General features: G+C 41.7%; 2 protein-coding genes, 1 non-coding gene and 2 pseudogenes across 4 annotated transcripts; 2 read left to right on the forward strand and 3 right to left on the reverse strand.

Annotated features, from left to right (window-relative positions):
- The first annotated feature begins 1,259 nt into the window (after positions 1–1,259).
- On the forward strand, positions 1,260–96,368 carry TGFBR2 (transforming growth factor beta receptor 2). 2 transcript variants are annotated; one of them, XM_060022087.1, is made up of 7 exons: positions 1,260–1,768; positions 35,905–36,073; positions 40,054–40,244; positions 70,828–71,627; positions 73,528–73,669; positions 90,952–91,079; positions 93,750–96,368. In XM_060022087.1, the coding sequence occupies exons 1-7, from the start codon at positions 1,675–1,677 to the stop codon at positions 93,927–93,929; spliced, it is 1,704 nt and encodes a 567-aa protein (XP_059878070.1). In that variant the 5' UTR covers positions 1,260–1,674; the 3' UTR covers positions 93,930–96,368. The 2 variants fall into 2 exon arrangements, with proteins under 2 accessions (XP_059878070.1, XP_059878071.1); XM_060022088.1 differs by lacking the exon at positions 1,260–1,768 and adding an exon at positions 22,633–22,648.
- A 17,152-nt stretch (positions 96,369–113,520) lies between these two features.
- On the reverse strand, positions 113,521–375,333 carry GADL1 (glutamate decarboxylase like 1). The gene is made up of 15 exons (XM_060021370.1): positions 375,299–375,333; positions 261,372–261,544; positions 256,535–256,661; positions 254,220–254,310; positions 250,283–250,389; positions 249,482–249,597; positions 243,611–243,690; positions 243,435–243,489; positions 238,650–238,766; positions 232,944–233,008; positions 232,589–232,670; positions 208,910–209,109; positions 199,260–199,311; positions 185,414–185,503; positions 113,521–115,280 (listed from the first exon to the last, which is right to left on the reverse strand). Exons 2-15 carry the CDS (start codon positions 261,522–261,524, stop codon positions 115,107–115,109), a joined length of 1,509 nt encoding a protein of 502 aa, XP_059877353.1. The 5' UTR covers positions 261,525–261,544; positions 375,299–375,333; the 3' UTR covers positions 113,521–115,106.
- LOC132433046 (U6 spliceosomal RNA) lies at positions 193,480–193,586 on the reverse strand. The gene has a single exon (XR_009521084.1). It is a non-coding gene; the product is annotated as a U6 spliceosomal RNA (small nuclear RNA).
- Positions 375,334–418,833: 43,500 nt separating the features above from the next.
- Positions 418,834–419,689, forward strand: LOC132431916 (UPF0538 protein C2orf76 homolog; annotated as a pseudogene).
- Positions 419,690–498,919: 79,230 nt separating this feature from the next.
- Positions 498,920–499,755, reverse strand: LOC132431917 (nucleolar protein 56 pseudogene; annotated as a pseudogene).
- Positions 499,756–576,716: the final 76,961 nt, after the last annotated feature.

Here is a 576,716-nt window from a genome sequence, read left to right on the forward strand (position 1 = left end):
AATGGAGAGAAACAGATTTTGAACTCAACTTTCCTCCTTTGCTCAAGTGGCTTTGGCAAGGAGGTTGGTGGGAAGGAAGATGCCCAACCCTGATGATTTCACCCCACTTCCTGCATCCTAAATTCAAGAGCTAGGAAGTGGTCTTTTCCTAAAAGTCAGCTTCTGTGCTGGGTGGAACAATGGTGACAAGACTTAACTTCCAGGATCAAGCAAAAGAACTCTCAGATTGACAGGGAAGATTTCAGGGGTTGGGTTTCCAGGGAGAGCTAGTTTGCCTTTACTCCCAGTAAGCCTGGCCACCTGCCTCTGCAAACAAGCTTTGTCTCAGATAAAGGAGTCTATTGTGTAACCTGCTGGAAGATCTCCTGACCAGAGAGAGGGCTGTACTGAATCTAACTCTTTGAGGGGGCTGGAAGTAGGATGAGCATATGAGTCAATATCCAGCCAAGACACATGGGAAAGAGACGGGGGGTTCTGTTAATAATTCAACTTTGAAACAGATGTACGCTAGGATAGTTTGGGGGCAAACCTGGTCACCTTAGCAAGAAGGGAAAGTTGAAAGTTTGTCCTTTGCTCCCACCGATGTCCCCTTTTGCAGGGGAGGGGCTCAGAGTTCTGTCCCTTCACAGGCAGTGTTGGAAGGCAAACTCTGGCACTTAGCTGACTCCCAGGCCACTTTTACTTTCACACTTTCTGCCATACCTGATACATTCTGAAGATAACATTTCCCATTACCATTATCACTCTGTGATGGCTTATTGTTTATAATTGCTCACTCAGTCACCCCCCAGGAAGAAAGAGGCAGCTCAAAATGGGAGGCACCACCCAAGAGCCTATCAGAAATGCTGCCTCTTAGATGTACTGAAGCAGAATCTGCATTTTAACAATATTTTCAGGGGGTCCATGAGCACATTAAAGTTTGAGAACAGACTTCTGGACTTCCACCTACAGTAAAATAAACATTTTACAATGTGATGGTTTAGGCATACACAACTGAAACAAAGTTTAATGAGGAAATACTTTTACTGTTTTACTTGAAAAAAAAAAAAAGTGCTCACAACTCAGATTTCAGCATCCACTCTTGAGTCGCCACTTGGAGTTTGAAAACCAGCTCTGAAGCACTTAGGAACAGCCCGAAGAGGGTTGTGGGGAAGGGGAGGATGCTGGTGGGGGTGCTTTGGAGAGCGCAGACACTCTCTGCGTTCAGTGACTTTCTGGAACGTGTGCACTTAGTGCTCCGTAGTCAGTCTTCGGAGCGGGAACGCGCGAGGCCGCTGAAAGTTTGCCAAAGCCCCGGAGGGGCCGGTCCCGGGGACGTGATTGGCAGCTGCGAGGGAGGGCGAGGACCGGGAGCCGAGACGGGGAGCAGGCTCGGGGCGGCGAGAGGTCCTGCCCAGCTGTTGGCGAGGAGTTTCCTGTTTCCCCCGCGGCGCCCGGGCGAAGTCGTGAGTCACTCGCGCGCCCGGCCCGACGACACTCCGCGCGCGCACCCGCCGGCCGGGCCGGCCTCCCGCGCAGCTCCCCTCGGCCGCCGGGCCCCCCGCGCCTCGCCCACCGCCACCCTCTGCGGCGCCACATCTGGCCGCACCGCTGCTCCGCGCGGGTCCGCAGGGCGCGGCGCGGAGGCGCGGCGTGCGCGCTCGGGCCGGTCTATGCGGAGCGGCGGGGGCTGCCATGGGCCGGGGGCTGCTTGGGGGCCTGTGGCCGCTGCACATCGTCCTGTGGACACGCATCGCCAGCACGATCCCGCCTCACGTTCCCAAGTCGGGTGAGTGGCCCCCGCCCGGGCTTGGCGCCTGGGTCCCCGGGGCCCCGCAGGGCTGCGCTTGACAGTCGGCCCGGGAGGCGGGCGGAAGCCGGGACGTGGCCCCGGTGCCCGCGCCCCAGCACCCTGCGCTGGGACGGGTACGTTTTTCTTTCCAAAGACCAGGAAAGTGGTCTCGGCGGGGGTGCGGGGCGCGCCCGGCCCCCTTTGTGCGGGCAGGAAGGGCGCTGCGTCCCGGGCCGCCCCCACCCCCGGAAAGGGAAGTTTGAGAAGTTGGTGATCGGCGGAGGCAGGACGCGGCCCGGGCGGCCTCCGAGCGAGCGGCGGGCACACCTGGTCCCCGGCCCGGGATCGCCCAGTGCCCCGAAAGGGCAGGGCCCCCATCCTCAGCTCTTGCCCAGGGCCACATGCCCGCGGACCGGCTTTTTGGCCCGGAGTTGCTGTAGCAAAGTTTCAAGGAGAAAGGCGATTGCCAAAGGAAACTTGTCTCGCTCCACTGCGGGCTGGCATGGATGCGGCAGGGAGTGGGGCTTGTCAGGTGGAAGGCGGAGTATTTACTGAGTGCCTGCTAGGCGCTAGGTGCTGGAGATGTTGCCTGGAGCAGGACAGCCCCGTCTTGCGGACTTGAAGGTTCTGTGCAGTTGTTTGGTGGAAATGAAACGGAAGGGTTAAAATCGTAAATCCCCCTGCCCACCTGATCTTGGTGTCTAGGAGGTTTTGAGGGGAGAAAAATGCAGGAATTGAACTCTTAAGTATTTGTTATGGAAAGTACCGAATCCCTGAGACCTTAAAAGTTAGAAATTTTGTTAGCTCTTTGCTACAGAACTGAGAACCTGCATCTGGGTTCTGGTAATGGAGTCTTTGGAGTTTTGGGACCTTTCTGGGCCTCAGTCTCCTCATCTGTGAAAGGACATGGTTAGATTTGGATCATTTTACATTCCCTTCATCTTTAACATCTTTTGTCTCTCTACTCCTTTTTGGTAATTTGGAGATGCCCTGTGTGGATTTGGGATGAAATGTGGAGGATCTGACAGTCCCCGTCACTCTGAGGCACATATTCTGTTTACCAAGGGCCAGGGGCAGACTTAACCTTTGGTCTTGTCTAAAAGAAATATGGACCAGTTTCTACATGGGACATTTCACAGTTCTTGAAGTGGATTGAAAATTTTTAAAAGTTATATTTTTTTTACTGAAGGTGGCATGGAGATGGGAGTTTTTAAGATAATGAGGAAAGACTATTGTAAACAAAAAAATCCGACACAGATTTGAGTTCTACAGTTTAATAAAGTTCCACTGTTTCATCCTTGGATGCTTTCTTACTTTGCAGTACCAGAACGTTCGACTCTCTGATTATACACCAAACTCTTAAGAACTGAGTTATATTTTGCTAATATTTTAAACAGCACCCTTAATTTTCAGTGTACCTTAAAAATCGTTAAAACTTTTGTTTCAGATTACGAAAGAAGGAAATTAGTGGGCCCTGATTCTGTTAGTCTTTGCTTAGGAGGATAAGATTTATGATTTGCAAATTCCAGACTCAGTAGTTCATGAGTCAGTCTCAGTTCATCTATATACACACTTTTAAACAATTAGCTTAAAAGCCAACTGGCTTTTTATTTGGGCTTTTAGACAGTATTACAAAACCCACAGATTTCATATTTTTATGAAATTAAAGCCACAAAATGGTTGAACTAAGGAATCATTTTGGATGGGTATTCATGTGAAATTACATTTTGAAGATAGTTGAAGGTCAAAGGTAGCTATAATGGAGGTGGGAAACCTAATTCCACTTGCATTTAATTTTCTATGGAAGTAAATGGTTTCAGGATTTTCCTAACGTAATTGGTAATCTGTCACTACATTTTTCAAAATATCTTAATGCATGGTAAGATAAGAGGAAATGAGATTGTTCACAGCCTTCTCTTTGGTTACTTAAAAAATCCATCTTATATTTAGTATATTGACAAGTGAGCCAAGGACTTCAGTATAAGAGCAAACTTCACTAAGGTACATACTTAAAGGTATTTTAGTTTTTGTTTTTGACTTAGTAGATTCACTCTTCCTAAATGCCTGAAATTAAGTAATTGCTCTTTGGGGGAAAACTTTAAATGTTTGAAAACTCTTCAGATCTGAAAAATATAACTTTTACTTTTCAAATACCTAACAGGAGATCCTTGTTGAGGACTCAATGTTGGTAAAAGTGTTGTAGAGATAAATTTCTTTCCCCAAATCACTGCTGATTTTGTCAGGGTTCTGGAAACTGCTAGGTCCAGAAATTGATCTTTGGTCTATTTGCTTTTGTTCCCAGAAAGCACATGTTTCACCTCTAGGCCATTTATTTTTAACTAGTTATGGTTTCTATAAGATACTCATCACATTTTGGATTCCTTGCCTTTATTTATTTATTTTTGGCCACATTGGGTCTTCGTTGCTGCGCGTGGGCTTTCTCTAGTTGCGGCAAGTGCGGGGGCTACTCTCTGTTGTGGTGTGCAGGCTTCTCATTGCGGTGGCTTCTCTTGTGGAGCACAGGCTCTAGGCGGGCGGGCTTTAGTAGTTGTGGCACGCGGGCTCAGTAGTTGTGGCACACGGGCTTAGTTGCTCCGCGGCACGTGGGATCTTCCTGGACCAGGGCTTGAACCCATGTCCCCTGCATTGGCAGGCGGATTCTTAACCACTGTGCCACCAGGGAAGTCCCTCCTTGCCTTTTTTTCAAGGTAGCCCCCCACCTTGAAATGATAAGTCCTCATTGCTGTCTGTGGAGCCAGCATACCTGCTACATGGTCTGCATTTCAGTTTTCAACACAACTTCAAAAAATTTTCTTTTTTTTAACCATATTTTTCCAATTAAGAATGACACTTCATTGGTGCCATTGCAGAAAGTGACCATTACCCATTCTTTCTTCTCAACAGTATCTATAGAATGTCACTTTTTGCCAGGCAGGAGGCTCAGACCTGGAAACAGTATTCTGAGTGAATAAGACAGGTCTGGTCTTTGCCTCCATTGAGTCTAACATATGGGGGTTGTGTTGAGGCCCAGAGAAGGATGTATATTTTAACCCTGCGTACTTGGAAGCATTATTGACTCTAGACCCCTTTGTCAAAAGCCCGCTCTGTTGGGTGTTGTGTTTCCTTCCATTCCCTCCACTGTCCCTCTGAACGTGTTTTTCATTGATCTATTGTTTCCTGTGCCTGCCTTATTCCGGGCCCCCAGTTGGGCCACCTCACTTTTGTTCAAGCTGCTGTCTGTCTGGAACTCCTGCTACCCTGGATAATTTAGATTCATCTTTTAAGACTTGACTTAAGTGTCATTCTTAAGCAAACCTGCTTTCAACGCCCTGGGTGGAGCTATAGGTTCCCTCCTCCCGGGGACAGGCCTCTCTTTTCGCTGCTAACAATAGTAAGGCAGAATTAGCTCTTGATGAGACTCCCTTACCCATTCTCTCAAAGGCACTGGCTTTGTCCCACTCATTTCTCTGTCTCCAGAGTCTGTGACAGTGCCTGGCATATCACTTAGCACCCAGGAAATGCTGAGCTGAACCTCCATTCATCCTCCTAGAGGCACTGCAAGTCAGTCGAGCATTTCCACAACCAGGCAGTCACTATTTATTGGGTGTTTGGTCTGAATGGTAAAATCTTTATTGAGAATAGTTTGGCTTTGATCTCAATCGGCAATTTGGCTGTTTTATACTGTGTTGTTGGATCTTTTATTCTGATGACCTATGGAAAAAGATGACAAACATGTCAGCTTCTGACAGACATGATGGAAAGCTGCTAGAAGTTTTCATCCAACCTCTTTAGTTGTACACTTGAAATTCATGTAGGGCATTCAAAGCCATTGCAAAACTTTTTCAGTCTTACCAAAGACATTTGCCAGTGAATACTGAATCTTCTCTCTCTCTCTTTTTTTTTCTAGAAGGTTGTTGAAATGAGACTTTCATTAAAAATGAAGTGCCGAAATCTAAACTTAGCTTTGAAGTTTCTTTTTTCATCAGGGTCTTCTGTTTTGGTTTATAAGCAGTGAAGTGAGTTGGTCTAAGGGAAGTGCAGCCCTGGGGCAGCTGCTATCTGCAGAAGAGCAGTGTGGCTATTATTTAGGTCTGATGCAAACCACCGAAACAGTTTAAAATAGGGTGTGGAGGAAAAGTCCTTCCTGGCTACAGCATGGCATTATTTAGCCAATTTCCACAGAAAAGCATCACTCTGTCACCTTGTTGGCTTCTGCCCTCGGGGGCCTTCTGTACAGCTTCAGCAGATTAACTCATGATTTTCAGTAGAAATGATTTAGCAGATAGGTATTAGCAGCAAGAATGCTCACCGTTTGTTTTGCACTCCTTCTTTCCCTTGTAATATGTTGCTTCCTACCTACTTGTGGTTTCTGACCAAGGTGGGATAACGATGATTCTCCTTCTTGCCTTGCATGTCATGAGGGTTGGGAAGCCAAGCAGGGTAAGTTGGCTCCTCTCAAGGACAAGTGGGGAGAAGGGAGAAGTAACATTTGAGAACCTGTTCTGAGCCAGCCGCCTGACATTATTATCTAATTTAATCCTCAGGAGAAACCGACAAGATAATTTTCATTACCTTTATTTTATAAATGGAGAAGATAGAGTCTGCATAAAGCAACTTGATGTTTGCCTGTGTGTGTGTGTGTGTGTGTGTGTGTTTTCTAACCTTGTCTTCCTTGTGTTCTGCTTGGCCCTTTTCCCTGGTATATCTGTGTGTATGTGTGTTGGGATGGAAGTTAGGGAGTGAGTAAAGGGATATCGTATTCAAGAAAGGGGAACTTACCATCTAATATCCATTCAATGCCCCTGAGGTCACGATTTGCTTTGCTTGCATGATCTACCTCCTTCCTGATTGTCATTGTCCTACCGAAAATCAGGATAGGGTAGAGTCTCTTTGACCAAGAAAACTCTGCTGTTCCTAGTCTGATAATTGCGTCTTGGTGGTGGGACCCACTGCCGGTGACCTGTGCCTTGACCATTGACAGCAGCTGGACACGCGCTGTTTTCAGAGATATATACTGGCAACCCCAGATTCCAGGCATGTAGGACCAGCGTCTGTGTACAGACCTCGAACAGCTGCTGGGGAGGGTGGGAAGAGTAGAATTTATCTAGTATCACAAGGGGGATGATGTTGAAGAGTAGAATTTATCCAGTATCACAAAGGGGGATGATTTGACTTTTAGAAAACTTGTAGGTGGTTAATATTCTTCTCCTCCCAAAAGGATCTGTCTTTTATTTGCCATAATCAGCTTTTTAGGTCTTGGCACTCAACATGGAGCAACTGCCTCCTTGCCTGTGGTCCATTTAGGATCTCCTGCTTGGCCTCTTTAGGGTTTCCTAGCGTCTGTGTTTTGTTCGCAGGGCTGAAGCTGTAGATCATTAGAATGGACTTAGCTCAGGGCAACTGCATGTGATGGGTGAGATTGTATCTGGGGAAGGCTGCCTGCTCTCAAGATAAGCGGCTGTTTTTTATTTTTGCTCTTTTCTGATGAGATATTCCCCCCCCCCCAATTTTTCTGCTCAGTTAAAATATAGGCCTAGTGTACGAGCAAACGGAGCCTCTGCCCTGGGATTTAGAGGGCACTGCTTTTATTGTTCTCTGTTCAGCCCCTGTTATGGGGTGAGGAGACTCCTGGGCCTCTGAGTCCAGAGTCTCCCTTTATAGATCAGTTTCAGGTACCTGGAAACCCAAAATATGCTGTTCGGATGGCTGTGGACCCACTTTTACAGCCTACATGGACCTTTGGACCCATCTTCCTGAGGGCCTTTGTAGCCACTGGTCTATGGGCCTGAGGGGTGGCGAAGGGACAGCCGTGTATGTGTGGGGTGTGGGGGGGTGTGAGTGTTAAAACTTGGGTGTTTTACATGTCACAAGGTCCCTCTTGGTGCCAGATGAAGCAGCCAGTGGAAAGAGGAAGGTAGATTGTTGGCCGGGTTTGGGACAGTGTTTCCCCAGTTCCAGGGCTGGTCTCTGAGCAGGTCAAGAGTTTGAAGTTGAACTTGGTCTTTTCTAAGACGTTATGGAGGTGCATTTGTCAATCAAGGTAGAAGGATAAAACCTACTTGATCGAACGGTTTGTCAGTGTGATTTATAACTTTCAATATTCTGACGTGTGGTCTGTGGGCCACCATTTGTCCCCCCGCCCTGGGTCTTCCAACACTGGGGATTGATCTGCACCAACAACACACCTTTGCAGAGGTGTTAGGTACAAAATTAGTTATTGTTGATTATATCATATTTTCCCTGGAGTAGAGAATTTGCTCATTAATGAAAAAGCTAAGAGTTTGGCTGTAATCATAGTGGTGTATTTCCTTGGGGAAATTCAGTTTTTCATGGCTTGTCTTTTCCTGCAGGAAACTTCAGCTATATTCATTTGACTTGTTCTATCCAGGATTTCACTTACACAGTTTCTTTAAGATTTCCCAGTGCCTTGGTTGCATTTCCTCTGGGTATTGGGAACATGAGGCCTCCTCAAGCCTTCTTAAGGCCTTCTCAAGCCTTTTTAAGGAAACAAGAATATCAGAGCAGATAAAGAAGTAAAAAGCTGTTAAGATACTATACAAGGTATAGGATTGTGAAAACTGCATTGCAGGGAGCTGGGGGCTTGGCAGAACAGCCATGAGTGTCTTTGAAGGAAAATACAGAGTCAGGTTCGTATTTTCAATATTTGCCACTTTATCTGTTAAAGTTGTAAATCGTCATGGAGGATTTATTGGCTGTGGCAGGAAATTCACTCTGCTGCTTTGTGGATGACTGCTGGTGATCCTAAAACTCTGCAGAACTTGCCTATGGAAGGAGACGACAGTGGCTCATGCCGCTCTGAATGGTGTTAATATCTCGAGGAAGCTTCACTCCAGAGATTTTGTGGGCAGATTTCCTGATAATGCATAGTAATGATTGTAGCTGCACTAACTGCTGCTGCCTGGACCATGTTGAGCGCTTCACGTGTATTATTTAACCTCCAAACAACTCTACAAGGTCGGCTTTATGATGCTTATTGTAAGTCCTCTAGAGATCAGGGAAATTAAGGCCACTCAATTAGCAAATGATTAGGCTGGGGTTGAACCCGAGATGGTCTGGTTTGGGGACCTAGACCCTAAGTGCTAGGCTCTACTGGACCAGGCCGCCTCGATTGATACAAACCACTTCTCCATTATAGCGTGGGTGCTGGGAGACTCTAGGGGTTAAGAGAAATAATGGTGAGATCCAACATTTTTCTAAGGCTTTGGTGTTTTTCATATGTTATCCCATGTAAATTCCCATGTAATTCCCATGAAATTATCCCATGTAATTTCTTTAGGTAAATAAAGTAACGTTTGATCCATACACCAGGTGGTCAAATGTTAGGCCTGTCTTGTGACCTTGATGGGAAAATGAAATATACATATCAGGTGATACAGTCCTGGCTGAATCATGCCATAGTTATGCCATCAAGGAATTTAGTAGGTATTCTGAATAGAACAGGCACTTTATTCGGAAGAATTGGGGGAATTCAAGGATGCATAAGTAGGTGGGGGTTATATATGGTGTGCCAATGTGGATTTACCATGATGTGGATGGAACCTCAAGGCTTCTCCCTGCTGCAGGCCCCCCTTCTGGCTCTGGGAGGGGCCCTGGCAATGTGGTTAACGAGTGTTATCAAGGTAGAGAATATTTAAGATATCTTGCGATGCCCTGAATATTACAACTCACCTGTAAAAGCAACTTCGTAGGGGTTTTCCCAAATTTAGAGGCAACCCAAAACATTTATATGACATTACTTATAATGAGTTATGAAGCTGGAAAAAACTTCCAAGTTATCTCAAGAATAAATTTACAAATTCTGATCAACAGTTCTAGAGGAAAGATTGAATTATTTTAAATTTTCTCTAAAGAGAATATCGTGGAATATCATTGGTAGAGGTGATCAAAGAGAATGTAACCAAAAAATGTAGCAATAATATTTCAGAGGTGTATCAGGCAGTTAATTAATAAAAATATTTGTTTTCTTTTAACTTTTATATTTGTGGTATCTGCAGCTTCTTAAAATTTGTAATGTGTAAGATGCCACTCTAAATATTCTCTTTCATACCTACATTTCTATTCTTAATTTTTATATTCTTTTTCTTAACGAGTACCCCTGAAATTTATAAGCTTCGACTTCCACAAGACCTGACTACATGCCTAATGGCAGGATTTGCTGGTTGGCTTAGAAAATAAATTCAAAGTCCTCCTCACCCCCAACCCCATCCAAATACTCTGGAGTCTGCATTGTTACATCACCAAACCAAAGCGTTTTTTTTTCCTAGTCTCTTCATCACTTTCCTAGTTTAGAGGCCCCATACCAAACAGAAAAGAAGTTGCAGATATGTAATTATCACAAAACCTTGATCTTGAATGATCTAATCCAGCTCTGACCCTTAGTTTGAGATTAAGAATCTGCCTCGGAGACAGCTGGTGAAGATTAAACCCTGTCATACTGGCAGTCAAGGTGTCTGGGGGACCTGGTTACCTCCTTTGGTCTCCCTGGGTCTCATTTTTCTTCTGTGTATAGTGACAAGCACTGACCTAGATGAGATTTTTAGCTTTTTATGTTCCAAAATGTTTCATTCTGGATGTTAGTAAAGGAAATCATTGTTGTTGGCTTAGAAAGCATAATCCTTAGCTAATCAAAATAGAAAACTATCGAACGTCATCACAGGTTGGAACTAACAAATACCACAAATATCCAATTGGAGTTTGTTGGAGACAACTGCTGTTTAAAAAAGAAACAGAAGCCACGTTTATTTTGAAATGTCCCTAGTGCAGGTGCCTGAGCAGACATCCTCACTAAAGAGCATGTTTACTGCAGCTCCCACTTTCTCCTTGCTGAAGAAAGGCTGTCTTGGTTTGGGTGGGAATACCATTTCTCTCTGGTTAATTGCAGTGTTTGCATCCTCTCCTTTCTTTGAGCTGGTGAGAATGTCTGTAAAGCGTTTTCCTAAGTTAGAGAATTATGAAATGCTTTGCTATGTCTAGGAAAAGAGAGAAAGCCCTAAAGGAGCTTCTATGTTTTTTTGGGAAAAGAAAGGAAACTTGTCTGAGTATAGTCTTGTCTTGCCTTTCAAATATTTCTCCACCTCTTTTCTTAAAATATTCTCAGAAAAGACAGAATTTGCTCCAGATTGGCAGTTTTCAGACTGCTGTTTTAGGCAGGGGAGTAGCTGTGAGTCCTATAGTCGCATTTCTGTATAGTCAGCAGTGGAGGAATCTTCTAACTATTGCTTTGAATGACGGTCTTGTTGTTACAGCTCACTTTTATGTTTTATTCTCTAAAACCCATAGTATTAGGCAAAAAGAAAAAAAAAAAAGAGAAAGACCATATGTGAAAAGGGACAAAAACACCCAAAAGTAACATTTTGTATTCACTATTCTGGAATCCCTTGAAGTTCATTGTTCGTAAAATACTTTCTAACACTCTCAACACACCCTGGGCACTCTTACTTTCATTCTTATAATTTCTTTCTTGTCACCTCTTATTTATTCTAATCAGCAGCGGGCCAACCAGCCTTTTCCTCTGTTGCCCTCTTCTGTTTTCCATCGCCTCCCCTTGCAGCCCTGCTGGCTCTACTTTCTCACTCTCCAGGAGCCTCACTCTCCTTTTCACATCTACTTTTTATGACTTATAGTATGCCTTGAGGCCCGAATCTTGAGCTCAAAAATGATGCCTTTCTACCATGCCCTGATAACAGCAACTAAAGATGCTCCAGTACTTTACTACTCAAAGGGTGGTCCAGCCGCCAGCAGGATCAGCATCACTGAGGGTTATGGGAAATGCAGAATGTTGGGCCCCTCCCCAGACCTACTGCACTGAATCTGCATTTTAACAAGACCCCCAAGTGATTCGTGTGTGCATCGAAGTTTGAGAAGCACTGTTGTAACAGCATGAAAACCTTTCCACAGGGGTGTCAAGTGCAGAGATTTCAGTGTGTCAGATCAGACTTGTTTCTGTCACTGAGGAAGAGGATAGCTGCCCATTTTATGAAGGTGCTTCGATTCCTCCTCAGCTACAGGGCCCATTTTAACTGGGGGTAAGTAATGCTTTAAGGCTAGCAGGAGAGAGATTTGCTGAGGGCAAGTCAGTTAATGAGTGGGTTTTAACCCGTCTCTCTTCCCAAAGCATCCTTCTTGGCTGCTTCCTCCACTGACTGTGCCTTGACCACCAAGTGTAGCTCCCAGGAATCCTTTTCTCTGCTGAACCCACACCATTCATCATGTTTACTCCTTAGGTGTTTAATCACAGACCACCTTGACACCTGTAGGCCTTAAATCCGTTTGGAGCTATTACACCTCGGCATTGCTTAAAATATGTCGCACTCCCTTGTATACAAATGATGTCTCCAATAAATTACTGAATTAATGTCACGTTTTTCAGGAAGTGGTTCTACTTTTCAACATTAAAAAAAAATCTTCTTTTGTCTTGAGAAAGTTATTTGGTCAGTGCTCAGTGAGGACTCAATTTTTCTTGAATCTTTCAACATTAATTTTAGACTGTTCTGAGAGCCCCACAGCTGGCTTTCTCACTGATGAGCTTCTGTATTTTACTCAACATAAGGCCATGTTTGCCCCTCAGTTACTTTTGTCTTCAAGAATTATGGGTCCCTGTCAGTTGCAACAACCGGTTCTCACAACTACTTTCTGATTTTTCCAAATAATTTTATTTTCTGACTTTTTTTTTCTTTTGACATCTTACTTGGCAAAAAACAAAGACAGAAAACACTTCCCATTGCAACCTGGTCTCATGTTGCTTCCTGTTCCATCAGATCTCAACTTACTTATCAGAATAACTTTCAAATTTTAATACCTAGAGTCTCTTAATCAGACATTATTTACAACAGGAACACAGTTACAGGAAATGCATTTTTGCTCTTAAATTATGCTACCACAGTGCAAGTCTGAACTCCTGTTTTCTGTCATCTGTAAGGATCTCCTCGTTGGTTTCTGCCCACGGACACCCTTCATCTCTTCAATACACAATACGTCGCCATCAGTTAACTCTGCCCCTCAGGTGTCATGTTGAATAGGTGACCTGCGGGAAGCCTTCTGTGGATCCTCTCCATGGATCCTAGGTGATTGCGTGGCCCTTGTTTCCTTTTTGAGGTCAGGGCTGCACCCCTGGCTCCTAGGACACAGAGAAGGACCCCAGCATAAGTTAGATCACGGGAGGCCTGGATGGTGCCAGCCTCTCCCCCAGCCCCCTTTCTGACCTCGTGCATCCTCAGGCCCTGGTTTTACTCAGCTTTTCTAACCTGTGACCCTTCTGCTCCCCACGATTTTCCCATTCTCTCTTCATGCCCTACAGCACCTTTGTTCCTTTGAACCAACGCTTGGCCGAACCCCACTTCTTCTGTCAGGTCTGCAGTTGGATTTGTCCTATTTCTCCCCTTCACAGCCTCTCCATCAGGCCTGGCTTCCTCTCGGGCGGCCCTGGTGGGAAGCTCCCTGTGGCTGGACGTGTGTGTGTTTTAACTCCCTTCCTAGAAGGAAAGCTCTTTGAGGGAGAACAGTCTGTCTGATTCTTCCCTGGCGCTCAGCATGCATTGTCACTAAAAGATTGTTGCTGTTTGGAATTCGTTGCTTTTAAAGGCCAGGGACAGTGCTTATAAATCCAACATGGCGGTGACAAGATTTTTTTTTTTTTTTTTTTTTTTTTTTAACTAGACTGCCTCCCTTTCCCCCAAGTGTGTCGTCAAGGGCTTTGTTATTTATAGCCACGTGTGGTGGTGTGTGAGAGAACCATGGGCTTGTGGGAAATCTCGAACGTTCTGATTTGTGTAAGTTGTTCTTTACAGTGGAGGTTTTCTGTGTGTTCAGCCTTTACTTTCTGTGAATTCAGGGGAGCTGCAGTCTGGGGGTGTGGAGGGCTGCTGTTTTTCCATCCATCACAGCCTGCCTTTGATTCATTTATGTTCTTGTGTGCATCTTTTAGAGGGCTCAACGTGTTGTGACCACAGAGGCCAGGAAAAGTCAGAAAGCAAATCATACCACCTGACTTGGGATGGGTTTTTTTGTTTTGTTTTGTTTTTTGGGTTTTTATTGCCAGTCCTGCCTTTCATTTTCTGACTCGTAGGTTATCTCCTGTGTTGGGATGGCTGGAGAAGGGGCCGTTGAATAGAGGGGTATTGGGGCAGTGGAGAGCGGCTGAAGACATCTTTCCACCTGCCTGATGCAAAACATCCCATATACAGGGGGACTCCTGGTTGCACTTTTGGGAAAGCCCTGGTAAAACAGCGCGTGCTCAGGAGACTTAGGTAGGAAGGCTGCCTTAGATGGGCGCTTAATACGGATGGGTCTCCAGAGAAGGCCTGGAAGGTCTCAGCACCTCCATCACTGTGGTCTCCACAGCCCCCTGCTCTCTAGACTCCATCGCTAGTGTGCTTCCTGGGTCAGCACGGCTTCCAGACACGTCTCCCCTCCTTTCCAGCTGAGTCATCACCCCTGAACCCTCCTCTGTGGAAATTCTGGGGCAGACTTCATAAAATTATGTAGACATGCATTAGCAATGCCCTCTCTGCTTTATCCATGGGGGAAAAGGAGGCGAAATAAGAAATTTGTGTCTTAATATTTCTGTGGCACTGACTAGGCAGAGAATACGTTGTTTCTGAATCTTATTTTATTAATTTTTTTATACAGCAGGTTCTTTTTAGTTATCTGTTTTACACACATCGGTGTATACATGTCAGTCCCAATCTCCCAATTCATCCCACCACCACCCCTACCCTACCACTTTGCCCTCTTCGTGTCTATACGTTTGTTCTCTACATCTGTGTCGGCAGACAATACTTTTAATTTGATGTACTGTTGGTGAGCTCTCAAAACTGTTGAAAACATGAATCTTCCAAGATTTTGATGGTGGTGTTGGTGGGGATGTTTGTGGCAATTATAGAATCACTTACATTTATTCAGCACTTTGCAAAGCAGTTTGTCAAACTCAGAGTGTTTCCTGTTACCAGTTTGTGAATGAAATGTGTCTTGTGTCTTCAGGGCCCAGGAGGGAATCTGGTTTCTTAACAGTTCAGTGGTTACTTCTTGAATAAGTGTTGGAGCTCCAACGAACTTGAACCCCCTCTGCTCTAAGCCTATTGGCTTTGCTTTTCTTTTGTGTAAAAGCAATGGACTGAATGTTAGGTGTCTATGTTACTTGTGTTCTGCCAGTCAAAGCAGTTTTGTTCTTCTCTGTATGTCTTTATTTATACATTTAGCTTTAGGTTCTGGAAAATGAAGCCCCAGACAACACCTGACCTCTGATACAATGGTCTGTTTTGATGATGACCCATACTCTAAAATAATTTATGTTCAGGAGAGTTTTTGGAGCAAGCCCCTGAAAAGTCTTGGCACTTTTCTTAAATCATCTTCCCAGGTTACACAAGAAGCCCATGGAAGCAGACATGGCCATCATGCTTTCTCAGTTGAAGAGTCTTGAAGTTATAAGAAAACCAAGAGATGAGTGAGGGTGGACAGTTGAGGACTGTGCTGGTTGAAAGCAGCCGCATAAACCTCAGGACACTATGGGCTTGCGTGCCTTTTATCAGCAGTGACCAGGGCTGCAGTGGAAGGACCCTATTTCAGCGAACATTTCTGCCAACCATCCTCTGGTGCTTATCTCTTGGGAATGTATACTGTGTCTTTCATTGTTAAAATAGCCGTTAAATGAAAATTAAAAGCACAACAAATGTTGTAAAACTAGTCATTTACTTACTTGTCCAGGCAGATGGAAAACTAGTGCCAGGGAACCAGAAAAGAGAAGTGATTTGAATAACTTTACTATAATTGAGACTGATGGGGGAAAGAACACCAGTGGAAAAAATCTAGTCAGATAACTTTGAAGAAAACATATTGACCATGTCTGATGATAATAGTTTTTTAATAATCCCATACGTTCATAGAGTGCTTTGTTACCTGTAAAACACTTTCCCTTGCCTGTCACCTGTAACCTTGGAAACAACCCTCTGAGATGAGTCTAGTAATCCCATTTGACATACATGGAAACGGAGGCCCAGAAAGGTGAAACCACCCGAGGCATCATAAAGTATCATTTGTCTTTTCATCATTTTACTGTTTTTAGTCATTGTATTCCCTCGCCGCTTAATATCTAAGTAAATATAAGATCAAAACTCTGGTCCCATTGTGTTTTTATGTTTCCGTAACTGAATTGCAAAAGAGGGGATGGAAGGGTTGGCATCAGAAGCCTCGTTGTTTTGCCTTGAACCTGAGAAGCCGCATTTAGGACTGGAGCATTACCTTCTGCCAGACATTTCTTTGAGGGTTTTGTCCACCAGTCTTACTGGAGTTCAGACTGTGTCGTGAGTCATTTTCTTTTTCCCCTTTTCTTGTGGGGACAGTTTCTCTTTTAAACACCATGCGGTCTGCTTTCTGAGGGTCATGTCACCATTGTCAGGAGGCAGATGTTGCCATTTATAAAAACCTGTGGCCATTGCCCCAGTCCTGTAGGTTTGCTCTTCCCCAGAGCTTCGAGGTGCATGACATGGTCAGGGATATGGGGGTCTTTACGTAGGAAGGCCCAGAGGTCAAGGACTGTCTGGGGTTCCTTCACAGATCTTCTTAAAGATGGATGTCTGAAAAAGATGGAGGGGACAACAGGATTGTGTAGACTGGCAGAACACGAGTGACATTAGACATGTAATGTTTAGTCAAATTGCTTTGATATTAAAGAAGTTATACCTTGAGGAGTAGCGAAGACTGTGCCTGTGACTGTGACATTTTGAAAGGATTTGGTAAAAAAAAATGACCTCTTGGCAGAAGCATTATTCAGGCTGCCAGCACGCAAAGCTAATTTAGATTCCTGCTTCCTGCACTGTGCTCTATATAAACGTTATTTTCCCCACAACATAGAAAAAGAAGTTGGGTTGTGTTGTTGTTTTAATTAATTTCGGTTAAGGAAACGCATTAAAGCAGCCCCGTCTGTCACATGGACCTCTTTTTCTCCCCCACCAGATCCATCAGGATGACTTCCTGGACTCAGGACCACAGATCATTCTGATCCTTCCTCCTCAGTGAATGTTTCCTAGAACAGATGAGCTTCTTTACATAATGACTGGGTTCATGAATTTATATTAAAATTGGAGAGATTGCCTTCAAACTATAATACATATTTCAGTGTTACCTTTTATGCACTTTCTTTTTTAAAGGGATTTTGTAGTAAATCCTCTGGAATAATATCTTTTATATAATCCTTTTTAAAAATTATTGTTTTTACATACTGTTCCTGTGAATGCAAATGTAATTGTACTAAGGAAAATACTCACATTTTGAACATTTCAGAAATGATCCTTCTTTAGACCTATCATATAGATGCTGCTCAATATATGTTTGTTTAAATAGAATGAAAAAGAAAAACATCACAGACCAGGAAGAGAAATTACATTGCAGGAACATGTTGACTTAAAACTTATCTTTTTTGTGTGTTTTATCTACTTAGCTTTGTGATTTTCTGAAGGAAAAGCTTATCTACAACTGTTAACTCTGATCTAAGGAACTGTGTATCTTATTAACTTCTTTGCTAGTTTCTCTAAAGGGAGATAAACTTTCTCACGTTCGTCTCCTTGAACTTGCTATTCATTTTGCCTCCTGGGGTCAGAACACTTGAGAAATTCAGCTTTCTCAGGAAGCCTGCTCCTCAGATCTTTCAAACAGACCTTCCTTTAAGCTTATTGTCCCCTTGGTGATTGGCAGAGGATTTCCACCCTTTAAATGATAGTAAATTGTAAAATCTGTGCTTAAAAATTAATCTAAAAATGATCTTCCTGGAAGGAATTTGTACAATAGCAAACGAATGCCTTGGGGCCATTGTGTTTATGATTCGTGCCTCATCCCAAAAAGATTTTTTATGAGTCACTAAGATTGCTTGGGTTGGACTTGACCCTACCTGTATACATTTATAATAAGGTACAGTATTAATGCAGTCTGTGATTTTCCTAACAGCAGGCCAAGTGGGGAAACATGGCTGGTAGGCCTGGCACCTCTATCCGGTACTGCCATGCCTCCGTCTCTACGCCCTAAGTTTGTCCCCAGTGAGTTCTTCACTCCATATAGAATAAATCCTCCCTGAACGGTATTTATTTTTTTAATTCTGGCTGCACATTAGAATCATCTAAGGAGCTTTTAGATGCCTGAGCCAAACCCCTACCCAGGGCCCCTGGCATCAGTATTGTTTCAAAAGATGCCCAGATGATTCTCATGTGGAACCCACTCAGCTAGGTTACAAATGGAGAATTTGATCAAGAGACTTACTTGATGTCTCCTAGCAAAGAAGTACCATTTTTTAGATTCAAAAGCTCACGTCTTCTGCCTTTAAATCCTGTACAACAAGAGCAAGGTTTTGTTATAGAGCTGTAGGAGAATCAAAATCCCTTTACTTCTGGAAACTCACCTGCAGAGTGTGGTAAATACAGGCCTACCTCACCATAAAGGTGGTTAAAAGTCAAGGCCAAAGGAGGCAGAACTCTCTGGGTTGGGTTGGAGATTGATGACCTTCCAAAGGGGGAAATGGTTGAGCTGCATCTGAAGGGCTGAGTACCACTCAGTGGCACCACTGTCCATTTGTTAGCCAGGGTCACGCTTCTGCGTTTGCTGCAAGGAAACAGGGGAAGCTGGGAAGACGCCTGCCTGTGATGTGTGCCCACCGAACACACAGAGGCCGTCCTCCAGCTCCCCGACGGCAGCCAAAGTGGGCATCAGCCTGTTGTGGACACCAGGCCTCCTTGGAGAAGCCATTCTCCTGGTCACAGTCAAGCTCACAGCTGCTGGCAGAGGCACTGAACTCTTTCCGGGGCCTGGGCAGGCACCTTGGGGGTGATCCCTTGGCCTTGCACAAGTAGATCTTGGGAGAAGGTAGAAATGCCAGGGGTGAGGAAGGCAGAAGGCGTTAACATATCAAAGGGTTTCTGATAATGGGTTTTTTAGCAGAAAGATAATCAGATTATGGGGGCCTTCAATGCTAGGCCATGTTGTTTAGGCTTAATTCTCCAGTCACTAGCAAATCATAAGTAGGGGCATGTCATCCTAAAACCATTGCAAGGCCAGGAGTGTGTGATGTTCAGGCAGTGGACCCCTTTCTTCTTTTCCCATCAGGCTTCTGCAATAAGCAGAAGGCAGGGGAGCCCGTCACAACCTCCCTACGCATCAAGTCAGCTCCTGGACCCTTATTTCTGACCCCATGGTGGGGATAGGGTTCCACCAGCAGTAGCATGTCATGATTTTAAAAAAAAATATATTTTAAAAAAATTTATTGAAGTATAGTTGATATACAGTGTTGTGTAATTTCTGCTACACAGCAGAGCGATTCAGTTATCATGTACATATTATTTTTTATATTCTTTTTCATTATGGTTTATCACAGGGTATTGAATATAGTTCCCTGTGCTATACAGTAGGACGTTGTTGTCTATCCATTCTATATGTAATTGTTTGCCTCTACTAACTCCAAACTCCCAATCCTTCCCTTCCCCAAACACTTCATGATTTTTTAAAACAATAGTTCCTTCATTGCACCTCAAAAGATATATAGGGAAGCTCTTAAAAGTCCCAGAACCTTTGGTATCCCCACATATCCTTGGGTTCCATCTAGCCCTTACTCCACGCACAGCCTGCTGACTCCTCTGAAATATGGTGTGAAAAAACAAACAAGGGCACAGATTCATTAATTCCAAGGGAGCACTTTCTTTTACCAAGTCTCACTCATAGATATTTTCCTGGCATGTCCGCACCACGGGTAACTCAAACATACACTCCATACTTTTAGAAATCTAAAGAATTTAGAGTTTCAATTGAGGAGAGCCTCAACGGAATCCTTTTATCATATCTGATGCCATTTGAATGGGCCTGAGCCCGGGGAGGTTGGTTTGTTTGATTGTACAATATACATAAACCTCTGCAAGGAATTCACTAGAGAAGGATGCCAATAGCCCAGAAACGTATTCGGGGAGCTTTTTACTTCATAATCTCCATGATGTTACTGGGACGAATTATTTAGCTGTCTTGGTGAGCAGCACTGTTTGGTAGAACCTTCTGCAGTGGTGACCGTATCTTATATCTGCACTGCCCACCGTGGGTACCATTAGCCACATATGGCTTGAAATGTGGTAGGTGCAACTAAGGAACTGAATTATGTTATTTTATTTCAATTAACTTAAATGTAAATAGCCACATGGGGCTGTTGGCTACCATAATGGACAGGACAGTCATATCCTTGAAATTCCCATTCTCCTCAAGTCTTCCAGTGAGGATAATCAGGTCATTTCTTAGGGGAACAGATTGAATTATTTGTACCTTTCCATTCCTGTCCTTTGGAATTAGAGACTGTCTCTGTCCTGGATCCATGATATCCTAATGTTTATGGAAATACTCAATAGCAATACACTCTAATTATAATACCCTCTTTTCAATACACTCTAATTATAATACCCTCTTTCATTATCTGTGTTTTTAGTTTTAATCTTTAAAGGGCTGGACAAATAGTGTCGTCTTGCAGGAGGAAAATACGCTTAAGGTCTCTGCCCATGGAGAGGTAGGGATTATAAACCATTCCTGCTGGAAAATGAGGTAGAGAAGTTAAAGAGGCAGGTAGAAATCTCAGGGAGAAAACTTGCTCTGAAGGAATGCTTTTCATTGGGTTCAGCTTCCTTCAAAAGCGTCCAGTGGAAGTGGCTTCCCAGAGGGCACTGGGATTTTTCCCCTGTGAATAAATTCTCCCCGCTTGGTCACCTCTCTGCTGTGTTCTTCTGGGAACTCACCCTTATTTGGCGTGCTGTGACTTACACCCTCCCAAAAACCTTGAAAAAAAAAAGGCCAGTATTTTTCCTGAAATGTTCATTTCCTTGCTGTAGGCTTATGTGGGCTTTGAATGGAAACATGATCTGTGTGCCTCGCTCTGCATTTGGTTCCAGCCATTGAAATGGGGTTTAATAAGAACTTAGGAGTCAGATGGGCCTTATTTTGTGAGCAGTGTATTGTCTTGGGTAGAGGGATTTGCATCTTGAGAGGTGGCGCCAGCTGACTTGAGCCCTCCCAGGTGCCAGCTTGTTGCAAACCTAGTTTGGTCCATTTTTTTCTCACTTCTGGAACCTTCTCCACTGCCACTCACAGCTTATGGGTTTACTCTGGAACTCTAGTGCCTATCCCTGACTGTCTTCTGTCCCTTCCTCAGCTGTAATACTGCAGATGGCCAATCATTTAATATAAAACACATTCCTTATGAAATCAGGATAGTCAGGATCGAGCTTTAATTTCCAAGGACATCTTAGCCAGTATGCACATCTCTCCTGGGGGGCTTCTTTTCTGGTTCTGCCCTGCTTCTCCTTCCATATCCCTTGGAGCCTTTGATTTCAGAGCTCCTTTTCCAAGGAACCCAGGTCTTTTTGGATTTCTTTAGATCAGTGTTGTCCAGTTGACCTTGCTGCTGTGATGAAAAATGTTCTAAATCTAGTCTGGCCACATGCGACTACTAAGCCTTTGAAAATGGCTAGTGCTGCTTGAAACTGGAGGTGTGATTTTATTTAACTTTAGTTAATTTAAATCAAAATGTCAGCAGCCGTGTGTGCTCCTGGCACTAGGTTACAACAGTGCAGCCCCTTATAATGTCCTTGAACTTCAGAACAGTACGTCGGAAAGAAGCACCTTCTCATAGCTGCCCCTGGTCCTCCACCTTTGTGAGCCAGCTCTTCCTGGGAAAGAAACTCTCTTTGACTTCTTTTTAAAAAATGTTATTGAAGGGACTTCCCTGTGGCACAATGGTCAAGAATCTGCCTGCCAATGTAGGGAACACAGGTTCGAGCCCTGGTCTGGGAAGATCCCACGAGCTGCAGAGCAACTAAACCCACGTGCCACAACTACTGAGCCTGTGCTCTAGAGCCCGTGCGCCACAACTACTGAGCCCACGTGGCACAGCTACTGAAGCCCGCGTACCTAGAACCCGTCCTCTGCAACAAGAGAAGCCACCGCAATGAGAAGCCCACGTATTGCAACAAAGAGTAGCCCCTGCTCGCCGCAACTAGAGAAAGCCCACGCACAGCAACGGAGACCCAATGCAGCCAAAAATAATTTAAAAAAAAAATTTATTCAAGTATAGTTGATTTACAATGTTGTGTTATTTCTGTACAGCAAAGTGATTCAGTTATACATATACATTTTTTCATATTCTTTTCCATTATGGTTTATCACAGGATGTTGAATATAGTTCCCCATTCTGTACAGTAGGACCTTGTTGTTTATCACTCTTTGACTTCTGAACTGACTTCTTTATACAGCTAATGTTGACTAACCAATCCTCGTGGTTTTCATTTTCTTTAAACTCTGCCATGACTATTTATACCCTCCATGCCTGGGTCCAATACATCTTTTTCCCCTGTTTCCTCTGTGAGCATATTTTTATTCCTATTCCAGCAAATACGTATTAATTTTTTACAAATAAGAGGAATTTATCAGGAGGGTAGAAGGTTTCTCTTGGAACCTAAGGAAGGGATATGAAACTTGACTTTAGAAGGCTAAGGGAAACAGAAAACTGGAAACAGTAAGTGTTTATGGAGGACCAACTACCACGTGCCAGGCAGTGTTCACGATTCTGGAGCATGAAGTCTGTGTGTACAAGTGAGTAGAGAGTGATGGTTGTCACACCCCTGTCGGAAAAAGGCAGATGTCTGGGGCAAGAACGTTCTGGTTGGAGGGAACAGCAAGTTCAAATGCCCTAAAACTAGAGGCCGCTTGTCACCTCCCCACGCCCACCATCTCTCATCTTTACTTCTCTCTTTTTACATTTATAGACACACGTTTTTATATTGGACTCCACAAGAAATGGAGCCAGACTGCAGCTCCATTGGTGTTGGTAAAAAGATAGGACTAAGATGGGTAAGAGACTGTGAAGTGGAGTCAGAAGGTACTTTCTCGGTTACCTCTGGGGCTATGTAGCTCTTTACACATCTTGGCCTTCACTCCAGCACTGGGTAGGTTTAATGAATGAGATTATTTGACTGCAAATCAAAGATGCCAAAGTTAGCTGCACACGAGAGCTTGCTTAAAAAGTCTTCTGAAGAACGAGAAAGTATTAGTTTGACTTCCTAATCAAAGGTGATTCACAACATGTCATAGTTGAAGTTGTGTACTCCACCCTTAGCCCTCGTACTGAATGGTATTTCGGTATGTAAAGGTGGCCATCACCCATAGCTGGGAGCAGCCCATTGGATTCCAGTACCAAGTGAGAAGACGCACTTCCAGGGCTTTGTGGTTCTCATTTTTCCATATTAAAATGACTGCTGGATGAATAAAGAAGATGTGGTACATATATACAGTGGAATACTACTCAGCCATAAACAGAATGAAATAATGCCATTTGCAGCAACAAGGATGCAACTAGAGATTATTATACTAAGTGAAGTAAGTCAGAAAGAGAAAGACAAATACCATATGATATCATTTATATGTAGAATCTAAAATACGGCACAGATGAACTTATGTACAAAACAGAAACAGACTCATAGACATAGAGAACAGACTTTGGTTGCCAAGGTGGGGGGGGGGGAGTTGAGGATGAGCAGATGCAAACTATTATATATAATATGGATAAACAACAAGGTCCCACTGTATAGCACAGGGAACTATATTCAGTGTCCTGTGGTAAACCATCATGGAAAACAATATTTAAAAAAATTTATATATATATAACTGAATCACTTTGCCGTACAGCAGAAATGAATGCAACATTGTAAATCAAATAGACTTGGTTAAAATAAATTTAAAAAGTGAAATAAAATAAAATGAGTGCTGGGATCTATCTTGGCCCTCCTGCAGCCTATTGACGATCAAACATCATCATGTAAATGCTGCTTTTTCTTCTCAACAGCCTGAGTGGGACTGTCAGGGCTGGGAGGGCTATTGACTTCTCACTCATTGGAAGATATAGCATCGTACAGATCGCAGCTACTTACCTCCCCAGAGCCCTTCACACTGTTTACTGCAAATAACAGGCAGGTCATGACAGCCACACGTGATGCCCAGGAAGGGCAGAGACCACCTCACTTTTCTCATCCAGCTGCACTGTGAGAAAACAAGCCAAGTTGCCCAGTTTAAGGGCAGATTCTCAGATTTTGTTTTAGATTTCCTACACTTTGTTGTCCTTTCTTGAAGGCTTAACAATGCTTGAAACTTGTTTCTTTTTCGTTTCACTTCCTCTGCTTGAACAACATGTAGGGGGAGGTTTAAAAGTGGGCCGTGTTATCTTAGAAACCAAACCGAATCTCCGCGTCCTTTTTGCTCTTCTTATGCCAGCGAGTCAAGGGTCGTTCGGCTGCGCTAATCCATTCAAAGTACCCCCTACACACAAGTTCTAGAATTGGGTCCCTGTTAACATAATGCTGAGACTAGGAGTGCTTTTTACTTTCATTTCCTTAAAATTGACTGTATTTCTTTTCCTTCATTTGCATTTTGGGGAGAATCAGCCTTAAATAGATGGCATCGTGGCAGGAGCTTGATTTTGAATTTTGGCCTTTTAACTCAGCCAACATTTATGGACCCCCCAGTATGTGGCCCACCTGGGCTGACGCTGTCTGTCCCGGAACAAGAGAGGTGACAGTCCTGCCCTCATGAAGCTGCCAGCCTCAGCTAGTTATTTAAACACTTCCCTGTTCTGTAAATGGGAACAGTCATACCAATCTTTCATTAACTGTCACACGTAATCAAGGCATTGAGCAAGCAAAAGGCTGTTTTTGTATAACCATACCTGTTATTAATGGTTATCATTCAAGCTGATCCCAGAGAATGGATCCAGGGTAACCATAGATGTTTCTAATGCTGAAGGTTGTTGTTTGAAACTTTACAGTTAAAGTGTCTGTTCTAAATCAGAATTTCCTCCACATCCCCTGTAAAGGTAGAGGAGATGCCTATAGGGGCTGAATGGAAAGTGATCCTCTGTCACCTGACAGCATTTTCCTTCCCTCCAACCTTATGATGCACGAATGACACTGTAGTTTTGTTCTTGGAAGACGGGTCAGCTGCCCTGATCAGGTTTAAGTCTGTGCACATGAAGCGGGGATGTGGTCCTTCATCAGCGTGCTGAGAAGTGGCACAGTTGATTTCTTCATTAGCAGAGAAAACAAAACAACGATAGTCTTGAAGCCATTTTTCTTATATAAACGGAATCATGGCATCTCATGCTATTTAAGTAGGGGTGCCAGGTCAGTGCTGGGACATGTTTGAATTACTCAGCTTTCATGACTTTGGGGGTGGAATTGTGAATACTTTCCAAAATGAAAAGGACCTTAAAAATCATCGTGTTCGACCCAGTATTTGACTGGCAGAGGAGGGGCTGAATGCCCTGGAGCCTGGAGCCAGCTGACTGTCATCTGGAGCTTTCTCCACTCCCAGCCTGGACAGTTCTCCAGTATGACTCGGAGAGCAGTAGCCCCTCATTAATTTTTAGGAGACTAAATGGCCTCAAGGAGAAGAGATTAAGGACTGTTGCTTTCCATACATCTGAATGGCATTCGTTCTTAACTAGACACTTAAAAATCTAGTAAAGTTGCTGCCAGTGTCCTCCAGTTTTCTGGTCAGCTGTGAATCTAAGTGTCTGGGTTTTGTTTCCTTTCTTTCTCAAAGAAAGCCAATCATAAGCTTATTTCAACATGTTAGAATTCCAGAGTCTTAAGGCGCCTCCTTGCCTCCCCGTCTCTGAGTGTCAAAACTCACTAATTTTATCAGCACGTTGTCAGGTAACACACTAGGTGTCGCAAAGCCAAAGCAGATCAGCTCTGGCCTGTTGCATGTTGTGCAAGGGTCAGCAGAGGATTGGAGAACTGAACTTGATCTTCAACTTACTGCCTATTTGTGAGACCTAAGCTGGTTATGAACAATATTGTAAAACCAGGTTATTTGGTTCTAGAAGGGTTGTTTAAAGACCCTAAGCACTCCTGGGAACTTTACAGTAACAATGACTGACTTCATTCTATCTCTTTGAAAGCTCTGGATCATCGCAGTAACAAAAGTTATTATATTTCAGTTTGTCTGTTTACTCAAATGTCCTGAAAGATTTCTTAGAAGTCATCAAACTGCTGCATTCTATTGATAAGTGGGAATAGATTTACCAGACTCTTAATTGTCTTGTCATTGTCATGCCTTCCCTGTAATTTTCTTTTGGGAGAGAGAGCATTGCCTGCCCTGTTCCTTTTCTCTCCAGGGAGTGCTTGTGTGGCACTTTTTACCGTCTAGACAGTTTTCACATGTACGTCAAGCATGTTTTCTCTTTGTCTTGACCCTAAAAAGTACCATTTCATAGATCGAGAAACGGAGGTTCCAAGAAGTTAAGTGGCTGGCCCCCAAACCTGAACTCACACTCAAGTCTTTGACTTGAGAACTCTTGGACTTTACTAACCTGCCCTTATTATAGACGTATCCTAAAATAAAATAAGTGAAGTAATTGCAGAGAACCAAAGCTGTCTTCTAAGAAACATACTGCTCCCCCACCCTTACCTGCTCCCCTCAGCTCCAGCTGGCCACACTCAGTCTTTGCCTTCAGCTGGAATGAGTGTACAGCTCTGCTCTTAAACCTCTAGGGGAATCTCTATTTTCTTGTTCATATCAGGAGGGATGAGGGCTTACATATGACCTGTGGCTTTGTCTCTCCTTGGCTGTCTCTCATTGACGTTCCATAAGTTATTTCACCTCTTTGACCCTCAATCATCTATAAAATGATGATGACAAAATTACATGGCCTTTGTGATGAGTAAATGAACTAATCATTACAGCACTTAGCACTGGACTAAGCATTTGGTTTGCATCCAATAAATGGTGATAATAGAAATTATCATGTTGTTGTTATTATCATTTATCCCACACAGATCTGATTTCTAAAGGAGAAAATTTTCCTTTTCCTTGAACTGAAATGTGAGTATCCACATTAGAGAATAAAATGCATATTGGAAAATATCCATATTAGAGAGTTAATCATGAATTTTTACATTCCTGTGAAATCTCTAATATGGGAAGAGAGAATTGAATGGACATGTTAAATACTCATTAATGGTACGCTCAGGTGGCCAAAGGGGCAGGGGGTAGGAGACACAGGAGCGGCGGGGATGAGGCCGACTTAAGGAGGGGGCACCACCCCTCCCCGCCATATATGGTTGTCATGGGATGATGTTGCCTACTGTTGCCCAGTCTTTTTATTTTCTTAAGTGGAGTTGGAAATCCAGCTTTTCATGTGACATCGCCTCATTTTCAAACTTGGTTCACATTTGAAAAAGAAGAGAAGTTAAGCCAAACAATACATCTGGGGGCTGTCCGCGCCCACAACCCCCGCATAGCGATCCTGGCTGGGCTGCAGCATCTCCCAGCCTGGTCCAGCCCCAGGCTGCTTCGTTGCCAGAAACCAAGCCTCTGAGACTCACCATCTGAAGGAGTATCTCTCCCAAGTGCAGTAGTGTTTCAGCCCTTTTCCAGATCACAAATATGAGAATCATCTGCTTTGACTGATATTTTCACATACTTCATAAAACTGTAATTGAAAAACCTTTCCGGCACCGGGCCTGCATCAGGACACTGCAGCCCATTTTGGAAGAGAGGTAGGGAAAAACCACCACAGAAATTTAGAAATGTAAAAGCTGGATCTCACAGGAGATTGATATTCCGACCAAATTCCTTGCTCGGTTGAAGCAAACGGCTCAACCCAGATGCCTATTTTTCTGATTCTCAAACAGTTGCTACCTTTTAAAAAATCCCTTCTTATCGGATTTTGTATTAGTTCTGGCATTTTGCATTCAGCTGCCTCAGCATTTTGAGTTAAAGTACTGTTTAATTCCTAAATAAATAACTTAATGGAAAAGCATATCTTTGGGTAAACCGTTTCCAAAGTTCTTTTGCTAAAAATCATTTTTGTGCAAGTTTTTTTATTTCCTGTAGGATCATAAGCATCTTGAAAAAAGAACCATGCCCTATTCTGTCCAACCTTTCCATAAAGGGTTAATTTGAAGGCTCTTCCAGAGCAGATAAATGATGCATGTTTGTGTATGTTGGCTAATATTTTTGGTAAGTAACAAATGATTTTAGCTGGATTGGAATGCGATAGTGCTCCATAAATCTTGTGCTCATTACCTTGCCTCTATCGGACTATTTACCAATGTTGTTTTGACTGTCACTAAGAGAGTTAGTTAATCATCTTTTATTTTCAATCATCTCTGGGTTATTTTCCTTGTTGCTACCGTCCACCATCCAAGTCATATCAACTGAGGGAGAATTGTTTTCTCAGTTACTATTACTAAATGTAAAGGGCCAATTTGAAAGCCCTTCCCAGCAGGAAAGTTATGGTTTTGACAGACTATGAATTAGCACCACAGTCTAATCTTCACTTGCTAAACTATCCTATGTGCAATGATACGGCTTCATTTTTTCAACTTGTTTCCTCTTTTCCTCAGCCCCAGCCCTGCATGCTCTTGGGTTTTGGCTCATTTCAGAAACTCTACAGTTAGGATTTGCCAGGTAAATGCACTGTTAAAATCAGCTTTCTCAGTGATAAACTAAAATTGGCAAGTATGGGTGGTGGTATTTGTTGCAGACTGCTCACCTCTGTCCAGCTCTCAGAAGGGTGTTTTATCCATGAGATCCCTGTTAAAGATGAAGGATCTCTATTAAAGCTGAGAGTGCTAAAAGTGTTTCAACTCTTTGAACAGGGCAGAAGTGCCTGTATTCTGAAATACTGCCTCTGGCAGCAATGTAGATATTTCCATCTGCAAGAATCATTTTAAATGTTTGGGTTTTGTTACCTGATATATGACCTGATTCTGGGACATATATCAAAAAAAAAAAAAAAAAGCAAATTCAACAACTTGTTTGAGAACTCAAACTGCATTTCATTCCTTAGTGATCCAAGGAATTCAGGGATAAGTAAGAAAACAGAGCATGCCTATTTGGGAGCTATTTGGAATTAGAGGGGCCGGGGAGTGTTAAATAGGGAAGGTGCAGGTGAAACTCCTGCTCAGTTATTTTATGTTCGTCACTGGAAAAAGCAATTATTTTTCCATTCAGTTACAGCTTGTTTTATACTATATATAACTCCTTTAACATTTCCTTGTAAATCAAAATTTAAAAATCCTAGTTCAAAGGCACAATCAAGGGACTTCCCTGGTGGCGCAGTGCTTAAGAATCTGCCTGCCAATGCAGGGAACATGGGTTTGAGCCCTGGTCTGGGAAGATCCCACATGCCGCAGAGCAACTAAGCCCGTGTGCCACAACTACTGAGCCTGTACTCAAGAGCCCGCAAGCCACAACTACTGAGCCCACACGCCACAACTGCTGAAGCCCGCGTGCCTAGAGCGCGTGCTCTGCAACAAGAGAAGCCGCTGCAATGAGAAGCCCGCACACTGCAACGAAGAGTAGCCCCCGCTCGCCGCAACTAGAGAAAGCCCGTGTGCAGCAATGAAGACCCAATACGGTCAAAAATAAAAATAAATAAATAAAATTTAAAAAAAGGAACAATCAAGTTTTCCATTTAAAGTACTGTATTGAATTAATCCCTTTGAAACATCCCTTAATTCCTTAATTTGCTACAAATTTATGTTTATACAGTTCTTCTTAAAACCATCCATAGTGAACTGTTAAACTTATGAGCCAAAAAGGCTAAAAAAAAGAAACCCTCAAAGCTAAGTTCCCTCAGTTGAACAAGTCACAGAGGGTGGGGAATTATACGCATAAATGCACACACACACTCTCACACTCACACACACACCTCTGCCTCCTTTCCAGGTCATTCACAGTTATCTACATAACAGTGAATTTAGGCTGGAGTTTTATTAAGAGGGTCTACAACTGTCCAGATTCAGTGGTTTATTCACCAGCCCTTGACTTTTAAGTTTTTAAACCAGACATTGAGTTTCTTCAGTTCATTTTTAGAAGGGAATAGTCCTATTATGAGATTAGATAGACAAAATTGGACTCTGTTCTTGCCTGTTGTGCTCCTGCTGGGACATTTTTTATGCCTCATCTATCTTCTTGCCTGTTCTAAATCCAGCTTTGGCCAAGCCATGCTATGACCTGCGTACACACCTCAGACATCGTGTACCTCACCTTCTGTCCATCTGTAAAACAGAGGATGCATGTTTGTTGAATAATTCGCTGTCTTCAGAGATCCTGCCCCTAGATTGTTTAGATCCCCCATTCTGCTCAACCTCTCCTGGTCTGTGCTCTGTTCCCAATCAAATGCCTTTCTGTCCTCTTGTGCCTCTCAAAACCAGACCCTGGCCTCCCAGTTACCTTAGTGGTGGTTTCTCCAGTACTGATCCTGGTTCCCAGAGACTTTGGGGGACTGTCATTGGAGAAAAGCCCCTCCTTTCCTGCTTTCAATATACTTATAATTAAGGGATGAGGGTTAAAATACAATTTAAAAACTAATAAGGTATCGCCTTGTATTAGAAGTTCCAAGTATGCAATAGAAGTTCAGAGAAGGGAAATCTTCCTAAACTATCTTTGACTTAATTACGAGGGTTTTTTTTTTTTTTTATTTGTTTGTATTTAGCAGTTGGCCAATTTATTTGACTCGCTGGGGAATGGCTGGCTTTCATGACGAGTCATGAAGGGTCCTGTGAGTTGTTTGACTGGATGCTTTGTTCTGGGTGGGATGGCATGTGTGACAGGCCAGTAGACTGGTCCCACCGGGTCTCGGGGGCCATGGGTGTCTGTTGCCAGCATCGCAGACCATGGCGGCTGGCTGCCAGATGGTTGCCTCTGTGTCTGACTCTGAAATGCCAACTGCACTTAAAAACCTTCTTGCCGAGAACAAGTCTTTCCATTGTGGCCCCTATGGTGATCAGAGCCTCTGGGTCCACGATCATTTACAAGGCCAGGAGCAAGAGAAGAGCAGATGGAAAGAACTGTAAGAGGAGACCATGCCTGGAAAAATGGTGAGGAGGAATCGGTATTCGATTTTGCTAGATCCAGAATGAGTGGAGAAAGGGAAATCATGGGCAGCCACAAACTGGGTTCTCCGCAAACTTCCTGCCCAAACTGTGGACAGGCAACATCGGCATCAGCTGAGGACAGAGTCGCTGTCCTACCCTGGATGGTACCTGCGAGTGCCTGGAGAGGCTCTAGTGCCCTGTTCTTTCATCAAACACGAATCTGGGGGTTGCTGTGAAGGTAGATGATTGACAGCTACAATCCATTGGCTTTCTAGAAAGTAGATTATCCTCAGTAATGTGAATGGGCCTCCTCCAGTCAGTTGGAAGGTCTTACAGGCAAGAACTGAGGCTTCCTGGAGAAGGAATTCTGCCTTGAAACTGCAGCACTGATTCCTGCCTGAGTTTCCAGCTTGCCGGCCTGCACTAGAAATTCCAAACTTGCCAGCCCCACCATTGCATGAGCCAGTACACTCCATACACATACCCCGGTGGGTTTAACATATTCCCAAGGGATCTGTGTGCTTGTTAATATCTGAGGAGCACTGCTCTGAGTCATAGTGAGTTTTGTTTGCCAGTTGCCGTGGATTATTCTTTGAGATGCTGCACTTGGTTATATCAATTTTAATGATCCTGCTATGAAATTTATAGCACAAAGCAAGACATCCACAGGTGTTTGTGGAATAAATGAATTCCTAAATGCCCCCAAAACATGCCATAAAACAACAGTAGAAATTCAAATGCAGGAATTCAAAGATACGTGAATGCATTTCTGCCAAAGTATTTGGGATTATGTGTGGAATTTTGAGACTTTACCTAATAGCTCAGCTAATGGTAGACACCATTCCAAAGTTACGGAGTAACAATTTGTATGCAAAATTCCTAATATTTATCTGGGATAATCTAACCTTTATTAGGCTGCCCATCTATGACCTTCAAAGACAGTAGTACTATTCCAGAAATAGACGTAGCTAAGCATTTACTTCGTTCTTATTCTCAAGAGTCGGAACCTCTGTCTCTAGGTAGTGAGTTTGGGGAAAATGTGCTCTAAAATGAGGAAGGCAGTGTGATCTAGACTGAAGGTCTTGCTGTTACTCATGGGTCTGTTTGAAGAGAAGTGACATGTGATGGGCCATGTGATACTGTCATATGCTGGAGGAGGCCGTCCTCATTCACTTCCTTTACTGGCTGGCTTTCCAGGTAAGAGATCTTCTCGTTCTGGAGAACGTTACGAAGAGCTCATTTGCCTGTTACAGGTAGAAAATTCACTGAGGATGGTCAGTTGCTCACAGAGCGTCCCTAGGCAGGAAGATACACCTTAATATGAGATCATCTTAACTGAAGACACTTAAGAGAGTAATTTTCCAACCTGTGTTGGAAGGAATTTTGAAGTTGTTTGGGGTTGGCTATAGGGTTCATTAGGTGGTGTTTGCTATGCTGTTGTTTACAGAAATATCTTTGTCCCTGGCTACTTAGGTGCATGCATTAACTCTTCATTCTTTGGCTTCACAAAACTTATATATTAAGCATACGATGTTGTTTGCTAGGACAGTAGCTTTTTCTGTGGACTGGAATGCACAAGAGGCAGTTGTAAGTGGAGTGAATCACCATCCCTCCCACGTTCTGCCCCACTGGCTCTGCCCCCCACTCTGACTAGCCTTGAACTATCCAGCATGTTCTCAGTGACCTGCGAGGACTCCAGGGTGGGCCTCAGATTCTTCACCTGGGGCTCTGGGCTTTCAAGGAATCTGTGGACCAGCCTCTGAAACCATGAGCAAAAGCTTGTATGCATTTCTCGCTGTCCCCTCACCCCAAAGTGAGCACTTAAAGCCTTTATCAAGATTAGCTGACCCCCAGTAAAGGTGAAGGGAGCCATGCTCTCTATCCCACCACTGCACCTGTTCACAAAGGACAACACTGGCCTTAAGTGGAGCCTGGACTCTATTTGCTGGTGGAATCATCTGGATCAGGAGCCTCCTGGGTCCGCTAGTATGGAGTGCCTGGTGGGGGTGGGGGCATGGCAGTGACTGCCCTGTGTCAAGGCTTTCGAACTTTTCCAATTAAAAAAAAAAAGCTGGTCAAGCTAAAAAGTCTGCTCACCTTAGCAGTGGTAGCTTTTACCGTAACAAAGGGAAAAATGGGGCCCCCTCTTTGGTACTCAGGAGGCTCTATGTGATAACTTAGCACCTTGACTAGCACGTAGTAGGTGCTTAATATGGACACGTTCTGTTGCATACCTCCCCCTCCCTCCACATGCCTGTGCCTCCAAGTGTGCGTCAAGTTGTCCTTTTGCCTTTTCCCCAGAATTCAGCCGTGAGATTTCTCTTTTTTGGCCTCTCCATCTGGCAGCAGGGCTGTGCATCTGCTTGTCTCCCAGCCCCCTGAGCCCTGCAGCCTACTGGCCCCTCTTTCTTCTTTCTTTTGTTTGATGACCCTTTTTTTGTCTCTTCCCTGTGGATTTGTGTTTTGCAGGCATCAGATCTAAAGCACTTATACTTGTCCACACATCTGTGGTTGCCACTGCAGCTCCCAGTCACATCTGGCTTTTTTCTCTCCCATCACTCCTGACTCTGCCACTTTTGTCACACTTCTTAGCTTCTGTTAGAAAAGGATCTGCCAGCCCAGGGAAGGACTCCTTTCCATCAGCAGTGTGTCAAAGTGCTAATCACGTGGCTTTAGGTGTGTGTTTTCCACAAGGAAACATCTTCCAGCTTTATTGAGGGGCTACCCCACCACTGTCACATACATTATATATGTGTTTGTGTCTTGGGGGCAGGGAGGGTATTTTTGTGCTGATTTGTTTTGTGCCAGTTATGTCGTTTCCAACTAATTCCAGGTCAGGGTCTCAGCCTCGGTTGCACGCGAGAATCGAGAATTGTCTGAGCAGCTTCTAAAAGACCTGGTGCCCAGGCCACTCTCCAGAATAAGTAAATCAGCATGTCCGGGGGCGGGGGTGGGGCTGCTTCATGAGTTTTTTAAGCGCTCTAAGCGATGGATTCCAACATGGCCCCAAAGTTGATAACCACTAATAGAGGCTAAAATCCTAAAATGCTGGAAGGCTGAATTCCAAGTCTTGGAGGCTTGATTTTATATTTAAAAACAGCAACTTTCTAACCAGCAAAGAGATGCTTGTCTGAAACTATTAAAAAAATCAAATAAACAGAACATGGCCTAGCTTTTTGTTTGTTTGTTTTGCCTTGCCTGTGTCTTGTAGGGAAGCCTGAAGTGTTAAATTAGCTGTTTCACAAATGGATCCAAATCTAACCATTGTAGAAAATATATATATATTCATTGTTGTCTTAGTCCCAAATGGAACACAAGATTCAGAGAGCATCGTGGCCTGTATTTTTAGCTAAGCTTAGTTAGAGCTCTTGGTTTGGGAGACATTGAGAATTTCAAAATAGATTGTCACCTAAAAATACACTTCCTGAAATGAACTTGAGGCCTGAGAGGGATGAATGGGTTTATTTTTTTGCTTCTATATTTAATGTACCACAAGAAAGCAAATCTTAAATTTATATAGGTTTATATTTTTAGAGACCCAGGAAACAGGTGCTGTGCCCAAGCAACAAAGACGTCTGCGTGGCAAAGTGTCGGTGACAGAAACTAGATTTCACGGGCAGGGAGCGGCCATGGGAGGTCTTGGAAGCTGTGCATTGGGACTTAGGCTGGAGTGTCCTTAACACAGGAGAGGACGAGGAGGATTTGCTCAGGCCTTTCCAATGGTGACCCTGGGAGAAGCACCCTCCCGCTTCCTGATGGAGTCTGGTCTAGTGCCCCCTGCTGTCTGAGTGCTTAATCTTTCCTAGTCTAGCAAAGAAGTGTCTTTGAGTTCACGTTTGTTGACAATAGCCTGGTCTCACTCTCCAAAGTCATGCCTTTAGTTACCACCATTCCCAATGGAAAAGGGTCTCATTGAGGGAAAAAAGAGGGAAGGGGTGTTATACCTTTTTGGCACCTCTCAGCATGCAGATATGTGTTGCCAAGGACAGTTTGTCTTCAGTGTGTTACTGGTGAATGTGAGTGAATATTTGGGGTATCATCACACTCCCCCAAGGGGAGGGAGGAAGCTCTCTGTCCCTTCCCACCTGGCACCAAGGCCAGATGTGAACTTCTTGTGTTCATTCCTCCGTTTATTAGCTAGTCACCATTGATTCAGTACGCTTGTTCGGATGTCTTCTATGTGACAGCCCCTCTTCTTGGCCCTGGAGAAGCAGTGTGGAAACAAGACAGAGAAGGCCTCATGGAGCTTGCATTTTGGTGGATGGGGCAGAAGCCAGTGAGTGATGGAGACTGTGCAGAAGACCAAACAAAACCCTATGTTGGTTCCTTGTGGGCTGCTTTAGGATGAAGAGGTGACATTTAACCAGAGATCAGGAAGGTGACAAGAAGGCAGGCAAAGGGCACAGCAAGGGAAGGGCCTGAGGAAGGCGGGAGCTTGGCTTCTTCCAGGAAAGGCCCGTGTGTCTTAAAAGGTAGCGAGTGAAGAATAAGAGGGCGGCTGGTGGCGGTGGGAGGGATGAGGTCAGAGAGGTTGCTGGCATTCACCTGTGGGACTCCAGGCCTCACCTGTGAGTGTGTGTCTAGGAGACACACTTTATCAACTGAGTTGGCTCAAGGCAACAGGAAGCAGGCAGAGCCAGGCTCTTGCAAAGAAGGCCCGGATAGCTCTGCCGGGTGTAGGTCAGGAAAGCGATGGCAAAGTCCCACCTCACCCCCAGGGTCTCCTCCGAGCTGGCCGACCCCCTTTCCCCACGTCACAGCTCTGCTCCTCGGGACCCCTCTCTGCCCATGAGGTGGGGACTCTCGTCTGGCTCCCACGTCTTCCGTGCCTCTCTTTATTTTGGGTTGCCCTGCCCTGGTCTGTTTTCGTGTCCATCCACCAGCTAAACTATAATTTCCTTAAGGGTACGCTCACCAGCACCCAGCACCATGCAGTGGGGCGACGCAAGCTCTGTCTCTGGATTGAATGAGGAGGGTTTTGTAGAAAGAGTGCCTTATGACGCTCACTGACAAAGGCAAGAAGTTACCAAACCTCCTCCATCCCAACCATCTCCACGCTGCCCTGGCTTTCATTACCAAATTCTCATCTGATGTGGAGGCCTTATGTGGCCTTTCTCCGCATTCATTCTTCTGACACCAGGTCCATTTGAAATTGCATCGTATCAGGAATCCACTGGCAGCTGATTACGTTGGTTAATCATGTAATGCATCTCTTTTCCCTCCCAGTTAACAGTGACATGATGGTCACTGACGACAATGGTGCCGTCAAGTTGCCGCAGTTGTGTAAATTCTGTGATGTGAGATTGTCCACCTGTGACAGCCAGAAGTCCTGCTGGAGCAACTGCAGCATCACGGCCATCTGTGAGAAGCCGCAAGAGGTCTGCGTGGCTGTCTGGTAAGGTTGCCCTGTAACACCTTTCTTTCCCCTTTCATAAGCAGTGTGCGTTCGTGGTATGTAGTCATGTGTCTCCATGCCCGAAACTTCGACATCTGTCCCATTCCCTTCCCTTTAGACCATCTCTTTTTCAGTCGTTCAGTGTAATTTCTAGAGACACTCTATACATTTTCAAATACACACACGCACCTTTACTATTTATAAGTCCGGAAACCATTCCTTGTGTCGAGGAGAGGGATTTGCCACTTACTAGTCATTTAATTGAGACCCCTTGGGATCCCCGTAGTGACGCCAGGAGCTTTGTTCTTCTGACACAAACTCAGTCCTGTTTCGTGGAGATGAAAGGTGGGCTGTTGCAAGAGGGACGCACTTGTCAAAAATGGGGGAAGTGACTTGGCATCAGGAGACAACCTATTCCTTAGTCAGAAGCCTTGGCCAGTGCCTCACACCACTGCTGGGCCAAACCCTGCGTCTTCCTCTGGGAGCAGGACCACATCTTCCTCTTGGAGCAGATCCCCTTCTCTCCCTCGCTCTGTCCACCCCTCCCTCCCCTCCCCTCCCCTCTCCCTTTTCCCCTCCCTCCCTCCCTCCCTCATCCTCCCGTCTTGCCAGGCATGCATGCATGCGTGCGCGCGTGCACACACACACACACACACACACGCACACACACACACACACACACAGTGGGTGCTCAGGAATCATTTGATTAACTCATAGTTATGAATTGGGAGTATAAGCCAGAGATTAAAGAAAAATAGAGATCATTAAGAGAGTCCTTATTTTATAAAAAACTACACATTCATCAATGAAATATAACATTTTGAAGCCTTATTCTGATGGTTTCAATTTATCAGCTATTTTTTTAAAGTAACCTCTGTGTCTCCTGGCCATTTGCAAATGAGCATGTAAACCCAGATATCTTGCCCGCTCCTTTTGGAAGGAGCCTTTTGAGACTTTCTCTGGACTGTGTATACTCAGCCTTGATGATAAATCTGAAACCCTGGCACATTTCCCTACGTACCAGGACATGAATTAGGTTCTTAAGAACTAAAGGAATGTTAACAGCAAAGATCTGTCACGGCAGCTTGCCATACCTGCCAGCTGCACTTGTGTCCAGCTCTGAGTGGTGGTTTTGAAAAAGGGATTTTGACAGAGATGGTGTTCAGAGCAGAGGCACGAGTGTGATCAGAGGTTCAGAAGCGTGCCATCTGAGGGCTGGTGGGGGCAGTTAGCCATGGCTGGTCCAGTAAAGAGGACGTGGGCTCTGTTGAGATCTGAAGGGCTCTCAAGTGGAAAATATAGTCAACTTGTCGTGCAGAACTCTGCAGGACAGGAGACCCACAGCATTTACAAGGGGACAGACAGACTTGTACTCAGGATCAGTTGAAACATTTTCTCAGTCGTGGTTTCCTGCCAGTGGGCCAGGCTTCCTTCTCTGGAAGGGTCAGACCAAGTTCGAGAGGATGGAGGACCACTTGTCAGGTTTGGGGCAGGAAGCCTCAGACCCCAGACCAGCTGACCCCAGGCTCCTCTTCATTCCTGTTTTCTGCTGACTGTCTTTACTTAAACATCCACTGGAGGTGAGAACATACTTCTGCACCCAAACAGGCTCTTTTCATTAAAGGTAGTTTCCCTACCCCAGTACAAGTCCAAGGGGTGGAGTGTGAATCACACATCCCTGGCATTGAAGCTTTGCTGTCTCAGAAGATGCGGGCATGTGGGGAAGCCTCTCTGTGCCCTCTGTGTCTCAGCCCTAAAGATTAAATACACTGAACGTTATTTTTACCTTTCTGGGCAAAGACACATTTGGATGTGGAGAGAGGGAGGTGCCAGGGATGCTGTCCTGCACCCCCGCCCATGCAGCACTGAGGTGCTCACCCTGGGCTGAGGGATCACCCCAAGCCCTCCAGGGGTGCTCCTCTCGTCTGCTCCCCGAGCTGCTTCATTGGAGTCCAGCAGGTTCAGCCTCTCTGTACCAGCAGCCAGCATCCCAGGACTGGTTGGTGCAGTGGCCCAAACGCCTGACCACTTTGCCTCAGCTTGGGACAGCTCTGATGGGCCATCCCAGCCCCCAGCTGCCCAGAGGTCAGCAGAGGCCTCATCGCGACCCCCCTCCCTGCTCTGTGCAGCATTGCTGCCTTTGGCCCCTGCAGGGGAATCTCCCTAGAGCTCCTGCACAGAGATCCAGAGTTCTCACAGCCTCAGAGTCTGTGTCCAGGGCACGCACACTCGGACACTAGGCTATCTTAGGAATAGCCCAGTGGGGGAATAAAAGACTCTGCTCTCTGTGGTGGTACTCTCCCACGATCAGTTTTAGTGTTCTTTTCATTCACTCGCTGATTCATTCATTTATTTATTTATTTTTAATTTATTTATTTTTTGTGGTACGCGGGCCTCTCACTGTTGTGGGCTCTCCCGTTGCGGAGCACAGGCTCCGGACGCGCAGGCTCAGCGGCCATGGCTCATGGGCCTAGCGGCTCCGCGGCATGTGGGATCTTCCCGGACCGGGGCACGAACCCATGTCCCCTGCATCGGCAGGTGGACTCTCAACCACTGCGCCACCAGGGAAGCCCTCATTCATTTATTGAACCAATGCCAGTTGTGCACTCTTACCATGTGAAATGCTGAAGTCCTTTTCAAGGATAGACATATTTTAGAACCAAAATTAATTTCATAACTGTGGTTCTTTTGTCGCAGATATTGACAACCTCTTCAGTAGCAGGACAAAGAAGTCTGTATTTATTTCACTGTATCCTCCTTTTCTGTGCTCCAGTGTACCCACAGATGTTTTACACAGTGGCCCTGCCTGTCCAGGAGACACCGTTACAGCACTGAGTGGAGGAAGCAGTTGAGGACCTTATGGAGCCTCAAGTGCTGTGGTTGAGTTTCCTCCCTCTGATTCTAGCTCTATAGGCAGCGGGGGGTGGAAGTCGGGGCTCTGAAAGAGCTGCCCCAGGGCTGCAGAGCAGCTTTCCTTCGTGGCTCACAGTTTCTTCCTTGTCCCATCCCGGGGCCTCTGGAGGCTTCACAAGGCAGGGACGCCATGCTTTTCCCTGGGATCCCGGAGGACTCAGCACAGCTTCATTTTGTTACCAAAACCAAACACAAACCCCCACCTACACAGGTGGGCACACAACTATGGGGGCAGGGAGGGAGGTGCTTTTGTTTCATGGCCACTGTTTTTGCCAAGACTTTCCAGTAGCTTGGGGGTTAAGGATAGGTAGGAGTTTTGGGTTTTTTTTAGTTTTTTTTTTCAAAATTTATTACTTTTTAATTTTTTATACAGTCTTTAAAGATTATGCTCCATTTGCAGTTATTACAAAATATTGGCTATATTCCCATCCTTGAGCCTGTCTTATACCCTCCCACTCTCCCCACCTCCCCACCGGTAACCACTAGTTTGTTCTCTGTATCTGTGAGTCTGTTTCTGTTTCGTTACATTCACTAGTTGTACTTTTTAGATCCCACATATAAGTGATGTCGTATAGTATTTGTCTTTCTCTGTCTGACGTATTTAACTTAGCGTAATGCCCCCCAAGTCCATCCATGTTGCTGCAAATGGCAAAATTTCGTTCTTTTTATGACTGAGTAATATTTAGCTAGATTCTGTCCAGCAAACTAGAGATGCAATGCTAGCCTCACAGTGTGATCAGGATGGAAGGTTTGGAGTCACCCCAAGGACCTAGCGATCTCCTGTTCCCCCACGCCCTCCCTTTAATGATTTAATTAAGGCATAACGTGTAAAGTTCTCTGACAGGTTTGTCTCCAAGGAAAGCCCTCACGTTATGATCCTAAGTGGGTTCTGAGATAAGCAAAGGAAAGACTGAAGTGCATGGAAAAGCACAGGACATGACGGGACAACCTGTAAGTGATGGAGAACAGGAGGCAGCGCTGCTGTCGGAAACAATGTCCTGATGGAGATACAGCCGAGACTGCTTCCCTGTGGGACCACACTCACCCCCTCCTTCTCTGTACCCCAGGAGAAAGAATGATGAGAACATCACACTGGAGACGGTCTGCCATGACCCCAAGATCGCCTACCATGGATTTGTCCTTGACGACGCTGCTTCTTCAGAGTGTATTATGAAGGAAAAAAAGGGGTCTGGAGAGACTTTCTTCATGTGTTCCTGCAGCTCCGAAGAGTGCAACGACCACATCATCTTCTCCGAAGGTGAGTGTTCTTCTCGGGATGGTCTGCAGGCTCAGGGCACATCCCTTCCTGGCTGGTGCTGGATGGTGGGCTCACACTGGGGATCAGGCCCCCTTCACCTGTTGGAAAGAGGGGCTTAAGGGGTAGCAGGGTTGGCTCTGGTCTGTATCAAATCTGGCTCCCGGGGCCCACATTATGATTTGTCACTGAGAAATAGTTTGTGTCACCCAGAGCAGTGGTTCTCAAAGCGCAGTGCCTGGAACAGCAGCAGTGGCATCACCTGAGAACTTGTTAGAAATGCAGATTCCAGGGTGCCACCCCTGACTGTGGAACCAGAAACTCTGGGTGCGGGCCCAGGGTGATTCTGAGGCAGCTCAAGTTTGAGAACGACTGGTCCAGAGTTGGGAGGAGGCTGTGTGATTCAGGAGGGAGACTTTAACTCAAGTTGTTGTGTGTACATACTCCTAGGATTTGTCTAAAGGGGAAAGTATATTAACCTCAGTAATGATAGCCTGTTGGATGCACACTTGTCTCTATCCATCATGCATATTGTGTTGGCCAAAAAGTTCGTTTGGGTTCTGTAACATCTTCCACATAAAGCCAAATGAACTTTTTGCCCAACTCAATATTATCCCTCCTTCCCTCCCCTCTTTCTCTACTCCCTCCCTCTCTCCCTCCTACCTTCCCTCCCATCTTCCATCTGCCCATCCATCCATCTGCCCATCCATCCATCCACCCACTTTTCCATCTCTCCATCTGCCCATCCATCTCTCCATCTATGTATCCATTCATCTATCTGTCCATCTGTCCATCCATCTCTCTGTTCATCTATCCATGTATCTGTCCATCCATCCAAACACCTGTCCATCTGTCCATCCACTCAAACATCAATCCATCTGTCCATCCATCCACCAGCCATCTGTACAGCTGTCTGTCCATCTGTCCAACCATTCATTGCACCCACTCATCCATCTTTCCATGCAAACAGTTGATCATACTATAAATATTACCTGGCAATATTTTTTTTCACCCACCCACTTTTACTTCTCTTCTAAACAAGACAATATATGTAGATATATTGTACACCTTTTAATTGTTGTCCAGAATTGCATAATATGGCATATCTTCTATGAGTGACTTAACCATTCTTAACTTATTCCCAAATAAGTTGGTAGCTTATTTTAGGTGTCTCCAGTTTTCCACTTAATGCTACATTGACTATCTTTGTAAAAACATCTTATACATTTGTGCTAGTATTTCTGCAAGATAGATTTCTAGAAATGAAATTTCTGGATCAGAGGTATGCACATTTTAAATTTGGATAGCCGCTATTAAATTGTTCTCCTCCCCCAGAAGATATATAAGCATATGAATTTCCATCTACTTTCTCCAGCATTGGAGATTATAAGCCTTTTAATTTTTCCAGGCTGATGATGCAAATAATATTCTCTTGATTTTAGGAATATAAATTCAGCATGGGGAAAGGTTATTTTAGCCCCAAATAGGTCCAATTCAATAAAAACTCCTTTTGGAACACAAGTGCTGGGTCGACACACTATCCCTGCTACTGTGTGTGTCCCAAATATGGAAAGTGATGAGTCTCATGCTTTGTGTATGGTGCTCATGGGCATTGCAGACCCACCTCTTGCTCTCCGTGTGTCCTTCAGCCAGTTTCCCTCCCTTCCTGTTCTACACCCCACCTGTGCCAATTTCTCAGTGTACAAAGGCAGGCATGTACGTCTTGTCAGCGCAACACTTTCCAAAATCACTCCCCTCTCGTTTTTTCGTCCTACAGGCACTCCATGTCTCTCATTTTCCTTATGTAATTTGAGTTAGGAGGGACATTGTAACTAGATTAAATCACACTAAAACATGGTAACCTTGATATCCTGGTTTACCGTGTTAACCTTCCCCAAGTACTTCACCTTTAAAAACAAGGCCCAGGCTAAGCCAAAGGAATTAATCCTTAATAGTGGAATATCCAGACATGTTTATTACCATCTATGAAACTTTTCTCTCCTTTTGCATACTGGCTTATCCACAATGGAAGAATTTATTTCATTCAAAGGGGACAAAAGTTGATAAATGGCTTGCAAGTTGGATATATTTTATATATATGTATATTACTATAAGCTCTTAAGGTATTTATGACTTCAGTTTTCAGCGTATTTTCAACTCATGTGATAATCATGGGCCCACATTCATGTTTTCCCTCTTATTCATTATCAGACTGTTTGTTTCTTTATGAGGTGAGATAATCAGCATAAAGGTGGTTTCTCATTGTACAACCCAAGAAATCCAGCACAGCTGATGACTCAATTTCAGAGTCTTCTAAAATGCTCCAGGGAGTATGCTTAAAAATAACCATCTCTCTTCTCTCTATTTGTTGTAGGGGGATATTTTCATCCCCTACAACATCAGGTATTAGGAAGAACACTTTGGGGTCCATTTCTCTTATTGCCACCATCTCTTCTTTATATTAAGGAATGAAAACTTTTATTTTAATTGAAGTATAATTGACTTACAATGTTGTGTTAATTACTGATGTACAACAAAGTGACTCAGTTATGTACATATGTGTGTGTGTGTGTGTATATATATATATATACACACACATTTTTTAATATATTCTTTTCCATTGTGGTTTATCATGGGATTTTTTAAAAATTGGGGTATAGTTCTTTTACAATGTTGTGTTAGTTTCTACTGTACAGTGAAGTGGAGTTCCCTGTGCTATACAGCAGGTTCTCATCAGTTATCTATTTTATACATATTAGTTAGTATATATATGTCAATATATGTCAATCCCAATCTTCCAATTCATCCCACCCCCACTTTCCCCCCTTGGTGTCCATATGTTTGTTCTCTACTTCTGTGTCTCTATTTCTGCCTTGCAAACAGGTTCATCTGTACCATTTTTCTAGATTCCACATATGTGTGTTAATATACGATATTTGTTTTTCTCTTTCTGACTTACTTCACTCTGTATGACAGTCCATAGGTCCATCCACATCTCTACAAGTGACCCAATTTCATTCCTTTTTATGGCTAATATTCCATTGTATATATCTACCACATCTTCTTTATCCATTCATCTGTTGATGGGCATTTAGGTTGCTTCTATGACCTGGCTATTATAAATAGTGCTGCAATGAACATTGGAGTGCAAATGTCTTTTTGAGTTATAGTTTCCTCTGGGTATATGCCCAGTAGTGAGATTGTTGGGTCTCATAGGATATTGAATATAGTTCTCTGTGCTATATAGTAGGACTTTGTTGTTTATGCATTCTATATATAAAAGCTTACATCTGCTAATTCCAACCTCCCAGTCGATCCCTCCCCCAACTCCCTCCCTCTTGGCAACCACCAGTCTGTTCTCTATGTCTGTGATTCTGTTTCTGTTTCATAGATAGGTTCATTTGTGTCATATTTTAGATTCCACATATAAGTGATATCATATGGTATTTATCTTTCTTTTTCTGACTTACTTCACTTAGTATGATAATCTCTGGTTGATTCCATGTTGCTGCAAATGGCGTTATTTCATTCTTTTTTCTGGCTGAGTAGTATTCCTTTGTATATGCGTACCACACCTTCTTTATCCATTCATCTGTTGATGGACATTTAGGTTGTTTCCATGTCTTGGCTATTGTGAATAGTGCTGCTGTGAACATAAGGGTGCATGTTTCTTTTTTGAATTATAGTTTTATCTGGATATATGCCCAGGAGTGGCATTGCTATATCACATGGTAATTCTATTTTTAGTTTTCTGAGGAAGCTCCATACTGTTTTCTACACTGCACCAATTTACATTCCCACCAACGGTGTGGGAGGGTTCCCTTTTCTCCACACTCTCTCCAGCATTTATTATTTGTAGACTTTTTAATGATGGGCATTCTGACTGGTGTGAGGTAGTAGTACCTCATTGTAGTTTTGACTTGCAGTTCTCTAATAATTAGCAGTGTTGAGCATCTTTTTGTGTGCCTGTTGGCCATCTGTATGTCTTCTTTGGAGAAATGTCTATTTAGGTCTTCTGCCCATTTTTCGATTGGGTTGTTTTTTTTGTTGTTGAGTTGTATGAGCTGTTTGTATATTTTGGAAATTAAGCCCTTGTCAGTCGCATCATTTGCAAATATTTTCTTCCATTCTGTAGGTTGTCTTTTCGTTTTGTTTATGGTTTCCTTTGCTGTGCAAAAGCTTGTAAGTTTGATTAGGTCCCATTTGTTTATTTTTGTTTTTATTTCTATTGCCTTGGGAGACTGACCTAAGAAAACACTGGTACAATTTATGTCAAAGAATTTTTTGCCTACGATCTCTTCTAGTTTTATGGTGTCATGTCTTATGTTTTCAGTCTTTAAACCATTTTGATTTTATTTTTGTGTATGGTGAGAGTGTGTGTTCTAACTTCATTGATTTACATGCAACTGTCTAACTTTCTCAGCACCACTTGCTGAAGAGACTTTTTCCCGTTTTATATTCTGGCCTTCTTTGTCAAAGATTAATTGACTGTAGGTGTGTGGGTTTTTTTCCCTAGGCTCTCTATTCTGTTCCATTGATCTGTGTGTCTCTTTTTGTGCCAATACCATGCTGTTTTGATTATTGTAGCTTTGTAGCATTGTCTGAAGTCTGGGAGGGTTATGCCTCCTGCTTTGTTCTTTTTCTTCAGGATTGCTTTGGCAATTTTGGGTCTTTTATGGTTCCATATGGATTTTAGGATTATTTGTTTTAGTTCTGTGAAAAATGTCATGGGTAATTTGATAGGGATTACATTAAATATGTAGATTGCTTTGAGTAGTATTGCCATTTTAACAATATTAATTTTTCCAATCCAAGAGCATGGGTTATCTTTCCATTTCTGTATTGTCCCAATTTTAGTATATGTGCTGCTGAAGCGAGCACATATCTTTCCATTTCTTTGAATCATCTTCAGTTTCATTTATTAATGTTTCATAGTTCTCAGCATATAGTTCTCAGTTCTCAGTATAGTTCTCAGTCTTTCACCTCCTTGATGAGGTTTATAAGGTGGGAAAACTCTTGAAGCAATTTTTATTTTTCTACTCCAAGTCAAATAAGATGGGGAACACCAAAGCTCTCTGGAGTGTTCTGTGTAGTATTTTTATTAGGATAGCACTCTGTTCCTGTTGCTTTCTGATCTACAAACAATGGATAATGATTACTTACATCTTACATTTTTCTTAAATATGTGAGGGAAAAAAAGTTGAGCCACAAGATTTACTCTTTAAAGTAGATCTTTATTTTCAGTGTTACTATGAATGATAGCTGACATTCAGAGGGAATGTAGTTGCGTGTTTGTTGCTAAGCCCCTGTGATGGCCTGGCCTCAGTTAATCTCATAGCCACCCCATGAGATAGGCACTGCTAGTATCCCCATCTTATAGATGAGAAAACCAAGCTCAGAGAACTGTAACACCTTGTCCAGGATCCCATGACTGGTGGTGGCATAGCTAGGATTCATAATGGGCTGTGTATAAAATACAACTTCTGTGAGGGTTTTTCCCCCTTCCTTCTCTTTTTATGTCCTTCTTTCTTGCACTCTCTCTGTCTCTGTCTTTCTAAACAGATAACATATGTACATATTAAAAAATTCAAATTCGACAAACTGGATACAGTGAAAAGAAAGCCTCCTCTTGGTCTGTGATCATCCAGAGAGATTTTTCTGCATGGAACTCTGCATGGAAATCCTAAACGTGGTAAATCATATCATTGAGATTTTTTTTAAAAGTCAGATTCATTGATGTATAATTTACGTAAAATAAAATCCACCGTTTGAAGATACTATTTTCACTGAATTGTGACTAATATATATAGCTGTGTAACTACTACCACAATCAAGATACAGAACATTTTTGTGACTCCCAGTAAATTCCCTTATTCCCTTTTTCCATCATCATTGGGATTTTTATCCTCATTTTAGAAATTTGGTTGCTTTCTTCCTGTATTTGGTGATTTCCGTTTACTTAACCGAGGCCATGACCTCAGTCCTCCAAAGAATGGACAGGTGGGACAGCCCAGCCTCAGACAACAAGATACCACTGTGTTCCTTTGCCTCTATAGGCACCCAGGCCTATTCTACCAAAAAAAAAAAAAAAAGGGTGGGGGGGGACAAATGCCACCTCTTTGTATTATTTAGCACTGATTTTCTCTCCTGCTCCATGTTGCTTGTCTGTACGCCTGGCATAAAGCCTGAAGCCTGGCAGATGGTTTCGGGGAGGATGGGCCTCTACACAAGCCACCAGTCCTCCCATCTTCACTCCTTTCAGGTTCCCAGAGGTTGGTGTGTAGTGATGGCTTGTATGCCTCTGGTCTTGTTCACCTTGTTGAAGCACCTTTACGTTCTATACCTGAGAAATGTGCAGAGAATGTATTGAAGATATTGAAGGTTCGTTGAGATCATTGTCTTAAGGCCCAGAAAGATGATTAGATTACTGTCCCCTGGTGATGATGGCAGAGAGCCAGGAACATAGAAGTTAGGTGACTTGCCTGTAGTTACTCAGCTAGTTAGTGGCAGAGCTGGCTACAGGTTTGGTCTGCAGACTCTCACCAAGGTCTGTGTCTCTAGTACAGGGTTTGAAGTCTGTATTCCGAGGGGCATCAGGGGCTGCTCTGAGGAACTGAGGGAGAAGGGAGTAAATCAGCTCTCCTTTACCTGCCATGTGTACCAAGCTTCAGCAGAAGATGTGAATCACAGAAGGGCGTTGCCAGCTTTCATGAGTTTGAAACCAATGTTCCAAAACAAAGGAATTAAAGAGACCTTGCTGTCTTTCTTTTTGAACCAGGTACCTATCTTTTCCCCCAAAACCCCCCAGTGGGGCCTTGTGCTATGCCCGGTGGCTCCCTGCTTCCCTAAAGTAGATCAATTAGAATGAGGCCGGGGTCCGCTCTTCCGTCTGCTCTCCGAAAGTCAGGTCTCCTGTCCTGTCTGATGATTCCTGCTTGGTGAAAGATGTGTAGAATTCTGAGGAAGTCATTATCTCCCCCTGAGCTCACCAAGCCCTATGATTCCGGTTAGAAGAGAGGGCATTTGTCTGGGTCCTTATTGATGTCCTGGTGACAGCTGTCACTCAAACAAGCCCTGTCAGGCTCCTGGACCAAAGTGAGCCCAGGATGGGGGTGGGGACCCCAAGCTAACGGCTCCCTGTTCACTTGCAGATGACATGTCCACTTTGCAAAATCATGATGTGGGTAGGATCGCTCATTAAGCCTTGAAGAATCCAAAACACCACTCAGTTTTATTCATTTCATAAATGGTTTCCAAGTGCAGTAAAGATGCTTCATTTGCAGAGTGCCAGGCAAGGAGATGATTTCTGCTTGTTTTAGGTACGAAATAAACAGTCCAGTGTAATGGTTAAGATGGGTCTGTGGTGGGTTTCTGGAATTTTAAGGCCCATTCTACCACTTGTTCGCTTTGCCACATTGGGCCAGTTACCTGACCTCTCCTAGTCTGTAAAATGGAACTAAAACGGGGGGTGGGTGGGGTGCGGCTAGATTGTTACATGCAGTGCTTACGACAGCGCCCCATCTGTTAGCTGCTGGTATTATTTGGGGGTTTATATCCGATGCGGACTTTTGCTCACCCTGAGATGTGAAGCCAGGCCCGTCCGGCCCTCTGGTGTGTTCCAGCACTGAGGTCTGTGGTGGAGACTTGACCACATTGTGCAGCAGGCCACTCAGACCTCCTATGTGTGGCATTGCAAGAGTTTGGGAGGGGTTTGTGTTGCTTTAACTCGTGCCTCGAGCAGCTTCTTTCTTCTCCACGTGCCTTCACAGAGGTAGGGGGAGCATACCGAGTCCACAGTTTGTAATCAAAGCTAACCACATCCCTCCATCATCGGATAATATCACACATTAGGCGTGTTGTTCCTGTTGTGATGCAGAATCACAGTAGCAGGTGGCTAAATACAAATGGGAGGGCTCACTGTGCCGTGCAGGTCAGTGCTCGGGGCGATCGCACTTCTGTTCTTGCCAAAGGGCTTCACTCCGTCTTCCTTTTCTCAGCAGAAAGCTGCTTTGGGCCACGTGGCCGCCCCATTGAATGGCTGTGCCGCTGTTGACCACTTAGTGCTGATAGTGATAGCTGTGGCCTCAGGATGCTGGGGGATTGAAGGAGGTGAAGCTTGGGAGGGCCAGCGTGGCAGCTGGTACACAGCAGGTGCCTCCATTCTCCCTCATTCCTCCAGATAAGGAGCGCACTCTCTGCTGAGGAGAACCCCTCCTCTGAATGGGGAACCTTCGCTACTCCAAGTGTCCACGGACCAGCTGCAGCATTGCCGGGCAGCTGGGTAGAAGAACAGAACCTCAGGGCCCTCCTGGACCCACTGCATCAGTATCAGTGTTGTAACAGTGTCCTTGGTGATCTGTTCTCACACTGAAGTGTGAAAACGCTGGTGTGAACTCACCCAGCTAGGAATGGAACCAGAGAAGCAAAGATGGGTCTTGTTAGCTTCCTGCTGGTAACTTGCCCAGCTGATCAGTCAGCCCAAGAGGAATACATTTGGTCTTAAACCTGGTCCTTTGCAAAGGAGCTAAATATGCTTTACTCTGTCCTTTCGTGTAACAGAACTCCCTACTGAAATGGGGGTGTTTTTCCATAGCGATAGTGAAGTCATTTTTTGTATGCGTTACAAACTTTGTGCTGGCATGGAGCTCCACGTGGAGAAGATGAGGTGCCTTTTCAGGAACATTTCTTTGGTTTCCGTGATAATGTTCACATACTTTATCTATGGGATCATACTCTACTATTTCCCAAAGCAAGAAGACATGTAGGAATACCTTCAAGAAGCATTTCACAAGATGTTGTTCTGAACTGGATCTGTTGATACGAGGGAGTTGTTTGGTAGCCTGGGGGAGCCCGGGACAAGGAATAGGGAGGCATTAAAAGGAGTTCGCCTGAATCAGTTTGCTCTTCAGTTGTTTGTTATCGTCATCTGCTGGGTTAGGATGGTAATTTGGCAGACTGAAGGAGGTGTGCTTCTGGACTGCTCCCAGCTCCCAGATGGCTGGATCCCTGGCCATCCCACCTTTCCTCCTGACTTAGAGCTGAACTGCTTCTTCTGGAAATGGCAAGTCTCCATGGCCATGAGGGAAAGGGAATTAGCATTAAACTCAAGCCTGGACTCTGAAAAGTTTGGTTTCAAGGCCAGAGTCCCACCCCCTTCCTTAGCTGAAGTGCAGGGGAGCTGGCACCATGCCCAAGGCCCAGACTATGGACATCCCTAGAACAATAGTAGTGATGGTCTCTGCCCTGGGGTGAGAGCCTGCTGTGGTTGGTCCACCTGTGCTAACTGCTTTCAGGTGTGTTGCCTTGTTTCCTAGAGTCATAACTTTTTTTTGACGTCATGTTCTAGCATTTTTTCAGATTTACTGAGGTATAATTAAGAAATAAAGTTGTAGATATTTAAAGTGTACATCATGGTGACTTAATATACACATATTTTGTGAAAGGATTCCCTCCATCTAGGCAGTTCACACATCCATCACCTCACATATTTTTCTTTTTGTGTGAGAACATTTAAGTTCTACTCTCTTAGCAAATTTCAATTGTACAAGACAGTGTTATCAACTATAGTCACCATGTTTTACACTAGATTCTCATCACTCATTCATCTTAGAGCTGAAAGTTTATACCTTTTTACCAACCTCTCCCTATTTCCCCCACCCCCCAGCCCACGGCAACCACCGTTTTACCGTTTCTGTGAGTTTGCTTTTTGTTTTTAGATTCCACATGTGAATTATACCATGAGGTATTTGTCTGTCTCTGTCTTATTTCATTTAGCATAATGTCCTCAAAGTCTATCCATGATGTTACAAATGGAAGGATTTCCCTCTTCCTCATGGCTGAATACTATTCCATTGAATATACACCACACCTTCTTTATCCATTCATCCCTTGGTGGACATTTAGGTCGCTTCCATGTCTTGCCAGTTATGAATGATGCTGCAGTGAACATGGGAGTACAGATGGCTCTTTGAGATCCTGTTTTCATTTCTTTGGATAAATACCCAGGAGTGGGATTGCTGGGTCATATGGTAGTTCTATTTTTAGTTTTTTAAGGAATCTCCATACTGTTCTCCATAGAAGCTGTATCAATTTACATTCCCACCAACAGTGCAAAGGGGTTCCCTTTTCTCCACATCCTTGCCAAGACTTGTCATCTTAGTCTTTTTGGAGTCGTAACTTTTTTTATGCTGAAATGAAGCCCATGCAGTTAGCTCGTCCAAACTTTTCATTTTACTGACAAAGAAATGGATTTCTAGAGAGTGGTGTGAATTTCCCAAGATTTCGCAGTTGGTTCTCCACCATTTGTCCACAGGAGAGTTGGAGAATCTTGTCTCTTTTTTTCAGGGAGTACCATCAACCCTCCACGTTCAGCTGTGTGTGGGGTGCTTGTTAACAACAGTCTTACCCCCATGTGGACACAAGCCTGGTTGCTCATCTGTGCCTAGACTCCCCATTCAGCCAGTCCTGGGCAAGCAGCACAACCAGAGGCTATACCATTCATGGGCTTGTTAGGAATGAGCTTTATAAATGACGCCCAGCAGGAGAAGATCGTGCTCTCCCCGGTGAGATTTTCTGGGTTCAAATCTCAGCTAAGCCATTTATGAGTTGTTTGTCCTTGGGTGAACCAATTTACCTCAGTTTTCCCCTCTGAAAAATGGGGATAGAAATAGTGCTCACTTTGAATAGGATTTTTGTGAGGATAAATGTGTTTATTCATGTAGGGAACTTAGAATAGTACCTGGCACAGAACACCTATGCAATAAATTTTGGCTGCAAAGAGTTACCATTGTTCCCCTAGATTCAAATGTCTTGTCTTTGGATTTAGCCAGATGAGTGAGGCACTTTGTACCAATGTCGTGTTGCATTCTCCTTCCTGAAAATTCCTTCTGCTGACTCGTCTGTAAGTACCATCCATCTTCAGCAACAGTCCTGTGAATCGGAGGGACAGGTTCACTGTAAAGAACGCTGTTGAGGAAGCTGTTCTCTGCACTGTATTGTCACCTCGCTGAGGAAGCCAGGAGAAATTTCTCTCAGCTCTCTGCTTTGGAAAGATTATTCCCCTCATGAGGACATACTTGCTTCTGACCTTAAGGACACTTTGAAGCATACAGAGCTTCAAGTAGAGCAGGGATCAGCAAGCTTCTTTGGTAAAGGACCAGTTCATGAATACCTTGGGCTTTGCAGGCCAGAGACCCCCTGTTGCAGCCACAGACAGTATGTAAACAAATGGATGTGACCATGTTCCAGTAAAACTTTATTTACAGAACAAGGCTTCAGGCCACCCCCTGATACACATGACCGTGTTTTGTTGTATTTCTCCCTACAGTACTACCAGAAAAGCTTCAGTCATGCTTCTAGCAAATATGTGGGCGTGTACTTTGCATACTGACATCACCCCTGCTTGCCTGTCTTCCTACATTTACCTTCCATTTGTCTTGATCCCAGCTCCCATGTTTACTTTTTTTTGGTCTTCCCCCCACTACTGTGTCTATCTCTAGGTTGCATGAGATTTTTTTTTTTTTTTTTTTTTTAACAGGATGGAACTATCAGTAAATACGTCAGTTATATCTAGTTAACTTAGGAACCAGGACTCTAGAAACCACTCTGACTCAGAGTTCACCTGCTGTGGTAAAATGCTCCTGGCTGACCCACAAGCTGCCTGCAGGCCCCACAGGACCTGGAGAGGCAGAGAGCAAGGAGACGAGGAGACAGGGACTCCTGGTAGCTACAAACGCTCCTTCTTTCCTTTCTCATTGTTGTCGAGTTTCTTTTAAATGAAAACAGCCTCTTTGGTTTGCAGGCCTAAAGCTGGCAGGAAGACAAATGATTTTTTTTTACAATATCAGACACGCGGTTTCCTGTCTCTGTTTAACTTGCTAGCAGATCATCTCAGCCAGCTGGGTCCCCCTGGACCTGTTGTGACCTTAATAACGTTGCTTCCCGCCATCCAGCAGACCCACTCCGGGTGTGGATCACGCGCCTGGCGTACTGTATGGACTCATCTTGGGTTCTGCGTCGGGGAGGGCTTGGACGTGCTGCCGACCTCATTTTGTGTTCGTTCTGCTCCAGCATGCGGCAGCTGGCTTCTTGGGGGAAGTTTTGAGTTCCTGCGTGCAAGAAACCAGCAGAATGATATGTGCTCTGGCAGCTCTGGGCTCTGGGTGTGCTGCTGCCTTTGAACTGCGCCCTCACGACTCAAAATAGCTGGCTCGCCAGCTGTGCTTTTTTGTTTCAAGAGAAACAAACCAGATTTACTTTCTGGTCTCAATGCAAAAGGAAAAGAAACCTAAGTGTGGAAATTTGGTGGAGAAAAGTTGTTAGAAGAGGAAGAAAATTCTGGATTAAAGTCACTCGTCTCATTCTGGGGAAGAGAAATCAGTTATTTGAGGCGATGATTCAGTGCTGAAGGAGACTTGGGTTGTGAATGAGTTAGAAGCCTCCTCTGAATCCCTGAATCCAGCCCCACGTCTGGCCAAGGAAATTATAAAGATTGGACATGCCAGAGGGCACTGTGACTCAGTCCAGTGAGGCTTAGCATGTATTTGAAGTGTCTTCAGGCAAAGCAACTGGCTTCTGTAGGGTTTTTTTTTTCCCCCTAAGCAGCAAAGTAAACAGAGATGCTCTGAGGCCAGATGTGGTTGCCAGCTGTGAATATTTCTACCCTGGAACCTCATCCTGACGTGAATCACAGCCGAGTGGAATCCATTAAGGACACAGTCTGTCTCGAACCCCATCCCCTAGATGTGAGTGACCAATAGAACAGTTGAGCCAGTAAGGCTGGCGTTGCTGCGAAGCTGTGGTGAAACGTCTGCAGTCTCTCCTCTCACAGTGGCCTTCTCGTGTTCTGTAAACAACACACAGATGGGTGATGGCAAAAAGGGTCCGGGAGACTGTTTGCTACTTTCCAAGTACCTCAGTGTCCCACCAATGGAAAAACACTGGAGCTCGCTAACCACTGGGAAACTGACCCTCATGTCCGCCCGTCCTGAACTCCAGAGGCTGTATTTACCTCCAGCTGGACATCCGGCTGACTGGCTCTTGGAAAACCTTTTCTGATCCTCAAATAACTCTTACACGTTGCTAATTATGTAAAATCTCAGTGTTCCCAGCAATAATTATGCCTTATAAAAACTAATATTAACTTTTAAAGAAACAATTCATATTTGCTTCTTTACTTTAAAAAAATACATACACCTCATGCCACTGTCTCCAGTGTGAGGAACAATGGATCCTAAATTTAGTGATTAAGATTCCTTCCATGCCTCCTCTTTTTTCCCAGGTTCCATCCCAGTCTCCCGTCAGGCTGAAGTCGTTGTTCTGAACGGCCTTGGCCGCACATTGGAACCACCTGAGAAGCTTTAAAAATGACTCATTAACTGGGTCTTAGCTCTGCAGTTTCAGATTTAATTGATCTGGGGCCTGGTGTCAGGAATAAAAAAACAACAACCCACCAAGACATTCTAATATGCAGCCAGTGTTGGGAACCACTGAATTCAAGGCAGCTTGTTCTGCCACATCTTTTTGTATTTTTCATCATGTTCCACATATAACTTGAAAGAGGATGGTAACAATTAGGGAGCAGTAACCACCACAGGAAGTAGCTAAATTCAGCCCTCCAGGTTAGAGGAGAAGAAAAACAAGCAAACTCACACCTGGTTCACCCCCTCCCTGGGGAATAATAGGATTCCTTAATACAGGATGTCACTGTGCTTGCCACACTTTACAAGCGGGTACCTCAGAACGAGGCCGCGGGCCTCACTGGTAGGCATCTGAGGTTTTAGAACTGGTGAAATGATGCAACCTGAAGGTGTGGATGGCAGGCTCTGGGTGCCAAAAACCAACCACACTGTGGTTCAGGTGGAGCCAGAGAGGAGGCAGGAGGTGTTTCGGTGACGTGACAGGTATTGATAATGTGCACAATTGATGTGCTTTTCTAAAGCCGGGGGGTCTCCCTGATGGAGAGGATAGTGGGGTAACTCAAGCCCTCTTTCTCTGTTTTCAGGTTTCCTGAAAACATGAAGGGCCCCTAGACAGGGTGGAAGATATGATCCAGACAGGCAGCCAGGAAAAGAATGAGAGAATCGGGGCAGCTGAGGGATCTTAACAAAGCCCAAGCTAAGTTAGCGGTCAGAGGACTCTAACGCAGAGAGGGAAATGAAAAAATCCTGCTGCAGAGAGCACAGGTCAGCCCGTGGAGGATAGATATTCATAGGACGTGTCATTGTGTTGTGGGCAAAGCCTGGCACGTTTCAGGCTCTCTCTTCACGTAGGAAGGATGATCAGCAAAGGGGAAGGAATGCTAACGGCAGGGACAGGATCGGGGTTCTAACTGCTTGACATGACCGAGATACGAAACTGAACAGATACACGTCAAGCCAGGCCTGTCTGTCCACACAGTTGATGGCAAAGGAGCAGCTTATCAGAAAGCTGGCTTGGCATCTGCTCAGGCGATAAAGACCCAGGGGGTTAGAGGGAAGTTAAGGTCATTCTGAAATTGGGGTGACCTGGTGGAGAGAATCAAAAGGAAACGAGAGCACACAGACCAGCAGTAGTCTGTGCTCATTGGTAAGAACGGTGAGAGTCCTACTGTTACCTGTCTACACGGATTACGTCCCACGTATTGGAGCTGGGTCTGGTGAAATGTCACAGAGAATCTTGAGAAGCAAGAATGATTTCAGAGACCAGATCACTTTATACTTAGACCCGGCATGCATGGGGTGCCTGCTCCACGCTGGCAGGCGGGAGTCCGATAAACGTGCCAGACTTTAGGGTCTGATAAATAGGTCTTTTTAGGAGTGATTGAAGGAGGCAGAGATGTTCAGCTTGAAATGAGATGATTTAGGGAAATGCGTTAAGTGCCTAACAGCAGTTTGAGAGCTGCCATCCCATAGAAGGAGTCATTGCATTGTCTTTTGCTTTAGAGAATAGCACGAAAGCCAGTAAGTGGACTTACGGGAAGGCCATATTTGATTATAAAGAATATATTTTAAAATATCCCAATGTTGAGACTTTCTCCTAATAGGTCTATTGGGGTTAGATTATGGGATGATTTATAGAGGAGTGGAGTCCCTCTGTCGTAACACTTACGACAGAGGTTTCCTCTGTACCTTTCAGGAATATTCTGGAAGAGGCTGTCATACTGGATTAGACTACACGTAAGACCCTTTTGTTGGGGAGAGAGGTAGGGAGGAAATAACCTAAAGGAGACTCTGCAACGGGATGTGAGGTGAGGCAATAGCTTAGTTTTGAAATATGTACAATTGGAATAAAACAATCAAATGGACTGGAAAGAAGAATTCTTCCATCATTTGGGGAAAATGTATTCTCAAAGTTTGTCTAGAATGTCAAACAGTGCTGTCCATATGCTGGAAGTTAAATTAAGCCCTGCATGCCCAGTAAGCTACTGTCCTGTTGTTTAATTTAAAATGAGTTTTTATTGTTTGCCTGAATTTAATTGTTTACTTTTTCTTGAGATGATGGATGGGGAATTATATCTCATTCTACACTCCTCTTGAAGTTCATTTGACTAGAACATTCTCATGGACCATTTTCTCATTGGCTAGCACTGAATACAATTGCCCTAGGGCTTTGCAAGCAAGTCCACTGTCGATTTTCTCTGTAAGAGGGAAACAGCTCTGTGGCAGAATCCCAAGGGATGTTTGCTAAAGCAGTGCTTCTCAAACTTTACTGTGTAAATGAATCTCCTAGAAAACTTTATAAAATGCAGATTCTGCAGTCGGCAGTGTAAGACAGGGCTGAGATTCTGCGTTTCCAGTAAGTTCCCAGGTGCTGCCTGCTGATACTGCTGGCCTGGAGGTACCAAGAGATCCTTTTTGTACCGTGCCACCAGAAAATATGCAAAATATTGGAACTCCTGAGTTAGAAAGTATGTATACAGTGTGATGGATTGGGGGGTGTGTGTGAGTGAGAGATGGGGCAGTAACAGAGGAAAGCTGATAGGATGTGGAGTGTCACAGAATAAGGAGGCAATTTGCTTTGCTCCTTAAGAAATCCTGTATCTCTGCCTCTAGAGATCCCCATGTGTCTGTGCCCGGCCAGGGCTGTGACTCAGTAATGCTCCCTTTGTCTGTCAAATGAACATACTTGGAACATAGCCAGTAAACGTCTAGCGGATATCTGTATCTTTTGTTCACTTTCATCATTTTCTTTATTATAACTGGGTCCCACTTCACTAGACGTGATAAAACTGAATTTTGTCTCTGGGAAAACAGAATCCAAACCAGACAGCCAAAAAGCATCTGCCTTCCCTTCTCTCAGCGCAGCCAGACTGACTCCCTCCAAGGCCTTCTACCTGCTTTTTTTAAAAAATTGAAGTATGGTTGATGTACAGTGTTGTGTTACTTTAAGGTGTATAGCAAAGTGATTCAGTTATACATATATACATATATATTCTTTTTCAGATTCTTTTCCATTATAGGTTACCAGAAGATACTGAATATAGTTCCCTGTGCTCTACAGTAGGTCCTTATTGTTTATCTATTTATATACAGTAGTTTGCATCTGTTAATCCCATACTCCTAATTTATCCCCTCTCCCGCACTTTCCCCTTTGGTAACCATAAGTTTCTTTTCAAAGTCTGCGAGTCTGTTTCTGTTTTGTAAATAAGTTCATTTGTATCATTTTTTTTAGATTCTACATGTAAGTGATGTCATACGATATTTGTCTTTCTCTACCTGACTGACTTCACATAGTATGATAATCTCCAGGTCCATCCATGTTGCTGCAAATGGCATTATTCCGTTCTATTTTTTTTTCTTTTTTTTTTTTTTCGGTACGCGGGCCTCTCACTGTTGTGGCCTCCCCCGTTGCGGAGCACAGGCTCTGGACGCGCAGACTCAGCGGCCATGGCTCACGGGCGCAGCCGCTCTGCGGCATGTGGGATCTTCCCGGACCGGGGCATGAACCCGTGTCCCCTACATTGGCAGGTGGACTCTCAACCACTGCACCACCAGGGAAGCCCTATTCCATTCTTTTTTATGGCTGAGTAATATTCCGTTATAAATGTACCACATCTTCTTTACCCATTCCTCTGTCGATGGACATTTAGTTTGCTTCCATGTCCTGGGTATTGTAAATAGTTGCTGCAGTGAACATTGGGGTGCATACATCTTTTCAAAGTATGGTTTTCTCTGGATATATGCCCAGGAGTGGGATTGCTGGATCATATGGTAGCTCTATTTTTAGTTTTGTAAGGAACCTTCATACTGTTCTCCATAATGGTTGTACCAATTTACATTCCCACCAACAGTGTAGGAGAGTTCCCTTTTCTCCACACTCTCTCCAGCATTTATTGTTTGTAGACTTTTTGATGATGGCCATTCTGACCAGTGTGAGGTGATACCTTATTGTAGTTTTGATTTGCATTTCTCTGATAACTAGCAGTGTCGAGCATCTTTTCATGTGCTTTTTGGCCATCTTTATGTCTTCTTTGGAGAAATGTCTATTTAGATCTTCCACCCCTTTTTTAATTGGGTTGTTTGTTTTTTTGATATTGAGCTGTATGAGCTGTTTGCATGTTTTGGTGATTAATTCCTTGTCAGTTGCTTCGTTTGCAGATGTTTTCTCCCATTCTGTGGGTTGTCTTTTCGTTTTGTTTATGGTTTCCTTTGCTGTGCAAAAGCTTCAGAGTCCCAAGTTCTTAAAAACTGACTTATACTACCTCTAAGTATACAGAATAGTGTCTGTAAACTTTTTTTTTTTTTCCGGCCACACCGCATGGCTTGTGGGATCTTAGTTCCCTAACCAGGGATGGAACCCAGGCCCTCGGGAGTAAAAGCACGGAGTCCTAACCATTGGACCACCAGGGAATTCCCGGTATCGGTCAATTTTTGAATTGCAGAATCTGCTTTATTCTTAGGGCTTTCCAAATTGCCTGATAAAATATTACTTGTTTGAGTCTAGAACTATTTTTTTTTCTTCAAATTGTCAAAAAAGGCAACTTCTCTGTGTGCATTGAGAAAATCATGAAATCGAATCTTAGCTCAGTGTGGTGTCTGGACATATCATGGTTTAGAGGCAAAGAAGTAACGTGAAAGTATATCAGTTAGATTATAGACTTGGAAAGCTCAAGAGAAGTCCTCTTCCAAGAGCTGCAGGGACTTCAGGATTTGAAATGCAGTCTCTGTTGTGTAATATCCTGCACAAAATGTGACTTTAAACCCCCGGCAGCAAACACAGCGTGGCAAAGAGAGATGATTTGGGGATATACAGGAGACTTGGGATGAAAATCCTCAAATAAGCTCTTTTAACAAAACGTACTCTGTGGGCTTCCCTGGTGGTGTAGTGGTTAAGAATCCACCTGCCAGTGCAGGGGACACGGGTTCGATCCCTGGTCTGGGAAGATTCCACATGCTGCGGAGCAACTAAGCCCGTGCGCCGTAACTACTGAACCTGCACTCTAGAGTCCACGAGACACAACTACTGAGCCTGCGTGCCACAGCTACTGAAGCCCACATGCCTCAGCTACTGAAGCCCACATGCGTAGAGCCCATGCTCCGCAACAAGAGAAGCCATTGCAATGAGAAGCCCATGCACCACAGCAAAGAGTAGCCCCCACTCACCACAACTAGAGAAAGCCTGCATGCAGCAACAAAGACCCAATGCAGCCAAAAATAAATAAATAAAATTTATTTTAAAAAATGTACTTTGTGTAGTCTCTTTGGAAATAATAGGGTTTGGGACTGAATGTAAGAGTGCTTTTAATATTGTGAATTTCCTGTCTTCCCAATATCAAATCATTCTTTAAGTATAAATTATATCGTCAGAAAAGCAGCCACCTGTCAGTGGATCTGTTTGTACAGTAGATGAGCGAGCACAGTGGCATCTGGAGACTAAGAAACACTGAACAGGTGTAAAGGACCAGGCAAGATGAGGCTGTCGATGTATAGAGCTTTTTTATCTGGTAGGGCAGGTTCCCCCCTTTTGCCTTACTGTGCTGTTTGGTTGGGATCTGTAATTCATGTTGACTAGAAATAGCTATAGTTGGCCTCAGTGCCTGAACTGTTTTTCAAAGGAATGCATTTAAAATATCCCCATTACAGTAAGGTTTGCTGAGGATCGTTGGTATATATATTCCTTACGGAGGCCTTTAGCTTTGTCACATACTTTCTCTATATCTACTGAATTGATCATACAGTTTTTTCTCATTTAAATTATTAATGTGGTCAATGATAGTTGTTTTCTTTGCATATTTGTTTTTAATTTAAAATAATACTTTTTATTTTACATCCTTGACTGGATTTGGGTTGCTGCCATTTTTATTTATTATTCGTTTTTTTTTTTTTTTTTTTTTTTTTTTTTGCGGCACGCGGGCCTCTCACTGTTGTGGCCTCTCCCGTTGCGGAGCACAGGCTCCGGACGCGCAGGCTCAGCGGCCATGGCTCACGGGCCCAGCCGCTCCGCGGCACGCGGGATCCTCCTGGGCCAGGGCACGAACCCGCGTCCCCTGCATCGGCAGGCGGACTCTCAACCACTGCGCCACTAGGGAAGCCCTCGTTTTTTTCAATCATGGTACATGAGTGAGATTGTTCTGTAATTTTCTTATATTCTTTTTGTCTGCTTTTGGTTGTCCTATTTTCAGAGAACGCTTTTCCTATTCACTGAGTTTGTGTGACATTGAAGTAACCTACTTCTTGAAAGTTCGGTGGCTCTAAGCTTCATCTAGGACAGGTGTGTGTTTGGGGCTTCGAGGGGAACACTGTTGCTCAAATGTTTTTGGAGACTTTTTCCCCCAATTTTTACTGGAAAAAAATTAACCTTTCTGAAAAGTTGAAAGAATGGAACAGTGAGCCCCTGTATACCCTTTCCCTTTCTATCTATTTACCATGTGTTAACATTTTACTACCTTCTCATTTCTGTGTGTGGGGAGGCACTGGGGGTGGGTGTATTCCAGTCCACATTCAAATTTCCCCAAAGCAGTGGGGTTTCTGCTGTTCCAGTCAAGGACCACGCATGGCATTTGGTTATTTTGCCTCTTCAGTGTGTTTCTTTTTTTGTGTGACTCTGACTTGAAACAGGTGGGCCATTAATTTTATAGCGGCACATTCTGGATTTATCTGATGGTTCCCACTTGTTTAGACTATGATTAAACATTTTTGTAAGATTTCCACTGGCATTTTTACTGTAGGAAGTTTTTTTAGGGGGTTGACAGTTCCACAAAAATCAAATTCTGACACGTGTATTCAGTCACTGATACTAAGAAATTTGACAGTAAAAGGCTTAAAGATAAAAAACTTAGGGTTATACTGTGGAAGATTTTTAACTACTCAATTTCTTTAATGTTTGTAAGATTATTCAGGTTTTTCTTGGGTCAGTTTTAGTAAGTTACACATATAAACTTTTAGGACTTTGACCAATATTGTTTTAAGTTTTCAAACTTACTGGAAAAGTTTTTCAGATCCCTTGAGTCTTGGCTGTGCCCATGATTCTGTCTCCTCCGGGCCTTTGCCCTTGGCTATATATCAGTCTCACCGAGGTTTACGTGTTGTGTTGATCATGATACAACCCATTCAGCGTGTTGTTGATTCTCCCTCTTGTAACTTTGTTTTCTATTCCACTGATTTCAACTTTTATCTTTATTCTCTCTTTCCTTCTGTTTTCTTTGGTTGTGTAATCTTGTCCTTTTTCTAAATGCTCATATTGAAGCCTCTGTTGGCCAAAGATCCTGGGAGCTGCCGTCAGCATCCCTCTTGAATGACACTGCCCCTCCAACTCGCCACTAACTGCCACACCAGCCTCCTCTGCAAGGACCGCAGCTCGCTGTACACACAGGCTTCCATCTGCACGTCTAGGAAATGGGACCTGATTCAGATCTAGCAGTGTGGCTGCAGGGGTTCAGAATAATCCACGTGAAACCCAGTGTTTGGCATTTAGTAGGTTCTCAATAAATGAATGCTGTGCTTTTAAATATTACAATTAACTTGACTTAATGACTTGAGACAGGAAATTCTCCTTTCCCACCAGCGTATCTCTCTTGAGCACAGTTTCCTTCTTTGGATCTCAGCCTGTTGCTTTAGATGAACATGTTGGCGTGTGAAAATCTCTGTGGTTAGTGTGTCACTGCCAACTTCAAGCATCTCTGTGGTTGTCTTGCAGTGTTCACCAACGCACTGAGGTGTACAGAAAATGAGCATCTGTATCCCTTTCTGTGTCTTGGATAAATTACTATCTTCGTAAATTTTTGCCCAAACTCTTCATTGAGTGGAGGAATTGCAGAACTAATTCAAATATTAAAGTAGGATCCCATCTGTCAAATTCAGCTCTGTTACTTTGGTTTTTATCAAGATGCATTAACCAACCCACATAGGCATTTTTACTCTTGGACTTAATTTAATGTCCTTTTTACTATGTGATTTTTTGAAAAAAAAAAAAAAAGAATTATAGAGTTTCAGTTTTAAGTTCCTTTTGGTAATCAGTGTTGGATTTGGGCCTCACAGAGGACTTGAAAGAGCCTGGGAGCTACATGTTTCCATTGTGTTGCATGTATGTGCCCACCTGTGTGTGTGTGATTAGGCAACTTCTTTACTTTTTTTTTTTCCTTATTTACTTTTAAGTCATTCTGGAGGAACCTATACCAAGGAATTTCCCCTTGAGGTTTTCTGCCAGTTTGTGTTTTGTTTTTTTTTTTTTGGTGTACTAACATTTCTCTTTGACATTTGTCCTTAAAAACTATTTATTTATCAAGATTCTGACATTTGCAAATGGCTCCTTATTTGCAAGTCAGTTTGGCTCCTCTATGTGGGACACATTTGGTTGGAAAATTTTGGAATTATTAAACGGGCCTTGGGTTCATCGCTAGGGAGACATCTTGGTGGCGTGGAAGGAACAAGGGCTCTGGAGCCACTCAGACCTGTGGGAAACAGGCTCCTCTCAGTTTCTTTCTTTCTTTTTTCCCCTCTTTCTTCCCTTCCCTTCCCTCTCTCTCTCTCTCACACTCCCCCTTCTGCCTCTCATCCCCCCCCCCACTTCGCCTTTCTCTCTCTCTCCCTTTCCCTTCCTACCTCCCTCCCTCTCTCCCTCCCTCCCCGCCCCTCTCCTTCCCTCCCCGCCTCCCTTCATCCCTCCCTTCCTTCCTCAGTAGCCTCCTCTATAAACCAGGGCAATGAACAGAACCTGACTTGGCTGTTGAAGAAATAAAGTGAGATGCTGCTGATACAGTGAATGATCTTTCCCCAGTTCGATGAAGCCCATGATAGGGGAGTTATCTCTGGTGTCCTTAAGAGAGTTCAGAGGAGAATTTCCCATCCTTTTCCACTGCAGAGCTCACCTCACACATGATAGAATCCACCCTTGTCCACCAATGATGGAGGGTCCGTCATTGGCACCCGTATCCTTCCTTCCTAACTTCCCAGAGAAACAGATGAGTCTGGAAATCTCTGCTCTAGGAAATCCTGGCAGAGAGGCTAGGGCTTGATGCCTTCACTCTGCCCAGGGCTCTCTGGTTTTATGTGTGTGCCCTGTACTTCTGGGACGTTTGGCAAAGCCTGTGGATCTCTTCACAGTGATGTCTTCAAATACATAAAATAGTATACACAGGAGTTCAAAGAAGATCACACATAGTGTAATACAATTACCAAATATTTAAAAATATAAATTTGTGATATAGTAATATTTACTTCTATAGTAATGGTTTAAATAACAAGATCTAGCATCAGCTCGAACAAATTGAAATGGCTAAGTGATGAATATAAAGGATTCACCGAGGCCTCTGCAACACATGTAAAGCGGCATGAAAATATCAGTGGTTTCTCTTGGTGACAAAGTCATAGGTGTCGCTAATGCTGGGAAATGTGAAATTTTAGTTAAAGGTTAGAGAAAATAAAAAGATGCCATTTTGCCCGTTTAAATTTACAGACTCCCAGAAGTCTATCTCTGGAGCCCAGGCTAAGGAAGTCTGCTGTTAACAGTGGAGAGCTGCATGTGTATGAACCCTGGAAAAGTTCCCCTCGTTTGTAATGCCCCCCAGAACTCTGTGTGGCTCAGTGTTACATAACAAGGGAGTGCCATGTGAACATCACCTTTTGGGCACTGGTTACCTGTGTGCCCAAGAAACAGTTCATGGAGGGTTCCACATCTTGAGTGCCCTACATTCTAGGTCCTGCGAAAGATTTTAGGGTTCTTCCTTGTGTAAGACTTTTCCTTCCCAGGCAGGGAAAAGATGCATATTTGCAAGAACACTAGTCCACTCTGGTTCTTAGTTAAGAGCCAAGGGGAACAGTCTGCACACCCGACACGTTGTCTGAGAACTGCCCATAGTTCAGCGTTAAACCTTAGTGGACGGCCGTGAAATCACTTAGTCCAGCCCCCAGTGAAGAAAACCACTTTATCAAATTGAGAGCTTGTATGAAGTCATTCTTAATCAGCTCCCACTGATGTGAAGTTTAGAGACAGTATGGCACGGGGTTAAGAGCGGGGGTCTCTAATCAAACAGAGCTTGAGAAATTATTTAAACTGTCTGACCCTTAGCTTCCCTATCTGAAAAATTGGGTTTATAATAATAGCAGTATCTACCTCATAGGGTTTTTCTTTCAATTAAATATAAATATTATATAAAACTCTTGGCACACAGAGAAGTACATAATTTGTATTCGATAATTATGAGTTTCTGTGTAACTGGGGGCTGGCAAAAAGAAATACTTCCTGCTGGTCTCTGAGTAAAGGAGAAGCTAGCTTGTACCTACTGTAGCTATAGCTGTTGGTTTTTCTAGGAGCAGCTCAAGGGTTAACTCTGAGAGCGTGTGGGTGGCTTCGGTTTAGATAAAGCCACATCCCAAAGCTTCCTTTCAGCGCGATTTGCTATTGTTAGGGTTTTTCACCACTGCTTTGAAGTTTCAAGGTTGACAGATGATAATAGATAATTCCTGCCTCACCACATTTTTACCTGTAGGTTTTCAAAAAGAAATCAAAGGGAATTTGAGGGGAAAGTAACACTTTGGTTTCTGACATTGAAGGGGGGATTTCTAGAGTCTTCTTCAATTAATAAATTAAAGGAGATTTCTGTTTTTGTGTTTCCCTCAGCCTGAAGAAGACTAGAAGTCAGCAAGGAAGACCCTTTTACATATATGGACAGGAATTAGAGAATAAAATTATCAGGGATACATGAACAGTTCATTTGGATGTTTTACACCCTTAATGAATTGGAGACATAGCTGAGTAATTATGCAGTTAATATTTAAAATTTTTTCGTTGTGTTGTTTTCTCATATGTAAAAGAATATTCACATTGGGCCAGAATGAAGCTTCTCCAAATTCTGCCAATGCATTGCAGGTTGTTAAAATAACACCAGTAGAAGAGGGGCTAGTAAACTTTTTCTGTAAAGGGCCAGGTAGTAAATATTTTAGGCTTTCTGGGCCAGATATGATCTCTGTTGTATGAACTACTTAGTTTCTTTTTGTATTTAAACGAGCCTTTAAAAATGAAAAATTCACAGCTCTTGAGGCTGTACAGGAGCAGCCTGTGGGCCCTGGGGCCATAGTTTGCCAACCCCTGCTGTAGAGCATAAAGAAAGGAAGGGATTTTTTTTTTTTAATTGAAGTATAGTTGATGTACAATGTTGTGTTAATTTCTGCTATACAGAAAAGTGATTGTTATACATATATATATATACATATATACATATATATATATATATATATATACACACACACACACACACATTCTTTTTTTTCATATTCTTTTCCAGTATGGTTTATCACAGGATATTGAATATAGTTCTCTGTGCTGTAGAGACCCTGTTGTTTATCCATTCTATATATAAAAGCTTACATCTGCTAACCCCAGCCTCCCACTCCATCCCTCCCCCCTTGGCAATGTCCTCTATGTCCGTGATTCTGTTTCTGTTTCACGGATAGGTTCATTTGTGTCATATTTTGGATACCACATGTAAGTGATATCACATGGTATTTGTCTATCTCTTTCTGACTTCACTTAGTATGATAATCTCTAGGTCCATCCATGTTTCTGCAAATGGCATTATTTCATTCTTTTTATGGCTGAGTAGTATTCCATCATTGTATATATGTACCACATCTTCTTTATCCAAGAATGGGAGGGATATTGTCCCACATAAGTAATCATTCATTCAGCTTCTACAGGAAACATTTGCTGAGTACCTAAGTGCCCCGCCCTGAGTCAGCTGCTGGGTAGAGCCTGGTGATCAATATGTGTGGATTTACCCTTGTAGAGCTTACTTTTTCATGGGAGGAACAAGCAATCAGAGAATCAAACCCATTTATTTATAAGACATTTTATGTTGTTAAAGACAAGTGTCCACCTGAAGAAAACATGCCCATTGGATAGTCCAGATAGTAGAGGTGGAGTTATAGGAGGGGAACCTTACTTTCTGCTGCATCTCAATATCATTTCATCTGTCCCCTCAATCTTGATCTCCAGGTTCATTCTTTGTTGGACAAGAGAGACCATCCATACTTCTGCACAAGACCTTCTGTTTCACTTGTAGTTCCAATCTTTCTTGTAATCACTTTGTCCCACCACACTGAAGCCTCTAGTCCCACCTGCCTTGGGTCCCACTCAAGCCTGACAGTGTAAGAACTTAGGTTTTCAAGATTCAATCACCAAATTGTTTCCTTCTTCCTATTCTTTAAAATTTTATTGAAGTATAGTTGATTTACAATGTTGTGCTAATTTCTTCTGTACAGCAAAGTGACTCAGTTATACAGACATATATATTCTTTTCCATTATAGTTTGACACAGGATATTGAATATATAGTTCCTTGTGCTATATAGTAGGACCTTGTTGTTTATCCATCCTATATATAATAGTTTGCCTCTGCTAATCCCAAACTCCCATTCCTTCCTGCCCCTCCCCACCTTGGCAAGTCTGTTGTCTATATCTGTGAGTCTGTTTTTGTTTCGTAGATTTGTATCGTATTTTAGATTCCACATATAAGTGATATCATATGGTATTTGTCTTTCTGTGTCTGACTTACTTCACTTAGTGTGATAATCTCTAGGTCCATCCATGTTGCTGCAAATGGCATTATTTTATTCTTTTTGATGGCTAATATTCCATTCTGTGTGAGACACACACTACATCATCTTTATCCATTCATCTGTTGATGGACATTTAGGTTGTTTCCATGTCTTGGCTATTGTAAATAGTGATGCTATGTACATAGGGGTGCATATATCTTTTTGAATTATACTTTTGTTAGAGTATATTCCCAGGAGTGGGATTGTTGGATCATATGGTGACTCTAGTTTTAGTTTTTTGAGGAATCTCCATACTGTTTTCCATAGTGGCTGCACCAATTTACATTCCCACCAACAGTGTAACAGGGTTCCCTTTTTTCTGCACCCTCTCCAGCATTTGTTAATTGTAGACTTTTTAATGATGGGCATTCTGACTGGTATGAGGTGGTACCTCACTGTAGTTTTAATTTGCATTTCTCTAAAAATTAGCAGTGTTGAGCATCTTTTCATGTGCCAGTTGGCCATCTGTATGTCTTCTCTGGAGAAATGTCTATTTAGGTCTTGTGCCCATTTTTTGATTGGGTTTTTTTTTTGTTGTTGTTGAGTTGTATGAGCTGTTTGTATATTTTGGAAATTAAGCTCTTGTCAGTCACATCTTTGCAGATATTTTCTCCCATTCTATAGGTTTTCTTTTTGTTTTGTTTATGGTTTCCTTTGTTGTGCAAAAGCTTGTAAGTTTGATTAGGTCCCATTTGTTTATTTTTGTTTTTATTTCTATTGCCTTGGGAGATTGACCTAAGAAAACATTGGTACAATTTATGTCAAAGAATTTTTTGCCTATGATCTCTTCTAGGAGTTTTATGGTGTCATGTCTTATGTTTCAGTCTTTAAGCCACTTTGAGTTTATTTCTGTGTATGTTGTGAGGGTGTGTTCTAACTTCATTGATTTACATGCAGCTGTCTAACATTCTCAGCACCACTTGCTGAAGAGACTATCTTTTTCCCGTTTTATATTCTTGCCTCCTTTGTTGAAGATTAATTGACTGTAGGTGTGTGAGTTTTCTTCTGGGCACTCTATTCTGTTCCATTGATCTGCATGTCTCTTTTTGTGCCAATACCATGCTGTTTTGATTACTGTAGCTTTGTAGTATTGTCTGAAGTCTGGAAAGGTTATGCCTCCTGCTTTGTTTTCCTAAGGTTTGCTTTGGCTTGGTCTTTTATGGTTCCATATAAATTTTAGGATTTTTTGTTCTAGTTCTGTGAAAATGTCAGGGGTAATTTGATGGGGATCACATTAAATCTGTAGATTGCTTTGGGTAGTATGGCCATTTTAATAGTATTAATTCTTCCAATCGAAGAGCATGAGATATCTTCCATTTCTTTGAATCATCTTTAATTTCTTTTATTAATGTTTTGTAGTTCTCAGCATATTAAGTCTTTCACCTCTGTGGTGAAGTTTATTTATTTTTTTTGATGTGCTTTTTAAAGGGATTGTTTATTTACATTCACCTTCTGATATTTCACTGTTAGTATAAAGAAATGCAACCAATTTCTGTATGTTAATCTTGTATCCTGCTACCTTGTCGAATTTGTCTATTCTTTTTAATACATTCATGTATCTTCCTCAAAAATAGTGATTTTTTTTTTCCCTTTTGGTTGCTGAAATCCTGATGTTTGGGGGTACTTTTCATGTTTTTAGTGGCATCAAATAGGTGTAAGACCTAAGGCTTTCATCTAGAATAGTCAGTGGAAGTTGGCATTTCCACTTAGAACTTCTCTTAAGAATAGGTAGTGGGCTTCCCTGGTGGCGCAGTGGTTGAGAGTCCGCCTGCCGATGCGGGGGACACGGGTTCATGCCCCGGTCTGGGAGGATCCCACATGCCGCGGAGCGGCTAGGCTCGTGAGCCATGGCCGCTGAGCCCATGCATCCGGATCCTGTGCTCCACAACGGGAGAGGCCACAGCAGTGAGAGGCCCAGCAGTGAGAGGCCCGTGTACCGCAAAAACAAAAACAAAAACAAAAACAAACAAACAAAAAAAGAATAGGTAGTTAATCATAGTGCCACTTGACATTGTCTTAGTTTCATTTCTCTCTGTGCTTCTTTAAGTGAAGGCATCAAATACCATTTAGGTAATGGGTTCCCTTTGAGAGATTATCTCTGTTCCACCTGGACTGTATTCTCATCACTTTTTAAAATCACTGCCAGTAGGTGAATACTGCCAGTTATATAATTATGAATCCGTCCTTGGACATGATGTCTGGTCCCAAACCACCTACCCAAACTTTCCTCTCTATTCCTTTGTGCACAGTTGTCAGTTTGGGACTCCTGCTCTTCCTCAGGTAGATCCTGTATTCTTACTTCTCCACATAACATTCCTTCTGCCATCATTGACTGCTTCCCATCCTTCACTGGCCAGCTCACAGTCCTTACCACTGTGCCATCCCTGTCTCTCTGTCTTTCCCACACTCCAGCATAGATGGGGGCACGCATTAGCTTCCATCCCAGACTGCTGGATGTTGCCGGGCAGGTGTAGACACATCCTAACTTATCTGCTGGGTCATCCCCACTTTGAGGGCTGTCCCATCCCCTAGTAGGACCTCAGTAGTTCTGTGTTTAATGAATGAATCTAGCTTCTGAACATGAGGACTGCTCCTTAGTGGGCACCTTTGAGAGAAAATGAATGACTGATAAAGTAATAGAATTCTGGCATCCGTTTCCAGTGGAGACAGGCTAGCACAAAGCTCTCCCTGAACTATAACTATGTTTCCCTGACTCTTGCCCACTGAGCATCTCCAACCGCGTTCTTCTTCCCAAGAAGAAAACTATTTAACCAGAGCCAACCAAGGCCAGCTCATGAATCAAAGTTTGAGGAACAAGACATTGTAGTTACTTAGCTGGTGATAAGGGCTCTTCTCCATTCCCCCACAGAGCCTACCTCACTGGTCCCAGTCAGGAAACTGGCCTGCACTTCCCTTCTATAACTTCTCTCACTAATGTTTCCATTATTGCTACTAAATATCCCTGTTCTATGAAGCTATAAATCACATGACACTGAAAAGAGAAACATTACGGGGATATAAGGTAACTGACTTCCAAAGAGACCCTTACCACAGACCAGTAGGCCCAAAGCTGATGTTTCACGGTAGCCTGGGTGTTGAGCAGAACAGGACAAGTTAGAGTTTACAAAAGAGCACAGACTGCGGCAGGACTGTGGCTGTCTCTTTGTTTTCACCAGATACCATATACGTGAGCACTCTGGAGGCAGGAGTTGTCATTTTCTGTATTCCCAAAACCTCCTGCAGTGCTTGGAGCTTAGTGAACACTCAGTAAATGCTTCATCCATTTATTCAACACTTATTAAGGCCCTCATGTGTGCTAAGTGCTGGTTACAGTCATGGAGAAGAAAGGCATCGTCCCTGGCAGCATAGAGCTCTCAGTCTGCTGGGGTGGAGAAAGTAGGGAAAGGCAGATATGAAACCAATAAATGGAGTCATAGTTATTTAACTCAAATTGTGCTCACTTCTTGCACAGGAAAAATGTGGCATGCTATGAGAATATATAAAATAGAATGTTTCCCTCAATTTCCTTTAGGGAGTGACGTTTAAGCTGAGCTTTGTGGGCGTTTTTTGTGGGTTTTTTTTTTTTTTTTTTTTTAGCAGAGAAAGATTTATTGCAGGGCCATGCAAGGAGAACAGGTAGCTCATGCCCACCACCCCCCGCCAAAACCCCAAATCTCCCGAAGGGTTTCAGTGAAGCATTTTTTAAATTGAAGTATAGTTGACTTACAATGTTGTGCTAATTTCTGCTGTCCAGCAAAGTGATTCAGTTATATATATAGGTACATCCTTTTTTTAATATTCTTTTCCATTATGGTTTATCCCGGGAGATTGAATGTAGTTCCCTGTGCTATACAGTAGGAACTTGTTGTTTATTTTATATGTAATGGTTTGCATCTGCCAACCCCAAACTCCCAATCCATCCCTCTCCCACCTCCCCTACCCCTTGGCAACCACAAGCCTGTTCTCTGTGTCTGTGAGTCTGTTTCTGTTTTATAGATAAGTTCATTTGTGCCATATTTTAGATTCCACATGTAAATGATATCATATGGTTCTTGTCTTTATCTTTCTGATTTACTTCACTTAGTATGATCATGTCTCGGTCCATCCATGTTGCTGCAAATGGCATTATTTCATTCTTTTTTTATGGCTGAGTAATATTCCATTGTATATATGTACCACATCTTCTTTATCCATTCCTCTGTCGCTGGACATTTAGGTTGTTTTTATGTCCTGGCTTTTGTGAATAATGCCAGCAAACCATTTTTAAAGACCAGGCGTGGGAGGGGCATCCCAGGGTATGTGATTAGCTCATGCACAATTCTCTGATTGGTCAATGTTGAGTTTTGATTTCTAAGATGAGTTTTGAGGGAAGAGTAGGAGATATTGACTAGATGGCCAGAGGCAGGCAAGACTGGACAAATGCACACTAGCATCCATGCCTGTAATAAAAACTCACCATATGCTGTCCACAGAAACTATGCTGAAGGTAAAACCTACGATGCTTGGGGTGTGGACCACTTCCTTCCAGTACACACCTGCTGACCCAGCTCCTTCTCTCCTTTGTTTCCACCTTAGAATACGCCACCAACAACCCCGACTTGCTGTTGGTCATCTTCCAAGTGACAGGTGTCAGCCTCCTGCCGCCGCTGGGCATCGCCATTGCTGTCATTGTCACCTTCTACTGCTACCGCGTCCACCGGCAGCAGAAGCTGAGCCCGGCCTGGGACTCGGGCAAGCCGCGCAAGCTGATGGAGTTCAGTGAGCACCTGGCCATCATCCTGGAGGATGACCGCTCTGACATCAGCTCCACCTGCGCCAACAACATCAATCACAACACGGAGTTGCTGCCCATTGAGCTGGACACCCTGGTGGGCAAAGGGCGCTTCGCCGAGGTCTACAAGGCCAAGCTGAGGCAGAACACGTCTGAGCAGTTTGAGACCGTGGCCGTCAAGATCTTCCCCTATGAAGAATATGCCTCCTGGAAGACGGAGAAGGACATCTTCTCGGACATCAACCTCAAGCACGAGAACATCCTGCAGTTCCTGACAGCTGAGGAGCGCAAGACGGAGCTGGGCAAGCAGTACTGGCTGATCACCGCCTTCCACGCCAAGGGCAACCTGCAGGAGTACCTGACGCGCCACGTCATCAGCTGGGAGGACCTGCGCAGGCTGGGCGGCTCGCTGGCCCGTGGCATTGCACACCTACACAGCGACCACACGCTGTGCGGCCGACCCAAGATGCCCATCGTGCACAGGGACCTCAAGAGCTCCAACATCCTGGTCAAGGGAGACCTCACCTGCTGCCTCTGTGACTTCGGCCTCTCCCTGCGGCTGGACCCCACTCTGTCTGTGGATGACCTGGCCAACAGCGGGCAGGTAGGGCAGCCCCGGCCCCCTTGGGCCCCTCCCCTTGCTACTGGCACCCCTCCCTCTCATTTCCATCAGCCCTGCACTCTGACGCTGGTCCAGGGAATCCAGTTAATCCTGACTGCACCCCGCTCTCGTGCCGGGGTACCTCTGCCAACCAGCAGCATTTCTCTCCCTGGTTCTCCAGATCCTTACCAGCCTAGGACAGGCATTTCTCCCTGAGTCAGTTCTCATTTCTCTTCCATTTGGACATTATTTTCCTTTGCTTCGAACACTGCTAGTACTGTATTTCTATCTTTTCCCTGTCTTGGGGTTGTACTCAGCCCTTGCTACTCTGTATTCTTGGTCCTTATATTGTTTCTATTTTGGTTTTGGTTTTTTTGGTTTTTTTTTTTTTTTACCATTTTAGAAGGCAGTCTCCTTGAAGTCCAAATCCACATCCATTTGGTCACATCCATCACAAGGCCTTGAACAGGGAAAGTGACCAATAAGTATTTGTAGAGTGAGTGATGGACTGGGTGAAGGAAGAGTTCCTCTTTTGAAGCACCTCACTGATTAAAATTGAAACCTTTTTGGTTAAGGAGCTATTAGATACTAACATTACCATCATTCTTTATGTTTCACACACCGGAAGCTTGGCTGTGGGTTAGAGTGAAGTGTTGAGAGCACCGCTGTTTCCTCTCACCAGGCTGAGGGGAGTGCTTTTGAAGCATCTAGTCACTGCTCAGGCAGCTCTCTGGGTCCATGGCCACACATCAAGTGTAGAGATAAACATGTAGAAACACGGACAGATTACTGTGCCAGGGTAACAAGTCATGCAATGACCTATTACAAAGAAAAATTTCTTCTAATGCATGCCAGTAAGAAGCGTTATTTGGGGTGATATTATCAACTCACTTGACATTCCCTGGATCCTTGGGAAGGTAGGATTTCATTGTTATTTAGTCAGTCTATACAAGCTGCATTATCAAACATTCAAGTGATTTTTTTCCCCCAGAAGCATTTCTTACATGTTCCTATGTATCGCAGTGTTTTCATACTACCAGTCATCGTTCAAATAAAACTACATAGCATGCCCATCAAAATTATAAAATGAGGGCTTCCCTGGTGGCGCAGTGGTTGAGAGTCCGCCTGCCGATGCAGGGGACACGGGTTCGTGCCCCGGTCCGGGAAGATCCCACATGCCGTGGAGCGGCTAGGCCCGTGAGCCATGGCCGCTGAGCCTGTGTGTCCGGAGCCTGTGCTCTGCGATGGGAGAGGCCACAACAGTGAGAGGCCCGCGTACCGCAAAAAAAAAAAAAAAAAGAAAAAATTAAAATTATAAAATGACCAGGTTTGGGCTCTTAATGGAAATACTTTCATACAATTCAATTTAGCAGAGATTTTATGTAATTATATGACACGCTCGGCACACTAGAATGTGCCATGGGGTAAACAAAGAAGATTAAGACAATTCTCAAGTGACAAAAAATTAATGGCAATTATTATTTCACCACAAATCTTGGAGTTACAAGGGTGAAAAAATATTTAATTTGCAAAAACAAAAATCAACATCAAAAGTATCACTGATGTGGTCGCTCAGGTTCTCTGCAAGGATGTTATTGTATACATGATATGATGACATATGTCACGGGGCTAAACAAAGCAGCTCTGGGGTTTGGCATTTCCTTATTGTGGCATTTTTTTCTTTATATTCATTAAAAAATTTTTTTTAATTCATTTATTCATTTATTCAAAAAAATAATTACATAAGCTGTACATTTCTGTGCAGGTCTCGTTACTTTAAAAAGCATTGTGCTTTTTAAAGGTCCACTACCCGTGTAGGGACAAACATCAGCTATATTTTGAAAATAGGTACGGTACGCAGCTGCAATTCAGTGATGGACCTCAATGTCTTTTTCTGCTTTAGGTGGGAACGGCGAGATACATGGCTCCAGAGGTCCTAGAGTCCAGGATGAATCTGGAGAATGTCGAGTCCTTCAAGCAGACAGATGTCTACTCCATGGCCCTGGTGCTCTGGGAGATGACGTCTCGCTGCAGCGCAGTGGGAGGTAGGCATGGACACCGTCACGGTGCAGTGGTGCCTCACGCGCCTTCGAGCGCGATGTTGTGCTCTTTGCTTCAACATGGTTCCAGGGATACAGAGCGCTCATTGAGATCTGGTAGGACACAGCTATTCCAGAACGATCCGGAATGGTGCTAAAAAGCCTAGGTTTTATAGCTGAAAGCCAGGTTTGGAGCACAAAGCATTTTATCTCCTTTCCTGAAGTTTATAATTACTTTTCTCTTGACGCATCGCGCCACAGATATTTACATATCTGGCAAGAGATGAACACTAGTAATATAAGAATTATTTCTTATCAAATGGGTACCATGATTCAGAAAAGTATCTGACTTTAGTTTCTTTTTGTATTTTAAGGTTTTTCAGAATTATATGGTACAGGAACTGGATTTGACTCAAAATTTACTTTTATGGACATAACTTCCCTTTGTTGAACAAAACAAGCAAAATGGTTTGACATATTTGTTTAGGTTTTGAAAAATCTAATGAAGAGAGGTTATTGAGGAATGCAGTATTCTTCTGGGGTACAGGGGGATGTCATCGTTTTAGAGAGCATTGTCCCCTGATCTTCTTGGAGATGGGATTGGCTAATGTCTACATCACTTTATCCTTTTCTGACCCTTCTCTCAGTGGTTTCCGTCAGGGTCTTAGGTCTCACCTTAGAAAATTGATGTATCCCAACGTGGTCCTGGCTAGATGCTAAGTCAAGCCAAGCTAACACCAATTTTAACCCTTTGTTTTGTAATAATGTTAGACACACAGAATCACTGCGTGAGTAGCACAGGGAGTTCCCATATGCTCTTCACCCAGCTTCCCCTTGTGCTAACACCTTACCTAAACCAAGCACAGCTGCAGAAGATTGGACATTGACATTGGTACCATGTCTTTAATTAATCTATGGGACTAACTTGTATTTCCAAGCCCCCAGTAATGGGGCACAGGATCCACTCCAGGATTCCACGTTACCTTAGCATCCAGGCCACCTCAGTCTCCTTTGATGTGTGACGGTTGCTCAGTCTGTTCTTTCGTGACCTTGACACTTGGGAAGAATTCAGACCAGGTATTTTATAGCCTGTCTCTCACTTTGGGTTTCTCTGATGTTTTCTCATGATTAGATTGAGGTTGTGCATTTTTAGGCAAGAATACCACAGAAACGATGTTGAGCCCTACTCAGGGTGTCACATGCGGGTGGAGATGCCAGTGTGCTGTCCAATCTCATCATGTGCTGAAGGTGTCTCCACATTTCTCCCTGTAAAGATACTACCTTTTCCACTTGTAATTTATACAAATCTTGTGGGAAGGCACTTTGACCTGTTTCTACTAAACACCTGTTTAGTAAGGAGACTAGACCTGTTTTTTACCATTATTTTACCTGCTAATTCTAGGGTCCATCAGTAGTTCTTGCCAGCTACAGTTATTACTGTAATGTTTGCCTAATGGTGATTTTCTGTTTTTCTTTTCCCTTCTACATTTATTCATAGATATTCTGCTTACGAAATATCTGTCCTTTCTCTCACCAGCCCCTTTTATTTATTTGTTTTACTATGTATTTATATGAGTATGAAGTTGTGGATATTTATCTTATTCTATGGGTATTTAATATTATCAATATTTATTTTGTCGCTTAGATCATAACAGCTTTGGTCACTGGGCCAAACTACCTAGCATTTTGCTCCAGGTGGATCTGGTTGGCACCATTTCCTGCTCTGACAATTCCTCCTTTTGAGAACCTTCTTAGCTGACTCTCTAGGATGGGTCCTGCTGGGAGCCTTGCTGTCCCATCACCTGTTTCCCTGGGTCCCTGCATGGGAATGGCACTTCCTGTCTGGTTGACCCTGTTATTTTCTGGTTTCCTGCCTGAGATGTCTTCCCAAAAGTAACAGTTTTTTCTTGCACAGTGAAATTTGTTTAATCAAGTTTTAGCCACTGAGAATCATTTTCTACTTGAAAGCTTTGACAGCTCGAAAATGAATCCTTAGACCAGACCAGTGTGAGTTGTGTCAGAAGAGACGATGATGCTGTTGTCATCGTCTCAGAATAAATTTACCTCGTTTTTGGTATCTCTCTTATCCTTTCAAGCCCGTCATTCTATAAACGTGAGCTGGAGACTGTGTCCCTGTCTTCCCCTCTGGCAGTGCTGCCAGCTTCTTAAGGCCTGATGTGAGCTCCCTGCTTCCTCGGTTATCAATGACCGACGCCCTTTCCTGTTGATATTTGCTGAGTGTGGAAGAATTCAGGCTAATGGGGAAGAACCGAGTTCACCAGCTTTTACAAGGTCTAAAAACGGATACAGTATAAATAAGTTTTCCCAAGGAAGGAACAGGGTCCCATTTGTTTAGCAAGCCTCAAAAAACCTTTCATAACCTTTAGGATAAGAACAGACAGCTTTAGGGAACCGGAAAGAGGCCATCCCGGTTTTCATTTTGTTTGATCTTAAGCCCACAGTACTGTTCCTCCCATCTCCGCTCAGGCTGCAAAAATCAAAGTTCTTTGTCTATCCTCACTTTTGTCCAGCAGACAGCCCTTCACTTGATTAAGTGCGTGAACTCATGTATTAAACCCTTTCTTTTGCCTTCTTTTAAAAGTACTGTTTTTTTCTGGGGTTTTTTTTGTTTTCTGTTTTTTTTGTGTCTGTGCTTCAAAACCCGTGAAGGCAGATTTTCAGCCTAGTCTTAATTACAGAGACTTTTCTTTTATATATAAAGAGCCCCTTAGAGGGTACATTAAAGTTAGTACCTTCTAAGGGAAGTTAGGGTGTGTTCCCTCTAACCTGTTGTACAAACACAGATGGAAGGACAAGTATTTCCATGAAGAAGCTTGCTGTCTACTGATGAAACAGACTTTTTTTTTCTCCTTTACTTCTAAAAACTTTGCACATTCAGACACATTTCTTACCTTACACATAAAAGAGACAATATTCCTCTAGTTGATATTACGCCTTAATTTATACAGAGAGAGGGGCAGGATATAAAAGGGCTTTCCTGAAGCTTAAACTTCTTTCTGTGACTTGAAAATACAGCATATGTAATTACTATTTTTCATGGACAGTCTCATTTCAGAAAAGGAAATGTGGAAAATGCTTACCTCAGTGTGATGAGTTACAGATTAATATTTTATTTCACAATATAGATCCACTGATATTCTCTCCCATTTATTCTGAGCAGCAGGACATCTAACTGAATGAAGCAGGAGACTAGGCATCAAAGGATGGTCTTGCAGGAGAAGGTGAAATCCCAGCTTTCCTGACTCGAGTGACTCTGTTCTGTTCTCAGGGCTGAGCCCAAACTCTTGGCGTGGATGCCCAGCAGGCCTCGCCTGCTTCTCTCTGCGTTTATCACAGGTCTTAGTGCTAGGCTTTGTCTTGTACTATTTACTGGGCCTAGAACACCGAAGGAGACTTTTTTACAGGCGAGGCAGGGGACAAGGAACTGAGTGCCCAGATTGGCTAAAGGGAGTTCAACAGTAGGGTCAGGCAAGGAGGGTTAGGTCAGCTCTCAAAGGAACAATGAGGCTCAGAAGTGTCCTCTCTGTGCAAGAAGTACAGAGGAAACACGAACAAGAGACAACACAACACTGGAGAAGCCGCACTCTTCTCAGGTGAGAAAATGCAGAGGTGGTAATAGCACTCTTTGGAAGCCAGCTGGTCCAGCTACCTTACCACAAGATTCCACCTAGGAGCTCAAGAGATGGGTTGTCATAATTGAAGAGAGTCGTCAAAAGGGAAAGACTTTCTGGTAGAAGTAGGTTTGGTCCAGATGAAGAAGGCCACGGAGAAACAATAACTACCATTACATAAGCAATTGCTTCATGGAACAACTCATTCCATCTACCAAGGACTCTTTGAAGGGTGTGCTGTTACTAGCCCCATTTTACAGATGGGAAAACTGAGGTTTTAGGAGGTGGGAAAGTTGTGGAGACAAGCATCAGAGCCCTGTTGTCTGGCTCTGGCCCACAGGCCCTAACCTTCCTAGTACAGTGTTGGCCTGACCAATGGAGAGCATGTATAGCCCATGGCAGCTAGAACTACCATTATTATTTTTACAGAACTGGGTAGTCAATGCTACTCTGTGTATTGTGACCTTTGACTTGAAGCCTTTCTGGAAGCATCTGGCAAGACAGTCACACACTTGGGGAACATTCAGTGATGGCCTCACTTCTGAACATTTCCAGTGGTTGACTTGACTTTCGTCTCATCTCTGGGTGAGTCTCTGTTAAAAGAATCCCAAAGCTATTAAATGCTGTAGCGTGTTACAGCCTCAGTGCCTTAAAGTCTGAGATAACTTCCTTATCCTTATTTCTCTGAAGATATATCTATTCATTCTTTCATTCACTAAACCAATATTTATCGAGTACCTACTGCATGGAAGGCATTACTCAAAGTGCTCAGGGTACAGAGACTCTCAGGAGATGGCAGAGTAGAAGGATGTGAGCTCATCCCCCTCACAAAAACACCAAAATCACCACTAACTGCTGAACAACTATCGATAAAAAAATGCTGGAAGCTATCAAAAAAGATATACTACATCCAAAGACAAAGAAGCAGCCACAACAAGATGGTAGGAGGGATGCAATCGTGATAAAATCAAATCCCATACCCATCGGGTGGGCAACACACAAACTAGAAAATAACTATATGGCAGAAGTTCTCCCACACGAGTGAAAGTTCTGAGCACCATGTCAGGCTCCCCAGCCTGGGGGTCTGGCATCAGGAGCCCCCAGAGCATCTGTTCTGAAGGCCAGTGGGGTTTGATTGCAGGAATTCCACAGGACTGGGGAAAACAGAAACTCCAGTCTTGAAGGGTGCACACAAGGTTTCGTGCACACCAGGACCCAGGGGAAAAAGAAGTGACCTCTTAAGAGCCTGGGCCAGACCTACCTGCTGTTTATTAGAGGGTCTCCTGTGCAGGTAGGGTGTGGCTCTGGCTCACTGCGGGGACAAAGACACTGGTGGCGGTAGTTCTGGTGAGTACTCATTGGCGTGAGCCCTCCTGGAGGCCACCATTTTCTCACCAAGACCTGGCCCCACCCAACAGCCTGTAGGCTCCAATGCTGGGACGCCTCAGGACAAACAAACAACAGGGTGGGGACACAGCCCCACCCATCAGCAGAAAAGCTGTCTAAAATCTTCCTGAGCCCATAGCTTCCTGCTAAACACACCCCTTGACACAGCCCTGCCCACCAGAGGGACAAGAACCAGCTCCAGCCACCAGTGGGCAGGTACCAGTCCCTCCCACCAGGAAACTGGCACAAGCCTATTGAGCCAGCCTTATCCACCAGGGGGCAGACAGCAGAAGCAAGAAGAAATAAAACCCTGCAGCCTGTGGAACAGAAACCACAATCACGGAAAGTTACACAAAGAGATGGCAGATGAATATGTCCCAGATGAAGGAACGAGATACCCCAGGAGAACAACTAAGTGAAGTGAAGATAAGCAATCTACCTGAAAAAGAATTTTCATACACCACAGTCAAGTGCGATTTATCTCAGGGATGCAAGGATTTTTCAGTATCTGCAAATCAATCAGTATGGTACACCACAATAATAATTTAAAGAATAAAAACCATTTGATCATCTCAGTAGATATAGAAAAGTTTTTGACAAAATTCAACACCAATTTATGATGAAAACTCTCCAGAAGGTGGGCATAGAGGAAACACACGTCAACATAATTAAAGGCCGTATATGACAAACCTACAGCTAATATCATGCTCTGAGGAAATGCTTTCAGCTTTTCACTGTTAAGATAAGGAAAAAGACAAGGATGTCCACTCACCACTTTTATTCACCATAGTTTGGAAGTTCTAGCCATGGCAATCAGAGCTGAAAAAGAAATAAAAAGAATTCACATTAGAAAAGAAGGAAAACTATCACTGTTTGCAAATAACATGATACTATACATAGAAAAATCCTAAAGATGTTACCAAAAGACTACTATAGCTCATCAATGTATTCGGTAAAGTTGCAGGATACAAAATTAATACACAGAAATCTGTTGCATACACTAACAAAAAAAGATCAGAACGAGAAATTAAGGAAACAATCCCATTTACCATCGCATCAAAAATAATAAAATACCTAGGAATAAACTTACCTAAGGAGGCAAAAGACCTGTACTCAAGAAACTATAAGATGGTGATGAAATAAATCAAAGATGACACATACAGATGGAAAGATATACCGTGTTCTTGGATTGGAAGAATCAATATTGTCAAAATGACTGTACTACCCAAGGCAATCTACAGATTCAATGCAGTCCCTATCAAATTACCAATGGCATTTTTCACAGAACTGGAACAAAAAATCTTAAAATTTGTATGGAGACACAAAAGGCCCTGAATAGCCAAAGCAATCTTGGAAAAGAAAAACAGAGCCAGAGGAATCAGGCTCCCTGACTTCAGACTATACTATAAAGCTACAGTCATCAAAACAGTATGGTACTAGCACAAAACCAGAAATATAGGTCAATGGAACAGGATAGAAAGCCCAGAAATGAAACCATGCACCTGTGGTCAATTAATGTACAACAAACGAGGCAAGACTATACAATGGAGAAAAGCGAGTCTCTTCAATAAGTGGTGCTGGGTAAACTGGAACACTACATGTAAAAGAATGAAATTAGGGCTTCCCTGGTGGCACAGTGGTTGAGAGTCCGCCTGCCGATGCAGGGGACACGGGTTTGTGCCCTGGTCCAGGAAGATCCCACATGCCGCGGAGTGACTAGGCCCGTGAGCCATGGCCGCTGAGCCTGCGCGTCCGGAGCCTGTGCTCCGCAACGGGAGAGGCCACAACAGTGAGAGGCCCGCGTACCACGCAAAAAAAAAAAAAAAAAAAGAACGAAATTAGAACATTCTTTAACACCAAAAATAAACTCAAAATGGATTAAAAACCTAAATGTAAGACTGTACACTATAAAACTCTTAGAGGAAAACATAGGAAGAACAGTCTCTGACATAAATTGCAGCAATATCTTTTTTGATCCGTCTCCTAGAGTAATGGAAATAAAAACAAAAATAAACAAATGGGACCTAATTAAACTCAAAAGCTTTCGCACAGCAGAGGAAAACATAAACAAAATGAAAAGACAACCCACAGAATGGGAGAAAATATTTGCAAACGATGTGACCGACAAGGGAGTGATCTCCAAAATATACAAGCAGCTCATGCAGCTCAATGTCACACACACAAAAAAACCCAATCAAAAAATGGGCAAAAGATCCTAAATAGACATTTCTCCAAAGAAGACATACAGATGGTGAAGAGGCACATGAAAGATATTCAGCATTACGAATCATTAAAGAAATGCAAATCAAAACTACAATGAGATATCACTTCACACCAGTCAGAATGGCCATCACCAAAAAGTCTACAAACAATAAATGTTAGAGAGGGTGTGGAGAAAAGGGAACCCTCTTGCACTGCTGGTGGGAATGTAAATTGGTGCAGCCACTATGGAGACCAGTATGGAGGTTCCTTACAAAACTAAAAATAGAGCTATCATATGATCCAGCAATCCCACTCCTGGGCATATATCCAGAGAAAACCATGGGTCAAAAGGATATGTGTACCCCAATGTTCATTGTAGCGCTGTTTATAATAGTCAAGACACAGAAGTAACCTAAATGTCCATCAACAGATGAATGGGTAAAGAAGATGTGGTATGTATATACAATGGAATATTACTCAGGCATTAAAAAGAATGAAATAATGCCATTTGCAGCAACATGGATGGACCTGGAGCTTATCATAGTAAATGAAGTAAGACAGAGAAAGACAAATATCATATGATATTGCTTATATGTGGATTCTAAAAAAAAAATGATACAAATGAACTTATTTACAAAACAGAAACAGACTTAGAAAACACACTTATAGTTACCAAAGGAGCAAGGTTGGCCGGCAAGGGGTGATAAATTGGGAGTTTGGGATTGACATATACACACTACTATATTTTAAATAGATAATCAACAAGGACCTGCTGGTGGCTCAATGGTTAAGAATCTGCCAATGCAGGAGACACAGGTTCGAGCCCTGGTCCGGGAAGATCCTACATGCTGCAGAGCAACTAAGCCCATGCGCCACAACTACTGAGCCTGTGCTCTAGAGCCTGCGAGCCACAACTACTGAGCTCGCGTGCCACAACTACTGAAGCCCACACACCTAGAGCCCACGCTCCGCAACAAAAGCCACAGCAATGAGAAGGCTGTGCACCGCAACAAAGTGTAGCCCCTGCTTGCTGCAACTAGAGAAAGCCCATGTGCAGCAACAAAGACCCAATGCAGCCAAAAATAAATTAATTAATTAAAAAAAATAATAATACCTGAGAAATGTACAGTATGACCTCAAAGGAAAAAAAAATACTAAGCACAGGGAACTCTGCTTAGTATTCTGTAATAACCTGTAAAGGAAAAGAATCTGAAAAAGAATAGATATATGTATATGTATAACTGAATCACTTTGCTGTATGCCTGCAACTAACACAAATTGTAAATCAACTGTAGTCCAATTTAAAATAAAAATTAAAAGAAAATGCGAAGGATGCAGCAGTGGGAAAAAAAGAGACCCTGTCCTCAAGGGACTGGGTGTCTAATGAAGAGCTACTATGCTAGAAAGACAAGTACTGCATGAATAGATATAAAATCATAACTTAAGGGCTGGGGGTGTGTATGATGATTGCAGAAAGAAAAACAAAATAGAGTTAGGGGATAGCTAATAACAGGGGTTGTTACTTCAGGCACTTGGGTCATCTGAAAGTATAGAAAAGAGAAACCAAGAAAACAGGTTTTTCAGAGTTGCTTGAGGAGGGAACAAATGGAAGGAGGTGGCCAGTGTGTTACTGTTTTATAAAGAAGGAGGAAAGCCATGAACTCACCATCCCTCCAGGACAAATCAGGAGAGTTGTTCTCTTCTACAAAGAAGTCTCTGTCCTGGCTTTCGGCTTGTCTGGTGTCCATGCAAGTGTTTGCACCGTGTGTGGTGTGTGGGAAGCGGAGGAAGGTGGGTCCTTCAGGGCCCCCTCTGGGAGCACAGCAGGCACAATATTCACGTCACCCGAGCCAACCGGGCCCCCAGGCTGGCCGACTTCCAAATCCCTGGCCATGTCGGCCTTTGAATAGCAGCTGACACACAGCAGCCAGCTGAGCAAGTATTTTCACAAGAGGAGAAACACAACCCCAGCTTGCTGCAGCCTGTGAGGCAGACAAAACATGCAAAAGAATCAAAAGGAAAGGAGGGAAGAAAAAAAAGAGGGGTGGGAGAGGAGTGAAGAGAGCCTGGGATCGCAGCCTTCATCTTCCTGCATTTCCAGGCAGGATAATTTGGAAGGAAGGCAGATATAAAAGTCAGGGTTGTGCTCAGGCAAAAACTGCCAACAACTTCACGGCTCTATGAAGTTGGAACCACGATCAAAACAGCAGCTGCAGACCAGATGCTGACTTTCAGGGAGTGAGCATCTCCGCTGCCTGGGTCCCCTCTGAGCTCCAGAGCCGGAGACTGCAGACTTTCTCCTGAGAGCCTCCAGCCAGACAAAGAGATGCTGTGGGGCCAGGATGGGGCGGTGGCCCTCAGTGAAAGGACTGCGGTGGGGAGGATGGGATGGGGGTGGGAAGAAGAGCAGAGAGATCTAAAACTTTCTTAGAACAGAGGCTGTGTGAAGCCCTCAAGGAAATCCCAAGGTCCCCATTGCGCCTATAGGGAGGCAGGCAGCTGAGGCGCGAGAGGGAGCCTGGTCCCAGCAGGTGGTCCTGCCGTGGTGAGCGGGGTATCTGCCTTGGGTTGGGTGCCTCGGGCCCTGGAACAGGAGCCTGAGCTGACATTCTGTAGGAAAAAGAGGGCAGGAAAAGCCACGGAGAGAAGGAACAGGCAGTGAGTCAGGAAGGGGAGGGAGCTGATGAGCCCTGTGCTAGCAGGCAGGTCACCATGGGGACAACCAGAGCATGATCCCACTGGGGACCCTGGCAGTGCACAGAGCCCACGTGCACCTCAGCATCACACCCCCGGCTCAAGGAAGCCCGGTTTATCTTCCAACCCCCATCTGCTGCTGATTGAGGACTGCCCTTGGGGCACGTTGGGAGGGTGGACCCCAGACGCCGGCCTGACCCTCTTGGACTTGGGCCAGCGTGGGTGCACAGGGTGAGTGCTGAGCGCTGTGGCCAGCGTCCTAGGGTAGTAAGCGTGCCCTCGGCCGGCATCCACGGTTCGGCATCCGCGGATCCAGCCACTCACGGATCTTGTACTGTGTTTACAGTCCACGGTTGCTTGAATCGTGGATGCAAAGCTCGCATATACAGAGGGGCAAATATGGGGCTTGTGCGTCTGCAGATGTTGGTATCTGCTTCTGGTCCTGGAACCAACGCCCCACGAGTACCGAGGGAGGACTGTGTTAACGATGGTCAGCACTTGCGCTTTCTCTTGTTTTGTGGATACAGAAACTGAGGCACAAAGAGTTGATGTCTCTTTTCCAAGTCCTCATCTCTAGTTTATGATGGGTCTGGGGTAAACACAATGAATAATACCCCTACTTATGATGCATACCGTTAGCACTTTTTTTTTTAAGTGCTAAACTCGATCTTACTCTCTAAGCTGTTTGCTTTTTTTCTTAGAGGCATTTCCAAAATTTTTAAAAGATGGTATTTATTTTATTTAATTTATTTTTATTTTTAATTTTTTGATGGTATTTATTTTAAAAGATGGCACTCTCTGAACTAACCCCACTCACCTTTTGACTTGCTTTCTCTGCAGTTCTTCACATTATTTGATCAAAGGCACAAAAAGAAAAATGCAACAGTCTCATTTTTCTCCATCTGCACCACCATCAGCCTTATCCCAGGGGGAGCTCTGGAGCATGAATTGCACAGTAGTCATCTCCTCTAGGGGCAAGACAGACTGTTAGAACTCCCGTGTTGACCCAGCAATACATTACCGGGCATATACCCAGAGAAAACCATAATTCAAAAGGACACATGCACCCCAATATTCATTGCAGCACTATTTACAATAGTCAGGACATGGAAGCAACCTAAATGTCCATCAACAGAGGAATAGATAAAGAAGATGTGGTACCTATATGCAATGGAATACTACTCAGCCATAAAAAAGAGTAAAATTGGGTCATTTGTAGAGACGTGGATGGATCTAGAAACTGTCATACAGAGTGAAGTAAGTCAGAAAGAGAAAAACAAATACCGTATATTAACGCATATATGTGGAATCTGAACAAATTGGTGTATACGATCTTATTTACAAAGCAGAAATAGAGACACAGATGTAGAGAACAAATATATGGATACCAAGGGGGAAGTGGGGGGGATGATTTGGGAGATTGGGATTGACATATATCCACTACTATGTATAAAATAGATTACTAATGAGAACCTGCTGTATAGCACAGGGAAGTCTACTCAGTGCTCTGTGGTGACCTAAATGGGAAGAAAATCCAAAAAAGAGGGGGTATATGTATATGTATAGCTGATTCACTTTGTTGTACAGTAGAAACTAACACAACATTGTAAAGCAATTATACCAATTAAAAAAAAAAAACTCCCATGTTACTTCGTCATTGGCTACAGACTGCCCTCCAGGCCAGGAAGCTCCCATCATCCAAGGGTAATTCTCCATAGAAGGGAGAAATTGTGAGCCCTTACAACTCAGCGTTTGCAGCACCTCGGGGCTGTGGTGTTCTTGGCTTGGTAAAGGGGGTCTAGGTAGGCTGCCAACCACATCTGCCATGGCAGCCAAAAGAGTTGGAAATGGAGAATCAGTGGACTGATACATTGTCTAAGGAGCAGTTTATGTCAATATGCAAATCATATTACATTATATTACATTATATTATATTATATTATATTATATTATATTATACAAACCTCAGGGCATGGCACTAAGAGAGCATCATTATTTGATTAGATTGAATTACAGGATAGTTCTGGAGGGGGACATGGAGGTCATCTAGTTCAGCCCATTCATTTTATAGAAAAGAAGATTTAGGTCAGAGTAAACCCTTACTGGGAACTTATCTCTTGCTTGAATTCAAGCCAGCTCATATTTATTGAAAGCCTACTGTGTATAAGGCACAATTTCAGCAGACACAAAACTCAGCCTCTGCCTCAGGCCTTAGGAGTTTACAGTCCGGTAAAAGATAAGGGACTAGAAGAAAGAAATAAGGTGTATAAATACCATGCAAATTGAAGTTCAGATCTCACCCCAAGAGCAGTACAGATTAAGTGCTATGGGCACTTGAAGGCAAATGCAGACACACAGAAGGATGGTTTGTGCTTGTCTCAAAGTGGTGGAGGAGGGGAGGGCTTCATCCCAACTAAGGAAAAGGAAAATACCCTGCCAGCTCTTCTAGTTGGGTGAGGCGGAAAAAGATAAATATGCAAGTGAGGTTCTGGGAAAGGGGGAAAATCAAATAAACAAGAACAAGCCATCTCTTTCCAAAATGTCATTTCGCCTTAAATGCTTCTTCAATTCTCAGCCTGGATGGGCAAATTATTGAAAGTTTCACTCATTAAACAGGGTTATTTTGAAGTAAAGGCCAAAGGTCCTATTTATTTTGGAGGAAAATGGCGAATCCAGCCCACTCTTCCCTTTTGGCTCAGGCATGTTTCAGTACTGGAGTGATTTTATTTTCTAAATTGTCCTGTGATGCACTGACATGGGTATTGTCCCACCCACTTAAATTAATAGATGTTCTAATATTCACCCAGAGTTTATGCATTGGCCACTTTGGACAGGATCTAAGAGTAATTCATTCATTCGCTCAACAAAGCATTTATTGAGAGCCTGTTGTATGGGAGGCCCTGCCATGGGTGCCAGGAATACAAGCATGAGAAAGGGGCCCTGAACCTGCCTGCAGACGCTCACCATCTGGTCGAGTGAGACAGATGAGCAGTGGCTGTACACCCTAAAATAGAGCTCTGCCCCAGACGTCTAATAAAGAATCGCTCTGGGGATATTCAAGGAAGCTTCTATAAAGATATCGACCCTAGAACATGAAGGGGGATCAAGATGGCAGAGTAGGAAGACCCCGAGCTAACCTCCCCCCATGAACATGCCAAAGTACCACTACATATAAAGCAGATCTCTCTGAGAATGACCTGAAGATTAGCAGATCAGCTCTCCTATAACAAAGGCTATAAAGAAAGAACCACTCAAAGTCAGGTAGGAGGCAAGGAAAAGTGATCTCGTCCAGACCCACACCCCTACTGCATGACCCAGAAGAGGAGGGAGTATCACAAGCTCCAGGATCCTCCCTGGGAAGCAGGAGGTTTGAGCCCCATATTAAGCACCCCAGCCCTGGGGTCTGGCACTGGAAGTTGAGCCCCCTCAGCTGGTTGGAAAACCAGTGGGGCTTACCAGAGGACTGTAAAGAAACCAAGACCCCACTCTTGAAGAGCACACAGATTTGCTTGCTCCCTGCCCCAGAGCAGAGGCAGCACCCCAGGAAAAGACACGGTCCGTGCTCACTTCAGATCCAGCTCTCCCACCAAAGCCACAAAGGGCACATGCAGACTGCATAGGGATGCACACAAGGATATGCCTTCAAGATCAGGATAGATAACTTTTTCACTTAATTTAAGAGAGACAAACAGAACTAGTCAAAGTGAGAAGACAGAGGACTCTATTTCAAATGAAGAAACAAGATAAACCCCTACTGAAACACAGATAAATAATTTACCGGATATAAAGAATTCAAAGCAATAGTAATAAAAATACCTTGATACAAATGAAAATAAAAACACAACTTTTCAAAAATCTGTGGGACATAGCAAAAGCAGTTCTAAGAGGAAAGTTTATAGTGATACAGGCCTACTTCAAGAAACAAAAATCTTAAACAACCTAACTTTCTACCTAAAAGAGTTAGAAAAAGAACAAACAAAGCCCAAAGTCAGCAGAAGGAAGGAAATAATAAAGATCAGAGAGGAAACAAAATAGAGATCAAGAAAACAATAGAAAAGATTAATGAAACCAAGAACTGGCTTTTTGAAAAGAGAAACAAAATGGATAAACCTTTAGCCAGGTTCACCAAGAAGAAAAGAGAGAGGACCCAAATAAACAAAATAAGATATTAAGGTGGAGAAGTAACAACTGATATCACAGAGATAGAAAAAAATCGTAAGATAATACTATTAACAGTTATGCCAACAAATTGGACTACATGGAATAAATGGACAAATTTCTAGAAACATACAACATACCAAGATTAAATCAAGAAGAAACAGAAAATTTGAAGAGACCAATCACTAGAAGTGAAATTGAATTTGTAATTAAAAAAATCCCAGCAAACAGGGCTGGATGTCCAGGGCTGGATGCCTTCACAGGTGAATTCTACCAAACATATAAAGAAGAGTTAATGCCTTTATTTCAAAAACTATTGCAAAAAAATTGAAGTGGAGGGAACACTTCTAAACTACGAGGTCAGATTTACAATTTACAAATTCTAAGAGGTCACCATTACCCTGACACAAAAACCAGACAAAGGCATTATAAAAAAAAAAAGAAAATTACAGGCCGTTATCCCTGATGAACATAGATCTTCAACAAAATATCAGCAAACTGAATTCAATAGTACATAAAAAGTCTCATACATCGTGATCATGTGGGATTTATTCCAGGGGTTATGGATGTTCATTATCTGCCAGTCAATCAGTGTTTTACAGTACATTAACAAAATGAAAGAATAGTCATATGATCATCTCAATCGATGTAAAAAAAGCATTTGACAAAATTCAACATCCATTCATGATAAAAACTCTCAACAAGATGGTATAGAGAAAACACACTTCAACTTAATAAAGACCATTATGATAAAGCCACAGCTAAATAACATTATACTTAATGGTGAAAAGCTGAAAGGTTTTTGTCTAAGATTAGGAACAAGACAAGTATGCCCACGGTTGTCACTTCTATTTAACATATTATTGGAAGTCTTAGGCAGAGCAGTCAAACAAGAAAAAGATATAAAAAGGCATCCAAATTAGAAGGGAAGAAGTAAAACTGTCACTGTTTGCAGATGACATGAAACCATATGTAGAAAACCCTAAAGACACCATCAAAAAACTATTGGGAGTAATAAATGAATTCAGTTAAGTTGCAGGATACAAGATTAATATACAGAAATCTGTTGCATTTCTGTACACTAATGATGAACTATCAGAAAGAGAAGTTAAGAAAACAATCCCATTTATAATCAAATCAAAAAGATTAAAATACCTAGGGATAAATTTAACCAAGGAGGTAAAAGACCTGTACTCTAAATACTATAAGACATTGAAGAAGGAAATTGAAGATGATACAGATAAATAGATATCCCATATTCATGGAATAAAAGAATTAATATTGTTATAATGTCCATACTCTTTAAAGCAATCTACAGGTTTAAAGCAATCCCTATCAAAATACCCATGACGTTTTTCACAGAACTAGAACAAATAATCCTAACGTGTATGGAACCACAGAAGACCCTGAATAGCCAAAGCAATCTTGAGAAAAAAGAACAAAATTGGAGGGATCACACTCCCTGACTTCAGATTATACTACAAAGCAGCAGTAATCAAAACAGTATGGTACTGGCACAAAAACAGACATATAACACAGCTCAGTGGAACAGAATAGTGAGCCCAGAAATAAACCCACACACTTTTGGTCAATTAATCTACAACAAAGAAGGCAAGAATATACAATGGGGAAAAGACAGTCCCTTCAATAAGTGGTACTGAGAAAACTGGACAGTTAAATGTGAAAGAATGAAATTAGAACACCTTCTTATACTACATACAAAAGTAAAATGTATACGTGTGTACACACAACACACAAAATGGAATATTAGCCATAAAAAAGAATGACATTTTGCCACTTGCAACAACATGGATGGTCCTGGAGGGTATTATGCTTAGTAAAATAAGTCAGACAGACAGAGAAAGACAAATACTGCTTGATTTCACTTACATGTGGGATCTACAAAATAAAACAAGCAAAACAAACAGACTCACAGATACAGAGAACAAACTATGGTTTCTTGCCAAAAGGGTTAGGGGTGAGGGAGATTAAGAGGTACAAACTACTAGGTATAAAATAGATAAATTACAAGGATGTAATGTACAGCACAGGAAATATAGCCAGTTTTTTATAATAACTCTACATGGAATATAATCCATAAAAATATTGAGTTACTATGTTGTATACCTGAAACTGATATAACATGGTAAGTCAACTAACTATACTTCAATAAGAGAAATTAGAAGAAAATCAGCAACCTGAATTTCCCTTAAAAAAAGAAGAAAAGATTTTGTCCTTAGTTGAAACCTGAAGTCCTAATGAAGTGTTTACATCATCCTTCTTTATTTTCTTTTTAGCAAGTATCACTGAAGGAAAGTTACCTTTTTAAATTTTGTTTGTTGGTGTTATCAGTCGCTCTCCTCTGTCATCTAAAACAGCATTTCTGAACCTCTTTTTCATTATTACTATTGCAAGGAGCCTTTGTAGACATTTTTTTCTTAATCACTACTCCCCACGATTTTTCTCCCTGTGGGAAAATTATACATGATATAAAGTTCACCAGTTTAGCCATTTTTAAGTGGTTACAATTCACAACTTAAGTGGTACAGTTCGATAGCATTAAGTACATTCACAGTGTTGTATAATTATCACCATTATCCATTTCCAGAACTTTTTCATCCTCCCCAACTGAAACCCTGTACCTATTAAACAGCATCTCTCTACCTCTTCTACCCCCATCCCCTGGCAACCACTATTCTGCTCTCTGTCTCTGTGAATTAGCCTGTCCCAGGTACCTCATATAAGGGGAATCATACAATATTTGTCCTTTCGTGTCTGGCTTATTTCACTAAGCATAATCTGTATTGTAGCATCTATCAGAATTTCATTTCTTTTTTTTATGGCTGAATCTCCCAAAGAAATTTAATACCACATATTAAATCTATTTATGTACTGTGGGCCACAAACCATTGTAATATGTAAGATTTTTCTACCTCCCAAGGACCAGGATTGCCCCATTGAGATGTCTGCATTAAAACCTGAATCCCCTGACCTTGTTGGTCTTGTTCTCTGCTCTGTCCCCAGCTGTTAGGACATCGTGGGCACTCAACAGTCATGTGTTGAATACTTCTCAAGCTCCTTCCACAACCTCTCCTTATATTTGAACCCACAAGAATTAAAAATTGCCCCTAGCGTAATCACAGGTGCATCACACTCAGTGTCTTAGCTGTGCACACCCTTCTCAAGGGCCCTGTGTTTGCCTGCTCTCTCCAACAGAAGTGAAGGATTATGAGCCTCCATTCGGTTCCAAGGTGCGGGAGCATCCCTGTGTCGAAAGCATGAAGGACAACGTGTTGAGAGATCGAGGACGACCCGAAATCCCAAGCTCCTGGCTCAACCACCAGGTAAGGAGTGACTGTTGCGAACGGCAAGTAAAGTTCATCCGGAGTAAAATTTTAGGTAGGAGAGAATTCCTGGCTATTGGGCATCAATCTGAGGCAGGTCCCTTTGTTTTCCATGACCCTGTTCACTTTTCTTTATAAAGAAGTTTCAGTAAAGTGGGATGACCTTGTTATTGCACGTTCTACCCACCATTCAGAAAGGGCTCACACAGAATCATTTGACGGGCATTTGTCATATTGTCCAAGCCGTCTTGCTTCTGAGTTAAAATGTTTTGTTTGCAGCCTGTGCCACTCACCTCTTATAGGGAGTTTATGTTTTGTTCCCTTCTGGGTTCCAACTGTTTTCTTCTGGGAATCTTCAGCTCTGGCAGGAAATACTTAGTGAGAAAGAAGGGGTGTTTGGCAGCCAGCTGGCCTGCAAGGGGCTGCTGTGCACTCAGGCTGCGGCAGGTGTGTCGAGAAGGAGGCTGGGATAAAGGAAAGCACAGAAGAGCAAAGGGCAAGGGAACAAATAGGAAATCTGTCTTTCCAGAACTTCCTAATGGCTTCTTTTTTTTTTCTTTTTAAGCAATGGTAGGTAAGGCCATCCATCCATAGCAGGGCAGTGGTTCTGACATACAGGGAGACCTATCCAAATTCTCCTCATCAAAATGCCCCCAATCAGAGGAAAAGAAGGAGGCATAGGTTGTGAGAGCTGGGGACTGCCAGTCACAGCAGGGAAGAGCCGTGAATGAGGGAGAGGGGCCTTGTGCCCATAGCTCACTGACAAGACTGTCCTTTCCATTGACGTAAACCATTTATGGCCGCCTTTGGCTGAATTCCCTTACCCAGGGAAGGCTGGGGCTAAGTCATAGGTTTCCTAAGGGCAAGGTAGATAAGTCAGATAAAAAACAGAAACCACAAGTCAGGTACAATCAAGGAGACAGATGGAGCAGGAAGCCTGGTGTGTGCCAGCCCTCGCCAAGAGCCGCTTCAGCGGACAGACCCTGATAAAACCGGGGGAGAGCGTGGACCAGGACGTGGCCTAGGGCTTCTCCCTGGGTTTCAGGAAAGCCTCTTTGGCTTTGAAAATGCAAGACTATTTTGTGTTAACTCTGAAATCAGAAGGCACTAGTATTGTTTCTTTCAAACTCTTGTTGCCTCCTCTGCTGTACAGTTCTTCTAATGAAGCCATTATTCATGATGATAAAATTCTGGAAAGAATTTGCATAATACATTTTTTCTCTTAATGAGATTTGTTGCCCTATTTATTTCAAGTTAATGCTTAATATTTAATTTAATTTACTGCCTGTAATTACAGTGCCAGAATAAAATAAATGTTACTTGTGTACCAACAATAACACTCCACTCTTAACAGGGCCATCAATCAATACCACCAATTAGGTGAATTACACAATTAATTCAACATCATGAACTCACTCACAGGGCGGGAAGGGAGGGTCAGGTTCCTAGGTGTGTGGGGAAAGTTGCTGGTTAGACTGCAGACAGGAGAGTGCCATTCTCAGGGCAGAGTGGGGAATGATCCATTCCACCTGGCCACTCGTGTGAGGGGACACCAGTGATAGGGTTGGGCCTCTGATTGGCAAGAGCACAGTCTGTTTCCACCTATTGGGCTATCTAGTTAATCCGTGCCTGCTTTATTTCCAAAAAATGACTTGAAATAACAAAAATATTTGCAATGCAAAATAAAAATTAAAGCCATGAAAGAAGACCCTTGTCACACATTGTGGGCAGCATTTTCTGGATGGGCCTTTTGAATGGGGCCTTTGTGGGGTTAGGTTGAACTCTCTGAAACAGTCTGCAGGACCTACAAAGACAGACAGGGCCCAGCCTGATGCAGGAGAGGAGGGGCCTAGCAGAGGGTCTCCCCAGCAGCTGCTGGAAGATGGGACTTGAACCCAGAAAATGCAACCAGACCAATGCCTGGACTTCACTCAGATATTCAGTCCTGTTTACATAGGAATGTGTACATGATTCCAGCTCTTAAGACTCTCTGGAGAAGGCAAAACCATTAAGACAATAAGCAGATCAGTGGTGGTCAGGGCTGAGGGGGGAGGAAGGAGGGGTGACAGGTGGAGCACAGAGGCTGTTTAGGGCAGTGGCCTTCTGTGGATACTGTGATGATGGACACATCTGCCAGAATCCACGTCCTGTACATTACTGTGAACCGTGTTCGGGTTGACTTTGGTTGATAGTGACGTGTCAGTGTTGGTTCACCGATTTTAACAAATGCACACACAGATGCAAGGTGTTGATGGCGGGGGAGGTTGTCCGCGAGGGTGGAGGGCGTATATGGAAACTCTGTAATTTCCACTTGATTTTGCTATGAACCTAAAACTGCCCTCAACAGTAAAGCCTAAAGCTATGCCCCTCCCCACCAAACAGAAAGGTGTGAAATGGCATTAGAAGCCCACTTCACGGGAATTTTCAGGATTGGGGATGCTGCTGTGCCCCAGGAGCCTACTGGGGGGCCTTGTGCTGTGTCTTCATTTCCCCACTTCCTATGATCAGATGGCCCCAGAATGCTGGCTGCCTGCAGCTGCAGTTAGATGGTGCTGGGGACTGGCCTGCAGGCGGGGACAGAGCGATGGCGGCAGAGACAAGGCAGGGGCTGCCTTGCCTCCAGGAGCCGCCATCCCCTCTCAGAGGCCTGTGGACCCTCTCCCCCTGCAGGGCATCCAGATGGTGTGTGAGACGCTGGCCGAGTGCTGGGACCACGACCCCGAGGCCCGGCTCACGGCACAGTGTGTGGCCGAGCGCTTCAGTGAGCTGGAGCATCTGGACAGACTCTCGGGCAGGAGCAGTTCAGAGGAGAAGATTCCCGAAGACGGCTCCCTGAACACTACCAAATAGCTCTTCCAGCGGCTGGCCGAGTGTGGCTGCCCCTGTGGCCAAAGAACAGAGGCAGCAGGAAGCTGCCCCTGAACGATGCTTCCTGGAACCCCGGGGCCGCTCCCTCCCCCCCGAGCTGGGGAGGGGGTGACAGGAAGCGTCCTATGTCTTTGACGTTGTCATAGGATAAGCTGTGTTAGCACTTCCTCAGGAAATGAGATTGATTTTTACAATAGCCAATAACATTTGCACTTTATTAATGCCTGTATATAAATATGGAATAGCTATGTTTTATATATATCTATATATGTTTATATCTATCTATACAGCCATACTCTAGAAAGAGGTGAGGAAAAAGATCAAATATGCCCAAGAAATGGGTTGGATGGGCGAGCTTGGCACTGAGCACAGAAGGAAGGGCTCTGGGGCAGCCTCAGCACTTGGCAGTCACTCGTGTGCTGGGCCTCTGAGCACACAGGGGTTGGGGGGGGTGCGGGGGGGGTGCGGTCTTTGCCTTCAGAGAGAGACTCCAGGTCTCAGAGCCTGCTGTGGCCAAGTTGCACTTGCTTTTGCAAAGTAATAATTCCCTGTACTGGGTCCTGTTCTGGCCATGGAGCTGATTGGAGTCGCACTGTTTGGGGACCAGACCCTGGGGTCCCCGTGTGCCATCATCTCTCCTGGACTTGTCACCGGAGCTTCACAACCCACCTCTGGTTTGTGAACCTCCTTCCTCAGCTAGTTCAGAAACTTTGCTCCATTTCTAATTGCTTAAATGTTTTAAGCCCCATGTTTTACCTTCACAGGCTACAGAAAAATCAGGACACATTTCCCCACCCGTGAAATTGCCACACGTTCTACTAATGAGAAATTGTTATTTTTTTAAAAATTCCCCCCCCATACCTATGTTACTGTTCCCTGTTTCCTAAAAGGGAATAGGTCTCCCTTCCAGGTTCTTTATGTTTAGTTTTTTTATCACTCTTGGTTTCAGTCTCCAGCTTTCTATGCAACACTAGTAGGTTCTATGCTCTGGGCTTCAGGGGACTCGAGCACATTTTGGCCAAGGGGAAAGTATTTGAGCAGCACAGCACTGCCACATCAGGAGTCTCCTCAGGCACTCTGAACGTGTGTCTTGCTTGGCCAGCACGGTGTTTAACAAAATCGAGGCACTTTTTAAATACTTGGAGATTTTGCAAAAAAAAAAAAAAAATTTGGATCCTCAAGTAAGACTAGAGAGCAAATGGTTTCCAGTTCTCTCTGGTCCACATCATTCACAGACGCAGGTGTGGACACTCTCAGAAAGCTGCTCACTTCCGCCATGAACGTTTGTGTTTTCCACCCACCCCCACCCCAGTCTGGGAATTAAACCTGCTTCCAACCAAGGGCCCCTGTGAGAAATGTGCGTACACGCACTCCTTCTCTGGCTATAGAGTATGATTTTGATTCCCTTCCTGGGGTTAAGATTTGAAGCTGGCCTTCTTTTGGACTAACGGGGACCTCCTCTGGGTGTTCCCTGTTAACCCAAATCTATTTTGCTTGTATTTTAAGAGCTTCCCCCTCTGCTTTCAGAGGGTGCTCTTTACTCCAAGAAACTGTTGTCATTGTTACTGGTCTCAGTCACACCTGCCTTCCCAACCTTTGCAGAATTTGAATGTGGGACACAGGAGTCCCACGTACAGTTAGGAAATCTGTGTCCACATGGACAAGAACAAAGAATGTGCTTTACTACTCCATAGGAAACTCGTTAATCCACAAACAAGTGTTAATGCTGCAAATAACAATTTTTTAAAAATGTTTTTGAAGCTTATTTTCAGCCAAATAGGATTATTGGAGAGGGACTGGCAGTGACCAGCTCTACTTGGGTTTTGGAAGGTCTCATCTCATTGGGGTTTTAGCAGATATGCTGAAGTTTGGGATTAGGTGGAACTTTTAGGAACCCTGCTCGGGGGGGGGGGGGGGGGTGGGCTGAGAGACTTAAGGTAGTTTGACCCGCAATGCTGCGGAAGTGCCCAGAAATCCCCTGCACTTTAGGGCTGGTGAGGCCGTCCCAATAGCTGTTGCTCATTGACCTCTAGTGGTGAATTTCTAGAATACTAGTCCATTATGGGATCTTCCAAGAGTCAAAAGAGCTTTATCACTTCTGGGTGGTCATCAGCATAAACTGGAATGTAGTGTCAGATGATACTGTGGCTTGTTTTATGTTTGTTTCCCTTATTCAAGAAAAAGACCAAGGAATATCATTCTGTAGTTCCTAAAAATACTGACTTTTTTCACTACTCTACATAAAGGGAAAGTTTTATTCTTTTATGGAACACTTCACCAGTACTCATTTATTAAAATAGGAATGTGAATGCTGTATACTCGTTTTATATCAACTGTGTCAAGCACTTATTTTCATTCTATGCATTGTTTGTCTTTTATATAAATAAAATGTTTATTCGATGGAATAAAACAAAAATACTCAGGTCAGCTTCCTGCCTCCTGTTCCTATTCATAGGGGTCCACAAGCCTCATTTGGTTATTTTGCAGTTTGTGCAGAAAAAGCCACAAGACAAATGCTCTCCAACTTTTCCATAGTCACTGTCTTCTTCAACTGACAGTGTCAGGTCCCTGTGTTTTTTTTGTTTGTTTTTTTGCTGTACGCGGGCCTCTCACTGTTGTGGCCTCTCCCGTTGCGGAGCAGAGGCTCCGGACGCGCAGGCTCAGCGGCCAAGGCTCACGGGCCCAGCCGCTCCGCGGCATGTGGGATCTTCCCGGACCGGGGCACGAACCCGTGTGCCTTGCATCGGCAGACGGACTCTCAACCACTGTGCCACCAGGGAAGCCCAGGTCCCTGTTTTTAAAAAAGCAATCACTTCAGTACTGGGAAATGTGGCAGATGCTGGTGGTGGCTTGCCCCTTATCCCAGGTCCGGCACGGTGTCCCTCTACATCCCCGACCACCATCTCCCCTGTCCCCGGGTCCCGAGAGCGGCCCGCATCCACACATGGCTTCTCGCGGGGTGCGCCGCGGGCTCCGCCGCGGGCTCCGCGCATGCCCACTTCTCCCTCCCCACTCCTCTCAGTTAACAGGCTGCTGCTATCTCTCCCCTCCCCCCACCCCGCCATGTGTCACGCTTCCTCCCTCTTCCTTTCTACCCAGTCACCCCGTCCCACTTGGAGCTTTTTCATTGAGGTATAATTGACATACGAAATTGTATGTTTCAGGTATACAACATAATGATGCAATATTTGTATGTACTGTGAAATCACAGTAAGTCTGGTTAACATCCGTCATCATACAGAGTTGCAGGATTTTTTTTTCTTGTGATGAGAACGTTTAAGATCGACTTTCTTAGCAACTTTCAAATATGCAGCACAGTATTATTAACTATCGTCACCATGCTGTCACACATTACATCCCCAGGACTTATTTATGTTATAAACTGTAAGTTTGTACCTTCTGACCCCCTTCACCCATTTCATCCACTCCCCACCCCCTGCCTCTGGCCACCACCAGCCTGTTCTCTGAATCTTGTTTTCTTTGTCTTTTCCAATTCCACATATAAGTGAGATCATATGGTATTAGCCTTTTTCTGACTTATTTCACTAAGCGTGATGCCCTCAAGTTCTGTCCATGTTGTCACAAATGGCAAGATTTTATGTTTTTATGGCTGAAAAACATTCCATTGTATACATACGCCATTTTTTTTTTATCCATTCATCCATCAATGGACACTTAAGTTGCATGGTTATCTTGGCTTTCATAAATAATGCTGCAGTGAACATGGGACGCAGATATGTTTTCAAGTTAACGTCTTCACTTTCTTCAGATAAATACCGAGAGGTGGAATTGCTGGATTGTGTGGTAGCTCTATCTTTAACTTCTTGAGGACTGTCCACACTGCTCGCCTCCATAGTGGCTGCACCAGTATGTGCACTCCCACCAGCAGTGCACCCACCCCACAGCTGCAACAACCAGAAATGTCACCAAACATTGCCACATATCCTCTGGGGGACAAAAATCTTCACTCTCAGCTGAGAATCACTTAGCTGGATGATGGGGTCCTGTACTACTGCGGGCATTAGTTGTAGTGCTGTCTTAACTAGTAGCTTGGCAGTTTTAGAGGTTACTAATTTTAGCAGTTTCCTGCTCCTCCATTTACCACCTGTGTGACCTGGGCAAATTACTTACGCTCTCCATGCCTCAGTTTAATTATATGTACAGTGGGATTTTACAGGCTTCATCCCATACCAGTGACCACTGTGGTAAGGAATACTGGTGTTGCGTCTTGAACTTGGAAAGCCTTCAGTGCATACTGGCCAGTATTCGGTTGGTTTAGTGTGCCAGGGCTGCTTTCCAAAGAGGCCGATACTGAGATACATCCTAGAGGGCGTTAACAACACAGAGAAGTGGACACACACTGCAGGCCTGGAGCACAGGGAAGCTCCTGTCCTGGGTGAGTACTGGTCATCTGGGGAGGACGCCCATTCACTGAGCACCTGCCAAGACTAGGTCCATGAAGTAGGTACTGTGCCCATTTTACAGATGAGCAATCACACTTGAAGGACCCCAGTAAGAAGCCTAGGGTCTCACAGAGGTAGGTCTGCTTGCAAAGCCAAGGTGTCCTGGACTTCAAATTTGAAATAATAATTTGGAATAATGCTTGGTTCTTTTCTCGTATTGTCTCCTGAGGGACCTGGCCTGCCCAGCAGGATGAGAGGGCTGTACCACCATGAAACATCCCCATAGCACCATCATTGTTCTCATCCACCCCCACCCCCCGGGGGTCTGTCTGCACAGTGGGAGCAAGGAAGGTGTGTTCTTATCTCTATTGCTCCACTTGCTTCCACTCACATGAGAAGTGCTGTCTAAATTCTTGCCGAGAGCACAACTGGAGGACGAGTGAATAGTGTTGCCTAATGTGTGGAGTGTGCCCACTCCTTCAGACAGTTTCAGATTGTGCCAACCTTTAAAAACATTATTTTAGTGGGTCTGTTTTTATTTTAACATGTACTAGAAAAAATAAACACATTTACCCTGGGCTTTCACAAATATTATTGCTTGAAATATAGCTGGGTTTAAAAACTTGAATTGACTTTTTAAAATGCATGAAGTAGATAACAGTCCTTATTTTTGGCAACTGCAGGGGCTGGGAATATGAATGATGAGGTTGGCGTGCTCCCCACAAGGAAGCAAATCCGTATGAATTGCTAACATTCATGGAGCACTCGGGAAGCACCAAACACCATTCTCTGTGTTTTACCATCTTTATCTGCTTTAATCTTCACCACCAACCTATGAGGTAGTCTTACGTCCATATAAGAGGTGAGGAAACAGGCAGGGAGCAAGGTATTACTAAGAGTCCCACAGTGAGCGGTCTTAAGGCCAGGATTGGAACTGAAGCAGTCAGACTCCAGAGCCCGCATGCAGACCTTGAACACAAGGTGAAGCTGTAGTTGAAGGGCAAGGTGGAGTCCTGGAATGCTCGAGGTCTGATTCTTTAGGGTCAAATCCACAGGAGGAAGATGCAGTGCACACTGGAGGGGCCAGGGTGGCCATCAGGGAGCAAAAGTCATTCCTCAAAGGCACATGGACTCTGGGCTCCAGCCCAAGTGCTCCAGCCAAAACAGGAGCCAAGGTCCTCTGACGCCCCCCCTTACAGGCTCTGTTTTACCCGGGTTATTTCAGTCCTGGCTACTGCAAAGTCGGGAGCATTCCCGGTTGGCAGTAAGTCTCCAAGTGCCCTCAGCGGGGTCCTGGTCCTTGCACCCGTCAGCAGCTTTGGAATGCAGGCGCTCTCTCTGCCTGGCAGTGGTGGTTTTTGTTTTAAGCTCCCTATGCAAATGACAGGGTGTACACTAATAGTCTAGTCCCGAGGGAAAACCCTTCCCAGGGTGACAGAGAAGTTTTCATCTAAGCAAGCGTGTCCATCCTTTTTCACAAGTCACCACAGTTGGCATCTGCAATTCTGTTCATTTTCCTTCTGAAATAGCCTGCCTAATCGTTGCTTATCTCATTTCCAATTAGTATTTCTTTTTTTACTTGGATAATTATAGCTCCAGACTATGGGTGTGGGGCTATGGCTTTCGGGCCTACTTTGCAAACTGCAGATAAAGACAAGATTGTGAACCTTCCCCCATTACATGGCCTGCCAATCAGCCTCACACGGTGTAATTTAATTCTAATACACCTCCTGATCTTTGGTGCATTTAAAAATAGCTTGTTAATAGTCTTCCTATTCTAATTAAGCTAAAATTGCACAGGGTGTGAAATGTGTGCTCTCTCTTCCTCTACACACACACACACACACACACACACACACAAAATGCTAAAAACTCACTCTGCGTGCACCCTGTGCAATCAGTGTTGCTGAAACTGTCCTTGAATCTTCCCCCCTCCATGCCTGCTGTGTAGACAATAGAATAATGATAGCCCTGGTGCTGGTGTGTCACCAGAAAGATGAAATGCCTTTGAAATGTCATATTTTGTCTAAATATTCTAACAAAATCATTAAAATTGGGACCTCTGGAGTCAGATCCCCTTGGTTTGGTTCAAATTATTGTCAGCTCCACAATGACTGACATGGCATGAACCTTTGAATCATTTTATTACTTTGGTTTCTTACCATGTAAAATGGGTAATGACAGGATCTACCTGAGAGAGTAGTAAGAATTACTATAAAAATAGAGTTACTGTTTTCAAAGTCATTAGAACAGAGACTGGTGCACATAAGCATTAATTATTATTATCTACTCCAAAATGAAGTTGTGATGTTGTCATATTTCAAAGACATAATGTCTCAACATCACTATCAGAGAAATGCAAATCAAAACTACAATGAGGTATCACCTAGCACCAGTCAAAATGGCCATCATTAAAAAGTCTACAAACAATAAATGCTAGAAAGGGTGTAGAGAAAAGGGAACCCTCCTGCACCCTTGGTGGGAACGTAAATTGATACAGCTACTATGGAAAACTGTGTGGAGGTTCCTTAACAAAAACTAAGAACAGAGCTACCATATGATCTGGCAATCCCACTCCTGGGCATACGTCCAGAGAAAACCATGTTTCGAAAAGATACATGGACCCCAACGTTCACTGCAGCATTATTTACAACAGCCAAGACACAGAAGCAACCTAAATGTCCATGGACAGATGAATGGATAAAGAAGATGTGGTACATACATACAATGGAATATTGCTCAGCCATAAAAAACAATGAAATCATGCCATTTACAGCAACATGGATGGACCTAGAGATGATCACACTAAGGGAAGTAAATCAGACAGAGAAAGACAAATATCATATGAGATTGCTTACCTGTGGAATCTAAAAACTGATACAAATGAACTAACTGACAAAACAAAAACAGACTCACAGACTTAGGAAAGAAACTTAAGAGTTACCAAAGGCGGAAGTTGAGGAAGGGGGAGAGAGAAATTAGGAGGTTGGCATTAACACATATACACTACTATATATAAAGCAGATAATCAACGAGGACCTACTGTATAGCACAGGGAACTCTATTCAACAGTCTGTAATAACCTATGTGGGAAAAGAATCTGAAAAATAATAGGTACATGTATATGTATAACTGAATCAAGTTACTGTACACCTCATAAAAACACAACATTGTAAATCAACCATACTCCAACAGAAAATAAAAATTTTAAAAAAAAGGAAAGAAATGCCTACTCTATTCTCTTCAGGACTTGGTGACCTGGGTTGGTGTCACATCCCCTGGAGCCTGAGCAGGCTTGGGTCCCAAGGCTAGACTCTCATGGGGCTGAGGGAGCTGGGGAGAATGTACCAGCAAATGAGCCCCCCTTGGACCTGCAGTGCCTGGTTCCCTCTGGATGGGACCACAAGCTCCAGTTCCAGGCAGGTCCTTCAAAAGCTAAACCAAGCCCATTGCACCCAAAGAAGGGTGGACCCTCTGGTTTGGAAGAGCTTTGAAAAGTCACCTGGTCTCCACATCTCCTGGTGGTGGGATTCCTACCTCCATCCTCCTTCCTTACAGTTGCCCCACCTACAGATGACAGCACCCTCAACGTAGTGGTTTTGCAGGGTTGGGGTTTGTCTGGTGGGTGACGGGTAAGGGGGAAGAAGTAATGAGACACAAGCCCTCAGGAGTTTCTTCTAGCACATTCCACTCTGATAATCCAGGAATGCGAATTTCCTAAGGCTCTGGTTGCCCAAGTTGCCAGAGTGGGGCATATAGAAATGCTGCTGCCTTGTAGCCATTTCTCATAACAAAAACTTTAAAACTGGTGCTTATGGGTACTTCCTCTTAACAAGACCTGTGGGGGCTATAAATATACCTGCCCTCAAGAAATGTCCTGTGGTAGGTAATCAAAAAGGAATTCAAAACAGGGCCAACTTTCAAGAAGCCAATTTCAAGACGTAAATTTTACTCACACTGTTTAAAAAAAAAAAAAAAAAAAAGCACATGAAAAGATGCTCAGCATTGCTAATGATTAGAGAAATGCAAATCAAAACTACAATGAGGTATCCCCTGGCACCAGTCATCTAAATGTCTGTGAACAATAAATGCTGGAGAGGGCATGAAGAAAATGGAACCCAACTACACTGTTGGTGGGAAGGTAAATTGTAACAGCCACTATGGGGAATAGGGAAGTTCCTTAACAAATGAAAAACAGAGATACCATAAGATCTCGCAATCCCACTCCTGGGTGTATATCAGGAGAAAACCATAATTCAAAAAGATACATGCACTCCAATGTTCATGGCAGCACTAGTCACAATAGCCAGGACATGGAAGCAACCTAAATGTATATCGACAGATGAATGGATAAAGAACTGGTACATAGAGACAATGGAATATTACTCAGCCATAAAAAAGAATGAACTAATGCCATTTGCAGTAACATGGATGGACCTAGAGATTATCATACTAAGTGATGTAAGTCAGACAGAGAAAAACAAGTATCTATGATATCACTCATGTGGAATCTAATTTTGAAAAAAATGATATAAATGAACTTATTATAAAACAGATTCACAGATTTCAAAAACAAACCTATGGTTACCAAAGGGGAAACGCGGCAAGGGGGATAAATTAGGATCTTGGGATTAACATACACACACTACTATGTATAAAATAGATAACCAACAGGGACCTACTGTATAGCACAGGGAACTCTACTCAGTATTCTGTAATAACCTATATGGAAAAAAATCTAAAAAAGAATGAATGTATGTATATGTATAACTGAATCACTTTGCTCTACACCTGAAACTAACACAACATTGTAAATCAACTATACTCCAATAAAATTTTTTAAAAAGACATAATGTTCCACAAATCATTGGGTAAAATGGACTCTTGAGGAAGATGAGCCATGTCTTCTGTATAAAAACCTTGCCCCTAGCTCTGGTCTGTGGAGCACTCCTAACTACTTTTGGTTTTTTAATATGTTTCAGTTTACCTTTCAATACACATGAATACACCACAATTTCTTCATTCACCTTACTCAAAGACACTGGGTTTTTTCCAATTTTTTTTTATAATTACAAAGTGTTGAGTAGACAGTATGGATCTATTTTATTAGAAAAAGGAAATGATATCAAAATTAATTAAAAGATGATGATTTACATTATAAAATTCATTGAAAAATATACAGATTGAGCATGACTAGTGAAAAAACAGGATAAGGAGCAGAAGACAGCATAATTGTGACACACACACACCCCAAAGTGAGAAAAGCTCTACCAGTTTAAATGCTAAAAAATTGTATGCAGGATCTGTATGCTGAAAACTACAGTAAACTGATGAAAGGAATATAAAAGACCAAAATAAATGGAGTGCTATTCTGTGAGCATGAATTGGATGACTCAATATTGTTAAAACATCGATTCTCTCCAATTTGATCTGTAGAGTCAAGACAATTAAATCTAAACCCTAGCACTTCTTTTGGTAGGTGTCAGCAAGAAAATTCTAAAATTTACGTAGAAGTACAAAGAAACTTGGATAGCACAAACAATTCTGAAAGCGAACTAAGTTCTATCTACTTTGAAGACACACTATAAAACTATGTTGACCTAAAACAAATAGACTGCCATTTATTTCTCCAGCAAAAATGGGTTTATTTTGGATCCTCAAGAGACTGTAATTTGGAGTCTGCAACCATGGCAAGTCACATGCAAGTCCCCTGCACAGCAAGGAGAGGAGAATTCTTTTAAAGAGAGGTGAAGGAGGAGTGGGAGGTACAATCTGTGGAGTGAAAGATAGGCTCAGTGATGTATTATACAACATGGGGGATACTGCCAACATTTTGTAAAAACTGTAAATGGAAAGTAACCTTTAAAAAGCGTATAAAACATTTTTAAAAATTAAAAAATAAATAAAGAGGGAGAAAAGAAGTTAAAAGGGCTATAGTAAACAAAGAGTCGACTGGAAGAACTAAGATTTTGAAGAATAGTGGCTTTTCATTGGCTGAGTTGTGACAGTCTCTCATTGGTTGAGCCCTTGCCAGACATAAAGAGAACACCTTTCTTCTTCCTTTTGGGCTCTGCTATGGTCATAGATGTTTGTTCTCCTTTTCTTTTTCTGTGGTTGATTTCTCATTTCATGCCACTGTGGTCATAAAAGATGCTTGAAATAATTTCTGTACTCTTAAATTTACATGGAGACTAAACTACATGCTACTAAAAAAACCAATGAGTCAACAATGAAATCAAAGAAGAAATTTAAAAATACCTTGAGGCAAACGACAATAAAAATACAACCATTCAAAATCTATGGGATGCAGCAAAAGCAGTTCTTAGAGGAAAGTTCATAGTGATACAGGCCTTCTTTAAGAAACAAGAAAAATCTCAAATAAATAACCTAACCTACCACCTAAAAGAATTAGAAAAAGGAGAACAAACAAAACCTAAAGTCAGCAGAAGGAAGGAGATAATAAAGACCAGAGAGGAAATAAATAAAATACAGATAAAAAAAACAATTAAAAAAATCAATAAAACCAAGAGCTGGTTATTTGAAAGGGTAAACAAAATTGACAAACCTCTGTCCACGCTCACCAAGAAGAAAAGAGAGAAGACACAAACAAAATCAGAAATGAAAGAGAAGAAATCACAACTGTGATGGTTCAACATACACAAATCAATCAATGTGATACACCATATCAAATAAAGAAAGGAAAAAAACATAGATGCATAAAAAACATTTGATTAAATTCAACATTCATTCATGATAAAAACCCTTATGAAAACGAGTATAGTGGGAACATATCTCAACATAATAAAAGCTATTTATGACAAACCTACAGCCAATATAATACTCAACAGTGAAAAGCTGAAAGCCTTCCCCCTAAAATCTGGAACAAGACAAGGATGCCCACTCTCACCACTTCTCTTCAACATAGTATTGGAAGTCCTAGCCACAGCAGTCAGACAAGAGAAAGAAAGAAAATGTATTCAAATTGGAAGGGAAGAAGTAAAAGTGTTATTATACACAAATGACATGATACTACATATAGAAAACCCTGAAGATTCCACACAAAAACTACTAGAACTGATAAACAAATTCAGCAAGATAACAGGATACAAAATTAACTACAGAAGTCGGTTGCATTTCTTTACACTAACAATGAAATATCAGAAAGGGAATGTAAACAAATAATCCCTTAAAAATTGCATCAAAAAATACTTAGAAATAAACCTCACCAAGGAGGTGAAAGACTTATATGCTGAGAACTACAAAACATTAATAAAGGAAGTTAAAGATGATTCAAAAAAATGGAAAGATAACCCATGCTCTTGAATTGGAAGAATTAATATTGTTAAAATGGCAATACTACCCAAAGCAATCTACAGACTTAATGCAATCCCTATCAAATTACCCATGCCATTTTCCACAGAACTAGAACAAATAATCCTAAAATTTATATGGAACTATAAAAGACCCAGAAGTGCCAAAGCAATCCTGAGGAAAAAAAACAAACCAGGAGGCATAACCCTCCCAGACTTCAGACAATACTACAAAGCTACAGTATTCAAAACAGGGTGGTATTGGCACAAAAACACACATACAGATCAATGGACCAGAATAGAGAGCCCAGAAAAAAACCCACACACCTACGGTCAATTAATTTTCAACAAACAAGGCAAGAATAAACAATGGGAAAAAGTTTCTTCAGTAAGCAGTGCTGGGAAAGTTGGACAGCTGCATATAAATCAATTAAGTTAGAACACATGCTCACACCATGTACAAAAATAAACTCAAAATGGCTTAAAGACCTAAACATAAGATATGATACCATAAAACTCCTAGAAGACATCATAGGCAAAACATTCTCCGACATCAATTGTACCAATGTTTTATTAGGTCAGTCTCCCAAGGCAATAGAAATAAAAACAAAAATAAACAGATTGGACCTAATCAAACTTACAATCGTTTGCACAGCAAGGGAAACCATAAACAAAATGAAAAGACAACCTACGGAATGGGAGAAAATATTTGCAAATGATGCAACCAACAAGGGCGTAATTTCCAAAATATACAAACAGCTCATACAACTCAACAACAAAAAAACAAACAACCCAATCGAAAAATGGGCAGAAGACCTAAATAGATATTTCTCCAAAGGAGACAGTTAGCCAACAGGCACATGAAATGATGCTCAACATCGCTAATTATTAGAGAACTGCAAATTAAAACGACAGTGAGGTACCACCTCACACCAGTCAGAATGCCCATCATTAAAATCTCTACAAACAACAAACGTTAGAGAGGTGTGGAGAAAGGGGAACCCTCTTACACTGTTGATGGGAATGTAAATTGGTGCAGCCACTGTGGAAAACAGTATGGAGTTTCCTCAAAAAACTAAAAATAAGAGTTGCCATATGATACAGCAGTTGCACTCCTGGGCATATATCCAGAGAAAACTATAATTCAAAAAGATAGATCCATCCCTATGTTCATAGCAGAACTATTTAAAATAGGCAAGACATGGAAGCAACTTAAATGTCCATCAATGGATGAATGGATAAAGAAGATGTGGTACATACATTACAATAGAATATTACTGAGCCAGTGAAAAGAACGAAATAATGTCATTTGCAGCAACATGGATGGACCTAGAGATGATCATACTAAGCGAAGTAAGTCAGACAGAGAAAGACAAATATCATATGATATCACTTATATGTGGAATCTAAAATATGACACAAATGAACCTATCTACAAAACAGAAATAGACACGCAGACATAGAGAACAGACTTACGGTTGCCAAGGGGAGGAGGGGTAGGGGAGGGAAGGAATGGGAGTTTGGGATTAGCAGATGCAAACTATTATATATAGAATGGATGAACGACGAGCTCCTACTGTATAACACAGGGAACTATATTCAATATCCTGTTAGAAACCGTAATGGAAAAGAACATAAGAAAAAAATATATATAAAAGTATATATATATATATATATATAAAACTATAGTCACTTTGCTGTATAGAATACAATATTGTAAATCAACTATACTTCAATAAAATAAAAAATAAAAAAATAAAGAGCCCAGAAATAGACTCTGCAAATATAGGCAACTGATTTTTAATAATTGATGGGGAAGTCTAATATTATAAATAAAATCTTCTGCTAATGAATAAAACCTAGCCACAAAGGTGACAGTTTTATTGTTGACTAAGCATTAAACCAGAGGTTACGTGCAGCTCAGGTAATATGCTAAAGAGATGGTAAAGACAGAAAGAAATCACACAGGATTAGGCACATGAGTGTTTTTCCAGTGGTTTAGCTTTAGCCCCAGGAGGGATGGAACAGGCCCAAATGTCACATAATCTGCTTATGAGTAATCTCCAGGATTGGCAATTCACCCTGGATTGTTCACGTTAGGGGACATGATGCAGAAATTCCCACCTAGACTTGATTATGTGACTGCAACTATAACGCGCATCCAGTGCTTGCAGGAAGTGGAGAATCTCAAACAGATCCTTATCATTTGCACACCAGATTCGAAGGAATGTGTGTGCTCCTGCCTGGCAGACCAGCAAATCCCTCTAATATGAATATAAGACCTCCCCAGAAGCCATGCAGATTGAGGTGTGTGGTTCTGCCCCAAGGATGTGAGAAATACCAAAATTTATCCTCTAGAAAATTCCTCTCTGGAGACCCAAATGTGAGAGGCCTTAGAAAAACATGGCACAACCTAATAATCATTCAACTAAAAATTCAACTCACATGTTGACTTAAGTAGGATTGGAAGACATATTTTTAGGTTTAGCACAGGTTCTCCAATGTGACAATAGGGCCCTCTTCCAAGGGCAGGGAGGCGAGGAGGTAATGAAGTTCCTCCAGCATCGATGCTCACCCACTGCCCCACCCAGCCCACCAGAGAAAGGCCTCCTCCTGCAGAGAGAACAGCTGTGTTTCCATAATGGTGTAACAACCTTCTCATCCCTTGGTCTGCAGCAGAACATGACCTGCCCATAGAAGAGCCTTCAAATAACAGAAAAAAATTGTTTAGGACTCACTATTCACTTGGGTTACATTTTGTGGCTATTTGTATTCTACATTGTTATGAGCTATCAGTCAGAATTGCAGAATATGTCAAATATGAGTGGGTCCTAGGCAGTGTTCATAAAATGTTAACCGATCTGTAACTTGTGATTCTTAAAATGAATATGGCTTTAGCCTGACATTCTCTTGTGAGAAAATATTTAGAAATCAAAATCATGCTACTCCCAAGAAGAAAAGTTTTCTCAGATAAGTCAATCTAAATTCATTTTTAGGGGGAACTCTTCTCTTTTCCTGCAGGGATGCATATACTAACCAGAACACTTGACATTTCAGTTTGTAGCATGTGTTTTAAGATTAAAGGTGACTTCTGTTGGTGGGAATGTAAACTGATACAGCCACCGTGGAGAACAGTATGGAGGTTCCTTAAAAAACTAAAAATAGAATTACCATACGATCCAGCAATCCCACTACTGGGCATATACCCAGAGAAAAACATAATTCAAAAAGACGCATGCACCCCAATGTTCGTTGCAGCACTATTCACAATACCCAGGTCATGGAAGCAACCTAAATGCCCACTGACAGACGAATGAATAAAGAAGATGTGGTACATATATACAATGGAATATTACTCAGCCATAAAAAGGAACAAAATTGGGTCATCTGTAGAGACGTGGATGGATCTAGAGACTGTCATACAGAGTGAATAAGTCAGAAAGAGAAAAACAAACATCATATATTAACGCATATATGTGGAACCTAGAAAAATGGTACAGATGAACCGGTTTACAGGACAGAAATAGAGACACAGATGTAGAAAACAAACGTATGGACACCAAGGGGGGAAAGCGGCGGGATGGGTGGTGGTGGTCTGATGAATTGGGCAATGGGACTGACATGTACACACTGATGTGTATAAAACTGATGACTAATAAGAACCTGCTGTATTAGAAAATAAATAAAATTTAAAAATTAAAAAAAAGATTAAAGGTGATTTAAAAGCTTTTTCTAAGACATGAGTTAGTTATTTTACATTTACGTATCCAGGTGTTCCCTAAATAAAGAAGTTATCATCTCCAAAGGCAAACTAAATGCACCTACTTGCCAACCTTCCTCACAGCCACGATTCTTTATTAATTACTATGTGCTAAGCCCCCTATGGATATTATAGTCTAATTTTTAAATGCATAGAAATATATAATTACAAATAGTGATACGAATATTTTAAGAAAATTATAGAGAGCTTATATTGGGACAGATCCCCTTTTGGGTGGCTGGAAGGCAGGCAGAGAACATCCCTAAGAAACAAAGAATCAAGCTGGGACCAGAACTGTACGCAGAAGTTTAGCTAGATGGAGGGGGAAACAGCATTGTAGGAAGAGGCAGGACTACATCCAAAGGTTTTGACAGCTGGGGAAAAAAGGAGGGGTGGGATCTGAAAAAAGCCCAACTTCCGGCTCCCATGAGGTGGGTGACAGCACAACATAACCTGTATGGGGCTGGAAGGACACAGTGCCTTGGCAGCCACTTCCAGAATTTGATCTTTATCCTGGGAATTAAAATCACCTGCTTTCGTATAGCTTAACTATCAGGGTCGCGATCACCTACGCCAACATGATTTAATTTTGTTTCAGGAGATTTTCGCTCAGAAACTTCATGTTGTAAATCAGTGAGTAACTTTACTGTTTGCTTTAGGAAATTTCTGCCAACCAGCTTATCCAGAGAAACACTTGACTCATCTCTCCCATCAGGACAATAGAGGGCTCAGCTGTAGAAAGAGCTCACTTATCACACAATTTATTTATGGAGACTTGTGCCAAGACACTCCCCTTGCTGTGCCCACCAACCCTACACCATTACATGGCGGACTGTGTCCCAACCAGTTTGCCTTAAAAGACCCACTATTTAAGCCACCTGAGCACACACCTGAAGCCTGTAAATAGGCTTCTTCAACTCCCCCTTCTGAGACCCCACTGAAACTCTTTCAAGGCAGTGTTGCTCCATACTCAGTAGGGCTAATAAAGTTTTAATTAGCTTTGCTTGACCAACAGCTTTTCTGAAGACCTTCTGCAGAGCTTGTAAAACAGAAAGTGAGAGATAGGATCAGTTTGTGTTTTAATATGGTTGCAGTTTGGTGAGCAGATGGGACAAAGCCCAGAATCAATGTGTGGATGCAGTAAGAAGGCTATAGCTATAGTCAGTCCAGAGGAGAGGTGAAAGGAGTTTGGAATTTGGACATGACAATGGAGCTGGGATAAATGGATGGATTGGAGACATGTTTTGGAGGTAAATCCAACAAGGTCTGCTCGTAGGTTAGACACTGGGGGAGAGATGGAGACAGAGATATTAAGCATCAATTATAAATTCTGGTTTGCTGAACTAGATAATGATGTCATTCGCTGAGATGGAAGCATGGACAAAGGAACTTGTTTGAACAGGGGTGCAGAAAATCCTGAGTCAGTTTTGGGCACGCTGAGTTTGAGTGGGACCTGAGTGGAGTTGTCAAGTAAGCATTTGCCCATGTGGGCATGGAGCTCACAAAGGTCTGAGAAAGCAATGGCCAAATACTAAGAAAATATTTATTCTCACCTCCACTGGGGTCCCTATTAAAATTTCTCACTATTTCAAATCAAAATGCCCTCTAGGCTATTGCCCTCCAACTTCAATGGCAAAAAGCAGACAAGAAAATTCCTATCCTCTGGTTTGAGAAAGGGGCCATGACAGTATAATTATTGTCCTCTTAGACCAACCTAGTTCTTGATGTTTCTGTTTTTTGCCAAGTAACTGTGGGATGTCAGACACAGATTGCTAGGATTAGTTCAAGATGACCCTTTTCTCTCTATACATCTACAATAGCAAAGCGAAGAAGTTTAGAGCCTGGGTTCTGGGGTGAGGTGGATTTAGATTTGACCCTGGGGTCTACCACTCAGTAGTCTGATAATCTTGGAGAATTTTCTTACACTATTTGTGTACCAGGTTCCTTGACTGTAAAATGAGGATAATAAAACTCTCACCTTGATCAAGTTTTGTAAGGTGCGTGTAAGACCATGTAAATGTACTAGCTGGCACAGTCCTTGGCATGTCGTATGGACTCAGTAAATGTTAGCTATTGTCACCATCATCCTTGGTTTTCTTGCATTAGAGGAGGCTCAAACTTGTAGAATTTGCCATGAGAAACACCGCACCTGCAGGACTAACAGGTTAAAGAAACAGGAAACCTATATTATCTTTCTCCTTTTGGCTATAGCACTCCACATACTCCCCCTGTCCCAGGGGCATTTACTTTAATGGTCTGGGTGTCCAATGCTTCATTGGTTCAGTCTAATGGCCCCCCGGAAGTTGAGACTCGTAAGAGATTTCTTGTATCATATCTGGTTGGCTGACTTACAGCTCACATTTTACATGACCAAAACCAGGTAAAGCTACTCTTCTTGCAGCCCTCACCCAGTAATGGCAATTCCTTTCTTATGGTTGCCCAAGCCAAAGGTAAATGAAACTATCCTTCATTTCTCATTTCTTTTTAAATACTCTACTCCGTTAGCCAAGATTCCACCTTTCAGTGCCTCTGGGATCAGACCCATTTTCACCGCTTCCTTCACTACACCTCTAGCATAAACCACCACAGTCTCTTGTTTGCGCTATTGCAATTGCCCCCATTTGATCTCCACCCTTGCCCACGCATGCCCTATTCTCCAAACAGCAATCAGAGTGATCCTCCGAAAATATAAGCTGAATCATGTCAACACGCTGTTCAGATGCTCCAGTGTGTTTCCATCTAAGTCTCCATCTACATGGTCCAGTGTCCTGACTCCCAGATACGTCCCTGATTCCACCACCCTATCCTGACTACCACTCACCCCCATCAGTCCCTCCACTCCAGCCACACTTACCTCCATGTTGGTCCCTGGATGGATCACAAGTGCAGCTCCTCAGTCTTTAGCTTACCAAGCCCTCCTCCTGGTACGCCCTTTCCCCAGATACCCACAGGGCTCTCTTTCCACTTCCTTGACCTCCATGCAGAGGTTCCCCTGTCAGCGAGGCCCTGCCTAACCAACTTCTCTCCGACAGCCAAGTCCACCCTCACAGCTACCAAATTCATCCCTTTACTCTCTGTCTTCAAAATACACATTGCCACCTGACTTGTTACATAGTGACTTGACTGTCAGCCCCAAGGATATAGAAAGCTTCACAGGAGCAGAGATTTTGTCTATTTCAGTCACTGGGTATTCCCTACATCCTAGATAACAGTCTGGAACATAGTAGGCCCATTAGCAATACATTTAAAGGGTGAATGAATTACAATTAACCTTTTATCAAAAAATTTTTCTTGACCATTCAGTCAAGTACCTGATTGGGGGTGGTATATCGGAACATTTTAAGGAGAAAGGATTGGGATGTTCAAAGTACTGGTAGCAGTTGGGTTTTTTTGCCATTGAGCAAGGAACTGTCATCTTTCAAAAAAAAGGCCCAACAGGAGCAGAGCTCAGGCTATTGAGTCTCCCATGACCTGCCTTGTAGATGAAGAAAGACTGAACAAGAGGCAAATCCATACTTGGCTATTAACTGTTTTTTCCACCTTATTCCAGGTGTTAACTAAAAAACAGACCACTTCCAACCTACTGTCTCAATTATTTAACTAAAATGTCAACAGAGCCCAAATTACTTCTAAAATGTATTGGTACCAAATGAACTAATTTACAAAACAGAAACAGACTCACAGACTTAGAAAACAAACTTAAGGTTAACAAAGGGGAAATGTAGTAGAAGGGATAAGTTAGGAGGTTGAGATTAACATGTACACATTAACATATATAAAATAGATAATCAACAAGGACCTGCTGTATAGCACAGGGAACTCTACTCAACACTGTAATAACCTATATGGGAAAGAATACGAAAAAGAAAAGATATATGTATATGTATAACTGAATCAAGCTGCTGTACACTGACAACAAACACAACATTGTAAATCAACTCTACTCCAATATAAAATGAAAATTTAAAAAAAGATTTTAACACTTAAAAATATAAAAAAATAAAATAAAATGACTGTGTTACTTACAAAATAAATAAATAAAATGTATTGGTACAATCCAGTAAAGGGGGGTGACAGGAAAAGAAAAGCCAAACACGGTGTGCTCACATTGCTTTTTATTTCATTAAACCCAAATTATTGCAAACATCAATTTCAGAACATTTTAGGAAGACGTTAAAACAAAAAGGCAACAAGAAATGCCATACACACACACAAATACCTATCACCAGAGACTGAAGTAATTCAGAGAAAGATTAAAATATTCTTTGACTGATGGAGATATTGAGAAATGACACACCCTAAAATGAGAATATGGAATAAAAGCAAATAGTACACATCTGCTTTTTAAGTCTTCACAATTTAAGTAAGTTAGGGAAGGCATACAAAATGGTTATTGAATATGCTACGTCTAATACTTGAACAATCTTCAATCATGTGCCTTCCAAATCACAGCTCTAATTAGATTCATAATTATACTCTGTTGAACTCTGCACCCACACCTCTGAATTCTGTTTATTTCTTAGTCAAAGAAAATTCTGCTATAAATCTAGGACCAGGATTAGATAGAATTACAATTATCCATTCCCAGGAGAAATGGAGGAGGTGTTTGCCCTGAAAGACCTCTAATTCTCAGATTCTCTGCCCAATATAAATCACTTAATAGTCTACACTGACATTTCAAAGCTTGCGAAAGGGAGTGTTGTATAACCCTGGACTTCATTCTGGTTCTTTCCTACAAGCAGAGAACAAGATAAAAAAAGGGCCCCTCAAGCTTAAAGAGGTACCTAATTAGAGACATATATGCCTAACGTCTACTCCCAATTAATGACACGAATGATTCTGGGAAGTGAATTAGGACTATTGCTTTGATTAAAAGGACTACACTACAAAGTGTTTGTCTTTTATCCTTATCTCTAATTTAGATAATTTATAATAGATTATGGCTAATTTTAACTTTTGAGAATAAACATTTAGTCTGCATAAAAGATATTTTTTATAAAGTAACCATCTTATATAGTTTCTCTTTTAAAAAACACTTTTGATACACTTCTGATGACCCTGAACATTTGTGCTACAGATGCCACAGCTGCATTTTCAGAGACCGACTCAGGAACCACTGAAATATTAGATATCCTTTTGCTGGCAACACATAAGAGTGCTTATTCAGTCAATTCAAAGTTGTGCTAAACTACTGGTTCTCAGATTTTAACTTGCCTCAGAATCACGTGGAAGGCTCCTTAAAATTCAGAATACCCAGACCACCCCCAGAGTTTCTGATTCAGTAGGTCTGGCGTGGGGCTGAGAACCTGCATTTCTAACATGTTTCCAGGTGCTGCTGGTGTAGGGATCACACTGTGAGAACCACTGCTTTAACCCACTAATTTCGATGTTCTTTCAAGAGAAATGAAAGCTTAGAATCCAGAGCCCACGTAGTACTCACTAAACTCTCTCCCAGGCTCTGCCCCAGGGATCATCCGTGAGAAAATCCTTTATTGCAGCAGTAGCACCCAGGCAGCTAAAGAGTCCTTAACACTACTTGCTTAGCATTTTGGTTTTGCTGGGCAAGGATGTGGCATGTTTCCTATTTCTCACCAGAAGGGCTGCAATCTCCTATGTGCCCCCAGATGCCCTGGATCTGTAACCCTCCAGGGCAGGACCTGTGCCTCTGGGGGATCAAAAACCATAGCTACATGTCCCTACCCAGAAGGTCTATCTCATCCAGGAGGAAGTCCATGTCCTCCCGTCTGACTTGAGGGCTGATCAGCACCTGCCGGAAGAAGTTGACCTTCCCCCGGTGGGGCTGGTAGCCCAGCATGAGGCTCCCCTTCTTCATCATCCGCTCCTTAATGGCCGGGGCCACCTGCATGGGAGAGGAGGGAGGCGGTGAAAGACCAGAACACTGAGGCATCATGACTGCATTGTACCCAGTCATTGGCTACTCATAGGGCAGCCACTGGTGTGGATGCCATTCTCACACACACAAAGTTGACATTAATAATCATCACCTGCTGAGAACTTATGGCATATGAGTACTGATTCAAGTGCCTTAGATAGATGAATTCACTTAATCTTCACAATAACTCCACAAGGGAGATATTATTAATATACCCTTTCCAGATGAGGAAACTGAGGTGCACAGAGATTAGATAAATAGCCTGAGGTCCTGCATTTGGTAAGTGGGAGAGCTGAGATTTAAAAGCAGGCAGTCTCACCCAAGCCCATGCTCAGAAACTTAAATCACGATGCAGTGATGCCACATTAAAATCAAACCAGGTGTTTGTTGTCAGGGGTCACAGTCTCAAAAGTGTCAAATGTTATGTTCCCAAATTTGCTGGAACTAAAAAATACTCCAGTTCAGGCAATTCGAATAAAGAAGATTAGTCAGAAATGGATAAAAAGCACAAAAAATAACAGCCATGCCTTGACAGTCTACCAAAGAAAACACTAAAACAGGTATTATGTGCAGTTATATTTTGCAGACTATCGGTTTATTAGTTTATTAATAGAACATATTGGTTTATTAACAGGAAATATAACCACTGTGTCACTTATTAAGAGGCGTACAGTTGGTAATAAAATTAGTAAGTCCATATTTTAAGGATTTCTGGTGAACATGGGAAGAATGGGCCCTAAGAGTCCAAGTGCACACATTTTTCTAATTTTCCACTTCCATTTTCATTTTAACTCTTTCACAGTTGCTGAGCATATCCTCAGTGAATATGGGCAAAGAGAACAGAATGAGTGTCTGTCCTCTCCTGTCAGGAAGAGGAGACGTAGCTAGTCCAGAAGGGAGAAACGCATACTTAAATAAAACCAGGCACAACGTGGTATAAGATGCCTTAGATGAGGCATAAATCTTGGTTCCCGGGAGCCCTTCTCAGAGTGTGACCACCCCACACCACTCTGGTTTGAAACACATCTATGATTTGTCAGATACTTCCCTAAACACAAGCCAAAGTACTTCACCCAGCTCTCAACAAAATGATCTATTCCAAGCTTATGGGAGGATCAATGCTTCAGACCTCTGGAGATATATGTTGGACTCAACCAGAGCCTTCTTAAGCGATGTCCAAGGGTCATTTTAGCTAAATACTTTTTTCATAATGTGCTCATTTTAGAACTTAAATCTTGTAAAACATGAACTATTACTGTGCTTACAACAGCAAAAACGAAGACTTACTCAGCACAGTCACACTGTCATTCTAGCGAAGGACTGGACGTCTCTCACAGTAAAAGGAACATAGGGCTTCCCTGGTGGCACAGTGGTTGGGAGTCGGCCTGCCGATGCAGGGGACACGGGTTCATGCCCCGGTCCGGGAAGATCCCACATGCCGTGGAGTGGCTGGGCCCGTGAGCCATGGCCGCTGGGCCTGCGCGTCCGGAGCCTGTGCTCCGCAACGGGAGAGGCTGCAGTGGTGAGAGGCCCACGTACCGCAAAAAAGAAAAGAAAAAAAAAAAAAAAAGAACATAAAAAGAAAATATAAAAGCTTTAATGAAAAATAAATGTAGAAAAAGAAAATGAAGTCAGAGGTCAAGTTACTGAAAAAATAGAGACCATCAGGTTCTATAAATGTCTGGGAATGTGTCACAAATTTTATTCTGAGCTTTTTAGATTAGGAAAACAGGGTTAAATCAATACCACCTCCATTCTCTTTGCAAAACTTAGTGACAAAATCCAGTGGATACTGAAGCTGGAAGCTGGTAGGTAACTGTGTATGCTTATGCATGTCCATTTGAAACCCTTCAATTTGTATGCTCTTAGCATCAGTTTTCTTCCAAAGCTGTCTATGCAAGTACCATTTCTTATTAGAATTATAAAATCTAGTAAATAATACTAAGCAAAGGAAAAGTTAAAAGGATTGAGTGTTTTCCATAAAAACTAAGTTGAATCCTTTGGAAAGACCAGATAAAGGAGGCGAGTGGCTGCCAGAATTTACTGCCATCAAGTTAGGTGTGATGGGAGAACTGTAAAAGCTTTCAAACAAAGTCTTGAGAGTCCAGACCAAATCTGCCCACAGGTGGCTGCCTAGGTTCTGAGCACGTTTTCCATTGAAAAAAACCTGAGCTGGAAAGGACAGATGATTCCTGAAGAGTATAGTTTATGTAAGAACCACAGACGCCCTCAGAGCATCAGAACTCTGCTCAAGAAAAGCCTCATTTGCTCTTGGAGATCCTCACTTGATGGGAAAAAAAAAAACCTTTCCATCAAAAGATGGGAAAATTAAAATGCACATAGATGTGTTTTAAGTTAAAATATTTAAGTTACGTATGCATCACATATTTTTCTAGGATTATTTGCTTTAACTTGCTCAATCCTCATCCCCTTAGGTAGGTGGGCTTCTAGTGCACATGTGGGTATGAATGCGTGTATATGTGCATGTGTGTATGTGTGTATGCATGCATGTGTGGATGTGTGCATTTGTGTGTGTACATGTGTTTGTGTGGTGTGTATGTATGTGCATGTGTGGGTGTATGTGTGCATGTGTGTGCACAATCACATGTAATTTAAACTTCTAACCCCCCATTTGTCATTTACTGCTCTTAAAATCCTCCTAGTCAGAGGGCAATGCAGAACTGTGGGCTGACTTAGGCTCATGACAAAGGTACATTTATTTTTAATTCCAAGAGCGAGTGGGCTCTTGCATGTAACCTGTAGGTGTGAGAGTAGGTATGAGAAGGCATGGCCCACAGTGCCCACGCTAATCAATGCCAGGAAGATCTGGTCCATGTGGGGCAAATGTCTACCCAGGAGAGTCACAGACTATCAATTTTAGAGCTTACAGCTTGTGGTTCTGTAGACTTTTTTTAAAATAAAAATTCCCTTCGTATTTATCTCCATCTTCCTCTAGGTAGTACCCGGGGTTTAATCCACTCTGGCTTACAGCAAATTTTAAATTTAAAACAGGCATGTTCTTGGCTCAAACCTAATTTGCATTATCTATTCCTATTTATTTTTCCTCTATTTTTCTTTCCCAAATGATAATTTATGCCTTACCTTTGGAGAGCAGTAGAATTTTGATTCCAGCTCCTAATGTGGCTCACAGGAGACGCTTATCAAAATGAATGTCAGGTTTGCATTTCTTGTTAGCAAACCAAAAACATCTCCTAATGTGAGCAAGAAAGATAAAACTAAGAGGCACTCAGATATGTTAATATAAAGATATTTTTGATCTTTAAATTCTTGCTCTTTGTAAGGCATAAAAATTTGCTTCCATGGGCAGAACACCTGGCATCAGAACCAAACTTCTAAGCTAAATTTTGTCACTGACTTTCAAAAATTATAAAGAAATGACTAAATATCTGTGCGATTCAGAGAACCAGCTAAGTAAGGGTTTGGCAGTACAACACACATCTTATTTTCGTACCCATGAATATAAGCTTAATTCCTAGAGGTAATTAATTACTCCTGGCCAAGAGGGGAAACCTCCTTTGTTTAAATACTTCATGGGGAAAGCAAGCTGTAAGCAACACCAACATCATTCATTAAATCTGCCACAAATTATAATTGTAGTAGTAGCGGCTGTTGTTAATATTTTACCAACTCTTTAACATTTGCAATGTGCTTTTCATGTCTCTGATTCTCATAAAACCGAATTAAAGCTTATTTGAAAAGAATCCACATTTTTGCAATTTAGGGACCAGAATGTTCTCGTGACTAGCCAGCTTGTCACCTTTGCACATTAAAAAAAAAAAAAAAATCAACCACTTCGTATTTATAAAGCTTCAGGCATAATCTAATTCTTGGCAACTAGGATATTCTCTTTTGCTGATCACAGCAGAGAAACAGTCCTAATCCGACAAGATGGAATACTCACAAGGGAAAGAAAATATGCGCAAACTAAATGTAAATATCTGAATATCGCCCCTAAAGGGAGCACGCAAGGAGGAAAGCAATTTAGCAGGAGTGAGATTGCTTTCCAGCTCTCAATTATTTTACTGCTGGTTTTCCCCCCAAATTGTAAATCAAATTCTTTTCTCCTGCCTCAGTGCTCTGGTCCCTGCATCTTAAGTGGAGGAAGATCCTGACATTTCTATTTGGTTGCACAGGAACTTAATCGACACATTTCTGTAGGGTTGCTGTTTCCCCCCTTAAATTATGTTTCAGCAATGATTTAGCCATTTAAACAGAATGTTGTTGCCACACCCCTGCTGCATAAACAGCATTTGGTATTTAAAAGTTGCTTAAACCCAAGGAAAAGAAAAAAACAACTCTCTCATTCTGGCCAAGTACAGTAATTTGGTAACAGATAACTGACCAGATGCCACCAGAGCCTTTTATTAAAATAAAATCGTCCTGTCTGTAAAATGACATTTCTTCTTAAAAATGTGTAACTTATTTAATGTTAAACAACACATTTTTTTCAATACACAAAGTGTTTCTCAAACTCTCTGTAAGGAAGTTTATTTTTTCCAGTCCATTACATACTTTTGTGAAATACAATAAAAGTGAATAACTAAATGAAAATTAATTACTAAATTAAAATGAAATAAAAAAGACAAAAACAAGGTCCTACTGTATGGCACAGGAACTATACTCAATATCCTGTGATAAACCATAATGGAAAAGAATGTGTGTGTGTGTGTGTGTGTGTGTGTGTGTGTGTGTGTGTGTAACTGAGTCACTTTGCTGTATAGCAGAAATTTAAAAAACATTGTAAATCAACTATACTTCAATAAAATTAATTTAAAAAAATTTTTAAAAAGAAAGTAAGAAGGTAAAAGGAAGACATAATAAGTACAAGCTAAATTAGTGGGTTTTTTTTTAATCAACAGTAAACTTACCGTTGTTATAAAAGCTTCTAAACAGTAACTGGGTTCCCATGTTTTTCATATGGCAGACACCCAGTTCATGGATCTGCAGGGTGCAGGAGACCACATTTTGAGGATTGCTGCTCTGTTTTAACTCCCTTGTCTCCTTGGGGGTGTATATAATTTTAGTTATGAATGTTGGTGTTATTTTTCATACTTACTTCTGCATACTGGCATAATCTCCATACCATTTTGAATCGTGTTTTTGTTTTTCACTAAACCACTGTGCCATAGTTTACCTAAACATGTCCCACTTGTTAAGTCTTGGAACTGCTTCCAATGGCACTTCAGTGAAACCATGAACCCAATCATGAAAACTCTAAATCACTTCTTCGAAGTCTAGTTCAGAGATGATAAATGTCTCAAAATCTCCTAGACATTAGGATCTTTATACAACTTTTCCCATCAGATGCTCTAAGGGTGAAATAGCCACATTTTCACCTGCAAAATATGGGGCAGCACAACACCCAGCATGACTGAGAAGATAAGCCCGTAATTAAAGGAAGTGATCCTTTTAAGCAAATATGAGGGGCAAAGACTACATACACTTCTACTGTGACTCTAGATAGCAGAATCATTCAGAGCTTCTAATAAACCCAGCAAGATGTGTGTTTTGCTAAATTCTCCCCTAAATTGATGTTCTTCAAACTCCAGATTTTAGAGCTGTTTTCTCAATTTCAATTTAATTAAATCTTCATTCTGTAATCTCTAAGGAAGCAAAGATTTTTTAAGGAGTAGGAGGCTAAACTCATAATAATTTGCACATCTTGTGGGGAGAGCATGGAGTGGGCAGGCAGACTAATAAACTGAAGAATAAATTAGAGTTTTATTGTAATTAATAAAACTTTTTCTAAGATTATTTTGCCTAAAGGAGAGTTAGTTGTATCAAATGCAGAAAATTATCTACAATATTTTTTCTCTCTATAAAAGTCACTTGAAAGAGTTTTTAATTTCCTTATATTTACACTAAACTTCATACATCTTTGGCACCTTCTGTATTTCCCAGAACAGAGTTTATAGCCATACCAAAGCTACTCATTGCAATACATGGTTAAGCAAATAAACACTGAGAAAGCAATATAGTGGGGGCTGATTCAGCTGCTATGTTGAATGTTATTTGCTCTAGCTCTAGTTTGGTAAGCTTTTTTTTTTCTGTAAAATGCCAGACAGTAAATATTTTAGGCTTTGTAAGTCATACAAGCTCTGCTGCAAATACTCAACTATGCCACTGTAGCATGAAAGCAGCCCTAGACAATATATAAACAAATGAGCATGGCTATTTAGGGACTTTATTTAGGAACAATGAAATTTAATATTCAATATCATATGATTTTCACATGTCACAAAATATTAAATGCTTTTCATTATTTTTCAACCTCTTAAAAATATTAAGCCCATTTGTAGCTCCTAGGCTGTACATAAATAGGTGATAAGCTAGATTTGGCTTTAGACATAATGTACTAACTCCCTGGTCAAAATGGAAAAAAATACATTACGATATATAAAATCTACCCCTTAGAAGGAAAAAGTGCATGAATATTAGGTTCACTGGGCTTCTTTCAGAAACTCTGAATTGGGCCAGGAAATGAAAAAGCTCTTCCTGTCTCCTCCAGCAGAGCATGAAACCAGAGGCACAGATGGGTGGGCAGGGTTGCCACAGTGTATTTCTTCCAGAACAATTATTCTTGAACCATCACAACAAGTAGCTTGTTTTATATTGTCTTCCCAAATAATCTGGGTTCCAAATAAGCCCCATGTTCCATGTTAACTTGAGGTGGGTTCTTCTGAGTAGGATATTAAAATCTAGCTCATGAAAAGAGTTGGCAGGAAATGTCCACACTTGGTACCTGGCACCCAGCACAAGACTCTTTCTGAGACTTATAACAAGGTATGTAACTCCTTTCCCCATTTAAGTCATTTTTTTTCTATAGTTTGGGGACATCTCAGATTTGCTGAGCCCAGATAGAGATGCAAAGATGATCAAGGTGAGGGCCAGAATTCAGGGCATGAATAGCAGCAACGGCCAGGATTTAAATGGAAGAATTCCAGTCCAAGAGAAGAATTAGCAAAACTAAACGAGTCAGAGAACTTAAGTGCGCTTTCCAGGGGCCTTCCTTCTTCTGAGAAAAGTGCAGACTAGCACAGTGACAATCTAGGAAGCAAACGGGGCTTTCCCAGTGCATATAAGCTGAAGGCCAATCAATCATCAGAGAAAAGCTACCCTGGAGAGATTCCCCAGGCATTCCTGAATGCCCAATTTTGCAGTTATAGAAAATAAGATGTGAGAAAGTCTGTAGATCCTTTATTTGTTCATTACTTTCTCTGGTATTTATCTCCATAACTAAAGCATCATGATGGTCCTTGCATGAGCCAGTGAATGGAAGGTCATCATAACACTGATACTGGATCACAGTCTAAACACAGATTTTCATCTCTTATTTTCCTTTTGGCTTCAATTAAAAAAAGATATACTCTCCAGTGGATAAGTGCATTCCATCAATTTCTGATCATGAAAAGAGCTCAGACATATAAGAACTTCCCAAAACTTAAATGAACATTTTTATCTTGATTTCTTCTAACTGTACATAAGAACCAGATAACTTGATTTCTTCTGACTGTACGTAAGAACTGACTTTTCTAAATTTTAAAATTTGTATGGAAACACAAAAGACCCCAAATAGCCAAAGCAATCTTGAGAAAGAAAAACAGAGCTGAGCTGGAGGAATCAGGCTCCCTGACTTCAGACTATACTATGAAGCTACACTAATCAAAACAGCATGACAGTAGTGCAAAAACAGAAATATAGCTCAATGGACAGGATAGAAAGACCAGAAATAAACCCACAGACCTATGATCAATTAATTTATGACAAAAAAGGCAAGAATACACAATGGAGAAAAATAGTCTCTTCAGTAAGTGGTTCTGGGAAAACTGGACAGCTACAAGTAAAATAATGAAATTAGAACATTCTCTAACACAATACACAAAAATAAACTCAAAATGGATCAAAGACCTAAATGTAAGGCTGGACATTATAAAACTCTTAGAGGAAAACATAGGCAGAACACTCTTTGACATAAATCACAACAATATCTTTTTGATCCACCTCCTAGAGTAATGAAAATAAAAACAAAACTAATGGGACCTAATTAAACTTAAAAACTTTTGCACAGCAAAGGAAACCATAAACCATGAGAAGAGGCATCCTACAGAATGGAAGAAAATATTTTCAAATGAAGCGACCTACAAGGGATTAATTTCCAAAATATAAAAACACCTCATGCAGTTCCATGTCAAGAAAACAAACCACCCAATCAAAAAATGGTCAGAAGATCTAAATAGACATTTCTCCAAAGAAGACATACAGATGTCCAAAAAAGCATATGAAAAGATGCTCAACATCAATAATTATCAGAGAAATGCAAATCAAAACTACAATGAGGTATCACCTCACACTAGTCAGAATGGCCATAATCAAAAGTCTACTAACAATAAATGCTGGAGTGGTTGTGGAGAAAAAGAGAACCCTCCTACACTGTTGGTGAGAGTGTAAATTGGTACAACCACTATGGAGAACAGTAATCCCACTCCTGGGCATTTATCTGGAGAAAACTCCAATTCAAAAAGATACATGCATCCTTATGTTCATAACAGCACTACTTACAATAGTCAAAACATGGAAGCAACCTAAATGACCATCAGCAGAGGAATGGATAAAGAAGATGTGGTACATATATACAATGGAATATGACTCAGCCAAAAAAAGAATGAAATAGTGCCACTTGTAGCAACATGGATGCACCTAGATATTATCTTACTAACTGAAGTCAGACAGAGAAAGACAAATATCATATGATATCACTTCCATGCAGAATCTAAAAAAAAATGATACAAATGAACTTATTTACAAAACAGAAACAGACTCACAAATATCAAAAACAAATTTATGGTTACCAAAGGGGAAACAAATTTATGGAGGGGAGGGATAAATTAGGAGCTTGGGATTAACATACACACACTACTATATATAAAATAGATAACCAACTGTAACTATTACTGTAGAACTCTACTCAATATTCTGTAATAACCTATATGGGTAAAGAATCTGAAAAAGAATATATGTGTGTGTGTGTGTGTGTGTGTGTGTGTATATACATATATTTGTATGTATAACTGAATCAATTTTCTGTACACCTGAAAACTAACACAACACTGTAAATCGACTATACTCCAATAAAATTCTTTAAAAAAAGATATTTTCATTTTCACAGGTTTCACGTATTTCTGCTGTTTGGATATATGTGAAATTATAAATTAAGGAAAAATGAACACTATTATAACAGTGAAACTTCCCATCAAAGAAAAAAAAAAGAATTGGCTTTTCCTTTACACATGCAATTCAGAACATATAGAAATGGGTTTTGAATTCAGCTAAATATATATCCTCCCATTTGTAACCTCTGTGTTACACAGGGAGGTTGTTGCTAAATGAACAGCTATTGAAAGAAAACATTTCCTGATGGTCTAAACATGATATAGTCCAAAGGGGAAAGTGATTTTTTAGTCTTATAAAAAAAGTTCTTTGTGGTAATGGTTAGCTTTACATCCTTAAAATGTAGTAAATGGAATCTCTCACCCGATACTAAAGAAACAGTTGCTACCTCACAATACAGAAACAGTTCCCTTGTATTTCCAAACACTTTAGAGTAATTTGCCCCAAACATGACATTCTATATAGAATAGGCATTTGCCCTCCTAACACAGTTTGCTTTTGTCTAAAATTGTTCTGAGCTCACAGCCCTAAACAGCAGAAATTTTGCTTATGGCTGATCACACAGGCAGTTTCCACCCCCATCAAGGAAGAAACCAGTATCTGCCAGAACAACATTAAAGCACTTCCACATTTCTAAGAGCATTTCTGACTCAAAGAAGGAAAACTGTGATACTGTCGTGTGGATACATGACCATTAGACTATAAACTCTGTTCAAAGCTAGGTCTTCACCTTATTTTTCTTTATATCCCTCAGAGCCTAATGTAAAGCCTTGCCAGGAGATAATGCTATGCACTTGTCAAAACTCACAGAACTGTGCACCTTGAAAGGTAAACTTTATGTGTGTGTAAATTAAGAAATGAATAAATTAATTAACTTAAAAACAACAGAGATTCTGAGAGGGCCATGTGGATCATGAGAGGGCCATGTGAGATCATGCAAGTATCTTCAGCTCTTAGTGCCCCAGTTTCCTTATCTCTAGGCAAGAGATAATAATAATAATAGTACAGATCTCTTCCTAAGATTGATAAAATATGGAATGTGATATTGTGGGTGAAGTGTGTAATGCTGTGGACAGTCCATGATGGAGATTAATATTCTTACTCAAGGAGAATCTAGAAATACAAATCAAAACTACAATGAGGTACCACCTCACACCAGTCAGAATGGCCATCATCAAAAAGTCTACAAATAACAAATGCTGGAGACGGTGTGGAGAAAAGGGAACCCTCCTACACAGTTGGTGGGAATGTAAATTGGTACAGTCATCATGGAGAACAGTATGGAGGTTCCTTAAAAAATGAAAAATAGAGCTACCATTTGATCCAGCAATACTACTACTGGCCATATATCCAGATAAAACTGTAATTCAAAAAGATACATGCACCCCTATGTTCACAGCAGCACTATTCACAATACCCAAGACATGCAAGCAACCTAAGATGAATGGATAAAGATGAATGGATAAAGAAGATGTGACATATATACAATGGAATACTACTCAGCCATAAAAAAGAACAAAATAATGCCATTTGCAGCAACAATGGATGCAATTAGATATTATCATAATAAGTGAAGTAAGTCAGACAAAGACAAATATCATATGATATCACTTATATGTAGAATCTAAAATATGACACAAATGAACCTATATATGAAACAGAAACAGAATCATGGACATGGAGAACAGACTGGTCATTGCCAATGGGGAGAGGGTTGGAGGAGGGATGGAGTGGGAGGTTAGGGTTAGCAGATATAAGCTTTTATGATAAACCATAATGGAAAAGAATATATTAAAAAAATGTGTGTATGTGTATATATATATATATATATGCACACATATATATAACTGAATCACTTTGCTGTACAGCAGAAATTAACACAGCATTGTAAATCAACTATACTTCAATAAAAAATATTAAAACTGAAAAAAAAGAAGAGTCTAGAGAACAAAATCTGGAAAGGAAATGGAGCATGAATTGCAATGTTTCCTTCTAGTTCTACCACTCATTGCATGTCCTTTAGCAAATCACTTGAGTTCTCTGTAGGTCTGAAAATGAGAAGGGTCATGTTGACCACTCTTAGATGCAAAGGATAAAGGTATTTTGGACATGGTGGCACTTGAAGCTTTTCTTCATGGTGGGCAGTGGAGACTAATGGAAACTGTATGGTCTGAGGTTTTTTGGAGGCTTTGCAGCACATAAGATCAAATATACTGGGGCTTCCCTGGTGGCGCAGTGGTTAAGAATCCGCCTGCTAATGCAGGGGACACGGGTTCAATCCCTGGGCCAGAAAGATCCCACATGTCGCAAAGCAACTAAGCCCATGCACCACAACTACTGAGCCTGAGCTCTACAGCCCGCTAGCCACAACTACTAAAGCCCACGTGCCACAACTACCGAAGCCCATGTGCCTAGAGCCCGTGCTCCACAACAAGAGAAGCCATGGCAATGAGAAGCCTGCGCACCGCAATTAAGAGTAGCCCCCACTCGCCACAACTAGAGAAAGCCTGTGCGCGGCAGTGAAGACCCAATGCAGCCAAAAATAAACAAACATATTTAAAAAAAAAGATCATGTATACTGTAATAGGGAAAAACAAATCTGACTTTATATTAGATCTGTTCCTTTTGCTTTAACCTTTGTGCTCCGTTGCCTGTGCTTAGTAATGCTGGCTCTGCACCTTTTGTAAAAGAATGTTGCATATAGCCTGAAATATACAGGATAGCCCATTCTCAAGTCTCTGACCTTTAAGAGTCCATTCATATAAAGGTAAAAAGTTGCAGAACAGAGAATAACATGTGTTTTGTTGGAGGTTTACAGGAGCATCATGACCTATGTGGACAGCTCCAAGAATGAAGGATTCTGGCACCAAGAAGTTTGCAACTAACCATGCCCCCCCTCCCTCTAGTTTGCCTTTAAAAGTGCTTTGCTGAAACCCTTTGGGGAGTTTGGGGTTTTTTCGGCACGACCCACCCATCGCCTAGCATGGCCCTGCAATAAACATTTTCTCTGCTCCAAACTCCGACGTTTTGGTTGTTTGGCCTCACTGTGTGTCGGGCACGGGAACTTGCATTCAGTAACAATATCACCGTACTTATTGAATAGAATTCAACCATAATTATAGAAGATTTCAGTTGAGTTGTGATTGACTAAGTTAACATAAGGTTCATTATCTGTGATTTTGCAGTTTTCCTTTTGTATTTTGGAGCCATCTTTCAAAGTTAGCAAGTATTTTTATATGCCCCAATTCAATTCTTATACCCCACCCCATGCTTATTTTGCCTGATGACTAAATAAACTAGCTCTATGCACATATGAGTGGCCAAATATCCACTGTCCTCAGGACAGACTCAACTTATACCTGTAATTATCACAGCACTCCTTTTCACTGTTATAAGTGTCCCAATTCAGAGGCAAGGTTATATGGTTTACACTAACCATAAATGGACCAAGACACTAGTTTACTGACTAGGGACACAATTCCTGAGATTCTGTGACTCTGGACAAGAACTTTGGACTTAGGACTATGACTCCTGTGGGACTCATAGTCCTCTCTTATGAAAAACTGATAATCCCTTGTAGGACTGTCATGTGGACTAAATGAAATAATATAGATAAAAACACCAAGCATAGGGGCTTCCCTGGTGGCACAGTGGTTAAGAATCTGCCTGCCAGTGCAGGGGACACGGGTTTGAGCCCTGGTCCGGGAAGATCCCACATGCTGCCAAGAAAGTAAGCCCGCAAGTTGTGGCTCTAAAGCCCACGAGCCACAACTACTGAGCCCGCGTGCCACGAGTACTGAAGCCTGAGCGCCTAGAGCCCATGCTCTGCAACAAGAGAAGCCATCGCAACGAGAAGTCCGCACACTGCAATGAAGAATAGCCCCTGCTTGCCGCAACTAGAGAAAGCCCGCATGCAGCTACGAAGACCCAATGCAGCCAAAAATAACTAAATAAAATAAATAAATTTATTTTAAAAAAACAAGCATAGCGTTGGCATCTGCTAGGCACTCAATAATACGAACTAGTATTATTAATTTCTTAAAATGAATTGGCTTTTAATCAACTTACATTCACACCTGGTCTTTTATTACTCTATTTCATTATCTCTTGAGACACAAGCATGTGAAAGTGTTGTGAAAACATGACTTGTAATTTATTCTTTCTCCCCAAAGCATCTAAACTGTATTAAATAATTCTGAGAGGTTGTGAGTTAGCAGTTTTAGAAATTAAATCTTACACCTCATGTATGCTGCTTCTATATTAATCTTCTATTTATGTTCTAGGTTTTTTCCAAATCAGACAAAAATTAACAAAGCAAACTTTTCCTTTCTTTAAAAAGTAAAACAGTTGTTGATTATCTTGGCCGTTTGATGGTGGGGAGAGAAGTTTCCTTGAAATGTACTGTGGGCAGGGATGAGTTTCTATTGTATTCTAGAAATTTCTATGTGTTGTGTAATTTTGCAGCATACAGAAATATTTTCTAAGTAATGAAGTTACTTCTTCTTTGGACATGTGAAAAGTTCACATATAATGAAAAGGTCATTTGTCCCCATATTCGTGAGCTTGTATCCAAAACTTTAGTCTCTGTGTTGTCCTGCCACGTACATTTTTATCAAAGGAAGATCAAAGAGCTGTGTTAGGTGCTTCCCAAATGTGCCTGACAATACACGGCACCTGGTTCCAGACCCAAATCCACAGCAGCTGAATCTGAACTTCGATGGGACAGGCCATTGGTCTGTATGTTTACTGACCAGGCACTCAAGTTCTTGCTATCACGATGCAAGTTTGGGAACCTGGACCACGGGAGTCCTTTAACTAGGACGTTGGAGACATATGGTGTGGTAGGAGGTGAGAGGTGTTGGATAGGAAAAAACAATTTTGAGAGAGGAAGGAGGTGAGATTGGGAATTTCCCCTTCCTGAATTGCTTATGTTGATTTCATAATAAACGAGTGACCTTCAAAGAAGCTGTTAGCCAACTTTTCTGTTAATCATAAAACATGAAAAAGTATTCAAAACACTTAATTACGGCCCAGGAAACAATGAAACTCTTCATACTGAATGCTTAAAGAATCAATTTTCCTCTCGATATATCTCCTGCCATTCCTTACCTGCTCAATTCTTCTCCTACTCCTTTGCCCTCACTCTTTTCCCCTGATGTCTCCCCTCTACAATTTAGAGGTGAGCTGCACTGGTGTGCCTCCCAAGCTTACATTATGTAAAATCGGTGGTCCAGAGCCCATGATCATTTGCGTCTAAGACATCATTTCAGCTTGGCAGACATGGAGAAACAGGCCACACTCGGGGCATACCTTTTTTTCAAATATGGATTTTTACCCTTATTTTCCTCTGGAGTATATCTCAAAATCAGCACAACATTAAAAAGTGCTCCATTTTAAAAGCACTGCCCTGTCTATATGCCTCCCAATACAAATGAGCAAAGCCACAGAAACAAAGAGGTCAGACCTCCAGGAAGAATGAAAAACACAGCTTCACATGCGGTGTTTGTAACATAGAAATGACAATGACGGCAATTCCAGTAAACCTAATGTCAGTCATACATTCAAGGCAGCCAGAATGAACAGTCATAAAAGGAAACCAAACTGAACTGAAAGCTTTAGCTGGAGAATGGACACAATAAATGTTCTACACACTCTATGAAGTAAAACCTTAATACTCAGTGGTGTCACATGAGCTCACAGCTCCTCAGTAACTGTTGTGGGCCAACCCCCAAACGTTAGCCCATGCTGCGAGACCCCTATATTGTTCCTTAAGATGGCAAGTTATTCCGTAATGCTCGGCCAAGGCTGGCACCACCTCTCGGGGGCATTTGGAAAGGAGTCCAGGCATTTTGGGTTATTGCAATGACAGCTGCGTGTTTCCTGCACTTGATGTGTGAGGTCAAGGGTGACAAATGCTTCACAATGGTTAGACACAACTTGCCCAAGGAAGAATGATGTTGCCCCAAATGCCAGTGATGCCCCTGCTGAGAAATGCTGATCAGGAGCCCTGTGGGCTCCAGGAACACCTTCTACACTTTGTCTTGACACCTCTGGGTCCTTTCAGTTCCTCCCACAAGTTACTGACCTTGCTTTGAGTCAGAACAGATGACTCAATTGATGGGTCAGCGAAGTAAATGGGACCCTTGAGAGCAAAAAATAGTATTTTGTTGTTTCCCTTAGATTCTTTTTTTTTTTTTTTGTGGTACGTGGACCTCTCACTGTTGAGGCCTCTCCCGTTGCGGAGCACAGGCTCCGGACGCGCAGGCTAAGCGGGCATGGCTCACGGGCCCAGCCGCTCCACGGCATGTGGGATCTTCCCGGACCGGGGCACGAACCCGCGTCCCCTGCATCGGCAGGCGGACTCTCAACCACTGCGCCACCAGGGAAGCCCTAGATTCTTTCTTTAATGTTTCATTTTAATTTCATTTTTTTCTAGCTTTATGAGATCTATTTGAGAAATAAGAATAGTATATATTTATAGTGTCCAGTGTGATGTTTTGATATACACTTAACAAAATGCTTTAGCTTTGCACATACTGAGCAAATTAACAAAAGTGATTATACATTCTTCCTTATGGAGCTCCCTCAACACTGTTGAACCCAGTACTTAAAATTAGAAGTTGCTTTTGAAGCCACATACAAGCCCCTGTGTCCCTGACTTTTGAAGTAAAATGCTGACTCAAGAGTTATGATTGGGAATTGTGAAGAGGTAGAAACAGAGAACAGCTGTTGGGCTGGGGAAATGATGACAATTTAGACTATAAATCCATCACATAGCAGAATCACCTAACTCCCAGTTCCCTGAAAGATACAGATAAAGGCCTGACACACTCCTGAGTTGTTTGTACAGGAAGCACACCCCCTGCAGGTGAAAACTGCTGACCGCAAGCACATAGACCCTAGACTGGCTGAAACCAGAAGGTTGAAGATGCTGACTCCCAATTACCTCACCACCAGCCAATCAGAAGAATGTCCATCAGCTGATCACGTCCTCTTTGAACCATTACTATAAAACTCCTCACTACCCCCTCCAGGGGTACACAGTTTTGAGGGCATTAGCCCGCTGTGGCCCCCCTTTGCCTGGCAAAGCAATAAATCTATTCTTTTCTACTTCACCCAAAACTCTGTCTCCAAGATTTAATCCAGTGCTGGTGTACACCGGCCGAATGTCAGCAACACTTCTTCCTTAAAGTCATGGAAAAAGTGTTGGCTGCAGGGTCCTGCCCCTGGAAAGAGGGGCTGCCACAGAGGCAAGGAGGAGGCAAAGCAGACAGGGCCCTTCTTGGCCTCAACCAAGCTCCTCTTTACCTGTCTTACATGTTGGAGTTCTATGTAAGAATTTGTGTGACAAAAAGGGATCTGCCACTTAAAAAGACCAACTTTGAATTTGATTGGCAATGTATGTATTATTCAAGAGCTATCATTTTAGAATATCTGCAAAATAGCCCTCTAGATGTTGGCCAAGGGAATGCTCCCTAGATGCTGAGTCTAAGGGCTGAGAGTGGACCCTGGGGTCTGACATTCTTGACCGGGTTGGGGAAGCTAAGAAAATTCACAGGGAAATATGTCTCCTTGCTAAAACTAAGCTTCTTTTATTTAAGAGTTAAGGATAAGGGGCCTCCCTTATCCGCAGTGGTTAAGAATCCGCCTGCCAATGCAGGGGACACAGGCTCAAGCCCTGGTCCGGGAAGATCCCACATGCCGCGGAGCAACTAAGGCCGTGTGCCACAACTACTGAGCCTGCTCTCTAGAGCCCGGGAGCCACAACTACTGAGCCCATGTGCCACAACTACTGAAGCCCGTGCGCCTAGAGCCTGCGCTCTGCAACAAGAGAAGCCACTGCAATGAGAAGCCTGCACACCGCAAGGAAGAGTAGCCCCTGCTCGCTGCAACTAGAGAAAGCCGGCGTGCAGCAACGAAGACCCAAACGCAGTCAAAACTAAATAAATTAATTAAAAAAAAAAGTTAGGATAATCCATATGTTGCCAAGTTACGTTCCAGTAGAGTAATAATAAATAACCAACAATAAAAAATGACCATTTCACATAATTGAACTTAAGTATGTCCCAAGCGCAACTATGTAACAAAGCCATATCACATTCCAGGGGCTCTGTTGCCTCTGGCAGGTAATCATCATTCCATTCCTATGCTCTCACTCTCCTGTAAGTGCCCCAGGGTTTCAACTCATCCGCTGGCCACTTGAATGTCCTCTTTTTAAGAACTGCTTGTTCACGTTCTTTGCCCATTTTGGGTAATCATCTTTTTCTTACTAATTTAGAAGAACTCTATGTTGGTAAGAACACTATCTGATGGCTTTACGTGTTGCAAGTGATTTATCTGCTTTTAACTTGGTTGTCAGTAGCTTTAATTACATATTACAATTTTTAACCCTTAAAATCCTTAAGAAAACCAAGAAACAAGTAATTGAACTGTTACTCCAGCGTTTACTGATTGGCAAACTTAAGAACATATTCCATAACCTCTAAAAACTTACATTTTTCTTATAGCATAATTTCTCCTTAATGTCGTACAAGATGCGTGTGTAATAAACCCAAACATCTTCTGAAGTTCTACTAATGAACCCAAGGCTGAAGTCTCAGGCAAAGTGGGCTGTGTTTGTATTTCAAGGACGTGATGAGAGCTAACTTCAAGTATTCTCCAAAGTATATTTTTGTTCTCTCAGGGTCAGAATTCTGAAAACAGTATTTAATCAAGCTTGCTTTCTCTAACTGCATATGCAAACAGAACCAGTTTGGAGTTTCAAAAGAGTTTCATCTTAACCAGTTTTTTCCAGAGTCTAAAGAATACCATTGTCATATATTGTTAAAAAAATTATCTTTCTTTTTCTTTAGTCATAATATCATAGCTAAGTTTTTTCCAATGAATTGAACCTTAATTTCCCATTTTACAAAAGACAACAAAGATACCAATCACACAAATGGAATATACACTCATACACCAGAAAACACAACTGTCACAAAAACTCCGAGAGATGGCTGATAAGTCCCAAACACTTCCCAACACAAACAGGCCTCGACGTCAGTCACACATCAGAACCAACTAGCAAAACACCCAAATGACGCTTCGTGCTCAAAAGAGAAGTTTGCCGGGTGCACACCGGTGGACTTACTCGGTCTTGGAGCTCGTCAGCTCTTCCAGCGGCATCTTTCCATTCTAGCAAGGGAAAGCGTACATTGGCAGCCAAGGCTGAGCAGGGGAGAAACAGGGAGAAGCCCCGAAACAAATGGTTTGGGCAGCTGCTAGGAATGTCCACGCCAGACTCCTCTCAGGGCAGGTCCAGTGAGCCACGACCAGGAGGCTCCTCGCAGCCACCCCAACGTATCCTCATGGCGGCTGCCCTGCTCAGGAAAATCCGGGAGCCAGATATCGCGAGAGCCCAGCCTCACGCTGGGAACCAAATACTTACCTAAAGTGGGTCCAGCTGCTCACCGCTCAAAAGTCAATAAAGAGACAAGCCTGGTGGAAGGGAAAGTTTGCTTTATTTTGGAGGCCAGCAACCAGGTTGGGGGGCAGGCTGCTGTCCAAAGGCCGACTCCTCCCACTGACAATCAGTCGTCAAAAGCTTTTATAGACAAAGGGAGGGGGCTACATGCAGAAACAGCCCAGTCAGCTCTGACAGTCATCTTGAAACTGGTCATCGGTGGTCTGACCACCATCATCTTGATTGTTTTAAATACAGTTAATCTTCAGTTCCAGGGTGGGTTTGTTCCCATTTCTTTGAGGCCAGTTCTCAGAATTGTGGCAGCTTATGTCATGGCGACAGTCTGGCCATCATGTATTAACCTCTTCCACCTGGCGGGGGTTTCAGTATCTATAAGACAGCTCGCAGGACACGGCTTAGAATATTATATATAGCACTTGAGGAGGAACTAAAGGTCCTTTATTTTGCTTCATGACTAAACTATTATTATTTAGTCTTGTTGGACTGTTTTGCTTTGTTTCTGCATTTTCTCACTTCTCTGATGGAACTTATTCTTCGGCTAAAGTTTTCCCCCAGACAAAAGTCAGGCTGAGAACATGGAGGGGCAAGGACCATAGGGTCCTGCTCCATTTCAGATGGACCTAGCGATGATCATACTAAGTGAAGTAAGTCAGAGAAAGACAAGTATCACATGATACCACTTATATGTGGAATCTAAAAAATGATACAAATCATCTTATTGACAAAACAGAAACAAATTCACAGACATAAAGAACAAACTTATGGGGCTCTTCCCTGGTGGCACAGTGGTTGAGAGTCCGCCTGCCGATGCAGGGGATATGGGTTCGTGCCCCGGTCCAGGAAGATCCCACATGCGGCGGAGCAGCTGGGCCCCTGAGCCATGGCCGCTGAGTCTGTGCGTCTGGAGCCTGTTGCTCCGTAACGGGAGAGGCCACAACAGTGAGAGGCCTGCGCACCGCAAAAACAAAAAAACAAAAAACCCCGCAAACTTATGGTTGCCAAAGGGGAAAGGGAGTGACAGGGGGAAAGGGAGTGACAGATAAATTAGGAGTTTAGGAGTAACAGATATACACTATTTATAAAATAGGTAAACAACAAAGACCTACTATAGCACAGGGAATTATATTCAATATCTGGTAATAACCAAAATAGAAGAGAATCTGAAAAAGGCATATATATATACACACACACACACACACACACACACACACACACACACACACACACACACACACATATATATCTGAATCACTTTGCTGTTCACCTGAAACTAATATGATATTGTAAATCAACTATACTTCAGTTAAAAAAAAAGAAGGGATACAAAGAGGAAAAAAAAACTTCTATTGATATGATTAAAATTATATTAGGCCTAAATATTAATGAGGGAAAATTAATCTTCTCATCTAGAATTATGGTGTTTTCCAGTTTCTTTTTTTTTAATTATACAAATGGTTTATTTGCTTCATCTTATTATGAATATTATACATACTCAGTATAAAACACATACATGTGCATGTATGCATACACATACAAATCACCATCACCACCATTAAAAATATTATAAATTAGAAAATAAAGATTATCCAAAATATTATGACCCAGTGATAATACCCATCTCTATTTAACAAGAAAATTCTTAATTCGCAGATGTCCATAAATAGGGTATACAAGGGCTATTCTAGATCGCATTCTCTTCTTTCTTCACTTTATCATTCTTCATAAGTCTTCAATTTTTTTTGAATTTTATTTTTCTATACAGCAGGTTCTTATTAGTCATCCATTTTATACACATCAGTGTATACAGGTCAGTTCTAATCTCCCAATTCATCCCACCCCCACCCCCACCCCCACCCCCCACTGCTTTCCCCCCTTGGTGTCTGTACGTTTGTTCTCTACATCTGTGTCTCAATTTCTGCAGTGCAAACGGGTTCATCTGTACCATTTCTAGGTTCCATATATATGTGTTAATATATGATATTTGTTTTTCTCTTTCTGACTTCACTCTGTATGACTGTCTCTAGATCAATCCACATCTTTACAAATGACCCAATATCATTCCTTTTTATGGCTGAGTAATATTCCATTGTATATATGTACCATGACTTCTTTATCCATTCGTCTGTCGATGGGCATTTAGGTTGCTTCCATTACCTGGCTATTGTAAATAGTGCTGCAATGAACATTGGTGTGCATGTGTCTTTCTGAATTACGGTTTTTTCTGGGTACACGCCCAGTAGTGGGATTGCTGGGTCATACAGTAATTCTATTTTTAGTTATTTAACGAACCTGTATACTGTTCTCCATAGTGGCTGTATCAATTTACATTCCCACCAACAGTGTAAGAGGGTTCCCATTTCTCTAGACCCTCTCCAGCATTTGTTGTTTGTAGATTTTCTGATGATGCCCATTCTAACTGGTGTGAGGTGATAACTCATGGTTGTTTTGATTTGCATTTCTCTAATAATTAGTGATGTTGAGCAGCTTTTCATGTGCTTCTTGGCCGTCTGTATGTCTTCTTTGGAGAAATGTCTATTTAGGTCTTCTGCCAAATTTTGGATTGGGTTGTTTGTTTTTTTAATATTGAGCTGCATGACCTGTTTGTATATTTTGGAGATTAATCCTTTGTCCGTTGATTTGTTTGCAAATATTTTCTTCCATTCTGAGGGATGTCTTTTCGTCGTGTTTATGGTTTCCTTTGCTGTGCAAAAGCTTTTAAGTTTCATTAGGTCCCATTTGTTTATCTTTGTTTTTATTTTCATTACTCTAGGAGGTGGATCAAAAAAGATCTTGCTGTGATTTATGTCAAAGAGTGTTCTTCCTATGTTTTCCTCTAAGAGTTTTATAGTGTCCAGTCTTACATTTACGTCTCTAATCCATTTTGAGTTTATTTTTGTGTATGGTGTTAGGAAGTGTTCTAATTTCATTCTTTTACATGTAGCTGTCCACTTTTCCCAGCACCACTTATTGAAGAGACTGTCTCCTCTCCATTGTATATCCTTGCCTCCTTTGTCATAGATTAATTGACCATAGGTGCGTGGGTTTATCTCTGGGCTTTCTACCATGTTCCATTGATCTATATTTCTGTTTTTGTGCCAGTACCATATTGTCTTGATTACTATAGCTTTGTAGTATAGTCTGAAGTCAGGTAGCCTGATTCCTCCAGCTCCGTTTTTTTCCCCAAGACTGCTTTGGCTATTTGGGGTCTTTTGTGTCTCCATACAAATTTTAAGATTTTTTTGTTCCAGTTCTGTAAAAAATGCCATTGATAATTTGATAGGGACTGCATTGCATCTGTAGATTGCTTTGGGTAGAATAGTCATTTTCACAATATTGATTCTTCCAATCCAAGAACATGGTGTATCTCTCCATTTATTGGTATCATCTTTAATTTCTTTCTTCAGTATCTTATAGTTTTCTGCATACAGGTCTTTTGCCTCCCTAGATAGGTTTATTCCTAGGTATTTTATTCTATTTGTTGCAGTGGTAAATGGGAGTGTTTCCTTAATTTCTCTTTCAGATTTTTCATCATTGGTGTATAGGAATGCAAGAGTTTTCTGTGCATTAATTTTGCATCGTGCTACTTTACCAAATTCATTGATTAGCTCTAGTTTTCTTGTAGCGTCTTTAGGATGCTCTATGTATAGTATCATGTCATCTGCAGACAATGACAGTTTTACTTCTTCTTTCCCAATTTGGATTCCTTTTATTTCTTTTTCTTCTCTGACTGCAGTGGCTAGAACTTCCAAAACTACGTTGAATAATAGTGGTGAGAGTGGACATCCTTGTCTTATTCCTGATCTTAGAGGAAATGCTTTCAGTTTTTCACCATTGAGAATAATGTTTCCTGTGGGTTTGTCATATATGGCCTTTATTATGTTGAGGTAGGTTCCCTCTATACCCACTTTCTGGAGAGCTTTTCTCATAAATGGGTGTTGAATTTTGCCAAAAGCTTTTTCTGCATCTACTGAGATCATCGTATGTGTTTTCTCCTTCAATTTGTTAATAAGGTTTACCACATTCACTGATTTGCATATATTGAAGAATCCTTGCATCCCTGGGATAAATCCCAATCCATCATGGTGTATGATCCTTTTAATGTGTTGTTGGATTCTGTTTGCTAGTATTTTGTTGAGGATTTTTGCATCTATATTCATCAGTGATATTGGCCTGTAATTTCCTTTTTTTGTAGTATGTTTGTCTGGTTTTGGTAGCAGGGTGATGGTGGCCTCATAGAATCAGTTTGGGAGTGTTCCTTCCTCTGCAATTTTTTGGAAGAGTTTGAGAAGGATGGGTGTTAGGTCTTCTCTAAATGTTTGATAGAATTCACTTGTGAAGCCATCTGGTCCTGGACTTTTGTTTGTTGGAAGATTTTTAATCACAGTTTCAATTTCTTTACTTGTGATTAGTATGTTCATATTTTCTATTTCTTCCTGATTCAGTCTTTGAAGGTTATACCTTGCTAAGAATTTGTCCATTTCTTCCAGGTTGTCCATTTTATTGGCATAGAGTTGCTTGTAGTAGTCTCCTACAATGCTTTGTGTTTCTGTGGTGTCTGTTGTAACTTCTCCTTTTTCATTTCTAATTTTATTGATTTGAGTCCTCTCCCTCATTTTCTTGATGAGTCTGGCTAATGGTTTATCAATTTTGTTTATCTTCTCAAAGAACCAGCTTCTAGTTTGACTGATCTTTGCTATTGTTTTCCTTGTTTCTATTTCATTTATTTCTGCTCTGATCTGTATGTTTTCTTTCCCTCTGCTAACTTTGGGTTTGTTTGTTCTTCTTTCTCTAGTTCCTTTAGGTGTAAGGTTAGATTGTTCATTTGAGGTTTTTCTTGTTTCTTGAGGTAGGCTTGTATAGCTATAAACTTCCCTTTTAGAACTGCTTTTGCCGCATCCCATAGGTTTTGGATTGTGGTGTTTTCATTGTCATTTGTCTCTAAGTATTTTTTGATTTCTTCTTTGATTTCTTCAGTCATCTCTTGGTTATTTAGTAATGTATTGTTTAGCCTCCATGTGTTTGTGGTTTTCTCCCTGTCATTGATTTCTAATCTCATAGCGTTGTGGTCAGAAAAGATGTTTGATACGAGTTCAAATTTCTTAAATTTACTGAGGCTTGGTTTGTGACCCAAGATGTGATCTATCCTGGAGAATGTTCCGTGCGCACTTGAGAAGAAAGGGTAATCTGCTCTTTTGGGACGGAATGTCCTATAAATATCAATTAAATCTATCTGGTCTATTGTGTCATTTAAAGCTTGTGTTTCCTTATTAATTTTCTGTTTGGATGATCTGTCCATTGGTGTAAGTGAGGTGTTAAAGTCCCCCACTATTATTGTGTTACTGTCGATTACCTCTTTTAGAGCTGTTAGCAGTTGCCTTACGTATTGAGGTGCTCCTATGTTGGGTGCATATATATTTATAATTGTTATATCTTCTTCTTGGATTGATCCCTTGATCATTATGTAGTGTTCTTCCTTGTCTCTTGTAACATTCTTTATTTTAAAGTCTATTTTATCTGATATGAGTATTGCTACTCCAGCTTTCTTTTGATTCCCATTTGCATGGAATATCTTTTTCCATCCCCTCACTTTCAGTGTGTATGTGTCCCTAGGTCTGAGGTGGGTCTCTTGTAGATGGCATATATATGGGTCTTGTTTTTGTATCCATTCAGCAAGCCTGTGTCTTTTGGTTGGAGCATTTAATCCATTCACGTTTAAGGTAATTATCAATATGTATGTTTCTATGACCATTTTCTTAATTTTGGGGGGTTCGTTTTTGTAGGTCCTTTTCTTCTCTTGTGTTTCCCACTTAGAGAAGTTCCTTTAGCATTTGTTGTAGAGCTGGTTTGGTGGTGCTGAATTCTCTTAGCTTTTGCCTGTCTGTAAAGCTTTTAATTTCTCCATCAAATCTGAATGAGATCCTTGCTGTGTAGAGTTATCTTGGTTGTAGGTTCTTCCCTTTCATCACTTGAAGTATATCATGCCACTCCCTTCTGGCTTGTAGAGTTTCTGCTGAGAAATCAGCTGTTAACCTTATGGGAGTTCCCTTGTATGTTATTTGTTCTTTTTCCCTTGCTGCTTTCAATAATTTTCCTTTGTCTTTAATTTTTGCCAATTTGATTACTATGTGTCTCAGCATGTTTCTCTTTGAGTTTGTCCTGTACGGGACTCTGCGCTTCCTGGACTTGGGTGGCTGTTTCCTTTCCCATGTTAGGGAAATTTTCGACTATAATCTCTTCAAATATTTTCTCAGGTCCTTTTTCTCTCTCTTCTCCTTCTGGGACCCCTATAATGTGAATGTTGCTGCGTTTAATGTTGTCCCAGAGGTCTCTTAAGCTGTCTTCATTTCTTTTCATTCTCTTTTCTTTATTCTGTTGCACAGCAGTGAATTCCACTATTCTGTCTTCCAGGTCAGTTATCCGTTCTTCTGCCTCAGTTATTCTGCTATTGTTTCCTTCTAGTGTATTTTTCTTTTCAGTTATTATATTGTTCATCTCTGTTTGTTTGTTCTTTAATTCTGCTAGATCTTTGTTAAACATTTCTTTCATCTCCTCGATCTTTGCCTCCATTCTTTTTCCAAGGTCCTGGATCACCTTCACTATCATTATTCTGAATTCTTTGTCTGGACGGTTGCCTATCTCCACTTCATTTAGTTGTTTTTCTGGGGTTTTATCTTGTTCCTCCATCTGGTACATAGCCCTCTGCCTTTTCATCTTGCCTCTCTCTCTGTGAATGTGGTTTTTGTCCTGTTTTCCAGTTTCTTAATGAAGTGGTTTTTAAAATACGGCTGCAAATTCTTTGGCACTGCTCTCGGAAATTTCCTGAATTGGAGATGATTTGTGGCAGGTTAGTTACCAGTAGAAAGCAACAGACACTGCGTGGCCCCCAAGATGAGGTCAGTAGAGGTATTAGGGCAGAGTCCAGCTAGTTCTCAGGGACACTCATCTTTTGAGGTCCAACTATCCTGAGCCTCCCAGCTCTGCTGAATCCCAGGCCACCTGGAGAGGCCTCTAGCAGGTGCTCTGGTTGACAGTCCCCAGTGAGTTTCCTGCCCAGGGCCAGCACCAACCATCAGACATAAGACTGAAGATGCTTCCAGAATATTCCAGCCCCAGCCACTGCATCACCCTCAGCTATATCAGTCTCCCAGATGTGGCTTCAGACATCCCATTCCCTCTGTGCTGTCTGAATGCCTTACCCACAAAATCTGGGTGTATAATAAAATGGCTGTTTAAAGCTGCTATACTTCAAATAATTTATAAAGCAGAAATTGTTCCTGGAACATTAAGGATATTGTTTTGGTCCTTAAAATTTTATAGTTTTCTTCTGAAGGTACTATACTTCATTAAATTCAGTTATTTCAAGTATTTTTTGCTATTGTGGTGATGAAATTATTCTGACTAAAAATCTGCCTTCTGATATAAATTTCAATTTTCAAGCTCCTAGTTTCTCCTTCTGTATGTAAGAAAAAACTTTCTAGGTATTCAACTTTGTACATCTACTATGGAAAATTTCTAAGTTTTTTATTTGATGCCCTTGGGTCTTATAGGTATATAATCATATAATCTAAAATGAATGTATTTAGATCTTCTCCTTTTAAATATTTTAAAGCCCATGTCTTCTTCTGGCTATTAAGCTGGTAGCACTCTTTGAATAACATTAATACACAGCGGGGAGGGCAGATGCTCGTAATTTGTTCCTGAGTTTAATGGGAAGGCTTTTTGCGTTTAATATAATTTAATCTAAGACGTCATATAAGCAAACAAAATGATATAACCATGAGATAACCTCTAAACCTTAACATTATTTTTTTAATTGAAGTATAGTGAATTTACAATGTTGTGTTAGTTTCAAGTGTACAGCAAAGTGATTCAATTATACATGTACATATAAATACATTTTCAGATTCTTTTCCATTATAGGTTATTACAAGATATTGAGTATTGTTCCCTGTGCTATACAGTAGGTCCTTGTTGTTTACCTATTTTATATATAGTAGTGTGTATATGTTAATCCCAAACTCCTAATTTATCTCTCTTAACATTAATTATTTTATTTTTTTTTTGACGGCTTTGGGTCTTCATTGCTGTGCATGGGCTTTCTCTAGTTGTGGTGCATGGGGGCTACTCTTCACTGCAGTGGGCAGGCACACATTATGCGGAGCATGGGTCCTAGGTGCATGGGCTTCAGTAGTTGCAGCACACGGGCTCAGTAGTTGTGGCACGTGGGCTCTAGGGTTCATGGGCTTCAGTAGTTGTGGTGGGTGGGCTCAGTAGTTGTGGCTCATGGGTTCTAGAGCACAGGCTCAGTAGTTGTGGCACACAGGCTTAGTTGCTCCGTGGCATGTGGGATCTTCCCCAACCAGAGATCGAACCTGTGTCCCCTGCATTAGCAGGCAGATTCTTAACCACTGTGCCACCAGGGAAGTCCCTTAACATTAATTTTGAAGCTCATTCAACATGTGTATTTTTTTTTCAATTTCTAAGGATTTTGTCTTTCTTGCTTCATTTTAAGTGGGAGAAATACTTTGGGACTACTTTCCTGATTTACTTGTTCAGCAATAGGTATAAAATGATGAAGTTGCTTTTTCAAACCTGCTTTGGCTGAGCATTGGAAATAATGGAGTTTGGCAGGATGGAGCACAGAAAATGGAACCTTGGGCACTTGGCTGACTAATCCATCTCCTCAGTTTTGGGGAATCCAAAAACACTATATAAATTAAGTTTGTCTTAATTCAAACAACTTTCATCTTCAGGCTCACAAAAGGGTCAGCTTTCTTTAAAAAGGACATGGAAACTTAAACCATAGGGTATCTTCTTAGGCGATTTGACTTTCTTTGTTGTAACCCTGACAAACAGAAGACAGAGATCTGGAATAACTGAAATGCCTCAGAATGGCGCCCACCTGCTGATGGAAGTAAGTCGAAAGCTGTTGAGTGGACCTGCTTTACCTCACCACTGATTGTTTAGGAAGTCATGGGCACTCGCCCCAGAAAGAAAAATAGAAACACGTGCATGGAAGGTGAGGTAAGGCTGGGTGGTTAGAACAAAACACAGAACAATAACCCACCTGGAAGAGGAGGGGGATCGTGAAGTGTTTACAGGAAGCAGTAACTCTGAGATTTCACAACACACCCTGGTTACCTAAGGATGGTTAGGAGGATGGAGGTTCTCTAGTTGGCAGATGGGGGACTGATTGTTCTGGCCTGCAGTAGGTTTTATTGCTGTCCTCAATTATCCACATGTCCTGCTCACTGTAAGAGTGTGCATCCTTGCCCTTGCCTCACAGCCTGTGGGGCCTCCTTACAGCAGGAGTATGTATCATCCTTTCATCAGCATGTGACCAAGTACCTGCTGAAACTATAAGAGCCCTTGTGTATTTCCGTCAACCCTTTCCTCCTTTCCCTTTGTTGTGAGGACGGCATGTCCCAGACAGGGGTCCTCCTTCAGCCTGGATGTGAGGATGAGGTCCCTGTGTCAGAGCAGAGCAGCTACTGACCTGCAGCAGACATAAAATGCAATCAAGAAATAAACCTGAGGGCTTCCCTGGTGGCGCAGTGGTTGAGAGTCTGCCTGCTGATGCAGGGGACATGGGTTTGTGCCCTGGTCCAGGAAGATCCCACATGCCGCAGAGCGGCTAGGCCTGTGAGCCATGACTGCTGAGCCTGCGCGTCCGGAGCCTGTGCTCCGCAACAGGAGAGGCCACAACAGTGAGAGGCCCGCGTACCACAAAAAAAAAAAGAAATAAACCTGAGATTGGGGAGGGGGAGCTCACTTGTTCTGTAGTATAACTAAGTGAACCCTAATGAATGTGACTCAAACTAAGTTATAGGTTAAATCTAGGCTGAGTCCCACTTTAGAGGAAACTAGGTAACTCGTGCTTGTTTGGAAGTTTGGATCTAACTAATTCTTCCCACATTAGACAAGGGAGACTAAAGCCCTCAAGCCCTGATGACACCACACACTTAGATTTCCACAATGTCAAGGCAACAATCTGGTGATTCTAAGTTATTATTCGATGAATATCTGCCATCGTGAAAGTGGTTTAGTCATATAGAGAGAGCATCAATGTGTAGCACAGGGGTTGGCAAACTTTTTCTATAAAGGACCAGGTAGTAAAAACTTTAGGCTTTGAAGGCCATACAATTTCTGTTGCAACTACTCGGGTTGTAAGTGAAAGCAACTGTAGATAATACAGAACACAGACTGTGGCTGTGTTCCAATATAATTTATTTACCAAAACGAACACTGGGCTGGATTTGGTCTGGGGGCTGACCCTGCTATAGCATAAGAAAACTTAAAAAACACACAAAGAAACAAAAAAGAAATCTTAAAACCAGTCTAATGTTTTACAACCACGTTTCTATTGTTTTAACATTAAGAGCCCCACCTAGCAGCCACGAAAGGACATGCATAATTCCTCGGTTTTGCCACAGACATAATAAAAGCCACTTCATAAGGCTTTTGGAGGAATTAATTAAGATGAAACATAAAGTGCCAATGAGTAAGCACTCAATGAATTTCAGCTCCTTGCATCCTTCTTCATTCTGCTCTACAGACTCAGAGTGGATTCTCACTTTAGACCTATTTAATGCACGCTGAGTTAACGCATGAGGTCAAACAGTAATGAGGTGAAGCAGAGAATCCTTTAAGTCAACATTTGCTGAGCAATTGGTTTGATATGACAAACAGGATAACTAAGAATAAATATTAATATCTGTCATGATTTACATGACCATTAATTAGATTCTTAATTATATTGACCTGACCTGGAAGTGCCTTATTTTCAATTCAGGGGTGTATTTTGAATGATAGATAATAACTCTGTGTTCTATAGCAAAGTCATGAAATTCCCAAAGTCTTGCATTAGAGCTTGTTCTGCATGGACAAGGAATAGAAAAAAGATCTTAGTGCTATCTGCTCAATTACACAGAACTCAATTATGTGACTTACTGAACTCAAGTTTTCTTTTAAAAGACAATGAATCTCAATACTACGTTGCTCTATGTTGTGTTAAATGTCTTCTGACATAAATCGTTAGGGTCAGATGTGCTTAGGACCCCATGGCCGATATACAGCATCTTTGGTGCATGAGCCATAGAGACAACTGTTGAGATAAGTGAACCAACTTTTTTCTTCCTCTAAATGTACATGCCACCAGAGAAAAGTATATATTTTTTTCAATACATTTTTTTGGGCTGATTTAGCATATTAAATTTATCTTCCAGTCCTCCTCTTGGACTCACCATATCCCCGAATTTTAAAATCCCCTCCCCTCCATTCTTTCCATTTCTTCTACTGCCAAAATAATGACCAACATCATTAACAACCACACAGTGTCTTTTCTGCCTAGGAGATGGATGATCTGACATGCATCTTATCTATCACTGTTGCCTTGCAGGACACCAAGGCAGGTATGAACACCTTCCTCTTGGAATAGTGTACAAAGGAAGGGAGGAATATTCTCCTGTAAAACTGGTTATATACTTAAGGAAACTTCTACTTTTTCACAGGGTAGGGGAGATTTTTAAGGTAAGTGAAATTGCTCTGAGGTGATGGTATGGTTGTGTGTTTAAATAAACATATGGAGAAGGGAGTACAGAAAAGGGAGATGAGTTAATATTCATTTAATCCTGATGTTAACGTACTTCAAGTATAGTGGTGAGTGGAGACAGTATCATTTACACGAGCCCTGAAGCACCCTGTCTAGTGTTTCCGGAATGTGGACACATTGCCTTGGAATCATCTGGAGATGCTTGTTAAAAATACAGATTTTAGGGTACCACCTAATGCAGACCTACAGAACCTTCATTCTCTAAGAAGTTGAGCCTGGAAATATGATTTTTACCAAAATTTCCCTGTGATTCCAATGTTAAGTCAAGTACAGGAACCTCCTTATGAAGATCATGAGCGAGGCAAACAGACATGACCATGAGTGTTTTCACATCGGCACGAAAAATGGCACCGGGGCCCATCCCACTGGGCAGCAGGGTGACAGGTGGGCTAACATTTCTGTGAGAAGCTTCTTTCTCTTTCTACTTTGTACTTTTCTCTAGGCCATCAGGCATCTCACACTCTCAGCAACATCAACAAATAAAAATGAAGTATAATTTGGGGACTCAAGAAAAAAATTATTAAAATAATTGTCAGTAAAAAATGCCATTTAAATGTTTGAAAAAATGAACCAGATCGATCACATGTACAAAAATCATTCATTTTCTATGAATTCAGTGCTGTCTCTAAGCGTTCTTGAGGGCTGGCCACGGAGGAGAGTGAAAATGAACTAGTGCGAGTTTGAGCATTAAAGGGCAGAAGGCCACTGAAAGATCCCTCCATGAAAGAATGCAGTTGAGGCCAGAAACATCCATCCTTCATCTTCACAGGCTCTTTTGGGTACCCTGTAAAATCACAGCAGTTATATAGGGATGTCTCTAAAACATAGCACCTTTCAGGGTCTTGCACTTTTCTCTTTGCCGCTCAGATGATTTTCATCATCACAGGCCCAGACTAAGCCTTGCACACGAAGCATATCCTCAGATCAGTCCATTAGAACTGGGCTCTGCTCTGTTTATGGTAACAGCAGAATCATCACAAGTGGAACCAGGCCATTGTTCCCTCCCAGAGATTTTAGACCCAGACCACTGGGTTGTCTAAAAGTTCTTTTTTCCCATGGAGCTGCCTCCAGACACAAACATGTCATGAAAAATTTCAGTTTCCTTGGCTACTGACAATAAGGAATCAACTGCATATACAGCTGTCAGAGTGATGGTGTGTTTAGCTATCTGAATAATGGAGCACAGCCTGGGGAGGAGAGCATGAGGAACTGTGGAACTAAGTAGGATAAGTTCATATCTATTCATATATCTCACTGGACTGTCATTTTTTTTATATCTTCATTGGAGTATAATTGCTTTACAATGTTGTGTTAGTTTCTGCTGTACAACAAAGTGAATCAGCTATACATACACATATATCCCTATATCTCCTCCTTCTTGAGCCTCCCTCCCACCCTCCCTATCCCACCCCTCTAGAGTGTCACAAAGCATCAAGCTGATCTACCTGTAATGTGCAGCTGCTTCCCACTAGCCATCCATTTTACATTTGGTAGTGTATATATGTCAGTGCTACTCTGTCACTTCATCCCAGCTTCCCCTTCCCCTGCTGTGTCTTCAAGTCCGTTCTCTACCCGTTCTCTACGTCTGCGTCTTTATTCCTGCCCTGCCACTAAGTTCATTAGTACTGTTTTTTTAGATTCCATATACATGCGTTAGCATATGGCATTTGTTTTTCTCTTTCTGACTTACTTCACTCTGTATGACAGACTCTAGGTCCATCCACCCCATTACAAAGAATTCAGTTCTGTTCCTTTTTATGGCTGAGTAATATTCCATCGTATATATGGGCCACATCTTCTTTATCCATTCATTTGTTGGTGGACATTTACGTTGCTTCCACGTCCTGGCTATTGTAAATAGTGCTGCAATGAACATGGTGGTACATGTATCTTTTTGAATTATGGTTTTCTCAGGGTATATGCCCAGTAGTGGGATTGCTGGGTCATATGATAGTTCTATTTTCAGGTTTTTAAGGAACCTCCATACTGCTCTCCATAGTGGCTGTATCAGTTTACATTCCCACCAACAGTGCAGGAGGGTTCCCTTTTCTCCACACCCTCTCCAGCATTTATTGTTTGTAGATTTTTTGATGATGGCCATTCTGACCGGTGTGAGGTGATACCTCATTGTAGTTTTGATTTGCATTTCTCTAATGATTCGTGATGTTGAACATCTTTTCATGTGTTCGTTGGCAATCTGTATGGCTACTTTGGAGAACTGTCTATTTAGGTATTCCACCCATTTTTGGATTGGGTTGTTTGTTTTTTAAAATTTTTTTAAATTGAAGTGCAGTTGATTTATATATAATGTTGTGCCAATCTCTGCTGTACAGCAAAGTGACTCAGTTATACATACATACACATTCTTTTTTATATTCTTTTCCATTGTGGTTTATCACAGGTATATATAGTTCAGGTTGCTTGTTTTTTTGATATTGAGCTCCATGAGCTGCTTGTATATTTTGGAGATTAATCCTTTGTCAGTTGCTTCATTTGCAAATATTTTCTCTCATTCTGAGGGTTGTCTTTTTGTCTTGTTTATGGTTTCCTTTGCTGTGCAAAACCTTTTAAGTTTCATTAGGTCCCATTTGTTTATTTTCGTTTTTATTTCCATTACTCTAGGAGGTAGGTCAAAAAGGATCTTGCTGTGATTATGTCATAGAGTGTTCTTCCTATGTTTTCCTCTAAGAGTTTTATAGTGTCTGGCCTTATATTTAAGTCTTTAATCCATTTTGAGTTTATTTTTGTGTATGGTGTTAGGAAGTGTTCTAATTTCATTCTTTCACATGTAGCTGTCCAGTTTTCCCAGCACCACTTATTGAAGAGACTGTCTTTTCTCCATTGTATATCCTTGCCTCCTTTGTCATAGATTAGTTGACCATAGGTGTGTGGGTTTATCTCTGGGCTTTCTACCTTGTTCCACCAATCTATATTTCTGTTTTTGTGCCAGTACCATACTTGGACCATCATTTTTATAGCATCCTCAAATCCAGTTTGTTTTTGAAAGATAGTCTCCAATATCATTTATGAATCAAATGAATTTTTCAGTATTTGAGAAAAGCAACATTAATTCATCATTTCCTTTGAAATGAAGACCCTAGACACAGCCTTGTCTCACAAACACAGATCCAAGATTTACATATATGGGCACAGATCTGTACATTTCCCAGGTCTATCACCTTCTGTAAATATTTCTATTCATTATTCATCTGTTGGCCCCACTCAGGGGCCACACCCAGGTTTCAGTTCCTGTCGGGATAGTGGCTTGTGGTTTGAATTGACCATCTTCACCAGGGGGTTAAAACGAATTTGCTTGTGATTCCCAGCACCAGCGAGAGTCATGGGGGCCGCTGATGATGAGTCTAGCAAAGCTTCCTGCCAATCACACAGAAATGTCTCCTGTCAGAACCACTCCCATATACTGACACATATGGCCCTGCAACACAGGTCAACAATATGCAGAACTACTCACTGGGTAGCAGGGAAAAGTCCAGCCATTCTTGAAGGCAGAGGGAGGGACCACGGTCAGTTACAGAGGGATGGCTGTGTGTTTCCCCCATTTTCCTGGACCAAAGCAACCATGTAGAGATCACGGATTGATTTGGAACACCATCTAGCGAAGGATTTGAGGAAGTACATGAACAGAGAGAAAATCCCAAGCCCAATCCTGATTCAACTCTTTCAGAATATTTTAAATGGTTCTGAAATGATGATGGTATGATTTTTTTTTTTTAAATTTAGGGCAAAAGCAAAACAGGATGACCTGTGTGCATTCCAGCAAAGACCAGATTCAGCTAGTTATCCCACCTGCTTCTTAGGATAGAATGGGCACTGCTCCCCTAGCACTTTCTCGTGGACTATAGTAGGAATGGAAGCAACACACAAGTCAGCCCAACCTGCCAGAAAGTCTCTTCTGGGAATGACAACAAAGGGCTTGGGAAGTATGATGCGAGGGCACCAGATTTTCAAACACGCCATCTACAAACTGCCATGTTTTTCTTCTAAACAGTATATGTGTCAGAGGCCTTAGCTATGGAAAAATTTTTTAAAATTTCTAGAACTCAATAGCTTTTATTGCCAGAAAATGAGTACCAACATTACCTATTTCACAGCGGGCTGCACACCAAAAGCACTCAATAAATACAAGATTGTTCAATAACTAGAGGCGGGAGAGAGAATTTTTTGTTCGTTTTTTTTTGTTTTTTTTTGTTCGTACGCGGGCCTCTCACTGCTGCTGTCTCTCCCGTTGCGGAGCACAGGCTCCGGGCACACAGTCTTAGCGGCCATGGCTCACAGGCCCAGGCGCTCCGCGGCATGTGGGGTCCTCCCGGACCGGGGCACGAACCTGTGTCCCCTGCATCGGCAGGTGGGCTCTCAACCACCGCGCCACCAGGGAAGCCCACGGGAGAGAGAATTTTTAACTGGGGAGGAAAGCTGAATACAACTCAACCATTACATTTTGAATTCTTCTATGTAAAGCTGTGTCCTTTATTTATTTACGTATTCATTCATTCATCTATAACTTAGCTCCACATTTCAATGTCACACTCCTCCATACATTGATCTACGTGCTCTTGGCGTTGAATAAATGTCATGTGACTGCCTCTGAACTTCAGGGGGAAGAAATAAAGCAAACAACAACAACCCCGCACCCCCCAAGCTCAATCTTGTGGTACTTTGACCATACTTAACTATCAGTAGTTTCTAACAAATCTTCATTCATCTTATTCTGACTTTCAAAAAACCTCACTTCACATTCTTGATCAGAAGCTTGCTTTGTCATTTCTAGCTGTTGCTCAGAAGTTACACCCTCCGTTTGCCATTTGGAGCATCACAGTGCCTAGGAGTAACTGATTCTAGCTACTCTAAATGAAAGCAAATGCTGTATTTGTGTTTCTAATGTTGCTGAGTTTTCCTTTTCAGGTGAAGAAAAAAAGCCTCCATCAGGCCTCCCAGCCTCGATCAGAGGTCCCTGGGGAGATGGTGGCCTTCCATCAGGCCCTTGGTCTCTTTCTAATTAGAAGGAAAGAAGGCCAGCCAGAATGGTGGGTGGCTCTTTTACTTCTTCCTTGAACTCTTCCACTGACAAATGGCATATTACTGATCATTATCTTAATCCAGCCCTGCACTGACTAAGCCACACTTATTTTTTAGCAACAAGTGACTCTCGGGATATTTCTTCAAGAAGTCAACACTTTAAACCAATTGGACTTACTTTGAACTTAGAGAATATAGCAGTTTTCAGCAGTTTTCAAACATTTCAACTATGCTTTCCTTACATTTATTGGTGGTCCTTTAACTAATAAGGAGGGAGGGTTGTTACCTGGCAAAACATTCTCAGTCTGCTAGACACTCCGTGAAGAGCACCTGTAGGCAGGCAAGGTGGTCAGATGCTGCTGTTAGTGGTTTGAGCCCCACTGCCTGTGTCACTTGCCCTAGTTCAGCACCTCACACAAACGAGCCACCAGGGCTGCTAACAAGGAATAAGTAGGAAAAACACATCATCTCTCGGGGAGGGGTGAGAAAACATGAAAATGACTATTGCATGAAATGAAATGGATTAAATATCAGAACTGAAGAGTGAAATGTGATGGAGATTTAAGACACAGTGTTCTATAGGCAGAGATAAGGGGTGACGGAAAAGAATACTTTGGGCAGGAGAGTTTATACTCTAGACAAGGGTCCAGAGATACTGCTGGCGCTCAATCAGGTGTGCAGTGCGTAGGCAACTTATTATTAATCAGGTTACAGCATAGGAATTTGCAAGTAACTCTTCCTCTTTCTCCTCCTTCTTCAAAGTAAGTTAAAAGCATTTCAGATTATCCCAATATAACACATCTCTCACTCCTCTGACATGCTTTCATGAAAGAGAGAGAAGGGGTTAAAATTACAATCAAAAAAGTGTATACCAGAGCATTCACCTCTGTTATTTATAATGTTAAAAATGTAGAGGGGAGGGATAAATTAGGAGGTTGGGATTAACATATACACACAACAATATATAAAATAGATGATAAACAAGGACCTACTGTATAGCACAGGGAACTCTACTAAATACTCTGTAATAACCAATATGGGAAAAGAAACTGAAAAAGAATAGGTATATGTATATACCTGAAACTAACGCAACATTGTAAAACAACTATACTATAATATAAAATAAAAATTAAACTACAAAAAAATGTAGAAGCAAATGTCAATAATGCAAGACTGAATTATGTAAAACAATGGTATAATACATGCATTCTCTTGTGTGTATAACCATTGAAAATGGTGCAGACCTATATCAGACACCATGGAAAGATGTCTAAGTGTTTACCAAAGAAAAGAAAACTGTAGAACATTATATATAATATGATCCCATTTGTGTAAAAGTATATTCATGTATCTGTGTACATATGCCCGTACGTAGAGAAGACCAGAAGAATGTTTACCAAACTGTTAACCCTAGTTATCTCCTGATTCTGACACAATGGATTTTTACTTGTCTTGCACTTTCTGTATTGTTGGGTTTTCCAATTTGTTTTTACAATGAGTGTGTATCATTTTCACTAAAACAAAGGTCTCTTCTAAGATGATGCTTGTTTCATCAAACACATATATCAAAATTGAATAAAAATATGCTTTCTGCTTTTGGACCTCATCAGAGAAAGAATCGTGAACTAAAAAAAAGAGCCTATAACTAGGATGCTGGTTTGCTCTGAGATCCACTTCACTTTCAAAAGTGTCCTGAGTTAAGCAATACATTCTCTGGTCACCAGACACAAACTGACAGTCTATCTTATGGATGCTATGTAAGTGGACGGAGCTGCCCAAGTGGGCGGGATGCATTAGCAGCACACACTGCCCCAGGAGCCTGTGGGTCTCCCTCTGCTAAGGTTTCCAAAATGCGATGTCTCCCAAGACATCCAAACAACATTCCAAAGGTGAGGCTGTAAGAAATGTCATAGTCCATTGAGAGGGTACCATTTTATGCTTTCATATGTTGGAAAGCGCACTGGATACAAGTTCCCATCTCTCCCTTCCTTCCCCGGACACCAACCTTTTGCCATAACTGCTACAACTAACTGCCAATATTGGCAACACACACACACACACCCCATACACACAGTCTCTCTCTCTCTCTCTCACACACACACCTGTGTATGTAATTTGTTCTCTGGTTTCATACTGCTTGATTTAAATAAGTATCTTTGTCAAACTAATTTACTTTCAGCTGAACTCAAAATAAGTGCTAATTGTCTTTGGTGGGGCTAATGGTGGACTGTGGGAGGGCTCACGCCAAGGAGTACTTCCTGGAACTTCTGCTACCAGTGTCCTTGTCCCCACAGTGAGCCACAGCCACCCACCACCTCTGCAGGAGACCCTCCAACACCAGCAGCCTGTGGAACAAAAACCACATTCACAGAAAGATAGACAAGATAAAAAGGCAGAGGGCTATGTACCAGATGAAGGAACAAGATAAAACCTCAGAAAAACAACTAAATGAAACGGAGATAGGCAACCTTCCAGACAAAGAATTCAGGATAATGATAGTGAAGATATTCCAGGACCTCAGAAAAAGAATGGAGGCAAAGATTGAGAAGATGAAAGAAATGTTTAACAAAGATCTAGCAGAATTAAAGAACAAACAAACAGAGATGAACAATATAATAACTGAAATGAAAAATACACTAGAAGGAATCAATAGCAGAATAACTGAGTCAGAAAAATGGGTGAGTGACCTGGAAGACAGAATGCCGGAATTCACTGCTGTGGAACAGAATAAAGAAAAAAGAATGAAAAGAAATTAAGACAGGCTAAGAGACCTCTGGGACAACATTAAACGCAACAACATTTGCGTTATAGGGGTCCCAGAAGGAGAAGAGAGAGACAAAGGACCCGAGAAAATATCTAAAGAGATTATAGTCAAAAACTTCTCTAACATGGGAAAGGAAATAGCCACCCAAGTCCAGGAAGCGCACAGAGTCCCATACAGAATAAACCCAAGGAGAAATACACCAAGACACATAGTAATCAAATTAGCAAAAATTAAGACAAAGAAAAATTATTGAAAGCAGCAAGGGAAAAAGGACAAATAACATACAAGGGAACTCCCATAAGGTTAACAGCTGATTTCTCAGCAGAAACCCTACAAGCCACAAGGGAGTGGCATGGTAACCTTAAAGTGATGAAAGAGAAGAACCTACAACCAAGATAACTCTACCCAGCAAGGATCTCATTCAGATTTGATGGAGAAATTAAAAGCTTTACAGACAAGCAAAAGCTAAGAGAATTCAGCACCACCAAACCAGCTCTACAACAAATGCTAAAGGAACTTCTCTAAGTGGGAAACACAAGAGAAGAAAAGGACCTACAAAAACAAACCCCCCAAAATTAAGAAAATGGTCATAGGAACATACATATTGATAATTACCTTAAACGTGAACGGATTAAAAGCTCCAACCAAAAGACACAGGTTTGCTGAATAGATACAAAAACAAAACCCATATATATGCCGTCTACAAGAGACCCACCTTAGACCTAGGGACACATACACGCTGAAAGTGAGGGGATGGAAAAAGATATTCCATGCAAATGAAATCAAAAGAAAGCTGGAAGAGTAATACTCATATCAGATAAAATAGACTTTAAAATAAAGAATGTTACAAGAGACAAGGAAGGACACTACATAATGATCAAGGGATCAATCCAAGAAGAAGATATAACAATTATAAATATATAGGCACCCAACATAGGAGCACCTCAATACATAAGGCAACTGCTAACAGCTCTAAAAGAGGAGATTGACAGTAACACAATAAGAGTGGGGGACTTTAACACCTCACTTACACCAATGGACAGATCATCCAAACAGAAAATTAATAGGAAACAGAACCTTTAAATGACACAATAGACCAGATAGATTTAATTGATATTTATAGGACATTCCATCCAAAAACAGCAGATTACACTTTCTTCTCAAGTGCGCACGGAACATTCTCCAGGATAGATCACATCTTGGGTCACAAACCAAGCCTCAGTAAATTTAAGAAAATTGAAATCATATCAAGCATCTTTCCTGATCACAACACTATGAGATTAGAAATTACTGGGAAATTAGGAATTACTGGGAAAAAAACATAAAAAACAAACACATGGAGGCTAAACAACACGTTCCTAAATAACCAAGAGATCACTGAGGAAATCAAAGAGGAAATCAAAACGTACTTAGAGACAAATGACAATGAAAACACAATCCAAAACCTATGGGATGCCGCAAAAGCAGTTCTAAGAGGAAAGTTTATAGCTATACAAACCTACCTCAAGAAACAAGAAAAATCTCAAATAAACAATCTAACCTTACACCTAAAGGAACTAGAGAAAGAAGAACAAACAAAACCCAAAGTTAGCAGAAGGAAAGAAATCATAAAGATCAGAGCAGAAATAAATGAATCAGAAACAAAGAAAACAATAGCAAAGATCAGTCAAACTAAAAGCTGGTTCTTTGAGAAGATAAACAAAATTGATAAACCATTAGCCAAACTCATCAAGAAAAAGAGGGAGAGGACTCAAATCAATAAAATTAGAAATGAAAAAGGAGAACTAACAACTGACACCGCAGATATACAAACCATCCTAAGAAACTGCTACAAGCAACTCTATGCCAATAAAATGGACAACCTGGAAGAAATGGACAAATCCTTAGAGAGGTATAACCTTCCAAGACTGTAGCAGGAAGAAATAGAAAATATGAACAGACTAATCACAAGTAAAGAAATTGAAACTGTGATTAAAAATCTTACAACAAACAAAAGTCCAGGACCAGATGGCTTCACAGGTGAATTCTATCAAACATTTAGAGAAGAGCTAACACCCATCCTTCTCAAACTCTTCCAAAAAATTGCAGAGGAAGGAACACTCCCGAACTCATTCTATGAGGCCACCATTATCACCCTGATACCAAAACCAGACAAACATACTACAAAAAAAGAAAATTACAGACCAATATCACTGATGAATATAGTTGCAAAAATCCTCAACAAAATACTAGCAAACAGAATGCAGCAACACATTAAAAGGATCATACACTGTGATCAAGTGGGATTTAGCCCAAGGATACAAGGATTCTTCAATATATGCAAATCAATGAAAGTGATACACCATATTAACAAATTGAAGAATAAAAACCATATGATGATCTCAGTAGATGCAGAAAAAGCTTTTCACAAAATTCAACACCCATTTATGATAAAGACTCTCCAGAAAGTGGGCATAGAGGGAACATACCACAACATAATAAAGGCCATATATGACATATCCACAGCAAACATCATTCTCAATGGTGAAAAACTGAAAGCATTTCCTCTAAGATCAGGAACAGGACAAGGATGTCCACTCTCACCACTATTATTCAACATAGTTTTGGAAGTTCTAGCCTTGGCAATCAGAGAAGAAAAAGATATAAAAGGAATCCAAATTGGAAAAGAAGAAGTAAAACTGTCATTGTTTGCAGATGACATGATAGAGGATCTTAAAGACACTACAAGAAAACTACTAGAGCTAATCAATGAATATGGTAAAGTAGCAGGATACAAAGTTAATACACAGAAATCTCTTGCATTCCTATACACTAATGATGAAAAATATGGAAGAGAAATTAAGGAAACTCTCCCATTTACCATTGCAACAAAAAGAATAAAATACCTAGGAATAAACCTACCTAGGGAGACAAAAGACCTGTATGCAGAAAACTATAAGACACTGATGGAAGAAATTAAATATGATACCAACAGATGGAGAGATATACCATGTTCTTGGATTGGAAGAATCAATATTGTGAAAATGACTATACTACCCAAAGCAATCTACAGATTCAATGCAATCCCTATCAAATTACCAATGGCATTTTTTACAGAACTAGAACAGAAAATCTTAAAATTTGTATGGAGACACAAAAGACCCTGAATTTCCACAGCAGTCTTGAGGGAAAAAAACGGAGCTGGAGGAATCATATTCCCTGACTTCAGACTATACTACAAAGCTACAGTAATCAAGATAATATGGTACTGGCACAAAAACAGAAATATAGATCAATGGAACAGGGTAGAATGCCCAGAGATAAACCCACACACCTATGGTCAACTAATCTATGACAAAGGAGGCAAGGATGTACAATGGAGAAGAGACAGTCCTTCAGTAAGTGGTGCTGGGAAAACTGGACAACTACATGTAAAAGAATGAAATTAGAACACTTCCTAACACCATACACAAAAATAAACTCAGAATGGATTAAAGACCTAAATGTAAGACCAGGCACTATAAAACTCTTCGAGGAAAACATAGGAAGAACACTCTTCGACATAAATCACAGCAAGATGTTTTCTGATCCATCTTCTAGAATAATGGAAATAAAAACAAAAATAAACAAATGGGACCTAATGAAACTTAAAACTTTTGCATAGCAAAGGGAACCATAAACAAGACGAGAAGACAACCCTCAGAATGGGAGAAAATATTTGCAAACGAATCAATGGACAAAGGATCAATCTCCAAAATATATAAACAGCTCATGCAGCTCAATATTAAAAAACAAACAATCTAATCTAAAAATGGGCAGAAGACCTAAATAGACATTTCTCCAAAGAAGACATACAGATAGCCAAGAAGCACATGAACAGCTGCGAAACATCCCTAACTGTTAGAGAAATGCAAATGAAAACTACAATGAGGTATCACCTCACACCAGTTAGAATGGGCATCATCAGAAAATCTACAAATAGCAAATGCTGGAGAGGGTGTGGAGAAAAGGGAACCCTCTTGCACTGTTGGTGGGAATGTAAATTGATATAGCCACTATGGAGAACAGTATGGAGGTTCCTTAAAAAACTAAAAATAGAATTACCATATGACCCAGCAATCCCACTACTGGGCATATACCCTGAGAAAACCATAATTCAAAAAGACACATGTACCACCATGTTCATTGCAGCACTATTTACAATAGCCAGGTCATGGAAGCAACCTAAATGCCCATCGACAGACGAATGGATAAAGAAGATGTGGTACATATATACAATGGAATATTACTCAGCCATAAAAGGGAACGAAATTGGGTCATTTGTAGAGATGTGGATGCATCTAGAGACTGTCATACAGAGTGAAGTAAGTCAGCAAGAGAAAAACAAATATCGTATATTAACGCATATATGTGGAACCTAGAAAATGATACAGATGAACCGGTTTGCAGGGCAGAAATTGAGACAGAGATGTAGAGAACAAACGTATGGACACCAAGGGGGGATAGTGGGGGGGGGGGTGATGAATTGGGAGATTGGGATTGACATGTATACACTGATGTGTATAAAATGGATGACTAATAAGAACCTGCTGTATAAAAAAATAACTAAAATCACATTAAAAAGAAAAGTGCTGGGCTTCCCTGGTGGTGCAGTGGTTGAGAGTCCATCTGACAATGCAGAGGACACGGGTTCGTACCCCGGTCCGGGAAGATCCCACATGCCACAGAGCGGCTGGGCCTGTGAGCCATGGCCACTGAGCCTGCGCGTCCGGAGCCTGTGCTCCGCAAAGGGAGAGGCCACAACAGTGAGAGGCCCGTGTACCGCAAAAAAAAAAAAAAAAAAAAAAAAGAAAAGTGCTAATTCATTTGCCTAACTTAGCTTATTTTTTATTTACAATGAAAACCAGGCCCTGGTAGAGCGTATAATAAATAGAACATGATATATTTTACATAGTTTTGGAAGACACAGGACCTCATCTGCAGCCCAAGATCAACTTTTGTTGCAAATGTGAAAGGGCATATTTGGTAGAGAAAGAAGTAAAGAGCTATTTCTTAGGCAAACTGAATATACCAAGCAGAGCAGAAGAAAGCCCTCCAAGGTTTTGAATGGCAGTATCTGGGGAAAATAGGCTAATACACAATTTCAAAGACAAATGATTTAAGGGATGATCTTCCCCTCCCCCAGTATTTGTACTACAGCTGTGTCCCAGAGACATCAATAGAAGGACTGAGAAACTCAATTAGATTTCTGCTGCACTGACGCCCCCCACTGGTCTCACCATCTCACAGTTTCAGAGGAAAGCCCTTTAGAAAATTTTTCACAGGTTTTTGTCACATGCAGGATTTAATTCAGCTTCCCTCTTCGCCCCCGGCCAATTTCATTCCCCTCTCTTTCCAACAAGTGAATGGCAAAGGGTAATGAGGCCAAGGATGAAAAGGACAAAAAAAGAAAGAAAGAAAGAAAGAAAGACGTGTGATGGCTGGCTGTCTGAATAAAACAGGCCAAGGTTCTGAAATTAAACCCAGCAGGCAGAATTTTCCAAAGGCTGCCTGACCTGACGGCTGAAACCTCTTTCATCCAAGTTCCAAGTGCTGGTGTGGGTTCTCAGTACACACACACAAAGGGACCTTCACTGACACACCTGAGCTGTCGTCCTGCTCTCCGGGCTTCCTCAGTTAATTTCAGGGTCATTTCCAAGGGATGCAGAATCACAAACTGAGCACTAGCCCAGACTGGCATGAGACAAAGCGTACCGTTCTCTCGTTTCAGACACTGTAGGGCCTGCCTTTCCTGTCTGACAGTTTAAGTCAGGGTACAGTTTAAACATAAAATTCATGTAAGTGGTGTGCTGTGCATGAAGGTGAAGGAATTTATGGTACAAGAGGATGGGAATAACAGTGGAGTCTGTGCCATGCTGACCTCAGCTTTAGCTAATGCCCTGCATCTCACAGTTACCATAATTACTGTGCATTTACTGTGCATCTCCATAGCCCTGGGATGAGGATCACATGGAACTCTGTTTGCTTCTTTAAATCACCAGAACCACTCTGAGACCCAGTCTCAAGGAGCTCTAAGTGACTCTTTCCTCGTTCCTTGTCTCTTCACCTCTCCCCCTTAACACATCTTATAGCTGCAAGAAAATGGTGGCTGGAACACACTCCACAGCAGATGGCAGGAGCAGAAGGGCACCATAGATTGTTCTAGAAGAAACTTCCACCATCTCCTAGTTCTCTTGTGGGTTTCTAGAAAAGGTTTGTTAACATTTGAAAGATGTCAATCACCTGTTAAAACAACCCAACTGTTGGGAGACTAGTGCTTGCTTTATTTAAATTAATAGGATAATTATTTCTTAAAGTCTCAAAAAATAAATGCTAAAAAAGGTGGTTGGAACTCAAGCCAGTATAAGTGGATGACAGCAAACAGGTAAGTCCCTTGAAGTCAGCTAAGAATGTAGACTCTCATCCTCCCCAACTTCAATCAGTGTAGGACACTCTATCATCAGAGCAGATGAAGCCTGTCTTTTTAAAAAATTTTTCATTTTGAAGCATAGTTTTACAATGTTGTGTTAATTTCTGCTGTACAGGAAAGTGATTCATTTATACATATATATATTCTTTTCCATTATGGTTTATCACAGGATATTGAATATAGTCCCCTGTGTTATACAGTAGGACCTTGTCGTTTGTCCATCCTATATATAATAGTTTGCATCTGCTAATACCAAACTCCCACTCCATCCCTCCCCTGATGAAGTCTTAAATTAAATTTCAAGTATATTCAAATTCATAGAGGAGAGTCATAATAGGCATCTTTGTAAACCAGCTTCTCTTTAAAACAAAACACTGTCACTGCCAAAAAAAATGCAATGTTTTCTCTTATTGATGAGGCAGCAATTCACAGCCTCTGTGATGTCAATCTGCTAAATAGGCTTGTGAAATATTAACCACACTACAGAGATCCCACCCATGATTGCACGCAAACAGGGGGACCTGACTTCAGATCGTGTGCGTGGGGATGGTTCCAGTTGACATTACATGCTGTGTCCATAACAGCACTTTTCTCCGACAGTTGTTCCTTCCATTCAGAAGTCTTTCCTCAAAAGCAGCTTTCCTAGGTCCAAATACATCTTTAAAGATGCCAGGGAGAGATTTGCATACAATATGCATTTTGCTTATTTATCTTGGTTAATTGGGGTTCTTGCTCATTGTCTATTTTTAAGTTTTCTTAATTTTAATATTTAGGGAAAACAGAATATAATTCTCAAGTAGTGATTTTTTTCCATTTAAAAAGAAATTAGACAGCAGAAATTAAACACAACATTGAAAATCAACTCTACTTCAATAAAATTTTTTTAAAAAAGAAAGCAAACTACTTCTGTTAAGGAAGGGTGGTCTCTTATTGAAGGTGATTAATGAGAAACCCTTTTCCCCACCCACCACCACGGAGCTCATCCAACAAAACCAAAGACCACAGACGTTAAAAGGATAACTGGTTAGTCCTCCTGCTGAGCAATACTTAAACTCACCCTCTTAACCCCATGTTTACCTGTGGGTCGGGACCTACAGGAGGTCCCGCTGACATGTGGGTAATCATATGAGGAAACCAACGTGAATTTAGTACCACGAAAAATAAACAATGACAGTCTCATTTGCTTCTTAACTATTAAACCTGGAAGGCATGTGTTTCTAGGTAAGATTTAGCTGATTCATAAACTGCAAGAAAACAGGCAAGTTTCTTTGATGCCTTAACCCACTTATGAGGTTCCCGACTCAGTACTTAGTTTTAGTGGTCTCTGCAAAAATAAGTAACTAGAACCTTGACTAATCAGAGAAGAGGAAGCAATTGCTTAAATGACATCACTAGCTGCTAGAAGCACGCTGAAAGTCACGGAGATGCACACAATTTCCCCAGGGGCGATGAGGGCCATTTGCATTACCAATTTCATTTTCTGTCTTGACTTTCAAGTGATAAACTCAATTACTGACACAGGCTCTTATAAAAAAGTAGCTGATTGATATGTGGTTTCTAAATGATTAAAACCCCTTTCAATAAAAAGAGAAAAGAAGGTGTATTAATTTGCCTTTGAAGTGTGACTCCATCCTTTTCACTTTCTCCACGGGTTACAAGTCCAGTGTAGTGTAAGGGGCAGGAAGTCCACCATTTATTTTTAACAAGATGTATAAAAAGGGTCCTACACGCGAGCCTTTTGGGACACCAACTATAATTTTATCCAATTAATGAAATAAAAGTTATCAAGTAATATTACCTTCTGGATTCCTTCAGGAAAGAAAAAGGGAGTATGTTGTGACTGCATTTTGAGAGTCATGATGCAGTGACGATGATAAACATTATAAAGCCTAAATCCTAAAGGGATAGGGAAAGAGAGAGCTCCACAGGGTTGCTGATGACAAACTTTTGAAGCTACAGGAGACTGGGAGCATCAGGAGTATGGAGTCCAGCTTCTACGGCTAAGCTGACAGATGATAAAGTATATTACCTCAATGGGTAAATATTTAAGCTTCATGGAGTGTTAGATATTTGACTGTAAATGAGCCAAGAATATAAAATTAGAAGGAAAAAAACTGCCTGTGAAATTATACTGCAGACACAAACCCTCAACTGCCTGAGAGCCCCAGTTTTTTAAAAGCTGTGGTTGACAGAACAATTTAAGCAGTGAGATGTTTACTATGGTTAACAGAGATAAACCAGCACATGTAAAAGGTGTAATTACCCAGCATGTTCTCCTAACAATGGATCTTAACTCTGGGCCATGGGAGCACTGGTTTCTTTTCCTTTCTGAAAAATCATCTCAGGTGCTTGGGAAAAATTTTTTAAGTTTTCTTTAGAAACTAATAAGATGGTTAAATATTGAAAAACTGAGACTTTCATTGAGAAAGCATTATAGCATCTCTGAAGAGGATTTCCTGGATGAAGAATACTATTTAAGCTAGCAAGAAATCCAGAGAATTTGCATTTCTATCAAGGACTTACCTCTCCCTTAATGTAAATTACATCCCAACTAGATATGTCTTGTATTATAATAGGAGATAATAATTATTTATTGACTTGAAGGTATACATACAGAGATGTTTACATTATGAAACCATAAACCTGACTTATTAAAGAACCTGGGTGGTTTTTTCTTGTTATTAAATAGCAACAATAAAAGAGGACAGTTCCAATCTAGCTCTTGGAAGAAGAGAACCACTATAAATAAAATTTTCTACATAATGAAACTTTTAATAAGTCAAAAATTTCTCTAAGCCAACACTGGAGTAAATACAAAGATAATTAGTCACACATTAAAAAATATATTAAGTTAAAGTCTTGATGAAGATTCTACCTCTCCATTGGGCATTTCTTGAGCCTGTCCTAGGGTGGGGTTATCTCCTCTGCAATACTGGTAAGACAGGAAATTGTCAGGGGGCTTTTGTTAGGGTGTGACTTTGGAGAGAATATAAACTTTCTGAATGATGGTAAAGTTATAGTTATTTATATGTTTATCTGTATATTTATATGTATTAATGTTTATATTGCATATATACACACACACATGTATATATGGTATGTATTTATATACACTAATGTAATGTTATTTATTTGTCTGTTCACCTGTATATTTATACACATATAATATATGCACATATGTACATGTATGTATATACACATGTATATACACATGTAAATATATATGTATATATAGTATATTTATATGTTTGTCTGCATCCTCTATTAGACCTTAAGCTCATCGAGGACACAGAACCCTCCGAGAACAGAGCCTGACATATTGGAAACACTCAATAAATATTTATTAAATGAGTGAGTGAATAAGATAAAGGCTAAATGTCCAGAAACATATGTTATGATAGAAAATGATTTAAACATGTGCCAAAGCACTCCCTTTACCTACTAAAAGAAAGTGCGAGGCACTCGTCTGTATACCCAACATCCACACAGGTAACCCCAAGTGAGCCTTAAGGGGCTAGTTCCTCTGGGAGAGCCATGCTGCCTCACAGGTAGACCTCCGGCAGCCCTCTCCTATGTGATATGAAGAGCCCCCCATCCAGACCACCCATAAAGGCACCATGCCCAGGCCTGGCAGCAGAGACCTAGCATGGGTCAGGAGACACTCACAGCCAGAGGGAGCTTCCCAAGATGCCTCAGCAGCGTGGAGCCAGCAGCAGCAGAGACAAAATGACTCACCACTCTTTGGGCACACATGATCTAGCTACATCAAGAGCATTTCTTTTCCCTTCACCCTTTGATGTAATCATCTTCTCATGTGCCATGAAAACCACATGGGGCATGGTTACAATAAGAACTGTATTTAAGTCTTGGCTCCACCTCAACTCTACCTAATTAACTACCTAATGAACTGATCTGGGCCTCAGTTTCTTCATATGTAAGATGGGAATGATCATAAGAATGAAACTGACTTTACAGGATTCTTAGGCAAGTCAAGTGAGATTGTGGATGTGGAAACACTTGTCAAGCCACAGAACACTCTGCAATATACAAAGTTATAAAGAAAGGGGTCTGTGTGGTAGAATGCTAATTTCTATCCCTCTGCCATGCTTTGCAATGTGACTTTTAAGTTCCCCCCATCAGCAGTCGTGGCGTCTATTCCTCCACCAAACGTCTTCTCCAATCTGTCTGGCTTCGCAATTTGCTCTGATCTATAAAAAACAGCAGAGGGCTTCCCTGGTGGCGCAGTGGTTGAGAGTCCGCATGCCGATGCAGGAGACGCGGGTTCGTGCCCCGGTCCGGGAAGATCCCACATGCCGCGGAGCGGCTAGGACCGTGAGCCATGGCCGCTGAGCCTGCGCGTCCGGAGCCTGTGCTCCGCAACGGGGGAGGCCACAACAGTGGGAGGCCCGCGTACCGCAAAAAACAAAACAAAACAAAAAAACAGCAGAGGTGATGGTGTGAGAGTACTGAGCCCAAGAAGTCCTGCAAACTTTCATTTTCTCTCTTGGAATGCTACCACTGCCAGGACAACGCACCCAGAATAGCCTGGTGAGGATTAGAGTCATTCGGAGGACGGCTCGGTTGTCCCAGCCGAGGTCATCCTAGTGCAGCATCCAGCAGCAAACAGAGCCACGATGAGCAGAGCTGCCTGCCTGCCCCATAGCTGACTGTAGGCGTAAAGGGAGCCCAGCCAAGACCAGCAGAACCGCCAGACCATCTGTAAATTCATCAGGACTGGTGACAGCTTATTGTTTGAGACCACTGGGTTTGGGGGTGGTGCGCTACGTGGCAATGGCTCACTGACCTGGCATCACAGCTGCCTACCAGAGCCCTTGGGGACACCTCCAGAGAAGAGGGCTCACGTGGTCGGAAAATGTGTAAGTCAACGACAACTGCATGGTACAGCTTTTCCCTTCAGCTTCCTTCAGCATTTCCAGGGTGGTTTTAACCACAATTTCTGGCTGACCTCAGGACTAAGGCTGAGAGCTTCTGATCTCAGCAGAAAGCCTGCCCTGAGTTCACAGGATACCATGTGAACAGCTGTGCTGCTGCTTCCAAGATGCGATCTAAAAAGAAAATAAGAAATGGCCTCCTGGATCTCATCCCTCTTTAAGTATGCTGTCCCGGCAAAGAGCCAAAGATGCAGGCAGGTCTCTTTTTAAATATAGCTTCTGAAATCAACCTACCCAGACTGACATTTAAAAATTGGCTGATACAGGAAAGCAGGAAGGGATTAGTCAGCAGAAGTGGAAAAGGGAATAGATCAGAGGCTAGATCATCAGAAGCCTATAAAAACCATAACTGTTCAGGATGATTTGTGTGGCAAGTGGAAAGGTAATTAAGAAAGAAATGAAAGGGTAAAAGCCATCAAAGTCTTCTTTATGACCAACTATGTCTTTGCTCACAGAGCTTTGGCCACCATAACCAAGGCTAATGTGATGCCCTTCGTGAATATTCTGAGGATAATCACAGGCCCATGGATTAATGTTTCCTTATATTTTTGCCTTGTTCATGGGAGTTTTGTTTATTTCCTAGGGCTTAACTCTCCCACAGAGTGTGCATAAGCATGGGATGAGGGCCCAGGACTCCAATCATCCAAATATGTCTCATGATTAATAGATCAGGTTCACTAAGTTATGAGGACTTGAAGGAATTCTACAACTCCTACAAATATATCCCCACCCTTGCTTAAAGGGTTCTCTTTCTATACTGTAACTTCGTGATACCCAGCCTTCTCTTTCTCCTTTATTATCAAAATACACCAGCAGCAAAGCTGTTTAAACAACCAACAAATCAGCAAAAACTAAGAAAAGCATATGAGCTTAAGATCAGAAGGCCAAGTACCCATAAACAATGACTGCAGATACCATTCACGGAGTACTTTGCAATGTACTAAGCACCATGGTGTTCATACATTACCTCAAATTTGTCTCTCAACAATTCCATGAGTCAGGTATTGTTAAGCCCATTTACAGATGAGAACTGGCAAGATGCAGTGGCTTGTCCCAAAAGTCTCATAGCTACTTACTGGCAGAGCTGAGAGCAAAACTAAGTCTGGATGAGACCAAAGTACTTCTCTCCCAACAACCACTTGAATCTCAAGCTTTGATGCCAGCCAAAATTCTTTGCATTTGAAAATAATGCTTATTCAACATGTTACAAACTGCCAAGCATTTTGTCAGCTGCCTGAACCAAATGTTTCACCTTCCTGAGTGCATCCCCTTCCTTAGCAGAGCTTGGTCCAGCTCCCTGCAGAGCCCCTCCTGGCTGACAATTTTTCTTGGGGCCACTTTTTGCAGCCTCTCCCAGCTCTGCCTTTTGCCCGAGCTCCATTCTCTACACTTTGCTTTTCATCCTTTTTGCTCCCTTCCCTTTACCAAGAGCCACGGTGCCTGGGCTTAAGAACTTTAGTGTTAGACTAGCTCTGTCATTAACTAACTAATTGATTAACATGAGATGTTTGACAAGTAACTTACCTTCTCTGAGGGTAATAACAGAACCTACTTCATAGAAAAGACTAAATGAGTAGAACAGAAAACTAGCCTCAACAAATTTAAGAGGTTATTTCAAGCATCTTTTCTGACCACAATGGCATGAAACTAGAAATTAGCCATGGAAATAAAAATGAGACAAAAATGATGACATGGAGACTAAAAAACATGCCACTAAAACACCAATGGGTCACTGATGAAATTAAAGAGGAGATTTAACGATAATTTGAGACAAATGACAATGAAAACACAACCATACAAAATCTAGGGGATGCAGCAAAAGCAGTCCTAAGAGGGAAATTCACAGCAATACAGGTGTTCCTCAAAAAACAAGAAAAATCTCAAATAAACAACCTAATCTACCACCTAAAAGAATTGGAAAAAGAGGAACAAACAAAACCTAAAGTCAGCAGAAGGAAGGATATAAAGATCAGAGAGAAAATAAATAAGATAGAGATTTTAAAAAATTAGAAAAAATAAGTAAAACCAAGAGCTGGTTTTTTGAAAGGATAAACAAAATTGACAAACCTCTGCTCAGGCTCACCATGAAGAAAAGAGAGAGGACCCAAATGAACAAAATAAGAAAAGGCTAAATGAAATTATATATGTACTGGGCTTAGCACAGTGTAAGGTAATATAGTAAAAGCTCAAAAATTGTTATGGAAAAATAAATATACGCCTTCCAGGAACATATAGATTTGGTGGAAGGAGAAAGCCAAAACTATTCCTAGATTCTTGTTACTGAGAAAAAGGTCTCCATGGTGACCCCATTCAAGAGGAATCATTGGAAGTGCATAAAGCAAGTCTTCTTTATATTGGTTTGCTGCTTTACAATTTATAAAGTACTTCCATAAACAGAATCTTATGTCACCCTTGACATGAGGCAGCACTTTCCAAGACGTGGTACCAATGCCACACTCTCGATGACGTCTTCCCTGAACTTCCTGTAGAAAACATTAGGGATTGATTCAGCATCATCCAACCTCCTTCTAAAAAAGTCTCTTTTGCAGCTAGGGTGTCTGATGTGATTGAAGGTTAGCCAACTATTGGAACGTGTATAAGCCATCATTTCAGAATCGACTGGGAGAAGGGGCATAATGGCAGGGATCCGTTTTTGCCAGGAAGGTCATGGTGGGGTAGCTGGTTCTGGTGCTGGCATCTCTTATGGCAGATTCACAATTCAACAGGCCACTTCAGACTCGGGAAGGAGCAGCAGTCCCCTGCATGGCCCAGTTCTGGGGTAGGACTTTGAAACATGTCTTTTCAGCCCTTCAGTGATTATGTAAGACTTTAATTTTCTATAAATCCCTTTCTTCTTAAATTAACCAGAGTATGTTTTATTTTCTGAACTTGATCTCTAAGCAGTCACTTAGAAGAGGAATTCTTCTTGACCTCCTTTCTGTACCCACAGTCCTTTGTTCCTGCCCATAATTCTTGTGACATTTGACTTTTCATTATAGTAACTTTTATACATGACTGTCTCTTTTTCCAATTGAAGGCAGCTTGATAGAAGACATCATTTTCATCTTTGATTTTCCCCACAGCACTCAGCACAATGCATGTGCTGAATGGAACTGGGACTTCCCCACAGCAGCACCATGGCTGGCAAAAGACTGATTTTGAAATATCACTAGGTTTTATTATTCCATGTTTGATCTCTTGTTAAATTACACCTAAATGTAAGTTTTCACAGTGGCCATCTTTATTTGTGGTAGACTAGGTAGCTCTTCAGAAATATTTCTTCCCACTGACTCACTTCCAAGGGAGTACTATATTGATTTTGATCACATGGCTTGATTTGGCCTCACACTGGGGTAGAGCATATCTCCACCATCTTTTCATGTTGGGTTCAGTTACATGATTTGCTTTGGTCAATCATCTGTTAGCAGACATGCTATGACAGAGACTCTTGAAATGCTCTTACGCAGTAGGTTTGTGCTCTTGGGTCTCTTGTCATTGTCATAACAACATGCCCCAGAGGGTCCACTGGCTCAAGGAGGAGGATAAGGGATCCATGGATCACAGCGCCCCCTCCAAGAGTCCAGCCTAAATTAGCACCCCCACCTCTCCTTCCCCTCTCATCTGCAGATGCATGAGTAATACATGCTTACTGTTTTCTATCACTGAGGTTTATGACACAGTGTTGTTGTAGCAATAAGTCATGTTTCTGGAGAGGCAAAGAGGGAAATTCCCCTTTTCAAAGAAGACTGGATGTATTAGAAAGAGAAGGTGCCTCTTGTATGAAGTTTAATACTTTCCTCCACAACCCCCTTCCTCCTGGAGACTAATCTCCTTCATTTCCACCCAACACACATTGTGGGGTTGGAGTTACTTTCTGCCCTTCCCACCCCACCCTCCTTGTGCTTTTCAGTAGATGTTGGCTTCTCTTCATTGAGTCCTCTTCTCTCCTCTCAGTATCATTTTTGAGGACTTGTATCACTCTCTGTGGAAAATTCCCAAACTCTAGCCCCAGTCCCTAAGTTGTCCTCAAGTCATAGCCATTGAGTTCCAGCTGCCAAGAGCCTGTCTCCAGCTGGCACTCCTCACGGGATCTCTGACACGGAACTCCCAGACCACAGCCAGCAACTTCTTCTAATTCACTCTTCTGTCTCCTCTTCCTTTGACCATCTCCCAGGTCATCCATACACAAAAATTGCAGGAATAAATAGTTCTCTTCCTGTCACCAAATACCTGCCAGATACCTTGTAGGTGAACTGATGTGGCTTTCAAAAGCACTCAGAGGGAGTTATTTAGGTTCATGGAGCTTTTAAGTTAAAGGAGCACTCTCTGGAATAATTCTGTAAAGCAGAGAGACTTTGGCAATGAGGCTTTGCCCTGAATGTGTTCTCTAATTTCAGGATTTTTACTGTATACATTATCCTTGAATTAGGGGCAGGGTGGTGAGGGACAGAAGATGGAGCCTCACGTATAAAAAGACTGTGGGAACCAGTAAGGGTTTTGGTGGGACACAAAGGGCATAGGGAAACTGTGGCCACGCCCACTTCAATTATCAAAATTAAAGGCTGATATCCTGTACTGTCCTATTCAAAAATCAATGGCTAATAAAAATGTAAGCAATATTAATTCAGGCTGGCAAAACAGGGATTAAAATTTACCATGCAGAACACAGACCATAAAAATTTTGCAACTAGATTTTTTTTGCCATTCAAAAAGGATATCACACTCTCAGCTTATAGACAGGCATTTAACGAAAGACTTCTGAAGAGACCCTTGGCGTAAATCTCATGTTGGATGCTTTTTTTTAAAACTCATTTTGTATAATTCCAGCATTTCTTCCAGTCTGGCTGGCTTTCTACCACACTGTCTGTTACTGAGATCTGTCGGGCAGGGACAGTAATGAGAATTCTGGGCACAGCCTCTAGGGAGGAGACAACGAGAGCCTGTCAGAGCCCCTTACCACGTTGCTGAGTTAAAACCGATTCAGAGAATATTTGTTTGGTGGATTCCAGGAACGAATGACAACTGTTTACTAAGTGTGTGTGTGTGGGCTTATTGACAAAACAAGTGGCTACGTCTTCTCCCAGGCACCCAGTGTCTGTAGCAAACACATTTTCACATCCCATTAACTGCAGGACTTGAAGTTTTATATGTTTATTTTTATTGCATGGTATATTTTAGCTCCTGTGCTGGCCAAGTGTTTTAGTGCAGATGGAAATTGGGCAAGCTTCCTTCCCTGACTCTGTAGTTGATCCTTGTTCTTTACCCCCCCAAAAGTCTTTGAGTCTAGATTAAACTTTGTCCCATTGAAAATATCAATATTTAGCAGACTGCAGTGATCAAAAAGGGGACTGGGATGAGATTTTCAGAGGTGTGTAGGGGGAGAGAGGAACAGACAGAGAGAAAATGACTTTACTGTACCAGCATTAAGTCAAAAAATCATACTGGAACTCTTATTCTACACCATACCCACAATCGAGCATGCAGACATGCACCAACTGGGGCCAGACGTAAGGTTAATATTTTTAACACAGTGTTGAAATAGTACAGCACATCAGTATGCTGTCTTTGGCCTTATATATAATAAGAAATGTTTACACGTGTGTACACATACACATACGTATATACGTATGTGATATTTCAGGAAGATGGGATGATGAGTGCAGTGAGATTCTAAGAAAAGGGGGCAACTGGGACTAAGGTACAGAATGGAGAGATGAGACTTTGAGCTTGGAGCTCTGGGATCTGAAAGGAACTCGTGCAGCCAGGACAGGTGGGAGGTGTAGCTGCAGGAGGAGGCAAAGCCACACCCCCAAATGCCTCGACGGCCCTGCTCAGGAACCCACATTTTCTAGAGAAGGTGGCGGGAAGGTCTTTAAGCAGTGGAGCACAGTGATTCATGGCCATTTATGCATGGCCCTCTGACAGTGTGAGGACAGGGGCTTGGAGCAGAGGCAGTGCCGGAAGCAGGTGAGTCAGGTGGAGACATCTGTGGCAATATTCTACGTAGGAAAAGTGAGAACATAGGTTTAAAATAGCTTCCAGTTCACCCAGTACCTCAATATAATGTCCCTTTGGAAGGCTATAGTCAAAGTTTCCATGTGATTTTTCAGAACTGCCATTACTTGAAAAAATACACAAAACATATCTGAGTTCTCCAGTACAACAAACTGACCTCCAAAATCAGAGATTAGAAATTTAACAAAAATATTTTTATTAGCTTGTAAACTGTTTTTTATTCAACATACTTTCCACCCTTTGACTTCCATTAAAAATATGTGTGTGGCCGGTCAGGATGGCTGTTATCAAAAAATCTAGAAACAATAAATGCCGGAGAGGGTGTGGTGAAAAGGGAACCCTCCTGCACTATTGGTGGGAATGTAAATTGATACAACCACTATGGAAAACAGTAAGGAGGTTCCTTAAAAAACTAAAAATAGAACTACCATATGACCCAGCAATCCCACTACTGGGCATATACCCTGAGAAAACCATAATTCAAAAAGAGTCATGTACCAAAATTCATTGCAGCTCTATTTAAAATAGCCAGGGCATGGAAGTAACCTAAGTGTCCATCAACAGATGAATGGATAAAGAAGATATGGCACATATATACAATGGAATATTACTCAGCCATAAAAAGAAATGAAATTGAGTTATTTGAAGTGAGGTGGATGGACTCAGAGTCTGTCATACAGAGTGAAGTAAGTCAGAAAGAGAAAAACAAATACCATATGCTAACACATATATATGGAATCTAAGAAAAAAAAAGTCATGAAGAACCTAGGTGTAAGATGGGAATAAAGACACAGACCTACTAGAGAATGGACTTGAAGATATGGGAGGGGGAAGGGTAAGCTGTGACAAAGTGTGAGAGTGGCATGGACATATATACACTACCAAACGTAAAATAGATAGCTAGTGGGAAGCAGCCACATAGCACCGGGAGATCAGCTCGTGCTTTGTGACCACCTAGAGGGGTGGGATAGGGAGGGTGGGAGGGAGGGAGACACAAGAGGGAAGAGATGTGGGAACATATGTATATGTACAACTGATTCACTTTGTTATGAAGCAGAAACTAACACACCATTGTAAAGCAATTATACTCCAATAAAGATGTTAAAAAAAAAATTGCAAGAGGACTACAGAGCTTCCATATGCCCTTCTCCCAGTTTGCCTAATACTAACATTTTACACTACTGTAGTATAATGATCAAAACCAGGACATTAACATTGGGAACAATATTATCAATCAAATGACAGGTTTGATTGAATTTCATCAAGTTTTCTCTGCTAATGTTGCAAAAATTGAATCCACCACCCGGTATTGTATTTAGTTCCCTTGCCTTTTATGACCTAGAAAAGTTATGAACTTTGGAGTATTGGGCAAGTTATTTTACAAAAGGGTATTCATTTTGGGTCTGCCTGCAGTTCCTTCATTATTAGAACATAGTTACACATGTTTTGGTGAGAATACTACCCAAGTGTTTGCCCTTCTTAGTGCATCACTTTGATGCCAATGTCTCACTGTTGGTGATTATTTGGTTAAAGGGGTGTGTGCAATGTTTTATCTTTGTAATTAAATACTTGAGAGAGATACTTTGAGACAATTCTAATATCCCATTTTTTCCTTATACTTTCACCTTCAACTCTTACCATCCATCAATGGATTTTGTATATAATTACCACTATTATGGTGATTTCCTATTTCCCTCATTCCCTTTACATTTATTAATTAGAATTCTTCACCATTAAATTGAACCAGAATCCAAAAAAAAAATTAATTTTATGATAATAGCATAGAAAAATTTAATACAAGTATTTTACAAAGATGTAAATTGATATTTCATATATATATTTATATTTGACATATTCACATTTATCTTTAATAATGTAATTACTGAAGCTATTTTATATTTAAACTTCATACCAAAAAATAAAATAAATTGCTTTAAGAAATTTCAAAATTTAGTTCTCTTAAATAATAACTGAGGATATGAAAGGGGAAAAAATCTCAGTGGAATTAAGAGTGTAAGATTTTAGATCCAAGACATTTTCTCTGTTCAGACTATAAGAAGTAGAAAAGAAGTACACAGTAGAAACTAGTTTCTAAGACATGATCTGATAGATTCTGGTGTTCAGAGTATAAAAGAAATCATAACTCAGTTTTGCAATATTTATGTTAGATTACACTTACAATGTAATGTATGCCTATAAGAACAACAGAGCTGCAGGACCATTGCATTATAAACTAAAAACCAAACTGAACCTTCATTTGTAAAAACTGAGGAGTAATTCAGTTTTAATTTTTTAAACCTTTCCTGTCATCCTTCATAAAACCTCAGTCTCTGTAAGTTTTCTAAGCTTTGATCACATTTTATTAGAGAAACTACTCAACAAAAGAGATGTACCCCAAGCACCTAGAAAAGAGTCTGGTGCATGGTAGGTGCTAGATACGTATTTTTTGAATGAATAGGTAGATTCAAAGGAGAATTCTGAGTCCCTGATTGTCTTTTTACCCTGAAGCATTATTAACCCATATGAAAGACATGATTAAGACCCAATTCATTACCAACAAGATTCTAACCCAGGCGTCTCCAAACCCTGGGCCACGGACTGGTAATGGTCTGCAGCCTGTGAGGAACCAGGCCACACAGCAGGAGGTGAGCAGCCTGCAAGCAAGTGAAGCTTCATCTGCCACTCCCCATCGCTCCCCATTGCTCACATTACCTCCTGAACCATACTCCACACCCCCGCCCTCCGGTCCATGGAAAAATTGTCTTCCACAAAACCGGCTCCTGGTGCCAAAAAGGTTGGGGACCGCTGTTCTAGCCCATTGTAGTACCACCTGGAAAAGCAGCTCCCCCCGGGTTGTAGACTGAAAGACAGTCTCAATTCTGAGTCAGACAGGTGGCATTACAATCAACTAAAGCAAGCTCTGCGGCTGTATTTCTAACATTTGAATTATCCCTGCCCCCTAAAACAGTGGAGTGCTATTCTTTCTAGGACCTCCTAGATAGGGGGATATTTTCATAAGAAGCGGAGCATGATTCAAAGATAGGTAGTATGAAAAGTCTGAACTAAAATCGAGAGAGCTATCTGAAGTCAGACTTTAAAAATTTTGACCTTCAAAAATTTTTTTTTGCATTCTGAACTAATGATGATTTGGTGAACAAAACACAACTAACTAGACAGCAAACTACAACACCAACCCTGCTAGATTCACATAGAGACAGAGGAGGTGGCCTCCTCCAATTTATCTCCTCATGATATCTTCATTATTAAGCTGCCCTCATCCTGAGAATCCCTTACACAGATCATTCATAAGATGTGATGGTTCCCAGTCCTTCCTGCATATCAGAAACCGGATAAAAAAGATGATCCCAGCGCTTCACTCCAGACCAACCCAATCACACTCTGAGAATGAGCACTCTTAGTTTTTAAAACTTCTATGGGTGAGTTGATGGGCAAGAACTGTAAGAACAACTAATGTCTCTAGGAAACCACTATAAGCACGAGAGTCAGTCACCCAAAGGGTAATCCATCAGGCCATGTCTTTACTCACTGATTCGTTCATTTAGCAAACATTTATTGTGCATCTACCGTGTGAGACCAGCGTGAGAAAATGCAAAGGAATAGTAACACTAGCAACTTTCCCCTTATTAAACACTCACACCACATGAGTATACAACCAGGCTGACCTCGTAAGTGGGCAACCAGTGTAGCTGCATAGGGCCCTGGGTGTGGAAGAGCCCCGTGCTGTCACCATCTTGAAATTCTTGATAATTTTGGAACAAAGGGCTCTGCATTTTCATTTTGCTCCAGTATAGAGCTTCAAGGGCTCTATGCTAGCCTGGCTTGGGATATTGAAGCTCAAATATGGCCAACCCCAGTGGGACATGCTGCCCACTTTCTTCATCTCCCCTCCATCAACAGTGTCATCAGTACAAATAAGTGAATCTTTGTTGATAACGGGGGTTATCAATGCATCTTCCTTGGCTAAAATCCATCAGCTATTTCCTGCAATGGGTGACTTCTCACCGCCTACTCCCCTCCTCCCTGGCTTGCCACCATCTTTTCCATTCCCCACCCCAAATGCTGCTATCTTACAATAACAGCCAAGACAGGGTAGCGAAGATGTCACAGGAGTATATGGAAAGGGTACTCATACTCAAGTGTCAGGAAATGCCTTCTGGGCAAGTTGAGGTGTTGCCAGCCTAATTGAAGGTCGACTCAGACCCCCAGATTCCCTATACTATATTAGGTTGAAAGCTATAAGAGGTTTCGAGAAGACTAGGTCATAATCATAATACTTCAGAGGAGGAAACAAGTACGTATCTCTGGAGAAAACTGTACATGAAGAGGGTTAGCAGGAGACAGGGCGTGGAGGCTGAGTTAAATCATATCTCCGCAGTCCCTGAATGTTTGTGGACTCTTTCCTTTGGGACAAAGGGAAACATAAGGAGTGACATGATCAGGATTGTATTTTAGAAAGTTTACTGTTGTAATAGTATTTAAGGTAATTTGAAGGGGGATAAGCAAAAAGGCATGAAGAAGACATTTAAGGCTCATACAGTCCTTCAAAAATGAGGAAACAGGATTAATAATAATGCAAGATAATATTTAATGAACTTACTCTGTGCCAGACACTGCACCTGGATTATGCCATTCAACCCTATCAAAACCCTTTAAGATAGGTGCTTTTTATTATCCCCACGCTATTGAGGAAAAAGAGGAGGTAAAGGGACTTTAAGTAACTTGTCCATGGTTACACAGCCAGTGGCAGCAAAGGTATTATTTATTTAACTCCAGATTCAATGATTTTAAACTCTGATAAAAATCCTAACAAGATGTCTTTAGCTAAAAAAAAGTTCTACAATCCGTACAAAAAATTTTAAATGTAATGTTAAAGAATGCTCTTTTAAAAAAGAACCAGAAGGGTGATATTTTAGCAGCCTTGAGAACTCATTATAAAGCAACACCATTTAAAACCTTTTGTTCCTGACACAAAAACAGAAACACAGATCAATAGAACAGATTGGAAAATCCAGAAATAGACTAAAGTGTTTTAAAAAGTGTAACACGTGATAACACAAGCTTCCCATAATAAAAAGAGTTAGGAAGAATTATTAAATAAATCAAATTGGAATAACTGGATAATAATTTGGGTGAACTGAGCAGGTTAGATACATATTTTACACTGTACACAAAAATAGCCTCCACATGAATTGAGTTAAATACAAAAAAAAAAAAAAAATGGAATGACAGAAAAACCAGCAGGAGATGGAACAGAATATTTACCAGATTTGTGAAAGAACAATAACTTCAGCTTTGAAGCAGTGGAATAAATCATGAAGGAAAGGACTGACAGATCTGAATACATAAAAAATTTAAAACTTCTGTACAATGAAAAAACAGCAAGACTAAAATAAAAAGCACATTATACTAAGGGCATTATTTGCATTCCATCTGACAAAAAGGGCTTTAAAACTCAAACTATATATATCCTCATTCAAATTTATAAGGAAACCATCAGACCTCAAAATACAAACATGTAAGATAAGAAAAAACAATGGGTACACAGAGAAGCACCATCAGTAAAGAAAAAAATAGAAAATGGTTCAAACCACCAACAACTAATACAATAAAAGCAGAACAAACTTAAGATAGTATTTTTTCCCCTTTCTAAATAAATTTCCCCCCAAGCAGGCAACACCCAGTGTTGCCGCAGTTAGATGGAAGGCTGTGTACTGGTTGCTTACTGGTGGAATGCAACCTTCTTAAAAATCAGTATCCCAATACACAGCCAGAGTCAGGCTCCAAACCACAATGATTTCTATAATCAGCAATTACATACCGAGCACTTTATCTTCTGGAAATAATAAAAGCAAAAGTGGATTGGGGTGGAGATGGTCATTTGTTACTGCTCACAAAGGGGAAATGTTGGAAACAACCCGAACACCCCAAATTATGGGAATGGTTTTATAAACTATGACACAGACTATTATTCAGGGTGAGACACTTTAAGCTATTATTTTCATAAGTTTAGTCCAAAGGGATGGAGAAAGAGACAGGGATGTATCTTGAGGGGACAACAGTATTAAGAGAAAAATCATAAAATTATTTCCTTTAAGGTTGTCAGAGCCTGGATGTGTTTATCATTGGAGGGGAGCAATATATTAGAGAAAAAAGAAGAAGGAAAATGTGAGAAGGAGTGAGAGAGAGAAGTAAGGAGAAGAGAGGGTGGGAGGGCAGAGAAGGAGAGGGAAGTGAGTGGTAAGATTGCAGGTGGGATGAAGTCCAGACAGCAGACGCAAAGGTAAGCACAGAGGAGTTTGCCGTGGAAACGAGGAGTGAAGACGAAGGAAGAGCAACAAGAAACACGTTTGAAGTGAAGACACACAGGTCAATTTTATCCTTTGAGAATTCCTCACTCAGGTGAGCTGCTCTTGGTTTGGCAGAATCCAGAAGCCCTGAACCCAGTGATGCTGTAATTCTGTAACATTTTATAACCGCATTTATTCAGTCAGCATTTAGTGTCACTTCCCAGCAAGGAAAGGAAAAATGAGCAAAAGTGCCACCAGGGGGCAGGTTTGGTACTGGCAAAGGGACTTCAAAGACAGCATGCAAAAAAATATATATATATTTTTTCTTTCAGCACAGGATCCATTCTTTGTTTTGCAACAATAAATATTGCATCAAGTCCAGAGAAATTCCTTAATGGATATGAATTTTGCTCAGGTGTGCAAGAAATGTCACAGTACTTTATATCCTTTAAATAAAATTAAACCAACCTCAAGCCGCTATCCTACTAGGTCAGGTTAAAAGTCAATTTCAGTCATTATTATGGCTCCCACAGCCTCATTGGGTCCTGCAGAGGTTCTTGGGGGTCTCATCCAGGGCTAACATTTAGGTCATTGGTTCAATATGTGAAATGCTTATGGTCTGAACCAACATGATCCCTTCATAGTCTGTAACTTGTTAGGAATGGGCAGACATTCCATCACCTGGAACACACACACACAAACACACACGCACGCGCGCACACACACACACACCTCCTTAGGGCACTCAGAGAAGAGAAGCTGGGATTCATCCTTATCTTTAGAGCTCTTGTCTCCAGCACGCCCCTTTCTGCTCCTCTCTCCTGTGCCTGCCTCTCCGCCTCCATACTCCTCGCCTTCCTCTATGGGTTTCATCTCTGGCCAGCTGAGGCTTTCAGAAAATCTAGGAAGACAGATGTCTTCAAGGCTACAGAAGCCTCAAGAGAAGCATGGAGCCCAGAGGCCAGGTCCAGTGCTCAGTACAGGGAAAGGAGAAAACACAAGAACAGCAAACACCCGTATATCCTAATTGTATTGCCGCACTGACCACAAGACCACAGTTCTTAAAACCCCATTTACAAGTCTGACAGCATGCAACAGCGAGTTTTCTTTTTCTGGTAGATGACACAGAACTTGGACATCTCTCAAAGTTGATGGCGGGCCGGGACTGGCCATCAGATTAGCTGCCCTGGGGGAACAAAGACAAAGACGGGGCACACCCTCATCTCAAGGAGCTTCTGGTGACACATAAAGAGAAACAGGTGATAGGGCATTAATGGATTTAGGTAAGAGTTGCAAACTAAAAGCCTGAAGGCCAGAACCCGTCAACCTTAGTAATTTTTCACTTGCCAACATTTAAAACATTAAAAGCAAAGGACGGTTTACATAAATTTCTATAAATCTAGCATCTCTTTAAAAATAAGAAGACCTGGCAACCCAGACCTGCATTTCCACATGGCAGCCATCATTAGGAGCTGAGTAGAGGCTGCCCCCTTTAGCTGGGGCCACTGCTTTCCAGTTGTCCACAGTCCCCACCACTCCCTATTGTGTTATGCCCCGTCTACTTCCCTCATGTATGCTACTGGCCTAGCTTCTATAGGTTTTGAGTCTGTAACTCCTGACTGAGTGAACTAAATAAAATTATACTCAGGGTACAGTGGTAAGTGTTCCATGAAACTGATTAAGCTTCTGCATTTCTTCAATTCGCACTCTGATAGATCTGGAAATTCAGAATTATTTCAGATGGGCCTGAAGATTTGAGCAGAGACTGAAGAAACTGTTGTACTTAAGTGATTAACTTGGTTCTTATGCAAATGTTACAGACAAGGCCAGCCATACTCCTGGCATCAAGTAGACTTGTTGCTTGTGTGCTAAAGAGTAAACCCAAGGCACAAAAAGATACTTGTGAAATGCAGCTTTAGCTATGTTCTTTGGCCTCATTTCCCATTACTGCTATCTTGAGTGCCCCATGGAGTGTGCGCTGGTGTGAGTGAGCTACAGGAAGCCACACCCATGGACATTCCTCTCAGACCCAGTCCTGTCCTGACCTCAGGTCCAGGACAGATCAGCCCCAGCCTGCAGAGACACCCAGCTTCATTTTGCTCAATTTTAACTTTCAAGAGATCATTCCAAGTTTAGAACTTCTTGCACAGTCAATAAACTTAGGGGAGAAAAATAAAGGAAAGAAAAAATAACTCTTTGTTGAGGACATCTGGACTTGTCTGGCTTCCCTGGGGATTCAAGTAACTATCCATGGAAATTCCTCTCTATGTGTCTGAAAATAATGTTTAAAAGACTAAAAGGCAACATATGAAATAAATTAACAACACCAATTTGGCAAATGTATTCTACATGTTGAAAGGTGTTGTTGAATACAAAGGTCAACTCATGTGAACTTCCCCATAGTACACGCATATCCAACAAGGATGCTGTTGGAATCTTAATGCTTGAAATTTTATTGATCCAATGGAGTAGAGCTATTTAGAAAGCTCTACTTTCTAAAGTAGTAAACAACTGGGGAAGAGAGATGGGCATAAAAGCTATAAGACAGAGTATCCCATGTCCTTCAACAGAAGGGACACCCAGCTTCCCCAGCTGATTTCTGAAGAAGGCCAGACACACAGGACTTACTTAAGTAGCTCCTTGACCCTTAATGACACAGAAGAAACTGATTACAGCTAGTAGAATATCTGACAGATTGTAGAAAATAACACCTCTCCCTGAGAGAATAGTTAAAAGAACAGCATTTTATCTCAGGTCTTAATAATCTGGGGAAAGAGAATATAGTATCTGCAAGAAATAGTACCTTAAGTATTTAGTACATTAAGCATTTTCAAAATCGACATCCCAGCCATCATCAGAAGGAGAGAGTCTCAAGTCACACTCAGAAATATTTTAAGATACTTCTATATTACATTCTCCTTAAATATAATTTTTTTAAAGTAGAGCTTTAAAATGAGGGATATCCACTAGCAAACAGGATTTTTGAAGATGTTATCATTTCTATATTACAGGGTTAAAAAAGAAACTCATCTTTGAAAATTAAAAAAACAAAACAAAACACTGTCACACCTTTAAAGAAACGGGGTTTTTTTCCACAATCCAAAAACGAGTGCTTGCTAAGCAAATGTTACAGATGATGAGGGAAAGAAAATCAGAATCAAAGTCCTCAAAATACACAGAAGACCTCAAAATGTGTATGGACTCATATGCACTCATGTGAACACACATGCACATACACACACACAGCGGAAACAAGTGAAGCACAGCCAGGGGCACTGAGGCCCTCCCTGATCCAAAGCCAGAAAGTGGGCATCCTTGAAAGCACACAACCCTACCCAGTCTACGCTGTCTCATCTTCAAGTGCTGTTCATCAGAAACCCGCCAGGGAGAACACTAGATTCTCTCCAAAGATATTTGGAATACCATATCAAGTTATATCACCAAATAAGCAAAACAACAAACCCATCTAGTAGTTTCTAAAAGATTTATTCTTTGCCTACTGTTGAGGAGAAATGAGCCTATTATAAATGTCTAACATTAGTCACAAATCTGCAGGCCAGTGAATGAAAAAAAAGTTGAAATGGCCATGCTTAAGTACAAAGAGACACCTTGGTAATTACTTTTAAGAATGTAAATTATGTTGGTGGAATGCAGGACTGTTTATGAAATGTCGACAAAAGAGGAAATCTTCTGCATCAGAACATTGAGTAATGATGAAATAAAACAAACTGATGAAATTTTCAATTACATTCTCTGGGTCTTATGCTTTCAGCTTTATCTTTGCCCTCTCTCCCCGACTCCCTCGCCCTTCATACCTGATCACCAAGGGAGAAGAAACAAATATACATAATCTTATTTGGGGCAGCCACCTTAGCGAGTGAAGTCTGCCTCGACCACAGAGCAGGCAGCTTTCAGGAAGCCCTGGGAAGCCTGCTGAGGTTCTCACTGTGGACCCCAGGGGCAACGTCTCTGAACTTGAAATCAGTGCAGATAGTGTAGGTGTTTCAGTAAGGAGATAAGGAAAGAGAAAAAGAGAAATAGGAAGGGAAGACAAATTATATACTATGTCTGGGAGCAAGTCATGAGAGAAATTAGTTTGCAAACTAATTGATTTGACTATGGTATAAACATGGTCTCCAAACAAGACAATCCCTTTGGTATAAGAAGAAAAGATTAGAGCATCTCTGAATAATTAAATATTTTAAATCCATCCTTAAAAAAACTTATTTTGTGCATTTTTAAAATGTACATACTATATTTAAAAATGAATACATGTAGATAATTTAAAACAATAAACATATTGGGGTAAATACTCAATTAAAAAAATTTTTTTTAACTATTAGGAGATTGTGGTCAAAACCTGGGTAACCTTTGCCTGGATAAACACTCAAGGAACTCTAAGGCTTCGTTGGGTCAATTATTCTATACTTTGTTTTATTATTATTATTATTGTTGCTGCTGTTATTATTATTTTCACAAAAGCAATATATATTAATTGTAGAAAATTAAGAAATTGCAGAGGAATACAAAAGAAAGGAAAAATCATCTGTAACTCTATTTCTAAAATAGTTTGGTGCCCCTTATCTAACCACATATACAATATTGTATATTTATATAAATCTCTATGTATATACAATATAGTGACTGTTCTATAACTTATTTTTTCAATTAATAATAAATTATGACTACATTATTTTGGAAGAAAATTTTGATTGTCTATACACTACAAATTTGCATATAAATTATGTACCACATTTTAATCAACTCCGTATAGTTGAATATTTAAGTTTTTAAAATTTTCTTGCTCTTTTAATGCCTGAGGAACAGACATGGAGGCCTTTGGATGCCAAGCAGAATGAACTAGGTTTTATACTGTGGACCAGTCATTCTCAAGGAAATGGTATTATACCTCCAGGCAATATCTTCAAAATTTGGGCAGATGTTTTTGGTTTTCATGATGTTTGGGGGTTGCTCCTTGTGTTGAGAAGGTGGGGAACAGGGATGCCAGCTGCCTTGCACTGTGGAGAGCAGTCCTGAGCCAGGAAGAGCTGCCCCATGTCCTGTACAACTTTGAAATGTCCTGCTGGAAATGCAGGAGGCCAGGAGCCTGATTACAATTATCCAAGCCCAGAATTTAACTCTGGTTTACAGGCAAATGCAAACTATTCTGTGCCCATTTTAAATAAACATTAAGTTTTCTACTACCATGTAAATCAAGGGGAAAATGTTTTCTTCAATGCTTTACCAAGAATTGTGCACCTTTTTTGAAAATTATGTCACTAACATCACCCCATTCCTATTATTGGCATCAACAACATCACCTACTTCTAAGAGTCTGCGTTTGAAGATGGCTCACATTCACAGTGATTCTAAGAGGATGTGTGAGCATCTTATCACTTCCTTGTGTCTTCTAATATTGTCATGCCAAACGTTTATGTAATGAAATACATATCTTTATTATAAAGATTATTTTTCCTTCATATGACATGTAAGGCCTTCTATTGCCTTTTACAAAATTCCGTGTAGGTAGGTCCTATTTTCTATTGGTTTCATCTTAGGAGAATAAAGAGAACATTTAACAGCATTTATTATAAACAGTGGTCATTGGTCGACTGGGTTGAAAGCTGCGAGTGTAAAGCATTTGGAAGCTTCCAGCAGGAAAATGACAAGATAAAACAGGGCTGCAGGTACGACTGTGCGGAGAGGAAGGAAAATAAACAGGAGGCAGAGACCAGAAAAGAAGCGAGTACAACCTGGGCAGGGAACTAATGAAGACCCAGAATGCTGCAATGCCTGAAAAAACCAAAAAGAAGAACTTTCATGGAGGACATTTTAAAAAGAGGAGTTGCTGGAACTCGGTGGTTGAACACTGTGTCAGAGAGGGGCTGTCACAGCATCAGTAGACAGCAGAGCGACTGTGTTCTCAAAAACAGTCTCACGTGTGTGGGCGCACGCATACACACACACACACACACACACACACACACACACACCCAAACTCCAGGCTCTTTATGAAATAATCCTGCTCCCCTCCTGCTGCCAAAGGGAAGACTTATCACACCACTGATTCTGAAATCTGACAGCTCCGCCTGACATGAGTCTGAATTGGAGGGGCGAAGCCTTACTCGGTTTATTTATTTGTTTGTGATTCTCCATCCAAGATAAATCCTAAAACAAATTTCAAGTGTGCTTTAGATACACTCCAGGTTATAAATCATATACTTGCATTCTCATACTACAGTAAGCATGAAACCACATAGATCAACAACAGATATATATGCCTCCCTTCCTTGCCAAATTCATGCACACACACCCATGCCAAGAGAGAGGATAAAAGGAAACTAAGACAGAACCAATGATGATTCATCTGCAGCATACATGTTTAGGAATCAGAAGCAACCAGAACAATTAAAATAATATGATATTAGACTGGGCAAGGGCCCCATGGTTCTAAATGGCAGAAAAGTGTTTCCAAAATGAAGGGATGGAGAATCACGTATGTCAATCATGAGAGAACCGATGCTGGAGAATACTGAGGAGAGAAGAGACTGTCCTGATTCATATTTGATCTCCAGTTAAGATTAAAAGTGTATTATATGCTGATTTATCTGATTTTAGCTTATATACCCATCCTCAATTTCAAATTTTCTGAGACTAGATAATGTAAATGTTTCTTTAAACAATGGAAGAGTGAGTCCATAGTATCCCCAAACATAAAGAGACTATTTACTTATCCTGATCCGTGTCCATGCAACAGTATTGAGTCCATAAAACACAAATATCACCTTCTCGGTTGCTTTTCTTAACAATCAGAAAGTGAGAAGGATGGCAGCCATATCCTTCTCAACATCACCAAACAATGCCTGATGCATTCCATCAAAGTGCAAAATGTCCCTGGAAACATCACCATTAAATTCTCACATTGTTTCTTTTTGAGTCACTTACCCTCTGAAATGTATTCTTTAGCACTTTCTCATTTACATTGTGTGACAAAAAGACAAACCAGATCCAAGGACCATGCTAACTGCCTGATATGGCCAATGGAGGGTTTGTCTAGGCAAAGGCACAGGTAACTCTGTCCATCTCTGCTGCCTGACCTCAGGTTTAACAAGAGGTAAGACATTTATATATTGAGTATGTATTGTGCTACCTTGAAGGAGGCTAAATGAGCCATGAATAAACAGAAACTGGCCTAAGGCTAAAGAAGATGCTGCAGGTGAGGATCCAGGTGGCTATGACTTAAAGGCCATGGTCTTCCCACCTCTACCTAACTAGGCACAAATTCCAAGCACCTGTCATGGAAGATGAGGCCTCTGTGCGCTCCCGTGCCTGCTGCTCTTGTCCTACTCCTAGCACTGTCCCCTGCCCCACTGTGGTCTTCGATCACACCCTCCCCTCTTAGCCTCTGGGCCATGATGTGATTCTTCGTGGAACCCACTTCTTCACAGTTGTCACCGACTCACACCTACTTATTGTCCAAGACTCCAATCTAGTGTCACACTTTGGGGTAGATATCCTTTCTCTCTGCCTTTACAGGGTTTCTCTTCATCTAGGCACCTACTAGTTACCTGGTGATGATCTCTTTACTCATTTGTCTCCTAGAATACGAGTTGCCCAGGGCAGGGACCAAGTCTCTTTGATGTTTATATCTCCAGTGCCCGGCACAGTGAGTGCTAAATGTCTGTCCCTTGCATGACTGGCAAGTTTTTCCTTTTCTTCTAGAGGGCAGTTAGAAGGGCTATCACCTATCAAAGCTGTTAAAACTATCATTGATTTCCACACTGAGGGTAAGGAGGGGTTTGCAAGTCACATTTAGCTCAATGATCAATTGAAATTCATTGCTGACATTTCTATTCTTTTTTATCACATAAGCCCCTTGGTGGAAAGAAGAGAAAGTCTCACACTCACAAAGGGTACCAGATTTAGACTTTAACACTATCTGCTAGTGAAGTGATGCAAGCAGTCACAGACATGCACCAGCAGAGTTTAAGGAAGAAGCCATTCATCATACAACATTAACCATTACCAGATCATGTGCTCTGAAGTGCACTGTGAATTAGAACTTCTGATAAATTCTACCACTCTCTTGCAAACAGCACAATTATTTTGAATATGTGTGTGTCAAGTATCTTGATTTATTTTAACAAATGCTCACAACTGTTTGGCATGTCATTAACTTTTAATATACTAAGAACAACCTCTCTAGATCCTCAAGAAGTTCTTGCAAGTACCAAATCATTTATAGGATCAATAGACAATGGGCATTGAATCTATTTCATCCAAAGGAAAAAATGCAATATGCTTATCACTCACCAAATGAAGTTTTGCCCAGAATTCAGGTCCTTCCTCCATCTCTCTGAGGCTCGGTGGAATGTACCAAAAGCAAACATTGGCATATTCAGGCTGAAGATGAAGAAAGTTTGAAAGTTTTTAATTAATCTTAGAATGCAATTCAACTCTTAGCTAGTTTCTTTGAGTCATCATGTGTGTCTTACGTTGATAACATCAGAATCTGATAGATTAGACATCTGTTCAGCCTTACTTTTGATAACAGCTTATTGAGAAATTTTCTTCTCAGTTGGGTGCAGCCAGAGAGTGCTCTCCCCTCTGGGTAAGGAATGTGCACAAGATCAAAAATAAACATAATGAAGTTTGAAGCTAACTCATCCCAGCTCTAACGAACCATTAGTTAGCATCTGATACATATATACCTAGAGATACCGTGGTTCATCCCTCTTCAACCCTAATCCTTAAGTTATATCTCACACCACCATATCGTTCCAATAATTTCTTCTCTACTTAAGCTGGCCAAAGTTGTCTTCTATTACCTGCTACACTTGACAAATACAAAATCCCCAATTACCTGTGAGTCGGTAACATATGATGTACTTGGGCTCCACTTAACCAGCCCTGCTGTGACCCTGGCCAATACAGCATCAGAAGGAAAAAAAAGGCCATCAGTTTGACTACTGGCTTTCAAGTATCAGTATCAGGAAGGGTGTGAGTCTGCTAGATGGCTTGCTCAAAATGAAGACTCTCAGCACCTGGGCTCAGAACACCCAGACCTGAATAAGTCCATCATAGAAATGGCTGAAGAACTGGGTCATGCTGGGTCATGCCCACCCACTCAGCACCTTCCTCATCTGATTTTTCATGCTGACAGTTTTTGAAATGACTGCCATTTTCCCACCACAAACAGTTTGTAGGTAATACTTGGTGTTATAATAGTTCTCAATAACCAAGTTATGCTCCATTGTCAGTATAAAGTTTCAAAGTATTTCACAGAGAAGAAACAGCTATCACCTCACATCTTAAAATCAAAACTGGTACTATAAAGAGTTTTGATTTTAGTGGATTTTAAATTACAACTGATAGCCCAAAACATTCAAGCTCAACAAGGTAAGCTCTTGATCTGATCATCCCTTCACATTTGAAGTTTGTAACAGGCTTATTGAATTTGACTAAAAGAAAGAAAAGGAGCTACAGAAAGAACAAACAAACAGATGAGGAACCAAGATGGCGGACCAGAAGGATGTGCTCTCACTCCCTCTTGTGAAAACACCAGAATCACAACTAGCTGCTGGACAATCATAGACAGGAAGACACTGGAACTCACCAAAAAAGATACCCCACATCCAAAGACAAAGGAGAAGCCACAGTGAGACGGTAGGAGGGGTGCAATCACAGTACAATCAAATCCCATAACTGCTGGGTGGGTGACTCACAGACTAGAGAACACTTATACCACAGAAGTCCACCAACTGGAGTGAAGGTTCTGAGCCCCACGTCAGGCTTCCCAACCTGGGGGTCCGGCAACAGGAGGAGGAATTCCTAGAGAATTAGACTTTAAAGCTAAGTGGGATTTGATTGCAGGACTTCGACAGGACGGGGGAAAACAGAGACTCCACTCTTGGAGGGCACACACAAAGTAGTGTGCACATTGGGACCCAGGGGAAGGAGCAGTGACTCCATAGGAGACTGAACCAGACCTACCTGCTAGTGTTGGAGGGTCTCCTGCAGAGGCGGGCAGTGGATGTGGTTCACCGTAGGGACAAGGACACTGGCAGCAGAAGTTCTGGGAAGTACTCCTTGGCGTGAGCCCTCCCAGGGTCTGTCATTAGCCCCACCAAAGAGCCCAGGTAGGCTCCCGCGTTGGGTTGCCTCAGGTCAAACAACCAACAGGGAGGGAACTCAGCCCCACCCACCAGCAGTCAAGCAGATTAAAGTTTTACTGAGCTCTGCCCACCTGGAGCAACACCCAGCTCTACCCACCACGAGTCCCTCCCATCAGGAAACTTACACAAGCCTATTAGATAGCCTTATCCACCAGAGGGCAGACAGCAGAAGCAAGAACTACAATCCTGCAGCCTGCAGAACAAAAACCACATTCACAGAAAGATAGACAAGATGAAAGGGCAGAGGGCTATGTACCAGATGAAGGAACAAGAAAAAACCCCAAAAAAACAACTAAATGAAGTGGATATAGGCAACCTTCCAGAAAAAGAATTCAGAAAAATGATAGTGAAGATGATCCAGGACCTCGGAAAAAGAATGGAGGCAAAGATCAAGAAGATGCAAGAAATGTTTAACAAAGATCTAGAAGAATTAAAGAACAAACAAACAGAGATGAACCATACAATAACCGAAATGAAACTACACTAGAAGGAATCAATAGCAGAATAACTGAGGCAGAAGAACGGATAAGTGACCTGGAAGACAGAATGGTGGAATTCACTGCCACGGAACAGAATAAGGAAAAAAGAATGAAAAGAAATGAAGACACCCTAAGAGACATCTGCGACAACCTTAAATGCAACAACATTCGCTTTATAGGGGTCCCAGAGGAGAAGAGAGAAAGGACCCGAGAAAATATTTGAAGAGATTATAGTCGAAAACTTCCCTAACATGGGAAAGGAAATAGCCACCCAAGTCCAGGAAGCACAGCGAGTCCCATACAGGACAAACCCAAGGAAAAACATGCTGAGACACATAGTAATCAAATTGGCAAAAATTAAAGAAAAAGAAAAATTCTTCAAAGCAGCAAGGGAAAAAGGACAAATAACATACAAGGGAACTCCCATAAGGTTAACAGCTGGTTTCTCAGCAGAAACCCTACAAGCCACAAGGGAGTGGCATGATATACTTAAAGTGATGAAAGGGAAGAACCTACAACCAAGATAACTCTACCCAGCAAGGATCTCATTCAGATTTGATGGAGAAATCAAAAGCTTTACTGACAAGCAAAAGCTAAAAGAATTCAGCACCACCAAACCACCTCTACAACAAATGCTAAAGGAACTTCTCTAAGTGGGAAACACAAGAGAAGAAAAGGACCTACAAAAACAAACCCAAAACAATTAAGAAAATGGTCATAGGAACATACATATTGATAATTACCTTAAACGTGAATGGATTAAATGCTCCAACCAAAGGATGCAGGCTTGCTGAATGGACACAAAAACAAGACCCATAAATATGCCATCTACAAGAGACCCACTTCAGACCTAGGGACACATACACACTGAAAGTGAGGCGATGGAAAAAGATATTCCATGCAAATGGGAATCAAAAGAAAGTTGGAGTAGCAATACTCATATCAGATTAAACAGACTTTAAAGAATGTTACAAGAGACAAGGAAAGACACTACATAATGATCAAGGGATCAATCCAAGAAGAACATATAACAATTATAAATATATATGCACCAAACATAGGAACACCTCAATACATAAGGCAACTGCTAACAGCTCTAAAAGAGGTAATCGACAGTAACATAATAATAGTGGGGGACTTTAACACCTCACTTACACCAATGGACAGATGATCCAAAATGAAAATAAATAAGGGAACAGAAACTTTAAATGACACAATAGACATGAGAGATTTAATTGATATTTATAGGACATTCCATCCAAAAACAGCAGATTACCCTTTCTTCTCAAGTGCACAAGGAACATTCTCCAGGATACATCACATCTTGGGTCACAGACCAAGCCTCAGTAAATTTAAGAAAATTGCAATCATATCAAGCGTCTTTCCTGACCACAACGCTATGAGATTAGAAATGAATTACTGGGAAAAAAATGTAAAAAACACAAACACGTGGAGGCTAAACAATACGTTACTAAATAACCAAGAGATCACTGATGAAATCAATGAGGAACTCAAAAAATACCTAGAGACAAATGACAATGAAAACACGACTATCCAAAACCTATGGGATGCAGCAAAAGCAGTACTAAGAGGGAAGTTTATAGCTATGCAAGCCTACCTCAAAATACAAGAAAAATCTCAAATAAATAATCTAAGCTTACACCTAAAGGAACTAGAGAAAGAAGAAAAAACAAAACCCAAAGTGAGCAGAATGAAAGAAATCATCAAGATCAGAGCAGAAATAAATGAATCAGAAACAAAGAAAACAATAGCAAAGATCAATAAAACTAAAAGCTGGTTCTATCAGAAGATAAACAAAATTGATAAACCATTAGCCAAACTCATCAAGAAAAAGAGGGAGAGGACTCAAATCAATAAAATTAGAAATGAAAAAGGAGAAGTTACAACAGACACCGCAGAAATACAAAGCATCCTAAGAGACTACTACAAGCAATTCTATGCCAATAAAATGGACAACCTGGAAGAAATGGACAAATTCATAGAAGTGTATAACCTTCCAAGACTGAACCAGGAAGAAACAGAAAATATGAACAGACCAATCACAAGTAATGAAATTGAAACTGAGATTAAAAATCCTCCAACAAACAAAAGTCCAGGACCAGATGGCTTCACAGGTGAATTCTATCAAACATTTAGAGAAGAGCTAACACCCATCCTTCTCAAACTCTTCCAAAAAACTGCAGAGGAAGGAACACTCCCAAACTCATTCTGTGAGGCCACCATCACCCTGATACCAAAATCAGACAAAGATATTACAAAAAACGAAAATTACAGACCAATATCACTGATGAATATAGATGCAAAAATCCTCAACAAAATACTAGCAAAGAGAATCCAACAACAAATTAAAAGGATCACACACCATGACCAAGTGGGATTTATCCCAGGGATGCAAGGCTTCTTCAATATATGCAAATCAATCAATGTGATACACCATATTAACAAATTGAATAAAAAACATATGATCATCTCATTAGATGCAGAAAAAGCTTTTGACAAAATTCAACACCCAGTTATGATAAAAACTCTACAGAAAATGGGCATAGAGGAAACATACTTCAACATAATAAAGGTCATACATGACAAACCCATTGCAAACATCATTCTCAATGGTGAAAAACTGAAAGCATTTCCTCTGAGATCAGGAACAAGACAAGGATGTCCACTCTCTCCACTACTATTCAATATAGTTTTGGAAGTCCTAGCTACAGCAATCAGAGAAGAAAAAGAAATAAAAGGAATCCAAATCGGAAAAGAAGAAGTGAAACTGTCATTGTTTGAAGATGACATGATACTACACATAGAGAATCCTAAAGATGCCACCAGAAAACTACTAGAGCTAATCAATGATTTCGGTAAAGTAGCAGGATACAAAATTAATGCACAGAAATCTCTTGCATTCCTATACACGAATGATGAAAAATCTGAAAGAGAAATTAAGGAAACACTCCCATTTACCAATGCAACAAAAAGAATAAAATACCTAGGAATAAACCTACCTAGGGAGACAAACGACCTGTATGCAGAAAACTATAAGACACTGAGAAAGAAATTAAAGATGATACCAATAAATGGAGAGATATACCATGTTCTTGGATTGGAAGAATGAATATTGTGAAAATGACTATACTACCCAAAGCAATCTACAGATTCAATGCAATGCCTATCAAATTACCAGTGGCATTTTTTACAGAACTAGAACAAAAAATCTTAAAATTTGTAGGGAAACACAAAAGATTCCAAATAGTCAAAGCAATCTTGAGGGAAAAGAGTGGAGCTGGAGGAATCAGACTCCCTGACTTCAGACTATACTACAAAGCTACAGTAATCTAGACAATATGGTACTGGTACAAAAACAAGAATATAGATCAATGGAACAGGACAGAAAGCCCAGCGATAAACCACTATGGTCAGGTAATCTATGACAAAGGAGGCAAGGATATACAGTGGAGAAAGACAGTCTCTTCAATAAGTGGTGCTGGGAAAACTGGACAACTACATGTAAAAGAATGAAATTAGAACACTCTCTAACACCATACACAAAAATAAACTCAAAATGGATTAAAGACGTAAATGTAAGGCCAGAAGCTATAAAACTCTCAGAGGAAAACGTAGGAAGAACACTCTTTGACATAAATCACAGCAAGATCTTTTTTGACGCACCTCCTAGAGCAATGGAAATAAAAACAAAAATAACCAATGGGGACCTAAGGAAACTTAAAAGCTTTTGCACAGCAACGGAAACTAGAAACAAAACGAAAAGGCAACCTTCAGATTGGGAGGAAATATTTGCAAACGAATCAACAGATAAAGGATGAATCTCCAAAATATATAAACAGCTCAAGCAGCTCAATATTAAAAAAACAAACAACCCAGTCAAAAAATGGGCAGAAGACCTAAATAGACATTTCTCCAAAGAAGATATATAGATGGTCAAGAGGCAAATGAAAAGCTGCTCAACATCACTAATTACTAGATAATGTAAATCAAAACTACAATGTGGTATCACCTCACACTGGTTAGAATAGCATCATCAGAAAGTCTACAAACAACAAATGCTAGAGAGGGTATGGAGAAAAGAGAATTCTCTTGCACTGTTGGTGGGAATGTAAATTGATACAGCCACTATGGAGAACATTATGGAGGTTCCCTAAGAAACGAAAAATAGAACTACCATAAGACCCAGCAATCCCACTACTGGGCATATACCCTGAGAAAACCATAATTCAAAAAGACACATGCACCCCAATGTTCACTGCAACACTATTTACAATAGCCAGGTCATGGAAGCAACCTAAATGCCCATCAACAAACAAATGGATAAAGAGGATGTGGTACAAATATACAATGGAATATTATTCAGCCATAAAAAGGAACGAAACTGGGTCATTTGTAGAGACATGGATGGACCTAGAGACTGTTATACAGAGTGAAGTAAGTCAGAAAGAGAAAAACAAATATCGTATATTAACACATATATGTGGAACCTAGAAAAATGGTACAGATGAACCGGGTGGCAAGGCAGAAATAGAGACACAGATGTAGAGAACAAACGTATGGACACCAAGGGGGGAAGGTGGGGTGTGGTGGTGGTGGTGTGATGAATTGGGAGATTGGAATTGACATGTATACACTGATGTGTATAAGATAGATAACTAATATTGAACATGGGAAAAATAAAGAAATGATTAAAAAAATAAAAAAACAAATAAGGTACTTTGTAATTCAAGTCAATTCCATAAACATTTGTCATGAAACTACAATAGTCTTTACAGATCTACACAATTTATACTTGGTTTTCTAATTTATGATTAATTTGGTTTCTCTAGAATAGAATGTCCTGGCCTTCAAATTGTTTAAAATGTGAATAAATCTTTTTGTGAATAAATAAAGTCACTATTGTTGATTAGAAAGTAGAAAAAACCAGTTATTATCTGTCACTAGATTCTAGGAATTTCCGTCTTTATATCAATGAAGATTTTTTTCCAGGTGCCATTTATGTCAGTTATCAATTTATTGCTTCTCAGCTCTGAATCCACCCGTTCTTTATGTTCTCCAATAATGGAGGTGGACTCTATAAATATTTCTCCTTGCCATCTGGTCCAATCGGAGACTTTATCACCAGAGGGTGCTGGAGGGACACGGAGAAGGAAGAGGTGTCTCCTCCTGGTCACGTGCACTCATCTCATGGGGCTCCTGCAGTAGGAGGGGCTCTTTTCAGCAGTTTTGGTGACCAGCAGCAAGTGGCCCCTGACAGCTTCCCCCAGCACCACGCCCTGTGGCGGCTTCACAGCAGCCTGGTCACAGGAGGATGACCATAAATGGTTTTTCTTGCACACTCTCCTCCGGGGACTTCATAGGGAGGGCTGCCAGCGATGCACCCTGCCTTGGATGGTTTGAGTGAGTTCTAAAATATGGCAGTGCCCTGATATCAGTGTCCTCCAGCACTCCAGGAGGTGGACTCCTAGAGACCCCACCTGTGTGACACCTTGGGGGACTTCCCTGTCATCTTGGGAGCCACACTGCACCCTCTCCAACCTAGTCTGGATCTCAGCCCTGGGGGGGGGTGGCCTCTTGCTCAGTGCTCCATCCCCATTCTAGGAGTGATGTCTGTTCTTTACAGTATCTGCTATTTCTGTATTTTTTAGGGTCTCTTGTGAGGCAATCTCCCATGACTCCAATCAACTGTTAATAATTCTTTTTTTAAAATATGGAACTCTTCACAGATCTGCATGTCATCCTTGCACAGGGACCATCCTAATCTTTTCTGTATTGTTCTAATTTTAATGTATGTGCTGCTAAAGCAAGCACGATAATTCTTTACATTGCACTTTCCCACTTCAGATTACTGTGCATTTTTTGTCTTTTTATTGGACCCTAATACATCATTAAATAAGCCATTCTTTTTCATTTGCATGGCAACATTATGAATCATTTTGTAATAGTTTCTATCTGCTACCAGATCTGCTCTATATATTATGTTAGGACCTAGTCCTTTTGAACCACCTTTTATATTTTCTTCCTTGAATAAGTTTCGGTTTATATATATATATATATAATTTTTTTTTTTTTTTTGCGGTACACGGGCCTCTCATTGTGGCCTCTCCCGTTGCGGAGCACAGGCTCTGGACGCGCAGGCTCAGCGGCCATGGCTCACGGGCCCAGCCGCTCCGTGGCATGTGGGATCTTTCCAGACCAGGGCACAAACCCGCGTCCCCTGCATCAGCAGGCAGACTCTCAACCACTGCGCCACCAGGGAAGCCCGATTTAGATATTTTGGAAGTGACAAATCTGTGATATCTTTGCCCAGTCTCTTTTAGAATGGTATGGCTCTAGTGCTATGATATTTGAAAACTGGTGAAGCCTTTTTGACATTTCATTTCATTGGAGGAAATTTGATGCTCCCTTTGGTGGAATACCTTTACTATAGGCATTCCCCAAATTATTAAAACTTGGAAAAAACATCCCTTGAATATCCACTAGGAACATATTTGAGTTTTCCTGTCTCTTTGCCTCTGTAGCTTTTATTTTATATAGACTCTCTTCAAGTAGCTTCAAAGCAGTAAAGTGTATTTTCAGAGTAGAACCATTCACATGCCACTTAATTCCATACATATATAAAAGTCTGACCTCTTGGGTGTCTTAGGACCACAATTAGTCCATATTGTCTAACACCACCACATTGAGAAGGCATAATAGGGAATCCAAGTGTCTAGACCAGATGGATGATAGAGAAGGGTACAAAAAACCTGTAGCAGTCATTGTCATCATCTTTAAAAATTCATGGAGAAGTAGAGAAGTGTCACCAAAGAAAAGATGGGTTCATTCTATCCTGATTTTCAAAGAGAAAGAAAGGAGATATATTCCAAGAAATAAAGCCAGTGCTTTGATGTCAATTCCAGCAAGGATTATTGAGTAAATAATATGAGACCCTTGGGGGAAAAAAAGTCAGTGGTCACCAAGATACAGTACCTTGTATTCTCTAAAACTGAGCTTTGTCAAAAGAAATTCATCTCTGTTGCTGAAATATCATTAGATCACAACGATGATGATGATTAATAATAATAAAAACTAGCAGTATGCTTTTTAATAAGTATAAATGTAGACTCTAGCACATAGACTGAAATGATCAATCATGCAAATATAGAATGGAGAAGGGGGTCATGATGGATTTTACCTGACTTCAAGCTCACAAGTTTTAAGTAACTGATTAGACTACTGAAAAATTCCAAAGGCAGCACTTAGTAGCACAAAAAGCCTGGGTTTTGGAGTCACATGGATGCAGTTTGAATCCCAACTTCACCAGGTCTTTGCTTGGACAAGTGTCAAACTCTCTAAGCTTCAGCTTCCTAATCTATAAAACGGAGATTATATTGTCTACCCCACAGAGTTGGTTTGATGAGTAAAGAGATTATTTCCAACATTTACCACCACATCTGGCACACAGAAGGCACTCTACTAGTGTAGTGACTATTATTTGGAACTATATTGGTAGAAAGATGTGCTTTTCAAGTGGATAAACAGTCCCACTTGAAAATCTTCACTGGGTGAGACACATCACTGTGTTAATTTCTGCCTACAAATTAGAAGGGGAACATAAAAAAGTTATAGCATGTCCAAAGAAGGGCAACTGAAATGTTCAATTCCATATGATTTAAACACAGAATATAACTCAAAATTTTTATATGTTCTAGATATTGGACCAGGCATTGGGATGAGAAACATGACTTACATTTTATGCTTATCTCCAGGAACTCAGAGAGCAGTGATAAAGCTAGGTACAGGCAATCAAGCTGCAATGGTATGGGTATTTTAAAAGAAGAAATTTCTCATAATCCGAGAAATATTCCTGGCAAAGCGAATAGTACACAGGTAGAAGCTGGTGTATTCAGGGTGATGGCAAGTACTTGGAATGACTAGATGGCAGGGTGTGCTAAAGAGGGGTTATGCTGGAAACAGAGATGGGCATCCTTTCACAAAGGACTTCCTCACTGGTCATGCTGGGGAGTCTGGGCTTGATTCCAGAGGCAACTGGAGAGTTTCAGTCTAGGGGACAGATCTCATTTTATTAGAAAGCCCACAGGGTGGCTGCAGTGTGGAGATGGGATAAAGGGGTCTAAGACTGGAAGCAGCAGATGAGTTGGGAGACAGCACCAACCTGAGTGGTAAGGGGAGCCTGAACTAAGGTGGTGGCTTTAGGAGTAGAGAAGGGAAATAGGTGAAGACAACATCGAGACTTTGGTTTAGATAAATCATAGTTCTAATGAAAAAGAAGAAGATGGATCACAGTTCTAATGGAAAAGAGTTCCAAAAATTCATCTGGAAAATGAATTTATCAAAATTTTGGTAAAGAAAATGGCTACACTTCAGCTTTAGAAATGATGAATTTGAGGTGACTGTGGGAGTCTGGAAAATTCCAGGACATACCTATATACAAAGGACTGAAGCTGAGGAGACAAGTCAGGGATGGAGACATTATTGAGACTATTGATGACAAAGCTCTAGACATGGATAAAACATTTCAGGGAAATGGACACAGGAAAGGGCCAAGACAAAAGAATGGAGAGCATTTAAGCAGTCCCCAGATGAAGAGACCTTCACACAGAGACTTAGAAGAGAAAGTCACATGGAAAGGAGAAAAACTGGGAAAGAAAGTTAAAGGAACCATACTCATCAAACCTGTGTATCTCTTCTCTTAAGTATGCATTAGGGTTATATTTAATCAGTGCAAGGAAGGCATTTGTTAACAAAAAGAGGCTAATCAATTTGACACTTATATGTGAAATTCAATGTCTAAATTTACTTTATTTCTCTAAATGGATACAGAGAAAAGAGGCAAATGCAGATCACATACAAAATCCCTTATAAGTAGGAATTCTGGAGGACCATTGAAGGAGCCACCTTCCCTGCTTTGGGGCCATCTGGCTCCCACAGATAAAATATCCAGGGCAGAAGGCTGCCTAATACTTAAAATCCACCTTAACTTTCATTACAAGGATGTGAATGTTTGCATTTCCCTAAAGATGATGGCAAGAGGTTCCTCCCTCAATTTTTAAGCCTTTAGGAAGGTATATAAATAACTTTTAAATCAGTTCATTTTTCTCGTCACTTTTTCTCTCAGCTCTATCAAAAGACTGTGCAGTTCTGAGGTGTACAGCACTTTTCTTAAGACCTATACCTCCCACAGCTAGAGAAATAAAAAAGGCAATTCAAACTTGAGAAAATAAAGAGGTAATTCAACCTCAAGAAAATAAAAAAGGTGATTCAAACTCAAATTCAATCCAGTCAGATAGCTCTTGTTTCATCCTTACATGGTAAGTATGCATCTCTAGAAAATACAGACATTTTCTTCTGTAGTTATAATGCCATTGTCATGTCTAACAAAATCAGTGATAACTCCTACCAGTTCATATTAGAAATTCCCCAACTGTTTCAAAATTTACTTTTTACAATTGGCTCCCTCAAACTAGGGTTCCAACAGGTGCATATGTTGCCTTTGGCTGTTCTGCCTCTTAGGTTTCTTTGACCCCGGAAGTGATCATCATCACACTCTCCTTTATTTTTCCTCATGCCACTGACCTGTTGAAGAAACCAGGTCAGCTGTACTGTGGAATGTTCCACAATCTAAACTGGTCTTCTTGCTTTTTAGTGGTGTTACCAGAAAGTCGTTTAAATATGGACTCTTCTGCTCTTTTTGCAAGTTCCTTTATATCCCTAGTTTTTAGGGAGTCTGGACTCTTAGAACCTTCTGATCAGATGCCCCCTTTGCAGACAGTGGGAGAATCCACAGCCAGGAGTCTCCGGAGCAGTGTTTCCCGAAGTCTTCTGAGGACCACCATCACATCTCACCCAAGTTACTGCAACAGTCTCCACCTTCTCTCGCTTATTCTTTTCTTGTCCTCCCCTCACCACCACCCCCTCCCTCTCTTCTCATTACATCCAGCACCATCTTTCAAAATGGAAGTCAGACTCCTCTCTGCTGAAAACTTCTCCAAAGATTACACTTGGAATAAAAGGCAAAGGTCTTTACCATGACCCGCCTGGCTCCAGCAGATCTGGTCTCTGCCAACCTCTCCACACTATCACCGACTATCTCTCCCCCTTGCTTAATGCACCTTCTTTTGGCTCCTCAAACACACAAAACTCTTCCTCTCACTGTTGTGGCCTCTCCCGTCGCAGAGCACAGGCTCTGGACGTACAGGCTCAACGGCCATGGCTCACGGGCCCAGCCGCTCCGCGGCATGTGGGATCTTCCGGGACCGGGGCATGAACCCATGTCCCCTGCATCGGCAGGTGGACTCTCTACCACTGTGTCACCAGGGAAGCCCGCACACAGAACTCTTTTCAGCTTCAAGCCTTGGCAGTTGTTTGTTGATTCTATCTAGAATGCCTTTCCCTCAAGCATCTGTGTGGCACGCTTCTTACCATCATTCAGCAGGCCTCAGCGCAGAGGCAACCCCAGAGGGCCCTACCTGCATCCCAACCAAAAAGGCCACCACCATCCACACCGCCCATTTCAGCATTTTACCCTATTTATTTCCATTATAGTACTTCCCATATCTGGAACTGTCTAATGAGTTATTTGTAATTACTTATTATCGTTCATGAATCTGTTCTACTGTTTTCTTAAGACTTCCCCCAACTTGATGTTTCCCATGTAATAATTTGCTTGTTTATTGCCTGTCACTTTCCTTTTGAATGTAAGCACCATGAGAGTTGGGAACTTCCCTGTCTTATATCTCCAGCACGTAGCAATTGCTCAGTAAATCTTGTCAAATAAATGAATACCAAAAACTAGCCAGATTGCTTATATACAGGATACACTCCTAGGCTGCAGTCTCTAAGTGATTTTTATTATGTTAAAAATTGCTATAAAGTATATGCTATAAGAAGAGCTAAGCAAACCTCACACGTTATATTTCTTAAAAATCAGAATTAAATAATATTCTTCATATTTTCTAACCATATATTTTAGAAAAAAACCCCAATAATCTCTATCTTTGTAACCACCATATTTCTTATATATAGCAAACAATCCAACAACAAAATGACTTATTTTGCCATTGCTCCAAAGCTAATATGCTCTCATTATTTTATAAAAAGAGAAAACTATATGCATTATTGTACATTCACTTAATTGATTTTTCACAGAAGCACCACTATAGCACAGTTGAATATTTGCAGTACAAGCATTATGCAATTTATATATCAAGATACAGGTCATAATTTATTCAGTATTATCCTTGGTAATTATTATTGAGCACTGTAATTTTCAATACTTAAAGGCAAGTGTGTTCTCTGAATCCAACAAAGGAAAAATACTCACTAATAGAGTAAATTAACATAATGGACTCTATGAATTAAGCTAATGGCTTGTTTCTAAGTCTGCAACACAAAAACCAATGAAATATAATAGATTAGAAAATTACCACCTTCATCACTGTTGACTGACAAAATCACAAGCACAATTCTGTAATCACTTACTTCCATCAGTAACTTGAATCCTTCTCTTTTCTTGATTTCTTCTACTAGGTACCTAAAAAAAAGTCACAATAATATTTATAATCTTCAATCTAAAAAATCCATGAACATGGCTGACATACAATAAAACTATAATTTCTGATGCAGAGACAAGGCTTAAAAATAAGTAAGGGTACATGTACAGGCACAGCTCTGTATTTAGATGGATACACCTGAGCCTACTGCAATCCACTGGGGCCTGAGTAAAAAGGTACATCTCTTTGATGAGATGATGTCTATCTTACATGTTAGCATCAGACTTCAACCCAAGTGTGAAAGCCACACAAAGTAGATTGGATATGTGTCTCATTCATATTCTAGATGGGAATTTAGCATAGGTACTTAAATTATCTAGCTGGCTTGGTGGTAAAAGTTTTTGGTGTTTAGTCTTGCTTGTGTGTTCTTTTAAGATCAAGGAAGTGCAACACCATCCTTCCCCAGGCCAGGCCAGAGGGAAGAAAGACTGATCACTGGTATCATGCTAAAAGTAAGTGGGTTGTAGCCACTGATAGAATGTCTATGAAGTTATCTTGAATGTCAGGGAAAAAAGAATTATCATGCCATAAGCAAAGGGCACAGCTACATGAGATATGGAATGTGATGGAGAAAAGACTAAAATGACATTGAGAATGAGAGTAAATGAACACTGACTCTGCCCCACTGGGCTTGGTTATTGTCTAAATAAAAAGATAAACCTTCTGAACAATTGGCCTTGAAAACTAGTGATTTGTTCATGAGCTTTGAAAAGTTCATAACACTTGACCCAGTATTTCAAACTTGGGGGTCAAATGTAAGGAAATGATCGGAGGTGCTGACAAAAAATTACTTTCCAGGGTATTTTGCAATTTTATATGTTATAGCCAAAAAGAAAGGAAGGAAGGAAGGAAGCAGGCAAGCAAGCAAGCACTGGCTTTGAAAATCCTGTCCGGTCATATAGAATTATGGTACAATCATATGGAATTGATTGTGTAACTAAATTACATATATTCAATTAATACTTAAGGACAACAAAGAAATGCTCCTCTTTGGACCTCAATTCCCTTACCTGTAAAACTGGAATAACACATTCTGATTTTCCAATCTCAAAAGGACGTTGTAAAAAATTAAATAAAATCATATGTAAAAAATTGTATAGAATATAAACTGTGGAAATGGGGGATTATTATTACTATGTTTATTTACTAAAGGATATTCTAGAATGTGGATATGAAATACACCAGTTAATGGGATGAAGTTCTTTTTTCCCAAACAATTTTTTTAGCTTTTTGCATAAGGTTAAGTATTGGTGCTTAGCATACAGATTATATCATCTTTAAATTATAAAATATCTTAAAAAATCCTATCAGTATTAACTGGATAATATGAATCTTTTATTTTGAGCAATAATGTTGTGACACCACACATGTGCGTGCGTGCACGCGCGCGTGCACACACACACACACACATATTCACAAAGTATTTGATGTTCTTTCTATATACTCCTTTCCCTGAACGTGTTTTCAGGAGATGTCATGTAGCTGTAAAGTTTTTACACCGTTAGCACACAGCCTAACTTTCGATAAAAGCAATTCCAATGGTCAATAAACATTAGAAAAGATGTTCAAGATCACTGGTAATCAAAGAAATGCAAATCAAAATAACAATACTAAACCTGCTGCCCAGAGGACACTGGAAACAAATTTAAAGAGGGACAACATCCAGTGCTAGCGAATGTGATAGAAAGCTGCTATAAACCTTTCAAAATTAATAATACTCGTAGCTTCTGATCCAGCAAACCACTTATGAGATGCTGGTCAACCAGGAAAACCTCATCAATACTAAGACAGATAGATAGAGAGATAGATAGATAGAGATAGACAGAGAGAAAGAGAGAGAGAGAGAGAGAGAGAGAGAGATGCATACACAAATGTTGCTGCATCTAAATCTACATGTGCATGTGTATGTGTGTGCATTCCATACGGAATAATTAGAAACAAGATTAATATCCAGAAATTGGCAAAGGGTAAAATAAAATGTATTATAGCAACACATGTACTACGATGCAGCTATTAAAGAGGATGGATTATATCCACTTCAATTAAACCACAGGGATGCTCATGATGTATTAGTAAGAGATGAAAGCAAGGGACTGAGAAATGTAGATAATATGATTCTGCTTTTTAAGAAAATGTAAAAAAAAGAAAAAGCATAAGTGATCCCTCGTATATATGATCATGGAATGAAGACCACATCCTAAAGACATCCTTGATGTCTACCTGAGGAAGCAAGAAACAGGATGCAGTGGGGAGGTAGAGACTGTTTACTCTCTTTTTATATTTCTGCAAAGCTTCATAGGTGTGGTGACTCATAATTTTTGAAAAGGAAATTAATAAAAGAAAAAAATACAAATCACAAAACAAAATAAATAGACATATACAACCTTTATCTATACAAGGAAAGCTTCATGAACCCTATTTTTTCTTACCTTTTCAGGCACAAATATAACGACAATCTGCTAACTCGGTGCCATGATTCCATTCTGAGGGGGCCTGCACTAATCCTGGATACCCCCAGGTTATGAAATCCAGGCAACGACTCTAGAAAATTCTAGTTGTTCAGTTGATCAACTTTGTGATTCTAGGCAAACTCCTCAGACTCCCTGAGCCCTCCTCAGTTTCCTCATGCACGTAATGGAGATGTGGAACTAGATTTGTAAACTCCTTCCCCAACAGATAAGACCGTTAAGATGAAACTTCGACACACTGCCCATAGTCTCAGTTTAAAATATCTGTCAAGGGCTTCCCTGGTGGCGCAGTGGTTGAGAGTCCGCCTGCTGATGCAGGGGACACGGGTTCCTGCCCCGGTCCGGGAAGATCCCACATGCCGCGGAACGGCTGGGCCCGTGAGCCATGGCCGCTGAGCCTGCGCATCCGGAGACTGTGCTCCGCAACGGGAGAGGCCACAACAGTGAGAGGCCCACGTACCGCAAAAAAAAAAAAAAAAATCTGTCAAACTGGCTAACATTGCTCCTGGGAGAAAGGCATCCTAAGGCAGAGCTGAATCATTTCAGTTAAAACTCTGCCTTTTGCAAACCACGTGGATCAATGCCTCCATGCAGTCACTCTCAGAACCTGTAAAGCCCAGTGTAACGAACAACTGAGGGTGGAGGTGATTTGGATAAAGAATTATAACAATAATAAAAGGTTTACACCAGAGTTCCCAAACTATGTTCCTTGGTACACCATGTTAATAGGTTTCCCACATGAAAGTGTTCCATTTAAATAAATTTGAGCAATGCTAGGCATATCCATTAGATTGCTTTTGCTTAAAATTAGAAGTGTACTTGGCTGAATTCATGAGAACATTTATTGAGCTGGTTGGAAAGTTCAGTAACGTCACCAAGAAACAGGCATTTTCTATTATTTCAGCCTGCCATGTTCAGAGTGTTAGTGAATTCACTGGTGTTCACAAGATGGCAGCCACAGCTCCACACATCACATCCATATGTGACAGTGTCCCAGGAAGAAAGAGAGGAGGCTGGAGCAAAATGCATTTTCTCTTAATTTCTATTTAGGTAAGAATATTTTCCTCAGAAGACTTCATAGAATTCTTCCTGTATCTTATTGACTGAACCTAAGTCATATATCCATCCCTAAGCTAATGACTGGCAAAGGGGATACGCTTAGGTCAATGTTCCCAGCTGGAATATTGCTATCTATATAAAATTGAGGTTCTGTTGGCAAGGAAAAAGGAAGAATGGTTTTTGGATGAACAGTCAACAGTGTCTGCCTACTGGCTAAAGTTTAAAATGTTCCTATATTACAAGCCCCTCAGAGCCTTTAATGTGCTAATGAACACTTTGAATCTCCAAGAGAGGACCAATGTATTGGTTAGCATTGTCAAAACATATTTGACCGTGGAAACATTTTTTGGAAGAACATCTATTAAGATCTCCTGGAAGTCTATTATCCCATGGAGTGTAGGTTCAGAAATGCTAGCATAAAGTGCCTCTTCTATAGGGTGCCTGCCCTCTTCTTAAATAAATGCTTAGGGACTTTCCTGGTGGTCCAGTGGTTAAGAATCTGCCTTCCAATGCAGGGGACTCAGGTTCAATCCCTGGTCGGGGAACTAAGATCCCACATGCCGCAGGGCAACTAAGCCTGCACGCTGCAATTTCTGAGCCCGTGCCACAACTAGAGAGAAGTCCATGCGCCACAACAAAGATCCCGCATGCTGCAACTAAGACCCAACACAGCCAAAAATAAAAATAAATTAATTAAATTAAATAAATGCTTAAATGAAATGAGTTTTGGGGGAGGGGATCCAAATAAGGTTTAAGTTACTTCTGCCTACATTCATAGGATGATTTATTCCTCGCAACTTTTCAGTATATGGACACAGTCTAAAGATAAAATACATTAAAAAAAACAACAACTCTATTCTTATCTGATACAAGCCAGAAAAAAAAGATATACATTGAGTTTTTTGATAAAACTCAGGAACCATAAAACACTTCTACCAAAAGGCATCCAGGTAAATGGGTTCAAAAAGCAACAATAGTGTCATAAAATTCACAGTCCTTCCCACTAAGCTTAGCAAAAAGAGAGAAGAGAGAAAAAAATACACATTAGTAAGTTTTCACCAATCTTACTGGGTAAAAAACTCATTTTATTAAGATCCTGGCTTAGTTTTGAAATGTACATTAATGAAATCTTGCTCTGAAACATTTCCCTCCTTAGTTCCATGAGTCCATTTAACAGTTGTGCATTTCACTTGCCCTTTTGCAGGACATACAGTCCTTTCCAGAAATAGCCTTTCCAGTCCCTTTCTCAATTCACCAGCCACTTGGAGTCTCCCTGGAGCGCTCTGGACCAAGTGCCTCTCCCAGTCTCATCTCATTTGAAATTTCTTCTGATGCAATGGAACCTCCCAGAACTCCTGGGATTTTTTTCCATATGCTTTCTGTATGCTCTGCATATATGAGAACATATTGCATGGCATGTGTGATTCATCACAGACACCTACATGCTACATTTTACAGCATTGTGATGTTTTTAAAATTACAAATATAAAGAAAAAAATGAAAACGTTGGCCCTTCTATAGTCTTCTAGACTCTCTCCCTCTCCTCACCTAGAGAAATACACTAGCACAAAATTGCCTTGTGTTACTGCTTACCTTTTCCATACTGGTACCAATAAATCCCTCAGTGTTCATGCAAGTCAGAGAAATGAATTCCATCTGAGAGATTACAGAGATTGTGTGTCAGAGGAATAGATAAATGATACACTGGAGACCTAGCAACATAGCAGAATGGGAGTTCCTGACCTGTTTCTTGTTCTTGAAAAGACTTACGCACATGACTCTTCTAGATTTGCTTTAAAAATTACCCCTTAGTGAATATCCATTTAACTTGAGTGTTGTAACAAAGGCCTACAAGGTGCCCTCAGCAACCAGTAGCCCTGGGTACTGTAACACGTTTTCAACTTTTCTAACTAGATATCAGAGATCACAATCACCTTGTGCCCAAAATGGTGGTTTTAATAAACCTCAGCCTTCTGGGTTTCAATTATGCTTAATAATCACATGCTGCTTTAGGTTCCCAATGTCACTGGTTTTCCAACAACCAAAGGAGAAAGCAAGTTTTTTGTCATTAATATTTCTTGAGAGAAATGTTATCTCATCCATTGGAATGACAAGGGTCAAATGGAAATTAGGGAAAGCCTCAGAGATCTTCTAGGAACTAATTAGTTCCTTCTTGCTGGATTTCTGACAACTCATAAAATAGGAATCATTGTCCTCTCGAAAAGGTCTGCTCTTGCTTTCCCAAGGGAAGAGGGAACATCTGATCAGGGTGATGGCTGTCCATTGGTCCATCAAAATCTGGTCATTAAATCTTAAGGTCAATATACAAATTTTAAAACTAAGTTCCATTCAGATTCAGGAACATGGAAATGTTGTTTCTATGGAATCAGTGCAATCCTTACTGCAATATGCCAGGGGAAAAGACTTGCACAGCCTTCTCTGTGTTTAAGAGACCTGACCTAGGTAGGGCCTGTGGGAATGGGCATCTTATCTCCCTTAGGCTGCTGATGACAGATGTGTACCACAAATAGTAACACAAGTGTCATCTGCAGCTTTACTTTGCTAGAGTTGTTATCTACTGGAGAAAATCATACTTCTTGGAAACAAAACAGTGTTGGTCTGACCTAGAAATTAAGCCAAATATAGTCTTTTGACAGTGGATGAGAATCATTTTTATTAGGTAAACTGTAAAACAAGTGGCTGCAGGTCAGTAGGCTTGATGAGAAATGGTATTTTAACTCCCACCAGCCAGTGGTTTGAACCGATTATGCTGGCTCATATAGAGTATGGTAGTATAGAGTTAGTTTGTACTGGCTAGTGAGAGCCAGTTGTTAAATAATCAGAAATTTACCAGCCGCGACTGTTGGTAGCTTGCAATTTTCCACAGTGGGAATATTTACACCATGGAAATTGGCAGACATTACAGATTGGGGCCTTTTTCCCCTCCTGAGAAACAGTTTATCAGTGCACAACTGCACATAGGCTCCAACTAATAGAACAGACCTCAGAATTCAGAAAATGCTTCCTCTTTCCTAAAAAGCAGAACCACATTCAATTTGAAAAGACATAAAATCATGAAAATAAAGCACTTGTGTTGCTAATATGAAATAATTCTTAATCCCAGAGAAATGTTCTCCAAGTTTATAATTTCACATTCATTCCAAGTGACATGCCTAAAAGGACTCTTCCTTGGCACCTGTCACTGGGGATGGGGGAAGATGACGGCTTTTGCCCACCACAGGAATGGACTGTTGGATATCAAGAATGTGGAAAGTTAAGGCAAGAAAACCATTATGACTAGTGGCATGACAGAAAAGGGATTATTTTAAATATAGGTCACAGAGTCTGCAGTGATGCTCGCTGAAATGTTAATTCAATTCAATTCAACTTGACAAACATTTACAAACAATGTGCTGTTGAACTGAATTGAAATGTTTACACTTATCCTCCTGTGATATTTCTCTGCAAAATTAGGAAGTAACCTTAGACTATAAATTAAATTCCACCCTGAGATGAATGTTAACTTTGTAATAAATACGGTCATCAAATATTTACATCTAGCCTTGTTTCAAGACACCTGTCATCGAATTACTTAGCAGCTTTGATAAAATAATGCAGAGTCTAGCATACTTAAATAGTATGAGAAAAATACAAACAAGGGAACAGAGCTTCCTGAACTTTTAGTTTAATGGGCAACTATGGATATTTGTGGTAGACAGTTTCATGTTTTCACCACTGTGTAGCTATCTCCCCACTTCTGACGAAGGCACTTTATCCCTGCTTCTAACAGAGGTACACTCCTCACTCAGTGTCAGTATATTCTATATACGTAGGAGGAGTCGACAGTCTTCCCAGTGCCAAGGGAGAGCATGTGACTCAATATCACATTTCCCTGGCAACAGTGATTGATTCAGATATGGACATTTGCCTCATTCAGAAGGAATTAAAACTTTCCTTGGGATTGTTGAGAAAGGAGCACTCTTTCCTGTTGACCTTGAAGTTGAACCTGGGAGGCTATAGATCTGACCCTCCTGGCAGCTACCTTCCTACAGAGGAATAAACTGAACATGGAGGAGAGCAGACCTGATTGATGAACAGAGATTAAGGCCTGGTGATCTTGTTTAAGCCCCTAGAATAAGCCATTCCATAGTCCTCACTACGCTGCCTTATCAGTAACATGAGCAAATAAATTACCTTTCTTTGTTTATAATGTCTTGAATGAAGGTTTATGTTGCTTACCAACAGACACAGTATTTACAGATTTTTCAAACTACTTTTTAAACCAAAATCAGCAGAACTGCTGACTTCTAATAGTCCTCTGAAAGTGCCAAAGCCGTCTTTTTCCCTGTCCTTATATCTAAGCCCTTCGCCATGTAACCTTGCAGTTCTTTCTGCCTCTTGACATTGAGTTTGGCCATCTGACATTGAGTTAGGCCATCTGATCTCCTTTGGTCACTGGAATGCTAATAGACATGATGCAATCAGGAGCTTAAAGTATGCTTGCCTTCTTGGGCTTCTGTTACCACCATTACAAAACCAGGCTCTGGCAGGCCTGTTGGTCCAAGGAAGATGCAAGACATGCAGGCAGGAGACCCAGACCCTCCTCCTACCCCCACAGCCACCGCAGGATGAGATGAAGCCACTCCAGCCAACTTGCAGACCTCTTAGAATAAACGATTGCTGCTTTAAGATACTGGGTTTTTAGACAGTCCTCAGTGATGCTCAGAGCATCACTGTCACACAGAGAGGCACATAGGGCACCCATACCTCTTCCCTATAGAGAGAGGAAATTGTTTAAGTCTCTTAAGGAGACACTGCAGGTTTCTGCAATTGAAATATGAACAGGGAGTAAAGAAGGAGAGATTATCCAAACCAGAGATCACAAACTCTGATGCTTCTAGTGGCCAAGCAAGAAAATAATAACTAATAAAACTCATATAGCATGTGGCATATGCCAGGCACCATCCCGGGTGTTTTACAAATATCAATTAATTTAATTCTACTAACAGTTGTTTGAGTTCGAAGCTGTTGTTACTTCCATCTTACTGGGATGCAATGGAGGTAAAGAAAGTTTTTGCAACTTGTCCAAGTCACAAAGCTTGTAAATGGTGGAGCTAACTTTTGAGTCCCGGCTATTAGCATTCTGTGCCACAGTAAAACAGGCTCAACAAAAACCAGGGGGTGTGGGGGGCGCTGTGGGTCTCCAGAGTCAGGCATCACCATGTTCAGTGCCTTGTCATCAGGTGGGACTGAGAACACTCTGATCTTTTGAGAAAAACCACAAATCTAGATTTTTGACGGTCTCCCTATTAAAAAATATTTGGAATGTTTGATATTTTAAAACACAATCCAGGTTAACCCAATGGATCTCAGGCCCAACAAATCACATTCAAAACTACATTTGGCCATGGGCTGCCATCCACACACACTGGTCCAAGCTTACCAGCAGAGTCCTGCTCTGGTGGCAAGCACCCAGCACCTGTATCTCAAGAGCTTTCCTAGTGTCATTGAAAGTGGTTTCAAAAGCTTTGTCCTTACGTTACAAGAAGGCAGCAATGACGGTGCTTCCACATCACCCTTACCTGTATGTCTTTCCACCAGCCCCACATTCTCACAGACCATCTTTTCGGGTCCTTGAAGTCACCAGGATCTCTCCCACACCCAGAGATTTGGGCCTGGTGCTCCCTCCTCCTGAATCAATCTTCTCCCCTTTCTTCATTGGGTCTTAGTTGAATGCCACTTCCTCCAGGAAACCTCTGACAACGTCCCTCAAGAACATACTAGGGAACCCTCCCAAGTGCTTCTGGAGCACCGTGTACCTCCCTTTACCAAAAACTAGGTGCACCTGTATTTTATCTGCTTTGTTACTTGGATGTATCCTCACTAGGTTGGCATACTGGAGGGCAGAGGGTAGAACTGCTTTGTTGGCAATTCCTAACACATACTAGGTACTGAGAAGATGGTTATTAGATGAAAGAAGGAATACATATATGGAAGAACATCTTTCTATTAGACACCCATGGACACACACACATACACACAGAGCAAGTACCTAGATAAAGCAAGAGCGCGGTTAACTTTTTCCTCAAGGCCTAATGTGCCCAGGGCCTTCCAGGTCATCCAGAACTTGAATGCGTCCGGTCTTCTGCTACATTGGATAGACTTGTCTCCTGTATCATAGCTGACATCATAGAATTTATCCTGTTGGAACAGGTAAGATGCCTTGGCAGAGTAGCATTTCTTAAGTAGGTCCTTTCGGGAAAAAAAAAAAAAAGGAAGAAAGACAAACTGTAAGACTGTCCATTTTAGAATGCAGTTGATTTCAAAAACACATGCCCACCAACAAAATCTGTATAATATTCTACCACTTTGTGCACAAAGTATTTGGTCTCGCTCTGTGACTGCCCTATGTCAGGAACATTAGGTGTGTATTAACTTTGAGACACAGATGACCCGTTGTGTTTTCAAAAAAACCAAAAACCCCTCAGAGTTGAGAATGCTAAGTCCATCTTCACAGTTGTATTGATGAGTATTAAGAAGCTTTGAAATGATCATATCATCATCTGTATAACATATGACATCAAGATGGGCCAATTTCTCAAGATGAAAAAAAAATTGTCTGTAACTCACTCAAGGCTCTGTATTAGAAAAAAAATACCCAATATAGTGTACATACTTTATACAATTTCACAGGCAAAAAACTAGGCTTTTAAATCCAAATCCTTTTTTCAATTCATATCCATATTGAAAAGGCCAGAATTGACAGTAACCCAGAGATTAAAAAAAAAAAACCTGAGGAAAGAGCTTATGGAAGAGTCAAACAAGAGTCAACACGTTTTAACCACCACTAAACAGCACCTACAATTCCATAGAATTGTGGGGGGGGGGGGGGGGGGTTGGTCTCACACAGGTTTTATTTGCAACCAAATTCAATTTGCATTTACTGACTGGTTACTTCTCTCTATGATTTACCCTGGGTGACAATTTGCCCTGTTTATTATCATTCTAGAGTCTTTACTTTGACCTCAAATTATTAGAGTTTAAGCCCTATTTCCTTCAATGTCATGTGGGATCTAAGAAATCCCAGGTATCCTAGCCCATCCTTCACAGCCCCACAATCCCCTGAGCATCTTCACTCCTAGAGAATACCCATTAGAACCTTCTGCTTTCCTAGCATAACCAAACTGCTCAACGCCCCTTAATCACTAGATCATGCCCCATTTGTATCTCTGTTCACACAATTTGCTTCTCTTTGTCTCTGTTTTAATGTATTTGACACACCTGAAAGAATAAATGCAGCATATTTATAAGTTGTGAAGTTTCCTAACACTGAACACAGTCGCCTCTCTTTCTCTAGGTCTGCCTTTCCTTTGGGTTCCATCTCAAGTTCTGCTTCCCCTCCAGCTTCTTTATCTGCCCATCACGTTGGACTACCTTCTTTTTTTCACATTTGACTGCATTTGTTGCCTTTGCTCCTGTGCTGCCCCTACTAAGTGAGCAGCCCCACATATTTTCTCCTCGTGAGGCCAAGCAGCTTCTTGAGGGCAGGAATCATTTCCTGTCCATGTCCACATCCACAGAACTTAACACTATTGGGCACAAAGACCCTCACTAAGCAGTTAGGGTGAGGACACCACCCCCCATATTCTGTACTTCTCTCACATCCCCCTGACGTTTAGTATGAACAGAATAAACACAGATACAAGAACTTCTCATTTGGTGCATCTTCCAAACTTTAACAATGCAGAACCATCAGTGTTGTACAGGAAGCTACGGAGAAACTCCCCACGAGTCACGGAAGTCCTAGAAAATGATTCCTCCTGAAGAAAGAATGTATTACATGCCTCATTTGAGTGATCATCATGTACTTAAAGAATAAGGAGAAAATCTCAAGGTATCACATTCCAAACAAAAGCACACATTCGTTGTCTTAATAACAATACTGCCTTGCGTGGACACTAATCTGGGTATTATATGCTCCAATACCAAAAAGTATGATTCTATAATATGTAAAAAATGATACACCAACTATAGTCAAGAACTCCAAAATCTGGCTCATCCAGTATCCAAAAGTAAACTGATTTTAAACTAATAAAGGAATACTAGTAAGCCTTCAGCCTGGCTCTGATGGGTAATATTGGTAGACACAGGGGAAGAGGAGATTGCCCCGACCTGATCAGTAAGGTAGAAAAAGCCCTTATTCTTTAATCTTTACTATAATTCTATCATCAATCTCTCAACTCTGATCACAGCTGTAACTACTGCATCTCCCTACCCTCAAAGGTCAGGAAATTTGGTTACTGTTTCCATAGCAACTACAGCCTGACCATATAACATTAAAAGACCACTGTAGTTTAAGGACAAACCACACGCGTGCGTGCGCGCGCGCACACACACACACACACACACCACACACTTATACTTGCATCATGATTATAAATTTACTTTCATCAACCATGAAAGATTCAAAAATTCCCAAAGCAGATGAACTTTGGACATGTCTTGGGCAAGTTTCAGTGCCTTCTGTTAGTGACTGAAAGGGAGAGGAAGCCCATCCATTAGAGGAAGACAAATGGCATCATCACAGACAAATGGAGAAGCAAAGAGCCCAGAAAGCTCTTCACAGAATGAGTGATTACCCTGTAGTCATGACACTGTTGATCTCGCTGCACTGAAAAATCCTCCTGTCTTGGGAAGGTTTCATAAAGAACAACTAAAAGTATTTCGATATTTACTTTATCAAAATAAATGAAAACTTTCCTCCCAAAGTCCCTGCTTTGCATTTTAGTTTCTATCTTTGTATTAAAATGGATGAGCTGTCTTTAGTTTTAAGATAGACATCAACTAAGAGAAGATGTTCAGATCTCCAGAGAAAACATTTTAGAATAAGTATGGTAAAAGTTAACATTTTTGAAAACATTTAATTAGTCACTGCTGTGCTATCAAAGAGAAGGACCATGCTCATCTTTATATTCTTAATCCTAGCAGGACAGTAAATACTAGTTATCCGAATTCTAGAAACAAGTATTCAATGAGAATGCCAATTGCTCCATATTGTGATAGCGTCTCGAACAGTTCTCAGGAATTAGGAGACATTGGGTTAGGATACACACAGTGACAAGTGAAAGAAATGCAGTCAAAGTAACTTAAGCAAAAAGGAGAATTTTTATAGGCGCATATATTTAACAATCCAGTCATATATAACCTTCAGGCATAGTTGGATCCAGGATTAAATCTACAATCTGTCTTTTTCCTCTTGTTCCGTTTTCTTCTGTATTGGCCTCACTCCTAAAGCAGAAGGCTGGGAGGAAGCCTTGGAACAGTGTCTTCCAGTAGGACCTGTGAGCCCAGGGGGAGGCTCTGTTTAGAGAGTGATGAGAAACGTAAAAGAGGCAGCCTTGGCTGGTGACGCTACCCAAGCCGAGAGACCACTGGCCTCCCAGCCTCAACTTCTTCTGAAGCCAGTGGGCAAGGGAGCCCAGGAAATGTGGTTCCCAGCAGTCAGGTCCCTTGCAGAGCAAAGCTGAGGAAAACTGGAGAATGAATTATACAGTAAAGAGAAATGACAAATGACAAGCACACTACATGAGTGCAGAAGCCACAACACTCCTTTTCACCAAGCATGTAACAATCATGACCAGAGCTAACATTTATGGAGTCCTTACTGTGTGTCAGGCACTGTGCGTGGATGAATTCATAAATCTCATAACAACCCAATGAGGTAGTTCTATTATTTTTCAGTGCCATTGCACAATGTGTGGAAACTGCAACCCAGGGAGGTTCAGTTAATGACGTAAGATCATGTAGCTACTGAGTGGCAGAGCTGGGTTTCAAACCGAGGCTGCTAGGATTCAGGGTGTGAACTCTTCACCCATTACATTCTACTCTCTCTGCACTGGAGCTTAAATATTTGTGGAGGAGAGGGACCTGTAAAAGCTCATGAAGAGTTCTTGAACATGGCAGCAGAGAATATACCACAACAGAGGTCAAAGCAACCCACATCCTGTTTCAGATTCTTTTTTTTTTTTTTTTGATGGTACGCGGGCCTCTGACTATTGTGGCCTCTCCTGTTGCGGAGCACAGGCTCCAGACACGCAGGCTCAGCGGCCATGGCTCACGGGCCCAGCCGCTCCGCGGCACGTGGGATCCTCCCGGACTGGGGCACGAAACCGTGTCCCCTGCATCAGCAGGCGGACTCTCAACCACTGCGCCACCAGGGAAGCCCCTGTTTCAGATTCTTACTTTGTTCCTGTAAATACGAATTCTAGTCTTACTAGTGTAATATCTTCTCTGTAAAGCATTTTGAGATTTTTTCTAAGTACTTGTGACTGGTGATACTTAATTTATCACCAAAAATACATCCTGGATTATGAGGTTACATATTTTCATTGTCAAAATGAGCTAAGCCATCTTTGATTTCCACAGGCCAGACCAGATCTGCAGGCTCTTTCCAAGGAGTCAGTGAACACTCCCAGTCCTCACTTCTCGCAATCATGTTTTTCAGCTTAACAAAATCTCCTAAAAACTCTTCCCGTATGGCTTTTCACATAATCTGTCCCATATCACCATTATTTACATGCAAGAAATTGCCTAGATGCCTTAGGAAGTGGGTATATTAATCATCTTTGTACTAATTAAGTCATTCCAAAATTAGGTATTGAGGACTTTTATAACAAGCACTATGATGCCAGGAGCTTAGATATATAACCCCATGGAGGTACAACACATCTAGGCTCACACTTGTTGATCGAATGTGCAAAACTAAATTTAGACTGTGAATAGCAGGAAGGCTTGGTTGCAATCTAGAATACAAAAGTGAATTTTAAAAATGATTATAGGGCTTCCCTGGTGGCGCAGTGGTTGAGAGTCCGCCTGCCGATGCAGGGAACACGGGTTCGTGCCCTGGTCTGGGAAGATCCCACATGCCGCGGAGCGGCTGGGCCCGTGAGCCATGGCCGCTGAGCCTGCACGTCTGGAGCCTGTGCTCCGCAACGGGAGAGGCCACAGCAGTGAGAGGAAAAGATTATAGCTTCTGATGTTGTCTTTGTTTATTTATTGAGGAAACATTTTGAGAGCCTGAATATACGCCAAAAGCTGTGCTAGGCACTGGGGCTGTAGTGGTAAATGAGAACGCCACTATTCTTAAGAACTTTAATGTGGAAATGGGAACGGAAACACAGTCAGTTACAGTACAGAGCAAGAAGGAGCAAGAAGGAAGGTCATCTTTCACTAACTTAGAGGCATTAGCACATACCACTCCCATATTTTCTTCTGAAATGTAAATCTTCCTTAAATTCGCCCAAACTATGGGTTAGAATGAGTGGATTTGGAAATGAGGAGGCTGAACTAAAAGACAGTTTTAAGAAATGCAACTTAATACTTTTAAGCAGTGATGGTACCTACAGGAGAGGGTAAAGTCAGGCTCAGTGTCTCAAAGAATGTGTAAGGGCTTCTATAAATAGGCAAGAAACATTTGATAGCACAGAGAACACTTGGCAATACTTCTGCGTGCCCTACACGCATTTAAAAATAGTTCTATCAGGCTTCTCTCCTAGGACAGATGGAGATTTTCTGATCTTCCCCAGGCAACTATCAACATACCTTCTCTGTTAAAGATTATCTAAAACAGTGTTTTTCAGTCTCTGACTACAACCCACAGTAAGAAATTATTTTTCAATAGTGACAGCATCCACTCTAAAATACATGAAACTGAAACAGAAGTTTCTTGATAGAGTATCCATCACTTCTACATGAAATGCATACTGATATTTTCTATTCCATTTTATTCTCACTGTTCATTAAAAGGGAAAATAAAACCCTGATGTGACTCATAGTTGACTATATAACTTAAGACCAATTAGTATGGTGGTTCTTAACCCAAGTTAATATTAGAATTATCCGAAGAGTTTTTTGAAAAATAGCAATGCAGGGTCCTTACTCCAGATCAAAAAATCATAATCTTTGATGTGGGGTAAGGGCAATGCTATTTATTTTAAAAGCTTCCCAGGTGACCCCATTGTGCAGCCATGACTGCAAAGCACTGCTCTGATGGGTCTTCACCTTATGTTGAAAATCCTGATCTAGAAGTTTTGCTCGGCATTACATTCACATTGAATCTAGAAAACTCTCGAGGGTTGAGTTTTCACCAGAGCATATAAACCAGCCTGATTATCTGCCTTCTTTTTGTGCTGTGACTTCCAATCATCCAAGTTTTATTTGTGTGTGAATACAAGTGAAGAATGACTTTAGTCCATGCAACTAAATAAAGAGCATACAGGTTCGATATGAATAATGCTGGAGTCTTCATCGGGGGAAAATGCTCCGAGCTATGAAACATATGTCCAAGGGTTTGGTGTGGATGTGATGTGAAAAAAACCCCCCACAACCTTAATCTATTACACTTTTCGATTTGCTAGGTGTTTGTGATGGGGGACAAAGATTCACTTGTTTTTGGAAGCTTAATCATATCAACATGGATACGAGTAAACCTCACTCACTCAACTGAGATCTTGCATTACTCCCATCTCTGAGTTCCTACAATTCTACCTGATACATATCTATTGTCACCCTTCTTGTTGCAAAAGGGAGTTAAGGCAGCTTACAAAAATACGATATGGTGGGATTAGAAGAGAAAAGGAGGAAGGGGAGGCAAGACAGCAGGGAAGGTAGGAGGATGAAGGAGGTGGGGACGAGGGGGAGGAGGGGAGGACACGGGGTCCATTCCGACAGAAAAGGTGATGCGGAAACACGATGAAATGTGGAGTGACATCTGTGCACAAAAGTTACGCCAGAAGGAGAATGAAAGGGGACAGATATTTGCCAAGGTCTCAGCACACCCGGTCCCACAGGCACAGCAAAAGCGTCCAGGTGTCACTTGCTGCTTCTGAGCGCTGAGTCTTGACTGTGAACTGTCAACTACATCATGCTGCCCCATCGCCTCACTCATCATTCATCTGTAATTTGAGGATAATGACATTGCGTTGCATCCCACCTCCCGGGGATGGATATTCATGGCACAATGTTTAGGTGAATGTCTGGAAGAAAACATTTATTAACTCAAGACATATTTCTTCAGTCTAGATGGCTTAGTTGCCTCTCTGCAAAATAGGTGGACAGACATAGATGGAAATGAGGTCTTTCAAATTGGACAAAATGGACACCGAGCAAGTGTGCTGCTTTGGACGGGGGCTATGACAGCGATTCTACGGCAGGAGCACAATATTTAACAAAATCAATCTATGTCTCCAGCTTATTGCAATGCTGTTCACAGGGGCACCTTCAGCAGCAAGGCTGCTGGCCTACATTTCTGGGAGTTTTAGCATCCTTGAGAGGTCTGGCCTCTGAGGCCTGGAGCACAGGTAAGAGATTGATTTTGCACAGGGAAATGCTACCCAGGAGGGCCATTTCTGAAACACAGTTCCCTGATTTTTGTAAAAATCCCATGAAAGGGTTGTTGGAAATTGTTGATATTACCATAACCATGGGCAATCCCACAGAAAACTGGCTTAAATAATAGTTTGAAATGAACTAGGAAGCACTTGGTAAAAACCTCTGAATAGAACCTGGGATGTAGTGAACAAAAGCATTCTTTTCCCAAAGACTCATAAAATACAGAAATGTGCTAAAACGACAAAGAATTTTCCCACTGTACACATGGACATTTGTCCACACAGAAGAATCTGTGCATTCACATGTGCCCTCAATCTGGAGAGAACAAGGAAACAAGAAATGGCATGCACAGGGTGCCCAGCACATGGCTGGCAGCATACTGTGCACTTTTGGACATTCTCTCACTCAAGGTCATAGCACTTCTTCAAAATGGGAAGTGTCTCCATTTTACAGATAAAATAATGGAATTTCAGAGAAATTATGTGACTTGTCAAAGTCACACAGGGCAGAAGCAGAGGCAGAATCTGAACACAAGTCTTGCTGGGCATCAAGGGCCCTAGGTGGAGGGAGGTATGCACTGAGAAATCATATTTAATCCCAGAATTTCCTAGTCAAACTGTGGTCCCAGAGTGTGGGGAAGACAAAGTCCTCTCCTCCGGAGGTTCTAAATCAGGGATGGGCGAGTCTGTAAACGAGTTCTGTAAACAGCCAGAGAGTAAATATTTTCAGCTTTAGAAGCCATGGGATCACTGTCACCGCTATTCAACTCTGGGAGTATAACATGAAAGTAGCCATATGGGATCCTTAAATGACCAGATCACACATTCTCCATTTCGGACTGTTTAGAACAGGTCAGAAATCAAGCAGTAACTGGGGTGAAGGCTTCACTCCGACGCTTACCCCATATCCTCAAGCCCTCGAGCAGACCTCTGCTCAGAACCTCTAGGAAGGCCCTGTGCGCTGACAGGTCCAGTGCCCAGAGGCACAGGAACTGCAAATGAACCACAGCTATCTTTCTTCTCCCGGCCTCCCCAAATCTATGAAATTGGTACAGTGATGAGGGACAGCATATCTTCTCTATGATTTCATGTAGCCTGGAACCGATGAATGACATTTTTGGTCCTAAACAATTATGATAAATGCCCTGAATGTAAGTGATGCCCTGTCTCAAGGATGCCTAAAGCAATGGTGGCTTTGGGGGACATCCCCATGTGGGGAACGTTAACCCCCGCGGGTCCCCATCACTTCATTGTTAAACTCTACAGCCAAAATCAGACTCTACAGTACACTGAAGATTGCTGGCTCCATGAAGTTCACCTCCCCACCCATCAAGAGTGAGTCAATCCCACAGCACAATCTTTTTAAATTAAAGAGACATATAAAGAACTTCACTCCCCTGGAGGTTTTCCTCTTCGATTTCAACTGAACCCTTTAAGTGGAAGGCATCCTGTAACTCTCATAATGGGAAAATAAAATCTGTTAAAGTGACTAACCTTCTAACACTTGCCGTTGCTACCTCACTGGTAGAAAACAATCTTTTTCTTATTATATATAAATTCCTGGTTCTCAGTAGTTCTGAAAAAAGCGATGTATTTCATTGAATTTCACTACATCTCTGGCAAGTTCGATATTGAAATGGCACAAAGACGCTGACAATACTCTAAATGAATGCATTGGTATTTCTGTGACTGGGTGTCGAGGGTTTAATCCGCACTATGGTGCTGTCTAAAACTGGTAATAAAACAGAGGAATAATATGCCAAGATAAGATCCAAAGGACATATAATAGTGACATGTGCTACTCCGTGACAAGGGCATAATGAAATGTACTGGGGAGAGAGTAGCCTTATGAAACAGAAGCCGTAAACTTCTTTCTGACAACTGCTGTGAGCTAGAAACAGGCAAGATGCAATCCATCTACCTTGTTCCATTTCAGTTTCTGGACCAGGTTTAAAACTCAGCAATCCATTAGTAAGATGTCACAGCAAGAGATGGAAAACATTTATAGTACACAATTTAGGCTCTCTGCCTGGTTCCCAGGGACTCCTTACTTCCCTTCTCTCCCACAGAGATGGTCACATCACACCGTTCCCCTGCCACATCCCCGTGGTCCCAGCTTACTGGACCAGAGGTGGAGAAGACAAGGAATTTGGAATGAACACTGCGAGATCCTAATTTAGCTTGTGTTCGTCTTTTGGGTAAAGATGTAAACATCATACTGTGAAGTGCCAACTTTTACCTGTCACATGAACTTAAAAACAAATAAAATTGTTACGAATTTCAAAATGATATCACTTTGGATATGCAAAAATGATACTTCACTTTTCTTTCACTGAAATCATTTCTGATTTTGAGCTATGTTTATTTCCAATGCAAACTATTTAATCGGGTCACTTCCAGAAAAACTCAAAGCTCAAACTGAGTGATTTCTCAGACCATGCAGACATAAAACATGGGCAATCGAGATTTTTCCTCTGAGAGTTTTCCTCCTCTTACTTTTTGTTTAACGTCGTTGGGACATTCACAAATGCCGCTAAGGAGGGTTATCAGATAAAATACAAAACCACCTATTAAACTTGAATTATATACAAATTTCATATAAATTCCTAAAACCCAAAATTTTTAGTAAAAGTATTATGCCATGCAATATTTAGGATATACTTATACTAAAATATGACATGTCATTTATCTGAAATTCAAATTTCTCTGTGCATCTTATGTTTTCAATTGCTAAATCTGCCGACTGAAGATAAGGAGGGGACATGTGTTTCTGCAGTGTGGTCACCGCTGTCCTTGTGCTGACCACCTGGCCATCTCTAGCTCTTTCCAGATGCTCTTTCCTGCTTATGTCTAAAAACCTGCCTTGGGCTGTGGTTGTCAGATCACGAGTCATGCTCCTTGCTTCTTGACCCTATTTCCAGTCTCCCTTGTGCCCCCCATTCATTTTCAGTCGCTTTTGGTTGCTCTTCCCACCAGCCACTGTGAAGTCTACAGGAGAACTGGGGGTATTCTCAGGCACTCTCATGCCTTGGATATACCCGCTTCCCATCTCTATTTAATTTCTGCTTTCCAGATTGACATGAGAGGTGGGGGAGAAGGGAGCCTTCCCAAATCTCTGAGCCTCACCTAGAACTTGGGCCAAGAAAGGAAAGAACCCACATATTCTATTTACAGGGAAGTTCTGTTTTTTCTTGAACCCCCTGGGTTTGCTTATTCATGTTTAATACTTGGTTCTTCTTCAAACACTCTTCTCCCCGCCCCTCCCCCTCAAACTTGAGGACTGTTTATCTGCTTGGGAAAGAAAATGCAAACTAAAAGTGGATTCTGGATGATAAGATGTCCTTTCAACTTTTGAGTTTAAAAGGTAAAAATTCATCACTCTTGATCTCTGCTTTCATTTTGATTATCTGACTACAATAAAACAAACCAGAATTTCATAACACATCTTAAGCACTTGGAAAGTTAAAATTACTTTTATAAATCACCATTGGCTTGAAGAGTAAATCAACACTGTGATTATAGATTAATTGGGAAATAATTTAAATGAGAATACTCCAAAACAAAATTTAAGGAGCGGAGCCAAAACTGCCCTCAAATGTAAAATAACATTTTTACAGAACAAAAACATAAAGAAGCAGGAGTAAATGAATAACAATTAAATAAACAATAAAGATGTGACTTGAAAAAATAAATGCAAGAAGTGATTCTTATGGAGAGAAGATAAGGTAAGCAAACTAAGAAAAAATATTTTAAAAATTAAGACTTCAGGCAAGGATATAAGGTAAAAATTAGATGAAAATGATGAAATGATATAGATTCTACTAATATACTTGAAAATCTCAATAAAATGTATTAAATATTTGAGAAAATGTTCTTGAAATTGATCAAGCAGAGCATGAAATTCTTATCAGCTGAATAAAAATGGGAAAATAATTATCTCCCTCCAAATTTCTGAACAAGAGTTTTTTGGTTTTTGTTTTTTTTGTGTGGTACGCAGGCCTCTCACTGTTGTGGCCTCTCCCGTTGCGGAGCACAGGCTCCGGACACGCAGGCTCAGCGGCCATGGCTCACGGGCCCAGCCGCTCCACGGCATGTGGGATCTTCCCGGACCGGGGCACGAACCCCTGTCCCCTGCATCGGCAGGTGGACTCTCAACAACTGCGCCACCAGGGAAGCCCTGAACAAGAGTTTTATGATTGACTTTTCTCACCATTTCTAAAAGCTGATGATCTCTATGCTCTCATAATTATTCTAAAACAAATAAGACAGTTGAAAGCTGACAGTCAAAATAATCCAACCAAGATAACATGCACACATACTCGCATGCATACACACACACAGAGTAGATTAATTGTATGTATATAGAGGCCAAAATCTAAGTATACAAATCCATTAATACATTAAAGCAATTTACTGCAACTAAATGAGGTTAATCAGTAATGTAGAGAATCAATGAACACACATCTAACTTTGTTCAGGAGTAAAATGATAGAACTACCTTATCAGATATTTAAAAGGGATATGGTAAAATTCAATACTCATTCCTAGATCATTTCTCAGGAGGATTTATACAGAATGTATATCTTAAGGCAACTTTAATAAAATCACAAAGAAGATAAAAATGCCTTCTATTTACTATTATTACTGAACATATTTTTGGAAATTTTATCAGTGCATTATAATTGCAACTGATATGAAGCAAACAAAATATATTAGAATATTAGACAGCAAACAAAATTACAGTTATATACTAATAGTATTATATATTTATAAAATGCAAGAATAATTTGAAATCTCTCAGAACTAATATGAAATCTGGTAAGATAGCGGTGGTCATAGTTAAACAAATGAATAATTTTAAATGAAGATTTTATAAGCCCAAGTGCCTCTGTTTTTTAGATAATGAGGGGGGTAGGAATGGGTAAAGAAAGGAGATGCTAGTTATAGAAGCAAAATACACAAATCTATATCAACACAGATACAGTAACATATTAATATTCATCTATCAAGAAAATTTTAAATGATTTAACTTTGACTGGTGGGTGCGAGTAATTTTTATATTCCTCATTATGCCTGACACTATGCTATTTTGATCCTATATTGCTTTAAAAATGGAAAGAAAATACCAATAACTGATATGTTAAAGGTCACCTCTGTTTCAATTAAGTTTTCTAGACCAGCTTCTTCAGCAGCGTTGTTCTTTCACTTGATCTACATTTCCAAAACACCTGCTTTTTACCCTATTACATAAATACGGGTATTATATTTTAATCATTTGCTTAAAATTTGTTTCTTACTATCCCCTGAGTTTACTTATGATAGGGAGCATGTCTTACTCGAGTAACACATAAGAGGCTGCACACATTTGCAAGTGGAATGAAAGGGTGAGTAAATTAACGAATGCTCATCCCCACTGGCAGCACTGAACAGCAGCTGATTATTAAAATGCCAAAGCCTGACATAGCTCAATTCTGGTAATAAAAGACTAGATGAACTCGAAATGCTCCTACGGAAAATAACAAGAAAGGCTGGAAAAAAACATAAAAACTGCATCTAATAAAAAGTGTAGCAGACCTATACAAGGCAGAAGTAAACTTCTGGAAGGTACAGGAGAGGAGTGGAGCTCAGAGGTGAGCCAGAGATGCTTCCACCCCAGGGGCATGTTCAGACTCAGAAGGGCAGCTGCGACAAGAGCTAGAGTGGGGAGATGTGAGGGAAGCGGGACTGTGGCCTCCACGTGCGGGGACCTGGAGTATCACCATCACTTTTCCTCCTAGCAGGCATTTCATGGGCTTCAGGAAACAGAGTTCAAAGGTGGTCAATGTAACGAGAGCACTAAAGCAATCTTTTCTCTTGTTTAGGACCCAAAGGTCTCCACTGGAAAGAGAGGTCAAGATTATACTCTGAAGATCCAGAGAATCTTTAAGCATTGGTCCTGGACTGTTAATCCCCCCCTAGATGCCCAGAAAATGAAAATAAAATCCTCTGTAAAGAAAGAGAGCTTCATTTCTAGTTTCAAATTATTCCTGAAGGTAAATTTTTAAATAAAATATTCAGTAAACCCTCAAAGATTGTAAGGTACCTCTCTAGACAATGAGAGCCAGGACTCACAGACTTAAGAAACAATAGGCATAGCACTTGTGGGAATCCAGAAACTAGAGTTAGCAGAGGCAGACGGTGAATCTATGTTCAGAATGTTCATGGAGATAAAAGCTGATCTTAAAAATGTCGACAAGAACGTAGAGACCTTCTATATGTAAAAAAGATTCAATTTGATGCTACGAAACCAGAAAGACAATAATAAGGTAAGAACCCAAGGGCTAGTGTTAATAGCGGATTAGACATAGCTGAAGAGAGAATCAGTGAATTCCAAATAGGCCCTAAAAATTATCCGCAAGGAGACAAGGAAAGACAAAGTTATGAAACTTACAAACTAGAGTAAGAGAAGAAACAGTAAGAAGGTTTAATATGCATTTAATTGGAGTGCCAGAAAAGAAAGGAGACAAGGTCGATAATTAAATGGAGAATTTTTAAAACTTATGAAACATGTCAATCTTCAGATTCAAGAAGCACAATGGAGTCTAAGCAAGAAAAACCAAACAAAATATATATTAATAACATTATAGATAAATGGCAGAAAATTAAAGAAAGCTAGAAAATCTTAAAGGAAGCCAAAGAAAGAAGTTATTTTGCCACCAAAGGAATGACAGTTAAGTAGTTAACTTTCTAATACATAATGCCAAAAGACAACAACAAAAGTCATTAAAGTTCTAAAGGAAAATTCCTGACATAATTCTATTCCCAGAAAAAATGAAATAAAGACATTTTCAAAGAAGCAAAGTCAAATAGAGTATGCCACCTTTTGATTCATTAAGAAATTCCTAAATATGATCTTCAAGAAAAAGGAAAATTATACCAGATGGCACCTCTGGGACATAGCAAGCAATGAAGACATGTACACAAAAATGTTCGTAGCAAAATTTTGTAAAAGCCCTGAATTAGAATAACTCAAATGTTCATCAACAGCAAAATGGATAATCAAATGGTGATTTGCTCATATGGAATAGTATAAAGCAGAAAATGAATAACCCTGTGATTGTGCAACTCGTGAATGAATCTTACAGACGTAAGGTAAGTTTAAGTAGCAACAAAGCCAACCCAAAAAATACATACTGCGTGATTCCATTTACATAAATTTCAAAAAGGCAAAAGTAAACTAATTATTTGAGAATGCATAACTACAAAGCAAAACTAAAGAGAAAAGTTAAAAAGTCAGTAACAGGAAGGAGCACATAGGGGATTTCTGGGTTTCTGTTCTTTGTTTTAATGTGTGGGAATCACCTGATTATTCTTTTTATAAAAATAAATTAAATAAATGCATTTCATGCATATTTTATATTTTCCTTATATTTCATAATAATTAATTGAAAAAATATCAATATCATCTAAACTCCCAAATAGCCCTTAGAATGAACTACCAGAGAAGATTCTAATTCCTTTTGCAATTAACAAAACTTCCTAAATTATGATTTTCCATCAGCATCATAGTGACCTAAAGGCAAGTATGTTTGCTGAGTAGATGCACGTGTGCTTGCATGCACGAGTTGTATGTAACTTCAATATATAAAATATGCCAATTATTTTACAGTTTCTGTTTTTCTACTCAGTCCACAATTAATTCCTTTATTATATGACAGTAACAATTTCTGTTCAAATTAGTGTCTAAGTACAACAGCTAAAAATCTATATAAGATGAATCTATATTTACCACCTCTGAGTCATCTATAAAATTAAAATACTTCTCTTATTCACATGCACTTGTATCTGCATTTTGAATTGCCATGGAAGAAAAACCCACAAAAAAATGGACTCCCTGAAATTATTTGGCCTTGAAACAGCAAAGCTAGAAAGCCTAATTAGGAGTGTCAGATATGTTTTTAGATATCTTCCTTGGAAAACAACAAATATGACAGCTAGAAATGTGCAAAGGAAAACAAATGGAACGATTTATGCCAAGAAGTCAAAAGGGCCTCAAGCATCACACCAGAGAGTAGAAATAGAAGAGAAAGCCTTGGTGTAGTGAGTTAATAGTAAAAAATAAAATAAAGGCAAAAGGCAGATGCTTAGAATATTTAAAAAATGCTAAAATCGAATTTTAGCCTACCCACTGAGGCAGGTGTAGCTTGCTACTTATGGCATGCATTTTTCCATTAGCTTCTTTCCAGGTTTTCTTTTATGCCCTAATCCTCATGTTTCTTGTTTTTTTTTTAGACTTTAACTTATGTAATCTTCCTATATTATGGGACCCTAATCAGTTTTGTTATAAGGTAAGATAGAGAAAATTCCATCTGTAAGTAGGATCTTCTCTCTGGGATATTTTTCAACTGCTAGTTTTTGTGGAATCAGAGATGACAAAAGGACACAAAGGTAGAATTTCCTATTTCTTCCCTCTTGGTCATTTCTTAGCAAATCTGAAGTTTTCTGTGATGAATGGCAGAGAAGCAAATGTTGCAGTCCCATAGACATAGGATGGCTGTTATGAAGAACGAATTCTTCACCTGGAAGGATATCAGAGAAATTCCCATATTCTTCGGGTTCTCCAGAAATAGACCAGGCAGATGATATTAAATGCAACCACGGGCAGCACCCCAACTCATTCAAGTCAAACTGATGAAATAAATGTAGCTCAATCAGTAGGACCAGGTGGAAGCCACCCAAAGGTTTGAGGGAACTCAGGGATGAAATTGGAAAACTGTTGGCCAAGATGCTTGATCTAGCATTACAAACAGCCACCACCGTTACCCTGGCAGATTGTGAATGTCATTCTGTTGATTAGAAGGGGTCAAGAGAGGACCCGGGAGCCCTGGAAAAGCAAGCTTCTCTTCCGTTTGTCCAGTATCCAATAAAGCACAGCATCATTAGACACTGAAACAAAAATAACTTTCTAGGGGAAAGACAATATGGTTTCTGCAAAAAGGAAAGCATGAGTCACTGATTTATTATTGGTCTCTGAGGCATGTAGATAAAAGGCCAAACGTTGGCACAGTTTAGGGTAGACTTTTTCTAATCACCAACATGAAATGGGATGTAAGGAGATAATGGACATCTCAAACCATATGGATAAGACAAGCAATTTCTACACCCCCTCAAAAAAAAAAAACCTCTATGAACTAGCAAGAAGGGACGCTCTGAGACTTGAAAGAGATCAGGTTGTGATGATAAAGGATCTACTGCAGGTAACAAATTTAAAATATTACCATTTGATAGTATTGGAAAAAGATACAAAGTAAGTTCACTCCAGGAAACCTTTTTATTGAGCATGAATCGAGTGTCAGGCTTTGTACTAAGTTAGTGGGAGTACAGCAATGAATAGACCCCTTCTGCTCTCCAGTAACTCACAGTCTACCATATAGATGATTCCAAGAACCAAGGGATAGGTTCTCTGCTGGGACTTGTGCCCATTTATGACATGATGGCAACTATTGACTGGAATCACATAGTACAATCATGATCATGCAATAACACATCCCTCAGAGCTGCAGTTCACCAAGGAATTAATATACTAGGCTATATGATGCATGGTTCTAAAACAAAGTTACTAGGCTATATGATGCATGGTTCTAAAACAAAGTACAAATCCCCTTGTTAAAATTAATGACAATTGCAATATGAACCCAGTAAATACTAAAACCCAATTTATTAGTTTGTTCAGTGGAGAAAGATATGATGGGTTCTGAACACAAGCAATTCTAACATTAATTATTATCACTCTTTACCTCATGGGGAAGGAAAGCAGAAACTATATCATGTGAAGTTTTTAAAATGTGATGCATTTTATATATGCACAAATTTCCAAAAGCCTCATGAAAAAATTAACTTTTTTCATTATAATTTTAAAAAAACAGCAGTTAAAAAGAAAATGGGCTATTTACCAACCACGAATTTGTTGAGCTCTGCCAGTGTCATGAAATTCTCAACCTTGCTGAAAAGCTGAAGAATTTTCTGAGCTCAGGCAAGAGTCTCCAAGATCTGGAGAATAATTTTGGCAGCCTCAAGCCCAGGAGACTGATGTCTCTCCTTCAAGTCAAATGCTTCTTTTTTTCTAATCAGTTTTAAACACTGACCTTCCCCCTTTTCTGTTCCATTAGTTAGGAGGCTGTCATTCCAAAGAAATATATAATGTACGTGTGTAGGGGAAGTGTGAGTGTTCTCTGGAATGAGAGAAAATAAGTTTTTGATGATCAAATTGTTCAGTATTTTCAAACCATCTAACAGCACTTCCATAGGAACTCCATGAAGAAAAATGAGAGCTGAAAAAGACATCCTCACCAAAGCAGAAATAGTTTGTCCTAGTTTCTCTGATAAGCCATGTTCTCTCCCTTTTTTATTTTCTTGCACATTTTTTTAATGGCATATAATAGTTTTCCTTCGCAATATCAATGATCATTCAGGATAGAAATTTAAGTGGGTCTGAGAGAGAACACATTTCTCAGGTGTGGTATCCCAGTGAAAAATTCCTGCCTTCTGTTGGCGAACCACACTGGGAGATGGTATGAGTCTCCTTTTCTATTTTTTCTCCATGCATAGCAGTGCCAGGCCCACAGTATACCTTCAATGAGTGTATACTGAATGAACTCCCTGCTCCTCTTCTCCCTGCTACTTCTTCAAAAGAAAAACTGGGGGCTTCCTTGGTGGCGCAGTGGTTGAGAGTCCGCCTGACGATGCAGGGGACACGGGTTCGTGCCCCGGTCCAGGAAGATCCCCCATGCCGCAGAACGGCTGGGCCCGTGAGCCATGGCCGCTGAGCCTGCGCGTCCAGAGCCTGTGCTCTGCAATGGGAGAGGCCACAACAGCGAGGGGCCCGCGTACCGCAAAAAAAAAGAAGAATAACTGGGACTATCCTGATCCTCCTCTAGACTGAAGATGAAAGGGAAAGAATTCCAAGTCTATCTCCAAAGCCTCACATTTGAAACCTAGGTAGCCCAGAATTGCATGTCAATACCTCCAGCTAAAGAAGATCCCTGAGTAGGAGGAGATACAGTACATCACTGGATAAAATGAGAAGGAAAATGGTTACATGTCTGTAAGTATGGGTGTATAAATGCCTTGCCTGTCAAATCAACAAAGCTAAAAACCCTTGCTATGTCAAAAGCTAACACACACACACACACATACACATACTCTGCTAGTGAGAAGGCAAGCAATTTTTTAGAAGGGAAATTAGGAAACAAGTATAAAAAAGCATCATGAAAGGTGATCATGGCTCTTCGACTTCTAAGAATTTATTCTAAGGGAAAAATAAAGGATATGCCCAAAGATTTAGCCTCAAAGGTGGCAGCCATATCTATATTGGCCCCAAATCAAAACAATCCAGTTGGTCAGTGGTAAGGAGGTAGTCTAGTTAATTATCAAATATCAAAATGATAGAACAACATGCGGCTATGGAAAATGTATACAATGCATATTGACGTGGAGCAATGTTCACAATTCTGTGAAACAGAAAAAGCATGCTAAAATCAAAATATGTTTTTACGTTAGATAAATACATATGTGTACATTTAAATATATAAATATGCCTAAGGAAATATGCATCTTCAGATATTTGTAAAGGGCAATTTTTTCTTCATCCTTCTCCTTATCTGAATTTTCTGATTCTGGTCTATGATGTAGGTGAATTACTTCTGAAATAAACATATAAAAATGGACATAATAAAAAAAAATCTTTAGTATCTACATAGTTTTTCTAAGAAAAAAATGTCCCTTTAATTATCTATAGCTGCTAGGTTAAACAGGAAATCCTTGTGAGTTAATATTGGATGATGATGATAAGTAGAAATAGAGAGGAATTATTTATTCTCAAAAAGTCATCTGATTAGCATTTTTCATGTTCTCATATATCTGTTAGATTTTTTTTTAACTAAATAGTTCTTCCAATAAACACTAAAAGTCAAAAAGCCAATACTGAGATTTTTCTCCATCTATGCATCTGATTCTTAGACGTATTGCCTTTTATTTTAGATCAAAGCATCAAAATTGTCTTTGATCCAAAGCAACCATGTAGCCCCAGCATTTACATCTGAAGTCAACCTATTTATAATCACAGATTTTTTTAAATCCCTGATTTTCTTTTTATCCCTATCATGCAGAGTGTCAGTGACAGTATGACTTGGAGAGCAACAGCTCTTTGTTTTGGAAGCAGTCTTCTTTATGGATACAGGAAATTGAAAATGTGAACAAACACCACCAGCTAGTCAGTCAGCATTGTGAAGGCTGGGGCTTTGAAGGTACAATTAGGGAACTGGTTTTTCCCTTAACAGAAGTATGTTCACTAAGTAATTTGCTTTCTTTTAACTAGAGTTACCCCCTTCCATTAACTGGAGAAGTAAGTCCAGATTAAAATCACTATTCATCAATTGCCTGCTGGAGGCACAGTCAAGCCTTGTGTTAGGACTAAGGCAATAAAGCTCATCAACTAGCATTTTAATCATTGTTACCTCAGAGCTCTCAGAAGGAATAATTTGGGGTAGGGGAGAAAGTGGAAACTCCTAGTTACTGCTGATATGAAATCAGATATTTCTGAGGATTTTAAATTTACTGAATCATTCATTTTTTCAGTGGATTTCTATTTTTTCCTCGTTCAGTGAGTACTTGCTAGGCACGCGGGATACAGTGGTGAATATAATGACATGGTCCCTATCTATATACAGCTTACATTCTAAGGGAGGGAACATTAATACATGAGAAATCATAATTAAAAATTGTGATGAGCACTTTAGAGGAAGGGAATGGGCTCTGAGAAGGAATCATGGAGAGATGACAGTTACTTGGGTGAGTCAGGAAACTCCTCCTTAAGGAAGTGATACTCAAGCTTTGACACTAAGACAGAGTCACACTCCTCCTAATATGTTTCTACCTATTTCATTAGCATCACCCTGTCCTGGTCCTTCTACTGTCTCCCTGGCCATTCCAACTCAGCTTTCTCACTGCTGGTTCCTCCTCTTCTAAACTCAGACTCTGAAGTTTTTCAGGCCTAAGATCTCCAACCTCTTCTCACTACAAAGTTCCTCCCAAGGCAAGCCATTCCACTTTATGACCTCAAGCATCATCTGCATTCAACAATCCCCTAATATATTTTTCCAGCCCAGAACCCTTTTCCTAGCTTTGGATCCATATGTCAACTGCCTGCATGACACCTTCACTTGCATACTGCACAGGAGTCTCAAATTTAACATAGCCCATGCTAAATCAAGATATTTCCCTGTGGAATCTTCTCTTCCTTCAGCAATCTCCATCTCCCTACACAGGACCATTCACTCAGTTGCTGTATCACTACTCAGGGAGTCAACCATGATACCTGCTTCCTCCTCATGTCCCATGTATAACTGGGAATTCAGCCTGGTCTAGTTGATAGCTAAAATATATCTTGAATTTTATCACACTTTTTCCATACCCTACCATTATCTTGTTTGGATACTGCAAGTCTTTTCTCATCCTGTACCCATTTTTTCCCCCTTTCAATTCATTGTCTTAAATGAAAATCTTTTCTGATTATTCCTTGCTTTTAAAATTCTTCCATTGTTCTGAACATCGAATCATTAAAATGGTTTCTAAGACCCTGCATGATCCATCCACTGCTTAATCTTTTAGTCTCATCTCATACTGGTCTTAGCATTACTCTCTGTACTTCAGCAACTATGAACCTCTTTCAGTTCCTAAAATTTAAAAAAGGACCCTCCTTTCTTAAAGACTTTGCACATGCTGCCCCTTCCATCTGGAACTTCTCAGGTGTCCCTGCTTTGTAGTCTGAGTAACACACTGTTCTCTGTCTCAGATAAGAGTGCATCTGGCTTCAAGTAACAGATTACCCAGTAGAAGTAGTTTTAGCAATAAAGACACTTATCATACATATCACAAAAATCTGGAAGTGGGCACTTCCATACTAAGTGCAATATTTCAAAACTCTTATCCAAGACTATGCTCTGCCATTCTGTGAATGTTCACTTTTTAATTTAGGGTCATTGCCTTATGGCTACAAAGTGGCTGTCAGAGCTCCCTATATCATGGTCTGACACAACAATGGTTCTGCATTCATGGTAGAAAAGGGAGCAGAAAGCTCTCCTCTTGGGTATAGCACCTCTACCAGAAACTAAAACCTTTGTTTCACATTTCTCCCTCATCATAGTGGCCATATTTGTGTCATATAGTGACTCTTAGCTGCAAGGGGGGGGCTCGTTAGATGAGCATCAGGAAAGAGAAGGAAGTAAGTCAGGACGGCTGGTGAATATATCATCAACAGTGTTCAACACGGTCTTCAGAGCACTTACCAAAATAGTAATCAAACAATTCAATATGCACACTTTGTTCACTGTCTCCTCCGTGAGATTATAAGCTCTTTGACTACGGGGAACGTGTCTGTTTCTAAGCCCAGCATCAGTACTGCGCCCAGCCTATGTAGGAGTCAGTTGGCAGTGGTAGAATGAATAAAAGTACGAAAGAAAACAACAGAGGCAGAAAATAGGTACAAAAGGGACAGAAAACTGCCTACACAGAACTTAAGCCGATGATCATATCTCATACCTCACGGTTCAATTCTGCATTCCAGGTAATTTGAAAACAGTCTTTCATAAAAAAAAGGCCCACAACAGTGAGAGGCCCACGTAACCAAAAAAAAAAAAAAAAAAAAAAAAAAAGGCAACTTTTGAAAGTGCTCCATTCTTTGCACCATGAATGCAATTTTCCTAATCTGTTAATTCCTGCGATGTGAGTAGACATGGGTGCTATAGTTTGCATTGAGATCCAGGAAAGAATTCTTCAAAAAAATTATTTTAACCACTGTTATATAGCGTTAGATGATCCAGAAAATTTTAAATTGCCTCAAGGACATGAATGTAAATCAATTCTTAGCTAAATCACTCCAAATATCATTCAACAAGAAAAATTTATAAAAGCTAGAAAGTTATTTAAAAGAATAGTCATAAAATTTGGGGTCTAAATTTTCCACTCCTGAGAGCATCACACTAACAGATAAAGATGTCATTCAGATTATCCGATTAGGGAGAAAGCAGATGTAAAATGTCTGGCACATAAAGGATGCTTGGCATGTTTTTGTTCTTATATCTAGACCACAGGAAAAGCTGGGTTTACTCCTAACTCTTTCATGTCCTATATATGTAACTGTGGGCAAGTTGAATATATTCTTTGATTCATAAATGATATAGTAATCTTTAACCACCTTTCAGTCATAACATGCTGTCACTCTACTATTGAAAAACTTAGATGAATAGAAGTTAAATGGCATTGAATGCAGTCCATAGTAGCCTACCTAATAAAACATGAAGGAATAGATTCCTATTTCCAAGAGTCTCTCTATCTACAGATGCAGAATCTGTTCATAGTTTCTGACGGACATCCTGTTTGGTCATCTCAAAACACAAAGGGCATCAACATGTAAATATCACAAAATTTTTTTAAAGAAAGTTGTAACCATCCACACATACGAGACTAGATTTCAGGTTTTAAATATGGTTGTCATTTGAAATAAAATTCCTTAAAAAGAGAAAATGACTTTAGCATTGGCAAAGGGAGTCCCCTAAGAAAAAAATGTAAACAGATGGCTGAGAAAGATCACCCACATGCTGCACACAGATCTTGAGGAGGCATTTCTAAGAATGAAGTGGCACTTCCCAGCCTGGGCCACGTCCCACAAGGATCCTTATTTAACCCAGAGAAAGCATAGGGTTTCTACCTCTAACCAAGAGGAACTGCAGCCTGCTTGCCTCACAGCAATCCAGACTAGTTTCCAGCTCTCCCCAGTGTTCCAACAGAAGCTAAGTACCAACCACTTGAGAGAGGCAATCCCCTAATAAATCAGGGTTTGATGATCAGCCCTGAACCAACATCTTCCCATATAAAGGGGATGTTAAGCCCCAGCTAAGCATATTAAGCATTCAATTTAATGTATGACACACATCTGCTCTCCTTTCTCAGGGAGGAGAAGTTTCAAGATAACTTAAATCCCGGACTTAATCAAGGGGAAAAAATATCTTGGCAATGTTTAAAACTGAGTTTAAAAATATAATCCAAATGAGGGCGAGAGAGACCATTTTGCTGTAAGTAGTGAGATTATATAATACCTAAATCAAATACACAACATTACCTGAGCAGAAGCACTTGTTTCTTTTACCTGGGTCTATTCAACTTTCCTTTCGATTCCATCAACATTTACCAAAGACCGTCATCTACCTCTGGCCCAAGGTATAAAATACAAGCAAAAATGGGTCCTCTGAAAATATGGTAATCTGCCCCCCTCCATGCCTGATGAAGGCCGTAAGAGGAAAACTCACAGATTTGTCTTTTACAAGGAAAGCACAGCACTGAATCCCAGCCATCAGCATCTTGTGTGGATTCCATGCCACAGAATCAGCCCTGTTATGTTAAACAAAGAAAAAAACAGGGTAGGGAGGGGAGACTCAATTAGTTTCTACTGGTGGGAAGAATGCTGGTACATTCAGTATTCACGTCCAAGTTAGTGCTCCAAAGGATTCCTTGTGTGAGCGGTTTAAGGAGTTTGGGATTTTTTTAAACCAAAACAATTCCTTAGTTTTTTGCCTGTTTTCAAAATGTCACTTAACTGGGCAAAAGCCAAAGAGAGTCCCTAGCCTAAATAAAAGGCACTGTGACTGGGGAAACTACATTTACCTGTGGATGCCGTGCAGAAGCTTGCGGTGCTTCCTTGACATCAAGGCTGAGCCACCCCAGGAAGCCTGTTGAGATATTTATATAACCAAAATGATGTTATTTCAATGGTACTTGTTTACCAGCCAGTTGTTATTTGATGCTTTAAGTCGATGTTAACCAACGTGGACTCTAGGAAATTTTGATCACTGGCTCTACCCAGGCGATCAGAACCTCATCACAATAGATGGTCCCCCACTGACGCTTAGGAGTTAAATTCCCACACTATAAGGAAATTGGTGTAGTACTCATTGAGTTGCCTGTGGACAAAGAGAAGTGTAAAAGACACAGTCCATATCCTCTCAAATCTTAGAATCTAAAATAGACAATAGCCCTTCAGTGTTGACATTCTACCATACACGATGTACAAGTGCTGATCATGAGACATGGCTTCAGGAAAGGAAATCCCAGAGTCAATAAGTCTGGAGGAGAGGGAGGAAGAATCAGTGTGAGAAATAAGAAAGTCAGTTTGGTACTTGAAATCGAGCAGACTTGTTGTGAGGGAATATGAGGGGACCAGCATGGGAGATGTTGAAAGCTCTCCATGGTTATTTAAACTGCACAACATTGTACTGAGAACAGAGTTATCATCATGTCAATTTTTTAATAGAAAAACTAAGGTTTGGAGGTTATAAAATTTCCAAGGTCTCATAGGTAATAAAAATCAGGTCTGAGAGACAAAAGTCCATTCTTTTTTTACACTAACATCATATCTTAGGGAAGGTGACCAATTGGCCCGATGGTAGAACTCAGCATGGAGAATTGAGGTAGGAGGGGAGTTGCCTAGCAGAATTTTAAAAGGCAACCCCAATGAACATGTACCCCAACGTTCATTGCAGAGCTATTTACAACAGCCAAGACATGGAAGAAACCTAAATATCCATCGACAGATGAATGGATAAAGAAGATGTGGTTCATATATATTGGGTTGGCCAAAAAGTTCGAACTTTTTGGCCAACACGCTACAATGGAATATTACTCAGCCATAAAAAAGAATGAAATAATGCCATTTGCAGCAACATGGATGGACCTAGAGATGATTATACTAAGTGAAGTAAGTCAGACAGAGAAAGACAAATATCATATGATACCACTTAATATGTGGAATTGGAAAAAAAATAATACAAATGAACTTACATAACAAAACAGAAATAGACTCACAGATATAGAAGACAAACTTATGGTCACCAAAGGGGAAAGGAGGGGAAGGCTAAATTAGGATGTTGAGATTAGCAGATACACACTACTATATATAAAACAAGTAAGCGACAAGGACCTACTGTATAGCACAGGAAACTATACTCAATATTTTGTAATAACTTATAATGGAAAAGAATCTGAAAAGAATATATATATATATAATATGTATGTATAACTGAATCACTTTGCTGTACACCTGAAACTAACACAACATTGTAAATCAACTATATTGCAATTTTAAAAAAAGATCTTTCTAAAAACTTTATGCCCCAAACTTTGACCTTGAGCATTCTAATATGACTATAGTGAGTATAATAATTTAATTCAAGAAATATTTATTACATATCTAAATAGACTGACACTGAGATAAGTGCTAGAAATACAACAGTAAATAAAACACTGAAATAATAACTCCAAAAGAAAGGTAAGGAAGAGCCCAATATCATGCAGAAAGAAATGGCAAGATTGTGTGCACCATGGATGTGAAAGAGGAAGTAAGTGAGAGGTCTCCACGATCCTCAGAGTATTAAAAAGCTGAGCCCAATGGTGGACAGTAAAGAGTGGCCTTAAGAACAGCTCTCTCATTCAGGGCTGTGCCCAGGGGCCAGTGAGCGAGTCACCCAGGGTGCACCCTTCAGCTCACTCGCAGAGTTGGACTCTTGCATGGCCCTGGGCGTGAATGCCTCCTTAAATTTTCAAATACCAAACTGACTTTCTTATTTCTCACATTGATTCTTCCTCCCTCCCCTCCAGACTTACTGACAATGGGATTTCTTTTCCTCTCCTTATTCTCAGCTCTCCTCTCCTTTGCTCATAACACCTACCTGTCCAATGAACCCTAGGAACCTCACTTGCCTCACCTTAGTCCCAGCCCTGTTTCCAGGGACTAGACTCTCCAGTGACCCCATAGGGTTCCCAAAGGTTTGTGGGCCGAAGGTGGTGTGCAGGCGAGTTCCAAAGACGCCCAGATAAAGGACTGATGATCAGGATTGTCAGTCAAGTCCCCTTGCTGCTGCCCTCTCTGTCCCACCAGAGTTCATGATGGACCATGTGTGACCAAAGCTGAGCTATGGAGGCAGCTGCCCTCAGCCTCTGGGAAAACGTGATCTGAACCTGCTAACTGAGGCTCCCCAGACCTGGGGTTTGAGAACTTGACCCTCAGGAACATGAAGATGACTTACATATTAGGTTCTTTTACTTCTCTTATATCCCTAAACTCTAAGTTGCCTGCTTTTCTCAATCTTTTTAACCCCCAACCGCATTAAGAACCTACCAGGGGCAACTAGGGGAAGGATTAATCAGTACAGCTCAGCCACGCCCATTCACTCTCACCCTTTCCACCTGCCCACTCACACACCTGCCCTCACTGGTGCCTCCTGCACTGGCCTCTGCCTCTTCTTCCTCCTCAAAAAGTAGACAACATTCTGCCAATCTTAGTGAGCTGGATTGAAGTTTTAAAATCACATGAACTCTTTCAAGGCATTAGTTCACTGGTTTACAGGGTGGTAGGCAGAGTTAGAAGCAGCTCATCCACATATGTATTCCACAAAAGAGCTGAAAGGGGAAAGACGACGTGCCTGATGCCAGTGCCCTACTTGTATTGGCTTCGCTCCATAACCCCCTCACTCCAGAGCTCGCAACAACATCGAACCAACGGATGTCATTATTGAGCTATGAGCCAGACACCATGAGTACCATTTTACTACGTTTTTCTCTTCAAGTAATTAGTTAATAATTTAATTGTAGAGCCAATCTTGAATGGGAAGTGGAGGCAGGGTGGAATGTAGAGATGGCAGCCCCTAAAGCCCATGATTTTAAATACAGTGTTTGTCACCTCTCCCGGGACTTGGGATGGAGTGTGGGTGAGACACCGTAGGAAGGGTTGCTGGGAGGGTGAGATTTTGCAGTGGCCGCAGCCTCTGCTTCAGAGAAGAGCTGGACCAGCCCTGAAATCCTGGTCTCAGGCAGAGGCTGGGATAACATTGACTCTCGCAGATACAGAATAATCCTGGAGGCAAAATATTCTAACACAGCTGAAATTTTTCTCATTCTGTTGTTCAAAAATACATTGTAATTAACCAAATTTCAGACACTATCGGAGGTAAGAGTACCATTTTTTTGTGGATTGCTAAGAAAGAAAAAAAAATGACATCAACATACCAATTAGGTATATTAAAAATGTAAACAAAATATGTGTATCTTAGAAATAATAAGATATGGTATATATGCCGGGCAACCTGGTTTTATGGAAAACGCAGAAGACCAAGCAATTCTAATTACATTTTTAAAAAGAAATCAAGTAAATGCCAGTTTTTAATATTTTAAAGGATCTTTAAAATACCCTTTAGAAAATTTCAGGACTTCCCTGGTGGCACAGTGGTTAAGAATCCGCCTGCCAATGTAGGGGAGACGGGTTCGAGCCCTGGTCCGGGAAGATCCCACATGCCGTGGAGCAACTAAGCCCATGCGCCACAATTACTGAGCCTGCGTGCCACAACTACTGAAGCCCATGCGTCTAGGGCCCGTGCTCCGTGGCAAGAGAAACCACTGCAATGAGAAGCCTGCACACCACAAGGAAGAGTAGCCCCTGCCCACTGCAACTAGAGAAAGCCAGTGTGCAGCAATGAAGACCCAATGCAGCCAAAAAAATTCGAACAGGCCAAAGTAATCACTGTAATTTTACTAATTTTTACCTGTAAAATTAATAAACTACCCTTGGTATATGAAGTTTCTTCAAGAGAAGTTATATGCTCCTGCATAAAATTTTATCAACAGAATGATGTCTGCAATATTAGAGGATGAGTGAGTACTGTCTCAATGTTAGAGCTAATTTCTTTAATAAGTCATATAAACAGTTGTCAAATGTAATCTAATACTACAGACATTCAACTTGAAGCTTATTATATGCAAATAGAACAGTTTGCGTGGCTTAAATATTCCCTTATAAAAGTGTTTTCTTCAAAAATTCAACCTTTGATTTTTAGAAAATCTAGAGAGGTTTTCATTCACATCTTACAAATCACAATTCTTTCTAAGCCCCATAAATCTCTTAATATCATTCCCAATTTGGAAACTGCTGTAGTTACTCTGTTTTACATAAACCATATAATCTATATTTGATGTTTCTTTTATGAGAGTAGAATTTTTAAGTATAACTGCTCATATATTTGATTTTGCCCCTATCTCCACAGTCACAAAAGTACTCACTTCATATTATCTTTCAGGACATACTGTATTATTATGCTTCTAAGTCTATAAAAATCAATAAGATATAAGTTGAAATGTGAACAGATACAGATACTATAATCCCACTTAAAGAAGTCACAAATAATCTACCTGATGTATTGCCATTGGCTTACTAATCAAGCCTATAACTCTAGTGAGCTTTATATTACTACTTCTGCTTTTACCAAATATTAGCATACATTTAATGAAAGCTTTGAGTTGCTGAAAAATTCTTTCGATATTATATCATAGAAACTTTACCTTGAAAGCATAAAGTCATCCAAACTATAAAATTATGTGCAGGCATATCCCCCAAAGAAATGCTCAGTTACCTAATGTTCAGTAAGTCAAAAAAATTGTCCTTTCTTTTTCTGATAAGGAGGACACAAAACCACTCACTTACTGGAGGAAAGTTCCTCTCAACTGCAGGTTCAACAGTTCCTTCTACTGGGTTGAATCAAACTAATTAACTGCTGTTTTCACACACACACAAAGAAAACCAAAATGCTCAACAAGCATTCATAACTGGCTGAATTCAACTTTTTAACCTTAAATAAGTAGAATTGTTAAGAGTTACTTTTAATTTAGGACAACAATTTTTATGAACAACCCTAGGACCTCCAAAACTAATTAGAAAAAGAAAAAGGCCAACCCTTTAAGTTAGAAAATTGTGAAGAATATAAGTTAGTTATCTCAATCCCTCTCCAATAGTTATCTATGATAGATCCAGATAAAACCTGTTTTAATTATGGCATGCAATGAAGTCATGCAGCCTTTTGCATTTTCCAGCTGACTGGAAGCACAGAATGTTAGAGCTAGAAGATCCTTTATTGACCACATCAGTCATTTCCCTCTTTACAGATGAAACCAAAACCCAAACAGCTGGGGTCACAATGAAGAGGAGGCAGATTCGAATCCAAAACCAGCCTCTCGACTGCACAGTAGGAAATGTGTCCCCCACACAGTGTTGCCTCAGTGACAGTAGATCCAAGGGACCAAAGAAATGATTCAGGACAGAAGAGGAAATCTGGAAAACTAAGACAAAATGCGCATCAATGCAGGATCTTCTTCTTTATTACCTAACAGGAAACAACACATTTATTTCCCCTAATTAGAAATATAACTAGCTGGAGATACAACTAGCTGGAGACCTCACATTTAGTTACTGGGAATATGAAAAACTTCCCACCAAAGCTGCAAAAAGGCTAGAAAGTTTAACAGATATGCACACCCAGATGAACTTACATCCACGTGGAGCCAGAGGCCATGCCTCTCGCAGATGTCCGCTATCTCATCCAGAGGATCGAAGGCCCCCAGTACGGTGGTACCAGATGTGGCACAGACAAGGAATGGAGCTGCACCCTGTGAGAAGGACCCACACGTGAGAATTATAAGAATCATCATCGTCACCATTAAATCTGTGCTGCAGTAGGTTGGTAAACACAAGGGTTATACACCCAGACATTTATCTGGTTTCTTTGGAGATAAACATTCATTGAGTGAGTGTTGTTTACACTTCTCCATCACATGGCCTCTAGTCACTATAAATAGGCTAAAGAAACAGAAAATGCCATGACAATAGTATCCTTTGTCCCAACTCCACATGCATCCTTATTCTCTTTACTCTCATTTTCTTTATTAGTCTTTTCTGTTCTCTAGCTTCTCTGGATAGAAGTGAATAAACTCAACCTCCACAGCAAACTGGCATCCTGTGTGACTCCTAACTCCTTCCCAGGGAGACTCATCGGGGCCTCCCTAACACCTCCAAAATAAGAAGGAACAGGACTGGAAGACAAACAGCCAGCTCCAGGAGCAGACCATGCAGCCTGTCTGCTTGTCACCTGGTAAAGTAAGAGCAGCTACAAGGCAAGGGATGTAATCAGGTATAAATTTGGCGTCAGAGGGGATATGGTAACCTCATTGGGATACACTCCCCCAAACGGGTGCTGCCACAGAGAAAGTCATTAGAATGTGCTGGAAAAGAGAACCTGCGTCTTTCTGCCGTAATTTTCCCTCCTCATCCAGTCCATGGCTGCGTCTTGCGGAGAGAGCAGGTACCCGTGAGAAATGGGAGGAAAGGGAGAATGTGGGAACAAGTGCAGAGATGAATGGTAATTCCAGCCGAGCGAGCCAGGCACCCTGGTCCCATGAGGGATTTTGTGGCAGCCATGTAGAAGACAGTACACGAGGTTGTTTCCAGATAGATCCATCCCAACATGTTGGCAGAGGTGTGTTGCTCTCTTTGGAAGTGCCATGAGGGGAAAATTTGCAGACAAAGGTGGTGATCAGGAGAGCAAGTAGAATCCTGATTCTAGAGCACAAGAAGTCAGTGACAAGAATACCTACTTGCAGAGAAAGAGTCAAAGTCATTTTAGGATGGAGTCATTTTTCCCTCAGTTTTATCGTGAAATACACTTGTTCTTGTAAAATAATTTAATGTCAGGGGTGTTCAGCTTGAACCAGATTCATTCCAATTTAGCTGACCTTTGACAGAAAGAAGTTATTTCTCGATGGAAAGCGGGGCAGAGCAAGGACGCTTGGTCCACATCTCTAGGCTGAGATGCACAGGAATCAAAGTGATGGTACACAATGGAAACATCTGCCACATGGGGAGACAGCTGTGACACATGGACTACAGTCCACCATGCCTCCTAGAGCACGGCCAGTAGGTGACAGAGCCCCTGGGACCATAGGCTTTGGGACTTCTTCCCTGTAATCAACTACCAACAGATTATGTCTTTATCATGCCCATGACCTAAATGAAATGTGACCAGATTTACATCCATCAGTAAAAGCAATAGAAAAAGTAATTTACTAAAACCACTGAAGGTGTCTTTAATGGTTGAGCTTTCCTTATAAAGTCTATGACATCCTGACAATTGTGAGACAATATCTATGCTAGCTATTACAGACCATTAATGAGTTTTCCTCACCTGTTTAATCTAGCTACAAATATAAGTCCCAGAAATTCAACTTTCATAATCTGGATTTAACCTTCCAGGTTTTTTTTCCCTTTCTCATATCTCACACTGTTAATGAGAAAAGTCAGTGGAAACAGTATTGACTGTGTGTTGCCAATGAGTTGTATTCTCTAAGAAAGTTTGTCATTTCAAATACTCATACACAAAAATACTTCCAATTATTCAGTGTTTATACTAGTTTTATCTTTTTATAAGCACTTTAGAACTTCTGATGCTTCTGTGGTTTTTACCATCTTTGTAATGGCATCAAGGTAAAGGTCACTGCTCAACAGATTTTTAATGGATCGTGGTTGGCCAGGGAATTGAACCCCAGCAGCAAAAAAAAAAAGTTGATAACTATTTCCTACCTCTGTAACAATATGAGTTAAAAACTTGAAACAAACAACAACAAAAAGTAGGTCTGAAGCTACTGAGAAAAAGAAACTAGTCATCAGGTATTAAAATGTCAGAATGGATGCAAGATTTGTCCTTAGTGAATCCAAGCTCAAGTTTTAACTGACTTGAGAGAAAACTGAGGAGGCATGCCAACACTAACCCTGTTGCCCTACTTTCAAATGTGCCTAAAGCAATTTTTACTTTTTAAAAACTTCCCTTTCAAGTTCTCAACTTCAGGATATGTCACTTTCATGGACTTTCATTGTCAAAACAAACAGAAATTTGAACAATGAAAATAATAATGACTGCCGTGGAGTAAAATCCATCCAATATGTTAGAAGATGAGTTCTTCATGATACTTTAAAAAGAAAAAAAGGTTTGGCTAGCTTGCAGGATGCCTGGCAACTTACTCACTATTCTGAAAATTGGTAAATAAGGGAAAAGAATAAAATATTGGTTCTGTCTTGCTTGTCCAAACTGTTTCCTTAGGGAAACCAAATACGGATGAAGAAACAAAAATGTTTAGGGTAGTAGGCCTGCCACTAAATGAAGAAGGAATGAGAGAATGAATTAGAACATCACTAATGAAATAACGGGTCTAGACAATGATGACAAATGGCAGCAAAATCCATGAGGTGAGAGGCTGATGCAGAGTTCTGTGACAGATGGACCGATAACAAAAGGAGGTCCAAGACATCTCCTGATTGAAAGGCAAAATGCCACACATGAAGTCGTCCTGGTAAAAATTCCAACCTGAATCTTCCCAAGTCTCAGTATCTAACAGCCAAATTACAGGAAATATAGAAAACAGATGGGGAGGTACAGGGGAGGGGAGCGCTTAGAGTCTCAAATTCTTGATGGAATCAACAAAATCCATAATGTGAAAACTCTACAGGGCAAAGGACTTGGTTTCTCCAACAGATCAGTTGCAGGGGAAAAAAGGAGGGGAGACTGTAGGTTAGAAAAGATTTATGTGATAAATCAACCAAATGCCACACATGGACTTTGTATGACTCCTTATTCAGACCACCAGCTATTTTTTTAAAAAGGCAATGGAAGAAAGTTTAATCAGAGTGAATACTGGATAATATTAAGAACTTATTCTTGCTTATAATTGCGTTATGGGCTTTTTTGAAAGAGAGAGTGCATATCTTTTACAGATATACTGAACTATTTATAGATCAAATGACATAATGTGTAGGATACACTTCAAACTGATCTAGAGGTACTGGGAGGGGATGTGGGCATAAGCTAATGATTGTGAAAGTTGCATGACTGGTATATGGAATCTCATTATATTAGTTTTACATATATTTACAATTTTCCATAATGAAAAGTTTAAAATTGAAAGAAAGAAAGAAAGGAGGGAGGGAGGGAGGAAGGAAGGAAAGAGAAAGAGAGGAAGGGAAGGAAGGAAGGAGGAAGGGGTGTTGGTGGGTGTTCCCCACCAACAAGCATTAATAACATAAAGTTCTTTTTGATAGGAACTTCTGTAGAAAAAGATAAAACTAGATTTTAAAAAATAGATAAAACTAGAAGGTGATATCTGTAGTTCACAGCAGAATAAACAGGTTGCAATATAGAATTTTACCCAAGAGATAAAGAAATCTGATAACCTGTACCACCAGACAACTATCAAATCCACTTGTCAATGAAATGTTTTAAAAAATATCGTGCTAAGGACACACACCAGAAGCCAATACATGTGCAATAAAGGCAGAACTTTTAAGTACAGAATTTCACACCAAATACAGTGATCTAGCATGCTCCAGACAAGTTGAATTTCATGAAAAATTTTTAAAAATATGAAGCGTGAAAGAAAAGAAATATAATACTAAATCTTAAAAAATAAAAATTAAAGAACCCATCTTTCCTAAAGTGTGAAGCCCTCTGAGGAGAGGTAAACTTATATCCCAGCTCAAAAGCTGGGCTTTTAATTTTCCAGCAGTCACACCCCACGTTGTTGCGGTCTATTGGAAAGTGGCGGGAGAACGGTCTGAAGCTCCACTGGCATGGGGGCTGCGGGAAGATGGCTGGCCCCAAGACAATGCCACACCCAAAAAGCAGATGCCAGGCTTAGCTGCAGTACAGCAGGTGACCAGGGCCATGCCTTGTCTTCCCCAGCAATGGAGGTGCAAGCTTTAATACATCCTGGCAGCTAAGGAACAGAGGATAGTCTGCCAGAGCTGAAATACTAGACCCACACCCAACAGGGGGTGATGGTTATGGATGGGCTTTGGGTGGAAGCAACCCAGGAGGACAGTTTGATCAAGAAATCAGAAATCATCCTGAATGCAGCCCAGAGACAACTGGTTTAGCCTGTAGCATCCTCAGAGTCAAGAGCTACGTAGGAGTGTGGATGCTGGGACCCTGCTAGAGAGGCTGGGCTCATCTTTTGAGGCTAATTCTAGGCAAGAATCCGGAATCCAGTGATGTCAGTGTTTTAATAAGCTCCAGCCATCTGGGAATGAGAACATCTGAGAAACTCCGCAGAACGTGTAGAGCAAGCACCCGGAAATAGCACATCTGTAAATGAGCTTCCTCCTTTAATTCTAAGGGGCCCTCTTCTCTCTCCCACACATACAGACGTGGGCCTGGCTGCTGGCCCTGCATGCTCCCCCAATGCCCAGACACACAAACGTTTTCTCTCCCTCCCTCTCCTTCCCCCTCTCACCTCTTTCTTGGCTTGCCACACTTGCCTCTCCAGCTCCTCAGGTATCATCTTACCTCTAAGAGACACAGGTTTGAGACATTGTTATGTTCAGCTGTGAACAGACCTTGGTACTGCTTTTTAAATAGTTATCGGTTTCCCCCTCCACCCACCTGGCTTCTGGATCCTGTCCCCATTACCTTCCATCTGTTTCCACAAAGCAAACATTCTCAGTACCAATCCCAAGAAAGGAGGCCGCCTTCTTCATAGAGTAATGACACTACATTCAAAAAGGCAAGGGGGAGAGAGAGACACAAATACATAGCATGAAAAAAGCACTGTTTATTTATCTAAATGTGTGTACATTATACGGCTAAGCCCAATCTTTGGAATTGTATTGCCATAAAAAAAAAGAAAGTCATTTAACTGAGCTCTTTAGTATAGTGGTTGAAAACACTGATTTTGGTTGGGGTCAGAGAAACCAGGATTTAATCCAAGTTTTCCCAGTTACAGCTATAGACCCTTGAGCAAAGAACACATACTCTCCAAGCCTCCATTTGCTAATCTATAAAGCGGACCTGTGGATGCCTCCTCCACCTGCTCGTCATGGAGTTAAATGGGTTAATGTACGTAATGAGCTAGCACAGAGCCTGGCATACGGAAAAAACTTGGTCACTGGAGGCTGTTGTTTTACGTAACATTGAAAAAGTTTCTCTTGATGCTACTAATAAAACTCAGTATTAATGGAAACAGAATCTAGTCCACTGCTGACTCAAAAGCCCTCTAAGGAGTGAGCAGGACTGTCTCAAAAATTGTAGTCACAGACCACAGGAGGATCTGTTTTCAAGAGCAAACAATGGGTTATAAATGCTGATAAGACACTTGACCAATCTTGTTTAATAGTGAATATAAGACTGAAATTAGACACACGGGAATGTGGCTAAATCATAACAACAAAAGTAATAATAATTTATAGACACACTACTGATGCAGCCCTGGCATGAATGAGGCTAAGAGCTGGCTTTGGAATTAGGTCTTGTCTATTTCTTATCGGCAAATAGTAGTATAGACTTTGGAGTGTTGGGTCTTTTTGCCCTACGTAAATCCTATCAAATAATTAGCATTCAAACATTGGAGATGTCGCTCTTTATACATTACTGTGGACAGGTGGTCAATTAATTCCTTTTCATGCCAGAAAAAATGAAGGTGCTAAAGGACATTATTGTACCAAAAAACCTTAGTAATTTAATTTGTAGGTATGAATACATTAAAAGAGTAGTCAAGCCTTCACACTTAACTTGATGTATTTCCCTCAAATGTGGTAATTTTTTTCCTCTTTTGTCAAGAGAGTTTTATGGGGAGCTCTTTTTGAATTCCGTAAAAATAAATGCAGAAGTAACACCATCAGGAAAAATGAAACCATCCTAAATAATTAATTTCCAAATATCAAACAGGACACATTCAAAATGCCTATAGGATGCATTCATTTCGAGTTGTTACAAGAACATGTGCATAGTGAAGAGTAATAATGTACATGAAAATATAGTTAATTCCCTACTTGCTACATCAGCCCACCATAGCTAAGGTGACATAGCTAATGTGAATTATTTCTCACCAGAGATTGGGGCTCTGGCACCAAACAGCTATTGGTTTCATAATGATAAATAGTAGCCTACCCCCACTGACATCTGCCAATAAGGAAAATCACATTGCTTTGCCCTGAGAAACAGCAAAATACCCCCAACCAATGGATCTGCTGAATAAAAAACCTGTCATCAGAATAAGAATAGCTTCGGTGGAGCTATTTTTGGGTATCTCAGGGCAAAGTAGAGTCCACTGTCAATCTCAAATGGATAGAGACAGCTTTTCACAAGTCTGAAAAACTGAAGCCTAGACATCTGAAAGCATCAGAGGAGGAAAAGAGCCCTGGAAGGGGAAAAAAAAGAGAGAGCAATGCTTCAGACATACTGAGTAGTTTCAAGAGAAGAAAAAACCTAGAAGGCCGGAGTTCAGAAGTAACAGCTGCATTTAGAAACAAGAGGCGCCTACTCCCTTCACTGGCAGAAGAGAAGTTAGTCCTTCTAAGACCCAATCTCCCCCTGAGTTTCACTCATCCACAGAAGACACACAAATCTCAGTGGGCATTCATTTCTATAAAAGTAAGACGGCCAGTGTCCACAGGAAAGACAGAATTGCACTGAAGTTTTCCTTCCTGGTTCCAGCAAGGATTTCATCTGTGACCTTGGGTTTCTCAGTGAACCGCTGCTTTCCCCTCCTGTGGATTGTGTTCTGGACACCTGAAGTCCTATGATGCTGACTAGTTTGAAGTTCAAATTAGCTTCAGGTGGTGGGGAGAGCGGGGTTATGAATGTTATGCCTTAGGAAATAAAGAAAAGGAATGTACAGGGACTTTTCCAAGAGCACGCAGCTGGTTCAATTCCTAAAGAGGCAGAGTCGGAATCCAGATGGACTACCTTACACCCTGCACAACATCCTGAAAAGCACCTGCTGGCCCGTGAATGCCTGCGATGCCATCCAAACTCAGGGCAGCCTCACCTAGAGAGCAGGGCCGTGATGGAGGGAGTCAGGCACCTCAGGTGCAAAATTTAAGGAGATATGACCTTGAAACGTGGACTCTACACGTCTCACTTGCCTCATCCCAGCCTCGATCCTGTTAGTGAGGAACTATGACAACTGGTCACTGGCCTGGGAGTGAAAAGGGTTTCTTTTCTCCCTCACTTTTTAGTGGCAGACAATAATCACTACTTCATGCTAATTCCCAAAATGATTTGAATGACAACCCTAAGATTTCTATAAGTGTAAGGAATTCATACCTAACTGCTAATCAGGCCACAAATCTGTTCCTTTTATTACTTTTCTCCAAAAGTCCCCTTCTCTTTGGTTCCCGCTTGGCCTGGAGAGGCTACCTTAGATATGCTGACAGTCTAGGGGTCTCTGCTGTGATCTTCCTGGTCTCCACCAACAGCTGAATTACCGTGGACACCTGAAGTGTATGCAAAAACCCCTTTAGTGGCGAGTGCCCATATTCTGCATTTGATGGTGCAAGGCAGAGATGGAGTAACTTACCCTGGTTCATCTGGGGCTGCAATAAAAACTGGAAAAGTAAGGCCACCTGATAAAACAATCTGGGAAAATAACCAGGGGGCCATGGGCCAACGCCTGAAAAAAAACAAGGGGGCTATAACAAAAAGATTAGCATAGGGTTTAGGATCTTTTAGGAAACGCAGCTTTCTTTAATTCTTTTTTTTCCCACTAAGTAATGAATTGATTTGTTGTAAATAGTGGTACAGAGGTCCCTAAAATATGAATTAAAGTAATGCCAATGCTATGACTTGGGTCTCTTTGGCAGAGCAGGGAAAAGAAGGAGCTACAAAGAAGCATATGGTGGCTGGGGTAAAATTCATATATTCAAGGCTACAGTGTGTTCAAAGTCATGGAATTTTTCTATGGAGTTCACTTTGTTGTGGACTGAATGTTTGAGTCCCCTCAAAATTCATGTGTGTTTAATCCCTGCCCCCCAATGTGATGGTCTCCAGGGCGAGACTCTGATGGGATGAGTGCCCTTGTAAGAAGAGGAAGGCAGGCCTCACTTTGACCACGAGCCTGGACGGAGGCAAGGCCATGTGAGCACAGAGGTTCACTCGCCAGGAAGCAGCTTCTCTCCAGACACCAGCACCTTGATCATGGACATCCCAGCCTCCAGAACTGTGAGAAATAGACGTCTGTTGTTTAGGCCGCCCACTCTGTATTTTGCTAGAGCAGTCTGAGCAAACTAAGACACACATCTAGCTTGGTTTTATGGCTCCATCCTCTGCTGGTCTGTTAGCCAAGGCATATATTTTACCTCTTTTCGCACCTATATCTCCACCGGAGATTTTAAAAAATACTTAGTTCTGGGTTCACAACTTTTCAATTTCTTTTCATTCCCAACTTGCCAGCTACACCTGTTACTGATCTTTCCCAGGCATAATCTTTATTTTAGGCTTCCATAGAAATTCTTCCCTCTTTCTGGAGCAATTATCCCAGAAAAGAACTCTGGTACATTTTAAACCAAATGAAGAACGAAAAAGGCAAAAGTAAAAGCACTGCACTGATAGGAGGGCCCCTATTTAATCAGCTTTCCAAGGCATGGAAATAGCAATTCTAATGCAGAGGGGCTCTGCATTTCTGATACACTAGGGTTCCTCCAACTGAAATACCAAGGATTGGAACCCGAGGGTTGGAACCAAAGTTTCCCAGGGCAGGAAAATTCTACTCCATAATCATTCCAAATAACCAAGCATTTTCCACAGATGTCCACATTCCCAAGCATTCTCCTCTTGCTACAGAATGAACATCTCATGAGGAAGGGCCTGGGGAGCTGAGGTCAGAATCTCAGACTAGATGACTCCTCCCAGCTGCCCCCAACTCAATGCCCACTTCGCCCTTAGCGCTGAACTAACCAGAACTCAGGCAGGGCAGGGGGAACACGCGGGGGTGGTCAGGTTCCTGCACCATTTATACTTTTGCCATAATAAAGTAACTTGCTCTTGAAAGAAAGTAACAGACACAGGAAAGTCCAGCTGGAATTAACAGAGAATTTTCAGAGTTTGCCCACCTCACGTGTTTGACAGGAGACCTAGGATTATTGCAGAAGGTACAGGAGGGGACATGGGGAAGAAGCAGTGGTGGGATGGACCCCCAGAGGCCCCCACTGGAATCACAAAAATAAAAACAAAAAAAGCATCCCTTCTAAGTAAGACTGCATATGAGCTGTGCTCTGCATTATTATTGCTGGGTCATTCTCCTCCTCCTATTACTACTAATAGCTAACGTTTTTGTCTAGCTAGCATGTGCCAGATGCTACTTTACATGCTCTAACTCATTCAATCTTTGCAATAACCCACTAATCAATCAGTGCCTACTAAGCTCATGTCGCCACTGGGCTGCTTTAATGGCCCCAGACTGTTCACTGCTCCCTGCATCCAATCCCTTTTCCTGGTGGCTTTGCAGAGTCCCCTTAAGACGTGAAGTCTATTTTCCCATTTCTTGGATCTAGGTTCCTATATACAACTTATTTTACCAAGAAAATGAGGGAGAAATGACAATGTGCCAGTTCTGAGCCCAGGACTCAGGAGGCCCAGTGTGTGTCCATGCTGTTTTTTACCTGCAGCACTGTCATGACAACACACCTGGACTAGCCTGCTGGCGGAGGAGAGACAAGTGGAGCGTCACTGGGGTCAGTCCAGCCCAGCCACTCCCAGATCAGCCACTCGCCAGCCAAGCCCAGCAAAGAACAGCAGCACTGCCCAGCTATCTCCAAACTCGAGGGCAACAATATCTGGCTATAGTTCTATGCCACTGGGTTTTGGAGTAATTTGTTAGATATTAGAGCTAACTGATACACTCATTTTTATAAATTAGGAAACTGAGGCACAGAGGAATTAGCCAACTTACCCAAGGTCACTCAGATAGTAAGTAGTGGAGACAGGAATTGAATCCAGGCAGCCTAGTTGAAAGCCAATGCGCTCATCCACAATTGGACCTCCTACTTCAGTGGGGAGCACAGTGAGATAGGGGATCGTGGCAACATCCAACTGTGCGTGTGTGTGCAAGCGTGCGTGCACGTGATGTTCATTGTTACTGAATATCTCCCTTTCCTCTTGAAGAGCCCTTGTGTTAGCCATTCAAAGCAATCAATTTCACAAGGAAATGGGAGTAGAAGACATACCTGATATCAGTAGCAATCATCTAAGTTCTCAAAAATAAGACACTCAGAGATTCAAAGAAAGAGGTGGCACTTTCAAATTAAGTGTTATCTTTTCTCTAAGAAAATGTTACAGGCTATAAATTTTAAATAAAGGTGATGTACAAAATTGGGTGGCCAGGGCTTACAATATCAAACCGATCAGAATTTCTTTTGGAATGAATACAACGTTGTACGTAGGCACGTGACTCACACATGGATGGGATAAGAGCACATCGGGAGCACCCAAACAAAAAAGCCCTCTTCATGATGTATTCATTCTCAGAAAATCTATATCTCATATCAAAAATAATTTGTTTTTTACCTCTGCCGATGTGAAAAAGATTAATCTTGGCAAGCCAGACAGCCCCTTTTCTTTAATATCAGGACAGTACTTGTATCTGGCTAAATTCATGGCATACATATTGGACACTGAACCACCTGCAAAAACAAAAACAGAAATATGTATAGCGTGACGTCCTTGTTCCCCAAGTGCCGGCTACGGTAGGAGGCATGGATGGCTGCCGGTGCACCAGCCTAATGACAAATTACTGTCAAAATCAAGGGAGCACCCCCCCCCAATCCCATTACTCTTACACACTTCCTCATCTCCAGTTCCAGAAGTTTTGGTCTATTCTCTCATTCCAGAGCTTTTCTAAACTAAGAGTTTCCATCTCTGGACTTAGGACGAGTACCCAAGTCTCCATAGTTAATAATATTCTTTCTGTCTGTCTCTAATCAATAAAATGACAATACATGCTCCTCCCTGGTTCCAAAGAAGGACTGTAGGAGAAATAAAATATGATTCAGGAAACTTCTCAAGTAAAATTAATTGATAAACTTGAAAAACGTATGATAGCCCTTCCTAACTTCCAGCAACAGATAAATTCGTGTTGGATATAAATCCAAAATTGTAGACATCTCATTTGTTAGCATGTATGTCACTTCTGTAGCATTTATGCAAAATATCGTCACTCTGGAGAAAGGCACAAGCTCGATTCTCCCCAAGTGGCATGATTAATATCCAAGTTTTTGTAATGTGGAAGTCTGTGGGGAGTTGTTCCTCAAATAAGGCATGAATAAAATTGTAGATGCTTTAATGGAGGCAATAACTAATTGTACTTACCTGGGTTAAATATTCCATCCCCTTCTTTCCAGCCAATAAATTCAATCATTTTCTTCAGAACCGCTTCTTCCACTAACAGAAACACTGGGGACACCTCATACGTATAACTAGATAGATATAAAAAACACTTCACTTCTATGACTAGAGTCAAACCATCCCTTTGGAGTCCCAAGAAATGCACACAGAGTTTTATTAAACCAAGTGGCTGCTGAAGTGTGGGTAGAGTCTTTGGAAATGAATCCATCGGAAACAGAGAATACACAGTCTATGACAGCGCTGGTCATGGTTAGATAAATGTCAGTAGCTGGTGGCTTTAAGGATACTAGCTACTTTGCAGTCTTAATTTAGAGCAAACCTTCAATTTCATTGGGAGGATCAAAGCAGTGCACCTGGATTCTTTGTATTAGTCATGAACAGCGGCCGTTTAGCTCTTTGGTTGCTGGTTAAAGAAAAACCATTGTCATGGTAGCCAGGTTTATTAGGTTACTACCATGAATACCCTAGCAGTCAGCTCTAGAACTTGGGATTCCTCCACCACACTCCTGGGTTTGTACAAATGGCAAGAGCACTGTGGACATCTCTTATGATGCGATGATTTTACTACACAGTGCTACCTGGATCCCTGTCATGAAGGTTTGAGGCTCTGGGCTGGAATGCTGTCATTAGAGAGCATTGCTAAGTTAGCCCCTTTAGGAATGTCCTGTGGTGGTTCACACCTGATGACTGGTCCAGTTGGAGGTACAACTGGGCCTGGCCTTGGGGGCCCAGCTCCGGACCACACTGAAGGGCCAGGGTAGCTCCAGAGACGTCTGTGGGGTCAGCCGAGGTGGTCTTAGAGCCTACACAGTGGCTTGACTCCTATCTCTGCCCACTCCTGCTTCCTTCCCCTCCCTTCCCCTCCCTCAAACCCTGTTGACCCCAAGGGTTTCCCTTAATAAACATCCTACTCACTAAGCTCCATCTAGGGCAGCTGCCCAGGAATCCAGCCTGAAACAGTTACCATGTAATTTTATAACGTTTCTTTCTTTCTCCAGATAACTGGAGGGTGACTAATATGTATAATCTCCTTCTTGAACAATTAGGTGATTACCTTAAATTGAATCTGAATAAATATGTACTCTAAATATGTAAGCTAAGCAGACACATTTAAATTCATAGTCACGGAATTTAATGCAATTATGTTAACATCAGAAGGAAAAAAACTTTAGTAAAGAGGCAAAAAAAAAAAAAAAAGGAAAAGAGAACACCTACTGTGTTATCACCTCCCTACCTGCCAAGCACTCTAAAGTTACATCATTTTTCAAACAATTTAGCTTCTATTTTCAACCATGCTAGGAAACCACTTTACACATATCAAAAGTGTGAAAAAAAAGTATATATATGTACGTGTACCTACAAATAAAAGTGAAATAATCATTCACTTTTTAGTAAGAAGAAAATACTATTAAACTTGTCTTTGAAAACTAGCTCAACTGTAAACCTAGAAATTGGCCTGGAGGTGGAGGAGAGGACAATACAGAATGCGCTCGTGGCTTCGTGAGATTTTGAGTGGACTCCTCAGCTTAGCAGCAATTTAATACTTCAAAAGCCTCTAAATATGTCAGTAAAAGAACCCAGATGAGGAGTTAGAAAGATCCCAGGACTTAAAAGGAGAGGTTCATGGGCTTCCCTGGTGGCTCAGTAGTTGAGAGTCCGCCTGCCAATGTAGGGGACACGGGTTCATGCCCCAGTCCGGGAAGATCCCACATGCCGCAGAGCGGCTGGGCCCGTGAGCCATGGCCACTGAGCCTGCGCGTCCGGAACCTGTGCTCCGCAACGGGAGAGGCCACAACAGTGAGAGGCCCGCGTACCGCAAAAAAAAAAAGAGGTTCACAGAATTGTGTAATTTCACTATCTTTTCTACCACTTAACTCTTCTACCCATTGTAACCTGGTATCTGGTATTGTCTTGAATTATTCCACGAAAAATTCTGTAACTGAAGTCACCAATGACATCCATGTTGTTAATCCAAGGGACATTTTTAGTCTTTGTCTTAGTTAAACACTCTGCTCAACAATATATGACTCCGGACACACTCTCCTCCATGGCTCCCAGGTCTTCCCAGTGGATTTTCTCCTTCTTCTCTCTCCACTGTAGGCTTATTCTCCTCCTCCCAACCATGAACTATCAGATGCCCTCAAGGCCCAGGCCCGAGTCGTCTTCTCTCCTCACTCTATGCTGTCCTGCAGAAAGCGCTTCTCCATCTCCTGGTTTGTTTTTATTTAAAATATCTCCATCCTGCTCATTAAAATCACTTGCTGGGCTATGAAAATATATCAGTGCCTGGGACACATAGACAGAAATTCAGATTTAATTGGTCTGGGCTGGGACCCAGGTCTTAATATTAACCAAGTTCCTAGGTTGATTCTAAACAGCAGAAGGAGTTGAGAATCCCTGACTTTAGGAATCTCATCCATGCCCGCTACTGAAATTACCATCATTTGCCAGTAACACCTAAATTTATAACTTCCATATAAATATCAGAATTTCAGGCCCATATATATCTCAACTCACCAAGAGTATACTCTTAAATATTTCAAAGTTACTGCAAATGCAAATGTTCACAATTGAAAACTGAATTACTGCTCTTGCCTTTTCAACCATATACTTGAAAATTGGTCCCTCTTCCGGTGCTTCTTATCTCAGTGAGTGACATGACCAACAACCCAGCTATTAAAGCCAGAAACCCAGGCATCATCTTATAAACCTCGCTCTTGTTCCCATTTCCAAGATCCAGTATATTATCCAGTTCTTTCTGTTTTATCTTCCAAAGACATTTTTCCCCCTCTATTCCTACCACTTCTGTCTAAATCCAAGCAACTATCATCTCTTACCTGACCAAGGTAATGCCATCCTAATGGGTCTCCTCCAATCCATTCTCCATATTTCCAGTGATCTTTTTACTAAGCAAATGTCACCTAGTGATGTGGAAACCTTCAATGGCTTTTCATTGTACTTAGAATAACTCATAAATGTGGCCCACTGGGCCCTGCATGTCTGGCTCCAATCTTGTCCTCCATGACACCCCCCATAACTTTCTCAGCTACACCCACCCTGACTTTTCGGTTCATAGCACATGCCATGCTGTCTCTTGTCATAGAGTCTTTGAACATGCTGTTCCCTCTGGAACCCATCCCTCCTCTTTTCACCTAGTTAACTTTCATTCTTTCTTCAGCACTTAGCCGTCACTTCCTCAGGGAAGACTTCCCTCAGTGCCCAATAAGGAAAACTTGTCCCATTTATATTTATAGCATCATGCACCTCTCCTTCATTTGAAAATAATACATTAATTTGTGTAGATCATTTTGATTAATTTTTTTTTTTTTTTTTTTTTGCGGTATGCGGGCCTCTCACTGCTGTGGCCTCTCCCCTTGCGGAGCACAGGTTCCAGACGCGCAGGCTCAGCGGCCATGGCTCACGGGCCCAGCCGCTCCGCGGCATGTGGGATCTTCCCGGACCAGGGCACGAACCCGTGTCCCCTGCATTGGCAGGCGGACTCTCAATCACTGCGCCACCAGGGAAGTCCCATTTTGATTAATTTGCATGCATCTCTTATATCACTAGATTATTTGCTTCATGGAGGCAAAGCGGAGGTTTGTTTTTACACAAAGTATCTCTCCAGCACCTTAGCACAGACATGGCTTTTCATGCAGGAATGAGTGCCTAATCAATTTTCTCATCTGTTAAGTGGAGATAATTCCTGCCTTACGCATCTCACAGTACCACTATCGATCAAACTGTTCTTTGAATACTGCAAAGTGTCATAAGACTATTCCATTATTTATGATGACACTGCACAAATGAAACCATTAAATAGAAGTTCATGAAATAAAATTTCACCTACTTAACAAAATCTCTAATCCATATTCCTTGTAAAATTCCATTTAAAGGTACTCACACACTTGGGTTTAATGCTTCTGTCATAAATCTGGCCACCAAAGAGTAATAATCAAGTCCAGCATATAACTGGTTGAAAAATCTTGGATGGTCTGTAAATTGAAACAGAATATTAATCTACACAGCAGTAAAAAAGAAAGAAAACTATCGACAGAATAACATAAGTGACTCCTTCAGACAATGTAAGCAGCTGGATACAAGGAGTATACAATGCATGATTCCACTTATATGACGTTCAATATGGGGCAAAGCTGATCTGTGGAGACAGAGATTAGAATCCTGGGTACCTTTGGCAAGGAGATATTGATTAGGAAGGGGCTTGAGGGAGCCTCTGGAGTCCCAGGAATGGTGTATATCTTGCTCTGGGTGATGGTCACTTACACGCAGATATGTACAAATTCACTGAGCTGAGCACCTGAGGTTTTCCACTTTCCTGAATGTAAATTATACCTCAATTAAAAAAAAGCATTTAAAATATTGTCATGTACAAGGGAAACAAATGTTGAAGACCCATTTCATAGCCCTGTCTACTGAACAATATGTTTCTAAGCAGAACTTGAGTACTCTTTTGAGAGCTTTGCTTTACCTGTTTCTTTTTAAATACAACCCAGACCCAAACCAGAACCTTGAGAGATGGATTATTTGAGCAGTTTGTCCACATATCAAAGCCTGCTGCTACCTTTACCTTCTAAAAATATCGATGTTAATTTCCCTAATTTAAACACATTTCACTCACCAACAGGGTTCACTTCAGGCAGTGAGTGGCCTTTTAATTTTTCAGATTGGGCCATTTTTTATAGTGCAACTGGCATCGTGTTGATGGAGTACGACGTGACTCATCATGCAGCTTACATAAACTTTCTGATTCAATGCACTTCAAAGGCAGTTGCCTTTAAGGCTCGAAAAACTTCAGTTCCAACTTTCTATTTTTTTCCCTCCTATAAAAGGTCTCATAAAGGTTCTTGGCTTTACACAGTGTGAATATTCACACCAAACCCCCGGCTAACGGCTGGCTTGACATTCTCAATCATAGGAAGCCCAGTGTGACAAAGAATAAAGAGGCAGGAGGCCTATTTCTAAATTTGGGTATTTGGGAATCATTTTAGTTAGTGACCTCTCATTGCAACTCACCGCATTTGGTTTTGGGGTTTTTTTCTCTTGAAACCAGTTCAATGAAAAACAAAAGTCTCAGAAGAAAATGCCTTTTCGTATAAAACGTGGCAAACTTCCTCTATTCTGGCAAAGGAAACCAGACATCGCTACAAGTAATTTTAATAAGATTTTTTTTTAGTTCCGCGTTAATTTATGATTGATTTCCATGGTAACTTTATGGAAAGTATCCAGTAAACTGAAAAATCTACTGCATTAAATGTCATTCTACACTTCCGACATGCACTGTAATAATGAGATATGTATCTCTGCTTTTGAAATGCTAACTGGTTTTTTGATACATACACCAGACTTTCCCAAGGGAATATAAACCAATTATTTTTAGCCAGGATTTTATTATGTTCTTTCCACTAAATTTAGTTCAGTGTCAGAACTCACAAGGCATAACGCCTGTATGGTCTTAAGCACTAGATTACCTTTATATCACACTGAGAAATGCATATTTTGGAAAGTTATTCTTCTACTTCTGACACTTATTCACTGGGTATACAGGATATTAACAGTCAATTGGAACAGGACTTAAGCACAAGACAAATATCATGTTACTGCATTTACAAAAGATCACAGTGGTTAAGCATTATTGTGAAACTATCAGAGCAAAAACTCCCCATGCATTCATTTTCTTATACCTTCCGAAAGGTTTTTATCTTTTGATCCTGCTAGATTTGATCAAATAATTTGGTACTTGCCAACTGCCAAGAGTACTTTACAAATAAATCTATCCCTGTTTATAGTAAAGACACCCTCTTGAACATTTTGGGGGGCCATATTCTGGGTGATCAAGATTTAAAATCCCTTAACAACTTCTAAAATCAAAATACTGTTTATCAGTTTGGACCAACAAAAGAAATGATAAGTAGCAGTCATGATACTGCTACTTATCAGGAGGATGAGGATTGCTGAAGAGGAGATAATATTTACATATGACCACTAACCATCAGTTTTTCTATCAACCTACCTTTGGCCTTGACAAATCTATTTTACGGATTAGATGGACCATTGTCAAAACAGAACCACTATTTTTGATCCAGCTTTCTCATCCCATAAACAGTGCCCTAGTCGCCTTTACTATGAGGTAAATACAGGCTTAAGAAAATGGAAGAACGTGTTAGAGGCACGGATCAAGGGAGTCAGTGAAGTTCTTACTGGTCTTGACGCTGTAGCGTATGACGTCCTGGCAGAGTTCCAACAGCCGGTGGTGTGGCTCTCCTGTGTCCCTCAGCTCCAAGTCGAGGAGCTGTTTCAGCTGTTCAGGGGGCCGCCACTCACAGACCTAGAGATTCGGCAATGGCACAGTTAACTGGGCACCTGCTAGAGCCAGGTGTGGAGAGGATGTCAGAAGCGTGGCCCCTACCCTTGTGAAGCTTCCAGACAAGTGGGAAAGAGAGAGATTTAACCTGCAGCCATAGTTCCCTGTGACCAGAGCTATGATGGTAAAGCAGATGTGTTGGAACAAAGGAGGGACCCCATCTTACATTTGGGAAGATGTCCTGGAGGAAGTGACATCTAAGTTGTGACATAAAATAAGAGTGGGATGAACCAAGCAAAGATTAAGGGATGGGGTCATGCAAGGGGCCCTCTAGGTGGGAGGAACAGCACAGGCAAAGCTGAGATATAAGGGCACCCACAGCCCTTCTGAAGAGTGAAGTCCGTTGGTGTGGCTTGAACACAGAGCCTGGGGGAGGGAGGGAGAACTGAAGCTTGGCTCCCGGCATAACTCCTAACTTGTCTCTCTGCTTGTCCCCTGGCCCCATACAATCTACTCTCAACCAGGCAGCCAGAATCCAGAATTCTCCTCTTGTATATGAGCCACGGTCATCCCTCCGCTCAAACACCTCTGATGGCTCCTCATTCTTTCAAAGTAAAAGCCTACGTCCTTATAATGACCTAAAACGATCCTGTACAACCTCCTTTCCTGGTGGCACTGCTTTCCTCCCAGCTGACTCTGCTCCCACAACCTGGCCTCCTTTCTGTTTCTTAAAAGACCGGGCACATTCCCACCTTTGGGTCTTTGCCCTCAGCCTGGAATGACCCCCTCTCCAAATATCCTCATCACTAACTTCCTCACTTCATCCAAAACCCTTCTCAAATGTCACTTTCTCAATGACAGCAATCCTGAGTCCTTATTTAAAATCCCAGGCTGCACATTACCCCATCTCTAGCAATTCCCCCCAACTGTTTCTTCTTTTCCTTTTTCCATAGCACCTGTCACCTTCCAGTGTGCTGCGTAATTCATTTATGATATCCTACACAATCTCCATGAGAGCAGACATATCAGTCACTTTGCTCACCGATCCCAAGTAACTAACATGGCCTGCCATAACAAGAGGTTATCAACAAAGATGTGTTGAATGAATGAATGAATGAAGAGATAAACAAGGCTCAGATTGTGACAGGCTTTGTGTGGCATGTTACAGAGTTTGAACATGGCTCTAGAAAAACTGTTATGTTTTGGACAGGGGGATTATATGATCATATTTGTGTTTTAGACAATAGCTTTGGTTGCTATATGGAGATTCCAAATAAAATTGGAAATAAGAGGTTACTCTAATAAACCAGGCAAGAGAAGGTAGTAGTCTGGATGAGGCTAGCTGCTTTGGGAATGAAGCATATCTGGAGATTTTGAAAATGCACCATCAATAGAACTGAGAAAGCTGTAGCACATCAAGGATGAGGGAGAGCAATGAGCCAAAGGCCATCCTGAGGTTTCCAGCTTGCACACGGGTTGATGGTGGATGGGGTGGGGTGGGGATGATGATTTTGGGGCACATTTAGTCCAAGGCACCTTCAGGACACCCAAAAGGGGTGTAGCAGTTGGACTGAAGCTCTTGTAAAAGATCAGGAACAGAGTTCCAGGCATCCATTATAATATGACACAGGTGACACAGCTCAGTGGGAACCTACAGGAAGAGGGGAAGGCGCAGGGTCTCACCTGGGCGGCGCCAACGCATGAGAAATGGTCAAAGGGAGAGGAGCTCAGTTGTGAGTTGGAGGACAAGCCAGGGAGGCAGGGAGAATCCCAGGAGAGTTTTGTGCTACTAAACAAAGGAAGAAGGATGCTTGAAGGAGGAGACGGTCATCACTGTCAAATCCTGCTGAGAAGCCGACTTAGACAAAGCCTGAGAAGTGCTCCTGTGATTTATCGACAAGGAGGTGTCCTTGGCAAGAGCATTTGACTAAGGGAGGTGGGAGTGGAGGCCAGATTGTGTGAAGTGAGGATGTAGGAGGTGAGGAAGTAGAGGGAGGGGGGCAGTGTTGACAATCTTTAAAAAGTTTCGCTGTGGAGGGGAGGAGAGAGACAGGGGGGCCTCCAGGGAATAAAGACCAGCATGTGGGAGGCTGGGGAAAGCAAGAGGAAATACCAAGTCATGCGAGAGGTATGAAATCAAACTCTCAGCTTAGAACCAAAATGGGCAGAAGTAAATCAAATGGGCTGAGCCCATCAAAGGGAAGGACTATGGGTTCATGTAACGTGGATGAATCTCCAGCACATTTTGCTGAGAGAAAATAGCAAGACTCCAAAGGCTACTTGTGATATGATTCCATCTACCACTTCGGATAAGGCAAAAACCACAAGGACAAAAACAAAAAACAAAAAACCCACAGATCAGTGATTACCAGGGGCTAGAGGTGAGGGGAGCGGTTGACTATGGAGGGGCACGGGGAAATAAGGGGGGTGATGGACCTTAATCTGTATCTTAATTCTGTTCATGGTTACAAGACTTGTCAAAACTCATAGAACTGTACACCAAAAGGAATACATTTGACTGACTGTAAATTACAGCCCAATTAAAAAACAAACAAACAAACAAACAACAAAAGTGGCTGATAAAAAGTGTCTATCAAAGAGGGTGCTAGTAATAATCATCTATGTGTGGGGACCCATCCTATCCTCAGGTCACCTTTGAAAGGGGACTTGTTGAATCTCTGACCAAGTAGGCTAAGTCAGCAGCATAAAATCCTCACCTCCCTCTCCCAACCTCAACATAACTTTCAAGCCAGCTTCATATGGATACATGTCTACTATACTGCAATGGGCTTGGGGTTGCTTAATGGACAACTTAGGGTCTTAAGCCTACCCTTCTCATCCTACCTCCCATTAGGGCCCTGTATGAGCCCTTCTTTCTAGATGAAGGGTCCTCTTAGTGTATTAAATACCTTATCCTATTACAACTCTCTCTCTATCATTTACCTCCCGCTTTCTTCAGCACACCTGTGCTGACTTCTCTCTGTCCATCAAAACCTTACTTCACCTTCAGACTCTGCATCAAAGTTCAAGGTGCCCACTCCTCAGTGAAATCCCCAAACTCTGCCCAAATCACGCAGCATTTATCACATTCTTATTGGGATCCCCTGTTCTCTATCCCAACAAAAACTTGTTCTCCCAATGAGATTAAAATTCTGTTCAAAGCTGAACCTTTTTCTTACTTTTCTTAATATCCCCCAGGTCCAAATGTAATGCTTTACCCTTAGCTAACACTCAGTTAATATTTAATGACTGAATAAAGGCCGATATAAACAAAGTTCCAGGGGAGTAGTTTACTCCAAAGTAAAGCAGGTCCAAAATATTCCCCAAGTACAAAGAAGACAGGAAAATATGCAATTATAAGTACATATCAGGAAACACTTCCAGTGACTTTGCCTTGAATTTAACCATTCCAAGATCATGGGTCATTTCTATTTTCCTATTAGTTTTCCCAAACGCATGTTACCAAAAATTCAGCATACCACTTCACATTCAAAATTATTTTTTTAAATGACATTTATTTCTCCTGATAAAATTGAAATGAAAATCTCTCCCTCCATTTCCTGATAATCTGATTCCAGTATGAAAGGTGATCAATGTGAGAGAGGTTAATTTTGAGATTTTAAGAGACGTATGGAGGAATCATTAAAAGCACAAACTCTGGGCTTCCCCGGTGGCGCAGTGGTTGAGAGTCTGCCTGCTGATGCAGGGGACACGGGCTCTTGCCCCGGTCCGGGAAGACCCCACATGCCACGGAGCGGCTGGGCCCGTGAGCCATGGCTGCTGAGCCTGCGCGTCCGGAGCCTGTGCTCCGCAATGGGAGAGGCCACAGCAGTGAGAGGCCCGAGTACCGCAAAAAAAAAAAAAAAAGCACAAACTCTGAAGCCAGCCTGCCTGGAGTTTAGTATCAGCTCTGAGACTTGCTAGCATGTACTTTGGGGCAACGTACTTGACCTCTTGTGCCACATTTTTTCCCTTGTCTCTAAAATGGAGTTAATAAATAGCACCTGCATCTTAGGGGTCTTTAATGATTAACTACACAAACACATGGATTAAATACACAAATGCGTATGGAATAGTTCTTAGAATATCACCTGGCACGTAGTAAGTACTGTTAAGAATAGATGTTATTAGTGGTAATTCCAATATCAATTTGCATCTGAATTTGGGTCTGAATTTGAAACCTAGAACCAGTCATTGGTACCAGTCAGAAGTCAGACTTCACAACCCAAGATTTCTAGTCTGAGCTCAGACAAGGTCCTGGTAAAGACCCTCAGATAAATTTTTAAACTTTTCACACTTTTTCTACCTTCTGCTTGGTTTTCCCTAGTAACATAAAGAATATGCGCAAGAAAATGGAAAGCAGAGTGTGCTTTGGAGAGTGTAGAAAGCAGATCATTGGGTGGTTTATAACCTATATTGTTATCTGGGGTGAAAGCTTCATCCTGTGCTTCACAGCCTTACCTGGTTAAACTCTGGGTCTCAGCCAATTTCCTGACGCATGCTGGGTGGCAAAGTAAAAGTCAACCCTCCCAGGAAAACAGAGACTGGGTGGGGTTCTGGAGGCGGGGATGGGGTGGGGAGTAGATACAAACTTTGGTATCTGGGCATCCCCTTGAAACAAAGGTATAGAGGAAATGAAAGCATGATTCCCATTTCCCTTACGTCTAGACAGCCAGGTTTGGTTAAAACCTATCTTTCGCATTCTTAGTGTTCCTTATAGGTTTTTATATTTACCTTCTCATTGATGTCTGTAGCCTTCAAAACCACCTCTTCCATTATTAGTCTACAGGCCTCTTCGACAAATTTTTCTCCTGCTTTTGCATCTGTTGTGGGGCCATTCAGTATGACTCCATCCACGAAAACAGTGTTCTTCCTGCTGGGAACCATCTCCTGTGGATCGATATCTCCTGGAAGCACACAATCAAACCATGTTTGAGAGATAATCTAATTCGAGCACAGAACAAAACACAGGGGAAATGGCTCACCGTCCCACCTTCAAAGGGCATACCTTCTTTTAATACATTTGAGGCATTGAAGCTGACAGCTTCTTATGGTGCCCAATGGCATGACAGAGTTAAAGAAAGAAAGTTCCATTTTCCATTCCTGCAGCATCTTGTTTAGCATCAGGGAGCGTGGAGGAGCTCAAGCAACATAAATTCAACCCATTTTACTCACTCATACAAACATCTTTCAGACACATGTACAAAAAGATCTTTGTAAACACAAGCCCATGTCTAGTTCGTGGGCACACACTCTCTTGTAATTTAAGGATGACCATACCTTTCCTTTTCATAAGTCATTCCTAAAGAAGAAGAAGTAATGTCAACATGCCTTTTCTCTTAACTTTACGTTTTAAGCCTGTGATTAAATGCCCTTCTGCCTTGTCTATGAAACCCCTCGTTAAACCCACTCGGCCATTTCCTACTGAGAGAAGGAGAAAAGAATGTGAGCAGTGTCGCAATTCCTGTAAACCCGTATTTATAACACCTTTAAACTTTTCAAACTTGCAATTTAGGCAGAAGGATGGAGCAGGACATTTTCAGGACTGGACAGTTGCCAGTCAGTGACTAAAGGTTAAAAGTCAACATGGAAATCTATATCTGAGAATAAAGGTTACTGCCTACCCAAAATAGCCCTCCTCCAAAATAATTCTGGCAACTTAATCCAGATATTCAACCAATATCTGCCTCAAGCTCTGACTCGACTGTGTTCTCTTTTTCTGATCACTATCCCTTTCCTCCTTATAATGTATATGTTCACTGAGTTGTGGAAATTTACAGAAACAATTTTTAAAAGTATTTTTCAGCACCTCAGCTAGCACAGCACCTCACTTATTCTTTGTAAATACACCTTAGATATGCTGACGGTCTGTATTTCAAACATTTTTATACTTATTGAGGGTTCTAACTGTATTAACAGTTATTATACCCTGGAGCCCATCTTCTCCTCGCAGTTAAATGTTTGGTACAATTCCGTGGTTTCCTAAACCCTTTAATTCTATGACTGGCAAACTCAAATGGTGTCCACGAAGACAGATAAAAATGTCACCAGAAGATTCCCCAATTTGAGAAAGATAGAATCTGTAGCAAAGGATCGATCTTTTATCCTCACACCCAAGGGTAAACCATCCAGAGCTCCCACGATGAATTTCAGTTCCATCCTTCACTTTCACTTATCTTTCACTTGAAAAGATGTATTTGACTTGGTTTAGGACAAATGGTGAAGCCCTGGACTTGAGCTTTTGGATGGAAATGCTCTACACCTAAAGGCATTTTCCTCCCCCCAAATTTTAGGTCGTAAAAATAAATTGGAAAAGAGGGCAATTATTCAGGGAACCCTGGTTATGTAAGTGGGCAGTGCTATTATTAAGCACATGGAAAAAGTTCAATTTTTTTCTAACCTCATTAGTAGGATTTCAGGTTTTTATTGCCCAGAGAATAGCAACCACTCTGTAGGCCTCTCAGAGTTTCTCTCTCTCTCTCTCTCTCTCTCGCACTCTCTCTAACACACACACAAATGTCAAACACCCACTTGAAACCAGAATAGCAGAGAAATTGAAATTAAAATTGTCTGTTTCTCCACAGCCATCAATTACAGAAATCGCCCATAATTCAAACAATTATATAGGAGAAAATACTACTTAAAAAAAACTAAATAGAATTGGGTATAAAGTATGCATCTTTTCTTGATAGATATGTTTTATTTCTATTACCAGAGGTGATCATGTCGCTCTTTCCCCACTACATTTGCTCAACTGGAAAAGACCCTCCGGAGATTGAACAGTCAGTCAAGCTGTGATCTTCTGGGGATGCACACCCAGGACCTCCCATCTAACTGCTAGAGTTGATAGCGGTAAATAATGAAATTGTTCAATGGGAGGAGTGTTCCATGAAGAATATACCCAGACTCTGTCTGCTCTTCATTCCCCACTCCCTTATCACCATCAAACACTTGGGTTAGCCTTTCAACTAACCCCCAGCTGCCACCCTGCCCTATGTACCGTGTAGACAATTCTCAACATAGTAGCTCCTATGTGTCTTTGAAAAGATGGCACATCACATGATGACTCCTCTATTCAAACTATTCAATGACCCCTTATCTCATCAAATTAAAAGTCAAAGTCCTAATAATGACCTCTAAGGCTTTAAATGAACTCCTCCCCCATTATCTCTTGGAACTCAAACCTCATCTCTTATTCCTGCCCTCAAAGCTCACCATGTTTCACCCACCTTCTCCTCTTCACTCTTCCTCGACTCTTTTCTTAAACACCAGCTTCTCAGCGAGGTGTCCCCGACGACCCCATTTCACACTGCACCACTCCCCTCCCCCACCTTCTTTCTCTGCTTTATTTGACTCAAGAGCAGTGACATACAATTCTTATTAATTTACTTGTTTAAATATTGTCTCTGCAACAGAGGCTTTGCTCTATGGGAACATGAGCTTGTGTCTGTTCCACAGCACCCAGAATGTGCCTGGCAGTTTGTAGGAGTTCCATAAACATTTGTTGGCTATTAAATTTAAAAAGCCCGGGACCCTGGTTCCCTCCACCATTCAGTGATCATGTCCCTTCCTCTGAGGTGCCATCGCAGGTTGCCAGCCCTAACCGAGGAGGAAACACCTTCGCTGGAATAGGGCAGACATGGAACTCCATTCATGGGCTAGAGAAGGGGCAGCAGGGGCTGCAAGAAGGGTCAACAAGGCAAAACTGAGTTTGCAGTCTGGGTTATCAAAAGAAACAGTTGGTGAGAGGCTCTCACTTTCCTCCCTGAGCCGTTCTTTTTACCAAGGCCACTCCTACTCTCTCTTTTCCCTCCTTCCCTTTTTTGTAGTCATATGACTTCTGAAAGTCAGTCCATAACAAATCTCATTCCAGGAACCACAATTCCAAGCATGGAAGCCAGTCAATCCTGAAACACTCCAACTTCTAAATTTCCACCAATTCCTCAACTCCATACTTTCCAAACCCCTATCTACATAAGCTCAACTTCTGTTTTGTTTAAAGAGATGCCCAGCTCTGCCTTGCTGAACAAACAATAAATTCAGCGTTAAATATTGTTTCAGAGATTCAGTCATGGCCTCTTTCATTGACATAGGAGTAAATGAATTAATACAGACGAAGACCTAAAACAATGCCTGGTGTGTAGTGGGCACTCAATAAATGTTAGAAATATTAGCTAACTCAGTAAGTGTAAGTTAACAGTAGTAGGCAGTCAAGACTATTTATTTATTTCTTTTATTTTTTTTCGCGGTATTTGGGCCTCTCACTGACGCGGCCCCACCCCCACCCCCGCCCCCACCCCCACCCCCGCCGCGGAGCACAGGCTCCAGACGCGCAGGCCCAGCGGCCATGGCTCACGGGCCTAGCTGCTCCGCAGCACGTGGGATCCTCCCGGACCGGGGCACGAACCCGCGCCCCCCGCATCGGCAGGCGGAATCCCAACCACTGCGCCACCAGGGAAGCCCAAGACTATTTATTAAATACATAAACAAACAGGAGTAAATTACATGTGACAGTAAGCAATGACAGTAGAAAGGGAGATCTCAGAGTAATCAGATGCCCAGGGTAATGAACTCTAAAGTGGCTGGTGAGTTATCCCCTGGAAGAATGGGAAGACGAAGGCTCAGTGGGAAGGGACTGTCCTTATGAAGAGAGTTGAACTTCTGGCAACAGCCAAGCAGTTCAGCCCACATGGGGTGGGCAGCTGTCCAGACTTCCCACCTTGTCACTTTCCACCTTGCACCGTGGTTATCTGTGTAGAGGTTTTATTTCTTGCACCAGATTGTAAACGCCTACAGAAGGGATCCATGTCTCAATTTTCTGGACATTCCAGAAAACCGTTCAGCCGTTGGCATTTGTAGGCACTCAGCAACTCTCTGAGGACTGGCTGAATGTTTTGTTATCCTGGAGGTCATCTTATCTAACCCTTTCATACAGTCCCCCAAATCCCCTCCCCAACCCAGTGGCTGATACAACAGGAGAGCTGAGTTCTAGTCTCTCAGGTTCTTTGATCCTGGAATAATACATCCTCTCTGTGCTTCAGTTTCCTCATCTATAAACTAGGAGATAACCCGAGGAAAGTGCTGGGCTGGCTGCACTCTCACTTACACTAACAGTACTGAAAGATACTAACATTGCAGGTGGGTTTAGGGACCACTGTTCTGGTTGACCTCTAAGATGCTTCCAGAATCTTAACATCTTCGTTTGCCTGGCTTCCTTCTTATCCTTTAATAATTATGTTTTTCATTTCAACAAACGTGTTATTCACCTACCATGTGCCACACAGCAGGTGGGGGCTAAAGACAGGAATTGGATCATCTCCTTGAGGATCTCAAAGTCTCTTTGGGGAGTTAGGTGCTGGAAATTTACAAGAATAAAAGACATGTGGGGTAGGCTCTGTTCTAAAAATTTTATAGATTTAGCAAATTTAGTTGTCACAAAATTTCCAGTTAGTTACTCAGTTTTATAGTTGAGGAAGCTGAGACACAGAGGGTTTAATTGGCTTGCCCAGGGTCACAGAGCTGGTAAGTAGTGAAACTGGGGTAAATAATATAATATATTGAAGTTCTACAAAGGAGCAATGAGATACTGCTCTATGGGCATCTACAGTTTGCAAGGCAGTGTTAGAGCGTTAGTAATGACAGCAAGATGAATAGACTCGGTGCCTGTCCTCAGTAATTGAGAGCCTCAGAGTTTGAATAATGCAATAGAAGATAAAGGGTGTCAAGTGCCATGAGAAGGATACCAATAAAATGTTTTGAATGTAAGCAATGTAGACATTTAGGGTTAAGGCTTAGGGTTATAGGAGAAGTTGAGGTATCAGAGAAGGCTTCTGAATTGGAAGACCTGTCTTCTCTTTAAATATCTGCAGTAAGAAATAATAATAATAATTTTAAAAACTCATTACAAAGTTATAATTTTAAAACCTCATCTTAGAGTAGCAAGTCCATGAAAACAGCTGTGAGTGGTCACAAAACTTCTCCTACAGTGACTCAATATGCATTTGTGTCATTTCTTCAGGCTTTTACACTAGATGGGTAGACAAAGCAAGTCTAATTTCTCTTCCACGGGACTCTAATCCAAACACATGAAGACCTTTATCAACTCTCATCTAAATCTCTTATTTTGCCAGTTAAAACTGTTCCAGTTTCTTCCATGGATCTGATAGACCATGGTTGTTAGTCTGGGTCAGTTTATTTCTATCTTACAAAATGAGGCATACCCCAGGTGTGGTCTCACCAACTCAAAATACAGTGAATTGGTATTTCCCCTTCTCTGGTCTTCATGATTCCATTAGTAAGGCTTCTATTAGCATCCTAGTTGATTCCAAAGCTTAAGCTTTGAAACCAGGCAGATCCTGGCCCCAATTCTAACCATGTTGCTGTGATCTTACCCATATCACTTAACTTCCATGTGATCCAGATTTCTTATCTGGCCAACAGAGAAAATAGCCATGCCTATTGCACTGAGTCATTGGGAGGGTTGAATGTGGCCGTACGTGCAAGCTGCAGAGCCAACTGCCACGAGTAGAGTACAGGACACAGAGTATGGGGACCTTTACTGTGGCTAAGTCTACATGAACTCTTCCAGCACCCACATTACACTGCTGGCCCAGGTAAAGTTTAGAATCAATAGCCTTAGGTCTTTGTCAGAAGGTCTGCCAATAAGAGCCAAGCTTCCCATATGAGATTCTTCAATTGTTAAGAGCAAAACAGCACTAGGAAAATAACTCTTGCTTCCAAAGGATGGAAAGAGGAACAATGGATCAAAAGTGAATCCAGGCATCTGGTGGGGAGGCCAAGGAACTCTTCAGAAAACTTGTGCCAAAGACATTGGGGCCCCAGGGAGAGGGTCAGGATCTGGAGAGCCCAGTAGGCCAGTCCAAGATAGGAATGAGAAGCAAAACCTGGGAAAAGAGGATAGTATTAATTAATAAATTAATAAGGGCCTACCGTGTACCAAGCACCAGCCTGGTGCCTGGGAATACAGAAATTAAAAAACACAGAATCTCTGCTCTCAAGTTGCTAAAAGTCTTGAAAGACAATATCCAGGGGGCCAGGGAGAAGAAAAATAGAGCTGAACAAAAGTTGAAGAGACATTCTTCTGTTCTGGAGTTTTCCAAGTCAGGTGTCTCTTCTAAGCTCAAAAAAGTGCACACCTAATTTAGTCAATGTACCTGGTCCTGTAAGACTTATACATTGTTTGCATCCCTTTTGAATTTCACAACCATTTTAAGTCATTTTTGTTGTCTTAGAAACAACACGCCAATGCCAGGGTAACTACGAGCAGTCTACAAGGAAGAAGGTTATAGGAAATAAACAAATATTAAGAAATAACAATAATACAAAGCAGTGGCCACAGAAGCTCTGAAGGTGTGGGTAGTAGCAACAAGTACAGGGACTGAGTGTCTGAATCTAGCTCTGTGATTGGTAGAATCATAGACCTGACTTAGAGACCAAACCATGTCCACAGTACAGCCCCCAAATATGAAGTCACAGGAGAAAACGGCAAAACTATGCTCACAACTTTAGTCAGCTAGAGATGGGCACCCAAAGGCAAAAAAAAAGAAAAGAAAAAAAGAAAATTTAAATCACTCAGTCTCATTTTGGGGGTTAAACTCTCTTTAGTTGAAATATACAGTGAGTTAATACTTCTTTCATTTATACTTCCCAAAATATTTACTGAATACCTGCTATGCATAAGACACTGGGGTAGGCACTGTGGGAGACTCAAAGATGGATCAGACACACAGACAGTGACTTCAAAGTCCAATAAGGAAAATTAGACACGTTTATGAATACCTAGAATCCCATCCAGAAGATATAAAGCATGATACTTGAGGTCAGACAAAGCACACACTGAAATTCCAGAGGAGGGCTTCTGACTGTAAGAAGCAGAAAGTCCTCTTAGATGATATTTAAGATGGTCCTTCATTCAACCATTCAGCAAATACTTACTTAGTGCCTGTTATGTTCAGAACACTGTGTGAGGCACTGGAAGCCGAGCCATGAACAAGAAGACACAAATTTACATTTACTTGGGATGGATGGGAGAGATAGTTAATAAAAATGCAAACAGATAAATAATTAAAATAACTGCAGACTCTAATAAATGCTCTGAAGGAAATTACCTGAATGACTTGATAGGATGAAAATAAGGAGGTATTTCAGATCTGATCAGGGGAAAGTATTTCTGAAGAAGAAACATTTGGATTGAGATGCAAATGAGAAGAAGGTTCCAGATGTAAAAAGACATGAAAAGAGAATAGTCCAGAAAGAAGGAACAAAAAATGCAAATAATCTATAAATTGTCCTTCTAAAGGAATAGAAAGACATCAGTGTAGCCCAGTGTGAGGACGAGGGGAAGGAGGAATAGAGTGAGCTTTGGAAAGACAGACGGGGAGCAGGTTAGGTAAGGTGTTTTATTCTAAAAGCAATAGGTAGCCACTTAAAGATTTTAAACAAAGGAGTAACATGATCTGGTTTACATTTCTAACAGATTTCTCTGGTACCTTGTAGAGGATGGACTGTCTGAGTGCAGATGTGGAAACAGGGAGATTGCTTAGGAGGCTACTACAGAAGTCTGGGCAACAGAGAATGGTGGCTTTGATCCAGAAGACGTAGGAAAAGCATTGCAATCTGGGAAATTTTGGTGGTAAAGCCAAGAGGACTTGCTGATGAAGTGGGTACAGGGGGTCAAGAAAACAAAAGACTCTTAGATGACAGGGCCTTATGCTGATACAGGGACCACTGGAAAAGGGCAGTCGGGTCAATGTGTGGTAAGGTGGGGATGGAGAATCAAGATTTTTGACTGATTTGTAGAAATTGGTTATGATGGGGTAGAAACAAAGATTATGGCAAGGACATTCATAACCAAAAAGGAAACTGAACTAGGCAAAAAAACGTGTGTGTGTGTGTGTGTGTGTGTGTGTGTGTGTGTGTGTCTGTGTCTAGGAAACCTCAAGTATTTCTGTTTGTCCAAGGGGCAGGGTCTGTAAATGGCAGAAGTGACTGACTGCTGAGAGGTGACATGGGCACCAATCTTGCAGGAACCTCACTGGAGACTGAGGAATGCGTATGTTACTTGGTAGGCAATAGGGAGCCATTGAGAACTTCTGATGGGATAAGAGGAGTGCTTTAGAAAGATGAAGTGGGTACCAGTGTCGAGTTTAGGTGGGAAATCAAGAGTTCAAGTTGGGGAGACATGATGGCAATAATCCAGGCCAGGGAGAGGGAGGACATGGACTAGATAATAGACAGGTTGGGGGGTTATATTTATTTTGACTTCTCGCCTACAATATTATTACTGCAAACCTGAAGGCAGGAATCCCGTGTCTTTCTAATGAGCCCTACAACTGTACATGGATAGTACAGTTTTCTATCCTCCAGTAAGTCTATGTTCTAAAATGATCTTTGGATGAAAGCTGACAGAATAAGATAGGAAAAGGTAATTTTGTGTATCCATACATCAGCTCCTCTCTTGCAAAGCATGGATGAACACAGAACATTTCGGAACATGTTCCCATTACCCTGGGTTTTATTTTATGAGACCCTGTTGTGTTAGCATCTGGGATGTCAGTCAAAGGACTCCAATTCTGTGGAAACACCAAGGCATGCCCTTTAACAAAAGAGCTGGGTCCATCAACACCATCCATTCTCTGAGAGGACAAGCTTCTTAGAAGGGAATCTCTAAGGAGCTCCTTAACATAGCTGTCAGTGCCCTACCAATGGCCAATAAGTGTATGGTCACCATATACCCTATTTATTTATTTTTAATTTCAAAAATGTTTTCCTTTCACTGGGCACCAGGCCAGAAATTGGGTAACCTTCTGATGTTTTCAGGAGAGTAGGATTCCCCGAGACACCTACTCCTATGGCTTGAGTAAACATTACTTGACGGGATCTACATGCTGGTATTGTAAGTCTTAGCTTGTCATATTGATGGCCAGCCCGTGAAACCACCCCCAGCCATCATCCCCCCTCTACACCTTATGAACTGATGGGACGTGAATACAGCCAGGCTCTATGAGAAAACTGGACTGGCATACACATATAGTGAATTCCAGCCCAGGCTGGAGAACGTGGCTATGGATGGTGTCCTTTCATCTCGCTTATCAGCACCGTGCTCCCCAGAAGCTGCTCTCACCATGTCTGCCCCCTCCTTCACTGGCCACTGCCCCCCAGTGTCACCATTTCTGCTGGCACTTCCCCCTCTGCCATCTTGGCTCTGTACCCTCTCTGACTCTTCATCTAGTTTCTTGCCTACATATAGGCAAGAAACATTACATTTGACTTGTTGCTTTATCAGTGACTCCTGTGTTTTCTGAGATTTGAGGATGAGTAGGGAGAACGTCCATTTTGAGTTTGCTTGTTTGCTTGGGGAATTTTTGGCCTAATCGGCATCCCAACTGGAACCACTCTTCCCCCCAGGACACAGTCTGGGCAGCACTGTCAGTTAAGGTTTTCCCCTTTCATGCTATCTCCAAGTCTCAAGTATTCCAGATCTCCAGAGTTGCCTTGGCTCCTGTCTTTTCCAAGGCCTCATTATTTAGCTCTCTCTCCAATTCTGTGAGTTCTCCCAAATCCTTCCAGTCAACTCCCCCTTCTAGTGAGCAAGAGTCTTTCTGTGTTCTGTGAAAACAGAGAACCATAACTAATATTCTGAAAAACTTGACTTCTGTAGAAATTCCCAACTAAGGAAAGTTAAAGACAACTACACACAGCTTAATAAGTATATTCTCTGTACCTTCAGAGTTTCCCACCTATTTTAATTGTTCTGCAAAACTTAGAGGTCATCCAGTTCCTGTCAAAAAATAAATATTGCATTTTTTCTCTTTTTTTAAAATATTCCACTTATGTACAAGTCAGGATGTTTGTGGCCAGTGGGTAGAGGCACTGTCTTAGCAAAAAAGAGTCTAGACAGCCCTGCCAAAAAGAAATACAATTCCAGCCACCTGTGTGATTTTACCTTTTCTAGCAGCTCTTCTAGTAGTAGTATGGCAGAAAGGGAACAAAAATATACTTGCATTTAGAAAATAACAATAGCTAACATTTATTGGATACTTGCAATGGATCAGGTACTGAGCTAGGTAGCTTATATGTGTTACTTCATTTAATTCTCATAATAATTATCTTCATTAACTCAATTTTACAGGTAGGAAAACTGAGGCCAGAGAGATGAAGAGAATTATAAGTGACAGAGCCAGAATTCAAAGCCAGGCAGCCTGAGTTCGGATATCATGTTCGTAATGACTATATTCTACCTTTTTCCAAAAAAAGGTGAATAAAGAGATATTGTTTCTCATGTCTTATCAACCACTCTAAACTATTTGGACACATATTTTATACTCCTAAAGCAATAAGCAATTATCTGGGAACTATGTGTTAAATTGCAATGTGCTGCAATGTAATATATAGTTTTAAAACCAATTTGCTCAAGTGTTGACTGCAGGATTTTAAATGATTCCACTTAACCTGCAATTTAAGTGAAAATTTAAATACATGCTATAAATGGGTACCTCATTTACATTATCCATTGATTAACTCTGATGTAATGCTCATTTGTGCCCGGGGTACTGCCTCCTAGCCTAGGCTTTTGGAAGGTCATCTTCTAGGTCAGTAGTGGGCAATTACTCTCAGCTCAGTATTTCAACACCCATGCTATGACATTCACACGTGGCCACCCTCAAATGCAGAGAACATCACTTACCAAAACCTCTTTATGGAGTGCATTACATGAGACTGGAAAGAATATACTGAGAAGCTGCTTGGGATGGCAATAAGGCCTCTCCAAGAAGCATCTTTAAGTGAAAATAGATGGTCTAAACTGCCTTCTTACTTGCAGGGCAAATGCATTGCTAAATGGGGTATGCAAATTTGGGTTCGGAGATGAATTGCTCAGTAGAGAAGAGGGTGAGGCAACTACCAGCATCTTTCTCCTCATCCTTTATGCTACACAGACTCAGCCTCACCTCCATATAAAATCAGAGCAAATATTCCAAAATTTTAACCTACCTGGGAGCCAACACAGTCACATAAACTGCATTATAGGTGGTGCCCCTGAAATGGCAAACGTGGCACCTCTGGGGGATGCCCACACATCTCATTGCTACTCTTATGTTGATAAGTGAGGCACTCACAGAACACTGCATAAAAGACCATAAAGGCATTGGTCTGGGCTAGTCTACAGCTGAGACCCAATGAGGCATGAGTTTAGAGCCATCTAGAATATGTGCCAAGGTGGGGTTTTGGCCAATTTTGTGTAGGATCATGGGATCTTAGAGCTTGAAAAGCACTTACAGATAATTTGGGAAATGTCCTCATTTTGAATTTGAGAGAACTGTGATTCAGTGGCACACAGACTGTTTGATGTTTACGTATCCCCTTCTGTAAGTCTATTGGATCCTCTAAGGGCTGTCCACACTATACCTCTCAGAAGTATTTAGAACCTATTTCACATAATAATAGCTACTATTTATTCAGCCCTTCTATGTGCCAGGTTTTGATAAGTCCTTTACAAACAGTAGCACCTTTATCTTACACAACAACCCTGTGAAGATACAAACAACTAAAACCCACTCTGGTTAAGTTAAGCAGAAAAATAATTTATTGGGAGGGTGTGTAAGTTATCTATAGTTGTGTAACAAATGACCCCAAAACTTAGTGGATTAAGTCAACAAGGATGTATTATTTCCTGTGATCCTGTGGCTTGGCTAGGTCTGGGTAGTTTTTCTGGTCTTCCCTGTGCTAACTCACACACCTGCAGCAACTTGTATGTTGGCTTGGAGCCGAGTTCACAGCTGGGAAGACTGAGATAGCCGGACCTCTCTCTCCTTGTGGGCTTTCATTATCCAAGAGATTTGTTGGGTCTTCCTCAGAAGGTGATGGCAGGTCTGAAAACAGTGAAGGAAAAAGCTGACAAGCTTCTTGAGATCTCAGATTGGATGTCACACAACTTTTTTTTTCTTTTGTTACTTTTGACACACTCTGTTGGTGAAAGCAAGTCACGAGGAAAATTGTACTCAAAGGTACAGGAAAAAGCTCACCTCTTGGTGACAGAAGGCAACATCACATTGCCAAGTGTATGCATTCTAGGAAGAAAGGAATTTGAAGCCATCTTTGCAATCCATCAGAGCCTACCCCCCGACCACAAATTATTCACATTCCTCCCATCTACAAAATACGCTCATTTCCATCCCAGGACCAACCCAAATCTTATCTCATTATAGAAACAGACTTCAATTCTGGGATCTCATGAGTTGTATCAAGTCTACAGACAGACAAGGCTGTTAAATTGCAGCTGCTCTTGATCCAGGGACCCATAAACGAAAACACAAGTTATCAGACACCACACACAAACAGTGAGAAGAACAGGATAACTGCCACAGACACACCCAGGAAAGAATGAAAGGCCCAGGTCCAGGCACTGACCCATAGCAGTTCTGAAATCTAGCAAGGCGTATATTGCATATATTGAATGTGGTCTGATTCTGCCCTCTGGGATGGTTTCCTAACCCATTATTCTTTGTGACTCTTGGCTCTGCAATCTGGCAGAAGCGAAGAAACATCCCAGCCTCTGTGATATTCTTTGAGGTCGCATACAATGATGGGTAGTCGCAGACATGCAGCAGTGAGCTTGGCCTCACTCTCTTCTTCTCTCATCTGGACGCTTGGTTCTGGTTCTCCCGAGATGGCAACTACACAGAGAAACAACTTTCTTCCTCCAGCTCCTTTGACAGTCACACTTTGGCAACTGTGTATGCCAGCATTCACGGATTCCCACACAAACTCTAACCTGTCCATTCTTGACGGTGCTTCAGGAAGGCTGGTTAGTGACTTTTCTGTGACTTCCAACTTGCCCTTGTGGAATTTTCCTTTCACGGCTCCTCCTACATTTGTGTAAGGTTTAATTCCAATAATAAAGTCCTTATTCCACAATGCGTCTTACATACAACCTGTTACTGCATTTAATCTTCATCACAGCTGTACAAGTTATAGACATCCCCATTTTACAGACAAGGACACTGAGGCTCAGAGAAGTTAGGACACTTTCCCATGATTTCACAGCTAAAATATGTCAGAGCTCAGATTTTACCTCAGATTTATCTGATTCCCAAGCCTATACACGTAATTCCTATTCTCCATCTACTGGGAGAAAAGGGATGGGAACAGTGGTGTGCTGCTAAAATTGTTTCTGAAGAAAAATAGATCCTGATAGATCTATTTCAATGTTATGGTATTCCCATCAAGCTAATTTCAAGGTACCAATAGTTTACAAACTGGCTTACAACATTTCTGAATATCTGACACTCATGAGCTGGTATGAAGTGGCTTCTGCCCACCACGGTATAGGGATCTAGGAAAACAAAAAAGGTCTTCAATAAGGAAATGTAATCATAGTTAACAAAAGTTGGGTAAGGTGGTTCTTTGGGTGTCTCATTCATGTGCAAGCTACCTGATTTCCAAGTGCTAGCACTTTCATCTCTTTGCCTGTGGCCTTTCTAATCTGCCCACTTACATAGCAAATCAGAAGCTCTGAAAAATTAATACCCATATCAGCATCCCTCAATCAACAAGCCATAAAAATTAATGTGTAAACATCCAGCTCTCTTGTCCTTCATATGGGATAACTCTGAGAGGTGTATTCTTCACTAACACTCCTAGTTACCCAGTGGAAGTAAGCTGTAGTTAACCTCAGTGATAACTTGCTTTATAAGGTATTCTCTGTTGGCCTCCATGGGACCACCTTCCAAAGGTACTACTTATGCTCCAATCCTTGACTGCTTCTGGAAAATCCAAATCAAAACAAATGACTACTGTTTTTTGAATGCCTGCGGACCAGACAAACACTGTACTAGGTACTTATGTTACATGTCTTTATAGGAATCTTCATAGCACCTTATGAGGCAAGTGTTACACCCAATTCTACAAATATGAAAATGTGGATCCAAGAGTTTAATTAACTTTATGCAGGTCACATAGCTGGCAGGGCAAAGAGCAGAGCTGATATTTAAACTATGATTGATTGCAATGTCTCTTTTCTTTCCACTAAACCATGCAGCCACTGTTGCCAGGGAGGTTGGACTAACGCAGGTGAAACAATAAAAGAACAATTAACTGCTAAGCTGACATATTGTATTGAACACTTCTGGGAAAAAGTGTCATCATATGTATGTTCCACAATTACTTTCTAAAATTCTCCTTTGTTGTGCCATCAACTTGAAAAATAAGGCCATGGACAAATATTAGGAAATTCAATTTTTCATAGATTTTCTTTCTCCTCTATCACTGCTTCATACAAATTAGGTACTGAAATAAAACTGAGCGGATAGCATAGCAGAATATACCATAAGGAAAATGCATATGAGGAAAATATGTTCCATGGATGTATTTTTTGGCCCACATAGCATCTGAAAGAACAGATATGTCATAAAATACCAACTAAGTCTCTATTGATTTTGTAAGTCGATACAAAGTATTAGAAGATCAAACAACACAGCATCCAGAGTGCTGAATTGGGAATAGGCTTATTGGCTAGGAAACTTAAACAAAGGGAAGATTCAGCAATACATTTAAGAGGCAAAAAATTGAGTGTGGGAATTTAAGATTTGTCAATGCTACAGCTAAATCACCAAAACAGATTTTAATATTTAACAACGGCTTGCAGACCTCAAGTAATTTAGATAGTTGCTCTGCAATATTTCCCACTAAGAAGCTCCTGGATGCTGAAATTCTTAGCACTGCACCAAGACATGGCAGATGCTGGTGGAAAGAAATATAAATCCAACTCTGATTTAATCAGTATTTTGCAGAGTTGATTTCTTACATTTAATTATCTGCTGGACAATATGCACAGAAAGAACACTCTGGAATTTGGAATGGGGTAGGGGTTCTTGCCCCAAGTCTGGCTCTATATAGTTCTGTGGCTGCCAAGTAGTACTTTAACCTCTCTGGTTAAATGATGCTCTCAGTTAAATGGTGCTCTACAAGATGACTTGCCACCCTAACAGTCAGTGATTCTATGGCTAAAGCCCTTTTTTCAATTAAATTCCTATTCATGTAATTAACATAAATCACATTCCAGCATTTCTAAAAGCAATCCTCATCAATGCTCTGCAGAACTGTGAATTCCTATAATGTTTCAGGACCTCCAAGGTAGTGGCTCAGGGGAGGAACTGATGGAGATGATGAGCAGGTGAGCCTGTTTTATCTCAAAAGCCTCTCTATACTGTTTTGCTTAAATAGAGTTCATAGGCATGAATGAATGAAGGAACACTTTGGCTTCAAATTACAATATGACTGATTGACTTTTGGCAGCCATTACTTTCCCTTCTTTAAAAAGTGGAGAACTTATCTACTAAGCCTCTTGCCATGGGACACTTCATCAGCAGACCTGAGACCCAGCTTTACACACATCTGTCTTTGGCAACTGCACTCCCCCAAGACAGTGCCAGTGTCAAGGGCAGTCACTAAAGCAGCCAATTTCATTTGTTTCAAGGCTATTTGTAGCACGATTACATGTATGACCCTCAGGTATACTGAGAAAATATTAGTACTGACATACCTCGGAGATATTACTGGTTCAGTTCCAAACAACCACAATGAAGCGAATATCAAATAAAGCGAGTCATGTGAATTTTTTGGTTTCCCAGTGTGTATAAAAGTCGTGTTTACCCTATACTCTAAACAAAGGGAGGATTTAGCAATATATTTGAGGCAACAAATGAATTGTGAAAATTTAAGATTTGTCAGTGCTACAGCTACAGTTAAGTGTGAATTAGCATTACCTCTAAAACAAACAAACAAAAACCCACTTAACTAAAAATACCTTGTTGCTAAAAAATGCTACCCATCACCTGAGCCTTCAGTGAGTCCTAATCTTTTCGCTGGTGGAGGGTCTTGCCTGGTTGTTGATGCTGCTGACTGATCAGGGCGGTGGCTGCTGAAGGTTGGGGAGGCTGCGGCAGTTTCTTAAAACAAGACAGCAGTGAAGTCTGCCACATCAATTGACTCTTCCTTTCATGAATGATTTCTCTACAGCATGCAGTGCTGTTTGATAGCATTTGACCCACAGTAGAACTTCTTTCAAAACTGGAGTCAAACCTCTCAAACCCTCAACTAAAGTTATTCTAAATCCTTTGTTGTCATTTCAGCAAGCTTCAAAGCATCTTCACCAGGAGTAGATTCCATCTCAAGAAACCAATTTCTTTGCTCAACCATAGGAAGCAACTCCTCACCTGTTTAAGTTTTATCATGAGATGCAATAATTCAGTTCCATCTTCAGGCTCCACTTCTAATTCTAGTTCTCTTGCTGTTTCCACCACATCTGCAGTGACTTCCTCCACTGAAGTCTTGAACCCCTAAAAGTCACCCATGAGGGTGGGAATCAACTTCTTTCAAACTCCTGTTAATGCTGATATTTTGACCTCTTCCCATGAATCATGAATGTTCTTCGTGGAATCTAGAATGGTGAATCCTTTCCAGAAGGTTTTTAATTGACTTTGCCCAGATCCATCAGAGGAATTCCTATCTATAGCCTTACTAAATGTATTTCTTAAGTAATAAGACTTGAAAGTTGAAATGACTCCTTGATCCATGGGCTGCAGAATGGATGTCGTGTTAGCAGGCCTGAAAACATCATTAATCTCTTTGTACATCTCCATCAGAGCTCTTGGGTAACTAGGTGGCTTGTCAATGAGCCGTAATATTTTGAAAGGAATCTTTTTTTCTGAGCAATAGGTCTCAATCATGGGCTTAAAACATTCAGTAAACCATGTTGCCAACAGATGTGCTGCATCCAGGCTTTCCTGTTCCATTCATAGAGCACAGGCAGGGTAGATTCAGCATAATTCCTAAGGGCCCTTTTTCAAAATGGTAAATTTCAAACTGGTAAACGAGCATTGGTTTCAATGTAAAGTCACCAGCTGCATTAGCCCCAAACAAGAGAGTCAGCCTGTCCTTTGAAGCTCAGAAGTCAGGCATTGACTTTTCGTCTCTAGCAATAAAAGTCCTTCCAATAGAAGACTGCTTCGTCTACATTGAAAATCTGTTATTTAGTGTAGCCACTTTTATTAATTATCTTATCTAGACTTTCAGAAGAACTTGCTGCAGCTTCTACATCAGTACTTGCTGCTTCACTTTGCACTTTGATGTTATGGAGACACTTCTTTCCTTAAACCTCATGAACCAACCTCTGCTAGCTTCAAACTTTCCTTCTGCAGCTTCCTTACCTCTCTCAGCCTTCCTAGAATTAAGGAGAGTTAGGTCCTGGCTCTGGATGTGGCTTTGGCTTAAGGGAATGTTGTGTCTGGCTTGATCTCTATCCAGTCCACTAACACTTTCTCCATATGAGCAAGAAGGCTGTTTCTCTTTCTTGTCATCCATGTGTTCACTGAGTAGCACTTTTAATTTCCTTCAAGAACTTTTCCTTTGCATTCAGAACTTGGCTGTTTGGCACAAGAGGCCTAGCTTTTAGTCTGTCTAGGCTTTTCACATGCCTTCTTAAGCTTAATCATTTCTATCTTTTGATTTAAAGTGAAAGACGTAGGGGGAGACCTTCAAGATGGTGGAAGAGTAAGACCTGGAGATCAACTTCCTTCCCACAAATACATCAGAAATACATCTACATGTGGAACAACTCCTACAGAACACCTACTGAATGCTGGCAGAAGATCTCAGACTTCCCAAAAGGCAAGAAACCCCCCACGTACCTGGGTAGGACAAAAGAAAAAACAGAGACAAAGGAATAGGGATGGGACCTGCACAACTGGGAGGGAGCTGTGAAGGAGGAAAGGTTTCCACACACTAAGAAGCCCCTTCACTGACGGAGACAGTGCGTGGGGGACAGGAAGCTTCGGAGCCATGGAGGACAGCACAGCAACAGGGGTGCAGAGGGCAAAGCAGAGAGATTCCCTCACAGAGAATCAGTGCCTACCAGCACTCACCAGCCTGAGAAGCTTGTCTGCTCACACGCCAGGGCGGGTGGGGGCTGGGAGCTGAGGCTTGGGCCTTGGAGGTCAGATCCCAGGGAGAGGACTCGGGTTGGCGGCGTGAACACAGCCTGAAGGGGGCTAGTGCGCCACAGCTAGTGGGGAGGAGGTCCGGGAAAAAGTCTGGAACTGCCTAAGAGGGAAGAGACCATTGTTTTGGAGTGCACGAGGAGAGGGGATTCAGAGCACTGCCTAAACGAGCTCCAGAGACGGGCGCGAGCCGCGGCTATCAGTGCGGACACCAGAGACGGAAATTAAATGCTAAGGCTGCTGCTGCAGCCACCAAGAAGCCCGTGTGCAAGCACAGGTCACTATCCACACATCCCCTCCCGGGAAACTGCAGCCCACCACTGCCAGGGTCCTGTGATCCAGGGACAACTTCCCCTGGAGAGCACATGGCACACCTCAGGCTGTTGCTATGACACGCCGGCCTCTGCAGCCACAGAGGACCTACAAAATACGGCTTGCCCCGTATTCCGTACCTCTCCCTCCCCCGGGCCTGAGTGAGCCAGAGCCCACTTTCCAGCTGCTACTTTAACCGCGTCAAGTCTGAGCAAAGAACAGACACCCTCAGGTGACCTACACACAGAAGCGGGGTCAAATCCAAAGCTGAAGCCCAGGACTTGTGCTAACAAAGAAGAGAAAGGGAAATCTCTCCCAGCAGCCTCAGGAGCAGTGGATTAAATGTCCACAATCAACTTGATGTACCCTGCATCTGTGGAATACCTGAGTAGACAATGAATCATCCCAAAATTGAGACGGTAGACTTTGGGAGCAACAATATATATATTTTTCCTTTTTCTCTTTTTATGAGTGTGTATGTGTATTCTTCTTTGTGTGATTTTGTCTGTATAGCTTCGCTTTTACCATTTGTCCTAAGTTTCTGTCTGTCCCTTTTTTTGCTTTTGTTTTTTTATTGTTTTTTTGTTTCTTGTTTTTAGTAGAGCTTTAGTGCTTGTTATCATTGGTGGATTTGTTTCTTGGTTTGGTTGCTCTCTTCTTTCTATCTTTTTTTATTACTTTAAAATTTTTTATTTTTAAAAATTATTTTTATTTTTTTATTTTAAGAACTTCATTTTATTTTATTTTTCTCTTTCTTTCTTTCTTTTTTCTCCCTTTTCTTCTGAGCCGTGCTTGGTGCTCTGGGCGGGTGTCAGACCTGTGCCTCTGAGGTGTGAGAGCTGACTTCAGGACATTGGTCCACCAGAGACCTTCTGGCTCCATGTAATACCAAAGAGCAAAAGCTCTCCCAAAGATCTCCATCTCAACGCTAAGACCCAGCTCCACTGAACAACCAGCAAGCTACACTGCAGGACACCCTATGCAAAACAACTAGTAAGACAGGAACACAACCCCAACCATTAGCAGAGAGGCTGCCTAAAATCATAATAAGGTCACAGCCACCCCAAAACACACCAAGGGATGCAGTCCTGCACACCAGAAAGACAAGATCCAGCCTCATCCACCAGAACACAGGCACTAGTCCCCTCCACCAGGAAGCCTACACAACCCACTGAACCAACCTTAGCCACTGGCGGCAGACACCAAAAACAAAGGGAACTACGAACTTGCAGCCTGCAAAAGGAAGACCCCAAACACAGTAAGTTAAGCAAAATGAGAAGACAGAGAAACACACAGCAGATGAAGGAGCAAGGTTAAAACGCACTAGACCAAACAAATGAAGAGGAAACAGGCAGTCTACCTGAAAAAGAATTCACAGTAATGATAGTAAGAATGATCCAACACCATGGAAAAAGAATGGACAAAATAAAACAAATGTTTAACAAAGACCTAGAAGAACTAAAGAGCAAACAAACAATGATGAGCAACACAATAAATGAAATTAAAATATACTCTAGAAGGAATCAAGAGCAGAATAACTGAGGCAGAAGAACAGATAAGTGACCTGGAATATAAAATAGTGGAAATAACTACTGCAGAGCAGAATAAAGAAAAAAGAATGAAAAGATTTGAGCACAGTCTCAGAGACCTCTGGGACAACATTAAACACACCAACGTTCGAATTATAGGGGTCCCAGAAGGAAAAGAGAAAAAGAAAGGGACTGAGAAAACTTTTGAAGAGATTATAGTCGAAAATTTCCCTAACATGGGAAAGGAAATAGCCACCTAAGTCCAGGAAGTGCAGAGAGTCCCATACAGGATAAACCCCAAGAGAAACATGCCGAGACACATAGCAATCAAATTGGCAAAAATTAAAGATTGAAAGCAGCAAGGGAAAAACAACAAATAACATACAAGGGAACTCCCATAAGGTTAACAGCTGATTTCTCAGCAGAAGCTCTACAAGCCAGAAGGGAGTGGCATGATATACTTCAAGTGATGAAAGGGAAGAACCTACAACCAAGATTACTCTACCCAGCAAGGATCTCATTCAGATTTGATGGAGAAATCAAAAGCTTTACAGACAAGTAAAAGCTAAGAGAATTCAGCGCCACCAAACCAGCTTTACAACAAATGCTAAAGCGCCACCAAACCAGCTTTACAACAAATGCTAAAGGAAATTCTCTAAGTGGGAAATACAAGAGAAGAAAAGGACCTACAAAAACAAACCCAAAACAATTAAGAAAATGGTAATAGGAACATACATATCGATAATTACATTAAATGTGAATGGATTAAATGCTCCAACTAAAAGACACAGGCTGGCTGAATGGATACAAAAACAAGACCCATACATATGCCGTCTACAAGAGACCTACTTCAGACCTAGGTCCACATACAGACTGAAAGTGAGGAGATGGAAAAAGATACTCCATGCAAATGGAAATCAAAAGAAGCTGGAGTAGCAATACTCATATCAGATAAGATAAACTTTAAAATAAAGAATGTTACAAGAGACAAGGAAGGACACTACATAATGATCAAGGGATCAATCCAGAAGAAGATATAACAATTGTAAATATATATGCACCCAACATAGGAGCACATCAACACATAATGTAACTGCTACAGGAATAAAAGAGGAAATCGACAGTAACACAATAACAGTGGGGGACATTAACACCTCACTTACACCAATGGACAGATCATCCAAACAGAAAATCAATAAGGAAACACAAGCTTTAAATGACACTGTAGACCAGGTAGATTTAATTCATATTTATAGGACATTCCATCCCAAAACAGCAGATTACACTTTTTTCTCAAGTGCACACGGAACATTCTCCAGGATAGATCACATCTTGGGTCACAAACCAAGCCTCATAAATTTAGGAAAATTAAAATCATATCAAGCATCTTTTCTGACTACAATGCTATGAGATTACAAATCAATGACAGGGAAAAAAACATAAAAAACACAAACACATGGAGGCTAAACAATACATTACTAAATAACTGAGAGATGACTGAAGAAATCAGAGAGGAAATTAAAAAATACCTACAAACAAATAACAATGAAAACACGACTATCCAAAACCTATAGGATGCAGCAAAAGCAGTTCTAAGAGGGAAGTTTATAGCTATACAAGCCTACTTCAAGAAACAAGAAAAATCTCAAATAAACAATCTAACATTACACCTAAAAGAACTAGAGAAAGAAGAACAAACAAAACCCAAAGTTACCAGAAGGAAAGAAATCATACAGATCAGAGAAGAAATAAATGAATTAGAAATAAGGAAAACAATAGCATAGATCAATAAAACTAAAATCTGCTTTTTCCAGAAGATAAACAAAACTGATAAACCATTAGTCAGACTCATCAAGAAAAAGAGGGAGAGGACTCAAATCAATAAAATTAGAAATAAAAAAGGAGAAGTTACAATAGACACCACAGAAACACAAAGCATCCTAAGAGACTACTGCAAGCAACTCTATGCCAATAAAATGGACAACCTGGAAGAAAAGGACAAATTCTTAGAAAGGTATATGCTTCCAAGACTGAACCAGGAAGAAATAGAAAATAAGAACAGACCAATCACAAGTAACGAAATTGAAACTGTGATTAAAAATCTTCCAACAAACAAAAGTCTAGGACCAGATGGCTTCACAGGTGAATTCTATCAAACATTTAGAGAAGGGCTAACATTCATCCTTTTCAAACTCTTCCAAAAAATTGCAGAGGAAGGAAATCTCCCAAACTTATTCTATGAGGCCACTATCATCCTGATACCAAAACCAGACAAAGATACTACTTAAAAAGAAAATTACAGACCAATATCACTAATGAATATACATGCAAAAATCCTCAACAAGATACTAGCAAACAGAATCCAACAACACATTAAAAGGATCATACACCATGATCAAGTGGGATTTATCCCAGGGATGCAAGAATTCAATATATGCGAATCAATCAATGTGATACACCATGTTAACAAATTGAAGAATAAAAACCATATGATCATCTCAATAGCTGCAGAAAAAGTTTTTTAAAAAATTCAACACCGATTTATGATAAAAACTCTGTAGAAAGTGGGCATAGAGGGAACCTACCTCAACATAATAAAGGCCATATATAACAAACCCACAGCAGACACCATTCTCAATGGTGAAAAACTGAAAGCATTTCCTCTAAGATCAGTAACAAGACAAGGATATCCACTCTCTCCACTATTATTCCACACTTTTGGAAGTACTAGCCACAGCAATCAGAGAAGAAAAAGAAATACAAATTGGAAAAGAAGAAGTCAAGCTGTCACTGTTTCCAGATGACATGCTACTATACAGATAGAGTCCTAAAGATGCTACAGAAAACTACTAGAGCTAATCAATGAATTTGGTAAAGTAGCAGGATACAAAATTAATGCACAGAAATCTCTTGCATTCCTATACAGTAATGATGAAAAATCTTAAAGAGAAATTAAGGAAACACACCCATTTACCATTGCACCAAAAAGGTTAAAATACCTAGGAATAAACTTACCTAAGGAGACAAAAGACCTGTATGCAGAAAACTATGACACTGATGAAAGAATTTAAAAATGATACAAACAGATGGAAAGACATACCATGTTCTTGGATCAGAAGCATCAACATTGTGAAAATGACTACACTACCCAAAGCAATCTACAGATTCAATGCAATCCCTATCAAACTACAAGTGGCATTTTTCACAAAATTAGAACAAAAAATTTCACAATTTGTATGGAAACACAAAAGACCCGAATAGACAAAGCAATCTTGAGAAAGAAAAATGGAGCTGGAGGAATCAGGCTCCCAGACTTCAGGCTATACTACAAACCTGCAGTAATCAAGACAGTATGGTACTGGCACAAAAACAGAAATATAGATCAATGGACCAGGATAGAAAGCCCAGAGATAAACCCATGCACCTATGGTCAACTAATCTATGACAAAGGAGGTAAGGATATACAATGGAGAAAAGACAGTCTCTTCAGTAAGTGACGCTGGGGAAACCGGACAGCTACATGTAAAAGAATGAAATTAGAACACTCCCTAACACCCTACACAAAAATAAACTCAAAATGGATTAAAGACCTAAATGTAAGGCCAGACACTATAAAACTCTTAGAGGAAAACATAGGCAGAACACTCTATGACATAAATCACAGCAAGATCCTTTTTGACCTACCTCCTAGACAAATAGAAACAAAAACAAAAATAAACAAATGGGACTTAATGAAACTTTAAAGCTTTTGCACAGCAAAGGTAACCATAAACAAGATGAAAAGAAAACCCTCAGAATGGGAGAAAATATTTGCAAATGAAGCAACTGACAAAGGATTAATCTACAAAATTTACAAGCAGCTCATGCAGCACAATATCAAAAAAAACAAACAACCCAATCCAAAAATGGGCAGAAGACCTAAATAGACATTTCTCCAAAGAAGATATACAGATTGCCAACAAACACATGAAAGAATGCTCAACATCATTAATCATCAGAGAAATGTAAATCAAAACTACAGTGAGATATCATCTCACACTGGTCAGAATGGCCATCATCAAAAAATCTACAAACAATAAATGCTGGAGAGGGTGTGGAGAAAAGGGAACCCTCTTGCACTGTTGGTGGGAATGTAAATTGATACAGCCACTATGGAGAACAGTATGGAAGTTCCTTAAAAAACTACAAATAGAACTACCATATGACCCAGCAATCCCACTGCTGGGCATATACCCTGAGAAAACCATAACTCAAAAGGAGTCATGTACCACAATGTTCACTGCACCTCTATTTACAATAGGCAGGATATGGAAGCAACCTAAGTGTCCATCGATAGATGAATGGATAAAGAAGATGTGGCACATATACAATGGAATATTCCTCAGCCATAAAAAGAAACGAAATTGAGTTATTTGTTGTGAGATGAATGGACCTAGAGTGTGTCATACAGAGTGAAGTAAGTCAGAAAGAGAAAAACAAATACTCTATGCTAACCCATATATGTGGAATCTAAAAAAAAGGGGGGGGGGGAGGTCATGAAGAACCTAGGGGCAAGACGGGAATAAAGATGCAGACCTACTAGAGAATGGACTTGAGCATACGGGGAGGGGGAAGGGTAGACTGGTACAAAGTGAGAGAGTGTCATGGACATATATACACTACCAAACATAAAATAGATAGCTGTTGGGAAGCAGCCGCATAGCACAGGGAGATCAGCTTGTTGCTTTGTGACTACCTAGAGGGGTGCCATAGCGAGGGTGGGAGGGAGACGCAAGAGGGAGTGGATATGGGGATATATGTATATGTATAGCTGATTCGCTTTGTTATAAAGCAGAAACTGACACACCATTGTAAAGGAATTACACTCCAATAAAAATGTTAAAAAACATAAAATAAAGTGATAGACTTGGGACTCTTCCTTTTACTTGAACACTTACAGGCCACTGCAGGGTTATTAATGGCAGAAGTTCAGTATTGCTGTGTCTCAGGGAATAGGGAGGCCCAAGGATAGGGAGAGAGATGGGGAAGAGCAGTCAGTGGAGCAGTCAGAACTCACACATTTATCAATTAAATTCACCATTTTAGGGCTTCCCTGGTGGCACAGTGGTTGAGAGTCCGCCTGCCGATGCAGGAGACACGGGTTCGTGCCCTGGTCCGGGAGGATCCCACATGCCGCGGAGCGGCTGGGCCCGTGAGCCATGGCCGCTGAGCCTCCGCGTCGGGAGCCTGTGCTCCGCAACGGGAGAGGCCACAACAGTGAGAGGCCCGTGTACGGCCAAAATAAAAATTCACCATTTTATATGGGCATGGTTCCTGGCACTGAAAAACAATTACAATAGTAACTTCAAGGCCCATTAATCACAGATCACCATAAAATATATAATAATAATAATAGAAAAGTTTTAAATATTGTGAGAGTTGCCAAAATGTATATAGAGACATGACATGAGAAAATACTGTTGGAAAAATGGCGCCAATATACTTGCTCAGCACAGGGTTGCCACAAACCTTCAATTTGTTAAAAAACACAGTATCTGGGAAGTGCAATAAAGCAAAGTATAATAAAACAAGGTCATCTTGTATCTTTATTTTGTTCTCTAACTGATCTTATCTTCCCCATGAGTCTCCACTGATGGAAGGAGTTGACAAAATTTCCTCTATTTAACCCAATCTTGTTAAAATGTGGTCAGCTATGATAAATTAAACAGTCCCTTTAGGCAATGCTCAGTTTTACAATGCTCAATAAAAATGCTTGCTCTCTCAGATTTTCACTCCCCTGTCTCCATTTGCTCTTTCTGGTGGCTTCTAGGTACATGGGGAGGAAAGCGTTATGTTACTCAACTTCAGGATGGTGGAAGAGTGGTGGGGTCCTTGGATCCGTGTAGGCTCCCAGGCACCTTTGTCTCTAGCAATCTCACTTATCTACATCTTTACTTCTCTCCCACCTGGCAGTCATGGCTGAGGCATACTTGTGGTCTCTTCTCTCTCATCGTGGTCAGATACTGGGGGTGCTCCCTGCCTAAGACGGACTCACTTTGGCTGTTGGTAATGATACAGACCCCTCTGGGCTTATGACACATTCTTCATCAGCTCCCTAATAGAGGAGGTTTATCTTACTGTTTCTACCTTCATCCTCATCAGAGACCCTTGGGAGGATCAAGGGTACTCTATCCAGCTACCTTCCTCTGAGGAAAAGAGGGTCTTTCTGAGTTACCTCCACCTCCTGAAGAGCTAAGTCCAGCCTCTCTCTCTCTATCCACCTCAGTGAGCCATCACTTTTTGCTCTGAAGAGGTTGCAAGGTGGTCTCCTCCAAGAGAAGTTGGTAAAGATCTCTGTTGTTCAGTGTTTCCAGTAAATTACCATGTAAATGATCTACTGCCCCTCACTGTCCCTTGGCTTTGATCTCAAGTAATATGAAATAGAGACAAGTCTTTCAGCACTAACCTATCTTGCTTCAATCTCTTTTTTTGTACCCATTATCTCTTCAGGTCTTAAGTAGAGATTTTTTCATTGAAGTTTTTTACATTAAAAATTCTCTTTTTTGACCCTAGCTTTATGGATAACCTTTAAAGGTGCACAAGGGGATCTCCTCTGTACTATGGACAAAACTCCATGATTTTTGCCTCCTAGGTTTATTAGATCATGTTCAAGGGGAAATAAAAGAATTTAGAGGGGACTTCCCTGGTGGTCCAGGGGTTAAGACTCTGTGCTTCCACTGCAGGGGGCACAATTTCCATCCCTGGTCGGGAAACTAAGATCCACATGCTGTGCAGCGTGGCCAAAAAAAATTAAAAGAATTTAGAAAGTCCTATCTGAAGGCAATAGTCTGTCTTGCAAAACTATTGTTTTGCTTTAAAACTCTTATTTTGGCCATAGTAATCTAAACAGTAATTGTCTTTCTCTTTGCATTCTACCCGCAAAGGTCACAATCTCTCTCAGGCAGACATCTACTTGCAGAGAAGAGCAGGTACTCAGAAACAGCAGAAGAAAAGCACAGTAATATATTTTTGAAATATCATACACATAGAAATGCCCTAAAATTGGATTCTGGTGAAGGCTGCACAACTCTGTACATTTACTAAAAATTGAATTGCACAAACAGGTGAATTATATGATATGTAAAGACCTAAAGACCTATGTAAATCATACCTCAATAAAGCTCTTAAAAAATCATGTGCAATGTAAGGAGGAGTGAAGCACAGTTTGCCCAGCCTCCTGTAAGCTGTACTACAGACCTCTTAGTAGTGAAACCAAGCAGGACCCTGTGGTGCTCCTGGACATGGAAGCCTTTCTGTGTCCCCCGTTCCTTGTTTATAGGGTAGAGACTCCAGCCTCCTTGACCCTCCCTGAGTTCCAAAGGGCAGATTCGAATAGTTGTCATCCCCTTCGAAGGGGATGGAGAGATAAGAGAGGAACAGCCAAGAAACAACAGTGCAGCCTTGGTGCAGGGTCCTGGTTCCACCTCAAGGGATACACAGAACAGTATCTTTGAGCTCTTTATGGAACGAAAAAACCCAACAAATGGAAGATGGTAGCATTCTTCATTCCAGAGAAGATCACCTGAGGCCAGATTAAAGGAACCAGAGAACCTCATCAAGAGACCACTTGAGGCCAGATTAAAGGAGTGCAGGCCCTGCACGCACCCTAATCTTATCAGCAACCCCATACCCTTGAACTACTGCTATAAAACTCCTCACCAAATCCTCCCAGGTTGGGACACACAGTTTTCAAGGGTAAAACTTTGCCCGCTGTGTCCCCCTTCGCCTGGCAAAGCAATAAAGTTATTCTTTTCTACTTCACCCAAAACTCTGTCTCTGAGATTCAATTCAGCACCAGTGCACAGAGGCCAAGTTTTCAGCATCAGTAGGGCAGCTGATGGGAGTGGTGTAAATAAAGCAAATAAGGCAAGAACATGCAGGAACTGACCTTTTCATAAGGGTTAGAGACCAATCATACTCCCAGTGCAGTTCAGTGAGTAGAAAGCTATAATTTTCCCTTAAACTGGGACTTACCAACTATGTTTACATGTGTATCTCTTGAGCAATAAAATATTATCCGTTTCTTCAAATTGTAAGCATGAACTGTAATTATTCATGCGTATGTTTACATAAAAATATATTTTCATCTACAAATACTCTATACGGAAGCTTCTTATCTGGCAACACCGAAATCCAGAACTACACAAGAATACAAGATATGCAAAATAAATAAATAGAACAATGTCAACGTGACAGGTACTTATAAACTCTTCTCATAGACCTCTTCACACCTCATTCAGAGGCAATCTGCTTTCTATCATGGACAATTCCAACCTTTTGTAAGCTAAAAAAACCAAGATAAATAATTGCCAAACTTGTTAAAAACAATAAACTGGAGTAAGTGCAGCAAATGGTGATTAAAAATGCTACTAGGATTTATTAGGAGAAAGAAAATATAGCTGACACTCATGGGAAACCGTGATGAGGGAGACAGCAGCAGGATAAAAGAAGATGCTAGAATTCAAGAACAGCAATCTGACATCGTCCAACGAAGGGACAAAGAAACAGGTGGACACATCTCAGCTCCTGAGAATGTTATAATATTATTCAGTGCTCACAATGGCAATGTCAAAATACACAAAGAAGGTTAAATTGTTCAGGGAGGCAAGTGAGCTCTTAAATTATTTTATAAATTTTTCTATGCTTAAAAGTATTTTTGTTTGGTTGTCTTTAAATTTGGTATTCCTTTTTTGTTGTGGTAACAAAACACATTGCATAAAATTTACCATCTTAATCACTTTTAATTATACAGCTCACTATGTTAAATATATTCACATTCTTGTGAAACAGATCTCCAGAATTTTTCATCTTGAAAAACTGAAACTCTAAGCCCATTAAATACTTCCCATTCCCTCTATTCCCCCAGCCATTGGTAACCACCATCCTACTTTCCTTTTCATATAAGTGGAATTGTACAGTATTTGTCTGTTCGTGCCCGGCTTCTTTCACTTAGCATAATGTCCTTAAGGTTCATACACGTTGGAGCATGTGACAGGATTTCTATCATTTTTAAGGCTAAATAATATTCTCTTGAATGTATATTGCATATTTTGTATATCCATTCATCCGTTGATGGATATTTGGGTTGCTTCCACCTGTTGGCTGTTGTGAATAGTGCTGCTATAAACATGGGCATCTCTTTAAGACCCTGTTTTCAATTATTTGGGATATTTATCCAGAAGTGGAATTACTGGTAGTTTCATTTTTCATTTTTTGAGAAACCTCCCTACTGTTTTTCACAGCAGTTACACCATTTTACAATCCAACCAACAGTGTACAAGAGTTTATAAAAAACTGCCCCATAATGCTCTCAAATTACTAATATTTGAAATAATTAGTAAATGAGAGCATCAACTTTCAACCAATTCATTATAATGCCTAATGAAGTTAACGCAAGAATGGAGGAGTTGAATAGGAGAAACTTAATAAAATGTTTTATTGTCTAATAATAAAAAGCCTTATAGATAAAATGATTTCATGGTTGTTTCTAGAATTTAAGGATCAGACCAATAAATGTAATTTAGCCAAAAGGACTGAGAAAGAGGAAGGGCTAGGGTGGTATAAACCAGAGTTCAAAAGAAGGCAATCTTCAAGAAAAATGTTAAACCATAAGCACAAAAGCAGCAAAATCCAGATTGTGGGGGATTCTATAGACCAAATGGCCCACGTTCTTCAACAGATAAATTATTTGAATAGAAAAGGACAGTACATCTATAAATTAAAAGATCTACCACAATTTTTTAAATGGGTAGGACTAAATTATTAGGTCTAGAAATGCATATTTGGTTGGTTAAACTATGAAAAATGCAAAAATCAGGGTAATTGTTCCTTACAGGGGAGGGAAAGGGCTATGTCTTAGTATGTGTGACCCCAGCACACTGGTAAAATTATACTTCTTCATTTAGGTGGTGGTTCCAAGTGTACAAAATGACAGCTAGGTGTTGTATATAATCAGTCCCTCATAATCCAAAAGGAAGTCTAATGAACACAGTGTGGAGACCAATCATCGTGGAGTTCCAGTCTCTCAGGGACCATCAGAAGCTCAAGGTGAAAAGAAAGTGGGAGGGGCCAGAAGGACTGAGATGGATCCATGAGTGTTAGAGCAAATTTAATGGGAGGGATTCTGTGTCTGAGACATTATTTCCTTTCAGGTATTTTTCCCTTTCCATATCCCTTCTACCACAATGCGGTGGAATAGGGGTACCATCTTCAAATGAAGAGGTCAGGACCTCTAGAGAAGGAGTGTAGCAGAGCTGGATAACAGGGAAGGGATGGGGCCCCCATACTCAGCAAGGTTATAAGAGTGTTTGGGAGGGAAAACCTCAAAAATGAGGTAGGGATTTCCTTCAAGACTGAAAGAGTTCTCCACATGGAAGAGAAAAGAGATGCTGCTGACAGAACCTGGAAAAAGAGGCCCAGGACCTACCTCTCAGTCAGAAACCTGAAGAAGCAATGAGAATTAGAAAGGAAACAATATCATGATGTCACCAGGGATGCTGTAGAAGTGGCACTGTGATTTCTGTGAAGTACATATTGATAAACATGAAAGGTTAAGAATACCAATTCTTCCAATCCATGAACACGGTGTATCTTTCCATCTGTTTCTGTCATCTTCAATTTCTTTCATCAATGTCTTATAGTTTCCCAAGCACAGGTGTTTTGGCTCCTTAGGTAGGTGTATTCCTAGGTACTTTATCCATTTTGATGTGACTGTAAATGGGATTGTTTCCTTAATTTCTCTTTCTGATGGTTCATTATTAGTGTATAGAAATGTAACAGATTTCTACATATTAATTTTGTGTTCTGCATCTTTACTGAATTCACTGATGAGCTCTAGTAGTTTTCTAGTGGCATCTTTAGGATTTCTATGTATAGCGTCATGTCATCTACAAACAGTGATAGTTTTACCTCTTCCTTTTTGTTTTGTTTTTTTTTTGCGGTACGCGGGCCTCTCACTGCTGTGGCCTCTCCCGTTGCGGAGCACAGGCTACGGACACGCAGGCTCAGCGGCCATGGCTCACGGGCCTAGCCGCTCCACAGCATGTGGGATCTTCCTGGACCGGGGCACGAACCTGTGTCCCCTGCATTGGCAGGCGGACTCTCAACCACTGCGCCACCAGGGAAGCCCTACCTCTTCCTTTTTAATCTGGATTCCTTTTTCTGCTTGCTGTGGCTAGGACTTCCAATACTAAGTGAAAATGACAGTACTACCCAAGGCAGTCTACAGATTCAATGCAATCCCTATCAAAATATCAGAGGCATTTTTCACAGAAATAGAACAAATAATTTTAAAATAGAAACACAAAAGACTCTGAATAGCCAAAACAATCTTGAGAACTGGAGGAACCACACTCCCTGACTTCAGACTATACCAAAAAGTTACAGTAATCAAAACAGTATGGTCCTGGCACAAAAACAGACACAGATCAATAGAACAGAATAGAGAGCTCAGAAATAAACCCATGCACCTATGGTCAACTAATCTATGACAAAGGAGGCAAGAATATCAAATGGGGAAAAGATAGTCTCTTCAATAAGTGGTGCTGAGAAAACTGGACAGCTACAGGTAAAAGAATGAAATTAGAACATTCTCTAACACCATATACAAAAATAAGCTCAAAATGAATTAAAGACTTAAATGTAAGACTGGAAACCATAAAACTTAAAAAAAATGGGAGGAACACTCTTTGACTTAAATCACAGGAATATTTTTTTGGATCTGTCTCCTAAAGCAAAGGAAATAAAAACAAAAATAAACAAATGGGACCTAATTAAACTTAACAGCTTTTGCACACCAAGGGAAACTATTGACAAAATGAAAAGACAATCTACTGAGTGGAAAAAAATGTTTGCAAATGATATGAATGATAAGAGGTTAATATGCAAAATATATAAATAACTCATATAACTCAACATCAAAAAACCAAACAACCCAATTAAAAAATGGGCAGAGCACCTGAATAGACATTTTTTTTCCAAAGAAGACATACAGATGACCAACAGGCACATGAGAAGATGCTCAACCTCGTTAATCATCAGAGAAATGCAAATTAAAACCAAAATGAGATATCACCTCACACCTGTCAAAATGGCTTTCATCAAAAAGAACACAAATAACAAGTGTTGGTAAGGATGTGCAGAAAAGAGAACCCTAACATTTAGAGAAGAGCTAACACCCAACCTTGTCAAACTCTTCCAAAAAATTGCAGAGGAAGGAACACTTCCAAACTCATTCTATGAGGCCACCATCACCCAGATACCAAAACCAGACAAAGATACTACAAAAAAAGAAAATTACAGACCAATATCACTGATGAATATAGATGCAAAAATCCTCAACAAAATACTAGCAAACAGAATCCAACAACACATTAAAAAGATGATACACCATGATCAAGTGGGATTTACCCAAGGGATGCAAGGATTCTTCAATATAAGCAAATCAATCAATGTGATACACCGTATTAACAAATTGAAGAATAAAAACTATATGATCATCTCAATAGATGAAGAAAAAGCTTTTGACAAAATCCAACACCCATTTATGATAAAAACTCTGCAGAAAGTGGGCATAGAGGGAACCTACCACATCATAATAAAGGCCATATATGACAAACCCAAATCAAATATCATTCTCAAGGGTGAAAAACTGAAAGCATTTCCTCTAAGATCAGGAACAAGACAAGGATGTCCACTCTCGCCACTATTATTCAACATAGTTTTGAAAGTCCTAGCCACAGCAATCAGAGAAGAAAAAGAAATAAAAGGAATACAAACTGGAAAAGAAGAAGTAAAACTGTCACTGTTGCAGATGACATGATACTATACATAGAGAATCCTAAAAAATGCCACTAGAAAACTACTAGAGCTAAACAATGAACTTGGTAAAGCTGCAGGATACAAAATTAATGCCCAGAAATCTCTTGCATTCCTATACACTAACGATGAAAAATTTGAAAGAGAGATTAAGGAAACAAGCCCACTCACCACTGCAACAAAAGAATAAAATACCTAGGAATAAACCTACCTAAGGAAGTAAAAGACCTGTACTCAGAAAACTATAAGACACTGATGAAAGAAATCAAAGATGACAAACGGATGGAGAGATATATCATGTTCTTGGATTGGAAGAATCAATATTGTGAAAATGACTATACTACCCAAGGCAATCTACAGCTTCAATGCCACCCCTATCAAATTACCAATGGCATTTTTACAGAACCAGAAAAAAAATCTTAAAATCTGTATGGAGACACAAAAGACCCTGAATAGCCAAAGCAATCTTGAGGGAAAAAAACAGAGCTGGAGGAATCAGGCTACCTTACTTCAGACTATACTACAAAGCTCCAGTAATCAAGACAATATGGTACTGGCACAAAAACAGAAATATAGATCAATGGAACAGAATAGAAAGCCCAGAAATAAACCCATGCACCTATGGTCAACTAATCTATGAAAAAAGGAGGAAAGGATATACAATGGAGAAAAGACAGTCTCTTCAGTAAGTGCTAGGAAAACTGGACAGCTACATGTAAAAGAATGGAATTAGAACACTTCCTAACACCATATACAGAAGTAAACTCAAAATGGATTAAAGATCTAAATGTAAGACCAAACACTATAAAACTCTTAGAGGAAAACATAGGAAGAACACTCTGACATAAATCACAACAAGATCTTTTTTAACCCACCTCCGAGAGTAATGGAAATAAAAACAAAAATAAATAAATGGGGCCTAATGAAACTTAAAAGCTTTTGCACAGCAAAGGAAACTATAAACAAGATGAAAAGACAACCCTCAGAATGGGAGAAAATATTTGCAAGCAAATCAATGGACAAAGGATTATTCTCTAAAATATATAAACAGCTCAATATTTAAAAAACAAATAACCCAATCAAAAAATGGGCAGAAGACCTATATAGACATTTCTCCAAAGAAGACATACAGATGGCCAAGAGGCACATGAAAAGCTGCTCAACATAACTAATTATTAGAGAAATGCAAATCAAAACTACAATGAGGTATCACCTCACACTTGTCAGAATAGCCATCATCAGAAAATCTACAAACAACAAATGCTGGAGAGGGTGTGGAGAAAAGGGAACCCTCTTGCACTGTTGGTGGGAATGTGAATTGAGACAGCCACAATGGAGAACAGTATGCAGGTTCCTTAAAAAACTAAAAATAGAATTACCATATGACCCAGCAATCCCACTACTGGGCATATACCCAGAGAAAACCATAATTCAAAAAGACACATGCAATCCAATGTTCACTGCAGCACTATTTACAATAACCAGGTCATGGAAGCAACCTAAATGCCCATTGACAGACAAATGGATAAAGAAGTTGTGGTACATATATGCAATGGAATATTACTCAGCCATAAAAAGGAACGAAACTGGGTCATTTGTAGAGACATGGATGGACCTAGAGACTGTCATACAGAGTAAAGTAAGTCAGAAAGAGAAAAACAAATGTCGTTTATTAACACATATATGTGGAATCTGGAAAAACGGTACAGATGAACCGGTTTGCAAGGCAGAAATAGAGACACAGATGTAGAGAACAAACATATGGGCACCAAGGCAAGAAAGCAGGGGGTGGTGGTGGTGGTGGTGGTGTGATGAATTGGGAGATTGGGATTGACATGTATACACTAATATGTATAAAATAACTAATAACAACCTGCTGTATTAAAAAAATGAAATTAAAAAAAAGAGAGAGAACCCTTTTACACTGTTGGTGGGAATGTAAATTGGTGGAGCCACTGTGGAAAACAGAATGGAGGTTTCTCTAAAAACTAAAAATAGAACTACCACATGACCCAGCAATTCCACTCCTGGGTATATAGTAAAAAATAATGAAAACACTAATTTGGAAAGATACATGCACCCCAATGTTCACAGCAGCATTGTTTACAAGTGCCAATTATGGAAACAACCTAAGTGTCCATCAACAGATGGATAGATAAAGGAAATGTAATATATATATATGGATATATGTGCGTATATATATGGGTATATATACATGGGGGTAGAGGATTAAGAGATACAACCTACTATATATAAAATAAATAAGCTAAAACGATATGCTGTACAACATGGGGAGTATAGCCAATGTTTTATAATAACTATAAATGGAATATAACCTTAAGAATTGTGTATCACTATTTTATACATCTGAAACTTATTTAGTATTGTACAGCAACTATATCTCAATGAAAAAATTTAAAAATATGTAAGGTTAAAAGTTACTCATTCACAACTTTATTCCCAAAGAATGGTGACTTTAAAAAAAAAAAAAAAAGGGGAAGAGACCACCCTGCTTTACAAAGTTCTTGTTCCTGGAACTAACTCTGCAAACAAAGAAAGTATACAACTGGTAGCCACCATGAAAGCACCTCAAGTACATACACAGAATAATTAGGGAACACTCACTAACTAGTTATTCATGAACTCTCCTAACATCTTTACACAACAAAGGAAGGAAAGCCTAGGGCAGAGGGGAGATGAAAAGTTAACTATGATTTGCCACAAAGCAATGTATTCAAGAAGAAGACATGTTGGAAAATTAGTGTCTTTTGTCCTTGGCATTGAGTCATTGGCATTCTTTTTCCTACTTTGGGTTTCTTTTTCAATTGCTCATCTCTTTAAAATCAATTATGCTACTTTGTAACCCTGAGATGCTGAAACTTATTTAAATGTTCAAAACAGTTAGGCAGACAAATTTGGAAAATCAGTTGAGAAGACAACTTAAGTGTCCAGTGACAGGGGATTAGGTGATTCAGTGTAAGTGATCTATGATATTGTTTTATAGTACATAGTTCTTGTATTGTGTTTCTTCCTTAAAAAAGAAAGCAAGTTTATTACATAAGAATCAGAAACATAAACAAGCAAAAAAAAAAAAAAAGAATATCCATCATCCCATCTACCCAGAGGCAACACCTATTAATCCTTTGTTATCTCTCCATCTAGATCCTCTTGCAACATATAATCATTTTCCAAAAGCAGAATGCCTTCACATAGCATTTGATAGCCTTCCACAATTTATTTAAGTCATCCAGAGAAGGATATTTATATGTTTTAACTAACACCCTATTGTTTGGCATGTAAATACTTATAAATTTTCACTATTGTAAACAATTTGGAGAAGGAAAAAGTGAATATGAATTCAAAACTTAACGCAGAAAACAACAAGGACTAAAGTATTTCAGGAATCACACATTTTTACCTCCCATCACTTTCTTATTCATTCACGCATTTCTTTATTCAAGAAACATATGTTGAATATATGTACCTACGCTGTGCCAGGCACTTAGCTACGTGCTGGGGATCCAGTAAATAGAAAGATGTGGCCCATGCCCTATGGATTTTATGTAAGAAACAGAGATATAAACAAACAATTAGAAAACACTTTGAAAAGTGTTAAGATATGGACAAAACAGGGTTTACCAAATTACACTAGAAAAATCAGTGAGCAAGAATCAAAGTCTTTAAAGTCGATTGTGAGGGTAACTCCATGGTGCCATGGACCAAACTGCTTTCTGAAAATCACTCTCCCACAATTCACCTGGACTCCTAACGCATCTTTCTGTTTTAATATATAAATTAACTTCTCCTCAGTCTTTCTCCAAAATGAAAGTCCCAGTTGCAGACACAGCAGCCAAAGCACATACACACGCACACACCGTGTGTGGCTGATCACACACCTGGCAGGCTTCCTGCATCAGTAGGTAGACTGTGCCCGGTAGTGTCATATAGTTGAATGGATGTCACGTTAGCCCTATCTTTCTGGGGAGCTGTGTGTTGCTAACACATTCCAATTACCTCATTAAACTCTACATCCAATTTTCTGGATATAATAAGTTTATGGGGAGCCTGCTACTTGCATAGTAGAGTATATTATTAGAGTAGCAGAGTATATTAATATACTCTGTATATTAGTGCTAATGTTCACAATAATTCTAAATAGTGGATTTTTTATCTCTATTTTACAGATGAAGAAACTGAGACTCACGCAGTTTTAATCATGTATCGAGAGATACACATCAGAGCAGGCTGAAGCCAGAGTATTCGCTGTGCATCCTTCTTCTTTTGTTCCCACAGTTCACCACAGAACACAGCTCTCCTCCACTGTGGGTCAGCCTGCTCCCAGCCTCCTTTTTTTATTTTATTTTATATTGGGGTATAGTTGATTGACAGTGTTGTGTTAGTTTCAGTTGTACAGCAAAGTGGTTCTGTTACACATATACATGTATCCATTCTTTTTCAAATTCTTTTCCCATTTAGGTTGTTGAATAACACTGAGCAGAGTTCAGGGCACTGCCTGCTAATGTGGACCCATCTGCTGCAGCCTGAGAAAGAAGGGACCCCTGGTCCACCTGCTCCAGAGAAGGGCTTTAGAGAGTGTCCCATGGAGCACTGCCTTCTCCCTCAGAAAGGCCAAGCTGCACTTCATTCCTAGCAACCAGAGGGTTCCTGCCCCAGGGGCAAAGCACAGGTTCCTACCCTGGGCAGAGGGGCAGAGGAGCTTCCACTTCCAGCCCTTTGAATACTGATGGCCTTTACTCCCATTTTCCCACCCAAAGGAAGTGGGAAGAATGCTGCTCTCACTTCAATGAGCTTAGAGACACCTTCCAGGGGCCTCTCCAGCATTCTACCTGTGGTCCCTGAATAGGATGGTGGAGGATGCTGTGGGCCACCTGTGGACATTCAGCATTGTGGTCCAGCAGGAGGCAGCACAGGCTCTAGGTTAGGTGTTAGGGGCATGTGAACACTCAAAGCTGACAGTCACCCTCTCAGAGCCTCGGTTTTATAAAAAAATATTAATAATAATAATAAAAGCAGATAGCAATAGTTCTCCTAGCTAGTGAGGGTTAGAGAAGCTGGTGCTTGTAGCTCAGCATAGCAGGTAAGTGAGTGTTCAATAAATGTGAACACTTCTTATCCTAAACGAGGGATCAGCCACTGGGTGATAAATTTTACCTACAGTGGGTTTCATTTAAATTATGATCAAAAGGAGTAAATAAAAAGTGAAAAGTTTACAGACAGAAAGAAAACGAAGTGATATAGAGGAGGCCAAAAAAATTACGCAGAAATTTTGTTCCTGAATATCATGGTTTCAATTTTATTCCAACATCAGACTTACAACAGGCTATAAAAGTCAGATTTTCAACAGAAAAAGTTTCTGTCCCCTGCTATTAAAACTTAAAATTTTCTTCCATTTTAAAAGTGTTTCAACAAGAAACAAAGCTGCATAAAATAAAAACGATGACTTTGCAGGCCAAAATTATATGGAAAGTTTGTGTTATGATTTCAAACCAAAAGGAAAAATATGATTTGAGTCCAAATAATTCTTTATTTCTAATGGTATTAAAATTTGAATCTGGTATAATTAATTGCCTAAATTTCTCTGGGATGTACTATGGGCAGATTATAAACTGGATCAAAACATGAGGAGTAGAATAAGAATTCTTTATCTGCAACAGGATTCCCTATGACATTCTTCCATAATGTATAGTCTGTAACAGATACTCAAACCAGAGAGCTTGTTTAACACAGGCGTGTCATTTAACATACTCATTCACATGTCACTTTCACAATCTTGTCAAACATACTTGGAAATTTACTAAGTCTGACAGATACATATCCAGTCCTCTTTTAAGATGTCATAGCAAACATTTGGCACAATTGGGTGTTATTGGGCATGTTATCGCCTTGTCACCTGCTCAAGGATAACCAGACTGACAGCAGCCTAAGCCTTTTGGTATCCTCCGAAATTCAGATTTAAGGTTAAACTTTGCACTTTGCTATTCACATATAGTAATTACTGAAGTCCTTACAAGTTACAGACATGCCTGGTTACAAGGACATATGCTTAATTTAGGAAGACTAGATACTTTTTTAAAGAAAGCTTTCTATCAGAGTTCTGAAGGGTTTGTGGCTTTAAAACAGGAATTAAGATTCCAAACAAAACAAAACAAACAAAAGAGTGCAGGGCTAAGGTAGTCAGATACAATTATCCTGACCATCCCTGCCTCATATAAAGAAGCCTGCCATATTATCAGGAATTTTAAAAAAATTAGTCTTATGTATCAATCAGTTTTCAAATAACCATTTGTCTTAGATTACACTGTGTGCTGACCTTAGAAACACAAAAGTAATCATTTTACAAAAAGTTCCAGCAGACTGCCAGTTTATTATGTTATTGTAAACAATAACCATGCAACTTAAAAAAATATATTTTCAAAAGAGGATCCAGGACAGTGATGCTGAGAACTCTGCTTGGGACTGTGAAAGGAAGGAATGAAATATTTTTTGCAGCACAGTGATTCTTGCCTTACCAATTACTGTGCAAAATTCCTGGTCCGCAGGGAACCCTGGCCTGTGCACCTGCCTCACAAGCCCCCAGAGTTTCAACTTAAAAAGCAACTTCATTAAGTCGTGTTCAGTACAATCCGAAAGGGTTATTGATGCAAAGACGAGTTTATTCCTGGAGGAGCGATCCTCCTAAAAGGTCAACAACTAAGTAGCTAATAGCAATAATGATGACCTTTCAGGGCAGGGCTTTTGAACCACAGGTAACCGGAGGCAGTTAAGGGGTCAAGTTTGAAATCTTTAGCAAACATGCAAATAGGTGAACAGGTGAATTTTGATGGGAAAAAAACGTTCAGAATATTTCATCACCCGTTCAAAGCAACCTGAGACGCTTCCCTCGCAGAATCGTACAACCATTATTTCCCAGTAGAACTAAACGACACCCGAGTTCTGAAGTCAGTTTGGGGAATTCTGCTGCACGATTCCTTCTTTAAACGAGTAACGTCCCGGGTCCCCCACCCCACAGGCTCCAATCCGAAGAACACGAGGGCATCACTCACTCTGTAACATGAGGTAGCCTCTTTTAACGCCTGTTTGTGGAGGTGGGGGTGGAGGGGTGTTGCTGGGTACATCCCAAAGTAGAAGCAAAATCATTCCTTAAAGGGAAGGAACTCCCACCGTGTCTAGAGAAACCCGCGGCAGCGCACTGGTCAGTGAAATCAGCTCTGCATTTGATTTGACAAACCCGCACAGCGTGGCACTGCGTTCCAAGAGCGGTTCTCTGCGCTTTAGAAAAGTTAACTTGTTTCATTCTAAAAAGAACCCCAAAAAGAGCAGAAAAGGAGCAAAATTGCAGGAAGACGAGGACTTCCTACCCACACCAGCCGCCTAACCGGGAAATAAATAACCCTCCTTCTGGTCCCCCTGATCCACCAGCACCGGGAAGTTATACCCCGCGTGGGGCCGGTTAAGGACTAAGAGGCCGCGGCGCCTGCGAGTCGTTACCGTCCAGCGGGCGCTCGCGGTCCGGGTGGCAGCTCATCTCTGCTCCGGCTCCGGGTGGCCCGGGCGCGGCTCCCGCAGTCCAGGCGGCGGCTGCAGTTGCCGAGGCAGCGCCCGCCGTGGGGACCCGCAGGTGCGCGCGGCAGCCGCTGGGCGCTCGCCACCGCGTGGGGACGGATAGGGACGCGCTCGCGCTGCCTGCGCTCCGTAGCCCGAGGCCCCGGCGCCAGCCTTCTGCGGCCCGCGCCTCTCTATTAATACTTGGCGAGCTGCTGGCGGCCTGCCACCCGCTTGACCCGGGGCCAGGGTCCCTCTGCCAGAGCTGCGAAGGGCTGGGGCACGGTGTGCGGGGGCGCGGGGCATTTGCCCAGGTGGGAACGGACAGGGCGCACCCCCAGCAGCCCTTCAGGGTAGAGACTGGACACGAGGTTGGGTGAGTGAGCCTTGGCCTGTGACCTTCCCAGCATCCAGTTTTTTGTAGTCACCACCTCGCTGGGTCTGATCTGGCCAGAGGAGCCCTAAGCTAAATCTGATGCCCGCTCCAGGCCACCAGCGCAGGGAACCTATTTTAGGGCAGCCGCGGTGAATAGGATCCGCTACCCATTCATTCAGGCCTGCCTTGACATTTAAGAGCTCCACAAGCGAATGTCTTGCCCCAGATCCCATTTCACCCTTTTGCCTCTGCAACATTACAAGTTTGGAGAAGGGAAGGCGTCGGCACCTTGTTGTCCGGTGGTAAAGAACAAAACGAGGCGGTGAATTCGAAAGGGCCTCTATCTGTTTGGTCTTTAGACTCAAATGTTCACAACACTGTAATTGCTCCAGCAAGCCCCTGCAAGTTAGGCTTCAGCCATGTTCCTATTGTAAATTTAAATTTAATCAGCGAGGGCTGCTTTTTTGTCATCCCTCCAACACGTTTCATGTTTAAATTCCCTTAGGAGCTTTTAACTGAGGCCGTTGAGATGACAGGAGCAATCGGTGAATACCATTTCACAGCACACTGATGACAACTACCTTATAGAACTGCATTTGTAATCCACATCCTTCAAGGGGCTAAAAAAAAAAAATCCTCGTTTACTTTCTTAGCAGGTGAACTATTTCCTCTGGCTGCATAATTAAAGTCCATATCAGTGAAGACAGTGCAGCCCTTTTTTCTCAAATAAGAATTGATTATTCCTAATATACATAAGACTAGAGTTATTTAAAATATTAAAGTTAAGACCCTGCAGACAAATTTTATGAAGTTTCTGAGACCACCCTCCCTCCATCTACTCTTCTGTAGGCAGTTTCACCAGATAAAGGACTGAGATCCAGTGATGGAAGCATAAATAAGAACTTCAGGAGTTAAACTTTGGTGACTCTATTAAAAAAAATTTAAAGGAGTATACACTCTGGCAAGTTTTTCATTTAATTAATTTTTTTAGCTTTGTAGTAAGTGGACCCTCTCTACCCCAGCTCAGAACAGTGACCAGTGTCAGCCTCTGCTAAATTAAATACCTCTCTGTGTGAGGCAAACCAGGACCAACTGGGCCACAGTGGACTCTAGAAATGTCAATTTAAAGACCTGTTCCCTCTCCCCTCCTGCACCAACCAGGGAACATGCCATTTAAAATTTCTTAGATTGAAAGCCAGAAACTGCTCTATAAGCTCACCTCTTACTGGCTTATCTCAACTCTCATATTTACTCCTATGACAAAGGCATTGTGTTATATTCCTTCTTGCTTTCATTTCTCAATTACTTGGCACTTCCTCTGTGCCAGTTACTAGGGATTTCAAGAAAAATCCTGCCCTCAGAATGCTGTAGTGTAGTTGAGAGAGATGGCTTAGAACCAGCTACTTTTTCATCATCTGTTTCATGTTCCATGAAAGATATGGGGCACTGAGGAGCCACAGCTGAGGGGATGGCTAATTCTACTTGAAGGATTAAGAAATGTTTCTAACCAGTACTGACCATTTTCACTAATGATAGTAGCTATTATTTTTAAACATGTACTGTGAGCTAGGCACTCTGCTAAATGCTTTTCATACATTCCCTTCTATAATCCTTATATGGGATTGGGAATTGTTATTACCCCCTTTTTACAGATGGACAAACAGAGGCTCAGCTTTAGTAATTTGCCCAGAAACACAGAGGGGAAGCATTTCAGAACCATGATTAGAAGGCAGCTTTCTGTAATTACAAAGCCTGTGCCCAGTGTCTACACTGGGTTGCACTGATTAGCAAAGATACTTTCCACAGTCTATGATAAGAGCTTTTCACCAAAACCTTTCAGGAAAATGGGTCCTTGGAAGGTACACAGACAGGCTGGCTGGCGTTGCAGGAAACTGGACTGCGCCCTGGCAGTCTTGGCTCCCTCACAGAGTAGCATCCACATTTCATAACAGGGTGGGACCCAAAAATTGTTCTTAAGAAAAAAGTTGGGAATTGTTGTCCCAGGCAGGACTGCTGTGAGAACATCATTCATTCATTCATAAATCCATTCAACATCTGTTGAGCACTTACTCTATTACACACACTTTGCTGGAAGCTGATTTCATCTCAGCAACAGATCCCCCTAGGAATGCTCCAAGGAATTAGGAATTTACATTGAGAGAAAGGAAAGAAAAAGTATCTTTAGACTCAGAGTTGGTTGGCCATTGGGCCAATTTACTGGAGGCTGAAAAACATCCCTTTTGCTGGACAGGAAGTGAGAGAGAAGAAAGAAGATCCTAAGCATCTATTCCAATGAGAAAACTTCCAACTTAGTCACACCTGCTCAAGGAGGCCCACAGTTGTATTGGTCTAAAATTCTGGAGGCATGTTCAGCTCTGGGACGGTAAAATGTAATGATTAGGAATCCAGCCTTTTTGTCAGACAAACACTACATTCAGATGCTGACCTGTCAGATCTTGGGTCAATGATGATCCAGTATGGTCAATCCAATACTGTCCAGTGAATGAGTAGTAACTTGGGCAAGTTTTACAAATAGCCTAAGGCTCCATTTTGTAAAATGGGATTAATAGTATAAACCCTATAGGGTTTTTGCATGATAATCTTTGTATTGGTAAAGATGTATTAACAGTTTCTAGTAGCAGAGAACCAAATTAGCAGTGATTTTAAAAAATTAGATTATTTTTCTCCCTTAACATGAAGGTAGTAGAGTTAGATGGTCTATACTTGGTACTGAAGCACCATGACTTCATCAAGGACCTAGAAGCCTTGTCATTTTCTGCTCCAGCATCCTTAATACAAGCTTCAGCCTCAGGACTTCCTCATGGTCACAAAATGGCTGCCAGAACTCCAGACTGACTCATGTTCAAACAAGGAGAAGGAAGGGGGAAAGGGCAAAAATAACACCTGACAGCTGAGTCGGGTCCCTTAAAATAACTTTCTTGGAAGCCTTATCCAACAACTTCCGTGTAAAATTCAATATATATTTCCTCTGCAAGAGAAGCTTGGAAGTGTGTGTGTGTGTGTGTGTGTGTGTGTGTGTTAACCTGGGCATTTTACAGATTCTGTTATCCAGGGAAAGGCAGCTAGCAATCTGTGCCATAGTTGGAAAACCATTTGACACAGTGCCTGGCACAAAATAAGTTTAAAGAGAGATAGACAGAGGCAGAAAGAGACAAAGAGAGACAGTAGCTGTGTTAGGGAATCAAGAAGTTCCCCCAAAAAACAGATGATAACAGGACTGGTCTGAATGTATGTGCATGTTGGGCAGGGCAGCAGGGAGTTTGGGTCAGGTGGGTATTTTTCATGAAAGAACATTCATTCATTTTATCAGTTTCAAGCAGAGTTCAAAACTGCCAGGAAACATCACTTAGATTATAATCAGCACACTTTGGTGCTAAATACCTAAGGAACACAACTTAGAGAAATCAAAGAACTCAGGACAAGAGGAAGAAAGACTACAGCAAATTCATAGAAACAAAAATGGAGAGAAAAAATGAGAAAGTTATCCACCATTTACTGTTTTGAAACAACCTAAGTGACATCTGGCTACCTTAAGAAATTTTTTTTAACAAGCACTTTATTAGGATATCAAGGGCATCAGACTTGACTGGAGGTTAGAAAATCAGACTTAGAAGTCAAGCAAGAACCAAGCCAGGTCTGAAAGTTCAGTAAGGAGGCAGCACAGCAGCATCTTTTTGAAGGGACAGGTCTAGCCAAGGATGCCCCCCCACCCTGAAAGCCCCATTGCCACCCTCAGACCCTACCTCAAGTACCCAGAAAGAACGGAACTTCTTATTTTGGGATCACTTGATCAAATCAATCAGATGAGTGCACCGGATTGGCCAGCCTGGATCCAATGGTGGATACAGGATGGATCTCTTCCCTTTGGATCTCTTCCCCAGGTGCTGAAGTGCCCCCACTATTACCATACTCAAATAGAGGACACACACACACATAGGAAGGAAGGATAGATGCAGGACAGCCAAAAAAGACAAATGTCACTACAATATCCCCGTAAGCCAAGCTGCGTTGTGAGCACATGTGATCTTCACAAGAATCCTGAGAAGCAATTGTAGTGGTTAAGAGCGAGCCTTCCCCAAATGTGCCACTTTTGCAAGGGGATTGTTTTGAGCTAAAGGCAATCAAGAGTCTGTGGGTTCAAGAGAAATTACTGCCCCTCCCTTAACCACTTAGGAGAACGTAAATTGGGAATTTTTCCCAGAAAAGAGTTACTACTGAAGATAAACGTTATCTAAGTGGCCCCATCTATATGCCAGGACAAACATCTAATTACCAATATCTGTTCTCCTTCTGATCATCCTGTGAATTGCCCTCCTGTCCTTGGAAGCCCCAGGCCCCTATTCCACTCCTTAGATCAGAATGGCATATATACCTCATTTTACCTTTCTGTCTCTGAAACTCTCATGTATGTAGGGTTCCTGTACATTTGAAATTAAAATTGACATTCTTCTGTTCCTGTGTCTCATGTCAATTTAATTCTTAGACCAGCTAGAAGAACCTACAAGGGTAAAGTTTTCTTCCTCCTCAACATAATTATTATGACCTCCATTTTATAAATTTTATTAGGCCTTTGTCTAAGGCTACATACTTAGTAAGCAATAGAGCTGGGATTCAAACTCATGGATTTTAAGAGTTCTTCCTTTTTCTAATCTGTGACATACTTCCATCTTTTGTTTTATTTGGATTTGGCATCATAAGAAAACACCTGCCTCATTGGGCCTAGGGTCAAGGGATTTGGAAGCTGACATTGGGATATTAAAACTCACTTGACATTGAACACAGTTCTTGCAGCTAACAGATGACGAAGACACAACAGTTATGCTTTGATGATGTGACAGGCACTGAGTTAAATGTGGTACACAAGTAAGACATGGTCCCTCAGAGAACACTGTCTGGTAGGGGAAATAGATGTGTGAACAGTTAACTCAAAATGTGTTGTGTTAGATGTAACAATAAAAGTAGGTACAAAAGTATGTACAAAAGTAGTGATGAGCAGGCAGCAACTGTGTCAGAATGACCTGGTTTTGCTTGGTAACAAATAAGCCATCAAATCCCTGTGGTTGATGACAACTAAGATTTATTTCTCATTCCTGCTAAATGTCCATCATGCATCTGGTGCAGCTTTCTTCATCACCCAGCCAGGACCCAGGATGCTGGACCATTGCTTCCTCTGGACCATTAACAGGCAAATCATGCTCTATCTCTGTTACAGGAATAACAGCCATTATTTCTGGTGATGGTTAATTAGGCAAAGAAAGTCACATGGCCAAGCCTGACATCAATAGTACAGGAACATAACAGTCTTCCCTCCGAGAGGGACAGTAAATGTTTGTAAACAAGGATATAGCCACCTGGGAGAGGGTAGCAATGGGAAAAGCTTCCCCAGAGAGGAGAAATAAGAAGTGACTGGGATCAAGATAGACTCTGGAATCAGCCTGGTTTGAATTTCACATCTACCACTTGCTTCATAACCATTGGAAAGTCACAAAAATTAGCTAAGCCTCCTTTCCCTCAACAGTTACTATAAAGAGTAAATAAAACAAACATTTAGCACAATGCCTATAATACTTGGATATTATAGTACATAGTAAGCACTTCATAAATGTTAGCAATTATTGGTGTAAAGAGCTGGCTTTTGAGAAATGAACACAAGTGTATCATATTAGGAAATGAGGTGGAATGCCAGTTTTCCAGGCAGAGGGACCAACATAGGCAAAGTGTTGGCATCAATAATGGGGTTGGTGTTTCTCAGAAAGGCTAAAGTGGGGAGATGGGGGTGCCCGGAGATAAGGTCCTAAAGAACCTGTAGTCCATGTTTAGAAGCTTAGACTTTCTCCTGGAGGCAGCGGAGACCCAGTGGAGAGTTTTAATCTGGGGCAGATGGACAGAGGCAGTGGCATTATGGAAGATGGATGGAGGGTGAAACCAGAGGTGAGGAGACCAGTCATTCTAATAATCCAGGTGAGAGATGGAGAAGTGCTGCCACCAGGGAGGGACAGTAAGAATGGGGAGGAGAGACAGGAAGGAAAGAGTAAGAAATGTGTACAATCTGTATGTGGTGGGGGCCTCTGTCTGCCTTCTCCACTACTGAAGCCCCAAACCCAGCACATCATCATGCATGAACCAGGCCCTGAGTAAGGAGCTATTAAGTGAACACATCGGCAGGACTTGTGCTGTGACTAGATTCTGGTCTCCCTTCTCTCAGTGTTTTCCAGATTCCAGAGCTTTCCAATTAGACTCACCTCCGCGCCCATTCCTATGTCTTGGATGGGAACCTGAAATCTATATTTTTAACAAGCAATATTGATTAGAGGTAAGAAACTAATGATCAACATGAGAAACCCTGCTAAATTGATTAAAATATTATTAGCTGAGAAGAACAAGGGAGCTGTGTATGTCAGTGAGGTACCATTAGGTGATCTAGGACTTTGCATTCCTTTTTCTGTTCTGGGAACTCACGTTTGTATTCTAGAGGAGTTACATTATGGTTAGTTATGTCATTTAAAAAATAAATGTCTTTGTTGTAAGCAGTGTGGCTTCCACCCACTATTAGGAACCCTGGCTAATATACTAAGTTTCCTAGAAATCCTGCCACCCCATTGGCTCACGCTTTGGGTTTGATCAGAAAGGCAATGGCAATACCTCTAGAATGTTCCTTCTTGGAGTGTAATCTGCAGAACAGCGCCAGTCTGGGAAGTGCTCATAACTGGTCCATGAATAAGTTCAGACAGAAAATGAGGGAGTCATTTAGAAACTGTAATAGAAACAAGCTCAGCACCACTGACATCTTGGACCTGGAGGTGGTTGAATGCTCCGTGCATTCTAGGCTGTGTGGCAGCATCTCTGGCATCTACCCACTAGATGCCAGTAGCACCTTCCTCTCGATGAGGACAACCAACGTCTCTAGACATTGACAAATGCCCCCATGGGACAAAATGTTCCTGGTTGAGAGCCACTGCTTTATAGCAATTTGACAGACTAATTTTATGTCTGATGTATCAAATAATATAAACATCAAATTGGGATTTGCATTATGTATATCTTTTTATTTCATTTTTCTAGTAATTTGTTATTATCATATTTTACTATTAATTTAAGGCAGATTTAAAACATGGTCCTTCCCACAGATAGTTTAGAACACACTAATACGAAAGGTCACTCTTAAAATACAGAAGTGTTCCTTAGAGGAAAGGGTACACCTGGATTATCCTTCATCTCTCTGCTGTAATAACCAGACGTTACAAGGTGACTTATGAAGAAATTAACTAGCCTTTATGTTTTATGGTTTTGCTCCTGTAGCCACCATGGAAAGTCTCCAGCCCTCCATTGCTACAGAAAAAGAAGTGTCTTCTGGTGAGAGTAAGCAGTTCTCTTGTCTTTCCCAGGACAGAGGAAATTTTGCTGGGGAGGGCATAGGCCAAGACAGAGACAGACCCTAAAATTCTTATGACAGAAAGGCCTAGGTCAGAGGTCACAAACTACCCAGCCACCAGCTGAATCTGGCCTACAAACAGGTTGTTTTTGGCTTCTACCTTGAGTTTTTTAAAAAATCAATTGCCAAACTATTTCTCATGAAAATCTCATTCTCAGCATCTCTTGAAAACTCAGAACCTTTTGGCCACAGTGGGCTTGGCTTCCCTCATGGTGTCAGTCAGCAGAAACTGAAAAGCAGCCACTGTCCTTAGTGCTCTTCTGCTGTCCCCTGACAGGCCCACCTCCCGGTGCATGTGAGCATGTGAGTTGGCAGAGCCTGGGATAAGCCTCCAGAACAACTAATTGGAAAATTGGAGAAACCTAGATGGCAGAGAATTTGACCTTTGGTGTGGAAGGAAATGGGGCCGACGACTCCCCAAGCCTGGGGGAGGCAGGTCAGAGGTTCAAACAATTGCAGTAAGTTACACAGGTCTTGGCCTGGACCCTGGGGGCTGGAGGTAGGCAGGCTTCAGAAGGGGCTGGCGATACAGGCACCTCTGGAGGGGGAGGCAGATGGTGTCAGCCTGATCTTCCCGACTGTTCCTTTGGAATTTGAGCCACGATTCTGGTCTGCCTGGTAGGTGATGACCCCCACCAGCTGGTGTGCAGGCCCCTCTCACAACACCAATTACTTGGTATTGTCAGACTCAAGATTCCCCTGCTACAGAATGCCTAACCAACCCAGCAAGTGAGTGCTTGAGCCAAACTTAATGGACCTTAGGAAAATAAGTAACTGTGACACTGATTGCACCCTGGGTGCCAGACAGCAATTGCCATCTGTTAGAGAAATACTTCATGAGTATCTACCATGTACGGGCTGAGGCTACAAAGACAGGTCAGACCAACAGTAGTCTCTTCCCTGTGATGCTCTCAGCTCAGGAGTGGAGGCAGATGTGTAGAAAGATAATTAGGACACACTGGGTGAATCGAATCCTGCAGCAGAGAGAGCATAAGTAACAGGTCTCTGCTTGGAGAAACACGGGCTTCTCAGAGGAGATGGCATTCAGCTGGGCTTAGAAAATAAGGGAGTGTTTACAAAATGAAGAAAAGAAAAAGAGTCATTAGCCACAGGAATCAGCTTGTGCAAAGCCAGAGGTTTGCAGGTTTGCTGAAATGAGCAGCAGGTCAGAGTGGCAAGCACAGGGGTGGGGTGGGGTGGGGGAGTAAACAAAGTGGTGGGGATCTGAGAAGGGGGTTGGGGTAAAGTGGTGTCTTCAAGTCAAGGTGTTCAGACCTGAGCTTGTACATTGAATGTCAACTCAATGGGGTATATTATCAACTTTGTTTTTTTGAAAGTCAAATCTGGTGACACATTAAAGATAGACTAGACAAGAAGAGCTGGAGATGGACAGAGCAATTCTGAGGCCATTGGTAAACCTGAACTAAGGAATAAGGAGGTAAGGAGGAATTTTCTAGAAAGCTCAACACTTGCATTAAAAGGGGAGGTGAGGAAATCTTCAAGATGGCGGAGGAGGGAGACATGGAGATCACCTTCCTCCACACAAATACATCAGAAATACATCCACATGTGGAACAACTCCTACAGAACACCTACAGAACGCTGGCAGAAGACCTCAGACCTCCCAAAAGGCAAGAAACTCCCCACGTACCTGGGTAGGACAAAAGGAAAAAGAAAAAACAGAGACAAAAGAATAGGGATGGGACCTGCACCAGTGGGAGGGAGCTGTGAAGGAGGAAAGGTTTCCATACACTAGAAGCTCCTTCACTGGCAGAGACGGGAGTAGCTGAGGGGAAGCTTCAGAGCCACGGAGGAGAGCGCAGCAACAGTGCAGAGAGCAGAGAGCAAAGCGGAGAGATTCCCGCACAGGGGATCGGTGCCAACCAGCACTCACCAGCCTGAGAAACTTGTCTGCTCACCCGCCAGGGTGGGCGGGCCTGGGAGCTGAGGCTCAGGCCTTTGAGGTCAGATCCCAGGGAGAGGACTGGGCTTGGCGGTGAGAACACAGCCTGAAGCAGGCTAGTGCGCCACAGCTAGACGGGAGGGAGTCTGGGGGAAAACCTGGACCTGCCTAAGAGTCAAGAGACAACTGTTACGGGGTGCGCGAGGAGAGGGGATTCAGAACACCGCCTAAACGAGCTCCAGAGACAGGCACGAGCTGCGGCTACCAGCACGGACACCAGAGATGGGCGTGGGACGTGAAGGATGCTGCTGCTGCCACCAAGAAGCCTGTGTGGAAGCACAGGTCACCATCCACACCTGCCCTCCTGGGAACCTGTGCTGCCCGCCACTGCCAGGGTCCCATGATCCAGGGACAATTTACTCAGGAGAACGCACGGCGTGCCTCAGGCTATTGCAACTTCACGTGCCTCAGGCTATTGCAACTTCACACCACCCTCTGCCACCGCAGGCTCACCTCCCTCCTCCCGGCCTGAGTGAGCCAGAGTCCCCGAATCAGCTGCTACTTTAACCCCGTCCTGTCTGAGCAAAGAACAGCTGCCCTCAGGCGACCTACACACAGAGGCAGGGCCAAATCCAAAGCTGAGCCCCAGGAGCTGTCCGAACAAAGAAGAGAAAGGGAAATCTCTCCCAGAAGCCTCAGGAGCAGTGGATTAAAACTCCACAATCAACTTGATGTACCCTGCATCTGTGGAATACCTGAGTAGACAACGAATCATCCCAAGATTGAGGTGGTGGACTTTGGGAGCAACAATATATATTTTTTTCCTTTTTCTCTTTTTGTGAGTGTGTATGTGTATGCTTCTTTGGGTAATTTTGCCTGTATAGCTTTGCTTTTACCATTTGCACTTGTCCTAGGGTTCTCTCTGTCCATTTTTTTTTTTTAGTATAGTTTTTAGCACTTGTTATCATTGGTGGATTTGTTTTTTAGTTTGGTTGCTCTGTTCTATCTTTATTTTATTACTTAAAATTTTTTTTAATATTATTTTTTATTTTAAGAACTTTATTTTAGTTTACTTTTTTCTTTCTTTCTTTTTTTCTCCCTTTTCTTCTGAGCCATGAGGCTGACAGGGTTGTGGTGCTCTGGGTGGGTGTCAGGCCTGTGCCTCAGAGGTGGGAGAGCCGAGTTCAGGACACTGGTCCACCAGAGACCTCCGGGCTCCACGTAATATCAAATGGCAAAATCTCTCCCAGAGATCTCCATGCCAACGCTAAGACCCATTTCCACTGAAGAACCAGCAAGCTACACTGCAGAACACCCTATGCAAAACAACTAGCAAGACAGGAACACAACCCCTCCCATTAGCAGAGAGGCTGCCTAAAATCTTAATAAGGTCAAAGACAGCCCAAAACATTCCACCGGATGCTGTCCTGCCCACCAGAAAAACAAGATCCAGCCTCATCCACCAGAACACAGGGACCAGTCCCCTCCACCAGGAAGCCTACACAACCCACTGAACCAACCTTAGCCACTGGGGGCAGACACCAAAAACAATGGAAAGTACGAACCTGCAGCCTGCGAAAAGGAGACCCCAAACACAGTAAGTTAAGCAAAATGAGATGAGTAAGAAACACACAGCAGATGAAAGAGCAAGGTAAAAATGCACCAGACCAAACAGATGAAGAGGAAACAGGCAGTCTACCTGAAAAAGAATTCAGAATAATGATAGTAAGAATGATCCAACACCTTGGAAAAAGAATGGACAAAAAACAAGAAGTGTTTAACAAGGACCTAGAAGAACTAAAGAGCAAACAAACAATGATGAACAACACAATAAATGAAATTAAAAATTCTCTAGAAAGAATCAATAGCAGAATAACTGAGGCAGAAGAAAAGATAAGTGACCTGGAAGATAAAATAGTGGAAATAATTACCGCAGCACAGAATAAAGAAAAAAGAATGAAAAGAATTGAGGACAGTCACAGAGACCTCTGAGACAACATTCAATGTAACAACATTCAAACTATAGGGGTCCCAGAAGAAGAAGAGAAAAAGAAAGGGAATGAGAAAATATTTAAAGAGATTATAGTGGAAAACTTCCCTAATCGGGAAAAGGACATAGTCAATCAAGTCCAGGAACTGCAGAGAGTCCCATATAGGATAAATCCAAGGAGGAACACACCAAGACACATATTACTCAAACTATCAAAACTAAATAAAAAGAAAAAATATTAAAAGCAACAGGGGAAAAACAACAAATAACATATAAGGGAATCCTCATAAGTTTAGAGCTGATCTTTCAGCAGAAACTCTGCAAGCCAGAAGGGAGTAGCAGGACATCTTTAAAGTGATGAGAGGGAAGAAACTACAACCAAGATTACTCCACCCAGCAAGGATCTCATTCAGATTCGATGGAGAAATTTCAACCTTTACAGACAAGCAAAAGCTAAGAGAATTCAGCACCAGCAAACCAGCTTTACCACAAATGCTAAAGGAACTTCTCTAAGTGGGAAACACAAGAGAAGAAAAGGATGTACAATAACAAACCCAAAACAATTAAGAAAATGATAATAGGAACATACATATCGATAATTACCTTAAATGTAAATGGATTAAATGCTCCAACCAAAAGACACAGACTAGCTGAATGGATACAAAAACAAGACCGGTATATATGCTGTCTACAAGAGACCCATTTCAGACCTAGGGACACATACAGACTGAAAGTGAGGGGATGGAAAAAGATATTCCATGCAAATGGAAATCAAAAGAAAGCTGGAATACCAATTCTCATATCAGACAAAATAGACTTTAAAATAAAGACTATTACAAGAGACAAAAAAGGACAGTACATAATGATCAAGGGATCAATCCAAGAAGAAGATACAACAATTGTAAACATTTATGCACCCAACAAGGAGCACCTCAATACATAAGGCAAATGCTAACAGCCATAAAAGGGGAAATTGGCAGTAACACATCATAGTAGGGGACTTTAACACTCCACTTTCACCAATGGACAGATCATCCAAAATGAAAATAAATAAGGAAACAAATGAAAATAAATAAGGAAACAAATGAAAATAAATAAGGAAACAAAACATCTTGTTTAAATGACACATTAAACAAGATGGACTTTATTGATATTTATAGGACATTCCATCCAAAACAACAGAATACACTTTCTTCTCAAGTACTCATGGAACATTCTCCAGGATAGATAGTATTTTGGGTCACAAATCAAGCCTTGGTAAATCTAAGAAGACTGAAATCGTATCTAGTTTCTATTCTGATCACACTGCTATGAGACTAGATATCAATTGCAGGGAAAAAATCTGGAAAAAATACAAATACATGGAGGCTAAAAAATACACTACTTAATAACCAAGAAATCACTGAAGAAATCAAAGAGGAAATCAAAAAATACGTAGAACAAATGACAATGAAAACACAACGACCCAAAACCTATGGGATGCAGCAAAAGCAGTTCTAAGAAGGAAGTTTATAGCAATACAATCCTACCTCAAGAAAAAAGAAACACCTCAAATAAACAACCTAACCTTATACCTAAATCAATTAGAGAAAGAAGAACCAAAAAAACCCCAAAGTTAGCAGAAGGAAAGAAATCATAAAGATCAGATCAGAAATATATTAAAAAGAAATGAAGGAAATGATAGCAAAGATCAATAAAACTAAAAGCTGCTTCTTTGAGAAGATAAACAAAATTGATAAACCATTAGCCAGACTCATCAAGAAAAAAAGGGAGAAGAGTCAATTCAATAGAATCAGAAATGAAAAAGGAGAAGTAACAACTGACACTGCAGAAATACAGAGGATCATGAGAGGTTACTACAAGCAACTATATGCCAATAAAATGGACACATTTTATTTCATTTTATGAAATGGACACATTCTTAAAAAAGCACAACCTACCGAGACTGAACCAGGAAGAAACAGAAAATATAATCAGACCAATCACAAGGACTAAAATTGAAACTGTGATTAAAAATCTTCCAACAAACAAAAGCCCAGGACCAGATGGCTTCACAGGCGAATTCTCTCAAACATTTAGAGAAGAGCTAACACCTATCCTTCTCAAACTCTTCCCAAATATAGCAGAGGGAGGAACACTCCCAAACACATTCTATGAGGCCACCATTACCCTGATAACAAAATAAGACAAAGATGTCACAAAGAAAGAAAACTACAGGCCAATATCACTGATGAACATAGATGCAAAAATCCTCAACAAAATACTAGCAAACAGAATCCAACAGCACATTAAAAGGATCATACACCACGACCAAGTGGGGTTTATCCAGGAATGCAAGGATTCCTCAATATACATAAATCAATCAATGTGATACACCATATTAACAAACTGAAGGATAAAAACGATATGATCATCTCAATAGATGCAAAAAAAGCGTTAGACAAAATTCAACACCCATTTATGATAAAAACCCTCCAGAAAGTAGGCACAGAGGGAACTTACCTCAACATAATAAAGGCCATATATGACAAACCCACAGCCAACATCGTTCTCAATGGTGAAAAACTGAAACCATTTCCGCTAAGATCAGGAAAAAGACAAGGTTGCCCACTCTCACCACTCTTATTCAACATAGTTTTGGAAGTTTTAGCCACAGCAATCAGAGAAGAAAAAGAAATAAAAGGAATCCAAATCACAAAAGAAGAAGTAAAGCTGTCACTGTTTGCAGATGACATGATACTATACATAGAGAATCCTAAAGATGCCACCAGAAAACTACTAGAGCTAATCAATGAATTTGGTAAAGTAGCAGGATACAAAGTTAATGTACAGAAATCTCTTTCATTCCTATACACCAATGATGAAAAATCTGAAAGAGAATTTAAGGAAACACTCCCATTTACCACTGCAACAAAAAGAATAAAATATCTAGGAATAAACCTACCTAAGGAGACAAAAGACCTGTATGTAGAAAGCTGTAAGACACTGATGGAAGAAATTAAATATGATACAAACAGATGGAGAGATATAGCATGTTCTTGGATTGGAAGAATCAACATTGTGAAAATGACTATACTCCCCAAAGCAAACTACAGTTTCAATGCAATCCCTATCAAACTCCCACTGGCATTTTTCACAGAACTAGAACAAAAAAATTCACAATTTGTATGGAAACACAAAAGACCCCAAATAGCCAAACCATTCTTGAGAAAGCAAAACGGAGCTGGAGGAATCAGGCACCCGGACTTCAGACTATACTACAAAGCTATAGTAATCAAGACAGTATGGTACTGGCACAAAAACAGAAATACAGATCAACTGAACAGGATAGAAAGCCCAGAGATAAACCCACGCACATATGGTCACCTTATTTTTGACAAAGGAGGCAAGAACATACAGTGGAGAAAAGACAGCCTTTTCAATAAGTGGTGCTGGGAAAAGTGGACAGCTACATGTAAAAGAATGAAATCAGAACACTCCCTAACACCATACACAAAAATAAACTCAAAATAGATTAAAGACCTGAATGTAAGGCCAGACACTATAAAACTCTTAGAGGAAAACATAGGCAGAACACTCTATGACATAAATCACAGCAAGATCCTTTTTGACCCACCTCCTAGAAAAATGGAAACAAAAATAAACAAATGGGACTTAATGAAACTTCAAAGCTTTTGCACAGCAAAGGAAACCATAAACAAGATAAAAAGACAACCCTCAGAATGGGAGAAACTTTTGCAAATGGAGCAACTGACAAAGGATTATCTCCAAAATTTACAAGCAGCTCATGCAGCTCAATATCAAAAAAACAAACAACCCAAGAATGGGCAGAAGACCTAAATAGACATTTCTCCAAGGAAGGTATACAGACAGCCAACAAACACATGAAAGAATGTTCAACATCACTAATCATTAGAGAAATGCAAATCCAAACTACAATGATGTATCACCTCACACCAGTCAGAATGGCCATCATTCAAAAAATCTAGGAACAATAAATGCTGGAGAGGGTGTGGAGAAAAGGGAACCCTCTTGCACTGTTGGTGGGAATGTAAATTGATACAACCACTATGGAAAACAGTAAGGAGGTTCCTTAAAAAACTAAAAATAGAACTACCATATGACCCAGCAATCGCACTACTGTGCATATACCCTGAGAAAACCATAATTCAAAAAGACTCATGTACCACAATGTTCATTGCAGCTCTATTTACAATAGCCATGACATGGAATCAACCTAATTGTCCATAGGCAGCTGAATGGATAAAGAAGATGTGGCACATATATACAATGGAATATTACTCAGCCATAAAAAGAAACGAAATTGAGTTATTTATAGTAAGGTGGATGGACCCAGAGTCTGTCATACAGAGTGAAGTAACTCAGAAAGAGAAAAACAAATACCGTATGCTAACACATATATATGGAATCTAAAAAAAAAAAAAAATGGTTATGAAGAACCTAGGGGTAGGACAGGAATAAGGATGCAGATGTAGAGAATGGACTTGAGGACACGGGGAGGGGGAAGGGTAAGCTGGGATGAAGTGAGAGAGTGGCATGGACATATGTACACTACCAAATGTAAAACAAATAGCTAGTGGGAAGCAGCCGCACAGCACAGGGAGATCAGCTCGTTGCTTTGTGGCCACCTAGAGGGGTGGGATAGGGAGGGTGGGAGGGAGATGCAAAAGGGATGAGATACGGGGATATATGTATATGTATAGCTGATTCACTTTGTTATAAAGCAGAAACTAACACACCATTGTAAAACAATTACACTCCAATAAAGATGTTTAAAAAAAAAAAAGTGGGGGTGGGAGAGAGAGAACTGCCTCAGCTTTCTGCCTAGGGAGACTGGGTAGATGATGAACCTATCAACAGAAAGTAAAAAAACGAATAAAGTACTAAAATCGTGTTTGGGGAAGATGCATCAATAATGAATTGTTTGGGATCAATTTGAAAGAACTGTGGGGCCTCCAAATGATGCTTTAAAATAGGGTACTAGAGATTCCAAGTCCAAGAGAATGAGAAGGAGATACTAGGACAGAGATTTCACGGATGGTGGATGAAGCCACATGCAAGGCTGACATTGCCAGAAAGAGGAGAAAAGAAAGGCCAGGAAAGAACCTCAGGGAGCCCCAAATGTAAGAAGCAAACAGAGGAGAGGATGCAGCAACAGGAGAGAGAAAAGACAGTTGGAGAAGCAGGAAAGTAAAGTCTAGACAACAGAAGCAAGATCAAGGGGGGTGTTGGGATGGTCACCCTGACGTGCTCACAGAAGCCAGGCCAGAAGAGATGCACATGGGACAGAGTGATGCAGAGGCCACCACTCAGAGCCACTTCAAGGGGTGGTGGTGGCCAGAGCCAGAATGCAGTGGCTGAGGAGCGACCCGAGGGTTTGTGGAAGTAGAGATGGCCAAGGTGAACTATTAATTCAAAAAGCTTGATGTTAAAGATGAGGAGAGAGTCAGAGGCATGATGTGGCCTGTGGTGGTGGTGTCTCAGCTTTGTCTTGCTTTTCAGACTTCGGGGTGGGGGGGCGAGTTGGGGGGCAGGACTTGAGAATATTTTCAGGGAGCGGGAAGGACCTGGTGAAAAGAGTCTCGCTGACAGTGCAGCGGAGGGGGCTCTGGACCGTGCTCCAGTGAGGCCATCATCTGGGACTGAGGGAGGAACCACAGGCCGTCTGGTTTCGCAGGTGTCATGGGAGGGAAGGTGACTTGAGGGAATGTCTCTGGAAAACCTCACATCCTCCCGAGACTTGTTATGCCCCAGCAGATGGGTGGCATTCCCCCAAGACCCACCAAATCAGAATATCTGGGAGACAGGCCCATAACCTGCATTTAAAACCAGCACCCTGGGGCCACCGTATGAGAAAGGCCATGGAGTGACAGTGGAAAGAGTGGCCTCTGAACCAAAGTGCCTGTATCCAGCTCTCATCTCTGCCTCTAACCAGCTGTGTGATCTTGGAAAACTTATGAAGGGTCTCTACGCCCCTTCTGGTTAGTGAGGATGATAGCGCCTACTCCACAGGAGGACTGCTGGGGAGTAAATGAGTTGGCCTATGGAACACATTTACAGTCGTGTCTAACACGTAAGAAATGCATGCGGACTGAAAAAAAAAGCACAACCTAAAAGCTGAGACATATTTCATTTGGTGGACTTGCTGAAGACTTAATCCTGGGATGCAGCCTCTCAGACAGTTCTGAGGGACAGCTCCGAAGAGGTAAGGGAGGAGCCAGGATATACAAGGGGTTTTGCAACAAAAACCAGGTAGTTGGAACATCAAAAGTTTACTGTTAATTAAAGAAAACCAGGCATCTCAAGTTAAGGAATTTAATGCTTTTCTATGTGTGGGAAGATGCAAGAATATGGGCTTACTGAAATCACTCCTCTGATATGCACCTTAGCTATCCAGGGCCAGGATTCTGTTTTTCTCCACCCTGAGTCCCCTCAGGATGCACAGTCGGGGGCAGCTGCAGAGGCTGCTGGCTTGATGGCCCCAACATCCTTTGTTTACTGATATGGCAGGCAACATTCTTGGTCCACATGCACAAGAATGTGAACATTTATTGTTTTTCCCACACCGTCTGCCATAATAATTCTGCTTACAGTTTGCCCACAAATCACCTGGGGTAGCTTGTTAAAATGCCAAATTCCACTGCTGAGACTCCAGAGATTATGATGGAGTTGGTCTTGGTCTAAGGTCAGAGCTTGAAATTCTACAGTTTGTTTTTTTACTTTTTCAATATTTATTTTTTTACTTTGGCTGTGCTGGGTCTTAGTTGCGGCACGCAGGATCTTTGTTGCGGCATGCGGGCTTCTTAGTTGCAGCATTTGAACTCTTTAGTTGCAGCATGTGGGATCTAGTTCCCTGACCAGGGATTAAACTCGAGCCCCCTGTATTGGGAGCAGGGAGTCTTACCCACTGGACCACCAGGGAAGTCCCAAAAATCTGCATTTTAAGCAAGTCCCTCCTCTTCCCAGATGATTCTGGTGCAAGTGGGCACAAGGACTACACTTGTAGAATCATTGTTCTGTAGGATTGGCCAACAGGCTGGCTGTGCCTCATTCCCAGCTCTGCCCACACATGGGAGGGTCAAGATGGCCACAAGGTCTTGCGGGGGCCTCACAAGAGTCCACAAAAAGGAAGGGCTGCCAATTAGAGCTAATTGTGACAATTCTAAAAACAACTTTCACTCTTAAAAACCCTTGACTCTCAAACTACTCTCACCCAAATTAGTCATTTAATTGCTACTGGTGTTTTATTTGGGGGCAAAGAAACTTTGAAAAGAGACACCTGTGATTATGTAGGAACTAAGTTTCAGGGACATGAGGTCATTTTTTGGTGAATTTATAGCACAGCTGTCCCTGTATATGTTGGTTTCAAACCTGACATTTTAAAAAAACAAGAACTGTAAGAATGTAAATGGGCACAGCAAACCAAACATTTTCTTCCAATTGGGTAGTGGTTCCACAATTTCAGCTTGAGTACTCAGTAAAGGGATGGTTATTTATTTTCCTAAATAAAAGTAATGGAAAAAATGATTGGAGGTGAAATTAGATTCCTCCTGGCAACTCTATGTAATGAAGGGTAATTGAAAAGGAGAGGCCAGGTGTCTGGCCTCCTGTGTGCAATGCAAATGAGGCTCCTTGTTTGCTAGGGTTTTTTCTGGGCAACTTTTAGTTAACTTACCTTGAGACCTGGCTTCTCCTGCTGAGGAAAGGGGGTGGTCTAGTGGGTCAGCTTCTACTCTGCCCCAACCACAGTGGATTCGTATTAATTTACCAGGGTTCTCTGTATTTTGGATTAAAAACATTTGAGTTTTGCTGGCTTAATGAGGCTTCTAGAATCATTGACCTGAGGTTGCAAACAGGCTGTCTGAAGCCATCGCTGGCCCACAGAGGTGCTTTCCTTGTGTTGCCTAGTGTTTTTAACATTTCTAAATAGTCGCTAGGTTTTTTTCTTAACTGAGAGACTTCACATTAAATTCAGATTTCAAGCTCTTAAAAAAACATAGGGTCATGACCCAGATTCCTGCATGTTTACAATGAGTACCCATTGCTCCCTTTATACAGGAAAGGTAGTCTATGAACTAACTGCCCTGTGTCTCAGTTTCCTCATCTGAGAAATAGGGTTAATAATTCTGCTGCCCCATAGAACTGTGGTGAGCAAGGAGCTGACATATGTAAAACACTTAGTGCCTGGCTTGTAACAAGTGTCACAGTCTCCACCCAGCCCGGTTTATTTAAATTCCTATCAGGCCCTTATATGCATTTGCATTTGTGACTGTTACTATAAGCCATGCAAAAGATAATTGATACAGAAATTTCTGGAAAGCAAAGGAAATTGTGGGGAGTTAGTACCTTTTTTCCAAAAAATGTTGGCCGTAGGGAATTTAAGATCTGAGGAGAGCAAGACTAATCTGCTGAGGAAAACAAGTAAAGAGGCCAAATCTGTAATGCATTCTACACCTCAGAACACTTTTCTTGTTAAACTCTGCAGTGTAATTTTGAAGCTTTGGGATTTTTTCCCTTTTGTTTATCTCTTCTCCTGTGTTTGCAAGTAGTAAAAATCATTAAAAAACCTCACACAATCTCGGACGTGTTCAAGAGGAAGTAAATAAAAGATTCAAGACAAGACTCTGATCCTGACAAATTCCTAGTATGAACAGTCATATGGCATCAATAACGTGAAAGCATTGCCTCCAGGAGAGAAAGTCCGGTGAGAGATTCACAGCAGCTGGGGTGACCCTGCCTTGTCACCAAAGACTGACCTATCTTACCATGCTGTACATTTTCATTCATCTTCCCATATCCTCTCTCCCCACTCCCCCACCCTGCTCTATGCCCAGGAGGCTGACCTGGATCCCACTGGGCTGCCCCGCCTTCTGGTGTACAGTTGGATTCAGCCAATGAGGGGCTTTGGCAAGAGATTGGGTGAGGGGGAGTGTGAGTTTCCTGTGCTTCCTCCTCACTGGTTCGCTACAGGTTGGTTGTGTCTCCCCACTGATGACCCATGTGGCTCCTGCCACATGGCCCCTTCCAAGCAGCTAGTCTCTCTGAGTTCCAGTAACTGCTCTCCCCACTTTGCCTCTTCAGGCAGGTCAAGGATGACAAAGGATCCCACTGCTGCCAGCCCAAGGATACTACTCCATCTTTCACTGCTTCCCTAATGCCTGCTGGCACCATAGAGAGCAATCCCTCTAGTAAAAACTCAATTGTTCCAGTGCAGACGGAGGTGGTTTTGGTTTCTCACCAGGACCCTGACTGATAAACTTGTCTGCTTTATAATATCCATCACCACTTACGTCTTGCTTGTGTTTAAGAACAGGCCTTTCACATTTTTCTGAACCATGTCCTTACGGGTAAATTACTGGATCTGATTCCATCATCATCTGGTAAGCAATGCTCAGTCAGTTATAAGGGGTAAATTAAGTAATGTGCTAATCAAAATATTTAACATTAGTGAATGGTGACATTTTAAAAAGTAATAATATTAATCTACAGGAACATTTCTCTACCATTACCTTGAAATAATGAGGAAAAAAAATGCTTCATCAAGGGAAAAATGGATAAAGGTGATGTGATATATATACACCATGGAATAGTACTCAACCATAAAAAAGAATGCAGTCTTGCCATGTGACAACATGGATGGACCTTAAGGGCATTGTGCTTTGTGAAATAAGTCAGACAGAGAAAGATAAATACCGTATGATCTCACTTATATGTGGAATCTTAAAAAACAAACAAATAAACAAACAAAAAATACCAAGCTCATGAATATAGAAAATAGATTGGTGGCTGCCTGAGATGACTACAATAATACTGTATTGCACATTTGGGGGTGGCTGGCAGGGTGGATCGAGAAGGTTCTCGTCATAAAAAAAAAAACCCATTTTTTAACCATATGTGGTGACAAATGTTGACTGGATTATTACGATCACTTTGCAATATACACAAATATTGAATCATTATGCTCTATATCTGAAACTAATATATGTCCATTCTCTCTCAATTAAAAGAAAATGCTTCAGTACAGGTGCCCCCCTTACTGCCTTGGGCCAGGAGCACACCCCTGTCCTCCCCTCCCCCAACCACAGAGCTCACACATTTGGGTTTTAAAATAGAGAGTGTCTACATCACTGAAAGTGAAGGAAAGTCTCTACAGCAGGTAAAGGAGTAGGGTTGTACTGTCCACTGCAGTAGCCACAGGCTACATGTGGCTTTGAGCAGCTGAAATGTGGCTGACCAGAAGTGAGAAGTGCTGGAAACATAAAATGTGTGCTAGACTTCAAAGACTGATTGGGAAAAAATGTAAAATAGCTCATTAATAATGTTTTAATAATTGCATGTTGAAATTATAAACTCTTGAACAGACTGAGTTAAATACAATATGTTATTAACAGGGCCTCCTGTCGTTTGAGATTTGCATAAAATTCTATCCAACATTATATTCCCATTGAGAAGGAAATCACGCATCTCTCTTCCTAAGATCACTTCTAATTCTCTCTCTTTTCTTATTTCCACAAGTCTTTCCCCTTGTGTTTCAAACTGACCCAGGAGTGGTCAATATGTCCTTTTTCTTGATGTTTCCTCTAGCCTCTCATGCAATATAGCAAAGGTTTACTGGAGGTTTAAGGAAGGGGAGAGGTTCCTATAACACCACGGTGCTGGGATTTCTCACTGGTAAGGCAAGCAAGCCAGAGAAATCCTGTGCTTTAGACATGGAGGGTCAACATGCAGTAGGGACATTGGCTCCCTTTTGGGTTTCAGCTGTGTTTTATCAGCCAGAAGTCCAAGCAGGAGAACAGGGGGAGGTGGTGCCATCAGGGTGTTTATTCTCCAGGCTTGACAGGTCACCTTCAGAGGTTGTTCCTTCATAAAAGGTCACTGCTTTTCTCAAGGTGTCTGACTACAGAAATCTCTTTCACCTTGTGCCATTGGCCTAGGATTTGTATGACCTGTGTTTTTATACTATCCCTTGTGGTTCCCCTAAACCCTGGCTACATCTTTATAATTAGTCCTTTTGTAAATTCACCCTCCTAGAATTGTCCTTATTTGAATGTATCACCTATTTCTTGTTGGGATCTTAACTGATAGAGGTTGCAAATGGAGATTACATTCATTTCAGGGACAGTGGGCCTCCGTCCCAGGGGATGAATCCTGATTGGTCTAAACCATTCCTGGTGATCTCAATCTTGGTTACTAATGATTGGTCTAGGCCCTAGATTCTAGGGGGTTCCAATTGCCTCTACTGAATATAAAGACAGAGCTTCATGATAGAAAAAAAATGTCCCTGCTGATTCCCTCTTCCTGTGGATGCTGGTGTGAGTACCTGATGCCTGGGGCTGCAACAGCCACCTTGTGGCCAAAAAGTGACAAAACAAACAAAAAACAAATACACACACACACACACACACACACACACACACACACAAATCCCTAGCATGTCCACTGTCAGAAAAAATATATATACACTTAGAAAGAAAGTGGATCCTCAATAACATTTCAGAGCCACTACATAAAACCTAAAGCTGTCTACTTTGTATTACAATTTGGGTGAGATGATTAAATGCCCTTATTGCTTAAGCCACTACCTGATAGAGAGAGGGTAGGAATTTGATTATAACAATTTTCCATTCTCCAGCTCAGGCTGAGATGAAGTAGGTGGCCACAGAATACTGAGTCTAAGATGAAGGAGGCTGTGCAATGACTTGCCCGCACCCTTCCAGCTCCAAAAGGTAGCAAGACAGGCTCTTCCCCACCCATCGGACCTGCGCGATTCCTGATGTAACATCAGAGTCCACTGCCTCAGAAACTTCGCTATGTTCAGGATCTGACCTCCACTGCCAGTTCACCCTAGAAGAGTCCTCACTCATGTTTCTAAATCTTTTATTCTAGATTCTTGATTGTGTCTCCTTAGAGTCTTCCAGAATCTGGCCTGAACTGAACTAAGTGCATTTGCTGAGCTCTCAGACTCTTACCCTGAGCCTGTCCACTTGGAGGCTCTGGTTACCAATTACCTCTGAAAAAAATAGTCCTTCTCTATGTAGGAGGAGAGTAACCAACATTTCTTGAGTACTGACTCAAACCAGGCATTGTCCTAGTGTTTTACGTATAGCATTTCTAATCCTAACAATCCTGCAAGGTAGGAACTATAATTATCCCTATTTTATAGGGGAAGAAACGGAAGTTTACATATGATAAATCACTCAAGCTTGTCTTAGACCTAAGTCCATTTGTTTCTGCCATGTATCCCCTAAGAAATAGGCAAGCCCCAATGGATAAGTGTGTACCTGAGTCACATTTGCTATTGTTCCATTGGCCAAAGCAAGCCACATGACCAAGCCTGTGTGTGTGGAATGACTATCCTAGGGAGTGGCTATAGGGAGGCATGAACAAAGAGGAGGTCACCACAATAATCTACCATATGACATAAATCTAAAGACATATACACTTTTTAAGAGGGATAAGCAATTCTAAAATAAAAAGAGATTTGGATTATGTAAAAAATTTTAAATAATTATAAAGGACTAAATCATGTAAGAAAACCAATGTTTCCCTACAGGGAACCATCTAATAAGTTCAAATTTTAAAAGGTAGGTACACATTAAGGGATATCATTATCATAAATAAATGAAATAATGAGACACCTGTGAGAATGGGTTCAGAAAGTTAAAAAATAAATTGAGGTTTGAAAAATGCACCAAGACAATGAAAACCACTGGACAGACTGTTTTTGTATTGCTTTGTTCTTCTTCACATACATTCTTTTTCTTTTTCCTTTATTTTTTTTGGCTGCCTCAGGTCTTAGTTGTGGCATGCAGGGTCTTCGTTGAGGTGTGCAGGATCTTTTGTTGTGGTACAGGCTCTTCGCTGTGGGACAGGCTCTTCATTATGGAGCGTGGGCTTCTCTCTAGTTGTGGCATGTGGATTTTTTTGTTTGGTTGTTTGTTTCTTTTTTTGCAGTACGCGGGCCTCTCATTGTTGTGGCCTCTCCTGTTGCGGAGCACAGGCTCCGGACGCACAGGCTCAGCGGCCATGGCTCACGGGCCCAGCCACTCTGCAGCATGTGGGATCTTCCCGGACCGGGGCACGAACCCGTGTCCCCTGCATCGGCAGGCGAACTCTCAACCACTGCACCACCAGGGAAGCCCACATGCGGATTTTTTTTTCTCTCTCTCTCTAGTTGTAGCTCTAGGGCTCCAGGGCGCATGGGCTCTGTAGTTTGCAGCACAAGGGCTCTCTAGTTGAGGCGCATGAGCTCAGTAGTTGTGGCACAGCATGTGGGATCTTAGTTTCCTGACCAGGGATCGAACCTGTGCCCCCTGCATTGGAAGGTAAATTCTTTACCACTGGACCACTAGGGAAGTCCCTCACATACGTTCTGAGCAGGGGAGGGGAAGTGACGGGCCGTGGCCTGGGGCAGTGGTGTTAGGTGGGGGTAGCGGGGGAAAGGCAGAACCATTCCCTTCCTGATGTCCTTCTGCCTCATCCACTCAAATAAAAGATTTCAAGCTGGGAAGGTTGGAGTCAGTTTGGTTAAGTAAAAAGGGAACCCCCAATTGCTCAGGAGTTAAATGAATTTGGGGCTCAGAGAACCAGATGGGATGGTGACAGCAACTGCGGATGTGATTGTAGAATTTTCACTTGAAAATATATGTATGGAGCAGAAATACAAAGGATCATGAGAGATTACTACAAGCAGCTATATACCAATAAAATGGACAACCTGGAAGAAATGGACACATTCTTAAAAAAGCACAACCTTCCGAGACTGAACCGGGAAGAAAGAGAAAATATAATCAGACCAATCACAAGCACTGAAATTGAAACTGTGATTAAAAATCTTCCCCAACAAACAAAAGCCCAGGACCAGATGGCTTCACAAGCGAATTCTATCAAACATTTAGAGAAGAGCTAACACCTATCCTTCTCAAACTCTTCCAAAATATAGCAGAGGGAGGAACACTCCCAACTCATTCTATGAGGCCACCATCACCCTGATACCAAAACCAGAGAAAGATGTCACAAAGAAAGAAAACTATAGACCAATATCACTGATGCACATAGATGCAAAAATCCTCAACAAAATACTAGCGAACAGAATCCAACTGCACATTATAAGGATCATACACCATGATGAAGTGGGGTTTATCCCAGGAATGCAAGGATTCTTCAATATATGCAAATCAATCAATGTGATACACCATATTAACAAATTGAAGGACAAAAACCATATGATCATCTCAATAGATGCAGAGAAGGCTTTCGATAAAATTCAATACCCATTTATGATAAAAACCCTCCAGAAAGTAGGCACAGAGGGAACTTACCTCAACATAATAAAGGCCATATATGACAAACCCACAGCAAACATCGTCCCCAATGGTGAAAAACTGAAACCACTTCCACTAAGAAAAGGTAGCCCACTCTCACCATTATAATTCAACATAGTTTTGGAAGTTTTAGCCACAGCAATCAGAGAAGAAAAAGAAATAAAAGGAATCCAAATCACAAAAGAAGAAGTAAAGCTGACACTGTTTGCAGATGACATGATACTATACATAGAGAATCCTAAAGACGCTACCAGAAAACTACTAGAGCTAATCAATGAATTTGGTAAAGTAGCAGGATACAAAATTAATGCACAGAAATCTCTAGCATTCCTATACACTAATGATGAAAAATCTGAAAGTGAAATTAAGAAAACACTCCCATTTACCACTGCAACAAAAAGAATAAAATATTTAGGAATAAACCTACCGAAGGAGACAAAAGACCTGTATGCAGAAAATTATAAGACACTGATGAAAGGAATTAAATATGATACAAATAGATGGAGAGATATACTATGGTCTTGGATTGGAAGAATCAACAATGTGAAAATGACTCTACTACCTAAAGCAATCTACAGATTCAATGCAGTCCCTATCAAACTACCAATGGCATTTTTCTCAGAACTAGAACAAAAAATTTCACAATTTGTATGGAAACACAAAAGACCCCGAACAGCCAAAGCAATCTTGAGAAAGAAAAACGGAGCTGGAGGTATCAGGCTCCCTGACTTCAGACTATACTACAAAGCTACAGTAATCAAGATAGTATGGTACTGGCACAAAAACAGAAATATAGATCAATGGAACAGGATAGAAAGCCCAGAGATAAGCCCATGCACATATGGTCACCTTATCTTTGATAAAGGAGGCAAAAATATACAGTGGAGAAAAGACAGCCTTTTCAATAAGTGGTGCTGGGAAAACTGGACAGCTACATGTAAAAGAATGAAATTAGAACACTCCCTAACATCATATACAAAAATAAACTCAAAATGGATTAAAGACCTAAATGTAAGGCCAGACACCATTAAACTCTTAGAGGAAAACATAGGCAGAACACTCTATGACATAAATCACAGCAAGATCCTTTTAGACCCACCTCCTAGAGAAATGGAAATATAAACAAGAATAAACAAATGGGACCTAGTGAAACTTAAAAGCTTTTGTACAGCAAAGGAAACCATAAACAAGATGAAAAGAGAACCCTCAGAATGGGAGAAAATATTTGCAAATGAAGCAACTGACAAAGGATTAATCTACAAAATTTACAAGCAGCTCATGCAGCTCTATCAAAAAAACAAACAACCAAAATCCATTCCAAAAATGGGCAGAAGACCTAAACAGACATTTCTCCAAAGAAGATATACAGATTGCCAACAAACACATGAAAGAATGCTCAACATCATTAATCATTAGAGAAATGCAAATCAAAACTACAATGAGGGCTTCCCTGGTGGCGCAGTGGTTGAGAGTCCGCCTTATGATGCAGGGGACACGGGTTCGTGCCCCGGTCCGGGATGATCCCACATGCCGCGGAGCGGCTAGGCCCGTGAGCTATGGCCGTTGAGCCTGGGCGTCAGAAGCCTGTGCTCCGCAACGGCAGAGGCCACAACAGTGAGAGGCCCGCGTACCGCAAAAAAAAAAAAAAAAAAAACAAAAACTACAATGGGATACCATCTCACACCGGTCAGAATGGCCATCATCAAAAAACCTAGAAACAATAAATGCTGGAGAGGGTGTGGAGAAAAGGGAACCCTCTTGCACTGCTGGTGGGAATATAAATTGATACAGCAACTATGGAGAACAGTATTAAGGTTACTTAAAAAACTAAAAATAGAACTACCATATGACCCAGCAATCCCACTAGTGGGCATATACCCTAAGAAAACCATAATTCAAAAAGAGTCATGTACCAAAATGTTCATTGCAGCTCTATTTACAATAACCAGGACACGGAAGCAACCTAAGTGTCCATCAACAGATGAATGGATAAAGAAGATGTGGCACATATATACAATGGAATATTCCTCAGCCATAAAAAGAAATGAAATTGAGTTATTTGTAGTGAGTTGGATGGACCTAGAGTCTGTCATACAGAGTGAAGTAAGTCAGAAAGAGAAAAACAAATACCGTATGCTAACACATATATATGGAATCTAAAATACCAAATAAAAAAAAATGGTCATGAAGAACCTAGGGGCAAGACGGTAATAAAGACGCAGACCTACTAGAGAATGCACTTGAGGATACGGGGAGGGGGAAGGGTAAGTTGGGACAAAGTGAGAGAGTGGCATGGACATATATACACTACCAAACGTAAAACACATAGTTAATGGGAAGCAGCCGCATAGCACAGGGATATCAGCTCGGTGCTTTGTGACCACCCAGAGGGGTGGGAGGGAGGCAGACGCAAGAGGGAAGAGATATGGGCACATGTGTATATGTATAACTGATTCACTTTGTTATAAAGCAGCAACTAACACACCATTGTAAAGCAATTATACTCCAATAAAGATATTAAGAAAATAAGAATTAAAAAAATAAATGAAAACACTAAGGCTCAAAAAGATTAAAACAAAAAACTGCCCCCTATTAAACAACTAGTGAGCAGGAGTAGTAAGACAGAAACCCAGGGTAAGATTCTAAGACTTGTGCTCTCCTCATTCTGACAGGGCTCCAGGCCCACCGGTATCAGCTTTAACCAATCTAACTTTAACTGCTGACTTCACACACTCATGTGCCCCCAAGAAATCTAGTGGTGTCCTTGCAAGACTTCACTTCAGCTAGAAGAAAACACACTACTTGGTCAACATTGCTAATTATCAGAGAAATGCAATTCAAAACTACAGTGAGGTACCACCTCACACCGGTCAGAATGGCCATCATTAAAAAGTCTACAATTTACAATGCTTGGTGTCAGTTTATTTATCTCTTGTAAAAAAAAAAAAAAAGTCTACAAATAACAAATGTTGGAAAGGGTGTGGAGAAGAGGGAACCCTCCTACACTGTTGGTGGGAATGTAAGTTGGTGCAGCCACTATGGAAAACATTATTGAGGTTCCTCAGAAAACTAAAAATAGAGATAAAGTTGCCATATGATCCAGCAATCCCACTCCTGGGCATATATCCACACGAAACTCTAATTCAAAAAGATACATGCACCCCTACGTTCATAGCAGCACTATTCACAATAGCCAAGACATGGAAATAACCTAAATGTCCATCGACAGATGAATGGATGAAGAAGATGTGGTACAAATATACAATGGAATACTACTCAGCCATAAGAAAGAACGAAATAATGCCATTTGTAGCAACATGGATGCAACTAGAGATTATCATACTAAGTGAAGTAAGTCAGAAAGAGAAAGACAAATACCATATGATATCACCTATTTGTAGAATCTAAAATACAGCACAGGGCTTCCCTGGTGGTGCAGTGGTTAAGAATCCGCCTGCCAATGCAGGGGACACAGGTTCGAGCCCTGGTCTGAGAATATCCCACATGCCGTGGAGCAACTAAGCCCATGTGCCACAACTACTGAGCCTGTGCTCTAGAGCCCATGAGCCACAACTACTGAAGCCCATGTGCCTAGAGCCCACACTCCACAAGAGAAGCCACCGCAATGAGAAGCCCACGCACCACAACAAAGAGTAGCCCCCTCTCGCTGCAACTAGAGCAAGCCCGCGCACAGCAATGAAGACCCAATGTACCCAAAAGTAAATTTAAAAAAAAATGGGGCACAAATGAACCTATCTATGAAACAGAAACAGGCTCACAGACAGAGAGAACAGACTTGTGGTTGCTAAGGTGGGAGTTGGGGGAGGGATGGACTGGGAGTTTGGGGTTAGCAGATGCAAACTATTATATTGATATGTAGAAAGGATAAACAACAAGGTCCTACTGTATAGCGCAGGGAACTATATTCAATATCCTGGGATAAACCATAATGGAAAAGAATATGAAAAAGAATGTATATATGTGTGTAACTGAGTCACTTTGCTGTACAGCAGAAATTAATACAATATTATAAATCAACTATATTTCAATTAAAAAATAAATTTAAGAAAACACACACACAAAAAAAGAAAATATATGCAGGGGAAAAGACATGGAACAACAAATTTCCAGGAAATCAATGATGACCCTTCATAAAACTGATATACCAAAGTGTGTGTGTGTGTGTGTGTGTGTGTGTGTGTGTGTGTGTGTGTGGTGGTGGTGGGGAGGGGACGTGGTTTCAAGTTCAGAAATGTCACACTATGAGCTTGAAATCCTTCCTAGGTTTTAGGAAGGATTCTTCCACTCACTGATTCTCATTCATTTATTTTAATCAACACATAATGTATTGAGGGTCATTCTGTGCTAAATAGCCAACATAACAAGGAATGCCTGTCCCTGTTTAGCTTGGGAGACAGAAAAGTAAACAAGCACTATATCCCCTGTGAAAGAATGCTAAAGAGAAGAGAGAAGGTCTTGAAGGATGAGTGGGATTTGACCAGGTGGGAGGAGGTGGGTTGGGGGTAGAGGAAATACAGAACTGCAGTGTATACAGAGAAAGACACATATAAAGGGATTTAGATCACAGACAGAAGACTCACATGGCTCAGGGCAGCTGGACAGTAGGGATGGGTGAGGAACTGGGGGAAGTAAAGCAAAGGCGTAATTCATTCAGAGGTAGCAGGGGTGTAGAATGGAAAGCATTATTTGCTAGTTTTACATTTACCCCAAGGAGAAAGGGGAATCTATAAATAGATCTATTTCTGGATTTTCAGTGTGTGTCCATGTGTTCATATCTAAACAGATGATTGAACACATCCCTAGAAAAGAAAATGGGACTCACCAAAACCCATCATGGTTCTTAAGACATGTTCATGATTATTTTCTGCTAAAATTTCAGGTACAGAAATTGGAAGCATGACCCCAAATGCCTACTTGCTTCTGGTGATAAATTCTACAAAGATTTCCAAAATATCCTAGTAGCCAAGATGAAGGATAGGTTAATAGTATAATTAGGTAGATCTATTGTGATTGGACAATTCAGGTATTAGGATCAGCCTAGGCAGATTCATATTTGGTCCTTTTCCTTTCATTTACTTTTCAATCAATAACTTGGATGAAGATATATGATTTCACAATGTTTCAGTAACAAAAGCAATAGCTAATAATTTTGACAACGAAATCCAGTTTCAAAGGAACCTTGATATACTCTAAATAATGAAATCTGAGATAAAAGTCCTACATTTTGGTTAAAATTTTTGACGCGTCAACCAAATGCAATATGAGAGCCTTGTTTGGATCACGAGCTAAATAAACCAATTTTGAAAAAAATATTTGAGACAATTTGGAAAAACTGAATATGGACTTAGTATTAAATAATATTAACAAAATATTATCAGTTTTTTCTTTTAGGTATGATAATGACTTTCTGGTTACTTTTTAAAAGAGTTTTTAAATTTGAACAATACATGAATGTTTACAGGTAAAATTATATAACTGTGGGATTTACTTTAAGATAGTTCAGGAAAAAAAGATGGGATGTGGATAGATGAAATACATATATCAGAAAACTACAATGTTGAAGCTTGGTGATAGGTTCCTGCTCTGGGGGCTGATTATTACCTACCCCTCTGATTAAGGTTGGTAGACAGGCTTTCGATTGTCAAAAATTAAAGTCTTGCCTCCTCTTTAGTTGGCAAGGAAATACTCGCCGTGGATGGTATCCACCCAGAAGGGTGGTTTGTATTTATTTAGAAGGCCATCAGGTGAATAGACCACTTGGTTCTCCAAGCTCCATCACCCTCTTCAATGGGGGTGAGGCCAACCTTCTGTCTACTCTGCCCTCCACAAGCCAATGGTTTTCAGTTCTAATGTGTGATGTAAGTGCGGGCATGTGTTGAGGGAGGGGAGGGTGAGGCACGATTAGAACAGGGAGAGACCAACTTCTCAGTCTTTCTAGAAAGGTAACTACGTCAGGCAACATCTACTTGGTTTCCCTGCAGACTAATCACTACTTCAGTCCTGCCGTGCAGGACACCTCCTTTTATAGTTTGGTCAATGTCCACTTGAGAAAACTGTAAAACAAGGTTCTCCCATCCAATATTCTCATCGTGTGGTGTGCGCTGTGGGAAGTTGCAAACTCTCGGAGACCACTTTATAGAAGGGCTTAAGCTTAAGCCGGGTGGTTAATTACCAAGGAGCTTATCACCTGGCTGAATGCCTCTTCTAACCCTAACATTTCATAATCTATGACACTAAGTTGTTCAAAGGTCTTTAGGTGAAAGGAACCAAGTCCTCCTGTTTTCAAGTACTGAAGCATCTAATTTTATAAATAGATGGCTCTGCTTCAGAAAAGTCAGCTGGAGCTTTCAACCTGTAAAATTGTTAACTGAAGGACAAGAACTATCATGGTATTAGATGAAGAGGCAGAAATGCAGGGGAGGCAAGTGCAAATAATATGCTAAGAAATTAAACACGTCAAGGGGAGAGAAACCAAACGGGAGGGTGGAGGATTCTGAAAATTACGGCTGAGAAACAGCTTAATAATTAAATCAACACTTAGTCAACCTACCTAATTATTGTGACGTATAGAAGGTACCTAATATTCAGAATTTTTAAAAAATCGAGTTGTACATTTTGTAAATTCCTCTTAAAATGAGCAGGTAGGATCATACAAGTGAAAGCATATCTAATCCAGCAAAAGGGAAACTGAAGATTAGGGAGGTGAAGTGACAAAGTCACATAGTTACTTAGAGTCAGCACACAAATTAGCATCCAGATCTTTGAACTCTTGATTACATTTTTTTCTCTAACAGATTAAGACAGACAAAGAGCCGGGAACAGGCCTCCACCTACAGAACCACCAAGCTCTAGAAACCCAATATGGCTCGCCCTTGGCTATAGAGTTTGGAGTTCCATTTTAATTTTTGCTGTTATCAAGTACCTTATAAATACAAATTAGTGGAATCAGGTTCTCCATCAGGTAAGAGCATATCCCCAGAGTAATTAGGCATTAGAGCCAGTTCCTGTGGGCAGGATAGTGGTGGCGATGGAGGGCTGTGGGAAAGGTCGCGAGCTGCACTCACCTGCTGGGTTAGACATGCCCCACAGGTATCATCAGAACAGTGCCTGTCTCGGGCTCAGCTCCAGCTGGGCAAACGCATGTACCAGGAGGAGCTCTCCCCTGTTCCCCAAGCTGTGAAAGTCTTTTGCACATAGCCAGGTATCTTCCTGTTGCACTTCCCGCCAACTTTTCTCTGTGCTTCTCCCTGATTGCTAAGTCTACAATCACACAAAATCACAAAACCATGCAGAGCAATGCAGCTCTTTGCAATCACAGTGCTGTTGTATTTTTACAGTTTGGGATGTGACCCTTTGATTAAAGCCTAGCTCCCCACTAGCCTCTAAGCTAAAAAATAAGAGAGAAAAATTAACTCACCCGACATCCTCCTCACTTTCCAGCTGTCAGCCTCCAAGCTTGCCTAAATCTTTTCCCACCCAGCCTTCTCCCTTCCCACCTGTTACAGTAGAAGAGATGTGGGTCCTGGCTCTGGCTAATCCCTCTACTTATATTCTAGGTTAGAGCCTTTCCTACCTGCTCATAACGCTTGTATTGGCTCCTCTCAATCCTGTCTACATCTTGCAACTGTCCCACCCTGTTGGCCCCTCCCCATTAGAACGTAAAGACTCTCAGGGCCTTTTCCAGCTGCCACCCTTTCTCACTCTCCTTTCACTAGTGAGCTTGACACTTGTCCACACTCACCACTTCTCCCACTTATCATTCACTCCTCAGCCTCCTAACACCTCACTGAACATCACTTTTCCAACCTCCTTATCACCAAACCCAACAGCTACTTTTAAGTGCTTGTTTTACTTCATCTCTCAACAACAGTTGACAGTGTTGACTGTTATCTGCTATTGAAACTTGTTTCCTCTTACGAGACACCCCAACCCTGTATCTCCCCCCATCTATTTAGCTGTGTTCAGTCTCTTTTGCAGGTTCGTTCAATTAACAACTATCTATTGACCACTTAATATGTGCTGGGCAATGTCCTAGGTGCTGAGGATAGAAAGGAGAATGAGACAGGAAGCTTATATTCTAGTGAGGGAGGAGCCAAATAAGTAGGTAAATAAACTAACAAGACGACATCAAAAAGTAAACTTGGCCTTAGGTAGGGTTGGCCAATAGCTTCTTCCTAGGTTTAACTTTTAGTTATGCAGTGAACTTGATATCTTCTCTGTGCCTCCCTATTTCCCTATTTGGGGAAGATAATTAGAAAAAGATGACAAGGATGGGAGCAGAGTGGCAACTAGCATCCTGCATCTTCACTACTTAGAAAAGAAAGTCATGAACAGAAAAAAAATAAGTATAAGAGAAATGGGACACACCACAGGCCTCCCCTAGAGATGCCACCTATTAAAGAAAATGCACTTCCCTGCCCCGACAGTAGAGGGTACTCTTAAACTAAGAAAGCTATGGAACCATCCAAACCTGTCTGCTACATTTTCTAATGATCATCCAGTTAAATCTAAGACATTTAAAAACAGAACACAGGCAAGATCCATATGAAGTTATTATATAAGAACAATAAAGATGGGAAATAATTGATATAAATACTCTAAGGAAAGGAAAAGCAGAATAAAACTGTACACAACATTTCAACACAAATCGTATGCCATTAACAACCATTTGCAGATACAGGAGGACACCTCAAATAAGAAATCCAGTAGAGAATGGGTAGAAAATAGGAATATGTGAAATAGACACCCAAACTCAGGAAATAATTTGAATATAAAGAAAAACTATATCAGAAATAGACTAAATTGCAAAGTTGCCAAGGGAAAATCAACTTGATTAAAAATAAATTAAGAAACATTGAGGAAATGAATAAAAAGTTAACATAAAGAAAGTGAAACAACAGATCTGAGAAAAACTATAAGTATTCTTGGAATAAGGATAACTGAAATCCATGAAGGAGGGAAACAGAACAGTGGTATCTAACTAATGTTTAAGAGTCTAATCCAAGAAAATACTCCAGGAGAAAAACATTCTGGAATGCACATATTGAAAAGGACCACCACACGCTCAGGGCTGTCAACTCCAAACCACAATTTAGAAAAAGTTTAGACTTTAAGAGATAAAGAAAAAATGACATGAGCCTCTCAGTAAAATGATGGAGTCACTGGCAAAGGATAAAAATTCAGGTTTGTGTCAGCAATGTGTAAAGCCAAAGAAATTGGACCAACATTTTCTTAAAACTGAAAGTAAGAAATTGTGAACCAAGGATTTTTTTTTTAATTCAGGCAAATTTCTAGAATCAAAGCCATCGAAAAACAAATTTAAACACGTAGGAACTTAAGGAATACTGTATTCCTAAATTCTTGAAAAACCTACTAGAGGATGGCCAAGAGAAGATTGGAAAAATGTCACGATTTTGAATGTACGTATGTAAATATGTGTGTGTTATATCTATAAGCACACATAGACATATACTACATATTTATTTGTAGATCTGAGACAAAAACAAAGGTAGTTGTAAAGATGGGAGATAGTTTGTAAATGTTTTGTTCTGATAAAGTTGAAACAGCACAACTAAAAAATTAGAGAAGAAGGGAAGAAAAAAAGAAAGTAGAATAAGCACATCGATTGTCACTTAGGTAACAGGTGAGGTACAAAGGATATCATTTAAAGATGACAAATCAGGGCTTCCCTGGTGGCGCAGTGGTTGGGAGTCTGCCTGCTGATGCAGGGGACGTGGGTTCATGCCCCAGTCCGGGAGGATCCCACGTGCCGCAGAGTGGCTGGGACCGTGAGCCATGGCCGCTGAGCCTGCGTGTCCGGAGCCTGTGCTCTGCGGCAGGAGAGGCCACAGCAGTGAGAGGCCCGCGTACCGCAAAAAAATAAATAAATAAAGATGACAAATCAAATAGTAGACAACTAAGTAAGAAAAATGGAAAATAACAATGAAAGGTATGATACTTAGGTAATACTACAACAAAAATACAAACCCTTTCTAAATACCAAAAAGAAAAATAAGAAAGAAAATTTTAAAGCAAAAACAGGCTACCTAGAGAAAAAAACCCCCACAGGAATATGTAACAAAATACACAGCAGATCTAAGCACTTTTCAGTGCGGTATTTTCTTTCTCCCTTTTTGTTAATTCCCTACTCCATTTTTTCCTTACCACATCCTCACAGAGCTCTTCCTCTCCCAAGGTAGTCCATGCATGTGTATTTCCATTCCCATGTGTGTTTCCACACTTAAATCAAGTATAAACACACACACATTAATACACATGCATACATACATACATATTGGGAGGGCTTTTAAAATGTACAAAATGACATGTATTAGTCACCCCTTTTTGTATTTTATTTTTTGTCTTCAAGCAAACCTCATGACAGTATCTCCATGAAAAATTCTCACTCACTCATCCTGAGGCTACACAAAATACCAGGATGTAGATGTTCCAACTCATTCATCTGTTCCCCTGATAGTTTTGTGGCCACTGGAAATTATGCTGTAAAAACATATGAGTACACACATCCTTTTATTTCTATAGGATAAATTCCAGAAGTGGGGTTTCTGGTTTGAAGGATACTCATATTTTTTATTTCAATAAATGTTTCCAGATTGGTTTCCAAAACAACTCTAACACATCGTATCCCCATGAGGCAAGAATATTATCTCCCTTTTAAATCTTAAGAAACTGAAGTGCACCTGCCTGCCTTCCAAACCGGTGCTTTCTCCACCCGGTACTCAGCCTCTCACGTGACCCGCACCTGTCCTTCAGCGGCCAAGTGTGGGTGGTTCAGGGAGAAGAGCTCGTTTTTCTTAAACCTCCTGTGCACACAGCTGGCAGTGCCCTCATTGTAGCCACGGGGCCACCGCTGCTGGGCTTGTGCTATTTACAACATATAATGGCCCTCTCATAAAAGTACAGTGATGTAAACTTTGTAAGAATAATGATATTCCAGGAGCAAAAGTGGCTACTAGAGCTTGATGGTACTAAATTTTACCTGAGAGGTCACAAGAGATTGCTAGTACAATGAAAAATAAAGGGACTCTTCTGCCCAATTAAACACATTATCCCAGTAAAGGCAGTGGGAAAGCAGAAGGGGAAAGAGAGGCAGGCAGGTCCTGGGGTCAGTTTGGTTACTACATCTCTGCTCTTTGAGTTATTATGTTCTGTAAATAACTAAAGAATGTGCCACTCACTAAATCCTACTTACTTAGTGGGGAGAGAGAGAGAGACAGAGAATGAAAACAGAAAGCAGCATTAATTTTAAGAATAAACAAGCTGAAGCATCCTTCTGTAGCTGTTGTCGATGGAGCTAATTTTGGGAATTCGGTTATGCCTCTGGACATGTACACTGGAGAAGGTTAGCTATAATAATTCAAAGAGCATTGCTGTAACAACATCCTTTCCAAATAAATTTGAGAAAAAACAAACAAGTTTCTGTTTTGACCATGGGGGAAAACTCGGCATGGCATTTGAGTCCTTTCACAGTGTACAGGAAAGAAGTTCTGCTAATGTGTGAGTTCTGGCAGGAGAGACATAATAATGAATAATATTATGAATAACAACGTTTCACTTTCTTCTTGGAAAAATCTAGTAGAGAGTGGTAAAGTTGATGTGGGAATGGTCAAGTAGGGCCAAACCATAAGCTTCAACAAGTCTGATTTACACTTGACCATGAGCTCATGAGCAATGGGACAGGAGTTCCTGGGTCTCTGTGGCAGACAGGAAACTTACAGAAAAAAACAAAAAGCAGGAAATATCAGAGTGATCCAGTTCTGCATGATGGGGCAATATTGTGTAATCCCTCTAACCTTCAACTTTCTTTTAAACAGTTCTTTAAATAATTGAGCTTCTGTTTTGTTTCTCTCTTAATCACTTTTAAACAGTCACTTTGAATGAATGCTTAGTTTGAACTGAAAAATATCCAGGAAGTAGAGATTAGAAAAAAATAACATAGAATGTACCCTTGTATTTTGAGTCCATGGGCAATCTTCTATTAGTTCCATATTGGCTCCATTTTATGTTACTACTTGTATCTTTCTACATGGCTAATGATATCACTGATAAATATTTGTATAGCATTTTTGACTTTTTCTAAGAGCAGTCTTTTCACAACTTCCCAGTGGGGTAAACACACTAGGTGTAATTACCCCCGCTTACAAGTGTACAAATCAGTTAAGTCACCTACACAGGGCCACTTAGCCATAAATAGACTCAGGAAGTACCCAAACCTCCAGATGCCTAGTCCAGGCACTTTCATTATAACACACTTTGTACAAACAGCAACACGGAGTCCAAATCAGTGTTTATCACCTTCTGTATGAAATACCCAAGTTCTGGGCTGATGACACACCAAGTACAGAGGTGTTTCAGAAGGATCATGAAGCTATCAGTTCCTGTGATGGGTTGGAAATGTCTGCCATGGGTGAGGAGAAGGGAGTGTTAACATGCACAGCATGCCAGCCCTGGGTCCCTATTCTCCATTTGGACTACAGTCTTTACTGGCACCCAATCCCATCAACTTAATCTCATGGTCACTTCCTGGACCATATTTCCCAGGATTGAACCATCCCTAACATCCCCTGTTTTTTCATTTGTGTCTATAGCCTCCTCTTCCTCCACCTTCCTCAGTTCCCACCCCCACCTTTGTTCTTTCACCTCAGAAACATCTTCAATTCCTTGACCACTTTCTTACCAGTCTGTCTAACTCCACAATCCATTAATTCAATTATTCTTCTAAGATGCTAAACTATTTTCCTCCTTTGTCTTTTTACTAAATTTTGTTTGAACATGTCTTACCATGAATTAATCTAACCAGCCTGATTTTAAACTGTAACCCCACTGCAGTAAATGTCTCCACATATAAATCTAGTGCCACTAAAAATTTTGGATGTTCAACTTCAACAGGCCCATCTGTGTCCTTTTCAAACCATTTCCTCCTCATTGGTCAGCAGATTGTTGTACTGCACAGCACCCGTGAATGGTGCCCAGGGCTACACAACGCAGCGGTGCTGGTGGTCAGCATCCCTTCTCGTTCCCCTCACTGGTCATTTCAAGCCTTCAGAACTAGGCTCAAATTCCCTCACTCATTAAAAAAGATGACTTCATGGTGCATTAATGTTCAAAATCATGACATAAAGTAGACCTCAGTCTCCCCACCCTCAACCTAAAGAATTGTCTGTATCCACATCCATCCTTCTCTCCTTCCTTCCCTCCTCTAAACATGGGCCATCTGTTCTACAGTTGTTCCATCCTCCCATTGAAGTTCAAGAAAGCACCCCTCCTCTGACACTCTGCCACATGAATTAGTTCCTCTCTTTTCTAAATCCTAAACCTCTCCCTCTCTGTGGACCTCTTCACCTGGACTTATAAACATGGTCAGGTCTCTCATGCTCAAACCAAAACAGAACACACCCTTGTGTAACAGCTACTGTGAGAACAACGCCCATACATCCTTAATTCCTTCCATTTCAGGGAATACCAGCCTGACTTCAAACTGCTGACACCTGCCTCTACTTGTCCAAGGGCTACTTTGGCCACCAGAGCCCATTCTCCTTTCATTCAGCAAGCTGAAAAGTTCCGTGGAATGAATGAACTGCCCCCTACCTCCAGAGCAACCTTCCACCTGTGATTAATGGTAACTGCTGCATAAATATCCCAGCTCCCTAACTCATCAGGTGGGATAAACTCCAAGGCATATGTTCCATATTTTCACCGAGTCCCCTGATAGGATTAAGTGCCAGTTGCCCCAAAGTAACTTGCTTAAAAATACATGCTTTTTTTTCTTTTTTTTTTTGCGGTACGTGGGCCTCTCACTGTTGTGACCTCTCCCATTGCGGAGCACAGGCTCCGGACGCACAGGCCCAGCGGCCATGGCTCATGGGCCCAGTCGCTCCGCAGCACGTGGGATCTTCCCGGACCGGGGCATGAACCCACGTCCCCTGCATCGGCAGGCAGACTCCCAACCACCGCGCCACCAGGGAAGCCCAAAAATACATTCTTTTTTAATGCTTCCTTCTCTCCCCATCTGTCTCATTATAGTACTGCTCTATTTCTTGGGACTCCCTCCCGAATAAACTACTTGCACTTGAATCTATGTTTCAAAGTCAGCTTCTAGGAAAACCCAAATCAAGACACCCTCCTTTGACCCTCTGCTTACACCTAGTGACCACATACCCTTTCACTCCTTCACTGCTAAGGTTCTTGAAAAATAATCATATCATGAAGAAATTGCATTTTACTACTAGTACAGAGAACCCAAAATGGCTTTAACAAATTCAGGGTTATCTTTTTCTCATGGAACAATAAATTTGAAGCTATGAATTCCTGGGCTGATACAGCAGCCCCAGGACATCCTGAGGAACTCAGGGTCCTTCTGTCTTCCCACTCAGGCATCCTTCACATCTCCTGAGCACCTCATCATCTTCAAATGGCTGAATCTCCTCCAGTATCACCTCCAGATTTGAGGACGGAAGGTGGCAATGGATGGGCAAGAGACAGAAGGTCCCTGCCAGCTGGGTCAGCCCTTTCATCAAGGAACTTTTTCAGAAGCACTATTCAACAGCCCCTTCTTACATCTTATTGGCCAGAATTTAGACCCCACTTAACTTCAAAGACTAAAAACCTTTTTTTTTTTTAATCTGGGCTTTCTGTTTCCTCTAAAAATATTGGGATCGTCTTATAAAAAGGAAGACGGGATATTGGGTAGATAAACAGCCATCTCTGCTGTAAAAGTCTATATAACCAGTTATAATTTCTCAACTGCTTTTGTCTGCTTTAACCACTGTATGGAAAATCTCTCTCTTAAGTTAACAATTACCACCTACCTCTGATACACAATAGGCAATTTTCAGTCCATTTCTTACTGACTTCCCTGATTTCTCATCAACTCCCCCTATTTTATTTACCACATTTGTACCCATTTCCCTATATTGAATTGAATTAAAAGTCCTTATCAAACCCTTCAGCTTTTCAAGGTCAACAGTCTTATGCTAAACTGGTTAGGAAGGAATGGAGAGCAAAGACAAAATGGTGGAGAGCATGTCACAGTCTGCCCAATCCACTTAAATACCCCTTTAGCATTTATTTATTTACAGGAAGACCTTGCTTTATTGCACTAAGCTTCCTTGCACTTCACAGATATTGTGTTTTTTACAAATTGAAGGTTTGTGGCAACCCTGTATTGTCAGATGATGGTTAGCATTTTTCAGCAATAAAGTAATTTTTAATTAAGGTATGTACATTTTTTTAGACATAATGCTATTTATTGCACACTTAATAGACTACAGTATAATGTAAACATAATTCTATACACGCTAGGAAACTAAAAACTTCATGTCTCGCTTTATTGCACTATTCAACTTATTGCAGTGGTCTGGAACCAAACCAGCACTACCGCCAAGGTATGTGTGTATTTTGTATGTGTGTGCACATACCACCCCACCACCACCCTGGGACATTGATGTGCTTTTGCCTCCAATAGTTTTGTTTCTGAGGACTCCTGTCAACCCACTGGAACCCACTTTGCCTGTGTGAACAGAGCTATAAGTCCCAGAATAATGAAGAACTCGCCTCCCACTATGGGTGCAGGGGTATAAGAGCCCCGGCTCCCTTGCCTGAGAAAGTGACAACTTTGAGGTGTGACTAATAGCCCAGAGCTAAAGCTACCCTCTGCTGGACTCCCCTGAGCTCACACCTCTGCTTGGCTGCCTCCCCTTCCCCCTCTTCCTTCCCCACTCCCTTACTGGTCTTCACTGAGAGCCCTTCCTCAATAAATCACTTGCACACATCTGGGGAATCAATGTTAATACAATCAGGTAATAAATATCTGTTGGAATGGAATGAAACCAAACAAGCTTTTCAAGATATGCTGCTGCATTAAGATAACTTTTGAGGTTTTCATATCACCTCTCTAAAAATTAGACTGTTGCTTCTGAAAAGTAGTATTTTGCTACTGTAGTTCATAAAGTCTAAAATATCCAATTGCAATTATTTGTTTAAATGCACAGCTTATCTAATACCCATAAATCATAGGTAAAATCATATAAATAATTTAATATAATATTGCCTACACAGTTTGAATTGCGCTCTGTACTAGCATTCTTAATTTTATTGTTTCATAAGAATTATTCATTAAAGTTATAGAAATTTTATAAGCAGTGTCTGAGAAATCTTTTTGGAGATATAGGAAGATACAGATATATTATCTTTGTATAGACTCATCCTTTCTTTTTTGAAGAAGAAAACTAATGGTGCTGAATTCTCCTATTATCTCTTCTCCCACCCATGTGGATGAGCGAGTTATCAGTAGATAACTAGCTCCAAGGTCACCCTTTTTTCCTGCTCCGTGGTAGGGAGGTGGACCTGGTGGATACTTTGTTAGCCGGGATGATGTTGAGTTAGCAGAGTGCACTGAGAGAACACTGGAGAAGGAAGGGTTGTTTGCTTCCACATTCTGGTGGGCCCCTCTTGTTGTCCTGGTTGTACTCCTGCAAAGTGAGCGGCTTTCTGTGGTCGTGTCCCCATAGCTGGCAGCAAGAGTCACCTGCTCATGGGGTGTTTAGCAGTGTTCCCAAGGGCAGCTAATAAGTTCCCTGGGCACCCAGCTCATTTCCCAGTCATTTCCCAATGACAGCTTCTTCCCAAGGAGTAAACAGCATCCCACCACAATTTTAGAAGCTTCTCAGAACTTTTCTAGTGAATCCATTGGCTGGCTTTCTAGAAAGTCAATGACACCCACCCCTCACCCTCCTTGGAAGCTTCCTGGTGAGTTTCCTTGGCATCCCCAGTGGTTCTCTGCCTGCCAGCCTCAGCCCCAGCCTCAGCCCACTGACTCTGGACATGACAATGTAGTGAACTTCTCCACCATCCAGTGGGCTTCAACCACATCCTTGCCAAGGTCTGAATCCCAGCCTTGGGAAGAACACTACCCTCCCAAGAATTTTGTTCCTTCCTTGGGTACCTTCCCTCAGACCTAGGGTACCCTTAATAGTTCTTTTATTCCCCTCCTCTTAGCCATTCCTTTATTAATAATTTTTCATATTAAACTTTCCTTGTCTGTCTTCTGATAGGATACTAGCTAACAGAGCGACTAAGGAATACAAAGTACCTAAATCTTAAAAATGGAAAATTCTCTAAATGTGTGAGTTCTTTGAAGATTTTTCCTAAAGATATTTAAATAGGTCGTGCCCTTTAAATCTCTTTTTCTAAAGTTGTTCTTGAAGTCTGCAAATGGTTTTCAATTTGAGGCAAAAGAAGTTGCTGCCCCCAAGAGTGAGAGCTCTGATTTTTATATTAACGATATGGCTATATGGCCGTATGACTATATACAGAAATCCGGGCTGTCACTCTTGGACTATCTACATAGTGCTCAGCACTCTACAAACAAGCATGACACTTAATTCTCAGAAGAGCTCTGCAGATCAGCATCATCTTTGTCTTAGAGATAAGGAAACTGAGGCTAAGAGGTGTGAAATTATTTTCCTGGTGTCACCCACCTAATATGTGGTCTAGCTGAGATTCAAACCTGTATGTGTGGATCCAAAGCCTTTTCCCTCTTTTCCATGGCATCTTCTATAGGCATAGAATAAAACTTTCCAGATTCTTGTTAATTAGTTCCTTCATTCTTTCCCCAATATTAGTTGGGTACCTGCTATGTTTCAGGTACTATACCTCATGCTAGGTTAAAAATAAAAGACCCAGAGCCCTTGCCCTCAAGGAGTTTTCATTTTAAGCATTTTTCTCAGCTACGTGATCTTGACCATTCATTGTACCCTGACCCTTTTACAGGATCTAAATTCCCATCCAAGCTTGCAGCACTTTTCCAAAGTTGCTGTGGGTACCTCTTGCTTGGCAACACTCTCTATTTGACTTGCCTAGTTTTCCTGTCCCCTTTTGGGTCCCTATGCCTCAGAATTCGGTCTCAGCCTATTTTGTTGGCTGTTGACCTATCTGGCGGCTGCTTATCCCTCCTCTGACCTTCACCTCTTCCCCTTCTCCATCTTTGCATCTAAGACCAATCTCTAGGCTCTCCCAGAGTCCACATTCCATGACCCGTCACCACCTCTCCCGGGCTTGCCTCCCCAGTCAAGCAGTGGTATGCACTTTCTCTACGTGGAGAACGTCTGTTTCACCAGGACTCAGATTTGGGGGCCGCTCTGATCTGCTTGGGGTCATGAGCAGGCAACACTTTCTCAGAGGCAGCTCCTCTGGCCTCCTCCTATTGCCTTAAACAGGGCATGTTGTATGTCTTTCCTGAATGCCCTTCTTTTCCTTTCTTGTGTCTTCTGCTCTTGCCCATAAAGCCGCTGTTCACTCCAGCTACCTGGATAGATGCTACTCACCTTGCACCTTCCACTTTAGCATTAATTCTTCCTGACAACCCCTCCCTGTCCAGCTCAAGGACATGGGCCACCCTGTATCACTGCGTTGTAGTGGCTGATTCTTTCCAACAGGAATCAGGAGTATCTGGAGTGCAGGGACTTGTTGAAGGGCCCAGCACTGTGCTATATGGTAGGCACTTAATAAATATTTGGGGAGGGAGAGTGGGAGGGAAGAGAGAAAAGAGAGAGTGGGAGGGAAAAGAGAGAAATATTTGAGGAGGGAAGAGAGTGGGAGAAAAGAGAGAAGAAAAGAAATGTATGGCATTTTATCATCTGAATTAAACAAAGTTAATCATCTGACATTTAGGATATCTCCAAAAACACTGTTTAGGTGGGCCCTGGCTGAGCCTCAGTTCCAGCCAGTGACCTCACTCAACGACAGAAGGAATAACGACACCACCATCAGTACCACCACAACAGAAATGACATCAAACGATGCACCAGGCCCCATGCTGAGCATCTTCTGTGCATTATCTTATTCATCACCAATGTCAGCCAATGAGTAGATGCTATCCCTGTTCCTATATTAGGAAACTGAAGCTTAGAGATGTGAAGGGCCTTGCCAAGGTCACACAGCTTGTAAATAGCAGGGCAGGGATTCTAAATCAGGCCTTTAAACAGCCAAACTTCTAACCATCAAAACAAGCTGTGTCTCTAAGTAAAGTCTATACATTCTCATGCCCAGAAGGCACACAGGACAGCAGCCTGGTTCCTAAAGAGAGACACCTATCAACTCTGATCAATAAAAGGCATTTAAAAATCCACAAAATGAGTCAACATGTGATGACATCTTCTTATGTAAGCAAAGTAAAAGTCACCCCCAGAATGGCATCTGCCTGCTTATTTGAGTGGGGGTGGAAGGGTAACAGGAAAGAAGGAAGAAGTGAGCAGCATCATTTGCACAATTTCCCAGCAAATTGAAATAAAAAATAATAAAATGATCATTGCACTCAATCAGGAATGGAGGCATCAAATAGACTATTGTAAAGAAAACATTGCCGTAGTGAGGCTCTTGGGCAGAATCAATTCCCCAACAGCCTGATAAGATTCTGTCTCAGGTCATAGCGCATGTGAGAGTCCCCCATGCACTTGGTGGGGAAAAACATTAGCTGCAGAAGGCACTTTCAAAAGGAGGATGACAATTTTTCACAGTGATGAAACAAGCTTCACAAGAGTTGGTTTCAAAATTAAATGGCTTGTATGATGTTCACTTTGACTCCTGACACATCAAAATATAAAATGCTCTTTTGCATGCATTCTCACAGCCATTTCTCTGTAATACTGCACTGCCTTGACAAGCGTGTTATGTTAGGAGGAAATAACACACAAAGGGAGGTGGGCTGCCTGGGGACCTATCCTATGGAGTCCCTGTGACTTGCTTAAAATTATTCAAAGATCAATACAAAGAGATGGGTCTTGGATCTCTCCCCTCAACCTCATCTGGTCTCTTGGAAAGGCAAGGATGAGAATTTTCAGCTTTGAACCCTCAACTTCAGAAACTCGCTAGCTTGGTTCTGCATATACGAAATTTCAGACTGGTTTCCACTCTCAAGTGATTCATTCTCAGAATGATTGGTCACTTGTTGGTTGACAGGTTATTTACTTAGATGCAGGCAGAAGGCAGTAGGACATCATAAGAAGAGTTTACTCCCAGCCCCTGGTCCTCAGATAGGAATCCACATAAGCCATTTGTGGTACATTGTTTGCCAAAGTGGCCACAACCCTTTGCTGCTTCTTGGCTTGTGGCTTTGCAGCTCCTCCCATCAAGAGATAGTTTATTTCACCTTTGACCAATAAAATGTGGAAGAAGTGATACTCTGCTGGTCTGGCCCGCAAGAACCTTGCACACTTCCATTCACTTCCATGGCCCCTGACTCCACCATGTGAACATGCCCAAGCTGACCTGCTGGAGCATCAGAGAACACATGGACCAGAGCCACATGAGCCCAGTTGTCCCAACCAACATCAGCAAACCATCCACCTGGCCACCATTCATCACAGGGACATGAAGGAACCCTGCCAAGACCAGAAATACCCAGCTGAGCCTCAATTAAATTGTCCACCCATTAGAATCATGAGTTAAACAAACGATTGTTGTGTCAAGCCTCTAAGTTTTTTTTTTTTTTAATGCACAATAGGTAACTGACATACCATCTCAGAATTAATTCTGTTATTGGTAGGAAGCCTCATAACTGTCCCTGCCCAGCACTGAGAGCTAGGGGAGTCCAGGCCGTGTGACAGTTGAGTGATCCTGGGCTCAAAATCAGTGCCTTTGGAGCAAAACTTGGAGCTTCTACAGGACAGAGCTCAGAATGCTCTATAAACCAGATCACATGCAGGTGCAAAACATAAGTCATAAGCATGGTATCTAAACACCAGATACCAGTGAATATTCCTGAGGGCACACAGGGGTCATGAGTGGGAAACAGGCAGAAGGTGGAAGACAAGGGGTAGCAAACTCCTCGGCAGTTGTGTCGTGTGCCGGGTGTGCTCCCCAAGCACAGACGCCCTTACTCAGTATGCTCACCAGGACCTCACACCCAGAAGCTGTTCAATCAATGTTTGTAGAGTGAATAAGTGACCTGACAGCCCATACTTGGGACTTGCCTCTTTGCATCTATGGCTGAGTAGACAGGAAACATGGGGCTTTCTTCCCAGAGGGAACATATCCAAATGATCAAAGAATCCACTACTTTAAAACAAATTAAGAAGTATTTATATAGCCCTTCCTATGGGTTGGTAGGGTTCCAATCACTCAATAAATAATAATCCACTTAATTCTCTTAATAGCCATATGAGGTAGGCACGCACTTTATCCGTATCTCCCCTATGAAAAGCAGAGGCATGTAGCCCAAAGACATGTAGCCAGCAAGGAGCAGAACCAGGAGCCTGGCTCTCGAGTCTGCTGCTGGCATCTCCTCATGCTGCCCGTCCTAAAGTCATCACGATGAACACAGAGGTTTTAAAAAGTGCTTAGGTCAACCCCTCTTTCTATATTGTAAACACATGAGCCCAAGACTTACATGACTATCTCAAAATCCCACCATTAATGATCCAGCAGAGGCTGGACCAGAATACACATCTCCTGACACATAGTTTGGTATTTTCTCTTTGATACCACACTGAGGATGTGAAAAGCTATTTTATGGGCATCTTTATTTCTGAAAGGGTTCAGAATTTTGAGACATCTTGAACTCTGAATCTCAAACCCAAGAAGCAGTAACAACTAACAGGATGAGTATTAGGGAGGAGAGAGGAAACATGAAGGAGACAAGTGACAAAACCTCTAGTCCTTAGATAGCCAAGTTATGTCACAATGGACCATGGGTTCCACTTACAGACTGAAATCTACTGGGGATTCCAGAAGCCTCCAGGGCTCAAGTTTTTGTTTAGCATGCGTGTGGAGGGGTCTGATGGACTAGTACAGAGCTTCTCAAATGCTGTAAGTCACCTGAGGATCTGATTAAAATGCAGATTCTGATTAATAAGTGCTGGGCGGGGCTGGAGATTCTGCAGTTCTAACAAACTCCTAGGTGACGCCAGTGCTGCTCATGTGTGGACCACACTTGGAGTAGCAAAGGAAATACAGCCCTTAGCTGGGTTCTTCAAATACCATCTAAGGTCCTGATGCAGACACATTCTACTCAGGGACCTGAGACAGCATGAAAGTAAAACCCTAAATTTTGGTCAGTGGTCATTCAGAGATCTAGGTGCATGAGATATATTCATATAAATATTAACACAAATATGCACATATAAAATACAGTTCCGTTTTTCAAAAAGGAGAAAATACACTTAGAGATCGCTAACATTACATGAAGAAAGACAGCCAGGTTTTATGTGCCATGTGATGTGACACAGTAGGAAGTACCCAACACCGTCTATAGAATATTCTCGCCAAAAATCGTTGAATTAGAGCAGACCTTTAACTCTAACTACCAGTTTAGAGGAAATATGGGGGAACAGAGGAACATGTTAAACACCCATGAGGTACCAAAAAATCCAGAATGTAAGAAATTTTACAGAACAAATGAACTGATATCTTCAACAAAATTCATGCAAAATAAAAACAAGAATAGAGACTTACAAGTCTCTTAAGAGACACCTGGGCCCAGTATAATGTAAGGACCTTGTTAGGATACTGATTTAAACAAAGTGTAAAAAAAAAAGTTTAAAAGACAATCTAGAGGAATTATTTTTTTTAGCTACAAAAATTTTTTTTAAAACCTGTTTTGGGGCACATCCTGAATTATTTACAATGAAACAATCTGATATTATTCAGAGGAATCCAGTGGCGGCTGGGGGAGGATTGTACCAGGGCACAGAAAAAACAGGTTGGCAGACAACTAAGCCTTGAAGCTGGTGACGGGAAGGTTGGGGGATGTTATACTAGTTTCTCTGTTTTTCTATTTGTTTAAAGATTTCCAAATTCAAGGTTGTAAATAAATAAATAAGCAAGGAAAGAAAGAGAGAGAGAGAAGAAGTGAGCAAGAGGAGGGAGGGAGGAAGAGAGAGAACAAAAGGAAGAAAGGATGAGGGGGGAGACAGAGGGGAGAAGAGAGAGGGCTCAGAGAGGGCCACCTCGCACCCAATTACTCTTCAAAATAAGTAGATTCGGTGAACTTGTGATTCCAATTTCAATACCAAGTAAGAGTCTAGGACATATTATTGAAATGGTGAAAGTTAAATTTGAAAAAAAAAAAGAAGAACAAAAAGAAAAAGAAAGCTGAGATTGCCAGGCCCCACTAAGGGCAGGTTGCTGAAGACCCTTCCCTTTATATTATGGCTTCTTGACAGGCCTGTCAGAGATCCCGTAGACATAAGGCCTCTGGATCCAGCAGAGCATTTGTCAAAGTCTCTCGCGATCTTTTTAAAGAAGGCAGAGATCACGGCTCAGGTGAGAGCTCAGCAAGGTGGATTGATGACTGGCTGAACATCCAATCCCCAGGAGAAGCCCTCGGGAGGCTGGGGGCAGCTCTTCAGCAGAGGCTGAAGGACTCCTGTTCAACACGCTCTTGTTCTTTGTTGATGACAGATGAAGATATACAAGCTGTGTTGGTCAAAGTGACAGGGGACATAAAGTCCAAAGGACTACCTTTGAATACGTTTGATGACAGAATTATTATCTAAAGACACCTCAACATGCTACAACAGAAGCTACGTTAGCAGGCTGAAATGTAATAGTGTTTATTATCAAACAACTAACCAGGAAAGTCAAGGTGAGGAAAAGCCCAAAGCCTGTGGCTGATGCAAAAGTATGTGAGTGAAAGCCTGACCGTGGACCAGGTACACTTAGGGCTCTTGTAAGACACAGATGAAGGGACACTTCCTTCCCAATGTTGTCATCCTCCTCTCTTGGCTGGAGAAACACTGACTTAAAGATTTTCTCTTGGGCTTCCCTGGTGGTGCAGTAGTTGAGAGTCCACCTGCCGATGCAGGGGACACGGGTTTGTGCCCCGGTCCGGGAAGATCCCACGTGCCGCGGAGCGGCTAGGCCCGTGAGCCATGGCCGCTGAGCCTGCGCGTCCGGAGCCTGGGCTCCGCAACGGGAGAGGCCACAACAGTGAGAGGCCCACGTATCGCAAAAAAAAAAAAAAAAAAAAATATTTTCTCTTACCGTAAATTCCATGGGAGTCAACAGTCTAAGTAGCTGCCAAAGCTAATTTGATCTGCTAATTTGATTTTAATGTACATTAAAACAATTACTTTCCAGAATTGGGGATGAAAATAGTAACCGCGTCTACCATTTAGTAAGCGTTTACTATGTGAGGCATCACGCCAGGTACTGTACATACGTTATCTTATCTAATAGCCATACTACCCCTTCTATGTGAGCGCTAATAATCTCACCTCCTAGATGGGGAAACTGGGGTCCAGAGTGCTTCAGTGACTTGGCTGGAGTCACACAGCTGGCAAGGATCAGAGCTGGGATGCAAAGGAAACCCCACTGTGTGGGTGTGGCTTAGGAACACAAACTGTCTGGGATGGTCCAACAAAGTGCTGAGTATGGGATTGAGTTCTAGTTGCCACACTTTAGGAGAGCACTGGCACAACTTCACCTGTGTCTAAAACCTGGTGTTTTTGGTCAGGCCAGTGAGAGGACCAGCAGATCCTAAGAGGCCCAATTAGAGCAACAGGTGATTTCTCCTGTCACAGTAGGTGCTTAGTGAATGTTTGCTGAATGGCTGACTTTAGCTGGAAAGAAGTTTCATGCTGTCTGCTGTTTGGTGTCTAATGCTGTATAACAAACCGTCCCAAAGCACTGGCTTAGAACAGTAAGAGTCATTTACTACTGTTCTCTCTCATGGTTCTGGGAGCCGGCTGGACTTAGCTGAGGGATTCTCACTCAGGGCCTCTCAGGTGGTTGCAGTCATGTGGCGGCAGGGGCTGGCATCATCTCTGAAGCTTCTTTGCCCCCTTGTCTGGGGCCTGAGTTGGGAAGACAGTTAGCTAGGTTCCTCAGCATCTTCCTCTCTCTACATGGTTTCTCATGTGGTTTCTCCAGCATGGCGGCTTCTGAGTAGTTGAACTCCTTATAAGGTGGTTCAGTGTTTCAAAGATTCAAGTCCCAAGTGAGAAGAGAGTTCAGTGGTAGCTGTATTGCCAGCAAGCCACACGGTGTGACTTCTGCTGCATCCTTACTATCAAGTCCACCACAAAGGCCTGCCCAGTTTCAAGGGGAGGGTACACAGAATGCAACTCTTGAAAAGCCAGGGGAGAGATTCTGGAAGAGCTTCTTGGACCAGACATGCTGTTGCAGCCATTTTTGTAAAATCCGCCACTTGGGGTGGGGTGAATATTGGGGGTGAAGGTGAGGGGCTAGAATTGTTCTATAAGGAGTGAACTTAGGCCAGGCTATGGAAGAAAAGTAAAATGGAGACAGATTTTCCTTCAATAAGGAAGATGTTTTAAAGGTGATGGTTTCTCTTAAGGTGGAATGAATTTTCTGCCACTGAAGGATTAAGCATGGACTGTCAGAGCCCTTCTAGGGATTGATAGAGTAAGGTATCTGCTCCCTCTGGCTGAGTGTATCCAGACATCTGCTAAGGGGACCAATTTAAGGGCCAGTATCTAGAGCAAGAAGTCTTCACGAGAACCAGAAAGGCCAGAGTAGTGGGCAAAGCTAAAATTTTAAACTTTTTAAAAATGTAAAGAGCATAAGACCCAGGCTGCCAGTGGTGGGACATTCAAGTTGGGGGGTGGAAACAAGAGTTTGAAGCCAGAGAAGAGCAAACAAGTATAAACAACGTGCAGCTGGATCTAAAGATTTGGAAAGTGGGTAAAGGATGCCAGAAGAGGCCTGAGCCTCTTCCCACCCTGGAGTGATGAGAGTGTGTTTCACATGCCAGCTGGGGTACCGGGCGTGCTGAAGGGGGAGGAGGTATGCTGGAAAGAGGTCAGCCCGGCCTTGAACACTATGTAGCCAGGAACACTTAAGCATCAAGTAGAGGACTTGAATTAGTGTGAACAATGAGGCGCCTTCTGAAGCTAAGACTGTTAATTCTCATGTCAAGAATCGTGGTAAATGATGGTCAGTCTCTAGGTATTTATAAATCAAAACTGCTACCATGCTCCTCCGGGTGCTGTATGAGTCCTGACAGAGTAAGGATTTTTCTGCCCTCTGATTGTTGTTCTAATGAACAACAATCCCTGCGTGCCAGCTTCAGGCTGTGATGACACTCAGGCAGGGAATCACAGCTTCACGACCTTACACATCAGCTCACTGCATGGTTTTGAGAAGGTTAATTTCATAATTAAAATCCATGTCTGATGAACAACACCAAGGAGCCATAGCAAGTCTCTTGCAGTCCTGGTAAAGATCTTTGTAAAACTGGGTCTGATACACAGAAGAGAAATCACAATGTATTACATTTATCTACCTACCTATCTATCTATCTATCTATCTATCTATCTATCTATCTATCTATCTATCTATCTATACAGGCTACTGGGAAAGCTAAGTACCTTAAGATAAAATAATACAGACAAGAAGTTGAGATAAAATGAGTGACGGGCAAATACACATCTGAATCAATAAGGAAACTTCATCGTGGATCACCAAAAGGACAAGGGCACTGGCTGGCTTTTGTGGTAAGTCAATGAGTCAGGTGAGTCACTGGCCTCGTGTGAGGATGAAAAAATGGGTGGAACAGATGGAACAGTAGTGATGTTCCAGAGACACAGAATGACCCAGTTTGGCTAATAAGCCAGCAGTTCCATATCGTACTCAAAGAGACGGGCCGCACTAAATCATCACGCCTGGGACGTCCACCATAAACCATAAGGTGCTGGCCCTTCCCCACTGTTCATAAAGTGGCCAGTGAGCCAGACCTCTCAGTTATAGAGTACATCAACCTAGGAGCAGATACATGAATTTAAATCCATATTGAGATACAGTTCAGTCGGTGGGGAGTATGATTCATGACTTTAGTTTAAAACCTCTCTGGAGCAACGTAGCTAGACTGGAATCTGTTATCCTTCACCCCTTGATGTTCACCTTCCCATGATACAGGTGGGTGGGCAAAACTGAAGAGAGTCCCAAGTTGAAAAGTGGCCCAAAGGTTCAAAGAGGAGATGCAGATTGAGACCAAAACTCCCATGCCTACTTTGAATTATAGAATTTTGAAGTTGGAAGAGGCCTTAGAAATTATCTAAACCAATTTCTCATCTTATAGTTGGAAAAACTGATTCCATAAAGGAAAATGTACATATCTCCTGGCCATTTCTTTCTGATAGAGCATTTAGCCAATGCACACAGTGAAAAAGAATGGGAAAAATAGAATTTGGGCTTGCAGAATTTTATTTTAGAAACCCTGCCATAGAATAATTGCTGTATCACTTGCCACCCTTGGGTCATGACCTGGTGGGAAGGAAGAAACACTGTGGGTCAGGAATTCTGTGATCTGGTCTCACCAGCATCTTAACTAGCTCTGGAACGTTCTCTCAGGTCCCTTTCTGATTTTCTTTCTTTATCCCCAAACCTATCAGAGTTCAGAGCACATGGCTGATGCTAAAGAAATGTTTGATGAATGAATAAATGCACTTAAGCTCTAAACTTCCATGCTTCTCTGCATAGTAATAAGAAAAAAAGTAAGTCCTCTTGAAAAGGGAAGGCTTCATCTATCAGAATGTGGATATATTCAAATTTCTGGATATTTGCTAAGATAAATGCACAGTAATTTTGCTAAAAATACTTTTAAAAAAAGCAATTAATTTAAGGGCACCCTGACGCCCCAGAGATGTCCATTCATATCATTCAATTTAGGAAGAGGAGCACTTCATTTTTATTCACTGGAGAATCAAGACCTCTGGGGACAGCTTTAAAAATTGATCTCCCTTTAAGCTTCCTTTATCCTTGCTTCTCAAAGCAAGGTCCCTGGACCAGCAGCAGCAGCAGCAGTATTATCTGGGTGCTTGTTAGACTTGCAGAATTTCAAGCCCAACCCTAGAGTTTGAATCTGCATTTTTTTATTTTTTTTTGCGGTACGCGGGCCTCTCACTGTTGTGGCCTCTCCCGTTGCGGAGCACAGGCTCCGGACGCGCAGGCTCAGCGGCCATGTCTCACGGGTCCAGCCGCTCTGCGGCACGTGGGATCCTCCCAGACCAGGGCACGAACCCGTCTCCCCTGCATCGGCAGGCGGACCCTCAACCACTGCGCCGCCAGGGAAGCCCTGAATCTGCATTTTAACAAGAGCTTCAGGTGATTTGTGTGCGAGCTAAAGTTAGGGCAGTGCTGTCATAGATCAGTCCAGCAGGCTGAGATGGTTAGGAGAAGTGCCATCCACTTTGCAGTTTATAGTTCCCTCTGCCTCTATCAAAAAACCCGCCATTTGCACCGCCTACTTAAACACTTAAGGATAAATTCCCAGTGGAACAAACTTCAAGAAGCCTTCAGAATATTTCCTTCTTAATTATTAGATTGAACCATATGAAATCACTGGTACTCAATGGTTTTGAGCTACAAACATGGCCATTTCATATATTTCAACTGCTTGCAATGCACCAAGCTTTGTGTTAAGTACTTTTAACTATGGTCATTCTAATCCACAGAACACTCTATAAGATAAATATTAAGTCAATTTTGTAGTTGAGGAAGTTAAGGACTAGAAAAGTTAGGGACTAGAAAAGTTTCACAGCCAGTAATGAAAAGGCTCACATCCACACCCAACTCTGACCCTGAGGCCCAGCCTTTCTCAAGGCATGAACCTCAGACCATCACGTGGGAAGTCTGCTAAAATGCATATTCTAGGTACCATCCCAGACATATTGAATCTAGATCTCCGGTGTTGGGGATTAAGACTCTCTATATTTTATTAGCTTCCCTGGGAATTAGGCATGTTTTATTCGAGAACAAATTGAACCCCCTTCTTTTTATACCCTGCTTCCTTTCCAAGTAGGTGGTGAAGGCCACTGGCATAAAAATCTAACTCACCCCAGGGCAGACTAACCATATACCCAATTTCCCCAGGACAGTCGTGGTTTATGGACACTGTTTATGTTCACATTACAATTTCTAAGAGTTCCTCCTTTGATTCTCAAAAGAGTTCTGGTTTGGATGATAAATTATATGGTGGCCTTGTGCTAGGGGGAAAATTGGGTTGGGTTTCTCCCAAGAGAGCACCAGGGCTCTCTCCCCATCAGGCAGCTCTCTTGAGCTTCCCAGTGAGCTGGGCAGGGCTGGGTCTGCCCCGGTACGTCCAGTGTCCTGAGTCTCACTCTCCCCCTCCTCCAACCCTGGCCTCCCAAGCCTGCAGCTCCAGGCCAGCAGTGGCAGGCAGGCTAAGGCATTCACACAGGGATGCCCACGCTGCCATTCCCTGGAAACCTGTTAGAAACCTTTGAGCTGTTTTGATCTACGCTCCACTGAGAACATTGTCTCTTTTCCATGTATCATCCTCTGTGCCATCGGGGCAGCCTTGCCTGAGACCCCTTCTCCCTGACTACATAGGCATGTCCCCACTAGGCCACTAGGGCTAATGAGGTCTGACTCTTCTCTGGGACACAGGACCAGGCACTGAGTGAAATCCCAATGGGTGTTTGCTGATAGTCCAAATGATCAAATTAATGCAGTTATCAGATTATTGTCCCAGAAGCAGGTTTTGACAATTGAGGAGAAAGGAGAACCAGAAAACTAGTGGGCAGAGAATGTGATTACATCAAGGCCTTGAGGGAGTTGAGAAAAAAAAAAGCCCAAAGGGTGTCTGAAATGTCAGGATACAAAAAATATAAACTTATCTTTAAAGAATATGTTAGCTTCACTGTCAAATAATATAATCAATATATTCTCCTTCAACCTCTAGACATCTTTTTAGGTAAAGTGTCCCTACATTTAAAAGAATGGGTCTAATTATGAATGTACTACAGAGCATCCAGAAAGTCTGGAAACACAAAGAAAATAATCTATTCATTATATCTTTTTCATATTAACATGTTGGCCCATTTCATTAAATTTACAGGAATTTTATCTGCAAACATGTCTGGAGGTTGAAGAAAATGTAACTTACATACCACTTACAAATAAGTTTATCTTATGCGTGATGGTTAATTTTATGTGTCAACTTGACTGGGCTATGTGGCACCCAGACATTTGGTCAAACGCTATTCTTGGTGTGTCTGTGAGGGTGTTTCTGGATGAGAAACATTTGGATGTTTCTCATCTCTGGATGAGATTAACATTTGAATCTATAGACTGAGTAAAGTAGACTGCCCTTCCCAGTGTAGGTGGGCCTCATCTAATCAGATGAAGACCTGAATAGAAAAAAAAGGCTCAGTAAGCAGGAACTCCTCCTGCCTGACTGCTTGAGCTGTGACAGCAATCTTCTCCTCCCCTGAGGCTGGAACTTACACCATCACTTTTCCTGGTTCTCAGGTCTTTGGACTTGACCTGGACCTACACCTATACCACTGGCTCTCCTGGGTCTTCAGCTTGCCAGCTACAGATCTTGGGAGTCTCAGTCTCCATAATCATGTGACCCAATTCTTTACAATAAAGCCTGTGGCTCATATGATTACAGAGGCTGAGACATCCCAAGATCTGTAGTCAGCAAGCTGGAGACCCAAGAGAGCCAGTGGTCCAGAAGTTCCAGGCCGAGTACTAAGGCCTAAAAATATATATTCCTGAACATCTGCCTACCCTCAGGTCCAGGGCAAAATTCAGAAATGCTATAATTCAGCCTTTTCCAATAGCAGTTCAACCAATCAATATATTACCCACCGACTCCCAATAAGTTTTAGTGGTCAAATAAATGAGAGAAACACTAGATAAGGGGAAAAGATGGAACCAGAACCTTTAAGATGATTGCATGTACATGAGCCTCAAAGAGAGGAATATAACATGTTAGTTCTTCTCTAATGCTTTTGACCACTTATTCCCCATTCCTCCATCACCCACTTTTTATTCTTGCAAGACTGATATTCCAAGAAACACACTGGGGAAAAGCTGTGCCCAATCCATTCAGAATGGCCAGCTCTGATCATAAAGAAGCCAGTGGCGGGTTGGGCCTCTGAGATGTCTTCTGTGGATGGTACCCTAGGATCTACAAGGTCCTTTCCATTCAAATTCCAAAGAGCTTGTACATATCTGTTGGCTACACTTTTGTCATCATAAAGCAAGATTGTGTCTCTTCCTGTAGAATCTGCTTCATTTAGGACTAAAGATCAATATGAAGCATAAGGACTATGATTCCTGGCTCTGATGTTTACCAGCTCTATGACCTCAGGCAAGGTGCTAACTTCTTTGTGCCTACTTCCCTATCTACAAAATGGAGATGATAATAGTCGTTGTGAGGATTAAAGGAATGAATGCACATATAGTCTTAATATAGAGTTGTGCTGTCTCATAGGGTAGCCGCCAGCCACATGTGGCTATTTCCACTAAAATTAATTAAAAATAAAATTAAAATTCAGTACTTTGGTTGCACTAGTCACATTTCAAGAGCTTAATAGCCATGTATGATGGGTGGCCACCATATTGGATAGTATAGAAGAGCCATTTCCATTGTCACAGAATGTTATAGAGCCTGGGCAGCAAGCAAGTGCTGAATAAGGGTTAGGTTTTATTTTCCCAAGGCCCCAAAATAGGTCAGGTTGGTTGATTAGATCCTTAACTCTTCAGTCAGATCTCCCTCTAGGGGACAAATACAAATTGTATGTTCTCAGTCACTCTTTGCCCTCTCTTCTCTCTATCTGTTTCCACTTCCCTCCCACCTCCCTCCCACTTCCCTCCCTCCCTCCCTCCCTCCCTTCCTTCCCTCCTTTTCTCCCTCCCTCCCTCCTTCTCTCTCCTTCCTTCCTTCTCCCTCTTCCTTCCCTCCTTTCCTTCTTTCTTTTCCTTTCTTCCTGCCTCTGTCTTTCTCCCAAATAGAAGTATCACCAGAGAGTTTCCTGGTCCTTTATCATAATTTGATACCTGAACCTTTGCTGTTGTGTTTTCCTAGCAAAATACCCTGCTCTCCGGGTTCACTGTTCCAGGGTCACTGTTGCATGGGCCCAAGGGCTTGCACTGCTCTCACACCACCTCTGGGAGGTCCAGGCTTTGTGAGTCAGAGAGCTAAGACTGTCTTTCCACCAACTCCATCCTTTCTCTCTATCAAAGTGAAAGACTTTGACATACATAAATGTGCACCTATTAAATTATTTGTAGAAGCAAATGTCGCTGTAATGAGCTCAGCCAAACACTATTGCCATGGGCTGCTGCCTAGGCCTTAGAGAAACAGGCTAAAGGAAACTTTCTGTTGATAATACTCATCGTGATAAGATGTGACCACCATTCCTTTCTAAAAGGATCATAATGGATATTGATTCTTAGTTTTGGAGTTTGGCTCATTAAAATACCAAACAGAATTCTTTGGGGAATGAGCTATATTGATTGGTTCATTTTGCTTTTATGGGTTTGTTTCCTATGTAACATGTAATTGTATTTTATAGTTGCTATAATATGCAAGAATTAAAGACCTAATTTGGCTAAACAAGAATTGACTTATAAATTATGAAACATTCTCTCCCATCAAACTCCTGGATAATTAAACGAAACGTTAGCAAGTGCTATCTTTGCAGATTGTTTTGTATTTGGGGTGGGAGCTGGAAGAGTGGGAACTTTTTTTTTCTCCTGTCACTTTTTAACTTTCTTAGCACTTAAGCCACTAGTAATGAGTTTAGGGATTTCAGACAAGGCTGTTAAATTTTTGCTGAGGTATATTAAGCTGTCTTTTCTTTCACATTAGTTTGCTTCTAAAATCTCAAAGTGAACTGCCCTGAGTGGTATGGTGTCAAGGGCGCAGGTTCTGGCGGTAATTAGACTTAAGTTCAAATTAGACTCTGCCTCTCCCTCCTCATTTCAGTAGGTAGGTTGTACTTTCCTGCACCTTGTTTCTGCACTTGACCATGTAACATGCCTTTGCTGGTGGAAAGTGAGCATACATGATGCACAGAATAACTTGAAAAGCACTTGCATTATTGGGCTTGCCGTATTGTTCTATCACAGCCATGAGAAGAACGTGCTTATATTAGCAGCTGGTCTCAGGAGAAGGAGAAAAAGCACCTGCGGGAGAGCCACCTCCAGCCAAGCTCAACCTAGACAGCCGACTCTCAGCCCATAGGTGTATTTCTGGGCTGAGGAAGTGATTATCGCTGCATGGTGCTGCAGTTGTATCACAGCTAACTGACATACCCTGTCAAGCATTATTTACCCATCATCTTCTCCCACTGTCAAGGGGGATGGCTCTCTCTCTCAGCACTGCCCTTAGAGATGAAGAAAGTCACCAACAAGAATAAAGAAATTTAAAAAAAAAAGAATAAAGAGATTAGTCCATGTGCTGAATGGATATGTACACATCCAGTGCAGAACAGTTCTTCCTATCTGCAAGAGTCAAGTTTATAGAGACAGGAAAGCATTTGTGGTGTCTAAGGAGTAACTGCCTGGAAGACTAAGAATATAGCCTTTACACCATGAAACATATATTAGAGAACAGAGCTGCTAAATAGGATAAACCATTAGAAGACAAGAAAATAGACAGAAGGAGGAAAAATATGAGGGGAGATGACTAAAACCTAGATGCAAGAGATATTTAAGGGCCCAGCTGAATCCAAAAAGGAAAGATGAGGAGAAAGCCTAAATAAGATTACTTTATGTGGGGTTTTTTTTTTCCCCTTTGTTTAAATCAGAGTCTACAACTCTCACAGGGAATCAAGCATCTAAGCACGACTCCCTTAATGGTAGATTCACAGTGGCTGAGGGATTTATCAAGGTAAATGAGCTTCATAAACCTATCCACTTCAGCGATGGGTGGTAAAACAGGAAGTGACTCTGCACCCCATCCCAGGGAATCCTTGCACTTCAGCACAAAGAAGCACTGAGTGAGAAAGAAGAGACCAGGGGGACTGGAAAAGGGGTACACAGAGATGTGGACCTCAGGACCAGATGCTCGGGCTAAGCAATGAGAACACGGCTTAAGCAAAGAAATGGGATCTTTTCTGGACTGAAGAGTGTTAGCCATTAAGTTCCAGAGTCCCTGTCTTATTTGACACTTTCCGGTGAGCGAGTATTGCACAAGGAAATCTTTGCATCCGGGGATAACACTAAGGTCTTTTGAGCAATACATATAAGGCAGTTCAAGAAAGATCCCACAAGACTGATGGCTAAAAGGTGGCAGATGAGACTCAGTGTTGACAAATGTCTGATAAAATGTTTCAAGAAAATGGTGTTCTTCCATGAAACATCAGTAGTGTCTGTATGGCCAGTAACTTTAGGTGATTAGAAAGAGGGGTATACCCACAAAGACAAAAAAATAGGAAAGATGATGTTAGAAGAAGATGGAAAATGATAGACAAGTGGGAAGTGACTCAGTAGAAAAGAGAAACAAGAATGCTAAAGGCCTATAGAGGAGGGTGCCAGTAATATGCAAAGGGATTCAGACTGCAGAACCCAGAAACACTCAGAAATGGAAGCTATCAGGGGAAGGGTGGGGCACAAAGCAGAAGGGTTGGTATAAAGTCTGTATAAGGAGTAGTTAGACACCCAGATCCCCTCTCCTACACCCTCAGCCACTAAATGACAATTATTCTCCTACCCAACAAAGAGATGGAAAATTTTTTTTTCTAAAAAAATTGAACAAGGGTGGCTCCACTTCCTGTATGGTGAAGCACTATGTTAAAAAGACAATTAAGGAAATAGCTACATAGGTAACAGGCAGGTCCCTATCCTCTTTCCTCTACTTGCTTACTAAACACTAGGCAGGTGACTGGAAATACTTCCTACAAAAATAAACAAGCCTAAGAGAAAGATTTCCCCATTGAAAAGGCCAGCTTACTCCCTGATTTTGCTTTAGTGAAACACAAAGATTTGACAAGCCTTACTCATATATACAGAGCTTTCACCAGTTTGTTTAATACTTCATATAAAATATGATTAGATCTCCAAGGATCACCTGATATGTGTGAAAGCTCTCAACATCAAAGACTGAAACTGGATTGGCTGCATCTAACAGTTGGCCAAAAATAATAATGTTTTAAATATAAGAGGAATTAATATCATTTTTGTGTAAAACAAGTCTGAAAGTAGGCATTCCATGATGTGTATGGTGGTACAGAGTCATTAGGGACACAAGCTGCTTCTTTCAAGATAACAGAAAGCTGTTTCATCAAGCTAGCATCTAGATTCTGACCTCAACTAACCTCACAGTCCAAGATGGCCATTAGAGCTCCAGCCATCATGTCCAATTCCAAACAGCAGGGAGGAAAAGAGCAGAAAGATAAAAAAGCAAACCCTCCAGTTGAGTCATCTCTCTCTAGGCAGCTTCCATAGTAGCCCTCCAAATACTTCTACTTACCTTTCACTGGCCAGAACACCCTTCTTCTCTAGCTACCATGGAAGCTGGTAAATGCAGTCTTTCAGCAGGGTACATATCTGTCCTGAATAAAATTGTTTTATGGAAAAAGGAGAGGATAGATTTCTGATAGACTCAGCAATCTCAGACACATAAACACACACATGCGCATTCACACATACACACACACTGAATAAAGCAATTGGAAAGAAACATGGTTGATATGCCAGGAACAGAAGAAAACCTCAAAAAATATTTTCAGGGCTTCCCGGGTGGCGCAGTGGTTGAGAGTCCACCTGCCGATGCAAAGGACAGGGGCTCATGCCCCGGTCCGGGAAGATCCCACATGCCACGGAGTGGCTGGGCCTGTGAGCCGTGGTCGCTGAGCCTGCATGTCCAGAGCCTGTGCTCCACAACGGGAGAGGCCACAACAGTGAGAGGCCCGCGTACCGCAAAATAAATAAATAAATAAATAAATATATTTTCAGAGAGTTAGGAGATGTTTCACCCCAAGAATAAAAAACATATTTCTATTTAAAAGAAATGAACAAAAAATAAGAGCTGTATGAAATTTAAAATATGGTAGCCACCAAAAAAAGGAGAGTGAATTGAAAGATACAGTTGAAGAAATCTCACATAAAATAAAAGCAAAAAGACTAAGAGATAGTAGAAAAGACCAGAAAACTAGAAAATTAGTCCAGAAAGCTTAATATCCTAATAATGTTTGAGAAAGAGATTTTAGAGAAAATTGAAGGAGGTTAAAAAAATAGTTTTCTCTCTTTTGAAGGATATGTTCCCATTTGAAAGTGCTCACTGAATATCCTATAAAATAAAGGAGAAAAATTCACAAAAGGTACATTATTATGAAATATAAGAACACCAGAAAGACAAAATTTCCAGAAAGGAAAAAAAAAAAAAAAAAAAGATTCTCAAAGCAACAATAAAAGATGGAAGATAGAACTCAAAGGAAAAATGCCTTATACAATCTCAGGGGTAATTATATTTAATCTAGAATCCTATACCCAGCCAAACTATCAATCAAATGTGAGGATAGAATAGCCATTTTCAAACATGAAGTGACTCAAAATGTTTATTTCCCATGCATTCTTTCTTGGAAAACCATTAGAAGATTTTCTCTGTTGAAATGATGCAGTAAACATAGAAAAGGGAAGATGTGAGACCCAAGAAACACAGGATCCAACACAGAAGGTAAGTAAAGGAAATTCTCAGGATAACGACAAGGAAGTTCTCTGGACATCAGTTTTGCAACAGGCCTGGGGAACAACCAGTCAAGATTGTAGGAGGTGGATAGACTGGTCCAGGACAGGTGGAAGTAAGCAAAAGCATTAGAACTGATTAATATGACCATCCTGAGAGAGCCTTTATGTTTCTAGCAGAGAAAATTGGTTCACATTCATAATGCTTTACAAGTAACAAAACTGTAACAGGCTATTATCTCCTTTAAAAAAAAAAAACTGAGGGACTTCCCTGGTGGTCCAGTGGCTAAGACTCCATACTCGCAATGCAGGGGCCCTAGGTTCAATCCCTGGTCAGGGAACTAGATCCCGCATGCCGCAACCAAGGATCCCGCATGCCGCAACTAAGACCCAGCGCAGCCCAATAAATAAATAAATAAATAAATAAATAAATAAATGTTTTTTAAATTAAAATTAAAAAAAATATTAAAAAACTGAAAATTTGTATCAAAGGGATATATAATATAGGATAATTCATAGCTCATTTATGAACAATATTTACAAAGCTATAATAATGCAAAATGTTAATATAACCAGAAATTATGATGTAACCATATTAGAAAGATGGGGGAGGGAAGTTTAGGAAGTATATGTGGAATATAAAATTAATGAAGTTAAACATAGCAGTTTAAGCATATGATTTAGGAAAGTAGTGGTAAATAGGAGAAGAAAGAGTAAAAAAAGAATTAAGACCAGTTGCCTTTGGGGAGTGGGACTCCTGGCTGGAGAGCGGTAACGTAAGTTACTGCTGTTTTTCATGATAAACATTATGGAAGCACCACTTGACTTTTAGAACTATGACACCTATTGTTATGATGAAAGAAATTAATCATCTATGCAGAAGCAAACAAAACAAACTGGTTCTATAATGACAATTTCTGGGCAGCACTTGAAAATATTTGGGAAAAAAGGAGAAAAAAAAGAAATGTCAAACTGTTTGAGCACAGCTCTGCATTCTTCTGCTCAGACCCCCACATGCATTTCTGTCATCCCTGCTCAGAAAAGCTTTGCCAAAGCAGGAAAATACCCAAGAAGAGATTTGTATTAACCCAGCAGTAAAGCTGTTTCACCCTAAAGTGACCGCCTTCTGTCAAGACGCTGGCCCTCCCATTATTCTAAAAAACAAGACTAGTAATAAGGTCCTCTGTCTTAGAAGGTGAAGACTGAGGAGGACATTATCTACGTTTAATGTCATGAACATTCTGCCAAGAAGTATAAACTTAGTGTCATAGGAGTAGAAAAAGGCACAGGGGACAAGAGTGTCCCTATGCCCTTTCCTCATCGTCACAAATATAAAAAGTATTAACTGAGAGACATAAGTCATTAAAAATGCATTCAATCAGCTCTACCAATTATAAAGCTAAATCAATGTAAATATCTGAAACATTTCATCAAGGAACACTCAACTGCTGAATTGAGTGAACCACTCAAGACATGCAATAATATGGGTCAATATAAAAAAAGTCATGTTGGGACTTCCCTGGTGATTAGTGGTTAAGACTTCGCCTTCCAATGCAGGGGGTGTGGGTTCAATCTCTGGTCAGAGAGCTAAGATCCCACATGCCTTGCGGCCAAAAAAAACAAAACATAAAACAGAAGCCATATTGTAACAAATTCAATAAAGACTTTAAAAATGGTCCATATCAAAAAAAATCTTAAAAAAAAAATGTTGAGTGAAAGAAGCCAGACACAAGAGTACATACTGCATTTGTTCATTTTGCCATTGTTCTCTAAACTGTACATGTGTGATTCACATACTCTTCTAGGATGATATGATATGTTTCCTAATTTGAACCATTCTGAGGTTTACTCTTGCAAAAAGGTTTACTCTTGCAATATTTCTGGAATATAATACTTCTACCTAAAAATACTATCTATGGAGGTCATTAATGTTTGCTGAAAACCTACTGTCCTGTAGCTACATTATATATATCATCATCTTTATACTCAGAGTAGCACTTTATTAGTTATCATGATTCTAAATTAAAGATTAGACAACTGAGGCTCAGAAAGGCGAAGTAACCTTGCTCAAGATCTAGACACGCATGCAGATCTACTTGACTCCAGGGTCACCGCTCTTTTGACAGCATCAGATTGTGGTAATTTCATTCTTTTAAGAGGAAACAAAGGATTATTTGGAGTTGTATGCCGAACATGATCAGGAAAGGCAGTTGAAGCTCTCATCTCTCAGAAGCCTGGAGTAGACGGTGGTGGTCTAGCCTCCCTGGAGGGTGCCCCAGAAACGACTTTAGCATTGTTCTCTTTCTTCCATCATCTTTCACTCTTCTGGATAATTATGTGCCCTGATGCTTAGAGAAGTTCCATCCTTGACATTAACTTCAACAATGATACAGAAACATTTGTCCTTCCCAGTGGGAAGCTAACTGAGAAAACAACTATCAATGATGAGCAGAAGCCAAAAATGAACAAAACTGGAAAGTGATGATTCAAACTGCTGGGAGCCTTAGATGAATTATGTAGGATATTCCAAATGCACTAGGATTTGACTGTTGCCAAAGAAAGTAAGTAGAACCTTGGTGATTTATTTAAGAGATTGTTTAAATTCACTTGATCCATGGCTAAGGCTCCAGAGGTGATATGACCCAGCCAGAATTGCTCCTCTTTCTGGAGTAAAAAGAAATGAATAAAAGGAGAGGTAGGTAACTAAAGTTCCCTTCTGATCACAAAAGAATGCCTAGTGATTGTTTTAGGAATCTCTTTAGGTTGGATAAATGGCAGAATACAGAATCTGCCCTCTCCCCAGCCAGTTTCATTTTTAAAAACATCACAGTGAAGCCTCCAGAAGGGAGTTAAGTGCTGCAGAAGACAGCCACAAACAGCAACTTCTTAAAAATAAAACTGAAAAACAGACTAATTAATTTACAAAGTGTAGGGCATGCTAAGAGTGCAATAAAAATCCTGCCCATTTAGTGTCCACTCGTGTTTCAGCAAAACAGAGCACTTGCAAAGTGCTGTAAATTAAATTATAAGGCACAGCTATGGTGCATAATTCTCAGATACTCAGATATATATATATATATATATACACACACATACAATTGAACTGAAACCATTCTTAATGCAAAAAATCCCTTAATATCTAATTGGTAAGCATCTCTATTGGCCATGTTTCCAGGACTGTATCTCTGAAATTTTTAGTAGTTAGGCTGTCTAGGTGACTCCGACCAGGGCGGTAGCAGTTAATGTTGTTGAGGAGGTTAAATTCTGGATCTATTTGAAGGATTTTCTGACAAATTGATGTGGGTTACGAGAGAGAGAGGGAAGCATAGAGAATGACTCAAGGTTTTTCACTTTGAGCAAATGAAAGATGGAGTCATGATAAAGCAAGATGAAGAAACCCAGGAGTGGAGCAAATTTGTAGGGAGAGGGAAGCTCAGTTTGGACGTGTTGGGTTTGAAATAACCACTAGACTTCCAAGTATAGGACTAGAGCAGGCAGGTGAATATATGAAGAGAGAGGGGAAAGACCTGATATTTTTTGTGTGCCTACATGGTTGCCGGACCTTATATTCGTTACCTCATTTAATTCCACAGAAACCTACGTGTTGGATATTTTACCTCTGTTTTGTTTTATGCTGTTTACATACAAATGTTGAGTATCAAAGCATTTAAATGACACTGTCAAGGTCATACAGCTGGTAGATGGGGAGGCTGGAATTCAAATCCAGGTTGCCTGATGCCAAAGTCCATGCTCTTTCTTTTTGCTGAGCCATGCTGCCTCAGGCCCGTGCCCTTTGTATCTTTTCACTCTTTGAGGAAGTGAATATTTCATTAGTGAGAACATAGGTTGCATGTTCTAGAGACCCCAAATAGTAGTGGTTTAAACAAAACCATTGAAGTTATTTCTCTTTTCTGTAACGGATTGAGGTAGGTACTCCAGGCATCATCATGGGACCCAGGCTGCCCCCATCTTCCTGCTCCACCATCCCCATGATATTTCCTTTTCCTGAATGGATCAAAATAGCTGAATTCCATGGCCATGATCCAAACAACAAGATGGAAGAAGGGAGAATGATGGTGCCTATCTGAAAATTGTGCACATCATTACTATTCACATATCATTGGCCAAAACTTAGTCCTAAGCCACCTCTAGCTGCAAGGCAGGCTGGGAAATATTGCCTTTATTTTCAGCAATCAAATGTCAAGCTAAAAAACCAGGCCTTCTAATATTATACTTTGAGAGAAAAGGGGAGAATAGGGATCAGAGGATAGCAAGATCTGCTCTAAAAGTTGGACTAAATTTCTTCTTAATGTCTTCAGGTGAATGCTATGAAACAAGTTCATTTTATATAGGTTTGAATTTTAAAATATCATTAAAATCTCAATGTATGTGTATTTTTAAAAATGCTAATTCCTTCATATAAAATGCAAGGAAACAATATTTCAAAGGATGGTGTGAAATCATAGAAAATATATGTATTGGTCTTTGTGCCTGGTTCCTAACACGGAGCTCCTGAAAACCTTGTAATTTTCTAAGTGATAAGGGCAGTAGGAGCATCTTTTGTTCTACTATTTGGTCTTTGACCCTAGGTTCTAAATCCCTTGGAATTTCCTGGGTGATAGGAGTCTTTTGTCCAAAGGAGGAGACTCTTGGAGGACTCCTGGATGGCTTCGGGATGGGGGCTGATCACCAGAAAGACCAAGCCATGATTAGAAGCTTGGAACTTTCAGCCCCACCCTCCATCCTCCGGGAAGGGGAGAGGGATTGGAGATTGATCCAATGATCGTGCCTACCTGATGAAGCCCCCATAAAAATCCCAAAAGAATTAACTGTGGCATGAACACATCCATGTGCCAGGAGGCTGATGCACCCCAACTCCAAGGGGACAAAAGCTCCTGTGCTCAGGACCCCTCCAGACCTCGCCCCATGTATCTCTTCATCTGGCTGATCATCTGTATCCTTCATCACATTCTTTATTATATAATAAACCAGTAAAAATAAGTATGTGTTTCCCGGAATTCTGTGAGCTGTTCTAGCAAACAACAGAACCTGTGGAAGGAATCGTGGGAACCTGCAATTTATAGCTAGTCGGTCAGAAGCCCAGGTGACAACCTGGGACACACAACTGGCATCTGAGGTGAGAGAGCAGTCCTGTGGGACTGAGCCCTTAACCTGTGGGGTCGACACTAACTCCAATTAGTGTCAGAATTGAACTGAATTGCAGGATGCCCAGCTGGTGTTGCAGAGGACTGCTTGGTGTGGGGGAAAAACCTACATAGCTGGTGTCAGAAGTGTGAGTGTGGCAGCAGTGTGTGCATAAGGGAGAAACACAGGAGAGCTCCTTCCCATACAGATGGGGACAATGTGGGTCGTAAACTATGCTGACACTATTGCCATATGGAACCACCAATTTAGCTGGTATATCAAAATTCCTGTCATCCTTGGCCAGGATGAGTCTTGAAAGACATGAGTTTTTAATTATCAGATTCTCTCAGTAATGCATCTGTCACATAAACTGTGGCCGCCCAATAATTTTAACTTCCCTTTCCATGATCCAACAAGACAGTTCTTTTTATTTTTTTTGCGGTGCGCGGCCTCTCACTGTTGTGGCCTCTCCCGTTGCGGAGCACAGGCTCCGGACGCGCAGGCTCAGCGGCCATGGCTTATGGGCCCAGCCGCTCTGCGGCATGTGGGATCCTCCCGGACCGGGGCACGAACCCGTGTCCCCTGCATTGGCAGGCCGACTCTCAACCACTGTGCCACCAGGGAAGCCCAAGACAGTTCTTTTATAACAGAGCAACTCTTGTCAAAATAGTGTTACTTTTCAAATCAAACTGCCAATTTTAGGAAATTGAGGTCAAAAACACCAAGATTGTTCCTCTACTTCTCTCTGCTCCTATTATTAGGTAGAATAACAATGACGGTAATAATCATGAGGAATGAGAGAAAAAAACTTTTTAATGTAAACCCCAAATTTACATTTCTATTTCAGACTTCTAGCTGGTTTGTATATATCACTGTCTCCACCTGGAAGTCTGATAGACACAGCAATCTCAGAATGTCCAAACTGAACCCTTAAAATATTTACACCCTGCATAGCCTATTCATCTCAGTTGTTGGAAACCTAACCCTTCCAGTTATCCAATCCTTCCACAGGACAACAATTTGGGATGCTTCTCATGTTCTCATACTCACATCCAATCCATCAGAAGATCCTTTTGGTTCCATCATAATCTGATGACTTCTCACCACATCCACCTCTGCTATCATAGTACTGGCCACCATCTTCCTTTTCCTGGGCTATTGCAATATCCCCCCATTCTTCCTGTAACCCTACAGTCAACACTCAACGAAGCAGCCAGGGTGATGCTTTTAAAACATGACTCAGATCATGCTCTTCCTCTGCTCAAAGGCCTGCAAGTGGTTTCCCATGTGCCTCATAGTAATGGCCACAGGGGTCTCCAAAGCCCTGTGACCTTCCTGCCTGCTCCTCTCTCCCTGCTCACTTGGCTGAAGCTCCTGGGACATGACAGGCATTTCCACCTGAGGGACGTTGCTCTCGTCATTCCCCTGCCTAAAGTGCCCTTTCGGCCAGTCATCCCCTGGCTCCAGCCCTCACCTCCTTTATGTCTTTGCTCCTCAGTGAAGCTGACCTTCATCCCTACTTAACACCTCAGCTACTCTCCACCTCAGCATGCTAGATTCTCCTTGATTCTACTCTACTTTTTCTTTTATTTTTTTCCCACAGTGTTCAACACCTTTACTTATTTGGCAGTGTTAATTCTCTCTCTCCACTCAGAATGCCATCTCCTCGTGGGCAGGGATCCATGTCTGTCTTGTTCATTGCTTGCAGGCCCCAGCCTAGAACAATGATGGGCACATAGGAGCCCAGCCCAGAATGATGATGGGCCCACAGGAGCCCCAGCCCAGAACAGTGATAGGCACACAGGAGGGAACTCTGCTCTGTACAACTGCAAGTTACACCTACTAACCATGTCACTGTGCACTTATCAAAGAACTATTACATTTAATAACAATTGTATTAAATTGTTTTATGGATAAAGACATTCTCAGAAAAACATGGCATCCTATTGTTGGGATTTTTTCCTCAGATTTTGTATAATTTCATTAGAAAACACTGCGTTTATGGCTCAGAAAGCTTAACCAAATAACTTCTAACTAGTCGAGTGGTTGAAAAAGAGGTAAAAGAGGTCAAAAAGAGGTAAAAAGAAAACCAGCTATTTGCTTTCAGGAAAGGCATGAAAGTTGGCAAGACTTCAGATTACTAAGGGAAGAAATTCTCGAGGGTTTCATTTCGGTAACTGTACCTAGTATTAATGATCCGCCAACGTGTTGTTTAAACACGCACAGTCAACACATTATGCAAACAACGCCCTGGCCAACAGCATGCGGGGGCTTTTCACGCACGCCACACTTAAGACCCAAAGTCATAGCTAATTTATGGCCAAGGACACAACTAATGTGAGCAGTAAATAAAGTCGTGCCCCGAGAGTCGGCAGATCAAGAAAGATGTCACTACACTGGAATTACTCAAGGTCATAAACTAGGGCCTCTTTATTTGTTCTGCTTCTGGACCGAGGCCTAGACCTAGCTCAGTGTGGACAGTCAGTGTTGTGGAATGAATGAATGAATAAATGAACAAATGAATGACAGGGCTGCTAAAGAGGACGGAGTCCTTTACAGAGACTTCTTAAAGTTGTTCTCATTGCTTTCACTTTTTCATTTCTCCTTCTATTTCATTAAGATGATTGAAGAGGAGGATGAGAAATAATCTCATGAGAGGAATCTGAATAATGATCTGTTTCATGGCAAAGCAATTAAAGGCCAGAGATACAAAATTATTGGGCCAAGACCGCACACCTTTTGGTAAAGACTTTACAAATAAATAAAATTTACAGACGTTTTCTCACATTTTTATAGTAGTTTTTCAAAACCCACACTCATGGGACTTCCCTGGTGGTCCAATGGTTAAGACTCCACACTCCCAATGCAGAGGGCCCAGGTTAGATCCCTGGTCAGGGAACTAGATCCCACATGCCACAACTAAGATCCCTTATGCCGCAGCGAAGATCCCACACGTGGCAATGAAGTTCCCGTGTGCTAAGACCTGGTGCAAACAGGGAGATCAGCTCTGTGGTTTGTGACCACCTAGAGGGGTGGGATAGGGAGGGTGGGAGGGAGGGAGACGCAAGAGGGAAGAGATATGGGAACATATGTGTATGTATAACTGATTCACTTTGTTATAAAGCAGAAACTAACACACCATTGTAAAGCAATTATATTCCAATAAAGATGTTAAAAAAAAAAGACCTGGTGCAGCCAAATAAATAAACAAATATTTAGAAAAAAACACACTCATGATTCTAACAATACGTCCAGACTACTGAAGATTTTCAGATTTACTCTATCTTTAAAACCAAAACTATAGGGCTTTTCTTTGTAATTATACATCAATTTCCAAGGGGATAGGGAAATAAAATTCATGAATGACTCATTCCCAAAGAGCTCACAGACATTCCTGCTAGGGTACCCCATTCTCACTCTTGTGTGACCTTAAAAAACTCTACAATGAGAACAGATTTTGAGTGGGTGAGACGAGGAAAGACTCCCGGTTCCCTATCCCCAATCCTTCGATGTAAGCAGTTTCGTAAAATTCCTTTTAACCAAGGACCACAATTGTTATTCCATAAAAATACTTAAAATGCAAATATCTCTGGAAGAGAAAAAAACAAAACTGTTGACTTAGATTCACACTAGGGGGTAAATAGCTTATCAGATCTTTTCCAGGGAGTAGGTTCTGAGGGCTTCAGACTCCAAGGAGAGAAACAAAGCACTGGAGAAAAGTAAAACAAATGTTGCCTCATTTACATCTTTGCTTGAGGCTACCCTGCCTCTGAATTTAGCAGTGTCTCTACCAGATCAATTCCCAGGAATTTGGTCTGAGCACTTACAACTCCAGTGTCCAGTTCTATTCTCACTGCCTCAGCCTTCCTCTACCTGCCTGCTTTGGTCCTCCCAGCAGTCCCTCTGCCAAAGGCAATTCCAGTTTTGTCCCCGTCTGGCTCAATGTAGCTGCTCTCATGGGATAAAATACTAAACAAGAATCTTTTGAGATAACTGTAACCCAGGTGACTAGTAAAGGACTCAGGTTTTCTTCCTAAGGACAGTATTACTTGTCAGTTCCCATGGGAGTAGGCCCTGAGATGGATCTGTAGCAGGAAGTTTATTGCAGACTATTCTCAGAATCAACACTCCTGGGGAACTGAGGGGAGCAGGGCTGGTAAGGAGAGAAGCTGAGCGGCGATGCAGTTGAAGCAAAGGTCTTGGCCAATCCAATGGAGAGACCATAGCCAAGATGGCCCTTCGGAGGTATCCTGAATGAAGGCAGGAGGGCTGCCACACTTACAGCCCAGCATTGACCAGACATCAAATGCCATCTATGCCTGAGTAGCGGGCATGATCTTGGAGAGATCTCGGGCAAGGCAGCCCCTATAGCTGAGGGCAAGACCCAAAGAGGACCATCAGCTGAAGGCCATCAGCCGACAGCACTGCCAGCAGCTGGGGAAATAGGTGCTTCAGTCCTGGAGGAGCAGCCTAGCAAGGTACCACAGCATCCGCTACCATAAATCACTGCTCCTTTTAAGTGCAAGCTTTGAACAAGGGCTCAGAGAAAGAGAAAACGGATGGTTATTTTGTTAGAAACTTCACCAAGATCTGTTCTGTTCAGAAACCCATGCCCTCACCCCCCGCCAACCCAGCAGTAATGTCGCCCACGGTTTAATTTTGAGTTGCCAGTTCAACACTTCTGGATCAATCTGCATTTGCAACTGTCACACTGATAATAACTCAATGCGAGCATCTGCTTGCTTCACTGTAAGTGTAGTCAGACTCACAAATTAAAATGTTCGAAATTCATATTATAATAAATTAATTTTCTGTCATTTCTCCTTTATATTCAGTTAAAAATATGTGCATAAGTAATAATATTCATATAAATTTCATTTCAGGATAGTAAAGGAAGCATTATAAAATATTTGATGTGAAAAAGAGAGAATTAAATCTGAAAAAGTAATTTAGGATTGGAACTTGCCCTAGCGTAATTCTCCTGGCTGCCCATTAAAATCATCTAGAAAGCTGTAAGACATCCTGATGTCCAGGCCGTACCCCAGGCCAACTAAATCAAACCTCTGGGGTAAAACCCAGGCATCGTTATTCTGGAAACTCCCCAAGGAATTGCAGTGTACAGATAAGGTTGAAAAGTCTGGGCCCTAGTGCAATAGATCTCAAACTTGAGTGTTTCACAATCAGCAGGAAAGCTTGTCCAACCACATTTTCCTAGGCCCCACCCCCAGAGTTTCAATAGCTCTGGGATGGGGCTCATAATGTGCATTTCTAATCAGTTCCTGGGTGATGCTGATGCTGCTGGTCCCAGGACCATACTTTGAGAAACAGGGTTCTAGGGGCTTTGCCTAACCAGAGTCTCCCACCACATTTAACAAATCCCCACCCTTACTTCCTGGTTCCCCTACCCTCCGTCCCCCAATCAAACACCTTGGAAAATCTTGGAAATTTTTTCTTTAAATCAGCCTTTGCAAAGACGCTTTCCCCTCTACACAGCTATTTCCAAACGCTACATTTTCCCATCCCCCTAAGCAGCAACCACCAGCCACCAGCTAAGACGACCTCTAACTTCTTCCATGGTTTTTCATCTCCTTTTGTCTTGAATTTCTCTGTCACTTAGGCATGATTCTGCAGATTATAGGACTAGAAATACTCTCTTGAAACAGCAAACTAATTGCTTCTATTGCATACTTCAAGCCCAGCATTTATGCTGTTGGAAAGCAAATCCACTCACCTATGTCTTTTCACACTTGCTGTTTTGTATCCTGACATGGGCCACATGCAGTTGTTCATCTACACAGCATTTTGCTGGCAGGATCTAGAAATGCATTACACTGTTATGACTCAAATCAAGCAATGTCTGTAAATAACACAAAGATGGAAAGCAGTAATTTGGCTACAGTGCTCTCTTAGTTCCCCCTAAAATCAAGGTATTTCACAGGAGGGTTTAAAATAAGATTTAACCCTTGCTTTCTTACAGTGCTTTCAATGGGAAAGAGACCTTTCTGAAAGGTCTTCTCATATTAAGACTCATACCCTCAAATCCAAACACTAAATCTGAAAAGGTGTTTGAAGATGCAGATAAAAATGAACTTTCCCATTTAAGAGAGGCTGAAGAAAAAGGAGACCAAAAAAGTCCTCATTTTCTCTAGCCAAAGAAGAATATTCACACAATTTTTCAGTTTGGCCAAGATTAGTAACTCATAATCTGAAGATACTGGCTTCTGTTGAAGTGAATATCAAGATTTATTGACCTGCGGAGTAAATGTTAACGGAGGTGAAGCTGAGGTTAATAACAAAGTTCAAGGGATAATATACATCCTTATATTTGCTGAAATAAAAACTCAGCCATATATCGCTCATACATACATTCAGAAACCTCTTTTACCAAAAAGCTCTGGAAATCTCTTTGCTGTGACAGATTGCTTAAACATATGGCCGAATTTCCATTTGTATTAACATTCTCCAGGTACCCAGCCAGCCAGAAAAGCAAAGCATTAATCACTTCCTCTGAGGATCATCAGTAGCCAATCAAAGGGTGGCCACTTATTTACATATGAGATCTGATTGGAAGATCCTAACCAGCAACTCATTCTCATCAATCCTACTAATGTAAGCAGAGTATTGAAGTGACCCACACTTTTTATCACATACAAAATAAAAATATTCTAAACTTTTAACTTCATACAAATCCAAATAAAGATGCTCATTGTCCACAACAAATTTTATAAACTAATGTTTGTTAAGGAGACATTTTTAAAAATAGAAAATAGAAGTTTACCTGAATAAAGGAAGAGATTTCTGGCTCTGGTGCAGAGGACCATTGCTGGAATTCCAGCTCTACAACTTACTTGCTCTGTGACATTAGGCAAGTCACTCAACTGCTCTGTGCCTCAGTTCCTCATCTGTAAAATGAAGATGATAGCACCAACTTCATAAAGTTGTTTTGAGATTAAATGACTTAGGATATGTAAAGTACTTTAAGTGTGCCCAGAGTGTAGCAAGGGGTATAAAAATATTTGTTTTTAAAAAAAGTTCTAGGGGAAAAAGAACTTAAAGGTCACATGGCCCAAAAGCCTCAAAGCTTTGTGGGCATCAGATTCATAGTTTTCTCATGCTTGGACTGAGCCATTGACCATTAAGTATTGCTACTACTGATGTTTATTTAAATTTAAATTTTGTTGTCAACATCTAAAACTCAGGAGAATTCCATGTAAAATAATCAGGATATACAGCTCTTCTTGAAAAACTTTTCACACACACAAATCCATACTGGACTCATTCTCAGAGGCCAAAAATCGAATGGTGCTGAGGGGCAGTTGCCTGCTACACAGAGGTAAGGAAGGTCCCAGAGGACATGCTCTCCTTCGGCCACAGTTCCCACACCCCCCATTACTCCCCTTCCTGAGGCTGAGGGTCAACTGACAGGTATTACCCCAGTGACATCATTGCTTTTATTATAGAATAAAAAAAAAAGAAAAATCACATCCATGTCTTTTACAAAAATAGAAAAAAGAAACAACAAGCTACGTGTCTCCAAAAACAAAAAAAAATGTGAGCCAGACAGACTTTTCTAGAACATAAAGATTTCTGGGCTTAATACGCCAACAAAGCGTGTCTGCAGCAAAAGAATACAACTTAATCTTCCATTAGGAAAACAAACCATGAGAAGAGCCATGGCTGGTGTGTGGAAAGGATGCCAATGAAAAGATTAACGATCTGTGAAAGGGACTGGAATTTCAACACAGTTGTTTTTGTGAGTGTGAAGAAAACAAGTAGCAATGCTGTGATATACAGTAATGTACACGTTTATGGTTCTGCCACTTGTCCTGCCCATGTAGGTGTTTGTATTTCTGACCCCTGACCCAAGCCAACCTTATCATTGTATAAATGAAGGAATTGAAGCCAGAGAAGTAAAGGGATTTGAGGTGGATATGAAACCACAACCTGGGTCTCTTGGGTACAGTTCAAGTAGGAACAGCAGTGTGACCTCACAATGATGCTCAGAGTGAATATACACCCTCATGTGAGCTGAATCCCAACCTTCTCATCTTATCAGACCATAGACACAGATACTCTCTGAGTGTTAAGCTCTCCAGTTAGAAAACACGAATCTCAGTCTTGGAATTCCATTTGCCCAAAGTGTTTACAAGATGGAATCAAATGTTTGATCTACTGGTGTTTGGGTCAACAGACCACATAAATGAATTTAACACTTACCCGAGGTCTTAATTGGCAAAATGTCAATGTTGAGTGAAAATATAAAACAGACACTTAAACAGTAAACACACATTTGGTGACATGACATCTCATCACTTGCCAGAAATGTCTCTATTTTCCTATCTCAAACAGTATAAACAGCCTTCATTTCTTTTTGAGAAAGTGCAGCATCACTTGACATCTCTTACTTAACCTTAGTTGACTCTCTGATTCACTCTAATTTTATCATCTCATTTTCTCCCAATTCTATGAGCCCACTCGTCAGATACCTTTAGAAAGATTGCAAGATACATGCCTGAAACTATAAAACCAAGGACTGGATAAAAACAAAAACAAAAAACTTACCCTCTCTCAAACAGACATGCAAATTATTAAAGTCAAAGGTTACAATATTAATTAATATTTACGATTATTCACTCCAAGTATGTTTTGTTTTCTATGCCTTTGCTGTTCCTTTTTTAGCCAATGGCTTTCCCAAAATAGGAAATGAAAATTCTTATTCCATTGCTTATTTTATTTTTGATGGTGTTTTCTTTTAGTTTTATTTTTTAAGGTATTAACTGATCTTTTTTCCTTTAGTATTGCCCCTTCTTTCCCTTCCTGTTCAAGGGGAGGGGGCTTTCTAGAATTGCCTCAAGGGAGGGGTCTAATGCCTCAAGGGTGGAAACCCCTTAAAGGGTGGAAATGGGCTTTCAGGCTTTGGTTTACAAAATTCTAACCCAATTAAAACTTGTGCTGATCATATATCAAGAGAAAGAGTCTGAGGGAAAATATAGAAGAGAGAGGGATCCTCTTGAGAGAGTTAAGAAGGGGAGGTGTGAGATGGGATCCCAAGAAACTGAGACTCTGCACCTGTTTCCTGGGCAGAGCTCGGTGCCAGGCAGGTGATTCCAGGCTTCCCTGGGAATCCCATGCTCCTCATCTGAGGCCACGTGCAGCAAAGACCTCCAGACCCGAGAGGCCAACAGCGTCAGGAAGAAGGACATCCCAGCACGCCTGTGTGGCCTGATGCCCAAGATGCAGCTGCGCGGCCCCACTCACCCCACTAAGCAACCTCCCCTGGGATCACAACTGCTTACGGAGGTTCAAACCCTAGGGGAGGGGAGGGGAAGCTCCAAATAGACTGAGCAGAAAGAATGGGTGGATCAAAAAGAAAAAGACAGTTGTGAGGTTCTATAATTGGCTTTTCTTGTATATCTGAGCTTATTACCTGAGTTTGTGAACTCATTTAAGGACAAAATTCAAGCACCAGGATTATTCTGAATGAAGATAAGATAAACAGCCCCCATTGGGTTGTCAGCAATGAGCTTATCCCCCCTTTCAACAACTCTGTCCAAAATCCCCTTAAGAAACCCTGTTTTCCCATCACTAACCTAGGCATCCAAACCAGAAACAAGGCTTCATCTTCGCTTTCCTCCACCTCTCAACCCATTTATCATTTCCTTCTGTTGGGGGAGGCCATCGAGAGGACATGACTACTGGCTGACTCTGAGCTGGACCTGGGCAATCAGCAGCCCCTCCTGCATCCTTGGAATGTACATTCCACCTGCCCTGCTCACACTGGAAGCTGCCCCAAGGACGCAGCCTTGAGATAGGATAGTGCTGTTGAGACCATCTGGATAGACAGTATACGTGACTAAACCCACTTAAAGCCTCTGTGTAAACTTTTAAGATTCTGGCAGTGGATGTAGGGATCCACCTACATCCACCTCCACTTGCGACGTCCGAGACAAGCCTCCTATGTTACACCTGCCTCTTACCTATCTGGAGTGTTCTGCCACTTTCTTCAGTCTCTCCTTGCCCTCTGTGTACAGGGGTCAGTTTGGGAACCAACAATAGGCAAGCCAGGCAGGAGACCAAAGAAATGGGTCTTGGGAAAGAGCCATCTGCCACGGGGGAATCCCAGGTTGGTCATCAATCTCTGTGTGGGGAGGGATGACCCATACAGTAGATACTTTTGGACCACTGTGTGAGTACAGGGATGCCTCCGAAGTCAGCTTGTCTAATGCGCTTGTTTGAGGAACTGCACAGAGCACACTGAGGAAAAGAAGTGATGACATACTTTAAGATCATTTAAAAATCAAAATGGATGGGTGGCCCTGGTGGAAGTGCTTTCAGACAGGATCCTGCATCCCTAAGAACTTGAATCTTCTAAATGGTGTCAAACTCAAAAGATACCATCAGCCATTTTCAAAACAATATGCACTAGTTTCAAAGATCCTCCCCCTTTGCAACTATGTAATCATTTCAAACCCCAACCAATCCTTTCTTAGCAAGAGCCCTTACTTCTTGCCAGCTCCAATCCTAATTCTTGATAAACAATTTATGTAACCTTGTGGGTTTTGCCTTTATAAGCCTCCCCCATTTTTGTGTCCAGCGGAACACAATTCAGGTGCTTCTTGGATCTGTGTCTCCTGGGCTGCAGTCCTAACAAATCCCAAATAATCGCTTTTTTTCTTTTCTTTTTTTTTTTTTAACCTCAACCGGGTCTCCATTCTTAGAATTCTTGGCTAACAGAAGAGGATGGAGGGCTGCTGTGGTGGGCTGACCTCTAGGGTGGGCAGGGTGGCTGGACACTGATGTCCAGCTAGAGGTTGAAGCTAGCTGTTCAGGGAGTGGGAAGAAGAGCAGAGGTTAGAGGACGTGCAGACAAGGCGCAAGACCAGGGTGGTAAGTCCCCGTTTTGCAAAGTGAGGCAGGTGCAGGATACTGTGCATTAAGGTCTGAGCCCTCATAGCAAAGCCTGATGGGGACGCTAAGAGGTGGGATCCTGGGAAAGTGAGGAGGGAAAGAGAAGGATGTTGTGTAATGACTGTGAAATGGACATAACGCCCTAATGCAGAGGAAAGAAAGCAAAGGCACAGTGACAGCATCCCAGCCCATGGGGCAGCCTCCAATTCAGGAAACACTCGTGACGAGAGAATACATGCCTGCTAAGTTTACTCATATAGCTGCTAAGTTCCAGCAAAAGGCCAGGGAAGGTACCCAGGTGTGGTGAGTGGGGATATGGGATACCGGGTGGAGGGTGGCTTTTCTCTAACGGGCAGGAGGCAGAGGAAATGAGCCCCATCAGCACATACCCAACCCTCCGGCAGCACCTGCGTGGTGCTCGGGGGGATTCCAGGGCCTCACTCCCTTGTTAATTGGATTATTCTAGCTGCAGGGAGGCTTGGCCCAGTGAGGGGGTCTCCCTGGACATGTGGGGCCTTGGGAATCTACAGAGGAGGTGCCACAAATCCATAGGGAGTGGGGAATGAGACAGGCCATCTACCCCCTGTGTTTGAAGGCCCTGATTGGGCCACATTCACTGCAGGAATATAAACCAAGACAATCAGTCTGCCCCTAGCACCCGGTGTGGGACCTGACATCCACGCTCAGCCCAGTCGTGGGACAGGACATTTATGACGTTGGGTGGTCCACTGTCCATTGCTGATCTGGGGGGGACTGGCAAATCCCGGGAATGGGTACAGGCTGTGGGAAAGAGCCAAGACAGAGAGGAAGCTGGCAAAGCCAGAAGGCTATCCCAAGGCTGTAAAGGGTCCAGTGAAAGGGTCCAGCAGAGGCCTCAGGGATACAGTCCTATTCTAGGTGGGAGGCAGGCCGCTGGAGGTGATCCAAGGCCTTGTGTTGGGCTCACTATTCACTGGTCCTCAGAAATAGACAAAAGGTGACAGCTCTGGTGGATACTAGCGCTGAACATACTCTAATACGTGGTCACCCTCAGGGGGTTTCCTGCCCCCCTCAGCACCATCGATGGTTACTGATGGCAAACGGTTACAGAAGGTTCTGTCAAGGAAAGTCACCTTGACACAGCAAACTGGGCACTATCCCTCCCAAGAATACAAGGTTTTTATCTCTCCAATACCAGAGAACACACTGGTCACCGACAACTTACAAGGTCAGATGCTACAAACCTCTATCAGTGAATCCACCTCCGGGTGACAGTGGGCAAACCAGTGCTGAGGGGAAACCCCAACTGGGAACCAGGAAGTTTACCTTCCCCATACAGAGTGGTAACTGTCAATGTAAGCTGCCTGAGGGGGCTGGAGCAGAAGGAAATAGGAGAAACTACCCAAGAACAACATCGAATGGGTACTGCACGTCCTGCCCACAGTGCTCTTAACCAAAATTACATAAATGGAGACCTGACTGAAATGAAATATTTGGGGTTTGTTAGGACTGCTGCCTGGGAGACACAGATTCAAGAAGCACTTGAATTTTGTTCCACCCAACTACAAAATGGCGTTATAAAGGCAAAAACTGAAGGTTATATTTACATGAATTGTTTATCAAGGATTGAAATTAGAGCTGGCCAGAAGTATGGGTGATTGTTAAGTTAGGCTTATTTGGGGTCTGAAATGGTTGCATAGTTACAAGAGGAGAACTTGAGACCATAAGGTTGCAGCTGGCAGGTGCTGTTCTGAATACAGCTGGTGGTGTCCTTGAGTCTGGTACAGTTCAAAGAAAGTTCAAGTTCTCAGTGGGGCAGAGACCTGTCTGAGACCAGATCCTCAATGGCTGCCTAATTCCATTTTTGTAAGCATGAACTGTGAGCCAGTTCTGTAACAAGTCTCCCCATGTATGTATGTGATATACATATACACTACTGGTTCTGTTTCCTAGAGAACCCTGATAACACACCCCCTTCTCTGTCCTTCCCAGCCCTTCCCTGATCAATGCGTTCATCATCTCTTGACTCACCTGTTCTCCTACCCTTCCAGCTTGTCTGACTTGTCTCTGGGATTTCAGTCTTGTCTCCCATCGAGTCTAATATCAAGGGAGCCTCTGAGAATTCTACAATTCAAATCTGGCGAGATCTTTCTGATTAAATTCCTATATTGTGGCTTCACAGGTACAGTTTTAGCTCCTGTCCCCCGATCTCTCTACAGGCTCAGGTCTTCTCTCACCTCCAGTCCATGGTCACCATGCTGCCACGAAGCTATGTCTCTCCTCGGTGCTTGGTTCCTGCTGACCCCTCTGCCCCAACTCCCCACCTCACCTTGCTCTTTCTCCCCTCTCCCACTGGGCTAACTCTAGCATACCCTGCAAGTCTCGGGGAGCCCCACTTCCTCTAAAGATTTGACCACCTGCTCTGACAGATGGATGAGCAGTCCCTCCCTAATGCTGCCTGCACACCCTTCATACTCACCGTATTACCTTCCAAGTACCTGTTTATGTGTCTCTTTCCCCCATTAGAATTTAAGAATTTTGCCAAGCTAGGGACCAGGCCTAGGTTCTGGCTTTAGTTCCCAGAAACTAGCACTGTTTCAGTGTAATGGTGAGACCTCGGTGAGTTTCGGTTGAATGCATAGATAGATGAAACACACACACACCACACACATGTGCACACACACACCACACACATGCACACACACACACATTACACACATGCACACACACATACACACCCCACAGAGTTTCCTCCTCTCTCTCCCGCTCTCTTGGAGGGATTAAGGGATCACTGCTGGAAGTTCTAACTTCTAGAGTAGCTAATGCCCCAGTTGAATTGATAAAGATGCTGGCCCAGAAAAGGGCAGGAATTCAAAGAGCTGGATGAAGGATGAGTAAGTTTACAGAGGAAAAGGAAACTGAAGAGTGATGAAAGTTTATCTGCAGAAGAAAACCAAGATGAATCATGGAATGTGACTGTGAGGACAGAAAGGGAGGAAAGTGACCTTTGTTGACCATTTCGACCAACTAGCCAGATAAGTGCTATATACTTTACTAATTACTTTATTAACAAATGTAATATCCCTCAAGTCCTTCTGAGGTAGATACTATCGTTCCCTACAAAGAAGGAGACTGAAGTTGAGAGGGCATAAATGATACACTCTTGATTAACAGCTAATAATCACACAGCCTCGGTCTATGTGATTCCAACACACTGGTGTCTTTTCAGCCACACCATGTTGCTTCTAAAGATATGGATGAAAAATGTTGCTTTTTTCCCTCAGTTCTTCCTGGGGGCAGATGGAAGGGAATAGACGGGCCTAGTCACCATCTCCTGCCTTTTATAATAGTAACAAACACAGAGCACTTAGCATATGGTTTGCACTGTTATCGGTTAATCCACACCCACCCCTGGGGGGAGATGCAGTGGTCGGCCTCCGGACAGATAAGCAACCAGAGACCCAGAGGGTTTACAAAGCCAAGCAAAGCGTCACTGGCAGATATGGATTCAGAACCAGGCAATGTGGTCACCGGATTGATGGCTTTAGCCTCCAGTGGTCCCCACATGGGACACAGAGAGACCAACAGAGCCTGGAAGAAAGGATACCCAGAAGGCACAGACTTTTCCTATTCACCCAAGGGTTTTCATCGTAACTTTATGAAGAAAACAGTAGAGGTGTATATCAGCACCCATTACGCAGGCAACCTTCACCAGACCTTCAATTTGCAGCTAAATTTGATCTTGGAACAAGGCTACAAGTCATATCATTATAATTTAAACTACTATTTCCCACAGGTAAATGCGATAAGGTTTCATTTCTGGAAAACTATTATACTCCATAAAAATACCAAGATAATCAGAAGGAAAAGAACACAAATGGAAGCTTTTGTAAACATTTCTTATGTTAAAAAACATTTAACATAAGTTTGGTTCCTGCAGGTACTATTCTTGTTGAAGTTGGCTAAAAATATGAATCAGTGAAGTTTGGATTGAAGATAAATGACTTTTCCTAGCAGATTTACCGGTGGCAAGCACGGGCATATGTCACTGCTCTAGGCATCTTAGACTTGAATTCAAACTTAGAGTCATTTGTCTCAAAAAATTTATTCTCCTTCGGTGTGAATGAATGGAAAATTTTTGCACAGTAAAAGCTGGGGAAAGAGTTCCCACAATGTCATTTTTTCCCCATGATCTCTTGCTCTTCTATTTCAGTAAGTCTGTTGACAATGACCTCTGCCCGATGTCAATATTGCTAATCATTACGGTCATTATTGGTTTTGGTATTTGGGTGTTCTGGTATATGCTACTAAAAAATCACGCATTTTTTACTAATGTAACACCATTGTTTTACAATTTAAATAAATCTGAAAATGATTTGCATATTGATTGCATATTTAAAGAGTTCTCTGTTGCATTCAAATTTTGTGTTGAACAAAGCTTTCTTGTTTAGAATGCATTTTTCTAAATCCCCAGAATCCTCAAGAAGAGGAAGAAAATGACAATTGATAAAGTAAAGCCTCATCCACAAGAATAATTCTTATCTAGTTCAAAGGTTTTTCCAACTAGTGGTGTATAAATCTGACAGTTTTGAAATTGGAACAGGTAACTCTGCTTAAAGGATCAGGAGTACAAGATAAAACCAAAGACATAGATAAATCTGAAATGCTCTCTTTGAGACAAAACATAGAGCTCTCTCTCTCCCTCTTCTCTCTCTCTCTCTCTCTCTCTCTCTCTCTATATATATGTGTGTGTGTAAATAAATAGATGTATTTATTTACACATATATATATTTATATGACTTTGTTTCCTGAAAGTTGTCCAAAGAGTGTCCCTCAAACAGGAGATACAATTATAAAGTTATCTGAAGATGAAGAGTCTTCTCACATTCCCTGGTAAGAACACACAGGAGCCATTTCAGCAGCTAGAAGAATTTGTTCAAAGGTGTGCTCACAATTCCCCAATCATGGTATCAACACACATGGCCTTTATTTTGTTTTATTTTCAGATTTAGCTCTTTAATTTGTTTACAAAGGGCAAATTACATTTTCAAATTTTTCGTGATTAATTATCATTTCTTCTTTCTCATGTAATGTGCTATGGATAATACTGTGTTTATTCATTTTAATCTGTTAATGTGTATTTAGCATTTATATTTTCAACATATTTATAATTTTCTAAACATTTTATAATGGGTTTAAATGTTTTTGTGTTGCAAATGTATTTCTATTTAGTTGCTGGTTTTAAAATTTATTTTATGAATCCTGAGCATGTTTTAAAAAGGTAGTAATAATGCCAGTATTACTCAAATTAACTACCAAAATGCTGTAATTGTCAGTCAGAAAAAAACCGAAAAACTTTATTAGTACAAGTTTGGGGGTTTTTTAAATTTAACAAAAGAAAAGTGAGCAATGTGATGCTATCTTACAAATAAATCTAATATAAACTACCTGTGTGACATTTAGAATTTAATTCTACTTACACTATCTCTTTAGAACATTTTTAAAAGTTTAATTTGCACAAGAATCACCTGAGGGTCTTGTTGGACTTCAAGTCTCATTCAGTAGGTCTGGGCTGGGGACTAGGATTTTGCAATTTTTAACAAACTCCCTGGTGATACTGATGCTACTGGTCCAGGGACCACACTTTAAATAGCAAGCCTCTTTTCATGAACTTCACATCCCACCTCATGGATTTAGTCATCTCCAGATGAATGTTAGAGATAGGTACCAGGTAGGATCATTTTAACACCTACGATTTGAATGAATGGAAAGGGCCTGCTGGGAGCTGTGAGGTAACAGAGCTGGATGACCTTGGCCTTAAACGTCAGCACAGGGTTGGATTTATATGGAAGAAAACTGAGAGTTACAGACTCCTGTGAAGGGAGAGCTAGGAAGCCTTCTGGTCATGGTGTAGAATTGAAATATTAGAAGAAACTGGCTGAGACTGTTTCCAGCAGCTTCCGTCTTTCTTTTTTTTTTAAGGGTTTTTTTTTTTTAATTATGTGTAACATAGACAAAGTTATTTAAGTCAATAAATTTTTAAGGAATTTTGCATATTCTGATTCTTTCCACTGCCAATCACCTTAGTTCCTCCAAACTCATAATCTTCAAGATAAAATAGCCCTTTCAAAAAGAATTTGTCATGTGAGTGAGCCCACAATTCTTTTGGTTTTCAATCAATGCCCCTGAAAGAACGTGGAGCTTCTCCTTGGTTCTCCTGCTGCTCACTCACTGCTGCGGAGCAGTGAGCCCCTGGCCCCAAACTTCCTCCCAAGCTTTGGGCAGTGAGGCCAGCACAGAAACAGAACAAGACCCCTGCATTCACTGTGGAATTTGCCAGCCTGTCCTCTAGGGAGCTCCCTCTGACTGCCCGGCTATGTAATGAGACCCTCCCGTGTGCCCCTCCTCTCAGGACACTGATGTCACTTCATCGTTACCATCTGTTTGCTCGCTTCTATCTACCTCTTACACCCTGAGCTCCCTGAGGGCTCATGACTGTCTGTTGTGTATCTGGTACACAGCAGAGTCTCCAGACTTTAGTGGACACTGATCCCTAAATATTTATTCAGTAAACGTGTGAGATCTTGAACAAGTCACCCTCTCTGAATCCTCTTTTCCCAGTATTAAATTAGAGGATGATCTACAAGAGGGTGAACCTGCAGCTTCCCACCTGGTTTCCTTTGTGCTTTGACCTCTGTGGTGAAAGAGTGTGTTTTAATGCCTGCCCAAGGCTCTTCTTAACCCCTGTGGCTCACACTGGGCTCTCCGGCTCAATGCAGGTCTTGTTCCTGAATTTGGGAGACTTCTACCTTTTCTATCAGTCTTCATTAATCTACTAGCTCAGGTGGTGCTCAGATTGCCTCAGGGAATAGAGTTTGTTGTAAGGAAGCACAGGGAGGCGAGGAAGTCAGGAACCTTCCTCCGCAAGTGGCACAAGCACTCCGGTCCCTGAGCTTTCCCACTTGGAACAGCCTGCAGGCAACATGACGATGTTCATCATCACCCAGGATGCACCAGGAACCCCAGTCTCCCAACCCGCTTGCTGGACCCTCTGGGCAGGAGCTCAAGGCTCTCTGGGTTTTCACTATGTTCTGTCGGTGGTTTGCGTAGCACAAGGGGCATCATCAATGTTGTAATGAGATATGGGGCCAAGGGCACATCCAGTGGCCTTGCAGACTGTCAGTGGTTCACTCTTCACTGCTGACCTTCCTCATCTCCATCCTCTTGTCCCAACCAGCAGGAGCCAGAATGGTGCTTTCTTGGGTATCCCAAGTGCCATCACAGGGGCGAACTCACCATATACATGTTCCCTTGTCATGGGAAAGAGCTGCTGTTTCATATCAAATGATGTGCAGTCTCTGGGGGCCCCAAGTGCTCTAAAAGAGTTTTTTAAATGACTTTTAAAATATTATACTTTCATTCTGATAAAGTTGTGTAAGTACGTCCTGGATGACTGACTAACTGAGGATGGCCATGGCATTTAAATGCCTGTGTTTGCATTTGGGTTTGTGATCACACTGGTGCCAAGATGTATGCCTTTAATGACCATGGGCTGAGGACAAGAGTAGAGACCAACTACATGGCAACGCTGAATAATGCCTTCTCTTCAAGGCAAGGTCAGAGAACTTCACCATTTCTGTAACTGCGAGTTTTGCAGAAATTCTGCTACAGAAGAGTGTTGGAAAGTGGGCCCTTCACCCAGCGTCCTGTAACAGAGGCTGTGTGAAACGTGAGACCATCTGTGCCATTGCACAGTCACAAATTTATCTTGAAACAGCAATTTAGTTTCAGCAAAACAGCATCATCCATCTCATTGGATTTATATTGTCAACTTGATTTTTCATGGTCATATACTTTAAAAAATTTTGTAATTTCTTTTTATTTCATGTCTTTTTAAGAAATGTAAGCAGAGGAAGCTTACTGAAACCATTAGGTTTTATATATTTAAGTAAAGTTGTAATAAAAACAATTAAAGCCAATGCTGGAAGCTCAGAAAATGTTCCCCTCTTAGGAGAGCGTCCATGTATTAGTCAAGCTTGAGAATGAACATCCTCTTTAGAGGTGTTAACCCCCCTGTTCCAAATAAATCCTCAGTCAAAGCAGCAGGAAGAGGTACATAGCTGACTTCAAATGAGACACTGTCTGTGGGAGACTATGCTGGGGCCTCTCTCAGATCCCCTAACCAGCTGCTGGGAATGATGCTGTTAATGGCTCAGAGGTGCCCCCTTCTCTGGAGAAGTGCCCTCAGACAGAAGGGAGCACATGTGAGAGATTACACCTTCCCCTCCCAACTGGGGACACCCCACAGCCATTGACTTGCTGACTTGGGGGTTCAAGAGGCCAGTCCTCTTGCCTCAAGATGAGATCTACTCAGGGGTAGACACCATGCTCCAGAGCTCCCCGTGGGATCAGGCAGAAGCCAGACTCCAGATGAGACCACATCCTTGCGTAGCATCTTTTCCTTCTTTATCCTGCTTCCCTCACTTCACTCTTTCTCTCCTGAAAGTGCACCCCTAACATGCAGCCAAATTCCTGTCTTGCTCTCTGTTTTCAGGGAGCCACACGTAAGATACCCTCCAATCCATGGAAAACATATGTGGCACTAAGGCAGGCCTGCTATCCGGACACACATGGGGTCTCTTTGGACATGGTTCCTATTCTCCCTGTTACCATGAATGGGAGATATGCATCTCATTCCCCAGAACATGTTGGAAAATATCCCCAAGTGAGATTTAATAACCAAAGAACTCTGGCATATTGAATTTGAGCATTTCTGATTCATAGTCTGTGTGAGAATCTCAAAACCAAAATAACTTTGTTTAAATATTTCTATTTTATTATTTTTTTTAGGTGGACCATTTTTTTAAGTCTTTATTGAATTTGTTACAATATTGCTTCTGTTTTATGTTTTGGTTTTTTGGCCGCGAGGCATGTGGGATCTTAGCCCCCCAACCAGGGATTGAACCCGCACCCCCTGCATTGGAAGGTGAAGTCTCAACTGCTTGACTGCCAGGGAAGTCCCCCTAAATATTTCTAAATCTCCAAACTAAATGATTTCTTTTCAGGATCCAGTAATAAGAAATTTCCCTCTGATCTGAGAAGTTAGCATCTCCCCAGGCACTCAGCACTATAGCAAACTGACTAACCTTGGACCCTGGAACAGATGTACCTGCAGCCAGTTATCCATCTTTATCCCTAAGGACCACCTCTATTTGGTAGAATCAACCTAGTCTCCGAGTATGGACAGAGTCCTGATTGTCAACCCACACTCTATAACGTGTCATTTCATGAAGCTTATGGAATAGGACATTTTTTTATTTTTTGTGGTTCTATAGCCTTCCCCACTTACCACCCAGCCTAGAAGAAAAACAAAGAAAACACAAATTAAAACTGAGTTAATGATAACAACAGCAATAGAGCTACTAAGCACTTATGTCAATTACTGTACAGAAGACTTTATAATTACTATCTTATTTAACTCTCACAACTGCCCTGTGAGGTGACTGCTATCTCCATTCCACAAAGGAGTAAACTGGGACCTTATAGGGCTTAAATCGGGTGTCTAGGATCACATGACTAGTAATGACCTCGAGGCTTTCCAGGGCTCTGCTTATTCTCTCATCCATAGGGTAGATCATGCCAAAGTGTTTACTTGCATGTGTGTTTTCAGCAGAGATTCACATGGCCCAGCATAACCCAGAGTCAACAATCTGTGAATCAACTTCCCTCTGAGAGAGTTCCTCGTTACCTTGGCAAATTATTGAAAAATTTCCCTTCCATTTCTCCAGTTGTGGATAACTTCATTACTTGCTTTAAAAAACACCTACAATAATAAAACAATAATTGTTGAAGTTCAGTTATAGATATTTGGGGGCTCGTCCGACTGTTACATCTACTTTTGTGTGTGTTTGAAAATGTCCAAAATTTAATAAAACACAACCACAAAGGAAGATTTAGATGGTCTTCTCAGCTAACGTATAGTTCCTTTACAACAGAAAAGGCATTAATGCGTTTGCCACATAAACCTCCTTACCTTATTGCTCCATCTTATTGTAATCTGACATTAAAAACAAACCCTACCAGTCCATGTATCAGCAGAACTGCGTTGGGTATGAGATACAGAAATCATACTGGACTGGCTTAAATAAGTAAGAGTTAATTTTTTCCTGGTACAGGAAGTCTGGAGGTGAGTAGGACGGGCCTGTGCAGCTGGTCCATGAAATCACCAATACCCATATCCTCCCATCTTCGTCTTTACCATCCTGGCACTTGGCTTTCATCCTAATGCTCATGCAATGACTATGCCTCTCGGAGCACCATGTGTATAGTCCAAGCAGGAGGAAGGGGACAGAGGCCATAGTTTCCCCTAGTGCTCCTTCACTTACGGAGGCAGGTCCTCTTCAGGGATTTCTGCCTCTTCTCATGGGCCAGAACCGTGAGACTTGACCATGCTAGGTGCACAGGAGCCTGGGAGTCAGTGCACCTCACTTTTCAGTATTACAGCATCATTCCTAAGTAAAATTGTATATCAAATATTGGGATAAATCATATCTTAGTTCATCTGGGATAGTCCTGGTTTACACTGGTAGTACTGGCATAATCACTAAAATGGTCCCCTTTCAGCCTCAAGTGTCCTGTTTGGATGATAAGTGATATGGTTAACCTTTCTGTAATAGAGAATGGCAGAAGAAGTGCTAAGCAAACCAACCTTGAGTATCTGCTGTACTCCAGCAACCAAAATAATTGAAAATCAATGTAAATCTTAACTTACAGCCTTTTGTGGAAATACCAAAAAAGTGTATATTTACAACACAAAGCTAAACTTCTTTCAGATGTTCCTTCCCATTTCTCTTGCTGTCAGTATCTTATGTGTGCATGGCTGATGTTCCAAAGGGCTTTCCTCTTCCTTCTAAGTCCAGAAAATTCTCCTAATTCAGTCTGCACAGCTCCCTCCCCCTCAAGTCTTTATTATGCCCTCCTCACCTCCCCACTACTGTCTCCTTCCTTCCTCAGCTCTGAGGCATCTCCCCGGTCTTCCCTCCAAGAAACCAAACAGTATGAAATTTATATCTACCATACTAGTAACCTCTTGAGGCTCATTCTCCATTCAAGGGCCGAGACCCACTGATGAAGCCCAGTGTCCTCATTTCACAGCTGAAGAAACAAAGGCATACATGGGGTCAGCGATTTGCTGAGGATCCCACAGCCAGACAATGTCAGAGCAAGGACAGATCCGAGGTCTCTGAGCCACAGATTAGTTCTCTTTCTAGTGTCTTCCCCACCAGTTTTCCCACTGACCTTCACATGCTCATTTCTCAAGCAGAGCTGGGTGGGCAACAACGCGTGGAGTGCTTGCTCTTGTTACCTAGTGGTGGTGGTGGCCATGTGCATCAGACACGGAACAGAAGGAAACACCACAAGGTTTCCCAGATGTGAGGAGGACAAGGACGTCCGCCAGCAATGATGCTCTGAGCACAGCAGGGGACCCACCCATCAGGACACACAGCCATAAACAACTACTAGAGGTACCAGCGCCTTCCGACTGGATTACCCTTGCCGCCTCGCTGATCCAAGTTAAGAAGACATTTTCCTCTGTTTAAATCTAACACCACAGCCCAAGCATTCATAGCTTTGGGCTAGAAATTTCAAGTTTAAAATCCATTTGTTCGCAGGAAAAGTAAAATGTGATTTTCTATTTGCTGGCAGGAAAGAATGTTCAAGTTACCCCTTAAATACTTTTTGGAAGTTAAATCACTTCTGCTGAGGAAAAATGATGAGTCAATAGAAACTAAATCATGATCAGATGGATTAAATTTTTCTCAATAAAGTAATTTTTTAAAGGAAGGGCAAAGTGTTTAGAAGAATGGGTTTCCAGTAGATTTTATATTAAGGATCATCATTTTTCTGTACTTAAGGCTTATCCAGCCTGTTGTTATGGAAATACGGGATGTGGTCCCGAATGCAACCGTAGTATAATTTCACTGCAAGATTAACCAAGAGTGCAGTAAAACCCCTAGTTAAAATGTAGAGCTTTGGTGTTCTATTAAGTACAAGAAGGAAAACAGGACCCAGGAAGGAATTTACATTGACATCTTACATTTCTAAAGCTTTGGTTCCAGTGGGGAAATTCCTTTTGACTGCCTCTCCCTTCTGGATGGGCATTCAATTGAATACAGACTTTCAGGGAATCCCAGCATATTAGAGCTGGAAAAGGTCTTAGGGAAGACTGTGTCCAGATGCTTCATTTGCTTGGTGATGATGCTGAGGCTCTGGGAGGAGGGGTACCTCGCTCAGTCACACAGCTGGGAGAGACAGGACTCGACCCCCAGGCTCCTGATTCCAACACCAATGCAGGGTCCACACTACCACCCATCTAAAACTCTTAGAAACAGTTCAGCAAAAGCATGAGCCAGCACTACAAACCAGAGACCCCCAGAGGAAGAAGGGATTTGCAGAGACGCCTGCTCTTTGCCTCTCCAGCCTCCATCCCCTTCTGGCCACAGTCTCTGTTTTTGTTTGAAGACCCCTGGGTCCCCCACTTCAGTCCTCAAGGTTAGGTAGGGTCATGCCACTAGCCTAAGGGGTGCAGCATGTGACCCAGGTCAAGCCAATCCCCACAGGACAACCAATTCCACTGTGATGGGTTCGTGGATGCGCACATCACTCAGTCCAAACCAACAGAAAACAACCAGATTCTTTTTCTTTTTGCCACTAAGTAAACAAAATTTTTATTTGCAAAGTAATTTTAACCACTCTTCTGTATAGAAGGGATTCTACTTCTTTTTTTTAACATTATTTTATATTGGAGTATAGTTGATTAACAATGTTGTGTTAGTTTCAGGTGTACAACAAAGTGATTCAGTTATATATACATGTATCTATTCTTTTTCAAATTCTTTTCCCAATTAGGTTGTAACAGAATATTGAGCAGAGTTCCCTGTACTATACAGTAGGTCCTTGTTGGTTATCCATTTTATTTTATTTTTTTTTTATTTATTTATTTTTTTTTTCCTGCGGTACGTGGGCCTCTCACTGCTGCGGCCCCTCCCGCCGCGGAGCACAGGCTCCGGACACGCAGGCCCAGCGGCCATGGCCCACGGGCCCAGCTGCTCCGCGGCATGCGGGATCCCCCCGGACTGGGGCGCGAACCTGCGTCCCCTGCATCGGCAGGCGGACTCTCAACCACTGCGCCACCAGGGAAGCCCTGGTTATCCATTTTAAATACAGCAGTGTGTACATTAACTTGAGAAATTATTTCATTCTTTTCCTCTTTCAACTTTTAAGGGAGAAAATATTAGGCTTGAAGCCACTGCAGCCCTCTTTCTACAATTTGGCTATTGAGAATAAAGTGAGTATATCAGCCAACAGAGCCAAGAGATGACAGAAACCACATACAAGAGACATTGTTTGAACCCTGAATCCAGTCATGTCTGAAACCAGCTCAAACCATGTAACTTTTGTTTACATGAGCCAGTGAAGTCCACTTAATCACTCAAGCCAGTTTGGACTGGGTTTTCTATCACTTGCAATTATAAGGGTCCTAAATAACACAAAGCCCTTGAGATAATTAGACCTATTTCCTACATTATAAATTTTTTGCAAAACTGTTTTTAATAAAACTGAATCCAGACAACTGAAGCATCTTGTGCAATATCCCTGAATTCTATCAGCAAAGCCAGGCCAGAACTTGACTCTAAGTCCCAGGTCAACTTCTGGAGTTCTGAATTATTCAGTAGGGGTGCAGCTTGGGTCAGGTGACGGATGCCTCAAGGAACCGACGTGGGTAGGCTCCCCCAGTCACCCAAAGTAGGATGAGGAGGGTAGAGATCTAAAGCCAGGGACAAGCCTGGATAAGCATAACAAATAACAGAAGAGAAAACTAAGACTGAAGATGAGAGATGGAGACGTGAATCATGATCTGATCGAAAGCAAGACAGAAGCACATGGAATGGAATCAGGATTTGGAAGAGCAATGGAATCAGGATCTCAGGTGCCTGGGGCCTTCTGAGGCTCCTCACTAGCAGTCACCTATTTGTCAAGCCTTTTGAAGGTTAGCACACAAAAGCATGTAATTCCCATTATGTACGGCTGGCTTGTCTTTCCCCAGTGAGCTAACCCAAGGGTCAATATGGAGGCAGATGTGATTGTGTTGGATGTTCAGAGGCCAGTGGTCCAGTCCCAGCTCTGTCACAGACCAGCTGTTGGCCTGGGGCAATGCCAACACTGGGCTCAAGTAGACCACTGGAATTTTTGTGATTTAACTGAAATTCACTCATGTGAAACGTCACATGGGGGGTTCGATATAAAATCTATATCATGATGTATGTCTTCATACATACTTATGATTGTGTATTTTCCTTAAACTTTAAACACTTAATCGTACAAGTTCCTTAATGGCTCTCCTGGTGCCTGGTGGTTAAAGTTCACTGTCACTGGCTTGTCACACAAGGCCCTTCATGACTGACCCCTGCCTCTGTCACCAGCCTCCTGGCTCATTTCCTCCCCACATTCCCAATATTCTTAGTACACTTCACCACCACCTGTCTCTCCCTTGGGAGAGAGATTCAGGAGGTGGTCCTGGCAGTTGGAGGTTGGACTGGCAGGCACTGAAATGGATGGGACCAAAGGGATACGGGCGGGCTCTGAGGATGCCCTTCTACCCTCCCGTGCAGCACCTCCTTCCTGCCCCATGGCTGAATGAAGGCCTTATAGGAGGCAGAACCACAGAACTGAAGGAGCCTGGATCCTGATCTGACCACTGGGAAGGCCGCTCACTGGCCAGGAACATCCAATTGGACTTTACAAATAAACAATTTTGCTAAGCCACCAAAATGTGGGGATTGTTTGTTACAGCAGTTAGCCTACCCTGACTAATACAGGGAGAAAGCAGATGTTTGGACAGCCAGCCACAGTCATGGCTTAAATCTTGGAATCCGTGGTTGACAGGAGATGCAGCCGGGTTACTACTTTGTTAATAAAAATCAGTGAGATGCCAGCTGGAAAGCCATTGAGGTTACAAAGGCATGATAGGCAGGTGGACCCAAGAAAGAGCCTCTTGTTTTTAAGCAAGAAAAGCCCTGGCTCAGAAATGCAGAGGGTTCTTGAGCTTTGGCCTTTGGCTGCATTGTTTCAACTTTCTTTCCAGGAGGAGGACAGACCTGAGTAAGTCTTCCAGGCACACTGCCCTTTAGGCACTGCAGACCCATCTAAGGTTGCGGAATGAACTCCCCAGGGGAAATAAACCAGCACTGAATTTGTGCCTAAGCTCCAAGCTCAGTGACAAGGAAAGGACACTGTCCTCCATGGCTCCTGCTCAAAAAGAAAGTCAGCTTCGTGGTTACTGCCCCAGTGGGGCCAGTGATGACAAGGGTGTCGGGAGCTCCAAGGAGGGAAGGATGGAAGGGGGCCAATGTAGTTAAGGGCTGGCCTCCCGCAGTGACAAGCCACCAGCCTTCACAATACAGGGTGTTATACAAGGCAGAACTGCAATCCCACTTAATCTAATTAATTTAAATTTAAATTACTTGAGTATATTGGGAACTTGTGGAGTTGGCAAACTTAAAATCACGTATTTATCTTTTTTCTAAGTATTCATCTATATATTTTATCTAAATAATTTATGTGAACAATTATATCAATATTTTCTTCCAATAACTTGTGTGCTGTGCACAGCATAGGCATCTGAAAGCATTCTGTTGATGGAACATGTGAATGACACATGCTTTAATACCCTTTTCATGTATTCACAAAGTTTTTATTTCCATTCTCATATACAATACGATTAGTAAGATTTCACTTTGTTTCACTTTGTTAATAGCTTTGCTTTTTCATTTCTGGTCCATCATTCCACCCTACTATCCCTCCCCGTCCCCCCAACAATGACAGCAACAAAAAACACATCTCAAAACCCTTTCTCAACAGCCTCGATCCTCAGTATGTCACATCCTCCTCCTTCATCTTGCATCGTCCCCTCCCTCCATGGCAGCCTGCTCCCTGAGAAAGACCACCCTGCTGTGATAAAAATCACCCATATTTGGTGAAACTTTACAATTCACAAAGCACTCTCTCCAGAGTTAAGGTGTTTGATTTTCATAGTAACCCAGAAAGGAAAGGCAAGACAGGTATCATTGACTCCTGTTTCAAATGAGAAAAACTGAGGCTCAGCGGGGCCCAGTGATTTGCTCAGGATCCTACAACGAGGAGATAGAGTAACAGAGCCTCAGGACACACTTTCCTCTCTCCAAACCCCGTGCTCTTTAAGCCTGATGAGGCTGCATCTCCCACACTACTGACTTCTGAGGCAGCTTGCCAGGCGACCCCAGCACACCTGCCCCTAGGTACCAGCTCTGTGACTGTCAGCCACCAGCATCCATGGCAGGGAGTAACGAGTGAGCTCACAAAAGGGGTCACCTCAACATCCCTCTTCTGGGCAATAAGATCGTCACAGAGACAGCTGAAGAAACGAGCGGAACTGATGGCCAGAGAGGGGGCTGTGGGGACGGGGGCTGCACCTACAAGGACAGGACTGCTGACCTCCCCCAGCTGCTCACAGCTCAGAGATCAGAGGAAAGCTGGGCCCTCGAACACTTTCGAGTCAAGCACCTGAGCGTCTGAACACAGCTCAGCTGCTTCTATCATCTTGGGTAAATTTTAGCCTTGCTGAACCTCCAAAATGGGGAAGAGAATATTAATATCGCAACATATTTTCAGCCTCAGTGGAGGTGGGTAAATAAAGTGCTTAGGCTAAGACCTCAATAATGGAAGCTATCATCGGTATCTATAATTTGTATCACCATAATGCACCTATGACATATGATAACAAATATGAGACAACTGTGTACTGCAAATAAGACATGAATGGATCAAGGAAACAAAAAAGCTACCTAAGGAAGCTTTGCAAAGAGGTACTGTTGTCTGTATCAGTGACAAGCACCGAGCATGGGTCCTATTTCACCCTGCCTGATGGGTTCGTGCATAATGAGGCGGAGGTCGTCACCCAGCATCATTCTTGGTGTGGGAGAGGAGCAGAGTCAGAGGCACCTGTGCCCCAAGGCACTGGTAACGCCCTTCAGTCAAATTGTGCCTGCAAAACTGTGTTAGGGCATCTTGGATCTATTCTCTAATAAAGCAGCCCAAGGAAATTCTTGGGGTGTGATGGTGGCTCAGGCACCTCTCAGAGATAAGAATAAGAATCTCCCTGGTGCAGCCCTCCAGGGTAAAGAGCTAAGTGATCCGGGGAAAGACAGGCTGGGGTTCCAAAGCAGTGGAGCATCTAGACCTCCATCGCTGGGAAAGCCTGCATTCTGTTGAAATCTTAACCTTTTGAAGGGCACTGGCTACTTTCATCTGATAGCCAAAGTTCTTGAAGTTGAGGGTTCTGGCATGAAGATCCAGAGTCCTTGGAAAGACTAGGTGGGAAATATAAATTTTGTGTTTACATCGAGTACACTATACAAATTTTACAAGTTTGATTTTAATAGCTAAGGGAAAAAAAGCCTACTAAAAAATTGGAAAATTCATTACTTTGAGAAACTAAATTATCCTTGCAGAAGTGTTCATTATCTCAATTAAAATAATACACATAAATAGGATTCTCTGAACTTGGAGAAAGAAATGGACAATTCATTGATTAATTCCAAAATACTGAGTGCCTTCTCTCTTCTAGACACTTAGCTAAATTTTGAGAACAGATAAAGATCCAACTCGTACCCTAAACAAGCTTACAGCTTAGTGAGAGAGATGGGCATGCATTAAAGTGTGGCAAGTGCCAGATTGTATTTTCCAAAGATGGTTCTAACAACATCTCCCATCTCACATGTTCTTCTAGAACCTTGAACTCCCCCATCAAAAAGTAGAGTGAACCTAGCTCTCCTTCCCTTAAAACTGAGCAGGCTAGCGACTTATTTCTAGCTGAGAGAATGCAGCAAAAGTGACACAATGGGACTTCCAAAGCTAAGTCCTAAAGGCAATGTAACCTCTGCCTTGCCTTCTGCAATACTCACTCTTCAAGCGTTTAGCTGCCAAGTAAGCAGTCTGACGGTCCTGAGGACACCATGCTGTGAGGAAGCCCAGACTAGCCCCTGCAGAGAGACCACACAGAGAGGCTTTGAGACCACAGGAAAAAAGAGATGGCTGTGGGCTGACAGATGCTCCAACACCCCCTTCCCCTGTTTTGCCAGCTGCAGCCCCCATTTAACTGTCACTCCACAGGGGCCCTAAGCTAAATGCCCCCAGCTGGATACTTCCTGCCTCCTGACCCACAGACGCTGTCAGAGGCGAGATGGCTTCACAGCATCAGGTGTTGTGGTGATTTTCTATGTGGCAGTAGTAACCAGACTGGGGGCCCTGGGAGCAGAGCCCCGTTTGCTCTGTTCACCTGTCTTTACTCTGTGGCGATCTCAGTGCCTTGCACAGTTAATATTCTAGAAGTATTTGTTAAATTTTGTCGAGTAGAGGTAACTGTTAGGTACATCAGTAGCTAAAGGAATTATTCATGACATAGAGAAAACAGAAAACTCTTTTCAGAGGAAGTGATACGTCAATTGGATCTCAAGGGATGAATCAATATGTTTCAGTCAAACAAGAAAGGTAGAAGGCAAGCAGATGCAAAGGACAAAGTCATGGAACAGCTGGGTAGATGTGGGGAAGCACAGGTACCATGACAGGGCTGAAATGGGGCACGTAAAGGTAAATGATGGGGACTGTGGCTGGAGAGGCCAGTAGGCCAGAGTGGGAGAGGCCCAGATGCCCAGCGGGTGGGTCTCAGAGCCATGAGGGAGAGCCGCTACCCTCTCCATCCCCAACAGAAGGCCTTCCCCGGGGCAGCCAGGCCATCTTCTATGGTTTCATGCCTGTATCCGGCATGTGGGCCTCTTCTCTTGACCTTGTGTCCCCGAAGGGGTGACAACTCTGTGAAGAGACTCAGCTCTACCACGCACTGAAGACCCATCTTCTCCTCATCAAGCCGGTGTAGGGTTTTTCCAGAGATGGGACACAAATCCCTTCGAATCTTGAATCTCTGAGCCCCACTGAGGTTTCTAGAGGAATTTTCCACCTCACACAGACACAGACAGAGGATGAGGACTCGGGGACACAGTGGCATCTAAGCTCTTTACCTTCCCCTCAGTTCTCCACATTTTTTTTCCTCTAAGCCCAGAGGACCCTTGCTTAGTCTGGCAGAGGTTAGCCTGGACCTCCAGCTGGTCTTTCAAATTCGTTTGTGTACCTGCACCTTAGATGTTTGAAATGGAAAGCCACAACTCAAATCCTTTGCTATCTGTGTTTTAAAATGACATCCTTGAGATGCTGTACCCATCAGAGGAGGTAATGCCGTAAGAACAGTGTCCCAAAGCTCCGTGGCTAATATAACAAACGCCTGTTTTTCTCTCTTTCTCAGGTCACACGTCCAACTTGGGGGGTGCTCTGTGCATCACCTTCCTCAGGACCAAGGCAGACACAACTCCATCTCCACACATGCTTTCACAGTCAGTCATCCCCTCGGGTGAAGAGAAAGTGCTATGCACTGCACTAGCTTCTAAAGCTTCTGCCCAGAAAAGACACATGTCACAACTGGGGCTGAAGAGGAAAGCCTGCTATAGAGGCTACAGGAAACTGTCAGGGGGAAAATGCCTTCGTTATTGTCTTAGTCTGTTTGGGCTGCCACAGCAAAACCCACAGACCAGGTGGCTTAGGCAACAGAAATGTATCTTCTCATAGGTCTGGGGGTAGATGTTCCAGATCAAGGTGCCAGCCAGCACAGTTGGCCCCTGAGAGGAGTTGTCTTCCTTGCGTGTGGCCAGCTGGCTTCTTGCCGAGTCCCCAGGGTCATGTTCTGTGTGGTGCAGAGGGAGTGACGGCTTGCTCTTGGCACCTCTTCTTACAAGGTCACTAATCCTGTCAGATCAGGGCCCCTACCTTCTGACCTCACCTGACCTTAATCCATCCTTCACTCCAAATGCAGCCATGCTAGAGGTTAAGGCTTCCACATATGAACTTGGGGGACTCAAATATTCAGCCCACAGCAGCTACCATCGTTGAGAAGGGCCAGTATGAAGCTGAGCTCTGACCCTTCCTGTTAGAGGCGTTCAGCTGTCATTTAAAAGAACTATCAAACAGTGGCCTTGGATGTCAAAGTTCCTTGTATTTTTTCGATATTATGTAGTAAATCTCTTCTCTGTGTTGATTTTTAAAATAGAATTAACCACCTAGTAAATTATTTTTTTAAAAAAAGCTTTCACTTAGCTGATTAACCAACGAAGTCTTGACTTTAAGGAAAAAAACAAACAAAACACAAAGAGAAAACAGTTTTGGTTCCTCTCTGTTCTCCACCATAAGTTAGAGTTTTCTTTTCGTTCAATGTAAAGGTATAAGGGTCACATTGTTTTATTATAAGAGTCTATGTTGACCCACAAGATTGTCTTCTCTCCCAGAAGTTTTATTCTCTTGGCTCTTCCCCACAAGAGCAGAAGTGACGCATCTGGTCGGTGAGACAGGGAAAGTGTTGTAGCCACATGATCTGTCTTTGTTCTCTCTCCACGTCCTCTCCTTCCCTCTCTCCATGCAGCGAGGTCTGTACAGAGGACCCATGCCCCCAGGGAAGGGTCTGAGGATGTTCAGGGCTTCTGCCTATGACTTGATGTGGAAATTCAATTCAGAGGAGAAAGTATAGAAAACCCATTTGGCTCCTTGTCTGCATCTCACACTTTGTAATCTAGCCCTATGGCAATAACTCAGATATTTTTGACATTTGTGTGAAAGTATTAACAGCCAGTCCTTATATGATGCTTACAATGTGCCGGACTCTGTCCCAAATGGTTTACAACTATTAATTCATTTCATCATCATAAAACTCGAGGAGGCACATGGTAGGCCTCACAATGATATCCCTGTCCTAATGTCAAAAACCTGTGACTATGTTTCATTAATGACAAAAAGGGAATTCAGGAATTAAGACTGAGAATCAACTGACCTTAAAATAAGATGATCCCAGATGACCCAGCAGGGCCCAGTGTCCTCACAAGGACACTTAAAAACTCAGAGGGGAGCTTCCCTGGTGGTACAGTGATTGAGAGTTCGCCTGCCGATGCAGGGGACACGGGTTCGTGCCCCGGTCCAGGAGGATCCCAAATGCCGCAGAGCGGCTGGGCCTGTGAGCCACAGCCACTGAGCCTGCGCGTCCGGAACCTGTGCTCCGCAAAGGGAGAGGCCACCACAGTGAGAGGCCCGCGTACCGCAAAAAAAAAAATAATAAATGCAGAGGGAGGCAGAAGGATTCGTTGCTGAGTGAAGCAACTTGAGGATTGCTTGACCAACTGCTGCTGGCTTTGAAAATGGAGGGGAGACATTGAGCCTCAGAACACAGGTGGCCTCTAGAAGCTGGACAAGGCAAGAAAATACATCTTCCCCTGGAGCCGCCAGAAAGGAACACTTTGATTTTAGCTCAGGGAGGCCCACTTCAGACTTCTGCCCTCCAGAATTGCAAGATAATCAATGTGTGCTGTTTTCAACCACTAACTCTGTGGTTATTTGCTACAGCAGCAAAAGGAAACTAATAAGAAGCAGATACTATTATTAACCCCACTAACCCGCTGATGCAACTGAGACAGGGAAGTGTGAAATAACCTGTCCAAGGTCACAGCAGGCCTCCCGCATCCAGAGTCTGCCTTCTTCATCACGGGGCCAGCTGCCTCTCCAGTGCTTTCCTCAGTTGGATTAGAAATGAGTGGGGAAAGGGATGCGATTAATTGTAACCTTCACCAGTCTCAACAGGAAGAGAAGACAATAAGAAACATCTGAGTATTTACAACTCTGGGCATCTGGCAGGTACTTTCTACTGGACCCTAATAACAATCCCATGCTGTGGACATGGTTATTATTACCGTTTAGTAGATGAGAACACTGAGTTCTTCACAGCTGAAGCAGCTAACTCACTGCCCCAGGATCGGGAAGCAGTGGCGGCAGGGGCTGTGCACTGCTGTCTCACCGGCAAGCCACACCTGTACATACGTCGCTCAACTCGAAGGATTAATTTTACAAGTGTTCTAAGACACAGACATGCAGCACTGCTTCATGCCTTGAGGACAAAATATCCTGTGGATCAGGGGGAAGGGGGAATTTCCAGCATTTCTACAGGCACAAGGCCCGGCTCTAAGGCTTATGTACTGGTAGCAGTGCCCGTTCCTGTTGGCCAGGAGGCTGTGGATATCCCAAAGACATACAGTGCAGTTTCTCTGACCTGGTTTGTGATTACACATGAGTCATGTCCAGAGGCTTTCAGAAATATCTAGGGCATGGAGCTGAGCCTCTGGGGAAAAGTGGGTGTAAGAATCAACAAAAATGATATAGCACCTTACTGTGATTCTATCTGTATCCACAGCAGGTAAGTGTAGGAAAAGACAGACACACTTGAATCACTGAGCTGTTGCCATGCTATTACTCACAACCACAAAATCTCAGTAACATACAATAATAAGCACTTACTTCTCACTCACATGCCTACAGTTGGGCTGATCCAGGCTGGGCCAAGCTGGGCCCCACCATAGCCCATGGTCGGGTCCAAGCTGGCCACACATATCTCTCATTATTCTGGGACCAGCCAGCTCTCCACGACATGTCTTTTTCGTGGTAATAGTAGAAGCACAACAGGAAAAAGGGGAACAGATGGTGGCTCTTAAGGACTACGCTTGTAACTTGACACTGCAACTTCCCCCTTTTGGGCCATGTCAAGTCACGTGGCCAAGTCCAACGCCACTGGAGCAGGGAAATATATTCTTCCCATGCATGTAGCAGGAGAAGGGGGGAGTATTTGCTGACCAGTAATTGAATCTGTCACAATCATTGCAAATCAAATGCCACAAGGAGAAACAGATACTCTTGAATTCTGCAAACATACTCCCTTTTCAAACACACAGGCTCGGGACTTCCCTGGTGGCACAGTGGTTAAGACTCTGTGCTCCCAATGCAGGGGGCACGGGTTCAATCCCTGGTCAGGGAACTAGATCCCACATGCATGCTGCAACTAAGAGTTCACATGCCACAACTAAGGAGCCAGCGAGCTGCAACTAAGGAGCCGGTGAGCCTCAACTAAGGAGCCCACCTGCTGCAACTAAGGAGCCCGCCAACCACAACAAAGGAGCATGCCTGCCGCAACTAAGACCTGGCACAACCAAATAAATATTTTTTAAAACTTTAAAAACATATACACACAGGCTCTTGCTTCTGTTCTATGCAAGCTGGTGATCTGTGTTGTCAGAGAAATGCAGTACAGCATTCCTCATCCTAAACTTACCCGTGTGTATGTCTGCTGAGCCTCTTATACATCTGAACCCCAACGACATAATGCCCCTAAATGGGATCTAAGTTCCCAGCTGGCACAGAGTGAGAGAAAACTCTACATGGAAATGATGCTCTTGTAACACAGTCTGTGACCTTGCCATGCTGGGTGTCCTCCAGCCATCCTGGCTGCTTGCATAGCCTGTTGGAGAGGCCTGCTGTGTGCATCATGGCAGGCTTATTGCAAACTCAGTACTTTGGAAAGAACTTTTGAGGTGTGCTGAGCTCAAAAGGAAATTTGTTTTCAATTATATTCTCTCTCAACCGAAGGCTGGACAAAACAGCAGAGAAAAGATGAAGCCCTAAACCATACGATTCTCGTAAGTTATAAACATGACACAAGGGGCTTCCCTGGTGGCACAGCGGTTGAGAGTCTGCCTGCCGATGCAGGGGACACGGGTTCGTGCCCCGGTCCGGGAAGATCCCACATGCCGTGGAGCGGCTGGGCCCGTGAGCCATGGCCGCTGAGCCTGCGCGTCCGGAGCCTGTGCTCCGCAATGGGAGAGGCCACAACAGTGAGAGGCCCACGTACCGCAAAAAAAAAAAAAAAAAAAAAAAAAAAACATGACACAAATGTTTACAAATGTAGAGAGATCCTGCTCTTTTCTTTGAGAGAAGAAAAAAAGCTTCCCTGGTGGCGCAGTGGTTGAGAGTCCGCCTGCCGATGCAGGGGACGCGGGTTCGTGCCCCGGTCTGGGAGGATCCCACATGCCGCGGAGCGGCTGGGCCCGTGAGCCATGGCCGCTGGGCCTGTGCGTCCGGAGCCTGTGCTCCGCAACGGGAGAGGCCACAACAGTGAGAGGCCCATATACCGCAAAAAAAAAAAAAAAAAAAAAAAAAAAAAAAAAAAAGCAGATGACAATTTTGCAAAGCATGAATATATTAATTGTCTATGGTTAGAAACTATGCTATCAGAAATAACATGACGGATTTTCTAGTTTGTGATAAGATACTAAAGGAATCCAGGCTTCACCCTTTTGACCCCCAGGACCATCTTTTGAGGAAAGAACTGGAATTCTTTCAGGTGAATCATGTAATCCTTGCAGTTTTATGTTGCTCTCATTTTTATTTTTTCTCTCCGTGTACTTTCTTTAACCTTCATGGTTAAAAACAAATAAACAAAAGTTGTGGTAGGCCATCATCAAAAAATCTAGAAACAATAAATGCTGGAGAGGGTTTGGAGAAAAGGGAACACTCTTGCACTGCTGGTGGGAATGTGAATTGGTTCAGCCACTATGGAGAACAGTATGGAGGTTCCTTAAAAAACTACAAATAGAACTACCATATGACCCAGCAATCCCACTACTGGGCATATACCCTGAGAAAACCAAAATTCAGAAAGAGTCATGTACCAAAATGTTCATTGCAGCTCTATTTACAATAGCCCGGAGATGGAAACAACCTAAGGGCCCATCATTGGATGAATGGATAAAGAAGATGTGGCACATATATACAATGGAATATTACCCAGCCATATAAAGAAACGAAATTGAGCTATTTGTAATGAGGTGGATAGACCTAGAGTCTGTCATACAGAGTGAAGTAAGTCAGAAAGAAAAAGACAAATACCGTATGCTAACACATATATATGGATTTTAAGAAAAAAAAATGTCATGAAGAACCTAGGGGTAAGGCAGGAATAAAGACGCAGACCTACTAGAGAACGGACTTGAGGTTATGGGGAGGGGGAAGGGTGAGCTGTGACAGGGCGAGAGAGAGTCATGGACATATACACACTAACAAACGTAGTAAGGTAGATAGCTAGTGGGAAGCAGCCGTATGGCACAGGGATATTGGCTCGGTGCTTTGTGACAGCCTGGAGGGGTGGGATAGGGAGGGTGGGAGGGAGGGAGACTAAAGAGGGAAGACATATGGGAACATATGTATATGTATAATTGATTCACTTTGTTATAAAGCAGAAACTAACACACCATTGTAAAGCAATTATACCCCAATAAAGATGTTAAAAAAAAAAAAAAAGTTGTGGTAGGCTTTGCCCTGGTATCTTGTGAGAAAGAGGAAGGATGTCTCTAATGCTTTACTGATTAGTTCTGTTAATGAATGGCCTCTGTGTCCATCGAATTTCTGCTCAGGAAGGTATAATAGAAAAGAGACAGGATTGAGATGTTTATGCCTGATCCAATTCAAGAGGTTATTTTGAATATTAGCAGGTAAGTTCAAAAAGTAATATCACACTGGGAACATTTTAGACTTGAGTGATCAGGGAATTTTGCTCTCTCCCTTATTCCTATTCTGCAGGTGACCTGAGCTAGACAGAGCTCACACCTCACCCATCTCCTCCTCACATCAATGACAGGGTTACGGCCAGTATGTATTGATATTTCCCCTGTGTTACAATTCTTAGCCCATCCCCAGGCAGCCATCTCCATGTGGGAACTCAACAACACAGTCCCCAGTCACAGACTAAGGTGAAGAGAGCAGGGATGGGGAAGGAACCACACACTGGTTTGCTGTGGAGGGGCTGACACACAGCACTTGTACTCATAGTCCACTGGTCAGAACTAGCCACGTGGCCCAGACTCCCTGCAGCAGGACTGGGGGGTGTGATGGAGCAGATGGATATTCACCTAGCAGTAAATATCTCCACACAGGACTTCAAGAGAACCAAATCCAAGTCTTTGATCACCCTGACCACATGCAACTGTAGCTGGGCATCCAGGTCTCTGGGCAGGTTAACCAGGCGGACACACCCTAACCCTTCCCATCTCTCTGATGTGATCATCATTTATGAGCTCAACAACAAGACTGATGTTTGAATTCAGGGGAATGTTTTACTTATTAAGATCACAAAAGATAAAGTAGAGTGTGATGGGCTGAGATTAAGGGAGGAACCCTGTCTGGTGCCTGGGAAACATGAATCAACAGGATGCCCAGAAGAAAAGAAATAATCAATGTGGAAATTTTAAGAAAACATCCAGAGCACAGTTATGAACTGGCAGCTTCCAAGACACATCCATCCCACAGATGTGTTTTGTCTCACACAAAGTTTGAAAAAAATGTCTTAATTAACTGCCAACACTTAAAAAATGGAAAATTCAACATAATAATCTAGATTTTCTGCTACTGTTGAAAAGATTGGAAGATTGGGCAACACTGAGTCAGCAACAGTTTTTCTGCCACGCCTGGCAACAATTAGCTGGAGAGAGGGGCACCTCCTCTTTGCAGAGGCTCAGCCATTTACCCCAATCCCTATGGAACCCTCTTCACTCGTTTATAGCACCCGATGACCCCAGTAGTTGTTTGGGTTTGAAACTTCTGGTCTAAATGAGTTCATCCAAGTTCTTGCCAGCTCTGTAAGCAATCATGCTGTGAAGCACATAGAGCTTGTTTCCAATAAGAATCTCAAGCAGGCATCTCCAAGCACCACTGCAGGTCAGCACAACCCTTCTGGAAAGCAATGTGGCCAGGTATCGAGGATGTTCCAAATCTCTACACTCCTTGATCCTGTAATTTCACCCTTGAGAATTTATCTTAAAGAAATATTCCCTACACTGCTTCACATAAACGATCTTCATGACTTCATTTATAATGGAAACAAGCAGAAAGTTTATGCTGAAATCTTTACTATACAACTAGTAAGCTCTAATGCATATATACAAAAAATACCAATTAAGGATCATTCTACTAAACTACAGGCCTCTACTCTGCAAAAATGTTAATTTATACAAATCAAAAGACAACAGAGGGACCTCCCTGGTGGTCCAGTGATTAAGACTCCGTGCTCCCAATGCAGGGGGCCTGGGTTCGATCCCTGGTCAGGGAACTAGATCCTGCATGCCGCAAGTAGGACCTGGTGCAACCAAATAAATTTTAAAAATAAATAAATAAATACTAAAAAAGAATATTTATTAGATGATTGCATCAATATTAAATACTCTGAAGTGGATCATGCCATCATGATTATGTGGTTACATTAGAGAGTGTCCTTGTTTTAGGAGATATTTGCTGAAATATTTAGTAATAAAGGATGATAAAGTGTTTGACCCAATCTCAAATGATTCAGAAAAAGAAAACAATATTGTGTATGGAATAGAGAGAGAGATACTGCAAATGTGGCAAAATGTTAACAACTGGTGAATCTTGGCAAAGGATAAATGTGTGTTTGTTGTGCTCTTCTTGTAATTCCTGTGGTTTAAAACTTTTTCAAATTAGAAGTTAAAGAAAAGATGCTCATCTGGAAAATGCTATGACATAATGTTAAATAAAAAATTCAAACCAGATAATCATGTTATCCAGTGTGATCTTAAGTAAGTTACAAAAATCCTTCTACACATAAAATAAGACTGGAAGAAAAACAGTGAAACATTAACAATATTTAAATTTGGTGGGTGGACTGGACTGGACTGGGGATACTTTTACACTTTTTTCTATATTTTCTCCACATTTTTAATAACCATCTGTCACTTTTATAATGAAAAACAAGTTTTTAAAAGAAGTGCCAAGCACCATAGGAAAAAACAAATTCATTTTTTCCCACCTCGCCAACTTTGAGCCTGAAGCCAGAATCCAGAGCAACAACAGAGGAAATGGGTTCAAGCTCTCAGCTATTAAGGTGTGAAAGAGTGTGTTTCAGGGGTTGCCAAGTGACCTTTAATGAACACCCGTCTGAGACAGAAAAATCATAGTCTTCCAGGCTGAGGACTCGCTGTATAATTTAGTACCATGGTGGGGCCACTGGGTATACCCCCAGATTTAAGATTTATGGCCAAGTGGAGGAGTATTTTTTAATTTCACTGATTCTTTTTGGACTTAGACCCCGGGTTCATGTGCTGCAAAGTAGCTAAACTTGACTTTGGATCATAGGCCGAGTGGGTCAGGCCTGACCAACTGGTAAGCCTGCAAGCCTTTTTCATCAGGGCAAGGCGGGCACACTCTCCATTCCCAGGAAGGATCTTGGCCAAGACTCCCCAGCAATTCTTCCCCAACTCCTTCCAATGAGCTCCTTCTAACTGCACTGACTGTCTGTTTCTGTTCTCTGGCTCCTGTTCTCAGAACCCATGTTCTCCCCCAACCTCTTCTACAGGATGTCAACCCACTCTTGTCTCTCTGAAACAATTCCATACCCTTAACAGCCCTCTTGCTTCCTCTGGCCTTGGCTCCAAGCATCCAATAAAAGCCTCCCTTCCCTCCATTCCACTGGCTCCAGGTCTCTCCAAGCTCCCTGCCTCTCGCCCACATCCATTACTCTGTCCTGCTGGAATCATACCTAGCTTGGAAATCCCAGCCAGCTCCTCGCACCCACTTAGGCTGATATTTCTGGCCACCTCAAGGCAGCCCAAGAGCTTCCATCCAGACCCTAAGACCTCTGCCGTGGCAAAGCCTAGGTCCCAGCTGGCCCAGACCAGAGCAGCAGCTGTCAACACTGCCAAGAACCCTCTTGCTTGGGGGGGCCTCCCTGGTGACTGCAATGATTCTTAGCAACCCTCTGATAGAACAGACCATTCTGACACTGCCTCTAAGCCCTCATCCTGCTGAGGTGCCAGGAACATCACCCTCAGGCATCCTAGAGGCCCCCCACTCCCCAGGGTTATGCAAAGGCACTGAGCTCCTTCCTACATGATGCCAAGGCACTGAGTTGGAAGCCTGGAGTCAGAACACCAGAGATCAAATCCTTCCTCTGTCAAATGCCAGCTGTGAGACATTATGTAAACTACAGACCCTCTCTGTGCCTCAGTCTCTTCATTTATACAGTAAGAATAATAAATATCTACCTCATAAGGTTATTGAGAGAATTAAATGACTTTCAGTATGTAAAATGCAAAGAACAGTGCCTGGCACAGAACAAGTGCTATCTAAGAGTCAGTTTTTATTACTGTTCATGAGTCGGTACCCATTATGGCCATTGTCGTGGGGCACACACTCCTTGAGACCCAAATGTTACATCACTTCCCTGACACATTTGGGATTTAGGAATACTTGGAGGGCAAGGAGCTCACAAGAGACCATTGCTACTGCCCTAATAGGTAAAGAGAAATTATCAAACTGAAACACGTGGAGAAAAAAAAATCAAAAAATGGAAAGAGTATCTAAAATCTATAAAACAATATCAAGTGGTCTGACATACATGTAACTCGAGTCTCCGAAGGTGAGGAGAGAGTGATGGACCAAAGAAATATTTGAAGAGATAAAGGCTGAGAATTTTCCAAAACCGACAGAAGACATCAAACCGTATACCAAAAGCTCACAGAACCCTCAGAAGGTAAAGACAAAGACACCTTTGCACCTCCTAAGTCAAACAGCCAGAAACCAAAGATAGAGAAAATCTTGCAGGCCATCAGGAACAAAAGGCAAATTACATCAAGGGGGAAGGGGAGACTTTCTGATTTTTAATCAGAAAAAGTGAAGCCAAGAGAACAATGAAATGGCAACCTTAAAGGGGCAAAAGGGAAAAGAAACTCTTAGGACTTTGTATCCAGTTTTGCTCCCAGACATCAGCCTCGATCAGGAGGGGGTAGTACCTTTACTGCACCTCAAGCCCAGGGATGTAAGAGCCCAGCTTTTGCTTTACAATCCAAAGCCCACTGGGAAGGTCACCAGGCCCAAGGACCACCCACTCCTTCAGCAGCTCTGAGCTCAGCAGAACTCCCAAGAGAGCAGCTTGCATCAACACAGTGGTTCCCAGCCTTGATATTCACCTGGGGAATCACCTGCAGAGCTTTAACAAATTATGTACATCCAGGCCCCACACCTTGAGATTCTGATTTAATTGTTCTGGGGTTGGTCCTGGGCATTTTTTTAAATTTATCAAGATAATTGTAGTGAGCAGCCAAGTGGTTTGCAATCTATTATTTAAATAGGATTCTTTCTCCTTTTCAGACAGACGTGATTTTACATAACAACATTATTTCCTATGTCAAACATTAAGAGTTTCCTGATTATTTTAAAAAGCGGTAGCAGAACTGGCTTCAGCAAGATTGCTATTCTGCTGACTTGCTCTCAAATTTGGATGCACGATGGTATGACTGGAGAGATTTTAAATAGTCTAATGCCTGGATCCCCAGAGATTCTGATTTATTTGGAATGGGTTACAGCCCAGGAGTCTGGATTTTTATAAGCTCCACTGCTCTTGAGATTTTTAGAAGGTCCAGGTTCCCAGTACAGGTTAGGGAATTCTGGACCATCAGAGGCTACCATGGAGCGCAAGCAAAGGCATAGGAGTCACGGGAACTCCCGGCTTCGGGTCTGCTGACTTGCCCCATCTGTGCTCAGCCACCACTTCCGCTCCTCACTAGGGCATCCCCAGGCCCTCTCTGACCCACTGGATCCCGACGGCCAGCCCAGCCCACTGCCAGCTCAATGCCAAGAGCTGCTTCTTACAGACCTCACGTGCCTTCCCCTGGTCCCTAATGTCCACTCACAAACTGGAAACCTCATTACATCAAGGTTGAAGGGCTGTCAGAAAACAAATGTTTGCTGCTGCCTGGGGGTACTGGAGCAGCCAGCACAGGCCCATGGGGAGTGCTGATTCCTGAGCATCCCTACAAGGCTGTCAGAACCCTCAGCAACTGTCACCACTACAGGAAAAACTGCTCCTGACCACTGAGGCAGGCTGTCGCCCTCCCTACTCTCATGGCTGCGTGTGAAAGTGCATCTCCCAGCCCCAGTACCAGGATCACACCATTCAGCCATGGGGATGTTTCCTGGTCCAAGCTCGTTCTGCCCACCCCAAAGCACAGTGAGGCCAAACAATACTGAAACATCGTGTTTGGAGCAGAAAAAGGTTTATTGCAGGGCCAAGGAAGGAGAACGAGTGGCTCGTGCACAAAAACCCCCTGAATTCCCTCAAAGGGTTTCAGCAAAGCATTTTTAAAGGCCAGATGAGGGGGAGGGGGGTCGCAGGGTATGTGATCAGCTCACCCACAATTCTCTGACTGGTTGATGGTGAGGTAACAGGGAGTTAACCTTAACAATCTTTGGGCACCAATAGGTCTGGGGGCTCATGATCATCAACTAGTTAATTTCTTCCATTTGGTGGGGGGTTTTAGCATCTGAAAAACTTAGGAAATATGCATCAGATACTATTATCTGGGTACTTCAGAGAGGAGCTACAGCAGAGGATATGGCGGGGCGGGGGATGGGGCCCTGTCCTGGGAAGGCCCCATAGGGTCCTGCTGGGTTACAAGGAGGATTTAATTGCTGGACAGTTCAAAGGCCAAGTCCCACTGATTTCTGTTAACCCAATTTCTGTTCTCTGATGTTATTGCTTCTGAGGCTGATGATGCAGCCACAATTCTCTGAACCTGTGGATTTCCTTTAGTGCTACTTCTTCATCATTATTAAAAAGTTCAGTTTCTCAAAGAATGCTTTCAAAATCATACATTCACATCATCTGGGGTATCTGTCCAAAGCTCAAATTTCTAGACCAACCACAGCCCCACTGAATCATATCTGAGGCAGAAGCATATATCTGTAGCCTAAATAAGTGCCCTGGGTCATTGTAAAGACTGAGCTCCCCTGAGAGGAGGCAGCACCCTGTGGCCTGCTAGCCTGGCTTCCCGGGGCAAGTCCTGGTTTGGTGGCTCAATGGCTGAGGAGACTTGAGCAAACTCTCTGGGTTCTAGTCTCCTCCTCTGGAAGGTGGAACTGAAGTACGATCTACTTTCTGGGACCGCTGTGAGGAATAAATGGGTTAACATAGGTGACAACGCTTGGAAGAGTGCCAGTCTGGGATGGAAACAGACTTCACCATTAACTAACTAAGAAGATCCAATTCACCCACCCAGAGACTGGAGTCAATATACCACCTAGCTGATTGATTAAAGTATGTTTCCTTTTAAATTTAATTTCTTTATATATATAAATATTATAAATATATAATTATATAGCATATAATATATTAAGTAATATTAAATCACATGTATACATAATTGTATGTAAAAAAGTGAAATTACACAGTAGCTTTTTTCTTTTTTAGAAAAGTTAGGTTTACAGAAAACTTGAGCAGATAACACAGAGTTCCCACATACCTCACTCCTCTGCATGCACGGTTTTCCCTTATTAACATAACTTATTAACATCTTGCATTAGTGTAGTACATTTGTTAAAATTCATTAACAAATATTGATACATGATTATTAACTAAAGTCCATAGTTTACATTAGAGTTTACTATGTGTGGTCAATTCTATGGATTCTGACAAATGTAAAATGACATGCATCTGCCATCAAAGTATCATACAGAATAGTTTCACTGCCCTAAAAACCCCTGACCCCCACCTGAATAGTTTCACTGCCCTAAAAACTCCTGACCCCCACCTACTCATCCCTTCCCCCTTCCCCTCAAATCCCTGACAACCATTGACCTTTTTACTGTCTCTGTAGTTCAGCTTTTCCCAGGATATCATATAGTTGGAATCATGAAATCTAGCTTTTTCAGACTGGTTTCTTTTACTTAGCAATATGCATTTACATTTCCTCCTTAATGCTGAAGTTTTTCATGGCATAATAACTCATTTATTTTTATCACTGAATAATATTCCATTGTGTGAATGTATCAGTTTGTTTATTCACCTATGGAGGGACATCTTATTTGCTTCCAGTTTTTGGCAATTATTAGTAAACATTAATAAATAATAATATAATATTTTATTATAATACAACATTTATGAGCAAGTTTTTGTGTGGACATATTTTCAGTTCATTTGGGTGAGTATCAAGGAGTGGAACTGCTGAAACATATGGTAAGACTATGTTCAACTTTGTAAGAAACTGCCAAACTGTCTTCCGTTGTGGCTGTACCATTTTGCATTCCCACCAGCAGTGAATTAGAGTTTCTGTTGCTCTACATCCTCGCCAACATTTGGTGTTGTCAGTGTTCTGGATTTTTGCCATTCTAATAGGTGTGTAGTAGTATCTCACTGTTGCTTTAATTTGCAATTCCCAAATGACATATGATGTTGAGCATCTTTACGTATGCTATCTGTAAATCTTCTTTGGTGAGGTGCCTGTTCAGATACTTTTGCCTATTTTTTAACTAGGTCATTTATTCCTTATTGTTTTAAGAGTTATTTGTACATCCTTTATCAGGTACGTGTTTGGATACAAGTCCTTTATCAGGTATACATTTTGCAAATATTTTCTCCCAAATCTGTGGCTTGTCTTTTCATCCTCTTAACAGTGTCTTTCAGAGAGCAGAAATTTTAATTTACTTATCAATATTTTTTCATTCATGGATCATGCTTTAGGTGTTGTATCTAAGAACTAACCACCAAACCCAAGAGCACTTAGATTTTCTCCTATGTTAATTTCTAAAGGTGATATCATTTTACATTTAGATTAATGATTCATTTTGAGTTAATTTTTGTGACTGGTGTAAGGTCTGTAACATCAATATGTATTGTATATCTAGGAGTAAATTCCCAGAAATGAATTTTCAGGGTCAGAGGATTATGTAATTTTGATTGTAATAGGTATTACCAGAATGCATGTTCAGAAAATGTGTTAATACTCTATTTTTGCATCATAAAAACATGAGTAGAAAATTTTACCCATATTCCCACTATAAACTGCTATTATCACTTTTTTTCTGTCTGATGGGTTTGAAAGGATATTTCAGTGTTACTTTTATTTTTATTTCCCTGACTACTAGTTGAATTTGAAAATATATTTTATATTTGGCAGCCATTTATGTTATCTCTTTTACTAATATCTTTTTGCATATATTGGGGATTTTATTCTGGTTATTTTTTATTGCCAATTTGTAAGAACTCTTTATATATTATAGATATTACCCTTTCACTATGTCTTCATTATACTTGTTTTTCTCTGATCTATCTTTTTAATTAAATTTGTTCATGGGTCACTTCATCCTTGACTTTGTTTCCACCCGAAAGCATCCATCATTGGCCAAAATGTGTAGGGAATGACTGAACGGCTCTCTTAGAAAGCTGTAGACATAAGGAAATCACAGAGAAACTAAGGTCATTCTGCCTGGAGGAGAAAATACTAGGCAGGTGGTTCGCAGGTAGAAGGAAATAAAAAGTTATTTCAAGTATTTGAATGACTGCCATGTGGAAAAAGGATCGCAGTAATTCTGAATGCTCACAAGTGATAGAACTACACTGAAGGAGAATTACACATAGGCAGCGTTGGGCTTGATATAAGAAAGAAATGTCAGGGCTGCCCCAGAACTAAATGGTAACTTATGGTTTAGAGAATTCCATGAAACATCTGAAGATGGCCAACATAAATATGGAGAGCTCCCAGGAGACGATATCATGGACTAGTTTCTATCATTCACGAGAACTAAAACCAGTCAAAGCATTTCAAAGGAAATGGCGTTCAATACAGATAATTTAGTCATCACAAAACTGTTGGAAGGGCTGGACAAGTTGAAGGCAGGACGCAGGCATTAGCTTTCAGCTTCACTTCTACAGTTCTAGTCTCACAAGATGGACAAATGCTGCAATCACACAGGGGTGGGTAACACAGAGAACCTCTCAGCTAACTTCCTAGCTAGTCTGTAGCTCTGAATCAGGTGAATATCAGGAAAACTCAGAGACCACTGCAAAATCCAACTGCGTATATGCAAAGCCCACATAACCATCTGCTGCCACTCTAGAAGAAGAGAAAGCGGCTTTTCACCTCTACTCCACTTTAGTATAAGTGCCTCTCGTTGACAGAGTGTAAATGGTAAATGATATCCACAGGATACCCACAGGGCTGGAAACAAGAGAGCCTGGGAAATATAGTTCATAGACTTCTAGCCCCTGAAGTGCAGAGGAGCATTAGAAGGATATGACAGGGAATAACGTTGTCAAACACGTACAGCAGGGCTCAAGCATCAGTCTGGGGGACAGATGGAGGGTTGTACTTGATGCTATATAGCCTGCTTAAGACTTTTAGAAGCAGGATTCCATAGCACTCTGCACATCTTTCCTTCTGAAATTGCTTTTAAAGGTCGTCTGTCTTTGGAAAGCATGAGCAATGCTGCCTACCTATATATAGATACGATGGAAACACACCCACCGTATCACTCTTATAGATTCTGTGCAAACTGTACTTTAAAAGATGTCATTCACTTAAGGTGACCATCTTTGTGACTGCTAAAAACACAAGTCTGTTATTCAGTTCAATTAACGTGTATTGAGGAACACCTTCGATGAGCTGTCAGAGCAATTTTAAAGCTCAAGAGGCCCAGCTAGCCACTGGTGTTGTAGACACAACCATGCACTGCAGTGCTTCCCCTACAGCCACAGAATCACTGCAGTGCCTTCTGGATGGCAGGGAAATGAAGACCAGTGGCCTCCTTTCTTGGGTTAATTGCATCATGATAGGCAGGTGGGTCTCCCACCTCCACCCCATTTATGCTCTAAATTTCAGGACCAATTCTATAAAGTCACATAATGAAGATTAAGGAATAGATTTGATTGAGGAAATGAAAAACTCACAAGGGCAAGGTCAGCAATACAGATATTCACAGTATACTTCATCTTTCATTATCCTAATTGAAAGGCATGCCAGGGCCAGGGAGGCAGCCAGGGAGGGGCACCTCTAAGACTTCATTCAAAAGAGATCTGCCATGAGGAGCACAGTGAACAGACAGCCTCCTCTTTTAGGGCCTCTGGAGACAACAGGAAGGCCAGCTCTCCTCCAGAAGCTCCCCAATGGCTGAGCATCATACAAGTTACAGGGGCCTACTCTCACCACCATTATTCAACATACTTTTAGATGTTTTAGCCACAGCAATCAGAGAAGAAAAAGAAATAAAAGGAATCTAAATCGGAAAAGAAGAAGTAAAACTGTCACCGTTTGCAGATGACATGATACTATACATAGAGAATCCTAAAGATGCCACCAGAAAACCACTAGAGCTAATCAATGAATTTGGTAAAGTTGCAGGATACAAAATTAATGCACAGAAATCTCTTGCATTCCTATACACTAATGATGAAAAATCTGAAAGAGACATTAAGGAAACACTCCCATTTACCACTGCAACAAAAAGAATAAAATACCTAGGAATGAACCTACCTAAGGAGACAAAAAACCTGTATGCAGAAAACTATAAGACACTGAGAAAAGAAATTAAAGATGATACAAACAGATGGAGAGATATACCATGTTCTTGGATTGGAAGAATCAACACTGTGAAAATGACTATACGACGCAAAGCAAAATACAGATGCAGTGCAATTCCTATCAAACTACCAATGGCATTTTTCACAGAACTAGAACAAAAATTTTCACAATTTGTATGGAAACACAAAAGACTCTGAATAGCCAAAGCAATCTTGAGAAAGAAAAATGGAGCTGGAGGAATCAGGCTCCCTGACTTCAAACTATACTACAAAGCTACAGTAATCAAGACAGTATGGTACTGGCACAAAAACAGAAACATAGATCAATGGAACAGGATAGAAAGCCCGGAGATTAACCCACGCACATATGGTCACCTTATCTTTGATAAAGAAGGCAAGAATATACAATGGAGAAAAGACAATCTCTTCAATAAGTGGTGCTGGGAAAACTGGACAGCTACATGTAAAAGAATGAAATTAGAACACTCCCTAACACCATACACAAAAATAAACTCAAAATGGATTAAAGACTTAAATGTAAGGCCAGACACTATAAAACTCTCAGAGTAAAACATAGGCAGAACACTCCATGTAATAAATCACAGCAAGATCCTTTCTGACCCACCTCCTAGAGAAATGGAAATAAAAACAAAAATAAACAAAATGGGACCTAATGAAACTTAAAAGCTTTTGCACAGCAAAGGAAACTATAAACAAGATGAAAAGACAACCCTCAGAATGGGAGAACATATTTGTAAACAAAGCAACTGACAAAGGATTAATCTCCAAAATATACAGGCAGCTCATGCAGCTCAATATCTAAAAAACAAACAACCCAATCCAAAAATGGGCAGAAGACCTAAATAGACATTTCTCCAAAGATATACAGATTGCCAACAAACACATGAAAGGATGCCCAACATCTCTAATCATTAGAGAAATGCAAATCAAAACTACAATAAGGTATCACCTCACACCAGTTAGAATGGGCATCATCAGAAAATGTACAAACAACAAATTCTGGAGAGGGTGTGAAGAAAAGGGAACCCTCTTGCACTGTTGGTGGGAATGTAAATTGATACAGTCACTATGGAGAACAGTATGGAGGTTCCTTAAAAAACGAAAACTAGAACTACCATATGACCCAACAATCCCACTACTAGGCATATACCCGGAGAAAACCATAATTCAAAAATAGTCATGTACCACAATGTTCAGTGCAGCTCTATTTACAACAGCCAGGACATGGAAGTAACTGAAGACAGATGCTTTATCCATTGACAGATGAATGGATAAAGAAGATGTGGCACATATATACAATGGAATAGTACTCAGCCATAGAAAGAAATGAAATTGAGTTATTTGTAGTGAGGTGGATGGACTTAGAGTCTGTCATACAGAGTGAAGTAAGTCAGAAAGAGAAAAACAAATACCGTATGCTAACACATATATATGGAATCTAAAAAAAAAAAAGGTTGTGAAGAACCTAGGGGCAGGACAGGAATAAAGATGCAGGCACAGAGAATGCACTTAAGGACACAGGGACGGGGGAAGGGTATGTTGTGACATACTGAGAGAGAGAGAGTGGCACTGACATATATACACTACCAAAAGTAAAATAGATAGCTAGTGGGAAGCAGCCGCATAGCACAGGGAGATCAGCTCAGTGCTCTGTGACCACCTAGAGGGGTGGGATAGGGAGAGTGGCAAGGAGACGCAAGAGGGAGGAGATATGGTGATATAAGTATACGTAGAGCTGATTCACTTTGTTATACAGCAGAAACTAACACAACAATGTCAAGCAATTTATACTCCTATAAAGATGTAAAAAAAAAAAAAAGTTACAGGGGCCTGGCCATTTTTGCCCAGTAGGGTATTCCTCTGTGGGAAGTCTTAGTGCTGGCCTTCCCTGCTGGGCTAACCAAAACTATCCCAGAGCTGCATCAGGGAATGCCAGGAGCAGTCTCCTTGTGCACAAGTGAGGGATTCCCTGGAGTACCTTCCTATGTATGAAATTGTTGAATCGAAAGGAATTTCTTCACGTGGCTTTCAAAGAAGTGACCATTACAGGTCACCTCGTTCATGCATTTGAGCAATGCAATTTCAAACCCGTAGTATATTAAGGGCTTAATTTGGACCAAACTGTAAAGGAATTTACAGTATTTCTAAAGCAATATGCCCCTTCAGGATCAGCCTACCACCACCACTCAGAAATTATAAATACGCAGGCTTCCCTGGTGGTGCAGTGGTTAAGAATCCACCTGCCAATGCAGGGGACACGGGTTCGAGCCCTGGTCCAGGAAGATCACACATGCCGCAGAGCAACTAAGCCCGTGCACCACAACTACTGAGCCTGTGCTCTACAGCCCTCGAGCCACAACTACTCAGTCTGTGTGCCACAACTAAAGAAGCCCGTGCACCTAGAGCCTGCGCTCTGCAATAAGAGAAGCCACCGCAGTGAGAAGCCTGCACACCACAATGAAGAGCAGCCCCCGCTCGATGCAGCTAGAGAAAACCCAAGCAGCAACGAAGACCCAACACAGCCAAAAATAAATAAATAAAATAAATTTATGTTTATAAAAGAAATTATGAATATGATAAACTAAAGATTATTCCTCAAGCATATAAACCAAAGACAAATGAACATGTGTTGCATTTGTAAGACAGCAACAGACTCCCGTTGAAAGAGGATGGCTCTCAGAGCAGCTGGAATCACCAATGAGACTGAAACAGCATCTTCTCTGAAGAAGATTGTAGAACTACAAAGCTAATCCCATTTCATCTCGTGAGGACCTCCCGGGGCTTCCTTTCTGCATACCTGTATTAAGGGCTGTATCCACGAGCGAGTACAGTACACCTGCCTGAGGTTCTTCCTCCCAAATCTGCCTGCCTTTCTCCTCTCTTGACACAGGTGTCCGATCCACACTGCGGTCTGAAGTCTTCCTGCACTGGTTCCTCCCTGCTTATCTTTCATGGGCATTATCCCCAACCAATTTCTAGCACTTGTAACTGGGTTTTACACTTTCTGTATGACCTAAACGAATACAGCCGTGACAGTGGCTGGACACAACGTGGGCTTTGTTTCAGAGGAGGGAGCCCTTTCCTCTTTTTGGCCCCCCATTTTCACATTGCTGGGGTTGGGGTGGGGAGGGAGGATAAAGAATTCTTATTGCCAAGCAGCCCGGATTTGGGATGCCAGCTGTTTACAGCAGTTGTCTGAGAAAGCCAGCTGCTCTGATTCTGTGGAAAATTTGGCTCTTGACATGATGGAAGATTCTGGCCCTATAGGAAGCTGATTTTATTTAAAAAATTTTTTTTCTTTCTTTCTTTTATTTTTTTTTATTGGGGTATAGTTGCTTTACAACGTTGTGTTAGTTTCTGCTGTACAGCAAAGTGAATCAGCTGTATGTATACATATATCCCCTGTTTTTTTTTGATTTCCTTCCCATTTAGGTCATCACAGAGCATTGACTAGAGTTCTCTGTGCTACACAGTAGGTTCTCATTAGTTATCTAATTTTATACATGGTATCGATAGCGTATATATGTCATTCCCAATCTCCCAATTCATCCCACCCCCCAACTTAGGAACCTGATTTTAGGTGTAGCTTCTTCCACTGGGAGAAAGGCAGTCCTGCTCCCAGATGGCTCGTTGCCCAGGTGACCCAGGGAAACTCCCAGGGATGTTTGGGGATAGTTCTGCTCGTTGTTCAATACACAGACAACACTGCTCTTTTTTTTTTTTTTTTTTCGGTACGCGGGCCTCTCATTGTTGTGGCCTCTCCCGTTGTGGAGCACAGGCTCCGGACGCGCGGGCTCAGCGGCCATGGCTCATGGGCCCAGCCGCTCTGCGACATGTGGGATCTTCCTGGACCGGGGCACGAACCTGTGTCCCCTGCATCGGCAGGCGGACTCCCAACCACTGCGCCACCAGGTAAGCCCAACACTGCTCTTTTTATTCACACACCATGGCAAGCCTTCAAAGCAGGAGTTACTTAGGCAATCCTGGATTCTACAGCTCTCCATTCCTAACTTAGAGCAGGGCTATACATGCATTCCCTGATCTTAAAACTTTCAATTAAAAAAAAAAAGTCCAGCTGGAGAGATGCACACTGTCACATGTGTACCACTCTGTGCTCCAACACCAAAAACTAGTTGGGCTTGTTGTTAGGTTTTGCAAGGATTTATTTTCTCTCATTTTCCCTCCAACATGCCACCCCCAATCCTTACCACCCCTAGCACCATATAACCATCCTTCTTCCCTCCCCTTCACTTCATTTGTTCTCTCTGCTGCAGGAAGAAAGAATTAGCACAATCCCTTTTTTTTGAACAATTGATTTATTCCAAGGAGCAGAGTGCAGTTCACATGTTCCTGTACCAATACCTCCTTGAAAAAGAGGTTGGAGAAATGAAGACACAAACAAGGCAAATTGTACTAAACAAAGTGATAACAGGTTTTCTAGCAAGAGAATCCAGGACTTGGGTGCCTAATTTGGGTATCTCTGCCCCTCCCCCAATGTCTAAGCACAGCCGCAAATAGACACCAACAGAGAAGCATGGCAGCATGTAGGAGAGTGGGAATCACAGGAGTGGACTAAGGTCTTATTTGGCTCATAATATGCAGAAGGCAGCCTGAAAGCTTTCTGGTCCAACACTTCCACTTACAGATGAGGAAACAGGTGCAATACCTTAACCGACTCAGAGTTTTACAACTAGTTGTGGTCCGTCTGAAGTAGGACCCCGGTCTCCAGACCCCTAATCTAGTGCTCTTTCCTCAGTGCCTGAAGTGTTTCTTGGTCATTTGACATTTTTCTGCCTCTATAGGCCCAGCTGCTTCTGTATAACCCTTACCAAGGATAAACCTAAATGGGGTGGCCCTTATTTCCTCTTTACTTGCAGCAAGGATATGGCATAGTCAGCAGGCATCGTATGAACTGGCAACAGCACTGTAACCTTCCGCCCAGGGGCCGGCTCCTTATACTCTTCTACCACCTAACTTGCCCTCTTGTGTCCAACAGCCCCACCATCAGCCACATTTATTGCATTCTCCACAGAAGAGAGAAGCACAATTTATAAAGTCGATGAAGGGCATTGAAATCTTTGGTTTCAATAAGCAAGAATGGACACTGGCAGGCAACTAGTCCTCTCCTGTACTGAGTCAGTTCCCTACAGTTATTATATGTGGTCATTTGCATCACTGGCCCCAATATTTTATCTCTTCCTGAATTCACATCCTTTTCCATATGTGGCCACTTTGCTTTGTCAGCTTAACTAAGTTGGAACTCCATTTCCCAAAATTTTCTTCTGTCTGGTCCTGGATGAAGTTGGCCACTAGAAAAATTTATGTGAGTTTTGGAAAAGAGAAGTAAAGCAGCAGCCACTGTCCGTGTTCTGGAGGTGTGTGTCAGGCCTGGCGCCGCTGCAGCCCCCGTACATTGTCACTGCCCTGCATGCTCCCCTTGTTGGCACGGAGGACAGCCAGCCCACAGGTCCTCCAGTTCCTGCTGGAAATCCTCCTTCACCTTCTGCAGCTCCTGTGCCAGCGATGTGTGCGGCCGGCCACACACACACCAGCAAGGGCACCAGCCTCCCTACAAGTCACTGTGTCTTCACGCTTGGAGACAGAGGCTGATGTAGGTTCCAGGTAGTCCTTGCTCTGACCTGCAGTCTGTCTGACTTTCCCTTCCAGCTGCTGGCCCTGACTACCTCAGGATCAATGGAGGCAACAGCTTTACACTGACTTCTTAACCAGCTCCCACAACTGCATAAGCCTCAGTCCCTACACCAAATCCCCTATTCTATGTCACTCACAGTACTTCTGCTTCTCTAATCAAACTCTCAGTGATACTCCACTGACTTTACACCTACCCCTCCCTCCACCGGCAGAGTAAATTTCCTCACCTGCTGACTTTGGGTTTGGCCAGTACTTTGCCTTGATGTGACACAAGCAGGGACCTGTCCAGTGGATGTTCTGCTGTCACCACGAGAAAAGTGTACTTTGACCAGCCCCCGGTCTTGGGAGAAAGAGGGATTCATGTGGACACAGTCACCCCCGCCACTGCAGTCTGAAGCAAAACTGCCCCAGACAACCCCAGACACACAGTGCAAAGTACAACTGTCAATCCCAGCCCAGCCTCATCAGCCAAGCACCAGCTGACTCACAAATGCATGAACAACAGTTAAGACTTGTTTCATTAAAGCCACTGAGATGCAAGGTGCTTCCTTACACAGCGATAACTGACCAATATACTGACATAAAACTTTTATGTCAGAAAATGTATTCCATACCTCTCTGACTGTTGCCAAAGTTTACTTTTATGTGTTTGCAGATAATTTTATCAATACTTCATTAAAAAAAACCCTCTCTTTCCATTTCACTCTACAGAGGCAGGAGAGGGAAGTGAGGACTTGAAGAGCTGTGGTCCAGGATGGTTTCTCAGTCTCTCTCTCTGTCATCAGGCAACTAGCAGGAGGCTCAGGTAGTGACTGCCAAGCTGATGGCATGGAGGTCCCACAGGGAACTGCAGGTTTTCCTCAGGACCAGTCCCTCAAGGGGCAGTGAGGGAGTGGCAGCAGTAGCTGAGGACAGAGGTGAGATGAAGGGTCCTGCGCTTTTACCTTTAGGCTCCCAGCAGTTTCCCTCCACTCTCGTTCTTCTCGGGCAGCCAAACAGAAAGAGCAAATGAAAAGCATCCTTCAAACCGGCCCTGGAAGGAAGCCAAGTAGCAGGAGTTCAAAGGCCCTGAGTCATCACTTTCAGGCCCCTTGGACAGGTGCTTTCCCTGAAGCAGAGTGATCCTCCTTAATCACTTGGGGACTTTCTGTGAAACTATTTGCTGACACAGGTCTCTCCAGCTGGAAAGGACTGTTTCCCTCATTCAGGCCACAGGGGCCAGCCTAACTTCTGCCCTGTTGTTGGAAACAGCTCTTATTAGTTCTGTCCTGGCTTTAGCCTAACTGCCCCTCCGCGGTACTCACAAATCCTTAATGCTGATACAGTGTTTAAAGATATAAACTTCAAATTAGGAGTTTGGGATTAACATATACACATTATTATATATAAAATAGATAACCAACAAGGACCTACTGTATAGCACAGGAAACTATACTCAATATTTTGTAATAACCTGTAAGGGAAAAGAATCTGAAAAAAAATAGATATATATGTATGTATAACTGAATCACTTTGCTGTACACCTGAAACTAACACAACATTGTAAATCAACTATACTTCAATAACAAAATAGAATTAAAAAAAAAAGATATAAACTTCCATGGCCTCTCAGCTGGCCTCCTCCTATTTCCTCCTCTCCCCTCTCATCCATTATTGGTCCAGCAACCAGAGTGCCTTTTTAAAAACATAAATAAAATGATGTCACCCACTATCCTTGCTGAAAACCCTCTTAAGATACAGGGCAAAATAATGCACATTTTATTCACCCTAAAGGAGGTACAAAGAAAGGCCCCTGTCTACCCCATTATCACTTGTCTCCCCTTGTTCTCTATCTTCCTGACACACCAGCCTTTTTCCCAAGACACCGTTGCTGCCTCCCACTTAAGGACCTCACACATGCTGTATGGTTAGCTTAGAACTTTCTCCCTTCACAAGTTAACTCTTTCTTACCTTTTGGGTCTCTGAGCTGGACGGCCTCCATTTCCCCTCCAGACCCACTTCCACCTCCATCTCCCTGTTCTCCATCCCAGAGGGCTAATCTATATGGACTACATGAATGGTCTCCTTTGCCCTCTGACCTCTGGAAGGATATTGAAGGGAGAGATGAGAATGAAGTCAGGGCATTTATCTTCCTGGATTACTCTTTGCAAAGGTCAACTCTTTACAACTGTCAAGTAAGCTGTACTGATCAGCCATTGGCGTGTAACAACCAAAACCTCTTGGTGGCATAAAACAATAAGCATCCATTTCTCAAATATATTCGGGTCATTTGGTTGGGGGGGGGGGGGCAGGTACTGCTGATCTAGGCTGCTGTAATAATAATTCTTGATTTTCTGTAATTGATGATTTGACATCTTGAAAGTATGGGCCAAACTAACAGCTAAGTTGTTACATCCATACTGTCCTTGTGTTTTTGCAGGTTGCACAGACATCATATTACAAACTCTCTAACCACAAACCCCAACACACAAACCCATGATCATGTGTGTCGCACACATTTGTGACAGGGGCTCCACTAGAGGGAGAAGCAAACTCTGGGGGGTTTTTTTGTGTTTTTTTTTTGAGCAAAATATCCAAACACCTGCCATCGTTACTAACAGTTTGGGGCATATCTATCTATCTATCCATCCACCCATTCATCCATCCACCTATCTATCATCTATCTATCTATCCATCTATTTACCTATGAGGTTTCTGTGACTTTCTCTCTCCCAGGCTCCCTATTTCCTCTTTCTCCTCTTCATAATTGAAGGGTGTGTGAAACATGGTGGGGTTTGGGATCAAGAAGACTACAGTTACTAATGATTCTCATAGTTTTAAGGAGTGAATTTATTATTCCAGCTTTTGTGTTAAGTATTTGCATTAGGGTACTAGGCTGCATCTAACGCAGGCTTCCTATTTTGTCCATTCAATCAATAAATATTTATCAAGAATTTACAATGTGCCAGACACTTTATTAGGCAATGAGAATATAAAGGTGAGCGAAATACACACGGAACTAACAGTTTAGTAGGAGAGACAGACAATTAAATCATCAGAAGAGCTTAAGTGATTGGGTTTGCTCTCTTGCTGCCCAGCTGAGCATATCTGTTTTAAAATGTACCTGGGACTTAATTTGTAGGTATGACTAAGTGACAACAAGGAGAGGTCAATGTTATCAATGTTAGCGTTAAGAGAAAAGTTCATTGCTTACAATTCCCAAGAGGAGGGGATATGCCATACTGCACAGGGCCTCGCAGGAAAGCACCATGATCAGTCAGGAGCAGGAGTGAGGGGAAAGCAAGGGTGATATCACTGTCGTGGCGGGAAATTGTTGGGTGGGGACGTCCCCCATTGAGCAGGATATCCACTACTGGGCAAAACAACGACGTTGGGGATTATTATGATTTACTTCACACAAAAGCTGGAGTGATAAATTCACTCCTTAAAAGTATGAGAATTATTAGTAACTGTAGTCTTCCTGCTCCCAAACTTCACCATGTTTCACACACCCTTCAATTATTGAGGAGGAAAAAAGGAAACAGGGAGCCTGGGAGAGAGAAAGTCACAGAACCCTCATAGGTAAAGAGATGGATGGATAGATAGATAGGTGGATAGATAGATGAATGGATGACAATAGACAGATAGGTAGATAGACAGGCCCCAAACTCTTAGTAACCATGGCAGGTGCTTAGATATTTTGCTTAAAAAAAATCACAGAGTTTGCTTCTCCCTCTAGTGGACCCCTGTCACAAATGTGTGCCCATGATCACACACCAACACACACATACACACACACACACACACACACACACACACACACACAGTGCTTCCATGCAGGTATTCTGCTTTCCTTTTTATTCCAGGAGGCACAGCTCTGCCTGCCACCCCCATAAGAAAGTGGAACTCAACCACGTCAAGTCATTTCTTTCTTTCTAGAAAGATGCCACATAATTTCCCACCCTTACCCACCACTGCCTGTCTACTGCAATTTTCAATGCTCTGGGACAACCAGCCCAAGTCTGTTACTCTGTTATCTCCATTAAGCCATGGTGTAATGGTTGGGAGGAGCGAGCATACAATCCCCATTTGAAACTTTTCAAACCATTTGAAATAGTTCCCTGGGATCAGGTGAACCAAAAGAGGTTATTTAGCACAAAGAGGTATTTAAGAACAAAAGTAGAGGGGAAATTGCACAATATCTGTAGGGCCATGTAGATGCCCTTGTGTGTCTAGAAAGTAACAAATGATGGATTCAGAAGGGAAACATAACTTGCAACTAATAAAACAAGATTTTGTTTAGAAAGAAGAGTCTCCTTGCTTGCATGTTTAACATACATGATGATAGATGCAAAGAGAGAGAGCATAAGAGACAAAAAACAATTTTCACAATGTGGTAATTTCCTCCATTCTTTCAAGTGAATGTGTCTTAGGGTGAATTCCCACTAAGCAGACCCCAAGACAAAGACTGGATGCATGTAGTGGTTTGGAGGTGATTCCAGGAAGCATTGGTAGGGGCATGGGGAAGTGGGAAAGGGAAGAAAAGGAAAGGAACATAGGATGCATTCATGAGCAGGATGTTTCTGTGAACAAATGGGGTGCACTCCTTTGGGGCTCCTCAGGGAGACTGGGTAAGACCTTTCAGAGTGTTTCATACAAGGGATGCAGCAGTTGGGGTATTACCCGGCAACACCCATCCATAACTGGTAGAGGGTGGCTCTATGGCATGGAACCCTTGGCACGCTCGCCTACCCCAGGACAGGCTGAGCTCGCTCCAGGAATCAGAGGAAGCCCTCAGGCTGGGAGTCACGGGTGTTTGTAGAGAGAGTGATCCTGTGTACAGCATCCTGGAAAGTGCTGGGACTGTGAACTGTGAATTGTGAGTGCACAGTGCCGACCCGAGGGTCAGTGAGAGACAGGAGATTCAAACCAACCACTCTCACCATCCTTATTCTTGTGTGGCTCCAATCAGGTGAGCATGTGATGCTCAGGTAGCTGAGTGTTATTCTGATGTTGAAGGGAGGTATTTTCCCTAAATGCAAAAACACCTACTTTATCTGAGGCTCAACTGAACAAACAGCAAACTGTCCCAACTCTTGGCATTTGGTGAGACCTTTTGCACCCAAACCTTGAAGAAAACCTTGGTAGCTGCAGCTTCCCTCTGCCGAGAGATGTGATGAAAGGAAGGGGTGGTGGGCAGATCAGAGGTGGTAGCGGATGAAAGGAAACATTATTGTCATTGTTGTTTTAAACAGATTGATAAAGGTGACCTGAGGCTTTACTTCTCTTACTCTGTAGAGTAACACAGTTTGTAAAGAAAGAAAAAATTCAAGAACTGATATTACTAGCTATATAGCACGGGGTAGTTACTTTATCTTTTTACTTTGCTTTCACCTTCTTATCATAATCCTTTCTTGTATGGTTGTGGGAATTCCATAAGCCAGGGTGTATCCAAGGCTATCATTGTGGGCACACAATGCATTTCAATTCTTGCTTTCATAATTGAGATTTGCTGGGTAAACCAACATCATCAATGTATTGTCTTGTCTTGTGTCCTAAAAGTCAAAGGCAAATCTGGTTTAGATCCCTGACACATTGCCTCCAAAATGTTCCCAAGGGGGAATCAATCCTGTAACTTCCCTTGGCCTAGGAAACACCTTTTATATCTGGGACTGGATCCCAGAGCACAAAGGTGTCTTAAACCAGGGGGAAGTTGAAAGGAGGGCTGCTTCTCAGCTGCCGTGACCTGCGTGTTCTAAAGGTACTTGATGTGAAACTATCTGTCAAAGCAGACCTACTGAACACTCGGAACTTGGCTGGGCACAAGTGTGAAACTATTTGACTTTTTCCCAAGTCATTCTCTTTGGCCATTCTTTGTTCAATTTCCCTTCCTATTGCTGATCTTGGACAGATTCTATACTTTTCAATTGTCTGACCACTTAAAAAGTCCAAACTGCTTTAAAAATTCAATCATATATTCAATTTAGCCAAAAAAAAAAAAGAGAGAGAGGGAGAGAGAAAGGTGGACATAGAATTGTAAGGGAAGAGCAGTTGCAACGCAACTGTCTTGTGTCCCAGGCCTCTGACCAGTGCCCTGGGTTTTCTTGTCTGGCACTACGAGGGAGCACAGTGGAGGAAGGGAAGTGGGAGAGATTAGGGTCAGAGTGGCTGAGACAAGGTGGGTCGTTCCTACCTGAAGCCTGTCAGAATGGCTCGATGCTGAAAGTTAAGCCGCTCTACATCTCCTCCCTTGACCAATCCTTCTCAAAACCCCAAAACTGGATTTTACTTGCATACAGAGTCTCTTCTACTTGAGTGTTTTATAGGGATCTAGACAAATAGAAAACTAAACCCTTGGCTTTTCTTTATCTGTGTCCCTCATTCTGATTAATCCATTTCTGTCACCCTGCCACTGCCTTGCCAGTGACAGAAGCTAGAAACTATTGGATCATTAGTTTCTTTTTCTCATCTGTTCAAAGTCCCTTTCACTTGTCAGAACCCAAAGCCTCTTGCTACTAAGGTATTCTTACCTGGCTAACATTCCTCGTGGATGGGTGGCAGAAAAACAATTCAGCCACACTCATGGTAAACTCATCTCTCCTTGTCACATCAAAAGCAGAGTCACATTCTGTGCCTGCCCTCTCTTTCCACCCTGCAATTTTCAATTCTCTTTTCCACCTCCCCAAAAAGACACAGGACAGCAAAATCAGCACATGTGCTGCAGACAGATATCCAAGTCCACATCACCCTAATAAAGCCCCTGTGCGAGAGAGAACACACAGCAGCACTCCTGCGAAGCCAGGGACTCAGGACTTAACCATTCCCTCTCCCTCTCCCTGTCCCAGTTTTCTGCTTATATAGAATTAAGGAGAGGACTTGGGTGGAGAGTATGGCTGGGATATGGTTGAAGGCAGAAGAACAATTTAGGCTACCATTTAAAAATTTATTTTTCAAAGTTGAATAGAGTAAAAATCACTTCTCCAGGGAGTATACAGTTTTGTGAGCTTTGACAAATACCTAGCATTGTATAACAATCACCACAACCGAGGTACCAAGGTTTCATCACCTCCAAACATTCCTCCATGCTTCCCCTCTACACTCAAACACTCTCCTCCCTTAAACCCTGGCAACTACTAATTTGCTTTCTGATCATCTAGTTTTATCTATTTTAAAATGTGATATACATGAGATTGCATAGAGTCATCACTTGGTATCCACGGGGAACTGGTCTCAGGACCCTGGCAGATATCAAACCTGTGGATGCTCATATCCCTTATGTACAATGGTGTAGTACAGTCGGTCCTTTGTATCTGCGAGGAGAACCCCCGATGTGGAGCACTGACTGCATAGTCCTGTGTCAGGCCTCTTGCACTTAGCACAATACATTTCGAGATTCATCCACACTGTCGCCTTGTTCAATGTTATGTTCCTATCTCTTGCCCAGTAGTGCTCCATGGTACAATTGTACCATAGTCTGTTACCCATTTGCCAGCTGAAGGACATCTGGGTTGTTTCCAGTTTTTGACAATTACAAATAAAACTTCTGTAATCATTCACATATAGGTTTGGGGTGATAACCAGATCATATGGCAAGTATAAATTTAACTTTACACAACACTGTCAAACTACTCAAAAGATAAATATGCAGCCAGTAAAAATGTTTAAAAGAGACTTTACTGGCAAAGCCTTTGCTTCCTAATATAAAGCGAAAAGTTTATGTACGTATAATGCACTTCTCATACATATATATATATATATATATATATATATATATATATATATATATATATATATATATAAAATGTTTGTGTGACCAGTTTGCTTATAAAACTAACTCTGGGGAATTAATTGGCAGCTTGGAGACATTTTAAGGGCTTTATGAATCAGCTACATAACTGAACCTGTCCATTCTGTTGTGATATCATAAAACACAAAAGTTAAGTGTAGGTAGCCAAAGAAAGATTATGAAATGAGTCACTTAAGCTCCTAGTGAATAACTGAGCTTGAGTATAATGGAATAAATAGCAGCCCAGAATCAGCATCCACAAGTTCACTGAAGCCAAGGGATCTGAGCGCTCAGTAAAACAGAGGGTGAGGCTGGGTGAGTCCACTTTATACCGGGGAGAGCAATTTGACCATGTGCCCAGTTACCACTAAGTATGTTGCCTGAACCTAACCCAGGAATTCATAGAAAAATATCAGCTCTGGTGAAATATCACCTTCCCTGTTTTCACTGTAAAATGAAATGAGAGGAAACGGGGGGAGAGAATTACAACAAAAAGTGGCACCAAAATTAGGTTGGTATATATCCACCAAGAGGTGAATGGATGAGAAGTGGTAAAATATTCACAGAATGGGTTCTGACTTAGCAATAAGAAAATGAACTATTGATACAGGCAACGACATGGATGAGTCTCAGTTTGCTGAGCAAAACACACCAGGCACAAAATGGTACCCACCATACACTCCTGATTGTAACCTCAGATGACAGGATCACACATGGGTTTCCTGGATGGGGCTGGAGGGGCGGAGGACTGACTGCAAAGGGGCACAAGGCAACCTTTTGGTGTGATGAAAATGGTCTGTGCGTTGATTGTGGTGGTGGTTACATGAGTGTCATATGGGAAGCAAATTTTTTTTTTTTAAAGCTTAGTCAGTTAAACCCTACAGTGACAGCATCTGTTTTTTTCTTTTTTAAAATAAATTTATTTATTTATTTATTTATTTTTGGGTGTGTTGGGTCTTCATTTCTGTGCGAGGGCTTTCTCTACTTGCGGCGAGCGCAGGCTACTCTTCATCGTGGTGCGCGGGCCTCTCACTGTCGCGGCCTCTCTTGTTGCAGAGCACAGGCTCCAGACGCGCAGGCTCAGTAGTTGTGGCTCACAGGCCTAGTTGCTCTGCGGCATGTGGGATCTTCCCAGACCAGGGCTCGAACCCGTGTCCCCTGCATTGGCAGGCAGATTCTCAACCACTGTGCCACCAGGGAAGCCCGGAAGCAAACTTTTAATACTACACTCCCAGGGTTTTTTGGCTGGCCCTGAGAATTGTACTGACATGAGAGACAGATTAACAGAAGAAAAGCACCCAAATGTACATAAATTTCACATGACACAAGATCCCTCATAAGGAATAAAGACCCAAAGAAATGGAAAAACCTACAGGTTTTTATAGCAGGTTGAACAAGAGAGGTAATTGTGGAAAAGTAACTGAACTATTTTGGGAAGCTCGAGGAAAATAAGAATGATGTTAACAAGGTCTATTTTACAGAAGTCTCTCAGTCTCAACTTCTCATCCTTGACAATAAGAATGTTACTTTCCTTCTGCTACAGGAAGGACATCTTTCACATGGGAATTTCATCTCCTGCTTTTGAGAAAAAGAAGAAAGATCAGAGTGTTTTTCTTGTCTATGCTGTTTTTCAAGTGCCTTTAACTCGATTCTTATGCCAAAGTGGCATATTTTGGGATAGCATCTTCTGCCACTCTTCAGTGTATGTGTATATTTGCTAAAATTCATTGAATTATACACTTAAAATAGATGCTTTTTAATTCTACGTAAACCAGTACCTCAATAAAATTTATTAGAATTTTAAAAAACAGGTTGGTAGCTCAAAAAGCAAGAAGAGTTAGCACACGTTAAATAGAATTAGAGGTTCCCTTAAAGGGCAGTGTAATTACAAAGGCATTTCCCTGCGTGTGAAGGTCTTAGTGGAGTGACCTAGGATGGTTGTTCTTAATCTTAACCACACATCCGAATCACCCAAATGTCTTTTCTAAATTCTGATATGATTGCACTGGGTGCCGCCTGGGTATTGAGATTTTCCGAAGCTCTCTGGGTGATTCCAGTGTGTAGCCGGGGGAAAGACATGAGGTGGTGCGACCCCCTTCCCCTGCCCAGGCTCCTCTAGCAGAGAACAGACACCATGATTGAGCCTCCTACCCTCCAGGCCTACAATCAGGAAGGTCCCTAAGCTCAAACCGCGTGGGGTCAGATTTGGCCGTGGCCTGGACTGTTCTCCTCCAGTAGAAGGTTCTAAGAAGAAAAAGGGATCCCTCTCACATGTTTACCTAGGCATATATGTTCACTAAGTTAATTAGCCAGACTCAGCTGGTCCTGGAAGACAAGGTGGGTCATTCAGCTCCACCACTGGGTACTGGTATACATTCATCCCTTGCATAGAGGAGAATGAGGTGGAATTGAGTCAAGGGAAATCATGTATTTTATGTCCTCAAAATGACGGAGGAGAAGGGTGAAACATTTTAAGACAAAAAAATGAGTGTAAATATGCAAAACTTGGTGTCATCCTGGCCTCTAAAAACAGAGGAAGTAGCTAACATACACTGAGGACGGCTGGGCACCAGTACTTTTACACATGTTATCTTATTCACTCCTCACTATCCTCATTGAATATTCTGTACCAAAGGCATTATTTTGCCCACTTGATGGTGCAGCAGCTGAAGCTCAGAGGGGTCCTTTACTTTGCCCAAGGCCTGGCAGTAGATGTCAGGAGCCATGACATCTTTCATGATGTCTTTCAAGACATCTTTCAAGAGCCATGCCTTGAGAATTCATTTCCTCTAAAACCTATGTGTGCTCTTTCCACTATGCAATACTGCCTCTTACTATCTCGAAAACTGATAATAATAGTAGTGGCAGTGATAATAATATTTATTAAGAGTTTTCTACGTGCGGGACTTCCCTGGTGGTCCAGTGGCTAAGACTCTGTGCTCCCAATGCAGGGGGCCCAGGTTCGATCCCTGGTCAGGGAACTAGATCCTGCATTGCTGCAACTAAAAGATCCTGTACGCTGCAACTAAAGATACTGCATGCCGCAACTAAAATATCCCACGTGCTGCAACGAAGATCCTGCGTGCCACAACTAACACCCAGCGCAGCCAAATAAATTAATTAATTAAAAAAAAAGTTTTCTATGTGCTAGGAATAAATCTAAGGTTCTACCTATATCTATACTTCCGAATCCGTGTCTAGACCTATGTTTATACCTACATACAGATCCATAAAAAGCCACTTAATCTTCACAACAACTCTAAGAGTTAGATACTATTATTATCCTCTTTAAATATGATACGACTAAGGCGCAAAGAGGTTAAATAATTTTCTCAAGGGCACAAAGCTACAGAAGATAGAAGTTATTTAACGACAATCCTCTCCTAAAAATCACCCTACCTTACAATGCCGGGCAGGAAAAAAAGATAAGAGAATTTTGCTAACCTTGCTTTTGACCTCAATACTCAATCCAACTATGATTGTAAAATACTGGCTCTTTCCTTCAAACTTTGCAAACGTGTGATAGCCCATGTGACTTCAGTGATTATCGTAGATGGGAAGGGGCTAGTTACAGGAAGCTCTGATTTACAAGATCAATGAAAATATGATTACCCACCCTTGTAAATCATGGATTAGTAAGAAGGAAAAAGGGCTCTGACAGCTTCTGCAGCAAGAAAAGTAAAGCACTGGGGCTGAAGAAAGTGGTGCTTAGAGCCAGGACTGGAATTGACGATGGAAAAGCAGGGCCTGCTCCTTAATCAGATCCACTTCCAAGCAGCAACCATGTGTCAGGGCTCCCATTTCACCGACATTTGCAAGTTCTTAGCTCACTAAGCCCCTAAGAGCAAATGCAAGCTTGGAAATGTGAACTGGGTCCAGCCCTGCCTCATACATCACCAGCACAGCTGTCGGCTGCGTTTGCACCTTGGAACTTTAATTCATAAGAATGCAATCAGAACTGGAAGAGAATTGCAGAATCCACCTTGCTAACAGCATTTTTACGTGCAGGCATTTATATACACATATACTCATAGCCATGTTAAATATAAGCTGGAAATTTTCCAATATCAAAGAGAGATGATTTGAATGATAACTGGTGCAGTTTACCAACTTAAACTTTTATGGTTATGAGAAGCCATTTGCAATTTCATTTTAAAAGTCACCCACAGTCATATAGTTGTCACTCACATACTTTCAAATCCAAATCTAGACCCCATCTCAGTCTGAGATGTGGTCTCAGGAGACCCCTCCCTTCCCTGTTCCCTTGGTGCCGGTGCCGGCTGGGCTCAGCTGTGCATCTTCAGGAAGGAGAATTCTTGAGGCTTCTCCAGAGTGGTAGGGGTGCCTCTCAGCCTCGCCCTCTCACCACACTCTGTTGGCGGATGGGGGCAACCAGACCACATCCCCTCCCTGGGTGGCCAGTCTGGGACCCCAGCTGTCACATCACCAGGGAACTTCTACATTTCTTGGACTCCACTTTGCTAGATGGGATTGGTTTATTAAGTGCCTTTCCTCATCAGAGTATAGACATAAAAGTGTTCTATTTTTTCCCATCTTTGCTTTTATCCCCACTTTATCAAATCCACATTTTCTGTCTCTTAACATCTTGGGGAGAGTCCAAACTATTTAGTCAATTTTCATTGTTAAAATTGGTCTGAACCAGTCTTAAATTTCGATCTCGTGTGCACTTCAAAGCTCTCCACCCCCCACCCTCCGTTAGACTGGTGGCTGAAGGCACGGAGCACATGTATGTGGCGGGGGAAGCGGTATGCTTTACACATTCCACCTCCCTCCCTCCTAGGTTCCACCTCTTTTGAGGTTCTTGGACTGAGGAACAGAAGGAGAAGGCAGGAGGAGGAGCAGAAGGATCATCACTTCCCTGACCTCAGAGACCCACCCCGTGTTGTTGGCCGTGGCGGCTTCTCTGGCCTTCACCTTCTGGCCCTCAAGACCTCAAGACAATGTGTCAGGTCTCCAAGTGCTTACAAGCACAGGGGTGATGTTCTTCACAGAACCCTGAAGTTCCTCCCACAGTTCCCTGAAGTTCCCTGAAGTGGGGGTCCAGCTCCATCTCCGCCCTACTAGAGCCCCCGCTCCCAGCCTCATGGCCTCTGCTGCCAGGGTCCCCGGGGCAGTGTAGGCAGGAAACCAGCCTAAGTTCACGTAGCTTGTGCAGCATCCCCTCTACCTATTATGGGCTCATCTTTTCCAAATGGTGGAACTGCCGTCAGCTTCCCTGCCCCCCTCCCTGTGCCTCCTGGCTCTGTGCCCCCTGCTCAGTGGGTACAGGGGCTCATCAGCAAAGCCACTGCCCAAGCAGATAAGTACCTGAGAATAAAAATCTCCTCTTCTTGCAGAGCAATAACTCAATCTATACAAGTGCTCTTAAGAACTCTACACCTTCCTTCCTTTAGACAGAAAAACATCCCTCCTCCCTCCTCTGTGGGGAGGGAAGGGAAACTTCTCACTCCCCACGATGCTCTCTCCACAAGGCTGCCAACAATGACCTTCTTCTCCCTAGTGGTCTCATTATACAGACAGGAGGGGGTGGGGCTGGGTTACTAACTCGGGGAACGCAGAGTGACTTCTGCCACATTTCCATAAGCCCTGGGCTGGAGGTGCTGGGCCTGAGACTGCCAGAAAAATGCAGGACTCCCAGTTAAATTTACATTTCAGATAAAGCACAAATTGTTTTTAGTATTAGTACATCCTAAATATCGTATGAGACATGAATAATTTTTTTAGTGTAAGTATCTCAGGGTGTGCCTCCACAGAAGGAACCTAATCCCAGACATTCCCTTTAGACCAGGAGATAGAATAGTACAGAGTGGACAAAACATACTGGAGAAAGCCACTGCCCTTACCCTTACGCATTTCTGTCATGATTCCCTATCCGCGTGCTCAAGCTCCCTCCCACTGGTGTTAAATCAAACCACTCAATAAAACCCCCAAAACATGAAGTCAAAAGCTTTCATTCTTTGGAACGTTTATATGAATAGATGTTTTCTTTTTTTTGGAAAGGAAAGGGCATTCTAATCCACTTATAGAAACTATGATAATTAGCTCCAAGAGGAACTCAAGAGTTTCAAAGTCATGATGTTGGCAGAAAGAATCGAAACACAGAATGAACATCAAAGTTGTAATTTTCTAGAGTAGCTAGATCATTGTATAAGTGCGTTGTGGGGAGGAAAGTCATTTTTTAATTAGTAGGAAACTTCTAAGAATCCCATGCTGTACTGACTAAGCCTTTTTTTATTTTTATTTTTTTTCCACATCTTTATTGGAGAATAAATGCTTTACAATGCTGTGTTAGTTTCTGCTGTACAACAAAGTGAATCAGCTATACATATACATATATCCCCATATCCCCTCCCTCTTGAGCCTCCCTCCCACCCTCCCTATCCCACCCCTCTAGGTCATCACAAAGCATCAAATTGATCTCCTTGTGCTATGCAGCAGCTTCCCACATGACTAAGGCTTTTTTATGAAGAAGTCCAACTGAAATCCAGAGCACAGGCAGTGAAGAATTTTTGCTTTCAATTTTTTATGTTAAAGGATCATACTCAGCAACTAAAAGAGCCTCATTCTAGAAGGAGCGTCTATGTGCCCACAATTAAGCTGGCATCTGCTCAGAGGGCATCATTGGGGAGAGACAGGAGGGTGGCCTCTTCACACTGTCTCTGACAAAGAAGCCAACTGGCTCTCTGCTCACGTCCCAGATAAGCCAATGTCTTAGGCTGGGTTCTGCAGAAGCAGAGCCTGAGGCAGGGATTCTTGGGCATGTGATTTAGTGAGGGAGAACTCTCAGGTGAAACCTGAGGGGAATGAAGGATACAGGATGAGGCAGATGAAAAGTTTAAGCAAAGATGTGGTTTTTTTCAATTGATCCCACAGTGAGCTCTGGAAAGTAAAGCAGAGCTGTCCTGTGTGGAAGTGGGGGCTGGGCTTTTAGACCCTTGGTAACGGTCATTCCTCACCATGGGCTGCCTGGTGGGGATGGGGCAGGGGTGGGAGGTGTGATCACCCACCATCTCTGTGTGTGACAGTATCAGCCAAGGAGAGACCATCTCTGGAGTAGGGGGCAGCTGTGAGCCATTAGCAACCACCATCCACAGCAGCTGGGGGTGGGCACGCCAGCCTTGTAAAGGGATATGGGGGCACCAGTAGTAAATGCTGTACCAGGTTACCTCAAAACCTTGATGTCCAGAGCAAATGTCACTGCAAGGTGACTTCCTATGCTCCCCCGGCCAAAGTGTGCCTCTACATTCAGTAGTTTTCCAGTAATTTCTAAAGAAGAAAACCTAATTCTCAAATCATTCCATTTTATAATTACCCAGTGCTGGCACCCAAATGAAAGAAAATGATTTTTTTTTCTCTTTTGCAAATTAACATTTCAGCCTTTATTAAAAGATATATATCTCCTCCTCTCCAAACTTCCCATCCTCTGTCTGGAACCAACCCCCCTGACCCCTGGCTTCTGCATCCTCTGATGGAGTTTGCTTTTCTCTGGAGAAGCCAGACGGGATGAATTAACGAAATCCCTTGTTCCCCAGCTCAGTTGAGGGACTAAGTCCCTGAAAGCAGAGATAAGAGGTCCATTCAGACTTTCGCCATTTTGATACTGAGAAGATCTAGGAGAGGCCTTTCCAGCACTGGGGGATTTCTGTTGAGCACGAGCAGTCCTGGAGTTTGGCCTCTGGGAGACTCTAGTCACAGGAGGTCGGTTTGAGCTCCAGCACCGTGGCCACCTCTGAGGACCAGAGGTGAATGTGGGCCCGTGTGCCACGTCCAGCCTCACTAAAATCACTGCAGTGTGACAAGGAACAGCTGGGGCAATGGTGCCTTCGCAGGTGTGAGGTTGGGAGAGGTGGCCCAGTGCATGGCTGACCTTGGGAACGTTCCTGGATGAACAGAACGCCTCAGGCACACCCAGAAAGTTCAAGAAAAATGCCACATGGGGCATCCTGGTCCATCCAGAGCCCTTTCAAACTAAATAACCACTTTCTGAAGCACTGATTTGGAAGACTCAGCCAGCACTGCCTTCAGAACAGAACGGAAGGGATTGCGTTCCTTGCTCATGGTTCCCCTGTGGGACAACGTGCCTGTTTAGCTCAGGTCTGTGTTAGGAATTTTGTCGCCCCCCTCCCCACTGAGCTCTGTGTGTGCAGAGCATTTTCATGGCAAGGATGGAGGCTGGAAGGGAGGCAAGGTGGGTGGTGACTTATATTTGAAATGAATGGTGTTTGGGAGCCTTTTGAAGAACAAAAATAGACCTATTTGTTGACCTACAGCCATCCATGAAATGGGATAAGATCTCTGGCACAAAGAATAGAATAGAAACTCCCCAATATTGCAGCTATCTAGAGATGAAAAAATTGTCTGGAGCTAAGAAGACTATTTCTTCATCCACAGCCCTAATGCTGAGCTTCCCACAGAATCCGGAACAATATTATCTGTTTCCGGGCCTTAGACAGAGATGGAGATAGAGATGGAGATAGAGACAGAGATATTCAAGGTGAGCAGAATATAACCACCCAAATTGTGTGTCTTTGGCATGAGGATTATTTTAGGCTGGTCATTTTTAAGAAACAGCAGACACAAGTGAAGCGCTGAAAACTGCATAGATGTTGCCCTTTTATAAGAGACATTTACATCTATAAGGGAAATCTCTACTTGTGAGGGTGTCTCCCTCGCTGTTCTAGGAAGAGGATGGTTCTAAATCTCCAAAGACTCTTATCAATGGGGAAGGCAAGGACTTAAATCTGCATAACAACCTCACCCTTGTTCACTGTGCTTTTCCTGGTCACCTCCCAGAACTGGCTCTTCACCTCCCAACATGTTCTTTTGTCTTTAGCCGGAGACAGTATTTAAGGTGGTGACTTGGGCCATTTCGGGGGGAGTTACTCAGTTTTCCTGGGTCCCTCCCATGTATCAGGAGGTATAAACGTCATTAAACTTCTGCTTGTTTTTCACCTGTTAATCTGTCTTTTATTACAGGGGTGTCTCAGCCAAGAACCTAGAAGGGTAGAGGGAAAAATTATTTTTCCTCCCCTGCAATATAGATAAAAATATAGATAGCTAATTAGATATAGATACAGTTTTTTTTTTTTACTTTAATAGTCCTCTTTCTTACAGCCATTGTGAGGGTGGGAAAGTTCACTTTACCTCGATAAGAATAATTGGCATTGATCGGGTTCAGGGAAGGCCACCTAAAAATGTGCCAGTTTAGCATATTGATTATTTTAAATTAAAGTTACTTAAGAAACAGCTGATGCAAGAGAACTCTGACCATCCTTTGTCCCCCTGAAAGCAGGAAATAAATCTCCCATGTGTAAGGCACCTTCTCTGTACCAGGAGGGTAAAGGCATCCTTATCACCAGAGGCAGGGAATTCAGGGCTAAGAGGCTGTATAAACAAAGCTTGTTGCTTCTTTATCAATTTACTACCCCGAACCCAAACTTTTTTTTTTTTTTTTTTTTTTACGGTACGCGGGCCTCATTGTTGTGGCCTCTCCCGTTGCAGAGCACAGGCTCCGGACGCGCAGGCTCACGGGCCCAGCCGCTCCACGGCATGTGGGATCTTCCCGGACCGGGGCACGAACCCGTGTCCCCTGCATCAGCAGGCGGACTCCCAACCACTGCGCCGCCAGGGAAGCCCCCAAACTTTTTTATCTTGTCGATTCTTCACAGATTTATTGTGTCTTTATCTAAACGGTATAAAAGCTGCCTGGTTTGGTCACTACTTTGGGTCTTCTATCATTGGGGTCCCTGTACATACAATATTAAATTAAATTTATTTTCTCCTTTAAATCTCCCTTTTATTGTGGGGAGGTGACTCAGCCAAGAACCTAGAGGAGTCAAGGGACAATACTTTTTCTTCCCTCACAGCATCACTTTCTGAGCACTTCCCACCCTGTGATGACTATTCTCAGGCATTATCTCCTAAAGTCCTCAAAGCGCCAGCATAAAGGAAACACTCTTAAAAAGCTGAGAAAACTGAGGCTCAGGATGTTACCAAACTCACTCGAGGCCACACACCTGAGAAACAGGACTAAGAGCCCTGTTCAGTCTGACCCCAGCTTGAGCTCTTCACCACTGATTCATTTAATTAAAGAAAAGTACACTCTAGGGGCTTCCCTGGTGGCGCAGTGGTTGAGAGTCTGCCTGCCGATGCGGGGGACACCGGTTTGTGCCCCGGTCCGGGAAGATCCCACATGCCGCGGAGCGGCTGGGCCCGTGAGCCATGGCCGCTGAGCCTGCGCGTCCGGAGCCTGTGCTCCGCAACGGGAGAGGCCACAGCAGTAAGAGGCCCGCGTACCGCAAAAAAAAATAAAATAAAAAAATAAAAGTACACTCTAGATCGTAGCCACCATTCAAAGGGTGCTCAGCATGGCCTTTAGCATTTGAGGGCTTTGGGTCCCTCACTCATCGGCCTGTCACCTGTGCTGCTCGTGGCCTGAGAAGCAGGGGTGGCTTGTGGGCCCACAGAACTGTCACCATTGACTCATTCAGTGCTTTGACCTTCGTAGCTCGTCAGCCACTAATTAAAACGGATTCTCCTTCGAAGTGACTCATCACCACCCTTTTCACCACATTTTCCCTCCACTCTGGGTTCAGTGTTGCCTCCTCCTATTTGGGTCACAGCAATATTTTCCCCACTGGCTTCTCTGACTCAGCTCTCTACTTCCTCATCCTATCTGCCTGCTCACTGCCAGACTTGGCTTCCAAAAAGAGTGTGTCCTGATCAAACACCATGGGCAGCCCCCTGATTCCCACTAACTGATGCCTCATCTCATAGAACCAAAGTTCAGCCCCACTCTGCACCCTTTCCATCATCTGCCTCCCTTGCACATCCGGCCACCTTCACCTGTGTTGTCATCCCCTCCCCACACTGTTACCTAAATCACATCCAAACGTCAGGGTCAAGTTCAAGTCTCACATCACCTGTGAAGGTTGGACTTTAAATCAAACCACCCACCCAATCCTCAACGTTTCTGTAGATAACAGGGCTGCTTTAGTTTGAATTACTGTCACAAGGATATGCTCAGACAAGAATCCGAAGGCAAATACATTATTTGAAAGCTACAGGAAAGGCTATAGGGGAGTGGAGAAGAGGGACAGGGGAGAAAGAGCAGTCAATAAAAGGTGCAGACCAAGCCAGTTACCATGACAGCAGCTGGACCTCAATCCTGTGGGGGAGGGGGCAGCCAGGACAGGACACGCACCTCAGTTATCCTACCCAGGGCGAGGGAGTTGGTGCATTGATACACCGACTATCATCAGTTATTGTTGCAGAGCTGTTCCACCTGGAGTTGACTCCCCAGCACCTCCGGCCTATCAGCAAGGCCAGTGGCAAGAGAACGCTCCAAATGAAAGCAACGCAGGTGCTGGAAGCGGTAAGTCCAATGTGAACACCGAGATGGTGAGAGCGATAGGATGTGGATAGGGCATGGCCAGCATGTGCTACAATAACCACATATAGTTCATCACTCAAACCAGGGCAGTTAGAAGAGAGAAAGGGAGTACCATTAATAATTATTCTGGGATAAGAGACAAAATTCAAGAATATCCTGGGTAAATTACTATGTATGAGCTTGCATTTGCAACTGTGATTTTTGTATGTAGATGATATGATTCTACAGGGTAACTTCTGTGTGGTCCAGCTATGTGTTCTTCATTGAAACTAGTTGGGTGCTTAAGACAAAGTAGATGTTCAGAAAATGCTGGACTGCTGGACCTAGGATAAGGTGGCCATGAACAATTCAGAGTCGGGTGCTATTCAAAGGGCATAGGCTTTAAAGTCAGACAGTCCTGAGTTGAAACCCAAACCCCACTAATTCACTGTTAATCCCTGGTGTAGATATGACACATCTCAAGAGTCGGGACGATGAAGATGATATCTGCCTTGTAAAGTTGTTGAACATCAGAGAAGACCTATATAAAAGCCTATCAAACTACAGTAAATTGAACTTCAATTACATTATTATTAAACAAGCTGATAATAATAATATTGATACCATTTTGATTATTATCCTTCAGGCTCCTTCTCGGCACTGGTACTGTGTGGCTCATCTCAGCATTTTATTTTCTTCTGTGTAGCTATGGATCATTTTCACACAGCAGATGAATTGAGCCTTCGTGAAATGCACTTCCATTCACGGAGAGAGGAAAGCTGGAATTGACTGGACATTCTCTAAGTCAGGGGTGTATATGAATTTGAAAAGGGGAAAATTTTTACCAGCAGAGAAGTTAAGAGGATAAAATTTGACATGAGCTATTATCTGAGCTGGCCAAAATAGAATCTCCAGATTAAGCTTCACTGTTTCTTACATTTTAAAAGCCTATGAATTAAGAGAAAAGCCACAGTAGAAAGATGCTTGACTTCCCAAAAGGAGATGTCTAATACCCCGGAAGTAAACAGACCTTCCTTAAGCTTCTGAGATGTGTCCCTGGTTTACTGCCGTCACTACTGCTTTTCATGTCCACTGGGAAGATTTTCTTTGTGTTCATAGGAAAACAAGAAAATGGAGTAGGTAGAGGGAAGAACTTATAAGCCCAATTATTAGCCCTCTGTAATTTGGAATCCTAATTTTTCAGTTTGTGAGGAAGCTTAAAAATACCAGGTTCACTGTGTATTTAGAAATAAGCAGGGGATAAATATGAGGCAAAAATGGGAGAGATATGTCCTCTCAACCTGCATTGTCTGCTGTCATATCCACATGTCAGGGACTCTATGATTTCTTTCAACTTATTTATTCTATCAGTATAATACATGCACATAATTTTTAAAAGTTAAGAGATAGTGGTACTAAAAATTTATAACAAAATACAGCAATAACATGTACCACTCCTCCCCATCCAAAAGGCTCATTCTCCAACCAATAACTAATTTCAGTAAATTCAGACATTTCTTCTGGAATTTACTCCCACGTGTCTAAATAATATGAATAAATAAAGAAGAATGAAGAAATAGCTAGTTCCCCCATATTCATTCTCCCTATCTTCCATAGGAATACATATTCCAATTTTTAGCTGAGCTTATGATTTCCAGAATAAAAATATATACTTTCAAGCTCCCCTATGTCATTACATATAGTTGTGCAAAATCCTGGCTAAAGGGATATGAATAAACCATTATGAGTAACTTTCAAGAACCTTCCTTAAAAGACATCTGAAACAAATCCTTTGACTGCTTTCTTCTTCATTTCTTCTTCCTTCTTGATGGATGGAATGCAGACATAATGGCTGGAACCTAAGCAGCTACACTGAACCATGAGGTTAACTTGGGAATAAAAGCCTGTCCAATGAGAACAACAATACATATAAAAGGGGACTGGGTAACTGAGGATTTTAGGGAGCAAGGCTATCACCCCAAATCTGTACTGGATAGCTACATTGAGAAAGAGAGAAATAAAAACTTTTGCCTAACTCAGTAACAAAAAAACAAACAACCCAATCGAAAAATAGGCAGAAGACCTAAATAGACATTTTTCCAAAGAAGAAATATAGATGGCCGATAGGCACATGAAAAGGTGCTCAACATTGCTAATTATTAGAGAAATGGAAATCAAAACTACAATGAGGTACCACCTCACACTGGTCAGCATGGCCATCATTAAAAAGTCTATGAATAAATGCTGGAGAGGGTGTGGAGAATAGGGAACCCTCCTACACTGTTGGCGGGAATGTAAGTTGATGCAGCCACTATGGAAAACAGTATGGAAGTTCCTCAGAAAACTGAAAACAGAATTACCATATGATCCAGCAATTGCACTCCTGGGCATATATCCAGGCAAAACTATAATTCAAAAAGATACATGCACCCCTATGTTCATAGCATCACTATTTACAACAGCCAAGACATGGAAACAATCTGAATAGCCATCGACAGATGAATGGATAAAGAAGATGTGGTACATATATAAATGGAATACTACTCAGCCATAAAAAAGAACGAAATAATGCCATTTCTAACAACATGGATCCAACTAGAAATTATCATACTAAGTGAAGTAGAAAGAGAAAGACAAATACCATATGATATCACTTATATGTGGAATTTAAAATATGACACAAATGAACCTACCTATGAAACAGAAACAGAATCATGGTAATAGTGAACAGACTGGTGGATGCCAAAGGGGGAGGAGTGGGAGGCTGGTGTTAGCAGATGTGAGCTTTTATATATAGAATGGATAAACAACAAGGTCCTACTCTATAGCCAGAGAACTGTATTAAATATCCTGTGATAAAACCATAATGGTGATGAATGTGATAAATGTGATAAAACCATATATATGTGTAACTGAGTCACTTTACTGTACAGTATAAACTAACACAACATTGTAAATCAACTATACTTCAATAAAAAAATTCATTAAAAACAATTTTTGCCTAGTTTAATTATTATTTTGTATTTCTGTTTTTCATGGTTAACCGAAAACATATATTTTATTGCTATTTCTTCATCTGCCAGTTTAGAATTTATTTACTGATGATCTATAAAGCCAGATAAATATTTAGCTTTCTTATAACCTCCACCCCTCCACTCACACATCCTTCATCTCAATATACTTCTGTTATAATATTATAGCTATGTAATTCTTGTTTGCTGCCAAACCAAGTAGTACACTACCAACGTTTCCTTTCTTCTTTTTCCTTTCCTTCTTCTTCCTTTTCATTTTATCTGGATTTAATAACTGCCTTATTTTTTCATTTACTTCATTTTCTCTATAGTTATTGCTAGTTTTTCTACACCATAAGGAAACTTACCTGGTGATCTATCAGTTCTACTTTTATTTTTCAGACTTTCCCCTGAGTCTTTTGTCCTCCTGCCTTGCAGCTCTGAGGCACAGCTGTCAGCTCAGAGCTTCCCTGCACCCATTCCTGTGTGGGATTCTCAGTTTCCTTCCCGTCAAGTCTTCCAGCGTTTTCGTTTCTCATTTATTGTGGAGAACTCATCTGGCAGCTTCCTAATAATGTCTAAAAGGTGAATTACATTTAATGTGTCTTGTGGGATGCAGACACATGGATGGCCTTAGGACTTCTGAAGGCTTGCAGGACCCATCAGAGCCTGAAAGAAGTGATGCTGGTAGAATATCACCTCTTTTCTCACCTTCAGGTACATCTATGCTGTGCAGAAGAGCATAACCAGGCAGGGAAACACACTCCCCACAATGAGCCTTTCCAGAAAGAGAGAAAAGGCACAAATGATGCACCTGGATGCAAGAAATCTAAGAACTCCAGATGCTCTTCTTATGAATGTGCCACCTTTCAAAAATCTGACTCTAACTCACTCCCCAAGGGCAGAAGATGTTATGTGATATATGATGCTTCTTCCCGTCATCACCTGGAGTAAGAGACTCTGAAAGCAAACTCCCCAGAGCTCATTAGCTGTATAATTAACCACATAGCATTTTCAACTCAAGATCCTCCAGCAGTACACAATAAAATCGGCAGATAAAACAGCCCAGCAACAACAGGGCAGTCCTGTTAGCCCAGGAGACGGCTGGCAGAAGCCCAGACTTTGCCCTGCCCTTCCCCAGGCTCCTCCTGGGCCCTCGGTTTCAGACCACCAGTGAGCCATCACCCTGTGAAAACTCCAGCCCGGGTTTTGTGCCATTTCCCATGCAGTCTCAGATGGGTAGTTTAGAAAGTCTGTTTTGCTCCAGGTGGAAAACCAGCCATGATGAATTAATCCAATACACTTTCCTGTTTTTTAATTGAAAATTGTATCTTGAGGTGTATTCGCTGAAGGCAAACACCCAAAGATCCAGGAAGTGGAGGGAGAGCCTATTACCTACTACTTGGCTCTACGACCCAGAAAATCAGGCTCATGATAGATCATTGCAGTGTAGTCTGAGCAGCATCAGCTACTCTACTGAGAAGGCACTCCTTCCTGGTTTATCATTGTAATAGGGACTCAGTGAGCAGCTTCGTGGCTTATGTAATGGAGATTCGGTGAACCCACATGCTCCATCCCTAAGGACTGCAGAGGAGATGGTGGGAAGGTTTTATGGCCCATTTGGTAGCCTTGGTGTCATTTTCCTCTTTTCAGAGGAGGACACAGCAAATGGTTCTTCCCTTCGGCTTTCTGTCCTTTTCCTTCTATTTCTCTCGTATTCCCTTCAAATGAGACTGCCTATGTGCCAGGCTGATGTTCCCCCAAATGTATGTATTATCTTTCCTGCATAAGTTAAAGCAGTGTTTCTTGGAAATATAACATTGTGACTGTGAGATTCATGTGAAAATGGGCTTGACCTAAGTTATCTTCACTGCAGGGGATTTTTAGGTCTTCAATATGTTAATTTACGATCATGCTCTGAGACCAGGCTATGGAAAGTGGCATTTACAAAAATTATTTGACACAGAACTCTTTATTGGGGGAGGGGAAAGGGGTATGGATGTTTCCTTACATTTCACGGACCATTGGTATGGACTGTAGCCTAGGAAACCAAAGGAAATGCCAGCAGAGCTGGCCTTCAATGCCTCCAGCCCCCATGGTATATTTCTGAACCAGAGTAATGCAGGCTTTGGGGAAAACGAAGAGACCAGGATTTGAAAATTTCCTTCACCATATCCTGTCTGTTTTACATCAGTCAAATTACTTAACCTCTCTGAGATCCACTTCCCCATCTGTAAATGGGGACAATTTCACTTACTTTTTAAAGAGATATTTAGAAGAGACTGAATGAGGTACTATACATAGAGCCCCTACTGAATGCCTCACCCTCAGTGGTGTCAACAGCCTTGCTAATTTTTTTCAACTTCTTCTTTTATACCCACATCCACTTCATTTCATCGACGACCTCAGTGTTACCCGCCTGTTTGCTGATGTCTGAAACACCTTTTCAGAGTGAGTGAAATAGATATGACGGGGCATCGAGAAACCAGCAACAGGGGGTTAACTAAAGTAGTGATTCTCTAACACTGAAGCAGCAAAATTATTTGGCAAGAATGTTATTTTAAATAATACATTTTTAAAAATAGCCATACCAAAAGATTCTCACTTAGCAGATTGAGGATGAGGCTCTGACTTCTACATTTTTAACAGAATTTCTAGGGAATTAATTATGATGCAAACAACAGTTTGGTAACCACAACATTTAAAGTAAATATCTACATAGCTCTATCTATCGAGATCTAGATGTAAATAACGTCAGAGGCTTCTGTGAGAGCGAGTAAGTGGCAACAGTGAAAAGGTTAGGACCCTGGTGATTAAGAAATGGAGCCAGAGAAGGAAGGCAAAACAGGCTCAGAACTCAGAAGCTCTAACTAAGGCTCCATTTCTACTGAAAGCGTGCCCAAGGATGGTAGCCAGGAAGTGAAGAAAATATTCACGTGTCCAAGGTGAGTGCAGCCGGGAAGCTGCTGAGACTCACTGGCAGGGCCCACCAGGCAGCTGAGTACCTGGGCTTGGTAAGAGCCAAACTACTGGCCCCAAAGTCACTTCACCTCTGCTGGTGCCTTTAACCATACCAATTACAGCCTGGGGGCGTGGTCACAAGCCCCTGACAAGAATGTGCAGGGGTCTGGGAAAACCCAGATACTGACTGACCCATGACCCTACTAAGGTCCCTGAGGACGGGTGGAACAGTTCCCTCTCCTGGCGAGGCACTACAGGTTTCCTATCTCACTATCCTTTTTTGAACGGAGCCGCCAAATCACTCTCCTATCTGGCTAATCCAAAATTGGGAAAGAAGGAGATCATCACAGAAAGAGAAGCAAAGGGATCAAAAAATAAACAAGTTCACCCCTGAATTTCAGGTTTCCTGTGAGGATTTAATAACTGACATAGTGTCCAACCAGGAGCAGCCCATCATCTGGTGTCCTCAGGGGAGGAACAAGAGGCACTATTTTTAGGTAACAGACAGTGGATGTCTTCAGTGCAAGGAGTAGGTTTTTCACTTCTGTCTCCCAAGTAGGTCCAGGGCCTAGCATCCAGTAAGGACTCAGTAAATTTTAGTCGGCTGACTGGATAGCTGATGCAGATTCTAGGACTAACCATAACATCAGCAAGTCATTATGACATATTTAGTGTGTGGCCACACCACAGTGGCCTATATATTGGGGCAGTGGTTCAAAGAGGCAGAAGAGATCATCCCAGAGTTAAGCTTTTACTATTTTGTCTGGCAAGAAAAGCTTACTCGAGAGGAACCAAGATGGCGGAGTGGAAGGACGTGCTCTCACTCCCTCTTGCAAGAACACCAGAATCACAACTAGCTGCTAGACAATCATCGACAGGAAGACACTGGAACTCACCAAAAAAGATACCCCACATCCAAAGACAAAGGAGAAGCCACAATGAGATGGCAGGAGGGGCGCAATCACAGTAAAATCAAATCCCATAACTGCTGGGTGGGTGACTCATGGACTGGAGAACACCTATACCACAGAAGTCCACCCACTGGAGTGAAGGTTCTGAGCCCCACGTCAGGCTTCCCAACCTGGGGGGCCGGTAACAGGAGGAGGAGTTCGTAGAGAATCAGACTTTGAAGCCTAGTGTGAACTGACTGCAGGACTTTGACAGGACTGGGGGAAACAGAGGCTCCACTCTTGGAGGGCACACACAAAGTAGTGTGTGCATCGGGACCCAGGGGAAGGAGCAGGGACCCCAGGGGAGACTGAACCAGACCTATCTGCTAGTGTTGGAGGATCTCCTGCAGAGGCAGGGGTGGGGGGGTGGGGGGGTGGGGCTCACCATGGGAACAAGGACACTGGCAGCAGAACTTCTGGGAAGTACTCGTTGGCAGGAACCCTCTCAGAGTCTGTCATTAGCCCCACCAAAGAGCCCAGGTAGGCTCCAGTGTTGGCTTGCCTCAGGCCAAACAACCAACAGGGAGGGAACCCAGCCCGACCCATCAGCAGTCAAGCAGATTAAGGTTTTAATGAGTTCTGCCCACCAGAGCAACAGCCAGCTCTACCCACCACCAGTCCCTCCCATCAAGCATCTTAGATAGCCTCATCCACCAGAGGGCAGACAGCAGAAGCAAGAAGAATTACAGTCCTGCAGCCTATGGAAAAAACCACATTCACAGAAAGACAGACAAGATGAAAAGGCAGAGGGCTATGTACCAGATGAAGGAAAAAGATAAAGCCCCAGAAAAACAACTAAATGAACTGGAGATAGGCAACCTTCCAGAAAAAGAATTCAGAATAATGACAGTGAAGATGATCCAGGACCTCGGAAAAAGAATGGAGGCAAAGATCGAGAAGATGCAAGAAATGTTTAACAAAGATCTAGAAAAATTAAGGAACAAACAAACAGAGATGAACAATACAATAACTGAAATGAAAAATACACCAGAAAGAATCAATAGCAGAATAACTGAGGCAGAAGAATGGATAAGTGGCCTGGAAGACAGAATGGTGGAATTCACTGCCACAAAACAAAATAAAGTAAAAAAGAATGAAGAGAAATGAAGACAGCCTAAGAGACCTCTGGGACAACATTAAATGCACCAACGTTCGCATTCTAGGGGTCCCAAGAGGAGAAGAGAGAGAGAAAAACCCAAGAAAATATTTGAAGAGATTATAGTTGAAAACTTCCCTAACATGGGGAAGGAAATAGCCACCCAAGTCCAGGAAGCACAGAGAGTCCCAGGCAGGATAAACCCAAGGAGAAACACGCCAAGACACATAGTAATCAAATGGACAAGAATTAAACACAAAGAAAAATTATTAAAAGTAACAAGGGAAATGACAAATAACATACAACGGCACTCGCATAATGATTTCTCAGCAGAAACTCTACAAGTCAGAAGGGAGTGGCATGATATATTTAAAGTGATTAAAGGGAAGAACCTACAACCAAGGTTACTCTACCTGGCAAGGACCTCATTCAGATTTGACAGAGAAAACAAAAGCTTTACAGACAAGCAAAAGCTAAGAGAATTCAGCACAACCAAACAAGCTCTACAACAAATGCTAAAGGAACTTCTCTAAGTGGGAAACATAAGAGAAAAAAAGGACCTACAAAAAACAAACGCCAAACAATTAAGAAAATGGTCACAGGAACATACATATCAATAATTACCTTAAAGGTGAATGGATTAAATGCTCCAACCAAAGGACACAGGCTTGCTGAATGGATACAAAAACAAGACCCATATATATGCTGTCTACAAGAGACCCACTTCAGCCCTAGAGTCACATACAGACTGAAAGTGAGGGGATGGAAAAAGATATTCCATGCAAATGGAAATCAAAAGAAAGCTGGAGTAGCAATACTCGTATCTGATAAAACAGACTTTAAAATAAAGAATGTTACAAGAGACAAGGAAGGACACTACATAATGATCAAGGGATCAATCCAAGAAGAAGATATAACAATTACAAATATGTATGCACCCAACATAAGAGCACCTCAATACATAAGGCAACTGCTAACAGCTCTAAAACAGGATATCGACAGTAACACAATAAAAGTGGGGGACTTGAAAACCTCACTTACACCAACGGACAGTCATCCAAAATGAAAATAAATAAGGAAACAGGAGCTTTAAATGATACAATAGACCAGATAGAGTTAATTGATATTTATAGGACATTCCATCCAAAAACAACAGATTACCCTTTCTTCTCAAGTGCGCACAGAATATTCTCCAGGATAGATCACATCAAGCCTCAGTAAATTTAAGAAAATTGAAATCATATCAAGCATCTTTCCTGACCACAACACTATGAGAATAGAAATGAATTACAGGGAAACAACCGTAAAAAACACAAACACATGGAGGCTAAACAATACGTTACTAAATAACCAAGAGATCACTGAAGAAATCAAAGAGGAAATCAAAAAATACCTAGAGACAAATCACAAAGAAAACATGATGATCCAAAACCTATGGGATGCAGCAAAAGCAGTTCTAAGAGGGAAGTTTATAGCTATACAAGCCTACCTCAAGAAACAAGAAAAATCTCAAGTAAATAATCTAACCTTACACCTAAAGGAACTAGAGAGAGAAGAACAAACAAAACCTAAAGTTAGCAGAAGGAAAGAAATCATCAAGATCACAGCAGAAATAAATGAAATAGAAACAAATAAAACAATAGCAAAGATCAATAAAACTAAAAGCTGTTTCTTTGAGAAGGTAAACTAAATTGATAGACCATTAACCAGACTCATCAAGAAAAAGAGGGAGAGGACTCAAATCAATAAAATTAGAAATGAAAAAGGAGAAGTTACAACAGACACCGCAGAAATACAAAACATCCTAAGAGATTACTACAAGCAACTCTATTCCAACAAAATGGACAACCTGGAAGAAATGGACAAATTCCTAGAAAGGTATAACCTTCCAAGACTGAACCAGGAAGAAATGGAATATATGAACACACCAATCAAAAGTAATGAAATTGAAAACATGATTAAAAATCTTCCAACAAACAAAAGTCCAGGACCAGATGGCTTCACAGGTGAATTGTATCAAACATTTAGAGAAGAGCTAACACCCATCCTTCTCAAACTCTTCCAAAAAATTGCAGAGGAAGGAACACTCCCAAACTCATTCTATGAGGTCACCATCACCCTGATACCAAAACCAGAGAAAGATACTACAAAAAAAGAAAATTACAGACCAATATCACTGATGAATATAGATGCAAAAATCCTCAACCAAATACTAGCAAACAGAATCCAACAACACATTAAAAGGATCATACACCATGATCAAGTGGGATTTATCCCAGGGATGCAAGGATTCTTCAATATACACAAATCAATCAATGTGATACACCATATTAACAAACTGAAGAATAAAACCCATATGATCACCTCAGTAGATGCAGAAAAAGCTTTTGACAAAATTCAACACCCATTTATGATAAAGATTCTCCAGAAAATGGGCATAGAGGGAAACTACCTCAACATAATAAAGGCCATATATGACAAACACACAGCAAACATCATTCTCAATGGTGAAAAACTGAAACATTTCCTCTAAGGCCAGGAAGAGACAAGGATGTCCACTCTCACCACTATTATTCAAAACAGTTTTGGAAGTCCTAGCACCGGCAATCAGAGACAAAAAAGGAATACAAATTGGAAAAGAAGAAGTAAAACTGCCACTGTTTACAGATGACATGATACTATACATAGAGAATCCTAAAAATGCCACCAGAAAACTACTAGAGCTAATCAATGAATTTGGTAAAGTTGCAGGATACAAAATAAATGCACAGAAATCTCTTGCATTCCTATACACTAATGATGAAAAATCTGAAAGAGAAATTATGGAAACACTCCCATTTATCACTGCAACAAAAAGAATAAAATACCTAGGAATAAACCTAGCTAGGGAGACAAAAGACCTGTATGCAGAAAACTATAAGACACTGATGAAAGAAATTAAAGATGATACCAACAGATGGAGAGATATACTATGTTCTTGGATTGGAAGAATCAATATTGTGAAAATGATTATACTACCCAAAGCAATTTACAGATTCAATGCAATCCCTATCAAATTACCAATGGCATTTTTTACAGAACTAGAACAAATCATCTTAAAATTTGTATGGAGAGACAAAAGACCCCGAATAGCCAAAGCAGTCTTGAGGGGAAAAAACGGAGCTGGAGGAATCAGACTCCCTGACTTCAGACTATACTACAAAGCTACAGTAATCAAGACAATATGGTACTGGCACAAAAATAGAAATATAGATCGGTGGAACAAGGTAGAAAGCCCAGAGATAAACCCACACACCTATGGTCAACTAATCTATGACAAAGGAGGCAAGGATATACAATGGAGAAGAGACAGTCTCTTCAATAAGTGGTGCTGGGAAAACAGGACAGCTACATGTAAAAGAATGAAATTAGAACACTCCCTAACACCATACACAAAAATAAACTCAAAATGGATTCGAGACCTAAATGTAAGACCGGACACTATAAAACTCTTAGAGGAAAACATAGGAAGAACACCCTTTGCCATAAATCACAGCAAGATCTTTTTTGATCCACCTCCTAGAGTAATGGAAATAAAAACAAAAATAAACAAATGGGACCTAATGAAACTTAAAAGCTTTTACACAGCAAAGGAAACAAGACGAAAAGACAACCCTCAAAATGAGAGAAAATATTTGCAAACGAATCAACGGACAAAGGATTAATCTCCAAAATATATAAACAGCTCATGCAGCTCAATATTAAAGAAACAAACAACCCAATCCAAAACTGGGCAAAAGACCTAAATAGACATTTCTCCAAAGAAGACATACAGATGGCAAAGAAGCACATGAAAAGCTGCTCAACGTCACTAATTATTAGAGAAATGCAAATCAAGACTACAATGAGGTATCACCTCACACCAGTTAGAATGGGCATCATCAGAAAATGTACAAACAACAGATTCTGGAGAGGGTGTGGAGAAAAAGGAACCCTCTTGCACTGTTGGTGGGAATCTAAATTGATACAGCCACTATGGAGAACAGTATGGAGGTTCCTTAAAAAACTAAAAATAGAATTACCATATGATCCAACAATCCCACTACTGGGCATATACCCAGAGAAAACCATAATTCAAAAAGACACATGCACCCCAATGTTCACTGCAGCACTATTTACAATAGCCAGGCCATGGAAGCAACCTAAATGCCCATCAACAGATGAATGGAAAAGAAGATTTGGTACATATATACAATGGAATATTACTCAGCCACAAAAAGGAACGAAACTGAGTCATTTGTTGAGACGCGGATGGATCTAGAGACTGTCATACAGAGTGAAGTAAGTCAGAAAGAGAAAAACAAATATCGTTTATTAACGCATGTATGTGGAACCTAGAAAAATGGTACAGATGAACCAGTTTGCAGGGCAGAAGTTGAGACACAGATGTAGAGAACAAATGTATGGACACCAAGGGGGGAAAAACCGTGGTGGGGTGGGGATGGTGGTGTGCTGAACTGGGCGATTGGGATTGACATGTATACACTAATGTGTATAAAACTGATGACTAATAAGAACCTACAGTATAGAAAAACAAACAAACAAGAAAAACAACTAATACTAAACTTTCTTTGGGTTATTTGTATGGAAATATGTTAATATAAATGTTTCAGACATTAAATGAAATTTCTAAAAATCTTACATGTTCTGGTATAATGTCATGTCATAATTCTAGTTATTACTTTAAAATGTGTATCTCAGAAATAACTAAATTTCCTTGTCAATTGCATTATTATGAACTTTCATCAAATCTTTAACCATGGTCATTTTTAAGTCTTTTGTCATTTACAGACAGTTCTGGGTGTACTCTGATGCTTTTGCAAAAATGTTCCTACAAAAGGGTTTCATCTTCAAGTAATTCATGGAAGACTCTGACAAGTACAGATTTCTGGTAACTGACTATACTGCTGAACTGAATGAATAAGCATTTTCAGAACTCTAATGGAAAACTGATGAATTCATAAAAGTGCTAACAAAAGATCAAGATGAAAAAAAATTAATTACATGGGACTGAGTGAACTGATGAGGATGATTATAATTTTTGTGACTTTCTGTTTGAATAAAAAAAAAAAAGAAGAAATCAGGGATAGTTGCTACCTTTGAGGGACTTGTGCCTAGAAAAGAAACATGAGAGGAACTTCTGTGTTCCTGGCAATGTTTTGTTTCTTGATCTAGATGTGAAATACACTGTTCATTTTATGAATCCGCAGTGAGTTGTACACCTATTTTAACTTCTCTGTTCTATATTATCTGTCATTAAAAAGCTAAAGAAATGAAAAAAATCCCACCAAAAAATAAATAAATAAATAAAAGAAAAGCTTACACACACACACATACACAGAGCACTTGAATACTCCAAACAACACACAATCAAATGGAAACTCGCAACATGAAGACATGATATGGTAATTTGGATTAAAGAAAAATTTGGTGTGGGCTGGGGTAGCCTCATTAGAAAAGGACTCTACATGAAGTAGCGGAGAGGGCACTGGCTTTGGAGTCAGGCAATCATGGACCACATTTAATTTTAATTTCGTCTTCTGTTAAATTCGAATAATAGCACTTGACTCAGGATTGTTGGCAGGATTTAAGGATTGGAGTGTAGAGCAAGGTAATATTTTACAACATTTTTAATATAAATTTTTCATGTTGGGTAGTGTGGCAGGCTGAATAAATGCCCCCAAGGATGTCTATATCCTAATCCCTGAACCTGTTACTTTTTATGGTAAAAAGGGCTTTAAAGATGTGAATTAGTCAAGGATCTTGAGATGGGGAGACTGTCCTGGGTTATCCAGGTGGGCCCAATGTAATCCCAGGGGTTGTTATAAGGGGGCAGCAGGAGGATCAGAGTCAGAGAAGGAGACGGGAAGACAGAAGCAGAGTTTGGAGGGATGCAGGGTCACAAGCTAAAGAGGAAAAAGAGCCTCTAGAGGCTGTCAGGGCAAGGAAACGGATTCTCCCCTAGAGCCTCCAGAAGGAATGCAGCCCTGCCCACACCTTGATTTTAGCCTAATAAAAGCCACTTTGGACTTGTTACCTTCAGAACTGTTAAGACAATACATCTCTGTTCTTTAAGTCACTCAGTTTGTGGCAGTTTGTTACAGCAGCAACAAGAGACTGAAACGGGTTGTTTTTGCTGACCTGCTGCTCTCCAGCCTAGAGGCTGGGGCACCCAGGGCTTCAGGACAACAGAACTCAGACAAGAACAGAGTATTAAATTGTCACCTACCAACATCAAAACAGATTCCCAAAGCATGTTCAGAGACAACAGCTGTGAAAGCCATGATGTTCACTTTGTAAGAGCTGTGATTTTTTTGAGAGAGAAAGAGAAAGAAAAGTGATTGCTAGTTCCCAAAATCAAAAGCTTGTAAACTCAGAAGATCAGAGGATGGAAGAAAAGGTTTTTTTCCTGAGAGAAGTTCAGCCACCACACAGGGAGGATATAAAGCCTGGGGGTGATCTGGAGGAGCATGTAAGAGGACAAGGTCACAGGTGAGATGCAGCCCTCCTGTCCCAGAGAGAAGAGGGGGGGCAGATGTGTGTGAGATGCTGGATCACAGGTGAGATGCAGGTCTCCTGTCCTGCAAGGAAACTGGGCAGGCACATGTGTGAGATGCTACTAAAACCCAGCAGGTTGAATTCAGGCCATGCTGACGGTGAAGGGGCTTCTGCCCCAGCTCACTTCAGTGGTTCTGGTAGAAAGGCCCTGGGAGCTCCTCAGAGCATGCATCCCAGTAAAGTAGTAAGTGAATGGAGCCTGGGACAGCATGTGTGGCTCCCAATGGGATCCCTAACTCCTGCGCTCCAGTGGAGGACTCAGCAGAAGGCTGAGAGGATCCATGCCCTGAGAAAGACCTGGGGTCAGAGGAGGAGGATGTCAAGTACACAGAAATCAGGACCACAGCCTGTGATTTGGCCTATGGACGGCAGGGAGCACAGGCAGCTCACAGCAGGGATGAAGGCCTGCCCTCCCTGAACAAGAAACCATGAGCTTAGCTGAGGCTGTGAGGACAGCCAGTAGAGGACACCCTTCCCTGCAGCTATGATGCTGCGTGTGTTTTCCGTTGTACACAGGCAGCACCCTGGGAGGAAGAGGGGTGGGGGAACCCCTAAGAAGGGAGAGCAACCTTAAATTTCAGGGAATTTCAACTTTGAATTAACTAAATTTAAACCCTGAATTATGAGTATTGATTAAAAAAGAAATTGTTTTAGCCAAAATAATTTGAGTTATCTTGGCATGACAAAAAAATGTTTCCCCAACACCAAGAGCAAGTTGAGTTTGATTATAGAGAAATATGTTGAAATACACTGCTGATCCTGCAAGCAGTGGGTGGTGGGTTTTAAGCCTGGTAGCTACCTGGGTGTAAAGCACTCGTAGATGCCCAACGATATTATCACACGTAACCTTCTGTGAATGAAGGAAGGGATTTGTCTAGGGGGAAATCAAGGGGACGGACATGTTCTGTGGAAGGAGCTAGAACCCAATCTTAAAGGAAGTAGCAGATATCTATTGCTTTTGCCCATTTTAAAGACCATTCACTTATATGTGGAATCTAAAAAATGATACAAATGAACTTATTTGCAAAACAGAAACAGACTCACAGAATTTGAAAACAAACTTATGGTTACCAAAGGGGAGGCGGGGGGAGGGATAAATTAGGAGTTCAGGATTAACAGATACACACTAATACACTGGGTTGGCCAAAAAGTTCATTCAGGTTTTTGTGCAACATGTTACAAAAAACCTGAACGAACTTTTTGGCCAATCCAAACACATAAAACTAGACAACCAACAAGGACTTACTGTATAGCACAGGGAACTCTACCAATATTCTGTAATAATCTATAAAGGAAAAGAATCTGAAAAAGAATAGATATATGTATATGTATAACAATCACTTTGCTATACACCTGAAACTAACACAACATTGTAAATCAACTATACTCAGATATAAAATAAAAATTGAAAAAACTAAAGTAACTGTTGCTTGCCTAAAAAAAAGGACCGTTCTGCTGGTGACAGCAACTGATTCTTCTTTGGGGTACACCCTTCCCTGTCTTTCCATGTGATCTGGGTTGGCTAACAACACACGCAGCTCTGGGACCAGGCACATTACCTCAGCCTGTTCAGCCAGAATATTCTAGCCCTGCATTCATGATAGTCAATTCAAGGAAAGAGGAAAAACTCAAGCTTCATTCCAGCTGGGAATTCCAAGGGCTTTTCTTGGGACCATTTGGAATGAGATTCTCTTTCTATTAGAATTGGTTAAGTTGAAAAAAATGTAAGAAAGCCTGGGTTTCTGGTATTATTTTTCCAGAATAAGGGAGAAATCAAAGGCCTGAAATTAAAGCCAGAGAAAAGAAGAATCGATAGAGTTAAAGAGAAAGATACCAGGAAGCAATATTTGTGCACTTGGAGCCATTCATGCTTGAATCCTTTTTTGCTTAAGCAAATGATGTTTCACTAGCAAATATGGAAGGCTGTCCTTTTAAGGTCGGAGATAGATGCGCCCCTGGGCCAGACAGCTGGTGTTTGTCAAATGGAGTAAAACTGAAGCTTTGTTCTCACCGTGACACTCCAAGGACAAAGCTAGTGGCAGAAACTGATCTCTGCTAAAGTAAAGAGATAAGGTGCCCACTCCTGAGGTCAAGGAAAACTTCCCTGTCTGCACATGCACAGAAAGGCTCCTTGGAGGTCAAAAGGATGGGGCACCATCCCATAATATGTGATGCTAAGGCCACCCCATAGGTCTCTGTGCTAGAATCCATCTTAGAAAAGAGTTGTTCATGCATCTTGGGGAGGGTCCTAGGACCAGTCATCTGTGAAAAAAGAAACAAGATAATTGGCCAAATGTTAACAAAGACCCAGAAGGATTGTCCTATATAAGTTATGTACATCACCTCTTTACTGTGCTCCTCATTCGGGACACCCGCACTCCTCTCCCGGTGTGTCTTTCTGCTTTAAATAAACTGTTTCTCTGTGTGCTCTCCCATAAGTTGTGCTATGTCTCTAATAATAAACTTTGTACCTGTTTTGCAGTTTTTGCCTCCTTGAAAATTTTTGCTTTCAAACGGTGTAAGAATCAGGGAACTTTGCTTCTAGCCTCTAGCTCCTGGCGGCTAGAGGTTCAATCCCTGGACAGAGAAGTAAGATCCTTCTTCAAGACTACTGTCCCTCCAAGAACACTTCCTGTGTCTCTAGACAACAAAGCTATCAGCCTGGCTAGTGAGCAGGATCCAAGATGAAGGAGGTCAGAAAAGTCAGAACAAGTAAGGTAGCAAGTCTTATAAGGGCTCTTGAAGGCCAATTCAGTAATTTGATTTTGGTCCAATAAGCAATAGGTAGCTAAAGCGGGTTGAAGAAAGAAGCTTCATAATGAAAAGATTATGTGGAGGAAATCAGCCTGGCAGCTACATGCTGGACTGAGTACCCTGAGGGCTCCATGTCCCTGGGTGGGAAAAGCTTATCAGCTTTATTTACACTAATCTTCGACTGGAAGGTGATGTTTTCCTCTATTTTGAATGCAGGCAACAGACTGAAGTAGTATCAGTAATACATCTATATTTGTCAGCATAAAAATTATGGGTATCTTCATACCCCATTACAGTTGTTGCAGATGTATAAAAATATCATTCACACTCATCACAGCTCTGGAATTATAGTTGCTACTGAACCCACCACTGGATCTTGCTGTCTGAGGTATTAATAGAGAAACACCTAGATTACTACAGCATATGTTTACATGGTGGTGGGGGGTCTATTTCAGTAACTGTGCTTTAATATATTGGGTGGGCCAAAAAGGGCCTTTGGTTTTTTTAAGTAAAAATAAAAGACACATTTTTCATTTTCACCAAGAACTTTATTGAACAACATATTCAACCTTTTGTTCCACTACCTTCTGCCATTTTGCAGGCAACTTCATAATCCCATCTTCCCAAAACATTTTATCTTTTTGAGCAAAGGTGCCTTTAACAGTCTTCCAGGGAATTGAAATTTTTTCCCTTAAGAGAATTTTGTAAAGACTGAAATAAATGGAAATCCGAAGGTGCAATGTCTGATCAATACAGGAGATGAATCAGAACTTCCCAGCCAAACTGTAACAGTTTTTGCCTGGTCATCAGAGAAACATGCAGTCTTGCATTATCCTGATGGAAGATCATGTATTTTCTGTTGACTAATTCTGGATGCTTTTCATAGAGTGCCACTTTCAGTTGGTCTAATTGGGAGCAGTACTTGTTGGAATTAATTGTTTGGTTTTCCAGAAGGAGCTCGTAATTGAGGACTCCCTTCCAATCTCACTATATACACAACATCACCTTCTTTGGATGAAGACCAGCCTTTGGTGTGGTTGGCGGTGGTTCATTTCACTTGCCTCACCATCTCTTCCGTTCCACATTGTTGTACAGTATCCACTTTTCATAGTCCGTCACAATTTGTTTTAAAAATGGAACAACAACCAAAAAAAAAAACGGAACGTTTTCATTATGTTTCAGTAGAGAATCGCACGAGGAAATATGGTCAAGAAGGTTTTTTTCGCTTAACTTATGTGGAATCCAAACATCAAAGCGATTCACATAACAGAGCTGGTGCAAATGACTTTCAATGCTTGATTTGGATATTTTGAGTATGTTGGCTATCTCCCACGTTGTACAATGTTGATTGTTCTCAATTATTGTTTCTATTTGATCGCTATCAACTTCAACTGGTCTACATGACCATGGAGCATTGTCCAGCAAGAAATCTTCAGCACGAAACTTTGCAAACCACTTTTGACACATTCAGTCCATCACAGCACCTTCTCAATACACTGCACAGATCTTTTTGTGCATTTCAGCTGCATTTTACCTTTCTTGAAATAATAAAGCATAATATGCCGAAAACGTTGCTTTTTTCCTCCCATCTTCAATATTAAAATGTCACCCTCAGGGTGATGTGACAACACCAGCCGCCCCCAGTCTGACTCTCACACAGCATCAAAGTTCGCCTCTTGTCGTGCCCCCTGGGGGAAGACAGTGCTCCTTTACCAGCAACCCAGATGCCCATTCTGCTCAAACTGGCTCAGGTCAGGTGGTCCCTGTGGACTAGGGTAACGCATGTCCAGGTCTGTCTGGACCAGTCCCCACCTGCACTGCTGTCCCAGCATCATCACTCATGGTGGCCCCTTTCACGCTCCAGTTTAGATGACAAAGCATATGGCCACTCCTTCCTGAAGGAGTAAGGTATGGCCTTACCCCCGCTGAGGCTGGGGAAGCCCGGAGCAGTTTTGCCAAGGCTATGCCCACCCTAGTCCTGGATTTGGGATTTGCTGGAACAAACTCAGGATAGGTGCCAGAAGAGACCGTGGGGGCTGGAGAGCAAAGCCACAGTTGCCACCTTAGCAGGTGTGAAGAAGCAGATGGCTGAAGCTGGAAGAGAAGCAAGGCAAAACTTAGAAAGCTGCTGAGGGGAGAATGCAGGTGAGTGATCCCACTCAAGAGAGGCGACCAGCTCTTACTAAATTGTGGACTGTAGCCGGGATCTATTTATGCTTTGTCTCCCAGCAACCTTTAGCACGGCGCCTGGCAGTTTCTGAAATGTTTTCATTGAAAACAAAACATCAGAGACTATTGGCCCTCAATTCAGAGAATGCTTTCATAACCAAGGAAGACTACATTCTTCAAAATCAATGGCTTCGCACACAGTGTGTGGGATGCAGGAAGATGCAGGAAGCTCTTTCACTTTGCCTTTATTCAGCTTCTCTGTGAGAAGGCAATGAGGATACACAGGTGAGAAAGTTATAGTCTCTGCCCCCAAATTTTGCATGTTATCAGCTATAAACTTCATAGAAGCTAGTGTCAACACCTAACTTTTTTTCCTCTATTTTAATCAAGTTCTCAGGCCACCATGTTCTGACCAGGAAAAAAAAAATCTTGTTCTTTTCCCCGCAAAGGAACTCAGAATCTTCAGGATTTCCACTTAGTCTATTCATGATTTAAATTCTGTCTGTTGAAGATCTCTATTCAGGACCAGCTGTGTAATTTTTGGGCCCCGCTGCAATATTAATCATCTCAGGACAGCCAGAGCAGAGCAACACATCAAGCAGGAAGCCCTCTGGGCGTGGGACCCTGGACAGATGGCAGGCCATGATGCCAGCCCTGCCTCTTCCCGTCTCTTCCTCCTTTTACCCCTGGAAGATGAGACCTTCCAAATGTCTTTCCTCTCCCCGTCCCAGGTTTACCAGGACAGGTGATGCTTTCACTTGCAGATCCTTACCCAGGAGAGAGGCTTCTTCCTCCTCCAGAGCCTCTATTTAGCACTTAAGTTACATATTCCCATACATCCCATCACTAGCCATTGCTTACTGCTCTGAGGTCTGTTTAGAGGTCTTTCTCAGTTACTTCACATATATGGTACTTTCTCTGACTTATTGCAAATCCATAAATTTCATTCCTCCACCCTGGGAAGTGAATAATATCTTAGCTGCAAATAAGATTCCTCAGGCAGAGACCTTTCCTCTTGGAAGTGTATGTAGACATCATTCCACTACTTCTAATTTGCATTGTTGTCAGAATACAGCTTCAATGACAATCTGATTCTTTTTTTCTACGTAACTTTATTTTCTATCTCAAAGGGTATAAAATTTTCTCTTTACCCTTTAGGTTCAGGAATTCTAGTAAATACACTTAGTTATGTGGTTTTTCTCTCCAATACTTCCTGGTTCTCAGAACACTTCACTCTTCAGGATAAGGGTTTTCTTTAGCCTCAATTCTCTCCTCAGTGCAGATAAATTTCTTTTTATCATTGGTTTACACATCAGCTCTCCTGCAGCTGTTCTTTGCTCTTCCTGGAACTGTGCTGTTCATATGTTAGGGTCTCAGGGGCCTGTGTAAAAATTTGCTAAGTCCTTTCTTCATGATTTTCTTCCCTTTGCAAATTTTCTCTGTCTTTTTGCTCTCGCTCTCCCGGTTCAAATCTCAATAGTCACCATCCTCTTCCATTCATCTGCAAAACTTTTGGATTCAAAGATCATGGTTTATATTCCAGAGAATGTTCTTTTCTTTGTGCTGCAGTCTAATCACCTTTTGTGCTCTTCTCACCCTTTCACTTGAGTTCTTGAACAGGTTTTCCAGCACCTTCACTTCTCCAAGGAGCTGCCTGGACCAGTGTCCTACTGTTCTTCTTTTTTGCTCTGGATTCAAGATCTCTTTACCCTTGGCTCAGGCCACCAGGGCTATACCAAGAGCAGGGCAGTGGCAACAGTCTGCCCTGTGTGCCAGCTGCTAAGAGCGTCTGTAGGGAAATGTAAACAAGCATAAAACCAACTAGAAGCCAGTATGCCTTTTATCTTCACTGCGGATAGCAATTCAGACAATGTCTGTGATAAAATACACCTCTCTCCCAAAAGTCCTCTGTTGGTCTAAGTTTTAAACAATGGCTGTGGTTACAGTTGAGTTTTAATTATACATATGTTAGCTTCAAATTAGCACATTTTTATCACTTATCTTGTAATAGACATTGCATTCTACATAGAAGTTAATTCACAAAACTCTCAGTTGCACAGTTGGCCCCCAACACACCCGACTCTGTTATGAGCTCCTGTGAAGAATAAGTTCACAGCAGTTTTGAAATGTTCCAGCTCACTCCATCTCTATCCCCCATGGTACTAAGTATCCCTGTGTCGGCATAGCAGGTTCTACATAAGCAATGAGAGCACAATAACTATCATGGCAAAGAAAGAGAACTTGGGTCACTTCGGTTCTACTGCTGTGGGAACACTTGGAGTTTTTGTGTTTAAAATTGTTTTTAATGAAAAGAAGTATGAACTGCAAGCCAAAATATTTCATTTGGGAAATGAAAAGTTTAGTTCATACATCTAATATTTTACTGAATTTGAATAACATTTTGAAAATTGAAATTTATTCTTCTTTGTTCATTCTTGTTTGTTTATAACTAAAGAACAAGTAAAACTATTGTTACCGAATACTACATGATTATCACTGAAAATAATGTTGCCATATAAAGGAGGAAGTATTAAAATATGACCTATGTTGGGTATAAAATACCTCGATACTCCCTGGGGTCCACCCCCTGGGGCACCTTAGCAGCCAGTAATGGTTCACAGTCTGCTGTGTGGGTCAGAAGGGACCCAGCTGGTGAGTTGCCATCCCGATGGGGTATCAAGACAAAGCATCTGGGTTCCCTGGCCGGGTCTGCAAACTCCAGTACTTCTGGGCTTCAAAAGTAGGGAGGGCTCACCCCCTATTTCAGATCCCTCACAATTTCTCAGGATCAGCATCAGGAAGAAGTCCCAGAACAACACATAGGGCCAGTACTATTCTCCCTCTCATAGGCTGCAGACCACTGCAGGCCATGTTTTCTCCAGGAACCTGCACTTGGATCCTCACCCTAGGATTCTCTGCTGGTGCCCCCCAGTTCCTATCAGCCTCAGAAATAGAAATGTCTTAACATAGCTCCTTTCATGGATTCCAGCAAAGCCCAAGGCCCACTGATGTTCTTCACATCATCCTGCCTGGATAAAAGTTGGGTTTGAGGAGGTGAGTAGGCTGCCATCTTTCTAGAGTCCCCACCACAGATCCACACAGTCACAGCTTCAGATGTACAATATGGAACTTTATTTTTTGATAACTAAACTTGAGTTCATTTGCCACTCTTTTTCTACTTGGAATTTAAATTTTTTTTCCCAATCAATGTAAATCAGTAACTGCCAGATTTAATCATGATTGATTCAGGATTTAAATTGTCAGTTCAATATGGTCTCCTTCCCCTTGCTCTCCTCTTTGTCTCAAGGTGGACCTGAGTTCCCAAAGACTTGCATTCTCCTGGCTTGGGGGAGAGATATCTGCTATGGGTCATCAGCATCTGGGCCCCCTCTGACACATGGGCTCCTCAGCGTTCTGCGTGATCAAGCTGGGGAGATTTTAAAGCATCCCTGTGAATTTTTTGACATTCCTCCTATCAAGACATGGGGTCTGTCACCTCCCCTTGAACCTGGGCAGGCCTTTGTAACTGCGTCAAGGGGGAGAACGCAGTAGAAGTGTTGCCTCGTGAGTTTTGAGGCCAGTTTAGAAAAGGCCATGGGGTGTCTGTGAGTTGCTTTGGGGACACTGGCTCAGGGGTCCTTCAGCCACCATCTAAGACATCTAGGTGGCTGCGCTGTGTTAAGACTGCTTGGAGAAAGAGAAAGAGGCTTGAACAGCCCCACGGTGCCTGCCCTCAGCTGTCTGCGTGTTCCTGGCCCAGGGGTCAGACATGTGACTAGATATTCAAGGCAAGCCCAGCGCCAGCTACCTTCTGACCGCATCCATACGAGAGAGCCTCAGCAAGAACGTCCCACTGAGCCTGGCCACCCCGCCCCCAGATTTGTAAGCAAAACTAATGATTGTTCTGGGTTTAAACTCAAGCCAGTGGCTTAAGCTAGTGTCTGCTTTGTTCTGCAGCAATAGACAACTGCAACACATCGCCTGTGGATGCACCTCGCCACCTCTTCCCTCAGCAGAAGCAAAGCTCAGTAATTGATCTGGGAGCTCCATCTCTTCTCTCCCATGGATGACGTTTTTGACTCTTGGCTAAACCCTCCATCCATTCCTGGCCTGGGATAAATAATCCACAGCTTCTCTCATGAGGTCCCCGCACCCAGTGCCACAAGGATGCCCGGCAGTCACACCAGCTTTCAACTCGCAGCCAACTTCCTGGTCCCACTCCAGCATGGGAGGCAGGGGTGCTACCTCCCAACCCTTCTCCAGAGAAGGGCTGCAGCCCTTGCCTAGCCTACTTCAATTGTCTTTTTGGGGAATGAGGCAAAAGGTTGTCTAGTTCTAGATGAGAAATGGCATGCCAGTCCCCTCAACCCTCAGATGTACCAGGCATATTCTCTGAGATGCAACCATGTCTAAGCTCCAGTATCCTTCCTTCCCAATTTCATCCCCCTGCTGGATGGTTTTTCCTCTTATGTGAGATTCAAAGGCTCTTTTGTCATCCCATGTATTTCCATCTCTATTGTGTAAGGCACATAACTATTCTCAAAAGTCTCCAAACATTATGACTTATGCAAGGCTGCAAGGCATAGATCATCAAAGGTCTTATGGGTTGGACCAAGGAGTCTGGTCCAGAATATAAATTCCTGGATACAGCCATGAGCAGCACGTTTCAGCATCCCACCTATCTCCCAACAGAGGCTCTCAAATTATCAAAGAACTTGAATCAGAAGCTTCTGCTTCCCAAAATAAATCAGAACACCTCCCACTCCCACCACGACCCCAAATAAGGCAAAGGGCTACAGCAGTGTGAAGCCATTCAGGGGAGCAGGCAGGATTTCCTCAGAGTGAAACTCTGCCATTGAAACAACCACCTCATTGCCAAATCCCGAAAGAGCAGGAGAGAGTGAGGTCATTGCTCTCTATAGGTAAATCCAATTTCCATGTCACCATTCTCCAGAAGAATTCCCCCCTTGGCCAGAAGGTCATACAGAAACATGTGTGATGGATGCAGTCAGCAGAAGGAGAGGCTTGAAACACACACATTCCCCCTGGCACTTTTTCTCTCTCTAAGTGCCATCCTGTGTCACCATGTATGCATGCAAGGCAAAAGGACAATGAAGGAAAAGCCAAACTGGAAGAGAAGGAGAAGTTTCTCATCAGTTTTCTGATCCAAAACAAAGAAAGAGCCATGAGGGAGGAAGCAAAAGGTAAAATTTCCAGCATCTAATGGATACATCCCAAGAGCTAGGGGAAAACTAGGGCAGCAGTCCTGGAGATTTCAGAAACTCATTCTCAGGGTGGGAGTCTACCCAGCTTAAATGAGAGAGGAGAAAAACAGAAGCTCTGTTTCTGAATTCCAATACCACTGCAGCAATCTTCCCTTAAAAATGGCAAGGGTTTTAGCTCAAAATACTAATTCGGAAATTAGCATTCTTTGTATCCAGTTCTTATGCCTCCAATATTTTGAAAAAACTTAATTAATGAAATCAATTGCAGAAGTATCAAAGCCATTATTTGGATCAGGACAGAAAAGAAGCTTATTACACACACACACACACACACAAAACCTTCATTGTCTGGCACACAGCAGGAGCTTAAGAGGGGCGTATGGAATAATTTAGTGAGTGAGTGAATAAATGAATGAATCAATGAACGAATAGTCCCCTTAGAAGCTATGACATACCTCTTACCCTCTCTGTGCCTCAATTTCTAGGGAATCTGAAGAAATTGATGCGGTTACCTGACTCAACCCTGGTATTAAATGGATGGCACTGTCTAAGTGTATCACATCCTGTCAAGGTGTTGCCACCGTGGCCAAACTGTCACCCATCACCCATTGCGTCTTCCCAGAATCAGGGTTCTACTCTGTCCTGGCACAATGGTCAGCATGTTGGGGCGAAAGCGATTCCCCAGCTTTGTTCTCAAAGGAGCACCTGCAGAATCCTCAGAGAGCAGAAACTCCATTGGAGGACTCAGCACCATTTGATAAACGCATCTGCACCAGAGGGGCAGGATCAGGAGCTACCCTGACCCTCTTGCTCACAAAGCCATCCTCAGTTGAATCTGAAGTGAGTTGTACAGTCCCTACCACCACCTTTGGCTAAAGAAGCAAATGAAGTTGTTCCCTTCAAATCAGTCAGCCAGACTTTGCTGAGCTTTCAGCACCTGCCTGCGAGGAACTTACCATCTGTTGGAAGAGGCAAGATTTATACCCAAGGAACAATGAATGAGCAGAACTAATAATACATGGTCAAGACTAACAGACCACAATGGAGAGTCTTTACCACTTCCCTTCTTTTTGCCAGTGACGAGGAAACACTGGACCACAATAAACACATTACAGAACTGAAACTGAACAAGACTTCAGCTAAGAGGCCTCCAGACACCTCAGGAAATGGTGATTTCTGGATGGCAAAGAGACATTTCTTTCACCTCCACAGACTGCATATGGAGAGAAAACAAGGAGGGATTTTCATGATGCTCAGATGAGAGCCAAAGAAGTAAATTACCTTCCATGGGCCCAGATGTTATTTTCAGAAAATTGTGCCTCTTGAAAGTGTAGACCAGTGATTCTCAGACTTAAAACCACCTGGGAGACTGCTGGGTCTCACCCCCAGGGTTTCTGATGCAGGAGATCCAGGTGGAACCTGAGAATTTGTATTTATAATAAATTCTCAGTAGATATTGCTGATGATCGGGGGACCACACTCTGAGATCTGCTGATTTAGATGGTTATTTTGAAATGAACATTGTATGTAAATGTTTGGTCTACATACCTTCTAGGTGATGCCCAGTTCTACATACAGCTACACTAGTTGGTAGTGAGATGCTGTGGGAGGAGAGGGCCAGGGGTAGAAAGGGAGGGAAGCGGGAAGAGAAGGAACGAAATGGTCACTATGGAAGAGGGTGCCATGATTACAGACTAACTCAGGGCTGGCAATATCTGTAGGCTCCAGGAGGTGATATAAATGAGAAAGGGGCAAGCAGGGATGAGAAATGGCCACTGACTGCTACAATGTGAGAGACAGCAAGGGGTGGGAGGGTGGGGGTGGAATGCGGGCTGGTGGCATCAGGGACCCGGAACTTCACGCAGTCTCTAAAGCAGACAGTCCCTATTCAACTCCAGAGGGTTGTCGTTATTCAAAGAATGGGGCCTGGCATTTGCAGAGTTGCTAATTTTTCAAAAGAATGAAAATTTTTGGATTTTTGTAAGATATACCTATGAATATACTGGTAACCAGATTCATAGTAAAAAAAAAAAAGAAAAGAAAGCAGTCCATTCGATACCTAGGGTGACCCTAGAACACACCAGGATTAAGCAATTCTGTAGAATTTGGCTGTGGAACAACGACTGACATCTCTTAAAGGACAGAAAATTAGCCCCTCTGGCCGGAAGGCAAGCTGGCCATCTCAAATTTGGTGTGAGGAGCTTTCATCACCTGCCAAGGACACTGAACCTCACTGAATCTGGCCTCTAAAGAGATCAAGGCCCGTGTGTGCTGGATGACAGATGCTGTTCATCTCAGGACAAGAAACCAGTGACGTTTCCCTTTCCCTAGGACTCCAGAGGGTCTCCAGACCGGTCCCAGCTAAGGACAGAGGCCTCGGTGTGGAGCTCCAGGTGGCCCCACCCCAAGCCTTCCTTCCCAGCCACATGAGCAGGGAGGCAAGCTCACCCCACTGAGAGCCACCAGGAGAGCAGGCGAGGAGCCCCCTGGGGGCAGAGCTGTGTCCCCTCATCCAAGTACCTCTGGAGCCTGGCCCAGGGCCCCACACAACGTGGGAACTCAATATTGCTGACCTAAACATATGTCCTCCCAAATGAGACCCCTTTGGAGAAGTGGCCCATTTTCTTAAAAACCTTTATTTTCCTTTCTCTTCTTTGGTCCCCACAAACCTCTTTGCTTTTCCTGTTCCCCTGCCCCCTCACTGCAGGGCCCCTGTGTATCTGTGTGTATAAAACACACAGTCATCTTAGATGTTGACGGTCACTTTTAGAACCATTAGAGCAGGGGACCCAACCTGCCCTTCACCTCTTGTCTCCAGGGGGTTCCAGAAAAAGAGAACAGGTACAAGGAACAGAAGACAACTGAGAATTTAAAATTTTTAAAAGCTTTAAGCAGCACTTAACTGAGACCTGAGGCAGCTTCCAAAATCCCGAAAACAAGGCACCCTATTAATAGTTGAGCTGGGGTATGTGGCTTAGCTTAGAGGATGAAACAGGTCTAGAGTGGTCAGTTGTCTGTTTACCTGAGACTGAGGGGCTCCTGGGATGCTGGACTTTCAGTGCTACAATCCAGAATGTCCCGGGCAGAACAGGATGGGGTGGTCACCCTTGCCTCCTACTTCTCCTCCAAACCGAAGTGCTGGGGACAACACAAAAAGGAGGAAATGGAGGACTAAGAAGAATGAACACTTTGACCTCACCCACACTTAGAGACACAAGATAAAGGAAGGAGAATCCAGAAGGCTTTGCTGCCCTTTACAGCACACCATTTAATCCACAAATTAAATAGAGTCCAGTCAGACTAGTGAACTATCCTGCCTTGGAAGTGGAGGACTCTAAGGGGCATAGGATGGAGGCAGAAGGGTGCTGCAGAGCCCCTACCCCAGGGGAATTCATTCTAAAATAAGCCCCTTCCTCTTCCTCCCTAGAAGCCCTGCCCTCCTTTTAGAGGCTGGTTCCAGGACCAGCTCCACAGATTCTGTTTTGTCTTAGTGCTCTGAAACAGTAAAGAGATGGGTTTTTGCAAATCATTTCTGGAACCTGATTGCTTTGACACAGTGAACTTCAGCATTCTACCAAAGCACACTTCTCCTCCATTTAGCTTATTTCACCGTGAAATGACTCCATTCAGCAATAGTGTGTTAGATACCATGCCTGGACACTGCAATTCCCATTGATTGTCGAGAAGGGAGGAAGCAAAAGAAGGCTGCCCCAAAAGGAACATAAACTGTATTTAAAACAATTTTCTGAAAAATAGTGCTTGTGGGTGTTTCCCTGGTGGCGCAGTGGTAAAAAGAAGGAAATCTTATCATTTGTAACAACATGGGTGGACCTTGAAGGCATTATACTAAGTGAGATAAGTCAGACCAAGTAAAACAAATACTGCTCAAGCTCAATGATATGTGGAATCTTTAAAAAAATAAAAATAAAAACTGAGCTCAGGGCTTCCCTGGTGGTGCAGTGGTTGAGAGTCCGCCTGCGATGCAGGGGACACAGGTTTGTGCCCCAGTCCGGGAAGATCCCACATGCCGCGGAGCGGCTGGGCCCGTGAGCCATGGCTGCTGAGCCTGTGCGTCCGGAGCCTGTGCTCTGCAACGGGAGAGGCCACAACAGTGAGAGGCCCACGTACCGCAAAAAAAAACAAAAACAAAAAAACAAAAAAAAAACTGAGCTCATAAATAGATCAAATTGGTGGTACCAAAGGCAGGGGGTTGGGGGAAATGGGTGAAGGGGGTCAAAAGGTACACACTTCCAATTAAAGATAAATAAGTCCTGGGGATGTAGGATACAGCATGGTGACTACAGTTAGTAAAACAGTGCTGCGTATCTGAAAGTGGCTAAGAAAGTAGCTCCTAAAAGGTCTCATCACGAGAAAAAATATTGTAACTGTGTGGTGACAGATGTTAACTAGACTTACAGTGTGATCATTTCTCAATACACACAAATATTGAATCATTCTGTTGCACAGTTGAAACTAAAATATTGCTATATGTCAACTACATTTCAATTTTTTAAAAAACAGTAAAGGGAATTCCCTGGTGGCACAGTGGTTAAGAATCCGCCTGCCAATGCAGAGGACACAGGTTCGAGCCCTGGTCCAGGAAGATCCCACATGCCGCAGAGCAACTAAGCCCGTGTGCCACAACTACTGAACCTGCGCTCTAGAGCCCGCGAGCCACAACTACTGAGTCCACGTGCCACAACTACTGAAGCCCATGCACTTAGAGCCTGTGCTGCACAACAAGGGAAGCTACCACAATGAGAAGCCCACGCACCGCAATGAAGAGTAGCCCCTGCTCACCGCAACTAGAGAAAGCCCGCGCGCAGCAACAAAGACCCAATGTAGCCAAAAATAAATAAATTTTTTAAAATTTAATTTAATTAAAAAAAATTTAAAAGAGTATAATCGCAAAAAAAAAAAAAAAAAAAAGAATCTGCCTGCCAATCCAGGAGACACGGGTTCGAGCCCTGGTCCAGGAAGATCCCACATGCCGCGGAGCAACTAAGCCTGTGCGCCACAACTACTGAGCCTGTGCTCTAGAGCCCATGAGCCACAGCTACTGAGCCCGTGTGCCACAACTACTGAAACCGTGCACCTAGAGCCTGTTCTCCTCAGCAAGAGAAGCCACCACAATGAGAAGCCCGTGCACTGCAACGAAGAGTAGCCCCCACTCACCGCAACTAGAGAGAGCCCACGCACAGCAACAAAGACCCAACGCAGCCAAAAATAAATAAATTAAAAAAAAAAAAACAGTGATTGTGGAGGTTCCTAGCCAGGACAGCTGGGAGCAAGCCACCAGATTCCCCTTTCAAGGTACAGCTCCCTGTTGCTGTCAGCAGACCACGTATTTCTTAACATCTGAAGAAATATTAAATCGATACGCTACCTAAAGGTGGCTGAAAAATCAGGTGCAATGATTAACCCTATCGCCAGGGAGAAATTGAAGGCCTGAAGAGTTTTGAGAAGGAAAAGGCCATTTTCCACCAGCACCCCACCCTGTATTCTGACTTCTGGGGCACCTCAGCTCACATTAAAGGCACCGTCATAAGTCCTGGTTGACTCAACCAAACCTTTGAGGTTTAAGACCCCTAGGAAAGCACAAATAGAACATAGCCTTGACCAACCTGGTGCTCCATATTAATTTTGAAAATGATTTCAGACTGCAAAGTAATCCCTTGTATCTAGGCAGTGCTTTACAGTTTCCAGAGCATTTCACACCATCATGTCATTGGCTGCCACAAAAACCCTGAGTACAGTCAAGACAATATTCTTACACTTATCCCATAGCTGAAGAAAAGGAGGCTCAGAGAGCCCTTCATAACTTGTTCTAAATCACATAGCTTGAAAATGACAGTCAGATCTAAAAGCTAAGGTTTCTAATTTCTATTTTACATTCCTCTTTTCCTTACTCCTCTGGGAACTTAGTACTCCTTCAAATCCACCCAAAATTTCCTGCTATCTCCTATACTACCTGATAACAATTCGTATATTCTGCCCCAAAGAACAAAGCTCTTGGTTTCTTCAGCAACTTTGTCTACTTATATTTCTTAATGTATCAATTTCTGTGTTAATAATTGTATAGGTTTATGTTTTATCACTCAAATTCATTCAATCACTTCAGAAATATTTATCAGACTCTTCCATGCAGTGTGTGAGAAACTGATATTGGAAACACAAAAATAAGTAAAACAGACCCTGCCCTCACAGACCCCACAACCCAGAGCAGGGGTTGGCAAACATTTTCTGTAAGGGTCGATTAGTAAATATTTTAGGTTTGGTGGCTGTATCATCTCTTTCACAACTACTCAACTCTTTCACTGTAGGGAGAAAGCAGCCATAGATGATAAATGGATATGTCTAGGTTCCAATAAAACTTTATTTACAAACAATGCAGTGGGCAGGATTTGGCCCACAGGCTGCAGTGGTCTATTCCCCATCCAGAGGGAGCCTCAAGGCAGAAAAATCCAACAAGACCATATGTTAAATGTTCTAATGTCATGTGTGGGCAATTTGGCACCAACACTCCTATCTGTGGCTGGGAAATACATTCCTAGAATCCCCTTCCATTATGGCTCTAGGTTAAAGTTGACTAAGAGGAACTCATGTGCGATCTTGAAGGCAAAAGAAAAGCAGAGGCCATTTCTTTAGGAGGTTATAATGGTCAAACACGAAGAGAAGCAAATGGAGACATTCCCAGAGGGTCCTAGCGTGCCTGCCTTCTCCTCTCATTCCACATCCAGCTCACGTTCCTGGCTAGCAGCCCTGTTGACAGACAGTTGCCCCAAGTTCACCACAAGGCACTTGATTGAACCCTGTCCAAGTGACAGATTTCTCAGAGACAGCAATTTCTACATCCATTTCCATGAGCACCTCCCTTGGAGTTTCACGTCAGCAGCCAGGCACACATAGAGTCTCGGATTTTCCTGAAACTCCAACTGTCTGCCCATGCCTCTGTTTCAGGCAAACATGATGAGGGACTATTTCTCTGATGCACTAACTTCCCCCTTCCCGACCTTCACTTCCTCAAGGCCTTCCATTTTCATGTAAGAAAAAGGTTTTCTATTAAATCCCATATCCCATGCTATGGTGTCAATATTTGCATTCTCCCAAGGAGCAGACTCTAAAATGAGGATCAGATTTAAGTACTTTATTTGGGAAGAGATCCCAGATAGCCCCAGTAGGGCAATGAAAGCAGGAAGGGAAAGCAATAAATAGAAACTGTTTTATCAAGCCACTGCCATTCTGGGTAACTGAATTTTAATCCCAAGGGGTAACTCTGGGAAACTATGCAGAACACATGCCTCAGAGTTATCCCATGTGAAAGGTGAAGGAGTGGGGGTATTTATACAGGAACTCCTACCAGCCATTATTTAAGGGTTGTTGAGTGTGATGGTAAGTGAATTTCCACTGCCTTGGAGAATACCCTCAGGCAAAAAGATACAGACACTGGCAGTTGGAAACCTCACAAGTAGGCTGAAAGTTCAGGGGATGTGAGCAGGAAACTGACAGCATCTTCTGCAGTATTGTTTATTGCTGTAGGAAACACCTGGCAGATAGTGAGCACTCAAATAACTGCACGTAAGTGAATGAATAAATGTGAATCAATGAATGGGAATGAAGTACTAACGTCCCGGGAACAAGGTAAGTGGAGAACATATCTGAGGCAGAATTTCACATGGGTTCATCGCCAGGAACAGCAACTATCTGCACCCCTCCTTGGCCTGCTCCTACAGGAAAATTGTTTAATGCTTTCAAAGTGCTTTAAAAGAGTCAATCTACTATACAATTGCAACAATAACAATCATCATCATAATTCTTTGTACTTAATAACACATTGCAGTCAGTGACAATAACAATTACACCATAATGAGCTTAGCTGGCAGAGGAAATCAACTTGGGTAATACTGTATGCAGACCTATTTTTTGCTTCCATTTCCATTTCTTTATTTTTGACTAAACATGTCTTTATCACAATTTTCCCAAAGGTCATATTCAGGAGATAAGGCCTGGAGAGGAGATGTAACTGCTGTCTTGTTTACACAGCATTTATGTCGGCCCATGGCATCTCTTTGCCACTGATTTTTATGTTCCAGTGTGATTACTGTCAACCCAATGACTGTCATTTCACGTTTTTCCTCCATTCAGTGAAAATACCTAACATTCCCTTAAGCTTTTACAGTTTTCAAAGCATTGTCCCTTTACAGATGCTCATGTGATCCTTGTGACAACCCTGAGAGATAGTCATCTGTAGGTGTTGCTACAGTAAAACTCTATATATTAGGGGGATAAATGGGGCCAAAAAATTCAGTTGCATAAAACATGGGATTATTATGAAATTAATGAATATATGACTGTATAGTTGTTCTTCCAGTTACCTTATGGGAAAAAAACAAAAAGATGTCCTCATTCATTATATGTGTAGGAACTAGGCTGATTATTATAAATAACATGTGCACCAAACACTGGACTTAAAATTCCCTCCACTGGGTGGAGGAAGATAAGTCCCAATCCCAGCTGCATTATACCTAGTGTAGCCAAAAAGTCCCAGGGGCATCCATTTTACTCTCAAAAATGTATTGGTAAGGATGATAAATTTTATAGTCACTAGTTTTAACTAATTTCACTTTAACACAATTAACTTTTCATCAGAGTTTTACTGTATTGTTTTCATTTGCCAATGAGAAAACTGGGACTTAGAGAAGTTAATGATGGGCCCAAGCTGACACCACCAGTATTTGCTCATAGCTAGAACCAGAAGCCCAAACTCGCTTCCTGCCTGGGAGGGTGATTTAGCTACCCTCTGGCACACTGCCTGTCTTAGTTTAGGCTGCTATAACAAAGTACCATAGACTGTGTGGCTGATAAACAACAGAAATTTATTTCTTACAGTTCTGGAGACTGGTTTGAGATCAGGGTGCCAGCATCTTCAGTGTCCAGTGAGAGGCCTCTTCTGGGTTGCAGAGTGCCGACTTACTGTATTCTCTCATGTCAGAAAGAAGGCTAGAGATCTGTTTGATGTCCCTTTTATAAGGGCACTAGTAACATTTATGAGGGCTCCACCCTCATGACCTAATTATCTCTGAAGGGCCTCATCTCCTTATATCATCACACTGGGAGTTAGGATTTCAACATATGAATTGGGGGTGGGGTAGAATGCAAACATCCAGTACATAATACTGGTTTATTGTGTTGTTTCCATTTTGCAGATAAGAAAACTGAGGCTCTGAGAAGTTAAATTATATACCCAATATTACACGACTAGTATTTGCTCACAGGAGCCAAAACTAGTTTCCTTCACAGAACACTGCCTTTTAACACAGGCTGACTGTAACCATTCAGCACTCAGCAAATGTCTCACCTTCACATCATCTGGCTCTAGTATCTTCTACTCTGTTCTCACCTGTTCTATTTTAATATACTTACAGGGAGAGCACAGGTAGACAATTATAGTCTACATTCTCACTCAGCATTACACTACATTATCCGTTAGGATTAGGAGTGGCCCAAACAAGATAGAAGCTTCTTATTTTCTCAAATAAGAGAAGTCTTGAGGCAGGAAATCCAGACTGTAATGTGGTTCCAGTCATCAGGGACCATTTCTTCCCTTTCTCCTCCACTATCCTAGAACTTGAATTCCCTCCAAAGGCATCTTGTGATCCAAGACAGCCTCTGAAGCTCCAGTTTTCATCTGTGAAGCTGGAAGCAGAAAGAAGAAGGGACGGACAGGGGCTAAAGGGGTGTATCTCTCAGGGGAGTCCATTCCTTTCAATCAGATTTCAGAAATCTGACTCAGCACTCTACCTTTTTGGACAGAATTTAATCACACAGACACATCTACAGTGAAGGAAGCTTAAAAATGTATTCTTTTAGCTGAGCACACTGCTACCTCAATAAAATGAGAATTTTGTTTTCAAAGAATATGGGGAGAACCAATCAGTTATTTTCACAATAATGCTGCATAAGAAACCACCCCAAAACTCAGTGACTTACAAAAACAAGCACTTTTTTTCTCATGTGTTTGTCTTGGGTGAATCTGGATTCACAGAGTAGTGCCTGATTCTGCTGGAAAAGTCAGAAAGCAGGAACCTGACTGTGGGATCTAAACTGGCAAAGTGAGAATAGAAGCTATGGTGAAAGGGGTCTGCACTGCTGGAGTTTAGTGGGAAGGGTTGCATGTCTTTAGGGTCCTGTTGGATGCTTTGGAATGGAGCCTCTCTAGAGGTTTCTTGGAAACCCACTTGGGGGCCTCCTAAGAAAGAGAAACCCCAGGGGTATATCAAAATAAAAAAGGAGATGAAGGATCTCACCGGAGGCCAGCAAAGTATGCAGCACCTGTATAGTTAATGGTGCAGTGCAGTCAACAGGGTTACTGCATAATTCCAGGGATTCCCATCACATCACAGTCGATGGAGTTAGCAGTACAAAACTTACATGGCCTTAAGCATAAGCCCTCACATTGTATATACCATATACATTTCTCTGAAATGTGTCCTCTCCTAATACAACAAAGATATCCTTCCATGAAAATAGGTATAGACCTTTTTCTTTTTATGAGTTGTCTAATATCCTATGATGTAGATTTACCACAATATGCTTCGTCACTCCCCCAGTAAAGGGCATTTAGCTGTTTCCAGTTTTTTGCTGCTATAAACACTATTGCAAGAAGCATTCTTCTCCATATATCTTTTCCCTCCGTATCTCACCCCACACAAAGATAAATTCTGGATAGATAAAAACAAACAAATGAACTTAAATGTAAGAGAAAAACAGAAAGTAGTAGAAAAATATAAGATGATGCTTTTATATTTTGAGGTGTAGATAGCCTTTATAAATATAACACAAAACCATCCCCTGGATAGTTTGATTTTATAGAACTTCTGGATAGATAAACATAATGCAAAGTTAAAGACAAACAGACTTGAAGCTAATGTTTGCAATGCATATTACAAACTAACAGCCAAAATACATTTATTTAAAGAGCTCCTATAATTTGATTTCTAAAATGAATGATTTAATAGAATTAGAGTAAAGAAGGTGAAATGGTAATTCACGAAAGAATAGGAATACAAATGAAAAACAAGACACTTGGTCTTACTGGTGATTAAGAAAATGCAATTTAAAACAATAAAATATAACGTTTAACAACTTTTCAAAACTTAAAGTATTGGTAACATTTATTGTTGGTGAGAACTTGGAAAAATAAACATTCCCATGCTTGCTGGAAGTGGGTAGCACTAGTACAATTTTTCTGCTGAATAACTCAGCACTGTCTACCAAGATATTATTTAACAACTCAGCAATTCAGTCCCGGGAATCCATCCTAAAGAAATACACTTACATGTGCATAGAAACAGACACATACTTACATGCACAGCATAATTATTGGAACATTATTTGTAGAGGCAAAAAAAAAAAAAAAGAAAAAGAAATGAAACAACCTAATTGGCCATTAAGAAGGTTATTAAAATGAATGGTATAGATCTATACGGTCTAACTTGGACAAATGTCCACAATATATTTCTAGAGAAAAAAAATAAGCCATAAAAAATATGTGTAGCTTCATTCATCTAAAAAAAAATTTGCTTTTATGTGTTTGCATAACTGTAGAAAAATTCTAGAAGGCTATACGCCAAAGTTAACTTCTGCAGGAGAGGGGACATTGGATTAGAAGATAGAGAACTGGTCTTTCATGTTTCATACATTCTGTTCTTTTGAATTTGTTACAACAAGCAAATATACTTTTATGATTTAAATAATAAAGATTTAAAGAAGAGAAGTGATGTGTTTTTGTGTCTTGCACTCCTTAACAGGATGAGGTTTCCCTCAGGGTAAGCAGTTGTGGCTGGTGTGGGTTGAGGGTGGATGGCGGGGAGGGAGCCTTGATGGTAGTGTTTGTTGATCTCCATTGTGTAAATATCTCTACCACGTTCAATTACAAGTGACTCACAAAAATCCTGAATATTTAACATAATAGGTGTTCAATAAATCAATTTTTAAAATCAAGTGTTAAACAGAACTGAACTGCTGAGGTCCTGAATAAATTAACAAGTTAGGTCAGAAATTCCACTCTGGTGGAATGGAAGCATCCTGCTGGCTGGGCAAGTTTCAACCTACTTTGTTCACAGCACATCCATCTCTCTCCCCCAGCTCACCACTGAGAACTCACTGATCAAGTCTTCCTAGGCTGATGTGGTCTCCTTACAGTTTTGCAAGGTCAACTGATTTCACCAATTCTCTAAATGAAGCTTCACCTTTTAGAAATAGGTCAGGTGGTGGAAAGAAGTCTGCCAGGAAAGAGTTCCTTATTCATTACCAGCCCAGGCACCTCCAGACAACTGAATTCTGCAGATGGTGCACAGAGGGAGAGAACCTGGGTGAACTTTCAGCCTTTACAAAAATATTTCTCCAGATGGGAAGATGGGAGAGCTGTAGTGTAGCCCCATTTCCAAGTGCTTTTCTACAGTGCAGCAATTAACGAGGCACCTGGCAATTCACTCAGTTGGGAATTAAGAAGAATTCCTGCCCTCAAACTGTGTTCACAGTCTAGTAGCAGGAGAATCAGAGCAACATCGTAGAGTTAGTGCTGTGATGGTGGCCCACTATCAGCCTTTGCAGGAGCTATGAAAGTTGCCTTCCTTCTCTTCTCATGCCAGCTTCTACCCTGTACTTCAAGGGGTCTCATGTGGACACCCCACCAATGTGTTCAAACTTGATCCAGTATCACTTCCACACCAAGCAACCACCCCCTTGGTCATGCAGAACCAGACGTGCACACCAGCTAAACCACCTACCCTCTGGTGAAAAGAGTCTGGAGAAGGAAACCCTGCAGCACTTAGAAATAGGCAAAGGCCATTTGGGATAAGAATTTCAGGGTCCTGGCTATTCAGAGAATGATCTAGAAGCAGGGTCAGGACTCTTCACCTCACTGGGGGAGGAACACAGCCCATAAGGGGCCTGACAGGAGTCCTCAAAAGCACGGAAAACAGAGCAGGGGCTCCAGTGATGGGAATAGTTGGGGCTAAAGGAACAACTAACCCACTCTTGGCCAGTCAGGGAAGGCTTCCTGGAAGAGATGAGCCTAAACTGAGCTTTGACATGGGCATAAAGTTTAGCCCATCAGAGAACAGGGAGGAGACTCCAGGCACAGGAACAATGTGTAACAGGACCTTAAGAGCCGAGAATTACTCACAAGAGCTGACGGTAAATTGTTCCTGAGAGTCTGTGCCTTTTTGTTTCCCCAAATCAGAGCGATGCTGCCACCCTTCACCCTCAAGCCCTGAGAAAAGGGATTGGCAATTTAGTGGGATCCACTCACGGAAGAGTGATTTCGTTCTCTAAACAGCTAGCTGGAGCCCAAATTCTGAAGCAAGGGAGGGTGATTCTCTATTTGCCACACTGACCAATCTTGCCCCTAACCCATCCCAAACTCTTGCCTCTCCTCCCTCCACCCCCTCCACAGTTCACTGCTCTCTCAGGAGATATACCAAGACAGACAGGACTGGAAAAGGAATTAACGCCAAGGTGTAAATTGGGGTAACGAGTCAGCAGATAACCTATTTGCACTGAGTGACACACATCACTTCTGCTTACAGCCCATTGTCCATATGAAGTCACATGCCCACAACTCATTGCAAGGGACTCTAGGAGATCTCAATGAGCACATGGAATGTTTGATAAGCACCACTATCTCTGCCACATGTGGCCTTGCCCATGCGTAACTGTATGACCTTGGACAAGGTACTGAAATGTTCTATGCCTTATTATACCCTCCATGGTGAAGCAGGAATAACAATAGTCTCTGACTCCAGGATTGTGGTCCTAAGAACTGATAATATGCTTTTAAATCACAATGCCAGGCACATAGTGAGCATTCAGCAGAAGTCAGTCATCGCTTTTTTTATTACTGATTATATTATCGTGAGAAAAATGCTTTGTCTTTCTGGGTCTATGCTCCCTCATCTGCAAGCCAGCCATGCCAGTAACACTGATTAGGGTAACTATTCAATTAACTGGCACAATACATAAAAAGATCATAGCACTGTGCCCAACGTACAATAAGCACTTAATAAAAGTTATTTCCCCTCAGTGTATGTAATCATGAATTGATAATTCTCTTCAGATCAGGGTGCAAATGACTTATTTGTGGATTTAATAGGTTGCAATAGTATTTAAGATGCTGGCCAATGGAAACCCAAATACAGAGTATTTCAAAACAGAAGTGATTTTAGAGATTTTCTATTTTCCAGAGGCAGTTTAGCACCCAGAGATACAGTATATAATGTGCTATATGGTTCTGCGGACAACTTAGTTATGTTTGGAACTACATTTCCCAGAATTCCTTTTCTTAGATGGTCTGGGTTAGAGTTGCCAAAAGTGAAGTTGTCTGAGATTTGGACATGGACATGGAGCAGCAGCCACTATCCTCTGAAGGTCAGTGTTGGTGGTAGGTGTGAGGGGTGGACACCGAGGTGCTGTTGGGTTCACTTTGTCCGTGACTTCCCTGCCATACGTCCAATTTTCCTTTCCTACTGCTGGTCCTGGTGAGCCGTGCGGAGCCCAGGCCCACAGCCAGGAACTCATAAAGTGACAGTCATGGAGAGCTGACCCTCTGCGAACTTCTACATCAGCTCCCTTCGCGGCCCCACTGCAGCAGCTGGAGTGTGTCGTAGCTTCAGATTTTCCTGAAGGTTCTGCTCATCCACCCCCACCAGAGCTGCTTAGTGACCTGTTATGGGCTGAATTATGTCCCCACAAAATTCATTTGTGTAAATCCTAACTCCAGGACCTCAGAATGTGACTGTATTTGGAGATGGGGCCTTTAAAGAGGTGATTAAGGTAAAATGAGGTCATATGGGTGGGCCTTAATCCAATATGACCAGTGTCCTTATAAAAAGAGGAAATTAGGACACAGACACACAGACGAAAGACCATGTGAGGACACCAGGGGAAGATGGCCATCTGCAAGCCAAAGTGAGAGGCCTTAGAAGAAACCAACCCAGATGACACCTTGATCTTGGACTTCTAAGCCTGAAATTGTGAGAAAATACATATATAATTTTAACCAGCAAGTCTACTTTGTTATGGCAGCCCTAACTAACAAATACATGACCTTTCTCTGATTCCTCAACTTCTATCTGTGGATCCTTATTCTTCCAGCTCTTCTCACATCTGGGTGAAGTCTAATTCTTGTAATTAATTCCTTATTCTATAGTTCTCATGGTACTTTTGCTTCCTTGATTGAACCCAGACTGATACATGTAAGGATTGAGAACATGGACTCTAGAGCCAGCCTCTTTGGACAGAAATCTCATCTAATTTTACTCTGTGTGATCTTTGGGCTATTACTTAACTTCTCTGTGTCCCAGTTGCCTTTATCTGGAAAATGGGATGATAATAGTACCTCCCCTCTGCTCCCTTGCAGAGTTGGATTAACTGAGCTACTACGAAGAGATTTAGTACATTCCTACACACAGATAACACTCAATAAATGTTGGTTAGTATTATGATTGATTATTATTTGCTGCCAACCCAAGAACTAAAAGACTGATTCACAAGTATCCCTTTCTCTGCCCTTACTCCTTATATGCATGTCTACATTCCCTCCTAGACTGTAATGTCCTGAAGAAGGATATCATAATTTGTCTTTGCTTTCCTCCTCCTGAAACTTCCATTCTCATGTAGGAAGAGGCTTATACTGTCTGGATGCTGGTCAAGTGAGAATTAGAGTTTCATTTGGTCTAAGGAAGGCTTAAGGTCTATGGAATCCAGCCTCCAAGATGGCTCTTGTGAATCTTGCCTCCTGGTACTCACACTTTGTAGAGCCCCTTCCCACATTAAGTGAGGCTGACCTGTGCAACCTATAGGACATTGGGAAAATGGTGAATGTGACTTCCAAGGCTAGGTCATAAAAGAAAGTGAGCCTTCTGCCACACTCTACTGGATCATTGTAGGGGAAGCCAGCCACCATGTCATAAGGAAACTCAGGCAGCCTTATGAAGAAGCCCATATGATGGGGAAGTGATCCCTCTTCCCAACAAGAGCCCTAACTTGCCAGGCATGTGAGGCACCATCTTGGAAGCAATCCTCCAGCCCCAGTCAAGCCTTCAGAAGACCACAGTCATGGTGGAAATTCTGATTGTAGTATCTCATGAGAGACCCCAACAGAGACTGTTCAGATAAGGCACCCCTAATTCCTAACCCAAAGAAATCATACGAGGTCATAAATATTTATCGCGATTTGTTATACAGAAATAGAAAAGTAATACACCACCTAGAAGAAAACTGGCCCCAAAATATACTTTATTTCATCAACTGCAATGGTAAGAATCATTGGTATTATATATCAAGCACTAATTATCTCTTAGGTGTTATGCTGAATACTCTGCGAGCATTACCTTGTTTAATCCTTAAAACCACCCTATCTGATGAATGATAGAATTAGGTTTGTACTATTATTGGTCTCATTTTTAATGAGGCCTAAAAAGGCAACCAAATTTGCTCAAAATCAAACAGCTAGTTGGCGATGCAGACTCACTGCACACGTCCAGATCCCCAGTGTTAGGTTCTCTTCACTGATACCCTATTACGTCTGTTTGGCAGAGCTCACCAAGATCTCATACAGGGTATTGGTTTCCTTAAAATTCAGGGGAATGAAATCTCTGGGCTGTGAACACCCCCTCCCCCTCCCTCAAGCACCTCCAGACACGGATAACGAATGCAAGCTCTCCACTTCCTACAGTCCAGTGCAGTCGTCACTGGAGGTGGGAGGGCAACTAACTAGTGCTGTTAACACATTCTCTAACACCATACACAAAAATAAACTCAAAATGGATTAAAGACCTAAATGTAAGACTGGATACTATAAAACTCTTAGAGGAAAATATAGGCAGAACACTCTTTGACATAAATCACAGCAATACCTTTTTAGATCCACCTCTTAGAGCAATGAAAATAAAAACAAAAATAAACAAATGGGACTTAATTAAACTTAAAAGCTTTTGCACAGCAAAGGAAACCATAAACAAAACGAAAAGATAACCCACAAAGTGGGAGAAAATATTTACAAAGTGACCAACAAGGGATTAATCTCCAAAATATACAAACAGCTCATATAGCTTAATATCAAAAAAACAACCCAATCAAACAATGGGCAGAAGACCTAAAAAGGCACTTCTCCAAAGAAGGCACACAGATGGCCAACAGACACATGAAAAAATGCTCAATACCAGTAATTATTAGAGAAATGCAAATCAAAACTACAATGAGGTATCACCTCCCATCAGTCAGAATGGCCATCATCAAAAATCTACAAACAATAAATGCTGGAGAGGGTGTGGAGAAAAGGGAACCCTCCTACACTGTCGGTGGGAATGTAAATTGGGACAGCCATTAAGGAGAACAGTATGGAGGTTCCTTAAAAAACTAAAAATAGAACTACCATATGATCCAGCAATCCCACTCTTGAGCATATATCTGGAGAAAACCATAATTTGAAAAGATATATGCACCCCAATGTTCACTGCAGCACTATTTACCATAGCCAAGACATGGAAACAACCTAAATGTCCATTGACAGAGGAATGGATAAAGAAGATGTGGCACATATATACAATGGAATCTCAGCCATAAAAAAGAATGAAATAGGGCTTCCCTGGTGGCGCAGTGGTTGAGAGTCCGCCTGCTGATGCAGGGGACACGGGTTCGTGCCCCGGTCCGGGAAGATCCCACATGCCGCGGAGCGGCTGGGCCCATGAGCCATGGCCACTGAGCCTGCGCGTCCAGAGCCTGTGCTCCGCAACGGGAGAGGCCACAGCAGAGAGAGGCCTGCGTACCACAAAAAAAAAAAGACGAAATAATGCCATGTGCAGCAACATGGATGGATTCAGAGATGATCATACTAAGTGAAGTAAGTCAGACAAAGACAGAGAAATATCATATGATATCACATGTGGAACCTAAAAAAAGGATACAAATAAACTTATGTATAAAACAGAAACAGACTTCGAAAACAAACTTATGGTTACCAAAGGGGAAAGGTGGGGAGAGGGATAAATTAGGAGGTTGGGATTGACATATATACACTACTATATATAAAATAGATAACCAACAAGGACCTACTGTATAGCACAGGGAACTCTACTCAGTATTCTATAATAAACTATTTAGGAAAAGAATGTATAAAAAGAATGGATATATGTATTGATATATGTATAACTGAATAACTTTATACCTGAAACTAACACAACATTGTAAATCAACTATACTCTAATATAAAATAGAAATTAAATTAAAACAAAAAACATGCCCCTAGGTAACTGCAATTGAACTGTCCACATTCCTTCCCTGCCACTGCACTCTGATTTCCCTCCTGGCTTACTCAGTTTTTTTTCTGCTGGGGGAGGGGCTAGAGGATGCTTTAACAGCAATTTCACACTTCATTGTGAAAACCTGTCCTGCTCCTCAGTGAAGGATATAGCAAAGAAAATAATTAGCTCAAAAGATTATAGATCTTATTATGAGAACCAGTTGCTTCCAGTTTTTAAAGTAACTTATATTCTCTTTGGCCCTTTCTATGTGTAAGCACTTGGTCTGGCTTGGATTTCTTGCTGGTGTAGTTTTTGCTTGCTTAAACAATTCCATTTTCCATGTATCATAAGCCAATGACTTCCTATTAGTAAACTTCCTCAAGCACAAAATGTCTACTTAATCAAGATGTGTTCTCACAGCATGGTGCTTAAGTCCTATAGTACATCATATAAAAGAGTGGAGACCTTTTTAGAATTCTACTTAATTTGCTAGGAGACCAACAAATCTTTGTTGTTTTCTCTCAAATTATAAATTCAATACAGAGTTGGTTGACATACAACTATTTCATAAGTCCTGCCAACTAAAAAATGTCACTTGATATCCAGTTCTGCAAGGATTGAGTCCTTAGCCACAGCAGACCCTGATCTACAACACACCCTGAGAGGAGTTCGGGACGGAGGTCACGATGGGGCACTCTGTGCGCTGGGAAAACTGGCAGAACAGGCCTTCAGATAGTCAGATATTTTCAGGAGAAAATGTTATGAACCCCAATTCTTGCATCTTCCCATACTGAGAAAAGCACTGAGGGGCTTCCCTGGTGGTGAAGTGGTTAAGAATCCGCCTGCCAATGCAGGGGTCACGGGTTCAAGCCCTGGTCCAGGAAGATCCCACATGCCGTGGAGCAACTAAGCCCGTGCGACACAACTACTGAGCCCGTGCTCTAGAGCCCGCGAGCCACAACTACTTAAGCCCGCGCGCCTAGAGCCCATGCTCCGCAACAAGAGAAGCCACCACAGTGAGAACCCCACGCACTGCAATGAAAAGTAGCCCCCGCTCACCGCAACTAGAGAAAGCCCAAGCACAGCAACGAAGACCCAACTCAGCCAAAAATAATAAATAAATTTTACAAAAAGAAAGAAAAGCACTGAAACTACTAACTAAGACATCTGTTCCTTGTGACCAGCAGCAACCCTCCACCAAGATGTGTGGTTGGTTGCACGTACTCCTTCACCAAAACCACATATATACTGACACCTCCCCCCCACCTCACCCTCAGAACAGTTCCTCAGAGCTATCTGAGAGGCTGACTTCCAGACTATAGTCCTTAGTAAGACAATGAATAAACTTGACTCACAGTTTCTACATGGTGTTGTTGGTTTTTTTCAGTCAACAACGCTTAATACATAAAATGTAACTTCCCCAATCTCCTGCCCTACAGATTATCACTGTAAACAAATCAGAGTATATACATTCAACTTTGTTTTTCTACACATATGCTAGAATATTTTATTTTCATTTTCTTCTTTAAAAAACAAAAATTATACATACTGCTCCCCCATTCACTTTTTCTCTTGGCAGTATCCCTTGGAAGTATTACATCTTAGAAAGATGTTTTTACATTAGTATTGATGGGGTTGGGGGCAGGCCACCCCAAGATGTGCTACTCTGACAAATGGACTATTTTGAGCTGAAAACAATCAAGGCTCAAAAGACTCAGGAAGAACCTTTGAACTTCCCCCTTACTGCCTAAAAGAATTTAAAATAGGAGGCTTGTCCCAGAAGTGGCTATCATCATAGTTAGCTACAGTGAAGTATTAAGTGTTGTAGAAAGGGAGGAACCTAGCAAAGCCCATTTGACCAAAGTCCTCTCTGTGTCCCGTTTTTTGGATGGGCCAGCAACATTTGTTTACCAAACATTAACTCTTTACCTTCCTGTGAATTATCTTACTTCCCTTTGAAGTCTCAGACCCCTATTTCTCCTCTTTAGTCCAGAATAATATATATACACCTCATCTTGCCTGGCTGTCTTTGCAATTTTTCATTCTTATGTGAATTCTAAGTGCACATAATAAATCTAATTTTTTTTCCTGTTCATCTGCCTTACGTCATTTTCAATTGCCAGCCAAAAGAACTAAGAGAGGAAGGAGGGGGATATTCCCCTCCCTGGAAGTATGCATAGATTCTCATTCTTTTGAACAGTTACTGACATACCATAATATGATTAATTAGTCTCATATTCAAGGACTTTTGGGTTGCTCTCTTTCTTTTTCCAATGGCAATCTATGTGGAAATGAACATTCTTATACATGTGTCTTATACACTCATAGGAGTGTTTCTAGAGGATAAATTCCTATAAAGGAAAATTTTGAGACAGGATTTGTGAGCGGTACCAGTTTACATTGCCACCAACAGCGTCTGAAGCTGCCTGTTCCTCTATACTTCATCAATATTGGACATTATCCTTTATTCTTTCCTCTTTGCATTATGCCTGACTCATTATAATCAACACTGGTGAGAATAACAATAGTTTCTTTTCCTCCTTTACAGGTGGATTGAAAAGGAAATTCCCTAAGTGGTAAATAGGAGATTAAGTTTGCCCAGAAGTAATTAGCATTTATACAGTGCTCATTCTCAGAACTAATTCCCATTTACTCACACAAACAGGAATTCACATTGGGGAGAATTTTGCATGCCCTTCCTCGGAACTTGTGTTCTGTTCTTGGCCTAACCTGGTGACCTAGAACCAGGAAGTTCTCCTGAAGATGGATTAAATTGGGGGTGTTTAAGAATCACTTGAGAGGACTTCGGAAAAAATGGGTATTTCTAGCCCTCCTATTTCCCATTTTGATTCAAGAGGCCCTGGGTGGGACATTTTTGTGTCTTTTGGAGTGGGAAAAGCTGAGGTAATCATCCTGCTAAGTTTGGCACACTAACATTACTACTCCACATAGGGCCACTTCCTTGTTTTATTCAGTGACTCTCTTTCATCCCCATCATCATCTCCAACTGCCCTACCCTCTACAAGCAACCATTCCAATGTATTGGATATATTTTCTAGAATTTTATAGTACCTTTGGGAAATATGTAGTGTGGTTTTATGTGAATGTATATATTAATTATATATAAATACATATTAGATAAAAATAATATTTTATATATGTATAATAAAAAAAGAATTAAGTGGCTTCCCTGGTGGCGCAGTGGTTGAGAGTCTGCCTGCCGATGCAGGGGACACGGGTTCGTGCCCCGGTCTGGGAGGATCCCACATGCCACGGAGTGGCTGGGCTCGTGAGCCATGGCCGCTGAGCCTGCGTGTCCGGAGCCTGTGCTCCACAACGGGAGAGGCCACAACAGTGAGAGGCCCGCATACCACTCTCACTCCTAACTGCAGATTAAGATACCCTCCTGCACCACCATCACCTTCTGCTTAGGCATTCCCCCAGCGATGGACAGGGAGGTTGTGTCCAACTCCACCTGCTGCTACTGCAAACCAGGCTGCAGTGGTCAACCACATATATAAGTCCTGAGTGGGAACTTCTCTGGGTTTTATGCCCAGGAATTTGATTGTTAGGATTAGGCAGTTGTTTTAACTTCTTATGAGAGTTTTCAAAAGTACAGAAAATGATATAATGAGCCTCCATATGCCCATCTGCCTGAATTTTGAATTATCACTATTTCACTGTACTTTAACTCTTTCTTTTATTGTAGTATTTTAGAGAAAAATCCGTGACATTGTACCATTTTACTCTAAATATTTCCATATGCACTTCTAACACTTAACATATTTTACATAACCCCAATGTCAATATCACATCTAAAATATTAAAAATATTTCCTTGATATCATCTTCTTTAAAGTTTTTAAAGCTTTATTCAGGAATAACTGACAAATAAAATTGTATGTATTTAGAGTGTAAAACGTGATGGTTTGCTATATATATATATATATATATATATATATATATATATATATATATATATATATATATATATATATGCACTGTGAAATAATTATCAAATTAATTATCACAACCATCACCATATAGCTAACACTGTTGAAGTACTTCTTCCTTACCTGTAGGTTTATTTTTTTTAGCTTTATTGAGGTATAACTGATAAAGTTGTAATACATTTAAGTGTACAATGTGATGATTTGACACAAGTTTACACTAAAAAGAGTCCCACCACCAAGTTAATTAACACATCTGTTACCTCACATGTTTACTTTTTTTCTTTTTGGTGAGAATACTTAAGTTCTACTTTCTTTGCAAATTTCAACTATACACTACAGTGCTATGTCAACTATGGTCACCATGTTATACATTAGATCTTCAGACCTTATTCATCTTATAACTGAAAGTTTGTAGTACAACTTACCAACTTTTCCCTATTTTCTATAACCTCCAGTCCCTAGAAACCACCATTCTACTGTTTCTGAGTTCAACTTTTTTTTTTTAATTTTTTGAGTCCACATATGATACCAAGCAGGGCCCTGTGGGGATCCTGGGCACAAAGACTTTCTGTGTCCCCCATTTCTTGGATTACAGGAAATAGCCTTCATTCAGCCTCCATAACCTTCCCTGAGTTCCAATGGGCAGATTCAAGCAGTTGTTAATTAGGGAAGGGAGGGGATTCGAGACAAGGGAGAAACAAACAGTCAAGAGAAACAATAGTGCAGCCTTGGGGCAAGGTTCTGGTTCCCCATCAATGGATACACACAACAATATCTTTGAGCTGTTTTGCAGATACTGAAACCCCCTCCAAATGGGAGAAGTCAAGGATTAAATGGTATGCTACCCACAAGCACACAGACCCCAGACCAGCTGGAACCTGAAGGTTGATGATGCTGACACCTACTTAGCTCACCACCAACCCATAAGAAGAATGTCCACGAGCTGATCACGCCCTCTTTGAACAATTACTATAAAACTTCTCACTATCCTTGCCAACTGGGGACACAGTTTTTTGAGGCAGTAGCCCACTGTGTCCCCCTTTGTCTGGCAAAGCAATAAAGCTATCCTCTACTTCACCCAAAACTCTGTCTCTGAGATTCGATTAGGTACCGGTGTACAGAGAAGCTGAGCTTTCGGCATCAATTTTGGCACCCAACGTGGGCCCACATGGGACCATCCCAGGTAGGGGGGTCCCTTGGCTTGATCGGATGCTCCGAGGTTTTCTCCACACCAGCCTCTTTCAAGAGAGCAGAGGGTTGGAGAACTCCTTTAGAGGCCAGATCGCCTGGGACCCTTGCCTGGAAAGGCCAAGCCCCAGTCATACCCTGTCCGCCATCCTGGCAGCTGGAACTCTGAGGCAGGAGCATACGGCCGAAGAGGGACCACCCTAGCAGCTGCCAAGGCCATCTTTGTCTAGAGGACGTTCCTCTCTTCCTCCTGCCTGCACTGTCCTGGACTTCCTACTTCAAGGAATTATTTTGGGGAAGCAGAAAAGTAGTGTTCGGGATACCGCAAAACCTCTGCGGGCATTTTGGTGAGCACCCCGGTGTGCACACTGAGGTTGCTCAACTTGATCCGTTTGGGGAACCTCTGGTTCCCGTTCGGGGATTTTTCCATTAGGAAGGTCCCATTTGTAAGGCACCGCTTGGACCAAGGCCACTGGCTTAGTGGGAGCTGGAAGCCAGTTTGAGCCTTGGGCTGTTTGTTTTTTTGTGTGTGTGTGGCTTCTGTTTGCCTGGCAAGGATTCTGGTTTTGCTTTCCATTTTGTGCGTATGGCTGTTTAATTCAGCATCACATATAAATGATACTATGCAGTATTTGCCTTTCTCTGTCTAGACTATTTCACTTAGCATAATGCCCTCAAGGTTCATCCATGTTGTCACAAATGGCAGGATTTCCTTCTTTCTCATGGCTGAATAATACTGATTGACTATATCTACCACATTTTCTTTATTCAGTTCATCCAATGATAAACATGTTGGTTGTTTTCAACACCCTGGCTATTGTGCATAATGCTGCAATGAACATGGGAGTACAGATACTTCTTTGACCTCTGACATAGTGATTTCAATTCCTTTGGATATATACCTAGAAGTGGAATTGCTGGATCATATGGTAGTTCTATTTTTGATTTTTTGAGAGTCCTCCATACTGTTTTCCATAGAGGCTACACCAGTTTATATTCCCACCAACAGTGTACAAGGGTTCCCTTTTCTCCACATCCTTGCCAGCATTTATCTCTCATCTTTTTGATAATAGACATCTTAACAGGTGTAAGGTGATAATGAGGAAACTGAACACCCAGGTCAGGGTATTATGTGGAAGAAAGAGGAGAAAAGACCAAAAAGACAAAGAGGTGCCCAGAGATATATTCTGCTGCTTCCCAAGTTTGCCTTGATTCAGTTTCGCTGGAATATACTTTGTACCATGAACAATTAAGGTTAAAGTATATTATTATATCCAAACTGAGTGTCTGGTCTCAAAGGAGCTTTGTATTGTAAAAATAAAAATAAGATAAACAAGTACATATTGGAAACTTTCCAGTATCAGCATAGATAAGAAAAACACAGCAACAAGGAATATTTTTCTAAATCACCTCTCACAACTTTTAATAATTTGTCTTCTTTAATTTTTGAGGCTTGAAGTTAGCATAAGTACAAAGCTGAATGCTGTCTCTACTCTTTACTGTGTGATCTTGGATAAGTCACTTTAACTCTGATTCCCAGCTTCCTCATCTGTAAAATCTGAGTGATAATACCTACTTCTCATGATTGTTGTTTAGGGATTCACTTATTCCTCTAAAAACATTAATTCAGTGCTGAAGGGAATCAGAATATACCACTTCAAAATATGCCACTTTGGCATGTGGATCATTTTGAGCTCAAGACAATTGAGAACAGATGCAGAAAGAAACCTTCTCAGAGCTTCCCTTGTCTGACTAAAAGCAGAAACTTCTGAGAAATTAGAACTGCCATAAATTGCCTCTCCAGGGGAGTTGCATGGCCATAAAGAAGATGAGAAATTGAGCACCAAGATGAATCTGCTGTAACAAATGTTACTAAAATAAACCTTATCTTCCATTAGTTTCCCCATACATAAATACATTCCCATAATTTATCACTCCTAGAAGCCCAAACTTCCCCTTCCCCTTATCTTGTCACTTCTCCACAATTTATCACCTTTTGTTAAAATGGAATATAAGCTTCTAATCTAACCATTTCTTTGGCTTTTCACTTCTTTTTTGTGGAATCCTGTGCACATATTGTAAAACTGAATAAAATTTGTATGCTTTTTCTCCTGTTAAGCTGTCTTTTGTAAGTTTAATTTGCAAGCCCCAGTCACTTAACCTGAGAGAGCAGAGGAAAAGTTTTTTCCTCCTCTACAATAACTGTACTATAACTGAATGTCAGATACTGGTAGGGACTCAGGATACAGGATGAATCCGGTTATATTTCCTTCCTTTCAGGAACGGACCTGTTGAATACAGGATTGCTTGGACTGAGTCTTAAAAGATGATTCAAAATTCAGTGGACAGAAATCAGGGGCTGGGGTAGAGGGCCATCCATGTGGAGGGCTCTGCTTAACCAAAGACTGACATAAGCAGCAGACATGAGCATTAAATGAGCTAATAGTACCTGAGTACTCAATAGGTGCTCAATAAATGTTCATTTTTGTGTTTTCTGCATTCTTCTCTGGCAATAACCCAACTGATGCCATAGGTATTCATTTTAAAAATTAAAGAAGTGCTATAAGTGCTTAGCTACTCCAAGTTCAGTCTGTGGACCAGAAGCCTTGGTATCACCCGGGAGCAGGTTAAGAATGTAGCATCTCAGGTCCCAGCCCAGACCTGCTGTATCAAAATCTACCTTTTAACTAGATCCCCAGATGATCTGTATGCGCATTAAGGTTTGAGAAGCACTGACAGGGGATAAGGAAGGGAATAATTGTACTGACAGATGAAAGGGAGATTCCAGAAAGCAGAGAACTTCAAGAAAAGCTCCTCAAATGCAATGGCTGCAACAGCATCAGGTGAGGGTAGGGTCTGCAAGTGATCTGGGATGGTTGATACTTCCAGGCATCCTTCATCTTGAGCAATGACCCCTTCTACTAAGTAGCCCATTCTCACCCTTTCAGTCCTATTCTCAACCCGTCTCCCTCTTCTGACAATGTCTTCTTGCAATTTAGGAAGCACAGCTTAGATGCAAATAACAAGAGGCTCAAATAATGCCAGGCCTTCTTTAAACAAGATCGGTCAGCCCTCGCCAGCAGCTGAGAAGTGTGCAATGAAATTCCCTAGTTGAGACAGCCGGATTCCTTTTGCCACTTCTAAGCACCATGGCAGCTTAGAACAAGCAGAGCTGAGCCCCAGTTTTCATGCAAGGAAACTGCTAGGACTTACAGCCTGAGAGGGTTTGAGTGAGGCAGACGGAAACAGACAGAGGCAGACTTCACTTGCCACAGGGCTAAGGCAATGCAAGGAATTGGTGCCTACCCAGCCCTGGGCTTGGCAAATGTCCATTGGTTCTACACCAGATTTCTGTCTCTTTTTACTGTATTCCACTCTTCCCCATCCCTCATTTGTACTAGTTAACAATTAGGTAAATAATTAGATAGATAAAGTTGGCAAGAAAAAAACTTCTTTTCTCACTTATGTTTAATAATTAGGGGCATGCAAATTAAACACAAAAGACACATTAACCCAAGAAAAGACAAAGATTATTCACATAAGTACATGGGAGCTTCCAGAAAATGTGGCTCAAAGAAAAAGTTAGAATTTGGGGCTTATATACCATCTTACCAGGAGAAGAGGAGGGGGAGAAAGGGCACTTAGGAGAAAATGAATGACTTTGGGGAAAGAAAAACAGTACTCTAGGAGAGTAGATGGGGAGGTATGATGGTTTCGTAACAATGTTTGCTTTTGCAATTCCTCATCCCAATGCCAGCTTCTCATTTTCCCCAGTATAGGAAACCTCCTTAGAAGGGGGATTTATGGCAATTGAATTCTTTTGGAAGATTCTACTTTTAGACAAATAAAGGGGAGTGGGGTTCAGACAGACCCTCCTCTGCATCTGTTGATTCTCAAATATCTGTCTTCAGCTCAAAGTAATTTTATGCCACATTTGGCATAATTTCCTTCAGTAATTAGGAAAATAAAGGGATATAAAGAAAAACACACATGCTATCTCTGTATCACATGCAGGTGCGCACACACGTACCACCAACTGGAAATAACTGCTAACCTTTTATTATGATTTGTTTTTTAATCTCCTTTCTTTTCACTTTTTGGCACAGGGTTGGGGTCACGCTATATACAGTATACAGTTTTGCTTGCTTTTTCTACTTCACATTTTCAGCTTAGTATTGGAGAAGTATATACAAGAAAAACTTTAAAATTTAATTTAAAAATTATGAAATCTTTCAAATGTAAAGTTCAGAAAATAATATAACAACCATCCATGAATCTACCACCAGTATTTAAGAGACATGACTATTTTGCTATATTTGCTTTGGATTACTCTGGAAAAAATGTCACAAATGCACTTAATGTCTCCTGCCAAACCCTACCACCCACACCTTTCCAGAGGTCACCACCATCCTGAGACTGGTATGTTCCATTCTCAGGCTTATTTTTTATTTTTATTTTTTTGCGATATGCGGCCCTCTCACTGTTGTGGCCTCTCCCATTGCGGAGCACAGGCTCACGGGCCCAGCAGCTCCGCGGCATGTGGGATCTTCCCGGACCAGGGCACGAACCCGTGTCCCCTGCATCAGCAAGCGGACTCTCAACCACTGCACCATCAGGGAAGCCCTCTCAGGCTTATTTTTAACTGTTGCCAATAAAATATATCAATGTTTCTTGGGGTTTTAAATTTCACACAAATGGTATTATGTTGCGAAAAGTTATCCTTTTGCAATTTGCTTTCTATCAGTCAATATTAGGTCACCTTGATGAAGATATTCTTTTTTCCATTTAATTGTACTAATGGAAAACAGGTACCCATTGTTCTGTTAGAAAATGTTTCAGTTTTGCAAAGGCCCAGAGCTTAGAGCTGATGGCAGATGGAGCTAGATGGTACCTCCCTTCCATTCCTTTTTTTTTTTTTTTTTGCGGTATGCGGGCCTCTCATTGTTGTGGCCTCTCCCGCCGCGGAGCACAGGCCCCAGACGCGCAGGCCCAGCCGCCATGGCTCACAGGCCCAGCCGCTCCACGGCATGCGGGATCCTCCCAGACCGGGGCACGAACCCGTATCCCCTGCATCGGCAGGCGGACTCTCAACCACTGCGCCACCAGGGAAGCCCTCCATTCCTTTTTGAATCTATTCACTGTCGGGGGACTCAAGGAGCATTCTGGGAGAAATGTGAGCAAGCTCAAGGCCCCCTTCCTGTTAAATGTCAAGGTGTATAGACACATTGAATGTGGCACTGGCAGAGATCAGGTGGCAGGAACTATCAACAGAGAATTCTGAAGTACTCATCATAACCATGGGGAATCTAAACTGAGACTCAGATTCCAAAGCAAGCCTATTTCTAGGCATAGCCTAGAGAATATTTGGTTATGAACACTTTGTGTGAGAATGTGGGGCCCAAACTTCACCTGATCTAGCTGCCCTGGCTCATGGGCAGGAAAAGGAGGAAGGGCTGGGGCAGGTGGGGCTGTTTGTGTGTACACATGGCAAGAACCAGTCCTGTGAGCAAATCTGTTTGATCGCCCTGTACAGTGGTGACTCTATAATGCGGAGACCTTGTCTCCTGTGGCCAGATGCAGTGTGTGATGCGCTGCAGCAGACACCACCTCAAAGGGCAGCTGAGAGCAGTGTTAGAGGCAGATGTGCTAGAACTTCTACTTTTCCTCTGCAAGGTGGTGGTGCTGAGCTTTTGCTGTCCTTGGACTTGCCTAGGGAATGTGATCTGAGATAGTGAAGAATGGACTTTTCTTAATCAGATCCCATTGGTTCTGTGCCAATAGATTTAACATTTAATGAAACGTGACCCATCTACACATTCTCCAGAAACCACGTGCAAGCATGGTCATAGCAGCACTGTTCCCATCACCCCCAACTGAAATCACTGCCACATCCTTCAACAGTAAATAGGTGAATAAATGGTAAACAATTTACAGGATAAAATTTTCTACACCCATGGGAATGAGCAATCCACAGTAAAGATGAACCTCACAAATACAATGCTGAATAAAAGAGACCACATACAAAGGAGCACAAATTGTAAGATTCCGTTTATATGAAGTTCAAAGACAGGCAAAATTAATCTGTGCTGTTACAAGTTGGATTGTGGTTGCTCTTGGCATGGGGTAATGAGTGAAAGCGAACCAAAGTGGACTTCTGGGGCCCTGGTGATGTTTTCTTTCTTGATTTGGGTACTAGTTAAAAGGGTACATTTCTGTTTGTGAAAATTCCTCAAGATTTACGCTTATGCCCAATTTTCTGTATGTATATCATAATTTCAAGGAAAGTTTTTAAAAAGCGATTTTATTTTTTTCTTTAAGCTGATGAAGTGAGGCTTACACATGGATGATTATCAAAGCCTTAACTTTATCATTCACCTCCCATGGCCACTGGTTGAAGGTCAAGACACACTTTCATCCCTCTACCTGAAACAGCCCAGTCTAATGATCTAGCCATCTTCCAAGTGTCCTCCCAAAGACAGCGTTGTGCCCTGACTTCTCCACACCCCTTCTCTGCACTTCTATGAAAAAATGCTAGAAATCTGTGAAAAGAGAAGAGGGAAGAGTTCTCAATCCCCAGGACAGGACGATGGGGATAAATTGATGATCGGAGGGCAGATGGTGCCCACCACGCAAACATTTGCAGGAGAGGGGAGGCCCAGCTCCGACCTTGCAGCATCTATATTTACCAACCTAAGATTTGCCTCATTCAAGTTTCAGTGAGCATTTTAAGCCCTCATGTTGTCACAAGAGAGAAGCATCAAACGAGGAATCCTCTCAGTCTTAAGGCCTTGCTTGCCACTGGACACTGTGAGCTCCATGCAGGCTTTTAATTTTCTGCATTTTAACCCTGGTTCTTGCCTCTAACGTCTCTCCTTGTGTGGTTTTTTTTAGGCAGTGTCTTTATTTTTATTTTTTATTTTTTTTTCTTTTGCGGTACGCAGGCCTCTCACTGCTGCGGCCTCTCCCGTTGCGGAGCACAGGCTCCGGACACGCAGGCTCAGCGGCCATGGCTCACGGGCCCAGCCGCTCTGCGGCATGTGGGATCTTCCCGGACCGGGCACGAACCCCTGTCCCCTGCATCGGCAGGCAGACTCTCAACCACTGCGCCACCAGGGAAGCCCTAGGCAGTGTCTTTAGATCACTTAATTCTGTTTCAAACATTTGCCTCTGTCATACCAACAAGTCTGAATTTGCCTATTAGATTCCTGTTGGCTAAATCTCTTTCCTGTCAATCCCTCACTAAAAGACTGCAGTACAAGTTGAAAGGATTCCCCTGAATGTATAGGGAGATATTTCCTTCCCTGTGAGCCGTGTGTCCAGTGGCAGTGCCACCTCTTCCAGGTGGTTTGTGAACTTCGAAACTTTCTAAATGTAAAATGTACTGAGATCTGGGCTTCCCTGGTCGCGCAGTGGTTGAGAGTCCGCCTGCTGATGCAGGGGACACGGGTTCGTGCCCCGGTCCGGGGGGATCCTGCGTGCCACGGAGCGGCTGGGCCCATGAGCCATGGCCACTGAGCCTGCGCATCCGGAGCCTGTGCTCCACAACAGGAGAGGCCACAGCAGTGAGAGGCCCGCGTACCGCAAAAAAAAAAAAAAAAAAAAGTGTACTGAGATCCAAAGATGATACATTACTGGAAAAACTAAGCCCTAGTAATTCCCTTTGTTCTTTGTATGGCACCTCCACTATTACATTGTTCCCACACAGCACCTGACATATTAACACGTTCTCAATATATGAGGAGGAAGGAAGGAGAAAGATGAAAGAGAAATATGAGACGATTATCTTATTATAGTCCAGAGGTCTTTTAGTCTTTTTTCACATTTCAAAATCAACTAGTTTGGCAAGATACACTGTCAAATAATTATTCTAAGGTTTAAAAAAAGTTGTAAAACCCTTTAAAAAAGGGTTTTAAAAAAAGTTGTAACCTCTTCTTGGATATTCATAATGCACACAAGAATACTAAAGCTGCTGGAAGTTCTACAACAGAGAAACATGTCTGATTGGGGTTCCTGCAGAGTATTACATGGAATCCTTTTAGGATCTTCTGTTAGATCTTTTAGTATCATCCAGCCACATCCTACAGGACCAGTGTTCTTCAGAGCATCCTCTGGCAAATGCACCTTTAACTCAACCAGATATGATTCAAAGACTGTCAGTCTGAATTGTTCCCATGCAAAGAGTTTCTGAACCTGTAGTTATCACCACCATGAACTCCTGAGACTGCACCAAAGGCACTCTGATTAAACACCTGCTCGTGTGAAGGCAAGAACACATGACTCTATTGTACTACACATACTGTGCATTCTACACAGACTCTGAGCCTGAGTTGGAAGGAGGCGACTGAGTCTCAGGGGTTTCAGATAAAGTGACTGTAGGCAGTATGGCTGTAACAACCGGGTGAGAAATGGCACACTCTGGAGGTCATTACAAATGAGTCAGATGACTGAAAGACAGATTTATATGTGTCACCTAATCCTGGCATTCAGTTTCATTCTGTATGGTTAATTTCAGGCAGCAAAACAAAGCAGATTACCTCTCCAAATTCAATTGCAGACAGCCATGCTTAACAAGGGGGAAGAAAGCAAGTGTCTATTGAGACCAAAGTTTGCAGATGTCAATCAGCCAATGATAAAAGCAATCTGATCCTGTCCTGTATGGAAAATAATGGAAAGTTGGTCTAGTTGTGGTATCTCTCATGCCAATAAGAGGGAGGTAGGATGTGACCTCTCATGCAGACATTTTTTTTTTTTTTTGTCACCAGATGGATACTCTACCAATAATTTCAGTGTGGGGATGCACTGACATCTAGTGGACACACAGGTGGTTGACATTTTGGCCATAAATGGTACTACTGTAGGAATTAGTAAACTACATAGTAATGGTATTTGAGAAAATTTAGTTCAAATAAAATTTAAAGTAGGAATATAGATTTTCTTTTTTACCATGGTTGAAGCCAGTTAATTAAATTTGTATGTAAATTAATATTACATTTTTTTTTGACTTTGTTTTTATTTTTATTGGGCTATAGGGGATGGGCTGGGAAATATCTCTGTAAGTTATGCCCTACTAGGGAAATGTCCATTCTGATTTTCCTGGGACAGCTTTCGGAGCTTTTTCTTTTTCTTGGAGCTGCTGCTCTTGCTGGCAGCAGCCTCTTCAGGTCCACTGCTGAGAGGCTCCTCCTTGGAAGAGAATTTCCTCTTTTTCTTGGGGACCCTCTTGTTTCCTGACTCTTCAGGGTCACTACCTGGTTCCTCTTTGGGGAAAGATTTCTTCCTCTTGGTAAGACTTCCACTGCCAGCTGTCTCTTCAAGATCACTAACCAGCTCCTCCTTGGAAAAAGATTTCTTTTTTTTGGGTTTGGAGGAGACAGATGGGCGTCTTCCATTCCATTCTCCTGAGGAGCCTCCTGGGGCTTCTGCTTTTGCTTCTTTTTGGGTCTTGCACTTGTCTCCTCACATTCCTCCGGGGTACTACTGCTGTTTTCTGAAGACACCAGGGCAATTACAGCCAGCCTTTTCTTTTCCTTCTTCAAGCGTTTCTTCTGTTTCTCCAGCTTCCTAGTAATCTCAGCAGCCGCTTCCTCTGCCTGAACCATTGCCTCCTTCATGACATCCAGATTCTTTCATGGAATCTCTCCAGTCTCATAGAAGGACAGCCGCTCCTCAACTTGTTCTTGAAGCTTCTCCCCAAACACACTGGTAGGTACCTCAGAGAAGCAATCAATTTGTGAGGCAATACTGCATTTGTTTGCCAGGTATCGGGAGATGCGGCCTTTGTTCTTGGCAGCTGCTTGGCCAATGAAGGTAGAGTGGAAAATGAGTCCATATTTTGGGGTGTTACCCCTTGTCTTCAGGGCTCTGGAAAGTTGGTCCCTGTGCTGGGCCCAGGGAGTCACTCAGACACCAGGACTGAATATTACATTTTGAAGACTTTTTCTTATTAACAATACCATCCCTCTGTCTTGTGAAATACTGGTGGATGGTTGGATGACTACCAGAATTAACAAGTTTACACGTAGGTAAAGACAGATAACAGAACACCAGAGATACCCAAAAGAAGGCATGAAGTGCTGTCCCTTTTGTTTTTGGAAAAGAAATATTTTATCTAATTATCAAACACAATTGAGTTAGTAGGTTCCAGCCACCTTCCAGTAAGGAATTTGAGAATTTTAGAAGTTTGGTCAAAAAACTGCAAAGCTGAATACAATTATGCCAGATGCTACTCTGGTAGGGGGAAGAGGGCATTTCAAGTCCAAAGAAAAGGCCTATGTGTCCAGTTTTCCTTGAATCACTGATCAAGAGAGTCTTTGAAATAAATCTTATTTAACTAGTTCACTGAATGATACATTGTGGGAAGTAATTAGTGTTAAGATGTGAGGAGAAAAATAGACAACATCTGTCTCTTTGACTCTTGGATTGTGAAACAACTGAGAAATGGACTCACGGCGTAAATCAAACCAAGATTTAAGAACATAAATCCAACAAAGATTTAAGAACATAAATCCTACTCTGGGTAAAGCAGATTGAAGAATGCTGCTCAAACTGTGCCTAACATAGATTCTTCTAATATTGCCATTTCCTCCTGTATTAAATTTATACTGATACAATTACAGTGCTTCTGTCTACTTCCTGTCTAGTTTCTACTTTTTCCAAAACTGTATGGGTTACTCACAATTTCCTGTATCTGTTCTTCCTTAATATACAATGATAAGACAAGCATTATCCAAAATTTGGAAATAAGGTAAAGAGTATGACTTTTCAATGGGATGTCTTTTCAATGTCATATTATAATTTTGTTTATTAGGCCTACACAAGGAACTTTTTAATCTCCTAAGAGAATATACCTGTATTTGACTTACAATTTATTATTTGAATAGAGCTCAACTACTGTGAAGCTACATGTTAATTTGTACAGTTCTTTACTGAGAGGCTAAATATACAAATGGGCAGTAGCCAGACCGTGTATAAAAACAGAACTCTGACCCACAACTTACAGGAACCAGCCCAGGAAACCAATCCATCATCTCTAGTAACCAGCCCTGGAAGCCATATAGCTGTAGATTGGACCTGTAAGAAGTAAGACCTCTATCTCTAGTACTAATCCAGGAAGCCAAACAATAATCTCTGTAACAATCAGTCCAAAATGGCTAAGACTGGATCAATAATTGACAGCTTTCTAATTTTTTTTTTTTTTTTTTTTTTTGCGGTACGCGGGCCTCTCACCGCTGTGGCCTCTCCCATTGCGGAGCACAGGCTCCAGATGTGCAGGCTCAGCGGCCATGGCTCACGGGCCCAGCCATTCCGTGGCATGTGGGATCTTCCCGGACCGGGGCACGAACCCGTGTCCCCTGCATCGGCAGGCGGACTCTCAACCACTGCGCCACCAGGGAAGCCCAACAGCTTTCTAATTTTTATCCCTGCTTCCAACTTAAGAACAACCAGAGAAAGCCAAATATAAACCCAACCAATCACACAGGATGCCCTGCTTCTATTCAGCTCACCTGTGGCTTCCCCATGCCAACAGCCTCTGTCAGGGCACACCCAAAGCTTCCCCTTTTTTCCACTATAAAGCTTTTCTCCTCCTCTTCTGCCTGCCATTGAGTCTCTTCCAAAATGCAAGTGATAATGGCTGACTCCCTTGCTATAGCAAGCAAACAATAACCTTTGCTTGTCTGGTTGATCTTCATTCATTTCCACAGTCCAGTATAAAACAAAACCTCAAAGGTTAATGTTTCCTTTCCCTGTAGAGCATTAACCAGTTTTGTATGTAGCCTAGCAACCTTCTTTTAACAATCTTTTGCTTAATGTACAGAAATAACTGTACCTTATATGCTCTTGGAACCAGTTTTCCTATCTTATTTGTTCCCTCATTAATGAATTGACTAAACTGTTGACATGTGTTCATTCTATATTTGTATGGGAATGATGTTTTTAAGTTTTTGAAAATTACACATTGACCAGAGAAAAGAAACAGAATGCCTATAAACATCTAAGGAGAAATTCAAATCTGTATTATATTAAAGCTGTACTAAAAGAGGAAGCAGCATACTTACTAGGTCTATAGGATGTCTTCAATTTATTTTAATATTGTGAAATAGCTGCCCTAGATATTTGTTGAAGAGATTTGCCAAAGTTACTCAGCTCATGGACTACTTGGAATTACACAGCTCTGAGTGACCCAACTTGAAACTTACATTAGTCAGTTTTTTCTGTGTAACAACCCTCCAAATTCTACTTTCAGAAACATTTATTTTTCTCAGTCAAAGGTGTGCAAGTTGGCTACAGTGGCTCTGCCTCAGAAGTGAGTAGGTTCAGATCTGCTCCACCTTTGGACTGAAGGCTATTTGGGACAAATTCTTCCTATAGTGATGACAAAAGAGCAAAACAACAAGCTCAACCATGCAAGCAACCTCTTCTCATGTCATCCAAGTCACCTAGCAGAGCCCAAGTTAAGGGTGGGGGCAGGGCATATACTCCTCCCGCAGTAGTAAGCACTGTGAAGTCTCAGGTCAAAGATCGAGGATGTATTCACCCCTGACAGGGAGGCAGTAATCTCATCTAATCTGTGGCAAAAGCAAAGCAAACTACAGAGGAAGGAAGAGCTCGGCTGACCAGTTTTCAGAAGGACTGGCATCCGGTCGCAGACCAGATGTGGAAGATGGCAAGTGAGGAACAGTACTCACTTCCCTGAGTGACACACCCTGAGCTGGTGTAATCAGTTCTTGGAGATCTTCAGAACGCTTTGACAGAGTGAAAGTCACAATTCCAGAAGCGACCTGCAGGTAAGTATGAATCAAGCTTTTAAGCCTGTGTCAGCTCTGTGATGTGATTCTCAGGAATGATCAGGCGTTCACCCAGTTGTGCTCCAGTTCCCAGAGGCATCGACTGAACTGGAAGTAAACCATGCCCTGCAAGCAGAGCCGGAGGCTTTGGGAATAGAGGACAAATATAGTCTGAATACACAAAATAAATATTATATACTAAATAAAATTTCTGAAAATCTTATTGGGCAGCCAAATTCTGAGTAATGTTCATAAAACTGATGAAATTAAAGCTAAAGTCTAACATCATTGATATGCCTATTTGTATACATCCCAGGTTTGTCAAGAATTATTCTCTCTTAAAATATCAATAGCTCATTGATTGTGATAGATGGCTTATTAGGCATAAGTTTTATTTTTATATGAATAAATTTGATGAAATGTTGAAAATGCTCTTACATAAATAATAAAATCTATATTTCAACTATCAAATAAGCTATGATCACTACCTTTTCCCTTGTAGCTTACCCAAATGTCAGTGTCCAGTTATAGGGCCAACTGCTAAAAAAGTTTAGATGCCTAAGAGAAAAATGCTTCACTTTGCCACCGAAGTTGATTTTTTCACTCTGTTATTTTTGTTAGATTCTCTTACACATGTAGTTTTAGTTCACTCGTTTTCAGTGCTACATTGCATTTCATTGTCTGTGTATTCTGGCTTTTAAATTCATTCTTTTATTAATAGTTATTTAAAGTTATTACTTCAGTTTGCCATACCAAAATATTCTTTTTCCTTACCTTATCATTTATCCTTACACATATCCTCACGTCACTCCCTCAGGGACACATATCATGGTTGGAGTTTAGCACCAAATAGTTGCACATAATGTAAAGAAGGGCCTGCTGGGGTGATGTGCTGCCTCTCCAAGATTATTCAGGTAAGAGAAATATTTAAGATGCTCTAGACTGGACCAGGCTTGGTGGATTTTGACTAGCTTGTTCATGCATCTGTGGCCAGTTAATGGGAGGCTGACTGGTTCAAGATGGTCTCACACTTCTGGAGGTTAGGGTTGCTGTTGGCCTGTTGGCTGGGGCAAAGGGCAGCTGGGCACATGTCCCTTATCCTCCAACTGGCTCCAAAAGCAGGGTACCAAGATGGAACCAAAGCTCCCAAGGCCTTTTAAGTACAGGTATAGGCTATACATCACCTCTTCCACATTTTATTGGCCAGCCAGCTCCTGTTCAAGGGCAATATTCCAGCTATCTATATTTCTATATAACAAACCACCTCAAAAGTTACTAGTTTAAAACAACAATCATTTATTTTGCTCACCATTCTGTCATTTGGTCAAGGCCCAGTGGGGACAATTCATCTCTGCTCCACCAGATGTCAGCTGGACTAAGGCTGGAGGATCCACTTCCACTCTGTCACATGGCTGGCAAACTCCTCTCCAGGTGAGACTCTCAGGGGGCAGGTTACATTTCTTACATCATGGGAGATGGATCCTTAGAGACAGGAAATGGAAGCTGCTAGTTTCTTTTTTCTTTTTTTTTTTTGCCACACCCAAGGAGTATTTAATAAAGAAAAATATATAAAAAGGATTATATACCATGAGGAGGTGTGATTTATATCACATTTAAGAAAACACTGGCTAACCCAAAATCATGAAGATTTACTCATGTTTTCATCTAAAAGTTTTATAGTTTTAGCTCTTACATTTAGGTTTTTATGATCATTTTGAGCTAATTTTTATGTGTGGTATCCTTATGCTACAAAATTTGTGTAATTTTGTAGCTTTAAAATCTGGAAGTATGAGTCTTCCAACTTTGGGTTTTAAGGTTTTTTTTTCAAAATTGTTTTGGCAATTCTGAATCCTTGAATTTTCATATAAGTTTTAGGATCAGTTTGTTGAATTATGAAAAAAAATAGCTGGAATTTTGTTGACTCTGTAGATCTGGGGAGTACTGCCATCTTAACAATATTAAGTCTTCTGATCCATGAACACTGAATGTCTTTCTGTTTATTTAGATATTCTTTAAGCTCTTTCTAGAAGGCTTTATGGTTTTCAGTGTACAAAGCTTCCACTTCTTCTATTTAAGTATTTTATTCTTTTCGATGCTATTGTAAATGCAATTGTTTTATTAATTTCGTTTCAATTGTTCAGTACTTATTTTCAAATCTGGATACTTTGTATTTCTTTTCTTGTCTAATTTCCTTGGCTCCAGCAAAATGCTGAATAGAAGTGGTGAGAGCAGACATCTTTGTGGAAGCTGCTAGTTTCTTAAGGCTTAGCCCAGAAACTGATATAGCATCACTTCTGCCATATCCCTTTTGTCAAACCCTTACCACCCAGATTCAAGGAAAAGGGAGAATAGTGGGGCTATATATTAAAACTGCCATAAGTGGGCTCTAGATTCCAACCTTGATGGGAGAAGTGATAACGTCACCTTGTTAAGGGCATGAACACTGGAAGAGGGAAAAAGTTGCAGCCATTTGCACAATCAGTGTGAGCAGGAAGAGGGAGAGATTTCTGGTTCAAAATTTCTTCTCCTTTTAACAAAGCTACCACTTACTTGTCTTAGCCTTATGTTAACTATAACTTATCAAAAGGTAAATTTAGAAATGCTACTTTTATTATTTAAATGGCTTAAAGGATTTTATACAGAAAGGCTTTGTAAGTGTCTCCCTTTTATTTCGAAATAAATGTTAGTACTTTAGCTCCCCTTGAAAGATGTGAAACCATGGTTTGTTGATGGGATAACTATTATGCAACAAGAGTGAGGGTAATCATCTTATTCCACTCGACAGGATGAACATAGCCATTTTTGCACAGAAAAGACGGTGAAATATTCAATTACAGCTGTGTGGTCAATGTAAAATCTCTCATTTATATGAACTGCAGAGTCATTAATTAGACATGGAGCAGGAAATTTTGTAAGCTGTAGCCACCCTGAATTTTCTTTAGGCTGTCTTTCTCTGTGTCTTATGGACCATAATGAAATGACCTAGGGGCCAGCCAAACAGAATCATTTATCGACTCTCCCCAATCTCATTTATACTCTTCATACATGACTCTGTGGGATACAGCCACTCCTTCAGGGAGGAAATTCTAAACTTCATGCATTAATTACATTCCCAAACACCTGCTTTCCTTTCCTAGGCAGCAACCTGATTTCAGGAAAAAGATCTGACCTCCTGAAAGTCCTAAAAATAAAATATCTACAGCATCCACCTCGTATGGTTTGATTAAACCTGTTCCAAAAGCTCCAAGCCAATTCCACCTCCTGGGGAGAGCACAGAGGTGGTGACAGCTCTATCCACTGAGTACAGATTAAGACAATTTGAGTCAGTCTTGGATTATGTGCTTTTCAACTGCTTTCAGTTAGGACTGTGTTTGGCAACAAGTAATGGGAAACTTTACATATAGTAGCTTTTAAAAACTGAGTTGTTTCTTTTTATTTTAATGTTTATTTATTGAAGTATAATTGATTTACAATGTTGTGTTAGTTTCAGATGTACAGCAAAGTGATTCAGTTATATACATATTCTTTTTCAGATTCTCTTCCATTATAGGTTATTATAAGATACCGAATACAGTTCCCTGTGCTATACAGTAGGTCCTTATTGTTTATATATTTTTACATGGTAGGTTTCAGGAATCATTTCTATAGTTTGTTTTTGTTTCTTTTTATGCACCAAGAAGCACAAGTCTCTGGCAGCCTTGTGATGCAGTCAGGTACTTAGGCTGCTTTCTGTTTGGATTTTCTTATTTTGTGGTTTTCATCCTCATGTTTGTACCCAAGATGCTACCAATCAGCTCTTTAATTTCTGGATTGAAGTTACTATAATGATCTTCCTAGGGAAAGTGCGTTTAAAGTTGTAGATAACAAAGAAGAACCACAGCCAAGAAACATAAAGAGCCCAGAACCTTCATTAAGCCAATCCTGAAAACACTCTTAAAATACCCATATCTCTGGTTTTTTAAATTACCCTTTTATTAAATAGATTGCTCTTGACTTTCTTGTCTTTTTGGAACTGAAAGAACCTTAAGAGATACAAACCACATTCTGAAGATCTCCAAATCTGTCTTTTAAAAATATTTATTGAATGTATTTGCTTTTTGCATTCACATAACAAGAATTCACATGGCAAGAGTTTAGAACATGAGGAATTCCTGAAATGAATTTGTGGAAAACTGGAGATGTTGTATTTAGAGGGAATAGATAGCCATGAATGCTTACAATAGAAATAGAGACTGAAATTTATTGAGCTAATCATCAGTGTGAGAACTTAGAAAGGAAATACAGAAAAACTCCAAAAAAAAGGGAGAGGAAGATGAAGAAAAGAGCTTCAGTTTATGAAACAAATCGAAGATAAAATATAGAGGATTAAAAGCTCATAATGGAAATGTAAAAATTCTTATAGCTAAATTACAACGAAAATTGTATCTATCAAAACTTGTAGGTTGCAAAACTCACTGGGGAGACATGGGGAACATGGCGGAAGAGTAAGACGCCGAGATCACCTTCCTCACCACAGATACACCAGAAATACATCTACACGTGGAACAACTCCTACAGAACACCTACTGAACGCTGGCAGAAGACCTCAGACCTCCCAAAAGGCAAGAACCGCCCCCCCCCAACCACGTACCTGGGTAGGGCAAAAGAAAAAAGAATAAACAGGGACAAAAGGATAGGGACGGGACCTGCACCAGTGAGAGGGAGCTGTGAAGGGGGAAAGTTTTCCACACACGAGGAAGCCCCTTCGCGGGCGGACACTGCGGGTGGCGGAGAGGGGGAGCTTCGGTGCCACGGAGGAGAGCACAGCAACAGGGGTGCGGAGGGCAATGCGGGGAGATTCCCGCATAGAGGATCGTCGCCGACCAGCACTCACCAGCCCAAGAGGCTTGTCTGCTCACCCGCTGGGGCGGGCGGGGCTGCGAGCTGAGGCTCGGGCTTTCCTTGGAGCGCAGGGAGAGGACTGGGGTTGGCGGCCTGAACACAGCCTGAAGGGGTTAGTGTGCCACAGCTAGCCGGGAAGGAGTCCAGGAAAAGGTTTGGAGCTGCCGAAGAGGCAAGAGATTTTTTCTTCCCTCTTTGTTTCCTGCTGCGCGAGGAAAGGGGATTAAGAGCGCTGCTTAAAGGAGCTCCAGAGACGGGCATGAGACGCTAAGGCTGCTGCTGCCGCCACCAAGAAGCCTGTGTGTGAGCACAGGTCACTATCCACACCTCCGTTCTGGGGAGCCTGTGCAGCCCGCCACTGCCAGGTTCCCGGGATCCAGGGACAACTTCCCCGGGAGAACGCACGGCCCGCCTCAGGCTGGTGCAATGTTACGCCGGCCTCTGCCGCCGCAGGCTCGCCCCGCACTCCATACCACCCGCCCCCCTCCCCCCGGACTGAGTGAGCCAGAGCCCCCTGAATCAGCGGCTCCTTTAACTCCGTTCTGTCTGAGCGGAAAAACAGATGCCCTCCAGCGACCTACACGCAGAGGTGGGGCCAAATCCAAAGCTGAGGCCCTGGAAGCTGTGAGAACAAAGAGAAAGGGAAATCTGTCCCAGCAGCCTCAGAAGCAGCAGATTAAAGCTCCACAATCAACTTCACGTACCCTGCATCTATGGAACACATGAATAGACAAGGAATCATCCCAAATTGAGGAGGTGGCCTTTCAGAGCAAGGTTTATGATTTTTTCCCCTTATCCTCTTTTTGTGAGTGTGTGTGTGTATGCTTCTGTGTGAGATTTTGTCTGTATAGCTTTGCTTGCACCATTTGTCCTACGGTTCTATCCGTCCACTTTTTAAAAAATTTTTTTTCCATAATATTTTTTATTTTAATAACTTTATTTTATTCTATCTTTCTTTCTTTCTTTCCTTCCTTCCCTCCTTTAGACAACGTATCATCCCAAATTGAGGAGGTGGACTTTGAGAGCAAGATTTATGATTTTTTCCCCTTTTCCTCTTTTTATGAGTGTGTATGTGTATGCTTCTGTGTGAGATTCTGTCTGTAGAGCTTTGCTTCCACCATTTGTCCTAAGGTTCTATATGTACATTTTTTTAAATCTTTTTTCTTAATAATTATTTTTCAATTTAATAACATTATTATATTTTAATTTATTTTATTTTACTTTATCTTCTTTCTTTTCTCCTTCCTTCCCTCCTTCCTTCCTTCCTCCCTCCCTCCTTTCTTCCTTTCTTTCCTTCTTTCCTTTTCTTCTTCCTTCCTTTCTTTCTTTCTTCCTACTTCTACTAATTCTTTCTACTTTTTCTCCCTTTTATTCGAAGCCATGTGGATGAAAGGCTCTTGGTGCTGCAGGCAGGAGTCAGTGCTGTGCCTCTGAGGTGGAAGAGCCAACTTCAGGACACTGGTCAACAAGAGACCTCCCAGCTCCACATATTATCAAACAGCGAAAATCTCCCAGAAATCTCCATCTCAACACCAGCACCCAGCTTCAATCAACGACCAGCAAGCTACAGTGCTGGACACCCTATGCCAAACAACTAGCAAAACAGGAACACAACCCCACCCATTAGCAGAGAGGCTGCCTAAAATCATAATAAGTCCACAGACACCCCAAAACACACCACCAGACATGGACCTGCCCACCACAAAGACAAGATCCAGCCTTATCCACCAGAACACAGGCACTAGTCCCCTCCACCAGGAAGCCTACACAACCCACTGAACCAACCATAGCCACTGGGGACAGACATCAAAAACAGCGGGAACTACGAACCTGCAGTCTGCATAAAGGAGACCCCAAACACAGTAAGATAAGCAAAATGAGAAGACACAAAAACACACAGCAGATGAAGGAGCAAGATAAAAACCCACCAGACCTAACAAATGAAGAGAAAATAGGCAGTCTTCCTGAAAAAGAATTCAGAACAATGATAATAAAGATGATCCAAAATCTTGGAAACAGAATAGACAAAATGCAAGAAACATTTAACAAGGACCTAGGAGAACTAAAGATGAAACAAACAACGATGAACAACACAAAAAATGAAATGAAAAATACTCTACATGGGATCAATAGCAGAATAACTGAGGCAGAAGAACGGATAACTGACCTGGAAGATAAAATAGTGGAAATGACTGCTGCAGAGCAGAATAAAGAAAAAAGAATGAAAAGAACTGAGGACAGTCTCAGAGAACTCTGGGACAACATTAAAGGCACCAACATTCGAATTATAGGGGTTCCAGAAGAAGAAGAGAAAAAGAAAGGGACTGAGAAAATATTTGAAGAGATTATAGTTGAAAACTTCCCTAATATGGGAAAGGAAATAGTTAATCAAGTCCAGGAAGCACAGAGAGTCCCATACAGGATAAATCCAAGGAGAAATACGCCAAGACACATATTAATCAAACTGTCAAAAATTAAATACAAAGAAAGCATACCAAAAGCAGCAAGGGAAAAACAACAAATAACACAAAAGGGAATCCCCATAAGGTTAACAGCTGATTTCTCAGCAGAAACCCTACAAGCCAGAAGGGAGTGGCAGGACATCTTTAAAGTGATGGAAGGGAATAAACTACAACCAAGATTACTCTACCCAGCAAAGATCTCATTCAGATTTGATGGAGAAATTAAAACCTTTACAGACAAGCAAAAGCTGAGAGTTCAGCACCACCAAACCAGCTTTACAACAAACGCTAAAGCAACTTCTCTAGGCAAGAAACACAAGAGAAGGAAAACACCTACAATAATGAACCCAAAACAATTTAGAAAATGGGAATAGGAACATACATATCTATAATTACCTTAAATGTAAATGGACTAAATGCTCCCATCAAAAGACACAGATAGGCTGAATGGATACAAAAACAAGACCCATATATATGCTGTCTACAAGAGACCCACTTCAGACCTAGAGACACATACAGACTGAAAGTAAGGGGATGGAAAAAGATATTTCATGCAAATGGAAACCAAAAGATAGCTGGAGTAGCAATTCTCATATCAGACAAAATAGACTTTAAAATAAAGACTATTAGAAGAGACAAAGAAGGACACTACATAATGATCAAGGGATCAATCCAAGAAGAAGATATAACAACTGTAAATATTTATGCACCCAACATAGGAGCACCTCAATACATAAGGCAAATACTAACAGCCATAAAGGGGGAAATCGACAGTAACACATTCATAGTAGGGGACATTAACACCCCACTTTCACCAATGGACAGATCATCCAAAATGAAAATAAATAAGGAAACACAAGCTTTAAATGATACATTAAACAAGATGGACTTAATTGATATTTGTAGGACACTCCATGCAAAAACAACAGAATACACATTTTTCTCAAGTGCTCATGGAACATTCTCCAGGATAGATCATATCTTGGGTCACAAATAAAGCCTTGGTAAATTTAAGAAAATTGAAATTTTATCAAGTATCTTTTCTGACCACAATGCTATGAGACTAGATATCAATTACAGGAAAAGATCTGTAAAAAATACAACCACATGGAGGCTAAACAATACACTAATTAATAACAAGTGATCACTGAAGAAATCAAAGAGCAAATAAAAAAAATACCTAGAAACAAATGACAATGGAGACACGACCCAAAACCTATGGGATGCAGCAAAAGCAGTTCTAAGAGGGAAGTTTATAGCAATACAAGCCCACCTTAAGAAACAGGAAACATCTCGAATAAACAACCTAACCATGCACCTAAAGCAATTAGAGAAAGAAGAACATAAAAACCCCAAAGTTAGCAGAAGGAAAAGAAATCATAAAAATCAGATCAGAAATAAATGAAAAAGAAACGAAGGAAACAATAGCAAAGATAAAAAAAACTAAAAGCTGGTTCTTTGAGAAGATAAACAAAACTGATAAACCATTAGCCAGACTCATCAAGAAAAACAGAGAGAACACTCAAATCAATAGAATTAGAAATGAAAAAGGAGAAGTAACAACTGACACTGCAGAAATACAAAAGATTGTGAGAGATTACTACAAGCAACTCTATGCCAATAAAATGGACAACCTGGAAGAAATGGACAAATTCTTAGAAATGCACAACCTGCCAAGACTGAATCAGGAAGAAATAGAAAATATGAACAGACCAATCACAAGCACTGAAATTGAAACTGTGATTAAAAATCTTCTGACAGGGCTTCCCTGGTGGCACAGTGGTTGAGAGTCCGCCTGCCGATGCAGGGGACACGGGTTCATGCCCCGGTCCAGGAAGATCCCACATGCTGCAGAGCGGCTGCGCCCGTGAGCCATGGCCGCTGAGCCTGCGCGTCCAGAGCCTGTACTCCGCAACAGGAGAGGCCACAACAGTGAGAGGCCCGTGTACCGCAAAAAAAAAAAAAAAAAAATCTGACAAACAAGAGCCCAGGACCACATGGCTTCACAGGCGAATTCTATCAAACATTTAGAGAAGAGCTAACAACTATCCTTTTCAAACTCTTCCAAAATATAGCAGAGGGAGGAACACTCCCAAATTCATTCTACGAGGCCACCATGACCTTAATACCAAAACCAGACAAGGATGTCACAAAAAAAGAAAACTACAGGCCAATATCACTGATGAACATAGATGCAAAAATCCTCAACAAAATACTAGCAAACAGAATCCAACAGCACATTAAAAGGATCATACACCATGATCAAGTGGGGTTTATTCCAGGAATGCAAGGATTCTTCAATACACGCAAATCAATCAAAGTGATAAACCATATTAACAAATTGAAGGAGAAAAACCCTATGATCATCTCAACAGACACAGAGAAAGCTTTTGACAAAATTCAACACCCATTTATGATAAAAACCCTGCAGAAAGTAGTCATAGAGGGAACTTTCCTCAACATAATAAAGGCCATATATGACAAACCCACAGCCAACATCATCCTCAATGGTGAAAAACTGAAAGCATTTCCACTAAGATCAGGAACAAGACAAGGTTGCCCACTCTCACCACTCTTATTCAACATAGTTTTGGAAGTTTTAGCCACAGCAATCAGAGAAGAAAAGGAAATAAAAGGAATCCAAATCACAAAAGAAGAAGTAAAGCTGTCACTGTTTGCAGATGACATGATACTATACATAGAGACTCCTAAAGATGCTACCAGAAAACTACTAGAGCTAATCAATGAATTCGGTAAAACTGCAGGATACAAAATTAATGCACAGAACTTTCTGGCATTCCTATACACTAATGATGAAAAATCTGAAAGTGAAATCAAGAAAACACTCCCATTTACCACTGCAACAAAAAGAATAAAATATCTAGGTATAAACCTACCTAAGGAGACAAAAGACCTGTATGCAGAAAATTATAAGACACTGATGAAAGAAATTAAAGATGATACAAATAGATGGAAAGATATACCATGTTCTTGGATTGGAAGAATCAACATTGTGAAAATGACTCTACTACCCAAAGCAATCTACAGATTCAATGCAATCCCTTTCAAACTAACAGTGGCATTTTTCTCAGAACTAGAACAAAAAATTTCACAATTTGTATGGAAACACAAAAGACTCCGAATAGCCAAAGCAATCTTGAGAACGAAAAACGGAGCTGGAGGAATCAGGCTCCCTGACTTCAGACTATATTACAAAGCTACAGTAATCAAGACAGTATGGTACTGGTACAAAAACAGAAAGATAGATCAATGGAACAGGATAGACACCCCAGAGATAAACCCACACACATATGGTCACCTTATCTTTGATAAAGGAGGCAGGAATGTACAGTGGAGAAAGGACAGCCTCTTCAATAACTGGTGCTGGGAAAACTGGACAGCTACATGTAAAAGTATGAGATTAGATCACTCCCTAACACCATACACAAAAATAAGCTCAAAATGGATTAAAGACCTAAATGTAAGGCCAGAAACTATCAAACTCTTAGAGGAAAACATAGGCAGAACACTCTATGACATAAATCACAGCAGGATCCTTTTTGACCCACCTCCTAGAGAAATGGAAATAAAAACAAAAATAAACAAATGGGACCTAATGAAACTTCAAAGCTTTTGCACAGCAAAGGAAACCATAAACAAGACCAAAAGACAACCCTCAGAATGGGAGAAAATATTTACAAATGAAACAACTAACAAAGGATTAATTTCCAAAATTTATAAGCAGCTCATGCAACTCAATAACAAAAAACAAACAACCCAATCCGAAAAAGGGCAGAAGACCTAAAGAGACATTTCTCCAAAGAAGATATACAGACTGCCAACACATGAAAGAATGCTCAACATCATTAATCATTAGAGAAATGCAAATCAAAACTACAATGAGATATCATCTCACACCAGTCAGAATGGCCATCATCAAAAAATCTAGAAACAATAAATGCTGGAGAGGGTGTGGAGAAAAGGGAACACTCTTGCACTGCTGGTGGGAATGGGAATTGGTACAGCCACTATGGAGAACAGTATGGAGGTTCCTTAAAAAACCACAAATAGAACTATCATATGACCCAGCAATCCCACTACTGGGCATATACCCTGAGAAAACCATAATTCAAAAAGAGTCATGTACCAAAATGTTCATTGCAGCTCTATTTACAATAGCCCGGAGATGGAAACAACCTAAGTGTCCATCATCAGATGAATGGACAAAGAAGATGTGGCACATATATACAATGGAATATTCCTCAGCCATAAAAAGAAACGAAATTGAGCTATTTGTAATGAGGTGGATAGACCTAGAGTCTGTCATACAGAGTGAAGTAAGTCAGAAAGAGAAAGCAAATACTGTATGCTAACACATATATATGGAATTTAAGAAAAGAAAAATGTCATTAAGAACCTAGGGGTAAGACAGGAATAAAGACGCAGACCTACTAGAGAACGGACTTTAGGATATGGGGAGGGGGAAGGGTGAGCTGTGACAAAGCGAGAGAGAGGCATGGACATATGTACACTACCAAACGTAAGGTAGATAGCTAGTGGGAAGCAGCCGCATAGCACAGGGAGATCAGCTTGGTGCTTTGTGACCGCCTGGAGGGGTGGGATAGGGAAGGTGGGTGGGAGGGAGGGAGACGCAAGAGGGAAGAGATATGGGAACATATGTATATGTATAACTGATTCACTTTGTTATAAAGCAGAAACTAACGCACCATTGTAAAGCAATTATACCACAATAAAGATGTTAAAAAAAAAAAAAAAACTTGTAGGTTGAAACAAACTGTTACTTGGAAGGAAACAGTTCTAAATGCTTGTATTGGAGGGGAAAGGCCAGAAGTTAATTTGCTAGATAAGACTTACGAATTTAAAAAAAACAACAAAATAAATCCAAAAAGTAAAAGAAAGAAGGTAAAATGAGAGCGGATCAAAGAACAGGATCAAAATGCCAAAAGTTGGTTATTTGAACAGACTACAGCGACAGACATAGTAATATTCAGCAAGGGGAAAAGCAGGCGAGGGGACCAAAAGTAAATACAGTAATATTATGAATTAAAAGGTGGCCATGGGCTTCCCTGGTGGCACAGTGGTTGAGAGTCTGCCTGCCGATGCAGGGGACACGGGTTCTTGCCCCGGTCGGGGAAGATCCCACATGCCTTGAAGTGGCTAGGCCCATGAGCCATGGCCGCTGAGCCTGTGTGTCCGGAGCCTGGGCTCCACAACGGGAGAGGCCACAACAGTGAGAGGCCCGCGTACTGCAAAAAAAAAAAAAAAAAAAAGGTGGCCATATAGACAGATTCAGCAGATTAAAGCAAGAATAAAATAGCATTATTGACAATTTTTATGCTAATGATTTGACAACTGCTAAAATGGACAACTTCCTAGAAAAATATAATTTAATAAGATTGATTCAAGAAGAAACAGAGCCTAAGCAGTGCTAGAAACATTAAAAAAAACAGAATCGGTAATTTAAAATCTTCCCAGTGGCAAGATTTTTTTTCAGGAGGATTCTATCAAATTTTCAAAGACTATATTATTCTAAAATGCACAAACTCTTCCAGAGAATAAAATATAAAATATTACTCCCAGTGCATTCCAAGAAGGCAGAATAACTCTGATCCAGAACTAGAAAAGAACATGAAAATGACCAGCTTTTTTTAATGACAGAATATCTTTATGACCCAAAGGTAGGGAAGAATTTCTTAAACAAATGACAAAAATCACTGAACATAATAGAAAGAATTGATAAATTCTACATTAAAATTAATATATATTCATTGAGAAACACTATCCAGTGCATAGACATCATAAAATAGGAAAAAATTTTCAAAATAGAGAAAGGATTAATATCTAGAATATAGAAAGAATTCTTTTAATAAATCAATTGGAAAAACAAACCAAAAAAATGGACAAAGACATGAACTGGTATTTTACATGGAAAATAATTACAAATAGCAAATAAACACAAGAAAAGATGATCAATTGCATTATCAATGAAGGAAATGCAAATTAAGATCGTAATAATATATCATTTTAAATAGATTACATTGGCAAAAATTAAGAAATTTGATAATGCTATGCCCCAAGGAATGTAAGTCAGTGAAAACTCTTATGCAATTCTGACTGGAAGGTAAATTGTTAGAACTGTAGCAAACAATTTGGCTCTTTCTTATAAATTCGAGCATTCACATATCTTAAGACAGTTACCTTGATTGAGTAACATCTTAGAGAAACTCTTGCACATATGTACCATTACTAGAATGATCATAACAGGAGAGTCGCAAATAAGTGAAGAGTTTAAAATGTCCATCAGTAGAAGATGGGCTAAATAAATTATGGAATATTCACACTAGTATTTTATAGCATTACCAATTGAAATGAACTACAGCTGTAAATTGACTAGAGAAATGAATCTTAGAAAAAAGCAAGAACTGGAAAACTAAACACAGTATATCTTTACAGACATCTAAAAGCAAGCAAAAACATACACAATGATGCCATTTAGATAAGCCCAAAAACAAACAACAAGGTCACATCCAACTGTGATAACAGCATTTTGTAAACAAAATTCATTAGCGATACTGGTTACCACTGGTGTGGGCAATGTGGCAAAGTGAGGGGATATGGAAGGACACACAGGCAGAATCAATAGCGTTCATAATATTCTAATTTTTTAATAAATTTTTTTATTTTATTTATTTATTTTTGGCTGTGTTGGGTCTTCGTTGCTGCGCGCGGGCTTTTTCTCTAGTTGCGGCGAGTGGGGGCTACTCTTCGTTGCAGTGTGCAGGTTTCTCATTGCGGTGGCTTCTCTTATTGCAGTGCATGGGCTCTAGGCACGCGGGCTTCAGCAATTGTGGCTCACGGGCTCTAGAGGGCTGGCTCAGTAGTTGTGGCGCATGGGCTTTAGTTGCTCTGTGGCATGTGGGATATTCCTGGACCAGGGCTTGAACCCGCGTCCCCTGCATTGGCAGGCGGATTCTTAGCCACTGCGCCACCAGGAAAGCCCCATGATATTCTAATTCTTAGGTTAGAATTGCGGGTACAATGCAGGTGCTTAATTCACTTTGCACTGTAACTTACATATATAATAGAAATTTATTATTTAATGTGTATCAAATATTAGATAATACTTTTTATTCAAAATGAGAAATTAAAATTATCTGGAAGCTACCTATTAAACCAGGAAGCTCTGCAAAAGCTGGCTCCAGGACCATGCAATCTCTCCTATAACCCACACCAGAAAAACGAATGCTTCATTCCATGCACCCTCCTCAGTTAAACCCACCCAGATGAGGCTGGAAAAGATGTTTAGCAAGCTAATCCACAGCAACCACTATACATGCTATCATCACCATCTTTCAACATAGTATTAGAGGTGCTATAAGATTGGGAAAGAAGAGAATAAGTAGTCATTACTTGGAAATCATATGATCAATTACATAGAAAAGAGAAGGAATGTGTCAACTTGACTGGGCCATGGATGCCCAGTTAAACATTATTTCTGGGTGTGTCTGTGAGAATATTTCTGGAAGAGATTAGCATGTGAGTTGATGGACTAAAGCAGATCACCCTCCCCAAGGTGGGTGGACATCACTCAACTCACTGAAGACCTGAATAGAACAAAAGGTGGAGGAAGGTTGAATTCTCTCTCTCTCTCTGCCTGACTGCTTCAGCTGTGACTTTGGTCTTTTCCTGCCTTTGGATGGAGACTGACACATTGACACTCCTGTTCCAAGGCTTTCAGACTTGGACTGTAACACATCAATGGCTTTCCTGTGTCTCCACCTTGCAGACAGCAGATGGTAGGACTTCTCAGCCTCCAAACTCATCTGAGCCAATTCCTTATAATAAATCTCATTTTATATATATATACATATATATGTTATATATATGTATATGTGTGTGTTTTTATATATACATATATATATATATATATATCCCAATTTCCTATTGATTCTATTTCTCTAGAGAACCCTAATACAATGAACAAATGATTCAAACAGCCAAATTGAAAGAGTTTTATAGCAAACACCCATATACCTGCCACCTAGATTCTACCATTAATATTTGACTAGACTTGCTTTATCCCATATCTATCCATCTGTCTCTATCCATCAACTCATCTTAGTTTTGGGATGCATTTCAATAATTCCCCACTTAATATGTTAATATGCATATCATTAACTAAAATTCAATATTTCTTTCCTTTTTTTTCTTTTGTGGTAACACACATGAATGCATTTTATGCATGAAATTAAATGCACAAATCTTAAATGCACGGGCGTTGAGTTTGAAAAATGCATACACATTTGTAATGCAGACCGTTATCAAGATATGGAACACCATCCTTTTTAGTCAATACTGTTCTTTTTTTCCCACCACAGAAAACTTTTGCCTGTTCTAGAACTTTATATAAACAGAACCATGCAATATATGTTCCTTTGGGTAACGTTTCAGTCACTCAACATAATGTTCTTAGAATCATCCATGTTATTGCCTGATCAGTAGTCTGCTCCTTTTTATTGCTGAGTAACATTCCATTGTGTGGCTATACCACAGTTTGCTTATCCATTCTCATAGTGATGGAAGCTATTTCCAGTTTAGAGCTACTACGATTAAAACTGAACATTCTTATGTAAGTCTGGTGTGAACATATGTTTTACTCCTCTTGGATAAAATAGCTATACAAAGTCCTTTGTCAGATATCTATTTCGTGAATATTTTCTACCAGTCTTGGCTCATCTAAATTTTCTTATTGGTGCCTTTGATGACTAGAAGTTTTCTTTTAATTTTATATTAGCCTTTTACTTGAGTTTTATGGTCCATTTTGAATTAATCTTTGTACTCAGTAGTATTTTTCAAGGAGCTTGACAACTTGAATTTTAAATTTTTATGAAAGAAATTTCCACAAAAAGCTGAAACAATTTTTACAAATAAGTGCAAAGATGGCTCTAATTTACCCTACCAGCAAGCAAGATATAGTACAAAAACATATTATTAATCAAGATGTGTTACTAGCTCAACAGGAGAAAAACAGATCAATGAAATGTAATAGCAAGTGCAGAAACAGGACCAAAGATGTATTTGATTAGATTACTTAGTAAATGTAATTAAGCAAGTTGGCTTACTAGCTGGAGAAAAATGAAGCTGAAACCCGTATCACAACACATACAAAGCTCCAAGTACATTAGAGACCTAAATTGAAAAGGTAAAACCATACAGGTAAGATTAGAATATACATGAAAATATCTCTGAGACTTTGGGGTGGGAAAGGATTTTTATATAAGATCCAGAAAGTATGAACTGTAGGGGAACACTGATTGACTTGGTCACATCAAAATTAGAGAATTTTCTCTAACAAAGGACACAAAATTGTCAGCTGGCAGACGGAGAGAAGATATTTGAGTCATCCATAACTCGTAGGAGATTAATATCTAAAACTACTAAGGAATTTTTGAAAATCAGCAAAAGACAGAAAAGAAAAATGGGCTAAGGATATGTGTCTTAGTTCTGGCTGCTATAGCAAAGTACCATAAACTGGGTGGCTTATAAACAACAGAAACTTCTTTCTCTCAGTTCTGGAGGCTAGAAGTCCAAGATTAGGGAGCCAGCACTGTTGGGGGCTGGTAAGAGCCCTCCTCTGGGTTGCAGACCTCTCACTGTGTCCTCACATAGTGTAAAGAGAGCGAGCTAGCTGTCTGGCCTCTTCTTATAAAGTCACTAATCCAATTCATGAGAGCTACACATATACCCTCATGACCTACTTATCCCCCACAAGGCCCCACCTCTAAATACCATGAATTTGGGGGGTCATAAACATTCACTCCACAACAGTATGATTAGGAAATTCAAAAACTGGGAACACAAATGGAGTCATATAAAGAGATACTCAATCTCACTATTAATCAGAGAAATGTTGAAATAATAATTCAACTTTATGCCAATAATATTGATAATAATAGAAAGCTGGATAATATCAAACATTGAGATTATGAGAAAAGGGAACTCTCATGGACAGTTGATGGGATATTAACTAGTTCAGACAATACGAGGAACAATTTGGCATTATTCATTTCTGGTATATACTCGAGAACCTCTCAAACAGGTCCATAAGGAGGCATGTGCAAGGATGCTCATTTCAGCATTGTTTGTGAAAGCAAGATGCATTTCTAGAGGAAGGGATAAGTGAAATGTGACAACTGTATGTGATGGAGTGCTATGGAAACTGTAATAGTCAGGAGCAATAAACCAGACTCATGAAGTACACATAAATAGTTCTTAAAAACATAACACTGAGTGGCAGAAAAAAAGAGTATTTGATTTATATCTCAGTTATACTTATGCAAATTTAAATAAACATACACAACACCATACATTTTCAAAGCTACACCAATATCTAAATACACCTATTTAAGAAGGGTAGGAAGTTCACTTCTTAAATAGACCAGAGTGAATGTCTAAGAGGTGAAATGGCATTGCAAGTGGGGATGGAAGAGAATAAAATAAAAGAGGATCTGTGCACAGACTAAAGTGGGTAGCATGCCATCAACTAAGTGTACAATCAAACTCTTCTCTGTGCAGTTGAGTCTCACACACACGTACACACATATGTACACATACACAGTCATTCACTGGGGCGGTTTTAAAACGACCTATAAATCTATTGAGCCCTCTGATCTCGCAGCCTTCATTTTATCATCTGATATGCTGACTTGTTATCAGGGACCGAGTTAGCTTGACAGGACTTACACCAGTAATTGTCAAATTCTTCTCCGAATTCCCACAAACTGAACGTTTCTTGGTTATCTTCTAGAATTGTTTCCGATTTTTTCTACCAACACTTAGGTATATAATTCCTAGTATCTTCCTTTTGAAAATCAAGTCATATTTTCCCCAGCTTTACCTTTCTTGTGTCTCTCCCATTCTCCAAAAATTTTCAAAAATGGGACAATAGTAATAATCTTAAAATAATAAACAAGTTCCTTCAGGACTCTAGAATGTAACCCATCTGAGCTTGTTTGGGTAAATGCATTTAAAGCAGCTCTGTGATTTCTTTGCTAATTCATTAATATTTGCTGCATCTTCATTGATTATTCACTAAAAGCCACAGCCTTTGTAAAGGGCTTCCATGATTTAGAACAATACATAAAAATATAAACATAACATGGAGACAGAATTAGCAGTGGAATAGAAACTACTGATTCAATATTCAACTGACTATATTTAAAAGGGATTTACATGGTGATGTAGTGAATAAGAATCAGAGATGTGAATTCTAGTTTCCGATTGTCCATTAATGACCTTTATCTATAAAATGGCACACTATTTGTCAGGATCAAATGAGATAATGGATGTGAAATATCCCTGTTAACTGCAAAATATTTAAAAAATGAACATTTTATTTTTTATTTCTAAAATTGTGTCCAAAGAAATAGAAGGGTGTATTAATTAAGATGTTTTTAGTTACTCAGCAGTAAGAGGAATGTATTAGCTCAATGTCTGGAGAAGCACAGCAGAAGGTGGATGCTCGGCTGGACCAGGCAGCAGCGCCCACCTCCCCTCCCTCAGTTTTCAGCCCCAGGTCCTCCACCAGTTCCCATCTTCATGGTCACATGACTGCTGACAGCATCCAGGGCCATCTGTGTCCTAGTACATACCTGAAAGAAACTAGGGCTGCAAACTTAAGAGTTTAAATGACACCCCTGAAATTGTGTCTTCCACTCTGAGTAGCCTGACTTGGGATGTGTGTCCACCCTCTAACCAACCCTGAGGCTGGGAGCCTGGGACACGCTGGTAGGCTGAGGTCAAGCAGAAACTATGGCCAAAGAGGCCACCTTGCACAACTCCAGGGGTCAGAATTCGTTTATCTCTGAGAAGTAGGTACTGGAGAGTCAGTCAACACAAGTAGACGACTGTGGACCCCTGGAAGAAAAGGTAACGCTTGAACTGAAAGTCCTTTGAGAGCTGGGAATAGGACAGCCAGCCTCACCAACCACAAGCCAAATCATCAGGAAAGTCCTAGATTTCACCCCTCATTTCCGTGATCATTTCCCTCATCCCTGAACACTCTCCTCCCCAAATTCTTCTCTGGACCCCTCCCCACCTCAGCTACTACACCCACAGACTGAGGAAGTCATTTTCGGCCATGACTGTCATTTCCCGAGCCCCTCTCCCTGTCAGCTTACTGACAGCCCACCACCAGCATTCCAGGCACACTTTTCTGGCAAACATCAAGTACCTTTCCATCCAAATCTCACATGACCATTCAGAGTCATGGGATTTTACTGAATGCTCCCTTCTCTCCTTATTTTGGAGTCTGTGACCCAAATCATAATTTTCCTCCCTTCCTCTGGCTTACTTTAGTTTCTTTTACTGATTCCTCTGCTTTGCGAAAGAAATGCTGAAGTGTTTCCGGCCTCTCTTCACGCTCCTATTCTTCTGTTATTTCAGGTTCTAGAGGACTTTGAGTATGTACTACCTCTGCATTGATGGCTCATATGGGCAAATACACCCAACCCCCCTGAGATATCTGACTCCCCCAGGCATCCTAAGTCAACCATAGGTCCCTCAGACTCAAGCACTCAAAACAAAGTTTATTGTTATTATCATTCTATCTACCTTGGAATAAAAACAAACAAGAGCCTGCTGCTATCTGGTAAATGGAACTCAATGGTACTGAACCATACAGCCACCTGAGACAGAAGCCTCAGTGTTACCTCCACTGCTCTCTCCTTCACCTTCCACATCAATCAGGGATGTAGCTCTCCCCTTAACCTCTTAGCCCTGTCCCTGGTGTGTCCCCTGATGTGTGCCCAAAGTATCATCTTATGTTAATTCTCTCTTCCCCCAAGGGGTCTCCCTGCTTCCATTTTGTGCATTATCTGCACACCTAAGGCAAAGAAAATGAAAATATAAAAAATCGCATCATATCACCTCTAAAACCCTTCCATTGTTCCCGGTTGCAGAGCAGATAAACTAAACGTTGTCTACAGGGTATGCGGTGTGCTCTAGTGGACAGCATCTGCAACAACTTCATTTAAATCAGTGAATGAGATCACGTATCATAGTGGAATTTTTCAAATCCAGCTCCTGCCTAAACCTGGTGTCTGTCTCCAGCACCAGGCCTCTTGGCAAGTTATATCATCATCTCCCTTATCGCTCACACAGCTTTAGGAAGCAGGTCCTTGTAGTATCCCCATCTCACAGGTAATGAAACAGAGGGACAAAGACATTAAGAAACTTGCTGAAGATCACGTAAGTAGCAAAGCTGCAGCTCAATAAATTAGGACAGCCTAACTCAAGAGTCTACTTTTCTAACCATCCTTCCAAGGCACTGTACTTTTCAATCTGGGCTCCATTAACCTGCCCAGAGATAAGCCAAAATTTCTTGAAATTATTGTACAAATATATGTATTTTGCTAGGGAGAGTATCCACAGTTTTCCTAAAATTCTCAAAAGAATCCATGGTACAAATAAAATGGATAAGAAGAAGACAAAATCTGCTATAGACAGTAATTTCCATGGGCTCTAAAGTAACTTTCAGAAATCTTTCTTGGGAGGCTTATAGGACTTTGGGTCGTTTTATGTTGCCATAATCTGCTCACTTAAAAACTCATCAGATGTACAAATTCTTCTTTATATTTATTAAATTTGTTCCAACTGGGTGTGAACATGGTATTGGCAAAGCAAGAGTGGCGGGCTCTCCACAGAGCTGGGAGTGACAAGAGTCTCTCTAGCTGGAAGGTCAAGTGTGTAACTGAACATAAAAGTGTGGGCCACAGCTCACCTTCAACCTAGCATGCAAATGGAAAGATCAAGCCTGATCATAGCAAAGTCCTATGAGTAATGCCACTGCTGAAGTCCAGTCATTTGCAGGGAAGGCTGAGCCACATTTGGATTCTCCCAGGTACGAGGGTTCTCATTGGATGCAGTTATCTTCTCCAGGCCTGGATATGTGCAGAGTGCTCTGCTTGCCTTGATTAATGACTCTCTCCATAAAGCCAGTCTTGGTGATGACATGCAAAGATCCTCTGCCCCTGTGTGTTAGCAGTGCAGCAGGACCTTTCGCTGTTGGCAAGTAGCCCAAGATTGCTCTGATGCTGTAGAAGAATTCTAATGAAATGTAAAAAATTCATCAAAAAGGAAACAATAAATTTTTCAAAGCTCAGGATCAGTACTTTCACTTAACAACCACTATCCCTCTTTAGGAAATACTACAGGCATTTCCCTGCAAGGAGGAAAAAAAATCCTTTGAATTATCTTCTTCATTTTTTCTGTATTTTCTAAATTTTAGGTTATGGACATGTTCTATTGTTATAAGGTAAAATAATTTATAAACATTTAAAAAGTTTTCTTCTAAACTCATGTACTCTTGTGGTTCTCAGAAGTAGTTCATTAACAGAATCAACAGAGAAGATGCATTAAAATACAGACCTGCAGACCTACTGACTCAGACTCCCTCGTGCTGGGGTCTAGAACCTGTGCAAGTGGTGTCCCAAAGCTCAGAGGTTCAGAAGTCCAAGCCTCTTGCCTACAGTGATCACAGTTGAATGTCCACCCAATACATTTCCCATCTTTCCTTTTTTTTTTTTTTTTTTTTGCGGTACGCGGGCCTCTCACTGCTGTGGCCCCTCCCGTTGTGGAGCACAGCCTCCGGACGCGCAGGCCCAGTGGCCATGGCTCACGGGCCCAGCCGCTCCACGGCACGCAGGATCCCCCCGGACCGGGGCACGAACTCGCGTCCCCTGCATCGGCAGGCGGACTCCCAACCACTGTGCCACCAGGGAAGCCCCCATCTTTCCCTTCTTAATAGCACCAGATTTTATTTGGGTAGCACCTCTCTCCCTGCATCCCATATTTTTTTCAGAATAAGCTCATTCCTCCTCTCACTCCAATAGTGGTCCCTGGTTGTTTTAAACCAAGCCTGGGTTCAAGGGTGAGCGTGTGACCTACACAATCAGGGTTGATCTCAGGCCTTGATCAGAATGCTGGAACATAAACTCTCAACATCTCACCAGAATTGAACAGGAACCCCAGAATCTCAGTGCCTATGGCAGCTGCCTTTAAACCATGAGGGGAACCAGGCTTGGGCAGAAAATGACGCCATGGAGGCCACAGTGGGGAGATGGAAAGAAACTGAGACCTGGGCACTTCTATCGAGCTGCTGGATCAAACAATCATGGAGACTTTATTGCCTCTGGAAGCTCAAGTACACAAAACAATAAATCCTTTCTTTGAAAAGGCTGAATGAAATTAGATTTTGTGTTCTTTGCAACATGGCGTCCTAACAAATCCTTACAGTTCTAGGTTTCGGCTGCAACATCATGAATCAGTTTATTTAGTTTAGTCCAGTACTTTTTTGGAACACCAGGATCAAGTTCTAGCTACCCTCGTGGCAATCAAGTAACATTTACTAAAAAGAAAAAAAAAAAAGTCACCTGATGCAGGACACTTAATGACTTTCTCCCCATCAGTGTTCCTGACACTTGTCCCTGTATAACAAGACCCTGGTTTCAGTGTTCCTCACCTCTGAAACTGGCCCCAGTCTCTACCTCAGCTCCACTCTCAGATCTACTAGTCCTGCCGTGAGGCCTCTACTTCTGTCCTGTTGCCTCTGACTTGGACTTTTCCTCTTGGCCCAGCCATTTGGGATTGACCCTCTACTGAGATAGTCTATGTACTATTTCAGTTCATTTTCTCCCTGACACTGGCATTCAGATAGGCTTAGTTTTCTCATTCATCTGCCATGAGGGAGTCCCATATCCCACAAGGCCAGGATGGATGAGTCCTGTAATGCACCCAGTGGTCTGATAGGGAGATGACTGGTCTGGGCTGGAGATACTAGAGGTACAATGAATAACAAGCATCAGTCTCTCTTAATAAATAAAATGAAATCACTGAGTTGGAGATTACTCTGAGATTTCTTCCAGTTTTAAGATGCAAGAAGCTAGCGACACAGCCCTTACCCTTGAGATGTTTACAAGCCTACCACTAGCAGGATTCTGGAGGTCAGAGGACTCAGTAATCATCACACACTAGCTCAGAGGCCTCAGGACACAGTGGTAGATTGTACCACGTCAATCAAGCTGCTATACGGTGAGCCTCTACTTTGTTTACAAACTGACGCACAGAATACAAAATATATTAAAATTGAGTGGTGGGAAATAAACCACAATTCCAAAAGTTGACAACACACAAGTCAGGAAATGCACATTTTAAATATTCTCATTTTACTGCTCATTCATCCAAGTCCTACACATATGACCAGCATCCTAGAAACTATCGGGAGTTAAAAATGTTACTTATCACTAACTTACACAACTTAGAGTAGTAGAAATTATAGTGGAGTCATTTACTACTGTTGTCTGAGTGACCTCAAATAAAACACCTTAATTTAGTCAAATGAAAATTAACGTTTGGGTTTCCGGTTTTCATTATAAAAAACAGAATAGAAAACAAAAATATTTGAAGGCTGTGAAGTCCTTGAATCTTACAAATATTTGAGAACTCTAAGTAGTCGTTAAAGAATTCACGGTCTGGTTGTAGGAGAGAGTGGTTTCATCATGTGGACTAAATGAATCTTTAGTTTTTTCCAATCTGTAGCCACTTCCAAGCAATTATAATTTGCATCACTAGACTGTGGCCCAATTGACCTCTTTTTAAAAAATTATATATGTAAATGTTTATTTTTTTATTATGTTGGTGGTTAAAATTTAGGGTTCTGTAGACAGCTGGATCTGAGTTTCAATCCCAGACCCAAGATAATGGAAAAGTCCAAACTTTTTGGCCAACACAATATTAGTGATGTGATGCTGGGTAAGTTACTAAAATTCTCTTAGCTCCAATTTCCTTGTCTGTAAAAGGAATATAATAATATTAAATATTAAATAATATTTATTATTAATAATATATTTCATTTTATATAATTTATATAATATAATTTATTTATGTAAATAAATTATAATTGAATATTAAAGAATTAAATATTTAAAACTTCGTAGGGTTGTTGTGTGGATTACAGGAGAGGAAGTGCAGTCAATGTTTACATCAATACCATTATCTCTATTATTGTAGTCACTACTACCATTACTAATGAATTATTGGGGAAAATAGAGAAAAATCTTCTTTTCCTTGGAAGAAAAATAGCCCAACCCCAAGGAAACAGACAAGGGCCATTCACACACATATTTAGTAAGGGTCAGTATTCTGCGGGCACCAGACTCCTATACATCCATCGGGGTGGGGGGTTGTGCTGAAAGGGAATGAACATAAAGCAGCACCTCATCACAGTCTGGGAATTTGTGGTGAATAGCAGGAGGCTGGGAGAAAAGAAGTGGCAATGTCAACGGAGCTGCTGGGGGTTCTGAATATGGACGATGCAAGAGGAAGAAACCCCACAGGGTTCAGGACACACTCCCCCAAAACGCAGCACCTTGCATATTGAATATGCGCAGCTGAAGGAGTTTGAGAAAACAGCAGCAGCGGTAAGCTCACTCTGCCCTCCTCCCCTCTCACTTCTTCCCTGAAACAGATCATAAAACATTCCTGAGAGAGGTGCCCTCGCTACACCCAGAGAAAAGGAGCATCCTCATCTCCAAAGACAAAGGGATGCAGAGAAGAACCCCAGCAAACAGGCCTTGCTAAGTTCCCTCAGGTCACTGCGCTGACCTCATACTCCTAACCTGTCATATTCCTCCACCACAGCCCACCCTTCAACACACACAGCACAGAAATATGCAGGTCTGTTTCTTCTGGTCTTCATTTCCTTATGAAGGATCCATGTCAGGTAAAATGTATATTAAATAAATGCGTATGCCTTTCTCTTGTTAATCTGTTTGTGTCACTCTAATTTTCAGACCCAGCCATGGACTCTAAGAGGGTAAAGGATAGCCTTCTCTCCTACAGAAGAAACCAGACCAAAATAGAATAAAGGCCACTTGCTTGGGCTTAGCGTCTAAAAGTCACTACCCACTCCTTAGAAAAGGGATATTAGAGGTTTATAACAGAATTTACTACATATCTTTTGTAGTGTGTTGTTCTAGTGCTTTAGAGTTCATATGTAGTCTGTGTAACATATTTCTAATTTTAGTGATAGATTGGGTAATTTGTAGCTAATCTTTTTCTCATAAGAACATCCCAAGATTAAAGAAAAAAATATCTGAGTATAGTTATAGATAAACAATCCAGACCTGAAGAACTAGAGGTCTTTTGTCATCCCAAAGTGGGCAAAACCAGGAACACTACGTTGTTCATACTCTGAGGCAATGCACGATATTATAAAGTAAACTGCTTTATCCAGCTCTGAAATCAGGTGAATCTTATTTGTGACAATCAGATTAGAGTAATTCCTTAAGACACATAATATTTAAAGCAGCATTATGCATCTCTTCCTGGAAGCTCCCCAAGTACACAGAAATTTCCTAGCAAGCAGAAGTCTTATCTATTTAACAAGCAATGAGGTGTACCAACAACTTTTCCAAAAATAACAAAACCCAGAAACTGCTTCTTCCTGGAGCTGTGAGGAATCACCTTCGCCATCTTCACTGAACAGTCAGCTGAAGGTGGAATTCCTGTGCTCTAACCCACAGCATCCAGAAATCAGTGTCGTGTGGAGCTATTATGGCCCACAGAGCAGGTAGTCTCGCCCCGCAGAGATCAAGGGAAAGCAGACATGCTGTGCTAGGAGCCTGAGAGCCATGCACATCCCAGGCCCTCTTATCTGAACTCTTCTTGGGGCTGTGCTACAGATAGCACTGGGTATTGCCAATCCTTCACTAACTGTTCCCTTCACAGCAAAGAGTGAACAATAAGGTTGACAACAATACCATTAGCAGACACTTATGAGTGCTGATTACATAACAAGCACTAGCATAAGTGCTTTATTCCATACTAAAATGTTTCATTTTCCTGTAAGCCTAGGAAGTAGGTACTGTTAGGATACATACACATTTTACAGATGTGGTCGCTGAGGCATAGGCCCGTTAGATAATACAGCCAAGGCCACAAGCTAGTGAGGGACACAGCAAAGATTTTAAATTGAGCTTGTTGACTCTAGAGCTCAACTTCTCAACCATCACTCTTACTGCCTCTTGGAAAAGTGAGTTGTCCTGGTTTGTGTCCATTTTCCCCTGTGCTCAGACCTTCTCAGGGTTCTAAGCTAGCCCGTCATGAATAAAAGGGGAAGAGAAGGAACAGGAAAAAAGCTGTGAGGAGAAACAGGATTGATTTAACAAGCAATCCTGCTAATTTCTATACCTGCTAAATATAGCTCTTCTTTCCTCAAACCGTTTTTAGAGGATAACAGAATACATTTTAATCACATTTGGGCAGAGAAAGGACAAGAGCAAGTAAATTGTTATCTGTAATGCTTGCACAAATGTAAGGTATTCTTAGCAGTATTTGAACCTATAAGAAATTCAGTGAATGTAGTTCTGCACAAAAACTAATTCACTGTAAGTCTGGTAACTCTTTGCAGCTTCTGGCAGTCTTTTACCACAAAATATTGAACCTTCATGTGCTGCTCTTACCAAGGGTCTGAGACAGATGGGGTGAGTGTGTCCCAGGTAAAAGAATGAGAACTAAGGTACTTCCTCCTGCATCTGGCACACCTCCTCTACCCAGGAATGAGTGCTGGGGATACAGGAGGACCCCTGGCCTTAAGGAGGTTATTGTCTAGTGCAGGGGCCAGCAAACTTTTAACTATTTTAGGCTTTGCAGGTCATAAAGGCTCTGTCCCAACTACTCCACTCTGCTGTTGCAGCACAAAAGCAGGCATAGATAGTATGTAAATGAACAGGCACAGCTGCATTCCAATAAAACTGTTTTTTTTTTTTAAAAGGTAGCTGGCTAGATTTGACCCACAGGCCACAGTCTGCAAACTCTTGTTCCTAGACACTTCAAGGAAGGCTTACAGGAAAAACCAATTTCTGTGTTGTTTCAAGTTCAGACCTGTTTGTTATCTTTATCCTTGAACAACTTTTATCTGGGTATCAAATCTTTGGATCCCATTTAGCTCCTGGAGTGTTTGGAGCTGTTATTCCACTGTCTTTGAGCATTGGCTCTTGCTGGGGTGTCTTCAGCCAGTTGATTCTTTATCCTTTAAGTCCAGGAATCTTATTAGGATATGGCTTAGTGATCCCAATATCAAAGGCTATGTTTTCCACAAGAGATTTTAGCTCATTTATAATTATTGATGTGACAAGTATGTTTGTCATACTATTTTATATTATGCTTTCTTTTTCTAGTTTCAAGATTTTCTTCACCATATCATGCTTTGCTTTATGCTTTCTGTTTCTTCTCATCTTCAGTGGCATACACAGTTTGGTCCAAGTGGGTTACCTTTATGACTAACTTACATGGTATCTGTTAATTCTGTACTGTAAACAATGATGAATTTAATGTATTTTTTCCTTTATTCTTCTTTCACCTCCATCATCCAATTATTCAACCATGTAATTTTATTTAACAGATACCTCTGTAATATTTTTTTTTTTTAATTGGGGTATAGTTGTCTTACAATGTTGTGTTAGTTTCTACTGTACAGCGAAGTGGAGTTCCCTGTGCGATACAGCATGTTCTGATTAGTTTGTAAAATTCATTTAAGTGATGGTCTAATATTTCCTATTTAATATTTTCTTTCATTTTTGTGCTGAAGTCCTATTTGATATCTTCCTTGTTCTTACTATCTTTTCTCTGAGTTCTTTCATTTGTTTTATGCTCCAGTTCCATAGTAGTAATAGGATAATTAAAATGAATTAACTTGTGGTAGAAAAATTGGTTGTGACTTTTGTTTTATAGTAACTTTTTTTTTCTAAGCAAGTGTCTTTCTCTGCCACTATTTTCTATTATTTTCCATCACTTTTTCTAGTTTATTCCTTGTACTGATCCTGTGCTGTATATGTTTCATTACTCATCATGGAAGATGGTATTTTCTCTAACAACTATGTGTGGGAGGTCTGTGTTGTATAGATTTCCTGTTCCAGGTGTATTTGAATAGTGTGTGTGTGTGTGTGTGTGTGTGTGTGTGTGTGTGTGTGTCCCTTACCCCTAATGGAGATAGATAAGTGTAGGGTTTTTTGAAATGCAAAGACTTTTCCCTCCTCCACAGCCACAAAAACAGACAGCCTCTTGCAAACAAGGCTTACCTATGTGATTCTCTCCCTGTAACCTCAGCTCCTCTGTTTCCTGAAAGGAACCCAGGTCTAGGGAGTTCTGGCAACTGCCGAGATTTAGATTTAGAGAGAACCTGTGGGTTCTCTCACCTAGAGATGACTTGTTTCCGGCTCTTTTGAGCTCTTTACCTGTGGTGTTTCTCTCTGCTTCTTACGCATCCCTTTGCCTGGACCCACTGCTTCTGGCAGCCCTTCCATCAGTTTTGCAGTTTGGAATTTTTGCTGTCTTTTAGTTTTGCTGAAAATGGAGTTTTTAGCTACATTTCTCATTCACCTTTTCACTTCTGAGAGCAATGTATGAATATCCCTTTTTCTCTACATGCCCTCAATAAATATTTAAATCAGTTAGTTCTGATTTATATTATTTTCCTTATCAGTCTTGAGATAATTTCCTCCTTTGTTGCAAAGTGATGTCATGAAGACGTGGGCAGAGAGAGAGTCAGAAACAAAAGCCATGGCATCAGATGGTCTCCCATGTGGAGTTTTGGGAGCATTTATTCAGCAAATACTTTTTCAGGTACTTACTATATGTGCAAAAACTGTACAAGGCACTAGTCAAATTTTAAAATATATAAATATGCCCATTACAAGCACACTGTCCAGATGGGCATAAATTGTATCCCAATATCTCTATTTAGAAAGGCCTAGAATCTGCTTCCTCTTAATGTGTGACTTCTTGAAATCTTAGTTTCCTCATCTAAAAAATGGTTTTGATGATACTACCCACCCTTGTGATTGTTCTGGAAATTATACAAGTTGATGCCTGTTAACCACTTAGCACAATGTCTGGCACAGAGCAAGTCCTCACAATAAATAAATAGAAGGATTGTATTATTATTACTATTATTAAAGATTTATATATGAAAGTAGTGGATAATAAGATTAGACTGGTAGGTAGGGGTCAGAATGGAGAAGACCTTGAAGATCCCATTAAGAAATTTCATCTTTAGACTATGGATTCTCCACAGAGAACGACATGATGAAAATGGTGTTTTAGGAAGATTTTCTGGTCAGTCATTAATCTGTGGATAAACGAGGGAATGAAGAGGCTAGCAGCAAAAAGACTGAGTAGGAGGTATATCAGTTAAATGTTTCTTCCATACGGCAGGGGTTGAGATATTTTTAAAGGACACAGCATTGGCACTGACCAGGTAAAGAGGCATCTGAGTCATCAGAAAGGATGTTGGCTGTAACTCTTACCATTGCACCGCGCATACGAGCCAAACGGCAGCCCTATCCCTGAGTGAGAGAGTCCATTCCTGAAAATGTTATTAACTCACATAAAAAGAAATCTGGAAGAAGATGCTTCTAGGGTTGGTTAATTGTGCCAACCAGCAGAAATGCCAGGGCCCACTCACATCCCTCAGAACCTGCCTTTCCCCACACCCTGATAAAAGGGAGCCTCTGGTGGCCCCTGTGGCCCCTGCCTGCAGCGTCTCTCTGTCCCAGGAGCTGTCTCCTCCCACATGGAGGGCAGGTGGGAAGTTCCAGGGAGGTGACACCGGGGGCAGTGCTCCAGCAATGCCTCAGGGGGGTTGATGGATAGAACTCAGGTTTCCTCACCACTTGGGCAGGACAACTCTGAGATGTGTCCTACACATTGTCCCCGAGGTCCCCAGCAGGACTGAGGCTCAGTGACCAGCAGCGAAACCTGCTCCTTAAGGCACACTGTGCTGACTCCCTTCCTTCCCCTAGCATTCCCCACTTCCCTACTGACATTTCCTGAGATCACTCCCCATAAATGTCTTCAACTTATTTTTCTCAGGATGGTTTTCTTGAGGAGACAGTGCATAGACTTTCAGCCTGGGGTTTGTCCCAAAGGCATTCTTCTCATTTTATCAGAGAAAAAAGTACTTTTCAGAAGGCCCACAACATCTCTCTGTGTATGTCCCTGCCCAACCGTAAAGTAATTACAAAGGGAATGAGATGAACACGATGCACTTAGGCCAGTCATGACTCACATCCTGAGGCACAATACAGCAGACACTCGAGTACCATTGGAGTTAGGTTATCAAGGAAGAATGACTGATGGGCAAGCTCCACAGTCTTCCTGGAAAAGGCTTCTCTGATATGTGGGCACGAGGCGATAAGAACATCCACCGTGACATTGGCAGTGAAAACCTGCGTCTGAAGCTTGGACTGGATTCATCACCCAGTGAATTCTGAGCCTTTCATCTTCCTTTAGAAAAAAGTGAGAAGTTTTATTAGCCTTCAACTCTGTGATAAACCTACCATGAGTCTGATCTGTGTATTTCTTACATGTAATGGGCTTAATATTGATACACCTTCATCATCCACTAGGAATAACATTTTTCATAATGATCGGGTATTCACACCACCTTTCCTTTCATTGATCTGAGTGCTCAGATCTACATTAGAACCACTTAGGAGTAGATGTGCCACACGGCAGCCTTTGATTATACTGTGAAGTATCAAGTATCCCTACATGCTTCCACATTATTACACCTAACATGGGCATAGAATGGCTGCCTAGAAAGCATTTATTCATATCCAGACAGTCTATGTGGCCAAGACAGCTAATGATTGATAACTCAGGCCACAAAGGGTCTTTGGAAACAAAATCTAGAGTTTATTCTTGTTTCGTACGAATGTCTAATGAAAAGACCGAAGATTCCTCATCAGCCTTCTCTTGACAGCCAGGAGCTGTTTCCAGGCAGACCTTCTGCCTCAGTGCAGGAACTTTGCTGTCATTTTGCTCACTTAACTTTTCCTAAATCCCAGGCAACTGCACCATTCACCGAGATTATCTCCCAAAGGGGAGACCCCTCTGAGGAGGACACAGAGAGAGAACTCCCCCTGGGCTGAGCCTGTCAGACACTTCACAGCAGATGGGGAAGAGAGAAGAGTGAGTGTTTGGGACGTGGAGCTGTCCCGTCAGCAAGGACTTGAGCCCAGCTGCTGGTGCTGCCTGTGGTACGTGAAGCACAAGGTCATGGAGTTTGCCTTCAGCTGGCGCTCTTTTATCTTTGTTGGCATGGAAATAAATTGGTTTCACTTTTTATTTCCTCTGTAAAAGTCCTTTAAATTCTAACAAACTAATGGAGCCAATTCCTCTTGCCACCCCAATCCAAGCCCATTAACACCCACTCTGCTTTTCATCATAACCTGTGTCCCTTTCCAAGCCGAGCAATCATTCACGTTCAGTTTGTCCTGTAGGAGGAAAGACCCAAAGGTGTCTGATAATTCCTGGTTGAGACAGAGATTCAGGGAGGGTGTCGGGCAGTTGAGAACACTTCAGAGACTGTGTGCCTGTCAATCTCAGCCTTTGGGATGACAGCCAGGAAGATGGGCCATTAGCAGGAAACTGCCTTTCGACCTTCACTAATGGTGGGCACTGCAGAAGTGGGGGGCGTGGTGAGCCCCATCCTTACAAACAAATGCTGAAGGCCCTCCACAAAGGAAAAAGAAGCAGCCGAAGCTTCCAGCTTCCATCTCACTGAATAGTCAGGCATTGCACAGGGGAAGACTTAAAGGACTTTGAAGCTTTTTCTCAATGCTGTATTTTCCCTACATTTGTTATTTTATCTCCTGTTTTTGCATGATATTAACAGGAAAACTCAATATGAAAGATACCTGTGGTCCCAAATCAGGAAACAAAGTGAGGCAGAGCAGAAGGACTGGGTCCCACTGACAGCTGGTTTCAGGAGGAACAGAAACCAAGGAATAGAGTGAGTAATAGCAGCTCTAAGAAGAGAGGAAGTCAAACTGGGGCATTTCTGAGAAGACAAAGCAAGTGGAGGAAGATGTCCTTGACTTCAGATAGGTCTATGGAAGTCAGACCAAAACCAGAACTCTAGGAATCACTGTGTCAATAGGAGCTGCATGCGTTTTTAAGTCTAGATCTATACCATCCAACACAGTAACCAGTCACCACGTGGCTACTGAGCACTTGAAATGTAGCTGCTTAGAACTGAGATATACATCCGATTTTGAAGACTTCATATGAAAAATATATATATATACTTTTTGATGCACATTAGTTTTTTACATTGCATAGACAGCAATCGTAATATAAAATTGAAATACATTATTTTAATAATGTTAAGTAAAATGCATTACTAAATTAATTCCCCACTTTAATGTGGTTACTTAAAATTTTTTTTAATAAAAATTTTTAATTACATATGTGGCTCATATCACATAACTATTGGACACCACTTGTCCGTGTAGCCAGAGCATAAGTTGCCCCATTTTGAGCAGCACAAACCTTAAAACACATATTTTCCATCCCTACTGACCCAAGCATGTCTTAGAGCTATTTTAGACAATGACTAATTGACTAGGAGAGAACTGATCTTGCTTGCTTAATTCCATATCCCAACCTCAAGGACATGGGGCCAGGAAGCAGGCAACAATTTAGACACTATAATCCAGTCACATAGCAAAGTCACCAAACTCCCAGTTCCCTGAAAGATACAGATGAAGGCCTGACACACACTCCTGAGTTGTTTTGACAGGAGGCAGACCCCCTCCAGATGAAAACTGCTGACCACAAGCACTCAGACCCCAGATCATTTGAAACCAGAAGACTGGTGATGCTTGAGACTTCACCTTGATGCCAACCAATCTGAGAACTGTACACAAGCTACTCACGTGCCCTGCAGCCCCCTCCCTCACTCTGCCTTTAAAACCTTTGTCTCCTAACTGGCAACTTGCAGATGGACTGAGGACATTAGCCCACCATCTTCCCAGGTTGCTGGGCTCCTGAATAAAGCAACTTTTCCTTTTCCACCAATACTTGTCTCTCGAGTATCGGCCTTTCCAGCAGTGAGCAGTCGAACTTGCATTTGGTACATCTGGTCAAAGGGGTGCAGAATTTCAAAAGTCTGGGTGGGTAAGGTCACCTACTGAAATGTGCCCTCCTCCTCTGGATCCCAGAGCTTCATGCTCCCCTGAGAAGCACTGAAAACCAGCCTCAGTAGGGCCATCAGGTAGGAGAGTTTGGGCCTGCCTGACAGCCAGCCAGGAGGGCTTTCATTTAATGCATTAACTCTTCCTCTTGCCTCCAAAAAAAAATCAACTTTGGGGCATGCTGATGGCACAGGAAGCAGGAAGCAGGAAAAGGTGTTCATTCCCTTCTCTGCCCCAGTTATTTTTGGTTTTGTCTGAGTGCCACTGTCATGGAAATTTGCATCTCCTTGCTGACCCCAACAGAGACCAGCGGTCTACTGCAATAAGCATGCCATCGATGTGCCCAGTGCCCTCCCTTCTGCATCAAGGCACCAAGCTCAAAATCACTGCATTACTCACTGTCAGGGGGCAATTTGAATATCCTGGAAACAAGTCTGTTCTATTTACTCAAGTACTGAGGTTTTTCTTTATCCTATTGACTTATTACTGGAATCTGCAGAACATTTTGTGAATTCTGGTTGATTGGTAGGTTTTGGTTTCAAAAAGTCTTTTTTTTTTTCAGTTTTGTGTTTTTCTTTTTTAAGAAAACCCATTCATCTAGTTAACAAAAATGAAAGATTCATGCAAAGTACAGGTACTTTATCATGCCCTCAATGAACTCCCAGACTAACTGAGTGAGATAGATTTGTTTTTTTTAAAAAAAGTTACAGCTATCATAAGAGAAATCTGTACAGAATAAGGAGGCACATAAGGGAAGGAGTGATCAATTTTCCTCTGGAGAGATCAGGAAAGGCTCTAAGGGCCTTGGATTTCAGATCCCCCCCCACCATATACACACACACACACTCCTCCCCACCAAGTCTGAGATCCAAATTAGTGTATCTATATGCCTCCAGACATTTCTACTTGGGTGCCTCAGAAACATCTCAAGCTTAACATATATAATATGTATCTTACTTTTTTCAAAGAAAAAAAATATACCCATTCCTTCCCTATCATCCACAGTGCCTTCAGTTCCCCTGTCTCAACAAATGGCATCACTACCTACTCAGTTCTAAACCACAATCTGAGACTCACTCTTGATTCCTCCCTTTTCCTGCACACCACCCCAGCCAAGCTATCTAGGTGGCCTGCCAATTCATCATCTCTCTCACCCAGGTTAATGCAGCTGACCCTACATGGACTCACTTCCTCCACTCCTCTCCCTTACAGTCTAATTTCTAGGTAGCAACATACATGACCTTCTACAAACATAAATCAGGTCCTGTAACTTACCTGCTCATACCTATCAATGGATCTTAATTGCACAAATAAAATTCCAAACACTTATCTCAGAATCTGCAAAGATTTCTTAAACAGGACACAAAAAATACTAGCCATGAAGGGAAATAAGATAAATTGAATTATGTTGAAATTAACAACTTCCAATCATCAAAGAGAATTGAAAAGGCAAGCCTCTCTGAGTGAGAGAGGTATTTACAAAACATCTACCCAACAAAGGACTCATATCTATAATGTACAAGAACTGAGACAAATCAATAAGAAAATCAGAAACTATAGAAAAATGAGCCAAATACTTGAACAAACCCTTGACAAGAGAGAACATCCAAATGGCCAACATACATATGAAAAGGGGCTCAGCTCACCAGGGACTAATCAAAGCCTCAGTGCAAGACCACTACACCCATCAGGATACCTAAAGTGTACAAGGCAGATGGAATAACGCCGAGCACTGGAGGGGGTATGGAGCAACTGGAATGCTCACACACTGCTGGTGAGAGCGTGACTTGGTACAAAATGGCATGAAAACTATTTGGAAGTATCTATTAAAGCTGAACATATGCAAACCCAATGCTCCATCAATCCTACCCTTAGGTACACGCGCACACACGCACGCGCGCGCACACACACACACACACACACAAAATCTATGTATACGTACATGCATACACCTGAAGACAGGTACAAGATTGTTGTCAGCAGCACTACTCATAAATATGCCCCAAGTGGAAATTAACCAAATGCCCATTAATGGTAGATGAATAAATAAATTTTGGTTTAGTCACATAACAGATTATTCAACAGCAATGAAAATGATTTCAATCACAGGAAATATATGATTGAATTTCAAGATCATATTGAACAAAGGACAAGAAAAGAGTGCTTCCTGTATGATTTGTTTGCACTACATTCAAAAGCAGGCAAAACTGATGAGTGCAGTTAGAAGTCTGGTAAGTGATTCCCTTGGCAGGAGTGAGGCCATAATGACTGGCAAGGAAACAAGGGGGTGCTTCTGGTTGCTGGCTGTGTTCTGTTTCCTGATTTGAATGTTGGTTACACAGGTATGTTTCGTGTGACAAAATTTATAAAAATTGTACTATGGTTTATGTACTTTTCTCTATGTACCTCATACTTCAATAAAAGTTTTTAAAAATCCACACTTCCAACTACAGCCCAAGGCCCCACCCTCTCCAACCTCACCCCGAGCTTCTTTTCCCCCACTTTCCCTGCTCCAGCCCAGTGCTTTTTTCAACCTCTCAAATACACCAAGCTCATTGCCACCTCAGGACCCTTGCTCATCATGTTCCCCCATTCTGAATGCTCTCCCTGCCCCGTGCCCTTCACCCAGCTGGCTCCAATTCTCCTTTGCACCTAAGCTTGGATATCTCCTCTTCTTGGTCACCACACAAGTAGGTCTCCATCTGTTATTTTCTATCTCAAGCCCCTGTTTCCTTCTTTCACAGCACCTACCACACCTTGCCTTATTTGTCTGTGTGTAATGTTGGCAGGTGTTCTTTCTGGTTAGAATGTTCACTGCACGAGAGTGCAAACTATCTGAGGTGGGCACCAGTCCCTCTGAACCAGGATGACCAACTTGTCTGGTTTGCCCACATTGGTTTTGCTCAGTTCTGAGCACAACAACACAGGTGGTCACCTAAGTCAGAATACAGCCTGCTGCCACTACATAGTAAACACTTAATAAATGTTGAACAAATGAATTTTTTTAAAAGTGTTGTCCAAAGACAAGGTTGCCTACTCTCACCACTCTTATTCAACATAGTTTTGGAAGTTTTAGCCACAGCAATCAGAGAAGAAAAAGAAATAAAAGGAATCCAAATCGGAAAAGAAGAAGTAAAGCTGTCACTGTTTGCAGATGACATGACACTATCCATAGAGAATCCTAAAGATGCTACCAGAAAACTACTAGAGCTAATCAATGAATTTGGTAAAACTGCAGGATACAAAATTAATGCACAGAAATCTCTGGTATTCTTATACACTAGTGATGAAAAATCTATAAGAGAAATTAAGAAAACACTCCCATTTACCACTGCAACAAAAAGAATAAAATATCTAGGAATAAACCTACCAAAGGAGACAAAAGACCTGTATGCAGAAAATTATAAGACACTGATGAAAGAAATTAAAGATGATACAAATAGATGGAGAGATATACCATGTTCTTGGATTGGAAGAATCAACATTGTGAAAATGACTCTACTACCCAAAGCAATCTACAGATTCAATGCAATCCCTTTCAAACTACCACTGGCATTTTTCACAGAGCTAGAACAAAAAATTTCACAATTTGTATGGAAACACAAAAGACCCTGAATAGCCAAAGCAATCTTGAGAAAGAAAAATGGAGCTGGAGCAATCAGGCTCTCTGACTTCGGACTATACTACAAAGCTACAGTAATCAAGACAGTATGGTACTGGTACAAAAACAGAAATATAATGGAACAGGATAGGAAGCCCAGACATAAACCCATACACATATGGTCACCTTATCTTTGATAAAGGAGGCAAGAATATACAGTGGAGAAAAGACAGCCTCTTCAATAAGTGGTGCTGGGAAAACTGGACAGGTACATGTAAAAGTAGGAAATTAGAACACTCCCTAATACCATATACAAAAATAAACTCAAAATAGATTAAAGACCTAAATGTAAGGCCAGAAACTATCAAACTCTTAGAGGAAAACATAGGCAGAACACTCTATGACATAAATCACAGCAAGATCCTTTTTGACCCACCTCCTAGAGAAATGGAAATAAAAACAAAAATAAACAAATGGGACCTAATGAAACTTCAAAGCTTTTGCACAGCAAGGAAACCATAAACAAGATTAAAAGACAACCCTCAGAATGGGAGAAAATATTTGCAAACAAAGCAACTGACAAAGGATTAATCTCCAAAATTTACAAGCAGCTCATGCAGCTCAGTAACAAAAAACAAACAACCCAATCCAAAAATGGGCAGAAGAACTAAATAGACATTTCTCCAAAGAAGATATACAGATTGCCAACAAACACATGAAAGAATGCTCAACATCATTAATCATTAGAGAAATGCAAATCAAAACTATGATGAGATATCACCTCACACCGGTCAGAATGGGCATCATCAAAAAATCTACAAACAATAAATGCTGGAGAGGGTGTGGAGAAAAGGGAACACTCCTGTACTGTTGGTGGGAATGCAGATTGATACAGCCACTATGGAGAACAGTATGGAGGTTCCTTAAAAAACTAAAAATAGAACTACCATACAACCCAGCAATCCCACTACTGGGCATATACCTGAGAAAACCATAATTCAAAAAGAGTAATGTACCAAAATGTTTGTTGCAGCTCTATTTACAATAGCCAGGACATGGAAGCAACCTAAGTGTCCATCAACAGATGAATGGATAACGATGTGGCACACATATACAATGGAATACTACTCAGCCATAAAAAGAAACGAAATTGAGTTACTTGTAGTGAGGTGGATGGACCACTGTCTGTCATACAGAGTGAAGTTATTCAGAAAGAGAAAAACAAATACCGTATGCTAACACATATATATGGAATCTAAGAAAAAAGAAAAGAAAAGGTCATGAAGAATCTAGTGGTAAGACGGGAATAAAGACACAGACTTACTAGAGCATGGATTTGAAGATATAGGGAGGGGGAAGGGTAAGCTGGGTTAAAATGAGAGAGTGGCATGGACATATATACACTACCAAACTAAAAAAGCTAGTAAAATAGCTAGCTAGTGGGAAGTAGCCGCATAGCACAGGGAGATCAGCTCGGTGGTTTGTGACCACCTAGAGGGGTGGGATAGGGAGGGTGGGAGGGAGGGAGACGAAATAGGGAAGAGATATGGGAACATATGTATATGTATAACTGATTCACTTTGTTATAAAGCAGAAACTAACACGCCATTGTAAAGCAATTATACTCCAATAAAGATGTTAAAAAAATAAAAAGTGTTGTCCAGGTGAACAAAAAAAGAAGCAGACACATAACAAATATTTTCCAAAACTGGCATAGAAAGAAAGGAAAAGAGGTCAAGATGGAGGACCTCTGCACCCAGCAGGGCCTCTGTGATGCACTTACTAGGAGTTATTATATACTGATGCAACCTTGTCTCAGGCTTTCAAAGTTGCTTCTGTGGTTGGTTGGTGGGTAATTCTCCCCCAAGGCTTCTTTTACTGCCTGGAAGGAAAGCTGCTGAAAGACAAAGTAATAGGCACTGCCTGCAAACACGCTGGTCAAAACATTTCATTTAAATGATCGTCCTCTGTTGGCGTCCTCAGGAAATGGAAGCCCTTCAGAAAACTCGCCACTAATCTGTCAGGTAGAGCAACTCTGCAGCCTCCACAGGCACTGGGACAATCTTCCTTTCCCTCTAGTGTGTCCCCTTCAGACTCCAGTATCCTCATCAGGTGAAAGCAAGGTTTCTGAAATTGAAATGATGCCCTGAGTGTGTGTTGCTTTCACTCAAGTCCTCCTTTGTAAGCCACTGAGAGCTCTGTGATGGCCTTGCATTAGCAGAACTAGTTACCTGTTGACCAGGTATTCTTGACCACTTGTGCCTGTGGAAGGGATGGGCCAGCAAATTCAGCTGAAATGAAAAGGCAGTGATTTTCATGACTGGGAGTTACAGATTTCGTCTGACAGGAAATCACAGGGCACATAGAGCATTCCACACACATTCTTACACAATTACTATGGTCCAATATTCCAACCTGGCTTTACTGGTGAAAGCATTTACAAATAACCATATTGTATTTCTGCAACTGATTCTGCAGTTTCTTGAATAAAGGCAGAGTCCATTTCCCAGGCACTAGTGTTGGACTCAGCCATGCAACTTATTTTGGCCAGTTGGGTGTGGGTGGTGTCATAACAGTTCCAGGCATATACCTTAGGAGGCATCACATCCTTCCACTCTTGCTCATACTGTGCAGCCATGAGAAGAACATGTGTCAGGTAGCTCACTGGTCCAAGGAGGGCAAAAGAAATGTAGAAAACACCTGGACCCAACCCATGGCTTCAAGCCAAGCTCCCATGAGCAAGGCCTAGATCAGCCAATCCCCAACCAACACACAGATGTGTGAGTGAGAAGACTGACTGCTGTTTTTAGCCACTGAGTTGGCATGGTTTTTTAGCCAACATTTTTGTGGAAAAAGAAAATTGACACAACGAAAATGAGTCTACCTATGACTTGGTGCTCTCCTACACCCGCTAATGAAAGTCAACTTAACCATCCCCTTCCACAAGGTCAGCAGCAACTCTTGGGCAAACAAAGTCATCTCAGACCAGTAAAAAATGATTGAGCATCCACAATGTGTCAAGCACTGAGAACACAGGGACGACCACATCAGTCTCTTATCCTGGAAGAGCTCACGTTCTGGGTGGGACACAGACACCTGAAAAACACCTGAAAACCCATAAGATTCTAAAATGCGCACTGGACTGCATTCCCACTGTGATGGTAAGTGATAATCCCATTGTCCAAGAGAGATCATCTTCCATGCATTGAGAAGATGCATAGCCCAGTGATGGGCAGTGAGGCAGGCACGGGGCCATTACTTTGCACCGAGCGATCAGCGCAGTGACAAGGGACAGGATGTCCAGTCCCTCCAGTCCTCAGACAGTGGCTGAATGGCATTTGGGGTAGTGTCTATATAGACCAACAGAAAGTGACTGTCTCCTGACACTAGGAATCCACTTCCTCCAGAGTAGGAAACAAAATGAGAAGAGTTGGTTTATAGTATCAACTTGCACAGTTCCAAAGAGCAGTAACCTATGATGTCATTTAGCATAATCATCTTCTTTTTTAACAAATATATATTGAGGTATACTTTATTTACCATAAACTTCACCTGTCTTAAGTATAAATTCAACAATTTTTAGTAAATTCACAGAGTTATGCAACCAGGACCAGAATTCAATAATAGAACACTTCTGTCACCCCAATCTATTCATCTGCAGTCACTCCTGATTCCCATCCCCAGCTCTAGGCAGCCACTAATCTACTTTCTGTCTCTACTGATGGCCTTTATTGGAGATTTCATATAAACAGAATCATATAATAATGTGGTCTTTTGTATCTGGCTCTTTCACTCAGCATGTTTCTGAGGTTCATTCATGTTTTAGAATGCATGATGCCATTTTATTTTTAAGGAAATTAGTTTCCTTTTCCAACTTCACTCCTGCCCAAGAAAAATAGAATTAGAACATTACACATATTTATAACTTTAGTTTCTTCAGCAATCAGACCCAGGGAGGCTGGTGCCCACAAGGAATGGAGAAACTATTGATTGAAGTAAAAGCAAGGTCAATTCTCCACCTCCACATCCCTCATAACACTGGCCAAGAATGAATCCAAACCTTCAGTTACCACAGACAGCATCAGAGTCATCATTATTCCTCATAGAAAATGAGAAAAATATTTCCCTGACCACAGATGAAGTGCTTCTCAGACTACTTTGACCTTGATTTCCTCTCTCGCTATCTCTCTCTGTCTCTCTCTGACTCTCTCTAGTAGAGAAAGACAGAGTGAAAGTGTATATGCGTGTGTGTGTGTCCTGCCCCTTTTATTGGCTCTACAACTTGTTCACTCAGAATTCTGGAACTTTTTCAATAAGACAGGATCTTATCCAACAGGACGATTGACCAAGACCAGAAAAATCTTCTTACTACATGGAAGACTGTAAAATTCAACCATTAAAGTCACTATTTGTAAATAGAAACTAATAGAAAAGGAGCAACTGATATCAACATGTTTGGTAAATATTTAAGCATTTCAGTTGGGCAATCCAGAAAGGACATGTTTTTATATAGTTGCTTACTACTTCCGTCAGTGAGAATGGGTCAAATCAGCCCCCAAATAATTTAAGGGGACTTTTCCTTTAATAAAATCATGAAGAGAACAACTTAAGCACTATACAGAATACAATTTTGAGTGTGTAATCAGCCAAGGGAATTGTCCAGTCTGCTTGGGAACTATGAACAGTCCCATGGACCAGCCATGCCCCCAAGCACAGAACCGCATTCAAAACTGCTGAGAATATCCTATGCCCAATGCACACATTCATATGTTCATAGCTGTTTCAGACCTCATGTTACATGGCACATCCGTCTTGCACTCTGAGCCACCTATGACATCACCACAGTCGGCAGAGAGACAATGTCACGCTAAACATCTCTACACGAAGAGGCTGCAACTGTGCCAAGCCTGATTTTGTAAGCCAAGGGGAAGTGATCTGGTAGTGCTTTGGCAGCAAGGTTGAATCCAAAATGATCTGGAGAAGGAGAAATCAGGTTTAAATTAAACAGAATTGAACTGAACAGAGAAAAGGAGAAGACAGAACCTTGTGACTGTAATAAATCCTTCCAATTCAAGGGCAGGAAATAGTGGATGGGAGAAGAAGATGGGAACATAACAAAACCTCCAAATGCATCTGAATCACCCACGCTCATCTGGTAGAAAACAGGGTGTAAACAACACGAAGAGGATACTGCCTGAGGGTCCTTAAGTCACTTACCTCTCTACTCCCACAGCCTAAGCCTTGTAAAGTAAGGGCCACTAGAATTGCCCCACATTTTTAAAATGTGGATCTCTCTGGAAAGGGTGGAGTCAGTCATATCCCTTGGTCCATGGAACATTATCATGATCAGTTTGTACAAGGCCCTTCTCTTGTTTTATTTCTTTATTTACTTTTCTTATGATGTTTCTCTTTCCTGTTTGCCTCCCTGTCAGCAGCCATTTTCCTGTTTTTAAGGTACATGTTGTAAATATATGCTGCTATTTGCTCTGCAGTATTTTTATTATGAAGAAATAATGTTACAAATCTCATTATGCTTCCTTCCAACTTCTACTAAGAACTAGCTTTTAAATATTTTTTATTTATTTAAACTAAAAAAAAAAAAACAACAGTTCACCCATTACCCCCCACCCCCTGTCCCCCACCTTATAACCATCATTCTGTTCTCTGTATCTGTGAGCTTGGTTGTGTTTTTTGCTTTTATTGATACATTTTTCTTAGATTACACATATGAGAGATCATATGGTATTTGTCTTTCTCTGCCTGACTTATTTCATTTAGCATAATGCCCTCAAGGTCCATTCATGATGTCACAAAGGGCAAGATTTCATTCTTTTATGTCTGAATAGTATTTCATCGTGTGTGTATGTATGTATGTATGTATGTATGTATGTATGTATGTGTGTGTGTGTGTGTGTGTATCAATATCTTTATCCACTCATCTGTCGCTAGACACTTAGGTTGCTTCCATATCATAGCTGTTGTAAATAATGCTACAATGAATGGGGATGCATATATCTTTTCAAATTAGTGTTTTTGTTTTCCTCAGATAAATATCCAGAAGTGGGATTGCTGAATCATATGATAGTTCTAGGTTTAATTTTTTGAGGAACCTCCGTACTGTTCTCCATAGTGGTTGCACCAATTTACATTCCCACTAATAGTACACAAAAGTTCCCTTTTCTCCACATCCTCGCCCACACTGGTAATTTCTTGTCTTTTTGAAGATAGCCATTCTGACAAGTGTGAGGTGATATCTCACTGTGGTTTTGATTTGCATTTCCCTGATGATTAGCGATGTTGAGCATCTTTTCATGTGCCTGTTGGCCATTTGTAAGTCTTCCTTGGAAAAATGTCTATTCAGATCTTCTGCCTATTTTTTAATCAGATTGCTTGGTTTTCTACTCTTGAGTTGTAGGAGTTCTTTATATACTTTGAATATTAGCACTAACTTTTTAATGTCCTCACTGCTATGCGTAGCTCAAGTCCATTTCTGCTATCCATGAGCACAAAACCACATTTTGTCTATGCATTCCCCGGGTGGTAGAATTTCTTCCAACTCCTCACCACCAACAACAATGCTGGGATGATAAGACCTCTACATGGCTCCTGCAGACCAGGTGGAAATTCTTTGAACTATACACCCAGGAGCAGACTACACGCAGACTTCATACCACCAAGAATGCCAGAACTCTCCAGAGTGGCGGCACCAGTCTACACGACCACCAATTGCCTCCCCTGTCCAAATTTTCTATATTTCGCCAGCCTAATGGATGTCAAATGATAACTCATTATTGTTTTACTGTTACTTTCTTGATTATTAAAAGTTTGAGTATTCTTCATATGCTTCTTAGCCATTTGGGTTTCCATCTTTTATACACTGCCTGCTGATATCTTTTGCCTGCCTTTCTATTGGAATGTTGGGTTTTTCTTGTCGATTTTTTAGTTTTTTATATATTCTAGAAATTGTCACTTGTCAGCTTAGACACTGAAAATGTTTTCTCCCAATATGATAGGTGTCTATTAACTTTGTACATGGTATCCTTAAACAGAAATCTTTAATAAATTCATAAATTTAATTTTTAAAAGGGATTATAAAGAGATATTGGTAAAGTTGGATATTATCTGTTTGTACATTTTTTAAAGTAAATAACAGGACATGTCTCAAGCTAGCATTACCAAAAAAAAAAGGGGGTGGCATTTATTAGGACTCAAAAATATTCAAGAGCCAGGGGGTGGGGGGGGCGGAGGGCAGAGGCAGGTGGCCAGAACCAAGGACTGGAGAGCAGTCAGGAACTGAGGCATCTTCCCTTCCCTCTCTCTCTCTCTCTCTCTCTCTCTCTCTCTCTCTCTCGCTCTCGCTCTCATTTCTACGTCTCTCTACATCTGCCTGGCCCCTCTCTCCAGATTTGCTTTCCTCACTCTCCCATCAGCTATCCCAAGCTCCTGAGTTTCTAAGTCCTCAGTTCACAAAGCTCACTAGTAACTACCCATTGCAAATTACAAAATCCTGGAGTAGGGATTAGTAGGTCCAACCGTTTAATCAATAATGGCCAAAAGATAGGGTCAGATCAATAGAGCCGGGGCTTCAAGGGTGCACTACTTTGGTTGCAGCTCTCAGAAAAGGAGACTCAGGCCTGTGCCAACAGCACATAAAGAATGAGGAGAGACATAAAATTTGGTAAATGAGTGGATGTGAGACTCGTGTGAGATTTGTCTTAATACCTGACAGTACTTCCTGTCTTGTTCTCTCTGCTGAGACCAGAGGGCACCTGGAAATCAGTGATGATTCCTGGAGCATTTGTGGGTCTCACTCTTCAAGAGTGACCTGTTGTCCCACTGGTGTCCCTGATAGTTGGTGATATGTCCCAGTCAGCCTAATGAGATGTTTCTATATCCAGACTATATCTGACTACATCAGAGACCATATGTCAAAAGCTGTGGCTCTTGGTCCCTGACTAAGGTCTGAATGGGTAAAAGATTCCGTTTTTCCCATGAAAAGCATCCTCTCTAAAGAGCTATCTGGTCTCTAGGGCCTAACTACAATAACCAAATATATATATTTCAGCCTCCATTATTCTTTTACAAATCTGATTCCACACCTTGTGTATATTACACAGCATGTGTGTATATTATGACTATTTTACTTTCCTTTATATATACATATATTACATAAAATAGTTAATATTATTGAGTTCTCATTATGAGTCAGGCACTGGGCTAAGTGCTGAACATTTATAATTGCCACTCAACACTTATAATCCTCCCACATAATAACTATAGTCCCCACAGTGACTCTATGAGGAATTATTATCATTTCCAATTTTTAGTTGAGGATCCTGAGAGGTAGACGATCAAGTAACCTTCCCAGAGTTACAAAGTGGTGGGTGTAAAGCTCAGATTCAGATATACCTGGATTCATCATCACAACAAGATATTCCATCCTTACATACATGTGGATGTGTTTGTTTGATGTTTACTATTCACTGGTCTATTGCTATTATTACCTGCCTTAGGATACTAAGGCTCAAAAGTCAGTAACTACTTTCTATTGTACTGCACGTCTCAGCTTAGACATATACCTTTAAAAGGAATGATAAATCTGTGGATGAAAGAGTGCCAACAGCATATAATGCCTGATTTGAACACTGAGGGAAATCCTCTGGGTACAAACACAACACATGAGGAGATTTAAGTGAAACACGGGGAAATGTGGAAGGAGGGAAGATGGATGAACCCAGGCAAAGAGGGGAGGATCTCGAAGTCCAAGTGTTACTGCATCTTCTGAAGAGCAGAGCACAGCCCAAGAGAAGGAGAATCCTAGTCTCCAGGAGGGCCACATGGGTGTGCCTACAGCACACAGAATCATCTAATGCTTGATCGCAGGACTCATCCCTGACTGCCTCTGGGAGTTATTGCAGAGGAGGAGAAAGGATCCAGAAAGACCCAGGTGTGGCTCTTACTTCTGCCTATCATTCGTGATTTGACCTTGGAAATTTTACTTTACCTCCCTGCACTCTCATTGATTTCCTTGTCTAATCCTTCCCTTGAAGGGCTGTTGCAAGAATTAGAAATGACTTAGCATCATGGGTGGCATACGGGAGCCATTTTATGTTACCATCGTTGTCATCGCCATCATTGTGAACAACAGGGAAGAAGATCAGGAGTCTCCCTGTTCCCCAGTAATATTTCGGAGCCTCAGACACATGGCTGGGGCTTCTGGGTTCCTGTGAGTCTTCTCAGGCCGAGGAATGGCCAGTAAATCTCTATTCTCTCTCCAAGAGAAAGAACGGATCCCCACCGCCCCTGCTCCACATTTAGAAATCTTTCAGATTAAAATTGACCGAAAACCCAATTAAAACTGGCTTAAGCAAGAAGGGGACAGTGTTGGCTCACATAACTGGAAAGGCCACAAAAGTGCTGGTTTTAGGACCCGCTGGATTTGAGGCTTAATCCCAGATTTCAGGATTCTTTCTCCTTCCTTGACCTTGATTCTACCTCCCATCCTCCAGGTTGGCTTTAACAGTGTGGTAAAACTTTAAAAGGAAAAAAAACCTGCCTGTAGCTACAGCTTCACACATTCTGCCCTGAGCAACACCATGAAAATATTCCTTTTCTGGTCATTCCTGGAAAAGTCAGGGAGTCACGCTGCTTGGGACACTTTGGCTCCCATGCTCATCCTGAACCAATCCTGAGACCAAGGCAAGGAAACTATATTGGTTGAGTTTAGGCCTGGGTTCCACACCCAGCCCTGGGGCTAGGAGTAAATTCAGCCCTACCTAAACCATTTGGACAGAGTGAGGTGGAGGAAGTTCCCTAAGAAAAACTGAAGTGTTATTAGCTGAAGAAGAAAATGGATGCTGGCAGACAAAAGCAAAAGATACATAGCCCAGGCCCTAAATAGCATCAGAAAAATAATAATACCAACATTTACTGAATGCTGACTGTGCTGTGGGATAAGCACCTTTCCTTTGCTACCTCATTTAATCCTTATAATAATGATGCACTGTATATATTATTGCTGTCCCCATTTAACAGATGATGAAACTGAGACTCAGAGAGACTAAGTAATTTGTCCGAGGTCATGACTCTTATAAATGTCACGGTTGAGATGTGAACTTAAGCCATTGACTCAAGGGTCCACTCCTTGAAAAGATACATGCACCCCAACACTCACAGCAGCACTATTTACAAAAGCCAAGATATGGAAGCAATCCAAATGCCCTTCAACAGATGAATGGATAAAGAAGATGTGGTATATATATATATATATATATATATATATATATATATATATATATATATATATATATAAAATGGAATATTACTCAGCCATAAAAAAGAATGAAATAATGCCATTTGCAGCAACATGGATCGACCCAGAGATTATCATACCAAGTGAAGTAAGTCAGAAATAGAAAGACAAATACCATATGATATCACTTATATGGGGACTCTAAAAACATGATACAAATGAAGTCATTTGCAAAACAGAAATAGACTCACAGACATTGAAAACAAACTTACAGTTACCAAAGGGAAAAGGTGAGGGGGAGGGATAAATAAGGAGTTTGGGATTAACATATATACACTACTATATATAAAATAGATAACCAACAAGGACCTACTGTATAGCATAGGGAACTATATTCAATATCTTGTAATAACCTATAAGAGAAAAGAATCTGAAAAAGAATATATATATATGTGTAATATACACGTATATATATGTATAACTGAATCACTTCTCTGTATACCTGAAACGTTGTAAATCAACTATACTTCAATAAAAATAAAATTAGGAAGGGTAAGCTGGGACGAAGTGAGAGACTGGCATGGACATACATACACTACCAAATGTAAAACAGATAGCTAGTGGGAAGTAGCCGCATAGCACAGGGAGATCAGCTTGGTGCTTTGTGACCACCTAGAGAGGTGGGATAGGGAGGGTGGGAGGGAGACGCAAGGGGGAGGAGATATGGGGACATATGTATATGTATAGTTGATTCACTTTGTTATAAAGCAGAAACTAACACACCATTGTAAAGCAATTATACTCCAATAAAGATGTTAAAAAATTAAATAAAAATTAAAAATTAAATTAAATTAAAATTAAAAAAGCTTTTAAAAACGAGTCCATTCCTACTCTGGTGAATTGAATAAAGACGTCCAGATCCTAATCCCTGCAACCTGTGAATATGTTACCTTCTATGGCAAAAGGAGCTTTGCAGATGTGATTAAGTACCTTGAGATGGGGAGACTATCCTGAATTAGCCTAGTAGGGTTAACATGTAATCACAGTGGTCCTTAGAAGATGGAGACAGAGGGAGATTTGACTACAGAGAGGAGAAGGCAACATGATGACGGAAGCAGAGATTGGAGTGATGCGGTCTGAAGGAAGAGGCCAGGAGCCAAGGGGGACAGGTGGCTTCTAGAAGCTGGAAAAGACAAGAAAATGTTCTCCTTTGGAGTCTCCAAAAGGAACCAGTCCTACTGATTCCTTTACTTTAGCCTAGTGGAACTGACTCTGTTCACACTTCTGACCTCCAGAGCTGTAAGAGAATAAACTCTGTTGCCGTAAGCCACTGAATTTGTCATGATTTGTTACAGCAGCCATAAGAAACGAGTGTAGTTACCAAGCCACACATCCATACACACAAACATACATGCACACACATACATACATACCCATAATGCCTCTACAGAGCTGAGTGCACTTGGGGTTTGTGCCCTGTGGCCACTTCCTAGATAGAGCCCTTGAGAAGCAGAGAAAACATGGCCATATGCTGCATGTCCTCCATTTGCCCCTTTAGATCTACGCTGAGCTCTCTCCCCTCCTCTCTACCCAGACGGCTGATGTGTGTGGACAGTATCAGTTGGTCCCTGTGCCCTGCAGCCTTCAGTTGGGGTCCCCAGTGGGGCATACGGGCAGCAAACTGATTGGAGGGAGAGTGATGCTTGAATATATACTCCCTCAGCAACCGATCTGACTGAAGTCTGGCTGCATGTGATGACCAAAGTCCACAGCTCCTGTTGGGGAGCTCTCTCCATACAACTGTGTCTTTTCAGGTTCCTGGGAGGGCTCCTTCCCTGGTCCCTTCAGCCCTAGGGAGGCAATGCTCCCCATACCCCTAGTCTGGAGTAGGCTATTCCCCTGCACCATCTCTTACAGTTTTCTTACATGCTTCTCATACCTTATAAACTCTTCTCAAAATATCCAGTTTGAGTGTAACATCTGTCTCCTGCCAGGACCCCACTGATCCAGCTGTGTGATGGAGCCAGGAAGATAGAGACGTGGGCAGCCAGAAGTAGCACGGAGAAGGTCAGATAGAAGCAAGGGAATCTAATCTGTGAGACAATCTGTTGACTGAGGGAATGACAGGGTGATGGACATCTCAACTGTACTTCTGTGGCCAGAGGACATCAAGGACCACCCCCAATCCCCTGCCCCTGCAAAGACTTGGCTGTATGTGTCTTAGGGTGCATTTCTCTGGAAGCAGGTCCTATGGGTGCAAGCATTTTACTTGAGAGCTAATCCTTGGGCCTATCAGTAGGGAAGGAGGCAAGCGACTCAGGGGAGGGAAGGATTACTGCTTTCTGTATCTGACTCTGGAAACAAATGGAGAGCCTGGCCTTCAGAATTTTCCCACTTGAGAGATGAGGGGGGCAAAGAGAGTTATACACCAGCCCCCACCTACTGAGGCATCCACTGGTTGAGGATGTTCCCAGGCAGCATGCTCAGGAAGGAGCGGGAAGGGCAGAGAGAAGCCCCAGCCAGGAGGGCAGAGCACAGGCAGAGAGATGGAGGTGCCCGCGTGAAAGTCTGTGGGTGTGCGCTGCTACAGGAAAGCCCGAGGGGTGTGGGTGGGCATAGACAGCATATACCCAAAACCAAAGTAAGCTGGGTGTCTCTGAATTGATTGAGACTGTTTCTAAGTGGAAAGTGGCTCCAGAGAGAAATTAATTTGATTTATAGACAAAAGAAAATAAATTCTGTTTGCATCTGAGTTTATGGATGGAGATTCACATCCACTCAGTTAACAGAAAACAGAAACCTACTCAAGCTAGGACAAGCATAAAGGAGAATTCATCACAGGCACACATGGAACCCAAGGGCTGGAGTCTGAACTGTATCAGGGCCTGACTGAAAACTGGAATTGCATCAGGAAAAAAGGCAGCTGATCTCTCTCAACACGGGGCCCCTCTCCAGGGTTCCCCAGCCTTGGGGAACCTTCACGTACTGCCTGTGCTGCTTCATATCCCCTCCCTCTCTCTCTTTCCACCTTCCAGTTTTCTTCATTCTGTCTGCATGTGGCCCCCCAAATGGCAACCCCATCTCTGTTGGGCAAAATTCTAAGATGCCTCCACGAGTCCCCACTCCTTGATGGACATAACCACATAATCTCCAGGATCATGAGTGTGATGGATTTCACCCCCATGATTAGGTGACATTAAATGGCACAATGGACCTTAAGGAAAAAGGGCTATTTGGGTGAGCCTGACATAATCAGGTGAACCTTAAAAGTGTCTGAGCTCCTCCTGAGAAAAAGAGCAGAAGCATGAAAGGGATTACACATGAGGGAGATTCTCCAGTGCTGGCCTCGCAGATGGAGGGGGCCACAGGGCAAGGATTGCAGGCAGCATTTAGGAACCAAGAAGAGATCCCAGTCAACAGCCAGCAAGGAAACAAGAACTTTACAATCACTGAAAAAAATGAATTTGGTCAACAGCCCAAAAGACCTGGAAGTGGATTCTCCTTCAGAGCCTCATAAAGGAACACAGCTCAACCAATGCAACTCCAGCCTTGTAAGACTGTAAGCCTTGTTAAGAACCCAGCCACGTGGGGCCTGGACTTCTGACCTCCAGAGCTGCAGGCTAATAAATGGGTACTGTTTTAATCTGCTAAATTTGCAATAATTTATTACACAATCATAGGATACTAGTATACCATCCCTGGCTCTACACTATCTCCTAATTCAGACACCCAACTCCAACTATATAGTCTCTAAGTCCTAAAATAGTAGAGAGAATCAACTTGTTCCTGTTGGGTGAAGGGTCCACCACTGGTCTAGAGCACTGTGGCTACTGGCCCAGGCAGGTTTCCTACAGCTCACTCAGCAGTGGCTGCAGATGTACAGTCTCAAGCAAGGGGACATGGACAAGGCAGGCAAACTGCCTGGCATGTTCTGCTATCGCCCTTCCAACTCAGATGATGTAGCAACCTATTAGTCTAGATCCTGCCTTACAGTATGTGCATTTTCTCTCACCTGATGAGCCCATCAAAGGGTAGTTTGCTGCAGGGAGAGAAGCACTATCCCACGGGGCAAAGATGTGGGTGTGAATCCCAGTCATTCTACTTATTTGCTGTGTGAGCATAAGCAAGTCACTTAACCTTTCGGGACCTCTGTCCTCATTTGTGACATGGCAGTCCTATATTGATACCTACCATTCAGGGCTATTGTGATAATTAAATGAGATGAAGTAGGTAAAGCCCTTCATGAATCTTCAATAAGTATCAATTCCCTTCTGCAATTTTTAGTCTATTTTCTGTGTCCACCATAGCAGCTGGCACAACAGTGCTCTAAGCTCATTGCATCAAATCAAACAAATGAAAAAAAAAATCCATACATTGGTTGTCTGATTGGTGGGGCAACCAATAGCAGAGAAGTAACCTGATTATGACAAGCAGCAATGGTGTCCACAGAAGACAAACTGAGTAACAGTTCCCCCAGATGTGAGTTGACTGAAAAAGTAATAATGAATAGCATGATGTTAGCATCTAGCGTTAATTGAAAGTATCCTGCGTACAAGCAGTGGGCTGAGGGCCCCCCCGGTGTATCTCCTTTGAAGCTTAACAAGGGTCTCTCTAAGTGCCATCAATACCCATTTTACACATGAAGAACAGAGATTCAGAGAGATGTGATGACCTAACGCCAGCTTGGAAGGGGCAGGGTCAAAATTCAATCCTGGGTCTATATGACTCCAAAGTCCAAAGCTTTGAGCCACTCTGCTTCAAATTGTCATGAATGTGGCGACCCGCTGCTGGAAACAGTTCTAGCTCTAGAAACACCGGTGGTACCCATGGAGCCTGAAATTGAAAGATAAGATATAATCCCCTTCATTGGCTGTTGGGCTCTTTTCAAATCTTTACATTTCCAAGTATTTTTTTTTAATCACAGGGCAAGAAAAGTATCCAAGAAAAATATAATGAGTTTATGTCTGCCAAACCGAAAGTAGCTATTCAAAAGAGAGCCCAGAGCAACTCCATTTCTCTGCCAAGAGGAACACTCCAACAGTTAAGTCTTCCAAACAATTTCCCCTTGATTTTCAGCTGTTTAAAAAATAAAGACAAAATGAGAAGACTGTTGTTTTCTGGTGTTGGAAGCTAAGAGTCTCTGATTTTTGTCTTTGTTTTTTAGCAGAACTGAGACCTCCCAAGTGGCTAAAAGTTCTCCGCACAGCTTGGGGTATCAGAAAAACACCTGGGTTACCCTTGACAAACATGATTGCCCTTGGGAATGTGATATTCCGATTTATTGATTCCACACCCAGATGGTGCAGGCCCTCTACTCTCCACCATGTAAGAGTCACAGTGCAGGAGAGCAAGCCCCGACTGTCACAATACCCCCAGGCTCGCTTTGATAGTTTTAATAAGCTTGTCCATTCCCCATTTAAGAGTGAGCCATTATTGCTCAAGCCTTTTCAAGTCAGCTTGAAATTCACCTTGGCAAGGATCCTGTCCTTTTGGACACTTCCCCCTGGCTTTTCAAACTCAGTAAAAGGAACTGAGACCTAGTAGGAAATGCCTGCCTGTCTAGAGTCTATACAAAATCTCCCACAGGGCTGTCCTGGCTCTGAGCTAATTGGGCTGTTTGATTCTACAACAGTATCAGGAAAAACTAAGGGTGACTCTACACCAGCCTCCTTGCCCCTGTCTCTGAGAGTTCAGAGGGTCTGTGGAAATCAGAGAACATGATGAATCACAGAATATTATTTGCTTCCATGGGTACCTGGGGTGTACTTTTGAACCCCAGTCCCCATCGAAATAAAATGCTGCTTATTCGTATGATACACTGACAAATAGCAATATTAAACAGATGCAAAAGTTATAGACCCCCTTCCTCTGCACTGTGCCTTGTCTACATGGCAAATTCCTGTTCAAACTTCAAACTCACTCCATCCTAAAGTCACCCCTTCCCCAGGAGGTCTTCCCTGAGCCCAACTTAGCCCGGCACCATGCTCCCTCCCCTGTGCTCTTCAGCACCAATGACACATTGACACTGGCCTTTAGAGTCTGTGAAATGACAAACTGGTGACCCCCAATAACCAAGCCTGTGAGTGCAGGACCCCCTGTTATGTAGAAAAGACCCTGTTGCACAGACCTACTAGAGAATGAAAGAAAGAAAGAAAAATGAAAGAAAAATGTCATTAAGAACCTAGGGGTAAGACAGGAATAAAGACGCAGACCTACTAGAGAATGGACTTGAGGATATGGGGAGGGGGAAGGGTAAGCTGTGACAAAGCGAGAGAGAGACATGGACATATATACACTACCAAACGTAAGGTAGATAGCTAGTGGGAAGCAGCCGCATAGCACAGGGTGATCAGCTCCGTGGTTTTTGACCACCTGGAGGGGTGGGATAGGGAGGGTGGGAGGGAGGGAGATGCAAGAGGGAAGAGATATGGGAACATATGTATATGTATAACTGATTCACTTTGTTATAAAGCAGAAACTAACACACCATTGTAAAGCAATTATACTCCAATAAAGATGTAAAAAAAAAAAAAAAAGACCCTGTTGTATAGAAAAGTGCTCTTCAAGGTATGGTTCATGAACTCAGCAAGCCCACACAAGTCAAGGTCAGCGTTTAGAAAGCTCTGCAGTTATTTGACAGTGCTGGGACCTTCTACCAAAGGACCAGTGCACGACAGAGAGGAGGTAAAAAAATAAAACTACTTCTTCTTTAAATCAGAGTTTGGGACATACTGGGATAAGAGACACACAGGAAGGAATAGAGGGAGGGAAGAATAAAGGGAGCGAGGAAGGAAGAAAGTAAAGGTGAGTAGGAGTAAGGGAATTAAAAATAATAGGCAGTCTTTGTATCATTAGTTAAAATACACAAAGTATTTTCACACATATTACATCACTGGGCCCCGACCTCGTTGATGCAAGGTCTTCCTTCTGCTCCTCAAACACTCCAAGCACGTGTTCTCTTTCCTTTGTTCTCTTCTTTCCCTGGGTGCACTGCCCTCCACTGGTTTCTTCCCCTATTATGATCACAGTTCATATGTAATCTCCTCAGGGAGCCTTCTTGGCCACCCAGTCTAGAATGTTCTCCTCCCCCACCCCATGCCATCCCTCTCTATCTATGACAGTGGTTTGGGGTTTTTTTCCCTCTATGGAACTTCAAATGATCCAAACGATCTTATTCATGTATTGGCATGTTGTTTATGGTCAGTCTCCCCACTAGAAGGTAAGCCCCTTAAGAATAGGAATGTCTTGTTCACTCCCAGAATTCCCTAAGCTGGGACAGTGCCCAGCATATGAACAAGTGAATGAATGAATGATTAAACTAGAGAATGAAAACAGTATATATCCTTGTTTCCACTTAAAATGCAAAGAAAATAAGAGTTTATGGACTTTGCCCAAAAGAAATTGAGGGTCTTGCCCAAGGATGCACAGATCCTCAAGAGACCCTGGGCTCCAAGAGAACCTCCCGACTCCAAATGCAGTTGCTTCCACCTTATAACACTGCCAGGATGTCAGCGAAAGACCTACAGAGCCTTGAAACATCCAATAAGGAAATTCACATAGGTTGTGTGAAGCTATCCTCAGCTTCTGAAGTTCAAATAAGCACCCCTTTGATATTAAACAGAAAACAGCAGAGCCCTGGAGGGTCTGCCTCCAGTGACATCTAACCCAAACAATTCTTCACATCCCTGTTCTATTCTTGAAAAAGTGGTAAAAGCAAAGACTTGGGAGCCAGGCACACCTGAGTTCAAACCTTGAATTTTCTCCTCCTGTGGCTAGTTCCCACATCTCCCTCCCCATCAGGTTCTTCACTTTGCAGAGCACGCATGAGGATTCAACGGATGACGTAGGCAAAGTGACCCCAGAAGCATTCAACCAAGACAATCCCTCCTTCTTCCTGTTGACATCTTGTTTAACATCAACTAGTATTACCGGTGTCAAGAGGATGGGAGAGTGAGTACAGAATGAATGAAGATTCACAATCCGCACAGGTTTTCAAGTTAGTAAAGAGCTCTCCAGCTGGCCCTACTATGTACGTGAGGTCCTCACATGTATCCTCCTAACTAAATAATGTTTTAGCTATTCTGTGACCTCACATGCAGTCTCATGGCTAAGAAAATAGCCCTCAGAGTGACCTTCATCTAGGATAAAGGAGGAAATGGCTGCTTCCAAGACCAAAATACAACTGTACTAGGAAATAATCTTAGTTCTTGAAAATTGACGTTTTCACTTTATTTCTGCTTTTCTCCTCCAGCAGCTCAACTAGTAGAAACTAGCTTTGAATACAGACAAGGGTTCAAATCCAGCCCTGCCATTTGCTGGCAAGTTACTTCACATGTCTAAGCCTCAGTTTCCAGATCTGTAAAATGGGCATAATACTTTCACCTCAATGTGTTCTTGGTCAGCTTAGAGATGATATAGTAAAGACTATGGGAGATGCTCAATAAACAAGACTTTAATTCCTCCCCCCAAATACTTGGTTCATTCAAATCAAGGCCACTGACTGAGCCTGGCTTTTCAACTGTGCTCCAGTGTTTTCTGTCAAGAAAATGATGCAGGAAATGCCACCCAAAACTTAGATAAGAGCAGGAAGAAAGAGAATCAGGCCAAGAATGAGGAGCCTGAGAGGAGTCCCCGCGCTGGGGTTTGCAAAGCTCCACACAAGTTCAGATCCAGCACTTAGCAGAGAGATGCAGTTGTCTATCAGACATCAACCCTGGTTTGCGAAGCTGTCAGTCACTACCGTGAACTACAAAGTCACCGTGTGAACTGGCTAGGACCCATGAGGATTTCCACAAAACGAAAATCCAGATTTAAAAAAAATGCCAGTGGGGCTTCCCTGGTGGCGCAGTGGTTGAGAGTCCGCCTGCCGATGCAGGGGACACGGGTTCGTGCCCCGGTCCAGGAAGATCCCACACGCTGCGGAGTGGCTGGGCCCGTGGGCCATGGCCGCTGAGCCTGCGCATCCGGAGCCTGTGCTCCGCAACGGGAGAGGCCACAACAGTGAGAGGCCTGCGTACCGCCAAAAAAAAAAAAAAATGGCAGCAAGCTCAAGGAACATTGGGATTCTCAATACTACTGGCGTACCAAGGCTCCAAAGCCACATCAAGGTCCCCTCTCTCCCTGTCTAACCCTGTCCCCATCTCCTCCTCCTCCTGCCTCCCACTTTCCCCTCCCTCCTCTCACTTTTTATCTCCTTCCCCCAGTTTTGAAAGATGTACAGAATTGAAGGAACAGAGAAAAACAATACAGAACATAAGCTTATTAGCCTATTTGCCTGACATCTACACTTCCACAAAATCCACATACATGAATCTGTTTTCTTTCCTTTTATGAGAAAAGGACTAACTGATGTGATAGATTAAATTTTTCAATAAATATCAGGGAAGACACAAGGTCAATGTAAATTCGACATCAGCTATCTGTCTCTCTATTCAGTTTGTATAATTCAACAAATACTTCCTAAGCACCAGCAAGGACTATGCCTTTCTCTCTTCTTCTCTGCCCCACACAGTTTCACTACAAATTCACAACCTCCAGATTCCACTGGGCCTTCAGTGCTGCTTGCAGCCTTTTTACAATTCTTTGGTCAGCACTCTCTCCCATTCTCCACACTAACAAATGTCATAATGTTCAAAGTTCTACCTAATCCCCACGTTCTTTACTCAGGAAAGTCCCTCACCTCCTCCTTCTCAGAGAAAATAGAAGCCATCAGGCAAGGATTCCCTCAACCATCTACTTCCAAACTCCCCTGCCTGGGATCCCTGCCTGTGCCAGAAGTGACAGTGATGGTAGAATACTCTGGATCCCACCCTACCCTACTGCCTTCTCAGGACACCTGCCCTGAAGAGCAACCTTCTCTCTCCAGATCTTCAACCTCTCTCTTTCTACCAGTTTCTTCTCCATCAGGATTTAAATATACTTCAGGTTATCCCATCTTGAAAGCAACCAAGCGTACAAAACCCACTCTTCCCCATACGCTGACCCTTTCACTTCTCTCTCTCTCTCTCTCTCTATTCCACGTCACACCTCAGCTTGTTGAAAGCAGAGTCCACACTCATTGCCCTTACTCTCTCCTCTCCAATAAGCTTAGGAGCTTTGGATTAAAGCATACTGATTCCAGACATTCTTATCCCATTTGTGTGATCATGGGCATAGCTGTTAACCTCTCTCTCTCTCCATTTTCTCAGTAAAAAGGAATTAATACTAGTTCTACTTATTAAGTTGTTGTTAATATAAAATATGGAAATGTTGGTAAAGAGCCTAGGACAGAGTAAGCTCTCAAAAATGTAGCTATTATTATTAAATCCCAAATCGATATCTGTGGTCTAGACTTTCTCCTGAGTTCCAGACGCAAAACTCGAACGGCTTTTAAGGTATCTCTACTAAGATGACTCCAGACACTTCAAACAGTTCCAAGTGGACATAGTTGTCTTCCACCTGTCTTTCCCTATGAACCATCACTCACCCAGTTGACACTTCCATAAGCACTAATTAATGACACCTGTTTTCTTCACTCCCTTCCACATCCAGTCCCGATTCTACCTCCTACATATGTCTCAATCTGTGTATCTTCATTCCTACTGAGGCACTGTCACAGATAACACATTCCATTGTCTCCTGTCAGTATCACTATCACAAATTTCCAACTGATATAGGCACATCTCTACACTATAGCCAAAGTGTGCTTTATTTATTTCATCTGAGTTAGACTTTTGAAACTATACAAAAGTACAAAGACTGATAAAATGAACACATATATTCACACTACCAGATGTAGCTGTAATGTTTTGAAATTAAAATCTTACCATATCACTAGTTCATAAAATGCTCAATGGCTCCTACTTGTCCTTAGGACCAAATTCAAACTCAGTTGCAAGGTTAAAATGACTCTCCATGACCTCCAGCCTCTTCTCACCCACATCTCCCCACTTACCAATCTGAAACCCAGACCAGAGCAAACCATTTTTGTTTGCTCCAAAATGCCAAAACTCCCTGTGCCCTCCAGGCCATTCCATCTTTGAGGAAGAAAGCATTAAAGGATGAAAAACTGCTTGAGTATGGGACAGAAGCAGAAATAAACATTGGAAGGTATTTGGCAGTCAGCCCATAGAAGTGATGTTCAGAGCAATATCTTAGATGGTACAAGTGACAGCATCACAGAATCTTAGAATTGCTTGGAAATTTAGTTAAATCCAGCCTCCCCTGCCATACAACCCTGAACTTCCCCATCATGTCTTCAAAGAACCTATCTTGGAAAAGTAGTAAAGTACATATACTTTGTTTTGCATCTTATGGCTTTTTAATGTACTCAAAGGAGAGTATACAATACATGGAGACAGATAATTATAATTCTCTAAGGCTCCTTGAAGGCAGAAATCTTTCCCCTGACATCCCTTCAAGGGGGTAGAGGTGATCTTTGAATGGAAAAGGAAAGAAGGTCAGTAAGTTCAATTAAAAGTTCTTTTCATAAAGAGAGAGGAAGCATCTAAAGGTTTCTGGCAATTCCTTTGTTTTATGGAGGTAGTTAAAAGGAAACCAGGAAGGAAGAGAAATCTTTCCACTTCTGTGACAGGCCTTGCAAATATTCTTATTTTAAGGAAACACTGCCATTTCTTTTGCTACCCAGTTACAGTAAATGATGCCTAGAAAATGGCATAGCCAGTGTAAACCAAAATTCTCTTAGTCTGTACTGAAGTCCGTCTTCAAAGACACCTACATCATTAAATGCCTGATGCCACTTGCCTTGAAAATTTTTTCACTAGAAAAATTAGTGGAATACTAATACATGCAACCACACTACCAGAATTATTTATGAAACAGGTAGCCAGTGGGGAGCAAAATGAATTGTACAAATAAGCTACCTAAACCCTCAGGGTTGTGATGGAAATTGCTCTGATTTCTGTGGATGACTTAAGACCGAAGCTTTGTTGTTATTTTTTTCAGAATTCAATAGTTGTTAACTGATCACACCTTTGCTTCTACAATGACTTCTGTAAAATGTGAGAAGAAAACCAAAGGGACTCATTACTAAATATTTAAAAAAATAATTGTGAAAGGGAAAGGAAAGGAAATCTGTGTGTGATCTCTGTATATGTTATCTGTATATTGTTTTCCCCATTACATATAAGAAACCAACCTCTCCTGCCCATAAGGAAAATTTATTCTGGAACATAACTGACATTCCAGTAAAGTAAAATATTTTCAAAGTGTTGCCATTCCGATTATGCAAAAGGTACACTGCCTTTTCGAACAGTATTTTGGAAAAATTAAATTTGTGTCAAGATGGATATTTTAATTTATAATGGGCAGTTAACATAGATGCCTGTAACAAGAGCTCTAAACTATCTTTTAATTTATTATTTAGAACTTTATATCATTATGCGCACACCCTCAAAACTGTCAATCCTCCAAGCCCAGTTCTGAGCGGATATGCTCAAAGAGGTGTCGGTAACACCTAAGTGATGCTTTGAACTACATGGTAAAGTCAACAGAAAGTTGATGAAAATGCAGATTACAGGGAAAAGTTTTTGGAAAATTCAAACACTCCATGATATATAGACCAGGCAGTGAGAGCACTTACATGAGCATTATACACACAAACACACACGTACACACATGCACACACATATGCATGCACACAGGCATGTACATAGAGGACTATTTCAGAGGCACAGTCAGGAAGTCAGAGCATGTGAGCTCATGCTAGTCTCTAGAAATATCACCTACTGGAAGGGATCAATCAGTCCCTTAGAGCTAGTCATGGCCATCAACACAGAAGTCACTATTTATTCCGTGTTGACTACGTGCCAGGTGTCACGGCTAGTTCTTCATAATCATGACCTCATTTTATTCTTCCAACAACCATATTTAGTAAGTTGTAATATCCTCATTTTGCAGATAAGAAAACAGAGGTGTGTTTCATCGCCAAACTACCATATGACCATGATAAAAAGCAGCAAGGTAATTTATTTCCACGTGGTACTTGTTCCTTGCAGGCAAGCTTCCCAATGTCAGTAGGAATCAAATTTGGGTTTATATTAGATCTGTTAGTTTATTCCAAGGAATTTATAATTGAAACATAGAGAATAATGTTTTTTATTTTATTCTTTCTTTCACAACAGTATATTTTACTTTAAAAGCTAAGGATAAACACTGCCTAATATTCTGATAAAACTTTGTTTGAAGAGAATACAGAGTTAGAGCAGGTGTTGAAGAAATACCAATGCTCTGTACAACTCAGCCTCTTTCAGTTTCATCCAGTTCAACAACTGATAATGAGTTAGTATCCCACCACTGCCACCAAAGACAAAAAAAGAAAAAACAAACAAATATTACCCTAGCACCTGCTATGTGCCAGACATAGGATATACAATACCAAATTGGCAGACGCTGCCCCTGGCCCTCATAGAACTTTCAATACTGTCATACTCTTGGGAAACAGATGATTAAATAAGTATTTCAATACAATGTTATAAGTGCTAGAGAAGGAAAGAATCAGGAGATCATAGGAACATCTACAAAGGTAAGGAAGGATTCTGAGAGAAAAATGATATCTGAGACTTGGAGGCTGAGGCAGAGTTGGCCATGCATAGCAGCTGTAGAAGATAAGGCTCAAATTAGGTCCTGGGTTTGAGAACACGATGTATGTTCAAGCCACTCTTAAAACAAGCACCATGATGTGGTGGGAGCACAGAGGTGGGGATGGTGGGGAGGAAGACAGTGTGAGAGGTTAGAGAAAGAGATGGACAAGGATGGCAAAAAAATAAGCCTTGAAATACAATCAGGGGCCAAGTCATAAAAGCTTCATGTGCCATTTTAAGAAGGCTGGGTTCAATTGAAAGGGTGATGGAGCAGATTTGAAGGACTTTCATCAGTAGCTACTTGGTTAGTTTTTTGTTTTTTGTTTTCTTGCGGTACGCAGGCCTCTCACTGATGTGGCCTCTCCCATTGCAGAGCACAGGCTCCAGACGCACAGGCTCAGCGGCCATGGCTCACGGGCCCAGCCACGCCGCGGCATATAGGGATCTTCCCGGACCGGGGCACGAACCCGTGTCCCCTGCATCGGCAGGCGGACTCTCAACCACTGTGCCACCAGGGAAGCCCAGTAGCTACTTGTTTTAACTCCACTCCTGTCTCCAGGATGGAGTATAGCTCCGCCCCACTCTCTTGTGGCTAAAACCTTCAGAACTTTTAGCCTCACCACATGTTAAAATTTTTTTAAGTTTTTCTTCTGCGGTGGACTTTAATTACTCTAGAAAAAGAAACTCCTAATGTCTAGGGCTTTCCCATCCAGTCAGCATGCTCAGCCCTCCCTACATGTCACTGTTAACAATATTCCCTGTCTCCCAAATCAAGGAATAGAGGTCCTTCTGATCCATGCAGAGCTAGAAGGAAAGATGTTAACTGCTCACACCCGTAGCACAAACCCACATAACTCATTCGTCTCCTACAATGCATTTGTCTCCTACACCACCCCCACTACCTTTAGCTATTTTTCCCTTGAAGCTGAAGCTTTTATGTAAATTGAAGCCATTAAATGGAATTATTCCTTAGCAGGTATCACTGATACTGGGTTAAATTCAAAACTATTCCCTCTTTAAAATTTTTAAATTACAAATATATTATGCCAGAATACAACCTTCAAAGCATAATTAAGCAGCCCTTTTTTAAAAACTTAAATACAAAGTGTGTTTTCCACAAGTCTTTTCTCCTCCTGGACAAAGAGACAATTCCTAATGAGAAAGTGGAAAATGCTTTTGGAATAAGACAATCCAAAACAAAGAAATAAACACACACACACACACACATTTCTGCATCTGAAGACTGAATGGTAATAGAGAAAGAGTTGTTTAAAAGGGATAGTGGGATGACTGAACAAATAATATCCCAAATATTTCAAGTCTCACCCAGGAAGGAATCTCCACTAGCATAAGCTGTAATTTGCCACAGGCAGATGAGAGACTCTAATTCAGAACATAAGCTGGACTCCCATCTATAAAAAATTCTACAAGCAACAGCATGCCCTGGCTAGAATAACGATGCATGACTCATGGCTGAGAACATTCCACAGCTCAACAGAGGGCTCTCTTCTGGGGCTTAAGACAGGCAGGCATCAGGCAGCATCCAGATAACAACAGTGAGCTACTGACCCAAAAAGGAGAAAGTCAGAGGCACAGGGGTTCACCAGCCCAGGGAGACGGCATATCTTTTGAAACACACCATTTTCTGGGCGTGCCCTGCAGGAATTTCCCTGAAACTCAGAACAAAGCAATTGCTTTGTTACAGAAGCGTGTCAAGGAATTCGTAAAACAAGAACCGTTGGCGCAAATGAAATTCCATTACTCAAATTTTTAATACACTGAGAGATGTAGATCTTGGTTGTTTTGTTTTATTTTGTTTTTTATCTCCCAGAAGCTAAATCTTGTTACGGTACATCTAGATTCTATTTGAGATTTATCCCTCTGGTATATTCCAGTTCAAATTCTGCATTTTCCCAGTGCACATCCTCATCTGTACCACAGAGAAAAATAAATCCGTTAATGACAGTGAGCCTTTGTTTGGTCCTGTGAGAGGCCATACCCACTCAATTGGACGGCACTGCACCCTAACCCCGGCACATCCAAACCTGAACCTACTGTCCGCCCTCCAAATCCCAACCCTCCTTTCAGCTTCCCAAACTGGTAGCTGGTAACCATCCACCTTCCACAATCTAGAAGCCCAGGGGTCATCTTTGCCTCCTCCTGTCCCTTCCTTCCCTAGCCAGTAACCACGCCCTGTCACTTGGACAGTGGAAACCTCTCTCCAGACTGTCTCCAGCACCATGGCCACCTCCCAGGTCCAGCTCGTTGCCATCTCAGCCCTGAATTATGCAGCCTGCAGCCAAAGTGTTCTTCCACTCGGCTCAGATGGAGTTTCTATTGCTTCAAACCCTGCCAGTGGCTCTCCATGGCTTTCAGAACAAAGTCCAAAGTCCTCACCAGGGCTTAGGAGGTCCTTCAAGTTCCATCTGTTGCCTTTTCCTGAATGCTCCTCTCTGGCCATGCTCCACCCCGTACTCTCTGCTCTAACCAGGCCGAACACCACTGGACTCCTCCAAGGCACTGTGCTCTCTCTTGCCGCCCAGACTTCACACATGCTGTTCCCTTTGCCTTAAACAAGAATGCTCCACCCAACTCCACCTGTCCTTGAGCCTCAGCCCAATGTTCTAGGCTCCTTTGGCATGAAGACACATGTAGGTACCCTCCCACACATGTTCACAACCCTCTTTCCAGTCATAGTACTTGTCACTCCATGTTGGTGCCTGGGTCCCATCTGTATTGCATCCAAGATTCAGACACAGAACCTAGAACATATTAGGCACTTAACTATTTGTTGAATAAATGAATGAATGACCACTTCTTGAATGACTGAATGATGCAGTGAATTAATAAATTACTCTCCTGGTTATTTTAGCAATTGATAGCATATTCTTTTCCCTCCCCACCACTACCCTTCCCCACTCCCTCCCTTGTCTCTGACTGTTGCGCTGATCTGATCCCTCTCTGGCTCCCAACCTAGTCAATCTGTCCTCAGACCTCCAGATGGATGTGTGTGTGCCCTGTCCCTGCGGTCTGACCCCTGGCTTTCCCACAGCATCTCTTGCTCCCCCATCCCCCTTTGGGTAGGATCAGCCTCAGAGAATCTAATTTCTGGTCCCAGTCACTCAGTCGGCCTATGCCTGGGCCAGTCACTACGCCCACCCCACTCACCCACACAGTGAGGAGCCAGGCATTTTAATACACACCATCGTTCCTGGAGTCCCGGAGATTCAAGCAAAATCATACCATTTCTGTCCCTTTAAATCACGGCTATGCTGTGGAGGCAGGACACACACAGCTTGGTGGGATGTGCACTTTGTTAGGACAAGAAGTGGCGGTCAAGGCAGAGAGTCACTCACCCTCTCACCACAGCTGCCCCCAGCAGCCCTGCCACACATCATCGGCCAGTTCTTTGAAAAGTCCTATGCATTCATCACAGAGCTGCAGAAATTCATGGACACCCAGGGCGCACAATAGTGGAGAATTTGTTCTGGTAAACCAACTATTGTGCGGCAGTGTAGAGGAGGGCCGTGCTTCCCTGCAGACGGAACTCCAGCAGCTTCCCAGCCACTCTGCGGGGCACGCACCACAGCCCCAGGCTGACATCATTAGGACATGGCCACTGAGCACCACTGGCCTCAAATGTCCTTACATGGCATGTACATGCTGAGTCCTGACACAAGCTGCTGAGATCCCTGCCACCGCATCTCTCTAGGCACCACCCGCTGCCCCTCTGGATGTGCTGTCTACACAGACTTCCAGGGGTACAACACTTGGCTGCCTGCCATGAGCCCGACTGGCTCCCCTCCAGATTAAGATTCCAGCATCATGGCATCCACCCAAACTAAGGCCTTTTGGAAGGAGGCGGGGGCTGGTTAGAGTCAAACAAATAATCACCCAGCATTTCCAAGCAGGCAGCACACTTCCTATAGACGTTCTTTACAGAGACATTGCAGAGAGACCCAAGACTGGTGTTGGAGGCCAGCCATGTTGCAGTTGACAGAATGACTTGGGTGAATCTTGAAGAATATTCTCTCTTCTTTATGCCACCTTCAGATATCCTGCTGTCTTTCTTGAAGGCATTTTTAATCTGAAAAGTGCAAAATTCTTAAAACACATAAGGTGGAATCGGAAATACCACATTTGATATCAGGAAGGTGTGGGCTAGCCTTGAGGAAGAAGTTGGAACCTTGATCTCAAAAGCTATTAAAAGCCATCCTGTTCTCCAATCCCTTCATCTGCCCGCCTGATTGCTTTTAAATGGAGATGCGCTATCTCAAGGAGAATAGGGTGTAGAAAATAGAATGCCATTTTTTTTCTCTCCACTATCTCACAGATAATGACGTGGGTGCGTCCAGAGGTAGAGATAACCAGTGTAAATTAAAAGCTTAAGTGGGAGCCTGTTACAGGCCACCTCCATTCCCTCTTGCCTACTCCCATCCTCACACAATGCATAATACAACTGGAGAGAAGGCCCAAAACATTATCTCTAGAAAACTCAATCACTATAACCAATAACTCAGTGGAATGCCCTTTGTTAAGCCACAAGCCTTTGATTAGCAAGTTTAATTTAAAGGGATTCCTACCTCTCCCACCTAAGGCTGAGCTGCATGGATGGTTATCATGGTGATAAAGAGCATTTATAGGCCGAAGGGGGTCTCGGATTCAATTCCATTGAATTGCTGTTAAGTCAGATCTGCTTTAAAGAGACTGGAGGGCTTCCCTGGTGGCGCAGTGGTTAAGAATCCGCCTACCAATGCAGGGGACACGGGTTCGAGCCCTGGTCTGGGAAGATCCCACATGCCCTGGAGCAACTAGCCCGCGCACCACAACTACTGAGCCTGCGCTCTAGAGCCCGCGTGCCACAACTACTGAAGCCCATGCACCTAGAGCCTGTGCTCCACAACAAGAGAAGCCACCGCAGTGAGAAGCCCACGCACCACAACGAAGAGTAGCCCCTGCTTGAAGAGTAGCCCCCACTTGCCACAACTAGAGAAAGCCCGTGCGCAGCAATGGAGACCCAATGCAGCCAAAAATAAACTAATTAATTAATTTTAAAAAAGAGAGAGACTGGAGGCAATCAGAATGACTGTCCCATGGATGACTGTCCCATGGCTGGTCTAAGGTAACCCCTGGAGGTCCCCCACCCATCACCTTCATATCAGTGACATTGTCCTTTCTGGCTGGAACAGAGCAGGAATAATCAAAAAATACGTATTTCCCTCCTTCCATGACTTCAGAAAGTGGTCAGCTGCAGAAAATTCGGGTCTTCAGTTTAAATGGAACAAATGACGTTGAAAATCCAAGACAGACTTAGACATTGTTTAAATGATCTTAGGGACAGTACTTCCATCCCAATACAGTCCCTGTCCATGGTATGAATTCGCTTCAGCTGGAATCTAAACTACAAAACCCATCACACAAAGCCCAATGTTCTGAAGGATTTTTCTCAGTGAATTTAGAACTTGAAAAAAAAAATACAAAAGTGCATAAAAATCAGGCCACCACATCAGCCCCTTATTCAGGTTAGGAACAAAGAGAGAAAAAAACAGCAAGAAAAAATACCTAAAATCATCATGTCACTTGATTTGACTGTTCTGTCCAAATCTGCCCACACCTATTCCCAGAGCTCTGCTGAGGAGACAGGGAGCCAGAGGACCCTGCCCACATCCTGCTGATGGACATCTCATTAAAAGTAAGCACGAAGGGACTTCCCTGGTGGCACAGTGGTTAAGAATCCGCCTACCAATGCAGGGGACACGGGTTTGATCCCTGGTCCGGGAAGATCCCACATGCCGCGGAGCAAATAAGCCCATGCGCCGCAACTACTGAGCCTGCGCTCTAGAGCCCGCAAGCCACAACTACTGAGCCCACGTGCCACAACTACTGAAGCCCGTGCACCTAGAGCCCATGCTCCACAATGAGAAGCCACTGCAATCAGAAGCCTGCGTGCCTCAACAAAGAGTAGCCCCTGCACGCCACAACTAGAGAAAGTCCATGCACAGCAACAAAGACCCAACGCAGCCAAAAATAAATTAATTAAAATAAATAAGTTTAAAAAAAAAAAGCACGAAGAGTCTCTTTCACAGAAGGTTAAACTCAGGTACCAACATTCTAGTTAGCTGTTTAGCTGCAAGTACACTCAGAAGGTCATGTAAACAAACTAAGGTGTTGACTTCATTTTGGAATGGCTGCATGTGCATGTGTGTCCACTTGCTAGTGAGAGAGAAGGGGTTAGGGAGAGAGGGAGGGACGGAGTATGGGAGGATGAGAGGAGCATCTCAAAGTTTCTTTTTGCAACCATGATACCTCCTGCAAAATACCTTTGGAATCCCCTTTTCCCTTGAGCTTTCTTAAAGGATTTCTTTTGCTTGCCACCAAGAGATACCTGTCCATGTCATGTAATCCTCCATGTGTCCTTTTACTATGATTTGCATTTTCCTGAGTTAAACCATACCTTTGGGCATTTATTATGTATTTCAACAACAACAAAAAAATTCTTACAAATGTCACAGGATCCAAATGGCTTTTTACTCCAAATAAAAGTATGGCATTTTATTACATAAATTACCAAGCTAGAAATGACATCTCCAGTTTTCAAGAGTTAGTAACAAAACAGAGCTAAAGTCTCTGTAGTAAAAGAAGCAGAGGGGCTTCCCTGGTGGCACAGTGGTTGAGAGTCTGCCGATGCAGGGGACATGGGTTCGTGCCCCGGTCTGGGAGGATCCCACATGCTGCGGAGCGGCTGGGCCCCTGAGCCATGGCCACTGAGCCTGTGCGTCCAGAGCCTGTGCTCCACAGCAGGAGAGGCTACAACAGTAAGAGGCCCGCGTACCGGAAAAAAAAAAAAAAGAAGCAGAAGAAGAAATCCTTGAACCCACTGAAAGAATGAAATAGATGTCAAAGGCCCCTCACAACTACCCTCTAATCCTTATCCTACACATCTTTCTGAATCTTCTGGAATTTCTGATGATTCTGTTTTATTGTGTTTTGCTTTGGCAAGTGGTTGGGGAGCTAAGTAGATGTAGCTGGACGATGGAGACAGGAAACGGGCAATCGGCTGGAATCTTTGACACCAAAACAATAAAATTGTGAAGAATTCACTTCCCTTATCTGCTTTCTTCTGGAACCAAAAACAGTACACTATCAAGCACATCAACTGTCGAGGATAAATGACACTTACAAACAATGACCAAAATAAGCAAAGGTGGTGGAGATTATTCTTTATAATGCTTAGTTCTTGATGTTTGGGTCAAAAAAATAATCCTATAGCTAAGAACCCTTATTAGGACTTAGAACTCAGTAGAAGTTTCATTGTATAGCGTTCTTCTCTGTAAGGCTATTTGCTGAAATGAGATATTTTCTCATGTGACATTTAACTGTTGTGGTATAGAGGGCTTTTTTTCAAGGACTTATCATACACATACACTCAAACTGAAGATGGCCATGTCCCCTGCAGAACCCTCAGCAGGAATTCCCAACTGGTTCTTACTTTTCCATAGGAAGTAAGCTATTAAAGCTGCAACAGGATGTTAAATTGGACTTTTCCTAGGGTTGCCAGACAAAATACAGAATGCCCAGTTAAATTGAATTTCAGGTAAACAATGAATATTGTACAGAACATATTTATATTGAAAAAATTTATTTGCTAAATATGGCAACTTTAATACCTCTCATCTCAAAAATTCAACTGAAACTCCAAAGATGAAACCACGGGGTTATAAAAATACCTCAATATCCCTAAAAAGAGCTGCTAAACATTCCCTTGCCTTTGGATTGATTCTGCCTCAGCCTTTGTGCTTGAAGTTCCTTATTTCTCCTTCTCTTCTGTATACTCCAGCCCACCTCACCTAAGACTCCCCTTTCACATTTATTGTCACTTATAACCTTGCAAACTCCTTCAGGGTAGGACCAAGTCCTCCTATTCATCTCTGTTTCCCCAGAGCCCTGAGAACACATAGAAGATGTTCAATAAATGTTCACTGAGATCAAATGTTTGCCCATGGCCTTCTACATTGATTCCAGACTTCTCTTGGCTTTTGTGAGCTTTCATAACAAAGCCTCAGCTGGATAACCTTATTCTCTACTTCCTCTCAAAAGCCTCCACGTTTATTAAGCTTTTGTTCTTGCTGTTTCCCAAACGTGCTTTACTCTGCCTGCCTCTCTCCTCAAGCTAATGTAGGAGCCCATTCCACAATGTCTCACCTCCACTCCTGGAATTTTACACAAACTTTACTTAAGATCCAATTCAAGCAGTCCATTCTTCAAGAAGATTTCTTTGACTATTTCATCCAATGCCACCCCTGGTTCCATAAAACTTCCATTTTACAAGTTAGAGCATAACACAAAGTTTCACCTTCGATGTTTGCTAACTGTTTGGTCTGTTAGTTCAGTTGCCTCGGTTCTAAGGTCCTGAAAGTCAAAGATTGTGTCATAAATGTCCCTTGTCTGCACCCCCTCTTCAGCACAATGCTTGCCCAGTGGACATACCCCACAGATAGGCACTGGATGTTATTTCCATCTCTTCTGGGACTTTCTACTAAATCATTGGAGTGTAATTCATGGCTTAATACCTTGGCTTCAATCTTGGCCTGTTCACAAATTTTTATCACTGTGATAATTTTTTTAAATCACATTTCATTTTGATGTGTATTTTTCTGACCACTAGATGTTGAGTATCTTCATATTTATCAGACATTTACATTTCTTCTTCTTTCATTGACCAGTTCTTACATAGTATATTTAGCTGAATATTCTGGTTTGTAGTTAGTTTGAAATCTGAGGTTGAGATACAGTCTTGGGAATTAATAGCCTGGGTATAGCTAGTGAAATAATGGTTTTCATAAGACAGACCAGGGAGTGTGGTAGGTATGACAACCCAAGTGGGCTTGTCAGAAAAATATGGATTTCTATAGTTAATTTTTCAGAATTATCCATTTAGCAATAGCCAAGTAAACCAGAAATGAGCCACTTAAAACCTAATCTTAAGTCCTCTGCTCACATGTGATGCTGTAGGATTTTGTTGGGATGAACTAAATCATGTTTCCAGGAATCAAGCATATTGGTAAGTGGGAACTTTCCAGAAGGCAGTATCAATAAAGCTGTGCCTGGCCTCCAATTTGACACTGTGAGACAGAGATGTAGCCGGCAAGGGATGGTGGCAGCACTGGGTTCTGGGTAGAGCTGATAGTAGTCCAAAATAATGAAACCGTATCATGTGCTCTGCCTGGGTATAAACTGTGTACAGCAATTTCTCTGGCTACTGGGCCAAAGTCAGCATTACCCACTGCAGACTGGAGAGTCAGAAATGTTGACATAGAGTTCACCATTAAGCAAAACAAGGCATGTTGTTTTAAGTCAAACAGCCATCATATTAGCTGTGTAAGGAAATAATTTTGAGAGATGCCAAAGGGTCAGGCTATACCTTTAGCCACTTTGCTATGACAGAATATACCTGTCATAGCAAAGGGCATGAGTGCAGGCCAGTGTGCTTGCATGATATAGCCAGACATGGAGTCCTAATGCTGTGACCACAAACTGCTGAAGACACTGGATTCTGCAAGGGGAAGTGAGAATGTTTTATCTGCCCCGGTTCAGGGATCATGAAAGCTACGTTTGCTCCTCCAATAGCAAGAGATCTCCACCACTGTGAGATCTCATTTCAGCCCTGACATCCTAGAATCAGAATAAGCAGGGAGGCAATGAGGCTAGCCAAGGATGCGTTCCTCACTCCCAAACACGGATGGTCAAAGTAATATAATCGTGGTTATAACAACAATAGTTAACAATGAATAAGTACCTTCTCTATGCCGGGGACTGTGCTGTCATACTTAACACAACCCCATAAGATAGGGTGGATCATTTAGGAAATTACTCATGGCTTGGCATAAGCTTCCTGGAAATCTTTCTTATCTCTAGAACTTCCTCAGGATGCAAAATCCTTGCTATTTTACAGAAGTAGCACTCAACTCTAGCCTCATGTGCAATATACAGCGTGAACACAATCTTTGGTTTCATTTTTTTCTTCATTATTTCTTCTTTTTTGGTCTTGGTTGGATATCTGTGTAGCCATCTAAGAGAGCAGATTACTACTATGAGTGAACACTTCCAAACTCAGCTCTCTTGCAAGATATAAGGAGGAAAGGCTGTGACAAAATAAACTGACTTGTTCTTGTGGATGCTGGCTAAGAAAATCTGGCCCACTCCCTAAGATCTTGGAAGAACCCCAACGAATCCTTGTTTGTATAGGTGTGCTATTCTAAAGAAGCTATTTTTATGATTAACTTCTATTCTGAATGACAAACGGGAAAAGAAATCCTTGAACTTTTACACCAAACAATTGCCAAGTTTTGTTTTACTGTAGTGACTCTGAGAATTATATTGTCCTGACCTCAGAAGTCTTCATTCTGTTTTGGAAAGTAAATAAACCAAACTAAAACTTTTTTCTTCTTCACTGAAGAAATGCTCAGAATTCTGTTCGAAGACATGATCAACCCATGATATATGTTAATTGCTTTCTTCACCATTATTCTTTGTTTATATTGTCAACTTTCAGCCTGTGTCTTTTAACCATTAGTTAAAAGTTAGGAATTCAGCTGTTAATTCACTGGCAAATTGCACTCCCTTTTTTCCTCTGTTTGTGATGTGGCTTTATAGTTTAATCATGTAATATGTCAAAGTAATAGTGATACTAAAATAATAGCAATGAAAAAGACTTGGAATAGAGTAAAGCCATCTATTGGAGAGACTTCAGAGTAAATGGACATCAGAAAAAGATCTCATTCATTTGGGAAGCTTTAATGGATCCCATGTGCCAGATACTATGGTGCCCAGTCCTTAGGATGGATGAGCTGGAGGTGAGCTGGAGACAGCATCACATGGAGCGAACGTGGGCCTTGGGGGCAGATGGAGCTGGCCTTGGCCTTATGTTGGGAAATAGGTGACAGCTGCTTTCCACCAGCCACTGACGGTCCTCTCTGGATCGCAGAGGTTACTTACTTGAATTTTTAACTTTATATTTTGAGGTAATTATAGATTCATATGTAAGAAATAATAAAAAAAATGACTTGTACAGCCTTAACCCAGCTGAAGCAGTAACATTTTGCATAACTATAGTAAATATCACAACCAGGAAACTGACACTGATACAATCCAACCTCATGCAGATTTCACCAGTTTTACACACACTCAGTGTGGGTGTGTATGTATGTGTATATTTAGTTCTGTGCAATTTTTCACAGATGTAGATTTGTGCAGCCAAAAGCATCGTCAAGACGCAGAGGTTCCATCACGAGTACCCTTCATTTATAGCCACAGCCAACTCCCTCCCTTCTACCCTCTGGCAACTACTAACCTGATCTCCATCTCTACGATTGAGACAGATGGAATCATATAGTATAACCTTCTGAGACTGGCTCTTTTCACTCAGGATAATTCACTTGCAAACCAACTGAGTTGTTGTGTGTATCAATAGTGGGTTCCTATTCATTCCTGAGTAGCATCCATGGCGTGGATGGGTCACCGTTAGTTTAACCATTCACCCACTGAATCACGTTTGGATTGTTTTCAGTTTTATAGCCAATAAAGTTGCTATGAACATTCACAGATAGGTTTTGTGTGAATATAAGTTTCCGTTTCTCTGGGATAAATGAATACCCAGGAGTGCACTTCTGGGTTGTATAGTAAGTGTATGTGTAGTTTTATAAGAAATTGCCAAGTGTTTTTCTAGAGTGGCTATACCATTTTACATTTCCACAGCAGTACACGAGTGATCCAGTTTCTCCACACCCTTGCCAGCACATGATGTTATTACTATTTTTACTTTATCATTCTGATAGGTGTATAGTTATATCTCGTGGTGGATTTAATTTGCATTTCCCTAATAGCTAATGATATTTAATATCTTTTCATATGCTCATTTGCCAGCTGTATATTCTCTTCAGTGAAATGTCTGTTCACGTCTGTTGCTCATTTTTCTAATTAGATTGTTTAATTTTTACTGTTGAATTTTAAGAGTTCTTTATATATTTTAGATACAAGGTCTTTCCTAGATATGTACTTGCGAATATTTTCTCTCAGTCTGTAACTTGTCTTTTTATCCTCTTAAAATAGTTGAACAGAGCAAAAGTTTTTCAATTTAATGATGTCCAGTTAATCAATTTTTCCTTTTATGGATCATGCTTTTGGTGTCAATCCCTCCTTGACACCAAAAGAACTCTCCACTAGTCCCACGTCCTAAATGTTTTCTCTTATTTTTTTTCTAGAAATTTTGTAGTTTTACATTCAAGTCTATGATACACTCTGAGTTAATTTTTGTATCAGATATGAGGTTTAGTTTGGGGTTTTGTTTGTTTTGCCTATGGATGTCCAATTGTTACAGCATCATTTGTTGAAAAGGCTATCTCTTCCCCAACTGATTGCTTTTGCAACTTTGTAAAAAATCAGTTAGGCATATGTGTGTTGGTGTATAACTAGATTCTCTCTGTTCTGTTCCATTGATCAAACTGTCCATCCCTTCATGAACACCATACTGTCTGATGACTACTACAGCTATACAGTAAGCTTTAACATCAGGTAGCATGATTACTCCCACTTTATTCTTTTTTTTTCCAAAATATTTTAGTTATTCTAAGTCCTGTGCATTTCCATGTAAATTTCTGAATAAGCTTTTCTGTGTCTATTAAAAATCATGCTGGGATTTTGATAGGATTTGCCGTCAACCTATAAATCAATTCAGGGAAATCTGACATCTTTGCTATGTTGAATCTTGCAATGCATGAGAACACCTGCTTGATTTTAATTCTCCCCTGCAGGTTTCTTTGCCTCAGCACCTGGGTTAAAACATCCCTGGAGCCCACATCTACTGAAACGACACCTGAGTTTACCACAGCCTTTGGACCCAGAGCTGCCCTCACTGGCCCTGGTCTCTGGCACAATCCCCTGTGATTACAGCTTTGGCTACTACCTGTAACACTACTGCCAAAGCCAGAGTTGTATTTGAATCCTACAATTATCAGGTGTCAGCTGAGTAACCAAAGCCTCAATTTCCTTATCTGTGGGATAACAATGGCTTCCTTGGAGCCTCTGATAGCTAGGTCTTAAAGAGGGGCCATTATTATTATTCTATCACATGATGCTACCACTTACCTAAGTTGATTTTAGCACCTAAAATGCCGGGATGCAATCATCCTTATTAGTAAAATTTCACCTGTTAATCCATCGTTCCCATTTGTTGTGACC

Source organism: Delphinus delphis, chromosome 10 (genome assembly GCF_949987515.2).
Source record: "Delphinus delphis chromosome 10, mDelDel1.2, whole genome shotgun sequence".
NCBI lineage: Eukaryota > Metazoa > Chordata > Mammalia > Artiodactyla > Delphinidae > Delphinus > Delphinus delphis.

Excerpts from the sequence above, each read along its gene's own strand:
- GADL1 (XM_060021370.1), bottom strand. The coding sequence starts at position 261,524 with ATGGTTCCCAGCAGGAAGAACACTGTTTTCGTGGATGGAGTCATACTG. Across the intron at positions 243,490-243,610 it reads TTTGTGGAAACAGATGGAAG|AGGTAAGATGATACCTGAGG; the intron begins GTAATGGGGACA and ends TGTGTCTCTTAG. Across the intron at positions 238,767-243,434 it reads TGTGGCAAGCCAAGAAAGAG|GGTGCAGCTCCATTCCTTGT; the intron begins GTGAGAGGGGGA and ends TCCTTCTCACAG.
- TGFBR2 (XM_060022087.1), top strand. The coding sequence starts at position 1,675 with ATGGGCCGGGGGCTGCTTGGGGGCCTGTGGCCGCTGCACATCGTCCTG. Across the intron at positions 40,245-70,827 it reads CCACATCATCTTCTCCGAAG|AATACGCCACCAACAACCCC; the intron begins GTGAGTGTTCTT and ends TTTCCACCTTAG. Across the intron at positions 71,628-73,527 it reads ACCTGGCCAACAGCGGGCAG|GTGGGAACGGCGAGATACAT; the intron begins GTAGGGCAGCCC and ends TTTCTGCTTTAG.